Below are 541563 nucleotides of genomic sequence, written 5' to 3'. Positions count from 1 at the left end.
ACTTGTGTTGTGAGTTCATTCAAATTAGGTATCTTCGAGTAATAATCAAGAAGACTTAAACTGAAGATTTTGTTATGAAGTAACAAAGGTCGTACGTGACTGGATTACGAACACCAAATCTTAGAGGTTATGACGCAGGGGAGGTATTACGGGGAAAATACCTCTCGAACAAGATGGTGGTGTATAAAGACTGCTTTTGATTGTTATAAAATATCAATATAAACTATGAAAATGTAATCATCATGTTTAAAACATTTATGTATTTAATCATTTCAATATAATAATTCACTTAAAAACCTATAGCTAATTTTAATTTCAGTGGTTTGGAAAATAGTACGAGAAGCTACATAGATTATTTCGAATTTTCACTAAAAACGAAAAAAATAAATGCTATAAATTTTCACTGCGGCGGAAACGGATGTTTTCAATGCATTCGTTGCGGGTGTAAAGTAGCTCTCTTCCTCCCTAGGGTAACAAAGAATAATTTGCAGTAAAAAACTGCTGTTTATTTTCTGAATTAAAAATATTATTCCGCAGATTTTGTGGAGGAAATTAATTATGAATAATAATATTATATAATCGATATCTACATTTTTTTAGAGTTTGGTGACCTCTTTTAACGTTGCATTTGCCCGTCTACGTAGGCTATGGACCTGTGCGTGGAACGTATCCAGCAAAGAAAGGGTTAGCTGGCACAGTACTACAAGGGTGAACTGTTTTACTGATAAAAGGTCAGGATCCGAACCCATGCCGTCGTTACCTTGGACCCGAATGCCGTGACGCTACCAACTGAGCCACCGACTCACCGGACCACAGATAATAAACCCCCGGACTCACCAGTGTTTTTTATCGTTCAGCATTTGTGTGTTTCACTACAATAATATCAACATTTAGACCTACAATTAATTTTACGTCCTTTATACAAATTAAAATGATTTAATTGTATGCTCTCTTGGCGAAATACCATAGCCTCCTCTGATACAAGGCCACGTCGAGACTAAAGCGGCAACACCGCAGTCCCGGCCTTACGAAACAGCTGTTTTACTAATTCATAATAGAGCGTCTGCGCAATGTTAATAACGTGTGTTACAACTGGTATGACAATGGCAATAGTCCGGCCGGTGCGACGTTGCCACACACCAACGTTGTGGCCATGCATTAGAGGAGGCTATGGTTATACGCGTATCTTCTAATCTATAAATCTATCTATAATCTATCTTATAAATAAAGGTTACAGCTGTGCATGTACAATAGCAAAAGAAAACTTGAAGTAATTTTAAAACGGTTAAATGTACGAAATTATAATTTTGTAATTTAGATAGCTTGGCACAGTAAAACGAAAAATATTCTTTGTCACAAGGATTGGACAGTTTTCTAGCCTTTGCTTATTTTCACCCTTTAAACTTGAGCTCGTGCTTAAAAGAGTCACTTTATTAGGCCTTGGTTATGAATTAAACTACTATCATCCGTATAACTGTGTCTTGGATACTTGTGTACCATAAAGCATCTCGCCTCTACCTATTGTCATCCGATACAGACATCATTAGTCAGTACCCCTCTAGAGCTGAATCGCTTACGTAATTCATCAGAGTTCGGTGTAAATAACCTGTACTAATCACGTGACTTCCGGTTAAACACGTACATTATTACTAATTTGTATCTCGAATTCATACAACACGGTGAAGTGTGGGAAGTGAATTTCAGGAGGAAAACTTAAAGGGACGGCTTTAAGAGATTAGGAATGTTATTTTTCAGTATCCTCTAGTTTGGCTTTTAGGAAGGCCCCTAACACAATTATGTTCTTTGCGTAAATTTATTTATTTGTGTTGACGTTTTGTATTTTAACGTTAACTTTTTATTGAAATTAATAGAAAAAACATATATTAAACTGATTATAGTAAACTGGTATACAACTCAATAGTGACACCTATAAAATTTTGCGAAGTAATGTGGATTTTGTTGGGTAAGAGTGACGGGTGTTTTCCCGGCATATCAGCAAAGATTAGACTGATTTTTGACTGGGACTGATTTCCTTTGAAATCATTAGTGATTCTTAAATGCCACTTGGATGAAAATATAAGCGATGGGAGAATCCTTAAAGAAATAAATCAGGGGAGATATGTATAAATTATTTTGTCATACAACCGATTTAAATACTTACAATCATCTTATATTACATTACATTTTTATCTGAAAACAAAATTATTCATTGTTTATAGTATCGTTGATTCTAGTTTACTAATAACAATGAAACTGTTGAAACTATGTTAGGATTTTAGTTTTAGCTTTGAGTGAAAATTGACTATGTGTAGTATAATATATTTTTACGTTCCCATGTTGAACTTGGTTTAAGAAAAAGATTATCATTGTGGGATTGAGTGTTCTGCGGTGAATAATTGATTTCGGTTGTGTAAGCCACATTTTCATCCCAAAACTTAGACTTGTTAACTATATACCATAATAGCCTACAAACAACATACAAACTATCACATGTAGTAAACATAATTTGAGAGTTGCACAGTTTGTTAGCCAATTCTACTTGAACAACATTTTCCTACCAGATGTGATGTTTAACCAGGTATGACAATTAGATTAAGGTTCTACAATCCTAAAATGCTATGGGGAGGGAAGGAAACAGGTCAGTGACGTAGGAAGTGGTGAAGGAAGTAGTAAAGGTGAGCAGTTTGGAGTGTGGGAACTGTTAATGGAGATTAGATGAAGGTATCTACAATACTAAAATGCTATGCGAAGGGAGGAAAACAGGTCCATGACATAGGAAATGGTGAAGGAAGTAGTAAGGCTAGCAGTGCAGAGTGTGGAAACTGTTTGTGGCATTTATGTATCTTCAATTCTAAAATGGTATAGGGAAGGACGGCAAACAGGTCTACGACGTAGGGAGTGGTGAAGGAAGTAGTAAAGGTGAGCAGTGTGGAGTTTGGGAGTTGATTAATGTATCTGCAAATTCTACACTGCTTTCAGAGTAAAATAATGATGTTCCCCGAGCAAAGCTCGGTCCCCAGGTACTCTATATTCAAAGGGGTAAGCTGGTTTAGTGGTACAGCTCGAGGCTTCGGCCCTAAAGGTCATAGGCTCAAATCCCGCCTACAACCAATGGATTGTATACATGTGATGATACGGTTTGTTAGCCAATTCCACTTGAACAACATTTTCCTACCATGTGATGTATAACCAGGTATTTTAGATTCGGTTACAGTTTCCGCCTGAGAAAGCAATGAGAAATACAGACAGTAAATACGACCAGATGAAAAGGGTAATTTCCCCGTTCGGTAAGACTCAGTGCGTTGCATAATGTATCCTCTTTTATCCGTTTCTCCCCTCCTTTACTGCTGACTTGTATCCTAAGCCCCCCAATAAATGTTACCCCCAATATGTAACCTACATCACTTCCAAGCGCCTTAATGGTACAATTACTGTTTAACTTACATAAACGGTAATGGAAAGCTCTTGAGTGTTACGAAAGTGTTAGTTTGAATGAATTGGCTTGATATTGAAGTAGTTTAAAATTTAAGATACAATTAATTAATCAAATATCAAATCTAATTTTTTCTAAAATATTATTCTATAGGTCTACTACTGTTGAAACATATAATAGTAGTATAAGGATAAGTAGTGCATTTTCTGGTAAGTGTACGAAGTACTTTAGTTTATACATCATACGGTAAAGGTGATGATCAAAATGTTGAAGAAGGCCGCGGTGAAAAGTGGCAACGCCGCAAACTCGGCTTACACAAACAGCTGGTGCGCCAATTCATAATGGAGCGTCTGCGCTATGATTATGTCTACACGGTTGTTATACTGTTACAGTATTGCCATAGCAACAGTCGGCCGGTGCGATGTTGTCAATTATGTCATAGTAATATTGATATGATTAGAGGAGGTGATGGTAAGAGGTTTTTCAGAAAAATGTTGTCTTTTCAATACAACTTTTATTACTGATCTTATACATAAAATAATTGGCAAAGCAATCTTATATACTAAAAAACCTTTGTACAACTTATGACAACTTGGACTACTGGACCGAATTACACGTGGTTGGTTAACAAATGAAAGATATTTTCCTCTAGATGTGCAGAATCCCTTTATAAATAAAAAAAAATCTAAAATAAGCGCAAACAACTACTTTTAAATAAAAAAAAAAATAACATGGGCCTTATGGATTGCCATGTTGGTGGCGAAATAACAACAAAATATAAACAGAAAATCAAAACAAAAAAAATCCAATCACAAGTTTTATTTACAGCGTGGGGTGAAAACATAGAAGTTTACACAATACATCAAGGCCACACGTTGCCTTGAATACCTAATCTTGGTCGAGTTTTCGACCACGGGGTTGTTAAAGCAATTTCAATAAGCCTACTTATAATGTCATATAAATCATGAAACATATGACATTATTTATAATGTGCAATTGTTCAGTTTGTATTGGTGTGGTGTTCTTTTCTGTTTATTAAAAGTTAAATTTAATTTCCAAACAAGTCTTAAAGTTTCCTACTAATAACAGGGGCGAGCTCTCGTCTATATGAATAATATTTTGAAATATTCCTTCAAATCAATCTATAAAACAGTTTACCATATAAAAATCTAAAATACTTTAATAAGAACAGTTTTATACCTATACCTTACTGCTCCCTAAAATAATCTAGAAAATGTTTTGCATTTCGATAATAAATAGAAGCGTACTTAAAATATGTGTTTTGGCAACTTAATAAAAGCCAATGCAAATACAAACTATTTTCTGCTAACTAGTGTCTGGTATAAACATAAAAGTATCTCGGTATGCGATAGTTTCACTAGTAGGGAGCGAAGAGAGGTTGTAAAAGTGATGAACATCTGATTTTTACAGTTATAGCTTCCATTGTTGCGGGATGATCCCCCTTCTAACTCTGCCTCATCCTGAAGTCTCGCCCCGAGTCTTGTGTTTCCTACAGTCTGGATTACAAAACTCACCTAACCTAGCTAAAATATTCCGGGTATTATACTAGAGTAAATATTTTAATATATTACTCATTCATACTCAATGCACTTTTATATTGTTTAAAATAAATATAACATTTTATTTAGTTTTAATTTGCTTCTACGTAAACTTCTGTTATAGAAATCGCGGATAGTTTTAGTTTTAGAGTGTTTCCTATACATATATATAGTGGAAAACTATTACCGTGGATCTCATGGTAAGACCTGGACCCGGGACCTATACAGGGTGATTAATATAAGTGTGCCAGCCGTTTTATTCGCAAAAGAGATATCAAAAATAGTTAAATAGTAAGTGCCTTGGATTTTTTATTTAAAAATTTGTAGTCAAGTCAAAAAAAATATTTTAGCCGCCATTTTTCCAATATGGCCGCCAACTTTGATTTTTCTTAAGTAACACCCTGTATTTTATGATGTATTCTGGTAGAAAATGTAATTTTAAGATGATTTTATTCTTGTAATTTTTTTCATAAACCTAACCGTTTTAAAGATAATAATGGTTTAAGTTGTGAAATTTTGAATGGGTTTCGAATAAAACAGCTGGCATGCTTGCTAAGGCCTTTATCGAAACTCTTTCTCATGTAGAAATTTCAAAACTTTAACCATTATTACCTTTGAAACGGTTAGGTTTATGGAAAAAATCACAAGAATAAAATCGTCTTAAAATTACATTTTATACCAGAATACATTATAAAATACAGAGTGTTCTATAAGAAAAGTCAAAGTTGGCGGCCATATTGGAGAAATGGCGGCTAAAATATTTTTTTTTACTTTACTACAATTTTTTGAATAAAAAGTCCAAGGCACTTACCATTTAACTTTTTTTTTTATCTCTTATGGTTTTCGAATAAAACGGCTGGCACACTTATATTAATCACCCTGTATAGACATAGGTATTTAAAGACTTATTTAAGACAAATTCAGATCATGAAAATGTAAACTCACTTGGTCTGTAGATTTGCTGCAACGGGGGCTGATGTAATAGTTTCAATTTAGTCACATAGCTTGAAATACATAATTTACTAAACATAAAACCTTATTATTTGGTATTGTAATTTGTGGATTTAAATTTGCATTCAATCTCATTGTTTGATTTTTAAAAGCTAGTTACGATTTATCCAATGACAAATGTCAAACACTTTTTGACTATACCCGAGTCATGAATCCCCTTCTCTCGACATTTTATGAAGGTTAAAGTCAGACACACCTTCATAAAAATGTAACGGGATAGCTTTTACTGTACTGTTTTGAAATATGTAGCAGTAACAGAGGTTAAGAAGAAGGTTCCGAGTAAGAAGAAAATGTTGGACCCTCTAGTGCCATATGTAGGCTATTTATTATGTATACTCTTTTTACTCCTGGGGATACTTATAGACTTACAGCATATGTTGAGCAAAATCCCTTTAAGATTTACCATAATATTATGATTCAGCTTTTAATTTATATGTCTTTCCCGGTAGTGTTGGAGTTAAATGGTCGTTTTATCAATAGGTCTTACTAATTTTAAAATAATCAGGGTATACTACCAAATAATAATAATTTTGTTAACCATTGCTTGAACCTAGGCCTTAAAAAGAGAGAAATTGCGGTAAAAACTAAACTCACACGTTTCACATTAAACAAAAGCAAAAATCTTCATGCCTTTAATAATTGTATCAGTGGTCAGTATTTGTTTCTTTTTGCTTAAACTATCAAACATTTATTTCAACCGAACAAATCTATCGCTTAAAACTATTGCTTCGCCCATGGTTGTTGTAGGTAAAGCTCAAATGAAAGTAAAGAGAAAGTAAAGTACATGAAAGCAAAGAGTACAGCATAAATCGTACAGTTTGTCTAGAAAGGATCTAGCTGCCATCAGCTGTAAAGGTTGTATAGAGGCGTACCTATTCAAATTCTATGTTTTAACTTTATACCAATGAAAATTGCTACTATTCCCTCTTTTCAGTAAATAAATAAATAACGTCTTTAGCCTGCGTACATCAGATACAAAGTTCTGTTTTGCATGGAAACTTTTGTCACTACATATTATCGACCAGATTCCCGCCTTTACGGAAGCGATAGGTAATTTGCGCGGGAAGACGATCCTTGAGGACAAAATTGGATCAAAGGAGGCCAAATTACTTTGACGACGTGTACACTGACCACTTAATGATGTTCTTGTGAACTTGGCAAACTGTGGGTGTGGAACTTAACAGACCTGAGAGGAATGTGAGATTAAATAGGAGTACTTCGTGTCACTTAGTAGAACTTCGATATACAACTCAGCTGGTTAAATCGATTGTGACGATCGATTTTTATACTATTAGATATTAAAAACATTGAGTATTAGACAGTAATCGGTTGGGCTTGATGTGAAGACTGAAATTACACTTGTAATTTTATTTAGTGAGGTTAGGTTTTTGAAAATCTTGTTTTACAATTTTTTTCTTTGTGTTTATACTTGCGGGTATAGCTATGCGTGCATATAATTGCACATCCTGGGTGCGTCTTTTTATTCATTGTGATATTATTTTTCCCCGCCTTCACATCCTAGGACGTTAGATTCTAGCTCGGAACTGTTTTACACATTACTTTAGATTATTAGAGAGTCTCGGCATTATCACATGTAGAAAATCCATTTGTGATTGGCAGGATTTGAACCCGCGACCTCGGGAACTGAAGTTCGAGATCCTTGCTCCTACAACTACAATGTGCTTTGTTTATTTTTTTTAATCCGGTGTTTCAATGTTTTTAAAGTAAAAGACTATAAGTAATAGACTTATGAACGAGGGAGTCAGTTTAGCAAATTACTATGGTAAATGAGGTTTGAGCGTTAAGCCCCACCTGCCGCTGGTTCAGGATTAACTGGATAGACGATCCCGGCTGAGATGATTACATGGGAAGATTTTGACACAAGTTTAATTGTTTGGGATTAATGCCAAACCAGCTAATCGCTGGAGCGATTAGAGTTACGTTTACAAAGTAACTTCTTGGGGCATTAAACACCTGCCATTTTATGATTTTAGTAGGCAAACACTGTTTAGCTGAATAAATGGCTTAGCAATAAATTGCTAACATATACTAATCTGAAATAACTGTTACTTAGTGCATGGTCTGATAATTGTATGGAGCTTTGCCTATATAGATCATCATAAGTAAACTAAGATACAAAACGAAAACACTTTTCATGTAAAGAAACGACTCAAAACTTCTTTTCAATTAATTTCGCTAATGTATACAATCAGCTGTTTAGTAAGTGACGCAATAATTTCGTCTATTAAGATTGTGTTAGTCTTATACCATCGATAAGTCGAATTATCGACAAGCTACTGCAACAACCAATGAAACAATCGATACGTACTTTCTTTTACGATTGCTCATAACCGAAATTTACACCTGTGTTAACAAAGGCCGACTTTTACTAAAAAATACGTTTTACACTATCCAGAGCAAAAGAGGTATTTTTTAGACCCACAACGGGTGTATTAGGCCTAAGAATTTGCTGGTTTGTTTGTGGTATATCGAAACTAGCATTTAATATATATATATAAAATCCAATGTATGTTTGTATGTATGTTTGTTTGTATGTTTGTTTGTCCTTTATGGACTCCGAAACCGCTTGACAGATTGTAATGAAACTTTCAGGCCTTATTAAGCATTGTTCAAGGATGGTTTGTGTGAAGTTTGGTGCAGATCCGTCAAAAGGGCTCCACCCCAGTGGCTCTGGAGTTTCCCATGTTAACCTTATGAGTACTCATATTTAAATGGAATTAAAGAATCTTAACAGCTGGTTCAACTAAACAATTTGATTCTGTGATGTTCAATAGCATTAAAAAGTTAATAAGTTTACCAACAGGGTGCAGCACGATTATTTTTTTTATTTATGACAACAGCTAATTTGCAACCAAAAGGTGAGTGAGCGTAGCGAACGAACTTCAACCTGGAGGCGAGTTAGCGTAGCGAACGAGCTAACCTGAAGGCAAGTGAGCGCAGCGAACGAGCTCCAACCTAAAGGTGAGTGAGCATAGCGAACGAACTTCAACCAGGATCTTGAAAATGAACAAGCATTTGACATAAAACCACGTTAGGACAGGACGACGTCTGTCGGGCCAGCTAGTTGTCTTATAATATCACCATAAAAACAGCGATTCAATGAAAAACTATCAACACAATATGGAGGAAAACACACAGTTGTTTTCCTACATATATCATTACCAAGATCGCACCACTCATTCTACACTCATCCTTCACTCATATTTGGGTTAAAATACGCACATAGTGGCGTCCCCATCTTAAATAATTGATAAATGATTGATAATTGAATCTCTGTTTTGCAGAGAAACAACACAATTATTTACTACTTGAAATATCCTAAAAACGCTTTTGAAAAGTGGGCTTATGAATTGTACAAACTGCATATTTTAATAGAACACATACAACAATCCCCCAACATAGGAACAAACCCCAAGCGAAAATCAATGCTCAGTGTATGGAGATGGAGATTGGATAACCATTAACACGATGCTATCTCTACACTATCGAGTTTGCGAGCTTAAAATTGCGGATTCTTTAACAATCTTGGGTAAGGAATGAAATTGTTATACCATTGTATCGAGTTTAATTGTTACTATATAAAACCACCAGAACCTACGTCAAAAGAAATAAATATCTTTGTTTGTTATAAACTAGATGTTTAATGAGTAGCATATATCCATTCGATTGTTTTAAGTAATAGTTTTAATTAAAATAGGGTTTACTTGATTTTGTGGAACTAATTTTTGTCAAAAGGTAAGAAATTGAGTTAAAGAGAAAAACTGCAATATACATGTTCAAATGTCAGTTGAGTGTAATAACTTATTTCCCCCCCCCCCTGATGTTTATGTATTTTATCATTTAGATATTAAATTCATTTAGATACTATTCTGTATTATATAAACAGTGTTCCGACTCAAAAAGCCATTATTGTGTCTGTCTTAGTTTTATATACGGTACTCGTATTTTAGTTTAGGAATATAATTTATCAAACTGAAACTGCATTTGAGTTTGATATTTTATTAATATGGTGTATATCGAATTAGCAGCAAAATTTAGCAAAATCAATATTCTAGCCCAGTTGTTATAATTCTGAGCACTGTCGTTAAATATTATTGTTTCTTTTGACCTGGACGTCAATACTCTGAAGTCCATAAAGTACATTTTAAATAATTATAAATTTGACTTTGACTGTTATTTTGAAAATAAAAATAATGAAAACCAAAATTCCGAGTTTTTATACTATCTACATATTTATAAATTATTTTCTACTTTTAGTGCGTTTAAAAATGTTTTGTTTTAAAAAAGCTTTTTATTTATAAATTATTTTCTACTTTTTTGTTTTTGGATGTTAAATCAATCTATGTCAAGCATCTATATCAGATTAAGACAGAGGAATGTGGGAAATCTAAGGTTTATTTGAGTTACTTTTGATATAATTATGTATTAGATTGAATGTATGGCCTATACTAACTATAAATAAATCAATCTATTTAATTTCTTGTTAACTTTATAGAATACTAAAAACAAACACCTTTATATCTGCAATCAGATTGTTTATTTTCATTTTGAAATGTTTGTTTGTATAAAGAACCTCTTGGGAGCATAACCTGTACCTCTTAACCTCTGCTCTTCGAACTGTCAAATTTAAGTATTTACAGCTGACTTATATTAATTGATATATTTACATTCTTTCAAAATGTAAACATGGAAAATTTAGTTGCACATGGGGCGTAGCCCAAGTGAAATATGTAAATTAAATTATATAATATTGCATTGTCATACATTTGTGACCTATGTTTCAAATTTCAAGTCTCTAGCTCATCAGGAACTTAGTTTAAAATTGATATCAAAATTTGTAGGAAAGCGAGCTAATAAAAACAATTCCATGGGGCGTAGCCCAAGGGAAATATGAAAATTAAATTATATAATATTGCATTGTCCATCCATTTGTGAGCTATGTTTCAAGTTTCAAGTCTCTAGCTCATCGGGAAGTATCAAAATTTGCAAGAAAGCGAATTAATAAAAACAAACCCATGGGGCGTAGCCCAAGGGAAATATGAAAATTAAATGATATAATATTGCATTGTCTTCCATTTGTGAGCTATGTTTCAAGTTTAAAGTCTCTAGCTCATCGGGAAGTTAGTATAAAATTGATGGCAAAATTTTTACCGGACAAGAAAGCGAGCTAATAAAAACGTTTTAAAATGAATATCTAGGCTATTGTACCATTGACATACTGTAAATAGGCATTCCACTTTTGTGAACCAATTATACCATTGACTTTGGATACTGTAAGTAGACATTTAATTTATGACAACCAATTGTACCATTGACTTTAAATATACTACAAATAAACATATCATTTACGTAAAATAGATAGTATTAACTTTGGAAAAGTTTTGGATTAATATGATTTCTCCACTCAATAATGGAAGTAGACAACTGCATTGTACACCTTGTTTAAATTTCGAGACACCCTGCATGTTGTGCTAAGCAGCTGTTATCCGACTAAACGTCTTGTCTGCAATGTCAACAGTTTGCTCTGTCCAGTGTAAACTGCAGGCACAGAGTCTCAAAGGGACAACGTCTGGGTAAATACAGTTTAACACCTTCATCAAGCAGCTCTAACAACTCTAGAGACCACAATTTGCTTGCTTAGGGCCTTCTTGTCAAAACGACACCACCTTGCCACGTTTATTGAAACCTCCATTCTATGGAACTTTACATTTTATAACAGTTTATAAGTTTTGCTTGTATGAGATGATTCGTTGCTTTTAGCGAATTCCCAGGGAAGTAGTTATAAGTGGAGTGACCTAGACCCGGGACCGTTTTACTTTTTCCCGAGGCAAAAAACACTATTTGTTAAATTTATATGTATGTGTCTGTGAACGATAAATTATGTTGGTACGATTTGATGGAATTTGGCATGCATTTGTACAGGTAAATAAACTTGAAGTTCGCGAACCAAGATCAGGCCATGGGGGTGTTAAGGGGGTTTATGATTGTTATGTTTTTTAATAATTTTTACCCTTAACATAAAATGACCAATTTTCATTACAACCATCGTAATTTGAAAAATCAATAATTTGGTACATTGAAGCGTTGTAGGATTAAAGATTACTGTATTCTTAAAATCCCTATGTTATTGAAAGAGGCAAAGTAAAATGTCATAGTCTGCTTGCATCGGACGTTCGTTGAAACTAGTAAACGTGTCCATTGTAAAATTACAGCAAGAAAATAGAACTACAAAATTCTCCAAAATGTAGAAAACCATTATTAAGACTTATTAAAATCAAACGTTGTATAGTTTTAGATGGTATAATTTTTAAAAATATATGTCAAAATATTTTACTTATCCAAGAGAAGAGCCACTAAATGTGGTACATCAATGGAACCAATGGCAAAGTAGTTTACACATAGTTTCCTTGAAAGTTATAAAATAATCATTAAAATTGTCCGGTATATTTCTGTATACTGTATTATTTTGTGCCAGCTGATGAAATTTCATAAAACTTTGTAAAATGGTTTCGCTACTTGTAAAATTAATTAGACTATTTATAAATACTAGGGGTCGTCCAGTGGTCGAAAACTCGACCACAAATACATAATGCACAAACTTCTCTATCCCCCCCACGCTGTAAATAAAACATCTGATTGGATTTTTTCCATTTGTCTTGATTTTCTGTTTATATTTCGTTGTTATTTCGTCACCAACATGGCAACCCATAAGGCCCATTTTAATTTTTTCTTAATTTTAAATTCACTTTTTGTGCTTGTATTTGAACCTACTTTAATTTATGGAGGTATTCGGCACATCTGCAGGAAAACATCTTTCTAACAGTATCCGTAGATTTTCCCTGCGATTCACACGAGCTGAGAAAAAAGGTTTTAAAGAAACATGCTTTCCTATTAATATATAGACTAGTGGTCGTACAGTGGTCGAAAACTCGACCAAAAAAATGCAATGTACCCGTATTGAATATTGTTTACTGAATTATATTTTCCATCTATATGGACCGGTTGTCGCAATTTTTTTATTAAAAACATGTAGTTGTGTGAACTTGTCACAGTATTCGTGTCTAAAATTATATTTGTCATCTTATTTTTTGTTGCTGGCAATGTTGATGGGCCAAAATATTTAGTTGCTATAGCTCTTAATAAGTCATTCCATAAGTTTGACTTGGTAAAAATCGTCGTGTATTCGAGAGATATTAGTCACCCGTTTGGTGGCCCACATCAACTAAGACGATTTTAATTAAAACTGGCGACAACATTAACATAGGTATGGAATGTCTAGTTGGAAGTCAAAGGTATAGGCTTCTGTATTTTCACCCTACGCTGTAAATAAAACATGTGATTGTAATTTCTTCCATTTGTGTTGAGTTTCTGTTTATATTTCGTTGTTATTTCGTAACCAGCTTGGCAACCCATAAAGCCCATGTTAATTTTTTTTATTTCAAACCAATTTTTGTGCTTGTATTTGAGCCTATTTTAATTTTTAAAGAGATTCTGCTCATCTACAGGTAAATATCTTTCTGACAGTATGCGTAGATTTTCCCTGCGATGCACACTAGCTGAGAGAAAAGGTTTTAAAGAAACATGCTTGCCTATTAATAAATAGATAGATTGTTATTGATAATGTGTGATGTAGTTATCAAAAATAGATGACACACGACTTAACTTGATCAAGGAGTAAAAGCTACTAAAATTGGTAAAGCGTTTTACAATTTTAAAATTTTTGACGCAACAGTATTCAACTTTCATACACCTTAATTTAGTATCAATAAGTGTTAGTGAAAATCGTAGGACATATAATAGTTATAGGCCGGTTACTTGGAATCAAGCCAAATATAGTGGGTATTCCAGGTATAGCTTAATAAAGTAGGTAACTTCAGTACTCCAGAATTCCAGGATTCCCTTTAACCCATGGATCCTTTATTAACAGTTCTCTAAAGGTCTATGTCTAGTACTCTAAGAATCAAGAATAAAAAAAAACAATTTTATAAGAATTTCTACCTCATTTATTTGGACAGTAAAAAACATTGACGTTTTTCACGAATTTGTTGTTACTAAAATGTTGTAACTCCAATCGAGTCATTAAAATCTTTTAAAGAGGAATCAAATCATCCAACATTCAAGACTGAAAACACATGTTCAATAATTCCTCTAATTTTTTTTCAAATCAACAGGTGTGTCGCGAATTTAACAACACTTAACTGCACGACTTCAATAATTAAACGGATATTTTTTATATTACGTCTAAATTTACAAACTAATAAATAGCCTTGGGTATAGAAAAATATTACTCACGTATTGAGAAGCGAAACAAAACACGGCAAAGTAATATAACACGAGTGTTTTGGTCAAAGAGCCGGGCGGTACTGGCTAGTGACGTCAACAGAACACGTTGGGCGGTTGGGCGGTTTGGCGGTGGGTAGGAGGGTGGGCCACCCCTACGTTTGGGGCTACTACAGTGAGTACGCTGCTAGTATCTTCATTTTAGCCACTCAAGCGTGCCCACGACGCCATATTAGCGCTGATTCCATCTCAATACTTGTAACCGATGTTAGGCCTACCAATGTTAAAATGGTCGATTTTATACTATCTACTATCGACTTTTGAATACTGAAGTAGACTTTCTCTCTACAAAGAAAAAATAGACAAACTCCTGCTGTAGAGTTTTTATATAAAAATAATATAGTTTAATTCGTAGCTATGAAATAACATAGTGTATTTTCATAGGTGCGAAGTTCTAAAAACGTTAATAAATTAAGAATTAAGACAAGTAGTAGGATAAAACACGTTATATTGTATCCATTTTATGCCTCCGTGGATTGATAAAGACTAATAATAATAATAATAATAATAATAGGTTAAATACCTTATTTACGTCTTCAATCCAAGTCGTCTTTTATAATGACTACATGTTCGGCCATTATCAAATTATCTGTCTTGTTAAATTACTGTTAATAGCATTGGTCATAGTTGAAGTTCACATATACACATACACTGACTCACGAAACATTTATTTTAACATGTAGCATTGAAAATTTATATTTTTGGTCGGCCTAAACAAAAGTAACTATAACGTTGTACCGTTGTACGTATAGTCACTTTTGTAAGGGATGTCTTCTCTCTTCTGCATAAACCACGCACCAATCTCCGTCTCTACCTGTTTTCCTTATTTACTTTTCGGACTCTTCCTACTCTTGTCATAATGTATTATAGTATTTTTTCAGTAAAAACGAATAACAACATTTTTATGATATTATAAGTTAAGGTTTATAATTATTTACTTTCTCACATGAATGTAAATATACATGATAAAATAAATAAATAAAATCATATGTTTTTTTAGATTATCAGCAAAAAATAACATTTATGTCTTGCTTCAAACTTTTTCCTATGTTAATATTATGGAAGAAAAAACATACTTTAGGTGCACTCTGTACATTTCTGAAAAATAATTTTTAAAAAAGAAAACCTTAATGCAAAACTATGAATTGGGACAAACATTTTGACATTTCAAACATTAACATCGGTCCAGAAATAACGAAGGAGTTTTGTTCACACAAAAAAGCCCTCACGTATTAATATAAGAAATAATTTATTTTTTAACACATCGTAATACAGTGGTGTCTAATAAAGTGGAAGTAATCAAGTTTTTGTAATCCATGAGTACAAGCTCCTGCATTCTATCGGTAAACTACAGAACTACCACCACAGTTTGTATTGATTACACAAACTGTTAAGGATTTTAATCGTTATATAATTATTTGTTTATTCAGTTTCATTAGTTTGATTAATTTATTTTAATAAACTTTGACTTGATGTAGTTTAAATATTGTTATATTTTTTCGTGAATAATCGTCTACTTTGACGATGGAATATTATTATTTAGTATTTCTACCAAGCAGTACTTCCTAGGCTATTATTTTTCTCAGTCAATGATTTGTTTTGGTTTCAACTGAATTTATTTGGATTAGTATCACAGTTATATATGTTTAAAATTCCTTTTTTATTGTTTTGTTAGTTAAAAAAGGTAAGGGAGAGATCCAGTCGTACGCGATGTCTTAGCTGGTCTAGTGGTAGAGCGCGGAGCGTCGCTACCCGAGGTACTGGGTTCAAATCCCATCAATCACCAACGGATTTTATCCATGTGATAATACCACTACCCACTAGGCCTGAATAATGTGTAAAACAGTTCCGGGCTAGAACTAGCGCCCTATGTGACAAAAAATCCATCGGTATGAAACGCACACCATAATGTTACAGATTGGATGAGAAGTCTACTACTGTTCAAGTTAATGATTTGGTTTAATCTATGCCAGCATCCGTTGTAAGTGACTGAGAGCATGACTAACATTGATAACAAGTATGACTAATGCCCGATGTCACGTGACTAATGTTGTTAGTCTATTCGTATTCAGTAGCATGATCCACTGTCGGAGTTCTAGGACGAACTTAATGTCATAATGTGCGATCAATGAGGTGAACAACTAATTATTTTAAACCTTTGGAATATTGAACGTTTTTGCGATAAGTGTTTTTGCTGAGTGGTTTTTGTTGGAACAAAATAGGTATGTAGTGAAATCAAAGTTATTTAATTGAGTTTATCTGAGGGTTTTTAAAATTAAATAATCATTATGATAGTTTGTTTACTTAAGTAAACGTGTGTAGTATAGTTTTATAGGTCATGAATACTAACTTGTATTTTATAGCTATATGTCGTATCAATGTTCTAGTCACAGATCATAAACTTTGTAAGTTAAAAAGTTATTATGGATATAATTTATCAAAGATTATTCGGTGATCCGAACCATGTTCCTATGGGAGCAAATACTTTTGTTTACAGAATAGTGAAAATAACTTATTTACTACGTGCTTTTGTAAATACGAAGGAAACTCACAATAAGTAATGTTTTTCGTTTTTATTATTGTTAACTAACTGGTCCGACAGACGTCGTCCTGTACTAATGTGGTTTTATGTCAAATGCTCGTTCATTTTCAAGATGAGCTCGTTCGCATCGCTCAATTACGTCCTGGTTAAAATTCGTTCGCTACGCTTACTCACCATTTAGTTGGAGCTCGTTCGCTTCGCTCACTCGCCTTCTGGCTAAGCTTGTTTGCTACGCTCATTCGCCTCCAGGTTGAAGTGAGTGAGCTAGTGTAAAGGCAAGTTTTTGGAATTTTTAAAATCAAATTACTACAACACGGTTTGATGGATTAAAAATTTCCTTACATAAAACCCTTCCCTTGGCACTAAGGAACACACAAAAAAAGAATCATCCAATTCCTTGCACTCGTTCTCGAGTTATGGAATACCATAAAAAAGGGATTCATTTTCATGTATATAAATAATATACATTTCAAATGATCTGTTGTTATTAGTATACATACCCAAATATTGTATTTACTATTTTAATCTTCCTGTCCCTTTTTGTTTTTCTTTTCGTTCTAACTCAATGAATCGGTATAGGCCTAGTTTGAATAGTGTTCCTTAATATAATACGCAATATAATTTTTATGAGATTAAATCTATGTTTCTAATATTCACAGCCTATGTTTCTAATATAATTAATTATTAAATAATCATCGTCTTTTATTTTCAAGTGTATTTAATACAACTCATCTTAGAATGCATTTTATTAACTAATGCTATAAACATATTTTTGTTATAAACATATTATGTTTTCAAAAATTTGTTATCTATTTTTGTACAATCTGTTATATTCTTGGAAAATTATGTATAACAGTTCACAACAAATTGGTGGGACGTAAGCACATGTCCATCAACAAGTCACGTAGTCCAGTCAATGAATGATCCAAAAGTAGGTGTAGAGTGCGTGAGCAGGTAACTAAGCGATTCCTTCAGAAACTTGTTCAGGGTGCTTAGGGTGTTAACATACCAAAAGTCCTGACTCCTAGGTGGTAAGCCAGGGGGTGGAGGGGGGAAAAGGGGGGGGAAAGGTACGCATCTTGGGTTTTTTGATTATATCTCGAAAACTATCAACTTTTTGTATACTATAGTAAATTATAAAATTGAAGAAGATTAAATTTTCTACAAGAAAAGTATATAATGTGTTTATTTTGGTTCAACAGATTACGAGTTATAACTTATTTAATTGATATCCTATTAAAATACTCCTTCCATAAGAAATACATGTAAATTAGTATGCGAAATGGGGCGAATCCTATCCGCCCAAAGGAAATATAACTGATATTCTGGAAATTTTGACAAAATTTCCAGTAATTTGACACTTTAATCATGAAATTTTGTCAAAAATTAAAGCGAGGGTGAGAGTTTAAAAATGGGATGATTTAAGGTTTTTTTTATATTTCCAATAAAAAAACACCAAAACTCGACATTTTGTTACCTCGCCCTCGCCTTAATTTTGGATCAATTTTAATGATTAAAGTGTCAAATTACTGGAAATTTTGTCAAGATTTCCAGAATATCATTTATATTTCCTTTTGGGCGGATAGGATTCGCCCCATTTCGCATACTAATTTACATGTATTTCTTATGGAAGGAGATTTTAATAAGATATCAATTAAATAAGTTATAACTCGTAATCTGTTGAACCAAAATAAACACATTATATACTTTTCTTGTAGAAAATTTAATCTTCTTCAATTTTATAATTTACTATAGTATACAAAAAGTTGATAGTTTTCAAGATATAATCAAAAAACCCAAAATGCGTACCTTTCTCCCCCCCCCCTTTTTCCCCCCTCCACCCCCTGGCTCACCACCTAGGAGTCAGGACTTTTGGTATGTTAACACCCTAAGCCCCCTGAACAAGTTTCTGAAGGAATCGCTTAGTTACCTGCTCACGCACTCTACACCTCATTCCTTGACTGGACTAACGATAAAATCAAAGATTTTTAAAATTCTTTATTTTGGTTTTTAAAATCATGTTTATACTTCAGGTTCAAAACATGAATAATACTTTTAAATCTGTTCAAAATCATTATCTGATCAAAACCAAGTTAATATTAAAACTGTTATGTTATGCTGGCATTCGCGTCAACCTTCTTTTGTGTCTATAAAACCTCATTAGTTGCTACCACAAACAAGTTTATGTTGCTCTTAGTTAGGTTCGAAAAAGATCAATCCTTTCTTTCCTAAAAGTTTCTTGTAAATACTAAATATGATTCACTAATCTGTTCAGGATTTTGAAATCTTCTAATGGATGTCCAACACACTGCCAGAAGTGGCTTGGGCATGGAATCGTACTCACTTCGCAATATGTATCTAAGTGTATTTGTTGGTAAGTTATTTACTGAACACATTAGAGGTTTTTGTTAGATTATTGAATTTAACATGGATTTCATTCACATCTATTTTCTGTTAAGAGATAAGGTAGAGTTGTAAAAGTTGCAATAACAATGGTTTTCTAAAAAAAATTGGTCCCTTTGCGTATGTCCTAAAGTTTAAATGAGTGTAAAAGTTCATTACTTAATTAAGTAAATTTACTATCAAAAGCGGGTGTTGGGAGTGGTAAATCTATGCTGTTTTATTACTTAAATTTTAAATGCTTTTTATGTACTTTTAAACGGCAAAGAAATCTGTAATTCTCTAGGAGAAGTGAAAAGATCAATTTTACTTTGATTTAGTTGTCTTAAAAACATTATTTGATTGCCCAGCTTTTTAACCAACCATTTACAAAACTAAAAATACGAAAATATTCTACCTCGTTATTATACAGTGGAACCTTGATAACACGTCACCCTTGATAACAAGTGTAATTTTTAAATCCCCTAGTATTTATTTTACCCCCAATCGAATGTTATTGCAAACCTTGATAACAAGTCTTATTTAATGAACCCCATGAGAGCTTTATTATCGAGGTTCTACTGTATTTTGCTACACTATTAACGAAATTCTCGTATAAGGAATAAACTATTACCGTGGGTTTCATGGTAAAACCTAGACCCGAGACAAATTTACTGTTTCATTTTGAGGTCCCGAAAGACCAAAACACCATCCGTTGAATTCATTTGATGAGAATTTAGTCCAGATCCAATTTTCATGAAATTTTGTACAAACGTGTAAACCGAATATTCGAAAGAGTTCACAGACCAGCATGGTCGGACTATGGGTACAGGGTTTCATGGAGTAAACACTGGGTAGGCCTAAAAATAATTTCGTATATTGAAACAGTTGTACACTTCGTTACGAAGAAAAGTAAAGAAAAACTGTAAATTAAAAAACTTTTATGTTATTCTTATGGATCATAAGTTAACAGTTGTAGTTTGCTTGTTTATGGATGTACTTTAATCTAATTCGGTATAATATATTTTTCATGACTAAGTTATTGATATTTTTCCAAATACACACTTTATTACATTCAGTGTTGCAGCAAACCTAAGTAGGTCTACTCATTAAACCTAATTTTATTCAAAAAGGGAGTAAATCTAACATTTTTGAGGACATATGTGACTGAAAATTAAATTTGTCAAATGGAAATTCGCCTATTCTGTAGGTTTGCTGTAACGGTTTTTTATTTTGTTTTATTTGTTTGTTATATTTTTACAGTAAAGACAGCGTACATTTACATAGCAATGAATTTGGCCTGGAGCTCCTTGATGATTCCATACCTGGAGACGACTCTGACTGTGTTGACCATAGACAAAGTAGCCATCTTGGGAAGTCTGCCCTTAGGGATGATGCTGGGACCAACCGTAGGATACTTCTTAGCTCCAAGGTAACTTAGATGCTAGAATTACTGTTTTATCTTTGTGTCTTTTTATTTTGCATCTTTGGATTGGTTTGTGGACTTATCTTTTATGTTCTTTTTCACATGAAGACAGGATCATATTCTAGATACAAAAAATAGCAAAAGCTTAAGGACCTTGACCAATCGTAAAGTAAAATGTCTGCAACAAACCTCCTGCGCCTGTCCCTATTTAAGAGTATGCAAAAAGAAAACTAATTCCCAAAGTAACATCACTCGTCAGCTGACGATAATATTTTGTTCGCACGCTCTTATACTACACCCCTGCTTTTGTTTTACAAATACTCCTCCTGAACGGCTGAAGCGATCTGCACGAAGGTTTGTCCAGTAAATGTGTTAAACTAAGGGAAATTTACTATTGGACGTGGGAGTGAGTTGTTTTAAAGTATTTTGGAATGTTTACACTTTACAGATTTATCTCTTAAAAACTTTCAGATATGGATACAAATCAATTTTTCTCCTCTTCGGTATCCTCAGCCTGTTATCAGTTCTGCTTCTCTCGTTCGTCCAAGTCTGGATCATCTGCTTGGCAAGGATTTTAGCAGGAGTTGCAACAGGTGCAGTTCTATGCTACATGGGATCTTACATTAAGGATATCGCAGAGGTTGGTCACAGTAAAAATATAAGATTAAATATTTTAACTCTCTAATTCAACAAACAAGATCTAGTCCAGGCGCTGAGGGGGTTTGAGCATGCATAAAAGTGTAACGAAATTTGACTTTTGATTGTTGCTATGGGTACCTAGTAGATGAAGAAAATCGATGTTGTCGCATTTCTAGGTGGTTAATAACATGGGGGGAAGGGGGTGAAGTTGGGGGGCCGCCCGGGGGGCCGCCGCGCACAAAATAGCTTATATCTCGAGAACCAAAAGTCATATGAATACGTTAGACACCTCAAACTGTGCAGAAAAATGCATTCTACAAATAGATTATGTAGTAGTTTCACAGAAATTGACAAGAAGTTACTAAAAATTATATTTTTTAAATTTACGATAAGTATAATCAGGAGTATAATGGTTTTTGTTGTTGTTTAGAACCATTAATCTTTTAATTGACAACTTTTGAGAGTAGTACACTATAGGTAAATAGTACTTCTGTATAATGAAACTATTGCGGTACATAACTTAACAGCTATACAATCCTCAGATCCAATAAACATAACACAAACAAAGGCGCAAAACGCGTCGCGGTCATTGTTCCTGCTGCCTTAACTATTAAAGGCGAGTACAGTTCAAGCTGAGACTTATATTATACTTTTAGAATGATGGAGATTCTGAGGATTCATTTGCATATCTATATATATAAAATAGTATTGAGCGACTATTATGTAGCGGGAAATATAGTTTGTAAAAGAAGAGAGTTCAAAATATATTTTGGTGGTGGATCGTTTCCATCACCATCTGAAACTGCAATAAATTCCCTACAATTTATACATCTCCGAATCTGAGGTTGGTTATAACAATTTTATGTAGTTTTGAAAAGGTGATAAAAATTATGTTTTCGTAAAAGAATGTTAACATTTCACATTCTGACGTAAATTACTCAGGAAATTTCGATTTCAACAACATTTAACTATACATTTTTAGAAAGAGCTTTTACTCTTAAATTATGCAGTGTAACAAGGCTACAAATACAAGCTAGGAATACAATGGAAACTCCATGTACAGTAATCTAAACTTAAATTTATTTAATTACAATACAAAATTGATTGTAAAAGAAAAGAAACTAAGGGTTCACAATAAAAGTTTACAAAGGGTGCAAATGAATTTACTAAATTAAGCTTTAGGCTAGGCCTATTACAATAGTTCTAATTTAGGTTGAGGGGTTATATTGCATGGATCTTTATCTCAGGTGGGGTGATCGAGCGGCGTTTGAATTTAATTTTGTGATTATATATAGCCTAATTAAATTTTGTTTTGAAATATAAATTATGTTCGAATTATTTTCTGAAAGGTTAATTAATTTATGTTCTATATAAGCTTCTATTAGTTTCTTGACTTTTAAATTATGGTACAAAAGTTTAAAAGTTAGGCTTAAAAGTGTTGTAATGGCTTCGATCCAAGGAAAGAAAATGTCTACTGGAGTGATCTCACCAAAATTGACGTCTTCTTCACAGTTAAATTTCTTGATGTTGTGTAGTTATTAATATTTGTAACAAGGACGGATCTTCTTTAATCAAATTTCACTAATTTATTCCAAATATATGCACTTAAAAAAAAAATTTATATTAAAATATGCAGTTTACAATTTATATCTTCATACTATTCAGCACTCTTAGAAGTGAGGAAGGTTTGATGCATTGTTGCATTCACATATGTCAATGCTGACTTTATCACGGAAAATTGTAGGCCACTGTTCACACATATATTATAACAATTTTCATTTGCCATAGAGCTAAATTTGAATTTTGACAAGTTATTTAAGTAAAATTATATTGAAATTGAAGCAACTTTGTTACAAAAAGTTATAGGTTATTATATATTTACATTAAATAAGGTTATTTGAAAATGTTCTATATTATAATGTATTGAATCAATTACCTATTGGTCTGTTTGGCCATATATTATACAAGGTTTGATAAAGAGAGATGGATTGACATATTGATAAAAGTAAAAACATATGGTAAAAATTAAATTATATTCTATTGAAAATTTTTGTGAAAATACTAAATTGTTACCGCAGTATAATATTTATTTACTGTTGATGCAATAAATTTATTTCTCATACGACAATTAAATACAATTTGGTAAATAAAGTAGTTTGGTAGTTTTTTATAATTTTATTTTTATGCGTATTAAAAAAAAACATTGCTATTTCTACGTAAGGAATCATATTTTACACAACCTTAACATTTGGATAATATGGATAAAAACATTATTTTTATGATTTTTGCGGGTTGATTTAAACATTTCTAAGTTGAATAATCCAAAAAATTGCAAACCTACCTACTACACCTACTACCTACTACCTACTACGCCTAAAAGCATTGCTGAAAAATATATATTTTTATATTCTACATTTATCACTGAAACATAATATATAATAGATATCTACTTATATGGGCATGTAACTGTTCTCTGGTGAATTATATGGTACCACTACAAAAAGGGCCAAAATATAACCACCACTGGTACCCAGATAGGGTCAAGGATTGAGAGATAAGAAGTAAAATTATAATGCTTCGAACTTCAACTATAACTTCAGCTGTTCAGGTCAATTTAATTGTTAACGATTGGTGCGATGATTCGTTGCATTACTGTCAGAGACAATGAGGGATAAAGAAAAAATAACCTCTCTTTTTAAGTTTTGAGTAGTGGTTTTTGGTAATTAAAATACTGTTGCAGGTTAATTAATGCACACAACTCGCGTAAATAGTGTTAACGACACTCGTAGAAGTTTTTAAGGCACTCACCAAGGCTTGTATTTAACATTTTCTACTCGTATCGTTTACACTACCTTTACGCGATCGCCGAAACAGCTGTTGCACCAATTGTGCAGCCTGGTCAGATGATGGAAACGTTCAACTATATTCAACTATAATAAATACTACCCAATTTTTTATAAACTCTCTTCTTTTACAAACTATATTTCTCGCTACATAATAGTCCCTCAATACTATTTTATATATATGAAAATGAATCCTCAGAATCTCCATCGTTCTAAAAGTATAATATAAGTCTCAGCTTGAACTGTACTCGCCATTAATAGTTAAGGCAGCAGGAACAATGACCGCGACGCGTTTTGCGCCTTTGTTTGTGTTATGTTTATTGGATCTGAGGATTGTATAGCTGTTAAGTTATGTACCGCAATAGTTTCATTATACAGAAGTACTATTTACCTATAGTGTACTACTCTCAAAAGTTGTCAATTAAAAAATTAATGGTTCTAAACAACAACAAAAACCATTATACTCCTGATTATACTTATCGTAAATTTTAAAAATATAATTTTTAGTAACTTCTTGTCAATTTCTGTGAAACTACTACATAATCTATTTGTAGAATGCATTTTTCTGCACAGTTTGAGGTGTCTAACGTATTCATATGATTTTTGGTTCTCGAGATATGAGCTATTTTGTGCGCGGCGGCCCCCCGGGCGGCCCCCCAACTTCACCCCCTCCCCCCCATGTTATTAACCACCTAGAAATGCGACAACATCGATTTTCTTTATCTACTAGGTACCCATAGCAACAATCAAAAGTCAAATTTCGTTACACTTTTATGCATGCTCAAACCCCCTCAGCGCCTCGACTAATCGAGAATATTTGCGATCTATTATTCGTTCTGTGATATCGTATGTTGATGTCATTAGAATACACCAGTTAATAAGATAAGGAAGCCTACAGGTCTTCCAGCATGTCAAAGTAGTCCAGAACCTTTAAAAATGTCAATTCATACAATGCTTGTGTACTATTTTTTATATTGTTATTGTTTTCACTCGTTTTGTTACATGTTTTGTTGAAGCAAGAAGTGAGAGTAGTTCTGAGGCCTTTGTACTACGGATTCACGTCGCTCGGCTTCCTTTTGGTTTATGCAAACGGCTCGACTTTCTCATACTTTGAGGTAATCTTCTGATTTTTGATTTGCATTCAAGACTTTTCTGAGAAGTTTATAAAAAACGTTGGACCAATAAACAACGAATATCATACTAATTTGGCTTGGAAAAGCGTGAACGTTGAGATTTTCTTAACGATTCTTTATATAAAAGCAGTTTTAAAAGCAGTGGAACGATTTAGGTCAGAGTAAAGATGCAACCAATCAACATTGTCCAGTCATAAATTTCCTGTAATGTTATGTTATGTAGACTGAATGGTCAATGCAAATACAATTAGCTGATAAGATGAAAGAGAATTTAATATAAAGAACATTTTTATTACCTACTAATTAAGAGCTAACAACTCAAAACCAAAAACTTTTCCTATACTGTATAATTTGCTTTGGAATAGATTTTAGAGTCTGGATTCAGATAGATTTGTAATAGATTAACTTTTACTAGTAGAACATTTTAAAGACAAAATTTTTACATTGACTCGAGTTTCAGATGCTACTGATGCTTGCGGTCGTACCAGTTTCATTCTTGATTTGTTTGACCTGGCTGCCTGAATCCCCGTATATCCACGTGGCTAATGGCAACATGGCGACAGCCGAGAAATCGATTGACTTTTTACACAGAGGGATATCCACTCGGGGACTCGATCAGCTGATGCTTCTTATTCAGGTTTGTCTTTGCAGAGTAAAGTATTCATTTTTGGGCTTATCCTTTTCGATCTACTTTTGCACCCACGAAGTTCAACAACCAAAGACTTCTAAATCTGGTAGAATAAATTAGAAAGTATTCTTTTGAAATGGGTATTTCCATTGTAGTTTTATTCGCAGCTTATAAAACAAGACAAATGTCGTTGGACATAATCAATCTAGACACAACAGCGTGTTTTACGGGGGTGAGATAAAGGGATACTTGACTGATAACAAAATATAAAACATTACACTTAAATCCTGCTATAAACCACACAAATTTGAAGTTATTATGGTGTAAAATCCTCAAAATTAAGAGATTGACTTGATTTTGTTGTTTAGGAAGACACAAAGACAAAGTCAAAACGATGAATTCCAGTGAGCGGTGCTGGGTGGGCTGATAAGGCACGTATGACTTTTATTACGGCAATAAGAGTTTTATTATCTTACACTATACCGATATACAATAGTGCCAGTAACGTGTGCAAGGAGGGTGACACAAGAATCTGCCACTTACAGGAAGGGCTGTATTGAAAACCGGGAGAGGACAACGGACCAGATCTTTGTTTGGGTTGATCCCCTGATTTATAGCCTGAGGGTAGTGGTCACCGGAGGAGGGGTGGGGAATCGAGAATTCTGAATCCCACCGGAGGCGTTAACTTTTTGTCAAAGATTTCGCTTAGAATGTGATTAGGCCTACTTCTTAACTGGTACATCTTTTGTTAGAATTTTAAATTTTATGATCAGAACTATTTTTCGATTAGGAAACCTTTATTCGATTTTTTCATTATCAGCAAGTTTGGTTGGTTTGGTTAGGTTATGATAATTTAATTTTAGAAATAAAAAATTAAAAATTGCATTTTAGGCATTTGTAATTTTATTTTATGAACATAACTATTTTTTTATTAGTAAACCTTCATTCGATTTTTCATTATCAGCAAGTTTGGTTAGTTCGGTTAGGTTATGATCGTTAAATTATTTATTATATTATTATTATATTATTAAATTATATATTATTGATCGTTAAACAGTTCGGCTATGCACGGTATGATGCGGAAGCGTTCGACACCAACCTAGAACTGACAGGTCAACCGACCGTGATTAAGAGGATTACAGCCTCGGTCAAGTGCCGGTTGTGTCCTGATTGCGAACAGTCCAGATTGCGAACAAGGGTAAAATCGTCCAGACTGCGAACACCTCAAAAATGCTGTGGACTACCTGAACATGAGTCGTCCAGACTGCGAACAAATATTTTTGAATCTGTAAAGATGGTTTAGTAGCTGTTGTTGAACGTGAGTTTTAATTGCTTGTTGAGTTGGGAATGTGATTGAATGATTGATGTTGTAATGTGTAATACATGTTATTTCGGATGTAAGATGTATGTAAGTATGGTATTTATTTTAGTTGCTATTTAAATTGCTCGTTGACGATGTTTTTTTAGGTAATGATTGAGTTTGGAATGTGATATTGGCAAATACATGATATTTCGGCTAATTATGTTAAACTATAGTCAGTTTCTCTTATATTAATATGCGAGGCTATTTTTGTGAACAAAACTCCTCCGTTATTTCTGGACCAATTTTAACGTTTGAGGTGTCAAATAATTTGTCTCAATTTGTAGTATTGCACAAAGGGTTTTGAAACTTAAAAAAAACTCTTACCCTTAAGGGCACGAGACGCTATCAAAGGCCGCATCTTCCCCATAAGAATTACATTGAAAACAAATTTAAAAACAAAAACAACTGTATATAAAAAGAAACTCACCAGCTTTTTGGGAGTAAATATTGATGTTTGTAATATTTATGAGGTAATAGACAAATCTAAACAGTCAATCAGTTTTGTTGGAAGAACAGACAATTTCTTGAGTTTAAAGGAGAAATGTTGAAAACAGGAGGAGGAGACAATTAATAGGAAATCTTATACGAATAAGAAGAGTAGTGGAGAGGCCTGGTCTCACAGTAAGGAATCCAGGTACACACTGACTTGGGGAGATGAATCAGTTTTGTCAGTTATGCTAAGCAACTTAAAAACATGAAGAATATACAACAGATGTTGTCACAGTGATAAAGTAAACCTATCTAAAGTCCGATCAAATAAATACATGCAAGAAATGTTTACTGGTTAAAAGCTTTAAGTCGGGAAACATTTGTAGAAAACACTAAACAATAAGGCCTGGTCTAAAAAATGCTAAAATACAAGAAGCCTTTATTATTTCAAAGAGCTATTTAATAGCGTGGGTATTACAATTAGTCATATGAGCATTTAGTCGGGTCTTTTAAACTCATCGAAAATTATTACTGTTATTACTGTAGTTTTAAAATAACTTCTGTACCTAAAATACCGGCACTTGACAGTTGCTCGATTTCGAGCAACAGGTACCTTAGTTCATATGAAATGATTGTTTTATTTCTTTTACTCTGAGATTGTTTAGTAGTTGCTAGTTCAAGTCAAACATATTATAATTAATTTTAAATAAACATCCACTTTAAATACCTATTATCGGAACGAATTTGTGAGTCTGGAAGAATCTGTCTGTTAATAAGGGGCTTTACCTATAATTATACTACGTCTCATAAAGATATGTGTCTTCAAGAACATTCATCCTTTCCATTATGTATATTACCAGTCTTAAGTTGTGATTTAGGCTAAATCATTCTGTTAAGGGTTTCTATGAAAGGGTTGAAAACCCCAACCACTCAAAATGTGTTCGCAATCAGGAATCCTCCCCACCCCACGGACGACCCCCTCCACCTCGTAGACCCAAACATGTTCGCAGTCTGGACTGTTCGCAATCAGGACTGTTCGCAATCAGGAGGACACCCAAGTGCCTACACCCATTGAAAACCAATCACTTCTGACCCTCCCGTCTACCTGAGAGTCGCCGCTCAGCCCATCGGTTACCTCCCGCTATCTCCGCGTCCCGCCACCTCCGTGTACCGTTACCTCCGAATTTCAGAGTGACCCCTATAATCCTCGGTTACTTCCTGCGTTAAGACTTTCCGTCCAAACCTAACATAACCTAACTTAACCTAACCTAACCTAACCTAACCTAACCTGACCTAACCTAACCTAACCCACGGGTTAAATTTTCATTAAATCTTCCATCCACGGGGCTTTGCAGCCGTGGATGCAATGGCAGCTAACAACGCAGGCAGTGACGGGATTATAAGCGTCACTCAAGAATTCGGAGGTGGCGGGACAGATTTGGGTTCGGAGATGGCGGAACGCGGAGATAGTGGGAGCACACGCAGCCCATCCACCACTCACTGGGGGTAACCATCAAGGTAAAAATCGTTCAAATCTCGAGATAACTTGATTTTATTGTGCAGGAAGGTACAAGGAAGAGAGGGCCAGAGTTGTTTCTTCCTCCATTCCACAAAGACCCGAAAATTGCCAAGGCGAACCTTACTCTCTTCGTTCTTCTTTCTCTCACTGGCTTCCCCGTGGTGTTCATGTTCATGGAGCCGCTGATAAGAGAGGTCCAGAAGAAGTTAATCTGGAACTCTCTCTTCATGATTGCTACGGTCAGCCTCCCTCTCATGCCAGTGGTTTGGATGTTCCACGCTTGCTGCAGTTCTAGGACAAAGATGGCGACTTCATCGACACTCATGTCTCTGTTTATGGTCAGTGAGAGCTCTTGAGAGGTAGTTTTGAAGCTATTAGATAAAATAGGTTCTTATCCGCTAATTCACCTTCATTTTTTCTGTTTTTGCACCATTTTTAATGTATATCTTCTTTCTCTTCCTTTAATCTTAACTACCCCCTACAATAGGTTACTGATCTGTGACGACCTTAATAACTTACAGTAAGCAGGTCTATGAAAAAGAGGGCTACCACTATTTAAAGTTTTCCCTACCTAACCACTTAATCACCTTCATTTGCATAGGGCAGAATTCAACAGTGGGGGCTCTCTTCTTTTAAAAACCTATACTTTACGCCCCTGAGGTATAGTTTAGTTCACAGAATCAAGCCAGTGGTGACCAGAGATAAGAGAATGGTCTCATCCCTCAACCCAACAATATCTTGCTTATCAGGACAATGCTGCCAAAACGTAGCCTATTCCGGAAATGATTATCTGAGAATCCCAAACAGTATGTTACATTGAGAATATTTAAAAGAATAGTGTGAAGTTGGCATTTGCACCATGTTAAGTCCAAACTGATAAAACGAAGAAAATATAAAATTACTTTATCAATCACATGCCAGGTTTTAATTCTTATTCAAATTTCAAAACAATGAGCCAAAACTGGCGTCGATTCCTTTTCAAATAATTTTTTACACTAATGTAACATGGTTTTTGGTTTTATTTTTAAATATTTTTCTTTGGGTACCTGTATTTGAATCAGTATAATTCTGTTTCAGGCGATTCTTGGAGTTTTCTTTTTTTATTTTGAAAGCGGCCAAGATGTATCACATATTTTTTTTATACCTACGATTTGTCTTACATTCTACGCTGCAGCATTCCTAGTCGGTAAATATTACTGTAACAATAATGCTTTACTTTTATTGTTCTACTATAAGAATAAATATTAAATTGCCAACAGCATGAATATGTCCCTTGTCCCTAACAGTAAGCTATTTTAAGGACACCCTATTAATCCTCAATAAAGAAATTGATTAATTATTCAGAGAAGTGGTTTTTAGCTTGGTGGGAGGGGGTTAACTATGTTGGGGGAGGGAGAATTCATAGGTAGCCAAAATGTCTAGAATATAAAAATATTGGTTAATGGTTTCTTTGGCATTTTTTCGTAAATTATTTCACTATACGATTTCTTTTGTTTACTTTTATTGGTATACAAATGTAGATTCATGTTATTTACTAACATTACTGGACAAATAATTGTTTTTCCTCTGGCATTCTGCATTTATTTTCTCTCTGACCCAAAAAGGCGTGTCTAGCAAGTTTTTCCTGGAGGGTTTAAATTTGCTACCCTTGACAAAGAATTGTAGGGTATATTTTTTGTTTAATCTGAGCTCCCATAACCTTGTACTGTATTTTAACATTGTCTTGATTCATACTTTTTCAGGATTTGTTGATAAGCAAGAGGAAGAGGGAACTGACAGATGTCGAGATTGTGGGCGAGTAGTAGCTCTGAGTGCTGGCTTCTTCAGCATGTTTCTAAACGTTGTGGCTTTCCTTCCAGTTAAAGAAGTCCTGGGAACAGCACCCATTTTGTGGTTTTATTCTGCAGTTTCAGTTATCATGACGATCTTTATAATAGTTTTTAAACCTAAAGGAACATTATTTTGAGTAATATTATGTTCCTTTCTAAAATACATTTGTGGAATTTCTAGCTGTGGTGTATTATTAATAGGTACTCCTGATGTTTTTAAAATAGATTTTAAATTTAGCTTTTATCGTTTTCTCCAATTATGTTTTTCCATGTTAGTTTTGTAACTAATGGACATGCATAAGCATTCACTCTCCTAGTCAGCCCAGATAGGTGGGTAATTTTCCTTCCACCATGGGTGATGGTTATTGTTTATTGTGGCAGGACAGGAGAACAAGAATTTTGATAAAGAGTAAGAAAAAAGGTTTCAATCAGATAAACCCTTAAACGCGAGCGCGGAGGTATGACATACCCCCACGGACGTTCAAAACGGCACACGGAAGATTTCTCAGGTGCCGTTTACGTCACTAACTGCCGACGTCACTTTGAGCGAACACCATTAGCGCAACGATACTGTTTAGAGCCATCGGCCTCGGTGGTGTATTGGATAGCGTATCGGGCTGATAATCCATATGTACCGGGTTCGAATCCCACTGGTAGCACTAGCTTTTTGTCAAAAATTTTTGTCATATCATCAAGTTTGGTTGGTTTGGTTAGGTTATGACAGTTTAATTTCATAATTAAAAAATTAATTTTAGGCATTTATGATTTTATTTTATGAACAAAACTATTTTTTAGATTAGTAATCCTTCATTCGATTTTTCCATTATCAGCACGTTTGGTTAGTTTGGTTAGGTTATGACAGTCTAATTTAATAATAGAAAAATTATAAAATTGTCTGTTTCTTCAGACGCAGCAGTTAGTGACGTCAGCAGTTAGTGACGTCAAACGGCACCTGAGAAATCTTCCGTGTTCCCCACCGCACGTTGTTGCTATAATTTTACAATTATGCTGGCAACCACGATGAGCATAACAGTAGCTTCCTAAAATAGCATATGCTATTATCTGGCTGTAGGGTTGTTAGTCTTGACCAAGTCATTGACCTGTTATCACCCCCCTGGGTCTGACATACCCCCACGCGCGTGCTTGTGTTACCAGTAGGCCTACAGTGTTCAATGTGTTCATTAGGGAATCCAGTGCCCCCCCCCCGCGCATAGTAGTGTCTCAGGTTTATTACCATAATTAATTAGTATTAATGACTTTATCATTATAATTTCGATAGTATTGAAAGTTTGCCAAAAAGCTTAGTATCTGTAAACCAATTGGATGGAAATAAGACATAAGACATAAGATCAATTTATTTCCTGCAAAACTTACAATATACAAGTCATTGGAAAACGTCAAATTCTACATTATAAAATACATTATAAAATATACATGAGATCTATGAATAAAAAGAAATTCCTTCAACATCATATAATAAAGGAAATGCATACACAATATGACCTGCAACTCACCATGCAAAGAATGAAAAAGAAAACAAAACAGCACACTCGGCAAACATCAGTCAAAAAAAAGTACTTACATAATCTTTTTTTAGTTTATAGAAATCGTCAATACTATACAGTGGGTTGGCCAGGAGGAGACGTTCCACGCCCCTTTTGAAATGGTTGCTTGGAAGGTTCCGGGCTGAACAAGATAACACATTGAATAGTTTTAGGCTTACAATGTCATAATTACTTTGTAATTTCTTAAGCCTAACAAAAGGTACATTTAAATCCTGTTTACTTCTAGTATTGTACGAGTGGATGTCGCTCCTGAGCTCGAGAGCGCCCAACTCCTCCTTAGTTTTGATGAGGGTCTGGAAGATAAACAGATTAAAAACCGTCATGAGGGATTCAGCTTTAAAGATAGGCTCACAGTGATCCAGGCGCTTGGCCCCTGCTACTATTCGTATAGCCTTTTTTTGGAGAAGTAGGACTCTCTCGACTCCAGGAGCGGCACCCCAAAGTCTCAGTCCATAAGCTATGATGCTCTGGAAAAAAGCCACATACGCAGTCCTTAACCACTCTTTTGGTACACAGTACCTTAACTTACGAAGCAAGTGCACAACCCTAGCCAGTCGGCTACAAACATAATAAATATGGCTATTCCAATCCAGCTTACAGTCTAGGTAAATACCTAAAAGCTTTACGCTTGTTACCTCATGCTCAATGTTTCGGAGACTGAAAACAATAGATTGGGTTTTTTCTTGATTTAAAAAGAAATAGTTTTCTTTCAAAAAGAAATGTCCAACCATAGAGTCCACTGATCTAGCCTCCCAGTGCAAAGGCACGTCTGCCTTGATAACCATCTGCCTTGGACAAAAAGACGCCAAGACCAAATTTAAGTGTAAAACCGTAAAAAAAACCCTTATTCCGGCGGTAAATTTAAAATATTTGTGAAGTGTACATACATTAAAAGAATTTTTTTTAATTTTTTTTTATAGTATTTTCTACAAACCGGATAATGGATTAATTCATTAAATATTTACTGTTTCCATGGTTTAATACAAATATTATACTTTTGCAAAATTAAAAATAACATTTGTTTACAATAAAACGTTGTTTAACTACAATTTTCCATTATTACGTTTCATGATTAACAAATTAGGGGTTAAAACTATTAGTTTCAAATCAATTAAAGGATAAGGTACCATCGTAAAATTTCCATAACAATATGACAAAATGATTATAGATATTACGTCTAAAGTTTAAAGAGCTAAATATAAAAAAACACTTTTTTATAGCCATTTTTATTGGAGTGCACACGTTAACGTTTAAAGGTTAAGTTTTATCATAGTAATGAGAGAGTGCAGAATGGGATATTTTTTAAGAAAGGGTTAGGTTGTATATTAATCGGCCTACTATTATAACATTGATTATCTATATAGGCCCATACTCCAAACCACCTTTTGTATATAATACTGTACACGTTACAGTACACTTGCATAATATCATTGAATTTTATAATCAATGGTCAAGAGTGAAAATAATTTTGTTGAGTGCTACAAACCTATTGGATTACTGTAAGGAGAAGAGACAAAAACCAGATCAAAAACTAAACAAAACATAACCTAACCCTAACCTTAACAACATAACCTAAACCTTACAAGTAGGGAAGTTGGAAGTTGATTAAAATTTTACTTGAATCTCAAAACTGTTAAGTTAAGACTTATATTTGTTTGCTTCTTTGTTTATATTTGTTATTCGTTGTTATATTTATTATTTGTTTATACATTTGTTTGCTCTTATTGTGAAATAATCAATTTATCCTGTGTTGAAATTTTCTACTATACAATCATGTTTAAAACCCTTCATTCTTAAATTTCCGTTATGGTGGGTGTTAGGTCAAGAAGTGAACTCAGGGTTCATCCCAAGTGAAGCCAAGTCAGTGATTATAGTAAGGAAATGTGATTTTATAATTAATTATTATAAAATAAAAATACAATAGATATGAGGTACACAAATGAAGTTATGAAGTCATACCGCCTTGGCGATTACAGACACTGTTTACATGTTTTTGGCAATAAGTCATTAGGCCTGAGTTATTTACCAAAAACTACTGAAGATACGGCAATTTTAAATCAAATTACTAAAGAATTTATCTTGGAAAATAATGAAGCTCTTTGTCATTCAATTGTAAGTAGGTAGCAAACTATGTATATTAGGCCTATAAGTTAAGCTAATTTAGTAAGTTAGGCTACTGGTTAGTGATGGGGAACTATCCGATAGAAACAAACGATTCATCCGGTTGTTGCCGCCAACCGATTCATCCGATGGTTATGTTACTTTAATTTTCATCCAGATAAACCATCCATTCAACTTGCGAATCAGCCGAATCAACTATCTCATCTATGTAATCCACCCGGTCCACGTTTTCATTCAATTGTAAAACTATCCGTGTCGCATTTTCATTCGTTATTTTCGTTTAACCTACGAATTAGTTATTTGACAACTGAAACTGTTCTTTATTAAGTGGCAAAATGAATGTTTTTTGGTAGTCTATATGAGTTACCTAATTTTTTACCTTATTTATCCACACATATTCATTGGTTATTTATTCATCCATTCTCTGGTGAATTATCTGCTCATGCTCTGTAATCTATAATGTTTTACCATCTTAATTGGCATGTTATATGCTGATGTAAAATGGAGTTTTCCGTAAATAAATAAATAGCCTAAGAAAAACATTTCACGCATTCTTCAAACTCGTCCCGTAAACCTTATTATTCCCCCACCACAAATCACGCATTTATTTCCCTTGAATTAGGCAGGCCTACCCAAATGTTTAACAGGTTTGAAGCGTCCTGGAACAGAAATGGTCGAAGCCCCTACCCGCTAAAACATCAAACATCACCCTACTTTATTCATGTAGACCTTCTATCTTATGATAGGCCTAATTGCTTGTGTGCTTGCTGTTAGTTCACACTTAAAAGACAATTTAATAGTGGTTGACTAGTACTAATAGGCATCGATGAAAATTGTTAGGCCTAACTTCTATATAAGTTAGTCGGTTTAAATGGCACCTTAAAGTTCCAAAATAGGCTGTCATATGAACCTACCTAGGCCTAAATGTAATTACTATGTAGTTTTTATTCGTTTGGAAGTTAAAGTGGATTTGAGATCATTTTGCATACTTTGTCTAAGGTCGTTGGAAGATCACAAAAATATCTCATTATGACACAGGGATAACGGTAAGGTAGGTAAATGTGTGGATGTCAAAAATCCTGTTTGGTGATTTGCAGGACCAATTAGCCTACATGTGACACTCTTACCAGAATTGCTCATATTACTCATACTAGTACATATCTAATTGTTTCCTACTGTAGAATACAATTGGAACAATAATAGGCCTCTTGTTAACACTATTGTATAGCTAGAGATAATTTATAGACTAAGTTATTTGTCACAAAAATAAAGCTGAATACAGTAGACTCCCTTTTATCCAGACTCCTCGGGACCGAGGCCATTCCGGATAATGGGCTTTCCGGTTAAACCGACGTCTCCAAAAACTCGTTAAAACAGACTGTTTACTGTGATATTCGACCTAAATTTAGGAGAGCATTGTATTTAGACAGGTGATCACTGGTCTCAAATCTTTCCCACGAGAAAAATCGTTCCAGTACTGCCCACTTCCTGCCGATCTAGTCCGGTTAAAGAGATGTAATTTCTGTTGAGTGTAGCGTTGTCCAGGTTAAGAGGTCTCCGGATAAGAGGGCCGAGTCTACTGTACAGAAAATCCAACTTTTCTTTTATATATGTAAGTTAGGTAGGCCTATATTAACAAATTTTGTCACAACGTCAATAATTTTCTCCAAAAAGTTTTATCCTCCCAGAACGACTGATTCTCTGTTCAAGCCACACGCCCCTGAAGCAAAAAATGAAGATAAAGTTGCAGCCTGATAAAGGCTAGTACTATTTATTCATGTTGAAGCCTTCTGGAATTGGTAATCAATTATAACAGGTTACGTACCTTGACGTCCACAATTCCTTAGTCGGTATCCGTTGACTATAGTTTCGACTACTACGTAGTCATTATCAAAAACGGTCAGTGACATGTGCCGGCCGGCCAATTATGTTAAATGTCTACTGTGTTTGTGTTATGTTTGTTTGTGTGTTCGATGTATTTAAGACTTGACGACATTCTAGGAATGTAATATTTCAACGTTCCGTTTTTGATAATGACTACGTAGTAGTCGAAACTATAGTCAACGGATACCGAGTAAGGAATTGTGGACGTCAAGGTACGTAACCTGTTATAATCTAGTACTATTGCCGTATGGTTACTTTATTCAAAACCTAAATGATCCTTTTACTGTAATACTTGTTTGTTTTTCCAGGTTGAGTTTGAAAGAAGTAAACAGACGTGGTTGGAATCTCTATATCGCTTTACACAACTATACTCTAAGTATAAGAGTTTACTTGTGATTCCTATAGAGCTAGAGATGACTGTGATATACAATACACTGTGGTGGTTTTGGATCAAGCCAAACGTGTTTCCAACGTCTTCACATCATTTAGAGAATTTTTGGAAATCCGTTTCTTGCTGCTTGATTAAAGGTATGAGATTTATTGTGGCTTCAACAATTGTAGCTAATATTTTTCTGTATAAGTTTTACTGTTTTATTGGTTTGGCTCTTTAACACGTAGAGTGCGGCCGTTCCCGATCGGGTACGGCGCTTGGCCCCCGTACGGTGCGTCCGTGCCCCATCGGGAACGCTCGGCAATGCCTTTTGTATATCTTCGTTTTTGCTCTAGCGTCGGCCGAAAGCGGACCTATACCACATTAGCGTGTAGTATGTGACTTGCATTTTGTTGTGGTGTAGGTTGGTAGTGAATTTCCCCGTAAAATCCCCGTCTGGCAATCTCAAAAGTCTTATTTTTGTCCCGTCTTTTTCCCTCCATTTGGCAATACAATTCCAATGGGACCGGCTACGTTCCAAGCAGTGCTGCTATCTGTGGGTGTTTAGCGAACTACGTCGACTCTCGTTGTAAAGCAGGACATCCCCGCACATTATTTGCTATTTGTCAGACCAAAATTGGAAAGCCAGTCACACACGGCAATCGGGTTTGCTCGACGCTGAGGGCTGCGCCGCACTGGGGATATGCCCGCCATTTGAACGTGTTAAGCCAACTCTCATGAGAGAAACGCAAGTCCTTGGAATTCTAAAGCCAACATTGTAGGTGTCACCCTCGTTAATTAAAGAAAACCTTTCATACACAGTGCCAAACCTAATGTTTGAGCCATAGTCCAACCTTGCTCAATCAATGCAAAATGTTAATTGTTAGGTGTAAAAAAGCGGAGGGTATTAATTGACTTTTGACTTGGTACTTCTTAGTCTGTAATTAGTATTCTACTAACTTGACAATATCTATTTGTCTAAAGATGACAACCAGTAGGGTGTCGACATATTGATTTTGAACAGGCAATCTTTATCTTATGAAGTATAAAGTGTCGGTGGACAGAACTGAACTTATTTGAATAATAAATTGTCCTGCAGTTACCTATGACAATTATGAAATTAAGTGTTCTGGAAGGCCATTGCTCAATGCTAGCCCAAAATAGAGACACTTCTTTGGCCCTTGAGAGGATGGCTTTTGAGATCTTATTGTAATGCTGCAGTGTTTCAATCAATCTCTCCTACCCATTTTTGTAAAACCTTATTGCTGTAATGCAGTTCACTCGAACTCCTTTTGCTTTTTTTATCGTGTTGCAACCTTTCATTTAAACTTCTTTTGCCCATTTTTTAGACCTTATCACAGCACCGTAGCCTCACTCAAAAATATCTCTTCTTTTTATCATCCTACTGAATGACCCTCAGACCAATATAAAAATAAGTTGGTTATAAGAATTTTTGTCTCCTAACTATACATGTTTGATAATTAATTAAACTATCGTATGGGATATCAATTTTGGCGTTTAGTTATCATCCTGTTACTCAGTATATTTTTCAACAAGTATCCCGATGTCAACAATCATACTAATTAGAAATGTAAAAAAAGTTATTTCTCTTGGCCAAAAGTATCTTTTCAATTATTGATAATTTTTCAGCCTCGGTCGTTCAACTTGAGGTCATTTTGAAATGAATTATTAAACCTTAATGATTGAATAGGTACCATTTAATTACAACTAGTTAACCGCCCGTGCTCCGCCACGGGAATATTGTCAGCAATAAAAGACATAATAGCCTATTCATCAAATATCGTTTATCTTTGTGTTTTATTTAGCAACTGCTTGATTTTTTACATGGCATAGACCTGATAGTTGGCCTGTATAAACTATTTATGTTAATCTAACCAATATATTAGTTTAACCAAATGAATGTTTTATATTAATTCCAGTTTCGTTTAAAAAATAAATAGAGTACGAACTGCGCAATGCTGATAACCTAATAAGCTACTTATGCTATGGAGATAATTTGTTCATGTATATTCCCACATTCGTTGTTTTTTTGTTCGTTACATTCGTTGTGTGGAATAAAAATAATCTCTTAAATCACGCATCAGCAGTCGGTCGCATTTCCCGAATCTTAGACCCATTCTGTGAGTTAGCTGTGTTTACGTCGTATACATAAAGTTGGTTCATAGCATACTTTGGTTCAATTTTAAAGGGTATTAACCACAAACAATGTAATACTGTATTAACGGCCAAATCCGTGGTGGTAAAAGGAGTCCCAGATCTCAAAATCATATAGACTTCCAGAATGATATTGATTCATCTAAGTGAGACTTATAAACTTACCATTGCAAATGCAGAGTTGTAGGCATATGATCTTTTATTAATCAAATAGTTCATTAATCACTTTTATTAATCAGTTTCTCAAGCCACTTCCCTGTGTACTTGAAAAAATAGTTATAGGGTATAGTTCACTGATAAATTGTAGTTCCGCATATCCATAGTACTCGCCATCTCAAGAAGAACATCAAACACTGACCTTGAGTAAGATTCATCCCTATAGTAAAATATGTTTGTATTTTTCCCACTCATTAGCAATTTTCTTTTGGCTACAACTTGCATCAAGCGGAAGTTTCCGTCGTATGGGTATTCTTTCACATTCCATGCTCAAATTTAAACTCAATTACCACTTTCCTTCAGAAAACTAACACTTTATTCGAAAATACAAAATTTGCACCAAACCATAGGCTACAAATAATGTTCAAATACATTTATAAATAATACATTGTGGTATAAAAAGTTGACAAATACACTTTTCTTTGTTCCAAATCGTATTTTTTTTACAGGAATTCCTAGATTATAATTATTACATACTGAATATGAGGTTATACAAATAATAACAAATGTCTGGCAAACATTAAACAGCTGACGAATAATTTATAAACTGTGTATTATACTCTTCAATAAGAATTGTATTGACTCAACCTTTGAAGGGCTGTAGTTCTTAACCCTTAGAAAAAACGTGAATTCTAATGAAGTTCGGCAAATCTATGCATTATCCCCTTTAACTTGATACATAGAACTTGTGGATCGGTCCAGTAATTACTGAGAAAACAGTGTTACAACTGTGTATTAAATACCGGGTGTCCAAAACCACCCGTACACCCCTTTCAAAACGATGGAAACCTTTTCTTAAAAACAAAAAATAATACAGAACTAGCTAAATTGGGTACGGTCTACCAAATGGTGATAATTTCAAATCCAAAATCACACCGGAAGTGGCTTTTTCAGACCGGAAGTTGACTTTTTTTAAAGTAAACTACCAATTTTGATTACAGAATCGGATTCTACGTTGAAAAATACTTAACTTTTGTCTAAAACATTTTTTGAAAAAACTTGTTTTCTACATCTAATCCGCCATTAAAGTCAATAATTTTTGGTCATTCATCTGTCAAAATTACTTGAAACAATAATAGAGAAAAAACAAATAACAAAGATTACATAAAGACATATGATGAATAGAATCAGCTGTTTATTTTAAACACCTTAGCAATTAAGTAACAGCTGGTCTACACATTGGTAAGTTTAATTTTTTTTATAAATTATTTTTACATTTGACCTCTTAAATGTAAAAACAAATAATTTATTTTTAAAATTAAATATAACTAAGCAATGTGTCGACCAGCTGTTATTTGCTAAGGTGTTCACAATGAACAGCCTGACTGATTCTATTTATCACATGTCTTTATGTAATCTTTGTTATTTGTTTTTCTCTATTATTGTTTCGAGTAACTTTGACAGATGAATGACCAAAAATTATTGACTTTAATTTGGCATTAGAGGTAGAAAACAAGTTTTTTTCAAAAAATGTTTTAGACAAAAGTTAAGTATTTTTCAACGTAGAATCCAATTCTGTAATCAAAATTGGTAGTTTACATTTAAAAAAGTCAACTTCCGGTCTGAAAAAGCCACTTCCGGTGTGATTTTGGATTTGAAATTATCACCATTTGGTAGACCGTGCCCAATATAGCTAGTTCTCTATTATTTTTTGTTTGTAAGAAATGGTTTCCATCGTTTTGAAAGGGGTGTACGGGTGGTTTTGGACACCCGGTATATAGATAAATAAAAAACTATTCTTTGTTTTTACAGTGCTTAAATCAAGAGGAGAAGTGATTTTAGGCGAAGATGCTTCCGACGACGTGTCAAGTGTCGTAAGTTTACTCAAACGAGCTTCCGACCAACTCTTGTGTCTCAGCCCGGTGGCTTGTGTCAGATTGTTGGATGTAATAACAATCATAACCCAAGTGTTACTCAAGGAGGCGTTATTTGGTACTGCCGCAGAATGTTTGACTATGATGTCTAGAATTGTCCATAAAATTGACGTGTTGCGTCTTCATGTTGAAAAAGGCATAGGTCTAACCACTGACAAAGAAGAGTTTTATTTTAAATTTGGTTTCAAATGTTTAAATTCTACAGCTTCGCTTAAGGACTGTACTGATTCCATCAATGCCTTTATTATCACTAGTAGTATGAACTGTGAGTTGAATAAAGAATATGAGCAATCAATCAAATGTTTGGAAGCAGTGTCTAGGGAAGATAGTTCAGATAATTTCTTGATGAATTATTTAAAAGGTGAGTCTGTTGGTAGATAAATTTTGTTGGTTTGCCCATAAGTCAGTTAAGACTTCGTTACATTTCAAACGTAGCTCGTTTTAACTTCGTTCCTAAACCAAAAATCTGGACTAAAGACTTGAGTTATTTATATAAGGGTGCAGTATGGATAATAGGTTTCAAACTTTACCGGTATATGTTGAAATAAATAACTAGAAAAACTATTTCTCTCTAATACCATAGTCAAATAGAATACATATAGACTGCCAAAGGAAGGTTCCACGATGTGCTGCTCGGTGTTCAATTCGCTGCCGTTGTCGGCTCCTCGCCGTATGCTACCAGCAGACGCTGCAGTGGTGTGTGCCGAAACTACACGGCAATCCTAGCGGTGGAGGCCAGAACTTATACTAACCGCAACACAGCTGACGGTCTCTATTTATTCTATTTGTCTATGCTAATACCAAAATGACAAATAAGTCATAAGTTACCCCCATTTGGGGAGAAGCACAGGTGCTTTTCCAGTCAGATGTGCCCAAAATGCTGCCATGATTGCTCAAATTGTGCCTTTCATTTACAACAATGATCCTTTACAAGTTACATGCACAAACAATTTCATAAGACGAGTCAAAATACAACTCGAGTCTTTGTGACGTGTTTATCATGGAGCTTGTAGGAACAAAACAATATAAACTACACGTGAATGTAAATTATATATTGAAACTTACTGTTGATGGAAATAAACAACTGTAAACTTAGATAATTTTAAAGTTAAAATTTGTTCTACCTTTAGCTGTTGATAGTAGTGTTCATCACATTTTCATGTAAGAATTGTAGTATTAGTCAGTTTAAAAATAAACATGGGCTTAGTTGACTTGAACCATCAATGGAGTCTGCATATGTAAATGACTGATTTTGGTAAAATTCGCCAAATTTCCAACCATGATGCCAAATTACAAGGCTGAGTTATTATTAAGATAACATAATGTATTATTTTGACAGCAGTACACTACATAAGGGGCTCATTTAACTGTGTTCTTTTTTTAATAAAGAATTAGTCTCAGCTAGTCTATATAATTTGGGTTGCTTACCTCAATACCCATACTGTAAGGTCATATGTACATTGGGACTGACCAATTCTCATCACTATTTTCAGCGCACTGTAACTTGATGTCTCAACAGCTAATAGAGGCAAAGCTGTGCCTAGCCTACGTCATGTCAGGGCCAGTGCCCCCGCTGCAGCTGGCGCACTACAGGTTGTTGCTAGCACGACTGCTCGGTGCACAGGGCGAGCACCAGACAGCTCTGGCACAGTGCGACGCCGTGCTAGCCTCACACCCAGACCACTTTAGGCTGGCTAGCCTCGCTGCACATCTTGCGTCACAACTGGTAAACAGCTCCGTGAGGCTCAGCTATCTCAGGAAGCTTGTACAGGCAAGATATTTTAATTTCATGTAGAGTTTAATCTCAATGTATTGTGTACCAGTGGTATCATTTAAGGTTATTTTATACATTTTACAAACCCTAGTCCTATTAATATTACTTTACGTACTACTAGCTGTACCCGCGGGCTTTGCCCCGTTTAACTTCATGGCTCAATCACGTCCTGATTGAAGTTCGTATGCTACGCTAACTCGCCTCCAGGTTGAAGTTCGTTCGCTACGCTCACTCACCTTTTGGTTGCAAGCTGTTGTCATAAATGTAAAAAAATAATAGTGCTGCACCCTGTTGGTAAACTTATTAACTCTTTAATGCTATTGAACATCACAGAATCAACTTGTTTAGTTGAACCAACTGTTAAGATTCTTTAATTCCATTTAAATATGAGTACTTTAAGGTTAACATGGGAAACTCCAGAGCCACTGGGGCAGCACCCAAAAGCACGATCATAATAAAAACTACTTAGTTTTCCTATTTAATGCCCAAAGAATCGGTGTACTGAATTTCAGCCTCCTAGGTAAATGGGAAGTGGGAGAATTAGTGATGAGTCAGTGAGGGCTTTGCCTTTTATAAGTATAGATACTATATTCTTTTCTGGTTGTTCCTGCGTTTCGGTTTAACTAGGCATCTTCGACTTCTTCTGTTATCTATAGACTCTTCCAACTTCTACCATACCACTTCTATCTTCTCCATATCCCTTATCATCACATTTATACTTTTTTTCTAGGTTAGCTATCTCAGACTGCATGTCCAGATACCGGTAAAATATTTTAATTTTGTTGTAGGCCTACATTGAATTTTTTTACTGCGTTCACTCTTGGTATTATTTATGGTATTTGAGTTTTCTTGAATTTTGTTGTCAATATCCTTGGTTTGTCACCTATCTCTATTACCTCTTACATTCTGGTTTTTTCTATCCATCTATAGTCCAACTTTCTCAGTGGTGGAGTTAAAAATTTTCCAGTGCAAGAATACCTTTGTCTCAGAAAAAAATTGGGTCACCTATTAGTATAAAGTATTTTTTGATAAAAGCAGAGTAGGAATACCACTTTCACACGTTTCTGCCCCAATACATTATCACTGCTGTTCCTCTAAAATCTGTCATCTCACTTCTCTCTTCTTTACCATTTCTTTTGTCCACCTTTCTTCTAGGCCTTCATCTCCGTCTCCTTTCCTTCTATAAACATCCCCCATTTTACTAGGGATTCCCTCTTATTGCATTCTTCTCACGATGTCCTTCATTCTTGATTTTAACTCTCCATCTGAAGTTGTGTTTAACTACTCATATTCTGATCCTTTGAAGAGTGTCCTTTTCACAGACAATGGCTAAGCTTATATTAAAATAATATAATAGGAAGGTATAATGTGTTGTAAGCCCCACTTCTAAATAAAAAACCAATAAACAAAAAATCATAAAATTTGCGATGTTTGTCATAATTAGAAATACTGGTGACCAATTTCCTAGGTAATGCTAATCTGATTACCTATACTGAAGCAAACTGTACAGAATTTTAGGGAAATTGTTAAATTTACGTAACATAACCAACTAATTACAAAAATTATATTTTATAAAGGTAATATTTATTTAATGCTTAAATTTTTTAAATCATCCACTGCCTCAGAAACTGCTTGAAATTCACCTGTTACTTTACAATTTACTACCGAATTGCTTAAAATCTTGAGTTAAAAACTAAGTACATGGGTTTGGATGAACACTATTTTAGAAGTCGCTCAGGGTGTACATGTCAAAAACATAATACAGTAATACCCCTAATATCCGGCCTCGGAATTTCCGGTCCTCGGCTTACCCAGTCACTTCCCAGAACAGAATCGATAGTAAAAATATTTCCCAGGGCTGTACATGTAGTCTCCAGGACGTTCTCATAGTTTATCTGTTTCCTGTACATTTTTAATTTTTTTTTACATTTTTTCCTGTACATTTTTGAATAAATTTTTAGCGGGTTCACTACTCAGTTGAGCTAGAAGATTCTAAAAAGAGACTTAAAAACTACTTTTAACCATACAAAAGTTGTTATTAGTATTAGATCAAAATTATTGTTTCAATATAGTTTGGTCATTCGGCCAAAATGTTATCCGGTCAGGGGCTCGGTCTCATGTAGGCCGGATATGAGGGGTTGTACTGTAATTTACAAAAACATTTATTATATATTTGATTTAATTTTTACAGAGTTTGAAAACTGAGTTATCTCAAGATAAGGGACATTTTGAAAGTTTTGAAGAATGTTGCATTTTAACTCTTTCGAGACAATTCTCAATTAGTTTGCCAGAAGCGGTCTACACGCTGGCGAGGCAGCTCTACCTCACTGGGGTATGTAAGTATTATTGTATCAAAATAATTTTGTATTATTTTTAATTTTTGTAATTTTTACTCTGTATTATGATCAATACAGTAACACCAGTACTGAAACAGTAAAGATAAAGCAATATGGACGTATACTGGTCTAAGACCACGCATAGTGATGAAGTCGTAAAGGTTAGCAGAGTGGTATGCAAGTATGAGGAGTTGACAAACTATTTATGAACGGATTGACGAGTATTTTTTTTATTTATGGGGGTATGACGAATGTGAAAATAAAGGTACAGTCAAGTTCAGGTAATTAAAGCATTACGTGTATCTTCAAAGTGAATCAGAGTGGCTTAAGGGTTTGTCTTGATGCATCTATTAAGGTGTACAGTCATGCCAATCAGAAATAGTTCATAATTGTAGAGTAGACTTAATAGAAGACCACAGAAGGTCCAATTACTGAAGTTCGGGTAGTTGAGAATCTACATGTTAATGTTTTTAAGGGGAGCAGAAGGTTAACTGATATTAATTATAGAGTTTTTGAATTATCTCGACTATATTTAAGGAAGATTTTGTGTTTTGGGTTGCTATGCCAGTGAAACTGTTTTACGTTTTGAAAGGGAACGTGACAAATTCTAGTTTTGTTACCATTTAATGTCAACGTCTTGTTTGAAAGCATCATTATTAATTTATACCCCAACGACAATGGCATCTGGGTCCAGAAATAGTCTTCAAAGAATAATGTTTGGATTTGAAGTTGAGCACTATAACCACACGGACACCCAGACTTTTAGTTCGTAGTTTCGCATTTAGGGTATGAATATAGACACCTATTTAATCAGAGTTGTATTTTTCTGTCTGAGCTGAGTAGGTTACTCATTGAGTTATTTAAGGATTTTATAATGGGTAGGTTTAACATCTTGCTTACCTTCCTGATGAAAGTTGAAAATGCACAATAAACACATCGAATCTTCAGAGGTACTAGCTTCTTCTTCGGTAGTAGAGTCTTTCTATGTTCTTGTTAGTCCTAGTACATAGTCTCAAGATCATAGAAAGACTGTTTTACTGAAGAAGGAGCTATTAGTTCAGAAAATGTTGTGTTTATTTGTGCATTATCATCTGCATAGTCAGTAAGGTAAGCCTGGTGTAACTATCCTTTACAAAATCCACAAAAACTTTAGCCTTAAGTCATTCCTACTAAAATTGTTATATTATTAAGTTGTTTATCATCTGTTTGACTTTACAGTATCATGTAAAGTCACTGGACAGCTACAAAGAGTTGCTGGAACTAGTTTCTCAGTCTGCAGAAGTTTCCCCCCAGCTGCCTCACAGATCTCAGATTACTCAGGAATGTATTCTTGCACACATCAAGTCCAACAACATCTCTGGTAACATAAGTTTAACTTTTTAACATAGTTCAATTTAAATTTTTTTCCTAATAATAGTATTAAATAAGGTTTTAACCTTTGAAGCTCCCGAAGGGGATGTATGTATCACAAATGTAACCCAACCAAACTTTTACTTTACAAATATCTAAGAATGAATTAATTTTTCAATCCATCAAATTTTTTTAGTTTGCTAACACCTCATTTCTTTTCCACTTTGTCAATTTCTTTTTTTCTTTGGTTAGATTTGCCTTATTTTTGTTAGCACTAAAAATGGTCTGAACCACATTCAACACCTAAAATGTGATCAATTTGATTTCTAGTCCCTCCGTCTGGTGATACCCATGTTTCTTATGGTAGTTTTTCCTTGGGAATGAGGTGCTTGCAACTGTATAATTTGTGGCTCATGCCAGGCTAAGGAGCCTAGTTCCATTTTTGTTACTGTTACTATGTAAATTCTCTTTTCCACAATAGTCTTTCCATATATCTTTTTTGCCAACTTTTGCATTTAGCATCTACTAGTATAATTACTTTTATATTTGGAGATTTGGAGAAATAGCCTCTGGATCGTTATTAATCATTATTTTAATCTAAGGCTTACCTTACTATCCAATTGATTTATTGTGGAGACCTAGGTTTCTACGCCGGAGCGTTATCGTCAGTCCTAGGCTAAGCTAAACTTTTTGTGTTTCATCTCTTACTTGAGATATTGTCGGTTGAATAGAATTTTTACAAATATAAACACTGATTATACATAAATATTTACAAAGACACATTGGAGAAGTTAGATGCATGGCTATGATCTTGTCAATCCTAACCTCCAATACTTTTATATTTTAGTTAGGCGCTTTACTCACTAATAACTGTTCTAATTGACCATAAAATCATCTCTCCCGTCATCATTCTTATCCGAGTTGTAACACAATTGGAACACAACTCCATTGGAACACAAATGTTTACAACAGATACGTTTTTAAATTTTCCTTTTAATCTTACATAACACAGTCTTTCATTCACAGCCTTAAATTTGACTAGAGTATCTAGAATCTTTTCATTCATGGCAAATCCCACTCCTGTTTGATGTATGCCATCATCTCTACCACTAATAGTGGAACGTGAAATTTCAAGTGGTAATACTTCCTTTAAATGGCCACCTAATTTCCTGCAGGGCTACGACATTCATTTTGCACTTTTCCAGTTCCTGATAATGTCCATAGCACCTGACACCTGCAGATAGCGGTGACAACGTTCCAGCTTCCAAATCTCGAGTCATATCCAGCTTTGGTCGAGGTTGTCCAATGTGATTCATCCTATACGAGGCATTCCGTAACCAGGGTTGTTTTACAAGGGAGGGTGGTTAGCCCATCGCCTCAACCCCCAATATAAATGGAGGACCTACTTCTGGTCAGTGGGTCCATCGAACCTAGCCGGGAGGACTGACAAGCAGATCCACCGACCTTTCCCCTATCCGCCACCCAGGGGACGCTCCGTATACGCTGAAGTAGGAAAGCGCACGGATACTTTATTACTACATACATAAAATACTAACACTAGGTACAAAATATGCTTAATACTATATACATGACTTCATAGCCAAATATACATCCTGGACTGTAACCTTAACTAACGAGTTGGTTCTAATTCATATACTGTTTCATCTTCTTCAGGTCTTGTCCTTTTAGCGAATTTCCCTATAGGGAAGTAGCTATTACCGTAGGTGGCACGGTAAGACCTAGACCCGGGACCGATTTACTTTTTCATTTTGATGTCCCCAGAGGCCAAAAACACTATTCGTTCAAATTTTTATATATGTATATATATATAGACATATATATATATATATATATATATATATATATACGTCCGTGAATGCGATAACTTGAGTAATTTTTGTCCGATTTTGATGAAATTTGGTTTAAAGGTGTAAAGCGGGATAAACTTGAATGAGTTCGCGAACCAGCACGATCGGACCATGGAAACGGGGCTTTACGGGGGGTTTTATGGGGTAAAAATTGGTTTTTCTCACTTTTGACCCTCAAAATACAAAATTTCCCGATTTCTCTTTAGACCTTTTTAAAGAGCTTAAAAAACCAAATAATTTAGTATATAAAAGTATTTTTGTTCGATTATTAGTAACGGAGAAAATTTAAAAAATTTAAAATTTAAAATTCCCATGTTATTCTTATGGAGAATATTGTCAAATGTTGTAGTTTGCTTGTTTATGGATATATTTTGATCAAACTTGGCAAATTTATTTATTTTGTACTAAGCTATCAATATTTTCCTCAAAAACACACTTTATTAGTTTCCTTGTAGCAGCAAACCTAGGTACTCGTTAAACCTAATGTTATTAAAATATATTTAACTGAAAATCAATTCAGACAAATGGAAATTCGCTTAGTCGGCAGGTTTGCTGCGGCGGGGGTATTATCCTGTTTGCTTGTCTTCAATCGGCTCACAGTGTTGTTGCAGAACTCTTCAGTTTCCTCCTCTTAAAGTTTGCCAGATATTCCATCTTCTCATCCATAGTTGCATCATCTCCTAAATGTCATCATTGACGCTTTACTCTTTACTCTAAACAATCATTTCAACTATGTAGATCCTTTTTGTTTCACTGGAGCAATACAACGTAAGGTCTCTGTGTAGCTCTATTAATCTCTCATTTTCCCAGGAGTTGCTACTTGGTTGCTTACTATATTGACCCTTTGCTAGATCTTATGTAGCAATAGTGACAAGAAGGGAAGAATACTGCCAAGCTTTCAGTGATATTTTATCTTCCAGAGCTGCTCTATGTTGTCCCCTCTGGAATGGAGCAAATTCACTTAACTTTCCTGAATCTGTATTCTTCCTCAAAATAATTTTAGCAGGAGGAAAAATTTAATCTTGCATCAATTTAATGTGTCAGTGAATGAATGAAATAAATCGTTTCTATGGAGACATAAAATTATTTACTAACATGCTGTTGTTCAAGAACCTTAGACCTTTTACAATGAATGGCTAGATCTAGCCATTCCATTTCTATTGTATAAATTTTAAGCGAAATTTAGAATGAAAAAAAAAAAATTATCTAGGCTACATATAAAAACCAAAAGTACCCACGAACTTTTGAGATAAAAGTCACACCCCCATAAACCATATACTTAAAATGTTCGTTATGACGAGAAACGTTGCGCAAAACTATCCATTAATTCATAAATTGCCCTTTAAAGTAATTCCTTTCTAAAGAGAACTTTCCATATACCTAATGTTAAAAATACCTCAGCTGTACTTATTATTTGTTTGTATTACTGTATTCTGTTTTGTTTATTTCAGCTTAACTTAACCTTTTATTAATACTTATAAAGTCAAATCGGGTGAAGCCCGTGGGTAACAGAACAGCTAGTTTATTTAAATTAGATTGAGCCTCCAACATGGGCCACACTAGGCTGGCATCAGCCGTCAAATTGAAAGAAGCTGCTAATCAGCTTAATTTAACAACAAAATTTGCAGGTGGCACCGGTAGCCACGCAAGTATTTGTCGGCGGCTGGCGAAGTCAGACATGTACAGCTTTTGGGAGGCAAACATCAGTCAGCTGGTCACATGATCACTCGCTAAAGACAGCCAAAAGCAAAGTCTTACCACCTCTAGAAGCGTGTCAGCGGTGACCAAAGTAACACGGTGGTTTGTTGTGTCCTTGATTTGTTTTTAATGGTTCTATATGATTATGTTAGTAATTTGTAGTGTAGAAAAACTGAGCTAAAGTGGTCGGGGAACAGGCAATTATTTATTTTTAATTTTGATCCGTGCTTGTGGGACATTTCTTCAAAGTAGTATTTAGGAACTTCAAAGAAGCAGCTTACAGTGAGTTTTTGCAAAACCTCAGGAATGCTGGAATGCCTGCTACAGATTTTTTTCACACACAATCAATAATCGCTTTAGTATTCGTTTACGAGGTCCCACGGACAGCTAGCGACTTGAACTGATTAGGCGAGCGCCCGAGTATTGTGACTGCAAGCAGCCTAGTGTGACCCGTGCTTTTAACCTGGTAGTAGTGGGGTCTTTTAATTCATGGCTGATGCCAGCCTAGTGTACTCCTGGTGCTTTATGCGCTGGGACTGTGTAATACAGGACTTGTGATTTAAAAAATTGAAAGAGCCTATTTTTTAGAGGGATGAACTGAGCAAATAACCATTATAGTTTTTGTAAAAATGTAATGTGTAATGTGTTTTTTTTTTAGGGTCAGGAAGGAAATATTTTGATATATTTCATCACAAGGGCATAAAGTGACTCTTTTTGACCTGAGAAGAAAATAAACGAGGGCTTAAAAAGACACTTATGTGATGAACAACACTTTTACTCACAAAATATTTTAATGTAAAAATAACTCCTCAAAACAACTTCCAACTTGATTTAAATTTGTTTAATGCAAACTTATAGCTGTTGAGTAAGTGGTTCAATCATTTATTACGATTGATTATCATTATTACGATTATGTTAGTCTCCAAATTATACTATTAATATGTCAATATGAATCATTAGATACTTAATTTTGATAGGCCTATATGGGATCGCTTAAACTTAAAATTGGTAAAAAACTTTCATGGGGGCCCGCAGGATTTGGAACAGGGGGGTACATTATATTGGTCTAATGAACATCTGGGGGTCCGCGGCCTTCCCCAGAAAATGTCTGAAAATATAATGTTTTAAAACATATTTTTATGCTATTTGGTAACACATAGAACCAACCAAAACAAAATAGTATATTGTGCATTAAGGAGGGTAAAAGTCATCGTTGTTATGCCAACATTAAAAACTAATAAGCCATTTGAAGTTATTATGTATAATTTATATGGTTAAATCCACAAGCCAAACAATTATAAGGGAAAATAAATTTACAGTTGAATAAAGCTTAGATGACAGGGAAGAAAGTTGATATTTAGTTTTCTGAATAGTTTTGTTAAAGTATAAAAGTAAATCTGTGTGTGTCAACTACTTATTTGAGTTCAACATGAAATGACCATTATTAACGTTCTTTTATAATTTTTGTAAAACCCAAGTGGATTAAAAAACATTTTTGGGTACGGTATTAAATTTATTCCTTATTTTTATAGCCGGGGGATGCAAGTGCACCCCCCTGTGGGCGCCCATGCTGAGTTAATTTTACCCTAGGGAGTAAAAGATCTACTTTAGATCCGTAATGCTTGTATTAAAAGCAGTACGATGATAAATGTTTTTACTTACACACACACACAGGTGGCCAGTTTGTAGTGTGGGATTCGCTCATATGGCTTTAAGACCCATAGACTACCCATTAAAAACCTTTGTACTCTTCGGACACTAGATTGGGAACAATTGTTGCTCTTATTCAGAACAAGGACGAGTATGCCTGTGCCCAAAGGACTCACTCCATGTTTAGCCGTTCATTTCTTACACAACCTAGACTGCAATCCAATCTAGGTCTTTAGTTTCTACTTGGAGGTTCGGAAGTGCAACCAAATTTCTTCTCCCCCTGCATCATGATTTTACAAATCAATTGAACCGACAGCACCCTAAGTTGTTGAGTGGCCTCCAGGCATATCACAATGTGGACAGTGGAAGAACACATGTTCCACAAAGTAGTGAACACCCAAGCAGTAAAGTTGGTTGAGTTCAACTTGGCCATCAGGGACTGAGTCATCATCCTATTCTAACCTGGGAAACGTATTAATCAGCCCATATGATTGTAGGAGGTGAACAGCTGTGTCGTCAGCTGATCAAAGATCATCTGCCACACTCTGGTGGTAAATGTAGTGTGTGGGAGGATTACCTATACACACAGGAAGATGATGTTGTCACTCTAGTGCTGCTTGCTGACCTTCTTGTAGCTGCCGGCAACAAGAGGAAAGCACTTGAAGAACTAAATAGGTAAATGGTATTTGATTTAAGAGTCTAGACCTAACTCAAAGAGTCTAACTTAAGAGACTAGCCAAGGATCTAGATTTTTAGAATTTTCATGAAGATAGTAAGCTTGCTGCTCTCACTAAATCCTTAATTTGAACTGAAAAATTCTTCCAAGCATTTTTTTGCAGCAGTTTTTGCATCAAAATACTGGCACTACTGTACTTTTAAAATGTTTTGTTTCTGGACCATATCTATACAAATAAAAATGAAAATACCTGAGCTATTTTCTTCAGGTGGTTTTTTTTTATTCCTTGACTAATGGTTTGACTCAAACACCGATTTGTTAAAAATCCTTTTCATTCCTAGGGTTACAAAGAGTTACACACATAGTTTCTACATTCCAGATGTCAGAATGCATTGTCTGAGTGGAGAGAACAGGCTAAGTGTGAGACTGACATGCAGCTGTGTGATTGGCTGCTGTGTCGTGTCATGTTACGCAAAGCCAAGATTAGCAACTCTTCAGATGCAGTTCACTACTTCCGTAGATCTCTTGCGTACAAACCAGGTAAGGTACTAGCAGCAGTATATTTTACAATTGAAGACAACACTTGTATGTGAGCTATTCATATTGAGCTTCATACAGTAGATAATCTAAAACTTCTGTAGGAATCTGATAATTCCTTGTTTATTTTCTGTTTACACATCAACTATAGAAGAGTTACACAATAGTTTCTGTGCTTGACGATTTGATTTGATATGGCAACAAATAGCAACTGAGGAATCAGTTTTGGATCTCCACTTTGTGACTGTGGGGAGATTACAGGAGTTTGCCCTGTTTAGGAGACAAAGAGGCGATGTTCCACTACAAGCAGTGGTCACTGTGGCACCCTGACCATGAGTCGTTCGACCCTGGTGACTCGTCCGCAGCTGTCACCTTCCCCGTGGACGAGCTGCACAACCTTGCCGTCCGTTACGTGCTCGGCTGCGCTGTCAGTGAGGAGGAGTGGAACCACCTGTTCAACCAGGAGGCCAGTCAGAACCTCATCGAGTCACTGTTTGACGATGACGAGTAATTATATTTGTACGTTTTGTAGATTTGTTTTTTACTTTCCTAACTCCCTAGAGTTTAATTGGTCTTGTGTAAACTGTTTGGAACTGAAATCAGCTAAAACGAAACCAATGAATACAGCTGTGATTGGTTTGAATGAATAGATGTTAACGCAAATGGTGTTTTTATGTTGACTGATACAGTTTATACGAGTGTCGTTTTTTAAGTAAGGGTCGTATTTGCAAATAGCTCCACAGTTTCTCACTGCTTACTGACATCTTTTGTGATAGAATGACACCATTTACAGCTCATGTTTACATTCCAAACGTTCAATCAGCTGATGATGTGTACATTTTGCTGTGTTTAAAAAATTGTTCTAATAGTTAAATCTCCCGCCGCGTGTGAGAAAAGGTCTGTAATACGTTTTTTTGATTGCAAGAAAGAAATATGGTGCCGACAGATGATTGAAAGTTATGGGGCAAGCGCAATGAGTGAGAGTAAAGTGCTGAAATTAAACTGGAGTCTAAACCTTCGCTAAATCATCACGATGTTTTCCCCTGGCGCTGCGGAGTGGGAGAAATGATTCTCCCTCCACCTCCCCTTTAGACGGCGTCCAAACAAGCCCGCGTTGTTTTACATGCATATCATATACCTATGCTGCAGTTTTTCAATAAGTTAAAAAATGAATATTTATAAAATTAAACTGTCATAAACTAACCTAACCAACCAAACATGCTGATTATATAAAAAAATATATATAATAATAATCGAATGAAGGTTTACTAATCGAAAAAAATAGTTATGTTCATAAAATAAAATTATAAATGCCTTGAATTCAATTTTAGAATTTATTAATTATGAAATTAAACTGTCATAACCTAACCAAACCAACCAAACTTGCTGATAATGAAAAATCGAACAAGGTTTACTAATAGAAAAAAAATAGTTCTAAAATTATAATAGCTCAAATTGAATTTTATAATGTTTCAATTAACAAATTAAACTGTCATAACCTAACCAAACTTGCTGATAATGCAAAAATCTTAGACAAAAAGTTAGTGCTACCGAGAGGATTCGAACCTGATACCTTCAGATCCTCAGCCCGGCACGTTATCCATTAGACCACCAAGGCCGGTGGCTACAAACCGTATCGTTGCGGTAATGGTGTTCCCTCAGCCAATAGAATGCTTTGCTTCCCCCACTCCGCAGTGCCAGGCGACAACATCGTGATGATTTAGCGAAGGTTTAGACTCTAGTCTGAAATTGATGGTTATGGAGTGTAAAAATGGCTGTGAGAACCTTTTTCCTTTGTGGTCTTCTGTGAGATGTCTGGGTACCCACCAAAAACACAATTCCTTTCAAAATGAACATTTTTACAGCTATTTTTATCCCTGAGAAAGTTAGTGTATTAGTCATCACTTTATCAAGGATAAGTATTTAGACACATCTGTTGATTACAATTTTTATCGGTTCTGTTTTGTTTTACCCATTCATTGCCGGTTTTAAATAGATAAAACTACCCATTTAGCTAAAGCCACAATAATGACCAGTTTCTTTGTGTAAGGTTTATTATTAGTAGAAGGATTTTGTTATTTACAGGGGTTATTGCAGGTAAAGTCTCCAGTGATCGCAAAGGCATTGTCTCCTATAGTCTCGTCAAAATTGAGAACATCTTCTGCGATCCCAAATACAATATCATCTTTGTCTCTTACGATCACTGTGAAATAATTGCATACCCAGCATAAATTGTAACCTACATTTTCGATTATTTCCTTAGTACCAGTTTTCTTGCTAAAATCTGGTAAATCCAAAAACAGACTAAAGTAGCTAACTAAAATTAACGCCTATTTTTCATGTGTAGGCTATATGAATATTTGAAATTGGTCTGTTTGTGCTTATGTTGACTAAATGGTTTTCTCTCATTTAAAGTTTTGCATTTCACTCTTCGATCATATTACGATAATACTATTGGACAAGTAATTTTTCTACAGTTACCTAACAATGTACATGTTCTCTCACTGATTTGAGAAATCAAAGTGTCCAATTTGCTCATTAGTGAGACAATGTTAACAATGTTAACTCTAATTACTTTGTTTCACTCACTCCAGATTTGCAACGTGAAGGCACGAAATAGTGAGCGCGTAACATGCAGACAAGGTCGTATGAGCGCGAAATATGTTGGCAGCACTGGCTATAAATCAGCTGGTCAGCTGTTGTAATGTTGTATCATTAAATGTAATATTAAAAGTTCACTTCTGTGTAAAAATATGTCACGTTTCTTTACCAATTTATTTGTTTTATGGTAACTGTAGGAAAAATATAATGTGCAACTCGAGTGCAAAGTGTAATTGCCTCACTCGAGAAACCATTCCTCACGAGCCGTAGGCGAGTAAGCATTTCTCTCGAGTGAGTCAATTGCTCCCTTTGCTCACTAGTTGCACAAATAACTATTTTATTGATAGATTGTTTCTATTCTTTGTTACATCCTATACTTGTATATTTAAGGCTTGAATTTTGTTCAGTATGTATTGAAAATAAAGGTAAATGTAGACAAATACGTGTATCTACATTTTGTAGTTAGTTTTTAAGAACAAAATAATCTGTAGAGTTGATTTTGCTTATTGTAAAAATTACAGATTTAATTTTTTTCCTTACTCAAATTAAATTAAAGGATGAAGAAAACACTTATAAACATCTTAAAACGAATTTATCCCCAACATTAAATATAAAACTTATAATACCTGTATATAATGCAACAAATAAGTATGATTTCAACATAATTGGCACTATTGACAGTAAAATGCTTTAATCTATATGATACATACACACTTTGTTACAATTTTGTACAATGTCTTCAAGGAATTCAACCATTTACCTCCATGCAACCACTTATCTAGTCTAAAAAGGCACAGTCTTATGTGTTAAATATTGGAAATGTTTGTCACTTTTTAATACTTTTAAACTAGTATAACACATGAATAAAGATTGTTTACTTTTGTTTAGCAATATTGTTTGTTAATCTCTGTTTTATCTATCTATCTATCTATACTATTATAAAGAAGAGGTGGTGTCTGTGTGTGTGTTTGTATGAGCTAATCTCAAAAACTACTGGTCGGATCGGGCTGAAATTTGGCATGATGATAGCTCACATTCCCGATTAACATATAGGCATATTTTTATCCCAAAAAATCCTTCGGGGCTCCACCCCAGTGGCTCTGGAGTTTCCCATGTTAACCTTATGAGAAATGGAATTAATGAATCTTAACAGCTGTTTCAAGTTGGTTATGTTCTATGATGTTCAATAGCATTAAAAGTTACAAGGATTACCAACAGGGTGCAGCACTAGCACTATTATTTCTTTTACATTTATGACAACAGCAAAAGGTGAGTGAGCGTAGCGAACGAACTTCAACCTGGAGGCGAGTGAGCGTAGCGAACGAGCTAACCTGAAGGCAAGTGAGCGTAGCGAACGAGCTAACCTGAAGGAAAGTGAGCGCAGCGAACGAGCTCCAACCTAAAGGTGAGTGAGCGTAGCGAACGAACTTCAAAAAGAACCGAAATTTCTTAAACCATGTCCTCACTCATAACTGCTATAAGCATTTGATACTTATATGCCAACCCCGTACGAAGGACGGGTACTCTGCTAGTTAATAGTAAATCACCTCCATGATATGTTAAAATCATATAATGTAATACAGCCTACAATGTTGTCCCTTAACCCTCCCAGTGTCATCGATACAGATGCATCATCAGTGAAACGCTCTGGAGTGTTAAGCAGCTAATGATGGAAATGGCAATGAGATTGTCATCTACCAATGGCCAAAAGATACTTAACATTACCGATGCTGACCGTAAGGCTGGGAAAAACAATTATGGTCGAGATCTGTGGTTGGTAGGTGAGCGGGAGGGAGATGCTGTTGTCATACGTAAAACAGACTGTTGGGGGCGTAATGGGTGAAAATGAAAATAATTAATAACTCGAAGGACCAGAACTAATTAATAGTTCAAGAGAAAAATAATTAAATTAGAGAAAATGGCGAATCTGCAATTTGAAGGGCACTGAGGTCCCGAGATGGAATAAAATGTCTTGTGAGGGGCAAATGAGATTAGTTTTAGAGTCTAATTAAAACACACATAAAACTTTAAGGTTGTACCTTGAGTCCAATTGTCCAAAGGTGGAGAGTATGGCAGCGGCGTCGTCTATGGTGGAGCGATGGCGGATGGCGGAGTCCTTAGACCGAGTGCTTCTGTTTTGTAGAATTTTGTAGTACGCAACGCACCCAAGTTCATAATCACAAAGAGCTCACTAATACGCGGAAGTCACGGTGAAAACGTACGGAAAGTCTAGAAGTAATACACGGACGCGCACACACTGTCTTGAGGTTTGAAGAGTCTGAAAGCACTAGATCACAATTTAAGTAATTTAATCACAAACAAAAGGGGGAAATTAAAATGTATATATAGTTAAATGTACTATAGAGGAGAGGGAGGCCAGATATAATTAATCTATAGCCTAAAAATACGTTTAAGAGAGGTAAAATGGGCAATTAATGTCCCGAGATACGAGAAACGGAATACACCGTGAGTTATGGACGCCGACCGTGGACAGACAGACGCCGATCGCCGGCTTCACACTTTGAAAAATGCAATTGCGGTTTAGAGGGGTCTAGGAATTCGATGGCCAATAGGAAATGCGATTGAAGCAAACACGGCGTCAGGTGATTCATGGGTATGTAGTACAGGAAAATAGGCCTTACTGTGGCGGGAAATTCGAGCAGGCTTAGCAATCTCATTTGAATATTGAAAGCGGGAGTCTATTTACAATAAATTGTTACTGAGACTAAATAATATTACAATAAATGTGGTGATTTATATACACATTAGCATGATTAATTAACCAGTGACTTAATTAACATAATGATTAATTTCTAAATACTCTAAAAATATGAATACCGAACATTCCGGCCCCCTTGAAGCATTACAGCTTCAACAGACAATTAATTAAAAAACACAAGAGCAAACGTAAACCACACTTAAATCTAATATGTACATAGAGTAGGTTTCTTGGACTTAGTCTTCATTGCATGGCAGAGGGAAGACCTTGTGAACAGGCCGTGTGAAAGTCCCAGAAGCTGTCTTCACTGTGACGACTCGAACTGTTCCATCAGCGCCAGGGTGAGTGGAGACGATGCGTCCAAGAGGCCAGGTGAGTGGAGGTGAATTGGAGTGAATGAGCACCAAGTCTCCGGTCTTCAAATTCTCATGAGGGGTGGTCCACTTGGATCGCTGCTGGAGGGAGTGGAGATATTCAAGCTGCCAACGCCTCCAGATACGCTGGTGAAAAGCCTGGACAAGCTGCCACTGACGAAGACGATTGAAGGGCACTTCAGACAGGTGAGGTTCCGGCAGGGCAACTAATGGAGCTCCGATGAGGAAATGTCCAGGGGTCAGCACAGAAATTTCGGAAGGGTCTGAACTAAGAGCTGTAAGAGGGCGCGAGTTTAGCATTGCCTCTACTTGAATGGACAAAGTTTGAAATTGGGTTAAAGTTAAAATGGTTTCACCAATTACCCGTTTCAGATGGTATTTTGCACTTTTAACGGCACTTTCCCATAAGCCACCTTGATGAGGTGCAGAGGGGGGGTTGAAATGGAAGTTAATTCCTTTGGGGGTGGTGAAATGAACAATTTTGTCCTGCGAATCAGGTGTAAGGATGGTTTCACGGATTACCTTGCGTAATTCCGAGTTTGCACCAACAAAGTTGGTTCCGCAGTCAGAATACAGATCGGAACAGAGTCCGCGTCTCGACACAAAACGTGTGAGAGCGGCAATGAAGCCTGAGGTGGTAAGATCGGTGACTACCTCTATATGACTAGCTTTGGTAGCCATGCAGATAAAAATACACAAATAGACCTTAATCTGTCTAAGAGCTTTGAGACTGCAAACGCGAACACTAAATGGTCCGGCGTAATCTACGCCTGTAGATGAGAATGGACGAGTAGGATTGACCCGATGAGCAGGTAAATCACCCATTAGAGGGATTTTGTTTCGTGGTTTATTTTTAAAGCACACAAGACACTTAAATATGCGCGAGCGGATAACGCTCCTGGCCGATAGAATCCACACTTTTCGGGCGAGTAGTGATTGAGTTAGTTGCGGACCTGAGTGCAAGTGTACCTGGTGGTAAAAGTCTATAAGCAAATTCACTACAGTATGAGACTTGGGTAGAACAATAGGGTGACGTATGTCATGAGCAAGCGAACAATGTGACAATCGGCCACCGACGCGTATGAGACCATTAGGGTCGAGGAAGGGGGTGAGTTTCTGTAATTGTGCAGAACATATTGAGCCTTTGTTTAATAATTTAATATCCGCACTGAAATGGAGTTTTTGCACTAGTTTAAAAATTGTCACTTCCGCTAGATTTAATTCACTGAGTTTTAAGTGTCCAGAGAGTTTGTTTTTAGACCTGGAAGAGTTTATGAATCGTAGTACATAAGCTAGCACACGGGTTAGTTTCAACCAAGATGAATATTTAGACAATAAGTCCCATTCCGAAGGGGCGACTGTTGCACTAAGTACACTAAGAGGAGTTTCTTTAATTTCGTCCGTGGGAGTGAGTTCAGACGGCGAAAAACATGAGGGGGGCCAGTTGGCCGCAGGGAGCTGTAACCATGGTGGGCCAGTCCACCATAAGGGATGGTCAATGAGAGATGAGGCTAGAATTCCTCGTGAGGCACAATCAGCGGGGTTTTCCGTCCCTTTTATGTGCCGCCACTGATAACTGGGAATGATTTCTTGCACTTGGGCTACACGATTAGCCACAAAAGTCTTTAGTCTGTATGAAGGGGTTTGTAGCCAAGTAAGAACTACAGATGAGTCACTCCACAATACAGTGGTATTCGTAGTAAGAGAGTTAAATTGTTTTTCACAATAATGCACTAGTTTTGATAAGAGGTGAGCTGCACACAATTCCAAGCGGGGTAAAGTTACCTTTTTTAACGGGGCAACACGAGTCTTAGACAATATTTGTTTCACAATGACTGTTTTGTCACTAAATTCACACCGGAAATACACTACCGCGGCATAACCGCATTCCGATGCATCACAGAAACCGTGAAGCTCGATATCAGAGGAGTGAGCGAGCGGAAATGCTCGGGGGATCTTAATTTGACCGAGGTGGTCTTTAGTGTTACTAGTGAACACATGCCACTTATGCGCGAGATCAGAAGGGAGAGGGTCGTCCCAATCAAGACCTTGAGTCCATAGTAATTGCATGAAGCATTTTGCTACCATGATTAATGGGGACAAAAATCCACAGGGGTCATATAGTTTGGCAATAAAGCTGAGCACGGAGCGCTTAGTCAGCTTTTCAGACGGGGGGTTGAAAGCGTAACAGAAACAGTCTTCTTCAGGAGACCAATGGAGACCTAGGATGGAGTACTGGGGAAGCTGAGCGTCTTGCAGGAAACTTGGAGTCTCTAGATGTTCCGAAGGAAATTTTTCTAGAAGAGCAGAGGAGTTGGAGGCCCACTTGCGAAGTTCAAAGCCACCACGATGTAGAAGTTGGATAAGTTGGTCCTGTAGTTCAAGAGCAGCCTCAACGGAGTCAGCACCCGTGATAATGTCGTCCACGTAGGTGTGATGACGTAGAGAGTGAGAAGCCTGAGGGAAGGCATCACCTTCGTCTTCCGCTAACTGCATTAAAGTTTTAATAGCAAGGTAGGGGGAGCTGTTCATGCCGTAGGTGACGGTAGTAAGTTGAAACGTAGAGATTTCCTTTGAAGGGTCGTCACGCCACAGAATCAGTTGAAACTTTTGATCGTCAGGGTGCACTTGTATTTGGCGGTACATTTGCCGAATGTCACATGAAAACACAATTTTATGAGAGCGGAAGTTCAAAATTACGTCACAAATGTCAGTTTGTAATTTACGTCCTGTCAAAAGAATATCGTTTAAGGAGTGACCGGAACTGGTTTTGCTACTGGCGTCAAACACTGTCCTTAAATTGGTCGTGCTAGAGTCCTTCAGTACCCCATGATGAGGTAGGAAGTAGTGTGGGTGTATGTCTTCAACAAAATCTAGTTTTGTCATATGGCCGAGAGTTTGATATTCAGACATGAACGTCTTATACAAGTGTGAAAAATGGGGTTGAGCTTTAAATTTCTGCTCAAGAGACAACAAGCGCTTTTCAGCAATGGGCCTAGATTGGCCTAGAATGGAGGGGTCCGTCTTGAACGGAAGTCGCACAACATAACGACCTGATTGATCACGAGAGTGTGATTTTTTATAGTATTCATCACAAAGAAGCTCTTCCTGTGACTTAACCTGAAAGTGAGGGGGTTCCTCCTGTTGCCAAAAACGTTGCAGGGAAGAGTGTAGTGAATTATCACTAACAGAGAGAAGAGAGATCGCAAAACCTGACACGGGTTCCGAGTTAGTTGCACAGGGAGCTTTACCCATCAGAATAAAGCCAAGATGAGTACCTATCACATGAGGCATGTGCGTGCCGAGGGAGTAACTTTCATGAGTCCAGAGGAGGGGTAGCAGAGAACTACCTATAAGCACGTCAATGCCACCAGGCAAGTGAAAAGTAGGATCAGCTAGAACATAGGGCTTGATTTTTGTTAGCACTTCCGGTGATATAGGGGAGCGAGGTAAGTCGACGGAAATCTTATCAAGAATATGGAATTGATGGTCAGTGGCTATTACTCGACCTGAGAGAGTTTCAAGATTCAAGTAAGTTGACCCTTTAGTACAGGAAGCCATTTGAGAAAGACCAGATATTTTGAGTTGAGAAGACTGGCGTTTTATATTCAGGAGATTCGCAGCGCGTTCTGAGAGCAGATCACACATACTGCCAGTATCTAGTAGAGCACGAAACACATGAGAGATACCCTGAGGGGAAGTCAACTTGACCAAGGCGGTGCCGAGTAATACAGTATAATTACCCGAAGTCGTACATGAGTTATTTTGGGCAGAATAATTGCTTACATCCGCGACAGTGGCGGAGATAGAGGCTTGTGAATTAACATCACCAGTCTGAGTGTGAGATGGACCTGAAGTGGTCGGGGAAGTTTTTTGACCTTGAGGTCGAAAAGACATCTGAGAGGTTTGATTATTATCACCAAGGTGTAAGAGAGAGTGGTGTCGCTGTTTACATGTGCGACAAGTGAACTGAGAGCGGCATTCTTTGGAGCTATGTTCACCCAAGCAAGAAAAACAACGATTATGTTTTTTAACAATGGCGTGTCGCTCTCGAGGAGATTTATTTTGAAATACGTCACAAGTGTAAACTTTGTGATAATTTTTGTTACAAACAAAACATTCGTTATAGACAGGACTATTTTTAATCTGAGAGCTATGAGAGGGGGGAGCATTAGATCTCGGAGTAGCTACCATGGCTAGGCCTACGTCAGACCGGAAATGCACCTTTTTTGGTATGGTTTTGTGAGGTGAAGGTTGAACGCTTCTGTGGGCCGATGACATGTTATGTATGTTAGCATCTTCTGTCTGCGAACATTCTTGGTTAAGAAATTTTATTATTTCACCAATTTCTGGTAATGAATGAGTAACTGGATCTTCGGTTTGACTGGAACGGAACGATTCAAGTTTTTTACGTAGTTCCTGGTCCATTTTACGCAAAAGGAGTGCGGACAATAGGGGGTTGTTGTCACTAACGTCACAATTTAATGCCTTAAGAGCTTGTGTGTGTTCCGTAAACAGGTTTACAAATTGGCGCAAACCTTTGAGTGAAGTTGCCGTAATGTTTGGCAGGTCCAACAATTGGTTAAGATGCAATGATTGCAATCTTCGATTGTTGTGATATCTGTCACGTAACAATTCATAGGCGACTAGATAATTAGGAGCGGTGAGATTTAAACTCCTTATTAAATTGAGAGGCTCTCCATTTAAGACAGAGAGTAAGTACTGGAATTTCATAACAGAGGATAATGAAGCATTACGGTGGATTGCAGTGTCAAAAAGATTGATAAAACTTGTCCACGTTAATGGATCGCCAGAGAATTTTTGTAAGTCCAGTTTAGGTAATCGTACTTGTGAGCTTGGATGAGTTTCTGAAACAGAAAACGATTCACTGAACGCGGAAGGGGTTTTTGGTGGTTCTGAGGGAACCAGAGTTTCAATCGTAGCTTGAATGTGAGAGAACATGTCTTCAATAGCATCTTGATCATTGGAAAGAGTCTTATCATCGATCCCTTCATCTTCCAGAACGAAGGCACGTTGAAGGTTATTTTCAAATTCACTGCGTTTCTTTTTTATTTCCAACGCGTAAGCGGATAATTTCTTAAGTTGTAATGGTGTTAGAGGGTCGATTTGAGTTGATAATTCATCTACTGTAGCCTTAAGTTTTTCAAAACGTGATTTAATCAGCGCCGTAGAACGGGTGTAGATTGCGGACTTAAAATCAGATGCTTTAGGAGGCATTGTGAAGTGTTCACTTGAAAGTATTCACACGAAAATGGAAGTTGTGGGTACACAAAAGGCGTGTAGCTAGGCCTATGAATGGTATTAGCTTAACAATGTAGTAATTAATTGTCCGCTGAATAATATAGAGATAAAATATTATAAATATCTAAAACATATATCCACCTACTTTGTAGCTTAATTGAGGCAAATAGTGAAAAACACTAAGTTATCAACACGTTAAATAGCAATAAAATATTTTTAAATGAGTGTGGCAGGTTTAATTCGATTTTCAAACCATAAATCAACAATTGAGCTTAGTTGAAAGTATTCAAGTACGGTAATAATAATGCACAATAAAACAAGAGATATGATAGAACAAATGAATGAGTCACATGAAAGTTCACCGTTATTTACAAAAATAATAAATGGATCTAAATAAGTTTAATGAGAGTAGGCCTCATTAATGAAACAGTGTAGAATAATCCTTAGTAAACAAGAATTGCAACATAAAGAGTAAGTTATTACCCTAATAAATGAGAAAGGAACATAAAATTATAACCATCAATGAAATATGAATCACAATACAAATACGCTAGCTAACAGTTTTGTTTATATGTACAACACTAGTAATAAGAACCAGTAAAAACGGTTATTTTGAACTATTTATTAAAATGTTAATTGACAAGATAAAATTACCTTAAATATAATATCGCACGTTTGTCAACCAAAATTACAGAGATGAACTAATTTAACTTTACTTCATTTAAAATCAAAATTCAGAAAGCATAAACAATGTTAAATAACAATGACAAATTATTGTTTATTTAGTATGATATTCAAAAGAGCAATATTGATTCAAAGAATAATAGTAAATACCTAATAATAACCTAATAGTTGGTTATTAATAATATCAATCAACCTTATTACACAATACACCTTAAATGAGAAAATGTAAACAACAACAAACGCTGTACAGTGAGTGTGAGATATGCGTCTGCTACTAGTGTCGGCCGTCTGCACGCGACTAAATCCCGCAACTAAAACTAAATCCCGTTTTCGGGATAAAAAAGCCAAGTAGGGAAAAATTGTCTACTACTAGAGAGAACAGCAAATTGTACATGATTGTGACCTGCGCAGACGCGCGAGTGGAGAGAGATTGCTAAACCACGCCCACGAACGGAACGAACGCGAGCCGATATTTTACCAATATGGCGAAAATTGAAAATTGCAGATCGCTAAAAATATGGTTGATGATGAAAATTGGCTGAAATTAATTACCACAGGACTTTAGACAATGAATCCGGCTCGAAGGACCAAATGTTGGGGGCGTAATGGGTGAAAATGAAAATAATTAATAACTCGAAGGACCAGAACTAATTAATAGTTCAAGAGAAAAATAATTAAATTAGAGAAAATGGCGAATCTGCAATTTGAAGGGCACTGAGGTCCCGAGATGGAATAAAATGTCTTGTGAGGGGCAAATGAGATTAGTTTTAGAGTCTAATTAAAACACACATAAAACTTTAAGGTTGTACCTTGAGTCCAATTGTCCAAAGGTGGAGAGTATGGCAGCGGCGTCGTCTATGGTGGAGCGATGGCGGATGGCGGAGTCCTTAGACCGAGTGCTTCTGTTTTGTAGAATTTTGTAGTACGCAACGCACCCAAGTTCATAATCACAAAGAGCTCACTAATACGCGGAAGTCACGGTGAAAACGTACGGAAAGTCTAGAAGTAATACACGGACGCGCACACACTGTCTTGAGGTTTGAAGAGTCTGAAAGCACTAGATCACAATTTAAGTAATTTAATCACAAACAAAAGGGGGAAATTAAAATGTATATATAGTTAAATGTACTATAGAGGAGAGGGAGGCCAGATATAATTAATCTATAGCCTAAAAATACGTTTAAGAGAGGTAAAATGGGCAATTAATGTCCCGAGATACGAGAAACGGAATACACCGTGAGTTATGGACGCCGACCGTGGACAGACAGACGCCGATCGCCGGCTTCACACTTTGAAAAATGCAATTGCGGTTTAGAGGGGTCTAGGAATTCGATGGCCAATAGGAAATGCGATTGAAGCAAACACGGCGTCAGGTGATTCATGGGTATGTAGTACAGGAAAATAGGCCTTACTGTGGCGGGAAATTCGAGCAGGCTTAGCAATCTCATTTGAATATTGAAAGCGGGAGTCTATTTACAATAAATTGTTACTGAGACTAAATAATATTACAATAAATGTGGTGATTTATATACACATTAGCATGATTAATTAACCAGTGACTTAATTAACATAATGATTAATTTCTAAATACTCTAAAAATATGAATACCGAACACAGACACACTGCAAGATCTTGTCCAAAAATCGACCGACACCACACACAAAATAACTGACACCAGGAGGGTTAATATTTATGATAAAAACAAAGATGCATTGAGTTTGCAAATATATTGCTAATGTTGTACATGTTTGGGCACTTGAGAAAAGATTCTGAGAAAATAAATCTCGGCCCCGGAAGTAATAAAATTTGTTTCATACTGTACAGTTTTCATCTTAATCTATTGATCTAAATCAGATGGCATGTCGATCTCAATCTTAACCAGCTGATCTAGTAGATTCTCCGATACCCAACCAGTCTCGTGGGTTCTTCAGTACTTCAACTAACTTACCCTCTTTGCTGTTTGGGTCAGGGATGTGCATGTACTCCCATTTCTGAAAAAAATTAGAAATTTTGGAAACTGTAAAATGGGGGTCAATAAAATAAATTTTTTACTGAAAGTATACAACTAGGGATGCTGCAAATAAAACTAGGGAGTTTTAGGACAGATTTTAATACATAAACTAAAACTATTTTAATTTGGTCTCAGGAAAATAGTATAAATAAAATAAAATTATTAAATTAAAATAAAAAAAAATTAAAAAAAAATTGAGAACAGTTAAGGCCTACACTAAACCTATAAAATGGAATGGGTATATATATTTTTAAATAAAAATCTGGTAATCTTCCATCTTGGAATCAAATATTTATTTACCGGAAAAAGTTAATGTAGGCTACGTACAAATAACCTAACCTAACCTGGTGTGGTGGATATAAAATATTCTGATGTAGTCATTACCACAGAAGAGTACCAAAAATTTTGTGCTTTCAGTTTTCAAGTGTCATTTTGCAATGATAGAGAACATAAGATGTACGTTATTATTTTACATTATAATCGCAGCCATTTTGTTTTTAATGATCTGAGTTATGGTTCTCAGGTGGGTTTAAACCATCCCTCAAAACAAAAGTAACAATAGAACACACTAAACAATATGCTCTTAAAGCCACATTATATAATTTGTTTAAGACTACTGTACTTTTTATGAGAAATAGTTTTGGATATACCTGCTTTCAATTGTAATAAGGTGGCAAAATTCTTATATTAACAATAGAAATAGTATAATGTGAAACTCTGTAATATAATTTCTATAGTTGTAACTTTGTAATGCAGTATTTTCATTGTCAAGGTTGGATGACTTGATTGTTGCACTTTGTACAATGTCTGCACAGTATTATACTTACAGCATTAAGTGGTAAAGACATGAGGATGCTCTCGTATCTGGCGCCCGGAGTGTAGAGGCCGAACTTGGTGCCTCGGTCGTAGATAAGGTTAAACTCGACGTAGCGGCCACGGCGCAACAACTGCCACTGGCGCTCCGCGTAACCGTATCCATCGTTCTTGTGCTTCTTCACTGTAGAGGGAAGTATTTTAAAGTTATGATGAATAATTACTGGTTGTTTCAAAAAGTGTACTACATTAAAAATGAAATTTGTAGATAAATTACAAAAATAACTCTACTAAAATAAAATCATCCAAGATGCTTCTAATAATAAACATTTGAATTTGTATATAGATGCAAACATTGTAGCCATTAGATCGGTGACAGTTGGTTTAACTACTCGGTTAACACCTTTTAAGAAACAAATATGTTCAAGATTTATACAGTCTCTACCTTATTAACAGGTCTCTCATGCGTCTTAGTAAATAAGACTTTTAATCAAGGTTGTCTTATTATTGAGGTCTGCAAGAATGTGATTAGGGCTAATCAAAAGTTAAGAGTATTTGAAAACGACACTTGTTATCAAGGGTGACTTGGACTTGTTATCGAGGGTCTTGTTATCAATCCATAGGTTCTACTGTACAGTCATAAGTAACTAGGCAGGGTTCATAATTTAGAGGAAAAAGATTTCCAGTAAACCAATAAATTACATTTTCAATTTGAAGTGCTCCTATTTTCAAGACATCAAACTTCACTTTTCAAAGCGATGAAAAATTCAAGTGCTGACTACATAAATGATTCCAAGTACCTAAATTTCGGAGCAGTACCGGTACAGTCAGATTTAGATGCACACTTTTGATTTGTGCCATAAAAGAGAGGATTCTACATCGCTGTTCAAAGTGGCACCTGGCAGATATAGTCTGCCTCTCACTTGTTGCATTGACTGTACCTGCTACGATACGTGATGACTTGCAAAAGTTTAGCTATGAGTACCGAGTGTTTGGAATATTTCAATGTTGGAGTTATGTTCACTTGGGATTATATTTAGTCTGTGAGTGAACTTAGAGGAGTGTCCAAAATACAAATACCCCCGCCGCAGCAAACCTGCCGTCTAAGCGAATTTCCATTTGGCCGAATTGATTTTCAATTGATCTATTTAAATAACATTTAGGTTTAACGAGTACCTAGGTTTGCTGCTACAAGGAAACTAATAAAGTAGTGTGTTTTTAGTAAAATATTGATAGCTTACTATAAAATAAATAAATTTGCCAAGTTTGATCAAAATATATCCATAAACAAGCAAACTACAACATTTTACAATATTCTCCATAAGAATAACATGGGAATTTTAAATTTACCATTTTTTTAGTTTTCTCCGTAACTAATAACCGTACAAAAACACTTTGATATACTGAATTGTTTGTTTTTTTAAGCTCTTTAAGAAGGTTTAGAGAAAAATTGGGAAATTTTGTGTTTTGAGGGTAAAAAGTGAGAAAACCCAATTTTTACCCCATAAAACCCCCCATAAAACCCTGTTCCCATGGTCCGATCATGTTGGATCGCGAACTCATTCAAGTTTATCCCGCCTTACACCTTCAAACCAAATTTCATCAAAAAAGCTGTAACAATTGCCATGCCCGCTATGTAAGTGGTGAGAAAGAATGCATTCTAATTCACATAAAAAAACACACACACAAAAATTGATAACATTAAACATACCCAAAGGTAGATAAGAAGGTGTGACAGCTTCAGCACATGATTTCACAAATTGAAATGCTTTTTCTTGTGAAGGCGAGTCCAAATCGTCAAAGAATATCCCTCCTACTCCTCGCCTTTCCCCTGAAAAATTTGAAGATTGACTAGGTACATTTAAAGATTCTGCATAATATCATTTTTTTATTATTAAAGAAATATACAAATTGTGTATTAGCTACCTTTGTTAGCACTGACTACTGAGGAAAGCCAACATTTATGTTTTTAGAGTATATATTGTTCATATTTACCACCCGACCATCTTCCGCATCGCAGTCATGACCTTCACCTGTAACTGCGCGCACACAGTCATATATTGTAAAATTTTGTCTGTAGGCCTACACTTTTTTGTATCGTGTAAATGTCTCCGTTTGTAGCCTATATAATATGAGTTATTGTTTCTAATATAAACTTTTGACAACCTTTTCTAAGGGACAGTTTTAATGTTCTTGTACAAGATAAGGACTAAGTCCTCAAAACGCTTAATCCATAAGGAATATACAGGATCACTTTAGCAGTACTAAAAGGAAATTTAACACCTCTTATAATATATTGTTACTGAAAGGAGGTTATTGAGTAATAGAAACTAAAATTGTACTATTGAGGTGATCTTAGAGATTTTGTAATCCGTCAAGAATATTTCAACACTACAAAATAACTGGCAAACAGGTGCTTCACTAAAATACCCAAAATCAAAGGAAACAAAGAACTTTTAGAGAAATAAATAAACAATCTAGTATAAAACAACAATAAAACTAAATAAAATAATACTGCCAACCTCTGTGTGATATATTGAAGTAATCGTCACACCACTTTTTGAATCGGGCGTAATAACTTTTGTCGTGCCTATCACAAGCCTTCTTCAACTCCCCGTGGAAGTGCTTGGCGTCTTCTTCATTTAGATAATACGGAGTCAAGTCTGTTCCTCCACCAAACCACCACTGAAACGACACAGTTTAAGTTATGAGAGGAAAAATTATTGTTAATAAACATACAAGTAGTAGTCCTACTTTGTAATACTGATCATCAAATTGCCAGTTAAATAAAACATCGTTAGCAATACCAGTTCTTATAATATTTTTCATTTGTAGGTTAGGGAGCAAAGGTTTTATTCCTATTGAAAAATAAGTTTGAAGAACAGGAAATATTTCACAAATAACTCATTTCTCTTTTTCACTAATAGGCCTAGTTAGAATTTACCTGTTGATTTTAAGGGGAAGTCATCTGTATTACATTTTTTAATCCTTCCCCCACTGCAGTGAGAGATAAAGAGAGATAAGTCTCAACTAATTTTTAGGAGGACACAGAGTGTAATATTACTTAACAGTTTATAAATATTCATGATGTAGGCCTACTCTTAATTAACCCACCTGCACAGTATTGTCGGATTCTTGGACCTCAAAGTAGCGATAGTTGAAGTGTACAGTAGGGATCATCGGGTTGCGAGGATGGATAACAGAGCTCACTCCAGCCGCAAAAAACGGAAGCTTCTCCCCCTCCTTGAACTTCTTGCCTCTACAAACAAGTAGTTTATAAACAAGCTGCAGTATCAATGTTGCATTCAGATGTTTTGTCCTGAATCGTGCCAAGAATACAGAAATGTTAGTGTTACTTTGACAGAGCAAGAGTCACTTGAATAAATGTCAACAGCCAGAGGGGGCCAGAGGTCCAATCAGGGGAGCCAGAGGTTTCAGTGTTGTTTGGGGGCACGAGAAAAATTCCTCGGCAGTGGAAGGGACCAAAGTATTTCTAGGGCCCATAGTGTCTTCCAAAATTGCAGGCCTGGACAGAGCGTCAATATCAGCAAGATTTATTTCAAGGCTTTGTTTGGATTTACTGGACGATTTTGCAGAGTATCGAATATTTGACTTGTGGCAGTCTACTTTTAAGTTGATATATGTTGATTTCTGAGTAGAGGTGCCCACACATAAAAACCGTCACAATGACATGTAGACAAACACCCATCCACACTAGTCGTGAATTAGCAAGTTGATTGGGGAACGCGCATTTGCAAATACCTGTTTCATGTAAGTTAGGAGTAAGAAAAGAGTATTACACAACGCTTTATTGTGTTTCACGATGTGCAATAAAATCAGTAGGCCTAAAAGGTCTAGCATTCAAATAAATATTTTAATAACCGTCCAGTGATACTTTAACAAATAATTTCTTTAAAATATCCAAGCTGCAACCTCTCTATTTGCTTTACAATTGAGTGCAGTAATATTAGCAATACATTGTTCAATGTGATTTTTCTGGTGAATGTTTCATATTACAGTTTAGTTTTACTAAACTAGCCTACAATATTACCCTGCAATAAAGACCATACTATGCTGGCAAAGACAAAACTGCAAGATAAAACTAACCTAGCCCTCATTTGAGCTACCGCAGCAGCCGGCAGTGTTCCAGACACAACCGAGATGTTTACCCCAGCTTTCTCTAGCACTCGTCCGTCCTGCAGGACACAGGTGATTCCCCCTCCACCTTCCGGCCTCTCCCAGCGATCCACCAGGAACTTAGCCTCTCCGTCCTCCTGAGCTTCCAAGGCCCGACAGAAGTCAGCCTGGCAACAACACAGGTTTTTAGTAACTAAAAGCGAATAAGATTTTGAGCTTCTTCATAACTTAATGCTGTCTAATTACTTATCTTATATTATTAAAATCTCTCCAAAAGCCCCTATAAAACCCCGTTCCTATAGTCCGATCATGCTGGTTTGCAAACTCGTTTGAATAAACGTAGGTTTACACGTTTGTACCATATTTAATCAAAATCTGATAATTTTTGCTTGAGTTAAGTTATCGCACTAACAGACACATATATGTATATGAATTTGAACGGAGGGTGTTTTTGGCCTCATATGGAAAATTCACTTAAACCTATTTCATCTGCAAATCCCAGTATCGCTAAGTGAACTATTTAAAGGCAAACGTGCAACATTACACTTAACATAGAAACCTACTTGAATTTTCATGATGAGGAGTTCCATCCTGGCTTTCATATCAGAACTATTTTTTTCTAAAGTGGCTACATCAGTAATAGGTGCTGCCATGAAATCTGATAAGTTAATTTTTGAACTTGACATTTCTACCTTATGTTTTGAGGTTTCATATAATAAAAAACCAGTACCAAACATAGCGGCAGCAATATACCTGCAAAAGAACGAAAATTACTTATTAAATATAAACAGGTTTAAATATATTCTTTTACACAACTTTAAAAGAAGCCGCCCTCCCACATTCAAATTGGTAACAATCACAATGGGAGGATTGTGGTAGCCTACTGGTAATGGTTTGGGTTTGTTTTACGAAAGCTAATTTGTTATCTAAGTTACTAACTTACTGATTTAGGGCCTACCTACTAAGTAATATTGTAAACCCTCATAAGTTAAGACTTATTCCGGGGATCCAAGATGTCTTTTTTTTATTTATTTCCCAACAGTTTAGACCGGTTTACAAAATGGATACAATACAGTGGCTACCGAATAAGTTAGCTGTCCTGTGTAATGTCTACCTAATGGGGTCCAGCCTCCTCAGCAATCGATGAACAATGAGTATTTTCTGCTCATATGATTTTAAACTACCTACATTATATTAAGGTCTATTGCCAGCAATGTGTTTTATCACTTTATGATAGGTTAGCGTTAAGCCATATAGGCCTTTTTGGGGTAGGCCTAATGTATCCGTTAATAATTGAATTTTCAGTAAAGAACCACTTTCCACCGCTTTACTTATCTCTTTTGGGTTAGGCTAAGTAACACACACAGATCCTGTTAAGTTTAATAATCCTTCAGTTAACTTAAGAATTCTGTTGGTTCTTTAATAATTGTTGGGTTCCTGGCACCCAACAATCTTCTGTGTTGAAGCTGAAGCTGAAGCTGAAAGCGACAAACCATAACTTAAGTTATGTGACAATCTTAATATAATACCAACTGACGCATCGATAAATTATAGATCAACCCTCATGCAACCTACACCTTATTTGTTGATTTAGATCTCAGAATTATTAGAATAATAGGCTGCACTTTACTTGACGTCCTACACTCATTCGATTGTTTTTTCGATTCGATATTTTCATTCGATATATCGTTTGGTTAGTTAGGTTAGGTTAACCTTACCTAACTAACCAAACGATATATCGAATGAAGCAATCGATTAATCGATATATCGATCGATATTTTCATTTGAATGAGTGTAGGACGTCAAGTAAAGTGCAGCCTAATATTGGATTAGGCCTAGTAGGTCAAATAGGAGGCTCTCTGTAAAAACATGAACCTTAACTTAGCCTAACTCATGAAGGATAGGTTTGGTAGGTACTGTAGCCTATTGTGGGGGATAAAAACAATGTTTATTCCTGGATGGGGATAGAGTTATAAAATTACCTGGATCATACTAAGTTATGTATTATAATATATGTATGTCTTTAGAGGTGTTAATTGAGTTGGCCTTTATTGAAAGATGTATAAGAAAGTTAGGTTATGGAAACTAACCTCAATTTGTTTTTATGTGCAGTCCCAATCACTGAAACTACACTATAAGCTTTTCCCAGCTGTTGTCCAAATTTTAAAATCATTTTTGTAGTGTTTGACAAAATTAATATGTCAAACAAACGACAGAATATTAAGCGTAAATAAATAGCAGTATCACACAATTGCACAACTTAACTTATGTCTTCTTATGTTTACTCTTGCTCTTGACAGTGTTTACGAAAACAGCTGTTTAGCACAGCTGGTTGCTCGGTATTGATCCATCAATTTTGGGACAAAATGGTTAGTAGCAGCGTTTCTTAAAAGAAATAGTTTGTAATTTGTACTTAAAAGCGTATAATTTACGTAAAATTGTTGTTTGTGTCTTCTATAATTCGGTCCTTTGCTGTTTAAATGAGAATTTAAAAAATGTGAGTTGTGACAGTCGCAGTAGAATTTTGCCCACTGACTGTGCATTCCCAGCATTCCCCGCTGCAGTATTTGCGATCAGCAGCAGACGACTGAATCGAGTTGTTGTGTATTTTAGTATGTGGTGACGAGGCACCGTTTGTCATGTTCTTGTTGTAATTAAATGGATATATGTAAATTAGTGAAAAAGAAATGAAGAAGTTTACGTTCCAACGCGTGTTAGACGGTTTGCGGTCATCTGTCAGCCAACAGCCTCGGCCAGAACAGGAGATTGTTGAAACACTACGCCCGGATAACTTCCAAGTTACTAAGGTAAGACATAGGCCATCAAAATTACCTTTCAGTAGGTAAAAACGTATAATTTTCAGTGATAGACTTAAGTGTTACTGTAAAGTATGTATTTGTCTTTTTACTCTAGGTTAATGCGGAACTGCTGCCAGCTCGCGCACCTGGCATAGTTATTGACATTAGGTCTAGCCTACCTGTGACTGTATCGTTATCAGTAGTTACAAGCTGTCGTCTGCTCACCTTCCATCGTCATCACTAAACATTATCATGATGTTGGCAGACGCTTGATTTATTACCATTTTCCCAATTTAATTGAACAAATTACTGTAAAATTATAGAATATTTGTAGTTAGCTTTAAAGAAATTCGTTTAATTTCAATAAAAATTGGTGATTACAGATAGGCTAGGCTATATACATTAACTTAGGTAAGCTAAGTTAAGTTATGTATTGTGTGAACCTACTAACTTAAAGTTCATCTACTTGGTAGGTAGGCCTAACTTGTATTATCCTATGTCAAAATTCAACATGACAAAGAAGAATCAATGGCTGAAAATTGTCTTTTAGTCTATACCTAGTCTTAGAGATAAAATGTAATGAACTTTGTGTAAAAGTGAACGAAACCCAGGGTTCTAATCTAGTTAAACATTAATAATACAGTATTCTCTAACGTTACTTTGGTCTACTTTCTTATCGGAGACATACCATAACCATGGTTAAAAATGCAATTTAGAAATGTAGGAATGTAAAGTTAAAGTGGGTTGCCAATTGGCCTACCTACGAGAAACACCTCTCACGGTACCTATACATTAAAAAATAAAAGGTCTAGCATAGGAAGATTTGAGACTTAAAAACTATGAATGCTAAAAGATTCCAACAGGAATTTTTTACATGCCATTCAAAATTGTAGTACCCTTATAGGCTAAATGAATATATAGGCTAGGTGAAGACTTTGCAGAGCAAACATTCATACATGAAACTCAATCAATATCTAGAAGACAAAAAATATAACCCTATTCAATAATAGTTTTTTTGTTTAAGAATCCACCAGAATTAGGCTAGACAGCAAAGTGTAAAATTATCTATCAATTATTGACTCTAATAAAAACTGCATGCATCTGCACCTAGTTTATCCAATCAAACAATAAATAAATTACCCCCTATTGAAATTTTAAATTTAGGACTGTTTATACTAGATTGGGATCATGATTCATTCTGTGTTTAAAAGCCATTGTCCTTTTTATCTTCACCAAAAAACTTCCATTAGAAAACAATGAGATAAATAAAGATAGTAAACATTGTGTAACAAACAAGTGTGGTGTCCTAGATTGTAAAAAAGGTTTAAACATTGGTATTTGAATTATAAAAGTTAATGCTGAATTAAAAATGAAATTGTAACTTATGATTCTAGTTGATATGTTTTCAAATCTAATAATTTTTCACTTGGATCAATTACATAAGAATACCTACCGTACCCTAATGATACTTAATACAAAATTACACTCACTCAAATGCAAGTGTGTTATTAGTGTACAAAATAAAAATTCAGGTGGCTCAAATTTTTTAGATAAACAAAATTTAATCTGGTGGAAAGGTTTTCTGAATGATCAAAGCCATAGAAGAGTTGAGCCCTGTTTTATTTCCACTTTGTTACCTTGATGCACAATACTGATATTAATTTTGTATAAGAAATTTTACAAAAATAGAAATAGGTAGTAAAATCATTGAATTCTTGTTGTTTACACTAATATTCTGTAAAATTGATACCGGTACTGACTTAAATACTACGGTACTGTTTTTAAAAATGAATTTATTATTTACATTCACAAGGGAAAATTATTATGTATTGTAGAGCATAACAATTAAATTTAAGTAAATTTGCAAAATTAACGTTCACAGCAAATATAGAATGTCACATAATTTTTTGAAAGATTCTTAGAATTGGTAGTGCCTGCACATGTTTTGTCAGCGTAATGGTAACCAAAAAGACTAATTTACTCATCTTGCATTATATTAGCCTTTATTTATGTCGAACCTTAAAAAACTTCCTTTTTAAACAAATAAATCCAGACACTATTGCTGATATCTGGGTTTTCATTTAAAAATAAACATCTCTTGTATCAAACCACCTAAAGCTATATTTGCAGGTGTGTTCTTACCTTTCTATGAATCGTATTTTAATTTTTAGATATTAATTAGTTTTAATCGAGACCTAGACGTGTACATTTACAACAGCAAACACTTTGAATAAATTACCATTTAATATAACATTAAATTACACTAATTTCGCTACAGCTCTTTAACCAATAAAGATACCAAAAAACATTAAATGCAAATATTGTAGCTAATTTTATGGGAGGCTACAATGTGGTTTGTAATGAAACACATGTTCCCATTAAAAATCTATGAGATAACAGCTTTTGAATTTCAAAAACTTTGAAAATGCGTGGCATAGGCTAAGTAATAAAGTTAGCAAATGGTTGAAACCAGAGTTTTTTTGAAAGCTCATTCAGCAAATTAAAGTGTTATCAAAATTTGAACCCCCCTTTACCTTTGAAAATTCCCAAAAACCACCCCCACCCCCCAAAATCTGCCCTTTGGGTTGCTTTTTGTGTTTAAAAATAATTTTGCTGAATTCCTTGGGGTCAAAATAAGGGGTTCCAGTTGCAATTAGGTTTCTACATTGCTTTCATATTGGAGCTATAGAAGCCGGCCGGGTGTTATGGGACACCCTGTATGCATGGTTATCTTGTTGACTTTAGTTATATAATGCAATGCATTACTACTGAATCTATCGACTTATTTTTTAACCATCATTGTTACGAAAAAATTATATTTTCCTTATTTTGAGTGTTTAACCTATGGTTCTTTAAATTATTAAATACTCATTTGCTATTCAAAATAAATTTGTCAGCCTTTGAACTAATTAAAGAAACATAAGAAATTCATTAAAGCAACATTTAGGGTAAGTATTTTGATATTTTGAGTTTTAATATTTTTTAACTTGATATAAGGAAATTACTAAACCACATCTTTTATCATTATTCCAGCACAAAAAGACATTTTTTATTTTCCTAACCAAGCAATTTTAAAGTAAATATTTCATAACTTATCACATGTTGGGACAGGAAGTGTATTTTATCTATTTAAAAATGGACCTCACCTTTTTTATAACAAATCATCTATAAGTAAATATTTCATCTAGGCTATTTAAAGCATGAGAAGCTATGAAAAGGATACCTATATACATAGCATTTTCCTGATAAACAAATTTATAAAATACTACCAGTACACCTATTCTATCTGAAATCTGAAAAGACTAGTGTACCTGTTACTTGAATTTGAGCAATCGCAAAGTATTACAGGTGTTATTTCAAAACGAATAACAGTCATAATTATTTCCGATGACCTAAAAGAGTAAACTCAAAGATAAAGTAATCAATCACTCCATACCAGCTTTCGAAACTGAAAACGAACGCTCTTGTGTGTATTTACTATGAACAGCTGTAATTAATACAAATTATTTGTCTGTATAAGTAAACAAAATCTTTTCTTCATAAGAAACACATTGGAATTTTGATGGCCTGTGGGGCAAAGCCCGAGGACTTATATTAGGAATCGCTGAAAGGGGGTGTCTACACAAAAAATACTTAATTTTGACACATCGTTTGTAAAAATCTGTCCATTATTAACGGAGGAGTAGTGTTTCATAGAAATCGCCTTCACGTATTATATATAAGGATGATACAAAAAACGAAATTGTAAATCTTTTCTAAACAAAAAATGTTAGGTACCGGTACCTACCTAAGTTACTAGTACATTGTAGTGCTATAGAGACAGTTTTATAAATGATCAATTTTGATGTCTATTATCAGTGGAAGCTTACAAAACAATATACCTAGTTCTTAAAATATTCCTAATGTACTAGTGATAAGTTACTCAAGATAGTAGCTTAGGCGATATTTCCCAAAGCTATATCAAGCTTTGGGAAATATCGAGTTAAAATTAAATTAAAATGAAAGAGTAGTTGCAAGTTTTAACTTCCAATCGATATTTTTGATCTATTTTTCAGCAGTGGAAGCTTACAAAATAATCCAATAAAATATTCCTATATATATATTTATCATAGTGCTGGACAAAATGTAACAGATGAAAAGAAAAACACTTTTTTCTCTAAAGTTGACCAGTTGTGACTGGTTAGAACATGTTTTAGCCTTCAATCACTTGTTGACAGAAAGTCAGGACAAGATTGGCCCTGGGTAGACAGAGACATTGGACAGTTATTGGCCCTGTATTGGACAATAAGAGCACTGTTGACGATGGACAATATCCGCACAATCTCGCCACTACATATTGGACTTGTTAACTTCCTTGCTTTCTAATTTCCACCACTCGATTTTCTTTGACCTCCATTCGGTGCTTTGATCGTTGATGATTTACTTGACTACTTCTAAGCGATATTGTGGATATTGATGTATGGATGGTATGGTTAATTGGTGATGAGGGGTGTCAATTTTTTTAAGCTACCTTATTAAGTAGAAATGTTTTCTTGCAGATGTCCCTATACTTATCTCCGATATTTTGCCCCAGAGTGTGGCATGTTCTCCTTAGACTATTTTAAATACTCTGCTAAATGTGGGATTTAGTCTACTGAGCTTGTGGTATGGAATTCTCAGACATTGAAGATACCACATTCTGTAGCAAAATATATGGGAGATGTATTAAGAACATCTGCAAGAAAAGAACCAAGGCTAGGACCTACAAAACATAGCGATTCGGCCATTGATAAATTGGCTATTTTTAGTTCCTGCCACTGGGAACACAAGATTGACAGTAATAATTAAAGATTCGATAATAATTTTTGTTGTGTGATCGCCAAAGAAACAGAAGTTTGCCAGCTGGATCCTGACTATACTCCGTTCACAAAATTTAGGCGGTTTTAGGGGAATAAATTTATCCCTTCCACGTCTTGATCCTACCATTAAAACAGCTTAGATTTATCAAAACGTTAATCAGCTGTCTCATTAAGAAGAAAAAAGTGGTGGGGTAACTTCCCCTCAAACCGCCTAAATATTGTGAACAGAGTATAGTGCAGGGTTTTGATCTTTCATACTGGACACAGCTGTCCTTATAGGCTTTTAATTAATGGTCTCTGCTAAACGGCTGATCATAGCGTTGATTATAAATTCACAATGCTGGTCAATTTGTATAGTCAGAGTCAATAATTGTCTGCCATAAAGCTACACAAATCATCACACTCCATTCTAGTCTTAATTTACATTCATCTTTAGCTTCAAATACCCTACTGGATGGGAATGTATCAAATGTAATGAACATCAAAATGAATTGGGGCTTAATAATGAATTCACACAAATTGTATTGAATTCTAAGTTTTGTCTGGCCTCTTGTCATGGACCATAAAAGGTTTCTTATTGTCAGACAGGTAGGCTACTAATTTTTACCAGTTAGTATCATCAATCATGTTTCTTGTTTTACAAATCTATATTTTTTAATTCCATAAGCCAATCAATCCCAACGAAATATCTTGAGGTAGGAAAAAGGTAGCACGGCTGTTGAGGATTTATTTTATAGCTTAAGGACCAAGGATGGTAGGAAAAATATCAGAAGTGTCAAAATGCCCCTAGTACTGCTAGTGTTTAAATGTTTGAAATATACCAGCTGATGTAAACATTTCGTATTTGTTTTGATTTTGATTGGGAATCTTAGAGTTTTGTTTTTAGGTTATGCAGTGTTAATAGGTACCGTGTTAGGGAAAGATGGAGACAAAATGTGTAAAAAGTGAGTATTTAATTTCAATTTGTATACACAATTTCACAACTAAAAAGCAACAATTGCTGCTATGGTCCCCTAGTGTACCATTAATTTAAGTATGATTTAGGTTTGTTCTAATCTTTGTTTCAATAGTTTTAATGGGAAACATAATACACAAGCAAACTATATCTTACACCTGAATGGGCAAGTAATTAAAGTAAGTTACGGTATAATTGAAAAAATATATAAATAGGCTACTTGTGTTAGCTGTAATAATATTGATACTGATAAGTGAAATATTTAAACAAGCATATATTTTCTGTTGACCAATTAATTATTTGGTCAAATTTCAACAAGTTATAACTAGTGAACAGTGATTAAACAATGAACAACTCAGACTTTGATCAAACGACATACACGGTACCGGTAGCTTTTTTGACAACGTGTGAAGCTCGTTCTAGCGTCTTTTCCACAAACCATTTTGACAATCATCAAATTGGTTTGTAGGTTTAAACACTTAATGTTTGGTTCGAGTTGTTTTAATACTCATAGACAGTTTTATAACAAAGAAAACTAATTTTTGAGATTTTGATAAGTGACAAAATTTTATTGATTTTGATTTTGATGATTCTGCTAGTTGTATGGTCATAGACTAACCACTATGGTATGGTCAATTCTTGTTAAAATATAAATCAGCAAAATCTATCCACCTATCTATCTTCTATATATTTAATTCCGTAAGCGAATCGGCCCCCCTTGAAATATCATGAGCTAGGGAAAAGGTAGCATGGCTGTTGAGGATTAATTTTAAACCTTAAGGTCCAAGGATGGTAAGAATATCAGAAATGTCAAGAACTACCCCTGATCTGCCACACAGGCCGTCAAAGATCTAGTCATTTTCTAATAGAAGTCCTGATGCAGTGTTTCTATAAAGCTGTTTTAAATATACCAGCTGAAGTAAACATTGCTTATTTGTATGTTTATTGCTTTTAGTGTTCTGTTTTTAGGTTAGAATGGTAACGCAGTGTTGATATGTATCGTGTTAGGACCGGGACTAAATGTGTAAAAAAGTGTGTATTTTATATCAATTTGTATACATAACTAAATTGCTGCTATGGTCCCCTAGTGAAGGTTATGCGGGTAAATCAATAACAGGTTAGTAATTAATAATTTATAATGTTATAATGAGTTAGTTTTCTGGGATAAAATGTGTAAATGGGAATAATGACATAAGTTTAGGGTTTCGTTATAAAGACCAATCAAAATATTTCTTGTAAACTCTCTAAAACAGATAAGGTAGATTAACCTAGAATGTTGGTAACTATGTTTAATTTTTTTTACAAGCATATATGGTCTCTATGGACATATTGCAAAACCAATTTTTGCTCCCATTAATTTAGTTACCTATTGTTTACAACTATTTAGGAAGTACACCTTAATCATACAGAAAATTGCAATATATTTTTCATCCAGTGTTTTTAAAAACGAACACACTAGATGGTTCTGGGTGGTAATCAGGGAAAGCAATGCAAGTGAAGCTGTACGCTACCTGAGCAATGTTAATTACCACCAAGCATGGTTTACACATAACAGGGTGTCCACATTCTGGAAAGTCAGGGATAGTCATGGAAAGTCATGGAAAAAAATTACTGTCATTGAAAGTCATGGAAATAGGCAAAAAGTCATGGAAAGTCATGGAAATCCCCAATGATGGATGGATTTCAGGGGACCTTTCAATGCTCTAGTCGGCCATAACCGCGGCTATTGTAGCATTTTTCCGAATTTTTCACAAATGTACGACAATTTCAATTTATACAGTTGTCTTAGTTTATGGGTTTTGAGTTTGTATTAGTTCATTGTTGTACCTCTATTGTACTCCATTGTTATCTGTTAATACATATTTCAATATTTTCTATGAAATAACTTGTCCAGGCAGTATTATTTGTGTGTGTACGGTATATTATAATTTTTGAGTTAAGTTCGTGAGTCATGGAAATCAATGGTTAATGGTCATGGATAGTCATGGAAAGTCAGGGAAATTGATGACAAAATTTCTGTGGACACCCTGCATAAAATTACACACTCGTGGACTGCTACTTAACGTTGCTGTACCTGTAATTCGTGTTTTTACGTAGGACAATGGAACATGCCATACAGTTTGAGAAGACCACAATTGGAGTAGCACTGATTACCACACAAATAATTACCAATAACATGATGGTAATCACACTAATGGTAATGTCAGGATTCTAAGTTGCAAACAATTCGCTGCGCCGCTCTTGTATTGATCTCAGTCCAGTGTAGCGTTATAACCACGTGTTTTACCAGTACCGGTAACTACATCCTAGCATGTTCCGTTACCACAGTGGTAATCACAATGGTAACAGTGATGTTACTGTCACAGTGGTAGTTACAACGTGGTCCGCTGCGCCGCTCTTGTATTGATCTCAGTCCAGTGTAGCGTTATAACCACGTGCTTTACCAGTAACTACATCCTAACATAACCGTTACCACAGTGGTGACCACGATGGTAACAGTGATGGTAATGTCACAGTGGTAGTTACAACGTGGTCCGCTGCGCCGCTCTTGTATTGATCTCAGTCCAGTGTAGCGTTATAACCACGTGTTTTACCAGTAACTACATCCTAGCATTACCGTTACCACAGTGGTAATCACGATGGTAACAGTGCTGGTAAAGTCACTCTGGTAGTTACAACGTGGTCCGCTGCGCCGCTCTTGTATTGATCTCAGTCCAGTGTAGCGTTATAACCACGTGTTTTACCAGTAACTACATCCTAGCATTACCGTTACCACAGTGGTAATCACGATGGTAACAGTGATGGTAATGTCACTCTGGTACAGTAGTTACAACGTGGTCCGCTGCGCCGCTCTTGTATTGATCTCAGTCCAGTGTAGAGTTATAACCACGTGTTTAACAGTAACTACATCCTAGCATTGCCGTTACCACAGTGGTAATCACGATGGTAACAGTGATGGTAATGTCACAGTGGTAGTTACAACGTGGTCCGCTGCGCCGCTCTTGTATTGATCCCAGTCCAGTGTAGCGTTACAACCACGTGTTTCACCAGTAACTACATCCTTACATAAACGTTACCACAGTGGTAATCACGATGGTAACAGTGCTGGTAATGTCACTCCGGTACAGTAGTTACAACGTGGTCCGCTGCGCCGCTCTTGTATTGATCTCAGTCCAGTGTAGCGTTATAACCACGTGTTTTACCAGTAACTACATCCTTACATAAACGTTACCACAGTGGTAATCACGATGGTAACAGTGCTGGTAATGTCACTCCGGTACAGTAGTTACAACGTGGTCCGCTGCGCCGCTCTTGTATTGATCTCAGTCCAGTGTAGCGTTACAACCACGTGTTTCACCAGTAACTACATCCTAGCATAACCGTTACCACAGTGGTGACCACGATGGTAACAGTGATGGTAATGTCACAGTGGTAGTTACAACGTGGTCCGCTGCGCCGCTCTTGTATTGATCTCAGTCCAGTGTAGCGTTATAACCACGTGTTTTACCAGTAACTACATCCTAGCATTACCGTTACCACAGTGGTAATCACGATGGTAACAGTGCTGGTAAAGTCACTCTGGTAGTTACAACGTGGTCCGCTGCGCCGCTCTTGTATTGATCTCAGTCCAGTGTAGCGTTATAACCACGTGTTTTACCAGTAACTACATCCTTACATAAACGTTACCACAGTGGTAATCACGATGGTAACAGTGCTGGTAATGTCACTCCGGTACAGTAGTTACAACGTGGTCCGCTGCGCCGCTCTTGTATTGATCTCAGTCCAGTGTAGCGTTACAACCACGTGTTTCACCAGTAACTACATCCTTACATAAACGTTACCACAGTGGTAATCACGATGGTAACAGTGCTGGTAATGTCACTCCGGTACAGTAGTTACAACGTGGTCCGCTGCGCCGCTCTTGTATTGATCTCAGTCCAGTGTAGCGTTATAACCACGTGTTTTACCAGTAACTACATCCTTACATAAACGTTACCACAGTGGTAATCACGATGGTAACAGTGATGGTAATGTCAGAGTGGTAGTTACAACGTGGTCCGCTGCGCCGCTCTTGTATTGATCTCAGTCCAGTGTAGCGTTATAACCACGTGTTGTCATCTGAGTTGTTACATTTCATAAACTGTTAAATTAATATTAAACTGTTGATTGCATAATTTCTTTTTCCAAATTTTCTTTTTTGTCTGCTGCTTTGAATTTGGAAGCCCTGTTATCGTTTCATTTATGAATAAGTGTTTTTAGTAAAATTATTATAAGGTATACTAATCGTGATTGTTCTTCATGTTATTTTGTTTTTGATTTACGTTTAAAATAAATATTTCATAATTTATTTCTGAAATCGTATGTCCAGGTTTTTGTTAATAAAAATGACGTCAAGTTGCGTTTTAGATACAACACAGTCATCAAGTATGTCCGTAACAAATCTTGCTAAATAATTTAACTTGTTTCGTTATTTATTTTGGTAAAATCTTGGTTAGAAATGCACAATTAATCTATGCAACATGTATGTTCATGGGTTTCGACTGTCATATACAAATCTATATTTCCTATTGTATGAATAATGGGGGAGCGAGCTGGTCTATTGATAGAGCACGTGACTTCGGTTACAGAGGTCCTGGGTTCAAATCCCGCCAAATCATGAATGGATTTTATCCATGTGATAATGCCGCAACGCCTAGGTCCAGCTTGGAGTAATGTGAAAAACAATTCCGGGCTCGTCCCTGGCGTCCTAGGAAAAAATTGGAATAATAACATTTTGTGAACTCCGAATCACGTTTAGTTTTGACCGATAAACGAGTAGATTGCTGATGAAATCATGGAAACACGAAACCAAACGGGTTGTCAGCTTTGATCTGTTTTGATTTGCGAATCCCATCTTTGTGAGCGACAGGACAAACACAAACGTTAAACGACGTTTCCCATTCGGAGTAAAAACTATCATTCACACTGTGTTTGGTCCGGGAAACAGTTTATTTGGCTTTTACCACTAACTTAGTAAACGGTTTTGAGGTTCACTTTTTTACCACTCAACTCATAATTTGTTTTCAGGCGATCGTTTACAATACTAATTCTTAGAATCACTATATCACTCGATGATGTGGTGATATAATTGCATAAATGGTCTTTATGATTCAACAAAGAAACATAATTATATCTTTAATAATTAATGCGGTGACATTTTCTCATCAAGAGGCGATGTGATTTTATGTGGTAGTAATGGTGATATTTTGGCCAAGGTATAGACGGTTTTATGTGGTAAGACAATGTTATTGACGAATAAAGCGGCGTTATTACGTGTTTAAATGAGAAGTGTGTGAGATTGTCACTTCAAAATATGTCATGATGTGTTTGGATGAGGCAGTGATATTATCTTATGAAGAGATGTTACTACGTTCATAGATGATGAGGCAGTGTTATTATATACTATAAAAAGCGTTATTATTCTCTTGGGTAAAGAGACAGTGATAATCTCATGAGAATAGGCGTTATAATATTTAGGTAAATAGACAGTGATATTATCTCCTGAAGAGGCGTTATGATGTTCCTGGGTAAGAAGACAGTGATATTATTCTCCTGAAGAGGCGTTATTATGTTCTTAGGTAAATAGACAGTGATGTGATATTATCTCCTGAAGAGGCGTTATTATGTTCTTAGGTAAATAGACAGTGATATTATCTCCTGAAGAGGCGTTATTATGTTCATAGGTAAATAGACAGTGATAATCTCCTAAAGAGCCGTTATGGTGTTTCTGGGTTCCTGAAGAGGCGTTATAATGTTCTTAGGTAAAAAGACAGTGATATTATCTCCTGAAGAGGTATTATAATGTTTCTGAGTAAAGAAACGGTGATATTATCTCCTGAAGAGGCGTTATGATGTTCTAAGGTAAAAAGACAATGATGTCATCTCCTGAAGAGGCGTTATAATGTTTCTGAGTAAAGAAACGGTGATATTATCTCCTGAAGAGGCGTTATAATGTTTCTGAGTAAAGAAAAGGTGATATTATCTCCTGAAGAGGCGTTATGATGTTCTAAGGTAAAAAGACAGTGATATTATCTCCTGAAGAGGTGTTATAATGTTTCTGAGTAAAGAAACGGTGATATCATCTCCTGAAGAGGCGTTATTATGGTCTTACGTAAATAGACAGTGATGTTATATCCTGCAGAGGCGTAATTATGTTCTTAGGTAAATAGAAAGTGATATTATTTCTTGAAGAGGCGTTGAGACAGTGATATTATATCCTGAAGAGGTGTTATAAAGTTCCTGGGTTAGGAGACAATGATATTATATCCAGAAGAGATGTTAGCACGTTTCTGGGTGATGAGGCAGTGACTGACACCTTCGCATCAAGACTCGTCAAGAGTTCAAACACACGTTGTGCATGTCACCAGCCGACCTTATTTTAGATTCTTCTAAACGTTTACGTGTCTTGTGTTATTTTTCGTGTGGTCTGATGTATTGTAGATGTGTTTGTTGTTGTTCTGGTGTTACAAGGAGGCTAGATGTTGCGGCTGGTCGGTCGCGGCTCTGTGTAGTGGGTATTGATCGTGCTGTTGCCGCACTCTGTACCGCGGCCGCCACTACTACTGTGTTCTGCCCAGCGTTCTGCCATTGCCCCTTGCACCTCGTAACCTCGTGGTCGTGTCTGTTGTTCTGGTGTTACGAGGAGGCTAGATGTTGCGGCTGGTCGGCCGCGGCTCTGTGTAGTGGGTATTGATCGTGCTGTTGCCGCACTCTGTACCGCGGCCGCCACTCTACTGTGTTCTGCCATTGCCCCTTGTACCTCGTACCCTCGTGGTCGTGTCTGTTGTTCTGGTGTTACAAGGAGGCTAGATGTTGCGGCTGGTCGGCCGCGGCTCTGTGTAGAGGGTATTGATCGTGCTGTTGCCGCACTCTGTACCGCGGCCGCCACTACTGTGTTTTGCCATTGTCCCTTGTACCTCGTAACCTCGTGGCCGTGTCTGTTGTTCTGGTGTTACAAGGAGGCTAGATGTTGCGGCTGGTCGGCCGCGGCTCTGTGTAGTGGGTATTGATCGTGCTGTTGCCGCACTCTGTACCGCGGCCGCCACTACTGTGTTCTGCCATTGCCCCTTGTACCTCGTAACCTCGTGGCCGTGTCTGTTGTTCTGGTGTTACAAGGAGGCTAGATGTTGCGGCTGGTCGGCCGCGGCTCTGTGTAGTGGGTATTGATCGTGCTGTTGCCGCACTCTGTACCGCGGCCGCCACTACTGTGTTCTGCCATTGTCCCTTGTACCTCGTAACCTCGTGGCCGTGTCTGTTGTTCTGGTGTTACAAGGAGGCTAGATGTTGCGGCTGGTCGGCCGCGGCTCTGTGTAGAGGGTATTGATCGTGCTGTTGCCGCACTCTGTACCGCGGCCTCCACTACTACTGTGTTCTGCCATTGCCCCTTGTACCTCGTAACCTCGTGGTCGTGTCTGTTGTTCTGGTGTTACGAGGAGGCTAGATGTTGCGGCTGGTCGGCCGCGGCTCTGTGTGGTGGGTATTGATCGTGCTGTTGCCGCACTCTGTACCGCGGCCGCCACTACTACTGTACTGTGTTCTGCCATTGCCCCTTGTACCTCGTAACCTCGTGGTCGTGTCTGTTGTTCTGGTATTACAAGGAGGCTAGATGTTGCGGCTGGTCGGCCGCGGCTCTGTGTAGTGGGTATTGATCGTGCTGTTGCCGCACTCTGTACCGCGGCCGCCACTACTGTGTTTTGCCATTGTCCCTTGTACCTCGTAACCTCGTGGCCGTGTCTGTTGTTCTGGTGTTACAAGGAGGCTAGATGTTGCGGCTGGTCGGCCGCGGCTCTGTGTAGTGGGTATTGATCGTGCTGTTGCCGCACTCTGTACCGCGGCCGCCACTACTACTGTACTGTGTTCTGCCATTGCCCCTTGTACCTCGTAACCTCGTGGTCGTGTCTGTTGTTCTGGTATTACAAGGAGGCTAGATGTTGCGGCTGGTCGGCCGCGGCTCTGTGTAGTGGGTATTGATCGTGCTGTTGCCGCACTCTGTACCGCGGCCGCCACTACTGTGTTCTGCCATTGCCCCTTGTACCTCTTACACTCGTGTTACACTCTCGATTTTATTACCAAATAAACTATACGCAATCATTAATGCTATGAGTACAGATATCCAATACCAATAGCTGATTGACAGGCTGGATCTTGTTCCTACAGGATGAGCAGGGAGATATCTCTGATGAAATCCTAGGGTAAAATACACCTAGAGTGGTTCAGGGCAATATTAATAATTGTATTGCAAACTCATTATCTGAGATGGGAACTTGGCTAGAACCCGTGTAGAATGGAGTGAATTTGATCTCTTACTGGGAAGCTAATTCGTTAGCATGGACCAGTCCACCTATTAAATGCCCAATGTCCAGTATTTATGAAGTTTTTATATTTATTATATCAGAGCTATTTAGTGTTAACGGTGTTGACGAACTGAAATAAAAGTCTTATTAGCAAAATAAATTAATTACGACCATTACAAATTTACAAGGCTCGACAATATTTTACGCGCCTGTATTTTTCTCCTTACTTGACTAGATGACTCACGAATATTATAGCAGAAACTGTATGTACAATAATGGCAAATTATGTTACTGGCCCATAAGTAAACATTATTTAACATGACTTAAATGGGACTGTCCAAACCATAAGCTAATTTTACAATACCAGTATAGGATTTGGGCCGGTTACGTCATTTTGTTCATGTTTATGATCCATACCGTTTCTGTTTTAACATTTGTGTGATCACTTTATCTTGACAGTGACGTATATGTATTGCAGACTAAATACATTGGCTTCCAAGCAAATACACTTCTGATTCTGTTGTAGTATCTTGAGTCTGTTGTCTATGTGTTGAGTGTGGGTGACGTTCAAGTGACCTGATATCTTTCGATGTTAACTTCGATGTTTTCCTCTTTTGGGCGTATGGCTATGCGTGTTTTACATAAGACGTAAATGTTTGTAAAATAAATCGTGGTAAATATGCAAACACTACACATTTTAAATAATTTAATACACCTAGCTTGAAGTAAGCTCAGTCACTTGCTGCCAAGTAAAAAAAAGTGTCGTAGTTTGCTTGTTTATGAATGTATGTTGATCAAATTTCAGCAAACCTAAGTAGGTACTCGTTAAATCTAACGCTATTTGAAAGAAGACGCCATATAACCGAACGAAAGTGGCCATTAAATTCATTCCAGTCGATTTTTAAGGATGGGGAATAAGGAGTATGTTTAGTCCACCTTATGTTTAACATGATGAGTGTAAAAATAGAGTTAGATTAGACGTAATACGTAGCTTTGTTTAGAAAAAAAAACGATAAAACGTGCAAAATAACCCACCAATATTTTCGACACGGTTCAAATTTACAGTCTAAAAGAACTAATAGGGATAATTTTGTTATTACACAACTAGTATTTTTGACATTTATCCTATGTTTTTACTGACTTTAATACTTCCTAGGATGAACATAGTTGTAACTCGTTGTAGCTCAGTTTCTTCGGTTACATCATCCGGTCCTGCCTTACCTATGTGACCTCATCGTACATGGTGTGAGTAAGCAACCGGTCTCAAAGCTAAACATGCGTAATGCAGAAAGTTCAAGTTTTCCTGCAGTTATTCCTGCAATGATTGAGTGAATTGTATATATTTGTCTATCATATGTAATGCTAATTTTTAAATTACTACGTGCAAATAGCACGATATATTAATAATCAAACGCTTGCCCTCTTGGGTTTATACCTAGAGCAGGGTGAAACGAACTGCAAAAAGCGAACTAACTAATTAACTGACTAATTAACTCGGTCGCGCATTAATTGCGCCAAAAATGTCCTTAATTGCGCCAAAGATGTCCTTAATTGCGCCAAGCCCTACAAGGGTCCCAAAAAAGGTTCTTTAGTTTCGCCAAGCCCAAGGCAGGTGAGTTGCCGGCAGAAGGAATGTCCTTGTTTACGTGTCATCGTAACCTAACCTATCCTAACCTAACCTAACCTGTCCTAAACTACACAATTAGTCGACGAGAGTCGCCACTTTGCCTAGTTAAGGAACTTATCGGGTGGCTCCCTGGAGTAGCGTGCGCAATTCAGGAATACCCGACTACCTGTCTCAGGTCAGTTGGCGCAATTAATACCCGCCCTCGCATTCAATCGTTGCAGCACATGAAACACTCTCCCAACAATGATAAGTTGCAATAAAATGGAGTCTACTTGTAGTATCAATAATAGATGAAATGTCATAAGACTGGTGGACTAAACTGACACAATTTAGATTTTAACGAGGAAGAAGGTCAGGATTGTGAGGATTCATATTTTTGTTAGGTTCGTTCTACTCATGCAATTGAGTTGAAAGCATTCATAGTATGAATATTTATACAATCCTATATAAAATGGCTTCAAATCTGAGACGAACAGACTACCAAACCAAAACTCCAAGACCCACACATCCCATGTTGATAGGATCCTTGTCGATTGCCCACGTATAAAAAAGAGAATGAGTAATTATTGTGATCGCTAGTCCCATGTTCTGGGAGAATTATTAGATATTATGGTAAAATACAGACTGTAGTCCTGATATTGTGATGTATCCGTGTCACTGACACCTACACAGAGACCCCGCCCTACACTGTGATGCTACTGTTGGTTCTGTGTTTGTTTGTGACTGTTGTAGTGATAGTATACGTTCTGGGAGACTCATTGTGGTAATACACAGACTGTAGTCCTGATATTGTGATGTATCCGTGTCACTGACACTTACACAGAGATCCTGCCCTACACTGTGATGCTACTGTTGGTTCTGTGTTTGTTTGTGACTGTTGTAGTGATAGTATACGTTCTGGGAGACTCATTGTGGTAATACACAGACTGTAGTCCTGATATTGTGATGTATCCGTGTCACTGACACTTACACAGAGATCCTGCCCTACACTGTGATGCTACTGTAGGTTCTGTGTTTGTTTGTGACTGTTGTAGTGATAGTATACGTTCTGGGAGACTCATTGTGGTAATACACAGACTGTAGTCCTGATATTGTGATGTATCCGTGTCACTGACACTTACACAGAGATCCTGCTCTACACTGTGATGCTACTGTAGGTTCTGTGTTTGTTTGTGACTGTTGTAGTGATAGTATACGTTCTGGGAGACTCATTGTGGTAATACACAGACTGTAGTCCTGATATTGTGATGTATCCGTGTCACTGACACTTACACAGAGATCCTGCCCTACACTGTGATGCTACTGTTGGTTCTGTGTTTGTTTGTGACTGTTGTAGTGATAGTATACGTTCTGGGAGACTCATTGTGGTAATACACAGACTGTAGTCCTGATTTTGTGATTTATCCGTGTCACTGACACTTACACAGAGACCCCGCCCTACACTGTGATGCTACTGTTGGTTCTGTGTTTGTTTGTGACTATGGTAGTGATAGTATACGTTCTGGGAGACTCATTGTGGTAATACACAGACTGTAGTCCTGATATTGTGATGTATCCGTGTCACTGACACTTACACGGAGACCCCGCTCTACACTGTGATGCTACTATTGGTTCTGTGTTTGTTTGTGACTATGGTAGTGATAGTATATGTTCTGGGAGACTCATTGTGGTAATACACAGACTGAATGTCCTGATATTGTGATGTATCCGTGTCACTGACACTTACGTACAGAGACCTCGCCCTTCACTGTGATGCTACTGTTGGTTCTGGTTTTTATTGTGACTATGGTAGTGATAGTATACGTTCTGGGAGACTCATTGTGGTAATACACAGACTGTAGTCCTGATATTGTGATGTATCCGTGTCACTGACACTTACACGGAGACCCCGCTCTACACTGTGATGCTACTGTTGGTTCTGTGTTTGTTTGTGACTATGGTAGTGATAGTATATGTTCTGGGAGACTCATTGTGGTAATACACAGACTGAATGTCCTGATATTGTGATGTATCCGTGTCACTGACACTTACACGGAGACCCCGCCCTACACTGTGATGCTACTGTTGGTTCTGTGTTTGTTTGTGACTATGGTAGTGATAGTATATGTTCTGGGAGACTCATTGTGGTAATACACAGACTGTAGTCCTGATATTGTGATGTATCCGTGTCACTGACACTTACACGGAGACCTCGCCCTACACTGTGATGCTACTGTTGGTTCTGTGTTTGTTTGTGACTATGGTAGTAATAGTATATGTTCTGGGAGACTCATTGTGGTAATACACAGGAATACACAGACTGTACTCCTGATATTGTGATGTATCCGTGTCACTGACACTTACACGGAGACCCCGCTCTACACTGTGATGCTACTGTTGGTTCTGTGTTTGTTTGTGACTATGGTAGTAATAGTATATGTTCTGGGAGACTCATTGTGGTAATACACAGACTGTAGTCCTGATATTGTGATGTATCCGTGTCACTGACACTTACACAGATACCCCGCCCTACACTGTGATGCTACTGTTGGTTCTGTGTTTGTTTGTGACTATGGTAGTGATAGTATACGTTCTGGGAGACTCATTGTGGTAATACACAGACTGTAGTCCTGATATTGTGATGTATCCGTGTCACTGACACTTACACAGAGACCCCGCCCTACACTGTGATGCTACTGTTGGTTCTGTGTTTGTTTGTGACTATGGTAGTGATAGTATACGTTCTGGGAGACTCATTGTGGTAATACACAGACTGTAGTCCTGATATTGTGATGTATCCGTGTCACTGACACTTACACAGAGACCCCGCCCTACACTGTGATGCTACTGTTGGTTCGGTGGTTGTTTGTGACTATGGTAGATGTAGTATACGTTCTGGGAGACTCATTGTGGTAATACACAGACTGTAGTCCTGATATTGTGATGTATCCGTGTCACTGACACTTACTCAGAGATCCCGCCCTACACTGTGATGCTACTGTTGGTTCTGTGTTTGTTTGTAACTGTGGTAGTGATAGTATACGTTGTAAATGATTTTGAAATTGTAAATGATTTTGTAAAAAATGATGTAACATTGAAACCCCTTATTGTATTGACTGTATAGATATAAGATTGATGAATGAATACTACTAACTTATTAATTATTTACTACTTAACTATTATTTACTATTATTTACTATTATTTACTACTTAACTATTTATCTCTAACAACTAACACATAACCATAGGCCTTTATGTCTCATTGTTACACAAGTAGGCAAGTTTCCATCGGCAAAGTTGGACGCCACTTAATGTTTTCATCAAGTTTACTTTAAATTCTTCGACTGTTTCACTGATTGTGGTAATACACAGACTGTAGTCCTGATATTGTGATGTATCCGTGTCACTGACACTTACACAGAGATCCTGCCCTACACTGTGATGCTACTGTAGGTTCTGTGTTTGTTTGTGACTGTTGTAGTGATAGTATACGTTCTGGGAGACTCATTGTGGTAATACACAGACTGTAGTCCTGATATTGTGATGTATCCGTGTCACTGACACTTACACAGAGATCCTGCTCTACACTGTGATGCTACTGTAGGTTCTGTGTTTGTTTGTGACTGTTGTAGTGATAGTATACGTTCTGGGAGACTCATTGTGGTAATACACAGACTGTAGTCCTGATATTGTGATGTATCCGTGTCACTGACACTTACACAGAGATCCTGCCCTACACTGTGATGCTACTGTTGGTTCTGTGTTTGTTTGTGACTGTTGTAGTGATAGTATACGTTCTGGGAGACTCATTGTGGTAATACACAGACTGTAGTCCTGATTTTGTGATTTATCCGTGTCACTGACACTTACACAGAGACCCCGCCCTACACTGTGATGCTACTGTTGGTTCTGTGTTTGTTTGTGACTATGGTAGTGATAGTATACGTTCTGGGAGACTCATTGTGGTAATACACAGACTGTAGTCCTGATATTGTGATGTATCCGTGTCACTGACACTTACACGGAGACCCCGCTCTACACTGTGATGCTACTATTGGTTCTGTGTTTGTTTGTGACTATGGTAGTGATAGTATATGTTCTGGGAGACTCATTGTGGTAATACACAGACTGAATGTCCTGATATTGTGATGTATCCGTGTCACTGACACTTACGTACAGAGACCTCGCCCTTCACTGTGATGCTACTGTTGGTTCTGTGTTTTATTGTGACTATGGTAGTGATAGTATACGTTCTGGGAGACTCATTGTGGTAATACACAGACTGTAGTCCTGATATTGTGATGTATCCGTGTCACTGACACTTACACGGAGACCCCGCTCTACACTGTGATGCTACTGTTGGTTCTGTGTTTGTTTGTGACTATGGTAGTGATAGTATATGTTCTGGGAGACTCATTGTGGTAATACACAGACTGAATGTCCTGATATTGTGATGTATCCGTGTCACTGACACTTACACGGAGACCCCGCCCTACACTGTGATGCTACTGTTGGTTCTGTGTTTGTTTGTGACTATGGTAGTGATAGTATATGTTCTGGGAGACTCATTGTGGTAATACACAGACTGTAGTCCTGATATTGTGATGTATCCGTGTCACTGACACTTACACGGAGACCTCGCCCTACACTGTGATGCTACTGTTGGTTCTGTGTTTGTTTGTGACTATGGTAGTAATAGTATATGTTCTGGGAGACTCATTGTGGTAATACACAGGAATACACAGACTGTACTCCTGATATTGTGATGTATCCGTGTCACTGACACTTACACGGAGACCCCGCTCTACACTGTGATGCTACTGTTGGTTCTGTGTTTGTTTGTGACTATGGTAGTAATAGTATATGTTCTGGGAGACTCATTGTGGTAATACACAGACTGTAGTCCTGATATTGTGATGTATCCGTGTCACTGACACTTACACAGATACCCCGCCCTACACTGTGATGCTACTGTTGGTTCTGTGTTTGTTTGTGACTATGGTAGTGATAGTATACGTTCTGGGAGACTCATTGTGGTAATACACAGACTGTAGTCCTGATATTGTGATGTATCCGTGTCACTGACACTTACACAGAGACCCCGCCCTACACTGTGATGCTACTGTTGGTTCTGTGTTTGTTTGTGACTATGGTAGTGATAGTATACGTTCTGGGAGACTCATTGTGGTAATACACAGACTGTAGTCCTGATATTGTGATGTATCCGTGTCACTGACACTTACACAGAGACCCCGCCCTACACTGTGATGCTACTGTTGGTTCTGTGTTTGTTTGTGACTATGGTAGTGATAGTATACGTTCTGGGAGACTCATTGTGGTAATACACAGACTGTAGTCCTGATATTGTGATGTATCCGTGTCACTGACACTTACACAGAGACCCCGCCCTACACTGTGATGCTACTGTTGGTTCGGTGTTTGTTTGTGACTATGGTAGATGTAGTATACGTTCTGGGAGACTCATTGTGGTAATACACAGACTGTAGTCCTGATATTGTGATGTATCCGTGTCACTGACACTTACTCAGAGATCCCGCCCTACACTGTGATGCTACTGTTGGTTCTGTGTTTGTTTGTAACTGTGGTAGTGATAGTATACGTTGTAAATGATTTTGAAATTGTAAATGATTTTGTAAAAAATGATGTAACATTGAAACCCCTTATTGTATTGACTGTATAGATATAAGATTGATGAATGAATACTACTAACTTATTAATTATTTACTACTTAACTATTATTTACTATTATTTACTATTATTTACTACTTAACTATTTATCTCTAACAACTAACACATAACCATAGGCCTTTATGTCTCATTGTTACACAAGTAGGCAAGTTTCCATCGGCAAAGTTGGACGCCACTTAATGTTTTCATCAAGTTTACTTTAAATTCTTCGACTGTTTCACTGATTTGAAATTGTCTGAACAATTCTTCGGTCGTTAGGAAAACGTCTGAGTTTTCGTGTCAGGATGCCATCAATACAGTATCTGTCTGGACTGTTCCACCGTTTATTGTAACATTTATTTTACAGTCTTGATGACTTATAAAAGACTTATTTGATTTGTAACAAAAAAAATATTATATTCGTTAGGTTGCAACCTAATTTTAGTTGAAAACAATATCAGATACACCATACACTACCGTAGTAGGTAGTAATGTAATGTTATCATTCTTTTGGATCAGTCGAATACAGATTTAAGGTTAGTTCCGCCCCATACTGGGTGTTTTCTCGGTCAATGTTTACTTCTTTTTACTTTCCCAATTTAAAAACCACTAACCACATAAATTGGTTGGGTAAAAATTGGGTTTTGTAGGAAACAAAGAACTTCCCAAATTCTCTCCAAACCATTTAGCAGAGCTTACAAAAATAACATTAAGTTTTTATGGTTTTTTCCTAGGACGCTAGGCACGAGCCTGGGATTGTATTAACATTACTTCAGGCTAGACCTGGGTTGCGGCATTATCACTTAGATAAAATCCATTGGTGACTTGGCGGGGATCGAACCCGGGATCTCAGGGACTGAAGATCCGCGCTCTAACCACTACGCCAGCTCGCTCCCCAAGTTTTTATGGTTAAACTGAACCAAGTTATAACATTTGGTCAAAAATCTTATCTTCACCGTAGCAGCAAACCTAAGTACTTGTTAAACCTAGTGTTTTTAAAAAGGGAACAAATCGGACATGTTTAAGGGAACATTTAAGTGTAAAATCCAATCAGGCAAATGGAACCTTAGTCTGCACTTATGCTGTGGATACCCAAGACATCTCACTCTATTCTACACTCACTATTCACTCACATTTGGGTTGATATTCCACTAGTTGAGTCTCCACGGTTACTGATAATATGAAGAAAAATTATGCCACGTTCAAATGCAACATACCCTTCAATTAAAAATATTGCAATCCAATATTCTTCAGTCCATTCAAACTGTGATTAATTCCAATATCACTTCAAGAGACAAACTACGACTTAAGTTTATTTTATAAGCAGAATACGTACTCGGATCATAAACTACCCCGACATACGACATGTGTTAAACATAAACATGACAGAGAGAGGGAGTCTTGCTACAGAAAAGTGTGGAAGTTTCAAAAGAAACTGTCTTATGCAGGATGTTTTCCTTGCATTTGCCACACAATACATTCAATCTGAACGCTAATGTTTTCAAAATATATTTTACGCTTATACGCTTTTATAAGAGGCCCATTGTACGCAATTCAGTGTATAGGTGGAATTTCAATGGAAATTCAGGTTGTAGGGTGTATTTTTTTATGAGTTGTATTTACTACTTAGTTGTGTGGGCAGTGCTTATTCAGTATTTCACTGCGTAGTGGATTGTTGGCTAAAAGTTTAAACGGATTAAATTATTTAAAAATTTTTTAAATTGCTCGCCTAGTTATATGGTAGCTAATTTATTATAAAAAATGTAGGAGCATTTCAATTGTTTGAATTTAGACCCAACTGTCCTTAATTGGTAATTATTGTTCCGGCCTATTTTAAGCTTTTAGCCTACGACTCTCTGGTAAAAAAAATCCCTCAAAGAGTTTTCTATTGAAATTCCTCCAACCTTTGGAAAGATGCAAGTTTGCCCTTACTGAAAAATCCTCCGGGACACCAGCATAAACTGAGGCAGATAAAACAATGGCATTGCCAAACTGTCTCTTCCTCAATAAAGGGGTTTGTCACAAGTCATAGAGGTTTAGCAAAATTTTCCAGCAACGCATTTTTGAGGCCCATCGGTTTTACCGGTGTTGCCATGGGAGCAAGAAACCTCCAGACGCAGTTTTCATTAGTCCCGTTCAAAATGCCGGCCACGTTCGCGCTCATTGGTCTGGCGCTCCCAGATCCCGGTTGTCACATTTATTTAAGCGATCTGCCTGATTGCTTTTCTAATTTTCTGACTGTTTTATTTGCTTTTCGGCTTCACAATGTCGTTTGTGGAATGAATATTGTAGGTTGTAAATCTATCGATATTCAGACAATTTTTTAGCGCTAAGATATGGATATTTTAGTGGTTTTGGTAGCCTGACAATGAGAAATGTCACCGGTTCGATCCTGAGACATGTCAGGAAGGTAATGAATCGAAACCTGATTTTTTTTCTCGAGATATCTTTCTAACGGGCACAAGAAAATGTTGAAATGTATAGGTAAGAGAAGGTGTTTTTAGCCTCTGGAGACATTAAAATGGAAAATTAAATCGGCTTTGGGTCCAGATGGGACGGTAATAGGCGTAAGAATTTGCCCTATACTCGCAAAACAAATATCACGTAGATTGGAACGGTTTTTTTTGTTTTTTTTAAGGCCACAAAGTCTAATTGACCTATTAAATAAACCTTTATATGCTGGTTTCTGTAAAACCTGAGAGGGATGGTTACGGTTTTCAGGAGTGGTTGGAACACCTCCAATGACAAATGCGTTTCCGATACATTGGTGATAATTTCTTCTGTGGTCGAACGCCCAGTCAGGATGGCAGCGGAAAAACCTTTCTTACTTTTTAAACGGTCACACGATTCTTTAACCATTTTACGTTTGTATTTGAACGTTATCAGTACGTTGGGACATGAGCACAAGGTCGTGTATTTTTACAACTTGAATTTTGTGAAGTTTGGTTAAATATTTTCTTCCTTCTAGATTCTAGGAATTGTTTTTCATATTAATTCAGCTGATGTTATAGGGGTCGTGCCATTAAATTCTACTTAGATAAACACAATTGCTGATTGGCGATATTTTAACCCGGGACCTCGGGGACCGAAGTCCTGCGCTCTACCATCAGACTAGCACGCTCCCCAAGGTGGGTCTTGGTTATAGACATTCTTAGCTAAGACCATTCAAAGCCCAACTATCAACTACAGCTGCGTCCAGTTTCGAGAAATCAAACTGGCTTTTTTCAGCATTGAACCGTTGATCTTACGATTGCCAGGGTTGAACTTTAGCCGATGATATACTTAGGGATTTGATTTTGTCATGAAGAACTTTAGATTTAGATGAGTTACTTACGGAACCCTGAACCCTCTGCTATACATGAGTTACTCACGGATCCCATATTGATGAGTTAGTTATTGATTCCGTTTGAACAGTGGGACGTTCACTCCGATTTAGACACTATGATGTGTCATAGTTTAAGGCGAAAGTATGTACATAAATATGTGAGATGCTATGAGAACGATGGTGCTTAAATATTTTTAGTGGACTAAAATGTTGGATGGAAAACTGTCGCAATATGTATTTTCTTCAAGCAGGGACCCTTATAACAAGTTTGAAGTGTTTAGCTGGCGAAGCACATAATTGTCTGGGTAGCCGAGTGGTTATAGTGCTCGCCTTCAAATCTGAAGGTCTCTGGTTCTAATCCAAGCGAGATCGTTTCCAGACCCAGATACCATTTGTCGTTGGGCTATGAATTAATGATCGGGGGTGGGGCTATCTAACAAAAAGGTCAACGTTAGATAATAACAAGACCAGGATTTGGACCGTTCCCATTCAAAACTTAAAAAATGCCACTGGCGTAAATACACAAAAAAGAAGCAGTGTACAAAACATCAATTACAGCGTTGGTTTGGTTTTCACACCTTTTTCAACAACTAACCTAAAGGATACAAAACACAACAGCACCCAATAAATCTCTGCTAAAACATCTTTCCTTTTTATTGGATCACTAGCTACGGTAAATATCTCCACCATGACTTTAGGAGATATTTTAACGATCAACAACTGAATATTGTTTTTACACAAAACAATGATATCGATTATACAATATGGCCGCCTTTCACTTAGGAAGTGGTAATTTAAGTCGCCAGTGTGGATCGGAGGAGCATCAAATGATAAATGCGTTTCCAATACATTGACGATGATTTCTTCAACGGATTAATGGCTGGGAAACCTCTCGGCTTGAACTCTCCAACCACTCAAATTGGACACAATGATGTGTTAGTTTGTGGTGTTCGTTTAAATATGTTTTTGAAGAAGGACCGAGGAATGAGTTTATTTTGGATTGCTTGATTGATACAGTTGATTTACTGGACGTACATGTTATGTAACTCAGTAGTGGTTTCTTAAAATTAACTTAATAAACTCGTGTGGACATCCCATCTATAAGGTCTTCAACAATTCGTTTTGTGCTAATTGAACTTAGTTAAGAAGACAAGCCGCTCACAAACGTTTATTGGAGGCTGAAAGCTACGTATTGCTGTTTATGCCAGCTGTCATCGACATTTGGGGACCGAGCAGATTTTTGCATCCCTAGGGCCGAAAATAAGCTGTTTACTTGATTACTTACATTACAACATTAATACATATAAAATACACAAGCAGTATCCATACTATGCATTCCAATAAACTTGTTTGAGACTTGCAATAGTGTTGTTGGAGACGTCGTTTCGAACTTAAAAATTGATCTCGAGCCAGCAAAACCTCAATTTTGGCCATAGGTAAGAAATAAACTATTTCACATAGTTTTTGATAGCTTATGTTTTATAAAAGATCCTTTAGTTTACAATAAGGGTTCCTTCCAGATTGGATCGGATGAAAAGTTGGTGTACACGATAGAAATACTTTTACTGGTTGGCGCAGTATTCAACTAAATATGTTAATTTTTTTACCGCACAGATCCATAGTTGGTGTTGGCAGATAAGGAGAACCAAACGCCCGGAATTGTCATAGAGATAGAAAAAACATAGATGATTTGTTGGGGTTCGAGCCTCAATCCTATGGAATTTTCCAATGTATGTACTTCTATTTTTTATGCTAACTCCTATAAAAAAGCGTTTCCTTCAGTTTTACGTCGAGAAAATATATTATAAAAAATGCTAAGACAAAAAATAATTGCGAGTAAAATTTCATGTTCCTTAATGAGCAAAATATAATTATATTATGTATACAACATTTTGACATTAACTTTCTTATCTCAAACATTTGATCTTACAAACACATACAGCTATCTATGTTTACTCTGCCGAACTGTCGACTTAATCCTTAAGAAAACATTTATGACTCACAAGTAGTAAACTAGACACTCTCAAACTTAACGCAAATAAGGTCTTGTTGCTCTTTAAATGTTTGAACTAAAGTCTTAATTGAAATCTGTTTATACATTTCTAGGGATTAGTGTTATTCAAATTGGAAATGATGTAGAGCGTATATTTGTAGGAAGCTGAATTAATACTATTCATTTAGATGGCTGACTTTATCAGTGATTTCTCATTTTGAATTTTAAATAAAAATTTTGTTTACTAAAAACGTCCATATCATTGGTCTGCAAACAGATTACCGCATTGGATGACCCAGTTGAAAGGTTCAAGGTGGTCTATAATCATTTGGTTTAGATGTTCCAATTTATTTAACTTTTGCATTGTTATTACACAGTTCTAAACGAAAAAGTAATTTATTTTAGTAGTAGATTTCTCAAATGTATATTCGGATTCGTGTTGAAACATGACAAATATAAATCCCTCCGAGGAAAAGGTACAAATGCAAGCATATAAATTCAGGTTTTGAGATACAATATATCAGTATTGGAGTTTCAAATACGTAATATTTTTAGATTAGGAACAAAAACATCTAAAACCGAGTCTCTCTCTTGAAGTTATAGATCAGGTGTCGAATGCTAATAGCAAAATATTCATCCTGAATAAACAATACGAGAACACAACGAGTTTCTAGGTCAGATTGCTGAGAACAACTGCTATTAGTGGAGTAATATTAAGGCGTCTAAAATGTTATCTAAAAACTGAAAAAAGCATGTCACACATTTTGACGTTGAGAGGTTTAACCAAAATTTCCTTCAAGTCAATAGTGTAGTCTCATAAAAACTCTGCCTTAACAGACAACACACACACACACTGTTTGTTACGATTGACGAAGCTACAGAGCAATGACGTCACCAGGAACCACGTGTAACGATTGTTGCCAACAGCCGTAACATGTAAATTTAACTCAAATGACAACGTTGAAGCGCTTTTTGCCCCTCCGGGCTGTTGTTGATTGCGGTCTAATAATTTATTCACAAGATGAGACGGAGAATACTATTTCTTAGCTTTCGTGTTGTTAAATAGGTCAAACATAGTATATAGGTCAAAAATAGGTCGATCCTCTAGTTTTTATATGTATCTTTAGTCTATTTATTTAATTTATTTTACCTTCCAACGGTCAAGAACCAATTTACAATATGGTATACAAGATGACTTAATCTAACTTAAACATTACATACAAAAGTATTTTTTTCAAAATGCCATGCAGCTACAGAGGATACAGCATACTTCGTTGCTTATCTTGGTGGCTAAGCTTTTGTTTAGAGGTTTTTTTTAAGAGTTCTTAAGAGTTTTTTGAGTTCTTTATTTAAATTGTGGGTTTGAATCACCTATGTAAACCACAAGTAGGGTAATGGATACAAATACATAAAAAAAATGCCTTTATCACTTAGTGCTGCAGTTTTTTTTCTACATCAAACTAAATATTTTCAATGTTCTGTATCTAGTTATTGATATACAGGGTGTCCCACGAAGAGGTTTAAACGTTTGATTTTATATTTCTTGCCCATTTATTGACCGAACATTTTTAAACCTTTCACAATTAATTTATAAAGTAGGATTTCAAAATATTTTGAGAAAATTACAACTCCCTAACCCTTTTAAAACCAAAACAGTGGCATAGCAAATGTTATAATAACTAACATGATTTAAATTCAATAATTCAATAAATTAATTAGGCCTACATTAATTTATACATATTGATTAACTGGTAATCAGAGTTTAAATGATTTTGAACTTTACTTTTGGTTTTTCCATTAGGCCATGTTCTAGTTTCTTGATGAAAACGCATTATTTCCTTAGAACGTGACAATAAAAAACACAAAAACACCACTTTTATGTTTTAAAAGTATTATTTTTCAATATGCCACCATTTTGTTTTTACAACGGTAAGAAAGCTTAAATGTTCCCAAAATGTTTTAGAAACCAGCTATAAAAATTGTGCAAAGTTTCAAAATGTTCTATGCATTGATGGGAAAGCTATATAAAATCAAACGTTTAAGTCTCTTCCTGGGACACTCTGTATACTGTTTGACAGCTTTAAACCCGTGTATTTGTATGTAATGTATAATATTTAACCAAATACAAGATTTTATTTTAGCAAGGTGTTCAAGTAGTAAGAAACTGCGACGCTATCGAATAATCTACATTATACAAGTCGGAGAACAGAGTGTGTTTAATAAAACATTTACCAATGCATAACCACGAATGTATTTTTGTCTATGGTGGTTTTACAGCGCCGTATTTTACAAGTAAGATGTTTAGCTACGCGGCCACGCTGGTCGGCTGGTAGCAAAATCGATAGTTTCTCCACGCTAGTCCACCAGGTGAGCTTACCAACTCACCTGCTCCTGCTCACAAACCGAACAGCTCACCAGTCCATAAGGTCACAATTTAGCTCAGTGTTTTATGAGCTCATTAATTTACCCGTTTACCAGCTCTTCGGTTAATGAGCTCACTATTATTTAACTAAGTTATAAGCCCAACGACTTACTTTATAGCTGATGAGCTCATTATAAACTTATCAGCTCATCAGTTTATGAGCTCATTAATTTACCAGTTTACCAGCTCTCCGGTTAATGAGCTCACTATTAACTAGCTTATAAGCTCAACGACTTACCATCTTTATTGCTGATGAGCTCACTAAACTCATCAGCTCATCAGTTTATGAGCTCATTAATTTGCCAGCTCACCAGCTCTCCGGTTAATGAACTCCCTATTAATTAACTAGCTTATAAGCTCAACGACTTACCATCTTTATAGCTGATGAGCTCACTATAAACTTATCGGCTCATCAGTTTATGAGCTCATTAATTTACCAGTTTACCAGCTCTCCGGTTAATTAGCTCACTATTAACTACCTTATAAGCTCAACGACTTACCATCCTACCAGTTCATAAGGTCATTAACTTACCATCTTTATAGCTGATTAGCTCACTATTAATTAACTAGCTTATAAGCTCAACAGCTTACCATCTTACCAGTTCATAAGCTCATTAACTTACCATCTTTATAGCTGATGAGCTCACTATTAATTAACTAGCTTATAAGCTCAACGACTTACCATCTTACCAGTTCATAAGCTCATTAACTTACCATCTTTATAGCTGATGAGCTCACTATTAATTAACTAGCTTATAAGCTCAACGACTTACCATCCTACCAGTTCATAAGCTCATTAACTTACCATCTTTATAGCTGATGAGCTCACTATTAATTAACTAGCTTATAAGCTCAACGACTTACCATCCTACCAGTTCATAAGCTCATTAACTTACCATCTTTATAGCTGATGAGCTCACTATTAATTAACTAGCTTATAAGCTCAACGACTTACCATCTCGCCAGTTTGGTACCAATGGACTTACCAATCGATCACAATCGAGCTTATAAATGCTGATGAATCGTTTTTAAATAACATCAGTATGCTTTGTTAAATTTCTGTAGATATACTTTAGATTAAATAAAATGAAATCACATAATAAAATGTTAAGGGTTGTTTCCTTAAATAATTTCCAAATGCTTCTTGCTATAGTTTACCATTGTTCACACCACACCAAATGTTCACTTAACTAGGTTTTTCCATCGATTACTGGAGCAAAAAAGGTTTGTTTAGTTTGGTACAATAACCTGTAGCTTTTTAAAGTAAATGTTAAGACAACTGTTAACAATTTAGGTAATTATTTCCTCCCCTACAAATCGTCCATATTCTCGACACGTCCACAAGTGTCTCTAGATTTGAAAAATCGTTGAAAATGAGCACGAACATAACATGAGGTTATTGTCCCACCCAGACACAAGTTAGTATTTTTCTATGGGTTGTGTTTTGGAGTTGAAGTAAACAGAGCAAATAGACGAAGGGTGGCGGAGTAACATAATGTACGCTAGAGACAGTAATACCAGGTTGTGCTACGATACGGCCCTTGGATCTCTTCCAACTGGCTTATTTCCTGCCGGCTTATTGTTAAGCGGGATTTTAAAGGTTTTCTCAAAATACAGGTTGAACGTGAGGTTTAGGAGTATGATGTGAAATGATTCTTTGTGTTCTACGACGTATGGAAGTTTGGTGGTAAACGGTTAGCTTGGTAGTTGAGTGTAGTGCTCACCTAAAACGCTGAAGGTCCTCAACTCTAACCAGTAGCTTTTGGATGGTTTCAAACTAGGCCCTATGAAACTTTCTTTGGTCATAAAAACAGGAACAGGTGATTCTAGACAGGCACACATATCATCGCAATCATTTTTTTACATCCTTAATTTAAATTCAGTGAAAAGAGTCCTCGGATGCTAGCGGCCATCTTGGACTATTTCAAACGGCTATCGAAGGGTTATTTATCATCCAAAAATATTTTTTCACACACCAAAGTGATTGTAATTAAAATATGTAGTTCACTGTGGGAGCAGAAATGTTCTTTGGAGTTTTGTCATTTGTTTTCCAATGGAGTTCATTGAGTCTAACGGTCACCTTGGATTTGCCCGCCATCATTAGATGCTAATTTTGTTAACAGCCACTGAAGAGCTATTTACTCTCTAAAAATATTTTTTACGAATTATAACGTCTAGTCTCCAAGGACTCTTAAAATACGCACGTAATCGGAGCTACGGTTGTGTGTCTTAACTACTTTGGCAATGAAATCTCGTCAAGTCAATGTATATCCATCAATGCATTGAACAGGAACAAGATTTCTCCGTTATTTTTCATTAACGCTTAAAATACGCACATAGGTGGTGCTACAGAATCAACAGTAATGAAATGAGAAATTGCTTGATCATCTAAAGAATGCATGATTTATATAGAAGAATAGAGCATGAAACATAATCCTTGTTATAAAACAATGAATACAGAACATTATAAGGTTCTGTATTCATTGTATAAAATCACCAATAGGTTTTCGCTGTAATGTGACTTATTTTTAATTTTATGAACACACAACCTTATCTTTGAACTCTGTTGTAGTGTGTCTGAAACTTACTGTATAACTGTCCAACATTTTATGTATGGTAAAAACTAAAAATAACATTTTATCTGTGCTGAAAACTAATTTCGCTGTATTTTTCAGGTATGTTTTCCAGACCGGGACAATTATCTTGACTATGAGCTATAGCAGCTAGTTGGTAAGTAGACACCTAATCCTACTAATATTATAAATGAGAAAGTTTAGATGTATGGATGTATGGATGGATGTATGTTTGTGACAAGTGAACGCAAAAAATACTGGTCGGATTGGGCTGAAATTTGGCATGATGATAGCTCACATTTCCGATTAACATATAGGCATATTCTTATTTCAAAAATCCTTTCGGGCTCCGCCCCAGTGGCTCTGGAGTTTCCCATGTTAACCTTATGAGAAATGAAATTATTGAATCTTAACAGCTGTTTCAATTAAACAAGTTGGTTCTGTTCTGTGATGTTCAATAGCATTAAAGTTACAAAAATTACCAACAGGGTGCAGCACTATTATTTTTTTTACATTTATGACAACAGCTAATTTGCAACCAAAAGGTGAGTGAGCGTAGCGGACGAACTTCAACCTGGAGGCGAGTTAGCGTAGCGAACGAGCTAACCTGAAGGCAAGTGAGCGCAGCGAACGAGCTCCAACCTAAAGGTGAGTGAGCGTAGCGAACGAGCTCCAACCTAAAGGTGAGTGAGCGTAGCGAACGAACTTCAACCAGGACGTGATTGATCCATGCGAACGAGATAATCTTGAAAATTAAGAAGTTAAACGGGGCAAAGCCCGCGGGTTACAGCTAGTAATATTATAAATGTGAAAGTTTAGATGTATGGATGTATGGATGTATGTTTGTGACAAGTGAACGCAAAAAATACTGGTCGGATCGGGCTGAAATTCGGCATGATGATAGATCATATTCCCGATTAACATATAGGCATATTTTTATCCCAAAAATCCTTCCGGGCTCCGCCCCAGTGGCTCTGGAGTTTCCCATGTTAACCTTATGAGAAATGGAATTAATGAATCTTAACAGCTGTTTCAGGAGTGATGTACATGAGCACAACACAAGGAAAAAAGACTGCCTAAACCCCCCTAGATTTAGGCTGGCAAAGAATGTTAAGTCCTTCAGGTACAGCTCCTTTAAGATGTTCAATAGTCTGCCAGAAGACCTCAAGGACTGCAGTCTCTCAATCTTTAAAAACAGGATTAAGAAACTTTTTATAGAGCAGGCATTTTACTCTGTGGAGGAATTCTTCGAATTCATGGAAAGTAAGAAACAAAACCGGCCACTTCGCCAAGCCAAGTACAAGTTTTTTATTTTTTTTTGCATGTGTGTGCGTTTTGAGTTTTTTAACGACAAGGCCCATTCCAGTCTACTGGTCAACGGCTGCTTTCTTCAAGGTATCAAGGTATCAAGGTATCAATTAAACAAGTTGGTTCTGTTCTATGATGTTCAATAGCATTAAAGTTACAAGGATTACCAACAGGGTGCAGCACTTGCAGCACTATTATTTCTTTTACATTTATGACAACAGCTAATTTGCAACCAAAAGGTGAGTGAGCGTAGCGAACGAACTTCAACCTGGAGGCGAGTGAGCGTAGCGAACGAGCTAACCTGAAGGCAAGTGAGCGTAGCGAACGAGCTAACTGAAGGAAAGTGAGCGCAGCGAACGAGCTCCAACCTAAAGGTGAGTGAGCGTAGCGAACGAGCTCCAACCTAAAGGTGAGTGAGCGTAGCGAACGAACTTCAACCAGGACGTGATTGATCCATGCGAACGAGATAATCTTGAAAATTAAGAAGTTAAACGGGGCAAAGCCCGCGGGTTACAGCTAGTAGCTTATATATCAAACAATACCTTAATTAGTATGTAATGTGTTCCAAATAAGTGTTGTGAACTTAAGCTTCATCCAACCGGAAAGTACTGGACATTAATGTCAATAAATGTGAGACAAAAACAGGTCACAGATTGTGCAATGCTAATGAGCCTCTCGGCTACATGGTGGGCGGACGATAGCCTAGCTAGCGCCAGTCTGTTGTATTATGTAACGTAAATAAATTTGGTAATTTATAAAATTTATAATACGTTGTATTTTTAAAATGCTATAATATTGTCCAGCATCAATATTTCGCCGCTATTTGAAATGGTGTATTTAATTTTCATCTCTAGGGCGTAAAGTGACTCTTTTTGACTCGTGCTCAAATTACATAAAAAATGAACCGTGTGTTAAAAAGACACTTTTTACCCGAGTGTATTCATTGTTGATACATCGAACTATTGAGAAGGCAACAATAAGCTAAAACCGATTTAATACGGTCGATAAAAAACTTGCAATAGATGTGGTTGCTTACAATTGAAATTCACAACTGAGCTAACAACAGCTGGCTTTTTCAGTACTCCTTAGAAACGCATAGACCAGCAACGCATGAATTAAAACGGTTTTTGCTGCAGTATGACGAAATAGTTCGTATTAGGGTCGAAAATAAGTTTTTATCTCGAGATAGTTTTTAGGCTAGAGATAGGATCGAGAGCTGCATTTTCGGTCCGTGGTACGAACGCTATTTTTCACCACTTTGGTACATTAAGATTATACATTATAGTAGTATTTTATATGCATTGTATAATAGGGCCATCGTTATTAAAGTACTATAGAGGCACATACTTTGGATATTCAGTCGTTAGATTCAATATTAATAGTTTACAGCTCAATGAGCTATGCTCAAAGACTGACGTCGACTCATGGATGCATGAACATAAGGCATTTGCTTACTGGAAACGCCACGTTTAACATAGCTCACCGCATTTTAAAGTTTTGTGCTGTTACATATTCTTCACCAACATAAAACATTAAAAACCTGCATACTATGTGAAATTTCAGCTGTATTGATAAGGGTTTATTTTAAAAAAGTCCAAAGTTTGAGCTTGATATTTTGAGTTTAAGATATGCTATTTATTGGATTACTGCTGACATAATTGAGGACGATTAGTAAAAAATTGAAGTTTTCACGACATTCGTAATCTGAAGCCTGAGGTATAGTTGGGAAACAAAAGAAACACCAAAGATTGAAATGGGTAGGCCTAGTCTAAAGAAAATGAAAAAATCTTGAAATAAAATAATTTGTGCAAATAAAAACAATGGTGATTGGGTGGATAAACATTCTACCTGATCTTCTTACATGATCTTCCTATACGTTTAACGTAGAGATTTGACGTTTTCACTTGACGGTACCACAATAAACTGCCAGTTTGTAGGATTGCATTAAATATTTACGAGTGGCATCGCAGATTCAATAACCGTTGTATTTCACCGCCGGCTGTATTAGTTGCCGCCATAAAGGGACAACTTTGGCGGGAGTTTTATACACGTTATCGGGATGAGTTTTATCGCGGACGTAAAACTTGCATTGCTTCTTGACTATCATCTCGAATACAATATTCCCTTTTGTGCAATTTCAATGTATCGTTTCAAAATCTATAAACCATCATTGTTCAGAAGGTTCCGCCACCATTTCGCTCTGAGTACTGAGAGCGTGTTGTACTGTGGTAGAGCGCCGGCGTTTCGTATCCAAGGTCCTGGGTTCAAATCCTGTAAATCGCATATTAATTGAATATAATTGAGGCTGCAGTCCTTTTGGTAGCCTGACGTAATGTGTGGCATGTGTGGCGTTACCGGACTAGAGACTGTCGTCCTGGGATATGAAGGTGGCACTTGAAAAATAATGACGTATATCGAAATACAGGGTGATCGAAAAGTCGCTCCACACAATACTGCAGTTCGTAATACAGTACATTGTTGCAAACACGAATGGTAAAAAATATTCGCACGTGAGCAGGGGAACATGGGGGCTATAGAGTAAGGGCGGCGTTTGCATGAGTTACCCCAATGCGAAAACGAATGAGCCAACGAACTTGGCGTCGAAAGCTTTGCCGAGACACTGGAGGTATGCATGTTCACTTGGTGTAGTCACAATAAATTTCTGATTAAAAATAGACTTCTATGGTTTTTAGTCAACACCAATTGAATTTACCTTTAGTGTAGAGGGATTTTTCGGCCACCCTGTAGTTTGCTTTATGCTCCCTGATATTCAGCACTGTATTGTTTATGTTTAACCATCTACAGTGAATCACAGACTACAGAAGGAAGCTAGTCTCTGTTTATTTGCATAATCTGACATCTCATTCTCGTCGTAATTGGGTCATTATTCTTCGCGAGTTATTTCACCTTAATGCCGCGTTCAGGTTTATGAACGAAGTCGTTCCGTTGTAAGCCCGGAGCAGAAACTTTGTAGGCTGTTTGTAAACACGGACATTTTGCAAAATGGCCAAATTTATCATGTTTTACTTTACCTTGTTTAACTTACGTTGAATAAAGTCTTCTTTGCGTATTGTTTTAAGTTTTAATTACTTTTAGCAATAAATTTCGTCTGGATTTGATTTAATTTTTAAATAAGTTACCTTAAGCCGTTGTTCTTGCAGCATTAATTTAATTGTTGCATCAGTAGTTTCTCCTCCTTATATTTTACTGTAATGGAAAAGTTGTATTTTATTATGTTTTCGTTAAAGTTTTGAGTTGAGTTTTAAAAGAAATGTATGTTTAGGTGGTCCCTGTTTCTAGTGTGGGTTTCGGCCAGTTAACGTTTGGGTGTTATGTCAGCTGTTTATTTAAAAATGATGAAAAGGTACTAAAGCACGAAATATCCTAGTGGTGGTCGTTATTTTTTTATCACACGGAAAATAGATTTTTGAATGTATTCATCCAAGATAGGCGAGAGCACAGCTTGAGGTATCCACTGAACCAGTGAACAACCTATCATAATAATGTTTAAGTCAATAGGACCGCCCACTGCTTGCTGATAGACTCAAGCAGAGCAGTGTAAACGTTATGCTATCCTTAACATAAGTTTACTAAAAAGTATAGACAACGATAAATTTGAAATTGTATTAATTGTTAAATGTTTACAAAATATAGTTATGCACTGCATTTAGTGTTCTATGGTGTAATCTACCAGCTTCATGTTTTTAATGTATCCGGTAGCCTTAATTTTTTATAACGAAATTTTTATTATTTTATTCAAATGAATCTTGTAATTTTATTTCACCTACCACTGCCAGAAAATTATCGAATTTCCATACCTGTAAACAGTACGCAAAATAGCTCGTTGCCGCTCTAGAGCTCGCTAAATCAGCTGATTTCCCAGTTGAATCTAGACCAACCACAGCCGCGGATCCGGTGCGTTATCAACTGGCAAGAAATAACATAACCTCTAAAAACCTTACTTAAATGACATTTTATATATATAAAAAGTAAAAAGTAAATCTGTGTGTTATTACTGTATAAGTTAAGGTGGTAAGAAAATCTTTTATGTACTATAATTATGACATCAAACAGTCATTGTCGTCTCGAAATGTGAGCGGCAATGGCGTACTTTGCTCTTTTAATACACGAGTAGCTATTTACACTGCTTATATTATTTATAAAAAAAAAACTAATGATGGCCAGCAGGATACAAAATGTAGCTTCAGGAGCGAAGTCCGTGCTTCAAAAATTATCCATAAGCCTACACTCACCTTATTTTCAGTGATGTGATTATGGTATATGTAAACAATGTTTCGTTCTTTTCCCATTTAGAACCACGCTGTCATAATGATATGTGGTAATAATTTTAATGGGGTGAGCATCACGTAATCACTTATCCAATGATAAGTCTAATGATTCATATAATTCGCAATTTTAAACACAAATCGGTAAAGTAACATTAGGTTTTTCTTCCAGAATACAATAAAATTATAGCTCATATCTAATCTATATAACCTTTATTACAAATTTTTATATCTATTTCAATCCAAAAACATCGAGTTTAAATAATTTGAATCATAAAGCGATGAAATAGTCTACACAAGTGGCGATCGTTTGGATTGACGAATAACATTGATGTAGTCGGTGAAACAGATTGTTTATAGGTTAGTCTCTATCGCTAAATCGTCCAATCTCGCGCTTGATATACTTGTATGGACCGTTGTTTTCATCAAAATAAATTGTAGTGTTTCCGAACAAATGCAATCTCGTTGCTGATCCATTTATATTCTAAAAAAAAAACTTTAACTCGAAACTATATCTATCAAACATACAGCATCTAATTTAGGTCCAACATTGAAGGTATACAATGCAGATCATTCTTTTAAGTGCTTCTTATTTATTAATTATAATTGATCAAGGTTTGTGATGTTAAAAGGAAATCATTACCAGGCTAAAATGTATTGCTATTGTTACTAGAAAACTAATTTAGAAATTTCTGACTTTTTGTTGTCATTATTTTTTTTTGTTTTTGTTTTTTTTTCACGATGCCATATGCAACGTAAAAAACTCATGGTTGTACTTTACCATGGTGTGTGAACCTCTCCCACTAAAAACCTATCGGTACAGGCAATTGAAACCCTTTCGGAAACGCTGTTTGCAGTACTTCAAGAGGGTGCCTTCGTGTACATTGTTAGTGTGCGCGGCTGCGGTAGTTGTCGGTAGTAACTGTCGAGCTGTGTAAGGGTATTTCTTCCCAGACAGAGATTGCACCTGATATATTTTATAAGGTGTGTGGCCTCTTTCAACCCTTTGACTGTCCAACGAACTCAAACGCCTGTCCGTGGAATAAAGCAAAGCGAGAAGTGAACCAATGGGCGATTGAACTAAAGGCCGCGGGGAGGTAAACGTGGCAACACCGCAGTCCCGGCCTGTTGAAAGCTGCTGCTCTAGTTCATAATGGAGCGTTTGTACATTGTTTAAAAGCTTGTTAAAGCCGGCCGTTGCGACGTTGCCACACACCAACGTCGCAGAGGAGGCTCTGATTATAAATACTGTACTAGTTGCGGCATCGGGATAACAAAAGTTAACACTGCTGCTTCGTTTTCACAAACGCGCTGCCTGTTGAGACATCGACTCACAAGTGTTTGACAGGCTATAATGCAGGATTCCAACCATCAATCTTAAAGTCTGTATGATGGAACCTGGCTGGCGGCCAGGCCTAGGTAGGCGGACGGTTAGGAGACAGGTTCCATCATACAGGCTATAGTTCACATGTATGTGGCTAAGCTTTGAGGGAGAACCGCGCGTAAAATGAACGTTATAAATTGATGGGATTGGTGGAAGCTTTCCGCCAAGTACCTTGTGATTGATCAAATTTGAACTCGTGCCTCCGGTATAGAAGTTTTACAATCCAACGAATGAGTTTGATCCCACAAATCTTCCATTTATAACACCACAATACTTAAGAAGATTATAACATTTCCGCATGATGATAAATAAACTTGTTTAAGGTTTGTAATCTAATTATGAGTGCATTGCACTCTTATTTATCCTTGGGCTGTAAAAGACTGTGAACACGAGTGAAAATCCTCACCAGACACCACATGGCTTGCACGTTGGTGGGTGTCTAATGATTTCACGGTAGTAAAACTTGACGATCCTCACGAGCAAGTGTTAAACATTCTAGCTATAAGACGAGTTAATGATGCTGCACTCTGTGGTTTATGGTGATCTATGGTGCATATGGTAGGATATTATTGATTATTGTTCGGAATCACTAAATAAATAAGACAGCAATTAAATAAAGGGTGTGTTAAAATAATAATTGAACCCAATGAATATTGAAATAGTGATTAATTTATAAGAACAAGAAGGGTTCATAAGTTTGGCTACAAGGTAAATACACAAATCAGACGAATCCATTTAGTGAATCTACAGTATAAACATTTTTGCCATATTATGTTCGTCGAAATGTTGCAAGAAAACTGCGCGTGGTTTTCGTCGATAACGAGAGGACGCCCGTGTCCTTATAACAAATAGGACGAAATCATCATAAAATGCTTGTTACCAGCCTAAAACGCACTACAAATTGCTGTTTGCCATGTATATCTGACTTGGTTTTGGGAATAATACAATGTACAAGCATATTCTTTTTTGTTTCCATAGTTTCTTAAAGTTTGATAATTTTCAGAAATCGGTTACTTCTCGACTGTCACATTCGCGGAGCGGAAAATCGTTGACTGTCGATAAACAATCGTTAAGTTAACAATTCACTCTCAGATTAAAGTTGTCGCCAGTTGGAAAATAGCTCAATGTAGCTGTTTTATGTATGATGTAAGCTTTCGTAAAATAAAATTTCCCTCTTTTCGCTAAATTGTTAGATTGTCTTTTCGCTATCTTGCATATTAGAAAATTTAATTCTAGTTCAGTCTCCACTAACTGTGATAGTATGAAACAACGAAAAAAATACAACTAGAAGAAAAATATGAGTTGATTCAAAAAAGATTTTCTTAAGTAAAACATATAAAAGGTAGAATTTTTACTTCAGTTTTTTTTTTTTAAAGACAATGCTAAAAGCCCAAATCATCTTAAAATAAAACGAATTCAATTCTCGTGCATGATTACAACGATAATGTTATCCTTAATTCACTTTAATTCATTGATCAAGCAGAGTTCTAAGGGGGCACCGATTTAGTACATTGCCTTACGGGATTTGCAAGCGTAGTTAAGTGGTTTGGTTCACGCAACGGTTTTACTTGTTATTTATATGACCGGCGAAATCCAACAGAAGGAAACAATACATAGTGGTTTTGAATGTATAGTTTTTTATCAGACTATTTGTAAATGGTTTGTTCTAAATTGTTTTTGTTATACCTTAGAACATAGGTTAAAGTAGTTTAATTTATATTTCGAAGATTAGTAGCTAGCTGAATTTAACATGGAAAAGAGTACTGCTGGCTTTTAAATAAATTGGGGTTTCTCTTATTTGTCAATTTTAAAATTAATCCGAATTGATAAGGAAACATTTTGTGAACCATGACATGCTTATTGCGTATTCCTATAAACTGGGAGATTATGAAAAGTAATTGAGAAAAGAGCATTTATGTTCGCACACATAATGAGAGGATGATTCAATTATGTGAGTCAACAGCTGGCGAAAATGGGATGACCTACATCATAGCCGTCTCTAGTAATACTTAGTACTCTAGTATTAATATACTAGTATAATACTCTAGTATTACTAGAGACGGCTATGCCTACATCAGTGTGGTTTTAGCGAATTTCCTTGTAGCGAAGCAACTATTACTGTATGTGACCTAGAATATAGAATATAGAAGCTATAGGCAAGACCTATATTGGGGTGTGATTAACTTCTTCACTTTGATGCCTCCAGACAAAAAAAACACTATTCGTTCCAATTCTCATGAAATTTGGTATGGATGTGTATAGCTGAAACTTGAATGACTTCGCCAACCGGCAAGATCGGGGCTTGGGAACAAATACTTATAATTAATTGATAACGTTAAAAAAATTCAAATCTTTACCCTTAAAACATTGCATGTCCAATTTTCAATACATGCACCATGAAGAGCTGCAAACTATTTTGTATATTGAGGCATTTTTGTACAATTAAAGGCATTACATTTAAAATCCCTACGTTATTCTTGATAACTTATCTATGGATAAAGTTTGATAAAATTTCGAAAATGTATTTATTTTATATCATTAAAGTTTTATGAATAAAAACTTTCCCTTAAGGAATCAATCAAAATTACTTTATGCATATTGCAGATACCCCGTCGCAGCAAACCTAAGCACTCGTTAAATCATATGACATTTTAATGTAGAATAAACTATGACTTAATCTTGTTGTTGTGGAAATAGCTTGGGTTGAAATCCAATCAGGCTAATTTAAATTCGCTTAGTCTGTAGGTTTGCTGCGTTGGGGGTACTTAATAAACCAGAAGATCGTGTTAAATACTTTTTTTGTATTTTTATTTGCCAAAAGAAATGTTTACGGAATAGATTGATGTGTACAAACTAGCTTTGTAACATGTCGATGTAATAATAACGTAAAATTTTAATATTCGCAATGTTTAATCTGTAACGTTTCCACGCAGCGTTTAAAATTTAAATAAAACATTTCACCGAAAACTTGGGAAAAGAGGGGGAAAATTTTGATGAGTAATAAGGGTTTACTCTTTACTGACGAAACAAATAGAAATCTATTTGACAGACGGGTCTGCTCCGGCAAACACCGCTGATGGGAATCAACTCCTGGTTTCAAAGTGTTCGTTAATTGGAAATATCGATTTTTAGTTCGCGTGGACTCGTTAATTGATCACTTTTCGGTTTACATAAAGTTGATATAACTCGTGTTTGTACGAGCTATTACTGGTTAGTGTTTACATTGAGTATTTAAGAAGTTTTAGTTGGTGTTTAAGTTGAGTGTTCGTGGTGATATTTGTATTTTGGCGTCATAAGACTATTACAAAATTACAAATGTCCTACTGTCAACCCAAAATATCTTACTAAAACTATTGATATCTGTTAATATTAACTAAACTATTGTTTGGTTAGCCAAGTGGCTAGTGCACGCCTTCAAAGGCAAAGGATTGCGGTTCGATCCAGCCGTTCGTCTGATAAAATGTTCTCTGAACCATCAATTAATAATGGTATGTAACAAAAGTCGACGTTAGAAAAAAGTTCTGGATATTGGTAATTAGTGACAACTGGGTTGTACAAGTTTTCCTCATCATTCTACTAATATGTTGTTATTGTTCAATGGTTTAAACGGTTAAAAATGTTAAACCATTCTGGTTATGTCTAAAACTAGGTATAATGAAATATATAAATTAAATCCAGTTATTATATAGTCCAGTAATTTACAAATCGCAGTTACTAGTTTGAGTGATAAGGTCGTGCACTAATCATTCTAGGTGCTTTGATGAAAACAATAACTTTTTTCATAACGTGACTGTTAATAAAAACACAGCCTGATTACGATTCCGAGGCTGGTTTGTTGTTGAGCGCTACAACACTAGAGTACTGTATAATCAATGGTACTATCGATCTGTGTCATTCCCCAGGTTTTTATACGGGTAATATTTATCTGACGACTTCAATCCTTCAATACGTTGTGTAAATATCTATTTTGTTGGTAACCATTATTGGCCACAGGGGCAACTAGTTTCGCCTCGTCTTGGACCCATCATCAGGCATTGCTATGGCCACAGTGGCGACTAGTTTCGCCTCGTCTTGGACCCATCATCAGGCATTGCTATGGCCACAGTGGCAACTAGTTTCGCCTTGCCTTGGAGCCATCATCAGGCATTGCTATGGCCACAGTGGCAACTAGTTTCGCCTTGCCTTGGAGCCATCATCAGCCATTGCTATGGCCACCGTGGCAACTAGTTTCGCCTCTTCTTGGAGCCATCATCAGGCATTGCTATGGCCACCGTGGCAACTAGTTTCGCCTCGTCTTGGAGCCATCATCAGGCATTGCTATGGCCACAGTGGCAACTAGTTTCACCTCGTCTTGGAGCCATCATCAGGCATTGCTATGGCCACCGTGGCAACTAGTTTCGCCTTGCCTTGGAGCCATCATCAGGCATTGCTAGAACAGGGAACATAGCTTCTTCTGAAGGTCTTCAACTGAACACCCTTGGCTAGAGTTAGTAGTTTTGTAGCAGAATAAATTAGGTCTAGTCGAAATCGCCGGTCGCATCACAACATTCAAGTAAGGGGTGTTTTTGTGGGGAATATGCCATTATTAAGGAAATTGTGATGTTCCTTGCCCTATAGTCGGTTTATGTATGCTGAAACCTGACTTCTGGTCATCTGCCTACCTAGGACTGGCCCGGACCTTAAACCATTGCCGAGTCCTCAGGTCGACCTGGACCAAGAGACAGGTTATATTATACAGAGTGTAGTAATGGCTGATGGTGGTTCCAAAACTAGTTACCACTGTGAGCATTGGATGGTTGGATGGTCATTAATACAGTGATTTCAACATACATAGACCATCCGGAGGTTACCCCGAACATTAATCATAGTACAAAACACTAATGGATTATCCCTACTACAAGAAGTTCATCACTCGTGTTATCGTATAATTTTGACATCGGGGCTGGCGTTAATGCGCTATAATATCGCACACCGGACACAATGTAATAACAATAACACTGTAGCTGTAAATGAATGGCGCGAACGAGCTAACAGATGGTAACACTGAGTGGACGAGCGTTTGATAACCCACATGTGACATTTGCATATACAATGACTCATTGCTATCAGACCTGACTGTACAACGCGTGTCTTATCATTGGCAGGGACTGTACACGCGCACTAGATCACTGACACACTACTTTCACTAGGAAAAATACTGCTTCAACTTTTTTTTGCAAATGTTTTGTTTGACTACAGAACAAATTTTTAAGAACATTCTTTTATTGGAAAGAAAAAAACATTTTTTCAGTATGGTCTTGGAGATGGCCACCACTATGGAAATTCGTCTTATGTGAGGTAAATGAGAAAAGGCCAATCCATTTACATGTATTAATGAACAAAAATGAGTTCTACTTGCACTTCGTAAGGAAACACTGGCGCACCAAGTAAAAATATTGTTACACTTTATTAACGTACTCTTTTAGAGGTTAACTGTATAGGACCATGAGGTCCTAAGTTCACCTCAATAAAGAAGGATTTTCATTCATTCATTCATGTGGAAGTTAGTACTAACCAAATCCAACCGGAGGGAGAGTATTTTAGTCCCCCTTTACTCGTCTTGAAAAAAATACCTACAAACATAATTATTTCAAATCGTATATTTTTAATGCCAATTAAAATATAAATTATTACCACACTCATACTGATCGTATTTGAACTTATCTATGAGTAAGATGTGTGAGCCTTGATAAATTTCCTGGCTAAGATGGGCTATCTTTCATAATTAATTTAAGAATCAGAATCACTTCAGAAGAGTCAAAGAATCGTTAAGCAAAATTATCAAGGGCTCAGTTTCGAACTAGAAAACAAGTTCTTATTGGACAATTTGGAAAGTTAGAACTGTCATATCAAGAAAAGCCCTTCCACTAATACGTTTTGCATGATTAGTACAGGTAAAACTCACCTAAGAAAACATAAAAATTAGTCCATTCATGAAACTTGCAGGAAACGTAGTAATTACCATTAGGTATTGGAATCTGGAGAGTCCCTAGTGATTGTGGGGGTGGAAGTACCATTTTATGGGGTTTTAAGTTTATGGGGGTAGTGATTTTGAGAATTTGTTATTTATGGGATCCAAGCAAGTGGGGTGTCGTTTTCTATGTTTCTTAGGATGCAGAATCGAAAAAGAACATAATAAAAGCAATACAACCGACAGTTTATTAGAAAAAGACTAATTTATTAATGAAAAACTAAATATGACAAATTAATTAAGGTAAAATAATCCAGTTAATTAATATCAATCACCTATTACAAAATTGATCATGAGTCTGTGTCACATGTTAAAGTTGTGAGGAAAATTTACCAAGAAACTGGTAGTTTCGCCTCTTTAACCACCACGTGTCATATTGTTCATCAGCTACTGGTGCATCATCACCTTCCATGGAATCGTCAGGGTCTCTAACTGTTCTTCTCCATCATCGTCTTGACTTGACACTGACAGCTTAGTAGTGGGGATGGGTAGCAGAAAAATATTTCAGTTCTGGCGGTGATCTTGCAACTCAGGGTGAAGATAATATATAAGACCGAGAATGTAAAACCGCCCAGACCCCAATTCTTAAGGACCTTGGTCGCCCGTAATGACGTCATCAATATGGCGCTCGTAAGAGGATGCTGGGTCGCTATGAATTGGTTATTATACCAAAATGCCTGAACCGATTCTAATGAAATTTGGCATACAAGTGTTTGAATACTATATCTAATCCCAGTTTGTCAATGGTCGAGTTTGATTAGGTCATTTCAAAATGGCGGCCGTTAATAATTAAAATAATTAAAAATATTTTAATGTTTTGTTTTCTCAACTCTCTCCAGAAATCTGCAGCGATCTTTCATTTTCCATGCAATCACAGGTTGTGATGCCATCTCTGCATTTCATGGAATAGGCAAAATACCCCCACAACCAACCTGCAAACCTGCAGATTAAGTAAGTTTCCATTTGCCTGATTTGATTTTAAATTAAATCTATTTCAATAACATTAAGTTTAATTAGTATCCTAGGTTTGCTGCTACGGAAAGGATAATAAAGTGTGTTTCTTTATTAAAATTTTAATAGCTTAGGTCAAAATAAATAAATTAGCCAAGTTTTATCAAAATATATCCATAAACGAGCAAACTACAACATTTTACTTATTCTCCATAAGAATCAAATGTGAATGATAAATTTACAATTTTTGATTTTTTTCGGCATGTTTAACCAATAACCGTACAAAAAACACTTCAATAAACAAAATTATTTGTTTTTTAAGGTATTCAAAATCATCATGGTATTCAAAATGGTTTAGAGAGAAAGTGGCAAATGTTATAGAGGGTAAAACATGACAAAACCCAATTTTGACCCATAAATCCCCCCCAAAACCCCGTTCCCATGGTCTGATCATGCTGGATTGCGATCTCGTTAGAATCAATCCAAAGATTTGTTGTACTTTTCTATATGACATAACATCAAAATTTAACAGCGTTAATGACTGTAGAAGTGTACTTTTTAAAGAACGTTAGCACGATAACTCAAGCACAAATGACCCAATGTTGACGAAATTTGGTAAAAACGTGTAAACCAACGTTTACTCGAACGAGTTCGCGAACCAGCATGATCGGACCATGTGAACGGGGTGTTCTGGGGGATTTATGGGGTACAAATTGGGGTTTCTCATGTTTGTCCCTCTAAACGTAAAATTTTCGAATTTCTCTCTAAACTATTTTGAATACCATGATTAGTTATTTTGATAGTTTATGGTTATATTTTGATAAAACTTGGCCAATCTATTTAACCTATTCATATTTTAATTTTAAAAAACACACTTTATTACCCTCCCTGTAGCAGCAAACCTAGTTAACACTAAACTTAATGTTATTGAAATAGATTTAATTGAAAATCTAATCAGGCAGATGGAAACTCACTTAATCTGCAGGTTTGCTGCGGTGGGGGTATTATGCCTAATCCATGAAATGCAGAGATGGCATCACAACCTGTGATTGCAAGGAAAATGAAAGATTGCTGCAGATTTCTGGAGAGAGTTGAAAAAACAAAACATTAAAAATTAATTTGTCATATTTAGTTTTTCATTAATAAATTAGTCTTTTTCTAATAAACTGTCGGTTGTATTGCTTTTATTATGTTCTTTTTCGATTCTGCATCCTAAGAAACATAGAAAACGACACCCCACTTGCTTGGATCCCATAAATAAAAATTTTCTCAAAATCACTACCCCCATAAACTTAAAACCCCATAAAATGGTACTTCCACCCCTACAATCACTGGGGACTCTTCAGATTCCAATACCTAATGGTAATTACTACGTTTCCTGCAAGTTTCATCAATGGACTAATTTTTATGTTTTCTACAGGGTTTTTAGTATAATTTTACCTGTACTAGATAGGCTGGGGCTAGTTTAGTTTTCATCGCCTTCATTTTTAGGCCCTATATGGATCATTTTAGAAGTGGCAGCCTTCTTATCCTAAAGACCACTCGAGTCAAAAACATGAACAGAGAAAAAAACCAAGGTCTACGTGGTTAAGGCTCTGCGTGTATTTCGTTTCACTGCAAATTATTCGTGTGGGATTCGTTTTGTGACAAACGAAGAGTAATTATAATTGATTTTTTATGCTTGGAACTGACTTTCAAGAAATCTGTTATTTTTAAAGACACTTGATAACCATGCGAATGCCAGACTTTGGCTGTGCGTTTATTGATTGCGGGGGGGGGGGGTTAAACTGGTGATTTCGTATTACTTAATTGTCATATATTTTATACGCTAATATGTACAATCTCTTTACTCTTTTAAGTGATTCCCGGGTTATCATTGACGTTGGATTGTGATCTTCATATTCCAATAAATTGTTCTATAATGTAACATATTCATAGCCTCAGTAAGTAACTTAATAAGAACTTTTCAACTAGTCTGAACTAAATAGTCCATCCAAAGTTTTGGAGGGAGTTTGCGAATCAGTAAACACTCCAGCGGTTCCTGTTTGTTTGCTTGTTATGCACACGCCTACTAAAAACTTCAAGACTTTTTCTTTGAGTTGCCAAAATCCAATTATATATCTTTTCTTCCTTGATAGGTTCTACATACAGGGTGAGTTTTAATTGTCCCCCCCCCTAACTTTTTTCTACATTTTTTCAAATATCAATCCCAGACCACTTCCAAACATTGTTGGGTAGTAAGTACTTCATTTTGACAAGGTGGTCATTTCCGGCCGCCATCTTGGATCCGCCATATTGGATGCAAATTTTTTTTTTCAAATGTAAAGGTGGGGTTGTGACCCATTATTTCGAACTACATTTTTACCTTGATTACAATGCCGCAAACCGTTTAAAAAAATCTTTATTCATTATAAAGTTATGAGGGCTTTTTAAAACTTTATTTTTAGCCCATTTTAACATTGTGCATGTACAAACAAAGACCGTAATCTCAAAATAGTGCTAGATAAAGATAAGTATACACTACCAGTAATTGTCGACCTATTTTCACTTGGTTATGACTGATGTATTTTTTTCGGCCGCCATCTTGGATCCACCATTTTGAAATGTGATAAATTATTTTAAATATGAAGAGGGTGTTGTGACCTATCATTTTGAACTACTTTTTTAAGCTAAACTCAATGCCGCAATCTATTTTTTGTTATCAAGTTTTATTTATGAAATATTGCAATTTTGTTTTTAAAAATGTCAATATTTCAAAATAAAAAAATGAAAATGAAAAACAGATCATGGAATTAAGTTCTGCTTAAAAAAGTAGTTCGAAATGATGGGTCACAACACCCCCTTCATATTTAAAATAATTTATCACATTTCAAAATGGCGGATCCAAGATGGCGGCCGAAAAAAATACATCAGTCATAACCAAGTGAAAATAGGTCGACAATTACTGGTAGTGTATACTTATCTTTATCTAGCACTATTTTGAGATTACGGTCTTTGTTTGTACATGCACAATGTTAAAATGGGCTAAAAATAAAGTTTTAAAAAGCCCTCATAACTTTATAATGAATAAAGATTTTTTTAAACGGTTTGCGGCATTGTAATCAAGGTAAAAATGTAGTTCGAAATAATGGGTCACAACCCCACCTTTACATTTGAAAAAAAAAATTTGCATCCAATATGGCGGATCCAAGATGGCGGCCGGAAATGACCACCTTGTCAAAATGAAGTACTTACTACCCAACAATGTTTGGAAGTGGTCTGGGATTGATATTTGAAAAAATGTAGAAAAAAGTTGGGGGGGGGGACAATTAAAACTCACCCTGTATATTTGTTTTACTGGACTTTGAAATTCATACAATACTAAATATTTATCCTGTTTCAAACGAAATGTGCAATGGAATGGTGGACATTTATATGTCATATATTTAAAATTGTGTTTAAATCTGAACATGGCTAGAATAAAACCAAATTAGGAGTAAAGAAGAGTCATGCAATGGAAGAAATAGTATACCTATATATTAAATGGAATTTACCTAGACGATTTAATGGTTAAGGGGCACTGTCTAGTTCGTGCCCCTGGGAAAACAAAAACAAAAATGTTACAAACTTCAAAAATTATATCTCTACATCACAGCAATATATCAATCGTCAAAGAAACATTTCTCACAACTGTTATTGCAGAGTCTTGTCTATCGCCAACCTGTTGTCACTCGTACCAATCAATTAATTATTGTCCAGTGACAAATGATTTATCAGATGTTACCACTATTATGTTATTGCGACCTTTGGTTAATTTTTTTTTGCTAATCGTCCACAAAAACATACTATTTCTATTTTTGAGGTCATAATAAAAATACATGTGAGTTTGTCCAGAAAAAAAGGATGCAAAGAAGGAATATCAGTCATTTTAAATTATTATGTTTACCGTTTTTAACCATTTGAAGGTGTCAATTTACTTTAATCACCTTGTATGAAAACTTGTATAAGGTGATTTAAAATTTTAATTCCTATTAAACCTACACTAAGGTGATACACATGTTTGAAATCGCATTAAATCTTTAATAAGGTGGTTGAAATTGGAAAATCCTGTCAAATTTAAACTAAAGTGGTTTAAATTTTAAATTCCGTTTAATCTTCACTGCAACGATTTGAATTTTTATATTCCATTCAATTATCAATTATGACGGTAAAAACGGTTAAATACCGTTGCACTTTCATTAAGGCAATCTTAAATACTAAAAAACTTTAGCAAAACTTATGACAGCTAGTCTGACCATATGTGCAGAACCCTTTAATAAATTAAAATAGGCTCAAAAATAAGCACAAACAATGAATTTTAAATAAAAATTAAAAATAACGTGGGCTTTATGGGTTGCCATGTTGGTGAAAATATAACAACAAAATATAAACAGGAAATCAAAACAAATTAAAGTAATTCTAATCTCATGTTTTATTTACAGCGTGGGTTGAAAATAGAGAAGTTTGCGAAATACATAATTTTGGTCGAGTTTTCGACCACGGGTTGAGCTCTCGTTTAATCCATTTAATCCCGTTACGTCCCCGATGAGGTCATTTACATCATTTTAAATATACATTATATCTTCACAAAGGTAGTTTAACCATTTAAAATCCCTTTTAGGCGATTTATAAATTTTCACCGTTGTTTAAATTGTTTAATCCCGTTTAAAATCTAATACGATTGTTTACATTTTTGATTCACCCTAAATCACTAGAGTGAAGAAAGAATACAAGTAGTCTAAAATGAATGTAGAGCATTGGAAAGACGAGGTAATAACAGAATAATGCTAATAAGGGAGGTAAAAGATATGATTGGACAGAGTTAGTGGCTTCCGATGGCCGCCTTATTCTTTAGTGCTGCTTTATTTGTTATTGCCACTTCTCGTGCTGGCTGTGGTTTCATTTTATGGTGTTTTGTTAGGATAACCACGCCGAGTACGTTTTATTACTGTCTGGTTTTAGTTTTCAATGCTCAACTATTTACGTGTTATTTGTAGCACGGATTGAACAATGTAATATAAGTTTACTTTTCAATCCTTTTGAGTTTAACAACTCTCGGAGTGAAGTTTTGTAAAAAATTGTATTCTCTGTCCATTGTGTTGAGTTTTTGGTTATTTTTACATTAAAAATATTAAGTCAGCCAAAACAAGTATTATTTCAATTTTGTCCAGTCTTGTAAAAACCGATTAGGATTTATCTTTTTCATATATTCTTTGGTAGTTTCTGATAATTTAAACATGGTCTTACTTATTCATAAATAAAATAATGTATGTTCATAAACCTACTTTTTCTGATAATGAGTTTGCTAACAGTTATTGCAAATTAAAACACCAAACGGTTTTAACGACGTGGTTTATTATGAATTTGCTCTATTGCAAATACAGATTTGGCAGATCTCTTAAAGTTACAAGGGTAATAATAAGTTTGTATTTTCAATGCAAATTTTGATAGGTAATGCATACTTAGGTTTGTTGGAATAAACCAGTTTGCGAAATATCAACACAATACTAACCAAAAATTAACCACTATTCAATCACTTTACTATAATGTTTATTTAAAAGTCGTGACATAATTTGACACCTTTTCTTGTGACTGATTGGTTCTGTAACTGGTGTAAATCGTGCTTTTAAGAAGATTGGAATCGTTTACCAGATGCTAGTAAAAGATGGCTGCTTGTCGATGCATAAGTGAAGTGCCTGCGTTGAGTGTTTATGAGTTGAATTTATTTTTTGCGTTCTTATGTAACATTTACGGTTTATGAACATTTTAAACGTTATAAAAGTTTGTATTATACCAAAACGTTAGTGTTTGGCCCCATTGTGCAGGTTTTCAATTGAAAAAGTCTCAATTGAATATAACCATTGACTTTGTATGGTAAAAATATACCATCATCTTGTAAAGTCTGAAGCTTTCAGTGTAACTAAATTTTTATAATTTTTCCAGGTACATTTCACGGGTTGTTACGATCTAAAATTGTGTAGTTATAGTAAGATAATGTGACACAGCTATACACTTCCTTTGCAGCAATCATAACCATTCATCCATTGTCGGATAAGCTTCAAACATGATGTATTGATATTGCTTTTCTTGTTTAATATCTTTCCAAATGAAAACTCGATCTGAAAACCCGGTTTCCGCTTAGCAGGTGTGTTTTGATCAAGGACCTATCTTTTAAAAGAGTGTTTAGTTAAGCATTTCGTTCCAGCAACTAAGCAGGAAGAAAACTGTTAGTCATAATCCAGGGAATGGTTCCTTTGTTGAGTTTTATATCTCTAGAGGATTGTCCACAACAGACTTCAAACGTTCTTTTCAAAACTTTTGTGATGGCTCCGACAGTTGGAGAAATGCTATGGGACTAAAATCCCTACTTGCTTCATAATATACTTAAACTGAACACTTTCTTGTCACGTTATCCTTAAACTAACCATTATACTTGCTGAAATATCCTTAAACTGAACACTATACTTGCTGAAATATCGTTAAACTGAACACTATACTTACTAAAATATCCTAACTGAACACTATACTTTTTGAAATATCATTAAACTGCACACTATACTTTTCGAAATATATTTAACTGAACACTATACTTGCTGAAATATCCTTATACTGAACACCATACTTGCTGAAATATCCAAACTAAACACTATACTTGCTAAAATATCCTTAAACTAAACACTATACTTACTAAAATATCCTAACTGAACACTATACTTTTTGAAATATCATTAAACTGCACACTATACTTTTCGAAATATATTTAACTGAACACTATACTTGCTGAAATATCCTTAAAGTAAACACTATACTTGCTAAAATATCCTAACTGAACTCTATACTTTTTGAAATATCATTAAACTGCACACTATACTTTTTGAAATATATTTAACTGAACACTATACTTGCTAATAAAATATCCTTAAACTAAACACTATACTTGCTAAAATATCCTAACTGAACACTATACTTTTTGAAATATCATTAAACTGCACACTATACTTTTTGAAATATATTTAACTGAACACTATACTTGCTGAAATATCCTTAAAGTAAACACTATACATGATAAATTATCCAAACTGAACACTAAACCAACTGAAATGTCCTTAAATAAACTGGACACCATGCTTGCCTAATTATCCTTAAACTAAACACTATACTTACTAAAATATCCTTTAACTAAACACTATACTTGCTGAAATATCTTTAAATAAACTGAACACAATACTCACCGAAATATCCTTAAACTAAACACTATACTTACTAAATATATCCTTTAAGTAAACACTATACTTGCTGAAATGTCCTCAAATAAACCAAACACCATACTCACCGAAATATCCTTAAACTAAACACTATACTTACTAAAAATATCCTTTAAGTAAACACTATACTTGCTGAAATGTCCTCAAATAAACCAAACACCATACTTCCCGAAATATCCTTATACTGAACACTATACTTGCTGAAATCCACCATAAACTAAACTAAAAGGACAACTTGGTTATACCATACCATCTTTTATCCCCAATAAACTAAACTCATATGAAAAACTAAAAGAAAATTTATAGTAAATAGTGATTCAACTATCCACAAAACATTTAACTGGCTTGTCTCTTTCAGTATTTCACAACCAGGAGTTGAAATAGTTTCACTTTCAATTAAAATACTTAAGTTTACATATTTATAATTAAGACGATTTCAATGTCAATTTATATCATTATTTTGAAACCGGTACGGGTTTTAACTACACAAAACATTTTGTCGTATTACTGTTATTATTATTTCGAATTTCTGATATAATTGGCATATAAAGTTTAAATTGGTTTTACTGAAATAATGAATTACACCCTGCATTTAAACACCTTTAATACCGAAATTTACATGGAGTAAACGTTACATTTGGTTTAGTATCTTAAACATTGCAAGTAGGCCATCGGCGTCTGAAGAATGACAGGTCCAGGAATGCCAGACTTGTTAAGCTATTTCCCTTTGCCCTCTACATATTTCTGTAAACCTTTATTTTAGAATAGTTTAACCTTTAAAAAATTAATAAGTAAAGTGTAGAATGGTTTAAATAGAGTAAACATATTATTTTTAAATTCTCCATAGGGTGATATCGAGGTTTCAGAGGGTATTCTGTGTTTTCTAGGTATAATGAAAATCAAAGTTAGTATTATTAGTAACTACTTACTACGTTAATTCGTATATTAATACTCCTTATACAGGGTGGCTGAAAAGCAACTTGCATACCCCCTTTTCTTAACGTTTTAACCATTTGATATATTCGAAATCGGTTTGCGTCAACGTTCTTAGATATGAGGGTCTTATTTAATTATGAGTAATTTTAAAAGACTTGCCAGTGGGTAAGGGGGGGGGGGCTCAGAATTTTCAAAAGGGAGATATAGTAGACTTCGAAATCATTTTACAAGTCTTGACGAAACTTAATAATTGACGTAATCAAAATAGAAATCGTACTGTTAATGTTAATAACAAAATGGCGACTAAAACTTACTTTTAATAACCAGCAGCTCAAACTTTTTTAGCTGCCATTTTGTTATTAGTGGTCCGATTTCTATTTTGATTATGTCAATTTTTTATTTTCGTCAAGACCTGTAAAATGATGTGAAAGTCGGCTATACTTGCTATTTGAAAATGTTGAGCTACCCCCCCCCCCCTACCCCCACACCCCTAAGGGCAAAATTGTCAAAACTAACAATCATTATTGAAGCTCCTCGTATCTAAGAACGTTACCGCATACAAATTTCGAATGTATCAAACGGTTAAAAGTTAATGGGGGTGCAAGAAGCTTTTCAGCCACCCTGTATTATTGTTATACCCTGTAAGTCTCGTTAGAATTGCAATGTAGCCTCGTATTTAGGCGCAATGCTTGGAGTGGCCCATTGATACCACGTCTGATGTTGTTCAACGGAGGTTTCAGAAGATAAAATAGGAATCCCCCTATACAAAATTTCATGTGCTCCTTCGTACTTAAAATACTTTAGATCGAGATTGTCTGGATAGGTAATTTCCAAACAGTTGGATTGGCCATGATGTTCCAACATGTTCTCCTAGGTCACTAGATATTACCCCAGGTGTGACTTTTTTTGGGCCTTAGTTAAGGATCATGTCTACGTCATTAAAGTGACACTAAAGAAGAACTCGGAGAAAGAATAAGGAGAGCGTTTGCTGAAATAAACTGTCTTATTTTAAGTTGTGTTTTTTATGAACTGGATTTAAACTTGATTATTTTCGTGAAAATAATGGAAAACACGTTGAAGTTAGATAAGCTCCAAATTATGTTTCTAAGCTTAAAATGATTTTCAAAACTTTGATTGCTATTTCATAGCTTTAAGTGCAAAGATTATGGTTTTAAGTGGTTTTATGGTTGTTTGAAGGTGTACAGTTTGTTTATAAACACTCTGTACATTTCATCTATACAGTATAATAAAATGAGTGAGTTTTCATCGCATACTTCATCCCATTAATCGTTTTATGACTAACCAAGAGTAATATAAACCATGGCACATTCTAAGAAAGATCATACTGCTTGTCATTTTTGAGTGGAAACTGGTCACAGGGTTTCCTTAGAGAAAGAATGACTCCTCTATTATCCAATAGAATTATTTTTCCAAATATGATTTCATGTAAGCTACATTTTCAAATGTATATTATTATAATATTTACTAGCTGTCTATAGTTTCAGTAATAGTTGAATTATTATTCCAAATCATAGTTGCATAAGATTAACATAATATCAGGTTCAAAAAGGTTTGTTCTTTTATCTACATTAAAAATTGTGATAAATACGCACTAGTGGACATTTAAATGCACATTAAAACAACAAAATAGTTTTTCTACATTATTACCCTACAAGTATACGTATTACCCCACCAAACAAGTATACCCTTAATTTTCGTACACGGACGAACAATATTCCATCCATACCGCTTTTGAATACATTTCATAAATATGTTAAATCAGACCATATCACGCACTGTCATAACAATATGGTTAACAAGTTGATAGGTTTTCACAATGACATATTTGTTTATTTTCGTCGTGATGTAGAGTTAATTAAACAATTCGCGTTTGTCACCATCAAACATCATGCTTCTGTAATTGACAGACTGTAATAAATAACTTTAAAAGCTGTATATGTTTTTAAAATCACAAAACATCGTTTACAGCATTGTATTCTTTACCTTCTGGTGTGGATGCACATTTTAATCGGATATGTTCACACTGTATATATACCGAGGCCTGAATTTTGAAAAAAATATCTACTACCACATGGTTTGGTACAGATACAGCATTAATTTGGGTAGTGGAAGTAGTCTTTTAATGTCGTGAAAATCCAGACGATTTCAGTGCATTGGGTAGAAATTGGAAGGTGACCATATGTTTACATTTTTAGGGTAAATTTAACAGTGTTAGCTTTATAATTTGGTCATAATACCACCGTAAAAACAAGTGAATTGTTCAGAATATTTCCAAATAGCAAGACATGGACGCACTTGCATTGCTAAACACAAACAAAAAAGATTTTCTTCGGGTGCAATTTAAGTGATCAATATATAAGGTAGTATGTGTAACATTTGCTAATCGTTCTTACCAACTAAATATTATTCTAGGTAAAGTGAGTTGTTATTTTATGGTGCCTTCAACAAGTAAAAGTCCCATAAGTAAGATATCTACTGAATTTAAAATAAAACAGTACAGAGAACACACTGGCATTGGAACATTTACTGTAGGATGCTAAAGGATTATTTCTTAAGGTTCGGCGTGTATGAAGAGCGAGCTAGTCTAGTGGTAGAGTCATAGAAAGGAGTAGACAGATAGATTGAAGTGTCTATTGGTAGAGCGCGGGACTGTGGTTCCCGAGGTCTCGAGCTCAAATCCCGACAATCACCAATGGATCTTGATATTGCCTATACCTAGCCTGAAGTAATGTAAAAAAAATCCGGGCTAGAACCTAGCGTCCTACGACCATTAAAAAGTAATGTATGTCGTTTAAGCTTGTTCGTACACTTGATTTGTATACATGTTGAATGTAATATGATGCGTTAGTTAATTTAAAAATGAACAACTCTTACAGCTACAGTAATTCAAATAACTTTTTCTTGGCTAATATGACAGGATAAAATAATTAATTTTGAAATGCGGTTTCAGGTATGTGAAACTTCTACCTGCGTCATGCAAGAATTCGTAAAGGTAAATAATAAAATGGTATTTGCTATTAAGACGTAGATTCAGCATAGATTATTGTAGCTGTTATGTATTAATATTCAGTAGGATTGTCGAAAATTGTGATGGAGACGGTATTTGATTCTTTTCATTGACTGCTGGACAGTCGACAAATGCCATCTTGATATTTTATTGTTGATATTATGACTTGAATACTGGTACATTTCACCTTTTCTGTCTATTCATTTGTTATGTTCAGAATTTTTTTAATGTATAACTTCAATTCATAGAACATAGTTGGAATTTATAAACTAAACTTCAATTCATAGAACATAGTTGGAATTTATAAACTACCTAATCTTAAATATCTCAATTGTGAAATCTTTCATGAAGTTTAACTTACTTCGTGAAATACAAATGACTAAATAAATTGTACCCTGATTTTCGTAAACGGCGACAAAGTATTTGTCGAATGTCGCTTAACACGGTGAAGTATTTTCATTTACACAAATTTTATTGGAAAAATTATTATTTTAATAAATGACATTTTTGCAGTCGTTAAGATATTTTCTTGATTTTTGAAATTCCCAATATTTTATTCCGAGTGGATGGAATTTGAATAAGCTCTTGCTTGAGTAGAATGCGTTTCAATCGTTGTAAACAATGTGTATAGCAAAAAGCCGTGATTAACTTCACAGTAAATAGGTAATTATAGTGAATTTTGAATGGTTATTGAATAGAGGTCCGATGAACAAAGCTACATACACTACACTGGATTTAGCTTTGAAACAATAATATATAGACGTCACTCATGTAATGGAAATAAAAATTAATGAGTTTTAAGTACACACGTTTATATGGGCATTGAGAGATATTCGACATGTAAAAAACGCGTCTCGTCAACTACTTAGCATTGAAATGTAGTCAAATATTGTGAAAACACTGCTTATTATGTTTTTAAATTAACATACAATTACGTCGGTTTCGATAGATATTTTATATTTAACTTTAAAATGATTTTATAAACATATATCAAACACTCGATGCTACACGTAATTTATCAAAGGAAAGCGATTGTAAAATTGGAACAGAAATATCCGGTTCACTATCTTGCCGTTCCTTGGAAACTCTTGTTTTATATATTTAAATTTGTTTAGCGTTTTAGATTGTGGTGGTACGTGGTGAGAACATTGTTTTCTTTGTTCAAGACTAGCTGGCCCGACAGACGTCGTCCTGTCCTAATGTGGTTTTATGTCAAATGCTTGTTAATTTTCAAGATCCTTGTTGAAGTTCGTTCGCTACGCTCACTCACCTTTAGGTTGGAGCTCGTTCGCTGCGCTCACTTGCCTTCAGGTTAGCTCGTTCGCTACGCTAACTCGCCTCCAGGTTGAAGTTCATTCGCTACGCTCACTCACCTTTTGGTTGCAAATTAGCTGTTGTCATAAATAAAAAAAAATAATCGTGCTGCACCCTGTTGGTAAACTTATTAACTTTTTAATGCTATTGAACATCACAGAATCAAATTGCTTAGTTGATTCAGCTGTTAAGATTCTTTAATTCCATTTAAATATGAGTACTCATAAGGTTAACATGGGAATCTCCAGAGCCACTGGGGCGGAGCCCTATTGACGGATCTGCACCAAACTTCACACAAACCATCCTTGAATAATGCTTAATAATGCCTGAATGTTTCATTACAATCTGTCGAGCGGTTTTGGAGTCCATAAAGGACAAACAAACAAACATACAAACAAACATACATTGGATTTTATATACTGTATATAGATAGATGTATGCACAGTTAAAACTGCACGTTCAAAATTTTTCCAAAGATTCAGATGTGTTTATCAATTACACCAATCTCGCAAAGCCCATTAAAACTAATTTATACATACATGATTACAATATTCGTGCATAGTTTTTTTAGCGTGTTTGAAAAACATTGAACTAAAATGGATTCCGCTCTTTAACAAACCGAACATAAAAGAGGATTTAGGACGGAATGAAATATTTAACCTTGTAAATGTTTGACGCACTCTGAGCATATGTCAATAACGTGAAATATTTGACTTGCGTGTGCAACAATGATATATCCTTTGTCACGGTTTATGACCGGTTATTTACGTTGCTGTTGTACGGATGCGGTTACCAACAGCTGTGGCTGGGGTGTGTGGTTATGTGCGGTCATTGCTTCCAATGGTGAATGATTACAATAACAATTGTGTTTGAAAATCACGTTCGATTTAAGTGTTAGATTGGTAGCGCTTTGGCAATATTTACTAGATGAAGACGATGAAAAACTATATTTAAGGCAGGATAAATTGAATAAAGTTTGAGAATATTACGTAACCTATTTTGAATGCTGGATTTATTATGAGTCTGAATTTTTTATGTCCAACGTTCACTAGGACGCTAGTTCTAGCCCGGAACTATTTTACATATTACTTGAAGCTAGTCCTAGAGGGTTGCCGCATTATCACATGGATAAAATCCAGAGGTGATTGGTAGGATTCGAACCTGGGACCTCGGGCACTGAAGCCCAACGTTCTTCCATTAGACAAGCTCGCTTCCAAGAATCTAACTATAGGCTGTATGTTTATTAGAGAGCGTCATTTTAACAAAATGTACCTAGTCTGAACCATTGTATGAATACAGTAACAGCAAAGATGTAAATGGTTCTGAAATGCTACAGTCACCGTGTTGGCCATTCGCCACACAACATTTTGGTGAACTGCCTGTATAATGGTGAATGAGTAAAGCACGTTGCAGTTCATTCACACTTTAATGTAAACGGCCTTTTTGTGTTCACCAGTGGCAACTAACTTATAATTTAGTATATTGAAGCGTTATAATGCGCCTAATGGAACGGAGTAAATTCCAAAAATATTTAAATTTAAAATTCCCTTGTTATTCTTATGGAAAATTAGTAATCTGTTGTAGTTTACTTGTTTATGAACATATTTTGATCAAATTTGGAAAATGCATTTATTCCTTATTAAACTATTAACATAAAAAAAATACTTTTACCCTCTTTGTTGCAGCAAACCTAAGTACTCGTTAATTCGCTTAGGCTGCTGGTTTACTGCGGCGGGGTATTTGCAAGGAAGTTCTGGTTTTACAACGATGGGATTATCTGTTTCGAACGGAAAGAATTTCATATTCAAAACGTGCCTTCTAGCCTTCTAAATGATAAAGCTCTGTATGTAAATACATCACTCCATTAAAAGATTCAGGTTTTTTAATGTACAAAGAATAATAATATAATAATCGCGTCTTTCCTACCATAACAGATTGCAATCGAATTTAATTGCCTGATCAGCTAACATCCACTCAAATTATTTCCACAATCTATGTCAAAAACCCACTAAATCCTTTTGCCTTTTGTCAAAACACTGTGCCTTAATTTAAAAACGATCCCTGACGTTTACCAAATCATACTTCAGCAATGTTATATTTTAAATGAGTAGAACATTGCTGTGAATAATTTTATCGTTGCGCCAGTCATTAATTTGAAGACATGTTAGTATCTTAATGTGCATAAACCACATTGGATTGAAGTATAATCCAATAAAGAAGATACACTTGTAAAGTGTTGATATATGTCACAGTCGCTTAAAGGATCTTTACATATCTTGAGTTGGGTCATAGGGCAATGGTCAATTGCTGGTCAACTCATTGCGTCACCTTCGACCCGTCAATTGCATGATTCGTTTGAACTGACTGTTTACTGATTGATATTCAGGAAATCATGATTAATGAACAATTAAACAATGCAAATTTAAATCATGATACAATTTATGTGCTACCTCATAAAACAGCTGATAGTTTAAGATTTTACTTTCATTTCGCTTGCATTATTTAGTAGTGGTTAAATGTTGAAGGTGGACTTTTAAAAGAAGTTTTTAACTTAGATTTCTTATTTAGCTTGTTTTGAGAATATTTCCTTGTGTTGTATAATCAAACTCGTATTTTTTAGAGTGCAGTTGAAAGAGATGATTTTGTGTTTTTGTGCTTTAATGGTGAGATCTTATGGGATATTCTTTGGTACGAATACAATCAAATAATAATTCTTCTTTCACTTTTTATTCTATCTACACTTTTGTCCTGTATATGTTTAGTTAAATAGATGTATTGAAAAGTATTAGCAGACGTAAAATGCATATCGAGAAGTTACCTTATTTGGTCGAACATATTCACGGACTTTACTTTATAAATTTCTCAACATTTAACTTTAAACCTTCAGATAGTTTTGGATATCAGTTAATCTACCTTAGCTAAACACAAGCTTCTAAATTAAAATTGATCATAACAATAACTGTTTTCCATTACTGAATATCCCTTATGAACACGTCATAAAAATTATGTCCAAATCTGATCGCAGAAGTTTGTTCACATTTTGTGGCATTTGCTTTATCCTATTCTTATAGCGACGTAGGGGAAGGTCGTTGAACTATGATTATGTTTTATACAGTTTTAAGATTTTGGTGTCTTTGAGATATTCTGAACCATCGTTACTATTGTGAAATAAAAGTTAATCTGGGAATAGTGGTTCTCTTTGCATTGTATTTTAATTGTTAGCAGCAAAAAATTGGGCGTCTGAGATGTTTTCGTCTATTTTCTCTTTAAGTAATGTAATTTGTGAAATAGCGTTCCCAGTCTGTTTTAACGCAATTCCAAAATATGTTTGATTTTTTATTTGAAGTATTGGGTGATGCCTTTTAATTAAGACCCTTGGACCTTAAGAACTTTAGCACTCGATTACATAATATCATCAAAAATCTCAGCCTTCTACTTTTGAAAATATTTCTTGTTATTTTTTGTCTACTCCAGCATTTTGTATAAGAGTTATCAAAAGCTAACATCAAGTTTAAATCAATCTAAAACACTTCTTACATTTTTGTATTTGCCGGGGATCGGACCCGTCTCTATTGTACCCCTGGACTGTATTTCTAGTATCTGAAGATGGTAACCACTTAACTAACGACATACGCACTCACTTTACACATCACTATTTTTCGGAGTAAGCAACTGCAATGTTCAAGACCTTTTTGTAATGTAAAACATTTTTTTCTACAATTGAATATTACACTATAGTTTTGCACAATGCACTATAAATAGTAAAATCATCTAACATTCAACAGTGCTTAGATTAAGGGTATATTAAACTGGAGTTATTTAGAGTTTTACGTTAACAGTACAGTTAGCGGAGATTCAGCAACAGAAGTGGCAGTTTTCGCTCGATCGTTATACGCCGTTGGTAAAGGTCACTTAATGTCAACGCGTCGCAAGTAAGTATAGAGCTAATAACGAATAAAAAACTTGTATTAAATATATTTACTCGTAGTAGAAATTAATGATTCTCATGGATACTTTTAATTTTAATACCTCTATGAAGCGACATCTGGATAGATTGTTTTGAAGTGCACTCTTGCCGTTTTGTAACATCTATTTGTCCGATATGTGATGCCAATTGTTAAAAGCGTTTGACTTAACTTCATTACCACAATTCTACCGGCGTAGACATGAGTACCCCTGCCGCAGCAATCCTGCAGACTCAGCGAATTTCCATTTGCCTGATTGGACTTACACTTAAATGTATCCTTAAAAATATCACGTCTCTATAGAATTAGTTTAACGAGTACGTAGGTTTGCTGCAATAGGGAGGGTAGTTTTTTTATGTTAATAGTTTTGCGAAAAATAAATGCATTTTCTAAGTTTGATCAAAATGTGTTCATAAACATGCAAACTGCAACAGCTTACTCAGTTTCTTTAAGAATAACATAGAAATTATAAATTTAAATTTTTTTGGATTTTTTTCGTAACGATTAGGCGCATAATAACATGTTTTTTAAGATTTACAAAATGGTTTGGAAATAAATTTTATGTTTTTTGGGTAAACAATCGGAATCCAATTTTTATCCCATAAAACCCACCATAAACTCCCGTTCACATAGTCCGATAATGCTAGTTCACGAACTCGTTTGAATAAAAATGTAGGTTTACACCTACCAAATTTGATCATTTTTGCTCGAGTTATCGTTTTAACGGCTATTATATATTGTATATATATATATATATATATATATATATATATATGTGTGTGTGTGTGTATATGTTTATAAATATATAATTCAAACGGACGGTGTTTTTGGCCTCCAGGGACCTCGAAACGAAAAAGTACATCGGTCATAGGTCCAGGTTTTACTAAGGTAATAAGATTATTCTCTGCATGGGAAATTCGCCAAAAAAGCCCTCTTGTGACAAAAATAGCCCCCTTCTTCATAAAAAAGAATTATTGCGAAGTAAAATCCTTAATGAGGCATAGTCTGCAGGTCTACTGCGGTGGGGGTATTTATGTTTTGCATTTACATTTTATCGTCCCAACCCAGGTTGCTGGATCTTATTTCACTTTTAATGAATCATTTTCTACTCCTGTTAACAAAATTTTAAAGGCCCACCACGTAGACAGTGTAATACAATAGCTGCCCCATCGTCCTCCTCATAATTCCGGAATATTGCTTCCCAAGCAGTCCCGTCATATTGCCCTCATATATCCTCACTGCTTGGGTAACAATGCAAAACCCTATTTTTGGGAAGACTATTGAGTTTTGGAAAAAGTACTGATGCTTGGATGTCCGATTTATTGTTTGTCTTATTCTCCTATTTAAAAGATTCCACCTGTATGTTTTGAGAACGGTGTAGGACGTTGTAAAGGCGAGCCGTGTGGAGTTTGGGAACAGATTTATGTATCTCCGATACTAAGACTGCTTTCAGAGTGAACTAATGATTTTCTCCGAGCAAAGCTCGGTCCCCAGGTACTAATATTAATTACAGTAGCCCTACATGTGAACAATATCCAATATAATATTTATAAATATATAATTCGAACGGATGGTGAATGGCCTCCAGGGACCTCGAAAAGAAAAAGTACATCGGTCCTAGGTCCAGGTTTTACTAAGGTAATAAGATTATTCTCTACATGGGAAATTCGCCAAAAAAAGCCGTCTTGTGACAAAAATAGCCCTCTGATGAAGAAAAAGAATTATTGCTAAGTAAAATCCTTAATGAGGCATAGTCTGCAGGTTTATTGCGGTGGGGGTATTTATGTTTTGCATTTACATTCTATCGTCCCAACCCAGGTTGCAGGATCTTATTTCACTTTTAATGAATCATTTTATACTCCTGTTGCCAAAATTTTAAAGGTCCACCACGTAGCGACGGTGTAATACAATAGCTGCCCCATCGTCCTCATAATTCCGGAATATTGCTTCCCAAGCAGTCCCGTCATATTGCCGTCATATATCCTTACTGCTTGGCCAACAATGATAAGTATCAACCTGAACTTTTTTTATCGTGAAGGCTTTGGTCAAGTTTTGGAAAAGACTTGATTCATTGATGTCCGATATGTTGTTTATCTTATTCTCCTATTAAATGATTCCACTTGTATGTTTTGAGAACTTAAACGTAATTTTTTGTCGCTTAGTATTATATTAGTTTACACTCGATGTGTGAATGCATTTTAATACTAGTTTTAATTGAAGCCAAAATATGTTCATGCACTGTACTAAATTTACTAATTAACTTAGACACTAATTAACTTAGACCTATATTATGATTTTTCATCTGTTGATTTTAAAATACGTGTAATAATATCCGATCCTGCAAGTTGTTATTTTTTTAATAACCGATTTTCAAAATGGTTTTGTTTTGTTCAGTTATTTTAAAAATTAATTGGCGTGGTTTTATTATATTTTTACTGTCTCGAGGATTAAAACTTATTGAAAAAAATTATGTTTTACTCACATATTGAAATTTTTGTCCTTAAGACGATAATAATTTGCTTTATGTTTCCCTTAATACTGTTGCTTGTAATAGGTTTTTTTCTATGTGGGCAAACCTTATTAGGTGTAAGCCTTTAATAATAAATATCCGTGTATATATTTACACGTATCTACAAAAAATTAATCAGATTAGTTTTTCCAATCAACCCAAATCCAATTTGTACTACTAATTAAAGTCTTGAAACTTTTATTCGGATTGAATCAACTTAGTTAAGTTGGGAAAGTTGTTAGACTCCCTCGAAGAAATTAAAACTTAGCTTCTGTTTTTGAGTTTCTTAAATCGTTTTAAAGATTCAAGTATTTACATTTGAGATTGCACTAAAGCTAGAATACTTATACAGGGTGTCCCGGAACTCTCTACCAATATTTTAGGGCATTGATCCTGGGTAATAAACGTACCTAAATATCATATTTAAATTGTCCGGAAGTCCTTAGTTACTCACACAGCCGCCATTTTGTTTTTTCAGTTATTAATTTTTTTCTAAAGAATGGTTAAACATACGAAATGGAAACTTTGCACAAACATTTATGACACCTAGACAAAGCTAAAAAAAAAATATGAAGATTTTCAAATTCATAAAACAAAATGGCGGCCATTTAAAATTGTCTTTCTTAAATAACTCAAAAACCATTGATTTTACAACAATTTTAAATGGCCGCCATTTTGTTTTATGAATTTGAAAAATCGTGATAATTGTTTGGTAGCTTTGTCTAGTTGTCATAAATGTTTGTGCAAAGTTTTCATTTCGTATGTTTAACCATTCTTTAGAAAAAAATTAATAACAGAAAAAAACAAAATGGCGGCTGTGTGAGTAACTAAGGACTTCCGGACAGTTTAAATATCATATTTAGTTATGTTTCTTACCCAGGAGCAATGCCCTAAAATATTGGTAGAGAGTTCCGGGACACCCTGTATTTTTAAGAGGGGTTGGAAAGTATTGATACGTTTAATTATTTACTTCGTAGGGTCGATTAAATCACAATCATAAACAAAATTTTACTTAAAATTTGTTTCAATGTCCCTAGTTCACTTTAGAACACAAATAATACTCTAAATAAATTAAGAGAAAAACATTCACGCATGTAACATAAGTTATTAACTTTAAGCTTTTCAGATAACTACATTTTGTAAACAAAAAAATAATACTTGGTCACATTACTTGTGGGAAACATTTTACATCCAAACCCAATTCTAGTCATTATAAAAAGTTTTTCCGTTCGTTTCTTTTGTGTCTTTATCGTATTATTTCAAGCGTGTTGTTTGGTCGAGGATTGTGTTACCTCAATAATAGAAGAACCGAAAATATAACGTTTTGTTACCACATTATTTTGAAGTTTCATTGTTTGCAATTTTAATGCTTACCAGATGGAAGTTTTGCTAATAAAATATACAATTTATACAAATTTTAATATAAATAAGTTATTAAAAACTGGTTTTCGATACAGGCTTACTTTTATTAATATTATATTTATTACTACTAGTGTACATGTTGCTCGAATTCGAGCAATAGCAAAGTATTACAGGAGTTATTATTTCAAAACGAATAACAGACATATTTACAATGAATTTAAAAGAGTCAACTCAAAGATTACCGGTGTGTAACTCAGACCATGTTTATCTTCGTTATTGGTAAACCTAAAGCATTCCGGCCGGTTTTCTCCTTCTCAAAATGCCTCGCTGTACAGGTCATTGATAGAGGGCCAATTGAGAACGGAAAGTTGTTTTGGGGTAGTGTTAGGGCGCATTTTTAACCTAATAGTTGAGCCTATTACGCGTCACTGTTTCTGTACCTGCGGTCGTTATCACGATTACGCCTCCTGTCTATGTTTCGTTGTCATAGCGTCGGAGGCTTTTTAAAGAAAAAACAACAAATAAACAAATTATAGCTACACAAAACAACGATAAATTCACAAATTTAAGTTACAATCATACTAACACGATCTGTCATAGCGACACAAAACAGCGATAAATACAAAATTTAAGATACAACCATACTAACACGATCCGTCTTGGAGGTTATGTTTACACAAACTCAAATAGTAAACAAATGTACTCAATGCGTTTCATTGAATTGAAAAATAAATAACAGCAATTAAATTATACAGCTGATCAAAATGTAAACAATTATGTTCTTCATAAGAATAACATGGGAACTTTCAAAGCCACTGGGGCAGAGTCCAAGGGACTTTTTCAAAAATGTAAGGTCAGTTTGCAAATCTACGCGACACGCTCTTTCCAATGAGACGTCAATGGATAAAATCGGTTAAGAAATGGCGGAGGAGTTCAACCGACAAACTTTCGTGTAGCGTATTAATTATATAGATTATTATTTAGAGGTTAACTGTAAGAAAGGACCATGAGGTTCTAAGTTCGCCTCAATAAGGAAGCATTTTCATTTCATTTCATTGCATTTTATTTATATGTAGGCTACAGTTTAACAAACCCCAAAAAATTATTTTCAAGAATGTTATCGGTCGAAATTATTGACTTTAGCCACATTGTCAATATGATTTGACTTTGAATGCCCGTAGAACATTTTAATCTTCACTTTGTGATCAAACTAATTAGTCTTGCAATGTTTATAACTTTTTTTTACTTCTTAGTTTTTTTTTTATGCAAGCCAAACTATGACACTCTTACAGATTTTCATTTGCTATTATTTTTGCAATTGAATTAAAATATCTGCTTCTAAAGGATGAGTTAATGAACTAAAGGAACAATCTTCATATGTTTCTGTGATCACAGAAGTGTTTTACAACATCTTCTAATGTGATTATTAATATGTTATGCTAACTATAAATGTTCTCGTTGTTAAAGAAGACGATCGCACTCCTTCTCTTTTTTGAACATTACGAAGGTAAAATAAACTTAATTCATAACTTCTTTGAAGGTTAAGTAGTTTAATATCAAGTACATATTCATCAGAATATTACTTACCATCCAATTTATTTTTTACCGATGGTTTTAATGAAATTAATTCACTTCTCCGTCATATTGCAGCACAAACAGCTAACGAAATCAAGGCTGTGATTGGACTCAAATCAATAATTGAAACAAAGAACATTTTTTACATTGTTGTAATCAACCATGTTGAATGACTGAAGTTCGGCCTATGTTCTGTGTTCAGCATATTCTGAAGCTAAATTGAGGTGTCGAGTTGAGTGATTAAATACAGGCTGTGGTCTGTTCGTCTGTTCTTTGAGGCTCGGGTTAACTAGAGGGCAAAACATTGTGTTTTCACCTGAGTAGTGTGTTTGATATTTCCGAATAATTGAACGCAGTACATTATATTACTTTGCGTTTCTGCAATTCAATTTTAAAAGTTTGTGACACAACGTGGTTATGTTGACCAAACGAAAAATGTAGGATGAGATGTGTGTTGTTTTCTTGCTGACTAAAATCAGCTGATTCTTTGGAAATGATTATTTGTTAAAGCCGAATGATTAAGAACAGCTGGGTCCAGTTTCGAACCATCTAAAAGCTACTGACATTTTACCCAGGACCGAATTGATTACCAAGCGAGTAGTATAGCAATCTAGGTGTTTACAATTATAGTGTTATGAGTTAGTTTCTTCGTATTGCTATAAAGCATGTAGACATTTCGATATTTTATTCGTTACCATGGCTTAAATATCTATTTCTTAAAGCTCTGACGAAGTGCATTGCCATGTTTACTCCTTTACATTATCGTAATACAAGGTAACCGGTACTCTTCTTTGCTTGAAAATTCGGTCTATAGTTCAGTCGGTCCACAGGGTATTGCGCCACTAGGGCCTAGGCACAGGCCACTGTCAAATCTACCCCCCATCCAAAACGCACCGTTATTGCGCCAATGCGGCGTTTCTTTTGTCTGAGATTTTTCTGAGAAACTACCCTAGCAATGTGCAAACAATAGTGTCCGATTCTCTTTCACAGTTAAAACCACAATTCAACTTTAGTTTCTCACTTCATTAAAAGTCCAAGTCCAAGTGTATATGATTGTGGCGACTAGCGCCACGTCTGGGGGAAGTGCCTGCTCGCCGGGAGCATATACTTCCGGTCTGCTGTGGGTCCAAGCCCTGGTAGCTCAGCTACCTGTAGACGTCAACGTCGTTCTGGGAGTTAGTCGTCGATCCGGGGGCGAAGCTGGGGAACATCCTCAGCGACCAGGTCCCTGATGTGTTCCCACGGAGAGTCATCCGCCGTCTCTTCAAGTCTCGCTCGAAGGCCGTCGACGAAGTCTCGGAGAGTTGTCACTGCTGTGGAGTCCCTGATGACGGAGTTCCTCACGTACCAGGGTGAATCTGTCGCCTGCCGCAGAGCCTTGCTCTGGACGACGAGCAGCCTCCGTCTAGTGGTTCTGCAGGTGAGGTGGTACCATGCAGGGGCTGCGTACGTGAGGACAGGTCGAAGCAGGGCCGTGTAGAGTCGGACTCTTGCAGCCGTCGACAACTTCCGTGACTTGAGCAGCGGGCGGATGGCGCCAAGACCTTTCCTGGCGAGGTCGCAGACCCTCTCGACGTGGGGAGTCAGGGTGAGTCGCTGATCCAGCAGGACGCCGAGGTACTTCACCCGGCGCTTCCATGGGATGTCGGCCCCTAAGACAAGTGGAGTCTGCTATCCGCGTTCCTCTCTCCGCTCGCCGATTCCGCGCCTAGGAAAACCCAGCTTAAAACGATCTCAAACTTCACCCGGCGCTTCCATGGGATGTCGGCCCTCACTTCATTATCGGGTTAGTTTAGGTTAGGTTACATTCTTTCTTCCGCCCGATTACCCGGCTACCTAGAGTAGGGTTGGCGCAATCCCGGTCTACCCGGTTCAGTACTGTTTAGCCTTTTAATGCAGAATACACAGCCACGTTATTTTCTTAATAATAGAATTAGACATTAAATACTAGATGTCAAATCGATTAAAGGATGCCTGCAGAAGAGATGGTTCAATAAAATCTGAACTGCTCACACGGATTGGGGTCCAGAACAATGACCGTAACATTTTATAACCTGTTTAATTTGTTTAGGATTCGAAACGAGATAATAATTGAAGTTTTTGTAGGAGCCTCAGCTTAAAGTTAAATGTGTTTCGATGTAATATGTTCCAGTTATTATGAAGCACTTGAAGTAAAATTCTATCAAAGTACATAGTAATTCTAAATAATTCTGAAATACCAAACCACGCTCCGTTAGGTCCAATGTAATATGCACAAGTTATTATTAAGCACTATAAGTAAAATGCTATCACAGTACATAGTAATTCTAAATAATTCCGAAACACCAAACCACGCTCCGTTAGGTCTAATGTAATATGCACAAGTTATTATTAAGCACTAGAAGTAAAATTATACCAAAGTACATAGTAATTCTAAATAATTCCGAAACACCAAACCACGCTCCGTTAGGTCCAATGTAATATGCACAAGTTATTATTAAGCACTAGAAGTAAAATTCTACCAAATTACATAGTAATTCTAAATAATTCCGAAACACCAAACCACGCTCCGTTAGGTCCAAGGAACATTAAGACTATTGCCTATTCGGGTTGAATCAGGTTTATAATATCTAAATTTTAAAACATTCCGTTTTATACTTATCACCAAGATAAGCTCTCAAGGATCTGTTTCGTGCCAAACATCAACGATTCTATTGGTTGTTTCTGGTGGAAGAAGACCAATCAGACTTAAGTGTCTACAATCGATGTTGCTATCTGAGTGGAGCATGCCGCGATTTACATATGGTAGTTACCCCCCTCCCCCCAACACTCTTACCTCGACCTCACCCCAAACCCCATCCTCGTACCTCAAACCCACTCGCCTCCCACATCTCTGGCTACGTCCAAATTCACCAACATTTTTGGGGTCGTTTCTAATGTCCAAATTCACCAACTTTCTACCTGGAGCAGGTACGATATTTCTCCCGGCGGGCGGGGAAGGAATTCCGAATAGTTTGCCCTCGCCTGCTCCGTCTCGTCTCGGCGAGAGTGTACTGCTTAGCCCTAATAGTACTGTTTAAGCTGTGATTGTTTCAGGCAGCTTTAGGTTAGGTTAGGTTAGGTTTGGTTTGGTTAGGTTAGGTTTGGTTAGGTTAGGTTAGGTTAAGTTAGGTTAGGTTACAGTACACTCTCGCCGAGACGAGACGGAGCAGGCGATGGCAAACTATTCGGAGGGAATTCCTTCCCCGCCCGCCGGGAGAAATATCGTACCTGCTCCAGGTAGAAAGTTGGTGAATTTGGACCTGGCCCACATCTCTTACAGCGTCTTTTGGTAGAACTTGTCTTTTAGGTGTTCAGGTGTGCTATGATTCTGATAAGTAAATGCTACCTCAATATGTACTTTATTTGTGACTACCGACAAAACTATACATTTCATCCCCACGTTATATTTATCATTAGTCTTTTAATCGAAATGGACGCGTTTCAATTGAGCAGTGCCCTAATAATGAAAGGGTACTTACGTATTATACGGAGGCCACTTATTTTACAGCGCGCTGCGGCGGTTAGGTTAGGTTGGGTTATCATAAGTTTTTATGACTCATCTCGTATAGTTCGATTCATAACGAAACTAGGAAAGTTCTACAAACATATTTATGATAACCCAACTTAACTCAACCGCCGCAGCGCGCTGTAAAGTAAGTGGCCTCCGTATAATACGTAAGTACCAATGAAAGTTACAGATTTGGTGGGAGGACTTATTGAAGCTATAGCAACTTTTATGTCGCGTCAACCATCTCATGAAAGAAAAAATATATACATTTAGATAGTAGTGTAATCTACGAGCGTACAGCCTTTAGCTATTGATAGTCATTCTAGCCCCATGTTAAAGTTGTCGCCAGTAAAAAAAATCAAAATCGTTGATATGAGCCACCGACAGATTGTGCTGATCTAAATTACTAATTCATGCCAAATACGTAGTTAATTTTGCATTAAATACGCACCTTGTTGTGTCAGCCTGAAGGCAAGTGAGCGCAGCGAACGAGCTCTAACCTAAAAGTGAGTGAGCGTAGCGAACAAACCTCAACCAGGACGTGATTGAGCCATGCGAAAGTGCTCACTTATGAAGTTAAACGGGGCAAAGCCCGCGGGTTCAACCAGGACGTGATTGAGCCATTCGAACGAGCTCACTTATGAAGTTAAACGGGGCAAAGCCCGCGGGTTCAACCAGGACGTGATTGAGCCATGCGAATGAGTTCACTTATGAAGTTAAACGGGGCAAAGCCCGCGGGTTCAACCAGGACGTGATTGAGCCATGCGAACGAGCTCACTTATGAAGTTAAACGGGGCAAAGCCCGCGGGTTCAACCAGGACGTGATTGAGCCATTCGAACGAGCTCACTTATGAAGTTAAACGGGGCAAAGCCCGCGGGTTCAACCAGGACGTGATTGAGCCATGCGAACGAGCTCACTTATGAAGTTAAACGGGGCAAAGCCCGCGGGTTCAACCAGGACGTGATTGAGCCATTCGAATGAGTTCACTTATGAAGTTAAACGGGGCAAAGCCCGCGGGTACAGCTAGTAATCAATATATTGCATAATCCATTTTTGAAAAAAAAAAACGAATAGTATGTTTAATAATTAAACCCTAAGTCTTGAAAGTTGAAAACTAGTCGAAGAAGATGTAAGCAAAGTTCACGAGCGGATCGCTTGGAAACTTTCTGCTTTGAATAAATTAGCGTATCCGGCTGAAGGAAGCTTAAAGTTGTGTTGTGAAGTAGCTGAATTACCGGTCCTAAAAGGAGGTGAGACTAAGACATCAAGGGTTTGGCTTAATATAATTTTCAGTTGAAACCCTTTTACCTTGTTTGAGAATACACCTACGGTCAAAGGTTAAATATTTTGTTGCATTTTTCTTTAATCAAAGGATTGATTAAATTATACTGTTTTAGTGGTTAAGTGTGCATTTGAAACATATTGGTGGTAATGGTATCTAGTTGTATGAAAGCAGAGAAATTAGTTTTTTCGTATCTTAAACGTTGCAAGAAGGTTTTTTATTTCGTTACATTTCCAATGTTTTGCAATTGGATTGAATGTTAAGTGTCAGCGTGTTAGTGGTTACGGACACACGTAATAGAATAAAACAATTGAGTGAAATGATTATTATATAAAATCATTGGTGGTAAGAGGTACATTTATCCCAGCAGACAATTATCTCATGGTTTTTGTCATCCTTAATGATACGTTCGGGCTTTGCACTTAGATTAAAATATTAGAAATAGAAAAATATTTTTTATTCGTAGTTTTATTTGGTTGAAATAATTTCTAGGGGGTAAAAGTAACAAGGAATACATAGTAAACATGATATCTATTAAACCGGACTAAAAAATGCCTTGCACCTGCTAAAAAGAGTTTGTTCTATCTATGTTACTGTTCTATCTACTTATCAAAAGTAATTTCCAATTTTACATAACAGTCAACCTAGCCAAATGAAATTGGTTGAAAATGAAGTTTATAATTTTACATTTTTAAAATTTCTAAACAAGATAGTAGAGCCGGAGGACACAATTACTATAATATAACTGCAGGAAATGTAACTAATGAGCTTGTGTACTAATTATACACAAACACAGGGCCCTTTGTGTACATGTTATACAACGCCTTTGTGTCAGCTAACACAGTCTACTACTCCATTACATGTAATACTGCTCTATCAAGGCGTTTAGTACGTAATACGAACCCTAATTAGGCTGTTGCTCGAATTCGAGTCGAATCTCAGTATATGGTTAGTTACAGCTTAACTGATTATGTAATTGTGTTAATCTAGGAGCATTTGCAATTTTTATGGGAATGGTCGAAACCCTGAATAATTACTATCCCAATGAGAAATGCTATCGGGGTCTAGAAGGGCTTCCGTTTGAAGTATAATTTACCTAATTATTGCCACTCGAAAACCCAATGTGTGGAAAGGGCATGTTTTAAAACATATGAAACAATTTAGATTGTATTGAAATTTCCGGCATAATTTTGGGGGTTTCGAAAAAACCTTGCAGAAAAGGTTAAAAAATGTATTATATTTAGGGACGTTGCTCACAGCTTGAGTTCGATTTGACCATAGACAAAAAGAGTTAATATAGACCGTCAGCTGTGCTGCGGTTACCGCATGTTATACGCACACCGCTGGGAGCGTCATGTATAGTTACGGCGCACGCCAGAACCTAATCCTCCTAGATGGTAACCATGGTAACCGCAGCTCGGCCGGCAGTCTATATTTTATTCTTTTGTCTATGATTTGACTTAACATTTTATGGTAAATTGTATAGTTAAGTTATTATATAATTAGTAATTAGTTATTAGTAATTGTATTATGTTGAAGTTGTATACATGATTTATGAATGATTTATGAAATAAAACAAATACTTCCTTTACTATAAACAGAGTGATGTATCAATCTGAAATCTTTCAGTATTGATCGAAATCTTGCCGAATCTCAGTTTTTATTATCGCAAATGTTCAAGTTGTTCTTAAGGTTTTAGGCATGACTTTGAACCTTTTGAAAACTTCTTTTAAGACTGTTGTAAATTTGATTATAAATTTAGTTTGCTATTGCTCGAAATAGTGTCGAAGTTAAGTTCATGTTAAATTGAAAGTATTTGAATCGTGGTGACGTTTACGGCATGGTTTATAATCTTAAAAAAAACATTCTTTATAATTACTATTAAAAAGGTCCATTGTTGAAAAAAAAACAATGTTTAAAACTACTTTTTCGGGCAAGATTAAAAATTAATATAGTAAGAATTCAACGCCAGACTGTTGGCAAAGAGAAACTTTTGATTGAGAGATAAAAAGTTTCTAATAAGAAAAACTTAGCCAGTCAATGGATAAGGGGAGGGCACATGTTTTGGAGTTCACAAAGCAGGATCAGATCTTGATGAAAAACTGAAATATTTTAAACTTTATAAATAACATTTTCTGTAGATTCTTGATTTTGTATGTTTTAATCTTTACGTTTATCTTGAACAGACGTCGAACACAATTTCTGTTGTTTATTTTACTTGACAAACTGTTTTTAAAATTTAATTTCGTAATGCTATTATTGTTAGATACTGTGTTACTAGGTCATTCAGACGGATTTATATTCTATAAGACAGTCTAAATCATACCGGTATTCAATTATTTGCTAATTATATTGAAATATTCCTAGTAGAATACATTATAGTATAATTCAAAACATTAAGTTGCTATCTCGGCATTTCTTATTAGATTTACTGCATAAAACAGTTTTAAAACAACATCAATTTGACGAGTTTGAATTAGAGATCTTATTAAACTTCCCTGTAGCGACTTCGGAGCTTTAATGTTATTGATGGAGAAAACTTTGCACAAGTCCTAATTAAATCTTTTTAATTTATATGAATAATGAAGAACTCATTAGCAATTTGTTATGGCTTGCGCCGCTTTGAAATTGGAATCGTTTTCATTATTTAAAGGAAATTGGTTATTATAAATACGTTTAATATACCTTTTTTCCTAGGCACGAGCCTGGGATTGTTTTTTACATTACTTCAGGCTAGAACTAGGGGTTGCGGCATTATCAATTCGATAAAATACATTGGTGATTTGGCGGGATTTGAACCCGGGACCTCAGAGACCGAAGTCCCGTGCTCTAACCAGTAGACCAGCTCGCTCCCCACGTTTAATATACTATCACATTTAATGCAACGGGTATGGGGGTAAATCAGTAGTTTTTTTGTTGATGTATAGAGACAATAGTGGCAATATCTATGAAAATATTTATCTGGTGTTATAAATTAAGATTTTATTCACAGGTATGATTGTTATGACAGTTCATTTGTATTCTTTTACAGACAACCCATAAAAAAGTTAGCAGATCAACACGCATAAAAATAGTAGTGGTTATTATTTAGAATAAAATGCCTATAAATTATCAATGTAGCGATTTCGTGTATTTTTTTAATTAGAACGTTTACTAAAATTGTGTACTTACGGAAATGCGATTTTTATCATTCAATTCTGTTTCTACCATAAGACCTAAAATTTTATTTTTAAGTACAATTTATTGATAAAAGGTTCGATTTTATAGTTGGTATATCATTTGTAGAATCTGTGTAGAAAATATATTATCAATTCAAAATACTCAAAATACTTCTTTTTCTGTATGTCTGAATGAATGTGAGTCATACTATAATTTTTGTTAGTAATGAAAGCGTCAATTGGTGTAGTAGGTCTCTATAAAACTGTCCAATGAGCTGCAAGGTGCAGTAGAAACCAAAGTCGACTCATACCATACCATAACTCTCCCCGTAGTATTGAAAAGTGCAGACAAAATATACAGACCAGTTCAAGATAACGGAGGTCGAGATAAAAACAAACAGAGAGCTAAGAGAAATGTGTAAACACCCAGATATAGGGGTGCTTTCCGGAAGTAAAAGGCTTGGATGGGCAGGCTATGCGTGGTGGATAGGAGATAAATCAACTTTTAAAAGTATATTCCATAGTACCACAAGATAAAATACCACTTGGAAGACCAAGAATTAAGTGGAAAGACCAAGTTATGAAATACGTCCTCAGACCGGGATCTAAATTAAAAGAGACAGGGGATGGAAGGGAATGGGTGGCCATAATCCTCATAAGGTGTTGGTCAGTGGTCACGGAGGTAAAGGTGCGGTATGTACATATATAAGTGGTATATGCAGTTGTAGCAACTCTACTCAATACCATTGTGTGTGAATCGGTCTCCAATCTCACTTCAAGTCTTTTCAAATCGACGCAACTGCTATTTTATGGTAAAGTTATCGAATTTAAAACGCATATCGCTATATTTTAGGTCTATAATCGGATGGAAGAAATAGGTAGTCACGTGACATTTTTTAATAAGGTCAACAACTAAAAATAACAATTAATGGTTAATTAGGTTGTTTTGGGGGCAGTTGGCCCCCATTAAAACTGCCAGAATTTGTCACTGTGCGTGTAAACTAGATGTTCTGAACTATTCCGTTTCAATTGACTACTCGATTCCCGTACGTAGGACGGGCCAACAGCTCGTTATAATTAATAATACAATTTATAAACACAATTGAATACTGTACATTTTTTTTAACCGTGTTGAAATACATAAATCATAGTGTTGGTAAACCATTTAAAATATTTGTTATCTTGTTCGTTACAATAGTTGCACGTACAACAAACCAACATATATCTTTGCACGCAACAAAATCTTTGCTATATCTTTTACAACAAATGATGTTTTAAAAGTAACATGACTTCCTCAATTCCGGGGAATTCTGGTATAAAGCTATTCATTAACTCATTCAAATTGAGGGGAACACATTGAATATTCATTAACACGCAATATCGGGGCAAAACTTTCAAGAAATTACGTCCGAACAATGTCGGCGTTTCTTCCAAAATGACAAGTTCGGTGTTTTTTTTTTTAACTTTTTGCCAACTTTTAAGACAATTTTGGAAATATTTTCAAGTTTATTCATGCCATTTTGATTCTTTTGTGGTAACACAGATAAAATTAGACATTGCAACGTTTTTTTTTGGTCCTGGAAAAATTTTGTGTCTCATTTATAGACAAGTTACATATAAAGTAATAACTATCGAAATAAAAATTAATTTTCGAAAACACTCATTTAAAAATCAAAAAGAGTTAATTAATGATTGCAGATATTTTGTGAAAATCAGAGGCTATACTTTGTATTTATTTATTTACCTAACCCGCCATGTTAAACTTCCCTATCCCAAGCGTGATGTATACAACTTCCTTACTTCTCGAGTGATGTAAAGTATCAAAAACTCACTCGGTGATGTAAAGAAACCCATTTAAATAACATTGAGTGCTTAACTTAAAAAATATAACTCTATGGAGCCAACGATGTTCAACGCTAGAAATCAGCTGTGCGCTTGAATGTTATTATTATGCTTTAAAGTATTTTCCTAACCTAGCTTTTGTTAGTAAAAGAACGTTACTGATAGAAGATGAGTGAAATGGATAATGAAAAATATTGTACGTAAACCCATGTTTATTGTCGGGTCAGGTAAAATCTTGTACGTTACACGTTACGCAAGAGCGTGCTGTTTACATCACTTAGGTGAATTATGCAACTCCGCTTCCGCTCGTTGCACAACATTCACCTGCGTGAAGTAAAAACGCTCTTACTACACTTGTAATGTAAATAGCTATTATCTTTTAATACCATTCACACACGTATACATAGATACAATAATTAATACAATTTAACAAAAATATGTATATTTATCTATAGTTGTTACTCTACTAATAATGATGCTGTCGCCTCTACACAACCGAATACACCGCGGATTGTTATATTTTTTTAGTTGGTAAGATTGTGTCGATATTTATACACAGTTAGATACAGTATTTGTGCCCCAGGGTGCGAATTTAAAGGCAACATTAAGTGAAGGATACGTGTAAAATGGCATTACCTTTGATGACTGATATCTGTTAGTGCTTTTTTAAGGACTATTGATCAATTAAGGCTACATAGGCCTACACCCTGCTTATTGTAGCCGTACGCACACATATTTGTCAGCATAAAGACCAATTCTGTCACAAACTGGAGAAAACACGCTCTAAAAACTTCGCTAGTGTAAAATATAAAATTCTAAAGTAATAAAAATACATTCTACACAGAGCTGCCTATAGCTCTGTCGTTTCTAAGCAATTGTTACTGTACTCTGAGGCCAAAGAGAAGGAAGCGTTCTGTTGTAAGATCGGCTTACCAACACGAGGCTTTGAACTGAAGATCTGCAATGCTTTGAAATGTGATACGCGCCTAATGTGCTTTACGTTTCAGCAGCGGTTTTAATAGATGAGTGAACGAAGTGAACGAATCTATGTACCGTGTATAGCGGAGTCGGAGAAAAGTTGTCCGTGAGTGTGTTCGCACCTAAAACTCAAGAACCGTTGCACTTATAGCGTTCAAATTTTGCACAAATAGTTATGACACCAGTGTAAAGACACCATTAAAATTCTAGACGATTCCACTCAGTAGTAATTATAAAATACTTAAACAACATTTTTTAATTTGTCCCATAAGAATAACATTAGGAGCCACCTTCTTCTTCTTTTTATTTGTTTACGTTTTGCGACCAACAATTTTGTCGACTACTTAAGGCAGAGAGAACGACTTTTACTCTAAGCTCTTTCATTCATGGAGTAAACAGTTTGGCGTCTATGAATATATATCATTATAATTTCACAGCTTTCAGAAAAATGTTATTTAAGCTAATTGCTAATTAAATTTCACAACTTTTAGAATAATAAATTGAACTTAACAATATTAGTCGGCAGTTATATACCGTTTATGTTCAGTATTAAAATTCACCTTTAAATTAAAAGTATATAGGTATGTATGTATTTAGAACAAAGCAGCTTTTTACATTATTCAATTTAATGTTGGCATTGAATATTAAATATTCAAAGATGTTGGTATATTTTTATACTAAAATGCTATGCGAAGGGGGGGGGGGGACAGGTCCCCGACGTCGAGAGTGGTAAAGGAAGCGGAAAGGTGAGCAGTGAAAAGAAAGGAGTACGGAAACCCTTTATGACTGTTAAATTAACGTATCTGTAATACTTAAATGCTATGGAAAGATAGGGAAACAGGTCTACGATGTAGGAAGTAGTGAAGGAAATAATGAAGGAAGTAGTCAAGGCGAGCGCTGCGGAGTGTGGGGGGGCCTTTATGACAGTTAGAATAATGTATCTGCAATTCTAAAAATGCTAAGGGAAGGGAGAGAAACAGGTCCACGACGTAGGAAGTGGTGAAGGAAGTAGTCAATGTGAGCAGTCCGGAGTGTGGGAAGCCTTTGTGACAATTAGAATAATGTATCTGCAATTCTAAAAATGCTAAGGCAAGGGAGAGAAACAGGTCCACGACGTAGGAAGCGGTAAAGGAAGTAGTCAAGGCGAGCAGTCCGGAGTGTAGAAACTCTTTGTGGCAGTTATATTAATATACCTGCAATACTAAAATGCTATAGGAAGGGAAGGAAACAGGTCCAGGACGTAGGAACCGGGATTGGAAGTAGTCAAGGCGAGCAGTCCGGAGTGTAGAAACTCTTTGCGACAGTTATATTAATATACCTGCAATACTAAAATGCTATAGGAAGGGAGGGAAACAGGTGTACGACGTAGGAAGTAGTAATGTAAGTAGTCGAGGCGAGCATTCTGGAGTGTAGAAACCCTTTGTGACAGTTAGATTAGTGTAACTGCAATTCTAAAATGCTATAATAAGAGAGGATAACAGGTCCACGACGTAGGAAGTTGTAATGGAAGTAGTCGAGGCAAGCATTCTGGAGTGTAGAAACCCTTTGTGACAGTTAGAATAATGCATCTGCAATATTAAAATGCTATAATAAGAGAGGGTAACAGGTCCACGACGTAGGAAGTGGTGAAGGAAGTAGTCGAGGCGAGCATTCTGGAGTGTAGAAACCCTTTGTGACAGTAAGATTAATGTAACTGTGATATTAAAATGCTATAATAAGGGAGGGTAACAGGTCCACGACGTAGGAAGTGGTGAAGGAAGTAGTAGAGGCGAGCATTCTGGAGTGTAGAAACCCTTTGTGACAGTTAGAATAATGTATCTGCAATCCTAAAAATGCTATGGGAAAGGAGAGAAACAGGTCCACGACGTAGGAAGTGGTGAAAGAAGTAGTCAAGGCGAGCAGTCTGGAGTGTGGGAACCCTTTGTGGCAGTTAGATTAATGTATCTGCCATAATAAAATGCTATAGGAAGGGAGGGAAACAGGTTCACGACGTAGGAAGCGGTAAAGGAAGTAGTCGAGGCGAGCATTCTGGAGTGTAGAAACCCTTTTTGGCAGTTAGATTAATTTACCTGCAATAATAAAATGCTATAGGAGGGGAAGGAATCAAGTCCACGACGTAGGAAGCGGTAATGGAAGTAGTCAAGACGAGCAGTCCGGAGTGTAGAAACTCTTTGTGACAGTTAGATTAATATACCTGCAATACCAAAATGCTATAGAAAGGGAGAGAAACAGGTCCACGACGTAGGAAGTGGTGAAAGAAGTAGTCAAGGCGAGCAGTCCGGAGTGTGGGAACCCTTTGTGGCAGTTAGATTAATGTATCTGCCATAATAAAATGCTATAGGAAGGGAGGGAAACAGGTTCACGACGTAGGAAGCGGTAAAGGAAGTAGTCGAGGCGAGCATTCTGGAGTGTAGAAACCCTTTTTGGCAGTTAGATTAATTTACCTGCAATAATAAAATGCTATAGGAAGGGAAGGAATCAAGTCCACGACGTAGGAAGCGGTAATGGAAGTAGTCAAGACGAGCAGTCCGGAGTGTAGAAACTCTTTGTGACAGTTAGATTAATATACCTGCAATACCAAAATGCTATAGAAAGGGAGAGAAACAGGTCCACGACGTAGGAAGTGGTGAAGGAAGTAGTCGAGGCGAGCATTCTGGAGTGTAGAAACCCTTTGTGACAGTTAGAATAATGTATCTGCAATCCTAAAAATGCTATGGGAAGGGAGAGAAACAGGTCCACGACGTAGGAAGTGGTTAAGGGAGTAGTCGAGGCGAGGAGTCTGGAGTGTGGGAACCCTTTGTGACAGTTAGATCAATGTATCTGCAATAATAAAATGCTATGAGAAGAGAGGGAAACAGGTCCACGACGTAGGAAGTGGTGAAGGAAGTAGTCAAGGTTGTTATGGGAACTCTTTGACAGTTAGATTAATGTATCTGCAATAATAAAATGCTATGAGAAGAGAGGGAAACAGGAAATACATTACGTATATCACCAATGACTTTGGTTAATTAATGGACGAGAAGTTAGGATTGTTGTTGACTGAGATTTGGTTTTTAAGAGGTTGACAGCCTCTTTTAACCTTGCATTAGCCCGTCCACATAGACTAAGCGCCCGTGCGTGGATCGTTTACAGCAAAGCAAGGGGTGAGCCGGTACAGAACAAAGGTGAACTGTACTGATAAAATTTAGTGGCAGTGACCAGGATCCGAACCCACGACATCGCTGCCTTGGGCCCGAAGTCCGTGACGCTACCGACTGAGCCACCGACTCACTATTTGCCCCGACTCATGGGTTGATTTGCCCATACAAATAACATTATTGTGTTCACCAGTGACACCGGTAAGTATGCTAGGTGTGGATGGACTCTTTCATTATTGCGCTCATGTTCACTCATCCCGTTACGCGCAGAATAAGCGTACTACTAGTTAAATACTGTCTTAATTGTATGCTTAGGTTGAATCATAGATAAAAAATCAATATTAGTAGATTCCTCATCATGGATCAGCTGAAGACATTTTCATTGTTAGTTCGTCCGTCGGTGAACTGTAGAGGTTTTATTTTGTTTACACTTTGTATCTTGTTATTTGATTAATTTGAAACCTCGTTTAGCTAAATATAAAACAACATATAAAAATTACTCATCTTCTAGTTATATGACCGAACAGTTAAACACAACATAAATTAACCCTAAAATAATAGAACAAAATTTCGTCGACACTAGTTCAGTGTCATCGGAAATGAGACACGAAAAACAAGCTTCGAAATTTACAATGGGATGAGAACTAGTGTTAGTTAGTGTATAGTTTTGCATGGACAAATGTAATATTTTTTACACTGTATAATATCAGAAAAGTTAGGCTAAGCTTAAAATGAAGCTATGAACATATTATATTGTATTTTGTTAACATTGTTAAACGGTTAGTTGAAGTATTTGACTTGTAGACTTTTGTTGGCCTGGACATACATATGGACGGAATGTGGAATATAAAATAAAATGTTTGATTTTGAAAATATATTTATGCTATTTGAGGAATTTTCCAGACATATTATACCGTTGGCAAAACACTAGTTTTCGTGAAGTTTCGGGATCTGGTTCTGTTACCTTCACGGGTGATTAAAACCTAAAATATGACAATGTAGGCCTACACTGACCTAGTCCTGACTAGGTCTGTGTAGGCCTACCTTCACCAAAGATAAGCCCAAAAAGAACTGAATAGTAACGAAACGGGAAAAGTGAACTCAAAACAAAGAATACATCTATAATAAACAATTAGATGTGTATCTGAATAATCACAACGAAACTTAGAATTGAAACACGTGGGAAACACTGTTTGAACTTCTTTAAACTTGACCTATCACAATGCTCTCCTACAAATCAAATAAAAAATTTGTTTGTAATAAACATATTTTAAGTTCAAATAATATGTGCCTGAAATGTGAACAATAGATTATCATGACTACTACAGGGTGTCCAACGCAACCCTAATTACAAGTACAAAGGCTCACTATTTAGGGACTTAAACAATAACTCTCTTTGAGCTTGCGAAATACCATGTTGAATTCACAATAAATGTTCAAAACAATCCTAAGAAAGCATATCAAACGAAGTAAAGCAAGCAGGGCTTCCATTGTAAATGCCTGTATATATGCAATATATTATACACTTATACTGATAACTTTTTTTTACTTATACAGAAATTGCTATAAAAATAAATAATTCATCCCATCCTGGAAACATTGTTTAATTAGGCAAAAAAAAAAAAACTGCTCTACCCAATTGCAAACTTAAAAGTCTCAAGTTATTCGAAAGCACTTTGAAACGCAGTTTTACAATTACTTTAGCAAGACATCACCACCAGTCGCGCACAAAGAGAAACTTTTGATTTACCGATAAAAAGTTGGTAATAAGGAAAACTTAGCCAATCGAGTGGTGAGAAGTTGGATTAATGTGTTCGTGCCTTCTCAGTCTGTAAAGAACACCAATAGTTTATGATCAACACTTTGGTGGTAAAATCTTTGAAACACTAAACAAAAAACACGTAATACAGGGTGATTCATTATTGTTACACTTTTGAAACTATATCCAAAAACAGTAAGGTAGCGTATAGATGTTTTCGGCACCTTAAAAGTTGGAAAAACCTAGTCTTATTTTCTTTTATTTAAAACCTAAAACCTTAAACATTTACAATGCAATTTAAATCAGATGAATATAAACTCTCAATCTAGTCTGTACATACAGTGGCATATTACGTATACGGAATGAATGCTAGCCAAAATAATGTTGGATCAGCACTGTAGATGCTTGCAGTAACCGTGCAATATACGGGATTATCAAAAGCGTATGTTTGGTGATGTCGCAGTTCCGTTGTACAGACAATAAGCATCTTTTCTTTACAATGTTTTACATTGTCGTGTCTCCTCGCTGTTTTGTGTCTGACATTGTGTGTCTGTTGTCTGTGTTTTGTTATACACTGTTTAGTAGAACCATAAAATTATAGGCTGCTATTTAATAGAAAAGTATAATATTTTTAACTTGACTTTAGCCTTGGTTTGTTTATCGTATCACTTCAAGATGGACCTAGATGTTACGGGCGTTATGAAATCCATTGGTCATTGGTGGGATTTGAACACGTAACCTCTGGGTCCGAAGGCCCGTGCTTTACCAACCGAGCTGGCTCTATAAAGTGCTCCGTACATTCCTATAGAATAAAATACTAAAGATACCAAATATTTCCTAAAAATCTATCGTATAATATACAGTACTGTGCTATCTATCTATATATTAATAGACAAGCATGTTTCTTTAAAACCTTTTTTCTCAGCTCGTGTGCATCGCAGGGAAAATCTACGCATACTGTTGGAAAGATATTTTCCTGTAGTGCAGAATGCCTTTATAAAATAAAATATGCTCAAAAATAAGCACAGAAAATGAATTGAAAATTTTGAAAAAATTAACATGGATCTTATGGGTTGCCATGCTGGTGAGGAAATAACAACGAAATTTAAACAGAAAATAAAAACAAATGGAAGAAACTCCAATTCATAGACAAATAGAATATTTTTTCTATGTCCAATCACATGGTATATTCAAAGTGTGGTGTGAAAATTGAGAAGTCTGTACATTGCATATTTTTGGTCGAGTTTCGACCACTGGACGACCTCTAGTATAAATAAATATCTAAAAATAAATTTTTGGAGTGATATACATTATCCTATACTCTAATACGAGCAATGTTTGCTTGTATGTATGTATGCTTGCTTGCACAAAGATCTCGAAAACGGTTCCGACGATTTTCTTCAAATGTTGTAAATAGTTTAGTTCTGGCCTAAAAACGAGTTTACTGCAGTTAAAACTGCCAACAAAAATCTAATTACGTAGAAAAATGAAACTGAAAATCACATTTTTTTAACATTAGTCTTATGGGTTGCTAGGTAACCTTGTTGGCTGAATTAAATAACAAGGAAAAAGTAAACAAAAAACTTGAAGTTGTAGCATGTGTTCATAATAAGCCAACTACCCACAGTATACTAGCAAATTACAAATACAGTACAAAAGGAAAAACATCATTTAGCAAAGATTATACTGAAGATTACTCGATACATTGTAGTCAAGGGTAGCAGTGAGAAGTCTGGGATCTGTTTATGACGATTAGATAAGGGTATGGGCAATCCTAAAATGCTATGGGAAGGGAGGGAAACAGGTCCGTGACGTAGGAAGTGGGGAAGGAAGTAGTCAAGGCGAGTAGTCCGGAGTGTGGGAACTGTTTATGATGATTGGATAAGGGTATGGGCAATCCTAAAATGCTATGGGAAGGGAGGGAAACAGGTCCGTGACGTAGGAAGTAGTAAAGGCGAGCAGTCCGGAGTGTGGGGACTGTTTATTACGATAAGATCAGGGTATCAGCGATCCTAAAATGCTATGGGAAGGGAAGGAAACAGGTCCGCGACGTAGGAAGTGGTGAAGGAAGTAGTCAAGGCGAGTAGTCCGGAGTGTGGGAACTGTTTATGACGATTAGATTAAAGTATCTGCAATTCTAAAATGCTATGGGAAGGAAGGAAAACAGGTCCGCGACGTAGGAGGGTGTTAAGGAAGTAGTCAAGGCAAGCTGTCCGGAGTGTGGGAACCTTTTTATAACGATTAGATAAAGGTATGGGCAATCCTAAAATGCTGTATGGCGAGCTGTCCGGAGTGTGGGAACTGTTTATGACGATTAGATTAAGGATTCTACAATCCTAAAATGCTATGGGAAGGGAGGAAAACAGGTCCGCGACGTAGGAAGTGGTGAAGGAAGTAGTCAAGGCGAGTAGTCCGGAGCGTGGGAACTGTTTATGACGATTAGATAAGGGTATGGGCAATCCTAAAATGCTATGGGAAGGGAGGGAAACAGGTCCGTGACGAAGGAAGTGGTGAAGGAAGTAGTCAAGGTGAGCTGTCTGGAGCTCTGAGCTGTCTGGAGGGAACTGTTTATGATGATTGGATTAAGGTATTTGCAATCCAAAAATGCTATGGAAAGGGAGGAAAACAGGTCCACGACGTAGGAAGTGGTGAAGGAAGTAGTCAAGGCGAGTAGTCCGGAGTGTGGGAACTGTTTATGACGATTAGATTAAGGTTTCTACAATCCTAAAATGCTATGGGAAGGGAGGAAAACAGGTCCGCGACGTAGGAAGTGGTGAAGGATGTAGTCAAAGGCGAGCTTGTCCGGAGTGTGGGAACTGTTTATGACGATTAGATTAAGGTTTCTATAATCCTAAAATGCTATGGGAAGGGAGGAAAACAGGTCCGCGACGTAGGAAGTGGCGAAGGAAGTAGTCAAGGCGAGCTGTCCGTAGTGTGGGAACTGTTTATGACGATTAGATTAAGGTATCTGCAATTCTGAAATGCTATGAGAAGGGAGGGAAACAGGTCAATGACGTAGGAAGGTGTTAAGGAAGTAGTCAAGGCGAGCTGTCCGGAGTGTGGGAACTGTTTATGACGATTAGATTAAGGTATCTATAATCCTAAAATGCTAAGGGAAGGGAGGAAAACAGGTCCGCGACGTAGGAAGTGGCGAAGGAAGTAGTCAAGGCGAGCTGTCCGTAGTGTGGGAACTGTTTATGACGATTAGATTAAGGTATCTGCAATTCTGAAATGGTATGGGAAGGAAGGAAAACAGGTCCGCGACGTAGGAAGGTGTTAATCAAGTAGTCTAGGCAAGCTGTCCAGAGTGTGGGAACTGTTTATAACGATTACATAAAGGTATGGGCAATCCTAAAATGCTATGGGAAGGGAGGGAAACAGGTCCGTGACGTAGGAAGTGGTGAAGGAAGTAGTCAAGGCGAGCTGTCCGGAGTGTGGGAACTGTTTATGACGATTAGATTAAGGTTTCTACAATCCTAAAATGCTATGGAAAGGGAGGAAAACAGGTCCGCGACGTAGGAAGTGGTGAAGGAAGTAGTCAAGGCGAGTAGTCCGGAGCGTGGGAACTGTTTATGACGATTAGATAAGGGTATGAGCAATCCTAAAATGCTATGGGAAGGGAGGGAAACAGGTCCGTGACGAAGGAAGTGGTGAAGGAAGTAGTCAAGGTGAGCTGTCTGGAGCGTGGGAACTGTTTATGATGATTGGATTAAGGTATTTGCAATCCAAAAATGCTATGGAAAGGGAGGAAAACAGGTCCGCGACGTAGGAAGTGGTGAAGGAAGTAGTCAATGCGAGTAGTCCGGAGTGTGGGAACTGTTAATGACGATTAGATTAAGGTTTCTACAATCCTAAAATGCTATGGGAAGGGAGGAAAACAGGTCCGCGACGTAGGAAGTGGTGAAGGATGTAGTCAAAGGCGAGCTGTCCGGAGTGTGGGAACTGTTTATGACGATTAGATTAAGGTATCTATAATCCTAAAATGCTATGGGAAGGGAGGAAAACAGGTCCGCGACGTAGGAAGTGGCGAAGGAAGTAGTCAAGGCGAGCTGTCCGTAGTGTGGGAACTGTTTATGACGATTAGATTAAGGTATCTGCAATTCTGAAATGCTATGGGAAGGGAGGGAAACAGGTCAATGACGTAGGAAATGGTGTAGGACGTAGTAAAGACGAGCTGTCCGGAGTGTGGGAACTGTTTATGACGATTAGATTAAGGTATCTGCAATTCTGAAATGCTATGGGAAGGGAGGGAAACAGGTCAATGACGTAGGAAATGGTGTAGGACGTAGTAAAGACGAGCTGTCCGGAGTGTGGGAACTGTTAATAACGATTAGATTAAGGTATCTACAATCCTAAAGTGCTATGGAAATGGAGGGAAACAGGTCCATGACGTAGGAAATGGTGTAGGACGTAGTAAAGGCGAGCTGTGTGGAGTTTGGGAATGGATCTATGGGTCTCCAATACAGTACTTAGACTGCTTTCAGAGTGGACTAATGATTTTCCCCGAGCAAAGCTCGGTCCCCAGGTACTTAGTATTTAAATGAATAAGTTGACGTCATCAAATGAACGTAATGTGCACAATCAGCTGTTCCAGCTGTAATGCAATCTCGTGGTCACTTGTAAGCCTGGTCCTCTGAAAAGAAAACGTAATTTAATATAATTATGCCTATAGATTGCCCAAACAAAAAATTGCCCAAGGTGAAAGTCCTTTCAATTTAACCATGTGCCCTAGAGTTATAGAAAGGCCGTTAAGTATAATTATAGAAAAGAATAACAACTTAATGTAACATCCTAATAGCTAATACTGTTTTCTTAAATAACTAAAATCGGTTTTATTCCATCATTACTACTATTTAACCTAATACTAAAAGTTTGAAAAATAATTAATAAAGAATAAATTTGACGTACAATGCAAACCCAACAATGAACAACAATTAGTGTATCACAGCTAATAAATCTATATTTATAATATCATAATAGTGTTAAATACATGTAAAATAAATTCCCTAATTTGTGTGTAGGTACCCACCAAAACAAAGTTAACAGTAAGAACCATTAATTATTTCTCAGACACTGGCTAGCAACTTAAACCATAAACCATTCGTTGTGTGTAGCGCAACAGCTGATCTGCAAGCAAGTCACTGCCTGCTTGAGTTCTATTGAGTCTTCGCTATTTCCATTGTTGAGCAAAACCACAGACAATATAATCGAAACGTTCTATCAGTTTGCGGTAGCGTAGTTATGGCTTGTTTAAATCATTTTAATTGATGAATTAAACACTAAAGTGTTAATTGATTAATGCGATGTGAGATTATTTGTTCGTTGATGTGTTTTGTTATACAGACTGTCCCAAAAGTCCCGGACCGGTTTAATATTTTCCAAACGACAACAGATAAATCAATAAGATTTTGCACATTAACACCACACTTTAAAATCTACTTTTTTAATGAACTATCAACTTTCTGTCATATAATGGGGACGTCCCGCAAGGAGTCAGAAGGAAATCTTAAATAGAAGCATAGGTTGACATGCACATCAAATTAAAGACCTTTTCTAGTAGATTACAATGCCGTAAATTAAAGCTCAAAAGAACGCCTTTGTAAAAAATGGCAGCCGTTCAAAGATTTCTTGAACCTGTCATTTTGAATCTTTGAACGACTGCCATTTTTTGCTCAGGCGTTCTTTAAAACTTGAATTTACGGCATTGTAATCTACTAGTGAAGACCTTTAATTTGATGTGCATATCGACCTATGCTTACGTTAACAATTTTTTTCCGATTCCTAGGGCTGTGCCCCCAAATGCAAATTAAATGAATCTTTGAACCACTGTCATTCTTGACTTGGTTGTCCGTTTGAGTTCAAATTTGCGGCATTATATTCTGCTAGTAAAGACCTTTAATCACATGTCAACCTATGCTTCTATTTAAGATTTCCTTCTGACTCCATGCGGGACGTCCCCATGATGTGACAGAAAATTGATATTTCCTAAAAAAAGTAGATTTTTAGGTGTGGTGTTGATGTACCAAATCTTATTGATTTATCTGTTGTCGTTTAGAAAATATTAAACCGGTCCGGGACTTTTGGGACAGTCTGTAACTAGCAATACATTCTGAAAGCACAAAGGTACGTTCGATGCGTTAGTTTGGTTATTAGTAGCAATGGAATTTCTTGTTATGTGAGTAACGACTACTAAAGATCCCATTGTGAAGATCGAGTGTGTGTTTAGTTGTACAGCTATGTGTTTTAGATAATTTCCCGTCGAAATATATGTATACAACTTGTATATTTGACGAAAAAATCGAAACAAATCAACCATTATTTACACTTTTGTAAAGATTGATACAAAGAAACTTCTAATATTATTAAGTACCGTACAGTTAGATAGACTAGACGCTTTGCCCGTATGCTTGCTGACAGATAATGGTTTGTTTATTTTTAAATGAATTAATTTAGATTTTAAATGAATGATGAAATAATAACAAAGGTTCAATCCCAATGCTTTGATTTTAGACAGTCCGGTTTACCTAAAGCTCAGTACATAAATTAATTTACAGTTAAGCTCTAAGACAAACACAGTAAACAAATTTTTACTATCTTTAAGTTAAACCATTAAAGGTAAAACATAACTTAGGGTCAATGTATCAATGATAATCAAACATTCACAAAAAATAACTATTTACCATCGATCTCTATTCTTCTTCAAATTTAAGTACAAAAGAGAGATTAAATATCTAGGTAAGAGGAGGAGGGCATTGTAGTTGAACATCTTACAGCATATTTTATTCTAAATGTTAAAATAATTTACTAAATTTGTGTTTTTTTTTACAGGTATGAGAGGATATAGATTTATCATCATGTAAGTAGTATGTTTGTAATAAGTAGGTTGTAGCTGTTGTTTGATTAGACAGTTTAAATCAAATCTAAAAAAATGTTGATGTAAAATTACAGGCCTAGGCCTAACTATCTGAATTCCGTTTGCAATTTGTATTTTCGTTGTTAAAATTTGTATTAGGGCATTTTAATTTTATTTTGTTACACATGTGAATACACTAAACTGAAAAAAATGGGATAAAACGAGTTTCCGATAAAAATGTATTACCATACTCAGTGGTGAGTAGTTTTCTAACCCTAGTTAAGAAACTTACTACAGTTTTTAACCCTAGTTTAGTAACTTACTGCAGTTTTAAACTATAGTTTAGCAACTTACTGCAGTTGTTTAAAATGAAAAATGATAAAGTTTCCCAATTAACATTAGTTTTTAAACTTTTTTTACCACCAGTCAATAATTAAACAATTATATATAAAAAATCTCCACTTACAATTACACAAACGTTTGAAACTCCAGGGCGAAAACACTCTTATCACCCAACTGAAAATCCTTTTAAGCAAAACTCTCTTCAAATCCCCTTTTGACCGGAATCTTTTGAAAGACAGATGGAAGTTTAAGTCTTTTCGCCCGTCTCGATAGCGTTTTTACGTATTTGCATTAGTTCGCATTTCTCCCTGTCACATGATTTATTACTTCCCTCACGGCTCTACTCAGACAAGTCCTCTTTTTAAGGCAAATGCGTTTTATATGTGCAATTGGGCATTTCTAATTCAAAGGGTCTTAATTCGTTTAAATTTTTAGAACCTTTAGCCCCAGGGAGTAAAATTCAACTGTTGTAAACTCAGTTGTAAATTTCGATTGTAAACAAAATTGCATGTATTGAAAGTATGTATCGATTGTAGTTAATTTTTTCCTTGTAGTTCGACATATCGATTGTATAATGTACACTAACACAATCGTAATAGACAAAACGATTGAATCGCTGACTAAACAGCTGCTTGTTTCCATTAGCAAATTAAATTGGAAACAAGTTAGAAGTAGTTTTGAGATGTTATCTTTAAATGAAAAATATTTCTAATTCAAAGCGTCTTAATTCTTTAACATTTTTAGAAACTTTATATTGCAGTATCTTTAGGGTGTGTGTGTATCATTACGGTGTGTTTTGTATTTTTTAGTTCAAATTTTGCACACACAGCTTTACTTTGTAGTCCTTTACTATATGATTGTGTATGGGTATGTACCGAGAGTATTTTGAAATTAAACAGGATAATTAGTATGTTTACTAATTTTACATCCTAGATTACCTTTCACAATTGCTTCACTATAAAAGTTGTCATCCCATTCTAACAAAGTTTAGGCCAGCTTGATCCAAAAACGCATTTTAATTGAATAACCAACAGATTGTGTCCGTGAAATAGCTTGGCCTTAATCATACAGAAAACTCTAATTTCTGGTTTAGGGTATTAGGTGCCCATAGCAGATATTTGCGCAAATAGCACAATCTATATATTAATAGGCAAGCATGTTTCTTTAAAAGTTTTTTTCTCAGCTCGTGTCGGGAAAATCTACGCATACCGTTGGAAAGCTATTTTACTGTAGGTGTGCAGAATCCCTTTATAAATTTAAATAGGCTCAATGATAAGCACAAAAAATAAGTTTAAAAGTTTTAAAAAATTAACATGGATCTTATGCGTTGCTATGCTGGTTACGAAATAACAACGAAATATAAACAGAAAATCAAAACAAATGGAGGAAACTCCAATCACATGTTTTATTTACAGTGTGGGGTGAAAATAGTTAAGTGAGTACATTACATATTTTTGGTCGAGTTTCGACCACTGGACGACCTCTCGTAAATATAAAACAGCGTCACTGTATCAGTACTTTCATTAGAAAATGACTGGATCTTTGACGGCCTGTAGGAAAAAGCATGGGAAATTTTTGACACTTCTGATATTTTCCCCACCGTCCTTGGACCTTAAACTTAAAACCTTAAGACCTTAACCTTTTTCCTACCTCTAGACATTTTGTTGGGACCGATTCGTTTACGGAATTAAACATGTAGGTATCTGTTGAAGGTATAGAATCGTATGTCCCCTTTAATTGTATTACTGACACAAAAGAACAGATAGAACTTAAAACTAGGACATTTCTCAAGAACATGGGTAGTTGAGTAACAAACCTAGATATAGCATTTGTTTTGGGTTGCATCAAGTATGTCACTATATCCATAAAATGTATAGGCCTATTTCAGTACGAAGGACAATGGTAGTGAAGGATTAGCTCAAAACGCATTTAATTCTCCTTTCAAAGAACTTTACTTTGCAGCTGTATACCGAGAAACCTAAGCGTGCATTGAATAGTATTGATTAATGGTTGACATTTGGAAGAGAAGTCTTCGTTAGTAATTAAACTAACATTACAGTCAAATTCCTCACCAAAGACCTTAATAATGTTTTAATTATAAAACACAGAGCTGTGCTTTTTGCCTCTTCTAATTAATTCCAAGCTTTTGCTCTAATTATTCTAATATTCTTTGTATATAAGCCTTTCTTTGTGGACAGCAGTATGTTTCATTCAAAGCATTACTTAATTGTACAAAAAAAATTTAATTATAGTTTTAAATACCAGACTATCACTAGTTTTGTTGTTTGTTGCATCAAAGAGACATATAAATTAAAGTGCTGAATTTATAAAGCTAGCTTTTGTCGAAAACGCCGATGGTAAATTGAAAAAATGTAATTAATAATTAAACCAGCCTTACGTATTTTTGTCCCCCATATATATTGTTTGAACGATTTGTTTGATTTGGGACAATGTTTTCTCTAAATACTATTGCTTTATTCCGCCAAAGTTTCATTACCTTTTGAACAAATTACTCCGTCTTACTTTAAAGGTAAACAAGTTTTGTTGATAATCGAATCTCCTATTTCTTATTATACTCGTATAGACCCATTTCTCTGCATTTTCTCTTCACAGTAGTCCAACTTATTGTGCTACTCAGTCTTGTAAAAATCAATGTAAGATTGTGTAATAAATAATAGCTTTGGGGCAAATCCCTCATACAATCTTGAAGGCTGTTCATGAGTTCAAAAATTGTTTTGTCTCTTGGGCTTACTACGTGTTATTAGGCAATGAAAAACACAGGCTGTGAAGCGGTAAATATTTTTATTCAAACCATAAAGCAACGACTGTGTTGGTATCACTTTGTGCAACACCTTCCATACTTTAAATATACCCCCGCCGCAGCAAACCTGCAGACTAAGCGAATTTCCATTTGACTGATTTGATTTACACTGAAATGTCTACTTAAAAATATAACATTTATTCCCGATTTAAATAGAATTAGTTTAACAAGTACTTAGGTTTGCTGCATCAGGGAGGGTAAAACTGTTTTTTTTTATGTTAATAGTTAGTAAGAAATAAAAACGTTTTCCAAATTTGATCAAAATATGTTCATAAACAAGCAAACTACAACAGTTTACTTATTCTCCATAAGAATAACATGGGAATTTTAAATTTACAATTTTTTTGAATTTTCTCCGTAACCATTAGGCGCATAATAACGCTTCAATATACTCATTTTTTTGTTTTTTTAAGCTCTACAAAATGGTTTGGAAAGAAATTGCTAAATTTTAAGTTTTTAGGGTCAAAAATGGGAAAAACCAATTTTACCCCATAAGACCCCCCATAAACCCCGTTCCCATAGTCCGATCATGCTGTTTCGCGAACTCGTTCAAATAAACGTAGGTTTACACGTTTGTACCAAATTTCATCAAAATCGGATGATTTTTGATCGAGTTATCGTGCTAACGGACACATATATATATATATATATATATATATATATATATATATATATATATATAAGTAGATAGTAATGTACCAATCCTAGACCAAAAAAGGAAGACTTTAATAATTTAATGAAATTTGTTGTTTTTCAATACTAATATGTTAAATTTTTGCCTCTTTTAGGCCAATTTCTAACATTTTCATATTTTTCTAGAAAAAGTATATAATTTTGATGAAATTTTCATGAATATGTCTATATTTTCCATAAAATTGAGTACAAAACAAAATGTTTTTAAAAACAAGTAAAATTTTAAAATTTAATGAGTAGTTTTTATACAAATTTAACTAAAACAGTTTCTTTATCTTTGAATGTTTTAATTTCAGTAATAATTAAGTTTAAATCTTTTTTATTTAATTCTTTAATTGTTTTTTCATCAAATATATTAATAAATCTATGAGGCAAATGAACTTTACATTTTTCTAATTCAACAATAACTGTTGGTCCATATTTATCTTTAACTTTTTCAAATTTTTCTATTTTATATTTTGTATTCAATTCTAAACTTTTTATTGGTTTATATTCTTTGAATTTACATTCTCCAATATTATTAATCTCTTCTAGTAGATCCATTTATTACAAAAAATAATTATAGAAATTTTAAACAGTTAATAATTGAAATATATGAAAAGAATTTTAAATAATAAATTCCATAAATTTAATAATTTATTTAATAATCAAACCTTAAATAAACCTTTACAAACTTGTTTTTTTAATCAATTAATCTACTTCAAGATTTTTATGGTATAAAAAAACTTTAATAATTTTGATAAATTTCATATTTTTTAATAGTTTATTTAATAATTAAACCTTTATAAACTCATTTTTAATCATTTATTAACGCGTCGCGATTTTTGCGACGCGTCAAATATTTAATGAATTCCATAAATTTAATAATTTATTTGATAATTAAACCTTAAATAAACCTTTACAAACTTGTTTTTTCAATCAATTAATCTACTCTAAGATTTTTATGGTATAAAAAAACTTTAATAATTCTAATAAATTTCATGTTTTTTAATAGTTTATTTAATAATTAAACCTTTATAAACTCATTTTTTATCATTTATTAACGCGTCGCAAATAAACTATTAAAAAACATGAAATTTATTAGAATTATTAAAGTTTTTTTATACCATAAAAATCTTAGAGTAGATTAATTGATTAAAAAAAACAAGTTTATAAAGGTTTATTTAAGGTTTAATTATCAAAAATATCTTTTTATATATTTCAAATGTGAAATCATAAAAATGTTAACAAAATGATAATCTTAAGATAAAAAGATAAGTATTGATTTAAATTGAAAATAAATACCACCAATGAAAAGCTTGTTAAAAATTAATGCTATTTCATATATTATACATTTCTGTACGATTAAAGATAATGTAAAAATCAACAAAAATAAATTGTGTTGTAAATATAATCTTATTGAAGGAATATTAGTCTATGGCCTAATTTGTTTGGTCGATCTTTTTATGAAAATAAGTGATTGAATAAAATAATAACCAGTTGAATGTTAGTAAATTGCAGTGTGGATTAAAATAATTATTTTGATTTATCTAAACTAATCGAAAAGTATTTTATAATTAATGCTTAAAATGTATAATCAATGGTTAAATAGTTAGCTAATGAAACTAGCCGATTGAACAAAAAAAAGTGTCAAGTTAGCAAAAATCTCGTCATTAGCTATCATAATGGGTGTGGCTCTGTCGACTGGCTGATTTTCTATGTATATTCTCATTTTGTTTTATGAAGAAATATTTAAAATAAGAGTTTATTGATGGTAAAAGTTTATTATTTATTGATTGAAGATGAAGTATAAAGAAGATTAACTATGAAAATTGTGAAACTATCGTGTTGTGAAGTGAAATGTGTTTGAAGTGTTCATCACCATATTTGGATTGTTCAAGTGTTTTTAACTAATATTTTAATAAGTAAAAGTGATTTATTGAACTATTTATAGACTATTTTTATTGTTTGTAATCATAACTTGTTTATAAAACAATCAGAATTTTCAAGGTCAAGTGATTGCTGCTTTGTTTGATAGTTTTTTGCCAAACCATATGATATTCAAGGACAGTGTGCTTCTAAAGCACGCTTTGATAAATCTGAATTGTACAGTAAATATTTTGTGTAAAAAAATTTAAGTGACTGTGCTGTTTTATTTGACAGTTTTTTTTTTTGCCAAACCAAATGATGTTCAACGAAAGCGTGCATTGAATGCACGCTTTGATAAATCTGAAATGTTCAGTAAATATTATTTGTTTATGTTTGTGTGAGTTATTTTGAATTCCTATTCAGTAATTTAACTGTTAATATCGAATGTTTCAACTTATTATTCGATTGTTAGTATCGAATGAAATTATTTGAAATATATTGTATGTTATAACTTGAGTGTTTTTAAACCAATCTTAACCAAATTTGAAACATACACTCATTGAATATTAAAGAATGTTTTTGACTTATGTTAAGGGTAGTTACATCCCTTATTTTGTATTTTATTTATAAAAATGTAAAAAATTATTGAATAATTCTAAAACTTAAAAATTATGAAAAATTATGTTTAAAATCAATGTTTTTACTAAAATTTTCCAATTTAGGGTGAACTACCCTTAAACTAAAAACCTTAATAACTTCTTTGTTTTTAAAGATATTTTCATGAAATTTGGTATGATATATCTATAAGGTAAGTACAAATTTATTAAATAATAAAATTTAAAATATTTATTTCTTGTGACCTTGAAAATCAAAAATTTTTATTTATTAATATTTTTTTATGAAACAAATTTTAAATTAACAATAGTAGTCTCATTATTCATAAAATATAATAATATTTTGAAAAATATGTCAAAAAGTAGTAAATAAATGGTGGTTTTATAATAATTTTATTTGATTTCAGTTATATCATTTTTAATCACATTATACTCTAATAATCTTTCAGACACAACAACCACATAGCAATTAGTTTTACTAGCAACAGTTATATCATAATCAAAATCCATATTTATAATAATATCATTCTTTGAACCAGAAATATTAACAGGAGTTTTTGTTGTATCAATCACATATAATGGTCTATTTTCAATGAATTCTGTTGGATCATAATACATTTCACTATTGTTATAATAAACCTTTTTATAATCTTGATACATTTGATATACAATTCTAAATTTTTCATTATTTATATCTAGATTTATTAATTCATCAGGATAATAGTGACCATTTAATTTTACTCTAATATTTTTAATATACATACTATCAAATTTTGAAGTGACATATAATTGATCATTAGTTCTACCTTTTTGAAAACCAATTATTATAAATTTTGGATTATAGATGTTTCGATAAATATTTGTTATATCAAAACTAACTGTTTTTCCAGTTATTGTCTTTTGTTCAATACATTGCCAATGATTAAAGTGAAATAGTATTTTTTCTTTTTTAGTTATTTCATTAATATATTGAATTTTACTTGTAGTTTTATACTCAATTATTGGAACTCTAATAAAAAAGTCATCAATAATTATTTTTCCAGCACTTGGTAATGTAGTATCATCAAAAGTTCCATCAACTTTTTTAGTTTTCCATCTAAAAATGGCATCATTATCTTCAGATCTAACAAAACATATATTGAATCCTCCCTTGTATATTGGAACATTAACATTTTCAAAGAAACCTAATCCAAAATGTGATAGATTACCCACAGCTTCAAATGTTTTTTTGAAATCTGATTGAAATCCATTACAAATGTTGGATACTGCTTCTGTTTTTGAATAAGTAACAGTACCTTTTATTGTACTTAATTGTCCAGGATATTCAATTTCTTCAATTAATTTATTATGTTTTCTAATTTCAATTTTTGAAAATAAGAATGGTACAAAATTATTAATCAACTTTACATTATCTGTAGCACCATAGTCTCTATCATCAGATTTTTTTAGTGTTCCTGAAATATAAAATTGAAATTTAGATGTACAAAAACCATCTCCAAAATCAATATTAAATTCAGTTTTTTTGTTTGGTTCATTCAAATGTAGTTTAGATAAAGGATAAAAATTTTTATATTCAGCTCTTTCAATTTCATAAGTATTAGCCATTTATTAAGGAGAAATTTATGAAAAAAATATGGAAAGAAAAAGGTTTTTTAAAACCAGTAAAATTTTTGTAATAAAGAATAGTTTTATAAATCTTTTTGGAATAATTTAATCAATCTCGTCATAATCCATTTTTTCTTTAAACTGTTCAATATTCAGTGCATGATCTATGATGAATTTTGCTGATATATTTTGATATTGTAACACTATTTCCCAATCCAAATCATTTTTATATTTATCAATAAAATCTTCATCTAAATTTTGATACTTACAAACCAAATTAATATAAGCATTGAGTTGATAATTAATAAACTCATCAATAAATTGTATACTTAATGTTTGATATTGTGCAATTTTTTCCCAATTTAGTTTATTTTGAAACAATCTGATCATATCTTCATTCAATTCATATTTTTCTGAAATAATATCCCAATCTTCATTGGTTAATAGAAATTGGTTTCTGATAATGAAATAATCAAATGAATTATATAGAGCCATTTATTAGGAGGAAATTTTTGTAAAACTACTTTTCTTTGAATTACATATACAACATTTTGCTTTAACCATATTTTTATTTTTTAATTTTATTGTTTGAATGTCTTTAGAATTGGTTTTTTGTTTACATTTAAGACAGTAAATAAACTCCATTTATATAGTAAAAATTATTGATCTTCTTGGTTTTCTGTATTAAGTTTATCTTCTAATATTTGTGCTAATCCAGCAGTTACTAATCTTATTTTTTCAGCAAGTTTATCTTCAAGTTGTTTTTCTAAATCTTCAACATACATTTTTAGATTAAATAATGAATTAACCAATTCATTTAAATCCTGTTTAGTTTTTGAATGATCATTACCAACCTTAATAATAGAATTTAAAACTTCATTTAACTCAGATTTTATAACAACATCATAATCATTAATACTTGGTTTTACATTAACAATTCTTCTAGAATTAATACTTAAATAATTTTTAGATAAACTAATAGCATTAACCAAATTATTAGTTTTCTTAATATGGTTTTTTAAATCCTTATTAATATCATTAAAAATGGAATTTAATTTTGAATTAATATAATCATTTTTTACTTCAATTAAATCTTTTTTCTGTCTACCAAATAGATCAAATATATTTAATGAATCCATATTTATTAAGAATTAATTTATTGATTATGTTATCAAATCTTGTATTTTTATTCAACTCATTTAATACAAAAACACACAAATGACCACATATAGGTGGATCATCATAATTTTGAATTTGTGAATCATTAAAAAATATATTGTCTTTTCCTAAATATTTAACAATTTCCTTAAAAGGTTTATTAACAATTTTTCCATAAGAATCAAAGTAATATTTAATTTTATCTTTTTTATAATAACATATCCAATGAGTTCCATTACCAGAAAATGAATCTAAATTGACTATACCACATTCAAATTTATTAACAGTTTTTGGAAGCATATCTCTCATAAAAACACCTCTAAAATTCTTAATATTTTGACATAATTTTTCTAAATCAGCTAAAGTCAATGGGTTGAAATTTTTTTCTTAACATATTTTAATGTTTTTTCATCTAATCCAGATCCTTTTACATTAGCTAATTCTTGATCTAACCAATTTATAAATTCTCTAAATTTTGGAATAACATTGTCTTTTACTACTTTAGCTCCTCTTCTAACTTTTGGTGTTAAACTATTTATGCCAGGAATATAATCAGCAACATTTAATATTTCATTTAATAAACCACCATCTTTTATTTGTTTAAGTTGATTATAAGAAAATTCAAGTCTTAATCCAGTATTTAATTTTTTATGTTTTTCTAATTTATTCAATTGTCTTTTAGTTAATAATAATACATCATTACCATTTTTAAATTGATCTATTTCAAATTGTATAGTCAAATTTTTATTTTTCTTAAAAGCAGATTTAATTTTAGATTTTTGATAATCAGTTAAATTTACCTTAACTTTCTCCATTTATATAGGTTAAAATTTTAATCCTATTTCTAATCCCATTCCAAATTTTCTTTTTAACCACATAGCACCTGATGTTGGTAAAGCAACTAATCTTTCACCTATATCATGATCACTAGATGTTGCTATATCCCATGCTTTATCTTGTAATATTTTATCAGCAATATCATTTCTAGATTCTGTATCTTTATGATCTCTATAAAATATATCATGTTCTTTAGCAGCTTTATCTAAATCATTTATTCCAGGATCACCTCTTTTTAATCTTTTTTGTAGCTTAGTTCCAGGTCCTAGATATTGAAAACCAGGTACATGCAATTCAAATGGTAAATTATTTATAAAATCATTTAATAATCCTGAACCTATAATTGGTGATGTTATAGTTGGTAATATTCTTTTTAAATATTTTATACCATCAGGTTTTTCAATTAATTCATCTAATTTGTTTGAAATAAAATCTTTAATAGCCCTTTTTTCATTGATAAAGTTATTATTTCCAGCTTTTTCTTGAGCATATATATAATTGATTATACTTTCTAATTTGTTTAAATCATCAATATATCTGTATTCAATTTTATTTTCTGAATATTTTCTTATACCAGATCCTTCAATATTTCCTTTAGAATCCCAAATAAATTTAATCAAATTCATATATTTATTACCTTTACTTGATTTTGGTTTTCTAGTACTTGGATCATTATTTTTATAAATTGAATCTGTTTCCCATAAAATTTTTGAGTAATTATTTAAATCATCTTGACTATATAAATTATCATCTGGTTTGTCTTTATATGTCAATAATCTCCATAAACCTTGAGTGCCAGTATATGTTTTACCATTAACAAGTAAATCATCATTATCAATTACTGTTATTTTATCACCAATCATAAATGATTTTTTATGTTTATCCCAATACAAACCAAATTTATCATCTTTTGCTCTAGGTAAATATTTTTGTGCAATTGGACCAATGATTTTATTTAATATTTGAGGTGAAACAATATTTGGATCTATAAATGTTGATTCTTCTTCAATAATTTGTTCTCTTATTGGTCTAAATGGAGTACTTGAAGGTAACATAAATTCTTCTTCAGATTGTGGTATTGATATGTTTGCAAATTGATTAACAATAGGTACTAAATCCATTAAATTTTTATTTTCATTTAAAACATCACCAATTTTATTTTCTACTTTACCAATTGCAGATGTTATTGGTTCATATGCTTTTTGTTTAATTTGTTCATAATTTTCATCAATTTTAATCTGATTTTTAAATTCTTTTATTAATTTTTTTTCAATTTCATCTAACTTTTTAGCTTTGTCAACAGTTATGTTATCCATTTATTAAAAGAAAAAATATGTTAACATAAACATAAATGATGTTAACACAAACATAAACCATGTTAACATAAACATAAACTATGTCGATTAAGCACAATCAACACTACACTAATGATTAATATAAATAAAACAAAAATAATAAGTAAATCTAAAATTAAACACAAACACATCATTTTTTATTTTCTGTAAATTTAATAAGAAAAATAAACACTAAAGATAAGGCAAATATTATTATAACAAATATTTTATCAACAATTAAATCAAGCATACACCACATTTATTTAGAAGAAAATTTTATATTAGAAAACTTATTCATATATTTTCCTTCATTTGTTTTTAATATCAAATTCATAGTTAAAAATCCATAATTTTCTTTCCAACAATCATTACAAATATCCTTAAATTCATTAAATGACATATCAGAACCTACAAAATGATCAAAAATTTGTTTTACATAATGATTATTTTGCTTAAAAATACATAACATATTTAAATTATTCCTTATTAATTTAATGTCAACTTTTGAATAACATTGTGAAAGATAAATACATATGTTTTTATGTCTACCCATTACAAAATACTCTTTTATTTTATCTTGATTTTCTAAAATACAATCATCAAAAACAATTAATGAATTTGGTTTACAATCATTTAATGAAATTATATCTTCACATGAACCAAAGAAATTTGCAACTTTTTTGTTAATGTTCATTTCAATATTTTTAAATCTATGTTGTAATTTTATGTATGCAGGCTGCTCTAGTGATTTACTAAAAACATATAAATTTGTGTATGGTATCAATCTTTTATAGATGAAATTTAATAGTAATGTTGTTTTACCAGAACCACTTGATCCTATTATTAACAATCTAATTGGTTGATTATTCTTGATTTTTTCATCATATGTATCAAATTTTATCTTATTTTTTTCCTTTAAAAAATTTTCCATTTAAATAAGATGAAATTATTTAAAATTACAGGCAATTCTTCAAAGATTGAACTAAGATTAGAACATCCAATTCATTTGGATGGAAATTATAGTATTGGTCTTTGTGGATTTTATTCAGATAATTTTGTATTAAATGTACCAAATGATTATAAAAATGTATATGGTTTTACTATTAAGAATGGTGAAAAGGAAATAAATCAATATTTTAATTTAAACAAAGGATATCACACATTAGAAACTATAAAAGAAAACTTTAAAAATAGCTTAAAAGAATTTAAAAAGAAAGCAGATAATTTTGATGAAAATGAGTTTTTATTAGAAAATGAGGGTTCTCTTATTGTGATAAAATCACCTGTTAAAATTATAGTAACAGCTATTATAACTGATTTATTAGGTTTAAAGGATGAAATGATTGAACCAGACACTTTAATTAAAGGAATTAAGTTACCTAAATTAAGATCTTTTGATGTTTTAGAAATCCATTGTAATTTGGTTGAACCTAGCTTTGAAAATCATAATGATCACTCGCATTTACATAAAGAATCAGAAATTCTATATACTTTTTATCCAAATGTTAAATATGGTTCAAAAATAAGTGAAAAACCAAATCAAATAGACTATGTTCCTTTAAAAAATATTAATAAAATTCAAAATATTGTAATATCTATTCAAGATAATGAAGGAAATTTGATAAATAATAAAAATGTTAAGAATATTGTGTATTTAAGATTAAAACAAAATTTCTAACTTAAATTTTTTTCTATATAAATAATGACAACTATTGATTTATTTAATAATAATTTTATATTTAAAAATAAAAATATATTAATTCATGAATCAGGTTTATATTCACTAATTTTAAAATCTTAAATTAATTACATTTTGATCATTTTCCTTAAAACTTTCTTTAACATATTGTATTACTTTATATAAGAATGGTTTTATATTAAAATTAAAGGCATTGTGATAAACGTAATATCCTTTATATTTAAAAAGATAAATTAAATATTTATTTGATAATTTAGTTTTAAACAAAAACAATTTTTGATCATATTCACTGTCTATTAATTCTTTTGGTATGATTATTATTTCCATTTATTTATGTTTAAATTATATTTTTATGTCCCCAAGGTAATGTATCAATTCTATTTTCACATACAAATCTTTTATCATCCTTATTACTCAAAGCTAATTTGTTTATTCTAATAGTATACAATTCATGTTTATAACTTCTAATACATGTCATTGTTCTATATTGTTCTATATCATCAAACAAGCATTTCTTAAAATCACTCATATTAATTGTCTTATTTACAACACTTTTCTTGATACCTTTACATTTTACAGGATTTTTATTGTTAAATTCATAACTATATAATTTTGATCTTAATCCACAATATTCTTCTAGTATTTCACCATTTAGCTCATCTTTAAATTTACCAATTACTTTTTTATTTTTTTCAGTGTAACACTCATGATCTTTTTTATAATCACTTGTATCAAACTCATTTATATTTTCTTTAATAATTTTATAAGGATCTTTCTTTAATTCCACAAAATAACTATCAGTGTCCATATATAATAATTTTGCATTTGGATCATATTTCTTTAGCTTATCATAGTAAAATTCATACATTAATAATTTTGATAATTCTAAAACTGAAAATCCCACATATATTGGTTTATCAAATTTAACTTTTTCTTTAATCAAATGTGAAGCAATACAATTTTTATCAAATATACTAAACGTTTTAAAGTTTGGTTTTTTAGCTTGTTTTAATTAATATTCTTCATCACCTAATTTTATATTACATCTATTCCTTACATTTTCCATTGTTTTACCAAATACAGAATTATTCATTAACTTAAAGAAGTCTTTTTCAAAGTCTGATTTTGATTGAGCTCTTAATTTTGTGTTCAGTTTTATATATTTTTCCATATAGTTATCTTGATCAAATGCTATTACTCGATTTACTCTTTTTAATTCTAGACCTTGTTTTAGGTAATATTTTAAGTTTCTTGAATGAACCACATAGTCTTTTTTATCAAATAATGTAGTACAAAGCTTATTATTATAATGTTCAGGAGCTAATGGTAAATCCTTGTGATTATCATGTAATTCCTTTGGATATTCTAAATCAACATCTAATATATAACCATAATCAACATTTTCATCTAATTCTAATATAGTTTCTTTCCATTCATTAGTTGTATATACATTTGGATTCATCCATTTAATATCTTTGTATGGTAGTTTTTGACTTAAGGCCCATCCATATAAATTGTTTGCATCTACATATAACATGTAATTTTCAGGTTTATTAGGGTCATAATTTTTGGTATATTTGTTATTTGCTTTACAATACCTTGTAACACATTGAGAAATTTCACCTCTTATACCTTTTTCAATCATCAAATACATATCATAATCGCTTATCAATTCTAATTCTATTTTTGTTAATTTTAACATAGAGTCCCATGCTAATGATGGTGATGTTAAATAATGTGCAGGATCTAATTGATAGTTCTTTAAACAAACTGATCTAAAATTTTCAAATATATCAGCTAATAACATCACATCTTGAATATTGTACAAATCAGAATAATTTCCTAATGTTTTAACTTTTAATTTATTCCAAACTTTTAGATAGTATTTATAATCATCATCACTAATATTTTCATCAGTTAAAGAACTATAAAACTGTGCTTTATCTAATATTTTATCATAATTTAATTTTTCAATATCATCTATAAACTCATAAGGAAATATACCTTTCGAAGATAATATTTCAAATGTTTCATCATCTTTTTTAATTATATCAATGTTTTTTATAAATTTAGTCAAGTGTTTAAATTCTTTCAGATTTTTAGCTAACTTATCAATTGATGAGGCCATAAATCTAAACGTATCTACAAATGAGAATTTTACAAATTTTCTAGGTTTATCATCTTCAAATTCATAACCATATCCTGAATTAACTGAATAATTTATATATTTTTCATCAGTATTTGCTATTAAATCAATTTTACCATATTTTTTAGCTAATTCTTTAATAAACAAATGTGTATCATAGTTTGAACTATTATGACAAAACACAGGTATATTTTGTGGAAATTTTAGATTTAAATTACAACTTGAATGTGCTGCACCTCTAAATTTTCCTGTTAAATGACAGTGATCTCTTACCTTTCGTCTTGTGTCATTATCAAAACCAATAGTTTCACAAATATGACAAACACTTGCTTTATGATATTCAATTTCTTCATTTTTAGTTAAACTCATAGGCTTTTTGTTTTTCGAATTATATTTTTTAGCTATATACTTTGAAATCTCATCTAAGTATTCAAATAATTTATTTGGTACATTTTTCAACTCTTCATCTGTTTTTGCTCTATAACAAATTGGTTTATATATTTTATTAGTCACTCTAGAAACTAAATAAATTGTGAATCCATAAGGTATATGTTTCTGAATTTTATTTGTATATGAGTTATTTGGATTATTTTCACAAGTATTAATCTTTTTCAGAATGCTTTCAAAATCCATATAAATTACAAAAGGATGTTCAAGTTTTTTATAATAATTTTCAAATTTAACAGTTTCACCAGAAAATGGCATAATTGGTCGACAAGGTTCAAGAGATTTACAAATTATTAAATGATTATTCAAATCACTATTTTTATAAAAATGTGTCAAACATCGTCTACAAATATAAAGTTTATGACCATCTTTTGAAACTTGGTTAGAAACTAATTTACTTAAATCAGTTATTAATATGTAATGTGAGTTGTCACCATCTTTATAATACAACAAATCAATGTCTAATTTTGCATCATAATTTTCAGATATTTGTAATGGAACAATCTTTTCATCTTCATCAATTCTATAAACATTAATTGACATGGATGGATAGTTATATTTAGGATCAAATGATCTTTTTTCAAACAATTTTATGTCTTTTAATGTTATTGGATAATCAAAACCTTTAAAAATTTCATCATTTATATAACTCTGATACTGTTTAACCCTATCTGGATGATCTAATTTTCTATTTTTATATTTATCAATCGCACATCTAATTGCATAAATGAAGCAATATTCATCTTTATTTTTAAAATTTATACAACTCTTCTTGTTTTTGATTTTATTTGGTAGTTCAATATATGAACCAGCATTTAATGAATTAACTTTATACAATTTGAGATTTAATTCTAAACATCTACTTAATGACCAACCACTACCATTTGATGGTTGATTCAAATTTTCTCTTAATATTAATTTTTTAAACTGATCATTTATAAATTCATTAATATTTAAGATATCTGAACTCCTAAGAGCAAAATACATTGTACTGGTTTGATTTTCACCACTAACCAATTTTCTTTGATATTCACATGTTAAAGCTAATTGTCCTTTTATATTTTTAAATTTTTGTTTTTCAATTAATTTTTGAATTTCACTTTTTTGTGATTCTAAATAATCAGATATATCCAAACCATCATTTGAATTTGTTAGAATATATTCTTGAAAATAACCTTTTAATGAAGAAGCTTCTTGAATATTTATTATATTTTCTTTTAGAATTGGTTTATTTTTAAGATGATCAGTCAATAATTCAGTCAATTCCTTTCTAGTTTTATTTACAATTTTAATATTATTTTTAACAGCTAAATCTTGAATAAATTTCAATGATCTATATTTTAAATTATTAGGATTTTGTTTAATTTTATTTAGTCTTTTAATCAGTTCATTTCTTACTAAATTTGTATAGTTTCTAACAGATAGTTTGTTAGCAATTTCCTTTAATTTTTCTTCTTTAAATAAAGAATAGTTTGTTGGATCATATGACTTTTTTATTTCTTTTAATTGATCTAGATTTTTGTTTTTATAATCATTAATATAATTTTGTTTACACCATATTTTTAAATTATTAACTTCATTTTCATATTTTATTTTATTTTCTAAATGTTTCTTTGAGTTGTAATGTCTTGCATAGTTTTTAGAATATATATTTTTAATACAATAAGGACATAATATATTTTCATTTCGTCTTTCCATTTAGATGAGAAAAAATTCCTTTATTTAATAAAAATAATTTTTACTTAGAAAATATGTTTTTATAAAATATAAGTAATATACCCAAATTAATGATTAATTTATTTTTTCTAGAGTATTTTTTTTATAAAATTAGTAATCAACTAGTCAATTTATATTTTCTAGAGTATTTGTTTTCAATAAAACTTTTATAAACTAGTTTATTAATTCATCTTATTTGTTATATTTTCTTTATGAATTTTAGTTTCTAAATGTTTTGAATAGTTATTGACCCATTTAATACTTCTTCCACATTCACACATTTGTGGTTTTAAAAACATATGTCTAATACATTCAATACAAATTGCCAACTTTTTATCTTTACTATAGTAATTTTTATGAAAATTTGATATGTCTTTAATTTCTTTACAATTCAAACACTCTTTTTGATTTATTTCAATTACTTTAATATTATCAAATAATTCCTTTTTATAACTTTTATAACATTCTTTACAATAATAATATAAACCATCTTTTGCTGATTTCATTTTTGAAAATTCAGATACATCTTTATATAAATTACACCTTATACATTTTTTCTCCATTTATATAGTACAAAATTTTACAAATTAGTTTTCTTCAATTCATAATCATAAAAACTACCAATTATATCTTCATCATTCAAGTCTTTAATACTATATGTAACAGGATTTGTATTATTAATTCTAGAAACAGCAAATATTTCTCTTGACCAATTGTTTTTATATTTATTTGAAAAAGTTGATTTTTTGTTTCCTATTCTAACTCTATCATTTATTTTAAATTTAGATTTTGTAATTATTTTTGGTGGGATATATTTAAAAACTGTATCTAATAAATCATTTTCATTTTCTTTATTTACATCAATTGGTTTCATTTTAATTGTTGAATGATATGAATTATTATATTCTTTAACTATTTTTTGAAGAATATCAATCCATCTAAAATTTTTATTAATTTCAAATAGAACTTTCATTTTTTCATTTTGAGTCCTGTTATATCTTTCAATAATACTTGATTTTTCTTCATTTTCTGTATGATACAATTTAATATTATACTTTTTTAAAACTCCATTAAATTCTTTATTTATAAATTCTAGTCCTTTATCTGTATGTAATAAGTTTGGTGATTTATGACCAATTTTTATTGCATCTTTTATAATTTGTTCAAATGCTATAGATACGCATTTTGCATCTTTTTTCTTTAAAGGTTTTGACCAAACATATTTAGAAAATGTATCAATAACATTCAACATATATTTATAACCATCATTTTCTTTTTCATAACTTTTCATAATGATCAAATCAGCTGCCCATAAATCATCAATACCTAATGTAACTATCTTTCTTTTTGGAAATTTTTTTCTTATTGGAGCATGAATTTCTTTAGCTTCAATTATTTGATCTTTTTTATTTAATTCCTTTTTTATTATTGGTTTAATTTCTTTTTTAATTATTTTACTTTTATTTGTTTTACATATTGAACACTTGGTAGCAATTCTAAACAAACCATTCTTCATTTCAACAATTTCTGGATTAATATTTTTAGTTTTCTTCTTACATTTATGACACTGAATAAGTTCTTCCATTTAGATATAAAAATTTTATATATAAATGTATGTATGTTATAGATGTCATAATTTTAATAACTTTACAATTATTGGAAATTGTATAGGATGTAATATATGTAAAAGAATTATTTCTGAAAAAAAGATTAATAGACGAAAGAATAAGAACAAACATCTTATAAATATTTTAAGAGAATTTAATCATTTTCAACCATATCGTACACAACAATTAATCAATGAAATCTATACATTATGTATTTTAGACAATAGTTTTGAAATAACACCTAAAAATATAAAATTATTCTTAAAACAAAGAAATTATACAAACTGGATATTTTACTATCAATTCTTAAACAAAATATTCAATATTGATTTTGAATTAAATTTTGAAGATAAAAGAAATATTACAGTAATTTTTAATGCATATTTCAGTTTTACAAAAAGAAATATATCATTTAAAAAACTATTACCAATGATTTTTAAACTTTTAGAATTGAATTTTTATATAAAACCAGAATTTGATGATATTTTTTTAAAATTCTTAAAACATCTATCAACTTTAAATGATCCATGCATAATAAATTAACATAATGGTTTTTCTGATAACATAAGTGATACATCAGATATTATTTAAAAAAATAGAATTTTAAATATCACACAACAGTTCTAACTGTTTTAGTTAAATTTGTATAAAAACTACTCATTAAATTTTAAAATTTTACTTGTTTTTAAAAACATTTTATTTTGTACTCAATTTTATGGAAAATATAGACATATTCATGAAAATTTCATCAAAATTATATACTTTTTCTAGAAAAATATGAAAATGTTAGAAATTGGCCTAAAAGAGGCAACAATTTAACATATTAGTATTGAAAAACAACAAATTTCATTAAATTATTAAAGTCTTCCTTTTTTGGTCTAGGATTGGTACATTACTATCTACTTATATATATATATATATATATATATATATAAATATATATATATATATATGAATTTGAACGGATGGTGTTTTTGGCCTCTAGGGACCCCAAAACGAAAAAAAAATCGGTCCCGCGTCCAGGTCCTACCATGAGTACTACGGTAATAGCTTATTCCCTATATGGGAAATTCGCTAAAAATACCCAACATTTTTGCTAAAAGTGGCTTGTAAGATTCTATTTTCAAGAGCCTCCCAGGAATTCCTGTGTCCAATATTGGCTTTCAGCCGCAAACAAGCCAGTAAGTCATTGAAATTTATGTTTCCATCCAGATTGTATGTTCCCCAGCCATCCTGTCCCATATTTAATATTTGGGAAGAAATATTGGCCTTTATCACGTTGGGATGGTTGTATTGTTATTTAATTTGTTTAATTGTATGATGCAAAATAATGCAATACATACTATATCATAATTTTACTTTTATAACTAGCTGACTTGTACCTTTGACTATCAATACAATTCTGTGTGCTTGTGGTCAATGCTTGTACCTTATACAGTGATTCTTGCACAAAAGTGTAACGTCTTATAATTGTGAAATAAATTAGTTTAGCTATTATAGGTTGTGGTACGTTTTTGTATTCACATTTCAAATAACGTTTACGCGATGAAAATTTACATAGGTAATATTACTAAACAGATACTCAACAAAACGGTTAATACACGTACAATTTTATTCTGTGTTGACGTACGAAAAAGAAGAGTTATTCTTGGATCGATTAGTATATTTAACAAGTTCCATGCATTTTGAAGACCCTTGTGTTGGATTAAGTCATTGTCATGGGTTCAGACAAAGAGGACTTTTATTTATGGACTTATTATTTTAATTTTCCAGTCATATAATAACTGACGTCACGTCTGGATCCCAGTTTGATATAGGTAGGACACTGACACTGTTGCTGTCTTGATTAAGGAACGCGGCAGCGTTCCGCCCCGCCAAGTCCCCCAGCGGTACTCAGCTGCTGCAGTGTATATATACATGACGTGACAAAGTGGCTTTTTTACTCGTCTATAGCTCTGAAGAAACAAAAGCTATTAAAATAATTGTTCATCCACTGGATAGGGGCAATCATTCTTAGCAAAATAAACAAAAGAATTTAAAAAAAGGTTGTGTTTGAGCCAAGAAAAACTAGTTTGAAAATTCACAAATTTTCCGTGTTCTCCTTCTTCTCCTTAAATGTTGACGGACCTACAGCCCAAACCACTGGCTCAATTTTAATGTTTTTTATGTTGTTTGAAAGCCCTTAGCGTGTAGATGTGCCTTTTGAGGGTCTCAAGTCGGTGCGTTGACCCATAAACCCTTGGCAAGCCCTCAAAGTACGATTTTGGCCCATTTAAATAACATGGGATTAAAATCAAAACAAAAGAAGGGCCAGCTGCGATTAAATCTCAATTAATTTAAAATGTTAGAGAAATTCATAGGAACAGCTGAAACATTATTTTAAAACTTTTATAAAGTATTTTTTTCAGGTATACCGAATGATTTGAGCTACTTACTATATAAAATTACTTAGAGCAGTGATATTCCCCGATACTTTCCATTGAAAAATGCAGTGTACTGATGGTACACTGGTACAGCAGCTCGTCATTTTTAACAGTTTAATACTACTTATCAAAACATATGAAACCTAGGAACTTGAAACTTAGTACTAGTACTAAGGTTAGTTTTGTGTTTTGATACACTAAAACAAATAAAACAATCGGGAAAATCCGTCTACGTATGTTAAACAAGCAAAAAAGTGAATGTAAAAAGTGATATGTAAATTTAGGATAAAAATGAGTTTTTCAATATTTGTTTTGCCTTATGCTATTTCTAACAAACCTAATCTGTTTGATTACATTTTTACTTCTCTAATAAGGGCTCAATTTACACTAGTCTTTAGATATACGGGTTTAATTATCGGAACACTTATGTAACACCAATGCATTTTATATGTAGTTGTGCCCTGGTCTATATATAAGAGAAAAGAGGATTTTTATTTTAACTGTTAATTTTCTACAAAAATAAATCAAATCTAACAAAAAACCACTAAGTGGTAACACTTCCCCCGCCAAGTCAGCAACCCAAAAAAGACAATAAATCACCACTTTTCCGCCAAGTAAAACAATGTAATGTATGTAAGTTTGGCCACTTGGCGGCAGACTTTTGCTTGATCACTTTAAAAAATACCATAAAATTAGTACATTGCTAGATGAGAGCTTATTTTACAAAATTTGACCTTAATTGTGTCACATTTCATAAAATCATAATAGTGATGGTTTTATATTTACTGATTACCTCGAAATTATTATACTTAGTTGGACTAATTAATTAGAGAAGTTGATTTGTGAAATTATCCACCAACGTAACTTTAATGAAAAAAAAAACAAGCAAAAGTCTGCCGCCAAGTGGCCAAACTTACATACATTACATTGTTTTACTTGGCGGAAAAGTGGTGATTTATTGTCTTTTTTGGGTTGCTGACTTGGCGGGGGAAGTGTTACCACTTAGTGGTTTTTTGTTAGATAGAGATGTTACTCCCATGGATTGGTTAGTATGATTGGCAGATCTGTGTGCCTGTTGCTTTACCTTGTGTGCTCCTGTGTACTTGTGTGTGTGTGTGTGTGTGTGTGTGTGTGTGTGTTTCGCCAACAATCTGTTAACGTCCAGATGAAGAGGTGTTGCATTCCCGAATTGATTAGTTGCATTGACGAGATCAACAGCTTGTCGCATTGTGGTGTGTATCAGATAATTAGTTTTGTTGTCCTAATAAAGACCTTTACTGATTGATTCGTGTCATTGACATATTTATTTGGTCTCCTGATGCACCACTCAAACGGTTAATTTTCAGATAAAATGGTGTTACCTCTTGTTTGGCGTCGTAAGGCTCAAATGCCTTTTGTGTGCGTTTGTATATTGACGTATTTATTTAGTAACCTTTTGAACCACCGTCTTAGCTACTTGGAGGTCACGAATTGTGGATATTTATAGACATCTGAGGATACGATACTCCTGGTGTGAATTAACGTCCGCACTAGTGAGTACTATGACTATCCGCAGTACTAGCCTGATAATTAGACCAATTCGTAGATTACTATGCAAAAATGTGGTTCGGATTCTACTATAAACTGTACGTCCCTTGCCTTTGGCTGTATGGTCTATTAATTAACAGTTCTGTCTATGGAACATGTCGGCCTGAGTCAGTAAAAATACTACAATATCTTGCCACTCATCCTACACTCATCTCCATTCATACTTGGCCTAAAATACCTACATTCGTATGTTCGCCATTTCATTCTAACGTATTAAAGTATTAACTCCTAATAATTTTTATTGATAAGTTCAAAAGTTCGTTCACTTTGGTTTGTGCTGTAGATATCTCTTCACATGTAGAAAAAGCATACCTTAATTTATAAGTCTCGTTTGCATTTTTAAAAACATACAACACATCTATATATATATATATATATATATATATATATAAAAAATCCAATGTATGTTTGTTTGTACTTTATGGACTCCGAAACCGCTCGACAGATTGTAATGAAACTTTCAGGCATTATTAAGTATTATTCAAGGATGGTTTGTGTGAAGTTTGGTGCAGATCCGTCAAAAGGGCTCCACCCCAGTGGCTCTGGAGTTTCCCATGTTAACCTTATGAGTACTCATATTTAAATGGAATTAAATAATCTTAACAGCTGGTTCAACTAAACTATTCGATTCTGTGATGTTCAATAACATAAAAACTTAATAGATTTACCAACAGGGTGCAGCACTACTGTATTATTTTTTAATTTATGGCAACAGCTAATTTGCAACCAAAAGGTGAGTGAGCGTAGCGAACGAACTTCAACATGGAGGTGAGTTAGCGTAGCAAACGAGCTAACCTGCAGGCAAGTGAGCGCAGCGAACGAGCTCCAACCTAAAGGTGAGTGAGCGTAGCGAACGAACTTCAACCAGGACGTGATTGAGCCATGCGAACGAGCTCATCTTAAAAATGAACGAGCATTTGACATAAAACCACATTAGGATAGGACAACGTCTGTCGGGCCAGCTAGTGTGTTATATAAACATGATCTCATATCAGTGTTGTGTATTTAGAGACCACATTCATTACATTCCGCACATCATTTCCACAAAGTGGGGAAAATATCTTTTCATTACAGAAGATATTTTTTGCTTAGCCATTTAGCCAACCTGAACTGACTTTGAATCTCTACGAACCATTTGACAGACATGTTTTTGATACTGTGCTTTAAATTATCAAACAATTGAAATTAAAACCTACTTCCACATTCTCTCTCTGCTTATGTAGTTTTATTTACACTGTTCAACTTTCTTGTTGTAGGGCAAATATTTCCGAAAATGCTCGTAATTCATTGTACTGTATTTAAAAGTTGAAGAGTGACGAGAGTTTAATTTTGGCTTAGAAATAATCTAAATAAAGATTTTTTTTACCCTTCCAATAAAAATGTACATAATTACTTATCACCGGTAATACTTAACGAAATTGAAAGACTTAGCCCCACAATGTAGTAATCTTACACACCAAACTCTTTTGTCGATCAAATATTTGTCCTATGACAAAATTCGGTGGTGGAAAAATTCTGTAGCCTACTTTTCGAACCTCTGATTGAGCTAAGTAATATTGTAGTTTACTCACCGTAAAAGAAATATACGTATCTTGCACATACAAAATGTTTAAATCTTATCTAACAGCGGTGACCAGTGTTAATAGTGGTAATGTAGGAGAATCAATGAGGGTGGGCACCCCCCCCCCCCTAGTTAATCGACTGAGTTAGCATTCAGCTTGGTGACCAAGACTTCAACATCTCGAATACGCTGGGTTTTATAAGAAAAAAGTTTCCATAGAGGCTGTTTTTCAACTCTGTTTCTATACATTAGTTAAACATACATATTTATTAATTTGAATCGCTTTAAACGTGTATAATCAACTAAAATTGAACATCAAAATGCTATTAAGAAATATAATGAAGTGTAAGTTTAATTAAATGCAGTACACCTTATTTAATTACTAATATAATGGTTTAAAGGCCTTCAGTCACCAGTTTAAATAACGTCGGCTGTTATGACCTAGGTTTAGGCACGAAGTTGTATCAATGTTACCATTGTATATTAATTTAATATCCCCCAAAAATACTGTAAACCTGTATTATACTTATAGGCCTACTTTTAATCAATGACTTTAAGATAGCTAATCTTACTACTCATAGTAGATAGTAAATACTGCTCAATTTCCTAGAACAGTGGGACAACATTGAACACTATGTTGACTAAAATATTCTCATAAAACTATTTTTTTTACTGATGGTAGTTTCTGTACAATCAGGCAATCAGTAGTGGTAAGTTCTGGTCAGTTCTAGCAGTGAGAATTATTCAGTGGGTCAGTAAAGTAGGCGGTAGATAGTAGTTAAGTAGTAAGTAGCAAGATACGTAGCACGTCCATCAAACATTGACTTCCCCGAGACAACGTCATCGATTGGAGCGATTCACGCAACGTTTGGCCTCTTGAACATTATATACTTGGCCTTGCTGCATACGAGAGTGGAACAGTAAGTAGGTGGTAGATAGTAGTTAAATAGTAAGTAGCGAGATTCGTAGCACGCCCATCAAACATTGACTTCCCCGAGACACCGTCATCGATTGGAGCGATTCACGCAACGTTTGGCCTCTTGAACATTATATACTTACCATTGCTGCATACGAGAGTCAAACAGTAAGTAGGTGGTAGATAGTTGTTAAGTAGTAAGTAGTGAGATACGTAGCTCGCCCATCAAACATTGACTTCCCCGAGACACCGTCATCGATTGGAGCGATTCACGCAACGTTTGGCCTCTTGAACATAATATACTTGGCCTTGCTGCATACGAGAGTCAAACAGTAAGTAGGTGGTAGATAGTAGTTAAGTAGTAAGTAGCAAGATACGTAGCACGCCCATCAAACATTGACTTCCCCGAGACAACGTTATCGATTGGAGCGATTCACGCAACGTTTGGCCTCTTGAACATTATATACTTGGCCTTGCAGCATACGAGAGTGGAACAGTAAGTAGGTGGTAGATAGTTGTTAATAAGTAAGTAGCGAGATACGTAGCACACCCATCAAACATTGAATTCCCTGAGACAACGCCATCGATTGGAGCGATTCACGCAACGTTTGGCCTCTTGAACATTATATACTTGCCCTTGATGCATACGAGAGTAGGACAGTAAGTAGGTGGTAGATTGTTGTTAAGAAGTAAGTAGCGAGATACGTAGCACACCCATCAAACATCGACTTCCCCGAGACAACGTCATCGATTGGAGCGATTCACGCAACGTTTGGCCTCTTGAACATTATATACTTGCCCTCGCTGCATACGAGAGTCGCTTGGCTACAACTTACTTAAATCTACGCTGCAAAAAAATAAATATTCTGCGGGTATAAATAATTTTAGAAAAAAAAATACTAAGAGGTCAAAGAGACGTAGGCAATTGTGGTTGGTTTGTATTATTCGCGATATGTACTGATTCAGTACTCATTTCAGCACAATTAACATATAGCTCAATATAGCTAATTTTAGCTCAATACAATAAGTATTGACATTTGAGCGAGGGAAGCTCTTATGAGTGATGGAACTAGACTGATTCCTATAACAATTATTGTCGGTTACAATTTTGAATATTTAGATAATTTCCTGGTGGGGAAACCTGATTCTAACCAAAAAAGGTTAAAATACCTGTGTCCTCCGGTCGATCATATTGTAATCCTTTACAGGAGATGCATTTCGGCGAATTATGTCGCCATATCAGTCGAGACTCAACACACGACTGACGCGCGTCTACATGTCCCGAGTTGTGTTAACTACGGTGCAGTAATTTGTTTTTAATCGTCAATGTAGCGTTTTGTGTAATATGTGTCTACAAACTTCAAGACGCACCCGTAATGGGGAAGTTCAAGGACTTGTATTTGGACTAGCGATATAATTCGCCGAAATGCATCTCCTGTAAATGATTACAATAGGATTGACCGGTGGACACAGGTAATTAACCTTTTTTGATCGTACACTGATCCGGAACAACAAAACTCAACAAAAATGAAGCTGATTCTAACCCAGTTAATTGCAGAGTTACATTAGGTTTACTATTGATAAGGCATATGTAAGTAGTTTTTGTTTTCTTTTCTATTTACATTTGGGTTTTTAAATACGCTATTTCCGTGAATACATATTAGTCTTACCATAAAAATATAAGTTTAACTATGCAGTTATAAGAAATGGATGTACAGTTTGTTTTAATACCGAAAAGGATTTTACTGGAAATGTTCTAAATATTTTTCTAGGTAGGATATAAGATGTAAATTTATTGTTTTTTACTATGTCTTTTCCCTAGTGATCTTAAAAAGCATTTATTTTCAAGAAACACATTTCCAATTTTTTGAGACGCGGTTGTTTTGGGGCGGACAGAACCGCCCAGGGCCGCACTATTGTGACGGCGTACTCAATCAGCCCCTGGTCATATTGCAAAGAACAATAGTCCCCAGACGCTACTAAGTAGATCTCGCTGTCTGCTTAAGTAGACCTCGTTTAGCCACCCTAGAATGACTGTGTGGACCGAAAATGCTTTTGGAAGTGATAATATAGTCTACGAAATGTTGCTTTAAAATATATTTTGTGTAACATGGCATTCAGTTTCGTGGACACTAAGTAGGTCTCGCTGTCTGCTTAAGTAGACCTCAAGTCCACCCTTAGTGGGCTTCTAGACCAAAAATGTTTTTGGACGTGATTATCTAGTCTACGAAATTTTGCTGTAAAATATATTTTGTGTAACATGGCATTTAGTTTTGTGGACACTAAGTAGATCTCGCTATCTGCTTAAGTAGACCTCAAGTCCACCCTTAGTGGGCTTCTAGACCAAAAATGTTTTTGGATGTGATTATCTAGTCTACGAATTGTTGCTGTAAAATATATTTTGTAGTCATTGGTTCGCGGACACTACTTAAGTAGGTCTCGCTGGACCACCCTTAGTAGACCAAAATTGCCTTTAGACGTGATTTATAATAGTTTGCGAAATGTTGCTGTATAATTCCTCGATATTTTTACCTCTTATTACATATATTTCCTATAACTGGGCAGATAATGGTGATACTATATTTATTTATGAACATACTTTACGTAACAAATGGTTAGATGTATCCTTTGAATGCGTTGTTTGTTGTTGCCTTGTATAGCTAAAGTAATACTTTATAAGTTTGAGTTTGTATTATTTTTTATAAAAGGGGCAGAGGATATAAAAACCGTAAATACACTCTCAGTCTGCCGAGGCTCCAAAGATTTTAGAACATTTAAACGATGAATCAAAATTGAACATTAATTGTTAAGCTGATTAAACCAATACATTAAGAAAATAACACTTGAAGTTTCAAACGTATTTATAAATATTTTGTAATAATTCACTGTATTACAATTTAGCACAGTCAAAATTCGTGAATAAAATCAATGAGTACTAAACTTAACATATAACACGATCTAACTAATACTACCGAAACTATGGTAGATCCCTACCAATAATACTCTGCGACTGGTAAACTATCACAAGTATACTGTAAGATAATTTTTGCTCAATTATATATATCTTTCCCTTCTGTAATAATCCATCGGTAGCCTAACCGTTGTATTTTGTAAACCGCAAACATATTTGATAAACTATTGGTTGTTTTTTTTTTTTTTTTTTTTTTTTTTTTTTTTTTTTTTTTACATATACAGTAACATATGAAAACACTTGTGTAACAATTTGACGAATAGTGGTATTTGGTTTCTAGGGACATTAAAATGAAAAAGTATGTCGGTCCCGGGTCCTCGTCATACAATGTCACTTACGGTGATAGCTACTTTCCTATAGGGCAATTCACTAAAACATAGAAATTTCTCAAATTCCGAGTTTGCATAGAGCGAGGTCGCAACGGTGTTTGCAAACATCACGTCAAAGGTTGGCCAAGTCGTGTATGTCTGTCTTTGTATCTTTTCATCGCCATACTCTGTTTGATCAGTGTTTCAAATATCTATCTGTTCGTATGCTATCGGTTATTGGAGATATTCAGACGATTTAAGCAAAAAATAAATATTGTAGCAGTTTAAAATAAATATGTTGTTTGCAGAAGCAAACTAAAAGCGTGTTTCTTCCCTTGAACCAATAAGCTTTAACTAAAGTTTGCTCCGCACTAATAATGTTCACTCAAATATAAGCTCCTCTTTGTATCAAAGACGCAAACTCATATTTATATTTACTTTAAGAGCTTCAAAGTGAAGGTTTGAGTTGAAATTATATGTAAACTAATATACGTTTTAATAGTCATATTAAATTTGTGTAAACATTTTACATGGACCGTTCCTTTTTTTTAACAAATACAAGTATTTACTACGTTTTGGTTTACCACCTTGTGAAGGTAGCTGAAATGTCTAGTTCTATCTGATGTAGGCCATATAGTTCTTTTCAGGTTTACAGTAACTCTATAAAAATAAGTGTAAGTGTTAACGCCAGTTCCCTCTGTGTAATGTAAGGGGTAGGTTGTATCGGCGAGGCCGGCGTCTGGACCACGTACCGTAAACATCCCTTGCCCTACTTTCTCATACCTTCTACTGTCTCGTCCTTCCTCTTTCAATTCATCTACTACCTCAGGCCTGCTGTAATATGTAGCTCAGTTGGAAGCTTTGAGTAGGGTAAGTGTCAATGCCAGTTCCCCCCGTGTAATGTAGGGTGGTTTGTATTGGCGAGGCCGGCGTCTGGACCATGTACCGTAAACATCCCTGCCCTACTTTCTCACCCCTTCTACTGTCTCTTCCTTCCTCTTTCAATCCATATACTACCTCAGGCCTGCTGTAATATGTAGCTCAGTTGGAAGCTTTGAGTAGTGTAAGTGTCAATGCCAGTTCCTGTGTAATGTAAGGGGTGGTTTGTATCGGCGAGGCCGGCGTCTGGACCATGTACCGTAAACATCCCTTGCCCTACTTTCTCACCCCTTCTACTATCTCTTCCTTCCTCTTCCAATCCATCTACTACCACAGGCCTGCTGTAATATGTAGCTCAGTTGGAAGCTTTGAGTAGTGTAAGTGTCAATGCCAGTTCCCCTTGTGTAATGTAAGGCGTGGGTTTGTATCGGCGAGGCCGGCGTCTGGACCATGTACCGTAAACATCCCTGCCCTACTTTCTCACCCCTTCTACTGTCTCTTCCTTTCTCTTTCAATCCATCTACTACCACAGGCCTGCTGTAATATGTAGCTCAGTTCGAAGCATTGAGTAGTGTAAGTGTCAATGCCAGTTCCCCCTGTGTAATGTAAGGGGTGGTTTGTATCGGCGAGGCCGGCGTCTGGACCATGTACCGTAAACATCCCTTGCCCTACTTTCTCACCCCTTCTACTATCTCTTACATACTCTTTCAATCCATCTACTACCACAGACCTGCTGTAATATGTAGCTCAGTTGGAAGCTTTGAGTAGTGTAAGTGTCAATGCCAGTTCCCCCTGTGTAATGTAAGGGGTGGTTTGTATCGGTGAGGCCGGTGTCTGGACCATGTACCGTAAACATCCCTTGCCCTACTTTCTCACCCCTTCTACTGTCTCTTCCTTCCTCTTTCAATCCATCTACTACCTCAGGCCTGCTGTAATATGTAGCTCAGTTGGAAGCTTTGAGTAGTGTAAGTGTCAATGCCAGTTCCCCCTGTGTAATGTAAGGGGTGGTTTGTATTGGCGAGGCCGGCGTCTGGACCATGTACCGTAAACATCCCTTGCCCTACATTCTCACCCCTTCTACTGTCTCTTCCTTCCTCTTTCAATCCATCTACTACCTCAGGCCTGCTGTAATATGTAGCTCAGTTAGAAGCTTTGAGTAGTGTAAGAGTCAATGCCAGTTCCCCCTGTGTAATGTAAGGGGTGGTTTGTATTGGCGAGGCCGGCGTCTGGACCATGTACCGTAAACATCCCTTGCCCTACTTTCTCACCCCTACTACTGTCTCTTACTTCCTCTTTCAATCCATCTACTACCACAGGCCTGCTGTAATATGCAGCTCATTTGGAAGCTTTGAGTAGTGTAAGCGTCAATGCCAGTTCCCCCTGTGTAATGTAAGGGGTGGTTTGTATCGGCGAGGTCGGCGTCTGGACCATGTACCATGAACATCCCTTGCCCTACTTTATACCCCCTTCTACTGTCTCTTACTTCCTCTTTCAATCCATCTACTACCACAGGCCTGCTGTAATATGCAGCTCATTTGGAAGCTTTAAATAGTGTAAGTGTCAATGCCAGTTCCCCCTGTGTAATGTAAGGGGTGGTTTGTATTGGCGAGGCCGGAGTCTGGACCGTGTACTGTAAACATCCCTTGCCCTACTTTCTCACCCCTACTACTGTCTCTTACTTCCTCTTTCAATCCATCTACTACCACAGGCCTGCTGTAATATGCAGCTCATTTGGAAGCTTTAAATAGTGTAAGTGTCAATGCCAGATCCCCCTGTGTAATGTAAGGGGTGGTTTGTATCGGCGAGGCCGGCGTCTGGACCATGTACCGTAAACATCCCTTGCCCTACTTTCTCACCCCTACTACTGTCTCTTACTTCCTCTTTCAATCCATCTACTACCACAGGCCTGCTCTAATATGCAGCTCAGTTGGAAGCTTTGAGTAGTGTAAGTGTCAATGCCAGTTCTCCCTGTGTAATGTAAGGGGTGGTTTGTATCGGCGAGGCCGGCGTCTGGACGACGTACCGTAAACATCCCTTGCCCTACTTTCTCACCCCTTCTACTATCTCTTCCTTCCTCTTCCAATCCATCTACTACCACAGGCCTGCTGTAATATGCAGCTCATTTGGAAGCTTTAAATAGTGTAAGTGTCAATGCCAGTTCCCCCTGTGTAATGTAAGGGGTGGTTTGTATTGGCGAGGCCGGCGTCTGGACCACGTACCGTAAACATCCCTTGCCCTACTTTCTCACCCCTTCTACTATCTCTTCCTTCCTCTTCCAATCCATCTACTACCACAGGCCTGCTGTAATATGCAGCTCATTTGGAAGCTTTAAATAGTGTAAGTGTCAATGCCAGTTCCCCCTGTGTAATGTAAGGGGTGGTTTGTATTGGCGAGGCCGGCGTCTGGACCACGTACCGTAAACATCCCTTGCCCTACTTTCTCACCCCTTCTACTGTCTCGTCCTTCCTCTTTCAATCCATCTACTACCACAGGCCTGCTGTAATATGCAGCTCATTTGGAAGCTTTAAATAGTGTAAGTGTCAATGCCAGTTCCCCCTGTGTAATGTAAGGGGTGGTTTGTATTGGCGAGGCCGGCGTCTGGACCACGTACCGTAAACATCCCTTGCCCTACTTTCTCACCCCTTCCACTGTCTCTTCCTTCATCTTTAAATCCATCTACTACCACAGGCCTGCGTTAATATGCAGCTTAGTTGGAAGCTTTGAGTAGTGTAAGTGTCAATGCCAGTTCCCCCTGTGTAATGTAAGTGGTGGTTTGTATTGGCGAGGCCGGCGTCTGGACCACGTACCGTAAACATCCCTTGCCCTACTTTCTCACCCCTTCCACTGTCTCTTCCTTCATCTTTAAATCCATCTACTACCACAGGCCTGCGTTAATATGCAGCTTAGTTGGAAGCTTTGAGTAGTGTAAGTGTCAATGCCAGTTCCCCCTGTGTAATGTAAGGGGTGGTTTGTATCGGCGAGGCCGGCGTCTGGACCACGTACCGTAAACATCCCTTGCCCTACTTTCTCACCCCTTCTACTATCTCTTCCTTCCTCTTCCAATCCATCTACTACCACAGGCCTGCTGTAATATGCAGCTCATTTGGAAGCTTTAAATAGTGTAAGTGTCAATGCCAGTTCCCCCTGTGTAATGTAAGGGGTGGTTTGTATTGGCGAGGCCGGCGTCTGGACCACGTACCGTAAACATCCCTTGCCCTACTTTCTCACCCCTTCTACTGTCTCGTCCTTCCTCTTTCAATCCATCTACTACCACAGGCCTGCTGTAATATGCAGCTCATTTGGAAGCTTTAAATAGTGTAAGTGTCAATGCCAGTTCCCCCTGTGTAATGTAAGGGGTGGTTTGTATTGGCGAGGCCGGCGTCTGGACCACGTACCGTAAACATCCCTTGCCCTACTTTCTCACCCCTTCCACTGTCTCTTCCTTCATCTTTAAATCCATCTACTACCACAGGCCTGCGTTAATATGCAGCTTAGTTGGAAGCTTTGAGTAGTGTAAGTGTCAATGCCAGTTCCCCCTGTGTAATGTAAGTGGTGGTTTGTATTGGCGAGGCCGGCGTCTGGACCACGTACCGTAAACATCCCTTGCCCTACTTTCTCACCCCTTCCACTGTCTCTTCCTTCATCTTTAAATCCATCTACTACCACAGGCCTGCGTTAATATGCAGCTTAGTTGGAAGCTTTGAGTAGTGTAAGTGTCAATGCCAGTTCCCCCTGTGTAATGTAAGTGGTGGTTTGTATCGGCGAGGCCGGCGTCTGGACCACCACCGTAAACATCCCTCGCCCTACTTTCTCACCCCTTCTACTGTCTCTTCCTTCCTCTTCCAATCCATCTACTACAACAGACCTGCGTTAATATGCAGCTTAGTTGGAAGCTTTGAGTAGTGTAAGTGTCAATGCCACTTCCCCCTGTGTAATGTATGGGGTGGTTTGTATCGGCGAGGCCGGCGTCTGGACCACCACCGTAAACATCCCTCGCCCTACTTTCTCACCCCTTCTACTGTCTCTTCCTTCCTCTTCCAATCCATCTACTACAACAGGCCTGCGTTAATATGCAGCTTAGTTGGAAGCTTTGAGTAGTGTAAGTGTCAATGCCAGTTCCCCCTGTGTAATGTAAGGGGTGGTTTGTATCGGCGAGGCCGGCGTCTGGACCACGTACCGTAAACGTCCCTTGCCCTACTTTCTCACCCCTTCTACTGTCTCTTCCTTCCTCTTCCAATCCATCTACTACAACAGGCCTGCGTTAATATGTAGCTCAGTTGGAAGCTTTGAGTAGTGTAAGTGTCAATGCCAGTTCCCCCTGTGTAATGTAAGGTGTGGTTTGTATCGGCGAGGCCGGCGTCTGGACCATGTACCATGAACATCCCTTGCCCTACTTTATACCCCCTTCTACTGTCTCTTACTTCCTCTTTCAATCCATCTACTACCACAGGCCTGCTGTAATATGCAGCTCATTTGGAAGCTTTAAATAGTGTAAGTGTCAATGCCAGTTCCCCCTGTGTAATGTAAGGGGTGGTTTGTATCGGCGAGGCCGGCGTCTGGACCGTGTACTGTAAACATCCCTTGCCCTACTTTCTCACCCCTACTACTGTCTCTTACTTCCTCTTTCAATCCATCTACTACCACAGGCCTGCTGTAATATGCAGCTCATTTGGAAGCTTTAAATAGTGTAAGTGTCAATGCCAGTTCCCCCTGTGTAATGTAAGGGGTGGTTTGTATCGGCGAGGCCGGCGTCTGGACCGTGTACTGTAAACATCCCTTGCCCTACTTTCTCACCCCTACTACTGTCTCTTACTTCCTCTTTCAATCCATCTACTACCACAGGCCTGCTGTAATATGCAGCTCATTTGGAAGCTTTAAATAGTGTAAGTGTCAATGCCAGATCCCCCTGTGTAATGTAAGGGGTGGTTTGTATCGGCGAGGCCGGCGTCTGGACCATGTACCGTAAACATCCCTTGCCCTACTTTCTCACCCCTACTACTGTCTCTTACTTCCTCTTTCAATCCATCTACTACCACAGGCCTGCTGTAATATGCAGCTCAGTTGGAAGCTTTGAGTAGTGTAAGTGTCAATGCCAGTTCTCCCTGTGTAATGTAAGGGGTGGTTTGTATCGGCGAGGCCGGCGTCTGGACCGTGTACTGTAAACATCCCTTGCCCTACTTTCTCACCCCTACTACTGTCTCTTACTTCCTCTTTCAATCCATCTACTACCACAGGCCTGCTGTAATATGCAGCTCAGTTGGAAGCTTTGAGTAGTGTAAGTGTCAATGCCAGTTCCCCCTGTGTAATGTAAGGGGTGGTTTGTATCGGCGAGGCCGGCGTCTGGACCATGTACCGTAAACATCCCTTGCCCTACTTTCTCACCCCTACTACTGTCTCTTACTTCCTCTTTCAATCCATCTACTACCACAGGCCTGCTGTAATATGCAGCTCAGTTGGAAGCTTTGAGTAGTGTAAGTGTCAATGCCAGTTCTCCCTGTGTAATGTAAGGGGTGGTTTGTATCGGCGAGGCCGGCGTCTGGACCACGTACCGTAAACATCCCTTGCCCTACTTTCTCACCCCTTCTACTGTCTCTTCCTTCCTCTTTCAATCCATCTACTACCACAGGCCTGCTGTAATATGCAGCTCATTTGGAACCTTTAAATAGTGTAAGTGTCAATGCCAGTTCCCCCTGTGTAATGTAAGGGGTGGTTTGTATTGGCGAGGCCGGCGTCTGGACCACGTACCGTAAACATCCCTTGCCCTACTTTCTCACCCCTTCCACTGTCTCTTCCTTCATCTTTAAATCCATCTACTACCACAGGCCTGCGTTAATATGCAGCTTAGTTGGATGCTTTGAGTAGTGTAAGTGTCAATGCCAGTTCCCCCTGTGTAATGTAAGTGGTGGTTTGTATCGGCGAGGCCGGCGTCTGGACCACCACCGTAAACATCCCTCGCCCTACTTTCTCACCCCTTCTACTGTCTCTTCCTTCCTCTTCCAATCCATCTACTACAACAGGCCTGCGTTAATATGCAGCTTAGTTGGAAGCTTTGAGTAGTGTAAGTGTCAATGCCAGTTCCCCCTGTGTAATGTAAGTGGTGGTTTGTATCGGCGAGGCCGGCGTCTGGACCATGTACCGTAAACATCCCTTGCCCTACTTTCTCACCCCTTCTACTATCTCTTCCTTCCTCTTCCAATCCATCTACTACCACAGGCCTGCTGTAATATGTAGCTCAGTTGGAAGCTTTGAGTAGTGTAAGTGTCAATGCCAGTTCCTGTGTAATGTAAGGGGTGGTTTGTATCGGCGAGGCCGGCGTCTGGACCATGTACCGTAAACATCCCTTGCCCTACTTTCTCACCCCTTCTACTATCTCTTCCTTCCTCTTCCAATCCATCTACTACCACAGGCCTGCTGTAATATGTAGCTCAGTTGGAAGCTTTGAGTAGTGTAAGTGTCAATGCCAGTTCCCCTTGTGTAATGTAAGGCGTGGGTTTGTATCGGCGAGGCCGGCGTCTGGACCATGTACCGTAAACATCCCTGCCCTACTTTCTCACCCCTTCTACTGTCTCTTCCTTTCTCTTTCAATCCATCTACTACCACAGGCCTGCTGTAATATGTAGCTCAGTTCGAAGCATTGAGTAGTGTAAGTGTCAATGCCAGTTCCCCCTGTGTAATGTAAGGGGTGGTTTGTATCGGCGAGGCCGGCGTCTGGACCATGTACCGTAAACATCCCTTGCCCTACTTTCTCACCCCTTCTACTATCTCTTACATACTCTTTCAATCCATCTACTACCACAGACCTGCTGTAATATGTAGCTCAGTTGGAAGCTTTGAGTAGTGTAAGTGTCAATGCCAGTTCCCCCTGTGTAATGTAAGGGGTGGTTTGTATCGGTGAGGCCGGTGTCTGGACCATGTACCGTAAACATCCCTTGCCCTACTTTCTCACCCCTTCTACTGTCTCTTCCTTCCTCTTTCAATCCATCTACTACCTCAGGCCTGCTGTAATATGTAGCTCAGTTGGAAGCTTTGAGTAGTGTAAGTGTCAATGCCAGTTCCCCCTGTGTAATGTAAGGGGTGGTTTGTATTGGCGAGGCCGGCGTCTGGACCATGTACCGTAAACATCCCTTGCCCTACTTTCTCACCCCTACTACTGTCTCTTACTTCCTCTTTCAATCCATCTACTACCACAGGCCTGCTGTAATATGCAGCTCATTTGGAAGCTTTGAGTAGTGTAAGCGTCAATGCCAGTTCCCCCTGTGTAATGTAAGAAATGGTTTGTATCGGCGAGGTCGGCGTCTGGACCATGTACCATGAACATCCCTTGCCCTACTTTATACCCCCTTCTACTGTCTCTTACTTCCTCTTTCAATCCATCTACTACCACAGGCCTGCTGTAATATGCAGCTCATTTGGAAGCTTTAAATAGTGTAAGTGTCAATGCCAGTTCCCCCTGTGTAATGTAAGGGGTGGTTTGTATTGGCGAGGCCGGAGTCTGGACCGTGTACTGTAAACATCCCTTGCCCTACTTTCTCACCCCTACTACTGTCTCTTACTTCCTCTTTCAATCCATCTACTACCACAGGCCTGCTGTAATATGCAGCTCATTTGGAAGCTTTAAATAGTGTAAGTGTCAATGCCAGATCCCCCTGTGTAATGTAAGGGGTGGTTTGTATCGGCGAGGCCGGCGTCTGGACCATGTACCGTAAACATCCCTTGCCCTACTTTCTCACCCCTACTACTGTCTCTTACTTCCTCTTTCAATCCATCTACTACCACAGGCCTGCTCTAATATGCAGCTCAGTTGGAAGCTTTGAGTAGTGTAAGTGTCAATGCCAGTTCTCCCTGTGTAATGTAAGGGGTGGTTTGTATCGGCGAGGCCGGCGTCTGGACGACGTACCGTAAACATCCCTTGCCCTACTTTCTCACCCCTTCTACTGTCTCGTCCTTCCTCTTTCAATCCATCTACTACCACAGGCCTGCTGTAATATGCAGCTCATTTGGAAGCTTTAAATAGTGTAAGTGTCAATGCCAGTTCCCCCTGTGTAATGTAAGGGGTGGTTTGTATTGGCGAGGCCGGCGTCTGGACCACGTACCGTAAACATCCCTTGCCCTACTTTCTCACCCCTTCCACTGTCTCTTCCTTCATCTTTAAATCCATCTACTACCACAGGCCTGCGTTAATATGCAGCTTAGTTGGAAGCTTTGAGTAGTGTAAGTGTCAATGCCAGTTCCCCCTGTGTAATGTAAGTGGTGGTTTGTATTGGCGAGGCCGGCGTCTGGACCACGTACCGTAAACATCCCTTGCCCTACTTTCTCACCCCTTCCACTGTCTCTTCCTTCATCTTTAAATCCATCTACTACCACAGGCCTGCGTTAATATGCAGCTTAGTTGGAAGCTTTGAGTAGTGTAAGTGTCAATGCCAGTTCCCCCTGTGTAATGTAAGTGGTGGTTTGTATCGGCGAGGCCGGCGTCTGGACCACCACCGTAAACATCCCTCGCCCTACTTTCTCACCCCTTCTACTGTCTCTTCCTTCCTCTTCCAATCCATCTACTACAACAGACCTGCGTTAATATGCAGCTTAGTTGGAAGCTTTGAGTAGTGTAAGTGTCAATGCCACTTCCCCCTGTGTAATGTATGGGGTGGTTTGTATCGGCGAGGCCGGCGTCTGGACCACCACCGTAAACATCCCTCGCCCTACTTTCTCACCCCTTCTACTGTCTCTTCCTTCCTCTTCCAATCCATCTACTACAACAGGCCTGCGTTAATATGCAGCTTAGTTGGAAGCTTTGAGTAGTGTAAGTGTCAATGCCAGTTCCCCCTGTGTAATGTAAGGGGTGGTTTGTATCGGCGAGGCCGGCGTCTGGACCACGTACCGTAAACGTCCCTTGCCCTACTTTCTCACCCCTTCTACTGTCTCTTCCTTCCTCTTCCAATCCATCTACTACAACAGGCCTGCGTTAATATGTAGCTCAGTTGGAAGCTTTGAGTAGTGTAAGTGTCAATGCCAGTTCCCCCTGTGTAATGTAAGGTGTGGTTTGTATCGGCGAGGCCGGCGTCTGGACCATGTACCATGAACATCCCTTGCCCTACTTTATACCCCCTTCTACTGTCTCTTACTTCCTCTTTCAATCCATCTACTACCACAGGCCTGCTGTAATATGCAGCTCATTTGGAAGCTTTAAATAGTGTAAGTGTCAATGCCAGTTCCCCCTGTGTAATGTAAGGGGTGGTTTGTATCGGCGAGGCCGGCGTCTGGACCGTGTACTGTAAACATCCCTTGCCCTACTTTCTCACCCCTACTACTGTCTCTTACTTCCTCTTTCAATCCATCTACTACCACAGGCCTGCTGTAATATGCAGCTCATTTGGAAGCTTTAAATAGTGTAAGTGTCAATGCCAGTTCCCCCTGTGTAATGTAAGGGGTGGTTTGTATCGGCGAGGCCGGCATCTGGACCGTGTACTGTAAACATCCCTTGCCCTACTTTCTCACCCCTACTACTGTCTCTTACTTCCTCTTTCAATCCATCTACTACCACAGGCCTGCTGTAATATGCAGCTCATTTGGAAGCTTTAAATAGTGTAAGTGTCAATGCCAGATCCCCCTGTGTAATGTAAGGGGTGGTTTGTATCGGCGAGGCCGGCGTCTGGACCATGTACCGTAAACATCCCTTGCCCTACTTTCTCACCCCTACTACTGTCTCTTACTTCCTCTTTCAATCCATCTACTACCACAGGCCTGCTGTAATATGCAGCTCAGTTGGAAGCTTTGAGTAGTGTAAGTGTCAATGCCAGTTCTCCCTGTGTAATGTAAGGGGTGGTTTGTATCGGCGAGGCCGGCGTCTGGACCGTGTACTGTAAACATCCCTTGCCCTACTTTCTCACCCCTACTACTGTCTCTTACTTCCTCTTTCAATCCATCTACTACCACAGGCCTGCTGTAATATGCAGCTCAGTTGGAAGCTTTGAGTAGTGTAAGTGTCAATGCCAGTTCCCCCTGTGTAATGTAAGGGGTGGTTTGTATCGGCGAGGCCGGCGTCTGGACCATGTACCGTAAACATCCCTTGCCCTACTTTCTCACCCCTACTACTGTCTCTTACTTCCTCTTTCAATCCATCTACTACCACAGGCCTGCTGTAATATGCAGCTCAGTTGGAAGCTTTGAGTAGTGTAAGTGTCAATGCCAGTTCTCCCTGTGTAATGTAAGGGGTGGTTTGTATCGGCGAGGCCGGCGTCTGGACCACGTACCGTAAACATCCCTTGCCCTACTTTCTCACCCCTTCTACTGTCTCTTCCTTCCTCTTTCAATCCATCTACTACCACAGGCCTGCTGTAATATGCAGCTCATTTGGAACCTTTAAATAGTGTAAGTGTCAATGCCAGTTCCCCCTGTGTAATGTAAGGGGTGGTTTGTATTGGCGAGGCCGGCGTCTGGACCACGTACCGTAAACATCCCTTGCCCTACTTTCTCACCCCTTCCACTGTCTCTTCCTTCATCTTTAAATCCATCTACTACCACAGGCCTGCGTTAATATGCAGCTTAGTTGGATGCTTTGAGTAGTGTAAGTGTCAATGCCAGTTCCCCCTGTGTAATGTAAGTGGTGGTTTGTATCGGCGAGGCCGGCGTCTGGACCACCACCGTAAACATCCCTCGCCCTACTTTCTCACCCCTTCTACTGTCTCTTCCTTCCTCTTCCAATCCATCTACTACAACAGGCCTGCGTTAATATGCAGCTTAGTTGGAAGCTTTGAGTAGTGTAAGTGTCAATGCCAGTTCCCCCTGTGTAATGTAAGTGGTGGTTTGTATCGGCGAGGCCGGCGTCTGGACCACCACCGTAAACATCCCTCGCCCTACTTTCTCACCCCTTCTACTGTCTCTTCCTTCCTCTTCCAATCCATCTACTACCACAGGCCTGCGTTAATATGCAGCTTAGTTGGAAGCTTTGAGTAGTTTAAGTGTCAATGTCAGTTCCCCCTGTGTAATGTAAGTGGTGGTTTGTATCGGGGAGGCCGGCGTCTGGACCACGTACCGTAAACATCCCTCGCCCTACTTTCTCACCCCTTCTACTGTCTCTTCCTTCCTCTTCCAATCCATCTACTACAACAGACCTGCGTTAATATGCAGCTTAGTTGGAAGCTTTGAGTAGTGTAAGTGTCAATGCCAGTTCCCCCTGTATAATGTATGGGGTGGTTTGTATCGGCGAGGCCGGCGTCTGGACCACCACCGTAAACATCCCTCGCCCTACTTTCTCACCCCTTCTACTGTCTCTTCCTTCCTCTTCCAATCCATCTACTACCACAGGCCTGCGTTAATATGTAGCTCAGTTGGAAGCTTTGAGTAGTGTAAGTGTCAATGCCAGTTCCCCCTGTGTAATGTAAGGGGTGGTTTGTATCGGCGAGGCCGGCGTCTGGACCACCACCGTAAACATCCCTCGCCCTACTTTCTCACCCCTTCTACTGTCTCTTCCTTCCTCTTCCAATCTATCTACTACAACAGGCCTGCGTTAATATGCAGCTTAGTTGGAAGCTTTGAGTAGTGTAAGTGTCAATGCCAGTTCCCCCTGTGTAATGTAAGGGGTGGTTTGTATCGGCGAGGCCGGCGTCTGGACCACCACCGTAAACATCCCTCGCCCTACTTTCTCACCCCTTCTACTGTCTCTTCCTTCCTCTTCCAATCCATCTACTACAACAGGCCTGCGTTAATATGTAGCTCAGTTGGAAGCTTTGAGTAGTGTAAGTGTCAATGCCAGTTCCCCCTGTGTAATGTAAGGGGTGGTTTGTATTGGCGAGGCCGGCGTCTGGACCATGTACCGTAAACATCCCTTGCCCTACTTTCTCACCCCTCCCACCGCCTCTTACTTCCTTTTTCAATCCATTTACTACCAAAGGCCTGCTGTAACATGCGATCTAGGAAGCTTTGTAGTCCTTTTAAAGCTAGTTGGAGTGTATTGCTATATTGTTAACGGTAGTCTAGGATTTCAAAGTTATCATATTAGTATAATATGTACAGTTGTAGTAGTTTTTTTATTTATGACGTAGCTAAGTGCTTAATCAAATATATTTTGTTTGGATTAAAATGCCAGTTCAATCCTGAGACGAATCAGTGATAACTTGATGATCCTAGCTGTTACTGATCATTGTGCTTGAATTAGTGATCCTGGCTAATGAAACAGCAGATCTAGTCAGTAACTAAACTACAAAGAATATCTCACTCCATTCTACACTCATACTTCACTCATATTTTGGTAAAAAATACGCACCTAAGTCGCTGTTTTAAAGCAATGATAGCGATTTATGATATTTATAAAAAAAACTTGGAGGTAAAATATTATATTTGTTTTTGTACACGCTATAAAAATTACAATATACCATCGTGTAGTTTTTGCGATCGTTGCCCAGTGTCAGTAGATGTTGACCTTCGAATTTAGTAATTTAACAATAAAGTGACCTTCTTTTATGTACGAATGTTTAGTTTACGTTTCTTCACAGATAATTTATTTTTACACAATAATGAATTACAATGCATCTTCTGTATACGCCTCATTTAAGGAAACTGTTAACCTCCATTAAGCTAATTTACACCGTGTAAGGTTCCCTGAATGGAATATTTCCCCTGTGTTGGTCGGCGTATTGTAATATTTTCTCCGCCTTGGCGGCCTGTCAGGCCAAACAACTGAGGGACCATCTATCACAAGCGAACACCAGGTGAGATTGGCCAGTCTTAACCTAAGCTGATCCTGGCGTTGAAACCCTTCACTTCCACTAAAAGTCGTCTTCTCTTTTTATGAAACTTTATCTTTAATACTTTAATACTTTCTTATGAAATGGCGACCATACAATGTAGGTATTTTAAGCCAAGTATGAATGGAGATGAGTGTAGGATGAGTAGGATGATCTTGTAGTCTTGTTAGTGACTAAGGCCGACATTCCTTAGACACAGCTGTTAATTAATAGCCCAAACAGCTAATGGCAACTAAGGGACCTACAGTTTATAGTGGAATCCGAACCACATTTTTTCCTTGGTATATACGAATTGTTCTAATTATCAGGATAGTACTGCGGATAGTCGTAATACTCACTAGTGCGGACGTTATTGCACACCAGGGAGTATCCCATCCACAGTGCATGCCTATAAATATCCACAATTCGTGACCTCCTAGTAGCTGGATTACAGGACGACGCCACATTATCGTCCCACCTGCTCAGTAGTACTAGTTTGCTACTTTGCGACCCAAGTAGAAACATTTATAAGTGTCGTAAAGGCTAATTACTTAAGTTTCTTACACTACTTTACCTACGACTGTTCACGTTTGTAAAACATCATAACTATACTCTTTCTGTATAGGCATATTTTCAGTAATATGCTCGCTACAGCAGCATTCTTACTCTTAAGTTGGCTACAATTTTTGTTATTTTTTTATAGTCAATGTTTGTATTGACGGTGACTTAATTGTAACGCGTCAGACAACACGATAGCGATTCTGCGACTGTCTCTTTGACGTCACCAAAGTTGAAAGTGACGTCACTTAAAGTTGATCAGAACTGTTGATATGGAATCGCCTCACCTTGATTTGATTAATACGTTTCATGCACCACAATCTTATGTGGACGGGTAATTGTAATAATAAAACATCTGCTAAAGTTTGCCTAGAGAAATTTTACATTCTTACCTCCTGACCTCTTCAGAAATTACAACTTAATGGCCCTAAGTGACTATTTCATTGAACTTTACTTGAAAATAAAGACACTATTAGCCTTAAAAGAACTTCTTGTCAGACAGGTTTCTCTTTCGATATCTTCTTTCAACCAATCTCAATATTTCGTTCCAATCGGTAGATAAAAGCACATTTTCAATATATAACCTACGTAAATGTCCTGATTGCACAGGTGTTTACACGGTGGTACATTGCGAGGTACTAATCTGACCACAGCACGGACAGAGGCCATTGTGATTGTGATTGTGCGTGCGTGCGTACAACAGGCGTCGCGGCTGATGGTAAACAACCCCCCCCCCCACCCCCTCCTGGACAGACACCAAATCACCCCTTCTAATTAGATCCTCCAATCAGCGCGATTCCATCTCCGGGGTTTAGCAAAATACGTTGAATTTCCGGAGGTGGTTCTTTGAAATCACCAAAATCAGGTCACCACCTTAATCCCCATTAAGTTGAAAATAATATACGTGATTGTTTAGAATCAATGTTTTAGTTAGAATAAAAAGTTCTCCGATACGAAGAAGAATCTTCTCGTTTGAGACACGTTAATTGATCTGTATTAGGGAATGCTAAAACATTATTTGTTCGAATTGATATATATCACGATTACTCAAGTAATTTTGGTCCGAAAAAAACCAAATTTCGCAAATATATTGATTTCACCCTGTATTATATAAACACGTTATAAAAACGGACTTTTACCTTTCCCATATCAGCAAATCTAAGTACTAATTAAATATAATGTTCTTTCAATGTGGAATTAATTATGACTTGCTTATGGAAATATCCATCCAAAAAGATAAAAATCGCGGGTGTTTTAGTTCGGCCGTTGGTTAGGCCCTACAGCCTTAAGTCCACCCTTGTTCATGAAATTATTTGATAACCATTCGTTATTTGTAAAAGTTAAACCCTACCCTCCAGAAGTGTCTGTGTACGTAATCTTGACGTATTGTATTTTTCGGGTTGTCTTGCAAACAAGTTTTAAAACCGATTGAAATGCGTAATTTGCTCACGGGTCCCCTCGTATTTTTATGTTTAGCATATTATTAAAGCACGGAGAGTCTAAAGTATTAGAACTAAAATTGAAACGTTTTTAGCTATTTCCCATGCATAGAGTCGTAACTGTACACACTAGTAGTGGGTGAATCGTTAAAACGTGACTTTTGGCGCAGATCCTGCGATAACGATCCTTGTTGGGAAATATCAAACTGGGAACGAGAGTCAAACGGCTGACTAGGCGCGGGTTAATGGACCAGTTAACGATCTGCGGATCAATAGTGCGTTTACGTGGGAGCCAGAAGTGTATTGGGGCAAACCTTACAACAAATTGTTCTTGTATACTCAATCGTCATAGTGTCACCGAAAACTTTCAAAAAATATTTTGGCGTTAGACAAAAATCTATGTATCGGTCAAGTTTGTTTTACGTTTTAATGAGAGTTGTAAGGCTTCTAGAATTCCCGGTCTGCTTTATGCATATGGGGGTGGTAGTGAATTGTAAAATATAGTGAAGAAATATGTTAAGGACTATTAAAAAAACAATATCGTAAACAATTGGTTGTGAAAACAGGATGATCTAATGGGTGATTGTATTAGACTTCACAGTCCTCGAGGAATTGCTTTACACCAAGTTCTAATTGACCCTAATTGTTCTACTTTTTTAAAATCGTTATTGTTATTCTCAAGTGCATTTTCCTGTACATTTATGTAAACTGTTTGACATTCATATGTTTATGTAGACTGTTATTTATGCATATTGTTTCGATTCGTAATTTTTACAAAATAAGAACATATGATAATAATAATACAGTAAAGTAGTAAATCAACTAGCTGTGTCATGTTTTCGTCGATTTACCATTCCGTTTGATTCCTAATACTTTTAATACAAGAGTTTGTTTTGCGTGGTGCAGCCCCATTAAATATCGTGTCTTATCAACTTCAGTCCACAAAGAACACGAAGGGGCTACATTCAAATACATTTCGTAATTCCTAAAGCGGGCTGTTTGTCTGACTTCACTGTATGAAGTTCCATTTCAAATATTTATGTTAAATGTTGTTAAATACATTGTAGTAAGGTCTAACGTTCATACTTTCTTGGTGCAATATATATTTTAGAGAGGTAATAGCTATGTAAAAGTTAAACACACAATTGAGAGTACTGTATTTAAAATATTTATAATCATTGACAATAATTGTCCTAATCGCAGAATTTGGGTAATATTTGATTAAACCCAAACTAATGCAATGTAGATATACTTGTCTATAGATACAATACAGTACCATGACTTAAATATGTCAAATATGTTAAATATGCCACTTGCAGTTTTCAGTTGTAATCATTTTGGAATAAAAAAGTTTCATTGGGGATCTTTCACCCTCAGAGGTCGGTGCTCTAAAATATAACTTAAATTTATCATACATCATACTACCTCCCATTTATAACTAAAAGATTAAAGGACAAGCTCTTGTAAGCATTACATTTTATAGGCCTATGCCAGTCAACTATCATACGTAAAGTTGATGGAAAATAAGCAAATAGCACACTCTACTGAGGCCTTTACATTTTCGCCTAAAGTCAAACTATGAAGGAAAATGTCTAAATATAAATGCCAACATACAGCAAAATAAATTTACTGTCATAGTCACTCTTTTAGACTATGGTTATTCAGGAACTTATCTAATTTATGCTATTTATTACATTAAACATGTGCTGTAACATTAAGATACATTCCTTAAACTGTAGAAGATATCTAAGATACTGGTTATGTCAAAGGAGCAGTCATACTGATTTACAAAGTTTATTATTTTCTCCGTCAAATTGTAAAGTGTGTCGTGTTGGTATGATATTCCCTAGTTATTGATCCGCAGATCGTTAACTGGTCCATTAACCCGCGCCTAGTCAGCCGTTTGACTCTCATTCCCAGTTTGATATTTCCCAACAAGGATCGTTATCGCAGGATCTGCGCCAAAAGTCACGTTTTGACGATACGTTTCTCCCGTCGCGCCGATTAAACTGGGGTCGAAATTGATAAGGGTTGGGTAATGATGATTTACACCCAAGTGTTTACAATGAATGTTTTTGAAATCTTGTGATTACGGTTTGGGACTTTTTCAGCTGCGTTTTATCAAGGGAAGTGTTTTTTTTCCGTTGTACACCTCTATTATTTTCAAAACCTTCGGTTTTAAAGCAAAATACACTCTTATCTGATGCTTTACAGACATTTTCATCAAGACAAATGCTTTTTCGGTCTAAACTATTACCTTTTGAATTGGTATTATTTTGATTTTTGTATTTCCGTTTTCGCATTCGCATTATTTCACCAAAGTAACTGTCAAGCGGTGAATTTTACTATTACCAGACTAATCATAGGGATTTTATTTAATGTTAGCCGTTAAGAACTTTGGACAAAAAATGTTGTGTAGCATTTACTACTCGTAACGTTTATAGATATAACACAACCGTTTCCGTATTACTATTGGACAGAAGTTGTATTTATAGTCAAAGGTATTACATTTAATAAAATATATTTTCCCCTACTATGAATTTGCTTTAACATCAGTGTTTTTTACAGGTATGTGAGCTTTTTCGTACTCTATCAATCTCACTGCTATGCAAGGTAAGTGCTAAAGCTTATTTTTTATTTGATTCCAAAATTTAAAGTATAGAACCAAATATGAATGATTACTAAAGTTTACTCACTTAAATACAGTACTTCAATTCACTCATACCTTGGTACCACCACAGACAAGGGAATAAATTACAAATACATAACTTCCTAAAATCTGCATAGAAGGTTTCCCGAGTTGAAGATTTGATGTGAATGATCAACATAAATCCAAATCATTTCCTAATGTTTAGTAAACAGAAAGTTACCAATTCCCCCTGTTCGTGTATATGTGTTCCAGACAGTTTTGTTATATTAAATCTAATAATTTAACTTTATTGTTGAAAAATGATGGATCAAATATATGGAAGGAAGATAAATAAATAAATAATAAATAAAAATGCAAGCGTTTCTCAGTACAACCGCTTTTCAGAACAACTCTCGTCATATAATAAGTAACAATAACTAAACTAACAAACAAATAAATAGAAACAATAACAAAACAGAAACAAGAAAATCTAAAGAACAACTAATCATGAGTGAACAATTCCTTAATTTTTTATTAAGATGGCAATTCAAGATGGGGTTTATTTATTACGTAAACAAAACTAAGTTTGTAGCTGTGTTAATATTTAAACGTTTAAAAAGTGTCATATAAAATGTGGTAGGAGTTTAAAAACTGTTTTCAATCCTCTTCTTAGTTTATGTTTATTTTTATACAGTGATAAATTTCTTCACTGATCAAACAACTAGCCTAACTGGTGAAAATGATCAGTCTATTAAAAATCTACTATTATTACAATGAACTGTATAAACCGCAGTGCATTGACACAGTGGAGTGTGTTGCTGTGTGCATTAACTGTATAATAGGAATGGAATATTCAATTTATTTATTGAAGGATAAAATCATTAAGTAAAAGACCTTTGTCTGATCTTAAGAATCCTTCGGTTATTTTATAGTTTACTTAAATCTCGTTCTTTTCTCCTAATACAAAACCTAACCTAATCTCGCCTACTTACCCTCCATAAGTTAAATTATCAAAAGTAGGTAATTCAAAACTTTCTCAATTCTATATTCACGTAAGTTTATTTATAGCAAGCATAACGTTAGTTTTAATGTCTAATTTAAAGCAAATACATCGGATAACATATTTAGGTTAAACTGAATTGTAAAAATCTCTTCGTTATTATTACTGATCTTCTAATTTTTTTTCGGCAGTTTCATTATATAATCGAATAATTGAAATTATTACAAATCGATTTTCAATTGTATTGACTAATTTGTTGTTCTTGCTTTTTTTGTTAACTCAATGACTTAAACGTATTATCTAATTCAATTGTAAAACGTTTAAAATTTAGAGAAAAATTTGTATAATTTGTTTCTTTCACTTTATATTTACCAAGGAGGATTTAACAGCTTAGACATCCTCAAGGAGAATCAAAACTAGAAAAATAAATTCTTATGATTGCAATTTGTTTTGACGACGCAAAATATTGATGGTGTTAGTTTGAAAAACAATTCTTGCGAACTCCTTGATAAAAACCTCATCCCCGAGTGGAGCCGAGAAAGATATCCTACAATTCTGGGACAGCAGTGACTGATTCCCCCGGTGTTATCTGGATGAGTGAAATCTAGAGAGGTCGCAGGAATGTGAGGAAATAAATCTGGAACAATAACAAAAACCGTCTCCATTCCCGGTGTGTTTCCTTTCCGATGTTACATCAACTAAGAGTCAAAATATATGTCTGGTGTATGCGGAACATGTAGGAAACAATTATAGTTTGTTTTTAGACCTTTTTCTCTAAAGTAGTTTTGGAAACGTGTCAATGTGTTTAGCAAAATTAATGTGACTGTGAGTACAAAAAAACTTAAAAGTGTCGTAACATAAAATGGAAATTTGCGTCTAAACGTTTGGCAAATATTATAAATAGCATTAATGGGTGTTTTGGTTTACTATAAACAAACAAAAGTGCAATTATGTTTATATTAGTGTGAAATGCCTACAGGGAAATTTTTAAAACAACCAGATTTGGTAAAAAATAATTCATAAGCAAGCAATAGAAATGTGACTTTAAAATACGCTTCGTTTAGCACTCTTGTTACTCAATTAGCGTTGATTTTTACAATTACTCTAGTTTACGATATATTTTGTTATTACTGAATAAAGTAAAACCATTCTTAGACAGAATTTCCTTCATAACCTGTTATCATCGTCAAATTGAGCCAATAAACTTGTTTGCTATCTTAAACATTTTATCAAAATCGTATATTACAGCGAGTTCCATTTTTCATTCTTGAATACCCAAAGAGAACAAAGTTAGTCGTGGATGTTAAGAGTTGTAGGTCTTAAAATTACTGCTTGGAAGATTGGTCAAACAGCGAAAATTTAAACATAATTCTTTTATTTAGGTAAGACGAAGGGGATATGAAGTGTGGAGTGTAGTGTTGTTTATAATGTGCAATGTTACCTACAACTCCGAGCAAAGTTTAGTTCAAGAAATGGTGTTGCGGAAGGTTCCGTGTTAAATGGCCGTTTATTCATCGCGGACTCGGCGGCACAGTTAGATAGGCCATCGACCGAGACCAGCAGCGGCGCTTGCCTGATTATCCTAGTATGAACTCAATAAATATCGCAGTAATTACACATTTTAGTTGCCTTATTTTATATGTTTGGACTTTTCGGTGAAATAGGTCAACAGTCTTAACTTATAATGTAACTCCCCTCTCTTCTGACCATCGTCGTGCTGGAGCAAGGCCCCACTAGAAAAAGCAGGCCATGCTGCAGGATCCATGACGTCACACTAGTGGATAGATTTCATTGATAAATTCATTGCCATCACCATTCCCATATGTTTTAAGTAAATAAACAAGCTGGATGTTTGTAAGATTTTAATGGTAAGAGTTTAGTACAACTATCCACCACTGTGACGTAGTGTTGCGCTGCCCGCGCTGCAGCATGACCTGTTTTTTCTAGTGGGGCCTTGGCTGGAGACCTGACCTGTCAACAATGTGGTCCAATAGTTTTGCATCCTAGAAAGAATAAGAATTCAATTCAATCAGACATGCTATGTTATTTTTATGGTTATGGGTGCTTGGGAGTCATATGGTTTTAATATAAAATCCAATGTATGTTTGTTTGTTTGTCCTTTATGGACTCCGAAACCGCCCTACAGATTGTAATGAAACCTTCAGGCATTATTAAGCATTATTCAAGGATGGTTTGTGTGAACTTTGGTGCAAATCCGTCAAAAGGGCTCCGCCCCAGTGGCTCTGGGGTTTCCCATGTTAACCTTATGAGTACTCATATTTAAATTGAATTAAAGATTCTTAACAGCTGGTTCAACTAAACAATTTGATTCTGTGATGTCCAATAGCATTAAAAAGTTAATAGGTTTACCAACAGGGTGCAGCACTATTATTTTTTTAAATTTATGACAACAGCTAATTTGCAACCAAAAGGTGAATGAGCGTAGCGAACAAACTTCAACCTGGAGGCGAGTTAGCGTTGCGAACGAGCTAACTTGAAGTCAAGTGAGCACAGCGAACGAGCTAACCTGAAGGTGAGTCAGCGTAGCGAATGAACTTCAACCAGGACGTGATTGAGCCATGTGAACGAGCTCATCTTGAAAATGAACGAGCATTTGACATAAAACCACATTAGGACAGGACGACGTCTGTCGGGCCAGCTAGTGGTTTTATAAAAACGTCTTCAGTTGTTTTCCAACCGATCAAGGCCGGTTAAACAGATGTCTTGGGAAAAATGGAAGGGTTGAAAATAAATTAGGCTCTGACATCATCATCCAGTAAAAGCGAATGTAAAAGCATGTTATTACGCTAGACGGATAGGAGGAAGGCTACTGTTCATGTTATTATGTTTATGTTAAGACTTACGTGCATCTGCTTATATTGCCATGAATATTGCTATAAACAACATTAAAATGGGTTTTTATTATTTTTTCGAGACTGAATTATTAAACTACTACGACCTCTAAATAAATTCACTATCAAGTGGTATTTTGATTTTGAATCGTAGATTATTATTTGTTTATGTGTATTAGTCAAAAATTGTATCCAATAATTAATTATGGACACATATTACGGATATAGGAGTGATTTTTGGTCACATAAAAAAAATATTGACTCAAGAAAGTATTTAGTATTAGGTAGTGGAATCATAAATGCAAAAATGGTAGTTTCGATGTGAACAATGCATGAAAGGTGTTAATTAAGTTAGTGTTTTTATTGTAGCTAGCTTTGGTAGCTTTTCTAGGGTATCTCCAGCTAGAGGAATATTGTGTTCTCCGGTTGTATTACACAGACATTTCCCTTCCTTTACCTCCTCCCCAACCACCCTCTGTCTCTTAGCTGTGTCTCTACTTGCATTAGAGCCGGTAATCTAATTCCAAATTGATTGTGTGTTTTGGATAATTGCCCCACTTAGCTTAGTCACTTAGTAGGTACATGATTTTATTGTCACGCTGATTTTGTAAAATAACAACAATCTTATCACATGAATAACGACTTAAGTGTCACAATTCCATTCATCCAACAACCAAGAATTTAAAATAACAATATTTTTTTGGTTTCTAAAACATGATAAATACTAGAGCACGATTAACTACATGTATTTTGTCACAATACATACGTATTATGGATATACAGATAATGGGAAGTTTCAATACAGTCGTAAATAATGGTTTTTGTCGTCACAGCAAACTGTTAGTCAAAGTTGCTTGAGAAGCTCGGCTCGACTTGTCGTGATTTACGATTTCGAGTTTAATTTGTCTTTTGTTAATTGGAACAAAAATTGCGTGTTATTAATCATGAAATAACTTTTTTCATAGAGTGAATTATAGTGAGTAAAATGCTTTACGGTTTATTTTATTTGTTGGAATAACGCACATTTCCACATCAAGATTGTTGTAATTGTTCAGGTAAACGTAACAGTAAAATAGTTTAACACAACTTTTGATGCAGGATTAAAAAATAATTTTGTATTTGATTAAGATACAACGGGATTTTAACACTCCCCCAAAAACTTTGAAAAGTATATCTTCCAATAAAACCTAGGGATAATCGGTAAAATATGAGACTTAGATTTTGTTATTATTATAGTTTTTGTTTGCTATCATTAACTATATTTTGAATTATAAATATAGGGTACCTCTAGCACAGTTCCTATAGGAATATAAAAACAATTAGACTACCCTGTTCATGAGGAATTGACATATGAGAATTCAATACAGTGTGTTGAACTACTTAACCATATTAAGTTGTTTAAGTAAAATTATGTTTAGTTTGTTCTCAAAAGCTAACACACAGTACATGAGCATACAATGCTTGTAACTGCTAATGAAACTAAAACAACATAGTGGCGCACGCTAGGAACACGCTTGAATGGAGTTGATTGGGCTTTTGTTGTCTGTGTGTTGACAACATACTACAGAGTCATTGGCGGTAAACACGCTTAAAGATTAGTCCTTCCTCGGCTCAATCGAATTACAAGTTCCTACTCTCTATGTGTAAACGCTAACTACTTTATAAACTACTTTTTTCTATGCCAGTGGCATTTCACAATAGACGTCAAGATAATAAATGTTAAGACTGTAGTCTATGGAGGGGTGGCGGGGGGGGGGGCAAGCTGGTCTAGTGGTCAGAGCGCGGGACTTTCTTTCTTTCTTTTCTTTTATTTTTCTTTTTCGATGTCTTCTCCACAATCTGGTGATTGGGGAATCGTCAATATTTGATTGAAGTAGCTTTGATGGGCCCTATTTGAGGTGTTGGCGTGTGTGTGTTCTTCAGTGTATTCTGATAGTGAGTAGTAGGGTCTGACTATTAAGTACTCTTTTAGTGACTTTATGAAGATGCTTGGATTGTTTATCTGTTTTATGTGTTGTGGCAGGAGATTGTAGAGGGATGATCCTGAGTGAGATGGTGATTTACTGGTTTTGTTCAGTCTGTGGCGTGGAAGGTGAATGTTGTTTTTGTTGTGGTTGTGTGACTGGATCAAAGGATTGGATTTGAATTTACTATGAAGATTATGGTCTCCAGGATGTATGTGGAAGTGATGGTCGTGATCTTGAGGTTCTTGAAGAGCGGCTTGTAGTGTTCTTGGTAATTTTTCAGGACTTCAGTGCCTGAGGTCCCGGATTCAAGCACCGCCAAATCACCAATGGATTTTATAGGTGATAATACCATAACACCTAGGTCTAGCCTGAAGTAATGTGAAAAACAACGTGCCTAGCGTCCTAGGACAAAAAAATATGGAGGGGGTTGGGTAAGGTTAACCATAACAGATAGTTTTTTATGCCCAACTTCACATCCTCGGACGCTAGGTTTTATCCCGGGACTGTCTTACACATTATTTCAAGCTATTCCTAGAGTGTCGTGGCATTATAGATGAAATCCGTTGGTGAATGGCGGGTTTTGAACCCGGGTACCTTGGGCTCCGAAGCTCCGTGTTCTACCAGTAGACCAGCTTCTTGTCCACAATAACCAATAAACTTATCAGATAATAAAACCGTAGCAGTTGACCAACTCGTTCTTTCTACCAGTTTAGCCTTACATTAAAATTGAACATTTTACTACTTTTATAAGGTAAAACAATAATAATGGGTAAACGGTGGAAACGGTGGAAATAACCACGAGTTTTATGTGAAAGTTAACTGTAGAATCATTGTTACAGCGGTGTAAATTTTGTCATTTTGTTCAGGGTTGTAAATACTATAAATCCGTAACGAATATTTCCACCTATAATTAAACTCGACAATTTTGACGGACACGATACTTCCTCCATATCATATCTATTGGGGGAGTAAGTAAAATGAATAGAAGTACAATGCCACGAGGTTAGTAAAAGAATATACTGAGAGAAAATCCAACATTTAGTGCTTTCAACTGCTTGTATTTGTACTTAATAATTCTGTAGATACAAGAAAATAACACTCATTACCAACAAAATCATTTTTATACAACACTAGACAGAGGCGTTCACAAACAAACTACGTAAAAGAAATCAAAGTATGCCAGCTAAACATTTTTCAAAATCTACCATTCGGAAAAAATAAAATTTGCAAAACATCTTTATTAAATTGAATCACAAAATGGTGTTAATGAGAAATTGTGATTCGATGAGAAGACGCTAGGTAAAGAGAGTGTAGGCACAGACAATGGAATAAACATTAAAGTATTATATTGTCTGTAGTGTAGGGGTCCCGGCCACTAGTTGTAGATTCAGGGGCCATATTTATCTATAAGTATAAAAGAGGATGTTTGTATATTTGGCAGTGATAAACTCAGACACCGCTGAACCGATTGCCACGAAACTTGGTACATACGTGTAGAATTTCATGGAATAGGTTTATACACCATCAATTTCGTGATCCGTCCAATCGGCTCCGCCCCAGTGGCTCTGGAGTTTCCCATATTAACCTTATGAGAAATGGAATTAATGAATCTTAACAGCTGTTTCAATTTAACAAGTTGGTTCTGTTCTATGATGTTTAATAGCATTAAAGTTACAAGGATTACCAACAGGGTGCAGCACTATTATTTATTTTACATTTATGACAACATGACAACAGCTAATTTGCAACCAAAAGGTGAGTGAGCATAGCGAACGAACTTCAACCTGGAGGCGAGTTAGCGTAGTGAACGAGCTAACCTGAAGGCAAGTGAGCGTAGCGAACGAACTTCAACCAGGACGTGATTGAGCCATGCGAACGAGATCATCTTGAAAATTAAGAAGTTAAACGGGGCAAAGGCCGCGGGTTACAGCTAGTATAATCTAAAATAAATAACATAACCAAACTTCTATATGCAGATTAGGGTCAGAGGGGGCCGTTTCCCCGTTTTCCCTGTAAAAAGCAATACGACGAACTAGCTTGATTTCCCAAAGTAGTATTAAATTGATACTGTATTACCAACTTACTCTGAATTGTTCAAACAACAGGTTCATAGATTTTTGTATAAAACAAGACCAAAACATGACGAAACACATTTGTTTGGTGAAAAGGTTTAACTCAACTAATCCTGGGAAGTTTGCGGCGTCACGTTCGGTTGTCTGATTTACAAGGAAGGCTGGAGAAATGTTTCTACCTCGGTGGGAAAATGTTCCTTGGCGAATTGCCAACCGGCATTTACATTCTATTAGGTCCACGAAACGATTTAAAATGTATCTAATAGTTCGCCGATTCATAAGGTGGTAGCTTTAAACATATACTGTATTGGGATTTTTTAGAATTTTTGTTGTTGTAATTTATGTCTATTTAACATTTTTGATTGTACTTTTTGTTTTAATTAATTTGTTTATTTTGAAAATACATTATGTGTGACCCCACATTAACATTATTTGCAAATGCATATCCTTCTTTATCTAAAACAGTCGATTCAAGATTCAAGATTCAAGAGATTTATTGTAGGCCTACCATTAAGTAATAAATACAAAAGGTAACGTCAAAAACTATGCTAAATGCAGCAAATTAATGCATATAAATAATTAAATGTTCACCATTACAAACCATGCTGAAATTAGTTAATCTTCACAACAAACAAAACAAAACAACAAACCATGCAGTTATGGCAAAAAACTAAAGAAAATCGTGACACATACCTGAGTATAAAAATAAAAATTACAAATAAGTTTCGATGGTTGTATTAGATTTATTATTCGACTCTATATTGCAATTAAATACAAATAGGTTACTGTAAAACGATACTAGTTCGTATATAGAATCTAATTATGATCGAAGTTTGGAACATATCAATTAATTATTCTTTGTTATTTACACTTTTTGCGAAGTTTAGATAACTAGTGTCCCTGTTGCTCGAATTCGAGCAATGCTATGTATTACAGGCGATATTTTAAAACGAATAACAGTCATAATTATTGATGACTTTAAAAGATTCGACTCAAAGATTATGGAATACTCAAGATGTACATAACAGATCGAATAATCAACATTTCTTGTAAATATCTTATCATTTTTCAAAAGCTGATCTTGTTTTTTTAGTGTTTTCTACAAATAGCCTTACTCATAGCCGCATTAGATTGTCCATAATAACGATTATAAATAAAAAAAAAAAACACATTATTCTCCTTGGTGGTGTTCGATGACTTTGCTATGCTTCCATAGTTAGCAAATCGGCTCTTTCAATGATTACTAAGAAATGAAGCACAGTGTTAATTCAGTTTTATTTTTAGTATATCAATTTATCCAAGCTCTCTAGTTTTTTCCATTCTAATATTTACACCAACCCAAATTCAAACAGTAAATATTTCATTTCAACCAAGTAAGTAAAAGCTTGAAGCAAACTAACTTTTAAATTAGCAAGCTTATTGGCTGTTTACAATTAACATATGTTCTTCTTCTCACTTTTAATTTCTGACAACAGCTGGAGTTAACTATTTGCTTCCCATGTTAATTTTATGGAGAAATACGAAACTTAAAAGGGCCCCAGGGCCTCACCCTCTAATTATTCCCCTAAAAAGAAAGTTTCCTGCACAACTTCACGTTACGCTCTTTCCAATGACACCAAGAACATGTCAATTGGTTCAGTAGTTTCGGAGGAGTAATTGTCACAAAAACCCTGCTTGCGTATTAAATAAGTATAGATTATTTAAACCGATGCATTTTGTTTCATAGAAAAAATATCTCACTTCAACAATATAACTTAGTCAGAGAGATTAAACAGCTGTTTGTTGCAAAGGTATGTCACGTGACCAGTCAGCTGGGAGTTTGTAGATTGTAGTGTGTAGGCGGCGCCGACGCTATAGGCTACTTCCTCGTCACATCTGAAGCCATAATGTGTGTCAACTATACTTAACATTGACCTGGTCAACTCTATTTATACTTAACATACTTTCTCAGTGTACGGGTGTTTAGTGTAAAACAAATTGTCAAATTAGAAAATTTAAAATTATATTGTGTTTTTACGTTTTTTAACGTTTTTTTATGTTTGTGTAGTAGTATAATTGTTAATATACAAGTATACATGTTCTGTGTGCGTGCTATAAAATGTTATCAGAAAATAGTTTTTATATAACAATCATTATCTGCACAATTAAATCGTGTATATATCGTACTAGGTTTATTCAAATATATGGGCTCAAATTGTACGTAAACCCAAAAGATATTTCCTTGGATTAGAGTCATTAGACAAGACGACTACAATCCATAATATTTTTTGGATACTGTATTGCTGTATGTATGTATTCACTACCAAATTAAATTCATCATAGTTTGATTGATAAATAACTAAAAACAGATCAGTCTGCATTATTGGATTGCAGATCATGATACTCAAAAGGGTGGCCAATTTGTACGATAGCGACGTATTGATTCAGGATATCTTTATTTTTCGTACCTACAAGAGTGTAATAAAGTCAGAAAAAGTTTACAAAACATATTTTATATGTACAACATTGTTGTGAAAGATTTTGTGCGCTTTAACTATCGATTGTATAGATTATATACATCGATGGCTAACAAAACTACATGTTCATATTTGGTATTCTGAAAACTCTCCCTCAGAATAAAAACACCTGTCAAGAAGCCATGAACTATTTGTAATGTGCAGTATTTGTATTGTGTAGAAATAAAATATCGTGTTTCGTAATTGACTTAAACTTCTTTTCTTATGTTTTTGTGTGACATCACTGGCTAGTTGATCTTGAAATAAAAACGTTAAAAAGCTTTGCCTACCAAAAATAATACATTTGTTTTTGTTTAGTAATGAGTACAATATTTATAAAATCCCCATTTTCAACATATATGTTGGCTGATATTAAAATTACAAAAATAATGTTCACAATGCTAAACCACAATTTTACACTATCCTAAGGTATGAAGGTCACGTGGTATGAATCTTGCTTACCTATCGGTTGCTGAAGGGAGGGGAGGGTATTCTGCTATGTTTGTAGTGCCCAAGGGCCGTCATATGTTCTAGTGTACACTAGCGAACAATAGCTTTGCGCTTGTAGCTTTTTCCATCACGGGTGTTCAATATAGCAGAGTGTAGGTTTACTGGTCGTAGATTCAGAGGCCATATTTATATAATCTAACTTAACCCCAACCTAACAAAACTTCTATATGCGGATTAGGGCCAGAGGTGGCCGGTTCTCCGTTTCCCAATGCTATGCTCTCATTGACCTCTGGTGTTGCTTGGTAATTTTTAAGTGTGAACTAAAGGTTTTTAGATTATATTTGTCAATGAAATTCTGTATTTATCTTAACAAGGGTTAAAAGTGCTCTCGCTTCACCAACTGTGTCGTTATTCACTTTTAAGCACCGTTTGACACAGAGTTTGCAAGTTGGCTACAAAGTCGGTGAGTTATTGGTTTTCCGAGTCTAGTGACACATTGCTTACAACTGCCAAACTCCTTTAAGAGTTGTGATTAAATTTCATCAGAATGTACAGAATATGCATTAAATGTTTGAAAATCTGTCAACTTAACTGTAAATCTTTGGCAATGTTAAACTGGTGGAGGTTGATGTATAGTAGGATAATTTATAATTGGTAAAACTTTTTATAAAGAAAGGTATTTAAGCGTTTTCCACGACATTAAATCCTTAGTAACTCTGTAAAAAGTTAAGTACCATTTTCGGAGAACATTTTGATCCGTAAATTGGTAGGAATGCACAAAATGCCTGGAGATAGCATGGATTAGTACCCCATACTAAATTTCGTCAAAATCGGACAACAGGTGTGGTCTGTAGTTCTGTACACATCCACATACACATATACAAACTATGTCTGGCATTCCCAAAAAAATATATATCCACTTACACTGGAAAATTGTGACGAAAACAATACTTTATAGGGGAATAATATGAAACTCGTTTCGATTATTGATAAAAATAGATGGGAAGTACAGAAATGAGTAAGTAAATTTTTCTCCTAGCTGAGGGGGGGGGGGTTTAAACCATAGACCACCGTGTACATAATTTGTCATTACTAGCAGGTTTGCTGGGTTTCATCTTTAAACGCTGACACTGCCCTAAGCTTCAACTCATGTGCCTTTAAGTGTTATACTGCACTTTGTATGGCACAGTTAGTTTTTATCATCAACTACAGTATTTAATGTCGTTTTAGAAAATCCAAGGTACGATAAGTTTTTCGTTACTTGGTCCATCGTGTGCTGACAACATTGGCAGTTTTAGAAAAAGGTAACTCCGGCGTTATTTTCCTCATATATTTAGATAAATATTTTTTGAAGTTGAATCTTGAAAATGGTTGTAGTTCCTATCCTTGTGTTGTACTGTGTTAAGAAACGCATATCTGAATATTTGCTTTACATATTGACACAGAGGAAAGTACAGGGTACCCAGAAAAGGTTAATTCATATACATTAGCAATAGTGGGTTTTCTCAACGAATGATGATTATACAATGTTGCTTATATTAGCGACATTCTAAAGTGTTCTGAGTTTTTCCTGCAACATATTATGACAAGATTGAATTTTTAAAAAAACTTTGCAATAATTTTGAGCAAAACTAATCTTAATAATGTGACACAACCAACTTAAGTAGAATAATGTACGTTGGAAAAGTAACTCGAAATTTTAAGTATAAAATTGTAAAATCTGTTGTGGACATCGTATATTAATGGAATTGTTTATTGGTTTAATTACTTAGTTATTTCACGATAATATTCAATACCATTGCTGTACGGTGACCATAGAAGTTTCATCTAACATTCTCCTACAAACCACATGGCAACAATCTTCCAATAGTTGGTTCACAAGTGTTGCACAATAGTGGCTAATGCTATATCCTCTCTTCAAACTTGTATATTGGAAAATGTATTATTTACTACACAATTAATAAATAAATAAGTTAACGTATCCTGTATTAGGTGTATTCATGTTCAGCTAAGAGGAGTAGCTTTAGGGTGTTACTTTCTTTCTAATTATAAATGTATTTACTGCCTATCTAACTTAAGACAAAACATAGTACATTATGATGTTGTGATTTAATGCAATACTAGTGTACATGTTGCTCGAATTCGAGCAATTCTAAAGCATTACAGGAGTTATTTAAAAAAGAATAACAGTCATATTTACAATGAGTTTAAAAGAGTCAACTCAAAGATCACCGGTGTGTAACTCAAACTATGTTTATCTTCGTTATTGATAAACCTAAAGCATTCCGGCCGGTTTTCTCCTTCTCAAAATGCCTCGCTGTACAGGCAACACAGGTCATTGATAGAGGGCCAATTGAGAACGAAAAGTCGTTTTAGGGTAGTATTAGGGCCGGCGCATTTTTAACCTAATAGTTGAGATTGTCCAGGGTCAGGTGCTGACTTTAAGCCTATTACGCGCCACCGTTCTGTAGCTGCGGTCGTTATCACGATTACACCTCCTGTCTATGTTTCGTTGTCGACGCGTCGGAGGCATTTAAAAGAAAAAAAACAGCAAATAAACAAATTATAGCTACTCAAAACAACGATAAATGCACAAATTTAAGTAACAATCATGCTAACACGATCCGTCATAGCGACACAAAACAACGATAAATACACAAATTTAAGATACAACCATACTAACGATCCGTCTTAGGGGTTATGTTTACACAAACTCAAATAGTAAATAAATGTACTCAATGCGTTTCTTAGGATAAATAACAGCAATTAAACTATACAGCTGATCAAAATGTAAACAATTATGTTCATCATAAAGATAACATGGGAACTTTAAAAGCCACTGGGGCAAAGCCCAAGGGACTTTTTCAAAAAAAGTAAGGCCAGTTTGCAAATCTACGCGACACGCTCTTTCCAATGAGACATCAACGAATAAAATCGGTTAAGAAATGGCGGAGGAGGTCAACCGACAAAGTTTCATGTAGCGTATTAATTATATAGATGGACTTCAATTTATTTTTATCCTATAAAACTCCAAGTGTGTATCTATTTATAATGATTCTCCATCACTTTTCTATTTTCAATGCGCTTTATTACACAAAAAAATTGTAATTATTTATTCTTTTATATTTTATGTTTACTATAGCCATGGCCAATATATATAAGTTAAACGAAATTGATTTATAATATAATCTTGAAAATTGCTCGGTTTCCTTCGCATTTATTTACATATGCCTATAACACAGTCAACCCTGATACTTCTAAAATAAGTGAAGCCAAGGCGGGAGATGCAAAAGCCTTGTCACCATGAGTTGTTTGTTTTCCAAGTCTTCCTTGTGTGCAACACCACCAAAATGTCGGAGTTGAGGTGGAATCTTTTCCTCGATTTTCTCACAGATGTTTGTACAGAATGCAAATACAGCTTTACATTGAGCACTGAGAATATTTTGTTTTAATGTTTTTTAAATTAGATTATTCGTGACGTTTTTGTAAATCTTTGGATCTATAGGCCCTACATTATAATTCTCTGGTAAGTTGTAGCTAGTTTTAGATTAAAATTAACGTACTCCGTTGTTGATTGAGGCGCCCATCGTGTGTAAATTAGGGATTTGTATCGAATACCACGACATTTAAACTCAGCCAAACTAATGCAACAACTTGTAAGTAATCTCCCTGCAGCAACCTGCAGATTATGCTTGATTGGATTTTTACTAAAATATTTCCACAAACAACGAATATTTATTTCCTTTAAGTATTGTCATGAGTACTTAAGTTAGGTAATACGGGGAAGGGAAAGTGTTTTTCGTCAAATGTGTGATGGTATAGGATGAAAAACAATAAATTTAACACATTTCATCATCCATAAATTATTTTTATCTATAAACAAGACAAATTTAACAGTTTTATTTTTCAAAATAATAATATAACTGGAATTTCAAATGTTATTTGTAATGTTTTCGCAGCCTTGTATCGTGAAACAAAGTATTTACTGTGTATTTACAGGAAGATCTGCACGATAATTGCAATGGAATTTGGGCATTAAGGGGAAAATATTTTTAGACCGTGACGCTCTCTGTGTGGCTCATTCAGATATGTTCTTTTTGAGTAAAATGTTCCCTGGTCCATATATTCGTAGAAAAGATGCATGATCTATCACCCAAAATCCAATGATAGTTAACTGTTTTCAAAGCACTAGCCTTGTTTCAATTATGATTACACAAACTTGAATCTATGTAAGAAATGTGGGGCTGTTAGATTCACAGAGTAAGTAGGCTATTTACAGTACTTTTTAGGTGCGAAAAAGGTGACAAAAAACGAGTTAGCTAATATGTGAATATTTTCGTTAAAAATTCAAATTCACCGATTGAACGGAAATTTTTATTGAAACCACCAGAAAAACAATTCCGCGTGGCGTCACTTCAGTTTCACTCTAGACGGATCGTATCTTCAACTTGATAAATACGCGTCGCTTTTCAGCTTTAGAATACAGTTTCAACTCAATTTCCACCTTAATTTCCTCGCAGGGCGAACAGAAAGCCGGGTCCTGAAAATTGATGAATCCAGTTGATAATATTGGTAACCGTTGTTGCAAACGGCAATTCTTCAGTAGTTCTATAGTTGTATATTTCATTTGCTACTTTTGTTACTTTGTTGACGAACTACTTTTGTAATATTCACGTGCAATAACTAATTTCATGGGGGATATTGAACAATTTCAATGGTTTGGTAAGTTGTGTCTTTTCCATGTGCAAAAGAAAATTTTGAAAAATCTACTATTTTTGCTAGTGATGGATTATGAAATTATTTCATCAAAGATTTTAAATACAAACTCATCCATACAAAGCTACCGAATGAGCAGATTTTTGAAAACCAAAGAAGGCTATTTGTATGTATAGTCCTCATAAGTGACAAACGATATTTTTTCGCATAGGGCAGTGGTTTTTGTTTTCTGCATTTTTATTGACCTTAAGTTTATAACTAAATGTAAAGGATAGCAATTTTTGTTTGAGGTAAAATGGAGTTTTTCCACGCTGAGTGTGACTGAAACGGTGGCGTCGTCCTGTAATCCAGCTACTAGGAGGTCACGAGTTGTGGATATTTATAGGCATACACTGTAGATGCGATACTCCTTGGTGTGGATTAACGTCCGCACTAGTGAGTACTACGACTATCCGCAGTACTATCATGATAATTAGACCAATTCGTTAATACCAAGTCAAAATTGTGGCTCGAATTCCACTATAAACTTTAGGTCTCTTAGTTGCCATTAGCTGTATGGGCTATTAATTAACAGCTGTGTCACTAACACGACTACAAGACCGTGCCACTCATCCTACACTCATCTGCATTCATACTTCGCTTAAAATATCTTCTTTGTATGGTCGCCATTTCAATGAAAAATTAAAAAGTATTAAAGTTTACTACACAACGTTTGGGGAGGTCAATTCAAGTTGCCTAGATCTACATTTACCTAATTACCCTTACGTTATGCTAGGTAGAGTTATGGTCATTTGGAACCAGGTGGAGGTCCCTTATCTCCAGAAACGTAGGGAATACAATTCACATACCATAAAAAATTCCAATCGTACGTGAAACTAAAACAGTTTTCGTTTTAACTTGTAAGATATAAATCTGATATTAATTTTGTTCCTTAACTTCCTAACATTCCAATTCAAGTTGTTTGCGTTATAACACACCCTGTACACAGTGGCAGAGCACGGCGTGTAATTAAGCCCAGTCATGTACAAATCACCTCCCCCCCTTACCCCCCCCCCCAACTCACTTATTCGCTCTCAACCCCCCCCCCCCCCACCAGTACCACACACAACTCTCTTTAGTATCGCATTTCATAAAAATCTTGTATCCAAGCCTTGGTACAAATTGTGTTTCATTAACCTCAATTTTGTTCTTCTGCTATATGCCCTACGGCTGTACAGGTAATAGTTTTCATATTTATTGAAATCAAATTAACTTGAACGTAGGACGCAGGATATTGAAATTTTAACCTTGTTAATCTAAATTGTTATTAAAAGTATATTTTTGTAGCAAAATCTCCCTACCTTAAAATGTAATAAACGTGACTATTTTTGCGAAGCAAATTATTTTACAATTACCTAAGTTTGCAACCTTTTTTTACTAAATGCATCGCAGACCTGTTAAAAGAACAATTTCAATCAATTATAAATCTTAATTGGATCTCGATATTTTTAGAGCATTTTCTTGAAGAAAAAAATCAATTAGGCCTAAGCTTTTTACACACACTGTCATAAATTTAAAGATTGTTTCTATATTATTATCTTGAATTGTAGAAAGCTGACACAAAAAGTCTTTAAATAGAACATAAAGTGATTCTTGAGTTACAAAAAAAATGGATAGTGTTGTTTTAGAACAGGTTGCAAGATCGGTTACAAACAGAGGTAAACACAAGAGATTGTTATCACAAGTTTGGCAAGAGATACAACAATTTACATGGAATGTTGTTGTAACCTTCAACTACATAGGTTCAGTCTAAACACAGTTGTTTATGTTGCTCTATCTTATACAGAATATTGTATCGGCTTTTAAACGCTGCGTTTTTAAAGGTTACAACTGTTTTTTCGGGAGTAAACATTTACATTTAAAAATGTACTGTTCTTACAACAATTTAGTTTATAAAATTATTAAATAGAAAGTAAATTTGTAACGAATTACCTACTCCAGAAACCAGACATCTCCAAAATATCACAAGTTGCATATTTTATACTTTTGGAATCTTGAGAAATAGACTCGAATTTTACTGTAAGAACCAGACATGTCCCATTATCTATATAGGAGTAGAGTTATATTGACATTTGCTCTAACTGCAGATAGTAGACTTGTCCGGGAAATGTTTTTTTGTCTCTCCTAAGAAGTTAGGTTTTTGGACATGTCTGGTTTCTGCAGTAGACCATTCCGTGATGATATACCTTCGATAAGTTATCAAAACCAATACTAAAAAAATACTTACATTTTAACATTGATATATTTTTTTAACCAGATCAATTCTTTGTGAACACTAATAACATTGTTTAAGTTAATGGGTCTATAATAATAACCATGTCTTAAACTATTAATATTATGTTTGTAAATTGACAAGTATGAAATATTGTCTTCCATAGTAGATTTTAATACGCACATATTAATAAATGTAATTTTTGGTTTATGATATAATATAACATAATTAGTTTGAACGTTATAGTCATTTTGTACTTCATCCAACTCAAATAAATCGGCAGAAAAAATTTCCAGGACATCCTGTGAGATCTTGTTCACTTAGTTAACCATTTTGCAAGGGTCTGTTATCACAAGCTGACCAACGAAAACAACAGTTTGCAAGAGGTTGTCTCAAACAACAACATAGGTTGAGTCTAAACTGTGTTGTTTGTGTTAGTCTAACTTGATACAGGGAAGAGCGATCGGTTGTTAAACGCTACGTGTAAACAACAATACAAAACACAATGGAGGATATTGGAAACATACATATTTGTTTTTAGGAATTGATCATTTATTTTGTAATGTTCTCTTTTATGCTTTAATTTGTTTTTTTTTATATTATTAAATACCAGCGTACGGGGTTGGCGTATTTTAAGTACAAAATGCTTATTGCAGTTATACTCGTGCTTTGCGTTTGCAATGGGAGAGGACACGGTTTAAGGAATTTTGGTTCTTTTAATTTACTTGTATGCTATAGTATAGCACATCTACCATAGCCATAATGTACTATTACTGCCCCTAAACAATCAAAAAGTGGAATTATTGTGATTTGACAATATTTTAAGGAATCTTTTGACATACCACAATGTATTATAGGATGTGATTGCATACAATGACCTGACCAAGTTGTAAAGAACGAAACTAGTTGTCATACCAACTGTGGTTGGATAAGGCAATCCTTTTATTTCATCGTATATTCCACCCATGAACAGTAAAATAATGTGATTTATAAATTCTTTCCAATTGGTGGAATTTGCTAAAAAAAATATTGTCTCCAACAACAACATAGGTTCAGTCTAAACAGTTTTGTTTGTGTTTGTTTAACTTGATACAGGGAAGAGCGATCGGCTGCTAAACGCTACGTTTCAACATTACATTACAATGTAGGATATTATAAACATACAAATTAGTGCGTATAACATAAATATTAAGATTGTTGTTATGTAACCTGTTTGTGATGGATTGAATTTTGTAAGTTAAAACTTTAATTTCCTTTTCTCTAGAATAGGTTTTTCAGGGTTTTTGTATTTTTAGAATCTCTCTTTAGTGAATTGATCTACACTACTCCTAGCTTTCCAATGGAAACTACTTTGGGAATTAATTTAAATATTAAGGAGTTTTCAATTAGTCAAATATATCATTGCGTCATAACGAATACTTGAACACTTGAACTCGATGTGAACTCGAAAACGAGTCGCTCGCCCAAAAAGTCTTTACAACCCTAGCTCATTTTCTAAATCTAGTCCTGTTAGGACTTCTGTAGGTCTTAGGATCGGATCTGAAGAGTCCTTGGAGGCTAGCGGCCATCTTGGATATTTCCAAACAGCTGCTGAAGAGTTAATTATCATCCAAAAGTAGTTTTTCAAACACCAAAGTGATTATAATGAAAATATCTAGTATACTGTGGGATTATAAATGTTGTTTGTTGTTTTGAATATATTTCAAAGGGAGTCCATGGAAGCCAACGGCCATCTTGGATTTCCCCGCCATAAGAGAATTGTTAATTTTGTTATTGTAACAGCTGCTAAAGAGTTATTTACTATATTAAAATATATATATATATTTTAAACCGAAGTGATTGTAGTTTAATTACCTAGTAAACTGTGGGATTATAAATTTGCTTAGTAGTTATTTAATTGTTTTATGAGTTAGAACGTATATTCTCCATGGACTCTTATCCTAGAATTCGTCTCAGTAGTGTTATTCTGTACGTACACAGTCAGGCGTTCTAATCACGAGTAATACACCAGCTGTTCCCCTTTCCACTAAGGTGAGCCGTCACAGCAACATATGAGCTGTTGATCCTCGGTGGTTTGCAGGCTTCAGTTGTGTTCATTACCAAACCCTCGATAAACACCTCAACAAGTGGCGCTACACTTTGATTTACACAAGGTACATTGCCCTGTGGATCATGTGTGTAAATGTTTGGTGAAACCCTCCCTTGTGGATAAAACAGTTATTTGTATAACAAGTGAGAAAATATTTGCGCGCTTGTTACACATTATAATTTTACTACACTATAAAGCATGTAAATAGTTAGTCCTTTAAACGCTATACAACACGATTTAGGTTTTTAGGGAGACAAATTCTGTTTTGATGGTAAATTCATAATTTCGTGGCCTTAAACTAAATTGCCAAATTGTAAACCATTGATAAAAATCAATGTAATAAAGAATTATGAACACTTAATAAATTAAGAGCTGTGATAAGTTGTCGCGGATTGTCCGCGCGATCATAAGCCGCGTTGGAGGGGATGACACACGTAGTCTTATGAGAGTGGCCACACGATACGGATTGTCCGCGCGGTTGGAGCTCATTTTCAAGCATTTTTAGTTGTTTTTTTTAGTTTGTGCTTGTGCGTTTCGGTTTATAGGTGTAAAATGTTCGATACAGACAAATCAATAGAACTTGTTAAAGACAATGTGGGATTTCTCATGTTGTACATTTCTCATGAGTATATCTTCCTTAGTTATATGCGGTCAAAGCAATTGAAGTAGCTCGTTAAACGATGCTATCTACATGTGACAGTAACAAAAAAAAGACTCCGAACTATGGTTTCGCATGTGCTCGTAAAAGGTTTGGAACACAAATGGTTTATCGGTTATGAAATGATGGACCCAATGATTTCGGTTTGCCTTAGGCTCTAGCTCACCACACGCTTCTAATGCACAAACTAACATACGTGTTTCTTCCATGACTACCACGAGAACGAGTGAATTAAACCGTACGTAGGCTGGGAAACCTCAACCGGAAGCGGTTCATCCGCTCCGTGTGGCCGGACGATCATAAGCCGCGCGGACGATCCGCCACGTGTGGCCCCGGCCTTATAGAACGAGAAAGTGTTCAATTTAAAATTATATTATAATTTGTACATTTTTGTAGTATAGACCGAACACATTTTGCATTGTCAAAGTTTCCTTCCCGTTTCGCTTAAAAGCAAGCAGTTGCTACATGTAGCAAGACTAACAATTCGATGTAGCAAGTAAAGTAACTTGATAAGATGAGTTAAGTGGTTTTGGAAGAGTTAAATCAAACGTTTTTCTTCGAAGTCGTTACAGTGGTGCAACACGATACAATAATGGTTTGAGAGTTTTCTCCACTCAGTTGTACAGTTGGTTCTGATTATGTGAACATCTTTTAGAAGCAACTGTTTAGGTTCCACAACCCTTTTGTATGGTTTGTATTTTTTTATTTAAGCTTGGAGTATTTGTACACCTAAAAACCGAATTTTATTTGGAGACGTAGTCTCCATACCGTTCCAAGTAAAAAACTTCTCACAATCTTATGTTTGTTCCTTTTAAAGTAGTTCGTATATGATTTAAAGCTTCTAAGGATGTAAACCTTAATACGCAAAATTAAAAAAATTAAAATTATAGTTTACAATACAAATATATTATTTTATCTGCCCTTAGACACAAAACCTCAGCTTTGTCTGTCAAAAGACTTGTTTTCAGTGTAGATGATGCAAAAAGCTCGTCGCTTCAGGTTGTTTGTTTTACCAAACTCTGCATAAAAAGCCACCCAACTGTTTCTGTAGAGAACTCGCCCGGAGCTTATCTTTTTATACTTTGTAATAGTCGGTTTAAGTCCAATCATGAAGCAAGCTTGTCAATGCTGGCAATGGTTTTGTATGCGCATTTTATAAAAGTGTTCATAGTCATTAAGAAATTTAGTATTTCCCTTATGTTTTTTTTTTATTTTGTGAAACCATTGAAAGCTTGCAAAATTTGCCAAATTTAAAATTTAATTTTCATAACTAATTTGTTCATCTTAATATGGAGAATTCGGTATATCGTGTGTTGCGGTTCTTTCCAAGCAACTAGAAGGCGGTGGTTTTCGACTCCTCAAAACTACTATTTCACCATTCAAAACATGGCGGCGAATAATAGACGTAGCCACTTTTAACTTTTTTACCGAAACCGTTTTGATTCTCGTCAATACTATCTCATTGGCAAAACGTTCCTTTTTAAAACATGCGTTGGAATTTTTCCTCGACTTGACCATCAAAGATCGGATATTAATAAGTACACAAACTAACACTATTATTTACCAAAGCCTTCAAATGTATAAATGATCCACATTGTTATGTTTTTACCCTTAGCTAGCGAACTAGAGAGAGTAACTTTGCAACCAGTATAACTTTGAACGACCGAAATTAAGTTACAGAACTGTCCGAATTCGCTGCAATAACCGAATTAGGTCCAGTCGATCAATGAGTATTACCGCATTTCCGTTACTTATTTCTCTGACTACCAAGTTTCGGATTTGCCTTTTGGGGCGAAATTGGTTTTCCTCTCCTTTTGACTAACAAGATAACATTCTGCAATCTATTTCTAAACCATTTTGTGGAGGTTAAAATGCAATTTGACATAAATGGGGATACGCTTGAATCAGCATGTTTGCTGTGATGAGGGGTTTAAAATATTAGATGGTATGACATAGCATTTTACTGTAATTTAGCCTTTTATTGTAGAGTTTGACCTAATTCTACCCATTAAGTTTTCGAACTATTTAGTTCTCCGTATTGTATTAAACGATATGTTTCAGTTCCTTTAAAAATTAATGCGTCTTTGTAACAACACCTCGTGCAATATTAGATTCACTTGGTATAGGTTATGTTATCAATAAACATATGTTTCCTTGACATAATGTTTGGTCACACAGACCGCGTTTTTTTACCTCCGTCGAGAAAACGAGTTAAACATGTTAACCTCGGAGTTAACGTGGTTAAAAGTCCAGTCAAAGTTGTGTAATTCAACTTTACGTTAGCTGTGAATTTTAACGTTTAGAAAAACACTAACATTGCCAATCCAATTATTTTTTTTTTTACAGAATCGCATGGATGGAAAAGCATCATCCTGTTCTATAATTTTTTGCTGCGTTTACACTACAGCTAGCAAGAGTTTTCTGCTTAAATGTATTTAAGTTCTTGAATCTAAAGTTTTGTGAGTCTTTACTATCATTTCAAAAGGGATCGAGCTGGTCTAGTAGTAGTGCCTGAGGTCCTGGGTTCAAATCCTTCCAACTACCAATAGAGCTTATCCATGGCGACCCTATAGGACTAGCCTGAAGTAATGTGTTAAACAGTACCAGGCTTGAACTAGCGTCCTAGGATGTGAATGTAGGGAAAAAAACCATCATTTCAAAGCCAGACATTATGTAATACTATGTAGATGTAAGCGAATCCTAGAGCCTACTAAAAGTTAATTAACTTCTAAATTGCGTACCAGTACCAAATTATTAAAAATTTATTTTTTTAGGGTAACTAGATATTAAAATAAACCCGCAACACTTTTATGAGATAATTTGCTTGATTTAAGCCGTGGTAATAAAATATTTGTACGGTTGAACGAAACAAATTCCACTAACAGATCTTAAATATCCAGATTAATTTGTTCATATAACCATTAGCTACAGCCCTGGGGATTAAATATTAATGGTAACAATCATCTATCCAAGTTAATTACAGTTTAGGAGATGTTTACCATTGAATATTTGAGTTAAGAAATTAAACTGAATACAAATAGGACATTGCATTAGAATATCCCTCTACAGTTTTTCAAACATATCGTTGTGTCTACATATTCAATCTGATATATATTGTAAGGAAATTGTAAGGAGACGAGTAAACGTGTTTCTAAACTTTTTTGTATAACCAAGTGTTACGCAAATCTTGGTTATTTTTCCTACAAATAAATGAGCTATTATCGGTGTAGAATGCGTTAACTTTATTGGCCTCCCAAAGACCTCTGAAAACACGAGAAAACGCTTATCGGAAACGAAAATCAAGATGTAAAGAATGCCTTTTAACTTTATGATATTACCTAGGTCCGACGTTTCGGAATCCATCTTCAGTTGTACCAATTCAAACATCCAAAAAACAACAGCTCTTAACGAAAATAACTTTCTCTCTGAAAGATTTTTTCAAAAGATCCCTTAAATTATACGGTAGATTCTGTAAAATATAATTGTTAATAGTTTCCAGACTGCATATTGTCTACTAAATGGATTAATAATGTTTGGCAGAATCATGACTCTTCCCAAGCTACAGTTGTCGATTCCGTTACAGTTAATGCGTCCAAAAGAAATGCAATAAAGGTGAAAACAACGCCTTGCTGCAACACCTTGGGAGTTGGAAATTGATGTCGGTTGACAGTTTTTGATCGCTTTGACGTAACTTGATACTGAATGTCGCAAATCACTTTAAACGCCTCTTCGTCACGTGAGACGTCTACTTTTCTTGCTTTTGTTTGTGTCTCGCTTGTGGGATTTTGGAATGGATCTACTTTAACTATTGGTGGAAATTTTCGAATGAAGTTTCTTTAATTGTTTCAAAGGGAAAGTGGTCTAATTTCACCAGATACACTAGGATAGGAGAGTTTCCTTTCACATCGAAATCCGAGACCCTATCACTAGGACAATACACTTGACGTATTGTTGGTAAAGACAAAATAGTCTACTACACCTAATTTAAAAATGGGTGCGTAATTGTTGTAATAAAAATTATCGCACTTTCCAATCGTGTTACCTAATTTTAAACTAATATTAACGAGTTTACCAATAGAGTTATAAGCTATTTCCGTCCGAATATAGTTTTTTTGTATACACTAACCTCCCCGCCAGCACGATAGCTCGAGCACTTTTCAATTTTGATGAAATTTTGTACGTGTAGGCCTACGTATAATCGAACGAGATTCCGAATGAGCATTGACGTGTTTTCATACGCTTAATAGTCAAGAAGAAAAGTCCTTAAAAAACTGTTATTTTAAAACTGTTTTTTATTCTTACGGAGAGTATTTGACAAGACTAAGGAAATATTCTGGCAATTAGGCAAATGGAAATTTGCTTAGGCTGCAGTTTAGCTACGGTAAAGGTATTATTAGGTTTCTTAAGTTTATTTAGGTATAAATACAGGGATTCCTTAAATAAACTTAAATAAAAATTTCGGTACCACACTTTTCAAATCCTGCCCCATACTCGTTCCTGGCCAAAATCGTGTACCGGTTCTCGTACCAAAACTAATAATACTCATATAACACACATCATGTTTTAAATGTTGCACATGTTAGGACATCATATGCGATATCCTTAGGGAGCAGATAATTGCAAAAGTACGTGTGGGAAATTATGGGCTTTCTCAGTATTATTGGTTCAAATGTGATTAGACTAATAAAATATTATGTGCATTTATTTTTAATTGCTACACCTTCGGTTTCATAAATCTATCTTTAATTACAATAAATATCTTTGCTGAGAACGATTTCTTAACCGATAGATCTGAATGTAATCTAAAGAGATTTATCGTCTAAGTTTTTGGACGTTTATCTCTAGATGATTTTTTAATGTTAAGTTCCCGTGAATACGCTTTCTGAGGTTTTGTAAAACTATCGACTAAATTAAGTATTATTTCAGAAAGTTATGTTATTGTCTATTCAGTTTTGTAAATTATTTATTGTTAAACGTCCCTAATGGTCTCAATTTCAAAATTATTAGATGTTAGGCCTAATACTTTTATAGGCCTACATAAAATCTAAATCAGGATTATAAATACGTGTTTTGGGAAATCGTCTTTGTGCATAGTGATTTTTATGAAACTAATATATTTCCAAGTCGTGCTTAATATTGTTTTCTGCACGCAATTTACAAATTGATTTTATGAACGGATAAGTAATGTTGTGAATGTAAATCTTTTTTATGACTAATTATAGACACTTTAATTTCTTAAACTCAAAAGTAAATAAATCATTTAGTGACAAAGTGTGTAGATTTTAATGTTGTTTCACACAAGCCTGAGGGGATTGCAGCCTCGCTTGGATTTGTTTTGTCTTCTCTATTTTTATTGTAAGACCGAACGTTTCAACACGAACCTCGCGAGAAAACGTTAAACCGGAAACACATTTTTTTTAACACATTGATCTCCCGACTTTCAAATCCTATTTTTTTACGTTTTTGGTACAGCATTATTTAAAAAATGATATAACCCAGTAAAACACTGGTTGTCATACATAAATCTATTACTCTTAAAGTTAAAAAAAAATTAGTTTCTAGAAGTTTCAATCCTCAGATATCCTACCGATTGTGACATCCCCGCCTGCATAAAATACGTGTTAAAAGTTAAGTGTTAGAAAATATTGAGGAATTTCCTTCCAGAGCAGCAACATTTCAACAACTTACTAGGCATCGTACCCGACTAGATGTCCATTGTCCCTAGAGTTAGGCTGTCGCAGTCCAAGACAGTGCTGTTTCCCCCCTCCCCCTATAAATTTTAAGCATTATCGCATTCGCATCCTTTCTTCATTGTGAGTCAACTACTGGTGAAAGCATAATTGGAGCTGTGTTGTTTGTTGTTTTGTTGGTATAGTTTTTGGATTTTGGCGCTGTAGTGTTGTTTAGTGATTTCGTTAGTACTCCACATTAATCATGTCCACCTGGTCAAGAGACTTCACTCTGGAATTCATTGAGAAATACCGATGTCACGAATGCATCTGGAAAATTAAAAGTAAAGAGTACCATAACAGGGAAATGAGGGAAGCAGCCTATCAACAATTATTGGATTTTGTGAAGAAGGCGGACCCAAAAGCCACAAAGGACACTGTGGTTAAAAAAATAAATAATTTAAGAAGTGCGTTTTAGAAAATAGTTGAAAAACTCCAAACTGTGCAGTTCCGGACTGAGCGTGTCTGGGGAGGTCACGACTCCGGCCAAACTGTGCAGTTCCGGACTGAGCGTGTCTGGGGAGGTCACGACTCCGGCCAAACTGTGCAGTTCCGGACTGAGCGTGTCTGGGGAGGTCACGACTCCGGCCAAACTGTGCAGTTCCGGACTGAGCGTGTCTGGGGAGGTCACGACTCCGGCCAAACTGTGCAGTTCCGTGACGTTCCGTGCACGTTCCGGGACGGAACGTGTATGGCAGGAAAGCCTTCAGTAATGGAGCAATAAATATATACAATAAGTTGCCAAACTCCATACTGCACCTTGAAAAAAGGAAACTCCTTAAGATGGTTACAACGTATCTCAAAAACAAAGCCTACTGCTCGCTGAAGGAGTATTTTGAAGACCCTCTATTCGGCCTAGGCTGAAGTATGCCTGGACACAGCCTCAGTTTTAATTATATGTTAATTGTATGTTGTATATTTGTAAATAAGTGATTTTATGTTTTTAATGACGCCATCAATCCCCCATGGGGTAAAAGATGAAGAATAAGAAAGTAATAAGGTAATCCCGACTCGATATGCTAAGAGACAAAATTAGTCATTGTTGTGTAATCATTAATCATGCATTAAAATTCGAAATGAGCCTTTTTTGTGTAGAATCTGTAGAGTAACCCAATATACCAAACGTCGATCGCCAGACATGATCGAGTTAGTGACACTTGGCAGTTTTGATCGTGGAACCTAACTCAATATGACACGGGACAAAATTGCTTTGTTCTCCGTCTTCCGGTTAGTCACACGTATCTTGTATACCATTCAAACAAAATAATCATAAAAGTAACTTACAATTAAACTATTACAAAACTAGTCTTACCGTCACATCTGAGACTCTTTCTACGAGAACAGGCTTAAAGTCTAGTCAGGTAAATAAACATCCCAAAAACTCGTATTTGAGTATTTGAGTTAATTTAGTAAAGTTTATTTTTATTTAGTTTTTAATCTATTCGGTTCAATTTTTGGAAAAGGGAAAACACGAAATGATAATGTTTGTGATGAAATAGGGACAAATTAGTAGTTGTGATCTTAGTAACTAATATTTAATGTTAAATGTGAGGAAATAATGGCAAAATGTCTCAGCGATAAAGGTTTTTCTGCATCAACAATATTTAAAAAATGGTTTTATTCGTTGCGATAGTTCTAAACTAAATGTGTACATTGACTTGTTATTTAAAGTACGGAATTCTGAACATTTTGCTGAAATTTTGTGGCAGTTTAAGGTGGGTTATTTGAAGTGACACATGTCAAAATCGTTTTACTCTCCTCCTGTTTAAAACATTCCAAACCATCGGATCTTCTTAGTCCCATAGAGAAGACACTATTAATTTCTTTTTATAATTTTCTGTACCAGAGTTAGGCTGCAAATTTTAAACTCTACACTTAAATAAACACATATTGTAAAATACATTATACATTTCATGATTATGATTGACTTAAGTTAAACTACATAAGTTACATTCCTACAAATTATTAATAAGTTCGAGATCGTTTTACAGATAAAATTACCTTAACAAATACGCACAGATTTGTGATGTTCTGCAATTTTTTTTATTAACAATGTGTTCTCTAGACGATTGACCTTTTATCCTGGAATATTCATGGTTACATTTTGAAATATTAAATTTTGTGTATTAACAACAAATGTATGCTAGATATTCATTTATTTTTTACATATTGTATGTATGTTGACTTGAGAAAATTAACATTTGAACGGAAACTAAACTCTGTAGGCCTAACAGGAATTGTTTAGCGAAGTAATGAACCAGAATTTCTAGTTCTGTGTCGAGTTTGTCCAGTTAAACGTGTTAACTCAAATTGTGGCCTAACTCGAGTTCCAGCTTGGCCAACTACATCACTTGAAGAGCAGAGTTAAACTGCGTTGACTTTCAGCCTTTGTAAACTTAGGTAATTAGCAAAATAAATATCGGATAATTGGTACGGTTCAACCAATTTAGGTTCGGCGACGGAAATTAAGGAACTCAAGAAGTATTGGCAACACTTTTAAAGTTATTTTTTTTGTTTACACACGAGTTCCCTTGTAGATGTTTTGTCAAAAAAAATGGAACAACGAACATATTCTAAAAACTATAATCGATCACCGGCTAACTTTATATTTCATAATCATCTTTCAACATAGGTAATAATGATAGAAATCTCTAAAAGTTTGTGCTGCCTAAGGATGGCATAAGAAACTATCTTGACAAGAAAGGAAACTATCCAGGTTGTTAAGTCTTACTTTCCTGACTCTGCAGAAAGTTGTAATTTCATTATTTTGTTTTGAGTAACTTAACTTCTTCTGTCATTTAGATTATTTGTATGTAAATTTATTGTTGATATTTAAAATCATACCCCTTAGAAAATTATTCTTTTTTACACTTGCATAATGTTGTAATAGTATAAAGACTTTTAATATTTAGGCGTATTATCCTAGTTTTCATGAATATGTTGAATCTGTTGTCTAAATTTTAATATGAGGAGTAATAGAAATAAATTAAAGGTTATGATAAAAAGGAACACCTGAACATTGTGAAAAGTCTCTACATTATTTATGAGCGAAAATAAACTTATGTGTTTAATATATCCTTTGAATCCAACCTAAATTCTTCCTCAAACTTACATTGTATCCTAATTGTTGGTTTTGTTTTCAGGTACGGTTTTTCATACGTAAAGACCATGGTAAGCTAAGGTAAAAATATTTTTTCAATAACTTTAAGACAATAACAACTTATAGTCAATGAAGCTTTGGAAGAACTGACTATGTTGTTAGAAAATTAGGTTTAATCGTGAAATATGATACAGCTGTATTAGTATTCTGGACAAAACATTATGTAGTTGGTTTCAGAGTGGGTAGTCCGAAGCTCCTGGTGGAAGGAGAGTCAAAGTTCTCCGAAATAGTTTAGTAGCCACATATATTGAACTTGCTTCGTTGATTATGTAAATGGGTCCAATAAAAACCTAATTCTATTTTCAAACTACATCAGATTATAATTTTAGCTTTTAAATTAAAACTTCGTGAGCAAAGCCACGCTGGGATGTTTTACTATATACTATTCTAGAAAAAATAAATTTTAAAATACTTACAAAGAAGAGATTTGTTGTTGAATGCAAATTATGTAAACTAATATATGTATGAATTTCATCCATTATTTTTTACGATTTAAGATTTTATGAAATGTGATGCCTTTGCCCCCATTTAAGAAAAACCACACTTTTTTCCGAAAGCATTTATCTCTGCAGCTTTAGATGTTTCGCAACAAAATGAAACCGAGAGGATTAACAGAAAACAATTAATATCCCGCAGGTCTTTTGAAACCCAGAATAATGAATACATGGAACCATTAGTGGTTCTGTTCGTCTAAGCGGTCGTGGTGAATCGTTTTGAACATTTATATTACGTAACGAACAAAGAGAATTATATCACAATGCTTTATAAATGACGCAACTTTAAAAACTGTAAGGTAATATACATTTGGTGTTTTGTGTGAGTTTTTTGCAAAATGTTTAATGGGAATATTGTACTTTTTGTTAATTGCTTGTGTTGTCATTTGTTAGTTTTCTCTGAAATTTAGTTAGAATAGAATTTTTTTACTTATGGTTAAGGTATATGGCAGATCCGAAATGTATCTGCGGAACTAGGTTCTGGTGCATTTATTTAAGATTTTCATTGTTTGAGTGGGCAAAATAGTTTAATTGACATATACCATGCCATTTTAACCATGGTAAGTGGTAGACTTTCGTATCTGTTGGCACAAACAACCGAATGAAAATATTGATTGATTATTCGATTGTTTCATTCGATATATCGTTTGGTTAGTTAGGTTAGGTTAATCTTACCTAACTAACCAAATGATATATCGATTAATCGATTTTTCGATTGATATTTTCATTCGGTTGTTTGTGCCAACAGATACGGAAGTCTACCCATGGCATGGATTTGCAATTTCTTCTGTAAAATTCACACAACTGCAGAAGTGTTTAACTTGTCAGTTTCAAAATTAACATGTTCAGCAATTGTTTAAAGTAACCATGATTTTTAAGAGTCAATATATCTTAAGGTGACTGATTTTCGTTACTCACCAACAATTCATGATTTTAAAATGAATAAATTACACTTTTTGGCTCTCAATGAAAAATAAAATGTTTACCAGCTTTCCAACACCCTGATCAAACCAATTTTGTTATTCCCTGAATTCCACTGTTTTCGTTTATCCGTTACACGATTTAACTTCTCAACCTTTGAATTCAGTTTATCCATTTAACATAACAATGGTTGTTTTCCATTTTAACTGCCAGTAAAACACGGAAATTCAGACAGTTTGATTGGTCATGGTTGGTCGAATTTGCTATTATTGTTGGAAAAGGCTTAAAATCATCAGACATTAGCAAAATCATGCCAATTGACTTAAGTTTCAAATATTTAAAATATTTATATACTGTTTGAAACTATCTTTGAATATGTCGTAAATTAAATAGACCCCTTCTTACTTGCATTCTAGTATGAATATTTCTTTACGACTACTACCATTATTATTGTTTTGTCCTGTATTTTTTTTTAATAGCAAGGACCTATATTTTCGGATCGTGTGTCTAAAATCTACCATTAAGAACTATGTTCAACTTTCGGTAAGATTATCTAGTTGTAATTAATATATGGAATCTAACCTACGATATTTTTATCTAAACGTATCCATTCGTCTTGGTCCATTACTGACGTAGCAGATTTTGTTGCTAATAATAAACTAACTGAAAACTGTAATTAAGATTAAATAAATTACACCAGTTGGAACTGACATAGGTAGACCAACTCTAACACCACATTTTCGACTTTGAATAATTTTTGTGAAATATTATAAAGAGTTAATGTAGTTCGTCGAATATTTTCCTTTCTGCGATATAAAATCCCTCACCCTTCAGCTCTACCAAGGAAATCTCGTCCCGGATTTCTCTGTTCGGTAACTAATCCTGGATGTCGTCTCTCCAAGGCGAATCCCTCGGGACTCCGTCGCTCCAGAGCTCGGATCAAATTTCACACGAGGCGACAATTTCCCAACTCCGAAACTCTTTTACAGATCTGAAAATTTGCGTAGAACCACCACGAGGCTGTGTGCCTTTTTTAGTCGTAATTGTTACATGTTTTATTATGATTGTATTTTGGTGGCAATGAATTTACTGTAGTTAAATTTAAAAGTGCCATACCCACATCACGTTAACTGCAACTGAAGTCCGGCTCAGTGACAGTAATACAACGTACAAAACCCAAAATTTATATTTAAAAAAGGATAGATATTAGGGGAATTTTCAGAAACCGAAACACCAACAAAATTTGCTAGTATCCTTCTAACATTTGTATAGTTCTCTATCTTTGGGCTGATAAATGTAATTGAAACCTCTATAAAGTTGTGGTTAAATTGCAAATTTAATTTCACCACATTAAACACTTGCTATAAAAACCGTTTAGCATTTAAATTAAATTACCACTATTCAAATGAGACCATAAAACAATCCGAGTTTGCCAATCCACGTTCAGAAGCAATAAATTGCACGATTAAACTACTGTTAAGCCCACGTGATCGTAATTTATAACTCTCATGGTTAATGAGAATGTTAATGATGATTAGGCTTTGATTTTGTATGTTATTGGTATGTATACGCATAATTTATAAATTGATCCCTTCATTAGATATATAAAGTAATTTTTCGTCATACTGCAGCAAAACCGCCGTTTTTAATGCATGCGTAGCGGGTATAAATAAGTAGCATTTTTACTCTCTGGGGAGTAAAAATCTGCTGTTATTAACAGTTGCGAATTTAGATTGTTGCAATAATGTATTGATCGAAATTATTTATCAATTGATTTATTAAGCCGGGTTTTCCTAGGCGCGTAGTCGGCCAGCGGAGAGAGGAACGCGGAGAGCGGACTCAGCTTGTCTTAGGTAATTTAATGTTACTGTTTTCCTAGCAGCGGAGCGGAATGCCATGTTAATTTCAATTCCGCTCTCCGTTGTCCGCTCTCCGCTGGCCGACTCCGCGTCTAGGAAAACCCAGCTTTAGGTTAGCCTATTGTTGTTGATTGCTTGACATATCGATGGTATAATCGATGGTCGAGATGATTGAATCACTTACTATAAACAGCTGCTTTTTTGCATCAGCAGAATTGAAAACAAGCTGGAAGTCGATTTGAAAGGTTATCTTTACTTAAAAATTATTTCGTTTTCTAACTTTGTTTTTGATAATTAATAATGCAATATGACGAATAATATAGCTCACCACATGGGCAAAAAGTAACTTTTCAATTAACTTCTTAATTACTTTATTTCAATAATATTAACATTTCAAATCTTTTATATCTTTCATCTTTGTTAAATAATAAAAATTGTTTACTCCGGCTCTTGATGGGTCAGCACTGACCCATGTATATGACGTCACATTATGAAGTCATGATCAATTCCAATCAATTGATATACTATTTTATGTTGATTATTTTATCATAATGACTACATATATCTTTAGAGCATATATTTTTAGTGACATATATAATGTATTTAGTGACATTTCAATTTTTTTCTGACTGGCTCCTGGTGGGTCAGTACTGCCCCATTAGTATGACATCACTTTATGACGTCATATTCACTTCCGATCGAATTATATAATATTGTATTTCAGTAAGGACACAAAAAAGAATGTTATACAACAATAAAGTATTTAGCAATACGATTCGATTTTATAAATTCCTTTAGCAGTGAACGTGTTAACCCTCGCTCATTTTCCGACCTCGGCTTCGCCTCGATCATAAAACTTCTCGGGCCAAAAAAGAGTCACTTTAGGCCCAAGCGATGAAAAAAAACTAAACTATGCAAAATTAAATCATTAAACTACACCGATACCAGCTTTTACCAGAAACAGATTGTTGATGTGGTTTAGCTATTTGTTTTCCAAGAACCGTAATTTATAAAGTGACTTAACCGTTTCATCGAGGTGTTAAAGAAGTTATCTTGGTAGTTGTGTAATCGGGTTTGAAGTTATGGTTTTGTTGCTTTATCCTAACCTATGATACTTTTAGTCGTACTTTTCAGATAAAGTTGATGTTTTTTACCAATTTTATTCTATCCGATTTGTCTCAACAATGACTGGTATAAATGGCTGTAATAATTGCCATTTTAAATATAGTTTAAATACAGGGTGTTTAATATTAAAAGTACTGAAAACAAGCTTATTGGTGGGTCTATTTTCTTGGGTATTACTTATTGCTGAATAGTGTATATGCATTGTTGCATAGTTATATAATGTCAAGTGTTATTGGGAATGTATAGTAAATATAACTCTAAATGGTGTTTTCACAAGCTCAAGGAGGTAGAAGAACACGTTAAAATAAATCATAGGTTATAAGCCAAGCAATGTTTAAAGTTTCTTGTTACGATTCGTATACCCAATAGATAAAATATTATTGACATTTAACAATTTAAGCAAACCGGATCCGTAGTAAACAAAAAACTTACTCTATATGACCTTGAGAAAACACCATGTCAAGTCAAATCATCTTTATTCACAATATGCACATGTAGTACATTAGAATAGTGTCAAATAATGAGTATGTTGAGTATTATTTTCAATATATTCCCCCAAAACACTAAACCTCATACAACTATGCAACGATGCATATCATATCAGAAATAAAGGAACGAAAACAAGTACAGTATTCTAAAATATAAGCTTGTTTTTTCGCTAAACAGTGTCTCACAGAACTTTTGGGGTTGCGTTCAAAAAACACCTTATATTGACCATAGTGTAATTTATATTACAGTTAGAAACATTATAATGTATTGGAAGACTACATTCCTTTTATATGAAAAGTCAGTATATCTCTAAATAGGTCAAACGTTTATCCTCTTTGAAAAATGGGAGGTGAGACCGAGACCATGACAACACAAAATGGAGCTTCTATACACTGAACTGATGCATCCCCCGAGCGTTTTATTTCTATTTTATGGACCGAGGCTTCCAGACATAAAGGGTAATTTGAACCTTAATGCATCACTTTAGTACGACCTCAGTTCCAAATGTGCTTAGTTTATGTGTATGATAAAACAATCTTCAATTTACCTTTGGCAAAGGTCAGGTGTACTCCGTCGTTTGATTAAGCTTTAGATTTTTAGGAACTTTTAGCAGGTTGAGGACAATGTCGATTTTAACTTATACTTAAGCTGTAAAGCCAAACAAAAATAATACATTAAGAAAGTATCAAGAAAGCTATGACGAATTGAATTTTTTAAGTTTAAAATAATAGTGTTTCACTATTGAATAATGATTTTATTTTTTGGATTATTAAATTTACTCCCCACACTGGATAATTCACTGGATTACTCAGTGCCGAACAGAAAAACAAAGTAAAATCACTTCCAGATGAACAGTTTTAAGTTGTAAAACAAAATATTATTGTTTCAATGATAAATATTCTATAATTAAAAACAATTATTATAAAATAGCTTAACTTAGACATTTAAAGTTTTAGGGTGTAACAATAATCCCAATTGTTTGGAAAGCGCAATTAGAGGTTCTAGTATAATACCTCTTCTAACATCAAGCTTGAAGAGGTAACTTGTTTTTTCATCATTTTAATATGGAGATGAAACTGTAATCTTTGTAACATTCTAAGAATAATTTAAACTTACACTACAATTAAACAAAGAAAGTGATGATTCTGAAAACATCAAAGTTGAATTAAATATAAACTTGAATATGTGATAAATCATGCTCAGTTTCTTTAGTTTTATGAGTTAAGTTACTGATGCTTTCTAATGATACCAGAGTGCTTAGATGCTTTATAGATACTTGTACTTCTTGCACTTCGCTAATGCAATCATCACAATATTACAATTGTGTATGACTTAATCTTTGTTCTGAGTACGCTTTCTTCATTTATTCATCGAAGAACATGTTTGGAATCAGTTTTGAATAGCAATCTTTGAGTGTGTATGAAATTAATTTTAATGCACTATATACTGAAATATAACTTTCTATCAAGTTTTGAGGGAATCTGAATAGTCTAATTTCAGTTTGGATTTGCATCTGTAAATGCATTATTTCTTAACTCAACATTAATAATGGAATTGAACCTTCTTTGGATTTGTCAATTGAAATTATTGTCATGTGGAATAAACTGCTTACGCTTAGGACTTTGATTATTGCGAATCATTGTGTGTATGATTAAAGCCCATTTCATATCAAACGTTTCACTTAATATTATAATATCGTTACTTTTCACTGAGTAGTGTACATCACTTGCAAATTTAACGTTACTTTCGACAAGTTACATGATTATTCATAGTCGTTTAATACACTTGAAGGCGTAAACCCCAACAGAATCATCGCAGCAACTATTTATTTTATCGCAAGTTTAGGTTATTTGTGGCATTATTGAGTACGTTCCCTGTCAATATAAGTGGGAAAATAAGTCATTACGACCGACTAATGAAATATGATTCCCTTCCTGGGTGGGAAAGTACCTAAACCATTACAAGTTTAGTATACAAACCCAGTCATTGCTGGACAATCACGATAGAAAAACCAAACAGAACCTTTATCAAATGAGAACCATTTTAAGAAACTTGGAGTAAACTTTTTTAACTGAGTTAACAAAAACGAACGCATGTTTATACACAACAAACTCTATTTAACTCTGTTTACAAACTCTATCTTTTATTATTAAAAGATAGAGTTTGTAAACTCCAAAACTCACCCTGCGTTGGGTAAAGTATACTTGGCATACCAAAGTATCTTTGGTGTAATAAAAGCTAACCTCCAGGCGAGGGTTGAGATGGTTTTACAGAAGAGGGTGTTTGGCGGTTGTGGCCCCTAGCGACCTCTATAGACCTGTAGATACGGAGTCGAATCTTGAATTGAACATTCCGATGCAACAGGGCCTTGAAGTACCTCCCCCTCAGACCAGTTCCATCTACTGATATTACGCTTTCATATCTCACTGTTGATATCATTGATGTACTCAGTTGTAGTTTGGCATCAATATATCAAGACCATTATGTGTTACGTATTGGCTGGTAGATTATTTTGTCATATTGATTTAATTAACTGGATGTACATTTAAAGTTTTTCATTAGCGTAGATTGAAAATCTTCCGAATTTTTATTACTGCGAAAAACGCAAAAAATTGTTCGTTTACCGATCTGTGTGGATTTTGTATTTTCACTGTGAGGTAGATTTTGCAATTCATTTCTGGACCATTTTGTAGAGCTTACAAAAAAATTATATATGGAAGCGTTGTTGTTAGTTTAAGAACTACTGTACGTAAAAAAAACTAACAATTTTTAATTATTTTTGGGAGAATAAATAAATCCATGTACAGTAGTTTGCTTGTTTATGGAAATAGTTTTTGGCTAATTTGTTTATTTCGCACTAAGCTATCAAAATTTCTTAAAAAAAAAAAAAACACCTTATTACTCTTCCTGCAGCATAAAAACCTAGGTACTCATTAAAATTAACTTAATAAAAAAATTATATACCCAACTATTTTAGAGGAATATTTTTGTGAAAAAATTAACTAGGTAGATGGAAATACGCTTAGTCTGTAGGTTTGCTTCGGCGGGAGTATTTTGTATTTACGTTACAAGTAAAGTATTTGTCTATAAGTAATCATAATTAAAATAACTTGTAGATTTTTGCTTTCTGCTCCTCTTTTGTGAGGGATATTAATAAACAAAAATCGACTTGAGTGACAGACCCAACCTTGGGTCTCACTATGTATTCATCTTAAAAGGCTCGCCGCATGAAGGTCCAGTTTCGGTGTGCCCTTTATACCATGTCCATATGGGACTTTTAGGTATAATGACATTTTAGAATTGCATAAATGTCTCGTTTTGATATAGCTCATACGTACCCAAAAGTTAAATTTTTCTGGATTAAGGGTAATTTACTCGCATTACTGGTGTTAAAAGAGATTTAAGCTTTTTAATGGTAATATGTAAAGAATATAATATTTTGAAATACATGTAAGACAAGTACACCCATGAGTAACGGAAGTTCAATTATTAACCATTTAAACAATTCACGATTCGTGTTTGTCTGAAACTTCCAATGTTCTAGCGCTTTTTAGAATTAAATAATTAGCAGCATACATGTTTTCGAATAGATATGATAAAGGAATGATTGATTAGTAGATATAGTTAAATTAGGTCCTAAACAAATAGATACAATCATGTATTGTTTGTTTTAAGTTTTTTTTCAATTGATTTAGTTTGTAACACTTAATCAACTCGAAATTACATACAAGATTAACTTCTCTCTAATAAACTTTTCAGTTATATCTTCACATAAAACAATACCTTATTCATCAAATAACCCTGTAAAAATTAAGTTTTAGTGTTTTCCTGTGTTTTTATTCAGTTAACAGAGTTTATTAACTCAGCACAGATAATTGAGTCTAAGGAGGAACATTTCGGGTTGATGATAAGTCAGTTAAGCCTTTGATGTTTATTAAAAGGCGCGATAGGCGGTTGTAACTTGGATATTAACACGATCTCGGAGTAGAATCAGTTAATAGCTGGTTCATTTAAAGCTTCTAATTAAGGAATATTTAAAACTAGGCTATATTTTTAAGTATACAATTTATTTAGGTTTACTTCCTCAAAACATTATTGAAATAATTCAAAACTATTGCATACTTCTCTTTGTTTGTTTGTAAATTGTATTGTTTTTCTACAGACCTCACCATCAAAACTTTATTCGTTGCGAAGGCTTTTCATTGCACTCTCGACGTGCATTTTTTTAATAAAAAAATTATCTACGTATAGTTTTTGTTTTGTTCGTGTTATTTATCATATCTACTACTCGCCGAGGTTAGATGTAAATTTAATTTTTAAATTTGCATAAATGGAAGGAATAAGTCCATCTACTTCTGTTGGATCCGTGTGTATGTCGTTGGTACTTGCCACTACTATTGTTATCTGTACCAGCTCACCCCTTGCTTCTCGATACACTATAGAAACAGCCCTCAGTGGCCCATGTGATCAATGGAAGGTAAAAGAGGCCTAATTTTTGCGTTACCAAAATTGGTATAAGCTATATTGCTATGCAGTGGTAAATCCATCAAACTTAATTATTACAAACGTATCATCTGCCAACCTAAAACCTAAGTTTCTATAAATTTTAATAAAAGATATCTTTGGAACAAGCTAATGTTATATTTATTGTCAAATTGTCTATGAAAAAATATTTATAATAGGTGTATGCCTAATATATATGTCTACTCACAAATTCACTCATGTTCAAAGATTTTTTAAAACGACTGTTACTTCCCCCATCGACCAGACAGGGTTTGGTCCGGTCAGATTGAATTATCCAAGGCTTGGGTTCTAGGGGGGGGGGGCGTATGAGGGGGGGAGTATGAGGGGGTTGAGAGAAAACTGTCAAATACTTTCTAGTCAAGGCTGCTACTTCTCTCGTTAAACAGTTTTTTCGTCGGAACCGTTCAAGCATCCCCCCGTAAATTTGTTAAGTTACATATTTGTAAAAAAATGTGGTTTAGCCTGAGAAATACTGTTTTAAACTGTCAATACTTATACGTGCAAAATATATATACCAGTTGCTGTAGTGGCAACTAGTTTCGTAACTTCATCAGGTCTACAAGGATTTAAATCGTTCTCTTTATGCGAGGGTAAAAAAAAACCGAATATATTAATTGACCGCAAAAAATAATTTGTTTGTTTTATGAAGGATCCATTTTTATCTGGTTCAGATTGATCGAACTTTTTTAAAGACCTTAACATAAAGTGACTTATTTTTTTGTCGCCCTGAAGATGATTCAACCTAAGAAATTAAACTAGTTATCAAAGCAGTCGCTGGATCAATTTATGCGGCTAGGTCAACCATTTATTATGTTCTTTATAATTTTGTTTTAATATACTGAACTTCGATATACCTACTTTATGCCACACTACACTGTTTTAACGAACTTCCCAAGCAAGGTTTTCCAGAAAACAGCTGTTTGCCGCCAGCTTAATCAAATGGGTACTTTCCTGTTAAAGGGAACATTCACTATCATCGATGATTTTTTCAATATATCGATATTTTTGTTTTCCAATCCATTACAAATTGACAACTGATCTTGTTTAGGTGGATTAAGAAATGAAACTGTTCTAAGCTAACCTAAAATAACCAACCAAACTTGTTGTACTATTTAAAAATTCCTTTTGATAACAGAAAAGGCAAGTTAAACACGGAATTTTTAAATGTCACACAGCAAGTTTGGTTAGTTATGTTAGGTTATTTTTTTAGAACAGTTTCATTTTATTATTGTTTGTTGATAGGTACTGAACAATATTTATCGTTGTTGTCAGCTGATATGTTTCAATTGGTTAATATCGATATATCGAGAAAAAAAAATTATCGATAATAATGAATGTTTCCTTTAACAGGAAAGTACCATCAAATGGGTGTACTTAGTGTACTTAGTGTAATGGGTTTTTACCGAACACCACCTGATTAGGATCATATAGTTGGAAACATAATTATTCTTTTAGTGAGGGTTAGTGGCATTCGTTTATAATAATATTGCATAGTCGAAGTTTTTATCTAATTTACTTCTTTGTGACTTTTGCAATAGACAATGTATAACAATTAAAACTAGTTAATCGTATATCTTGCTCTGATTTACGACAAAAGGACAGATTTAGATGATTCCTGAAGCAATCTGTTGCTTTAGCCTGGTATATTTAACTCCGATCAGATTTATCACTTTAGGGACCAATACTTTTGCTATATTGAAGCATTTTCCGCACTGTCCGGATTTTGAAAAAAATCTCTACCTCAAGTAATAAGATTTTAAATATTAACGATTTTTGTATACAACCAGGTTTGAAAATAATGTTACAAAAATAATTGCAGTAACTAAAAGCTAATCCTCATGTAATTTGCCTTTTTTCAAAGATAATAACCAGAATTTTTCGATAAATACATTAGTATATTAACTAAGATAATAATGTCACTTTTACGTATAGGCCCAAGTGTAACATCCTCTTCGAATGTATCATTTCTGAGTGACCGATTTTACAGGAAGGGCCATTAAAGAACAGTTTGACAATCATTCGTAGTTTTGAACTGTGTTTGCCAACTACTTTGAATGGCAAATCGTGTGTTTTACCTGTCTAGTGGTTTCATCTTCCTACCTGGGAATATACTAGTTTTGTGATAAAAAAAAAAAACTTTTATATCTATATTTCGTTTGTACCTAGGAAGAATGGTCTACAATAATTGTAGACCTGCAACAATCATTGTTCTCCCTTATCTAAAAAGTGATATCCTTTTCATATGGTAAAATTAAGATGATTAACACTTAATGGTGGAAAATGCCGAAATGCCCAATTCCTAACTCATGAATCTAAAAATGTTGAACGTTGATTAGTTGTATAACCAAATAATGTGATTTCTTTGTAAATGTATAAAGCCCCCGATTTTGTTGTAGTCAATTTTTTCTAACGTTATTGTGGTATGACGCACCTCATTTATACTTTTTTTTAATTCTAACCTTCTTATAAAAAGCAAGTCTAGCAATGAAAGAGAATTGTCACAAAAAGTCTATATTCAATCCGATAACTATTACGAACTACTTTGTTCAACAGCGAAAACGATTGCGAGTGAATTAAGGTGAACTATTGCCGATGCGAGCCCTCTAATCCCATGTAATATTCAAATGAATATTTGAACGATGGTTATTCACAGTAATGGGCCCACAAAACATGGCGATGTCACATTAAATTGATTAATCTCACCAATAACGGTCTTTCGCACTTCCCTGATTTAGCACCAGGTGAGATTGTCGGTTGAGAAGCGAAACTGCGGTTTTGGTGAACTTAAATTTAATACCTAAACGTGTGGCCTGGAATAATTATTGATCATTGATTGTAGTTTTGTAATAATGATGAGTACGCTACGTGTTTTCTTTTTACTGATTTATAATAAAGAACGTGTCAATTGATGAATGGCACGAATCAAATATCGTCCTATGCTCATTCCTTTGTGAGTTTTTAATCGTATTTTTTAAAGTCTCCTAAAATATCAGAATATTCGTGTATTAAGAGCTCAATTGCTGTGCTCGTAATACACATGACAATTTTCCCTACCACCAATTAACGTATACCATAGATAAACTTTTTTAGATTTATATTTAATGTCATTGAGGTTATGTTATTTACTTACCCATGTTAACCAACGTACTGGAACCGGGTCTGCGGATGTGGTTGGTGTAGGCGGCCAACTGTGTGAAACCAGCTGATTAGCGAGCTGGAATGTTACATTGCCGCTCTAGAGTGGCAAAGAGTTATTTTGCGTACTGTTTACAGGTATGACAATGTAGTGGTATGGAAAAATATTAATATATTTGAGTTTACATCCATTACTAAACTTGCTACTCCTTCTGCTTCCTGTAGTGTTACCTTAATTAATAGTCTACTTTTAAAATTAAAATTTAATTAATTATTTGACTGCCTTAATGTACACAACATGTTTAAAATTGTACTATTTAACAAGTAAGATGAAAACATAACATATTGTAAAACATTCCCAAGTAGTCAATTATCACTGGCTTCTTATGTCGTTAATTTGCTATATACCAGTACCGTTTTCTAAGTTATCAGTTATCACAAGACAACTAATCGTGTTTTCCCATGTTTATCACCCAACTTATAACCATTCTTTCAACGTATTACAACTATTGAGGGAGTTATTTCATTTATATCAAATCAAATCAAATCGTTTATTAAGCCAGAATTAACAAAATATTGTACAATTTGTATTGGCTAAGTCATCATTACAACTATTTACAGAGGTCTTATGCAGTACTAAAAGCTATACAGTTCTATATACATATTTAAGCTACATCACTATTCATCGAGCTGATTTTATTTACAAATTCTTGGACGCTGTAACAGGTAAACTTTATCAACAAAGAGTTTAATTGCTTTTTAAATTTTAGCAGGTTTGGTTCAAGTTTAAGAGGAAGTGGAAGTGAGTTAAAAAGTGTTATGCCATTGTACAGTAAGTGCTTCTTGAAAAATGTTGTTGAATGTTTAGGAATTGGTAATGTGTGTGAATTGCGCAATGTGTATTGGTGTTTTACAGAAAAGTCAAATTTAGAAAATTCTTGTTTCACAAATGTTAAAGATTCAAGAATGTAAATAGATGGGAATGTCAAAATTTTTGAATTAAAAAAATATTTACGGCATGATTTACGCCTTTTTAGAGAGAAAATAGTTCTCACAGCCATTTTTTGGAGTTTAAACAACATTTTAGTCTGCTGGCACTCGCAACCCCAAATAGGAACGGCGTATGCTAAGTGAGGATAAATTAGCCCATAGTATGCCGTCAACAATATCTCCAGATTCTCATTGTTTCTGAGGTTACGCAGAACGAAAATACCAGAACTGAGTTTTTTTTAAATGTAGTTGATATGGTCATGAAATCTAAGATTCTCGTCTAAGATCAACCCAAGGAACTTGACATTTGGTGTAGGGTGGACCTCAGTTTCATCCAGAAGGAGACTAAACCCACTGTTTGATCGGTTTGGTGTAGTATAATGCGATGTAGTATAAATATCGCTACTAGGTAAGAGGCAAGCTAAGAGGCTTTGCCAAAGTAGTTCACAAATATTACCTCCAAGTAAGCGCATCAAGATACATTACGAGAGCTACACAAATATCTCTCCTTGGCGAGAGCAGAGCTAAGAGGCATTACGACTTACATCATCAACACACTCCATTATGTTATTGTACTAAACGTCGTATTCAGCCGAGTACGCCACTCCGAACTCCTCTAATGTTCTCTGGGGGGTGTTTTACATATGGTTTTATTATACCTCGAGTTGAATCCCAAAAGGAAGATAGCGACGTTTATTTTTATATGGTTTGAATACGTAGGAAACTCTAAGACATAATGGTTGTGTTGTGTGGCTTTATTATTTTGTGTATTTAAGGTGTTAATGCAAATATAAATTTCACTGTAGCTTTGAAATAAACTAGGTTTTTGACCTAGACGATGATACTTTTGCCCTTTCGTATTAATCACAGTATTTTTAATGCAGCTAGACGTTTACCTCAAATAAAAAAAATAATCAATTTATTAAAAAATCTCAACAGTTCGGACTCGCCATGTTAAAACAACTTGTCGAAGAGGCATGGTAATTGATGGCATGGTAAAAGACAAGGTAATTGATGCATGAAAATAACAAACAAAACGTTTACATTTTTTTCTACATCAAAGATACCTAAATATACTATTTCTAAGGCGGTTTGTGGCAGGCACTTTTAAAACATCTGTTATACGTTTCCACCATCCATTGTCCTTTAGATAATCTATTTAACGTATAGAAACAATTTTGTTTACTAAAGTAAATGTTTTTACTCAACACAGCTAAACGAGCATCGTATAGAGTGTGGTGTTATAAAAGTTTCATATTATTCCCTCTTAGCATTCATACTATAATAAATGATGCTGTTGTTTGGAAATATTTGGCTTGGTAAACAGTTTCTATAAGGTATTACAGAGTTGTTCTTACATACAAAATCCAAAACTAAAGATCATTGTTTAGTATAAATCACTAGTATTGAAAAAGTTGTCGACACTGTTGCAACAGCGTGACAAAAGTGTCCTAACTTCTTTACCAAATCTGACCGCATTGGTTTCCACCCTCAGGTCGGACAGTGCATTAAACATTTTAATTTCATTGTAAAATAAATAGTTAAAATAATACCCCCGCCGCAGCAAACCTGCCGACTAAGCGAATTTCCATTTGTCTGAATTTATTTTCAATTAAATCCATTTAAATAACATTTGGTTTAATGATTATTTAGGTTTGCTGCTACAAGGAAACTAATAAAGTATGTTTTATAGTAAAATATTAATAGCTTAAAAAGGTTATGAGAGAAATTAGGAAACTTCGTGTTTTGAGGGTCAAAAATTAGAAAAAACCAATGTTTACCTCATAAAACTCCCCGTAAAACCCAGTTCCCATGGTCCGATCTTGCTGGTTCGTGAACTCGTTCGAATAAACGTAAGTTTAGGCCTACACGTTTATACCATAACGAATTTAATCAAAATCGCATCACTTTTGCTCGAATTTTCGTGCTAACGGACATGTATACATGTATGAATTTGAACGGATGGCGTTTTTGACCTCTGGGGACCTCAAAACGATAAAGTAAATCGGTCCCAGGTTGTCATGGGACCTACGGTATAGCTTATTCCCTATATGGGAAATTCACTCAAATGATCCAAAATAAGGTGGTCAGTGAATTCATCCACGAAAAGTAGGTCAATTCTTATCGCAGACTACCTGGTGAAACTGAAGACCCCTGTATTTTTCCTATTTATTAGGAATTATTATTATATATAGGATAATAATTATCCTATATATAGGAATATTAGGAATTAGGCCTAGGAGTCAAAATACCTTTCTTAAAATGTTTCCATAAAATGTCCTTATCTTAAAACTCACTATGCACTAACACTCACTAACTGATTGGATAACTACCGTAATAATTCTTTAGACAACATACACATATACAACCAATTGAAATAGTTGCATACAGATCATCGCTATGTACCAAAGAAAATTGAATAAAAATAGTTATAATATCAAACTTTTCAGTTTTACCGTGTTTTAAATAAATTAATATCCTTCCAGAGCTGGATTTGAATATTCATTCCCCAGTTCCGTTGAAGCCGTGCGAGTTTCAACAGAGCCGGGCACAACTGCATATTTCACCGTGCGCTGTTAACCTAGTTTGGCGTCATCTACTGCGTTTTATGATTTCCTTGTTTTCAATGGAATTTTATCTGCAGTTTTAATTTTATCATTTGTAGGTTATACCATGGTTTTAATATGGATAAAACATACTACCTTAGTGATTTCCCACCCTTATGGAACAGCTGAAGACAATTTTATTGTTAGTTCATGTACGGTTTATGTAGAGGTCGTGTTTTGTTTACAATTCGTTTCTAGCTATTTCAGTAATTTTTAACCAAATAAAACTGTCAAATCATGAACAATAACTTGTCCACTAGCTGTATAACCAAACAGTGAGGCACAAAACAAGAGAAACTAACCCTAAAATAATAGAAACAAATTTAAACAAAACACGACATCTACAGTACACCGGCCAGAACTAACAATAAAATTGGCTTCTGCTCCACAAGGATGGGAAATCTACTAAGGAGTGTGTTTAATCTATGTTTTACAATACATGAATTGATGCTGTAGCTGCTAACAGCCATCTCGAAAACAGATGTTTTGGGAATCGCTGTTAAAGTTTAGAGGTTATGTTTGGCTGTCTTTTTTATATTAGTTTATTGATGGTGTTAGGTAAGTTCACAGTAGTATGTATGGTAAAATTTGTATTGTTACTTTTAGATTTTTAAATACTCTCGATGTGTTAATTTGGTACCATAGTAGTTTCAGTTAGTAAGTAGGGCCTAGATTTGCTAGGTGTAGAATTTACTAGTATACCCTACTAATAATATTTTATTGCAGGTAATCAAACTTTATGATTCAGCTTCTCCCTACTGTAAGTAACTATTGATAAGTTATTCAATTTTGGTGTCTCGAGTCACTTACATAAGAGGTTAATTTACCTTGATTTCGTCTGCAGTCCGCACAAGTCAACCGTACAGTGCACATCTGCGGCCACAGGTGTAGTCAACAATTAAAATTTTATGTTCTGTTTAAACAATGTTTGTGTTGAATGTTTTGACAACCTCGATATGAGTGAATTGATTGATATTCTTGACGATGATCTGAAAAAGGCGACTTAGTCACCAAATCGTAATCCACCCTAGGAGGTAAAGGAATCACAAGATGAAAAGGTAAATTAACCTCTTATAATAACCAGAGGTTTAAACTCTAATTTACCGTCATGTATCATTGCATATAGTCCTAATATAGAAAAATGGTCCATCTTTCAATTTAAGTAAAGGCATAGAAGGAAGGCTCTCGACCGAAAGTGAATTAATATTAATATTTTTGACAGTGCATACATATTGTGCAAACGTTTAACTAAAATGTAGATGACGTAAACAATCGCTGAACTCTTCGTGATGGAAGTAAAAACTTCTTAGATCACTTGATTCCATCGATGGTGTTTTATGTAAGAAAAATCTAAACCAAGTAAATGTTTAGCTAATAATAGTATATTTCGTACCAAGGGCCGAAAATGAGGTTTTGCCGGCTCGAGATAGTTTTTAAGTTCGAGACTTCGAACTTAAATCGATCGAGAGCTGCAAAACCATTTCGGTCCGTGGTACGAACGCTATTTTTCACCACACTATACCCTATTACCACTATTCACCACTATAATAATGCACACTGGTAGTCAACACAACTACAACTTTAAGGTTAAGAAATAATTTGAGGAATCAGCAAAAATATAAATAAATAGTTGCTAGGCAACGGTGACAATAACACAATTCTATATAGCAATGCTATGGATTTTGATTGTGTATTTAAAACGCATTCATGTTCTAAGTAAGTAAGCGGACAGCTGATTTTGCGGCCCCGGCCTGTAAAAACCTGCTCGGTGCCCAAATTGGCAACAGCTGGCATGGCCAGCAAAACGTATCTTTCAGCCACCAATTAACGTATACAGCCAAAAACATCATAGTGTGGTGAAAAGATAAGATTAATGTAGCTACACACATTTCGTCATAGGCCTATAGTTTGTGAAAAGCGTATTTAATGTCGTTCACTAATCATACGTAACAATCAGGTGTGTAATGCTTCCTGTGGTCTGTGGATTGACTAATGGCCCAATCAGGGGTCGGTTGTGGTTGGAGTAATTTGCCAACGTATTAGAACAGTTCATCAAAGAAAACGTAACTTGGTCTGATTGATAGTTGAGTAGTAGTGGACCTTAGTCAGTATATAATGGTACGAGTATAATGATAGTAAAGACGTCTTGCAGAAACATTTCATATTTTAGTTTCTTATATTTCTTATTCTAATTCGCCTTCTTTGAGGATAAGTTGAAGCAATTCTGACAGAAAGTGATCTATTCATATATTGATTGTCATTGTAATAGTAGTACCAGAGAAGAAAATTGGAGTTGAAATAAAATAGTAAATTTCTCTTGAAGATTTTTTCCTCTCAAATATAACCGGAAATTAAATCGGAACTAACTGTATTGATTATGTACCTAATGCACGATCAATAACGCAATCTTGGACTAGTTGTCTAGTTCCCAAGACGTATCTTGTCCTAGTTCAGCATCTTATTAGACTAGTACATCAAAGTAAACGCAAACTGTATTGGTTTATCTGTGCTATATCTATATTCAATGAATAAATCATGAGTCTATAATGGTTTAGTTCTTAGATGTATTTCGGTCTAGTTTGGCGTCTTATGAAACCAGTTCATCAAAGTAAATGCAAACTGTATTGGTTTATCTGTGCTATATCTATATTCAATGAATAAATCATGAGTCTATAATGGTTTAGTTCTTAGATGTATTTCGGTCTAGTTTGGCGTCTTATGAAACCAGTTCATCAAAGTAAATGCAAACTGTAGTGGTTTATCTGTGGTATATCTGTGGTCAATGAATAAATCATGAATCTATAATGGTTTAGTTCTAAGATGTATTTCGGTCTAGTTTGGCGTCTTATGAAACCAGTTCATCAAAGTAAATGCAAACTGTAGTGGTTTATCTGTGGTATATCTGTGGTCAATGAATAAATCATGAATCTATAATGGTTTAGTCCAAGATGTATTTCGGTCTAGTTTGGCGTTTACTAAACCGGTTGCTCAAAGTAAATTCAAACTGTATTGATTTGTATCTGTGGTCTATCTTTGGTCAATTAATGAATCATGAATCTATAATGGTTTAGTTCCAAGATGTATTTCGGTCTAGTTTGGCGTCTTATGAAACCAGTTCATCAAAGTAAAAGCAAATCTTTATCTATTTACACCTGTGGTTGTGATGATAAACGTAAGTGGTTACTACCCAATCCCGGCAAAATCTTGACGGGGGATTTACTGTGTTAATGAAACAGTTAATCAAACGAAGGAAAATCCAGTACGTGGTCTTGATGAATCACTTAATCTAGCGATCATCAGAGTCTTATTAGAACTGTTCGTCTAAGTGAACGTTAACCAATGGTTTAATGGCCTCACAGTTGTTGGAGTGATTCCACTTGTTATTAGAACTGTTCATTTACATTTAAGTTGTTCAGTTGCACATGTTAGTACAAAGAATAGCTCAATGGTATCCATTGTTGGAGTAGTTGGTCGTCCTCTAGAAATTCTCTGTAAAATTAGAATGGTTCATTTTTTGCCAATCTTGTATTAATTTACGAAATTGTTTTGTAAAAAAAAGTACGCTCTATTTTTTTTTTTTTTTTTTTAGATGATGACTGAATAAAGCTATACAAACACATATGGTTGATGAAATTAGGCTTTACTTGGCATTCCCCTTGTATTTAACTTTGAAAGACTCTGGAGATAGTTTTGAGATTATTTGTATTAAGCTAACACTCTAGGGCGTGTATTTCAGCGTGGAGATAAGTGGAGGGATAGTTTCAAATGATTGATGTGGCAGCCTTGTTACTGACTCAGATCAGCTGTTTCTTAAAACTGGATCATTTATCAAATGTCCAATGAACAAGTACTACTGGGAACAGTTTTTAGCCAATAAAAACCTTCTTGGATTTCCACAGAATTGAACCATTGACCTTGTAAATTATTCAGCTGATTTGTTATGCCTATTTTGCAGTAATACTTATTGATGCAACTACATGATTAAGGGTTTAACAATCTATATTCAGACTGTGGAAAAAGAAACGCCTATAGAAACGCTGCTTTTCTTTATCTTAATCCTGCAAGCAGCTGGAAAACATTGGAAAGTTCTTACAAGAAAACAATAAAGGACCTTGTCAAATCCCTCATCAGCCCAATAGAGTCGACCAGATTGGATCTCGGGTAGGGGGGAAAGGGGAATCATTTTGGTCAGAATTGCCTCTTCAACATGAAGTCTTTGTCATGATTGGTAGATTTACTTTATCAGTTTATCACGAAAACATCAGTAGTGAACTATGAGTAACAATGACACCGTTAACACATCAATCTGGTTCTTACAACATCGCTTATTGCTTTAATGAAAGTGTTAGAAAATATATTTTAATCTTTGGTAACACAATTATTTGATTCGTGATTGAAAGTGAGTTAGAGGTCAAAGTATTACTTTTTTCTCTTCGCGTAATGATTTCCTAAATTACCCAATACAACCACAGATAAGTACAACATGACTGTACCCAAAAATATATAAAATTCTTAAGTTATAAACAAGAGTTACCTGTCAAGATAAGAAAAGTCGACTATTTTAATTCAACAAAATCAATATTACGTGGATAAAATTACATAACCTATCATAGATAAATATACTGTAAATGTAACAGGTTTTGATCTTAAACAGGCACGCAAAATTGATTTTACTTCCTCGCTTTTATTTATTTTATAAAATATTTATTTTATTTATTTATTTATTTATTATTTATTTTATTTATTTATTTATTTATTTATTTATTATTTATTTTATTTATTTATTTATTTATTATTTATTTTATTATTTATTAGTGGATATCAGCACAATTTCGTCAAATAAAGATTAGCTAAAAGTTGTACAAGCTTGAGCAATGACCGGGTTGAATTTCATATTTGAATCAATATGACGCATGTTTTGGTAAGCAATACAGATGATTTATTTAATATAAATACAAGGGCTTAACATATTTATTTGCACAGAGCAGCAATGGTAAAGTAAAATCCGACATGGTTTTCAGTTGCCCTTTTGTAAGTCATATAGACAATGCCCTGACAAAACTGGTATTTCAATTTACAGAGTTAACATGAATAACCACGTCGAATTAGCAATGTTTAGGCAATTTACACTAATGAGTCCTTTGAACAGAAGGGTGCGTTCAACACATTAAGTTATTTCCAAGCTTCAATTCGCCTTGCAATTTTCCGTTTCAAACTGTATTATTTTAAAATAATCGTTGGCCTACAATTTCTTCACTGATTTTATCATTCATTATTGAGTTGATTTAGTTTTATTATGAAAAAAATATGTAAGAGTATAAATAATTTAAAAAAAGAATAGTCTATTCTTTTAAAATACTTAATGACATTATCACTTATAAGGTTTTAATTACCTTTTCTTCAAATATTATTAATGGTAAAATGGTGACAACTATTTCACATTTGGATATGAGCCAGTGTGCTTGTGTTACAAAATTCATTGGGGAATAAAATTATTCAATATAACAAAACCTTATTAATATAACGTTTTAAATATCATCAGTTGACAAAATTATGAATATTTTTTTAGCTGTAAGAATATTGACAAGAATAATTAATTTTGTTTGTTGGGATGGGTAAATAAATAATACTTTTAATGCAAACATTATAATTGTCATACTGCAACAAAAACTACTGTTTTCAACACATACTTGGCTACATTTTCCAAACAGATTATGATATTTGTATTTTTTTTGTCTAGTAATCTTTTTCTAGTCAGTAATTGTATCGGTCAGCTGTGATATTTGATTAAATGAATAACTGCGTAGCCCTTTGAAATCGGCCTTTGAACACAACCTTTAGGAAATTCGTTCATACCAATAATGGTCGGTAAATTTACGTAGCTTCATTTTGATGTGCCATACGCCTAAATTTGCAATTCGTAATACCCATAATCTATGACAAATTTGACTTCATCACTTTAATAATATAATAGATTATATATTTTGGGAGATTATTGATAAAGATAACAATATACAAGTTTTACATCAGAAAAGTGCAGTATATATAGAAAGATTGAATTACACACTGACCGAAAGTGTATTTTCGACCCTCGTTTATACAGCGACCAAGATCTTTTGTCCCTAGTGACGAAATGTGCTAAACAAGTTCTACCCACGAGAAAGGTATAACGATTTTAAGAGGTTTAGAAACACTGTAAGGTTTGGTTAGTGTAAATTACACTAGTTGGATAAGCTGGATCGAATCCATACAAACACCGAAACAGTTTTTTTTTTTTATATACTAATTGGAAGTGATAATTGTTGTGGCATTGATTTTAATAATAACGAAAATCGTTAAATTAAAACTCCCTAATTCGTGTTGCCATTTAGATGTAAAATGAAATCAATATTCATGGAGAATGAGAAATTCTAAATCGTAACTACTTCTCATACATGTAAGCCATAACATTAGTTTTTTTAAGTTTGATGACCAAATCTAAATCAATAGTAACCCCTCATAAGTCGCAGTAACGCAGTTTCTTTATTACAATGATATTTTCCACAAGCTGGCATTATAAGATAAAAGATTTTATTGTAGACTTGAGGACTCTAAGCCGAGCTACCAGAAGCAATTTCCAGTAAGAGTTTTTATAGCTCCTTTGTTTGTCTGTATAAAACGTGCTGTACCCGATAGAATACATTTATAGTGCAATCTACTCTAACCTAACATGAGTTAAAACTTTTTTAACGGTGGTTCGCGGTATACATTTATTAAACTTAAACGAGGCTGGTCAAGAGAGGGCGAAGGGCTCTAGTCCTGGGCTCAAATCATGCCAATCGCCAATCGAAATTTTCCTTCAGAGATCTATCGTTTCGTAGACTACTTTGATTCAACTGCAAATAAAAAGATACACAGGATTCTTTGGTGGAGAACGTTTAGGATTCTTTGTCCCTCTATTACAAATGTTTCTCGACTAAAAAACCATTTAGTAGGCAATTATTTTTCTGTTGTAAATTTTACCTACAATTCGTATTATATCTGATACTATTGTTTTGTGTATGATTCGCAACGAAGTGAGAAAGAAGACAACAGCAGTTATTGAAATCTACTTTTGAAAAGTGATACACACATATAATTCATTAGTAGTAGCTGTTGGATTACAGGACGGCTCCACCCGTCCCAGTCTAGGAGTTTGTCCTTTATGCGTTACTAAACGACCATCCGATCATTATGAAACATAGGGGAAGTAAATAAGTATTATACTAAATGAACAGTTTTGTTAGCCACATTTAGTAATATTTTATGGTTTTAGGGTTCCATTTCCCTTTTGTCGAAGCCACCAATATTGACAGTTAACACGAAAATCTTTGGTTTGTTTTTTAGTTTTCTAAAATTCTCAAATAATTATAGATAACGTTATCCCTTAATCTAGTATAGAGTGCATTGTAGAGTTAACTGGCTAACAAGTAAAACAACTGCGGGTATTGATTATTTTTTTGAAAATATAGCGCAATTAAATGTGAATAGTTTAAATGTAGTTTCCATAGAAATCAATCAATATTTGCATTCAAAAGCTCTACCTAGACATTGTGAACATCCCTACATAGTGTTCCTTGAAATGCTAAGATACTTGGAACAAAGCTTAAGTACTTCGTTGACTATGTCGCGTTTTCCCTTCTTGGGAATATTGCACAAACTAAACACATTTCTCTAGTATTGTCATACCGAATCCAAAAGTACCATCCCCTGGCGATTGTAGTATGAGATGTAAATTCCTGTAATCGTCTGACCAGTTTCTCTATAACAAAGTTTAGACTCGTCCCCTGTCTGGTAACTTAGTTTCGCAGACTCTCGTATCGGTTAGGTCATTCGAGACCCATTTTGCCTTATTGTCACTTTCAGGAAATTGTCGCTATTTAGATTTCGTTGTAACTTGTTTGAATATGTTTTCTTGTAAAAGTCTTGCTGTATTTGTTAAAGCTATGTTAACAAAAGAAGGAGGTTATTGGGAAGAAAAGATTAAATAAACTGTTAGTACAAAACTTTAACGTAGTGAAAGGCAATAAGAAATCAAATTACAGTCGATTCGGAAGTTTCAATTTTACGTTCCGAACTTGCAGTGTAATAATTTATAACTAAACTTAAACATGTTTATCCTCTAGATCACGATTTTTACATATAACAAGGTAACTGCTGCACTGTCAGTGTCATCAATACATTTAACAGAATACATTTAATCGTAAAATGTATTTGACAACTATTTACAACCCCAGGGATAAAGAGTAGTTTCCAACTTTGTAGAAAGCTTGAAAATTAACCTTAAGGTTCGAAACCTTGATCGCTTGAAAAAATCGGATCTCTGACAGTATAGTAACTTTTTAAATCTGTATCTTATCTGGTATCTTGTACTGTGTAGAGTTTTTAATGTATTTGTATTTTGCAAGAAATCTTACAAATTAATCTATGAATGAACAAATGATGCACTGTTCTACCTAACGTCTTTAGGGTTCAACTTACTGATTACAATTTGGAATTCGTCAATAATAATTTTGTGGAAAGGTGAAAAGTATTGATTAACTGCTTTGATGACAAATAAATCTCCTAAAGACGCAAATACATTATTTGATCTTAAACAGAAATAATTATATTTATTGTTTGTCGTATTAGTTCGTGAATATTATTGAAACTATTCACTATATTACGTAACTAACTTTACAAAAAGGGGTTGCGAAAAAAGTTAGATTTGAAATGTTTACCGATCTGAAACCTTATTACAGTATGCTGCCAACCACATAAGAAATCCTCCCTTCACCCGTCATAAAAAGTCACGCTAATAGGTACTTCGATCGAATCATCCTGATTTTAATAGTAGGGAGTGAGCTGGTCTAGTGGTTAGAGCGCAGGACTCCGGTTCCTGGGGTCCCGGGTTCAAATCCCGCCAAACCACCAATGGATTTTATCTAAGTGATAAGCCGTAACCCCTGAAAAACAATTCCGGGCACGTGCCTAGCGTCCTTGGAAAAAAAATAGAATCGACAAGTTACTTTCTGATTTTCCTCAGGCGTTGAAAGAACTGTGGAGGTATTTGAAGGTTTGTTATTCTATATGTCTGGGCGAGGGGAGGCAATTCCGAGGCCTGTGATAGGTGACCCGGAAAATGGCGGCAAATTTGCGCTCTGAGATGTGTTAAAACCGCCGCCTCTGCCTCGCCAAGTTTACACTGTATCAAGCTGTTTGCAAAACCACTTCGTAGAAATTCTATGATCTGGCTGTAGCAGTTTATTTTTTTTATAAAATAAATTCTTAATAATAATATCTATCATAACTTTTAATTTGTAAGTATTACTCTTAGAGATTCCCGTTCCGTCAACAGTTCCTTAGTGTATTAATTCACTATTTCGTTTTTTATCGTACTATTTGATTATGCTACAGTTGTTTCGAAACACGGTGTGGTTTTAATTACGCTAAGAAAAATTGATAGGGTCAAAATAGTGGATTAGTCATGAAAGGTGAAAAGTTCTTTATTTGTGTATCTATGCAAATGAAGGTAAATAATGCAAATAAGGTGTAAACTAACATGACCTGTTCTAACCTTTGTTTTGCATTGCTTGCTGATTTGTTTTTTTTTTCTGCATGGTTTGCTGTGTGAGTTTTTGTAATTTATTATTTAGAATGATTTGATTTATTTATTTCTTTTTTTTTATCTAACTAGCGTGAGGAAAATTGTAATAGTTTCAGTCTTTTTCTTAAAAATGTATAATCAATGCTTTAAATGTTGTTTTTAGCGATCTTACCATGTATGATGTAAGATATTACCGTAGGTAAGTCGTTTTCAGGTCACTAGACGCCATAAAAACATCCCTTGAAATTCATATAAATATAGATTGTCTTTGGTGTGTCCGTTCGCACGGATTAAAAGTGGTCCGATTTCAATTATGCAAATCAGCATGATCGGGGTTTATGGGGTGAATTGGTTTCTTAATTTTTTACACCAATAAACATGAAATTTCGTACTTTCTTTCCAAACTAACTATTGTGTAGTGCTTTACAAACGAAAAATGCCCAAGCTATTTTCACGGTAAATAAGTAACCTGTGGTAGATTGCTTAGGATACATTCTCATCACCTTTGGCTAATTTATTTATTTTATATTTAGATATTAAATTTCAATAAAAAACACACTCTTCACCCTCTCTAAAGCAGCAATACTCTATCACTCACATTTCAGTAGTTAGAAATGCTAAAGTTAGTTTTTGTTCGTGTTTATTTAGTTAAGCCATGTATCGCCTGCATTGCGACTGATGCAAAACAAATACAGCTGTCATATTGTCTAGTCGTGGAATGAAGGCACTCTAGGTATGTGTGTAGTGGCACAGATTAAATGCACCTTTTTAGTGTGTTAAGTACCCTTAAACCTAATTTTATTCTAATAGATCTGACTTTTTTTTGAAAATGGGCTAACATCCAATCAGGCGAATGGAAATTCGCAAAGTCTGCAGCTTTGCTGCGGCGTGGGTATATTCCTTAAGTATGCTGCAGTTATTTTGTTTCCCCAACTTCCTGTCATCAGCATTGATAGCAGGGGGACGCAGAGGTGACCGTGGTGAAAAAATAGATCAGAACTGGACTTGAACCAGACATGACCTGGCCCAATACGCGATTTCAGTATTGGACATTCAATTTCTATGGGCTGTTATAATTGTTATTCTACCGTGGTGCGAGCTGGTATAGTCGAAGAGCACGGGACTTGAGTTACGGAGGTCCCAAGTTCAAATCCCGACCAATCACCAATGGATGTTATTAAAGTGATAATGCCGCAATCCCCAAGCTTTGCCTCATGTAACGGGAGGTTAGTACCATAGATTAAAAGAAGTGTCTATACTCCTTTTATCTATGCTAGAACCTAGCGCCAGGAGAAAATAAATTTTATTCTATTTAGTACCTATTTAAATTTAGTTGAACTGCTTGTACTGCATTTCCATTAGCTTTCATTGACAAACTAAGAAACGCTTACATTAAGTTTACGTTAATAATAATAATAGTGATTTTGTTACAAATCGTTATTCACTCAGTAATTTATATTGTAAATAAAATGTTTAAACACGTTCTTGGAAATTTTACGGATTGGGAATAACCTTTAGGGTTGATTGATACATCAAATTAATTATTAAATTTACTGCATATAGTAAATATTTAACTAAAACTGGGAACGTTTGCAATTGTGATAAGTGTCGTTTATTAATCGTTATTTCACCACTCCGTAATTAATTTATACCAAAAAATGGCTTATAACATACGTTGAAATTCCACGAATTGAGAGTGTTATCAAATTAAATATACACGTCAATGTGGTAAATTCCTTTATTAAATTCACAGTAATATTTGCAATTATGATGTTTTGCTATTAATTGTTGTAGTATATTTACATTGTTTTAAATGTATTGAAATACTAATAAGTACAAATTCCACGAATTAAGATTAGCTTTTGAAACGCTTATTAATCAAATGAAATTTAGGTAATTTAAACAGTAAAATCTAAAATTTAGATATTTTTGCTATTGTATCTTTTTTACTGTTCAACCCCGATCAAACCGGTTACATAATCACTTTGTAAATAAATAAACGTGTGAATACAAATTTCATTTGTATTACGAAATTGTACGTTTCTCACATTCTAGAGAGGATGTATAAAATTACAATATTGTGAGTATTAATGATTCATGTGATTTGTTTATACTTTCAACAGATAAAATTAGGCAACAGTGACTGGAGTAGAAGTCACCATTAGCAATAAAGATAAGATTTTATTGGAACAATCTATATATTAATAGGCAGGTATGTTTCTTTAAAACTTTGCTCTCAGCTTGTGTGGAATGCAGCTAAAATCTTCGCATACTGTTGGAAAATATTTTCCTGTAGATATGCAGAATCCCTTTATAAATTCAAATAGGCTCAAAAGTAAGCACAAAAAATTAATTTGATTTTTTTTTATTACATGGGCTTGATGGGTTGATGGGTGGCGAAATAACACCGCAATATAAACAGAAAATTAAAACAAACGGAAGAAATTCCAATCACTTGTTTTACTTACAGCATAGGGTAAAAATAGAGAATGAAGTCTGTAGATTACATATTTTTGGTCGAGTTTTCGATTACTATACGACCTCTCGTAGGCCTACATACTTATTCTATATAACCGTGGATAAAACACTCCCTTAGTAGATTTCTCATCCTTATGGAACAGCTGAAGCCAAATTTGTCGTTAGTTCTGTCCGTTGCACTGTAGAGGTTATGTTTTGTTTACAATTTGTTTCGTGTTATTTCCGTTATTTAAACCCCCGTTTAACCAAATAAAACGATATAATCATAAACAATAGCTAATCCTCTAGTTGTATAACCAAACAGTAAAGTTTTATCATGAAATTAACTCTTAAAATAATAGAAACAAAATGTCGTTTACACTAACCAGTGTCACCGGACATGAACTAGACACGAAAGAAACTTAAAGATTTACAATGGGATCAAACGTCTTGTGTTGGTTAGTCTATGGTATAACGTAACACTTGGGAGTTTACAACATTTTTGGAACTGGGGATGGATTAGCTGTTTTTGAAGGTTTTACAATAGTTAGGTTTGGTTTGGATAAGTTGTAGTACAATATCACCTATTCAACTCATTGTTTGAATTTAAAATAGTTTAAAATATATGAAAATTACAGTACTTCTTTAGATAATGAACTGCTATTTCATCGCGTATTAGTTAGAAAAAACTGTACTCAGTCTGTAACTCATATTCGCACTGAGCGCTGTTTTGTTCCGCGGATGGATGCATTCACAGCGACTGAGAACAAAGCATTGGGGGGAGGGGGGTTTGTGATATCTTTAATCGATGACGTAGTGGGAGGGGGGAGAAACATTGACCTAGGCATGACCTGGACTTTGCTGGAGTGTTTACGTTTGAAACTGTTGTATTTTGATTACTTCCTCTTGGAATCCATTATATTTTTTTTGTTTACACGTCCATGTTTTTCTATCTTCAGTCATCTATTGATGATAGTCTGTTGGCCTGGCGGGAAATACTAAGTAAATTGTTACAAATTGTTGTTCGAACCATATTTTGCCAAAGTGTTGTGTACGTTGTTATTTTTTGTGAATGGCTCGATTTATTTAAATTCTTAAAAATATTTGGCGGCTGGTCTTGTGGTAAGAGCGCAGTACTTCTTTGGGTTTCTGGAGGCCAGGCTCGAATCTTTCCAAATACCAATGGCTTTTCTACGCAATAATTTCTTGCTCAATGGTAAAGGTTTACCTTAAAATTTAGGCCAACCTTCCTAAAAGGATCGGTCTCTTAAACGAGGGAACAGTTCTCCTTGTCAAAACTCCCTAAACTATAAAACTTGATCAAATTTTAGTAGGTTACACCTTTCCTGCTTACATATTAATCATCAAATACTACTGCTCTAATTTTGTATTTATGTAAGCGTGTAACCCTTGATTCTTCAATGTGAAATTGACTGGAGAAGCCTAATATTTCTCATTCTTCCTTTTAAATAATTGGTGTCAATCGACTACGTAATTACTATTAAAACTGCCTTTTGTACGTTTTTGTTTTGTGTGGTATCAATTTGTATTATGTAGGGATAAGGGAAATTTAATGTTGAAGAAAGCCACGAAAATACTTTTACAATGCCTCTTCAATCTGTTTTGCAGCTTTGCATGATCGTTTGAAAAACGTAAAAGTAATGTCTAATGACTGTGATGAAATGAATTACAGATATAACATGGCCGAGAACAAATACTATGAAAGAAATACTAATTTTTCTTCGTAAAAATAACAATGCTTTGAATGAAAAATATTTGAGCTTGGGAACAACTGAGCAGCTTTGTTTTACCTGACGTGTTTTCATTGCTTCAATATTTCTAACGTCACATCCTATTATTTTCCTTCTTATATACAGGGTGTTTTTAAAAGAATGCCGGGATTTCAAACGGTCGTTGCTCGGGGACTATTCAAGATAATTTAACGATTTAAACGTCAAATTGAAGGGAAAGAATAAAGTGTTTTTCTGATTCTTTCATACAATAAAATTCAGATTTCCATCAATCTTATATGAGCGTAAAACTGGCAAAGTCCTTACGCTTAGGGCGATCTGAGGGGGGTTTATCTGATGTTTTAACTGAGTCTTTTTCGGCACAAAAACTCTTATCTTTTATAGATAACATCATAAAGTGACCAATTTAGGTTCGTTAAACTGAATAGAAGACTTAGTCGGGCAATCGATTCTTTCTGGCTTCTGTTGCAGAATTGTCGGATTTCTTTGACCATGTCATCGCTTGTTTTTAGCCAGGTGAATGTCTTTTCACAAACACTTCGGTGCCACGAAACTCATTAAACCAGCTTCAAATTTCTTTATCTTCAAAAAGATTTAAATTTAGTTTAATTTAGCAATAGATACAAACTCTGCGAACTACAGATTACATTCTGTGCCTTCTGTTGCGCTCTAAACGTCGTACTGGCGACTGGCGTCAGGCGTATGGGTCACAATAGCGGCCTATCACCCCGCACCTGTTTTAGGCATGCCAAGGTCAAAGTTTCCTCCCTTGCTACACGGGATACAAAACTTAGTTACTTTAGCTTCAATTTGACGTACAGAACGTAGTTACCTTGCATAGTATGCAAGCAATTACCATTTAAAATCCCGGCATTCTTTTAAAAACATCCTGTATTATTGCAAAATTTACTGTGAACAACTTAAATCTTTTTAACCGTTGTTTAGAATGAACCACATGTATTCTACCACTTTAATCGGGGTTTTAACTGGGCATGGTAAATTGAAGATTAGTATTTAGTATATGATTTCATTAGAGCAGCGACACAATTGTGCGCTTTTATACTGTATATGAATAGAAGAGGAATACTATAGAATAAAAAAACTCAATATGTAGCTTTTTTACCCAGCTAATTGTTTTGAATTTGATTGCATAATTTACAGATATAAATTTATTATAAGATAAATTTTAAGTTTTATTTGAATAATGCTTTGATTAATAATTTCGGTATTACTTCAACAAAAACTTAGCTTTTTGCTGAAATTGACATAAATCTGTCTAATATCGTTGTCAGCTAAGTGTTCAGTTCAAAACAATCGGACCAGCTGAAACTTCCAGTTCTTTTCCAACGCATTTTCAAGCTTAATAAGCCTCTATAAAAAAAATGGTTGTATCCCTTTTAAATAATGGCCAAGTTTAATTTGTTTTATACCTAACCAATGTAGACTTAGAATAAATTCAATTCATGTTCAAATTTGCAAAGAAATTAGTCATTAGTTGTTTATTATTATTTTTTATCACAGAACGGAATGTTTGAATCAATAAAATTTACTCACTTTGAAGAATAGGATCTTTTTATTTCCCAGTTACTCAACTTTTATCCCATCGAAATATTATTTTATCATCAATAAATTGACGTAAACTGCTCCAGTAAACCACAATATAACACAGGGTATTGATGTTTGTTCGGTTCACTGGACGTATTGATAATAGCGGCGTTTGATCTAGTGATATTGCAATGAATTGCCCTTAAATGTTATCACTAAGATCAGCAAAATACTGCTATTATTAACCACATCTTTAGATTTTCGTCATGGTTTAAAACCTATTTTTAGATTGCACAATAGACATATATGTTTGTAGCATCTCTGTAGGTTACTTATATTTCCTGTAACGTGTTGTACAGATTTTTTGTGTGGATAACATTATTTTACTTATATAAAAATCGTATTATTACTGATTCTGAATCTTATTTGTGGCTATCCACTCTGGCTTTCCTTGTTTTTCACTCCTATCATAGTTATTTGTATCTTTTGTAACACTAGCGACCCACCTTTGAAATTTTTTTAAAAATAAGTCTTTGTATAAATAATTTTGTTAAGGATCTTTTTCCTTTTGTGTTCTTCAATGTGATGGCGTTGGTCAGTTGATTTCATCTATATCACTGCTTCGTTGAAATTTCCAATCATGAAAGCTTAAACAATTTTTCACGTTATAATCCCTTAAATAACATGAGATAATACTTTAAAAGTGCGTGAATGAGCTTAGGATACCGTGTTATTGAAATTATCGATGTAAACTACTGAAGTTTAATTTATTTCTCTTATCGAATCTTACTTTCACATTCTCATCAATGTTTGAATTGTGTTTTGTTCATCTACAGTCATACAAGCATTATGTTTGTTTGGCATGTTGTGTGTTGTTTATAGTTGCATGTTTGAACTTGTACAAGTTTGCTCCCAGTTTGTACTAGTCTACCTACACTAATATCACATATGATAGAGCTTGTCGTTTGAGATTACATTGCTGTGCAGCACACTGACATTACAGTGCAAATCGTACCTTACCTACTGACTAAAGCTGTGATGTTTTTTGTAATATTGTGAAATTATCTTTGGATGTAAAAGCGCACTGCTAGATTTTGTATGGACTTGCACTGTAGGTAGAGTTTGTCATTACTTTTGCATTTGTTAAGTCATATCAACAAATTGTCCAATACACCCGCCGCAGTAAACCTGCAGACTAAGCGAATTTCCATTCGTCTGATTGGATTCTCACTTAAATATTTCCCTAAACACAATACATTTGTTCCCTTCACAATTGTATTTCCCCCTTTAAATATACAGGGTTACAATTAAGTCATATAAGGACGACTTAAAAGTTTAAAACGAAAAGAGATATCACAACCATTGGTAAATCATTAATGGTATCGGAAAGTTACATTTTGGTGTACATGGTAATCGGATGTCACCTATGGTGAACCCTACATATGGAGTAAGTTGAAAATTGTAAAATGTAAGCATAGGTTGATATGTACATCAAATTAAAGGTCTTATGTACCTAAGCCAATAAGAGCACGTATAGGGTAGGTGTAGGGGGTGAACATTTAAAATTATATTGCTATCATCAGTACCAATTATACTTTTGCTGTGTATTTATATGATTATCTTTATACTGTGAGTTATGAAACATTTTTTACAATACTTTAAACATTTTCTATATAAATACAGTAATTAAGGAGGTTGCTAAACTATATACTATAACAGAATTCGGGGTACGCTCGATTGGGAATATGATTATCATATCAAATGGTTATATGTGATTTCAAAAACGTTGCAAGTTATTGATTACATCTTCTTTTGTGTGTTAAGATTTTGTTTATCATGACTCTCACTCGTAAGTTGTCATTTTTCGCCGCTTAAAGAGACTTCTGTATTTAAATAGAACTAATGATGGGATGTCATTTTAAATCAAAGAAAACTGCTCATCCCTCATCGCCTTAAAAAGTAACCCATCCACGTACGTATATGGTTCAGGCGTTATAGATTTTTTTTTCGATTTTCCCCAAAATAAATTTCCCCATACAATATCATAGTTACTCCCACCGCTTACCATAAGGTTTGTTGACAAGCTAATGGGAGACAGTATGCTTCATATTTCTGATACCGTTTATTTTCCATGTAGTTATAAAATTTGAAATATAATGAAATCAGTTGTTATAAAAGGCACTTCAGTAAGCCCCGACATTGAGTCGAATTACACGGGATTATTGTCAAACGAAATTGCAAAAATGTAATAAGTTCTCGTGCTTGGCGCAATAAGAACTCTAGAAGACAAGTTGATAGATTTATATTCACAAACGGTGATGTTTGGTCTTACGTTGCCTTTATTTTGTTTATTAAAAGATTGTTTTTCATTCTCAATAGTTTTGAGTGTTATTTTAAAATCATGGTGTGATTGTTTATTAGTGATATTCGCAGCAACTAATGGAAAAAAATAACTGTACAGCAACAAACATATTTACTAGGTCAAACAGTAATGCAAATTTGTCGCCATAAAAACACGAAATAATAAATATATTTCCCAATGCATTAACTATCCTCGAATGCAAATCAAGTTAATGATTTTAATGTCTATAGCTAACATTAGTCCGGCTTGCCATTTGTTATATGATTTTAATGTTTTCACATCATGGAATATGTAAAACAAGAAGAAATGTGTTCATAAATAATTTGTTTTGGAAAACTAAAAAGGTTTAACAATACAGCATAATATCTTATTATATAGCATAATATAGCATATTATCTTGATTGCAAAATGTTTTATAAGTTTTATAATCTTTTTTTTTATTACTAGGCAATTTGTATAAACGTTTTGGTAGTCATATTCATAATGAAAGAACGCAGTTAAATCCATAATTTACCTAGATAGCTAAAAAGTCAAATCCGATTCTGTAAAAATATGAATTTTTATGTAGTTTTACAACATTAATTGTAAGGTTATGTTGTAATTTACAAAAATATCAATTCGAACGTTCAATATTTCCTCGCATACCCGAGTAACTATTTACTTGGCTGCTATTGACAGGTAGTTAACTTGATCTACTTCAAACACCTGTTTAGTTATCGTTTCAGCGTCATTTTGCAAAATGGTTGTCATTTGCCTGCAATAGTTTAGTTAATAACTTGAGTCTTGAAAACGCTTTTCGTACCACCAACAATTTGAAAATGTACAAGTAAATGTTTTTGTTTTATATTCACTATGTTTACAACCTCGATTTTTCGATGGTTAAAATGTGATTGTTTTAAGGAAATTATAACAGTGTTGTCCAATAAGTTGTTCTTTTGTAAATTAATCGCTCCCATCATCGAACTTCTTTTCTTTTATTTTTTTATATTGTAATAGTTTTCTTTATACTAAGGTGTATGGATAAGTTATATATTTTATATATCTACATGCGAATGTTTTGTGAACATGCCTTCATTATTGTATTCTTCTCCATCGTTTATAATTTAATGCCTTGAAACTTTTGAATTTGAATTACTTCCTATTTAAACGGCTTCATCATTGGCAATATTTGATTGTTTGTTTTCCAAGTAAATTCAAATCTATTCTAGTTTTAATTCAAAAAATGTTCCTAAACTAAACAAAAATTTTAAGTGACCTGCCAGTTATTGGGCTACAAATTATCATTCTTCTAAACAACTGGTCGTATTAAGTATCAAGAGGTGTTCAATACCGAAGTATTTCAATCCATGTGATACGCCATTTTGAATTGGAATCCAGGCTACCGGGTAGAACCATAGACAAAAAGAATTAAATATAGACATGTGCTGCGGTTACCATAAGTTCTGGCGCACACGGGAGCGCCATGTAGTTACGGCCTAAATACACGGTGCTCCCAGCGGCGTGCGCCAGAACCTATGGTAACCACTGCACTGCTGACAGTCTATGTTCTTTTTGTCTATGGTAGAAACCACTTAAGACCAGGGTGTGGACCGTTGTAACAAATAACACTGGTGAATATAAACACAAAAACAGTTTTAACATATTTTCTTATAGCTCAAATGTGGTATGTTGTTACCCAAGATCGATCTGGCCAAATTTAAGGGTTTGTTCAGTGCCAACAAGCTGTCTAAGGCGTTGAAATATTGTTCTAGATACAACCTGTTTTGCTTGTGTGATGTGATGTTGTAAAATGGATCATCTTTCACCAGGTCTTGGCAGCTTCTTGATTTATCTTCTTATGAATCTTTTGTAGGGCAAATACATTGTTCATCACATTTAATTTGTCTGGAAAAATGTACTGTAAATACAGTTTACATCATTTTATACATTCGGTTTTCATATTATATTACTACAAATCTTTCATTTTTTTATGTTTTACGAATTTTCACGGTTTTTAATGGTAGTGTTCAAACTCTATTAGTCTCTTTAACGTTGAGTTTTTGGCGGAGTATCAATAATAATTAATTGATTGCCTAGTGATACAAGGTATCTAGAATCTGTATCGCTCCTGTTTAGGAACGAACTAGCAACCTTTAGTCTTGAAGGCGAGCACTGGAGTCTGATACTTAGAAGTTTGTTTATTGTGTTAGAGAGTAGATTATAAACACACTTTTTGTCAAATATGACGTTTTGTGTATAGAAAATATATTATAAACATATTTTTCACCAAAAAAGACGTTCTAGTTACTCTTTCAACCTCGCAGGGAGAATAAGAAGTGATTCTCGTGAGGGTTGTTTATATAAGGGATGACGTAAACCCCCCTCCCCCCCGTAACATGCTCCTTGCAGTCCCCTACACTACCTCTGTACATTGTTTTTCCATCTCGTTTACTCCAAAATAGATTATGTTGGGTATCTTTTTTCAGAGCGTCTTCCCAAAACACAAACCACATGATATAGCTTTTCGTGTAAATGATATGGATTTAATGTGGTGTTTTGAAGTTGTGAATAATAATACTTAATTTATTGAAGTATATATTTGAGTTGTGTGAAAGTTATTAAGTAATTCGTCACTAAGCATTTCAATGGGATATATTCAATGTGAAGTTTCGCAAGTGTTTTTCTGTTTATCGTGTCGTGTTTTCACTTTTATTTGTTTTCGAAATTTTCACACCAATTTTTTTTTTATTTTGATACTTTTCTCAATCAATAAAATCTTTCTGTAATCCAAATGGGGCTGCTGTGAAGCTCATACTTGGTTTATGTTAAAATGTTAATAAGCTAGATAAAGATGCAGTACTAATGATGAGATACGAATAACTCAATGTTATACGATACATTTAAACCATAAATTATTAGTGCATAAATAACCCATATTACGACAAAAATGATGAAAAATCTTGTTTAGTAAAATAAATACAGCCTAAGATTGTGTCCCTTTAGTAATAACAATATTAATTCAGTAATTGTTCGTTATTTAATTTAAATATATAACCAAGCCTTTCAATCAACCTTTACTTAAGTGCTATCTAGTATTGACCAAATTAAAAACAGATTTAATTACGAATTTCAATAAATGAACAGTTGAGATTTTGGTTTGATTTTTTTCAATAACTTGTTTGCGTTTCCCAAAAAATGTTTTAGTAAACTAAAAAAAAATAAAACTTTCGTGTTCTTAATACATTAAACAAAACATGTGTTTCAATAAAACTCGAAAGTATGATAACTGTTATTTATAGGCCTACTTAACTCTTAATTTTATGTTAAGTCAAGTCTTTTTTTCACGAACGTTGTAAAGGCCTAACCGTTAAAATAAAAGTAAATATAAACGGTGTTTGTTCGTCGTCGGCAATTTTGCGGCGGTTTACTTAACTAATTAGTTAGGGAGGCTTGGACAAATTTGTTCAGAGTTTTGGACAGTGAAGAGTAAATACATTTAGTTGACGGTGTTTTTAGCGAATTTCCCTATAGGGAAGTAGCTATCATAGGTGGCACGGTAAGACCTAAGCCTGGAACCGATTTATTTTTTAATTTTTAAGTCCCCAAGAGGCCAAAACACCATTCGTTCAAAGTTTTATATATGTGTTCGTGAACACGATAACTTGAGTAAGTTTAGTCCTATTTTGATGAAATTTGGTTTAAAGGTGTAAGGCGAAATAAACTAGAATATGTTCGCGAACCAGCATGATCGGACCATGGGAACGAGGTTTTACGGGGGTTTATGAGGTAAAAATTAGTTTTTCTCATTTTCGACCCTCAAAACTATTTATTTTAACTATTTATTTTAAAATGAAATTAAACTGTTTAATGCAGTGTCCGACCTGAGGAAGGAAACCAATGCCTACAGATTTGGTAAAGGAGTTAGGACACTTTTGTCACGCTGTTGCTACGGTGTCGACAACTTTTTTAAGACGTCTGTAGTGATTTAACAGGGAAATTCGCTTAGAACCAAGTTCTTACTACGTTATTAGATAAACAAAATTCACACGGCTGTAAAAGAAAGTGACTAAAAAAACATATTAATTTAAAAACTAATAAACTCTATAAAGTTTCCGAAATAATCCCTCAAATCACACAAACTTACCAATACGAAAAACTAAATTTAAAAAGTTCATGATTATTTTTTTCAACTCATGTTTGGTATAATTTTCGTTTTCAACATCGTACTGAGATTTTCATTTTGTTTTGTCACGGTCGTATCAATTGTTCTATTCCTGAGGCAGTGCAGTACATGACATTACAGACATAGGAGACAATACAAAGATGTCTGTATACAATCAAGATATGTCCTGAGGGTGATAGTATGTCTGTTGTATGTCCTGTGTGCTTTGGAAACGTGTGTCAAAGCGATCTGTGCATTCGTGTATCGTAATGGTTTAAAATAATCGGGTTTAAATAGCAAAGCTTGAAGAGGAATGGAAAACCAAGGACAATTTGGCGGGAAAAAAGTATCATATGGTTTTTGCCCGTAAGAAATGGAAAAGTCACATCAAGGCAAAGATTCTGCATTGGTATATAAGTGTATCTCTATACAGTTTTAAAGATTCGATTTTTAATAGAGACGAGCTGTTGGCCCGTCCTACAAACGGGAATCGAGTAGTCCATTAAAACTGTATATAGTGTGTCTATTACTATATAGTTTAAGCAGTTAAAAAATTATAGTAAAGAAACCTGTGATCATTGTTATTTTCCTAACTTTTCCTCAAAAAGTCTAGAAGTAACATTTTAAAAACTGCTCAAAAAATTATTTACAACATCTGGTATTTTACTATGTGAAAAGTAGTGACTACATAAATGACATATTAACATAAATGATCTCTAATCATCTTACCGAATAAATGAACGTATCAATGATTATAGCAATATACATAGTATAAATAAGTCAATTCTACGTATGTCATTTCGTTTTCATCCAAATGCTGAATTTGTGTCGAAAAGGCTGAATGTTTACAGCTGTTGCGTTAAGCAAAACGGTTTATACCAAAAACCAGAGTAGAATGTTAGCGTCGGCTGCTAGTCTTTAAAAAATTAAACTTAATTTCTAAAAAACTGAAACTCTAAACTAAAATTATTGCTTCGACATTCCCTAGTTCTCAAAATTATCTTTCTTTCATCACAAAAATCATGAAAATCCGTCAAGTAGTTGATTCAGAATCGTGAAATAAAAAAAAAATATTGTCACGTTTTAATGTAGGCCTATATGATCAAAACTTTTGGCTCTTGTATTGAAAAGAACGCTTGCTACTTTATCATACATCCCAAATATCTAAATATATAAATGTCCATTTCTGTGTCAATATAATAGAAAAGAGTAGAAATTAGATTGGGTTTCCATGAGGCATTCAAGTGATATGAAACAATCCCTGCTTTGCAGTACAGAGCAGAGCACATTCAATGTGATCAGGAGGCTTCCGTTGAAATCAATACAGTACAAGATACAAACAGTATATTCAATACTCTAGACATCACTACGTCCTATGTAGATGTCTAGTAATGGTTTGTGCTGAATATATTTACCCTTGCAGATAGCCATGTATATTCAATACAGGTATTCATTATTCATTTGGTTGGATATTGTTTTATATGAAATGAATTTACAATTACTCTACTACTCAAGGCACCACTATTTTCCCCTTTATCGTATTTAACATATTTAATCATCATCCCTTAAACTTAGTTGTGAACTTTAATTAAGTTTGGTCTTCCTTATAAGTGGGTCAACAATGTTTTCATTTAACTTTTTTATTTGTATGCAGATACTCTAATATGGGGCTATAAGGTCAAGTTGGATCAAATGGCTAGCTAGTACTCCAGTCCACAATCCATTTTCCACATACACAATCCACATACATTTTGGTCCACAATCCAATCAGTTTGAAACCGCCGAAAGCACGGGGATAAAAAAACTGTAGCCAACTTAAAAGATTGAAAAGCGAGAAAACAACAATTAGGTGCGGAAACGGAGACTTGGATTTTCAAAACACTATTAGTGTGATACCGTGCTAAATTGGCTAGAAGACTAAATTAATAATGTTAAAGATTGAAATGTGTATTTAGTTGTGTAAATGATTTGCCTATAGAGAAATATCTTGAGCAATAATTTTATTAATATTTGTACACATATAACAAACATAAGCGTTCGCATCAAGTAGTCTGCAAGAGACTATGGTGTGGAGAGTTTACTTATGGACATTTTGAAAAATGCAATCACGAGAAAGAAACAAAAAAAACTGTGTTCAGTAAAATAATTGTATATGGACATATACATAAAGAATAATGTGGATATTTTAGTCTAGTTTAAGCCTCTTTCATTCGGTCGTGTCCAATATGTTCATTTACTCTTGTTTTTAATTTTTTTCTTCATCTTTAATTTTTGTTCTGGTGTTGACTGCTAAACTATGTGTGGATTTTACTATGATTTTTCAGCTTTCTCCCCTGACGACGGGATCAGATCCAAATTGCAAAACGCCCTGAAAACTTATTGCATTGATCTATCTTACTATCTCACTTTCAACAAACCTGTAAACATTTTTCTCACGTATAACAACAAATGTCCACGATTTAATAATTCAATTCAAATAAACGATTATTGCTACAAAAAAGGTGTGTAAAAACTTGGTTTGTTACTGTTGAAAGCCTCGCGAGTCCACATAAATACAGAAGCGCGGGATTTGATTATGGCCTAAAAACTGGACACTGCTGCACAATCAGCTGAGCTCGGTGTTGCCAACTTTGTTAACAACGGAATTAACTATTTTGTCGCTTTTGTTTTTGTACTTTCAACATATAAATATTTATGATGCATGATTCTTAAATTGTACAAAATACACACAATAATCAAATCGCCGAATTGCGTTAATGTAGCAACCTATTTATAGCTTACAGGCGTTATGAAACGTTCTGTGCATAAAAGAGATGTTAAATGATCAATTTCGAGTTGGATCTCCAATCATCAAACTCAGTAGGAGAATGACAAGAACCACAATTCTTCCTACCGAAGTACAATAACGTAAATTACAGGCAGGTATCCCTACTGATCTTTTTATTTAATATATTTAGTTTTCCTCAAGTCTACGTTTTTAAATTTAAAAGCTTACCATCTAATGCAGCTCCGAATGGTGATTAAAAGGTAATTTCTTATAGGGCTTCGCCCCCCTCCCCCCGCTTACGTTAAATTTTTTTCTAGACTCCATTCTCAAAAATCCAGGTATGCTGACCAAATTTATTTATAACGGTTTAAAGGTAAATTGTAATTTTAAAGGTATTCCTTTAGTTGAATGTTTGTGATTATTACACTGTGGTTATAGTCAGATTGTAAACGAGAGACTAAACAGTTAATCAAACTTATTACTATTTTATTACAAGTTGCAGTTGTAGGCCCTACTCGATTTTGAGCAATGGGTTATCTAGTTCAGTTAAATACCTTTGATAGATCTTATTATAATTGTTTCCAACTACACACTTCAATGAAAAAAAAATAAGCTACGTTTTTCTCAAGTGTGACCTGATTGAGGGAGGTAATTTTTAGGGTGTATCTAAGATCAACACATTTATTGTAAATTATTACATCTAAATAAGCATAATCTTGAAAAGTTAATGGGTATTTCATTGGACTCGTATTGCCTCGGAGACAAGTTTTGGACCTCATTAAACTGCGAAAACTGCGAAAGGGTCAACTCGCATTTATTTAAATACATACAGTTTTCACAATAGTCCGCAATCATTATAATATTTGTATCAGTACCATGTATTTGACGTTTTGATTAGCACTTGATACTATTTTAACGTTCTTTTGCATTGTATTTTCTATTCTTCTTATGATAATATAAAGATTTTATCTTTATTTCCCATTCAGTGGTCTTTTTCTAGTAGGGTTTTCAAACATTTTTGTCTGTTTTATACCCTGTTCTTATACTCCCACAAAAACATTAACCGACCCTGTATATACTGACCAATATTATTGAAATAAAAGACTGAAAAAACACTGCTGTGGTAAAATTGCAAAGCAAAGAGCTAGTTTCTAAGTATGTATTATATTCAATAACTTAAAGCTTAGGATGTTAATTTTTGGACAATTTTTCCAGTTTGTGTTTAGGTCAAAATACCCGTGTACAACTGTTTCCAATTAAACTGTTTTTACCTACGACCGTTTTTTAAAGTAGCCGTTTCAGTACAGTTCTTAGAATTGGAAAGTATCTCATAACAGCATTGTTTACTTTAATAACAGCATAGTTTCACTCATAACAACACGGGTAACGGACCAATGAGGTTCAAGGATTGAGAGAGGAGAAGCAAAATTGTAATGATTCGAAATTCAACTAATCAGCTGTTCAGGTCAATTTAATTGTTGATTGGTGCAATTAGTATTTGATCAAATGTTTCGTTGCATCACTGTCAGTGGCAATTAGAGGTTATAAACAAAAATATAACCTCTCTTAGAAGTTATAAGTAGTGATTTGTAGTAATTAAAACACCGTCGTAGGTAAAGTAGTGTACGCAGCTCGCGTAAATAATGTTAACGACACTCGTAGAAGTTTTTAAGGCACTCGCCAAGGCTCGTACCTTAAATTTTCTACTCGTGTCGTTAACACTATCTTTACGCAATCGTTGCGTAAACTACTATAAATGGTCATGATTATTCAGTCAGTAACGTACATAAACATGTCTCATAATTTGCTCCCCAATAAAGATAATCTTTTTAAATCTTTTTAGGGGTTTGTGTAATCTATAGTAAAAAGGACACCACGTTTTTTTAGCTCTTCACTATTCTTTTATTTGGCTTGTTGTTTTGAAATTCCAATGTGACCCGATATAACACATTTGCTCATTTCACGGACCAATGTCCACCAGAAGCTCTGTGATTGGTTGTAAGCATTTCCATATGTCAACACCTTTGATGTGGGGAACTAATAACATGACGTGTTCACGTTTCACGTATCAGTTTAACGAGATTTTCTCGTCCGCAATGTTTTCTAGACCAACGAATATTTTATTATGAATATTTATTACTTGTGGTTTCGTAGAAATAAACTCAAATCCAGTTGTAGGATGCGTGAAATACATATTTTTCACTACACAGGCCTGCATGTATGTTGCATGAAATATTTTCCATTAGTAATAGGTCTTGTTCCATCACTAAACAATATAATGCACTCTTGGGATAGTTCGAATTTCAAGGTCACATTAAAATAATTACATTAACGATTTTCTAGTAAATGCAATAAATGTCTAGTTATTTGGAATTCGTAGCTAAGCAACTACGTTTCATTAAATTATATAGATTTTAGGTTTTGTAAACAAAGTTTAATCAACAATTCCAACAAACTACCCTATATAATGAAAGGTCCATGGAGGCAAAAATTATTGAATTCGGAAGGAAAGTGTGAATGGACTATCGGTTACAAAAACAAAATCGATTAAATTAAAGCCATTTTACTTCAATTGTGATTGTGAAAAAAATGAAATAAATTTATTAACCATTTTATGTTACTTGAGGTCTTAAATTTATTGAATCACTGTGTGAATTGAGTATGTTAGTAGATTATGTCAAAACATTTGTTAGGTAAAGATGCGTAGAACCTTATTTAAAGTGGATTAAATTGTGGTTTGGTATTCGAAACACGGATGTACTCCAAATACCTTTTAGAACAACAACAACAAAAAAGATAGCCAGCAAGGTAGATTGTCCTGACAACTTATATAAATTAGACACGTGTAGTTCTAACAAACTGAGACAGCCAACGCTAATTGTCTGAGAGATCTTGACAAATTATTGTTGTCGTAAGAGAAATGTGAACAGCAATTAACAGTTTTTGCTGTCATCGACTCAAAATGTGTTGGTGAAGAAGTAACTCATATCTCCAATACGTTAGTTTAATTGTCTTGATAGAATGTGTATAGTACTCGCCTTCAATCTGTAGGTTGCTGGTTCGTTTTTGGACGCAGATGCTATTTGTTATGGGGTTATTAATGGTGCTTTCTAACAAAACGTCCAAAGGAAGGACATGACCAGGGTTTTAAACGTTTCTTAACTCAAAAATGGCAGCTGTTGAAACACTCGTAAAAAATATTCCGAATATTATGTGACTGATTGGTTTCAATCAGTGATGAAAAATGCCCAAAGTAATGCTCTGCCTACATAGCTTGTCAATTTCACATTAAATCTTTCACAACACTTTTACTGAAGCAATTGTTTACAACGTAGGCACTTTAAAGTGTGACAGTTATTTCTGTAATTGTTTCCTCCTAAATGTTATTTTACTTGAACTGTTTTACTACCCCTTCATCGTAGTTGCATGGAAACTTGAGTTTTTCAAAATATTTTTGTGACTACTTTACTTTTTGTCCAATCGTGAAAAGATACTTCCCTAGGATTAATATGTTTAATGTTAAAATGAGGGAAAATTTATCTAGAGTCGGGACCACATAAGTTTGCAGTTGAGGGAGGAGCCTATTTACCATATGGGTTTGAATGAACATATGAGAACCGTGCGGTGTTGCCAAATCTAATGATACCAGCTGATTTGATAATATGCTTAGTATATTTTATTAGTGCGATGTGGCAACGTTGCACTAGCCTTGTCTTGTGATTGGCTGCCACCAACTGCAAACTTACGTGGTCCCGACTTTAAGTGATATTTTACAGGCAATTATAATGCAAATGGATCTTAAATTAAAGCGTTTTCTCAAACTGCTGACAGTACTTATTTGATCGTACTTCATACAATTACAATTGCATCCTCAGCTCATTATGTTGTGGTAACGATAAGTGCTTACGGATGCATTTAATTGCTATTAGATAATTGGCTGAAATAGACACAAGAATCGTTTAGTTAAAAGACCTGCCATAGGCATTTCCAATTAACTTTTAGCATTAATTTATTTACGACACGTGTAATTATTCCATTTTCAATTCTATCTAAATATATTTCATGATTCATTATTTCTTGACCTTGTTCTTACTTCTTCAGTAATTATGAACAACCATGCCGGACTAGTTGATTGACAAAAGTTTTACTGTTTCAGGTTGGTTTCTGGATTTGTGTCTCAGGTTCAATTTGAAATCAGTAAGTAATAAAAACTTAGTTTCTATTTTAATTCAATCATCTCTATATACACGACAAATGATTGTCATGTCTTTTAAGTTTAATTTTTTTTTTTGAATTTGAAAGTCAGATAAAACTTCAAAGCGGAATAAAAAATCACTTCGTACTAGTATTGGCATATTTTTAAATGCGAAGTTAGTAATTTAAATTTAAGTGTTTGGCTATTAAAATCAGAATCATTACAGCGACTAGGGATTTGATCATCCATTATTCATTAGTGACATGGTTGATTAAAGTGCACGCCTGAAGGATCTTGATAAAATATGCAAAGGGAGTTTAAAGTTCCTTTAAAAACGACCAATGACAAAAGTTGTTCTGAAAAACTGATATGTATCAGAGAAACGCTGGCTAATAAAGACGCTTTTATTTATTTATTTATAATAAAAATAATAGGCTTACCTTTTTAAATGCTAATCTAAGTCAAACCTATGGGGGTTTTCTTGATAGAAAAATCTTATTATAAATAATGCATCTCCTTTTGTTCCATTTCATTGTTTTAATCAGGACTCTCTTTTTATCTCTCAGGTGAGGAATTTGTTTTGTATAAAATTTGACTAAAGTCTAAAGCCCGTGCTCTTAGCAGATTACAGGTTACTGTTTTATTTTGCGTTTTCACTGCTTCTGTATGTCCAAAAAAACAAATATATTTGTTTGAACTATTGATTAAGCCTTCAATTTAAAGGTTTGGATTTGAAAGGTAAATATCCGTTTGTCGTCCTGAAAACAAAAATTATATCTAAAATTTGTATCTAGCATTATTTTAAGTGTTTTCTTATTTTATATTTTGAAATGGCTTCGTTTAGTAAAATAGTGCAGATAAAGTAAAGTAAACATAACAATTTGAATAAAACATCTTGTTATGATTTTAGTTATGAACATCTGGCTGTAATTCAAATAATTAAAAGATCACAACAGAAACGCAAATATTTAAGAAAATACTTAGTACGTAATTGACATCCTACAATCAAGAATAGTAACCTAAGTTTTTCCTTTATAGTTTTCTTCAATGCTTGTAATATAATTATCAGTGAGTAGGGCTACTATTGAGTCGTTATATAGATATTGAATAGGTACTCCGTCAGCACTAGAAAATACATGAATGTCCGATAATATGATCCAATTATTTATGTGACCCAGGTTGAATAGAGTTTGACGATATAGAACGATTGGAAGTAAAAGGTCTAAAATGGTAACTTGATTACGTAATCGTAATAAGCCTCTGATCCCCGTCGCCACTGCCTCTTCGATAATCATAGCTGTAATTAAACTCACAGGTATTCGTTTTAGTGAAAATGGACAAAAGAAATTGATTTATTTTTAAAACGTTTTTTTAGCTCGCTTTCTTGTCCGGTACAAATTTTGCAATCAATTTTGTACTAACTTCCCGATGAGCTAGAGACTTGAAACTTGAAACATAGCTCACAAATGGAAGACAATGCAATATTATATCATTTAATTTTCATATTTCCCTTGGACTACGCCCCATGGCCTTGTTTTTATTAACTCGCTTTATTGCAAATTTTGATACTTCCCGATGAGCTAGAGATTCAAATTTGAAACATAGCTCACAAATGGAAGACAATGCAATATTATATAATTTAATTTTCATATTTCCCTTGGACTACGCCCCATGGCCTTGTTTTTATTAACTCGCTTTATTGCAAATTTTGATACTTCCCGATGAGATAGAGATTTGAAATTTGAAACATAGCTCACAAATGGATGGCAATGCAATATTATATCATTTAATTTTCATATTTTCCTTGGGCTACGCCCCATGGGCTTCTTTTTATTAGCTCGCTTTCCTACAAATTTTGATATCAATTTCAAACGAAGTTCCTGATGAGCTAGCGACTTGAAATTTGAAACATAGCTCACAAATGGATGACAATGCAATATTATATCATTTAATTTTCATATTTCCCTTGGACTATGCCCCATGGGCTTCCAAATTTTTCATGTTTGCATTTTGAAAGAATGTAAATATATCAATTAATTTAAGTCAGCTGTAAATACTTAAATTTGACAGTTTGAAGAGCAGAGGTCAAGAGGAACAGGTTATGCTCCCAAGAGATTTTTTATACAAACAAACATTTCAAAATAAAGATAAACAATCTGATTGCAGATATAAAGGTGTTTGTTAATAATGCCAATTGTTATTTATTTAGTATTCTATAAAGTAAACAATATATTAAATAGATTGATATATTTAGGGTTAGGAGGTAGGCCGTACATTAAATCTAATACATTATTATATGAAAAGAAACTCAAATAAACCTTAGATTTCCCAAATGCTTCTGACTTAATCTAATATAGATGCTTGAAATAGATCCACACACATTAAAAACTAAAAAGTAGAAAATAATTTATAAATAAAAAGCTTTTTTCAAACAAAACGTTTTTAAACGCACAAAAAAGTAGAAAATAATTTGTAAATATGTGGAGAGTATAAATACTTGAAAGATTTAAAACGAAAAACGTGGGGTGCATGCAATTATTGATAATAATATATTAGTTCAACAGGTGAAGGTATTTGTAAATTATCGATTGCATGCACCCCACGTTTTTCGTTTTAAATCTTACAAGTATTTATACTCTCCACATATTTATAAATTATTTTCTACTTTTTAGTGCGTTTAAAAACGTTTTGTTTGAAAAAAGCTTTTTATTTATAAATTTTTAAATACTTGTTTAGGCAGTGCATGTTGGTACTCGTTAGTGGTTAAGTAACTATTGAGTTAGGTTTTGTGATGTTATCATATTTTACAGGTGCATTCGCAATAATAAAAAAAACTAATAAAACCTTCAAATTTATCTTAGCTTAAAATTTATTTGATCGTATTGCTTAGGGAGAACTTTTATTCAAAAAGCGTATTTTTTACCCATTTGCTTATCGTAATTGACCTACAGGTCAGAGTCTTACCACATGGGTAAAAATAATTAGATCCTAGAGGGATTTGAGCCTACGACCACACGGCAGTTCTACGCTCTACTTATTAGCTTGTCAATTAAGTGTAAATCATAAAATCTAAACTTTAAATTCACTCTTTCCGATTAAAATTACTCACAAAAGTATTAGACTACAAAATGCAATTTAAAATACGTTATAGTGAATATTGTTTAGGTGTTTTACTGCAGTATTCTATCAGGAAACTATTTAGTTTGACGCTAAATTAAAAACTGATCGAAACAATTTTCAATATAATTAAAAACCAAACTGGAAGTTAATAATAGACGCAGCAGCAATGGGCGCTTTTGTTTTTAAAGTTCTATTAGAGGCCCCTGGTCCCTACCTTGTTTTAATATTCAAGTTTATTTCAGCGGAAAACTATTATTAGGGAAAATGAGATTGACGTTGGCTGGAGTGTTATAAATATTTAATGCTCTATAATTTTACTGTACATTTATTTATGCATTAGGTTGATCGTTTTTAAATGTGGTTCGGTGATCGTACGTTCCATTTGGGATTAAAATACTATAAATTGGCAAGACCATGTGCTGTATAGCACTACCATTTAACTATTGAATATTTTGTAATATTTTTAACAGGAGTAGTGGCAATATGATGGTCCTATGACACTTTAGGCACGTTTTCCCCATAAGAATAACATGGTGAGCTTTTTTTGACCACTTTTTTAAAAATCCAGCTCTCGGCCTATACAAGCCTATATAAATGTTCAATACCATTGTATAACACTATTACTATTTCAAATCCACATCCATTCACAAAATCATCAACTTGACAGTGTGAGGTTTGCACGCGAACTTGTGCGTGCTCCCACATATAAAATGCATGCTACCCATATAAAATAATGTTAAATTTTTTTCTTACTTTTTGATTTTTTTATGTTGTAATATTGTTTATAATCAAAAGTTGACACCCACTACGTTTGCCAGAATTTCAACCGTTTTGCCGTATCTCAAGCCGTTTTCGAGATATAAGCGTTTTTAGATAGTTTTTTTATGGACTTAGACGATTTTTCATGGTAAATTTTATTCCTACCCATATAAAATAATGTTAAATTTTTTTCTTAGTTTTTGATTTTTTTATGTTGTAATATTGTTTATAATCAAAAGTTGACACCCACTACGTTTGCCAGAATTTCAACCGTTTTGCCGTATCTCAAGCCGTTTCCGAGATATAAGCGTTTTTAGATAGTTTTTACGGACTTAGACGATTTTTCATGGTAAATTTTATTCCTACCCATATAAAATAATGTTAAATTTTTTTCTTACTTTTTGATTTTTTTATGTTGTAATATTGTTTATAATCAAAAGTTGACACCCACTACGTTTGCCAGAATTTCAACCGTTTTGCCGTATCTCAAGCCGTTTTCGAGATATAAGCGTTTTTAGATAGTTTTTACGGACTTAGACGATTTTTCATGGTAAATTTTATTCCTACCCATATAAAATAATGTTAAATTTTTTTCTTACTTTTTGATTTTTTTATGTTGTAATATTGTTTATAATCAAAAGTTGACACCCACTACGTTTGCCAGAATTTCAACCGTTTTGCCGTATCTCAAGCCGTTTTCGAGATATAAGCGTTTTTAGATAGTTTTTACGGACTTAGACAATTTTTCATGGTAAATTTTATTCCTACCCATATAAAATAATGTTAAATTTTTTTCTTAGTTTTTGATTTTTTTATGTTGTAATATTGTTTATAATCAAAAGTTGACACCCACTACGTTTGCCAGAATTTCAACCGTTTTGCCGTATCTCAAGCCGTTTTCGAGATATAAGCGTTTTTAGATAGTTTTATGGGCACTGTCACAAGGGCCAAGTGAAGCGGTCATGCGACTGGGGAATCCCCAGGCGTGTGACGTCACCGGGGACGAGCCTATATATAGAAGTGGCATCCGGGTGATATTTCATTCTCGTGCGTGATGCCGACCTGTCAACACTGCTCCGCCTCGCTGTCCAAGAAGAGCAATTTGGTCCGCCACTACAAGCTAGTACATCAAATGAAGGTGAAACTGTGCAAGGTATGTGATTTAATCTGTGATGATAATGTGGTTCTAAAATCGCATATATTACAAAGTCATAAGAATTGTAATTTTTGTAAGAAAAATGTGGTTGGTCATTTTAAAAGACATGTCAATTCTTGCAATAATTGTCCATATACAATGATTGAATTTGTTGGTGAATCGATTAGAACTGAACTTAAAAATACTCTTCAGTCTTGTCCTCTTCCGATAAAATGGACTTTAGTAAGGAGAATTAAATTTATAAAATATTCAATGGATCAAAATGGGCAATTAGTTAATGAAAAAGAATGTATTGCAGATTTTAAAAGCCTTACCACCTTAACTATTGAGAAAAGAGATTTAATACACCAAATTGAAAATGCACTTTTAAAGATTGATGCATCCATGCACAAATATCAAGCCCAAGGCAGTGGATGGATATATGATCATACTAAATATTGGCAACTGCATGTTTATAAGTATAAGCCCCTAACTCCAAAGTCATATATCCCCACACCAGAAAGTATTAAATTGACAAAAGCAGTTCTAAATATAAAAAATTCAGACAATAAATGCTTCCTTTGGTCAATTTTAGCAGCTTTATATCCAATGAATAATACACATCAAAATGTTAAAAGAGTCTCTAGCTATGCACCCTATGAAACACAGTTGAATATGACAAATATAAAATATCCCGTAAAAATATCTGATATAGATAAATTCGAAAGACAGAATAATATAAGTGTTAATGTATTTGGAGTTGAAGACCAGAAATGTATATATCCATTAAGAACGACCAAACTAAATAGTAATACTCATGTAGATTTATTATTATTACAAGAAGGTCGTAAATCACATTACTGTTTAATTTGTGATTTTAATAAGTTAATGTTCCACTCTACAAAACATATGAATAAGAAACATTTTTGCAAGTTGTGTTTGCAACATTTTTACACTAATGATAAATTAGAACGTCATATAACATATTGTAAAAACTTTGATGCCCAACGAGTGGAAATGTCGAAACAAGAAACATTACAATTTAAAAATTATAAATATCAACTTAAAGCCCCATTTGTAATTTATGCTGATTTTGAGTGCTTTATAAACTCTAACAACCATATTCCATCTGGATTTGCATTTGTTGTAGTGAGAGATTCTAAGATTATTTCTGAAGAGTTATATAGTGGTGCAAATGTTATGGATGTATTTTTCAAAAGGTTATTTGAGACTTATGACTTCATTAAACGTCAAATGTCGATATATATTCCTCTTGTAATGACTCCTGAACAAGAGGCATCTTTCCAAAACTCAACGCATTGTCATATTTGTGAAAAACCCCTATATTTTGATAGGGTGCGAGATCATTGTCATTCATCTGGCCGATACCGTGGAGCTGCCCACAATGATTGTAATTTAAACTATAAAGTAACAAAGAAAATCCCAGTATTCTTCCATAACTTGAAAAATTACGATGGACATTTAATAATGCAACACTTGGGAAAATATGATCGTAAATTAAATTGCATAGCCAAAGATATGGAAAAGTACATTTCATTCTCTGTTGATGATTTAATATTTTTAGATTCCTATAACTTTCTGTCACTTCCATTATATAAATTGGCTTCCAATTTAAATACATTTAGATTCATAGACAATCCTCTACTACAGCGTAAAGGTGTATTTCCCTATGAATATATGACGGGACCAGATAAGTTTGCAGAGTTTCTACCCCCAATTGAAGCATTTTACAGTACTCTAACTAAAGAACATATCTCTCCCATTGAATATGAACATGCTAAAAATGTCTGGACCCATTTTAATATAAATAATTTACAAGAATATCATGATTTATATCTTAAAACAGATGTATTGCTACTGGCTGATGTCTTTGAGACTTTTAGAGACCTGTGTTTAAAGGATTATAAACTTGACCCCGTACATATGTATTCACTTCCTGGATTAACATGGGAGGCCTGTCTTAGAATGACTGGTATAAAATTACAATTATTTCAAGATATTGACATGCATTTGTTCATAGAAAGTGCAATCAGAGGAGGAGTCAGTATGATTTCCACACGTTATGCTAAAGCCAATAATAGATATATGGGTGAACACTATGATCCCAATCAAGAGAGTGTGTATTTAATATATTTAGATTGTAACTCGCTATACTCTACAGCAATGTGCGAGCCACTGCCTGTGGATGAATTCCGTTGGACTAATGAGATAGACTACAAATACAATCAAAATTATGAGTTTGGTTACATTTTAGAAGTTGATTTAAAATATGATAAAAGCTTACATGATTTACATAATGACTATCCATTGGCACCAGAGAAAATGAATGGGAAATTAATACCAAATTTAAATGACAAAACTAAATATATTTTACATTATAAAGCATTACAAAAATATGAGGAATTGGGGTTGGTTGTTACAAAATACCATAGAATTTTAAAATTTAGACAATCAAAATGGCTTGCACCCTATATTAATTTTAATATTGAAAAACGAAAAAGTGCTAATAATGATTTCGAAAAAGACTTTTACAAATTGTTAAATAATAGTCTCTTTGGTCGAACAATTATGAATCAACGAAAGTTCCGTGACATATATCTCAAGGATGAGTCACTATTAACAAAATATGTCACTAATCCAAGGTTTGACTGTAGCAAAAAGTTCGATAACAATTTACATGCTATACATTTAAATAAATTAGTTGTAAAGTTTAATAAACCAATATATTTAGGAATGACAATTTTGGATATTAGTAAAGTAATAATGTATGATTTCCACTATAATTATATGTCAAAATTTAAGAATAAAAGATTTCTTATGACAGATACAGATTCATTAATGTATGCTATAGTTACAGAGGACTTTTACAAGGAAATAGAATGTGACTTGCACTATTTTGATACCTCTGGATACAGTAAAGACCATTTCTTATACTCTGATAAAAATAAAAAAGTCACTGGAAAGTTTAAAGATGAATTAGGTGGTCATATTATGTATGAATATTGTGGTTTAAGACCAAAGTTATATTCTTACATTCCTCTAAAATGGTTATATGAAGAAGACAAGCAAGCTTTAGAGGTGAAGAAAGCTAAAGGAGCTGATGGTGCCACTGTTAAACATCTCCTCAGACATCAACATTATTTGAACTGCCTTGCAACTGGGCAAGATTACTATGAGAATGTGACAAGAATTAAATCTACAAATCATCATCTTCAAACCTTGACCATGAATAAAAAAGTACTATCCTTTGATGATGACAAGAGGTTTATTCTGGAAGATGGTATCAATACTCTTGCACTTGGTCATTATAAAATTGATCAAACATAGTTATGTTCAAATGTATGTAGATATATAATAAATACAAATGTTAAAAAACCCCAGTCTTTTATTTATTTACCCTTACCATCCTCTTGATAGAATTGGTCAAACATAAATCTATATTTGCCATTATTCTTTGACCTTTCTTTGTCTATTACGAAAAAGCCATATTTAGTTTTATCCCAACATTGATGACAGAGATTTTTAAATTGGTCAAATGAAAAGTCATTACCAACATGATTGTGATATACATGTTTTAAATTTAAATCATCTTGTTTGAATAATATTAGGAAATTTACATTATCACGTAAATGTTTGTGTACTTTGCTGTAAGATTGACACAAGTAAAAACAGTTAATATTTTTGTGTCGACCCATTGAGAAAAATTGTGTAATATTTGGACTATTTATGTCATCAAATACAACAACTGACTGTGATTTTACATCATTTGGTGTGATTTCACAGTCAGTAAACGTGTGTAATTTCACTTCGTCACACAAACTAAATATTTCAATTATTTTTTTATATTTTTCTTGTTCTAAAGATTTAGATATTAAATATAAGTTTGTAAATTTTAATCCTTCCTTTCTTACAATTAAATTGTAAATTACAACCGTCTTCCCACTTCCACTTGGACCACAAATAACACATCGAATATTGGTAGGAAATAGACCCAACTTCTTTGGTATATTTTCCTTAGTATGTACTATTTTAAATTTATGTTTTTGTTGAATAAAAGACATTTTTATTATATAAAAAATGTCTTTTATTCAACAAAAACATAAATTTAAAATAGTACATACTAAGGAAAATATACCAAAGAAGTTGGGTCTATTTCCTACCAATATTCGATGTGTTATTTGTGGTCCAAGTGGAAGTGGGAAGACGGTTGTAATTTACAATTTAATTGTAAGAAAGGAAGGATTAAAATTTACAAACTTATATTTAATATCTAAATCTTTAGAACAAGAAAAATATAAAAAAATAATTGAAATATTTAGTTTGTGTGACGAAGTGAAATTACACACGTTTACTGACTGTGAAATCACACCAAATGATGTAAAATCACAGTCAGTTGTTGTATTTGATGACATAAATAGTCCAAATATTACACAATTTTTCTCAATGGGTCGACACAAAAATATTAACTGTTTTTACTTGTGTCAATCTTACAGCAAAGTACACAAACATTTACGTGATAATGTAAATTTCCTAATATTATTCAAACAAGATGATTTAAATTTAAAACATGTATATCACAATCATGTTGGTAATGACTTTTCATTTGACCAATTTAAAAATCTCTGTCATCAATGTTGGGATAAAACTAAATATGGCTTTTTCGTAATAGACAAAGAAAGGTCAAAGAATAATGGCAAATATAGATTTATGTTTGACCAATTCTATCAAGAGGATGGTAAGGGTAAATAAATAAAAGACTGGAGTTTTTTAACATTTGTATTTATTATATATCTACATACATTTGAACATAACTATGTTTGATCAATTTTATAATGACCAAGTGCAAGAGTATTGATACCATCTTCCAGAATAAACCTCTTGTCATCATCAAAGGATAGTACTTTTTTATTCATGGTCAAGGTTTGAAGATGATGATTTGTAGATTTAATTCTTGTCACATTCTCATAGTAATCTTGCCCAGTTGCAAGGCAGTTCAAATAATGTTGATGTCTGAGGAGATGTTTAACAGTGGCACCATCAGCTCCTTTAGCTTTCTTCACCTCTAAAGCTTGCTTGTCTTCTTCATATAACCATTTTAGAGGAATGTAAGAATATAACTTTGGTCTTAAACCACAATATTCATACATAATATGACCACCTAATTCATCTTTAAACTTTCCAGTGACTTTTTTATTTTTATCAGAGTATAAGAAATGGTCTTTACTGTATCCAGAGGTATCAAAATAGTGCAAGTCACATTCTATTTCCTTGTAAAAGTCCTCTGTAACTATAGCATACATTAATGAATCTGTATCTGTCATAAGAAATCTTTTATTCTTAAATTTTGACATATAATTATAGTGGAAATCATACATTATTACTTTACTAATATCCAAAATTGTCATTCCTAAATATATTGGTTTATTAAACTTTACAACTAATTTATTTAAATGTATAGCATGTAAATTGTTATCGAACTTTTTGCTACAGTCAAACCTTGGATTAGTGACATATTTTGTTAATAGTGACTCATCCTTGAGATATATGTCACGGAACTTTCGTTGATTCATAATTGTTCGACCAAAGAGACTATTATTTAACAATTTGTAAAAGTCTTTTTCGAAATCATTATTAGCACTTTTTCGTTTTTCAATATTAAAATTAATATAGGGTGCAAGCCATTTTGATTGTCTAAATTTTAAAATTCTATGGTATTTTGTAACAACCAACCCCAATTCCTCATATTTTTGTAATGCTTTATAATGTAAAATATATTTAGTTTTGTCATTTAAATTTGGTATTAATTTCCCATTCATTTTCTCTGGTGCCAATGGATAGTCATTATGTAAATCATGTAAGCTTTTATCATATTTTAAATCAACTTCTAAAATGTAACCAAACTCATAATTTTGATTGTATTTGTAGTCTATCTCATTAGTCCAACGGAATTCATCCACAGGCAGTGGCTCGCACATTGCTGTAGAGTATAGCGAGTTACAATCTAAATATATTAAATACACACTCTCTTGATTGGGATCATAGTGTTCACCCATATATCTATTATTGGCTTTAGCATAACGTGTGGAAATCATACTGACTCCTCCTCTGATTGCACTTTCTATGAACAAATGCATGTCAATATCTTGAAATAATTGTAATTTTATACCAGTCATTCTAAGACAGGCCTCCCATGTTAATCCAGGAAGTGAATACATATGTACGGGGTCAAGTTTATAATCCTTTAAACACAGGTCTCTAAAAGTCTCAAAGACATCAGCCAGTAGCAATACATCTGTTTTAAGATATAAATCATGATATTCTTGTAAATTATTTATATTAAAATGGGTCCAGACATTTTTAGCATGTTCATATTCAATGGGAGAGATATGTTCTTTAGTTAGAGTACTGTAAAATGCTTCAATTGGGGGTAGAAACTCTGCAAACTTATCTGGTCCCGTCATATATTCATAGGGAAATACACCTTTACGCTGTAGTAGAGGATTGTCTATGAATCTAAATGTATTTAAATTGGAAGCCAATTTATATAATGGAAGTGACAGAAAGTTATAGGAATCTAAAAATATTAAATCATCAACAGAGAATGAAATGTACTTTTCCATATCTTTGGCTATGCAATTTAATTTACGATCATATTTTCCCAAGTGTTGCATTATTAAATGTCCATCGTAATTTTTCAAGTTATGGAAGAATACTGGGATTTTCTTTGTTACTTTATAGTTTAAATTACAATCATTGTGGGCAGCTCCACGGTATCGGCCAGATGAATGACAATGATCTCGCACCCTATCAAAATATAGGGGTTTTTCACAAATATGACAATGCGTTGAGTTTTGGAAAGATGCCTCTTGTTCAGGAGTCATTACAAGAGGAATATATATCGACATTTGACGTTTAATGAAGTCATAAGTCTCAAATAACCTTTTGAAAAATACATCCATAACATTTGCACCACTATATAACTCTTCAGAAATAATCTTAGAATCTCTCACTACAACAAATGCAAATCCAGATGGAATATGGTTGTTAGAGTTTATAAAGCACTCAAAATCAGCATAAATTACAAATGGGGCTTTAAGTTGATATTTATAATTTTTAAATTGTAATGTTTCTTGTTTCGACATTTCCACTCGTTGGGCATCAAAGTTTTTACAATATGTTATATGACGTTCTAATTTATCATTAGTGTAAAAATGTTGCAAACACAACTTGCAAAAATGTTTCTTATTCATATGTTTTGTAGAGTGGAACATTAACTTATTAAAATCACAAATTAAACAGTAATGTGATTTACGACCTTCTTGTAATAATAATAAATCTACATGAGTATTACTATTTAGTTTGGTCGTTCTTAATGGATATATACATTTCTGGTCTTCAACTCCAAATACATTAACACTTATATTATTCTGTCTTTCGAATTTATCTATATCAGATATTTTTACGGGATATTTTATATTTGTCATATTCAACTGTGTTTCATAGGGTGCATAGCTAGAGACTCTTTTAACATTTTGATGTGTATTATTCATTGGATATAAAGCTGCTAAAATTGACCAAAGGAAGCATTTATTGTCTGAATTTTTTATATTTAGAACTGCTTTTGTCAATTTAATACTTTCTGGTGTGGGGATATATGACTTTGGAGTTAGGGGCTTATACTTATAAACATGCAGTTGCCAATATTTAGTATGATCATATATCCATCCACTGCCTTGGGCTTGATATTTGTGCATGGATGCATCAATCTTTAAAAGTGCATTTTCAATTTGGTGTATTAAATCTCTTTTCTCAATAGTTAAGGTGGTAAGGCTTTTAAAATCTGCAATACATTCTTTTTCATTAACTAATTGCCCATTTTGATCCATTGAATATTTTATAAATTTAATTCTCCTTACTAAAGTCCATTTTATCGGAAGAGGACAAGACTGAAGAGTATTTTTAAGTTCAGTTCTAATCGATTCACCAACAAATTCAATCATTGTATATGGACAATTATTGCAAGAATTGACATGTCTTTTAAAATGACCAACCACATTTTTCTTACAAAAATTACAATTCTTATGACTTTGTAATATATGCGATTTTAGAACCACATTATCATCACAGATTAAATCACATACCTTGCACAGTTTCACCTTCATTTGATGTACTAGCTTGTAGTGGCGGACCAAATTGCTCTTCTTGGACAGCGAGGCGGAGCAGTGTTGACAGGTCGGCATCACGCACGAGAATGAAATATCACCCGGATGCCACTTCTATATATAGGCTCGTCCCCGGTGACGTCACACGCCTGGGGATTCCCCAGTCGCATGACCGCTTCACTTGGCCCTTGTGACAGTGCCCATAAAACTATCTAAAAACGCTTATATCTCGAAAACGGCTTGAGATACGGCAAAACGGTTGAAATTCTGGCAAACGTAGTGGGTGTCAACTTTTGATTATAAACAATATTACAACATAAAAAAATCAAAAAGTAAGAAAAAAATTTAACATTATTTTATATGGGTAGGAATAAAATTTACCATGAAAAATCGTCTAAGTCCGTAAAAACTATCTAAAAACGCTTATATCTCGAAAACGGCTTGAGATACGGCAAAACGGTTGAAATTCTGGCAAACGTAGTGGGTGTCAACTTTTGATTATAAACAATATTACAACATAAAAAAATCAAAAAGTAAGAAAAAAATTTAACATTATTTTATATGGGTAGGAATAAAATTTACCATGAAAAATCGTCTAAGTCCGTAAAAACTATCTAAAAACGCTTATATCTCGAAAACGGCTTGAGATACGGCAAAACGGTTGAAATTCTGGCAAACGTAGTGGGTGTCAACTTTTGATTATAAACAATATTACAACATAAAAAAATCAAAAAGTAAGAAAAAAATTTAACATTATTTTATATGGGTAGGAATAAAATTTACCATGAAAAATCGTCTAAGTCCGTAAAAACTATCTAAAAACGCTTATATCTCGAAAACGGCTTGAGATACAGCAAAACGGTTGAAATTCTGGCAAACGTAGTGGGTGTCAACTTTTGATTATAAACAATATTACAACATAAAAAAATCAAAAAGTAAGAAAAAAATTTAACATTATTTTATATGGGTGAAATAAAATTTACCATGAAAAATCGTCTAAGTCCGTAAAAACTATCTAAAAACGCTTATATCTCGAAAACGGCTTGAGATACAGCAAAACGGTTGAAATTCTGGCAAACGTAGTGGGTGTCAACTTTTGATTATAAACAATATTACAACATAAAAAAATCAAAAAGTAAGAAAAAAATTTAACATTATTTTATATGGGTAGCATGCATTTTATATGTGGGAGCGCGCCCGAGTTCGCGTGCAAACCTCGCACTGTCAAGTTGATGATTTTGTGAATGGATGTGGATTTGAAATAGTAATAGTGTTATACAATGGTATTGAACATTTATATAGGCTTGTATAGGCCGAGAGCTGGATTTTTAAAAAAGTGGTCAAAAAAAGCTCACCATGTTATTCTTATGGGGAAAACGTGCCTAAAGTGTCATAGGACCATCATATTGCCACTACTAACAGGTCCTGAATTTTTACAATTTTTCTTTTAAACAAATTAAAATTCTGGGTTATCTTTTATAATTCGTTGAACAAAAAACATTATATGTATTTTAGGTACTTACGTATTATACGGAGGCCACTTATTTTACAGTGCGCTGCGGCGGTTAGGTTAGGTTGGGTTATCATAAGTTTTTATGACTCATCTCGTATAGTTCGATTCATAACGAAACTAGGAAAGTTCTACAAACATATTTATGATAACCCAACTTAACCCAACCGCCGCAGCGTGCTGTAAAATAAGTGGCCTCCGTATAATACGTAAGTACCGTATTTGATTGTTTAACATTTTACATATGTTTTACCTTTAAAATACTAGCCAATATTATTAAATTAAATAGAAATAGTAAAAAAACAATGGTTATCTTTTATACGGAGTAATATTGTCTACCAAAAATAACGAATTAGACACCCCATGTTAAAAATATTAAAGACAGACAAGACAAAAATTAATAGGACTTGACAAAAGATGTGTATTTTTTTGGACACTGTTTACAAAATCATAATAATTAATAAAACATATGTTTGTTCAACTGTATAAGAAAAAAGGCAGGCATAGATTAGGCATAGATTATTACACCCCATATATAAGGAACTGGGTAGTAAATCTTTTGTCAAATAAAATATCGTTCAATGATACCTTTACTAAATAGTGCTGATTTGCTAAGTTGATTTGCTAAGTTTATATACATTTAAAATGTTGTATACATTTATCAGAGGCTCTACTTTACAACGTCCCTTTACATTGAAAAGAATATCTAATTCTACCAATAATAGGTTGATACACCGCAGTGAAAAAATCACAACAAATTTTGTCAAAATGTTGCTATGTCCAACAATATTGAGCAGTTTCCCATTGGTGTTCATATAAGAGTTTACTGTATTGTTGAGTTAATTTAAATCGTTAGGTAAACTGTTGATAGTTTTGAAAAATGAAAACTAAGCTGAAAAATAATTACTTAATTTAGTCAAACTAACATGTAAAAGTGTAATTTCTTTTTTTAGTTGAGTAGAACAAAAAGTACGGTTCCACAATATTAGGTGTTATTTCAAAGCTTTTCCCCGGACCAGTTTCGTTGTTTTAGTTGAAGAAACGGGCTTAACCCTGTTTCCCATACCCTTCGCAGGCCGAGATTTCTTCGTACAAAAAGTCAGTATTTATTTTAAAGAGTGTTTCTTAACCTCTAAATCCAGCATGGTAATTGGTTTTAATTATTCACCTACACATGAAAAACCGTATGCCGAACTTTATTTATGAAACAAGCCTACATTTTATGTTAGAATCGTCCTTGAATAATGGAAAGAATTTTTAAAATTGTATGCAAATAATACTTTTTATAAGGTCAAAACGAGTTTTCCATTAAGAAAATGGTTTTTAAAACATTAATAAATACAACTAAAAAATTACCACTCGATATAGTATTTACAGTTAAGAGACATATATAATCTTTAAGCTGTGAAGATAATTAACTTAAAAAATAAATTATATTCTAGTTTTGTTTGAAACACGGTATGGATACTGATTATGATGGCTTTGTGAAAGAAAACACTGACAGTAATGAAAAAGGCGTTAATTAAAGGGAGTCTCATTACTTAATATAAACCCAAAGCCCATTCTCAAGTTGTTTAACTTAAATGAGTTTCAGTTTCGGTCCGCAATAGCTGAGCCTGTTAAAGTTCGCGAAGAGTTTAAATGCGTTTTGTAATAAACTACAAACTAATTTAGGCCTTATATAGCTTCTTTACAACAGTTTATGGTTGCATTTAATAACATGGTGTTTGAAAAAGGTGGGCACATAATTTTCGTCTCTTCTACGTTAAAATGTTTACCAAGTTTCATAACAATCGGATGAAACAATCCAAAGATAAAAATGTTGATGTAAAAATACAAAATGGCGGGTATCTGGTAACGAAGTGATTTTTTAAAAGGTTTTATTCTCGATTTCCTTTTTATTTGGACTCAAGGAATCACCACCTAAATTATTTTCCCACCTTTTTCAAACACCCTTCATAAAGATGGAAATGTGGATAAGATTACTTTTCGAATGTACCTTGGAAAACGACAAGTTTTCCTGTCCATTATTTAGGCCTAACTTCCGCTGGGCTCTTATATAATTCAGATGATTGTTATGTTAACGCGTACTTATTTTAGCTTATGTTTAGTTGTAGGTATGTAAGTCTTCGTAAACGTCAGTGTTTTTTTCTTCAATATTTTAAATAATGGTCTTGAGCAAAAGGTGAAAATGTAAAAGCGCGTCCTTATTTTGGTGACAGTTTTGTACCCAAAATAGTTACTACGTGCACACTATATACACGAATATACTTATTACACGGTTTTCAGTATAGGAGAAACTCTTGGCTAGTACATCATGTATCAACGTGTTAAAAGTTACGTAAATGGAATTTTAAATAAAAAGGTTTATGTAAATTGAAGCTGTAATTTTATTTCCCAAAGAGAATAGTGAACTAAAAGTAGTCGGCGACCAATAAAGTGAGCGCAGGTGCACGAGCAAAACTTTGCACTCTTTATATACGCTGGGTGTACTGTCTCACTTGCAAACAACTTTTATCGAAACATTTATAGGCCCTATTCAAATTTGTATTCTTACACTACACCATAAAAACGAAAGAGGAAGAAGCATGATTTTTATTGTGTTAATCAATTCTGGATGAATATTGAACGAATCGTGTTTTAAAAAGTAAATTTTACATGTTTCAAAAGCATTTAATAATTTGTTGAAAATGTTTTCAAACTCTGATCTGATTGTTATCGTTTGTTTTATTGTTCGTTTCGTACAGTAAAATATTATTAAATTTAAAAACTTTGTATTTGAGTAAAAGTTAATTTTACAAAACAATAATTGTTCATTTATTTAACTTGATACAGTACTATAACAACGAAAAGGAATTGTCATTGTTTTTCTGCTATATTGCTTGTTATTCTCACTGACTTGACGTTGACCAAATGCAATTACAGTTGTACATTATTATTCCTCTAAATTTATAATACTTCCCATACATTTTTTACCCATACACCAGGCACGCTCGTGTCTGGTGTACTCTATCTCGTTTGTGCTCGTGACACTTGGTTACGGTTGAGCAGAAGTAATGTGGTATAATAATGATTACTACAAAAATTCATGTTATACATATACATGCGTATATTTTTGGATTGAAGAAGGATTTCATAAATAGATTTAAATCTTCGTACAACCAATGTTGTTGATGCATTGTGATCTTTTAGCGAGTTACCCTATTATAGGGAAGTAGCTATTACCGTAGGTGGCACGGTAAGACCTGGAGCCGTGATCGATATACTTTTTCATTTTGATGTCCCTAGAGGCCAAAAACACAGTAACACTAACCAAGTATTGACACAACTATCAGTGTATCCGTTGTATGTGACCACACTCATGTCTGGTGTACTCTAGCTTGTTTGTGCTCGTGTTATTTGGTTATGGTTAAGCATCAGTAATACTAGGCAAGTATTGACACAACTATCAGTGTATCCCTTGTATGTGACCACACTCGTGTCTGGTGTACTCTAGCTTGTTTGTGCTCGTGTTATTTGGTTATGGTTAAGCATCAGTAATACTAGGCAAGTATTGACACAACTATCAGTGTATCCCTTGTATGTGACCACACTCATGTCTGGTGTACTCTAGCTTGTTTGTGCTCGTGTTATTTGGTTATGGTTAAGCATCAGTAATACTAGGCAAGTATTGACACAACTATCAGTGTATCCCTTGTATGTGACCACACTCATGTCTGGTGTACTCTAGCTTGTTTGTGCTCGTGTTATTTGGTTATGGTTAAGCATCAGTAATACTAGGCAAGTATTGACACAACTATCAGTGTATCCCTTGTATGTGACCACACTCATGTCTGGTGTACTCTAGCTTGTTTGTGCTCGTGTTATTTGGTTATGGTTAAGCATCAGTAACACTAACCAAGTATTGACACAACTAGCAGTGTATCCCTTGTATGTGACCACACTCATTTCTGGTGTACTCTAGCTTGTTTGTGCTCGTGATACTTGGTTATGGTTAAGTATCAGTAACACTAACCAAGTATTGACACAACTATCAATGTATCCCTTGTATGTGACCACACTCATGTCTGGTGTACTCTAGCTTGTTTGTGCTCGTGTTATTTGGTTATGGTTAAGTATCAGTAACACTAACCAAGTATTGACACAACTATCAATGTATCCCTTGTATGTGACCACACTCATGTATGGTGTACTCTAGCTTGTTTGTGCTCGTGATACTTGGTTATGGTTAAGTATCAGTAACACTAACCAAGTATTGACACAACTATCAATGTATCCCTTGTATGTGACCACACTCATGTCTGGTGTACTCTAGCTTGTTTGTGCTCGTGTTATTTGGTTATGGTTAAGCATCAGTAACACTAACCAAGTATTGACACAACTATCAATGTATCCCTTGTATGTGACCACACTCATGTCTGGTGTTCTCTAGCTTGTTTGTGCTCGTGATACTTGGTTATGGTTAAGCATCAGTAATACTAACCAAGTATTGACACAACTATCAGTGTATCCCTTGTATGTGACCACACTCATGTCTGGTGTACTCTAGCTTGTTTGTGCTCGTGATACTTGGTTATGGTTGAGCAGAAGTAATACTAGACAAGTATTGACACAACTATCAGTGTATCCGTTGTATGTGACCACACTCATGTCTGGTGTACTCTAGCTTGTTTGCGCTCGTGATACTTGGTTATGGTTAAGCAGAAGTAATACTAGACAAGTATTGACACAACTATCAGTGTATCCGTTGTATGTGACCACACTCATGTCTGGTGTACTCTAGCTTGTTTGCGCTCGTGATACTTGGTTATGGTTAAGCAGAAGTAATACTAGACAAGTATTGACACAACTATCAGTGTATCCGTTGTATGTGTGACCACACTCATGTCTGGTGTACTCTAGCTTGTTTGCGCTCGTGATACTTGGTTATGGTTAAGCAGAAGTAATACTAGACAAGTATTGACACAACTATCAGTGTATCCGTTGTATGTGTGACCACACTCATGTCTGGTGTACTCTAGCTTGTTTGCGCTCGTGATACTTGGTTGTTGTTACATGGTCGGATTGTGTGCATCATGATCGTACTACCAACTCTGTTATGTTGAGCTTAGCTTTGTGTTAATTTTTTTCCTTAATCCTTTTTTGGTACTGTTTTAAATATAGAAAAAAAACAACAAGCAAATGGGCTGACGAGTAACAATCATCAAATCATGAATCATCATCAATGAAATACATAAAAAGAGTAGGCTGAGCAGCCGTCCTCCTTCAGTTGGCTATTCTTGGTCTTCGAGACTATCTTCGTGAGTAGGCCCCTTCTCTAGTGTCTTCGCAGACGTCTATGAACTACACCTGGCAACCACAATGTGAAGAGGTCTTTTCTATAATTGGTTTACGTGTAATTAACAAGCCAAGTTGTCCGGTTGATTTAAGTTGCTTTAAACAGATGGCGTATTGGATGAGTATTGATAACTTACATTAGTGCACTCAAATTCAACTATCAAAACTGAAATCAACAATAACATTGAATTGCAATGTCTATAACCATTTATAGACACAAATAGTAGCTACTAAGTATGCATTTAGATTACTGTTGAAGAGTTTGGGTTTAAAATCGTATTCAGCCATACATTTGATCAATTAGTAGGTTGAGACGAAACCCAAAGAACTCATTAAAAATAAATATTTTTTAAAGATTTAATTTACAATTTATAGTATAGCATATAATCAATTATAAATCAAGATAGACAGCTGTCACATCAATCTACAGAACTGTGTCTATAGTGTTGTATCTATAACTTGGCCCGTCTCAGACTCAACATTCAAAGTTACATCCATTGTGTGCCTGTTGCTGTTGCGTCTAGTCCCAAACTTATGATGATGTCAGTCTGTCGCTGTTATGTTGGCAGCATTGTATCTCTGTCTGTTGGGTTGGCAATACCGTATATTTGCTCCTTTGTGTTCCACCATGTGGCATCTAACATACGCTCGTTGACGATGAGTGTAGTTAGGTATAATTTTTTTTTTTTTTTAATTTTATTGACGTTAGCTATTTTTTATCGACTTTTAAGAGTATGATTTACAACTCTTGTGTGTATAAAACTGAAAAAAGTCAAATCTGTGACACTTTTTAAAGCTCTCCATAAAGTTTTTTTTTTGTCAGCTGTTTGCAATCAATAACATTAGTTGATTAGGTGAGAAATTGGTTTGCAAGTATAGGGAATAACTGAAAACCTTGCCTGGTCCAACTTGCAACGAAGCATTTCCATCCATCCTGTCTAGATATAAGGGTCCACAACTCATGCCGGCTTTTTGTTTTATAAAATAGCTAGGACAACCTCTCCAATCCACTACGGTTTCCTAAAATAATTTGAAATCTTGTATAGAATGTTATTTTAATTGTTGTAACATGTATGGTGTCGAATTCGTATACTATGTGAGTTTTAAAATATTATGAAATATATTAACGTTAAATTATCAGTGTACATGTACAGAAACTCTCCTGTTCAAACTTAATTTAATACACCCATAAGTCTTTGACAGACTATATAATATTCTTTAAGAAAAAAACAACTTCCCGCCTACAACACAATTTTTAAGGTAGTGTAAAATATTGAATTAAGTTAGCCAGAGAATTAAGTTATTCTTTGGTATAAATAATTTTTTAAATATTGTTTCCGCACTTTTGTTTTTATTAGCACAAACAAATCGTATGAACTAAAATCTATTAAATTTTCATTTATAAATTTAATCATGAATTAAAGGAGTATACACTGGTCCTTAAATGAGTCTTTAAATGATGATTTAATGTACTAGAATAGCATTTAATTACCGTCAAGAAAAAAAATGAACTGTATAGTTGTAATCAACCTTTAACTTAGGTCTACAATGGAAACTCCATGTACAATTTCGAAACTTAAATTTATTAATTATTATACAAATCTGATAGTGAAAGAAAAGAAAGGGGGTTCACAATAAATTGTACAAACAATGGGAAATGAATTTACTTTAAAATCTTTAGGCTAGGCCTATTACAATGGTTTTAATTATTTAGGTTCAATGTTATAATTTACTGTAAGGATCTTAATCTCAGGTGGGGTGATCGAGCGGCATTTGAATTTAATCTTGTGATATAAGCCTAATTAAATTTTGTTTTAAAATATAAAGTATGTTCGAATTATAGATTGGTTGAATTAATAATAATTTTGAATAAGTTAAGCTTCTATTAGTTCTTGACTTTGAATTTGAGTACAAATGTCCAAAGGTTGGGCCTAAAAAAAATTTTAATGGCTTCCAAAGGGGAAAATGTCTATTGGAGTAAACTCACCAAAATTGATGTCTTCTTTGAAGTAAAGTTCTTGATGTTATAAATTATGAATGTTCGTCACAAGGATGGTTCTTCTTTCAACAAATTTCACTAATTTTGTCCGAATAATGTACTTTTTTTCTAAAATTTTAATATTAAATATGTAGTGTCTAATTTGCATCTTCATACTATCTTGGCTCTATTGGAAGTGATGAAGGTCTGATGCATTGTTGCACTCACATATGTCAATGCTAACTTAATAATATAAAATTACTAGCTGACCCGGCGAACTTCGTATCGCCTAAAAGACCGATGGAAAGAAAGTACCGTTACGTTTAATTTTCAAGATGATCTCGTTCGCATCGCTCAATCACGTCCTGGTTGAAGTTCTTTCGCTACGCTCACTCACCTTTGGGTTGGAGCTCGTTCGCTACGCTCACTCACCTTTAGGTTGTAGCTCGTTCGCTGCGCTCACTTGCCTTCAGGTTAGCTCGTTCGCTACGCTCACTCGCCTCCAGGTTGAAGTTCGTTCGCTACGCTCACTCACCTTTTGGTTGCAAATTAGCTGTTGTCATAAATGTAAAAGAAATAATAGTGCTGCACCCTGTTGGTAATCCTTGTAACTTTAATGCTATTGAACATCATAGAACAGAACCAACTTGTTTAATTGAAACAGCTGTTAAGATTCATTAATTCCATTTCTCATAAGGTTAACATGGGAAACTCCAGAGCCACTGGGGCGGAGCCCTTTTAAGAATTTCGAAACGGGAAATAGTTTACGTCCGATTCGCATACCTACAGAATTTACACACCAAATTTCATAACGATCGGTGAAGTCGTTCCGGAGGAGTTTGCAGACAAACACTGTGACACGAGAATTTTATATATTAGAAGATAGGCCACTGTTCACACATATATATTATAACAAATTTCATTTGCTAGAGAGCTAAATTATAATTTTGAAAAGTTATTTAAATAAAATTATATTGAATTTGAAGCAATTTTGTTACAAAAGTTATAGGCTATTATATATTTACATAAAATTAGGTTATTTGAAAATTTCTATCTTATATTGTATTAAATTGATTACCTATTGGTCTGTTTGATCAATTAATTACTATATATGGTTTGAAAAGGGATTGAAATTTACATAAAATGAAAAACATATGGTGGAAATTAAATTATTCTATTAAAAAAATATTGGTGAAAATATTGAATTGTTACATAGTTTTAAACTCTTTTATTCAACTAAATTTCATACAAACGATTACATTTTCCAAATGTTTATTTATTTGTAACCGTTTTATATCTTACAAATAAATAGCTGTTACACATTTGCTCGCTACATTTTATTCATTCATGTATCTCTAATATTTTCATACGCATATCTGATAAACATCACCATACGTATGTCTTCATGCATGCATCTTAAAGTATGAGCATATAAATATGATATATCTGTGTCGTCTTATAGTTATGATCCATTGAAACTCCTTTCAACGACGTGCTTCTAAAACCTCAGACGATTAAATTATCTTTGGGAGATAAGTAATTAAATTATAAACATCTAAACTAGAAATGCTTATGTTTTATCTGGTAAAAGTTTAACTAGTTTTTAAGTTATTAGTATTTATTTTTTTATATTCCCTACTAGCGTAAACAGGATTTATTTTTAACTGATCCACTGTGAAATGAAGTAGGCTATGCATTATGAATTGTTTACGGTTGTTTTAAGTTAACTGTCCAAACCAGTGAGATGTTTAACTGTAGTTTGCTTGTGTAAAGAGGCTTTAAATGGTGGTGTACATTAGAATGTTTGATGGTCAATATTTAACACATTTTACATTAATAAAACGTTATCACGTACAACTAACTGGACGCTAAACTTCCTAGAACGAGTTTTAAATGTTAGTATCAATAGCTTTGCGAGTAACTACTTAGAAACCCGCGGTTCAAAATGCTAGTTAATCTCTAAAACAATTGTGTCATTATTTTAGTATTATGGTTTAGTTTGTGAGTGTCAATAAGGTCAACTATGTATAGGCGTATGTAATATTGAACATTCCGGTATATATCCACAAAAATCTTTATGTTCCTACTAAATTTAGGCCAGCTGAATCCAGTAGCTTTTCGTTGGTTTGAAATTAATTGAACCCAGCTGTTCTTTATCTTTGATATTACCTAATGAACCAGCTGATCTGGGTAATTGTAAGGCTACACAGATCATTTCAATGTTACACTCACCCTGTGTTCATATTTGGCGTAAAATACGTTTAAAAAGTACGACTATGACATAGCAGTGAACTTGAAAATCTATCCAAGATAAACTGAAGAACATGAAGGTATATAAAACAAAACTGAAGTTTTCCTTTGATGGCAAGATGATGGCTTCGAATGTTGTTTCAATCATGTTCAAGTGACTGGCGACTATTTTCGAACTCTTTATATTTCTTTGCTGCTTTCATACCAACTCATTTATAAATCTTCGAAAGCTAGATCATATTTTGAATTGAGAATGAGTATTCATAAAAGGGAATTTTGTCGATGTTTTTGTTTTATTTTAATGACAATTGCTTGTGATGCTATTTTACAAGTTTTCCAAGTTAATTCATTATAGAAATGAAAAAATAGTGTGTTCCTGTTGCTTTTAATTTCAGTTGTAAGATTCAAACACGTCTATTAATGCATTTAGTAATGCGATGAGGTTCGGTTCTTCAAAACTCCATACACAGTACACAACTCAGTTAAATTAAATGGTTATTACCTGGTAAAATGAGCTTAAAACTGATCTCAGCATCCGGTCCAACATCCAAAGACGCATAACGGTAAATACATTTTAACCCAAATTGCGTATCTAACGTCTGACAATTCTCTTGAAATTGTAATGCTAAATCAATGTAATCCTAGATGGAGATCTATTCGGCAACCTTCCCCTGGGAGACTAGAGATTGATTCTGTAGCAAAGCATAATCCGCAGATCTTGTATTTAATACGTTCTACAACACTTAATAAAGAGTTTTAATAAAGTTGTAATAAAATTTTAATAAAGATATAAAGCGTTCATTTCGTACAATTTTCATTTGAATAAGATTTGATTTAATGTGTCAGTCTTATTGATACATTGGAAACGAACGTATTTAAGGGTACTCTTATAGCGTCTTTTAGGTTAACGAAATTAATAGTTTTCTGAGATGATATACCACCTATTTATGTTGATAGGGGGTACAGTGTTCACCTTCGAATCTAATGATTGAAATGAATTGAAAAAATTACTTTTTCCTACAGTCACCCGACAAAGTTGGCTTCCTTGTACTGTTTATAGTACAGAAAGCTGCTAATTGCTGCATATTTATACTTTGTCGTACGGTTTATACTTTGGCGCACATCAGGATTCCAACGAAACAACACAAAACAGCGCGGTTCTATTATCCTGCTGTATATGTATTCGTTTAAAAATTTCTTCGAAATTGGAATATCTTAACTCGATATATCGCACTAACATACAGTACACATATTTATGAATTTGGACTTTTGGTACAATCGGCCTCTAGGGACATCAAAACGAAAAAGTATATCGGTCACGAGTCCAAATCTTACCTCGACGCCTACGGTAATAGGCTATTTCCTCTATGGAAAATTCACCATAATGAAGGCGGGACCAACTAGTCGATACGACGATGACGTCACCGCCCCCGCAGGCCTGTTTTGTATTCCATGGTGTCCCTGCCGTCAAATTGGACACGTCGACGACAACCCCTCCAGGATTATACATCGCGATTGATATAAAACTAGTCTTCTACAAATTCTAGGATGAAACTTTAATTTTGTTTAGAATTACTTGTTAAATCTGAAACGAGCTTTAGTTTAAAATTAATGTCACTTCCCCGACGTATATATGATATAGCAAAAATTATTACTATAGTTCGGCCGCTTAGGAAACGACCTGCGCGCTAATGCTAAACCAATGCTGGAGGAGGTCGTTTTCTAAGCGGCTGACCTATAGTTTTTAAAATATCAATGACAAGATTTTATTTAACAGTATATTTTTTTTATCGTTCATCAAAATTTTGAACGAATGGTGATTTTGGCCTCTGGGGACATCAAAATGTAAAGTAAATCGGTCCCGGGCCTAGATCTTACCTTACCACCTACGGTAATAGCTACTTCCCTATAAGGAAATTCGCTAAAACTGCGATTAAATAAGCTAATCTTATTCATACATTAGATAAACATTTTGCAACAATATACACATTCCTAAGACACTAAGGAGACTTTTATAGCATCTTTTAACTTGAGAAAATTAATAGTTTTCTTAGATTATACACCATCTGTGTTGGTAGCTGGATTCTACAGTATTCAACTTCGAATTTGAAGATTTCTGGTTAATTCCCAAGCGGAATCGATCCTGGGGACAGATGCCATGTTTGTCATCGGCAAATCAACGAATGATGCTATCGAACAAAATGTTGTAGTTAGTGACATAATCAGGGTTTGGGCAGTAAAAAATTTAAACCACCAAAGGCGTACTAACAAACAAAATAAAAAGTACTTTTGTTATTTTACTTACTATTTTGACTATTTTTTGTTCTAACACCCAATATAGTCATCAAACGGGAGGCTAGACTAATTACTTTGGTGTGATAGGACTGAAACCCCCTTAAAACTGTAGTTTCTGTATCCATAAATTACCAGATTCCTGTAGACTCAATCAGACAAATTGCATCGTTGGTTTTCCCGTTAGAAACACGTGAGGAAGCGTCAAAGTTGTGTGACATCCCACAGTTGGGCTCAATAGAGACCAGAAAACTCGCCACAACTTCTGAACACTTCCGTCTGTTCAATCTAGTAGTTGCTGTGAAAGTTTTCAACCGATTCTTCTTTAGTACGTCCTCTTTCGCTGAACTCAATTAGGCCTAATTAAATTCACCGTATTGGGCCAATAAAAACATCTTGGAACAGTACATGGACAGTAAATTTTATAAATATTTTATTTATTTTATAAATACTATCTTTGTGTTCAAACTTTACATTAATACTATAAAGGAAATTCGCTTGATTTGTCAAACAAATATTTTAAGCTTAAATAACCGTGTAGTCGAAGGTGGATAACCGGGTGATGGGTAGGGGAGAGCTTTTACATAGTTGGGGTGGGTGGGGTCCTCCGTGGATGGAATAGGACTCCTGACGCAGGTAGAGCTGAGGATTATAAGGGTTAATCTGAGACCGTGGGCGAACTAGGACAAATTAGGTTACGGGCGAAATAAAACTCGGGCGGAATAGGACTACACGATTTTCAAACTAATTAAAGATTAAGTGCGTTTTACGTAAAGTTAAGATAAGAGTACGTTGGTCTAGGTTCTTATCTCATGGTGATAGCATCCATTGGTTGCATCAATTGATAGCCTAGAGACAAATTACAGCTCCAACCCGCTTGGATCGGGCCAGCAAACTTCACATTTGCTATAACTACAATGTGGCTGTTCCAAAGGAACTGGTTTTTGGGCACTGTTCTAATAGACGTTAAAATGGCCCTAAAAGTCACCAAACTGCTTTAAAATTAGCAAATTATTCTGAGAGAGCCCCTGCAGCCCCCCCCTGTGTAGATTACCCCTGTTAGTCCCCCTGACGAGGTCCTAGAACCGCCATTGCCACGGAGCTAACCAGTCAATTTATTTTACAATCCAATTTAAGAAACTAAATTTTACTTAAGCATGTTTTTATATGAATATATCTCCTTTCCAATTTGAAATCGTTTTGCTGATCGTTGATTTGGTGAAAGAAAATCTTTCTTAAGGCATTTATTTTGATTTGCTGTAGTGTTTAAAGAAGATGTAACGGCAAAATGATTGTATAAAACCATGAAACTAAATTAAGTGCCAGTTGACTAATGATAATCAAATCAAAATAAAAATCGCTATTAAACTTTAAGACGGGTTTTCAGTCATAAAATGTCTCCGTAGAGATTATATTGGTGATTGAATAAGATTAGATCCATGAATATACTTTATTTGCAACTCTATGATTAACCTGAGCCTTTTCCGCCCTGTACACCTAATAGCCTATCAGCTTAATACTACAGGCGGCTTAATTTAATCACACTGTACCTAGGGATTGTGTTACTATTATTACATTCTGTCTGAATTATGTGCCGTAAATATATATATTCTGAAGTAATTTCAATGGGTATAAAATATTTCTTTTTTAATATTTAATCTGTTAAGAATACAATCGTAAAATCTTGTGGCGTTGAAATGGGTTGTTTAAAATTTGTTCAGTTTGTTTCGATTATAGTTTTAAGAATTGGTATTATATCAAGCTATTTATTTTTAGTACCAATGTTCGTGTAGTAAATGTAAAATGTCTTTTGTATCCTTCATTAGTGTAATGTTTGAAGAGTTAGTAAAAATATTAAACTGTTTATATTGTACAGGTCTTTACCAAGTGTGGGTTAAAACCAGTAACAGATTTATCAGAAATCTGTTTGAAAATACTGATTCTCTTAACATCTAAGCGAGGTTTTCAATCTGTCTATACTGTAGTTCCTTCATTTTTGAATACCATAATCATTTTACATTTTAACATGACGATTAAAAAACAATTGGAAACGCTTAACAATAAACGATTGAAATATTTTAAAAGCCAGCAACAATATCCTCGAAAACATAGCACCGGAATCATTGAATAATTAATATAAAAGTAAACGAAAATATAAAAATATTTTTTAAAATAAACTCATACTCAATTATATTTGAGTACACTAATAACCCGATTGCGTTACCTGAGTAACTTAATTCAAAACATTTAGACAGCTTACATACTGTGTGCTAGTGTCAGATCATGCTTTTTAAGTATCTCGTTCTTGGTTACGTGGGGAAAGTAAAAGATTTTTACAATAGCAAATGTTCCATGTAGGTAGTAAGGCATTACCGTAAGTGTCATATTAAGTAAACATGGTCGAAAGGTCTGTCTTTGAGACCAAAATTTCTTTTAAGGTTTTTTTGGCGACACTTATAAGGGTTTCTATTATTGAAATTTGCACACAATCATGTAAATTATTCTATACGTTATGCTAAAAGATTTTACCTAAGCACTTTCGAAAAGCTAAGTAGTATTTGTTTGTAGTTTTGACATTTTTATTCAAAAAACATACTTCTGTACTGTAACTGCACTAGTGGTGGCTCAGTCGGTAGCGCCACGGACTTCGGGCCGCCCTGGCTATTTGCTATTATCTTGATTCGCCTCCCTGGCGTTTTGATTTTCTCTTGATTCGCCTCCTTGGCTCTTTTTTCTTGATTGCCACCCTGGCTTTATTTTATCTTCATGCGCCTCCCTGGCTTTTTGCCTTAATCTTTATTTGCCTCCCTGGCTGTTTACTTTAATCTTCTTTCGCCACCCTGGCTAATTTCTTTTTTCTTCAACCGCCGCCCTGGCTGATTGCTCTTCGTTGGCCTCCCTGGCTGTTTACTTTAAACTTCTTTCGCCACCCTGGCTAATTTCTGTTTTCTTCAACCGCCTCCCTGGCTGTTTACAGTACTTAAATCTTCTTTCGCCACCCTGGCTAATTTCTGTTTTCTTCAACCGCCGCCCTGGCTGATTGCTCTTCGTTTGCCTCCCTGGCTGTTTACTTTAATCTTCTTTCGCCACCCTGGCTAATTTCTGTTTTCTTTAACCGCCGCCCTGGCTGATTGCTCTTCGTTTGCCTCCCTGGCTGTTTACTTTAATCTTCTTTCGCCACCCTGGCTAATTTCTTTTTTTTCAACCGCCGCCCTGGCTGGTTGCTCTTCGTTGGCCTCCCTGGCTGTTTACTTTAAACTTCTTTCGCCACCCTGGCTAATCTCTGTTTTCTTCAACCGCCGCCCTGGCTGATTGCTCTTCGTTTGCCTCCCCGGCTGTTTACTTTAAACTTCTTTCGCCACCCTGGCTAATTTCTGTTTTCTTCAATCGCCGCCCTGGCTGATTGCTCTTCGTTTGCCTCCCTGGCTGTTTACTTTAAACTTCTTTCGCCACCCTGGCTAATTTCTGCTTTCTTCAACCGCCGCCCTGGCTGATTGCTCTTCGTTTGCCTCCCTGGCTGTTTACTTTAATCTTCTTTCGCCACCCTGGCTAATTTCTTTTTTCTTCAACCGCCGCCCTGGCTGGTTGCTCTTCGTTGGCCTCCCTGGCTGTTTACTTTAAACTTCTTTCGCCACCCTGGCTAATTTCTGTTTTCTTCAACCGCCGCCCTGGCTGATTGCTCTTCGTTTGCCTCCCTGGCTGTTTACTTTAAACTTCTTTCGCCACCCTGGCTAATTTCTGTTTTCTTCAACCGCCGCCCTGGCTGGTTGCTCTTTGTTTGCCTCCCTGGCTGTTTACTTTAAACTTCTTTCGCCACCCTGGCTAATTTCTGTTTTCTTCAACCGCCGCCCTGGCTGATTGCTCTTCGTTGGCCACCCTGGCTGTTTACTTTAAACTTCTTTCGCCACCCTGGCTAATTTCTGTTTTCTTCAACCGCCGCCCTGGCTGTTTACTTTAATCTTCGTTTGCCTCCCTGGCTGTTTACTTTAATCTTCGTTGGCCACCCTGGCTCTATTTTCTCCCCCTCGGCACTTCTCCTCCGAGGTACCTCAACCTTTACTCTTCTTTTGGTTGAGAGTGATGTTGTTTTCATTCCCCTATTTTTAGTTATTGTCCCCACCACCAACACCACCACCATTCTCTTGGCGCCATATTTCCTGTAAAATAATTTTATAAATTACCTAGGATGTATGTTTTATAGCTAGTAGTGTACACCCTTCCCAGGAATAGACAGACGGAAACGCGCCTGGAATAATTCTGTTAGGAAAGTAAACAATAGATAACGTAATCAATGTAAATGCAAAACCACTTTTGCACCTTAACTTTAAATATTTCATACATCACAGTGAGCTTCAATTAACTTAAGTGCGTCACTCAAGTACGGTTATGAGTAAGGTTATTATGTTATTTGAACATTACATAAGGTTATACACTGAAACTTATATTTTGTGTTGAATTTCATGAAAATAACTTGTAAATTGATGTTAAATACAAACACTACAACTTACCTCCAACTGTTCGTCGGTGTGGTCAAGCCACACAGGGCCTCGTTCGGCCTCGTCATCACTAAAGTCGACCAAGTCGAGATCGAAGTCGGCAGGTACGTCACCTGCTGCAGGAGGAGCAGCAGGTGACATCCACTTGAACATTAGATATCCAATCGCTGCCAAACATCCGGCAGAAGCCAGAAACACCAGCTTATGGTTCCTGTAACAAGTAGATGAATTAACTTATAAGTATTGCTTGGTAGGAAATAATTAATGGAATAGAGTATGCTTTAAAGTTTCCCGTAGTATAGCTTATCAATTACAATATGTATCTTTAGAATACTATGCTTCAAACATCGGATCGTTGAAAGGAAAACACTGTTACAAGGTATTTTAAAAGGTTAACAGGATACATAGGAGGTGTGATGATTATAAAATACCGAATACTATTGGCTCCATTTAGTTGAATATACTGCTGTTCCATAGTTCATACATGTGCAACTTTACCTAGTGTAGATTGATTCATATAGTACAATCCGAATAATACGCTTACTGTTAATTAATATAATCTAAAGTATAATTACTTACAAAATGAACGTGAAAATCATGATGAAATCACGGCGAATTCCGAAGAGTGTGTAGGTTGAAGAATGTATACTTTGTTGAATTAATAAAACGTGTAACTTGTTACAAAAAGTTACTGAAAATGTTTTTAACTCGTTGCTAGGCATTTCATGAAGGTTTATTGGCAACGGTTTTATCAGTTAAGACATCAGATAAACCCGCCGATCCCCCAAGCGTACAGACTTAGCCAGTTTTACGCATATAAGATTGATGAAAATATGAATTTTACTAAATTATTCCAAATTGTATCAAAGTATGAGAAATAACTATGTTCTTTTAATTTAATTTGACGTTTAAATTATTTAATTATCATCTTGAATAGTTCGCGTGCAACGACCGTTTGAAACCCTGGCATTCTTTAAAAACACCCTGTATTATTTTCTTTTAATCTGCTTTAAACGGCCTATTCGGCTTGGTAATTGTATTTATTAGTTGGTTACACTTTATTGAACTCCCTTAAAACTAGATCAAATTTGCAGATCTGCCCTCTCTTTCATTTGACAAAAAAAACCACTGGCTAAATTGTCCACAAATTATTTTGATTTAGGTGTACAATTCGATTGTGTTTTCTCTCAAAGTAACTAAAGCAAAATTGTATCCTTTCATAGGGAAACAGCTCTTATTCAACTTTTAACTAGCCTAAAACTTTCACCGTGAAAGATTTTAAATTAAAAACCTTTTTACGACAAGTTAAACAATACTTTATAAAAAGTGTTTTTTTATAGCAAGTTTGTACCCTACTCAATTTATATTTGAGTACACTAACGACCGGATTTTGTCATCTGAGTAACTTAATTTAAAACACTTAGACAGTTTTATTATACTGTGTGCAAGTTTCAGATCATGCTTTTTAAGAAACCCATTCTTGGGTTAAAATGGAAAAAGTGAAAGGTATAATTGCGAATTTTTTACCGTAAGATTAATCGTAAGCTAAGGAAATGCCATAAATAGCCCAAAAGTCTGTCATTGGGACCGAATCCTTTTTTCATTTTGAGTTTGCCAGATGCCAAAAACTACAATCGTTCAAATTCATATTAACGGTATTACAGTAACTCAAGTAGCGTGAAAACCTACGTTTATACAAACGAAATCGCCAACCGTGGTTTTATGGGGTAGACGTGTTCCTGTTTTTCCTATATAACATAAAACTTAGCAATTTCTTTTAAAACCATCTTGTAGAGCTTAAATAAGAAATAATTCAGTATATTGAAGCGTTGTTGTAAGTATAGTAATTATAGAAAAAAATCCAAAAACTGTTAAATTTAAAATGTCAATGTTAAATGTCAAAACCACTGTCGTATTTTCTTTTATGTTTTTATTAAATTTGTTCATTTCGTTCCAAGCTGTTACCATCTCAATACAACACACTTCATTACCCTCACTCTAGCAGCAAACCTAAGTCATTTATTATAATGTTTAAATAGGGAGTAAATCTAACATTTTAAGGAAATAATTTAGTGAAAAATTAATCAGGCAAGTGGAAATACGCTATGTCTACAGGTTTGCTGCGGTGGAGTTGTTTTCTTCTGACTACTAATTACGTTTCACTATTACACTCGATTTTCAGTTGCTGGTTTACTGACTATAAAACAGTTGACATGAAATTTACTTCATGAATGCACACTTTGGGCTCATCGAGGATATTAGGCACAAACGGTTTCGCATCCACAGTGACAAAAGCTCTATTCAACCAAACTCTCGTTCTGAACGCTGAATGTTGAACGCTGAATGCTGAATGCTGACTAACTCCAGGCGTTGAATGTCGCTCGCACACTCGTGGTGTTGGTCAAAAGGCTAAAGCTGTAAATTGAAATGTTGTGAGTGTTTTTGTCAGTTCACAATAGAGTACTAGATGAGTTGTTTAGGGATTCAGTAACTGTGTATTACGGTGTAAGCAGAAAAGTATTCAAAAGTTGGTTGTGAATTGCGGATCACTTTTAAAAACCGATGCACTTTCAATACTCAAAACTGAGTCAATAGACATGGTTTAGCCCCTGAGCTGAAGGAATGATTAATATAACATAAATACCTCGTCACAGCTCTGTAGTTTCTGTAGATTACAGCTGTTTCGGCATTAAAATGCCATCATCAGATACACATACATCCACCTGAATTGGCGTCGTTAAACTGTACACATACACGAACACGATAAAAACACAAAAACACGTAAAACAAGAGACAGGCCTGTCGCTTACATGACAGTCAGCTTGGCAGTCAGCTTCCGTACTCGTAGCAATCATGTACGCGACAGGCCTGTCTCTTGTTTTACGTGTTTTTGTGTTTTTATCGTGTTCGTGTATGTGTACAGTTTAACGACGCCAATTCAGGTGGGTGTATGTGTATCTGATGATGGCATTTTAATGCCGAAACAGCTGTAATCTACAGAAACTACAGAGCTGTGACGAGGTATTTATATTATATTAGTCAAAACTGAGGTATAGATATTGAACAACTTCAAGCAGTGAGGAATTTTCTTTCCTTGGTTGTTCAGCTACTGGGTAGCGGGGTGGTTGAAGAACTCGCCTTCTAATCAACAGGTCGTCGGTTCTATTTTGAGAAAATTAAGACGCGTTTATTGGCTAAAAACTGAACTCAGTTGTCCTTGGTCATTGTGCTTTTGACATTAATTTTTTATAGACTCCCATCCAAATGGACCAGCAGCCATTATTTAATAAACAAATAAAGTAGTTGAGCTAGCCATTTATAGATTGCGCGAGTGTCTAAAATTCTATCTTTCTTAATTTTTGTTGCTAACCGAGTTGATGGGTCATAACAGCGGCCATAGCTCACAATAAGTCATTCCATTTTTGTCTTGGTAAAAAACTCGTGTATCCAACGGAAATTAGAAATTTAAATCATCACAATCTGTCGGTGGCTCACATTAACTACGATTTTCATAAAATATCTGGTGACAAATTAAAATAGGGATACAATGTCTGGTTGTACATAGTCAAAAATAATAGTAATTTCATTTTAATTCAAAATATACAATTGTACTGCACTCCACTCGACACGACTGTAACACACAGGGTAGGTTGAGCCTGTTTGTAACAAATCCCCTAGTTACACTGTGAGCCTGTTACATAGCTTTAGTGTTATCTGGCTTTGTTGATCAACATTACTTTTATCTCGGATAACATTGGCTATAGGATACCATTGCTTCCCGTGGTAGCCTGCAATTCCAACACCTCGAACCAGCAATGTACGTAGTGGTTTGATTTCCAGTAGTTTATGATTTTGTTTGAGTTCTATTCGTTAGTTACCTCTAGTATTGACTAACATAATCTCGTGGAACGCTTCTGATTAGCCAAGACCGTGATTGCACTTTTTATGTGTTGAAATGTCACATTACACGTTCTGTTTACGCCACCGCAATTTTGTAGTTTTTTTACAATTTTTTATTATCGAATTTTTACTAAATAATAAGTTGTAACATTTATGTTGTCAAATTTACTTGAATACATTGGTCATGTCAATGTGAATTATCTTGTAAACTAAAAATAACTGTTAAATGAAACAATATTTGCATTGAATGTAACCTCATATGAAAAATGCTGACTGTGCTTGTCAGATATAAACTCACGGATACGGTAGTAACATTTAGGTCTTATAACTCTCTGTGTGTTTTAACGATATACTATTTCATATTAGCTCAACATTTATTGCTCTCCTGGAAATCGAAAGGTCGCCGGTTCGATCCTGAGAAAAGTGTGGCTTTTTGGTGTATCAGAACTGAACCAAGCTGTTTTGATTATTCTACTTCTAAATGGTCGTGACTGATGAAACAGCTGGTCGTAGTCAGTATCAAAGCTACACGAGGCATCACACTCCATTCTACACTTCTTCGCTCATATTTGGGTTGAAATACGTACATAGCCCAGCTTAAACCCCTGTTCTAGATAAAAAGGTTGTGAGATTTTTTATAATACGTTCCTTTTTAACAACAAATTAGAATACCCATTAATTTTATTCATTTTCTTATTTATTCATTCGTATTTAAAACTAAATTAATATACTGGGCCACTATAATTTAAAATTTTGAGAATGTTTACTAATTCTTTGTTTTATTTTCAGGTAAGAGAGGAAAGACACGCCATTATCAATCAGTATGTACATTTTACAGATTTTTAAAGTATTCTTTTGATTTTTGTAATAGACGAGATGCGGTACAAGAGCTAGCGTCTTAACTAGTTAAACTAAAAGAAAATACCCCCGCCGCAGCAAACCTGCCGACTAAGCGAATTCCCATTTGTCTGAATTGATTTTCAGTTAAATATATTTTAATAACATTAGGTTTAACGAGTAAATTTGCCAAGTTTGATCAAAATATATCCATAAACAAGCAAACTACAACATTTGACAATATTCTCCATAAGAATAACATGGGAATTTTAAATTTACAATTTTTTTAATTTTCTCCGTTACTAATAATCGAACAAAAATACTTTTATACACTAAATTATTTGTTTTTTTAAGCTCTTTAAAAAGGTCTAAAGAGAAATCGGGAAATTTTGTGTTTTGAGGGTCAAAAGTGAGAAAAACCAATTTTTACCCCATAAAACCCCCCGTAAAGCCCCGTTCCCATGGTCCGATCGTGCTGGTTCGCGAACTCATTCAAGTTTATCCCGCTTTACACCTTTAAACCAAATTTCATCAAAATCGGACAAAAATTACTCAAGTTATCGCGTTCACGGACGTATATATATATATATATATAAGTCTATATATATATATATATACATATATAAAAATTTGAACGAATGGTGTTTTTGGTCTCTGGGGACATCAAAATGAAAAAGTAAATCGGTCCCGGGTCTAGGTCTTACCGTGCCACCTACGGTAATAGCTACTTCCCTATAGGGAAATTCGCTAAAACTAACAATTAAAAACAGGATACCGCTTTAGCGAGAAGAAATTACAAAGGCATTTGGACTAACTTTGTGTTTACACTTTAGTTAATAGTGTGTCGTCGAATTTCTCCAATTTCGTTTCTTCTTATCAAGAGTATCACTCGATTATTCATAGCCACTTGTTACTCTAATCTATATCTTAGCGCTAATGAGTTTTTATCTGCGATTTTTCTTTACAATTTTTGGTGAAGAATTACAGCTTGAAATTTGCCTCGCAACATGCGTGTATGTGATCTTTATGGAAGGAAGCTCCATTGTATGGCAGATGAATGTGTTGTTTTATCAAATGCGAGTATTGACATGCAGCCTTTGTTCAGCTGACTTCCATTGTTGTATGTGACGCATGTCGTTAAGTCAACCAAATCGTTATGTTAATGTTTTCTTGAAAATTTACAAACATTATCATTAAATTATTGAGATACACAAAATTGGCGTTTTACATAATTGTGAACGAATGTTAAATTTTGTTCGGCCTTTTATCCAATACGTTTCAGCATAGACAAAAAGAATTAAATATAGACCGTCAGCGGTGCAGTGGTTACCATGGGTTCTGGCGCACACCGCTGGGAGCGCCATGTAGATACGGCGTACGCGCTACGTAGCTACACGGCGCTCCAAGCGGTGTGCGCCAGAAGCTATGGTAAACATGGTAACCGCAGCACGGCTGACAGTCTATATTTAATTCTTTCTGTAAATGCTAGCAGTCAGTTTAAATTACGTTAAAAGCCTATTAGAGATGTAGTTAAAATAATAATTTGATATTTATTTTGTACATTTTCCCATTTAAATTGTTGGTGCTATATGTACTCACCACATTTATCCCATATTGAATTTATAGGACGTTGACACATCAATGTCCGTATTTAAAGGTTAGGATGTGTGAATGTTGAGTGCAGAATATGTTAGATTACAGATTTGTTGACTATCATCAACTGTTCTTTAACACAAACCTATTATCAAAAACCTTAAGATCACGAAGAACTAGGTACAGTTAAAAAGCATGACAAAATTTCTGGATTTTTTCATAAACCCAACTGGAGCCCCTCTTATAACCAGGTAAGAGCTAAATCCACACTGCGCACCAGCTGAATTAAACATATTATAACGCCTACTTTCTGAAATAAATATCTGTTAAGGCACTTACATAAAACGGAGTTTTGTCAAGCTAATTATGTACACGTCACAAGAACGTACAATACATCTGAATCACCGTTGATGTCACGGCTAGGCAGCAATTTGTGATGTTTTGTTGTGTCGAGCTCACGCATACATCAAGAAGTGATTGTTTAGAACAGATCCAATGGCAAAACCTCGTACTTTTTATATCCACGCGTAATATATCGCGTGAGTTGAAATTTACTTTAGATTATCCACATGAGTTTAGCTAAGTAAACACGAAATGAAATTCAACTCCATGTGTATTTAATTTTTTGAACAAAGTATTTGTTCATTAATATGTGGTACTATGTTAATATAATTTTAAAAGGAGGGTAAGGGACTGTTGAACTCGTTTTATTTAAATTTGCTTGACACTTTGGGTTCTAGAGGCTTGAGGATGTACGCCTGCACAAATATCGATTAAAATATCACTAAAATTTTAAAAAACCTAGTTTTATTTTTGGTTTCTAATTTAAACTATCCATGTTTAAATAACGTATTTTTAACAGCAATTCATTTCCATTACTAAATGACAAAAGTTATGCATAGTGAATTTCACTAATTTGTAAGCATTTTGTTGTTTTTCGCAGCGCTAAAAACTGCCTTATGCTTAAGTATTCTTTTGTGTTACTGTTATATATTTGTTATATATCTTTTACATTGTTTAGAAAAAAGTAATTATTTTTATCATTAATTTGTGATATCTTACTGCTAGTTTATTTTTGTTTGTATTTGTAGTAATACTAGTAATGATAGATCACCGAAACAGTAAGGGAAACACATCGTTGTTTAAAGCAGTTAGGGAACAAATAAATTAATACCTATATAGTATGCAAATCGGAATTAAACTAAAACTGTTTTCTATTAAACAATGTTCAAGTCTACCATTGTATCAGTGATTCAGCATTGTGTAAACCCTAAATTGTCGTGTCGAGAGAAATGGTCGAATCCGATTATTGAACAATCGCACGGCCCGGGATTTATTATTGTTGAACATCGAGCCTAAACATGGGATAGTGTATTAATTCACCGGATTAAACAAAATAAAACTTTGCGACCCAATATATCCAGTAGTTAGCCTTTAGATTTTTTTACTTTGCTGGCCAATTATCCAATAATTTGACGCATATGTAAAATTAATTATCTTTATCCAAACTGAGGGAACAAGTATTTTCTGTGATTGTTTTTCGAGTGATCTTTTAGCTAAACCATAGACAAATATAATTAAATATAGACCGACCGCTGTTAGCATAAGTTCTAGCGTACACCGCTAGGACTATTCAATGCTGATTCCTAATGATTGTCATTCGAAAGTCTTTGGAAAATTACAAGAAAACATATGATTTGGTAAAATAAAAGGTAAAATAAATAATGGGTGGGGTAAGGTGGTAGCGGAGTGGGGGAAGAGCAATATTCTGTCTCACTCCCACAGCTCGGTATCTCTCTCTCGCACCAATGCTACGAGGAGGACGCTTTCTAAGCGGCCGACCTATAATATGAGTTGTCCTTATTATTATAATGTTAATGGTATTTGTCGAGAGTATAGCTGGTCGGGAGCGAGCTGGTCTAGTGGTAGAGCGTGGGACTTTATTTCTTGAAGTTCCGGGTTCAAATCCTGCCAAATCACCAATTGAAGTGATAATACAGCAACCCCTAGCTTGAAGTAGTGTGAAAAACTATCCCGAGCATGTGTTAAGTGTAGTAGGGGAATAATATTAAAAATGGGTTTTACACAATATTATTGTAATGCAATTTATTTACGATATCAAGATATCTGTATTTGAACGGTATTTTTTGGCACAATCGATATCAAAAATAGAATCTCTTTTGCGCTTCTGTTTGTTTAGTCCCGATGAGGGAACGGCTCTCATTTGCACCACACAACCACCACGGCTTTTGACATGCGAAATGAAACCACAGTGACTTAATTATTCGACCACTTTGGGTCAAAATTTAGCGTAATTCTCACGTGTTTGGTTACAATGAACGTTTAAACTACGGGCTTGAAAATTACAAAAAATTTGCAACGGCAAGTGAAACTTTAAACGGGTTGAAGACTTAAAGTAAACTTCAAGTAGCGATCGCAATTTTTTTCTAATTTAAGTTTCAAACCTGCACGGTGAGTCGTACAGACTATCTCTACTGGTTTGGGAAATATCAAGTACCCTGTAGAGAAGTAAAAAATATGTTTATTTAAAAACACTTTTTAGGACGAATAAAAAAATTTGAACCATGCCCGTTTGTTTCCTATGTGATAAATGCTAAACCGTATTAAAGTACAATCCAATATGTTCACAAATTGCGTCTGGAATAAAACTAACGCTTTTGTAAATGTTATGTTAATGTTTATTTATAATTTCCAATCAATACAATGATTGACTTTTATTTGTGGTGCCTGGTCACTTTCGAGTCTAAGTGTTAATTGATGCCTTAGTCAAGTGAAGAGGGCAAGATTTTTTATTTTCAACCTTATTTGAATACTCTGGTCTTCACGAGTCCCAAATCGCAGGATGTAGCTCAATATAACTGATAAAATCTACAATAAGATTGTTCAACACATTTACAATCTACTCATGTGTATGACCTTACGGGTTTTTCATAGCAGGTGACTATCAGCAGCACATATAACAAGATCTTGCAATGTCCAGGGTGGTTCTGAAGAGTCTAAAAAGACTAGTCTTGAAGTGTAGTGGCGCGACTACAGTGGCGCAGTATCATAAGTGCCTAAAACACAACAACTTTAAACTTTAAAGTTTGTTAGATTTGTTTATTTACACATTTGTTGATGATATGACTGTTTAAGTCATATAGAGGATAGTACACGGATAAATGTTATGACTTGGACGAGGTCTGAGATGTTTATGTCTTGTTTAATGTCACCTCATCCTATCCTGACCTCCGTAAGATGAAGCTCGTGATACGACACACGTATAAACAGACTATAAACGTGATATAAACGTAAGATGACGTTGGGGACAGTTACGTACGTGTCGTATTCTACACGATGTTTGTCTAATATCGCCTATTTCAGCAATGCTTTTAATTATTTTAGTTTAAACTAAGAAGTCTACCAAGAGTTTTGATAGTCAGTTATGCTAATTTTGAAGGATACTGATCATAAATACGACACACAACAAAGCTTCCTTTTACAAGGCCACGTCGGAGACTTGGCAACGCCGCGGATTCGGCCTATCAAAACAGCTGTTGCACTGAGCTTCTACGCATTGTTTACAAGTGAGTGTTTGTTATTACTGATATGACCATGGCAATAGGCCGGTGCGACGTTGCCAGATACCAACGCAGAGGCATTGTATTTAAGGCTACGGCCACACGGGCGTTTTTTCACGCAAGAACGAAGCGTGAAAAAAAGCGAGAAATATGAGCAGCATTAAATGTAATGAGGTATGCCACACGCAGCGTTTTTTTCACGCAGATGTGGCGCGTCTGTAAAATCACCCGCCGCGGGCCCGCAGAAGAATGGACTGGGGTGCATTTTTGAAGCTTGTTTTCACGCTCTGTTCCTGGCCACACGGGCGGGAGCAACACGCAGCTTTGATCAAGTCGTTCTAGCAAGTTAAAATAAAGATAAATGGATCTAATTTTTTACAGGATAACGTAAACTATTTTTGGGTCTAGCCAATTACACGGTATGCTTACACGTTTTATCTCAAACATAGGTCGACCTTACTGTACTACTTAATAACTTGTTACTAAAAGGAAAGGAATTTAGTTGGACTAAAAAATGTAAAGAGGCATTTATGTAGTAAAATATTCAAAGATCTGATGAAAGTCATGAAAATATTTATATTATATTTTTTTGTACTAAATGTAAATAATTAAATGAAAGGTCAACAAAATAAAATAATTTTAGTGTTGTTTTCGAACCAAAATTACTATACCATTCATATTTCTTGTTCACTAGTCAGAAACAAGGTTACTATTTCGGCCATTAGGAAGATTTACAAAATAACTACGTGAATTCGTCAATCAACTGCGGGTTCCGAGTGCATTTTCCCGCTCCTGGACTTCAACGGCGTGAGAATAAGCTACATTTTACCGCGTGAAAAAAAACGCACGTGTGGCATACAACAGCGGGAAATCAAGCAGCGTGAAAATAAGCTACATTTTACCGCGTGAAAAAACGCCCGTGTGGCCGTAGCCTAAGAGTAGTAATACTGCAATAACACTAGTGTGTAGATTATGCATATGGAAAAATGGTTTTGCGTCTATAATTTTAGTCTCAATTATTAAAGCCATTTTATAAAACCCTGTATACATTTGTAGACCCATGTTAGGCATGTTTTAAAAATAATATGACTTAGCTAATGAAACTTGGTTTCTTAAAATTCTGGCTAAATAAATTATTTGATTTGAGTTTAAATTATTTTGTGAAATTGTTTAGATTAAACTCCAAACCTTGAATGCAATGCACTTTGTATTTATGACGTGAATGTCTCAGTTACCTGAAAAAAACAAAAAGATATACGTCTAATACCACTAGTAATAATATGTTTACACTTATACTGTTGACTCACAAGACGGTAAATACATATGAAAGATGGTGATCGATTTCGATTGGAACTCTAATCATCATCAGACCCAATAGGCGAATAGGTTTTATTTTGTCTCAGTTACAAAATAAAATAAAATGCAAGGTATAAAATTTATTCGTTATATTACTAATATATTTTTCACAATATAGTAGTAACTAGTAACGTTCTCTATGTGGTTCTAAAAATAGAATTATGCTTTTGGTTAACATTGATGAATCATTTTACCATTAGTCAATAGTCGTAAGCGTAGTCAATTGGTGTACCATTAGTGCGATTGTGGCCATTAGTCAATCAATGGCTGTACAGTGTACAGTGTACAGTTCGTCAATGACTGTAGGTATTGTCTTTGATTACTGATAGAGCAAAGGTTAAAACAAAAGACTTCAGTATCCAAAAGCAGTTAGAGATTGTGCTTTACAAGTGTCTTTCCTTTAGGTACATGTAGACTTCATTGGTTTATAAACGTATGGTGTTTTGGTAACAGTGGAGTAATCGTAAGGATTTTATAAAAAAAATTGAATCAAATAACGTCTAAGGGTACTTTCCTGTTAAAGGGAACATTCATTATTATCGATGATTTATTTTCGATATATCGATATTTTTGTTTTACTTCACGATTGGTATTCCTTCTGTTTTCATATATTCAAACGCATTTAAATTACAAATTAAGAACTAACCTTGTTTAGACAAAAATAATAGCCTATATATTGGATTAGGACATGAAACTATTCTAAACTAACCTAACATAACTAACCAAACTTGCTGTATAGGCTAAGTTACCGTTTCAAAATTCCATTTGATAACAGAAAAGACATATGGGGAATAGGCTATCAAACGGAATTTTGAAATGTTACAGCAAGTTTGGTTGGTTAGGTTAGTTTAGAACAGTTTTATCTAATATATAAAATTCTCGTGTCACAGTGTTTGTCTGCAAACTCCTCCGGAACGACTTCACCGATCGTTATGAAATTTGGTGTGTAAATTCTGTAGGTATGCGAATCGGACGTAAACTATTTCCCGTTTCGAAATTCTTAAAAGGGCTCCGCCCCAGTGGCTCTGGAGTTTCCCATGTTAACCTTATGAGAAATGGAATTAATGAATCTTAACAGCTGTTTCAATTAAACAAGTTGGTTCTGTTCTATGATGTTCAATAGCATTAAAGTTACAAGGATTACCAACAGGGTGCAGCACTATTATTTCTTTTACATTTTATGACAACAGCTAATTTGCAACCAAAAGGTGAGTGAGCGCAGCGAACGAGCTCCAACCCAAAGGTGAGTGAGCGTAGCGAACGAACTTCAACCTGGAGGCGAGTGAGCGTAGCGAAAGAGCTAACCTGAAGGCAAGTGAGCGCAGCGAACGAGCTCCAACCTAAAGGTGAGTGAGCGTAGCGAACGAGCTCCAACCCAAAGGTGAGTGAGCGTAGCGAACGAACTTCAACCAGGACGTGATTGAGCGATGCGAACGAGATCATCTTGAAAATTAAACGTAACGGTACTTTCTTTCCATCGGTCTGTCTTAGGGGAAACCTATAACTTAGGCGATACGAAGTTCGCCGGGTCAGCTAGTTTCAATATAATATTTTGTTTAATTGTTTGTTGATATTGAACAATATTTATTTACTCTATCCTACATCGTACTTGTCAGCTGATATGTTTCAATTTGTTACTATCAATATATCGGATGGAAAACAAAAATATCGATGTATCGAAAATAAATCATCGATAATAATGGACGTTCCCTTTAACAGGAAAGTACCCGTCTGAGTCAACTTTAAACAGTAAGCTAGCCTAGTTAATTTTTCTCCCCTTTTGCGACCAGAACAAAAAAAATATATAATAGACAATAACTATAAGAGTCTTATAACATTTAGTCTTAACAAAAAAGACTTAGGTTATTTCTCAACAACGCGATTACTCTGTTTAATATAAATTACATTTATATTGCGTGTGTATCCTTGGGCTTACACTACAAGCTAATAAGCCCGTATTAGCTAATAAACAAATTAACTAATGGTAACAAAAGTTAATAAAACAATTGCAAGCCAGTGATCCGCAAAGGCTTATCGTCGTTTTGTCATCCACAGTTTTACCACGATAAAGTTTTATGTTGACACTTTGAGTTCTATTGTTTTATTGTCGATAAAAATTAATCTCTTGATTTCTGTAGTGGTTAATGTATTTGTGATAAACTCTTTTATTAATATAAACTTGTATTAAGCTTTGGTCAATTTTAAAACTATTTCCACCGCACCCTTTTACATAGTTATGCAAAAATATTTCATAACATAGATTTTATTTGCAAATTATTTTTACTTTGTTATAATGCATTCTTGGACATTTCGTCGACAAATAAATAAACAAAAACTGTTCGCTATATTTCCAACAATGACATAATGACGTTTTAACTATACAGGGAACTATCGTCCAAATGAGCATTATGATTACCAATTGGCTGCCATTTGTAAATCGATGCCAATCGCTAGTAATGGCCTGAGGGATTACAGCAAACATTATGCATAAATTATGTATCAATATATGGCTACAAAACTATGCTTTAGTCTAGGTTCACGATGTAATCACTGTTGTACCAGCTTACGTTTATGATTTTTAAGCTTAAAACCCATTGTGTTACATGTTTATCCTAGTAATGTATCTATAAGTATAAAAGAGGATGTTTGTATATATATACATATATATATATTTGTTTGGCAGTGATAAACTCAGACACCGCTGAACCGATTGCCACGAAACTTGGTACAAACGTGTAGAATTTCATGGAATAGGTTTATACACCATCAATTTCGTGATCCGTCCAATCGGCTCCGCCCCAGTGGCTCTGGAATTTCCCATGTTAACCTTATGAGAAATGGAATTAATGAATCTTAACAGCTGTTTCAATTAAACAAGTTGGTTCTGTTCTATCGTTCTATGATGTTCAACAGCATTAAAGTTACAAGGATTACCAACAGGGTGCAGCACTATTATTTCTTTTACATTTATGACAACAGCTAATTTGCAACCAAAAGGTGAGTGAGCGTAGCGAACGAACTTCAACCTGGAGGCGAGTAGCGTAGCGAACGAGCTAACCTGAAGGCGAGTTAGCGTAGCGAACGAGCTAACCTGAAGGCAAGTGAGCGTAGCGAACGAGCTCCAACCTAAAGGTGAGTGAGCGTAGCGAACGAACTTCAACCAAGACGTGATTGAGCCATGCGAACGAGATAATCTTGAAAATTAAGAAGTTAAACGGGGCAAAGCCCGCGGGTTACAGCTAGTAATGTATATTTTAAAGGCATCAATCAAACTTGTTAGCGGAGTTTCATAGCAGTCAGAATTTCTCCTATTCAATCCTTCGACAATTCAGTAGGTTTTAGATTTTTTGAAACAAGACCCAACTGCCTTAGATGATAGTTCTGATGTTTGGTTTCGAAGGTACATAGATGATCCAACTAAATTGCACACTCGCATAGCATTCTTATATCCAGGACTAGCTGTAACCCGCGGGCTTTGCCCCGTTTAACTTCTTAATTTTCAAGATTATCTCGTTCGCATGGCTCAATCACGTCCTGGTTGAAGTTTGTTCGCTACGCTCACTCACCTTTAGGTTGGAGCTCGTTCGCTACGCTCACTCACCTTTAGGTTGGAGCTCGTTCGCTGCGCTCACTTGCCTTCAGGTTAGCTCGTTCGCTACGCTAACTCGCCTCCAGGTTGAAGTTCGTTCGCTACGCTCACTCACCTTTTGGTTGCAAATTAGCTGTTGTCATAAATGTAAAAGAAATAATAGTGCTGCACCCTGTTGGTAATCCTTTTAACTTTAATGCTATTGAACATCATAGAACAGAACCAACTTGTTTAATTGAAACAGCTGTTAAGATTCAATAATTCCATTTCTCATAAGGTTAACATGGGAAACTTCAGAGCCACTGGGGCGGAGCCCGAAAGGATTTTTGAAATAAGAATATGCCTATATGTTAATCGGGAATGTGAGCTATCATCATGCCAAATTTCAGCCCAATCCGACCAGTATTTTTCGAGTTTACTTTTCCCATACACACATACACACATACAGCAACCACCTCTTTTTTATAATAGTATAGATAGATAGATAGATAGATTAAATAAGCAGTATTGGGGTTTTCCATTCATTGGTATAGTATTTTTATTCACTTGTGAGAAATAATCTACTGTGCTGTAAGTTGGTTGCTCAATTAGTAAAACTAGTGGTCGTCCTGTGGTCGAAACTCGACCATAAATAATTAATGTACAGACTACTATATTTTCTCCCCACACTGTAAATAAAACATGTGATTGGGATTTCCTCCAATTGTTTTGATTTTCTGTTTACATTTTGTTGTTATTTCGTCACCATCATGGCAACCCAGTTGGTCCATGTTAATTTTTTGAAGTTTTCAAATTCGTTTTTTGTGCTTATTTTTTAGCCTATTTTAATTTATAAAGGGATTCTGCACATCTACAGGCAAATATCTTTCTAACAGTATGCGTAGATTTTCCCTGCGATGCACATGAGCTGAGAAAAAAGGTTTTAAAGAAACATGCTTGCCTATTAATATATAGATAGATACCATAATTGTTTCAACTGTGGACAATTGTATTTGTAGAGTCTTCACTAAAAAAATTGTTTATTTCCTACATAAAATGGAATTCAGGAAACTCTTCTTGCATCTCTTTCAATTCAGATATCCATTTATCCACAATCCTTAAATAAACATAGACAAATATATTCTCACATCGCACGTTCATACATAAGTAGTTTTGATAAATAACCCAAATAACACATTTAGTTCTATGTTTTCGGTTGATATCGTGTTAATAATTTTTTTATAAATATGCATTTATGATGTGTTATACTAGCTATTTTTAATAAATCTTTATCTTAAAGTGGTTTAAATACCTGCATTTAAGTAATCCAATTCGTTGCTTATGTTGCAACCGGTTTTAACTCCGTGGAGTCATCTTCAGGCGTCCAAGGATATAAGTTATCACTTCATTTGAAGGTCGTCATAGTTTTCGACGCCTGAAGATGACTACGGAGTTGAAACCGGTTGCAACATAAGCAACGAATTGGATTACTTAAATGCAGGTATTTAAACCACTTTAAGTATTATACAGTAATCCGGAGGCTAACATCTATCAATATGAAAATCTTTATCTTTTGTATTCACTTATATCAAATTTTTAAATAATTACCGTTTTTCTAGAGACACTTAGCGATCAAAATCCATCACTTATAAATTACTTTGCGTTTTTAGAGTAAACAAATTACAGAAATGGAAAAGGGTTTGGACAGTAATAATTAAAACTAGATCAGTGGATGACGTAGGTAAGCGGCTTAAGCGCTGTGAGCAAAACTGCTTAAACCTCCCACACTGTGTTGGCATTCGCGTTGGTTCTTGATCATTGAAACTTTAAAACTACGAGGATTAGTACTTATAAATTCATAATAAAACCATTGTATTGATTCTAGATGTTAGCCTCCGGATTTCCAAAAAATATTTAAAAGGCTTATATTACCTGCTTTTAGACAATCCATTCAATTACAGGCGCAACTAGTTTCAGCTCCTACATGGAACCATCATCAGGTTGTACGAAGGTTGTTTTTTTATTTTAATGGAGATTGTCACATTTGATTGATTAAAAATTAAACATCTAACTCAAACTTCGACGGGTAAAAGTTTGTTGTGGCGTTCGTGTGTTTGTCGATTTCATACGGTTTATTTAAAATCTATCAAAAAGATGAATTTTAAATTTTTACATGAAGAGAAGAAAAAGCTCTTCGTAACGCATAATGACGGTTGATGATGGTTGTTTGTTGATGGCTGATTGTTGAAAATGGTTAATGGCTGTTTATGGCCTCGTAGAAGCTGAAAATAGTTGCGTCTTAAATTAAATAGATTGATTAGTAGCAGGTATTTTACCTTTTTAACATTGGCTTGAATATGACTGAGGTTTTAGACGCATGGAACAAGATAATTAGGTCTGGCGCAAATGAGATTGTATGAATGAATAGGGATATGGTGTTGAACGTGATAAAAATAAGGAGAATTGGGTTGCTTGACATTTTTAGAGTCAGGGAGTAAAATTAAATGGTATAAAGATTATGGAGTGGCCAATTAGACCTTTTTAACATTGGCTTGAATATGACTGAGGTTTTAGACGCATGGAACAAGATAATTAAGTCTGGCGCAAATGAGATTGTATGAATTAATAGAGATGGGGTGTTGAACATAAAAATAAGGAGAATTGGGTGGCTTGACATTTTTAGAGCCAGGGAGTAAAATTAAATGGTATAAAGATTGTGGAGTGGCCAATTGGAAGAAAGGTGCCAGCTTGAAGTCCAAGATGAATATGTCGTGACATCAGATAGGGTAAAGAAATGGATGAAGCCAGGCTTGAAAGGCCAACATTTGACTTGAGTGACCACATTGGTCAAAGGAGAACAAATTTAGTAACATTTAGTTATTTTTAAAACTGAACTGAGTAAAATATTTGCCATCTGATCTGGCACTTTTGACAGTGACGCACGTTTTTGTGCGTATTTTTAGCTGAATGTGATTGAACGGTGTGTGTATAGTAGAGTGGAATGATCTGGGTAGCTTTGTTAATTGACCAAAACTAGATGTTGCTTCATGTATTAACATCCCAATGGCCAAGGACAGCTAGTTTTGAACCATAAAAAAGCTATTTGCTTTTGTTAAGATCGAACCGGTGACCATCTGATCACTAGGTGAGCTATATCCTCTCAGCTACCAACTCTAGACTATCTACTTTTAAAAGTTCGCTTTGATAAGTAAATAATATTGGTTTGATCAGATTTTCTAAAAATATGATTGTGATTCTTACTGACACTAACTAACAACAATTAATTTTTATCAAGGGTTTCCACAATTTGCACATCATACTGTACACAAGCTGCAAAATCATAACATGTTAATTAAAATCGTTTTTGCGTTCTTATATTATACGAAGTCAGAACGCCCTAGAGCCCCGATTGTTTGTTTTGCTTTAATTAAGGACGAAACAATTAGTGATCTTGGCTCGCCGCTACGCAGCTCCGTAGTTGTTCTTCTCGAGTTTTGGGAAATAACCCATCCGTACCTTTACTTAACGTAATGAGAAGTTGAGTGTAATCATTTGTTTGCATTAACGTTGATGTAAAAATTATTAAATTACATATGGCAAATATTGTTGCTAGATATTTCGCTGGTTTCTTCTAGGTATAAATAATATCATAAATATTATTACTAACAATTAAAATATCTGCGGTAGACTAGGATAAGGAAACAATGATGATAGTTTGACATGTGTCCAATTTCAGGTAAAATTAGGATGTGTTAGTGTGAATGTTTATCCGATTTTTAAGCATATTATTGTGTGCGCATTGTATTCTTTGGTAATGAAACCAGAGACCAAGCAACTACAGTAAATCTATTGCCTAAGGTTAGTTAAACAACGAGAGATAAATAGTAATACAAATTAAAATGTTCAATCTACAACAGAGAAAATAAAACCTGAAATTGTTTTCAGCTTATTCACACGGTTAATAAATTAGTAAAGAGATGAGGTTAAATTCTGTGCCAAACATACAACGACGGTGCCTTCATTCCACGACTAGGCAATATGACAACTGTATCTGTTTTGCATCAGCCGCAATGCAGGCGATATAAAATTGCATGAACCAAAGAAATACTAATCAAACATAATTTAGCATTACTACTGAAACTGAACATTGCTATTGACAACTGTATCTGTTTTGCATCAGTAGCAATGCAGGCGACATAAAATTGCATGAACCAAAGAAACACTAATCAAACTTACTTTAGCATTATACTGAAACTGAACATTGCTATTGACTAACTACTGAATGGCGAGTTATAGATAAACAACGGCTTATTACTCAGTGTTATGGTTGAAATAAACGCGTAGTTTGTTTTGTATTCCACGCACCTTAAAAAGGCAATAAAAGACTTAATGCGGCAGTAAGTACCGATAATAGATGAGAAAATTACTTTTGTTACACTACATCATTGGCGTTTGTATTTTATTTTATTTCAAGTACAATTTTCAATACTAAAAGTGATTTTAAAGTGTTAAGTTCTATGAAAAAACACATTTAGATTCGTGTACAAGTTGATATTGGCTTAAAGATTTTTTCATACATAATTTAATCAATATTTAACGTATACAATTATTTAAATCTAGACAATACGTTAACCTTGTATGTTTTTGGTGGAAAAGTTCCATAAAAAATTGCGACAATTACAAACAATAGCAATACGGAACATAATGAGATGTTTAAATTGAATCAGTAATGATTATCTAGTAAAACCATGCGATTTCTATTGTCAAGGATACCTTACACTGATGTTATTTGCTTAAATAATATTATAAAACTAACTACCCCTTCAAAGCAGCAACCTTTTTACTACCATACAAATATCGTAAGCAGAATCAGTCGACAATATCACAAAGTCGTATAGTTATTGATTCATTTATTCCCATGTATAAACTTTGAGAGCGCCTTTAACTTTGGAATGATGCATTTCAAATTCATGCCTTTGATGATTCTAGTATCCTTTGTAAGAAACTTCATGTACATTGTAGCTGTGTATTATTGTGTGAATAGTTGTGAGATGTTAAAATAAAATGATACTAGTGCTATTAATTAGGTTTTAGGATTTTTTATTGTTCATATAAATGTTATTACCAACTAAGATGGGGAGCATAGCTACAATACTAATTAAGTGCTACAATAGGTTAATAGGCCGAAGTAGCAAGGAATAGACGAATAACCCCCCTGAAAAAATATGGGGTACGCTGCTGGTATTCCAACCAAATATGACCGAAAGAATAGTTAGTGTAGGATGAAGATAGTGTGAATTGATTTTATAGTTCTGTTAATAGCTATAAACAGCTTGTTTTTAGCCAGGGTCTTTTTTTTATCGTCCAATGATTAAGGACAGATGGGTCCAGTTTAACATAGAAAAATTACTGATCTTTCTTGTGGTTGAACCCGTGACATCCGATTGCTCACTATGTTCTCTATGTTGTCCAGCTGATTCTGATTTCTTGAGTAATACTATAGACAGATAATTAAATATAGACCGACAGCAGTGCACCGCTGGGAGCGCCGTGTAGTTAAGCAGCGCGTGCGCCGCAACTACACGGCGCTCCTTGTCGTGGACGCCAAAACATATGCTAACCGCAGCACTGCTGTTGGTCTAAATTTAATTCTATTTGACTATGGTAGCCCTTTATATTATTTTTTGAAAAGTACTTTAATTGTATACAAGAATAACAATATTTGCACCTTTAGACAAGGATATTTTGCAAGATTCGAAACCAGTTTTTATGAATTACTCTTAAAATTAAATAATCCCTCAGATCAAAAATGGATGATAATACAATGTCAATAAAGAATACATTTCAGTTAAGCCAATGTCAACAACACGACCGACAATCCTGTTATCGATGGAATCAGAATTGTTCATTAACTGTTGGTTGAAAGGTCTGTTTACTCCAAAACTATAACTGTTATCTTTTGTGTATGTAGTTTTATAACCGGTATTGTTATGAAGAGATTACCAGTTAAAGTATATGATATATTTTTGTAGTAAAAAAGAATCGGAAGTGCATTTATGTTTGTATGAATTTAGGGAGTGTGGTTTTAAAAAAGAGTAATTAATTAAGTTCTTAACTAACGTATTTCGATTAGTAGATGAAGCTATCCAACATAACTTTCTACCGATGGGATTGAACCAGTGACCTTGAGTTGAAGACGAGTACAACATTTCGGCTATCCTGACAGTTATTGCATCGATGTCGATAAGACGAGACGACTCACGATCTAACATGTTTAACCTAACCATATCAAAATTGAATGCTTTTCAATTGTTGGTTCTCGTAGGAATTATGTATCTTTTTGTCAGCATATATACAGAGGTGTTGCTATTGCCTAATGGGTGGACCGATGCTACTAGGTGTTTAAAGGAGGAACCCCTCCTAGCTACTGTGTACTTGTTACACTTATGTGAATCTTTAAACATTAACTGCACTACACCTCAGTAGCGGCCTTTGTTCACCTTTTGTCACGTTTGTATTAAATGAATAGTAACATTTTTTTAAACATTTTTTGAACAAGCTTCCTTTACTTAAAAAAAATATAAGTGTGATAGATGCTCTTTGTGTCTGTTTTAAAGCAGTGCAAGTTTCGTTAAAATGTATATACATGCTTTGCCTGGAAGATTCATCGGGAAATGCTTCAAGCTCATTGCACTAGAGGAATCTGAGCTAGTATTTAGTACATATTTTATATTAGCTGCAATGCAATGAATTGTTGTCAAATTGTAGCCGAGGAACACATCCACACACAAAGGTTTGTTCGCGATTTAGCATATTAACTATATAATTAAGAGTATTTTTACACCCACTATCAGATGGTGGAATCCCACTGTCATTCATAAACATCGATCTCTATTTAGAGATCGATGTTCATAAACAAATAACACTATGTTTATGGTGGCGAGCGCCGAGCGCGACGGCTAGAACGGAGAAACAGCTGATCTCATGTTCCTAGTTGTCATATTGTCTGCTAGCTACCAACCTACACAGGCATCAGCCATCAGCGGTAGCACCAGTAGCCTAATACTGAATTTGATACTATACAAGTTGCTACAGATCTATGCAATGGAGAAAAACGTAAGGTTAAAAAACTTGTCTACTTGCTTGCATGACATAAAACATTTTTTTTATAATTGGTCACAGTTATCGACGTTAAAAATGGCTTTATAAAGTCACAAAACGGTTTTTAGGAGATATTGCCACGTAGTCTACAGTATGTTTTGAAATTCATGAATGCAAGTTCGTAATAGTTAAATTTTTTAAATGTCTACTTGCTCACGACAAATAACATGTGAAATGGGAGGTTTTTGGACCGGTAGGCCTTAGCCTAACTCAACTAATAGCACTCTAATTAAATAATTTATCAAATATTTGTTCACGAAAGTTTTTTTTTACTTCGAATTATATTCACTAAACTTCTGATATAAACTTCCCAAGCATTTATAGACATTTTACTTAGCAAAAGTCTACATTTCCTCTTATCCACTAGATAGATCGTTCCTATTTTAACAGCTTTTCATCTCAGATATTACCAATGCAAATTGTAAGGAAACTATTGCGAGGCGAGAATTTAAATACATTTCCATGTTGTATAGTGCTTGCGAATTGACGAACTTTCTAAATTAGTGAAAGTTGAGGTCTGGATCGATTTTATTGTATATTATTTGTGTATTAGAAAGAGAACATATATCTTTTTGTTTAGTCAATTAATACCATATCATATGAGTATATTAATATGTATGTATATTAATATGTATATTAATGAGTATAATCATAATAATACCATATGAGTAAAGGGTTCCCTTTACTCATATAAGTACATTGGAATTTAAAATCATTTCTTTTTAATTAACTGTCATAATGGGAGAAATTAGGTGTTATTTTTTCATTTATCTAAAGAAACTAGGCGCAACTGTAGTAGTCATTGTATAAAGCACATAGCTAAGGTTGCTGTTCTTATTTTCAGGAAGGTAGAGTAAATATTTTACCCTGATTCCTGGTTATAAAGACATTTCCAGTGGTTGGTCCGTGGTTTTCCCTCATCGTCACCTGTTTATTAACTGTTTAAGCTTTTCTCCAAGCAGAATTATCCGCTTTTCTTCATTTCGCTATTGTTATTTATTACATTGGTTACAGCTATTTAATTGTTTATTCTCTGTTGTTGATTAAGGGTTTTAAACGGTATTTGATTCATATTTTTCTCATTTTCTTATGTAATTAGTTGTCAGAAGAACAAGCCTATGTCTATGGGATGTTTTAGCGACTAAACATTTCGAATATGGTGGATTTGATGTAAGTGTTATTTGATTTCGGGCTTCATTTGAACATTTTTTTACCACAACGTGTGGTTATAAATCATATTTTGTTATACATAATATTAACCCCATACGTTTTAATATTTTTTATTATTACTAATGGCCTGGGCACTCCCAACTAACATTCCAGTTAAAATATTCGTTCGTACAGTATTGGGCCGTTTAGTGTCAAAATCCTTTGGAAATACTTTGGAGCAAAACCTTTCTCTAAACTGTTCTTCGCAAGTGAAAATCAGTAGGTGCCGAGACCGGACATGGGATAAACTCAATAGGGTTCCCAGATGAGTAAATAAGGCTGGACAACAGCGGGTTTAATGGACAAGGGGGTGTGGGGGGAGAGACACCCCTAGACCATTAACAGGCGACAGGCCGGCGCTGGACTAGAGGTTATAGAATTAGCTGGTGTTTACTATGGTATTGTCCACATTTGGCATCGTTAGGAGTTTAATTTGTTACATACCTTGAATAACTTGGAAGTGACGAGTTACTTTTACGACGTCTTTGGTACAATTTCATTGGTTTAGTGGACACGGTGTCATTAGAAAATGATTTTGCGTATTCAACCCACCATGTGAATATTAAACCTAGAAAAAGAAACTATTTCAAATTACTGTAATCGGGCAGTTTATACTCTCGATGTCAACGGGTCTTCTATGAACCAGTTAGTCCAGAACATTATGATTATGACAATATGAGTGAATTGCCGTGGCCCTTAAGCTATTTTTAAGAGGCGTTCTTATTTAACTTTGAATTTGCTTGTCCACTTGAATCCTCGTATGTAGACGTATCATCAATGTGTAAGTCAGTTAAAGTACATGGAATTATGTGCTGATCAACCTTATGTAGCGGGACGCAAACCACCACATCGCAGTGTAGGTTTCATAGTTGCGCTACTGAGCCAAAGACTCACCAATTTCTTAATTTACACCCGTTCGTAATGTTTGTTGAATCTACAATTGCCCATTGTGTACTCATGGTTATCCTTTATTGCAGACATCAAGAAGATTGTGGCCTTGGTCGCAGTTCGTTGTCCTGCAGACTGAGCTACTGACTCTTCAAATTCTTAATTTACTTCGTTAAGCAATGCTAGTGCATTAAATAGCCTCAAGTTACCATTTTGTAGTAATTTTTGTTGTTTTATTTGCAGACATTCAGACATGGGTTCCCGTACCAACCCACGGCAGTGGCGTTTGATCCGGTGCAACACCTGCTGGCCATCGGGACCAAAACTGGATCTCTCAGACTGTATCCTTTTAACCCCCCCCCCAAAAAAAAAAAAAAAAACAACAAAGAAACATATAAGTCTTTTAAGTCAATTAACATTTAAAAGCACGCCGAACATTAACAGTAAACAAATTAGCGGTAATGCTGAACATGTTTGCCATTATTTTGAACCTATGATTGTGTATTCACTGACGTAAATCAATATAAGATCCAATGTTTTTACCTATTTGCATGTGTGATGTGTTGAATGTTAACACATAATTGTGGCCTATCAAAGACTAAAACAATATAACAGTAACCCAAAGAGGGTTATTGTATTTTCTCTTACTTATATGATATTGAAATACACAGAAAGTAATTGATACTAAATTCCCTGAAGGATTAAAAATGTATGTATTTTTATCAGTTGATTTTTTGCAAATTGCCTTTAAACGTAATTTATGTGAAACAACAAAGAGGAATGATCTAAACGGTGTCTTCCCTTTAAAATTATCTGCTACAAAAATCCGATATATTATCTTTATTCACGATAAAAAAAAACTTTTAATTTTGGTAACTAAAAGTTAATTGATGTCCAAAGTCCCAAACGTCGCCTTTTCAGATGAAACTTTTCGATTCTTCATTAGATCGACGCTTCAATTTTTCGGTAAGTTATTTTAAATAGTCACTTAAGTCTAAGTTTAAGTTAAGACTTTTCAATGTTTTTACGACATTTTTGCTATTTTTATGATACCATTTTGGGATTTTCGTTTGGGACTTTCTATGTCATTAGAGTGTACTTGATTATCTCCATTATACTTCGAACAAGTGATAGGTTATTTTTACAAAGGTGTGTCAATTTTTTTTATTTTCAAATGGGATCAGAAGGGAGTTTACTTTGTCCCATTTTATATGAAGTTGCATAAATAAGGCACGTTGTGATTTTATCGTATTAACAAAACCCTGATAACAGTAAACTAAGAAAAGTTAAAATTATTTATGATTTACGAAAGTTTATATTTCGAGTCGCTTTAAATATTTGCCTATAAATGTTTAATTTTTTTGTTAAGACAAAATGTGTTAGGTAAATAAATAATTAACGATAGCCTCCATAAATATGTTTAAGTTAACATTTCTCTAGAGAATTACGTAATTAGACCTGATAAAATGAAAGAAAATACCTGCTGATTAACAGCCTTATTCACTCCCTTCTTTACAATTGACTCTTTCTCGAGCAAAATAAATATTCCGTAATGAATGATAATTCTTGAAAAGCTTTTCCTAGCCATTGTTGTTTATTTCTCAACTATAAACTCTCCACATTTTCGCATTTGTTGGAGTTTTATTCAACCCTTTATCCATTGTTACTAGCAATTAGTAATGCTAATGATTGTTTGCCAGTTCATACCATTATTATTTTCCCCTTTTTTTGAATGGGTGTTGAAGTGTAAGTTATGTCTTGTTCACTTTATAATGATAATATAAATAAGGATCCGATTAAAACGATCTTTAATTTGGGGACCTAAAAAGATTAATTTTGATGATACAGATGGCATTTTTTTATCGATTAGCGTTTTTACTAAACTACGTTTTGCGTAACGAAACTCTTCTTGACGTCTCAACTTCCAGTGACTATATATAATTAATTATACGATTAACCACTGACTATTAGAATAATCAAAGGTTTAACCAACACATTTCACCATTTTTTACACACAAATTCAACAAAAAACAAAAATTGTGACTACAAAATATTTAACTCGTTCAGGAAACAACACTTCACTAATTAGTAGTAATTACCCAGGATTCATTTGTCAACCTTAAATTAAATCTACATCTATATAATTAATACGCGACATGAAACTTTGTCGGTTGAACTCCTTCGCCATTTCTTAACCGATTTTATCCATTGACGTCTCATTGGAAAGAGCGTCTTGCGCAGATTTACAAACTGGCCTTACATTTTTGAAAAAGTCCCTTGGGCTCTGCCCCAGTGGCTTTTAAAGTTCCCATGTTATCCTTATGGAGAATATAATTGTTTACATTTTGATCAGCTGTTTAATTTAATTGCTGTTATTTATTCAATTCAATGAAACGCATTGAGTACGTTTATTTACTACTAGCTGTTTGCCCGTTCTACGTACGGGAACCTTGTTTTAATTAATTTTGTGCGTTTAGTATAGTGAAGCTACAAATGTTTCTTGGCTGATTAGAAATTGAAACAATTTCAACGATAACCTACCCATATATTAGGTAACATAATCTAATGATATGATTCTGTCTATACACTGTTTTCCAAAGTTCATTTTCTATCAAAGAAATTTTCTGAAGTAAAAAAAAAATCATATAAAATGGTTTTACAGCATTTTACTTTATTTGATCTCTAAATATCTAATTGTTTTATAAAACCCCCGGTCTTTTACAAAAAAATCAATTTTTTCTGACCAATCTTTAATTTTTGAGCAGGCAATTTACTGTACAAAAATGCCCATACTCAACGAAAATAAAAATAATTTGACCTTTAATACAATCAGGAGTGGAATTAAATTTCGCTCTAATCGGATAACTATTTTTAGTCTATAGTGTAGTTATAGTAAAATCAATTTATTTTTACCTTCGCAATTTTTTATAGGTGTTTTATTTTTTTAACCCACTAAATATCTAATCATTTGATCCCTTGTTCATTTAAAATGCAATTATCCGCGATCCCTCAGTGCTATCGCTTACTTCGCTCGGTGTCGCTGGATTGGTCGCTGTAAGCGGATTTCACCAATTCATTATACTTTATTTCTGTCGACTCCTAAGTCGTTCTCGAATAGCTTTTGCTCGGGTAATCGTATAAATTGGAACCCACAGATACAACGAGACGAAGATAGTTTAGTAGTTTTTCCTTGATGAACAAAACTATTTTGTTTTATATTTAGTACTAGCCACTATACCCTTGCTTCGCAACGGGAAGAGAACGCTTAAGAGAATATTATTATTCCATAGATCTGCTGTATGTAGATAAACTTTTAGTAATCCACTAAAAGTATTAACTTTAAATATTAACTGGTTACTTTTATTTCCCATACATTATTTTTTGGGAGATAAACCATACAAGTTCAATAGGTTTTTAAAAACATTTTGGAAAAAATAAAGTCAATGATGTTAATGAAAATAGTGATTTACGCACTTAAAAATAAAACTCCTTATTCACACACTATCAAAAATTATTTATTAAATTAAAAACATAAACATAACTGTAAACAATCCTACTTTTACGGTTAATTTTGTATCACAGCTTCTTGGTTGAAATTAGCAGCTGTTGTCATAAATTTAGACAATTAATAGTGCTGCACCCCGTTGGTACATTTTTTAACCTTTTGATGCTATTGATCATCACAGAATCAAATTGTTTGGTTTACACAGCTGTTAAGATTCTTTAATTCCATTTAAATATGAGTACTCATAAGGTTAACATGGGAAACTCTAGAGCCACTGGGGCGGAGCCCTTTTGACGGATCTGCACCAACCTTCACACAAACCATCCTTGGATAATGCTTAATAATGCCTGAAAGTTTCATTACAATCTGTCGAGCGGTTTCAGAGTCCATAACGTTCAAATGTATATACATACAAACTTCCTCTTTTTTATTAGCGAATTTCCCATAAAGGGAATAAGCTATTACCGTAGTACTCATGGTAAGACCTGGACGCGGGACCGATTTTTTTTCCGTTTTGAGGTCCCTAGAGGCCAAAAACACCATCCGTTCAAATTCATATATATATATTTATATATATATATATATATATATATGTGTGTGTGTGTCCGTCAGCACGATAACTCGAGCAAAAATGATCCGATTTTGATGAAATTTGGTACAAACGTGTAAACGTACGTTTATTCGAACGAGTTCGCGATCCAGCATGATCGGACCATGGGAACGGGGGTTTACGGGGAGTTTTATGGGGTAAAAATGGGGTTTTCTCATTTTTGACCCTAAAAACATAAAATTTAGCAATTTCTTTCCAAACCATTTTATAGAGCTTAAAAAAAAAAAATAATTTAGTATATTGAAGTGTTTTTGAATGTTCATTGACTACGGAGAGAATTAAAAAAATTGTAAATTTAAAATTCCCATGTTATTCTTATGGAGAATAAATAAACTGTTCTAGTTTGCTTGTTTATGGATATATTTTAATCAAATTTGGCAATTTGGTTTATTTCATACTAAGCTATCAATATTTCAATTGAAAAAATACTCCTCAACATCTTCCCCGTAGCAACAAACCTAACTATTCACTAAAATTAATGCTATTTAAATAGGAAATAAATCTGAAAATGTATAGGGAATATTTTAGTAGAAATCAAGCCGGGTAAATGGAAATTCGCTTAGTATGCAGGTTTGCTGCGACGGGGGTATTATTTAGTTTGTGTAAGTTTTGCCAAAATTGTTTTTGATATCTACTCTCTTTTTGTTGGGAAAGTTTATTTTAGCTGAATATAGCTCACTTGTCTAAAATAACCTTGAAGGATTTGGAGTCAAAAAAATATTCTGGGATTGTCGAATACGAATGGTAACTGTAAATAACATTGAAAATAATCAAAGTATGATGATTAGACGATGGGACTTAATGGAATACCAATTTCAATGGACTCGTAATAATTTACAAGCATCTAAAATGTTTATCGTGCCAATATCGTGTGGTCAGAGAATATGATTTTTAAACTGTATATATTTAGTGAGATATTAAATGTTAGGATGTACATACGAAAATAAGAAATTATTTACAGTACTATTCATTTCTTTGTGTTTTTTTACTAAATAGCTAAACAATTTGAGTGTATAAACGGTTACATACTGAGCTGAGTTTGTGAGCGTAACCCAATTCACACCGAACGGACGTTGGGCGGAGACGAGGCACAGACGTGGCAGTGACGTGACGTGTTCAATGCACACCGGAAGGGACGGTGAAGGGACGGCACAGTGGCGAGACAACCTGTATGCAGACTAGAAGCTTGGGTTTTTGCTTATATCTATTAATGTCAATGGTGTTAGTTAATTTCTGTGAACTCAATTAGTACAAACAAGGTAATTGTTCTACTTCCTCACAAAATTTGATATTAAATTCAATGTCGTCTCGCATAGTGAAGAAACAACTCACAATCTACACACAAAAACAACTCTACACAACAAGGTTGGTAAGTACAAGCACACTATACACAAGAAGGTTGGTAAGTACAGTACATATTTGCAGTCCGAACAACGGGCGCGCTATGGACATGCCACTTCCGATATGCCACGAGGGACGCCGAAGCGACGTGGCGGTGGCGGGAGGGCGGCCGCCCGCGCCACGTCACTTGTGTGTGCATTGACCAATTTGTTTACATGGGGAGGCGAGGAACGGACATATGTCCTCGCCACGTCCGTGCCACGTCTCCGCCCGACGTCCGTTCGGTGTGAATTGGGCCTAAGTTGGTTAAGATCATTGCGAAACATTTTTTGTCCAATATGTACTTGGTGTTGGCCAAGGACTATTCCGCAAAGAGCAGTCAATAGTGATATAATTAATTTAGTCATATTAAAGTGCACAATTTATACCCTCGTAATACGTATTCTTTCAACGATTTTCAAATTCCAATTCTGTCAATTATTCAACTATTCATCAATTCAGCCAAAAATGAATAATTTTGCAATACAAAAGGGTGGCGTTTTTATACAGCTCGACAACTCCGTCAAATGACTTGCTCTCTGTTGAATGATAGATTGTATCAGACAGATCCTCGTGGACGGATTAGCGGCACAAATTGGAATTTCAACACAATGTCGGGATGTTTGGACACCACTTGTAGTGACTTTGGCTGTGTTGGATATTTAGGTTATCGCTGTTGAAGAACAAAAGGTGTTTTGTAACTTTTTATCATTGGAGTTGTCGTCGATTGCATGAATAGTATTTTTGTTTAAATAGTACATCTTAAAACTAGGTTGTCGTGTTTTTTTTCATATGGGTTTGCAATTACTATTTACTTGCATTTTCAATCTATTTGGTCTATTTGGTACGTATGCGCACGTTAAACACATAAAAAATAATTTAGTTGGAACAGTAAACGTAAGTGGCGTAACCGGGGAAAAAACCGATGCTTATGTTCGGTTTCAGCACCTAGAGATTTTGTTTTTTTGTTTCGTAGTCCATCGTGCCACCAAGTCCAACGTTTTACCTTATGTAAATTTAAGTTATGTTTTGATATATTATGCTACATTCATCCTTACATTATTTATACAATTTTGATAACTTCTCGATAAGGTTTTTGTGATGACGTGCCCAAGTGATAAGGAACCAACCTTATTGTCTGTATGATGGAACCTGTCTGCTGACCCTCCCTCTCCGTTTACTTTGGGACTGGCCATTGGAACTGGCGCCAGTCCCAGACGGAGAGCCAGGAGACAGGTTCCACCACACAGACTATAACTTTATTTACTACACAGAAAAAGATGACTGTTGAGGAGAGAACTGTGTAAAATGGTCACCATAAACGTTATGTATTATTTATGTTTGCTATTATATATAGCATGAACTATTACTTGGCTTTTTATACCTTTACAAAACATGTTTAATCGAATCGATAGAATAATTTTAAGCTGAAAGGAAACTGACGAAGGGCTTTTAGAAAGTTGCGAACAACACGCCCTTTAATGGGTTGGGAAAGTGAAACTACATGAATAATGGTGCTAAGTTGAATACTTCATTTTTCTACCCATATTGAAAAGTTTAGAGTATGACAGTTTTTTTTTTTTTTTTTTTTTTTTTTTTTTGCCACTGGAAGCGCTGCTGCGCCGTGGACGTCAGTTTTTTTTTTTTTTATTTCTTTTCTATGGATTTACCATAAAGTCTTCAATTTTATATAACGGGGATTCCGTTAATATATTCTTCAATTTTTCTTTGAAGGATTCCATCGAAGGTTCTTCCTTAATCTCATTTGGTAGTCTATTTAAACAGCAGTTAAACTCCTTGCTATAGATCGTTATAAGTTCAGAAGGCATATTCATTTTTATAAAAGTATACGATATTAATCTTACGTTTTTATCATAAAATCGTTCATTTCTATATATGAGGAGCTAACTATACATGGAATAGGCTCTTTAGAACACTAAAAAATACTTTTATTATAAATATAACCTAAAATCTTTGACTTGCGGTGTGAGTTCTTTATTTGACCAACTTGATTGTTACACGTTTCTCGGAGTAAAATACATTTTATGATCATCAATCGTGTGGGAGTAATAGTTTTCGTATTAAATGTATTCATTGTTTTGGAGTAATAAAAGTATGACGAAATGTTTTGTCACAGGCTAGTTGTTTTTACGTTATATGTGAATAGACAATCCTCAAATTCCTTTGAACACGTAAATCCTAACCATTTCACTGAAAACTACCGTCGTGACAACCTATTAATTCATGAAAACAACTTAAAAACCCGGCCAAACTCTGAAATGAGGCGGTATTTGAACCATCGTAATTTTCTAGTATAATTACTAAGTGATAATTAATTTCGTAATTACTAGTATTACTCTATACTTGCTTGATCAAAGATCGTAACCCCTTTTGTAAGTAGAAATCTAATGATGAAAGATGGAGTGGAAATATTTCTCGCAATAATATAAAAGATTCCTGATAACGGTCGTCAGTTAGGTTTTTAAACTAAATTCACAATCATAGGCTTTTTTAAATAAATGTGCATACTTAAATTAAATTGTCTTGCTATTTAAAAATAAAAATATCGAAACTAATATTATAGGCTACTTTGCGAGAAAGCACATCCGAATTTTAATTTAAAATAAAAAAGGACAACAGTTTCATAATTTGAAGGGAATAATTATTGCTTTTAAAGATACACTAATGTTTCCGTCGAACAAATAATTGCCAATGTACACAATGAGCTCACATCTCACTGCACGTCATTTCCATAATCACATTTCCAGTCAATTGCTAAACCCAATGAAAGTTTTGTTTTTTTCAAATAATGTGACTCCAACCGTGTAAATTCAAAGTTTGATTTATCATTGAACATTGAATTTGATATCGTTAAGGGAAGTATTTAAAATTTGGTAACTGGTTGATTTTGAGCTTCCTTTATAGAAAAATAATTGTGTGGGTTAACGATTTTAGTATTAATTTTATCGCTGGCTAATCTTATTTATAATACACATGTTACAGTATTGTTCATAGACTAATTTGGTCTCGTGCTTGATATTAATACATTTTGCCATTGAAAATGGATACTATTTTAGCTGTTTATACTTTATGGTGAAAAGAGACACCAATGCCATAGTATCTACAGTAGGGACCACAAGAGTCTGCAGCTGGCGACAGCCAATCACAAGTCAAGGCTAGTGCGACGTTGCCATGTCGCCTGTTGACGACACTAATTAAAATACTAAATAATATTTTAAAATCAGCTGGTATTATTAGATTTGGAAACAACGCACGGTCCTCATTGGCTACTTCAAAGTCACGTGGCAAATAGGCTCCTCCCTCAACTGCAGAATCTCGTGGACCGTACTGTACTAAGAAAATGTGCTATGATAATGTGGAAAAAGGTTTCCTTGCATTTTGGCATAAGTGTCGGTGGACCAAAACTACTTTGATAGCCCAATCCAACAAAACTTTGTATTATCCTTTCGATAGAAATAACATGTATATTCGTGTTTATGTCTGTATTGTCTGCACTAGCTTTAAAAGTCAAAAGTTTGTATTAACTTCCGTTAATTTGTTTCATTCCATCTAACTTTTTTTCGTTTCGGATAATCATCATGTTTTCTTTTTGTCTAGTTCAAACAAATGTTTAACTTAAATATAATGTTTACCCTTTTAATCGTTGAGGTCCCAAAAAAAAAACAAAGTATATTTTAAATAATACATTTTTTAAAACGTCGGTGCAGCGCGCATTGTATTCCGCGTTTTCTCCATTTCTATAAAGTTAGCGCTTGAACAACTACTGGATCGTAAAGTTATGGAAATTACCGACGTTTTAATCTACTCCCATCATGCAACAGTAAACCACGCACGGTTGAGTTGGGTTTGGACGATTCACAAATATTTCTGCGCGAATTTTGCTCTTTTTGCGTGGAAAAACAACATTGTGTGTTTTCGAACGGAAATAATATGCAAATTTATAAGTGGCATAAAACGTAAGTTTTTCCAACTACCGTAATCATGGATTTCTTTTAAGCACTAGATTTAGTTTATTCATAATTAATTTTATAGTTAGTTTTTTGTTTAAGTTTTTAGACGAAATGTTATTTTTCATTTACGCTCAAAGTGCTATGTTAACTGTCACACAAAACGGTCGGGTCGGTTGGTCTGTTTGCTCTGCAAACGACAGCCTGTCATTTGGACAGTCCTTGCGAACGAAATGGATTAAAATTAATCGAGTTCTTGTGACGATGTCAGAATATTTTTATTGTCAAGTTATGACACAATGTTTAAAGCGATTGCAGAGAAGTTTTATGTCAGGTTTACAGGTATTTGAGCCATAATCAAACTTATCTCACTCCAGAGGTTATTTTTACATTTGCTAGTATACAGTAAAGGTTTGCAAGTTCAAATTGCTAAATAATGGTTCGTTAATTTGTACACGTATTACGAATGACATTTGATTTTCAAAGTTTCCTGGTACTAAATTGTTTACCGTTGTTTTTATCTATTGTTTCTATTATTATTCAGTATTAGACACATACGTTGCATTTGCATTTTAGTCACTGAATTTCACAACTTTAAACTTTGCCGGACTTCCACCCGTTACAAGTAACAGTGCAGACAATGAGTACTTGTACTACAATAGAGTCGTAGCCAAAACATCCAAGCGCAATCAACAGTCTATCTAACAGTTCCACTACTGACTCTCCAACCGTTACTAGCTCCAACAGACAGAACGTCAACCCGTTACAAGTAGCAGTCCAGACAATGAGTACTGGTACTACAATAGAGTCGTAGCCAAAACATCCAAGCGCAATCAACAGTCTATCTAACAGTTCCACTACTGACTGTCCAACCGTTACTAGCTCCATGACAGACAGAACGTCAACCCGTTACAAGTAACAGTGCAGACAATAAGTACTTGTACTACAATAGAGTCGTAGCCAAAACATCCAAGCGCAATCAACAGTCCATCTAACAGTTCCACTACTGACTGTCCAACCGTTACTAGCTCCATGACAGACAGAACGTCAACCCGTTACAAGTAACAGTGCAGACAATAAGTACTTGTACTACAATAGAGTCGTAGCCAAAACATCCAAGCGCAATCAACAGTCCATCTAACAGTTCCACTACTGACTGTCCAACCGTTACTAGCTCCATGACAGACAGAACGTCAACCCGTTACAAGTAACAGTGCAGACAATAAGTACTTGTACTACAATAGAGTCGTAGCCAAAACATCCAAGCGCAATCAACAGTATATCTAACAGTTCCACTACTGACTGTCCAACCGTTACTAGCTCCATGACAGACAGAACGTCAACCCGTTACAAGTAACAGTGCAGACAATAAGTACTTGTACTACAATAGAGTCGTAGCCAAAACATCCAAGCGCAATCAACAGTCCATCTAACAGTTCCACTACTGACTGTCCAACCGTTACTAGCTCCATGACAGACAGAACGTCAACCCGTTACAAGTAACAGTGCAGACAATAAGTACTTGTACTACAATAGAGTCGTAGCCAAAACATCCAAGCGCAATCAACAGTATATCTAACAGTTCCACTACTGACTGTCCAACCGTTACTAGCTCCATGACAGACAGAACGTCAACCCGTTACAAGTAACAGTGCAGACAATAAGTACTTGTACTACAATAGAGTCGTAGCCAAAACATCCAAGCGCAATCAACAGTATATCTAACAGTTCCACTACTGACTGTCCAAACGTTACTAGCTCCATGACAAACAGAACGTCAACCCGTTACAAGTAACAGTCCAGACAATGAGACCTGTAGTACAAAAGAGCCATAGCCAAAATATCCAACCGTTCCACAACAGACTATCCAACCGTTACTAGCTCCATTACAGACAAAACGTCAACCCGTTACAAGTAACAGTCCAGACAACGAGTCTCTTCAGTACAATAGAGTCATGCTCAATGTCACACTCGTTTCCACCCCTTACACTCAGCACGACGAGTGTTCATTTGCTAAATGATCTGCAGAAGCTCACTTCGTTCATTTTTATTGTGAGATTTTGTAGTTGCTCCAGATTGGATCGAATGTGGTTTATTAGTTTATCAGCTGAATTGTACAATATCCGGTTAAGTCATGAATGCTATGCCAGAATAGTTTCTCTTTGGAGTATATTATTATACTTTTCGGCAAATATATAGACACTCTTAGCTTTATTTTGATGAGCCATATGCCTATATTAATTTCTAAATTGCTGTAAACGATCAACAAATATTTGACTGTAGCATTTTAATAATATAACAGATATGGACTATAAAACATCAAACACTACATAAACCCTAACTTAAATGCTTATGTGCTTTTTTTATTTGTACAGTTAGTATTTACTCTAAACATTCATTCATTCATTATCTTTGGAACTGTCAATAGTTCAAAGTGTTCCTTTTCACACTCTAAAGTTTGAATGTTTCACGCTCTGCCCATAAATGTTTCATAACATTAGAGCAATCATAGTTTATACAAAGTTGTTCAAAGCTTATCAAAATGTAAACTAAAGTAATAGCTAGTGCAACTTATTTTACATCGTTTAAACTCATCACTTGCTCAAATCAAATTTTTTGACATAATTGTATCGGTGGAACTGGTAATATGTTTAATTAATTACTGTTTAGTGCCGTTGTAAACTTAAGTATCACTCTGCTGTGTTGTGGTATGCACAGTAATATGTAGTTGACGATAGTTAGCGTAGACAATGCAAGTTGGCTTATTAGTTGTATGAGGCGATACAGTAACTCTAGACAAACAGGCAAACAATGTACAACTGAACAAGAAGTCAACAACAACGCCAAGTAAACACGAAACACCATTGTTGGTATAGTGTGCAGGGTGGCTGGGAACTTCCCAACAGGAAGAGACTATTATAATGTGTCTATATATATATATCCTATACTCTAATACGAGCAATGTTTGCTTGTATGTATGTATGCTTGCTTGCACAAAGATCTCGAAAACGGTTCCGACGATTTTCTTCAAATGTTGTAAATAGTTTAATTCTGGCCTAAAAACGAGTTTACTGCAGTTAGAACTGCCAACAAAAATCTAATTACGTAGAAAAATGAATTGAAAATCACATTTTTTTAACATTAGTCTTATGGGTTGCTAGGTAACCTTGTTGGCTGAATTAAATAACAAGGAAAAAGTAAACAAAAGACTTGAAGTGTAGCATGTGTTCAAAATAAGCCAACTACCCACAGTATACTAGCAAATTACAAATACAGTACAAAAGGAAAAACATCATTTAGCAAAGATTATACTGAAGATTACTCGATACATTGTAGTCAAGGGTAGCAGTGAGAAGTCTGGGATCTGTTTATGACGATTAGATAAGGGTATGGGCAATCCTAAAATGCTATGGAAAGGGAGGGAATCAGGTCCGTGACGTAGGAAGTGGTGAAGGAAGTAGTCAAGGCGATTAGTCCGGAGCGTGGGAACTGTTCATCACGATTAGATAAGGGTATGGGCAATCCTAAAATGCTATGGGAAGGGAGGGAAACAGGTCCGTGACGAAGGAAGGTGTTAAGGAAGTAGTCAAGGCGAGCAGTCCGGAGTGTGGGGACTGTTTATTACGATAAGATCAGGGTATCTGCAATCCTAAAATGCTATGGGAAGGGAGGGAAACAGGTCCGCGACGTAGGAAGTGGTGAAGGAAGTAGTCAAGGCGAGTAGTCCGGAGTGTGGGAACTGTTTATGACGATTAGATTAAGGTATCTGCAATCCTAAAATGCTATGGGAAGGAAGGAAAACAGGTCCACGACGTAGGAAGGTGTTAAGGAAGTAGTCAAGGCGAGCTGTCCAGAGTGTGGGAACTGTTTATGACGATTAGATAAAGGTATGGGCAATCCTAAAATGCTATGGGAAGGGAGGGAAACAGGTCCGTGACGTAGGAAGTGGTGAAGGAAGTAGTCAAGGTGAGCTGTCCGGAGTGTGGGAACTGTTTATGACGATTAGATTAAGGTTTATACAATCCTAAAATGCTATGGGAAGGGAGGAAAACAGGTCCGCGACGTAGGAAGTGGTGAAGGAAGTAGTCAAGGCGAGTAGTCCGGAGCGTGGGAACTGTTTATGACGATTAGATTAAGGTTTCTACAATCCTAAAATGCTATGGGAAGGGAGGAAAACAGGTCCGCGACGTAGGAAGTGGTGAAGGAAGTAGTCAAGGCGAGTAGTCCGGAGCGTGGGAACTGTTTATGACGATTAGATAAGGGTATGGGCAATCCTAAAATGCTATGGGAAGGGAGGGAAACAGGTCCGTGACGAAGGAAGTGGTGAAGGAAGTAGTCAAGGCGAGCTGTCTGGAGCGTGGGAACTGTTTATGATGATTGGATTAAGGTATTTGCAATCCAAAAATGCTATGGAAAGGGAGGAAAACAGGTCCGCGACGTAGGAAGTGGTGAAGGAAGTAGTCAAGGCGAGTAGCCGGAGTTTTGAAACTGTTTATGATGATTAGATTAAAGTATTTGCAATCCAAAAATGCTATGGAAAGGGAGGAAAACAGGTCCGCGACGTAGGAAGTGGTGAAGGAAGTAGTCAAGGCGAGTAGTCCGGAGTGTGTGAACTGTTTATGACGATTAGATTAAGGTTTCTACAATCCTAAAATGCTATGGGAAGGGAAGAAAACTGGTCCGCGACGTAGGAAGTGGTGAAGGATGTAGTCAAAGGCGAGCTGTCCGGAGTGTGGGAACTGTTTATGACGATTAGATTAAGGTATCTATAATCCTAAAATGCTATGGGAAGGGAGGAAAACAGGTCCGCGACGTAGGAAGTGGCGAAGGAAGTAGTCAAGGCGAGCTGTCCGTAGTGTGGGAACTGTTTATGACGATTAGATTAAGTTATCTGCAATTCTGAAATGCTATGGGAAGGGAGGGAAACAGGTCAATGACGTAGGAAATGGTGTAGGACGTAGTAAAGACGAGCTGTCCGGAGTGTGGGAACTGTTAATAACGATTAGATTAAGGTATCTACAATCCTAAAGTGCTATGGAAATGGAGGGAAACAGGTCCATGACGTAGGAAATGGTGTATGACGTAGTAAAGGCGAGCCGTGTGGAGTTTGGGAATGGATCTATGTGTCTCCAATACAGTACTAAGACTGCTTTCAGAGTGGACTAATGATTTTCCCCGAGCAAAGCTCGGTCCCCAGGTACTATATATATAAAAGGCAAAGCCCTCACTGACTGACTGACTCACTCATCACTAATTCTCCCACTTCCCACTTACCTAGGAGGCTGAAATTTGGTACACTGATTCTTTAGGCATTAAATAGGAAAACTGAGTGGTTTTTATTCTGATCGGACTCTCGGGCTCCGCCCCAGTGGCTCTGGAGTTTATCATGTTAACCTAATGAGTACTCATATCTATATATTAATTTGAAACTGTTTTTCTTTGTCACAGCTATTTTGAGAGAACGGCTGGGCGTAGAAACTCGGTAGAGGTGTCTAAAGAAAGGTCTTGGTCTGTAGATGAGCCATCAAAAGAGAAACATGGTGAATTCCCTTGGGGCTCTGCCCCAGTGGCCTTTGAATTCCCATCCCATGTTATTCTTATGGAGGAAAACGGGGTTTTTGTCACAGCTAATTTGAGAGAACGGCTGGGCGTATAAACTTGGTAGGGGTCTCTAAAGAAAGGTCTTGGTCTGTAGATGAGCCATAAAAAGAGGAACGAGGTCAATTCCCTTGGGGCTCTGCCCCAGAAGCCTTTAAAGTTCCCTCTTCAGATTTGTTTACATTACGACCATATGCATAATTTTACACTAAACTTTTTAATGAAACAGCTGTTAATATTCAAATTGTGATTTATTGAATTTGTCAAAATGAAGTACAGTATTTGCAATGGGTTTTTTCTGATTTTAAAATGGATTTTCTTCTGCATCGTGTCATGTTTTGCAATATAATGTTCTATTACCAAATCAGTGGAAAATCCTATTATCACAGTAACTCTTTTCTTTTGGAGTTAACTTATATCTATTGTATGAGTTGGTTTCTGCCTTTTTTACCACTTCTTGGAGATTGTACGTACGTGATATTCGTTGGCATATTGCATCTGTAGACAAAACTTGGGTTGGTGTATAGAATGTAAAAGAGTGAGAAATCCTGGACAATTTGATATAGGCTAAAAATAAAACTGAATTAACACTGTTCTACATTTCTTGAGAGAAAGTCATAGAACACAAATAGAAATGATGTTTTTTTTCATTTATAATCGTTATCATAGACAACCTAATGCGACTATGAGAGGGAAAAATTTGTAGAAAACACTAAAAAAAACAAGATAAGCTTTTTGAAAAAAGATAAGATATTTACAAAAGATTTTCATTATATCTAACTGTTGTGTAGATTGTGAGTATTTCCATAATCTTTGAGTCGCCCGTAATGCAATTGCTCGAATTCGAGCAACAGGTACACTAGTTTAAATGGAATTAATGAATCATAACAGCTGTTTCAATTAAACAAGTTGGTTCTGTTCTGTGATGTTCAATAGCATTAAAGTTACTAGGATTACCAACAGAGTGCAGCACTATTATTTTTTTTTTATTTATTTTTTTACAACAGCTAATTTGCAACCAAAAGTTGAGTGAGCGCAGCGAACGAACTTCAACCGTAAAGGTGAGTGAGCGTAGCGAATGAACTTCAACCAGGATGTGTGAGCGCAGCGAACGAGCTCCAACCTAAAGGTGTGAGCGTAGCGAACGAACTTCAACCAGGACGTGATTGAGCCATGCGAACGAGCTCACATATGAAGTTAAACGGGGCAAAGCCCGCGGGTACAGCTATAACATACACTTTATGGTGATATACAAAAACTCTATCAACTATGCATTACGCCTAGTGCTTGACTCATGGTCAAAACCCAGTGCAGCCGAGCGAGGGCTAATTAGGGGCCGGGCCACCACCCGGCCGTCCTAATCCCTCAGCCGCCACGAAAGTTTGCGGGGAGTATAGCTGTACCCGCGGGCTTTGCCCCGTAAACCCAATATTTCACTTTTAATGCATACTACAAAATATACTCTTTGACTTTGTGCAAACACCATGAGCCTTACTCAAAATAAATGGCCAATAATACCGAACCTTTTAACAACAATGCATATCAGCTGATTGGCGATGAAGTAAAGAAAACAGGGGTACCAAGCTATGCTAGTTTTGTCCTTACAGTGTTTCACCGTACCTGTTGTGTAAAAAAACAAGCACAAAAAACACCGTGTTAGGGTATGAGTGTTAGTAAATGGAAACATTTGAGACACAGAAAGTACCTACCTCGGACAAATTTTAGTTTGGTTTTTCACAGATGGGTAGTTTTAATCAGGTAATAGCTATTCACATTACAAGTGTAGTAAGAGTGGTTTTACATCACGCAGGTGAATGTTGTGCAACGAGCGTAAGCGAGTGATGTAAACACGCTCTTACGTAACGTGTAACGTACAAGATTTTACCTGACCCGACAATATACATGGGGTTACGTACAATATTTTTCATTATCCATTTCACTTATCTTCTAACTTAACGTTCTTTTACAAACAAAAGCTAGGTTAGGAAAATACTTTAAAGCATAACAATAACATCCAAGCGCACAGCTGATTTCTAGCTTGGTTGAACTCGTTGGCTCCATAGAGGTATATTTTTTAAGTTAAGCACTCAATGTTATTTAAATGGGTTTCATTACATCACCAAGTGTGTTTTTAACTTTACATACGAACTTTTTACTCGAGAAGTAAAGAAGTTGTATACCTACATCACGCTTGGGATAGGGAAGTTTAACATGGCGGGTTAGGTAAAACCATCAATAAAACTAGCTATGGGGTTTGAATAGGAGCCTAAAAGAATCGATATCATCGCATATCTGAAATACGTATAACGAACACTAGTTCTAACTAATATAACAGCAGACGGACTTTTGTCCTATATTAAATTAAACTCTAACAACAACCTATTTTACACAAGTAACTATGTTGTAAAACCAATTCTCAATTTAGGACCAAAAGCCCGAAGTCAATTTAGATTTGAGTATGTTGAAAGTACAACTTAAACCAAATGGAAACCTGATACTTTTATATCTCATCCAAGCTCGCTGAAGGCAATAAATAAAATGATAGCAGAGTAAACATCCCCCCCCCCCACCTTACTCTTAAATGCTGCTTACGTCATCGGACTGCTTTAAGCTCCAGTTTATGCTTTACCTTTTTCAATTTGGACCGGCTTTGTTGTTTAAACCTGGAAACCAGTTGATGGAATCTCGTGTAGGATTAGGGAATCGGGATTCCACCATGATGCATTTCTGTGAAATCGATTTTCATTTCGCCCGTGTGATATCTTTAAAAATTCACGTTTATATATTTATTAATTTCGAAATTGTCTACATAGACAACATGCATTATTAATATTTTTTGTAACTTTTTGCTCCGTATTTTTATATTTGTTTGTTTTAACGTCATGAGTATTTGTCACATTGATTTGTAAGGAAATGGTGCACACCTTGGCCTTCTCAGTCTGGAGATCTTCAGTTCTATAGCTAATTGATACACATTGACTAATTGACAGTTCAATGAAAATAAGATGGTAGCTAAATCCTAAATCGATCCCAGTTCCAGAGAAATATTATAAAAGTGTTAATAAAAATATACTTTGAGCGGATTAAACGTACCTCAATATCAACCTAATTTAAGGACATTTTTCTACTCAGTACAAATACAGTATCAGGCACGTCCTATATCCTATATCTGTTGTAGAATACGATCGTTGACTTTTGATACAGACTACTGTATAACAATAACGTATATGCTATTCTATACTATACTATTAACCTATAGTAAATCATGCTATGGAATAGAAATTTGGTTAAATAACAGCTTACGAAAAATTTAAAATTATTTCAAAGTCTGTTCGACGATCTTGTAGAATATAGATACTTTTTTAAGCCACATAATTGGCAAATGTATTTTATCTAACAATTCACTTTGTCCTTATAAATGGCAAATTAATTTTGTCTAAACACTTGCAATGTCAATCAATTATTTACCGTTAACTAATATTTTAGAAGCTTTTCAACTGCTCGTACAAACACTCCGTAAATTTACACAAGTTTCAGCTTTTCCCAGTTGCAAAGTGTGTAAAAACAGAGTTATCCACTGATAATATTCCATAGTTAAGTTTACCCTTAGTAATGGTTTACCCACGTTCAGTTAAGTGTTTTCCCAATTCTCGTTCTGTTTGCAAAGCTGGCTTTGGCAAATCCCCAATTACATTTGTAGTCCGCCGAATATGTGCGGCATTTTTGTTTTGTCAATTTTCGATGAGCCATTGTACTAATTGAGATATTGTTTGCTTTTTGTAATATTGCTTTCATGTATGTGTAGATTTACCTACCTACCAAAAAACATGTAGTCCTTTTAGGCGGGTGTAGTATATGTTTTGCAGTTCTGATGAACTTCCAATAAAATATAAGTGTTAGATTTAATAACATTTTGAGGATTAATTAACTGATATTTCTAACAGTTTCTCGTTTCATCATACGGCAACCACGTACGATTTAACGGGAACTATAGAATCTAAAATTAAAACACAACAGAAAGAACTGTAAAATAACATTATTTTAAGAATTTTCAGCTTATATAAATATGATACTTAAAACCACATTATATAGATCATGGATGTTCATACAAAATTTTACTTTACATTGTTTGTTTTTAACCTAAACTAAACATTTTAGTGGGCTAGTTTACTGTCTCCTATAGGAAACCGTAATTCAACAATACGCTATACTGGAAGACGATGAATATCTGGAATTCTACGAAGCCGTTCAATATACAGGGTGTCCCGGAACTCTCTACCAATATTTTAGGGCATTGTTCCTGGGTAGTTAACATACCTAAATATCATATTTAAATTGTCCGGAAGTCCTTAGTTACTCACACAGCCGCCATTTTGTTTTTTTTTAGTTATTAATTTTTTTCTAAGGAATGGTTAAATGGTTAACAAATCGATTGACACCTTAATTTTGAAGATTAATTTTGAAGACCATGGACATGTATTAACTGAGATATGGTAGTTTTAGTGATACGTAACCGTTGGAGGTTAGTTGCAGCGCATACTGAAAGTGGTCACGTATCACTAAAACTACCATATCTCAGTTAAATACTTGTCCAATCTTCAAAATTAAGGTGTCAATCGATTTGTAAAAAAATTGCCTTAAAAAAGTTATTCGATTAAAATGTTTGTAAAATCAACGGTTTTCGAGTTATTTAAGAAACAAAATTTAAAATGGCCGCCATTTTGTTTTATGAATTTTAAAAATCGTCATAGTTTTTTGGTAGCTTTGTCTAGTTGTCATAAATGTTTGTGCAAAGTTTCAATTTCGTATTTTTAACCATTCCTTAGAAAAAAATTAATAACTTAAAAAAACTAAATGGCGGCTGTGTGAGTAACTAAGGACTTCCGGAAAATTTAAATATGATATTTAGATATGTTAACTACCCAGGAACAATGCCCTAAAATATTGGTTCCGGGACACCCTGTAGTACGGACATTGTACAAGATCGTTGTAGCGGAATATGATAAGACGACGCATCAATGTCAAGCTAGACGCATTGTCATGATAGAAGTGAATAGTGTTGTGAACCAGAATTATGTTTCCGATACTTCCGACTTTTATCAATTTAATGTTAACAGGTAATGACAAATTGTAAATTAAAATTATAGTGTTACATTAAAGAGGGTTTTTTTTATTTGGTTGTATTTAATGAAAACTAGAACTAGTCAATTGATTTTTTTTTGTGTGTATTAGTATACTTTAATGGCCCTGGGTCTTCTAAATTCAGTAACTGTGTATATTTTAGCTAGTAGTAGCTGAGTAGCTAACTCGAGTAATTTTTGTCCGATTTTGATGAAATTCGGTTTGAAGGTGTGAGGCGGGGTAAACTTGAATGAGTTCGCGAACCAGCATGATCGGACTATGGGAACGTGGTTTTATGGGGTAAAAATTGGTTTTTCTCATACACAACTTTCCAATTTAGCTCTGGGCCTTTTTTAAAGAGCTTAAAAAAAATCAAATAGTTTAGCGTATCAAATTTCTTTTGTACGGTTATTGGTAACGGAGAAAATTCAAAAAATTTTAAATTTAAAATTCCCATGTTATTCTGATGGAGATTATAAAATGTTATACAGTAGTTTGTTTCTTTACGGATATATGTGAAAAGTTGGAAAATTTATTTATTTTATACTAAGCTATTAATATTTTACTAAAACCCACACTTTATTAGCTTCCTTGTAGTAGTAAACCTAAATACTCGTTAAACCTAATCTTATTTAAATAGATTTAATTGTATTAAAATAATCAATTCAGACAGTAATGGAAATTCGCTTCGGCAGGTGTGTCATGGCGGGGGTACTTTTGTCATACTGTGACCTTAAGAAAATTGACAACAATTTCCTTTGATGTGACAACTTTGTCTTTTACCTAAAGCGAATTAGGATCAATCTTACCTGTGGCCATTTTAATATTGACTATATTTTGAATTTCGTTCATCGATTGTTGTCAACGTATTATTAATTGTTTTTGAAGGTAGGTCATGAATTGATGTACGCAAATGGATGAATTTGGGCAACCAAATTGACATTATACTCATAAATTTTCAAATTTCATAAAAGTAAATTCGTCTATTTAAATTGTACTCGTACTAAAACAAATCCTTTTTTTATTTCCTCCCAAACTAAGAAACAAGAACAAAGTTTTTGTTCATGACTGATAGGGTGATTTATCAAACCAAGAACCGGAGAATTTTCAATACTTTTTACATGCTCAAGTTGTCTGTGTTCAAACAATCCTTGTAGCAGGTTTTTTGTTACGGTTGATCTTGAAATGAAGGATAGCCCACATATTTTACTCAAACGAAGGATCTTTCAATTTTTTTAAAATTATATTGTTTTATCAATATTTCCATCGTGGTTAATCAAAGACAGTTTTGTGAATACTGCTAAGCAAAATTATTGTAGATGACACAACAATTACTTTGGAAACCTATTTTATATGAGACATCTTATAGGTCTTTGTGGAAAAATGGCGAAGTACGAGAATCGAAATGAATGCGATTGAATTGGTCATTAGATAGCTAAATACCTTAAATAAAAAAATATTTATACGAGTTTTTCAAAGCCGTTTTAAGAATGAGTTACACTTTCCCGAGAGGCATAATTTTAAAGTTTTTTTTTTAAGTGAACATTAACATAGCACGCGTATCGTATTTTTGCAATTTCTATCAGAACACAGTGATTATGAACACCCGAAGTGTAGAGCGGTGAATAAAACCGAGTGACGGGCCTACTTGTTCCGAAATACAGCTGTACGTGATCCGACTACACAGCATCTTGCTTTCTCTGAGTCAGGGACCTCTTTCACGATGACGATATCATAGCTTGGAGCTAAAAACAACATTATTTCAAGTTATGTTGAATAAACAGTCGTATGTGGGTAATATATGGTACATCCAGGCATTTTTAAAGTTTTTTCCAAAAAAATTTTCTAGGGGTGATTTTCTTATAAAAACCCATAAAATAATGGATAATTTAGTATGTTGTCCTTTTGAATCTAAAAAAACGTAACAACCCCCAATGATACAGTTTAAAAGAAATTGCAGATTTTGTGATTTTTTCGGTACATAAATACTCCCATCACCCATGTTAAGGGTCGTTGAAAAATTGGGAAAAATATATGCCAGATTGCTTAAACCGTTTATTTATAAATAATTTGCGGAGCATAAAATGTTATTTTTATTCATTGGTGAAAAAAGAAACAGCTAAACACTCCTCAAACTTTGAAATTAGATGAAAAACCAATCCAGAAGTGGAGGAAAATTCTGAAAATGCTTCAAACTTCAGTAATCGGTTCATTAAAGCTTCGAATGCTGTATAATATATTAGACCTAGATGGATTATGCATTGCAACCGGATCTAATCTAGTCCAGCAGGGGAAAGCTGAATCAGTCCACATGTAGGATTGCGTTGATTCATCATTACGATTTCAAGAGACCGGGCGACCTGTAGATTAGTTTGTGGTTTAGTGTAATTGTATAAATGAATTGTTTATAACTTATTGGATTTCATATCCGTTGGTTAGTTATTCATTTCAAATAGCTTAACCCATAACTAGGCTTATTATGTGTGTAATATCTAATTGATACAATTTTGAGATTTAAAATTTAATATTTCCACGCCAATCGATGAAGTACGCCTAATGTTTTCGATTAAATAGGCGATTTAATTTAATCTCAAGGTTGCCTTTTCGACTGTTAGAAATGTATCCTTTTTATGTATCCTAGACATGAATTACACCTAATTGGTCGATAATGATAAGAGACGTAATATGTTAACAGAATAATTTTACAAAAGTTAATATAAACTTTTACCTTAGCAAAATTACTGAATAAACAGAAAATTCAACAATCTCACCCTTTTCTAAGTGTGAAACTTTTTACAATGGATTAACCTTGAAAGCTCTCTACACTTAAACACTTAACCCCCACAGTGTGTATACAAGTACAGTGGCCTCCTGGTAATGGAACGGTCCACAGTCCGGTGTTTCCATCATCCGTCTTCTAGACAAGGGACGGTGGTCGGTCCATTGCTCTCCAGAGACAACTCTCCATTTCGTCTGTCGTCTGCTTGAGATGGATGATGAATCCGTGTGAAGAATGTTGAGGTTAGGTACTTAGTGGAATGGGGATTTCAATAGTAACTATGGAACTGTCGGGCTCTTAGTGAAAATAGTTCAGTATTGAGACAGTTTTCGTCTGAGACAGAGCTGTCTTTTTTGGTTTCTTAGTCTTCAGCGTTAAACTGTTGTGGAATCAGAACTAAATGTTGTTGTTTATTGGTAAGCTTTAAAAAAGAACGCCCTAATGAATTACAATTATCGTTTCGATTTTAGTTACCTCCTCGCCTATGAAACCTTCATTTTTTTACAATGGACCTTCCAGCTTAAACCATAAGGAACAGAATATAGCTCTGCTTTGGCCATACAGCTAAAATATTATCACAATGGTGAAAGCTTACAGTAATATGTACCTTGACCTCCAGTACCAGTTACACCCAATAGCCGAACAAATTAACTTTATGTTATGCTAATTTTACGAGTTTTTTTTTTTTGTTTTTGTACAACGCGAACTGGCATACTTATATTTACCTTTTCAGCTATAAAGATATTACAATGTAAAAAGTTGTTAAGATCTCCCTAAAATTTTTTTTCTTAAACGTTAAAATTTATCAGTAAACTAAAATGGCGAGAACTACCATAGAATGTTTCATTTTTTTAATCAAGAGCAAACGATTATTAACCTTAACTTAGTGAAATAATAGAAAGCTCTTCAGAGTCACTATTGTTTCACTAGTGTCACTATTGTTATCCAAAACTACTATTTCACTTGCCATTGTTACGTAAATTACCTTCATATTCGATACGTTTGAGCTATTTCCCTAGCTATGATAATAGCTTGCATTGCCATCGATATGCACATACAATGATCTGCTATCATGTTAATTTCCAGTTAGCCCCGATTCATGATTGTGACTGACACAATGCCATCTACAATGACAATAACGCGATTGCGGCACAGTTATTGTGTTATTGACTGTTGGAATAATCTCAGTGGAATTTTCGTTTACTGGAAATGGGGTTGTAAAGCGGTTGATCTAGGTGATAAATTAGTTTTGGTAACGCCTGTTAGAAAAAAAATTGATAAACATTAAAATCAAAAGGGTTCGTACGGAGTTGAAATGCTGTTCGCGCAGATGATATTTTAAGAAGACAAATAATAAACGGGTATTTCAAATGGACAGAGAATTTTAGTTAAGAACCTCCTCGGTAAAAGCCATAGTATACAATATCCATTAATCTAGATGTCTTCTTTCATGGCCAGAGTAGTCAGAAAATGTTCTTTGAGCAGCAGAAAAAGTGAAAGCGAAAGTAAAAAATAAACAGAACGAAAAACATATGGGTTTGGATTGGACCCCTTTCCCAAAAAAAAATTTGTTAACTGTCTGTTTCATGTCCTCTAAAAAATGTCACCCCCTAGACAAATGCAATAAAAAACAAAACATACATTTCTGGTACGTTACAAATTACAAATTAAACTTAGTAGCTCTTACACGTATTTATTTTCATCATAGTTTTATTTTTTTTCTTAAAACAAATGTAATACTCATATCCTATTTCATAATAATCTGTAAGGGTTTAGCACAAACTAACTAAGGTATAAGCAAAATTAATGTTTTCCCTCCTGAGATTAATCCAGTATGAAGCGATTATTCACAAGGCTTACTTTCAAAACCCATTACGCCTGTTTCTGTAAACTTTCCAAGAGCTTGACGTCATTTTCCTTTGGCCTTGTTTAAGTTATTGTTCAAAGTTTTGTTTTGTTTAAGTTCTAGTCAGCCATTTTACAAGACACTACGAGCTGCTGGAGACAGCATATTATTGCCAAGTTTCTATAGCTCTCGTTCGGTTGCAACAGGTGTTATTTCTAGTTAATGTGTAATCTGTTGCCCTTAGTGAACGATTCGAGTTGTGTTATTGTTGGTTTATGGAATTTATCTTCTATTCTTGTTCATGATTCGTCCTATGACAGTATCGTAACAGAGTTTACCAATCATATTGTTTTACAACATTGTACTTTTATACAGTGTAATTAGTGAAGTGTGCAGTTCTGTAATACAAGTGAATTATTAACATTAGCATTACCTTTATATAATTGTAAATACATACTCATAAGCAATGAAATAATACCATTTGCAATGTATTTTTCATTACTATATCAAAGATTTATCTCGAAATAGATCATTGTATGCATATCGCTAATAAGTCACCTTATATTGGATTTTGTTTGGTAACTGCAGGTAATTGAAACATTGATTACATATTGGCTTACTCTATTAGTTCAGTCCATTTAATTCAAGAAATGTTTGCTTATTACATAATCAATTACTACCAATTTGTTTGTTTAGTGGATTACCTTATGATTGTTTAACATATATTTATCTTCAATATGCGGGTTCACTTATTGCATTTTTTTTTGTTATTTTATAATGGCTTTAGTTACAAATACTATATTATAGAAATGCAAAATAGTAAAGGCAACTCAAAGGCAAAATATTCTACACCATACTTGTTACACTGTAAAGCATAAATACAAAGTTTTGTTTCGTAAAAGTTTTCTGGAGAATGACAACAGTAAATCAAATCTGAAACTTTCGTCAAAAGTTGTAATCCTCCATTTTGAATCGTCATAAAGTTTACGAGATTTTTGCTCTTTTAATGAAATCATGTTGTAAATCCTTGAACCCAAAACCTTGTATTTTATTTGTTGTCCTTTCTTTGTTTGGTAAATTTAAGACTGAAATATAATAAACATTATTTACCAGTATCACTGAAACCAGTTTTATTGTATTTCGAGTGTTTCAACTAAACAATGTATAATGCAGTTGTTTCAAACATTTAAAGATCTTTAGTTAATGATTAATTTGTAATCACGATCATAAACTTACAAAATCAAACGTATTGATCATAAACTAATAAAATCGTGCCCTCAAAAACTGCTATAATGTCCTATTCCTTTCTGAGAATTTTTTTTTTAATCGCATTTGAGTAATACTCTACCGGGCTAGTATAGTATGTGTTTGTTCAGTTGTATTTAAATGATTTTTAAAAATCTAAACTAACATATCCATCTATAAGCCTATTTATTTTCAAGAATGAGAATTTCCTTATAGATATTAGTAATTAATCCATCTTACCGAAGATAGATTATGTAATCATGTTTATAACGTAAATTAGGTTTATAGATAATCTCCCTGAACCCTCCATCTTCACATCACAGCCACCTTCCTGATCACTAAACCAAAATTACTAAGCTGTCAATAATTAGTGTACATGTTACCTATATAGACTTTAGTTACTGTTTAGACTTTGGTTCCTGCAAGTAGACAATTCATTTACGTGAACCAGACTTATTGACTTTGAATACCGCAAATAGACATTCCATTTATGTGAACCAGATATACCATTGACATTGGATATTGCAAGTATATATCTCATTTGCGAGAAACAGATGTAGCATTGCCTTTAGAAAATTATTTGATTAATATGCTAGCTCCGCTCAATATTGCAAGCAGACAACTGCATTGTACTCCTAGCCTACGTCCATGTTTCTATATTCATGGCCATTTGATAAATACTTAATAAGAAATTTTTAGGCATATTTTTGCATCGCATCCATAAGAGGATTTTGAGCAGATTTTATAAACTTGATGTTTCAACTGTGAATACTTGATTTTGAATCGTCTGTATCATTTTCAAGTCGCACCGTAGCAAAGTATTTAAGTTTAGTCCTATTTAATTGTATAATTGATGTTTATTATTCATGAAGAAAGCCTTTAGCCTAAAAGAACATCTGTGGCGCTTTTCCCGCCTTTTATAATTGGAAAAGAAAATCCGCTTAAGAGACTGGCGCAAACTTCTAGAAAAATCTTTATTCAGTTTTGAATTGAAATCGTCTACGCTAATAAACCTATTTTCACTGAAGCTCGATTAACACCTGTATACGGTATGTGAAACAGTAATAACAAATAGCTACATTTACTTGCACGTGAGCGTATGTCAGTTAGAATATGCGATAGTTACTTGTATGTGACTTCGATTGACTTTTGCGATTAATTATTATCATGATTATAGAGAATCATAAGCTAGGTAAATGTTAACTGTTCAACCTCAAAATAACGCCTAATATGATAATCGCTTTGTTGGCTTAATAAAGTTACATGATTTCTTGGGGGGAAAAAAGGTTTATTCCAATGTGGCTAAAAAGGCTTAAGTGATTATACTCCGTTCGAAAAATTTAGGTGGTTTTAGGAGAATAAATCCATACCCTCCTCTTGATCCCACCTTTAAATAAATAACTCAACCACTGAGGTTTGCAAAAAAGACAATCACCTGCAACATACATTTGGCGGGGAATTTCCCCTAATAAGCGCCTAAATCTTGTAAATGGTATAGTTTGTTTGTTTTATTACTTATTTTAGGAACCCGTGATCCACTTTTACTCAAAATGTTCAACCTAACCCAAACACTTAAGATCTATAATATAAAATACACGTAACTGTTCTAAGCTAAAATTCCCGTACTTTTGTTTGTGACAGTAAATTGTTATAACTTGTTGGACTGTCAAATCTATTCAGTGACGTCATTGTATTGATAGTTCTGAATTGTGTGGCAATCAGCTGTTCAACTAATATATTGTTGGATTGTGTATTGTCCCGAAGATTGCTACACCGTTCTAAACTTGGGCTACTATTTTCGCAATCCCAACGACGCTGGCATCTTTATAAGACTATTGGGCTGTTTACATTGGCCATATTACCTTATTTTTTTTATCTGTTTTCGTACAATCGACTTTACTATAGCAAATCAGGAACTAGTACATATAGTTATCATCAGCTCGTATTACAGCTTAAACTTGAACAAGAAGCTTCAATTGGTCAAATTAAGACTTGTTAGTCTCTGGCTGAGTTGAGACGTTCAGTCGTTATAAAGATCATCAGACGTAATAATCAAGGTTGATTGCACTTTTGATGAGTTAACTTTCGATGTTGCTTGTTTCTCTTAATTTAGTTGTTAGACTTGGGGATTGTTTTCTATTCGACTGAGGGTTGCAAAGAACGATGAGTGATGTAATTCGTATATTGCTTATTGATATGAGCCATCTAATTTGCTTAATTGTTTTGCAAAGTAATTATATAGGTCTATTTAATTACAAAATTATTTAATATCCGTCTTAAGGTACAAAATTGTCTAATAAGGATTGTGTGTGTGTTTTTTTTTATTATATAACGATTTGTTATTGCTCAACATATTTACTAAATTTTACTGAATTAAACTGGTGCTCTTTTTATTGCAAGCTTATGGGAAACTATAATAACTATAGTAAGTAAAAAAGTGTTTTTTTTTTGGTAGGAAAATTTTTTTTATCAGTTGAAAATGTTACGAAATTAGTAGCCCTAAACTTAGAAATGAGGATAAAATAAATGTATTTACATTCCAATGATTTATGTGAAATATGATCAACGAAAAACTGTATGGTGTTAAAAACATCTTTAGGAGACAATTGTAAATTTACTCTTGTCTCTTGGTGAAATCGCTGCAATATTTTCTACACAATTTCGAATCTAACACCTTGATCATAACCCGTAATTTTTTAACCCACAGTAGTGTCGAAGGTATCTAAAAAAATCCTTATTCATAAATGCAATAGTACTGATGCTAAAGTTAACACAATACAATGGTTTTCTATATATGATCTAATTTACGTTGGACGTAAAGTTACTTGTCGTTTAGTCTTATACGAAAATAATTATTGGAAAGAATCTTTGTCAAGATAAAGTGTGGTTATGAGAACCATAGCTTATAAATTGTAGAAAATGTTATCAAAGACTGTGGCCCTTTTAACAAAACGCAGTTAAGTAGCAATAAAGCTAGAAAGCTACTAACGGAAATACGCATTTGAGGTTGACGGTTGCATGTCCATATATTACACCCCCCCCCCCCCCTAGTGCTATTCCCCCTCGACGTCTAGGGGGGAGGGGGTAGATTCTGGTACTCCAAGTTCACAGTTTTAAGCAATTAACGCCAACCCACCACTTCTCCACTTCATACTTCCATGGCGTTACGTTTAACCTATTTTAGTTACACAAGTTAGCAATATATTCTCCGGCAATATCTTTGAAAATGACACTACTGAAAAAATCTTACATTAGACTAATCTGTACAGCTGTTTCAATTCTTGATTGACCTCAGGATTGTGTGTGTTTAACATTGTTTTCAATGATTTTCCTTATGATATTACTTAGGGTTGATCATTTATATCAACCAATTTTAGTAATGATTCTATTTGATCTGCATTGAGTGTTTAATACACACAAAAATACATTACTTACGACTATATTTGTTAACATAACCGATTAAGTTGCAGATATTTTACAGTTGTAAACTAATTGTGTAACATAAACGTAATAATTTGAGTTTGATATTTTTGTTTACTATGTTACACTGCACATTGGTTTGTTTATAAAATTGCATGTATTTGTTCTATATTCTAACACTTATACTTCACGAAAATTTTAGTTATTATTCTGTATTGAATTCAGTATATATCTTTTCGAGACTTTTATATTTCCATGAACTAAAGGTAGTCATAAACCAGCATTACTTGAGTTCCCGTGTAGAGAAGGGCCTACTTGGCAAACGAAACAACGAATTGCTCAGGGTTGGAACTTTTCCAACGTGGAAATCTCAACGTGGAATTCGTTCCCTAATTGATGCTCGTTAAAATAAACTCAGTAGGCATATTACATTTCTGACCCATGTATGTTCTGTGTTAGGGGTTTTGTTTCATGTTTCAATTAGCTCGAAAAGAATTTTGATTATGAATTTTATAATTTGTATGTGTTGGGATCGGTACAAACATTTTTTTGCTCGCCAATGCTCCATGTTAAGACTTCATTAATTTTTTAATCGGCCTTAAACAATTATACGTAGTTGTAAAAATATTTAAACGTCATTACACTCGTAAAGCTGATTGAAACGATTGTCCAGATGGTAATCTGTATCGGTATGTATTTTTCGTCATACTTAAAGTGGATATTGCCTTAGACACAATGGATTTTACTCTGGATTCCAAGATGAGCGAACTCGGTACATTTTAAAAGTAAACTTCTGTAACTCTTTTTGTAAAGAATAGATTTAAAAAAAAAATTGAAAATTTGTGTTAAGCAGTAGTTTATGAATCTATTAGCTTAAAGAGATTTTTTACCATAGCTTTCGCTTCCACGTATAAAGATGAGTGGAATTTGAGCCGATTAATCGATACTATACTTGAACTACTGATTTCGTTAACACTTATCGCTAGTTTGGGTCAAATTGTCCTCTCAAAGACCAATATTGTAAATTGCAAATATTGGTATTGCAAATTGTAACTAAAATATTTCACACGTTTCTTCATTGTACATTGTTGTATGGCTTCATTCAATACCGTCCAACTATACAATACATACAACACAGTATAGTACATCAGTTGACAATACATTGCACTTTGTTTATTGACTTCATACAATACAATACAATACAATACAATACAATACAATACAATACAATACAATGCAATACAGTACAATACATTGAGCTTAGTATGGATCAACAGGCTTCATCTCTCGTGCAGGACCAATATAGGTACTCTATTAAGACGTCCTGTACGTACATCAATATGACGAACAATGTGATTGGGCCTTATTTTATTTGGTTATTGATGCAAATATTTTTTATGTTGCTTAAAATTATGTTTACTTAAGGTGACTGTAGGCCTAACTTCAGTAAAAAAAAGTTTAATACGAAATATCACTTTAAAAGATTTACTTTCGTTTGAGTTCATGTTTATTTAGATTATGTTTGCAATCACAGTGGATAAAGAAGATTCTTGGTATTTATGTTTTGTTAATCATAATTTTGATGCAATGTACCTTTGACTTTTGTATACTGAAAAGTAATACCTATTGTGATTACCGAGTGGGTTTTGTTGTAGCGAATAGTTTCGCTTCAAGTAATTTAAACGGATTGTTTAGAAAAACATTACGATGAAAAAACTTTGAACGGATATAAGTTTACGTCTGATGTGTATATTTGCATTGTATTAATAGTATATTTCGTACCTAGGGCCGAAAATGAAGTTTTGCCGGCTCGTGATCGATTATAAAGTTCGATACGAAGTCGAGAACAAACCTTCGAGAGCTGCAAAACCATTTCGGTCCGTGGTACGAACGCTATTTTTCACGACACTATACCCTATTACCACTATTCACCACAATAATAATTCACACAGTCAACACCACTACAACTTTAAGGTTATGTGAAATATCTTGAGAAATCAGCAAAAATAATAATAAATAGCTGCTAGGCAGCGGTGACAATAAAACAAGTCTTTTGCAATGTTATGGGTGTGTATTCAATACATTAATGTTTTAAGTAAGCAAACAGCTGGTTTTCGGTCCTAGGGGTGTAAAAACCTGCTCGGTCCCCAAATGACGATGACAGCTGGTATGGACAGCAAAACGTAGCTTTCGGCCTCCAATTGACGTTTGTAGGTCCATTCTTTTTATTCATAAGCTTAAAAAATGGAATACCACAAATTTACAAATGTAGTGACTATAAACAAGTTTTTGAGAGTTGAAAACTTTTCGGAAGTCAATCAATCTTATTAATCACGTCGGATGAGCTTTATAATGACTGACGTATATAATGATAGTCTCAAACTCAGCCAGGGACTGACGAGTCTTAATTTGACCAATTAAAGCTTCTTGTGCCGTCAAGTTGAAGCTTCAATTTATAAAGTTGTCTGTACAGCGAAAGATTCCCTATTTAGGGAAATACACACAACAGTTGCTGCATGTGCAATGAAAATAAGAACCAATGATTCCGTGTGCAACTTTTAAATATGTATTTGTCTTCAGATTCTTCAAACTGTGTCAATAATTATTCTGAAATCGGATACGGCTAAAAGTGTAACTGGATTATAGCAGGGTAAACTGTAGTCAAAGCTAATAAAATAATGTAATAGGTAAAATATTTTCCGATTATAAGTTTGTACTTAAGATATAATTTCACTTATACAATATCATTGAGTAAATTATAAATTAAATAAATAACTAAGGAAAGTCTTATAACGATTGGAAAATACGCTTGTTAAGACTTACTAGTTAACCGCCCGTGCTCCGCTACGGGAATATTATCAACAATTAAAGACATAACAATTAACAAATACGTTTTACATTTGTATTTCATTTAGGGGCTGCTTAATTATTTACATGAAATATATAACTGATAGTTGGTCTGTATAAACTGTTTTATGTTAAGCAAACCGATATATTAGTTTAACCAAATTAATGTTTTACATTAATTAGAGTTTCATTTGAAAAATAAATAGTACACAACTGCACAATGCTATAACCTAATAACCTACTGATGCTATGGAGATAATTTGTTCATGTATATTCTTTTATTCGTTGTGTTTTGTTCATTTGTTTACGGAATAAAGATAGACACTTACATATAAATAACGCATCAGCAGTCGGTCGCATTTCACTCATCGTTGATCCCATTCTGTTTACGTCTTATATATAAAGTAGGGCATTATTTGGTTCAATGTTAGAGGGTATTAACGGTGCAATCCGATGGTAAAAGGAGTCCCGTATGATCGAAGGATTGTATGATCTTATATTATTCAAATAGTTTTTTTTTTTTGTTTCTTTTGACCCTTAATACTTTATTAGGCTATTATAGTCGCTGTAGCCCCGTTGATAAGATTTTCCGTGAACTCAAAATGTTAATAAAGGAGCTAATTTTATCTTCCCCTTGTGATAACACAAGGAGAATATATTTGTATCCCTGTTAGTCTGTCCTGACTCGAAGTTCGTAGATTTGCAGTAGTAACAAATCAAATTTAACGACCAATTCAAAAGAGTCGATGTTTTTTGTAGGGACTTCCAGAGTACATTTAACACCATCACTGCTCTTTACTTTTTTTTCGATGGTTCTCTACGTGTTTTTCGTTCTGTATGTCTCTTTACGCACGGTTACCTTTTCTTTCTCTTTTTGTACTTTTCACACCCTGGGGTTAATGATAAAGTTTTATAAAGCTATAATGACCCGAGTCAACATTGCCATAAAACATCAAGTCACATACTTCTTCGCTAGAACCGAAATTTTAAGTCACAGTTTCTCAAGCACTACTGTGACTTCCCTGTGTACTCGAAAAAAATAGTTAGGGTATAGTTAACTGATAAATTGTAGTTCCACGTATCCCAGCGTACTAGCCATCTCGATAAGGTATAATTTGGTACTGCTGAACGTCAAACACTGATCTTGAGTAAGATGCATCACCTACTACAAAATGTTCGTATGTTTCCCGCTCATTAGCAATTATCTGTACAACTTGCAAGCGGATTTCTCTATGATTGTTCTGGTGGCTATGGAGAATAAATTATATCGATCCACACAATAAGTTTCCGTCCCCTACTATGGGTATTATTTCACATTTCATACTCAAACTTAAACTTAAACTCAATTACCATTTTCCTTTAGTTCACTTCACAGAAAAACCAAAACATTTCAATAATAGAACATTTTCACCAAAAACATACAAATAATGTTCAAATACATTTATAAATAATACATTGTGGCATAAAACACTTTTCCTTGATCAAAATCGTGTGTTTATAAACAGGAACTCCTAGATGAATAATTACATACTGAAAGTGAGGTTATAAAAATAATAACAAATGTCTAACAAACATCAAACAGCTGACGAATAATTTATAAACTGTGTTTATATTCTTCAATAAGAATTGTATTGACTCGACCTTTGAAGGGCTGTAGGTCGTAGCTCTCAGAAAAAACGTAAATTCGAAGGAAATTCGGCAAATTTACACAATATCCCCTTTAATTTGAGACATAAATCTTGAAGATCGGTCCAGTAATTACTGAGAAAACAGTGTTACAACTGTGTATTAAATATATAGATGAAGAAATATACTTCCTTTCCTGATAAAATTTAGCCAGGAATCCGTTATTTTTATTAGCACGAGGTTTTTTTATTTCAACTTACACCACATCGGTAATCGTGGGTTTTTATGAGTATTATTCATTTTATAAATTAAGATTTGCTTCCCACAGTGTACGAAAGTGGATTATTTGTAATGCAAGCTTTCACTTTAAATTTACAAAAACACCACCTAAAATAAGTTTGAGCGAAACTCTCTAAGCCGATTTTGTTTTTCAATTATGAAAGGAAAAGCCCCGCAGATGTGCTTTTAGGCTCAAAGCTTTTAGTACGAATAACACGAATCTGTAGCACTTGCGATGAATTGACAACTCTAACTTAACCTTTTAATGCGATCATTGCAAACTTAATTAGTGACCCAGACTACAGTGGGTCAGTAGTAGTTTAATTTTGAGTTTAATTGATGTGATCATAAATATTATGGCGTTGGTTTAGTACCATACGTTTCATGCACTCAAAATGTCAAACACATTTCATGTTTGCACAAGGGAGACATTTTTATGAAGCGATGAATAGCATACCATGTATTTTGGCCAAATATTTGATGAAATATTAGCCGTAGTAACAACATTGGTAAATGATTAGTCAAACAAAATGTACCCAGTCCTATACGTTGAGTTTTTATAAATATTATGTCTCGAAAGCTTTTCCTAAGTACATCTTTTTATAAAGGGCATCAAAATGTGTCCAGGAATGATTTAACTTGATTAATTTCCATCAATGTTCCATCTCAAAGGTTCGACCTCCAAAACTCAAATGGTATTAAAGTTTACTTGAAACAGACTCGAGGCGTTCTGTTTTCATTTAACCAGGTTGTTAGAAAAGATATGTGATAACCTGCAAATTAGCGAGTAACATATAGAATGTCGACATTCATGTTTTAAACCAAAGACGAGCATGGGAACACGAGTAAAAACTATCGGTCCTGTATGGTTACATATTATGGTAATCACCTGCTCTAATCATGCAAGGTGATTAACGAGATAATTATTGGGTCTAATCTGTCGTATTACTATAATTGAGCGAGCAAGCCTGATTGGTGACCGATCTATGATTGTTAGTTATTATCTTTGAGAAATTTTACTTTTAGGTGTGAGTAACATACTGGTAACATTCACACATCGTATAGTGGTAAAACACATGAGAAAAACTTAACTATTGTACTGTAAATATTATTTCGAAGGAAATAGTTCCATGTATTGTATCTTATTTACTATTAGAGAAGAAATGTGTAATGTAAAATGTTTTTCATAAAAAAATTTAATAACAGATTCAACACGTTTGAATTGAAACATTGACGAATCTTAGTCGAAAAAATTCACATTTAAAATATATTTTACAAAGTGACAGTAACATCTTTTAGATTTGGAACAACAATACGTTGAAATATAATACTGTATTGACAATATGTTGAAAAAGTAATTTTGCATAATGTGTCCAATAGAGGTAGGAATACCGTGCGTTCATTTATTTCCCCTAATGTACTATATAAGTGTACTACACAACTACATACTGTACATATAAATATATTGTGATTTCGAAAAAAAATACTAATCTCAGTTTGTATCGATAAACCTTCGAGTTTTTAACAGATCTGTAAAAGCATCAGTATAAAATGTAAATACCTTTTCCGCTCCGACGAAATTTGCAATTAAACTTTCAACTTGCATAAACCAACGTAAATCCCTTCGTTAAAAGTTTCGAGAACCGATTGCTTTGAAAATCAATCAATATTGAATGTAGAGGTGTGCAAGTGGAGAACTGCTTTTAGGCTGTGCATCTTACAATTAGAATCAGGAGAGTGCAAAGCATCGGGGCAAAATGTTCTAACCCCTTGATATATACAGTTATAGAAGTTTTGTATAATTTTTCTAATTTGATTTAAATTATGGTTTAAATTACACAGAGGACCTTCAACTGCTGGGTGGTAATAATGTAATATTTCTCTCCTATTAGAAATTGTTTTTTTTTCTAAATGTATAAGGAAGTCCCAACTGTATTTAATTGTAAATGGTTTCTATTCATGAGTAAGTCATTAGATGTTATTGACAAAGCCATACAAAATATCACACTGTTCACAAGTATGCAGGTGTTGCCTCTATAGTAAAATTTTCCAATATTAAACTACTGTAGTAGCATAGACTTTTGGACTCCAAAGTAGAACATTCCCGCTCTGCAATAGAAGTTTTCAATACCAGTGCGAGTGCGTGAGATGGACCTACCTAAATTTAAAAGGTTTTACTTGGAGTTGGAGTTGTTTTTTAGACCCCCTGGCCTCTAAACAATAAGAAAACTTATTGAGGAGTGATTTTCCAACCTTAGTTCGAAATTCATCCGCCAAGCAACATTAAGTGTTGCAAATAGTGTAAATATATGTTTTATCGACAACTCTTATGAGCTATGATATCCATCTGAAATTATAAAGATTCCATTGTCGAGAATCCCATCTAAATGGACCAGCTATAGCCTATTTTTCATTCAATTAGAGAATGCAGGTAAATGACCCACACAGAGCAGCATAAAAGACATAACAGCATAAAAGATGCTACAACTTACAATAACCCGTTCTACCAGTCCTTGGTTTATACGTTAGTATACAGAAACCAGTAGTTTACATCAACACACTCTGTCATTGGATCGTTTAACTGTGTTTATTTTTATTTGAAAGAATTTGCTAATACAATAATCATGGAATGGGTTGCCTTGTTCACAGAAAGCTACAACCAAGGCTCCGTAACATTAATATTTTCAAACAACTAGACAATGATTGTACATTTCCCGGTATTTTAAGTGGCAACAACAGTGCTGGGTTGTCAGTGTTGTTGTCAGCTGTGTTGTCAGTTGCCTCTGTTCACGCACAGCCCCGCATTTCAGCAGCATGTCACACTTTCGCTGACGTCATCACCGTTATTGCGTAAAAACCTCCCTCCGCGAACGTTCTGGCTGTAAAACACTGTAACTACACAGAAGGAAACAAGTTTGGTAGGAAGTATTTGTTTGAATTCAAGTGTTTTGAAATGTTTTTGTACATTTTGTATTTGTTAATCCATCAACACATCTTATTAAGTTCGTCCTGAATTATGTTAGACTCCCGAAATGTGTATTTTTGGAACGAATGTAGAAAGAAAGTTAGAAATTAAAACTATATTCATAACTGTTTAAAAAACCTGTATCTAATAATGACTTTTTTACTCTGAGCAACCTTTATTTTTGTCCAAATCCGAAGAGTTTCATTGTACGTATGTTTATACATTTATTTGTATAAAAGTGTGTATGTAGTGTTTATAAATATTTGTAAATGCTATGTGTTTATTTTAATCCTTCAAAAAATCTTATTGATTTTTATGTACATTCTAGTATGCTTATGTTGATGCGTTTTTTACAGTGCAATATTAATCCGATGTTTCATATTCTAATTGTATTGATTATGAATTAATCGTTTAAAATATCCGATAACTTCAGTGTTGAGAGAAATTAACAATCAAAACTCACGCCGTATGCATGGATTTTACAACAAAAATATTATTCCTTCCTATCATCGTTTGTATTTAATTTCTTAATTACAGCAATTACATAATTTCTACATAATGTCTATGTATATAGTCTGTTGTTTCAATGAATTGTAGATGGCATTAGATCACAAATAATGTTCTTAAATATGTCCAGACCAAGATTTAAATATCAAACACCTCCCCCAACTACAATTAAATGTTGAAATATTCTAAAGGCTATGTATTTTATAATCAAAGTGGTTTCGTAGGAATAATTTAAAAACTCCATTTCGCCCATCGCTTTGTGTTTCGCGTTGTAAATATTCGATGTTTTATTGGAAAAACGATTCTGGGAATCGTCGAAATATAACATCTAACTTCCATCATGCTTCAAAGAGTCGAGAACGCTAGTAATCCACTTGGTTACAACTCGGTGTATGAATTGTGTTTTATTGGACAAAACCACGTTTTGAGGATTAACCCTGTTCTACGTGAAATCCTGTTTTAGCTATGAGTATATGTTGTACCTTCGAAGATTTTAATTTTTGTACATTTTTATTTTAATGTTAGCAGAAGTTTTTATATGACAGAAGATTTTTTTTCTTAAGTTCAATCTTGGAAGAAAGGTGATACTGTGTTGTGTGGTTGTCACTATTTTATAATACCCCTAAATATTTTAAGGGGGTATCTTCTGGGAATAAATTATGTACATTGCACATACCCTACGCACTAGAGTACACTTCCCAAATGTATCAAGAGTAGACATGGAGTATTTGAACGAGTTCGCAAACCAGCGTGATTGGATCAGACGGGGTTTTATGGGATAACATTTTGTTGCAAATCTTTTCAAACAGTTTTGTAGGGCTTAAAAACAAATAATTCAGTATATTTAAACTTTGTTTTGCGCAAGATAGTAAGCGAGGAAAATATAAAAAAATCTGTAAATTTAAATAAAATACCCAGGTGAAGCAAAAGTAAACTGATGTAGTTGTTTTTTGTTTATGGCCTGTATTTTTTGGCAAAATTTGGGCAAATTACACTACGAAACATACTAAGCTATCGACATTTAACTAAAGTCACACTTTATTACAATCCCTGTGGCAGCAAACCTTAGTACTAATTTAACCTAATTTTATAAATAGGGGATACAATAATAATTTAAATCCTATCATTTTAAGGAAATATTTCAGTGAAACTCCAATCAGACAAATGGATATTCGTTTAGTCCGCAGGTTTTCTGCGGCGGTGTTAAAATATTTTTAGAATATATGAATAACGAAAAAATAATAGATTCGAAGTAGACTTAACATTTACCGGACCGACAAGGTGAATTGAATTAACGTATAAACGGTAATCGATAATTCTACTTAAAATAAACTTAATAACATTCACAATTGTCATTTAACAGGTCCTCTATTAGTTGGTTCAACCTCTTTTACATTTCATTATCAAATATCAATAATGCAACACCGTGAAATAATCTCATATATGAATTTCACCTTTGGAACAATTCAGAATTGACATTCGGTTCGCTATGAACCACAATATGTCCAATTGGAACTACATTGTAGTCGTTCTACGCAGAAAAGGTGATTCGACGAAACGCCATGAAGCGTGTATTCATATTCAAAACGCTCACTCCAAATCAAGTATTAGGACGTGTCCTGCATCGCGTAGATGCTATTTGGACTCTGATGTGGGGAAGCATTATGTGTTTTCCCTGATATTTCCTTGGAAAATATATTTCAATTGGCAATACTATGGTGTTTAAAGGGTTGCAAAGAGTGTTTCTTACTAACAGTATTAGCTTTGACACTTTGCAGCACAGTATTAACATTGTTAGCTAAATAATTTCTTGTTCAGCATCGTACGTGTTATTAAATTACCTGAAAGTACAAAAATACATCAAATAACACTTGTGTATATATATTTACACTTATACTGTTAACTCACAAGAAGAGTAAATGGTGATCGATTTCAATTGGACACTCCAATCATCATCAGACCCAATAGGCAAATGAGAAGAATCACAACGGCGTCTCTTACTATTGGCTACTGGAAGTAATATATGGATACAAGAATAAAGATTTTCACGACTATTGCAGATATTTACTTCAACAAAGAATATACTTATAGAAACTTCTCATCTGGTACTTCCAATAAGAGACGCCATTGAGTTTCTTGACGTTCGCCTATTGGGTCTGATGATGATTGGAGTGTCCAATGGAAATCGTCCACCATTTACAATCTTTTATATGTATTTACCGTCTTGTGAGTAAACAGTATAAGTGCAAATATACCACAAATGATTTTGAGTTATTTTTGTACTTTCAGACACTGTAGCTTTGACACCATACAGTACAGCGTTAACAGTATTAGCAACAGTAGTATTACGATGTAAATGTATTTGCAGTATTCTATCCATCTGTTCTTTTTAGCGAATTTCCCTATAGGGAAGTAGCTATTACCATAGGTGGCACGGTAAGACCTAGACCCGGGACCGATTTACTTTTTCATTTTGATGTCCCCAGAGGCCAAAAATACCATTCGTTCAAATTTTTATATACGTCCGTAAACGCGATAACTTGAGTAATTTTTGTCCGATTTTGATGAAATATGGTTTAAAGGTGTAAAGCAGGATAAACGTGAATGAGTTTGCGAACCAGCACGATCGGACCATGGGAACGGGGCTTTACGGGGGGTTTTATGGGGTAAAAATTGGTTTTTCTCACTTTGACCCTCAGAACACGAAATTTCCCAATTTCTCTTTAGATTTTTTTAAAGAGCTTAAAAAAACAAATAATTTAGTATATAAACATATTTTTGTTCGATTATTAGTAACCGAGAAAATTAAAAAATTGTAAATTTAAAATTCCCATGTTATTCTTATGGAGAATATTGTCAAATGTTGTAGTTTGCTTGTTTATGGATATATTTTGATCAAATTTGGCAAATTTATTTATTTTGTACTAAGCTATCAATATTGTACTCAAAAACACACTTTATTAGTTTCCTTGTAGCAGCAAACCTAGGTACTCGTTAAACCTAATGTTATTATAATATATTTAGGTAACTGAAAGTCAATTCAGACAAATGGAAATTCGCTTAGTCGGCAGGTTTGCTGTGGCGGGGGTATTTTCAACTTATTCTGATTCGAAAATGTTGATTGTATCCCATGGATTTCGTTTATGTATAAACAAACAACCGATTCGAATTTTCCAAACATAAACTGGTTATACATGGTTGAGACGAATAATAAAAATTACCCCAATACTTTATTACTTTCTGTGAAATTTCAAATGTGTAATTAGGCAATTGAATGAAAATTGCTACTGTATTTCATCTACCCATTTCACATTTAATTCAAAATGCCCTTAAAACATCGGATGTAAAAAAGTAAAATGCCGTTATGATAACGATGGATTCGAAAGATAAACTTTCAACTGACGGTTTCTGATGGATGATGTTTGGGCCAAAAGTTTCGAGTTGTTCTGTTCCTAATGATGTCACTTTGGATACGTCAGGCATTCACTAAATAATGCACAGTCTCTGACGCTCTACTACAAAATATCTGAAAGGTTACTCGCGACACAGACAGTTCGGGTATAAAATACTGCAATTTTCTTTCAATTAATTTAATATACTGTACAAATTACTCTCAATCTAACAGGTTGACGATGCGTTTTCCACCCATACAAAATCCTATTGACAAATCTATGGCAAAAATAATTGAGGTTAGTTTTATATTTGTAATGTGTAGGTGACGACAAATGTAAATTTATTAAAATGGTTATACATTTTACATGTTCTTCAATGTCGACAGCTTAAAACTATATTTTGGACGTCGTGACACTGACTTACATCATTGGACGACGTGTCATTTGGACGTCGTGCAAGAGTCGAATAGTTTATTTTTAACCGTCTTGAGACAGCTTAAAAATTATATTTTGGACGTCGTGACACTGGCATACATCATTGGACGACGTATCATTTGGACGTCGTGCAGGAGTTGAATATTTTATATTGGACGTCTTGAGAGAGCTAAAAAAATATATTTTGGACGTTGTGCCACTGACTTACATCATTGGACGACGTGCCATTTGGACGTCGTGCAAGAGTCGAATAGTTTATTTTTGGACGTCTTGAGACAGCTTAAAATTATATTTTGGACGTCGTGACACTGACTTAGATCATTGGACGTAGTGACATTTGGACGTCGTGCAACACTCCCCTCTCGATTGCAGTAATTGCAATTGTAGCTGTAGAGTTGAGCGTAAATGATTAGACAAATGCAACAAATACATCTTCATCATCGGAAAGACTCAGTTGCCATCGCAAACTTGACGTCTCGTTTATCATCGTGTATTGCGAATCACCGCGAAACTTCTCCTTATAATCTTACTTTGATGGATTTCTTTATCATAATTTTCCTTCTTTGTTCGTCGTGATAAATGGGTTTTTGTCGAATATTTAAATCGCTTAAGACATTATTTTGCAAAATAGTTTAGGTTTAACTGTAATGGATCCATTTAAAAAGCATTGTTAATAGTACAACTTCAATTATAGTTGGTTAAACTTTGTTAGAAACGCTTACAGGTGGATTTTTCTTAATTATTTAAATTGCATTTTATTTTTTAGTAAAATGTGTGTCGTGTGGATTGAGTGATCAGTCTATTGTTGTGTGTTGTTGCTATTGTCATATAGTCCAGTAAATCTGTCAGAAAATATGGGGTTGCTGTGCAAAAGGTCGGGTAGTTCTGATTTTTGGATATGTTGTTAGTATTGGGCCCATAACATAAAATCCAAGTTATCCACCTCGAGATACTGCCGCTCGCCGCGGGGCGCGCCACTTGTTATCGAAATATCAAAAACATGGCAATTCCTATTGTTTTTAACTCAATCTTGCGAACCGTTGATTTTACCGAAATTTTTATAGTATTACATTAAAGAAGAATAAATTTGTGACAGTTTAAGCCCAACAGCAAGTATGTAGCGTAAATAATGGTCAAAATACAGACCATCAAAATAAATAAATTTTCCAAAGACGTATAAAAATTGTAGTTTTTTTAAATATTTCCACAATATAGTTGTTTGAAGCAAACACCGAATTGATTTAGAGAGTATGCCAGTTTATTTGCTATTATTAGAAAAGAAATGAAAGTATGAATAAAAATACCCCCACCTCAGCAAACCTGCAGACTAAGCGAATTTCCATTTGCTTGATTTGATTTTCACAAACCTATTTAAATAACATTAGGTTTAACTCTTACCTAGGTTTGCTGCTACAGGGAGGGTAATATAGTATATAAAATAATAATAATATGATGAGAAACAAATAAATTTACCCAATTTTATAAAAATGTGTCTAAAAATAAGGAAAAAACAATAATTACAAATCTTCACTATTGGAATAACTTGAGGTTTTTTAATTTACATTTTTTAATTTTCTCCGTAACCAATAACTGTAAAAAACATTGTACTAAATTATTTGTTTTTAAGCTCTACAACAATGATTTATTAGGCCACTAAGCAAAAGCAATAGGCTAAGTCACTTACAATACAAAGTAAATGATAAATAGTCCATCTCTTGATTCACAAATAAAAGTAATGTTTGTACCAAATTCCACTAAATCGGATGGTTTTTGGGAATAACTCAATAACTCAATAACTCGTTTATTAAACCAAAGTAACAAATACAAATTTGCATTAGTCATGTCAAACAAAATATATCTTTACGTCTAAAATTAAAATAAAACAATTGTGCTTTAATCAACTAGATTTACGAGTGACAATCTTCTTCAAACTTAATTAAAATTAAACCCATCAGCGACACATTCACGGACACTGTAGCAACTTTTGGCCAAGAGTAACCTTTTTACTTGCCTTTTGAAGCGGACCAAGTCCGGCTCCAGCTGAAGGGAGGGAGGAAGTAGATTGAAAAGTGTAATGCCGTTGTAATGGAATCATCGTGCTAACGGACGATAGTAACTTTTTTGAATACAGTTTAGTAAAATCTTTAGTTTTGTTTTGGATACAGGGTCTCCAAAAAACTCACCTAGTTTGAAAATGTATTTATTTATTGTACTAGATACAAACTACTGTTCAACGACGGATACCATAGAGAAGGCTATGCTGATACATTAAATGAAAGGTAATAAAATAAAAGTTATTTTAACACTATCACACCTCAATATTATGCGAACCATTTGTAGCCCTGCAGACATGCAAGCTATTTTTACTCATTTTTATCATTAATATTTTATTATTTGTATTATAATTTATTACCAAAACTATGTTCAAGGTTAAATAGGTGTACGCAACTTATTGCCAACGTACGAAACTAAAACTTTGAAGTATACTCTACACAGCACGAAATTATTATTACTCATCCATTTGAATAATAGTATCATGAGGTATGTTTAAAACTATGGAGTCTTTTTCGGACACTCTGTATAGGCCTATATACATATATATTTATATATGTTATAACAATTTGAACCAACAGTATTTTTGGCCTCTAGGAATACCAAAATGAAAAAGTAAATCGGTCCCGGGTCTAGGTCTTACCATGAGACCTACTGTAATAGCGTATTCCCTATAAGGGAAATTTGCTGATAATCAGCTTATAATTTATATTGAATGGTGTGTGTTGAGGAAACCACTATTTAATCTTTTCATCAATTTCGTTGTCTCGAGCAATGCGAGAATGGCGCACGTCAACATGTTGCTCACTGTTAATGTTCAACTGACGTCATTTTTTATAATATTTCTCAACTTCCTACAGATTTGATAAGGACGGATCATCCCAAGCGCCCATCAAGTTACAACATTTTGTCTGTTATCCCTCGTCCTCGAGTCAATCCACCAGAGGTTTCATTGTCTTTATGAGAGCCTGTTCGATGGCCTAGTCAGACCAAATTCCACACCAGAACTTGTCTGTACGTCTTGTAGTGAAATGCCCGATCTTTGTGAATTTTTTGTGTTCTTCAATATCAATCCTGTATTTCAATTCATATTCAGCATGTCCTGTATAGATGGGCGCACTTGGCGTGGAAAAATTACCCGCTGCATGGAAGATCTGTAGAGTGATTGTAATTGGAAGATCTTATTTGCCTGATCTTTCAGCCTCAATAAACTGTTAACTATGTTAAACTGTTTTATTTTGTTTTCATGTGAAAGTATTGTACCCAAAGCTTATGTTTATGTATACACTTTTGACAGCTTTGGGAAGAGGAGTTTTACCGTTGAAGGTATATTTTGAAGGTCTGTTTTTTCGGCATGTAAACCTACATTTATTAAAACGAGTTCGCGAAGCATGTAATATTCAGTAGTGGTATGTAACGGCATATGGGAACGGTTGCTTTATAGGGGTTTTTGTTAAGAATGGGGTTTTCGTATTTTTGACCCACAAAACATACAATTTTACAATTGTATCATTAAAGAATTTTGTAGAGCTTAAAAACAAATAATTTAGTGCGATAAAATGTTTTTTACAGTTATTGGTTACGGAGAAAACTAAAAAATGTAAATTAAAAAACCTCAAGTTATTCCAATAGCGAAGATTTTTAATTATTGTTTTTTCCTTATTTTTAGACACATTTTTTTAATTGGGTAAATTTATTTGTTTCTTATCGTACTATTATTATTTTATATACTATATTACCCTCCCTGTAGCAGCAAACCTAGGTACCAGTTAACCCTAATGTTATTTAAATAGGTTTGTGAAAATCAAATCAAGCAAATGGAAATTAGCTTAGTCTGCAGGTTTGCTGAGGTGGGGGTATTTTATTCATACTTTCATTTATTTTTTAATAATAGCAAATAAACTGGCATACTCTCTAAATCAATACGGTGTTTGCTTCAAACAACAATATTGTGGAAATATTGAAAAAACCACAATTTTTATACGTCTTTGGAAAATTTATTTATTTTGATGGTCTGTATTTTGACCATTATTTACGCTACATACTTGCTGTTGGGCTTAAACTGTCACAAATTTATTCTTCTTTAATGTAATAATATAAAATTTTCGGTAAAATCAACGGTTCGCGAGATTGAGTTAAAAAAACAATAGGAATTGCCATGTTTTTGATATTTCGATAACAAGTGGCGCGCCCCGCGGCGAGCGGCAGTATCTCGAGGTGGATAACTTGGATTTTATGTTATGGGCCCAATACTAACAACATATCCAAAAATCAGAACTACCCGACCTTTTGCATACCAAAATGTCTTATTTTACTGGACTAATATTGTTATGATTGAAATTAATTATTGTTAGTATACAGGATACTCAGCTACGTATTGTGTATCTCCAATTATGGTATGTTGTAATTTTTGTTGCACCCTATTGTTGCAAATGTAAAACTATCTCATTTGAAAAAAGGTGTTCAAACAAATATCTCTAAACTTTACATCTTTGTAAAAATTAATACTAAAATGTAACTACTCAATTTTAGATGTTCAGACACTTTTTTGAACACTGAAATATCAACAAAAATGCTCTGCATAACAAGACTAGTGAACAAACTTTAAAGTAGTCCTTTGAATTCTGAACTTCTAATCTGAAAGCCAGCCATCAGTCGAGGCTGGAGGAAAGTTGGTCACATTAATTTCGTCTTTGAAGTTATGCTGTGCAGACTTCATGTTGAATGTTGGAATTTAGCTTCTCCGAAACGTGTTTTAAACTTGACAACTCAGCAGGCGTACTGAGTGATAAACCTGCAAACTTAAGTATTATCATAATTCAGAGTGTAAGCGATGTTTCACTAAATTATTGAAGGGAGGTTGTAATTGGTCTGGTGGTAAGCAGGTAATTTCTGTCAGAGTTCAAATCCAACCAAACGCAAAAGTTTGTTTTCTAAGAATACTCGTGTGAAATTAAATTAACTTTTAGCTATCTTCGCCGGTGGTGTGATTATGGTGGTGCGATTGGCTCCGAAATCAAAGCAGTAATTATCTTTGTTCATTGTGCAGTACTTAAAAAGAATTTTAAACATTATCAGACCAGTTCTTTACTGTACCAGCTAACTCCTTTCTTTGCTTTATATCTTCCATGTACTAATCAGAGGTCCATGCAGACGTGTAAATTTGCTGCTTAAAAAGGTCACCAATCTGATAACTTGTTCAGTTAACAAAATCTTTTTCCTACAGTTGCCTGACAAAGTGGACTTCCTTTCAATGATTATAGCACGCAAAGTAGCTAATTACACTGCATTATTCGCCAAACAACATAACAGTGTGCTTTTATTGGGCATGTAATGCGTGTAAGCTTGAAAATAAGTTGACAACAGATATTACGACTACAATCAGCTGGTGTAGCATTTCCCATTTCGTTCAACGCTTGGATTTAACCTAACCCAACCTAAAAACGTGCTGTAGTGTTTGAAAGACTAATTAATTATTTATATGCTTTATAGTAACTGTAGGAAAAATAGAATATGTAACTAGTGTGCAAAGTGCCACTTCGCACGCTAGTTACATAAAATATCTATTTCCCCACGATGCGAACTGTGTGCATTTTTATCAATTTTACAGAAATATTCCTTTGATTTGAGTTAACATACTTTTTTATATACATTTGGTTAAAACTTGTAAATTTTTTATAGTGTTTGTATGCATAGCCCATCAACCTGTAACTAAAACAGCTCTGTATTTTTCAGGTGGTTAATCCTCGTTGCAGCGTCATATCGTAAGTTACAGAGTTACACTAGTAGTTATGGTTGTGTTCATCACGCCCATAAAGCTGCAAACTATGTCAGCAGTGTGGCCAACATGACAACTGTTATTCACCGCGAGCCAACCTAACAGCACGAATATTCCCTACCAACGGAACGTTTCGGAAAACGCGCAATTGTGACATTCCAAACTGATCATGGATAAGTTATTGTTTCTCCTAACACAGTTTTTTGCTGATCAAGTTTCTTTGAAACTTTTCGCATAGTAATCAAGATAAATTTACAAAGTTTTTTTTTGTTTTAGTTATTTTTATTTTTTGTTCGTTAATAGTTTTTTGTTTTCAATCAAGGATCATTAAATCAAGGAAAATCGATATTTTACCACTTTTTGTTAGTTTTTTGTTGTATGACATTGCATATATTCTTCACTAAAATCAACTAAAAGGGAAAAGAGTTGACTTCTTGTTTTATTCTGTGCTAGTATGTTGTTCTTGTGTTACGTGGAATTTTCTTAATCGTTTCCCTGTTTAAATCTCAATAGTTTTGTAGTTTTATGTTAAATTATTTTTTTGTAGCCTACTGTTGTTACAAAAAATAGTTTACTAGTCTCTGCCTTTTACAACACATGTGTTCAGGTTCCATTTTGAAATTTTCTTTAAACTTTTACAGCTAAACTGGACACTTTCACCATTTATATGCATAAATCCCTTTCAATCGAATCAAGTTAGTTCATCCTTTCCAAATCGACAATTTTTAAACCGCCACTCTTTGTCACCACATTTGACGACGAACGTTCGTCATTTGTGGGTTTTGTGGTGTAAATGACCACATACCACCATAACCACACCATCGACCACCATAGTCAGTCATGGTGGCATGTGCGCTGCTCATTTCCTCTCGGCGCCAACCTAACTATCGATTCGGCCTGCAATTTAACCATCGTACATTCATTATAAACTACATTGTAATGCACAAAGCTGTTCTATATATCTTGCCGAATACGTACAGTTTCAAGTGGTTTGCGTTTGTATGACCTATTTAGTAAATTTGTAATTTAGGGTCAATTTTGTATAAACGACGATTTAAATTTTCAACCTACAGGTGTTTCAAGATTTAATACTAGAATTAATATTAACAGAATATTTCAATTTTCAGCCTGTTTCGTTGGAGCACAATAATTTAAAATCGTGTTAATTTGGTCGTAGAAAAATATTTTATAGTTGTTTGTGCAACTAGTGATTCAAGTGAGCAATTGCCTCACACGAGAGAAATCCTTAGGAATGGTTTCTCGAGTGAGGCGATTGCACTTTGCACTCGAGATGCACATTATATTTTTCCTACAGTTACCTAACAATGTACATGTTCTCTCACTGATTTGAGAAAGCAAAGTGGCCAATTCGCTCATCAGTGAGACAATGTTAACATTGTCTCACTCTAATTACTTTGTCTCACTCCAGATTTTCAACGTGAAGGCACGAAATAGTGAGCGCGTAACATGCAGGCAACGCCGTATGCGCGCGAAATACGTTGGCAGCACTGGCTGTAAATCAGCTGGTCAGCTGTTGTACTGTTGTATTTGTCACTTCACATTAAATGTTATATCAAAAGTTCACTTCTGTGTAAAAATAGGTTATGTTTCTTCACCAATTTATTTGTTTTATGGTAACTGTAGGAAAAGTATACAGCCACTTTCGTGCCTTCACGTTGCAAATCTGGAGTGAGACAAAGTAATTAGAGACTGATGAGTGAATTTGCCACTTTGCTTTCTCAAATCAGTGAGAGAACGTGTATATTGTTAGGTAACTGTAGGAAAAATAAATATACAATTTTGTTTTTAAGATTGAGTAGTAGCCTAGTATGTTTTGAAATATAAAATAATGTGCGTAGCAAATCAGGGATTGAGAATGTTTGCCTACAGATATTGGGAATGACCATTCTAGTTTTAAACGTTTGTTTAAGGATCTTTCCTCTGTTGATCAAATAAATATTCCGCTAAACCCAGACCTTTATGGGTTGTTTAAAGTGGTCAATTAGTCAATTGAATATCATTGTAGTGAAAACCGACTAATATTTGGCCGATGAGTTTTAAAAATGTTGCAATTTGGTAGAGGGAATCGCTCTTTAGACAGTTCTCTTTTGGGAAGAGGCATATCTTTATTACTTCATAATTTTACTTCAGGCGGGATCCGAACCGTTAAGTTAAGTCATCATGGTTTGACATCACGGGGTTTGACCCCAAGCTTCTGGAAACCCTACAAATTAACAAATATATCAACCAAACCCTACTACTACAAGTTCTAGACGAGTACCAATTTACCATCAAGGCCCTAGATAGAGACTTTAAACTACTACCGTTTCATTTTAAACTAAATGAATTAAATAACACAACCACCCTCCTGTATGACAACAAAACGCTTGTGGTTTAAAACGTTGACGAGAAGTTTTCATTGTTTTCGTCCCTGATGAATACAAAAGTTAACAAACACGATGACGCAAACCCAAAGTAACTTTGGCACAAAGGATCGCTCGTCTCGGGCGTGCCTGAGCATGTTGTGAACCAACAGATAAACTACTAAAACATTTCCGACTAATTCTCTCTTTTCGCGATAATTCCGACCACCGAAATGAGCATTGCATCTCGTTTCCAGTTCGGTAAATATTCCGGCAACGTCACATTTACTTCTTATTTACTCTATTTCAATGCATTTTGGCTTAGAATTTAAATACCTTATTCAAAAAATATAATGATTAGAAATAGTGTTATAATGTGGTAAAAATTAATGTTGAAAAGTTCCGAATTTAGACTAACGATTAAAAATAAAACTCTTGGCTGTCTTGGGCGATACAGACTGTACCTGTATTGGAAATTTCTCCACACCAGTGGTGTGCAACAATATTCATTTCCAATTGCATTAAATACTTCGAAATACTCAAAAGTAATTCGTTACATCTTCAATCCGAAAGATCTAAAATGTTAGGGTCGAATATGTCTTGAAATTATATTGAATCAAAATACTACGTTTCTAAAAAAACGCTGTATGGAACGTAGAATGGTTCTACTTAACAATGTTTAAAAGTGTAACTTTTTTAAATATTCTGTAAGTGTATTATTTAGTTTTAAAAAAAGTATCACCTAATGATCTATAAGTATTTTAACACCATGTCACAATCATATATAGTCTTTGTATAACATTCCAAGTTAAAATTGATCATAATTTTCAAACATCCAAGTTAGTTATAACATACTATAGGTTGTTCCACCCTAATTGGTGATTAGGGAGATTTTATCTTATGACTAGGGTTCGACGTAACTCTCAATCTCTAACTACAACAGTTAACTTGGTCTTGTCAACTTTAACTTGGTAATCAAACTTATCTAGTCAACTTTATGTCGCTCGTAAGACTAATTGTTTAATGAATGGCTTGAAACTCTAATTGGTATGTTTCGTAAGACTAAGACTCAACTGGCTAATAACCAACCTTCGTCTTGGTTAAAAGCTCTTCTTCACGCCTACGTCAATTTCTGCGTAACTTGCTTCCAGCATTTACTTCGACTAAGAACCTAATGAGCTTAAATGTAAGTGCTAACGTCTTGGTTTTCAATTATTAGTTTCATTGATAAAATTTACATTTAGTCTAAAAATTGTTTGAATATTTTTAGTAATGATTATATACAAACTCTTTATATCATTCAAAAAGTATTTTCTGTAGAAAGTCTACCAGTCTACGATAGTTGTAAGGTAAACGCACCAGTAGCTGACAGTATAAGAAACTATACGCACTTAATAATCCGTGGTTTTGAATAAAAAGGAACTAAAGAGATATTACGGATTTTATGTGATTCTAAATTTAGTGTAGTTTTCAAATTTGTCATACAAAAAGGGGTTTTTAAATATATTTTATAACATTTTTAAACTTAATTCAACCTTTGTACGTGTTCCAGTGGCTGACAGTGAAAAAAGTGCTTGTACCAGTAGCTGACTGTCAGTTGTCCCAGTAGCTGACACTGGAACTATAAATGTACTATATAGGGCCTACTATATAGCTGCTAAACCTAAGGGTTTTATAATTTATAAGACGAATAAAATCTAACTTAATAATTAAATTATAAAATTATGTAAAACGTTATTAAGAAAATTTATTTGATATATTTTAAAATAAAAATATTTACATTGAAAAATATATATATTTAACAAAAAATATTTTTTTAAGATAATTTGGCTTATTATTTAAAAAATTTAAATCATTTTATAAAAATATGAGATCGCATAAATCATAAATAGCATGCAAATTTCGATGGGTAAAACCAATTTAATATTGTGCAAGCAGCAAATATCCCCCTGTCAGCTAGTGGAACTTGTATGGCTTTTGTGTACCAAAGTCTGACATTGATATAATTTTAAATCCAAAACCCCTAACACCCCAATTTTATCATGAAATTGTCAACAAAGGTATAATTGATAAAAATAATGAGCCTAATCATTAGTACTATTTAAGAAATTTAGCAAAATGACAAAAAACCAAACTTACTTTCTTAACAATTTCATTAAGGGAATCGACTTAATGTGATATGTACAGACAGGGTCGCTTTCAAACCACCACCATTCAGCGAGTATGGGCTAAATTTCACTGAATTTTTTGTGAACAAATCAAGAATAAACATATGTTCTTCTAACAATGCAATTATGTGTAAAAATTTTTAAGAGACCACATTATAATGTTAAGAAACTCAAACTGTCAGCTTCTGGAGCACTGTCAGCTACTGGTGCATTTACCTTACGTTTGATTTGTCAATTTATCACAATATATCCTTACACAATTATACATCGTAGTTTATACAACACGCTCCTATTTGTAGTCAAATCGTAGATTTTGTCTGACGTTTGAAGTTGCTTACGCTCACTTTGGATATGAAGCTTTATTTTATTAAAAGTTTATTTTTTCTATAATAGCAACCACTAACACATTTAAAATACAATAGAATCGACCAAAAGCATTGAAAAGGAGTGCCTCTAAACCTCTTTAATGGAGGTAAAAATTAAATAGTTGCATAGATGAAGTACTTTATCAATGGTAGTTGCTATAAAATTAATCATAGATGAGCAAATGCTTCAGAAACCTTAATATTTCCCAATTTTTAATTGCAATATTATCGTAAACGTTGTATTTCCATTTTCCTTTTGAAATCCCTGAGAATTGTTTCAATCAGTCATATCAGTGAATATATGTTTACAATGTCAATACATTTTATAACTTACTTAAAACAACCGGTTAAGTAGTTCGGATTTTTTTGTGTATGATATTTTCATAACATTGGAACTTTGAAGATACTTAAAAAATTTCTTATTCTTTTAACTTCTACATACTTTTTCGTACTGCAGCAGAAACAGCTGTTCCAGTACATGCGTTGCGAGTCCAAAGTAAATATTGAAAACAATAAGGAAGCAACTTTTGGAGCTCTTCTTTTCATGCAAAATATTTTCGTTTTGTAACTTTGTTTGGAGTCGTTGCAATAGTAAGGCAAATATAGTTAACACGGGCTAAAAGTGTCTTTTCAACACTCGCTACTTTTAGTTAAACTTAAGCTCGTGTGATGAAAAAGAGTCACTTTACGCCCTAGTGATGAAATATACTGTCTCTAAAGTTGTGATTTGTTTGTATCTTTTACTAATGTATTCAAAATATTGTGAGAAAATGTAGGCCTGAGTTCTACCATAGACAAAAAGAATTAAATAAAAGACCGCCAGCCGTGCTGCGGTTAACATAGGTTCTGGCGCACACCGCTGGGAGCGCCATGTAGTTATAGCGTACGCGCTACATAACTACACGACACTCCCAGCGGTGGGCGCCAGAACCTATGGTAAACATGGTAACCGCAGCACGGCTGACAGTCTATATTTAATTATTTTTGTCTATGTTTCTACTTGGGGTGGTTCACCTCACTATTTTAAAACTACTGGTATAAGAAAAATATTAAAAATACTTCCGGTTTAGTTTCAAGTTTCATTATTAAAATAAATTTAACACGCTTGATCAACCGTGCACTTTCCTTTATCCACACTGTGTGAGTAGCAACTGTGGACGAGGATGGCAGCTGATGCAAATGTAATTCAGGAAGAGGAAATCCATCCGTTCCACCTGCTTCCCTCGGCCGTTAGCGCATCCCGCTATGCATACATTGCGGATTGCGTCAATAAATATTTATCTGGCGAAAAAGTTACATTTAACCATAGTGAAAATTTTTGAAATAAACAATAATTGTGTTTATATTGCTGGGGGAAGTTTGTTTAAATTTATGAGTAGCGCACTAAAGTAACTCTTTCCTTCCTAGGGCAAAAAAGAATCAAAGTTGAGTGTGTCAGTTGTACAATTTATCACTTTGGAACTATTAGTTTGCTGATTTTTTCGGAGAAATTCGTTTAGATTACTATAGTTTCATCCCCAGGGCATATAACTCGACATGAGCTCAAGTTGTGACATAAACGAGTGTCGAAAATATACTTTTCACCCTTGTGATGAACGATATTTTTCGTTATACGCCATCATTAAGATAACTTAATCACAAAATAATTATTTCGTTCGTGGCTTAAATTTTGCTTGTGAGATTATATTATATTTTATTTAGTTTTGATTTCTTTAAATCATTGTAAAATGTAACTCTCTCGTATATAAAATGCTAGTACTTTTATTTAATTGACATCTATAATATTTCCTCTGATTCTGTGGTGATTTTCCTTGGCTTGTGGTTGTGACAAACTCTGTTTAGGCCTGCAGGTACAAAGGCCTCCCTCAGAATATTAGAAGCGTCATATAACTTTTTTATCATTATCAATTGATATGGGCACGCCACTTACATACTTATTTTTTAACCCGAATATTAGTGAAGGATGAGTGTAGAATGAAGAGTGATGATCCGTGTAGCTTTTTTCCTGACAAAGATCAGCTGTTTCATTAGCCAGGATTATTTGAAGCAATGATCAGGAACAGCTGGGTCCAGTTTCGAACTGTTAGGACCAAAATGAAAAACACAACAGAGAGAATTTAAAATCTTAGTGGTTTTGGCATCAATTGTCTCAAAGATAGCTGCCAGACGTTTTGCCTTTACAGTAAAGAAGCATCCTTTATGGCTAGGCTAGAAGATTACGCAGTTTGCGCCGAAAACCACCATGGATTCTTATTTCACCGGCCGCGAAAATGTGCGTATGAAGTAAAACGATAGATGTGATTTGCAACTGTGCTTACTTACACTCTCTCTGCTCTCTCTGCTTAGATTACACTTATTTAGTTAGTTTTCTCATATCTGTAACATTTACTCTTCTCCTATGGGGCTTTTCCTTGACCACCTACTCCAGACTGGGACGGCCTGGTGTGGACTCGCACGTCCGCCACGAGACGGACGCTGCGGTTGTCCAGATCGTGTTCCTGATGAACGAAGGAGCCTTGGTCACCGCCACGGCCGATGACAGTCTTCACCTTTGGAACTTCCGCCAGAAACGGCCCGAGGTCGTTCACTCACTCAAGTTCCAAAGGGAAAGGTAAGTTCCTCTTGAATCTAGCCTAAGGATTATTAATTGAAAGTACAACGCCAACATTCACTAGTCCAACATAAAAACCAAGGCTTCCGTGGTCACTTACACCACAAACTTGGGTTCCTGAGTATGACCGAGTCATAGGGAGAACTTATAACTAAGTGTTGTCGTTTATTAGTCATTCCTTATTATGTCACTGCTTCAAAAATAATGCAAGGGTGAGGCAATTTTCTAAAAGACTGCATGGCCACGCACTGTTAAGAAAGGCAATGTTCGGAAAATTAGTTTCGGAATTATTCCTTTCGGAGTTGTGTAACTTATCCGGCGATGATACATCAGCTGACTGTGACGAGGTCGCAAAATCACTTGGTTATGAGTTTCTACCTGTTACGCAGTCGTTCTCAAAATACCAAGTTTTTTTTATTTGTCATGATCTGTTTGACTTGCTTAATGAGGTGTCTGCTTAACATTAACTAATTATGAAATATTTCTATGTAGAGGGATAACTCCAATAAGCATGCAGTTCTCTTTGAGAGATATGTCCCTTTTTACTTGATTAGTGGGCCTACAGCTTAGACGAAGGTAGACTGAAAACCAACAAGAAGATCAATGTAAAGTGCTATTTGCCTTTAGGCCTTTCAATCTGGTCGACAAAGGCTTGTTCAATCCTACGGTTTGTTTTAGACCTAGATACCTTGGCATTGGATTATCAGTCAATGATGCGACCCAACAAGAAGTAGATATTTGATAGGAGTAAATAGGGTATGGACCACCCCATTGCAAATAGGTTCAAGCGGCTTTTAAGAATAATAAAACTGGTATAACGAATCGAATTGTTGATTTATCAACACCAGGCGAATTGCATGGATTAATAAAAGTGTTATTGAGGTTGCAGATATTTTAACAACATATAACCCAATTCACCCAAATGTTATTCATTTATTTACCCCAAACTGTTAAAAAAATACGGGTTAACTTTGTTTCTATTGATTTATTTTAGTATTTTTTTTATGTTCGGAAGAAGTATTTTTTTCTACAACAGTTAAGGAAATTTAATACTTTTCTGCCGATTATGGTGTTTGTTTGCGACCGGCATTTTTATATTGTAAAAGCTTATATTGTTTGAAAATATAAAAAAAATCATTTTAAAATTATTAAATAAGTTTATTGTTTATATTCTATGTGTTTCTATTTAATTTGATTTTAGTGCTCTAGACAAGTAGCCCGCTAGTGAGAAAATTACAGAGCAGCAAAAAATTCAAAGCAGAAAAAAATTGTTTTGATTCAGTAACGTCGAGATGAATTGATGAAAGGAAGTTGCTTACTTTACATCTCTCCTGGGAAAGGCTGAAACTAAAAATAAATTATTCCCGGCATTTTCTAACCTTTTTTAAACGCCTTTGAATTTACTTCATCTGGACAAGCAAGGTTTGTAACGATGTAAAATAAGGAAAGGGAAATTGAGTTGGGAGGTTTCTTTATGAAGGAAGACAATGTTTTATACGTTTAATCCTCCAGTTAATCTCTTATTGTATTATGATGAAAACCCCTTGATGCCTCTGGCTATAAGGATTTTTTCATTCTATTCTAGTTTAATTTTTCTTTTAATTTAAAGATTTTGTTAGCATCACAAGAAACAAAATTTATTTTAAAGTAGTTCTGCAATTGTAGACCTATTCTAGAATTACCATATTGGTAGGTCAAAACTGGGACATGTACGCTTATTATGAGGGAGAGGTTAAGGTCGTAGGATTTCTAGGGGAAACTGCTCTAAATGAAAGCCTAAGTTAATATGCCAACAATCTAGTGTAATATTGCACATTGTCATAGTGATTTCTTCTGTAAAAAAAACAATTTTTTTTATTAATTTACCATCGTTCATATTTAACTCTAAAAGGTATAAAGGAACGTCAAAGTTATTTTAGAGGGGTTTATCCGTGATAATTTGTTGTTTTAAATCCCTTTACACAATTAAGGTTAGTGGATAATTATTTTCATTTTTTTGTTTTAACTTCTTTGTTTTTAAGGAAACTGTCCAAATTCTGGCTGCTATGTAAGTTGACCTTATGTTTAAGGTCCAATTACTATCCTGCGACTGTTACGACTCTAGTCGCGCGGCTCTAGCAGCTCGAGACGCTTAATTCCTATGCCGCGACTCCTGCGACTCCCACGACTAGTGACTAGTGCAATTTCACTCTTGGCCGTCATGGAATAAGCACAGTTGGCAGCAAATATATTACTTGGAGAAGAGGAGGAAATAGAAATACTAATTTGTATGGTAAAAAACAATGAACAACCTAATCCATTGTTCATGGTACGGCGAAAAAAGGATTTAAGAGTATTCTCATTCAGAGACGTCCTCTTAAAGTATTGAGAGTTCTTGGGGTTGAAAACGTATGAGTGGTGACGAACCAGTTCCTTAATCTATGAAGGTACACACCTCAAACTCCGTATGTTAAACTATAAATTCGTTACAGCCGCGCGGCTGTAGACGCTCGATAGGAATCGGGTACATTTGATTTGCATTAAAGCAATCATTTATTTCAGCCGCGCGGCTAGAGCTGCGCGATTGAAAAAATTGACTGCTTTAATGCAAAGTAAATGCAACCGTTTCCTATCGAGCGTCTACAGCCGCGCGACTGGACTGCTCCGTGAGCTCTGTGACTGCTTGTTCCTAAAATGTTAATTGCTATGGGTTTTAAAATAAACACGATGAAACATGCATCAATAATGTTAATGTGTTTCATCCTCTTTCTAGTTATAAGATAAGTTCCGCGCAAATATCAAAATAACTAAATGTAACTGAATAAGAGTACTTTTTAATTTTGGCCATAGTATGATTTTCAACTACTTTTGAAGGTATCTAAACTAATAGGTATATTTGATCCGCTTGGCTAGATTCAAATAATAAAGAATATTGCAACTCTGATTGCAATTTATCATAAAAGCTCACCAAGCAATCAGTGTGGCAGTCAGTTAGCTGAATCAATGGTGGCTTGGAGACGGCGGAATTGATTCCCAGCTTGATTCTTGATCGTTTCTCCTTTGTTGTTTTTGCTAGCAACTTTTGAATTTGTTCATCATTAATCTCCAAAGGTACTACAGGGTCTATTGATACCTGATAATGTTTAACTGGGGATAATCATGTTGCAATGTGTTTGTGTAAGTTTTAATAAGCAATGACTATTTATTTAAAATAAATAACCAATGATAGAAATTTCATATATTTGTCAAACTATGAAATCAGCTCATTACTTTAGACTAGTTCAGAAAACTTTAATGTTCACATTTAAAATTAAAGTTGGTAACTTAAGTTATTAATTATAATTATTCACGTCCATATGAGATGAGCCCTATTGTATAGGCCGTTTATATCGTTTATATGCAGCTTAGGGAACATTCCATTGCGGAGTTTATACAATCCATTACCAATTGCTTTACCAACCTCAATTTTCTACACATTTATTAGTAAATATGTAATTCCAATCCATTTTAAGTGTATATCTTTTTCTGTGTCATTGTGAACCTTATTTTTAAGCAGATGTTTTTATTTTAGCGAATTTTCTTTAGTAATTGGTTGCGGAGAAAATTCAATAAACTGTAAATTTTAATTTCCCATGTTATTCTTATGGAGAATAAGTAGCTGTTGTAGTTTGCTTGTTTATGGATATAATTTTATAAACATGGCAGATTTATTTATTCTATACTAAGCTATAAACATTTCACGAAAGACACACTTTTATCAGGAAACCTGTAGCAGCAAACCTAGATACTTGTTAAATCTAATGTTATTTAAATAGATGTAATTGAACATCAACCAATCACGTAAATGTACATTCGCTATTAATAAACTCGTTTCTCTTTATTGATTTTGCTTGCCAAAAATAGCGTGTTAACGCCCGATCTAATCAACATCTGTAGATGCAGGGTTCCTTTCAAAGCCTTGCTGCATAGAAAGTGGGATTTTATTCAATGTGTGTAAACTGCCTGGATCTTATGCATGTTTGGATGTTGCATTTAAAAGTATCTTATGTATGTTTCGATGTTGCATTGTCAATGTCTTATCTATGGATGTTGCAGGATAACTTTCATGCACCTCCCGCTGCAGAGCAAGTGGCTGTATGTTGGTTCAGAACGTGGCAACATCCATGTGGTCAACATCGAGAGCTTTGTCCTCTCCGGCTACGTCATCAACTGGAACAAGGCCATCGAAGTGTAAGTGATTAGCTCAAATATTTAGTTTTCATGCATGACTGTGTGTTTGTGTAATGTGTGATTGACAGGAACGCCGATGGGCACAGGAAAAAATATATTCCATATATTGTATCCAAAAATTATAAAGAGCATTTCCGAGGCAAAATCTCTCATACTGCTGAATGGATTGCGATGGATAGGTTGTGGATGATGTGTCGATGGCCCAGTCAGTATTGGCCACGAATTCTAACCGAAGGCAGCGGTGTTGTGGGTTCGAATCCCGGTACCCGTCACTACTTTTTATCAGTGCAGTTCACCCTTTTACTGTACTGGCTTAACCCTTGCTTTGCTGGATACATTCCATGATGTGGCTCGATGCATATGTGGACGGGCGAATGTAAAGTTTAAATGAAGCCACCAACCCCGTAAAAGGTCATCAAAAAAAGGTAATTAAAATGCTGCTTTCTTACTCATAGTAGATTCATATTCAGCAACTAACTCCTCCACTCCATGGGTCTTCAAAGATTTTTTATTATACTAATGGACAAAATACTAATCAGGTAACGATAGAGTCAATATTAGTGCACACAATCTAAATTAACCGATCTCAATGATATGTTAGCTACTGTCCACTATATTTAGTAACTGCTAAACGAAAGTGTATTTACAACTGTTTTACTTGCCATTAATTAATTACACTTTAACAATTCAGTAAAATCGCCGTAAGCTTATTAATTATCGGAACACATTAAGCCAGATGCACACAGGCTCTTACGTGTTCACCTAATGAATAGCTAAGTCGCAAATTTTGAGTCTTCAGCGGATTTTAGTGTCTTAAGTAGTATTAAGTAGCATTAGGTAAATTACTTCTTACTAATTCAAGCGGAAAGACACGTGTTGAAGTTACTTTGTAAGTGGTTTATAGCTTTCCTTACTTCACATTATGCGAAACTTAAATGGATCTTTCTAATAGTTGTATTATCAAGTATGCCAGAAAATCTTTTCATGGAAATATTAATACTGCTTAAAACTGGTTCCTAATCAGTTTCGTACTGTTCAGTACTGCGTTTCGTTTTCTAATCTGTTTAATATCATGTAGTTTAATTTTCTTTAACCTATGAAATAAACAACCAAAAACGGATTTACAAAATTATGATAAGATTCGTACATTGTTTACTTTTAACTGTTTCAATTTCTTCAAGGTTAAATACATTTCCGTATGAATAATAATTCAACACAAGTATCCTAATGTTGCTCATAGATACCACATTCAATTTGATTACAAAATGATGGGCTCGATCACTGGGGCAGTCTTGAATAAACGATATTTTTAATTTGTAAGTCTTCGTTAGACTTGTGTGGAATCGGTTATTTGCCTATTATATTCCAGGCAAGGGACGGAACTATTTTGACAATATAATAGACAAATCCTAGAGTCAATGATGCAGTCACTTTAAAAGTGATCCAACCATGTCCCAAGTCAGGTTACAATACCAAATCCAACTGATTCGTCTGTATCAGCTCAGTAAAGCCACAGACATTAAAACAGCCGCGGGAGATTGTGGTCATGAATGTAAAGACTTGGCTGTAAAGTTTACGACTCCCCCCCTCCCCCCCCCCACAACAACTCTGGCCACATCCCCTGTGTATGGCTTTGAAATAATCGCATCTAGATTGTGGGTTCTTATATGTAGTACGGATTCTAATGGTTAAACGTATCTATAATACTGCAAATTCATTATCATAAGGGATCAGAAGATATTTTAGATTGGGTCGGCACAGACGAGAGAGTATTTTGTTGTTTACTACATTTCCCTGTTTTTTCAATCCATTTAAAAACACACAAAAAATTGTCTAGTAAACTATTTTTTGTTAATAATATCATAAATAAAGAGTAAAGAAAATTGTATTTTTTAAATAACGTAAAATATTAAAATTATTTAACCATCGTTAGTGGGCTCAAAATCGTCAAATCGAAAGATAGATAAAAATATGCTTCAGATTTTACAATGATTATTATTCTGTCTATTCAAATTCAATGACATTCTTTAGATGATTGATGGTGTTAGGGTGTAATTAATTATTTTTGAAATTTTATGCTTTTGCTTTTTCAAATAATAAATGTTTCAGGTGTATTGATTTCTATAACTTATCTAAATACTTGAGTGATTAGTATGCTTATATGTTTACGAAAATTGATACTATTGATACATACTAAGAGACGATTTTAAAACGATCGGGTCAGTTTTGTTTAACTAAGGCGATGCTTAAGCTTAACCAAAATTACTTGTGTTAAAAGATACTGTATGTCCATATTAAAATTTCGACATCAAGCAATAACTTTAGTGATGTTTTATTTCCAATCTAATATTGTGTGTGATATTGTGGCCACATTGAAGGCAATGCAAGTGCAGATTCCCCGGGGTGGATTATGTAACTGAGTATCGGCCTTTATTGCTGCATATATCTGACTTATATTTTCATTTCGTATTCATTTATGCATTCGGTTATCCTAATCTTTAATATACAGTCACTGAAACTCAAGTAAGTAAGCAGTACAGTTAAATAGGATTATTGCTATCGCTTTGGTGTACATTTTTATTCCAATGTTTTGTATTAATCTAAAACATTTTTGAAATGTATTGTTGAGCTGTAGATAATTATTGTAATAATATAATACTTCCGTCAATTCAGCTCAAAATCCTGAATGGTGAATTCAGAACATGATTCGACACATTAGTGTCATCATCAGCTGGGTACTAGTGAAGTATATTCACCAAATTGGCCTCGTCATGGTTCTTGAGTACACAAAACACGAACACGACACGTAGACATTTAACGAAAATAATACTGTTGATACGAAAAACACACATACGGACAACGATGTAGTGCCTGCTGGGCCTGTAGTACTATTTCAACATTCAGAATTTTTACCTGAATTGACGTAAGTAATATATTCTTACAACAAAACATTTTTGATTTTGTTATGGGATATATCTTAACGCTATGAACAAAGGCCACCAAACCAACTTTTGTTATAAACTAACCAACTTTGTTGCAATTCACGCAGAGACAAATATATTGGCAATGTATGGAGGGTATTTTCGTACCAGGAGGCCACAAAACCAGTAAATTTGCTTAAGCGGTTCCATATGTTTGTATTTCCTAGACCCTAAACTAACAAGAACGATTTACCTTTTTATCTGTTAAAACTCAAAATTAACACAGTTTAGTTACAACTGAAATGTAAGTTTCAAAATCAAAACTCATTTAGCTCTTAGTAATAGATCTACATAGTGTTCTGTGAATAAATTCGTGAAATTTACATATTAGTAGGCCATACTAATCTATACTTATAAAAGGCAAAGCCCTCACTGACTCACTGACTCACTGACACACTCACTCACTCATCACTAATTCTCCCACTTCCCATTTACCTAGGAGGCTGAAATTTGGTACATTGATTCTTTAGGCATTAAATAGGAAAACTAAGTTGTTTTTATTCTGATCGGACTCTCGGGCTCCGCCCCAGTGGCTCTGGAGTTTCCCATGTTAGCCTTATGATTTTTCATATTTAAAAGGAATAAATGAATCTTAACAGCTGTTTCAATTAAACAAGTTGGTTCTGTTCTATGATGTTCAATAGCATTAAAGTTACAAGGATTACCAACAGGGTGCAGCACTATTATTTATTTTAATTTATGACAACAGCTAATTTGCAACCAAAAGGTGAGTGAGCGTAGCGAACGAACTTCAACCTGGAGACGAGTTAGCGTAGCGAACGAGCTAACCTGAAGGCAAGTGAGCGCAGCGAACGAGCTCCAACCTAAAGGTGAGTGAGCGTAGCGAACGAACTTCAACCAGGACGTGATTGAGCCATGCGAACGAGATCATCTTGAAAATTAAGAAGTTAAACGGGGCAAAGCCCGCGGGTACAGCTAGTATCTATATATATAAAAGACAAAGCCCTCACTGACTGACTCACTCACTCACTCACTCACTCACTCACTCACTCATCACTAATTCTCCCACTTTCCATTTACCTAGGAGGCTGAAATTTGGTACACTGATTCTTTAGGCATTAAATAGGAAAACTAAGCTGTTTTTATTCTGATCGGACTCTCGGGCTCCGCCCCAGTGGCTCTGGAGTTTCCAATGATAACCTTATGAGTACTCATATTTAAATGGAATTAATGAATCTTAACAGCTGTTTCAATTAAACAAGTTGTTCTGTTCTATGATTGATGTTCAATAGCATTACAGTTACAAGGATTACCAACAGGGTGCAGCACTATTTTTTTTATTTATGACTACAGCCAATTTGCAACCAAAAGGTGAGTGAGCGTAGCGAACGAACTTCAACCAGGACGTGATTGAGCAATGCGAACGAGCTCACTTGTAAAGTTAAACGGGGCAAAGCCCGCGGGTACAGCTAGTATTATATACAGTTTATTGACTATAAATTAGAAATGCTCAGTAAATAAAATATCCAGTCTATTTAAGATTCCAAGCAATTTCGAGTTAGAAGCCTTTTACGTGGATAAAACATTGAACCCTGTCACCCGTTTACACTCATATATTTATTACTTGGATTATGATGCAACAATTAGTGTGTGACACGACAGTAATGACGCTACAAGGCGGGGAAGGCATTAGTGTAATGCCTTGTGTAATGTCGTCATTACTCAACATCTCTGGGTACGAGACTCTTAATCAACGGCAACATCACTCTGGCTCAGCCTCTTCCTGTTTCTTTATAAAGTTTTTTTACAGAAGTAAACAAAATGGAAAAAATGGAGTGAAAGATATTATTTTATTTTATAACAATGTATATCTTCCTTTTGTTTGACAGTATTTCATTTAAAGCATGTAAACAGTATTTTGTTGGTTTATAAAGTCATCAATATTTTATTGACAAGTGACTACAAATTGTTAATCAATTTGTAGAAAGAAAATTATATACGATAAGTTAGAGAGTATGGTCGCCATTTCATCAAAAATTATTAAAGTATTAAAAGTATTAAAGTATTAATGATACATGATTTTTTCCCATTGAGCGAATTTAAAGAACTTCCCCACGTCACAAACCTAATATAGGTTGACATTAATTGATCTTATTAGCGTCTTAGAGAGCGAAGTATTATTTAAATTACCCCAACTACGAAAACGCAACGCTCTTCCTTGACTATTCAACCAAAAATTGCCATATCATCTTTGGCGTTGTTCTATTCTAAGTGTGATCTGATAATTTGAATGCAATGAGGACGATTTCAAGGTTCAATTCGTAGAAACTTCTTGAAAGTTCAAGGACATTTTGAATTAAAGTCTTCTGAAACATGTTTTAAATGGTTGTAAATTGTGTTATATTGTGTAAATTGCCAATTTAATTGATCCATTAGTTTAACTACTGTGTTAATCAATTAGTGTCGTTGGGAAGGTCAATATAATATAGTAATTTAATAGCAGTGTAGGGATAACCTGGTGTTTTCTTTTAAGAATTACATCTGCCTTTTTAATTAGCTAATAAGCAAAATGTTTATGTAAACTATTTTTGGGCAAAAAATATATAACATTAACCTCAACATGGAAATATGTGATAATTTTGATCACAAAGGTTGGTTAAATTTAAAATTAATCCATAAACTTCCCCTCCTATATTTATATTATTTCGCTGTGAGAAAAGTTAACTTTGTGAAACGCAAATATTAAATACTTATTAAAAACCATAACCACCCTGAGGTCAATGTTGTTCAGTGCTTTTGTTTGTGGCACTTTTGTAACAGAGAACATTTAGCAAATGAAAAAATTCTAGTGAAATAGCAAACATGTATTCTGTTAATGACCTGAGGCCGTCCATCCACAAATGTTATTTGAACTTACTTGAGGGAAACACATTCGTGGAAGCTGCTTTTTGGCCAAACGTAAGTAAGTTTGTCAAAGGCAATAGAGATAGTATAAAAATGTTGTAACATTTTAACCTTTGTAACCCCGGTAATTTGTATGACTCTATTAGTTTTTATGGGGAGTGAGCTGGTGGTTTGTTAGAGTGCGGAACTTCGGTCCCTGAGGTCCCGGGTTCAAATCTCGTGCGCTTTTGTGCGCGCTTAGTGCGTGCCTCTTAACGCATGCCCTGACGTGTATGGGCGCAAATGACGCATGCGTCAAGGCATGCCCGAAAGGAGACGGAAGGACCTCCTTTGCGCACAACGTAGTGCACGACGATCCACCAGGCTTGGATTTCTGTGCGTTTCAACTTGCTTTACACTTTTGACAAGTCTTCCGTTTTGTTGTTGTTTAAAGCATACTGAATAACTAAGAAACGTCAGAATTCATAGAAGATTATCGCTCTCATTTATGTTAGTGGGACATACGGAGTTTATTTTATTTTATTATTATTATTATTTTACTAAATCAAATACAATAACAATAAATGAATTGAAATCGGTTGAGCCTAAAATCTCAGTCTAAAGGGATCCTATGGACTTTCTATGTCCCACTTCATTTTAAAAAGTGTAAACATTTATTTCCCACTCTCTCTCTCTTTATTCTCTGCTGGCGACGAACATGTTTTAGGAGTCGTTACGGTTTCTATTTTATTTTTTTACACGGCTACTTAAATGTTTTCTTTTTCTATTTAGCGTTGTGTTTATTCAATACTAGGGATACCGTACATACACGATAAACTTAAACTTCTAATGAACTTCTAAATATAAATAAATTGATTTATTTCTCATATACAACCATTACTCAATATAATCCTTGAGAAACATAGTTGGAGGTAAAGCAACAAATTTGTTTACCTTTTTACCAAAAAGGTATTAATTTTAATGCGTAAATAGGTTTATCCTAACCTTTTGATGTATAGCACCTTATACGGCAGTTGTTATATATTATAGAACTTATTTTCCCTTTCACATTGCCCTGTTCGTTTTTATTAGTGTTTTTGTGTTATTTTCTCACTTTGTACAATACGTAAGCCAATCAAAAGTTATTCCTGTAATCTAATAATATTAAATTCCTTTAAGAACGACTAACATAAAAGTTGTACATTGGCAATCGCAGGATTGTATGACCCGAGTACTGGATATGATAACAAGCCAGTTTTATGAAGATAAGGGGATTGATGCCGAGAACCAAGTACCTTCTGTATGGTTATGACCTTAGTAGATCCAGCTGATTGTATCCTTGCCTCGAGACACACACGGCGTTTACTGTACATTGTACATACGTACCTCCCGTTGTTTCTGTGTGTTATCTGTGTTTCAAGCTATGTTTGTAAATCTAATGTTTTATTGCTGAAATTATGACGTTTTCCGCGAATTATTCTATAGGAAAGTAGCTATTATAGTAAGTCTCATTGTAAGGTATAGACCCGAGACCAATTTTCTTTTTCTTTTCGATGTCCCCAGAGGTCAACAGAATTTTTTATATGTATACATAAACTTGAGTTCGCAAATCAGCAAGATGGCTAATAGAAATTATGTGTTTTGCGGTTTTTAATTATTTAAACCATCTTGCTGTTTTAAATTTACACGTAAAACATTATGCACGATTTTCATTACAGCCATCATGTAGAGATCAAAAACAAACAATTTTGTATATTGAAGCATTGTTTGTTGCGAAGAAAATTCAGAAAACTTAAAGTTTGAAATGTCCATTCTTATGGAGAAAAGGAAACTCTAGAGTTTGCCTGTTTATTGTTATATTCAGATTAATTTTGGTAAATTTATTTATTAATTCCTGTACTATTTTTACACACACTTTTTCCCTTCGCCATAGCTTCAAACGGGGAATACATGTGACATGTTTGATGAAACATTGCAGTAAGATTTTAAAAAGATTCAAAAGTAAATTTTAATATTGTCTGACTGTGTCCAACGTTGAGAGGGATTAAACTCTTCATTAGGCTTTTTCTTTGAATGTCATTGGTTGATAAAACCTGTTCAAACTGGTTTGCAAATTGAATTTAATCAAATTTTCAAATCAAATTATATTCCCGGGTCATTAGCCAAATTTATCTTTGCATTATTCGGTCAGTTTTCTCATTACCTTAATTAAAATATGTTACAGCTCCACCCAACGAGCCATTACATTTAAATCAACCGAGCGTACCTGTTTTAAAGTTAGAGATTGTTTAACATTTCCATTTTTTTTTTTTTATTGTTTGGAAATAGCTATTTACTTTACAAGTGTAGTAAGAGCGTTTTTAAATCACGCAGGTGAATGTTATGCAACGAGCGGACGCGATTCAATAGAGTGTTCAAACTTAGGTTTAACCATTGACTATTCATACAATTAGAAATTTCCTCCCCATGTTAAAGTTGCTGTCAGTTTTTTTTTTTTTTTTTTTTTTTTTTTTTTTTTTTTTTTTTTTTTTTTAATGTCGTAACTGATGTGAGCCACCTAGGTAATATACAATGGTTTAACCTACCTTGTAACCAACTTCTTATTACAGTTGTAAATTTTATGGATAGACAAGTAATTCGTAAATAATTAGCGCGTCTTCAACCCTTGCTTTGCTGGATACGTTCCACGCACTGATCTGTAGTCTATGTGGACGGGCAAGTGCAAGGTTAAAAGAGGCCGCCAACCTCTTTAAATATACATATATATATTGCTTGAATATTAATATGTGTTTACTAAATAGGTAATGAAACGCGCCTGTTGCCTCCAGGAAATATCTAACCTCAGCCCCACAATTACTACGTTGTGGTTCCCACCTAGTAGTATAATTATTACATTAATAATCCCAGACCTTGATAACCGCTCGACTGCATTACACATGCGGTTTTAGTTACCTACTATCATAATGAGATGTAGTGCAATGTGTCGAGTCAATTACTAATTTTTCTAGGATAATAAATAATTAGGGTTTGAGATTTTTCTCTGCAATCTACTATTCAAATGTCTTATATGTATTCAAGTGTATTTCGCTTCTTGTGTAGTACAATATAAGTTTTCAGTGAGTTAATATCCAGAAGCGGATGAAGAATATTATAAGTGAGAAGCGGATGTAGAATATTATGAGTGAGAAGTTGATGAAGAATATTATGTTATACCAGATTTAAGAAAATGTATAGTATACAATTTCCTATCAAAAGGCTTGCATAGTTAAAACAAAATCTTCTTTGAAAGATATTCAATGTTAAAAACTCGTACTGTAATCCTAAAATATTCTAGATGACTTTTCTTGTAGTTAATTATTTTATCATACCCGTAAATACCACTGAGCCAACATTCTCCGAAGTGAATGCAGAATAGGATTTGATGCCCTATTTTAGAAAAAATATACATAATGTGCCTATTTTTCACTTTCGAAACATTTTAAGCAATATCTTTGATAACACATACATCTTACCGGTAGAGAGGGCTTTTAAAACGTTTAAAATCCTTCCTCTAAAGTAATTTGTGGTTGATTCTCCAGGTTAAAACACATCCTTCAGAATATCACGTGGGTACATTAATGTTTTGTTTAAGCCCAAAGTGAAAGTCGAATAGAAGGAGGAATGAAAGGGATGCAGTGCAGATCAAAGCTCTGGTTTATACAAGGGTCAAGTCTCTCAAGTCTCAGCCATGGGGTGGGGTGGGTAGTGGGGGGGCGAGCTCATTACATATTTAATAAGTACTTAAAAAGGAGTGGTTTGAACAAAAGCAAAGCCTTCTTACAAAATGTAAACTAGAAGAATTTCAGGTGCAAAAACTGCTTGAAGATATTGTATACAAGGAGAAAATCTCTGAACTCTGAATTTCCTTAGTTATACAGTGGAACATTGATAACAAATCTTATTCAATAATACCAACCAGAAAGTGAATAAAAGGTCTCTTTGGTCTTTCCCTCAAGATCTACAAATGTAAAAAAAACTTCAGTAAAATATATATGAACGATTAGGTAAAATTTGTGTAAAAAGTGAGCTGTTGCATGAATATAATTTTGTAAAAATTGTTATCCTTGTTTATAAATATATACGGTATTAAATGTGCTTACTAAATTATTTAGGGTGGCATTAAGCTAAATGGTATCTAATAAAAAAATTATAAGAAGTTTGGTGCTTTAGCTTTAAAGTTTTTAAAGGTTCCAACCAACTCAGGTTTTAAAATAAATTAAACTTAAGCAGTATTTTAAGTAAAGTAGATCATGTTTTATTAAACAATTATTCTGATATATTTTGGAGAATGCTTATCCAAATGGAAATAAAACACATTTTCACAACTTTATTGGATGATACAAAAGTACTTGAGAATATTTTCATGAGATAGGAGCCACTAATTAAAGCCAATTCGTACTAAGTAAACTCAAAAACGCTTGAGAGATGTTTTAAATTAGTTTCAAGCCCAAGGGAAATCTGTTGAATTAAAGCGAATGCAAAGAAAATGGAAAATCCCCAGTGTTTCATAGAACGGTGATTTAAAAGTAATTTGCGACTGTGATTAATCAAATCGATCTACATTAATTGACGTTTCTCGCCAGGTTTCAAATAAACGTTTTCCATCGATGAGCCTTTTAATCGTTTGGTTTGAAACTGTATCCCAATTCCTAGGTCACTTTGTAGTTTTCTCAGGCTTTTTTCTGCTGACAGTTGTATTAACTTTGCATTCCTAGCTTTAAAATGTCATTCGTACATGTATTTATTACAAAGCATCAGAGCTTCGGAAAATAAGAGAATTTGTTTCGTTTGGACCTTAAGGAATCAGGAATCAAGGCGAAATCGTTATCGGATCATGTTTAAGTTCTTCAGCGGAAGGTTTTTAAGATAGTTTTAATACAACACTTACACAAAATTTAATCATACATTAACTTTATCGTGACCTCGAAAAAAGTGAAAACTCGACTGACATTTAGCTTTACTTACATATACAGTGAATCAATAAAATAGTTATATACTGGCCTATGCAACTATTCAAGAGGAAGTTTCAATGATGTAGATTTAATTTAAGATTGATTAGCTGTTTTATACATTTTTAAATATAGTTCTTAAGGATTAAAAATAATATACAGGGTGAGTTTTAATTGTCCCCCCCCCAACTTTTTTCTACATTCCTTCAAATATCAATCCCAGACCACTTCCAAACACTGTTGCGTAGTAAGTACTTCATTTTGACTAGGTGGTCATTTCCGGCCGCCATCTTGGATTCGCCATATTGGATGCAAAATTTTTTTTCCAAAGGCAAAGGTGGGGTTGTGACCTATTATTTTGAACTAAATTTTTACCCTGATTACAATGCCACAAACCGTTTTTAAAAATCTTGATTCATTCTAAAGTTATGAGGGCTTTTTAAAACTTTATTTTTAGCCCATTTTAACATTATGCATTTACAAACTAAGACCATAATCTCAAAATAGTGCTAGATAAAGATAAGTATACACTACCAGTAATTGTCGACCTATTTTCACTTGGTTATGACTCATGTATTTTTTTCGGCCGCCATCTTGGATCCGCCATTTTGAAATGTGATAAATTATTTTAAATATGAAGGGGGTGTTGTGACCCATCATTTCGAACTACTTTTTTGAGCTGAACTTAATTCCATGATCCGTTTTTCGTTTTAATTTTTTGATTTTGAAATATTGACATTTTTAACAAAAAAATTGAAATATTTCATAAATAAAACTTGATAACAAAAAATGGATTGCGGCATTGAGTTTAGCTTAAAAAAGTAGTTCGAAATGATGGGTCACAACACCCCCTTCATATTTAAAATAATTTATCACATTTCAAAATGGCGGATCCAAGATGGCGGCCAAAAAAATACATCAGTCATAACCAAGTGAAAATAGGTCGACAATTACTGGTAGTGTATACTTATCTTTATCTAGCACTATTTTGAGATTATGGTCTTAGTTTGTAAATGCATAATGTTAAAATGGGCTAAAAATAAAGTTTTAAAAAGCCCTCATAACTTTAGAATGAATCAAGATTTTTAAAAACGGTTTGTGGCATTGTAATCAGGGTAAAAATTTAGTTCAAAATAATAGGTCACAACCCCACCTTTGCATTAGAAAAAAAAATTTTGCATCCAATATGGCGAATCCAAGATGGCGGCCGGAAATGACCACCTAGTCAAAATGAAGTACTTACTACCCAACAGTGTTTGGAAGTGGTCTGGGATTGATATTTGAAAAAATGTAGAAAAAAGTTGGGGGGGGGACAATTAAAACTCACCCTGTATATTATTTTTAATCCTTAAGAACTATATTTAAAAATGTATAAAACAGCTAATCAATCTTAAATTAAATCTACATCATTGAAACTTCCTCTTGAATAGTTGCATAGGCCAGTATATAACTTATTGTAAATAACCTAATGGCCGAAATAAATCTTGAATCTTGATGTCTTTTTATGTAAACGAAATCGAAGAGTTGCAATGAATCCCACGTTTAAATTTTCGGATCAACAACAATTAGTTGTGTCACGGCAGTAATGACGCTACAAGGCGGGGAAGGCATTAGTGTAATGCCTTGTGTAATGTCGTCATTACTCAACAACTCTGGGTACGAGACTCTTAATCAACGGCAACATCACTCTGGTTCAGCTTCTTCCTGTTTTATCCTTTACATATGCTTAGATGGGATAACATCCACTAAAATATGACTGTGAGTGAAGTTTCTTTCCACATTTTTTTTTATGAAATACTGTAATATTAATATACTAGCAGAGTACCCGTCCTTCGTACGGGGTTGGCGTATAAGTATAAAATGCTTATTGCAGTTATACTAGTGCTATGCGTTTGCAATGGGAGAGGACACGGTTTAAGAAAATTTTGTACTTTTAATTAGTATAGCACATCTACCATATCCATAATGTTCTACCACTGCACCTAAACAATAGAAAAAGTTAAATTATCATTTTCACAGCTTTTTATTGCTGGTTGGTTCAAATGATATACTGTATTGTCATATTTGCAAAAAAATAATAGGCCCTAGTGCTGCATCCTGGTGGTAAGCCTTTTTGATGCTATTTAATATCATAGGTGAAAAACCACTTGTTATAAATCACACAAATAACCATAAAATCATTGGTGAACGTTGACTTGGTCATTTAATCGAAATATGCCAATATTTGGTCAAGTCCAACATATTACTTGTGGCTGTTACATTAATGTTGCTTGAGTTAAGTTCGTTTGTGTACCACAAACATTCACGGATTGTGACCTACATTTATTGGATTATCTGAGAATGTCTTTGCATAATTCAAAGCATTCATTGTCTAAATAGTTTTGTCTTTCAACGAAAAAGTGGTTTAGAACTGTATCACTAAAGAAAAATGTTCATGAGAACTTTTTAAGTTTTTGATTGTTCATCTGTGCAAAAGGGCACTTAACAAATTGAATTGTAATGTTTTATCTACATATGCATAAAAAAGTATTGTAACTATGATCATACTGTTAGCTAAATATACGCAAATGCCAATGTAATTGGTGTGGTTATATTTTTACAACCTGCAATAATACATCAGCATTAGGTTAATCTTTGTTCATTGTGAGCCCCAATTACTAAGTTTTAATTTTGGTGTGTCAAAACATTTACCGGAATATTTTATATATTTTCCAATATTTTATTTACAATACAGAAAATATTTTTAAACTAAGCTTCGTTGGATTCAAGAATCAAGACTGAACAAAACCAGTTTATCTGAATCTTTGTCTCCAAACAAACAGTGTTTAACTTTTTATTCAAACAGGATAATGTATGTAACTTGTAAGAATTAAATCTATACATTTTCTTGGAAATTTGACACATGTTTTTATTTTAAGTTCATCATTTTTGTATGGATTATCGCGGACATTTTCCACCACTCATTAGTCACAAAGTTATGGAAAATCTCCGCAAAACCCTCCAATCAAAAATCAAGATCAAAAGCAAAACATTTACGAAACAGATTTTTGTATGAACTGTAAGCCCAGTGAACTCTGTTGTATCAAATTTCAATTAACGTATGTACACGGCTGGCCGAAGAACGCAAACATGCATTTACTAAATGAGCCGCCATCGCCGAAAGCAACAGATTGGTTATTTGATTGCATTTCTGACGCTCTCTGTTGAAACTTTGAGTGTGTGTGATTATTCGGTACAACACTCTTTCACATTGCAATATTGCGTTGTAACGTCGATTGTAACCTATGAACTACTATTATTTCATTGTCCTATTGTTTATAGTTTTTATCAACACAGTTTGGAATTTGTATAGTTTCTGTAAGGTAGTCCTAACTGTTTAAAATCTAATATTTGACCTTTTTGTCAGATAACGTCAAACTCTTGCCAAAAATCTTGAGATCGAAACAACCCGTTTTTCCACAAATTCAGTTGTTTGCGGCGTAGTCAAGAGTGTGCTTTTTCGATTGAAACTAGGTCTGTGTAAAATAATACTTTTTGGTATATAACTCTGGGACGAGTTATTATTTATGATTATATCGTTTTATTTGGTTACACGAGGTTTTAAATTACGGAAATGACAAGAAACAAATTGCAAACAAAATACTACCTCAACAGTGCACCGGACAGAACAATAAGATTGGATTAAGATGATCCATAAGGATCAGAAATCTACCAATCGAGTGTTTTATCTATGATATTATCTTGTCTGTGAATTAAACTGTGTTCTTAGATTATGGCATGGCATGTTCTATATTGAGGGTCAACAAGGTTAAGTAAAGTAAAAGCTGCGGGCAAAGCTTCTATCACGTGACGTCAGCTAAGTAAGAAGCCATAATCTGTAGAACGCACTTAGAACCTGACATACTCACTACTCAGCCTTATCCTGAAAGAAAATAATTTTCTTGACGTCATATCCGTGGTGACTTTATATTCTATTTGAAAATTTGTTTAGATGTGCGGATATCATCATTTACAGTAATTCCTTCAAGCATATTGTGTTAATACTTCCTATCGAGTTTAATTTTAATTCAATTAGCGGATGTTCAGTTGAACAAGTAGCTATTGGCCATTTATTTTGCTGTAATATATAGATGGAATAAAGATTCTTGACTAATTTTTGTGCATGTGGATGGAAGCTTCGAAATTAATATAAACGACATACAAATTCTAGGATTATGAAAAATTAATTTTTCATATTTATGGAATACTAGCTGTGTACCCGTTCTACGCACGGGGATCTTATAATATTCAGTTGAAACCTTCTTATATAACGAACAGCAGTTGGTTTGCATATTTTAAGATATGCTGGCCAAACTATTATACATAGCTTCATTTTATGTTGTTTTTTGTTGTTCCGGATCGGTATGACAATCAATAAAAGGTTAAATTACCTCTGTGTCTGCCGGTCGATCCTATAACGGTAGGCTTACTTTTATTTTTACTATCTGATCTCGTTTGCATGGCTCAATCACGTCCTGGTTGAAGTTCGTTCGCTACGCTCACTCACCTGTATGTTGGAGCTCGTTCGCTGCGCTCACTTTCCTTCAGGTTAGCTCGTTCGCTACGCTCACTTGCCTTCAGGTTAGCTCGTTCGCTACGCTCACTCGCCTCCAGGTTGCAAATTAGCTGTTGTCATAAATGTAAAAGAAATAATAGTGCTAGTGCTGCACCCTGTTGGTAATCCTTGTAACTTTAATGCTATTGAACATCACAGAACAGAACCAACTTGTTTAATTGAAACAGCTGTTAAGATTCAATAATTTCATTTCTCATAAGGTTAACATGGGCTTCCAGAAATTCCACGTCAAAAATCGACAAAAACTTGATTTTCAAGGGTTTACTGTTAAATATCTAACTGTCTCATATTCGATGAAATACGTCTAAAACCATCTCATATATGTATAGTATTTGGAAAATAAGTTTCAGGCGGGACAGTGCTATAGTTATTGAGGAGTAGTTGTAATAAAGTGCGTATTTTAGCGTTACCAAGAGAATGACAGATAGACAGACAGACAGACAGACAGACAGACAGACAGAAATTGAGATAAGGTTTGATTCGGTTTCTCTGACCTATGAAATGTAAAAATAACCAAAAAGTTCATTATTCTAAGCAATGTACAGACAAAACTCTAATTTTATTTATATAGATTACCAATGTGTTATTTTATATAAAATTCCTTTAGAGTAGAGTAGAGTTTAACTAGGAAGTAAACTATTATGGCCATTCCCTCAGTATAAAAGGAAATCTAATAATATAAAGATAAATTTAATAAAATAAATAAATAAATCAAAATGTATAAATGATAAATGGTGGTTGTTATTGGTTTCTGACAAATTATAATTCAAACTGATTTCCCTTAAACCGAAACAATATTTACACAATACCTTCAACATCTTATTGTAGCATTAAACCAGCCAGGTTTCAATTCCTTTGCTAATACTTGTATACATCTCTTGGATTTGATCTATACGATGCACCACTAGAGCGCGTATTTTAAGTAGACCAGCTTATTATACTAGTCAAAATCCGAGTGACAAAGAACAACTGATCCAATTTCAAACCATCAAAAAGCGTTTTACTCCTCGTCTTGAAAAACATAAAAATAAAATAAACATATTAAAGTGAAAGCTGCATCAAAAAGTCTTACTCTAAAAGGCTAAGCTTTAAAACAACAAGAAATGTTTACTACAAGTAGTGTTGATAACACTAGTTAGGATGTTGTAGTTATCACGTACAAGTAGCTCTGTACAAAGCCAATCTACTTGCAGGAGGTGTTGCCGTTTTTATGGGAGTGTTTGCACTCTAATAAGCTCGAAGACACAAAACCGATTGCGACAGCTCTGCTTCAACGATGATGAACCAGGAATATAGCGCGTTGAGAAAATAATACTGATTGTATACTAGAAATAAATTGCAATGTTTTTATAGCCAGAAAACTAGTTCAAATTACTAATTATTATTCAAATTACTTAGGCGGTTTGGGATGGGGCCTGTCTGCAGCCAATAAATACAAACTTTATTCATTGGCTGCCTATAGCCTTCGGGGAATTGCCTTTATTATCTAAGCAAACTATAGTCATCACTCATTTCAGTTGGAATGAGAAGTTTGAAAAATAAAAATTGAGACAGATCAACATTTTTTAAGGTCATAGCATCGTTGTGAGTTCACAAAAGTGAAAACAGTCTGCAAAAAATATAATTTTGTAGTTAATGTATAAGTGTTCTAATGTTTAACTGATTACTAAACAAAATTCTTATGTGATAAATGAGAAAGATATTTTTTACCTATACAACGAAAATATTCATTCAAGCATGTTTATCAGTTCTACCGCTTTTTGTTTAAAAAAATTTGGTGTAATTTTGGAAATGATCAACTGACAACGATACATGTCAGTTTACTTGATACCTACAAGTCATATGTCTGGGTAGCTGAGTAGTTAAAGTTGTCGCCTTCAAATCTGAAGGTCGCTGGTTCGATTCCAGGCAAGATTGTTATTTTTTCATTGGCCTCTCCATTATTAATACTTTCTTATTAGAGGTGGAAGTAAGATAGTAACGAGCCCAGGGTTTGGACCGTTACCTTTTAAAACGGTTAAACAGTAAACACCTCTAGCGTAGATGGACACAATATGTATAAAGGGATTTATTATTACTTCCAGAACTAGCCCAATGGTGTTGTTGTGCTCATGAACTTAACTCATACAACAAAAATATTCTTTTTTAATTTCCAGGATGATAATTTTTATAATTGTTAATCCTTTGTAATGGGCATAGGTTGAAATTATAGAACACAATTCAATCATCTAAGCCAGGTAGAGTAAAATTCGCGTTTTAACCTTATTACTAGTGTACATGTTGCTCGAATTCGAGCAATTGCAAAGTGTTACAGAAGTGGTTTCAAAACGAATAACAGTTATATTTACATAAGTTTAAAAGAGTCAACTCAAAGATTACCGATGTGTAACTGATGGAAATTCTCACGATGTATATAACAGTTCAATATACTGTAATTCACATTCCCTGTAAATATTTTATCATGTTTTATAAGCTGATATTGTTTTCAGTGTTTTCTACAAACATTTCCTTACTTGAAAAATCAACAATTTATAACTTATATCATTAAACACAAACCAACATCCAAAACTATGACCTAAACATTTTTAATACAACATAGATAATTTACAAATTGGCTGTTTACAATTAACATTTTATTATGTTCTTCTTCTCACTTTTAATTTTTGACAACAGCTGGAGTTTCATAACAATTTTTGTTTCCAATGTTAATCTTATGGAGAAATACAAAACTTTAAAGGGCCCCAGGGCCTCACTCTCTAATTATTTACCTAAAAAGAATGTTTACTGCACAACTTCACGTTACGCTCTTTCCAATGACACCAAAAACATGTCAATCGGTTCAGTAGTTTCGGAGGAGTAATTGTCACAAAAAACCTGCTTGCGTATTAAATAAGTAATAGATTAAATTAGAGTATAAGTAATTTGAATATTTTGAAAACAAATTTATGGATTATCAAATGAACCAAAAACAGCAGCTCAACCATTACTAAACCATGCGATCCAACACTAATGCCTGTACAACTGAGAAGGCATTAGCGTAATGCCTGTTTTAATGTCCTCATTACTCGCCGCATCTGGGTAAGAGAATCTGTTAATCATCGTAAACATCTGAGTAATACCGTGATTAGTTGAGAGCTTTATGTGAAGGATCAAATGTCTTGAAGACTCGACTACGCTAAGTTTAAGAAATCAATTTAACTTTGTTACTGCATCCTATAAAGGGTGTTTCCAAATTGTCTGGACATATTTTGTGGACTTGTTCCTTGGGCCTTGGAGGGGGGGGGGGTGACAAACATAAAATGCCATATAAGTATGGGTCTAAAACGACAAAATTTCTGTCTGTAAGCCTGTTTGTGATTTTTAGGAATTATTTTATATCTTGGGCATTTTTCAAGATAGAAATTTCAAAATTGGTATAAATGTATATTTTAGTAGGTAAAAAGAGCTTATAAAGTTGCGTTCCAATATCTGGAGTCGTTTTAATATGGCGGCCATTTTTTCGTAACCGAATGTAGAAAAAACTGATAACTCGGCTCTTTGTCATCCGATTTCAACAAACAAGGTCTCATTTGATTTGGATTTAATTGCTCAATCTTTTCTATCCGAAAAACAATTTCTTTAATTTTTACGGTTTTCATGAAATTTTGTACTAAAGACTTTAAATGGCTGCCATATTAAAACGGCTCGGAATATTGGAACGAAACTTTGTAAGCTATATTTACCTACTAAAACACACATTTATACCAATTTTGAAATTTCTATCTCAAAAAATGGTCAAGATATAAAATAAATCCTTAAAGTCACAAACAGATCGACAAACAGAAGTCTAGGCATTTTAGACCCATACTTATATGGCATTTTATGTTTGTCTTAGCCCAAGGAACCAGTCCAGAAAATATGTCCAGACAATTTGGAAACACCCTGTATAGGCTATTCATAGGTTATTAGTTTATTAGTTCATTTGTGTGTAAAATCAATGAGTATAGCATTAGTTGAGGAAATATTATTTACTCGGTGTTGTTATTTTCTAATATCGACGTGGACCTTTTGTGCGAAAACACCTGAATTATTTTTTATTGTAATAAAAGGTACCGGTTTTGAATTAAGCTTACTATTTTTATGATTAAGTAACTTTTACTACGTTTTTTAATCATAACAGCAGATTTTGATTTTTTATGTCTCCTCGCTATTATAATTTCTTAACGATTTTATTAGAGGAACGGTTTAAACATTTGCCTAACATGAGTTCAAATCTTCAAGCATAAACTTATATTCACAGAGGTTGAATTTAAGGAAAAGAATGCATTGCACATTTTGGGATTTATTGTTCAATATTACACATTTCCTGGAAACGCAAATCCTTTACTTTAGGAAAGAACTACATTTAGTATGACCATAAAATGATATACTAACGATCAGTATGTTGTAGACTACTAACAGTTTGTAGAAAGAGAACCGACTGTACAAACTTAATCGTTAGCGTTGGCTGACACATAAAAACTAAAATTTAAAATTCTACTCATGGCTTCGATATTCCTTTTCCTCAAAACTATGTGTCTAATTCCTCATTTTTTCTTATTTTGTCAAACATCTTTCATTCAACACAATAGTCTTGAAAATCAGTCCCGTCGTTGATTTAAAATCCTTGAATAAAAACCCCCTTCCAACATAAGTTGAAGCTCTTAATTTAGGAATTGGTCACTAGTAGTAATTGTATTCTTTCTCAGAAAATTCACTAGCTTTTTTTAAAGTTTTGGAGTTGTATCGAGCAATAAGAAGTGGAAGAAGAGAAAAAGAAAAAGTAATGGCGATTTGATAGAGGATGAGTCGTAAACTTTACAGCCAAGTCTTTACATTCATGACCACAATCTCCCGCGGGTGTTTTAATGTCTGTGGCTTTACAGAGCTGATACAGACGAATCAGTTGGATTTGGTATTGAGAAGGATGTAAAATAAAAGCTAAAATTAAATTGATAACACTAATCCATTTAGACTTAACATGATATACTTAGGGCGTACGCGACATTGTGAAAGGTCAGGATAACCGAATGCATATATGAATACGAAATGAAGCTATAAGTCAGATGTATGCAGCAATAAAGGCCGATATCCGTGCTAGGAGATTCAGTGACATAATCCTCTCAGGGGAATCAGCACTTGCTTTGCCTTCAATGTAGCCACAATATAATGAGATAAAACATCAATAAAGTTATTGTTTGATTTTGATGGATTAATATGGACATATCTTTGAACATAAGTAATTTTGGTTAAGCATCGTCAAAGTTATACAAAATTGAGCCGATTGTTTTAACATCGTCTCCAAGTATGTCGTCGATTTGTAATGAGCTTAATAATCACTCAACAATTTAGATTGGTGATACCAATTAGTAGACATGAAACTGTTTTTTTGTAAAACCACGAAACCTCCAAATTAATTTACTTTATTAATTATATAATGTAAGCAATGTCATTGCAATTAAATAGTGCGGTAGACTAAAACATTATTTAAAAAAAAAAAAAAATGTCATCCCACTTTCGAGTTGTTGACTTTAAGCATAGACAAAAAGATCTAAATGTAGAAGTCGGCTGTAGTTACCATATATTCTGGCGCACACCGCTGGGAGCCCCATGTAGTTACGGCGTACGCGCTACGTAACTACACGGCGCTCCCAGCGGCTAGCGCCAGAACCTATGGTATACGCAGCACGGCAGACGGACTATTTTTAATTCGTGTTGTCCATGTTTTAAGCTAGACTGTCAGCCGTGCTGCGGTTAACATGGTTACCATAGGTTCTGGCGCACACCGCTAGGAGTGCCGTGTAGTTACGTAGCGCGTACGCCGTAACTACATGGCACTCCCTGCAGTGTGCGCCAGAACCTATGGTAACTACAGCACAGCCGACGCTCTACATTTAGTTCTTTTTGTCTACGCTTTAAGTCTTCTAATGATGACTAAAATATTTTTCAAATTTTACAGTAGATCTTGCAATTTAAGGTTACCTCTATAGTAATGATATCGTAAATAGAAAAATAGTTAACTAAACCTAATTTTGGTTAAAATGGTTTTTAAATAGATTTAAATAACAGGTAAATTTGGTAAACAATAAAATACTCTCTCGTCTGTGCCGACCCAACCTAAAACATCTTCTGACCTCTAATTAATGAATTTGCAGTATTATAGATACGTTTAACTTACGTTCACCATTAGAATCTGCACTACATATAAGAACCCACATTCTAGATGCGATTATTTCAAAGCTATACATAGGGGATGTGGCCAGAGTGGAGGAGGGGGGGGAGTCGTAAACTTTACAGCCAAGTCTTTACATTCATGACCACAATCTCCCGCGGCTGTTTTAATGTCTGTGGCTTTACAGAGCTGATACAGACGAATCAGTTGGATTTGGAACTGTAACCTCACTTGGGACAGGGTTGGATCACCTTAAACCATAACAAATCTAGGATTTGTCTTTGATTGTGAAAATCTACTTGTTACTTATTCAAAGTGTTAAATAAAAAGAGTAAAATAAACCAATTTTACATAAAAAAAACCATGAATGCCTAGTCTGTGAATGCCTACTTAGAATTAAATATTAAGTAAATTTCCTGGGCATACTGAACTCTGATAAGGGTTGAGCCACCCATTTTGCAAAAAAATTAAATATACTTTTTTCATTTACAGTAATCCTTTTATGTGAATGGATTCTTACATGATGACGCTACATGGTTTTATTCGTATTATGATTTATTTGATCCTGACGAATAATAAGCTAGACCATGCATAGTTTTAAGTTTTCAACTTTGAGTCACTATGCTTTGCTCTTTTTGTGCAATTAAAAATACAGCGTCTTGATAGCATTTCATGTTACATATAAAGATTTCCATGTTTGTAAATAAGTTGATGTAAAACTTAAGTCTATTTCACACAACTAAAAAAGAGTTGATTTATCAATTACTTTTTTAAGACATGTCTAACTTTTCTTCCTATTGTCTACACCAGGGGCCTTTGATTATGAATACACACAAAGGCTTTTAAGGTAAAGACCCAAACCTCTCAAAATAATGAGGCTGCAAGGTAATCCAACCCTACCCTCTGTAGTTAGAATCATTACCACGAGACTAGCAAATTAATACCAAAGGATTTTCTGCATACAAATTAATTTGTGAATAAAGTGCTTGAAATTTATTAATTATTTTATCTTACAAAAAAAACTTTTCTAGCAGAAATTTGACATCTTTTGTAGTTTTTTATCGATTTATAAACATTTAACTCAAATCAAATATGTTTAAGGTTCAACATTTGTTTACACTTATATACCTAACAAAAGTACATATCTCACAAAATTACATAGATCAATGGATTTATGTTAATTATTACCCATACAATATGTAAAATAATTGTTTATTTAAAGAAATACTTGTAAACAATTTTTCTTTCAACATCATATAATTATGCACTAACAACGAGACGGGACTTGTATTTATTATAAACTATTTATAATTTAATAACTCTGGGGTAAGTTTAGATATAAACATGACACATTTTTAGATGAAGGCCCCCAGGTCATTAACAACATACATGTTTTCTCTCTCGCTAGACTTTGTTCATTTACTAATTGTTACCTGTTACAAACGTAAGCACTGGTGCATTACATGATCTCTGTGTGAATATATGAAACCTTCGGGTGGTTTGTGTTTAAACAATGCTTGTATATTTTTTCGTCAAAGTATTCTTTGTTGATTTACTTTTACCACTTTTAATTTTCTATGTAATTATTTTGTAGATTTATGAAAAAATTTTCAAAGTTAGTTTTGTACGTACAATTTTCATATTTTTTAAGTTTGTTAAGGGTGTTTGTTATAATATCAGACTTGCAGCATTCACTATTAGATACTATGAATATTAAAAGCTTCCAGGAATGGGGGTGCTCCACTCTGGTACATAAACAAACACAAACGTTACACCGTACACATACATAAATAATTCATGTATGTTCTAATTATTAGAATACCTTGCTGTTGCTGACAGAATTTTCAACTAAGGAAAGCTTAAGTTGGAAAGAGAGATGTCTTCAGGTACAATATGAAGGTGCAACATATCTTCCCCCCAAACGTTTCTAGATTTAAAAAGGTGTTAGTGAAAGTTAAACAATCTAATTTACAAAAATAGAGGGTGTGTATAAATTTTTGCGTTTATTTTTCCAAAACGTCTTTGTGTTAGATTAATTCCTAGGGTTCTGTGAACCTCTGAACATGGGAAATAAACTAGTTGCTTTATTATCATGGTAAATGAAGATTTACCACCATATAAACCTAACGTGAACAGATGAGTTTAACTTATCAACCCTCGCCTCAAGCCAGGATGGGTTTGGAGATGTATGATTAGGTGTTAAGGGAATTTAGACCTTGCCAACGGCAGTAACTTACGTCAAACGCATAACATTGCATGAAACTCAAAATTGTAAATGTATAGTAAACCTTAAACGTTAAATACTTCCAACATTATTATTTTTATACAAACCTACCTTTATAAAGGTTTTACCTGCTTAATACGTGAATGTTATGCTGGATTGGTACGATTAAATTACTGTATGTTATTAAACTTTAACGCTTTTCTCATATTGTTTATACGTTTTGTAAGCATTTAATACAACAAGTTCCTCTGCATTTTATTAGACTTCCTTTCTCTTGGAAATAAAACTATGAAAGTAGTTATATTGTCTAGTGTCTAGTCGTTCGAACGCAAGACTTCCGTTCTTCAGGTTCCGGGTTCAAATCCTGTCATCAAACAGTACGGATTTCTGCTACGTGGTACTATCGTGGTTTGGATAAAACCATAATTTAGGTTAAAGTAAATCCACCGTTACTTTAATGTATCTTTCTTGTATTTCCTTCATCTAATTTTGGGACAATAAACACTAAAGTCTTTCAAGTGAAATCTGATGCTTCTTATTTAAAAAAAAAAACTATGTTTGTTACTGCATGTTACTATTATATTTTTTTTACTATTAGCACTAGTCTCTTATTATTTGACACTTATAAGATATTTTAACTTATCGTAGAATTATGCCCAACCTTTCGTAGAATGTGACAGCGTTTTACGCAGCATAACTTAGCTTTGAGATAAAATGTATAGAGTACTCCTGACATAAGACCCATCCTTTTTAGTATTTTAGAAAGGTGGACCTACAATATGGGTTCCAAACAATCTGGTCACGGCATTTTCATAAAATGAATTTCATTGGTGATTGGCTAGATTCGAGCCCCCGCCTCGAGATCCAAAGTTTTGCGAACCAACCACTAAAACAGACGCGCTGCTGCCTTGAGGTATTCTAGGGAGTTTGAGAATACATTTTTGTTTATTCTTTCCCCTCCAATTAACACTCTTGTAAGGCCTACACTCAAAGATGTGAATTGCCTCTACAACTTTCTCTTCCTGCGTTTATCTGTGTAAAAAAGCGTTAACACAACTAAAACTCGTCCGGCCTTTACAATGTGATTGAATTGGGGTTAAAATAATATATAATGGGGGGTTGGTTAGTAATATAAAATAATATAAAGACATGAAACTGTATGTCACGTATGAGTGTCTTACTAAAGCTGCTATGGGTTATAAAACTAATGTGTTTGTAATAGACCACCATTAGTTATCATTAATGTATGGTTAATTCTTTCTTACTTTTGCTATCATTCATATTTTCGTTCTATTTTTTGTGTTTTCTTATTTTGTGTATTATTATTATTGGTTGACCATTAATTTGTGTAAAATTCGTTATCACTTTCATTATCTGCCCTGATAACTGATAAAGTTTCTATGGACTTTCACATTGAGCCCGTGCCCATCAATTGCCGAACTTGGGCAATCAGAAGCTTATTGCCACTTCAATACCACTCCAGTCACTTCGCATGAAAGGATTTCTGTATTAAACGTCGCTGGAATAAAATTACCATTGATGGTGGAAAATTGTAATGTAATTTCATTTCGGACTTGTATATGTGTGTGTTTTGTTAACTCCTGGTTAATTGACTATTCGGTCGGAATAAAATATTACTGTTAAAATACGTTTAAAATAGGTACCTTTTTTGTGTGTAAAATTCGTATTTTTTTTTTCAAATAACATACATTATTGTTAAATTGTTGGCCATGTTGATGGCCCGTGGATTACTATGAATGACTATATTATACCACAATATTATAGTCATACATTATTGTATTGGACCTTGGAGCGAATTTAATTATTTCATTCGAATCAAAGCTATTTGTTCTTTTGAATAAATTCCACCACAAAAACTCAGACATTTTTAAACCGATACACAAACTGCATGCAGTTTAGTTGCATTTGAGTGGAAAATGGGAAATAGGAAATCTGACATTCTATTATTGGCTCTGACATGTGGTTTTAAAACATGTTTGCAACAATACAGGTTCTGTTCAGTGTTCGGAATGTTTATAAAATGAAGAGTGGAACCTAATTAAACTCTTTTCGACCATTCCCAGAATTAGTTGCTCTCGGTCCAAAATATTCTAGCTAGTTTATATTGAAAATTTACCTTACAATCGAAAGTTCATTGGCTTAGTCAAATCACTAAGGTTTCCCTTATGGAATCTTTAACTGTTTAAAATATATCCATTATCATTGTAAATTGTGATTTCCAAGGTGCGTATTTTAACCCAAAAATGAGTGAAGGAAGAGTTACTGACTAAATCAGCTGTTTCATTAGCCTAAGCCATGATCAAGGACAGTTTTCGACAATTTATGGTGGATTCAATACTATATAACTGCAAAAATCTTCGAATTGCAAAAGGACCAAAGTTTTTTTATACTTTCCTTGTAGATGGTATAGCATTTACTTGTAAAACTCGAAAAATTATGTGTATTTTTGTAACGTTAGAAAATATGGACCTTGGAAAGAGAGCAGAGTTGTGGATCTCTTTAATCAACCATGTCAATATGTCCGTTCACAAGAGAGGGTAATCAACCAACGCCATCGCTGTTGCTGGAATCTCGTTTGGAAATTACATATTTTAACTTCCCGCGTTGCGCCAATCACAAGGTCTCGATAATCTTGAATTTTGGGATTCGAGTCATAAACCAGAAATATATATTCTCAGAGATAACCATTGTGGGCTTACCATGAGTTTATCATCATTATCAATTGAGATGTGGACACCACCTAGTATTTTAACCCAAATATGAGTGAAGGATTGGTGTAAAATGGTGTGAGAGGATCAGTATAGCTTTGTTACTGACTGAGATCAGCCTTTTCACCAGCCAAATTCATTAATTTAAAGTCCAATGATCAGGGACAGGTGAGTCCAGGTTTGAAGGAGGAAACCTTACACTTTTACATGATCTTTAGAGTAATTTTGATCTTAATACTTACAACTTTTGACTTCAGAAAATCGAATTTAATAGTTTGTGACCATTATGATATATTAAACCATTACCATGTTTAAAATGGTAATGTATTATGAAAACTTTACTTTTATTCAAAAGTATGACCATCTATTTTGTGAATAGTGTTTTGAAACGTAAAGAACCCCCTTTTGAAATCACCAGTTAGAAGATGAAATAATTCCCCGATCCATACTAAGACTACTTTAAGTTGTGCAGTGATTAATTTGATTCTATAGATAAATTGGTTAGACTGTAGCCACTCCTCTTACTAATCCCTTTTTAAGTAATTTGTGGATTTAAAAACCTCTACAAATAATATTCCATACAATCATCCATACAATAATTACAAATTGTGTTAGAAGCTACAAGTAAATACTGTGCACTTAGTAAAATAAAAATTGTTAACATAGGATTTAAAATTCAACCATAAGTTCGTCGTAATTCGCTTGGATATTTTTTCTATTTACTACGAAACTTCTTATATTTATTTCTCATTATCGAATCCCGATTATTTATCTACATAAGAATAAGTTCTCGTAACATACTTATGCACTATAAAATGTTGAGCCTCTATATTTAGTCTGGCTTCTCACATTTATCTCTCCTACATGGTTTTTGGCACTTCATGGAGGTTAGTTCACATCAGAGTCCCTTAAGATAAATTGCCCCAGTAAAATAAGTTATTTCCCGTTTACTTTCAAAGCCGTTACTCGCAGCTTACGACAGAGTTGAGGCTCAAAGCTAGCCTCAATCGGGGATTCAATGTGCATTAATGATAAACTCCTTTACCTCGTGTGAGGCTAGGCTCATGCGTTATGTATCAGGTGTCGTTCGGACTTACTTTATGTAAGCCTTGCGTAGATGAGGTGTTATTATTGGTGTTTTATGGTGAATCAGGGTATATTAAAAATTTGTATTTTTAAAATAGTGTGTAAGATGTTATGGATTATTTAATGGATTGAGCTGAAGCATCATTGAACTTAAACTTACTTATCATTCCTGTCTAGGAGGAAATTACCTTTTTTTCCAATTATTAAGATCTTTTATAAGTAAGGAGGGATTACACATTATCAAAACAGACATGATTTAATCACTGAATTAGTCATATAGTTCAAAGGCTATGGGCTCAACCAGATATCTAGTTGGCAATGTTTCAAAAACAAATATATTCAAACTTTGTATTATTTATCGCCATTGGAGTTTTGAACAATTCAAACTAAAGCATTCATTTGTCTAAACTTTGAACTGAGATTGCTTAGCTATAGTAAATAAATAAGAAATGTGTACGAAAGGGGTTTTGCCAGGAACACAGTACCTATGCAGATTTGGTAAATTTTTCAACTACTTCAACAAACACTAAAAGCCCTAGATCGTTAGTTTAAGTAAAAATTAGAAAATTTTGATCTAGTATTGACAAAAAGTATCCTGTCACGAATATCATAAGCAGATCAAAAAACAATTTAAATTATTAACTTAGTGTTCTCCATGGTTTGGAGTGGAAGGGGGATATTTCCATTACAACTCCCGGTCAAACCGCAAAACATACCTGCATCCAGGCGATAACTCTATTCGTCAACATGTGTAAACCAACTTTGTTTGTATGGTGGTTTTGGAGCTCAAAAATTACTCTTACGAAAACAACGTGGCTGCCAATATTTTATGAGTAAATACACTCATCTATTTACTTATTTAATACGCAAGCAGGATTTTTGTGACAATTACTCCTCCGAAACTACTGGACCGATTGACATGTTTTTGGTGTCATTGGAAAGAGCGTAACGTGAAGTTGTGCAGGCAACTTTCTTTTTAGGTAAATAATTAGAGAGTGAGGCCCTGGAGCCCTTTAAAGTTTCGTATTTCTCCATAAGATTAACATGGGAAACAAAAATTGTTTTGGGACTCCAGCTGTTGTCAGAAATCACTTATTAATAATTGGTCTCCATGGAAGCATGAGAAAATTCATAATGTTTACATTTTTGCTTTAACATTTAATTGTAAACAACCAGAACTGTCAAATGCCTATTTAACAATTTCAGACAGCTGATCCAAAAAAATAAAACAACTATGTAGTAGGGCCTTGGGTTTATTTAATCTTAAACTTTATGATGGATTATTTATTATAAATTTATTTCAATTAATATGAAACAGATTTTTCCCGTTGCGAAGCAAAAATTAAAAGTGAGAAGAAGAACAAATGTTAATTGTAAACACTCAATGTGTAAATTATCTATGTTGTATTAAAAATATGTATAGTTTTGGATGTTGGTTTATGTTTAACGATATAAGTTATTAATTATAGAATTTTTATTTTAAGGATTTGGCATATGAGTATGCCTATGATAAATAACACCATTTCAGAGTTCTGCCAGTTTTTGCCTAACTCAGTTCTGTAGAGTTTAAAGTAGCCTACACCTTATTGTCTACAAATTGGCTAAATAACTTAGGTACGGTACATTTTAAAAGCTGACAGCCTTTTTACGTTGACTTAAATTGTAAGCATACCTTTTCCCGTCCATGGGCAGTAAGATCAGCTGTTTCATTAACCAGGATGATTTATTTGCCCAATGATCAGGAACAGATGGAACCTTGTCTCAAAGTTCGTAATCGTAATCATCCACATGTTTCACTACTTGTAAGCTACGTCACAAAACAAAAATATACGGGAGCTAACGAGACAGTCGGCAGTTTGCACTCGGGTTGTGCCATAACGGCGTGTTATAGGTCCAACTTGGTGTTAATCGGAATATAATGCGCAATGTACGTGTTGTTGTATTGGGCTGTGTATCATCTATGTACCGGGATAAACATTTGGACCAACTGTACACTTATCGCAACTGATAATTATAAGAATGTTATTGTTGTATGACACAAAGGTATAATGGCAAAAATAAGAATAAACGTTTATAAAATAAATTGTGCCTTTTTTAAAACAAGCATATCAAAAATGTTTGTCAAACATAAACAGAACCCCTATTCTGTATCCGGATTTATTCTTTACAATTCCAGTGGAAGTCATTTTGTATTTATAATCGTGTGTCTATAAAGGTTTTGCAGTTGTGAAAATCGTTATAAAAGGCGTTGGCGATGTAAACCCTGCAATAGTCCTGATGCAATTTGAGTACTGATTTCATATTGCGTCTTTTGAAATGAAGGCAGCTCACTGAACTTTTTGTAATCCAAGAGTTTTGTCGGTTGCTATACCTATTTATTATTTATGGGCTATATACCTCATTGAAATGTATAACATAGTTTTATTTTTATAGGCTAATTATTAATGATAAAGCTTCATAAATTATATTTATTTATTGGTACTGAACACTGGTTTTTAATAGAACTCACCATAAAAACCCAAAACTAACATAAACACAACAAACAATAATAATAATAAATATTACATCATCTGATTTAAGACAGAATAAATGTCACATGTCACATGTCCTTTTTTTCAATTTCAATCTTTTTTCTTTTCCATTTTAAATTGTCTCAGTTGGCACCGGTTTCTTCTGAAAACTGCTCCGCTTGTACGGTTATAACAGTTTAACAATGTAAAATATTCATACCGAAATTATAAATCTATTTCACTCTAAGAATGAAATCTTTAAAAGCAAAGGAAATAGGAAAAATTAAGAAATCCAATTATTTTCATTTTAAAAGTTTGAAAATGAACGTGATTTCTTTTAGTTTTTCGTAGATGATTCAGAAATATTTAATGCGTCTTTAAATATTTATTTATTTTACTTCATGAGTCTACGGCTTTAATTAACTTAGATCCCTAGCTACAGGATTGTTAATAAAATGTTGCATTGCAATAGATGATAACAGTTTGTGTCAAAAGTAATTCTATAATGTCAGAAATGCAAGATTCTTCGGTTCCTGAACGTGTTAAAAACCCTTTTACCTAAAGCATTGTTTGCATAAACATTGTATTTTTGAAGGTGAGCGATGTTTTGTTCTCACAAACAAAACTTCCAGAAACGTCAATATCTTTTTGTTTCTAGACTTTTTCGGGCAGTACTGGAGTATGATAAAGTTGGCCTACAATTACTAGCTATTGTAGCTACTGCACTAGTGAAATCAAACTTATATCTGAGATTTAAATACAATATCGAGTACAATGTTAGTATATTTGATCACTAGGGCCTAAAGTGACTCTATTCGACCCAAGTTCAAGCTTTACGATCGAGGCGAAGCCGAGGTTTGAAAATGAGCGAGGGTTGAAAATAAATTTTTCGCCCGTGCAATGAACTATATTTTAGTCATATTGCAACATTATTCGGAACAAAACTAAAATAGTTTTTATTTAAAGGTAACCTCTCAAAACTGTTTCTAAATTGTTTTCGATTTAATTTGCTAACACAAACAAGCAGCTATTTAGTAAGTTATTCAATCGTTTCGTCTATTACAATTGTGTTTGTGTACATTATAGGCCTACTATCGATATTTCAACTATTTACAATTTGATAATTTATTTATTTATCCTGCCCTGGCTTAGACCGAAGGTCCACTCTTCCGCCAGGACAGGCTCCACAATTTTACAATGTTTTTCAAATTACAAACTGTAATTTGAAATTAATTTTAAATTAATGTTTTGTGTTACAATAAGGCCACAACTAACTATAATCGATTAAACGATTGATTCATGTGACTGTTTACAAACGAAATTTGCAACTGAGTTGACAACTGATGATTTTTACTACCTAGGAGCTACAAACGCCTTTTACTCCATAGAGAGTAAAAATACTAATTTTTAATGGCTGTTTTGGTTCAGTATATGACGAAAATAATTTTCACCACACGGTTAACGTTTGGTAATATTTCTGTGTTTATTTGTGTGATTTTTTGTTTTGTTGTTTTTAGTCAGTATCATAACTATCATACAGTCTTTTTTATGAAATTTAAATCAAATTCGTTGATCAGAAAGAGTAGTTTAGTTGAAGGAGACTTTGTCAAGGTGATAGAGATTTTCTTTCGCCTGACTTGTAGCATATATCCAGGTCTTAGCTTGCATCTCTTACTCAGTGAACACACTTAAACCAAGATAGTTTGGCTTATAAATAATTAACGGAAATATATTATGGCCAACTGAGCTTAGAATTAGGAAGTTATGATCGTTTCAATTCCTAGTACCGTCTAACCATTAATCATTAAACATTAAAATTTGCAACAACTTCCAACAGAAGATTTATTTGGAAGTGATTCCCTATTTAAGCATCACAGTAAGTTGATTTTAATACCTGTAGCTACATTTTCCGGGAAATCACAGCAGAACATTTTGGCTTACTCTGAACGAATTAATCTTCTTATAACGCCATACACATTTTACTGTGAAAGGTACTTTAGGATCGAAAACTCTTATTTTTAGTTATATTTTATGTAGCCTATTCATCAGTTTCCATTAATACATTTAACAGTTATAATATACAAAAGATTTTCAATGTAACATTTACGTACCAATTTAGCCATTTTTTAAGTACAAACAAAAGTAAACTACAATAGATTCATAATTGAAATGACAATTTAAGTAAAAGAATAACATTTTTATAACGAAATAAATAATAAAATTACTAAATGGAAAGATTGTGTTTTTCTTACAAGATTCCAGAAATTTAAAACAATTATCTCTAAAATTAACCAAATTATGTTTACCATTCTCATGCACCAATGTTTATAATGGTTAAGCCAACTTGCTTGTGGCAGTTTATTTTAAATCTACAGCAAAACTCATTAAACCCTTTTTATAGTTTCCTAAGTGAAAAAATATTGCCAGTTTTTTTAACACTATATATACATGCTTAATTAATATTGCATTGGACAAAAAAATTTTAGTTTGTTATAGATCTAGATAGATTTAATGCATTACTTAATAATTATATATTTTTTTTAATTTATTATTTAAGACGGTTCTACTGGTTCTACCCGCCGGAATAGTCAAAGATAAACGTTAATTTATCCCCATACATTGCAAGCTCTGATTAAGAGCACAAAAGCACACAATCATTGGAAACAAATTAGTTTTAGAGTGATGAGAGCTTGTACCGTAGAGGCATGATTTTGAATTGAACATTACCATCTTAAATTGACCAGGTAAAAAACCCTATTAATTTAATTTAATTAATCAACTCCCAAATAACTCGATTTTAGGAATTGAATTTGCATTTTTTTAGCATGCAACGTGCTTTTATCCTCACTTATTGCAAAGTTTTACCCTCACTTTATCAACTTTTGCAGCTCACAAATTATTTTAAAACTGTGTTAACAATTGTACACTTTCGTTATGTTACTAATTGCAATTTGACAGCAAAACTATTCGAATTTAACTGTAAGCTGCACAAATGTGTGTGCATCTGTCGACCACATTTCCAATAATGGAGTTTACCAACAGTAATATAGTGATTCTCCGATTCCCACTAATGTAACGAGTACATGCTTCGCTGAGAGCTTTGTTCAATACTCATACAATTAGCGGCAATGTTAATTATTTAGCTGGTGTTTATTATTTCGGTTGTATATCGCAGATAGATTCCAGTGAAAAGTGGAGATTTTTGTATAGCTTGTAACTGCAGAGTTTAGATTAATAAAAACTATAGCATTATGTTGCTTTAAAGCATTTTTGATGTAATAGTAGTTTACGCAACGATTTCGTAAAGGTAGTGTTAACCACACGAGTAGAAAATAGAAAACGATGGATGTTTCCATGTAAGACGGACATAACACCTTTATAGGTATACGCTTAACGACAGACAAGTATTATTAATTTTCTGATTTTGATCTTGTTTACTATAATACATTTCTCTACCACCCAATTTCACCTATCCGATCTTGTCCCAGAGGCTATAAAAGGATTCTAACCGAAAATGCTAAGATCAATATTCTAAGCTCTAACCCTAACCGATTCTAACAGATATTTATTTTGATAATAGAGATTCTACTGTTTGGACGAAAAAAGTTTAAGTATGAAAACCATAACAAATTGTTCTCAAGAGGTGCTATGAAAAGAGTTGTTAATGTTCAAAATATATCAACTGAAGCGGCACAGCTGGTATTGTAAACACAACTTTTGTTCTCCTCCGCTGAACACCCATCTGCCATCTCTCTCATTACCAAGATATCTCACCCCCCCCCCCCCCACCCTTCCCCTCACCACGCTGCTTCCACTGTTGATCTCACAGGTTCAGGTTTAGTTTCACCTCACTGCCTCGGCAAAAGCTTCACTGATCCCCATTCTTCAGAAGATGTTACCTGATATTAAATCATCTCTATATAAATCCTTCGTGTGGTGTCCTTGATCCTTTGTGATAAAACTTCTTTCGCCCTCTTTGTATCATAAATAATTTGTGGCTACATTACTGAGCGTTGAGTTTATGGTGTTTCCAATTGAGAATGTCACGGATAAGACAGGATTCGAAATTAAAGACTTAGACCACAGCCCAAAAAGTACAATCCCTGGCTAAGTTGGTATAAGTTCTGGCGTCCACCTCTGCGAGCGCCGTGTAGTTACGTATCTCGTGCGCCGCAACTGCACGGCGCTCCCAGCGGTGGACGCCAGAACTTATGCTAACCTCAGGACTGCTGACGGTCTAAATTCAATTCTATTTTACTATGATTATCAGGTATCACTACGCAATAATTCTCTCAAATAATTTGTTACATAAAAGTTGACCTTGAATACTGAAAGTCAACTGAATAAGCGTAGACTTAATGAGTTATCTTAGCTTCAGTCTTTTCTCATGGGGGAGGGTGGGCCACAATGGAACAAAACTTACAAAACTATTTTTGTATTTTTACCTGTTTTGTTTAGCTCCAGAAGATGTTTGGATGCTCACAGAGTGCATCAGTTGGCAGACTAGCCAAATACAAAAAATATAGTTGTTCCACTTTGACCCACGCTCAACTAGATGATAAGCAAACGTTTTTTTTTTATAATTTTTAGTTTATATTAAACTAGCTGTAACCCGCGGGCTTTGCCCCGTTTAACTTCTTAATTTTCAAGATTATCTCGTTCGCATGGCTCAATCACGTCCTGGTTGAAGTTTGTTCGCTACGCTCACTCACATTTAGGTTGGAGCTCGTTCGCTACGCTCACTCACCATTAGGTTGGAGCTCGTTCGCTGCGCTCTCTTGCCTTCAGGTTAGCTCGTTCACTACGCTAACTCGCCTCCAGGTTGAAGTTCGTTCGCTACGCTCACTCACCTTTTGGTTGCAAATTAGCTGTTGTCATAAATGTAAAATAAATAATAGTGCTGCATCCTGTTGGTAATCCTTGTAACTTTAATGCTATTGAACATCATAGAACAGAACCAACTTGTTTAATTGAAACAGCTGTTAAGATTCAATAATTCCATTTCTCATAAGGTTAACATGGGAAACTTCAGAGCCACTGGGGCGGAGCCCGAAAGGATTTTTGAAATAAGAATATGCCTATATGTTAATCGGGAATGTGAGCTATCATCATGCCAAATTTCAGCCCAATCCGACCAGTATTTTTCGCGTTCACTTGTCACAAACATACATCCATACATTCAAACTTTCTCATTTATAATATTAGTAGGATAGTTTTTTTTTTTTATATAAACATACCTAAATATTGTCTTCAGATGGTCTAGGATGATGAATCTATTAGAGAATTTGTTTAATCTGTGATGCAAATTTCAAGAACTAATCAGCCTAAGTTTTTCCAGCAATGTTAGAAGGTGATTACAGCTGATGACTTTTTCACAGATTCATTAGCTGATTTTGTCCTTCCTTCAACAGCTTCTTTATTCAGCTTAATCTCAAAATCTGCAACCAGCGTTTTGCATCAACTAATTACCTTAAGGTTGAGATAATTTTTTTAATCACGAAAACTATTATATATATATATGAAAAAATTAGGAATGTAATTTTGAAGGAGTTGGACATAATTTAGTAGGTCAAGTCTTTGATGAGTATTAATTATTAATTCAAAACTTGTTAGTTTTTATGTAAAATGATCACGAACAAGAACTATAATGAAAGCAATGCATTCCAAACCAATTTTGTTTAAACTGTTCATAACGAGATATGTTTACATTACCAAAAAATAAATCTGGGGCTAAGCTTTCCAGAATTCTTGTGGGAGGTCACATTTGTTGTAATGTTTGATTGATATGATGAGGTCTTACCTTAGCAATCCTCTTTGGTCAAGCTAGTTCCCGACTGATGATGAACCTTCTAGCATTCATCGGGTTTGAAATCGGTTTTGTTGGATCGACAATATTAGGATTGCTGAGGTTAGACCTCATCATATCAATTTTATATAAGCAATCCAGAGGCTAAAATGATTGATAATGTTTGAGGTTAACCTTTTAGCAAATTTCCCTATAGGGAAGTAGCTATTACCGTAGGTGGCACGGTAAGACCTAGGCCCAGGACCGATTTACTTTTTCATACTGATGTCCCCAGAGGACAAAAATGCCACTTGTTCAAATGGTTTTTATATGTTTGTATGTTAACATATATTTTTTAAATTTACGTTTTAGATTTAAATAAATCCAAACCCAGCCCAGATAATCTGTTTGAGTCTAACAGCTGATTGTTTGTTACAGATGTCGAAAAACACATCCTGGACCAGTAATCCATCTCAGTGATAACCCCTTAGATCCAAGCAAAGTGAGTATTACATACTTTTACAAAGTATTAAATAAAGTATCAAAAGTATTACATACTGATAGGTTAAACAACTTACTCTGGATTCTGAAGTAGATATACATGTCATCAGTTGTGATTTTTTTAACCTAAAATAGTTAAATGAGCTGCTCAGAGAATTTATTTCTTTTACCGTTTTATCTATCTGAAATTTGCTATAATTTATTATAATTTGATTTGTTGCTATAATTTGAGGTTACCTATTCATTTTGAGGCATGATTATAAAGTTGATGACAAAGTAGAAAACGCTATCTAACATCTAGCAGCATTCATTAAGTTCAAAACTTTGTTTTTTTTTCACTCTGTTTTCTTGAGTATTTTATGTAAAACTTTAAAGTTATTGTAAAACTGTTAAACATTTGTACTATGTAGAAAATGTAGTGTAATAAATCATTCATTCATTCATTCACTTTATCTGCGACCCAATTAATCTAAATCTGCAGTCAAAGATAAAAAATTACTAAAATCTGACAATTTATTTTAGATATTGAATAAATAATGTACTTAATACTTTTAATACTTTTAGATTAAATGGTGACCATACAAAGTAGGTATTTTAAGCTAAGTTAGTATGAATGGAGATGAGTGTAGGATGAGTGTTGCGATCTTGTAGTCTTGTTTGTGACTAAGGCCGACATATTCCTTAGACACAGCTGTTAATTAATAGCCCATACAGCTAATGGCAACTAAGGGACCAACAGTTTAGTGGAATCAAAACTACATTTTTGCCTTGGTATATACGAAATGGTCCAATTGTCAGGAGATACTGCAATTGTACAGGAGATTGTGTTAGAGATACTGCAGATAGTTGTATTACTCCCTGGTGCAGACGTTAATCCACACCAGGGAATATCGTATCCACAGTGCATGCCTATAAATATTTACAATTTGTGACCTCCTAGTAGCTGGATTATAGGACGTCGCCACTGTCACAGTCATTCATAATAAATCACTCAATAATTCATTCGCTTTATCTGTGACCCAATTGATATAATCTGCTGTCAAAGATAAAGAATCTAACAATTTTCTTTTAGATATTGAATAAACAATGTATACACTCTTGCATATAGTGTTTATTCTCAGTACATTAAATGGCTCCCTACATTTTGTGTACTACATGAGATATAATATGACCGAAAAAGTTTGATTATCTATTTAGTACATCAATTTTGAACCAGAAACTACTTTTAGTGATAATTTTCATCCTTTACATTGCCACATGTTATATTGATGGTTGAGGAAGACATTGTATGAGAATCATCACTCATATCTACAACTGCTGTATGAATATATCTGCGTCACTCCCTTTTATATGCTGACTCATTTTTCTCTGAAATATCAACCATAACTCAATTTTCTGACTACAATGGAGTAAATTTAAGTTGTTTTAGGAAGAGAACTTAATCACCAAGTGATTCTGTGTGGTAAAAAGAAAACTTACAGCGACCCTTTTTGAATTCTATTCCCAAAATTGATGTTAAAATATTGTGAATACCTGCTTTTTTAGAATCCGTGTAAAAACTTTTGTTTATGTTTGTAAATTATATTTTTAATAGTATGATAAAATATCTATGTGTAAAGCTAATATTAAGTATCAACAAACTTTTGGGAAAACCGTAAGTTGCACACCTATCAAACTCATACTTGAATGAAAGTTCTTGAGTCCTTGGAGCCTAGACGTTATAACTCGTAAAACAATTAAAAAACTACAAATAAAATGTATAACCCCACAGTATACTAGATATTTAAATTACAATCACTCTGGTATTTAAAAATTATTTTGAGATGGTAAATAACTCTTCAGTGGCTGTTTAAAATTAACAAAATTAGCAGTGCTCTTTTGGTGGGCAAATTCAAGATGGCCGTTAGCTTTCATGGACTCCCTTGGAGAACAATACAAAACCACAAAGAACATTTCTAATCTCACAGTGTACAAGATATTTAAATTATAATCACTTTGGTGTTCAAACAAATATTTTTGGATGATAAATAACTCTTAAGCAACTGTTTGGAATCATCCGAGATGACTAGTCTCCAAGTTAATGTGAAACTTCCCTTAAAAACATATTTTTTTTAGAAACCCACTCATAAGAGCACGAACCTCAGCTAAAGGGCTGTATTTAATCACATTAAAAATATTGAAGACACATCAGCTGAGAAATTTGTTTTATTTAGAGTTTGTTTGTTTACTTTTCCCTAGAGTTAATATTTTGATACTCATCGAAGAAATTTGTGATAAAGTTATTAGTTTTCATTCTGTTATTAGTCCAGTTTAATGCAAATAACAAGAGATTTTCGTTTGAATCAGCAATAAGCACTATTTTGATTAGCCGGTATTATTTTCATGGTAAGTAAACTGTTTTCTTACAGTACCAGAGGCCAACATTATTCTCTTACGTTGCGAACTACATGCAGAACTAATTTACAAGTGTAAAAGAGAACAGACTAATTGTCAGTAATTGTATTTTGATGTAATGCTTGTAGCATAATTTTGTGTTTATAAATATCATTTGTTAACTTTTCATCTTCTTTGAAGAAAAGTTCTAGTTAACTGTAGGTCGTAGGTTTCCTCTTTAGCCTGTTGGTAGGTTCTGTATTTGAGGTGCAAAGAAAATTACTCGAGTGATTCTTTCTAGGATGGTTTCCTTTTGGAAGCTCAGGTAATTATTGGCAGGGCTGAATGGGTCGTATTTAAGTTGGGGTATTATAAATATTATTATTATTTCTTGGTCACAGTGACTGACACACATCTAGGTGCATATTTTGACCTAAATATGAATGTAATGTTATTAAATATGAATGCAATATGTTAGAAATTAAATGACCTGTGCAGCTTTAATACTTTCTAACATCAGCTGTTTATCTAACCAGGGCCGATTATTAAAAGACCAATGATCAAGTACAGCTGGGCCCAGTTTCAAACTATCAAAATGCTTATGGAAATGTTCATGATTAAATTGCAGGTTGTTGTGTAGGTCTCTGTTTTGTAGCTAGAGGCACAACAGATTGCTTTGCAAATGTATATATAGTGATGATTTTTCTCCTCACTGAGTTATCAAATGATTTTCTAGAAACAGTTTGGCTTCTTATTATCTCGATTATTATTATTTAAATTAGTATTTTCTTCAAGCTGTAGTTGAAGTTTCCTCCCTAAAATACTTTAAATGTAAATCGGCACGTCTAAACACTACATTTGAACAACATCTTAAGTATGAAAATATGTTACAGAATAAATGAATAAAATACATTTTTCCACTTTTTAGTGAATTTCCCATAAAGGGAATAAGCTATTACCACAGGTCTCATGGTAAGACCTACACCCGGGACCAATTTACTTTTTCGTTTTAAGGTCCCCAGAGGCCTAAAACACTATCCGTTCAAATTCATATGTGTGTCCGTTAGTGCGATAACTCAAGCAAAAATGATCCGATTTTGATGAAATTTGGTATAAACGTGTAAACCTACATTTATTCGAATGTGTTTGGGAACAAGCATAATCGGACTATGGGAACGGGGTTTTATGGGGTAAAAATAGGGTTTTTCTTTTTTTGACCCTAAAACATAAAATTTAATAATTTCTCTCCAAACTATTTTGGAGAGCTTGAAAATTAATAGTTATGTATATTGAAGTGTTCTTGTATGCCCAACAGTTATGGAGATAATTAAAAAATTGTAAATTTAAAATTCCTATGGAGAAAATAAACTGTTGTAGTTTGCCTGTTTATGAATATATTTAAACCAAATTTGGAAATTTTGTTTATTTCATATTAATCTATCAACATTTGCAATAAAAAAAAACACACATCTCAATATATTCCCTGTAGCAGCAAACCTAAGTACTCACCAAAATTAATGTTAATTAAATAGGAATTAAATCTGTAAATTTGTAGGGAATATTTTAGAAGAAATCCAGCAGCCAATTTGCTTAGTCTGTAGGGTTGCTGCAGCGAGGGTATTATATTTAAATCAATTAGCATTTGGTTTACATTTTGCGTCTTATGTACCTTCAACCTAGCAAATATCCCTTTAAAATTATTTCTCAAGGAACGTAAAGTAGGATGAATAAATGATCGGCATTTGCGTGACAAACGAGCGAACGATAACTGACATGGATATATTCAAGCGACCAGAGCTTTTGAAACTGAAAGATGTCACTCTCTCTATAATATTTTGCAGTGAGATTAAGGCTATCATATAAATTACAGTTATTTGTTCAATTTATTTAGGGATTTTTATTTGGATCTGGTGAGATCAATAATTAACTTGCAGTTATTTATGTTTTGTTCAAATATGAAATACTAGCTGTAACCCGCGGGCTTTGCCCCGTTTAATTTCTTAATTTTCAAGATTATCTCGTTCGCATGGCTCAATCACGTCCTGGTTGAAGTTTGTTCGCTACGCTATCTCGCCTCCAGGTTGAAGTTCGTTCGCTACGCTCACTCACCTTTTGGTTGCAAATTAGCTGTTGTCATAAATGTAAAAGAAATAATAGTGCTGCACCCTGTTGGTAATCCTTGTAACTTTAATGCTATTGAACATCATAGAACAGAACCAACTTGTTTAATTGAAATAGCTGTTAAGATTCAATAATTCCATTTCTCATAAGGTTAACACGGGAAACTCCAGAGCCACTGGGGCGGAGCCCGAAAGGATTTTTGAAAAAAGAATATGCCTATATGTTAATCGGGAATGTGAGCTATCATCATGCCAAACTTCAGCCCAATCCGACCAGTATTTTTCGCGTTCACTTGTCACAAACATACATCCATACATCCATACATCCAAACTTTCTCATTTATAATATTAGTAGGATGATTGTTACTAATGATTATTTGGATGTAAATCCTTGTCACTAAGTGATTGATGTGTTTTGTTAGCTCCAACCAAAACAATGTCATAAATTGGTTAGTTAAAACCAGTGTTTCTTCTATCTGGTAATGTCAAACAACCTTCACCTACTTTCATTATGATCCATGATAGTAAAATTTAAATTTAAAAAGTTGTTAACACTTTTTTTTTCTTAATCTGTCTCAGGTATAGTTTATATCTAAGTTACACCTTAGTTTTAGTGTGTTCATGAATTAAAAATTTGGTTTAGACCTATTCTGAAGTTTTCATTTTCATCAAACCTCATGTCTTATATCAGTCCCAACAAGTAGTTTGGTGGAGAGTTGCCCAGATTAAGTATTGCGCTGTCCTGATTTACGGTCGGATCCCCTAATGCCAATTTATCAAGTTCCAGGTAAAACGATTTCTCAAGGAGTTTTATTTCTCTTTGCTTCAAATTACATCATAATTACATACAAAGCGAGTGTAATATTATTTTGTTTTGAACTCTGGACAAAAATTTACAAGTAAAGTCCAGATGAATCATCCTACACCAGTACAATCAAAACCTCAGATATATTACTAGTTTAGTGGGTAGTGCCGTAAACTTTGATACAAGAGGCGCAGATTAACTACACCTACCCCTTTGCATATGTACATAAATTTTTAGGGTTTTGACCTGCTTTTTCCCTTATCAGTTTAGAATTCTCTTATGCAACATGCCACTGACATTGAAACGAAGAAAAATACTGTTACCTTACTGTGCTTTCCAAAATTGCAAAATAAAAAAATCTCTAGAAAAACGTGGCTCCATAATTTTATGGTGGAATGAATTAGGCTCACGGTAGATGAAAAGTACGCAAGGCTAAGCCAAAACCTTGTTAACAACATGGAATAGTTTGAAAAGAGAGCTTTGGTAGGAACGTGAATGCTGCTCATCTGACTGTGATGTTTAATTTACCTTGTGTGTGATGTGGCACCGGCATATGCGCCGTTTTCAAACATGCAGCGGTTTTCATGCAGAATTTATTCAATATTCAACTATTTGTTAATCAAGTCACTTATTTGAAACTACTGTATCATATAGGGTAATTTGTTTGTCCATGATTAAAAAATTACACCCAAAAATTATCTATAATTGTTTATTTCCAGCAGACAGATTTGTTTCATATATGTGTGTGGTTTTATAATTCAATAGTCAATGGTTTTATCTTCCTTTAAAACAATAATAATTATTGTTGTTGAGCCAAAAATATTTTGGCTTAGATTAAAAGCATTGTCATACCATTGACTAGTAAAGTTATTTAACGGGTATTCAAGCTTGATGGGCTGAAACCCATGTCGAGTAATAAACAACTGTAGATTGGTCGGTTTGTTCAATCGAACATGTTCCCACATTTTGTGGTTGGTCAATACAAGACAATGTGTCATTATTGTCGAGAATTTTCCAACTGTGAATAAATTACTATCATAGTTTTAGAACATAAATGTTGCATTACTAACTATAAAATTATATTATATTATACAATTACAGATAGGAGACTTAAATTAGGCACGGTTATTGAATAATTATATTATAACCAAAGATGGGGAAACACCAAATTGTATTTTGAGTGAAGGATTGATGTAGAATAGAGATCCTACTAAAACCAGCTATTTCTTTAGCTGTGGTCATCATTAAATACCTAATGAATAAGAAAAGCTGGATCCAGTTTTGAGTAATCAAAAAGCCTATAACTTTTCTTGAGATTGGTTAGGCATTTAAAAGCATTCTTCTAAATCAGCAAGTTCTAAAACCATTCAGTGTAAATTAATCCATAATGATTGATTGAATTACTGAATAAACAAATGAATTAACTAAATGGTGTGTTTATAATAGTGAAACCTAAATCAGTGTATATACAGCTCCCGTTCGGCAAATCTTCCTTGACTCAGCTATTGCTATAAAAAACCATAAAAAATTCAAATTTTTCATATTAAGACTTTTTATTGTAATTATTTAACATTTTAGTCTGCCCAAAGTAAATAAGAAGATCAAGAGGAGTCGTATTGGCAAAGTCACAATTTCCCAGGACAAACAAAACACATTAGAGAGAGTGGAGTTGGATGCAGAGGTAAATATTTGCTCTCAGAATTGACTGTGAGTGTTCAATGTTGACTGTGGGAGCAACAATGGCCAAGTAGATCTGTAGCTCTCGGTGCATCACCACCGGACACAACGGAGCGATTGTCATTCACTGATGATGATTCAGAGCGATTATACATCACTAATTATGACGAATGAGGAATTATTGAGAATCACTAATGATTATTTAGAGCAATTGTGAGACTCATTAATGATGATTCAGAGCAATTGTACATCACTAATGATGATGAGTGAGGAATCAAGAATCACTAATGTTGATTCAGAACAATTACACATAACTAATTATGATGATTGAGAAATCAAGAATCACTAATGTTCATTCAGAGCAATTTTACATCACTAATGATGATGAGTGAGGAATCAAGAATCACTAATGTTCATTCAGAGCAATTTTACATAACTAATTATGATGATTGGGGAATTGAGAAACACTAATAATGATTCAGAGCAATTGTACATCACTAATTATGATGATTGAGGAATTGAGAAACACTAATAATGATTCAAAGCAATTGTACATCACTAATTATGATGAGTGAGGAATCAAGAATCACTAATGTTGATTCAGAACAATTACACATAACTAATTATGATGATTGAGAAATCAAGAATCACTAATGTTCATTCAGAGCAATTTTACATCACTAATGATGATGAGTGAGGAATCAAGAATCACTAATGTTCATTCAGAGCAATTTTACATAACTAATTATGATGATTGGGGAATTGAGAAACACTAATAATGATTCAGAGCAATTGTACATCACTAATTATGATGATTGAGGAATTGAGAAACACTAATAATCATTTAGAGTGATTGTCTTTCACTAATAATGATTCAGAGCTATTGTAGATCACTAATTATGACGAATGAGGAATTATTGAGACTCACTAATGATGATTCAGATCAATTGTACATCACTAATTATGACGAGTGAGGAATCAAGAATCACTAATGACTATTTTGTCATTCACTGATGATGATTTAGAACAAAATTATACATCATTAATTATGATGATTTATGAATTGAGAATCACTACTGATAATGTAAAGTGATTAAATTCACTTATGGTGATTCAGAGCAACGTCACTAATGGTGATTTATAGCAGCTGTATGTCCTTATTTATGATGAGTTAAGCAAATCACTAATTATTACGACAACCACTGTAATTTAACTGTTATAGTGATTGTCATCCACTAATGATGATAAGTCAAGTAGACGAGTACATTTTTATCAATGATTGAGAATATGAGAGTGGTTTTCTGTTACTTTTGATGATTTAGAAAGACTGGCCATCAACAATGATTACTTAGAGGTATTTTCACCCTCATGATGATTGTTGTGATTTCATCTTTGTTTTACTTCTTCCGATTAAAAGAATATAATATTGACTATTCAAGATATTTGTACTTTTTGTCATTCATTAGACATCAAGAATATGGCGTTCATTATTAATAATTGAAAGTGATTTTTCTGACTAATAATGATGTACTGAAAAGAAAGCAGTTTAAATTAATTTTTAAATTAGACATCTAGAATAACATTGCTCGTTAACATAAAAAAATTATATTTCTTCTATGCTACAACAATGGAAATAAACTTGATGAATTTTTGATCACGTAAAAAGCACCAAAGTAATAAGATTCAGAGTGTTAGAAGAGATTGCTAAAACAAAAAGACTGGCCACAACTCATGCCAGCAACAATGTGCAGGACCCTGGTGCACAATATCTCTATCAATATCTGACATAGAGTAACTGACGACGTGGGGAGAGCCCATACCTGCATTGTGCTCCATGTGAAACTGTATAACACCTCTGTGGTTCGGAAACAAATATTTCTAAACAATTATTGCCTTTATAGTTTATGTGAGCTTAAATTAGTAGGCCTAGTGTTTCTTCTCTTATTTTGAAGCAGATTTGTATCTTATGAAGCAATTTATGAAATTACTAGCAGAGTACCCGTCCTTCGTACGGGGTTGGAATATAAGTATAAAATGCTTATTCAGTTATACTCAAGCTTTGGGTTTGCAATAAGGGAGGACACAGTTTGATAAAATTTGCTTTTTTAAATTTACAGTATTCTATAGTATTACAAATCTACCATAGCCATAATGTTCTACCACTTCACCTAAACAATAGAGAAAAATAAATTATCAACAATTCGCAAAATATCACAAATTAATCATGAAATGAAAAACATAAGCATAACTGTAAACAATCCTACTTTGACAGTTCTCATTGTGAATCACAGTTTTTTGTTGCTGCTTAGTTCAAATTAGCTGTTTTCATAAATGCAAAAAAAAATATAGTGCTGCACCCTGTTGGTAAATCTTATAACTTTATGTTGGTTCTACAGTAGTAATCCCATCACTCTTGCAGCTAAAAACTGTACTGAAACTCTAGTTGTATCTGTGCTTATATTGTAAATCTTTACTTCATGCTGATTAGCTAAGTGATTACAGTGATCTTCCTCGTTATCAGAAGATTCGACTCTTAGGAAATTTGCTAGCTTTTTGATTGTTCAATTCTGGACAAGTCATAGTCTGGAAGTCAATTCTGGAAGTCATAGTCATAATTCTTTATTTACAATCTTCAAGGACAGTAAATGATTCAATGTTACAAATAAGTACTGAGTTACTGTTTCATGTCTTCTTCTTGTTCTTCTTCATAAGTAATGAGTGCCCTGGCCTGTCTGGCCTCTTACGAATCTATCAGGATAACCAATTTGCAGTAAACTGTACACCTTTGTGAATCCCAATTGACTCTACTCGCACATGTTTCAGCTTCTGATAGGTTACGAGTCTGGTCAGCTGGTGCTGTGGGACTTACGCACACGGACGGCAGAACTGCGGTGGCACAGTGCCGAGCCACTCAAGTCCGTCACCTGGCACCACGAGGGCAAACAGTTCATGTGCTCACACACCGACGGATCTCTCACCACTTGGAACGTACGCGCCAGTCCTAAACCTCTCAATGTCTCCTTTCCCCACGGTAAGAAACTCTTTTACTATTGTGTTTGGTCTTAGTGTGTCATTTGCTTTTATAAGTGTTGCACAGAGAACAAGAAAAGCTGGGGTGAAATAGTGAGTTTGAATTACCCTGAGAAATCATGTAAACAAACCATTAATAAATTTGTTTATTACTGTTCTATAAGGTCATCAGAGCATTGAGCATATAGTGAACCTCCAGCATGACCATTTATGAATTTGTTATCTATATATTAATAGGCAAGTATGTTTCTTTAAAACCCTTTTTCTCAGCTCGAGGACATCGCAGGGAAAATCTACGCATATTGTTAGAAAGATATTTTCCTGTAGGCGTGCAGAACCCCTTTTATAGGCTAAAAAATAAGCACAAAATTACTAATTGATGAATGATCATTTTTTATTAATTTTGAAAACAATAATTACTACCCCAGTAATAGGCTTATTTAATTAGTAGTCTGATAAGAGACAACATGGCAGCCTTCTAGTTTTCTAATTATCAAAAAAATACTGTCACAGTAAACCTAGTATGCTTTTATATTATACTGTAGTTTGTAATTCTGGTGACAGTTAAGTTGAAATTGATTAAAGCTACAAAACTTTCTTTGCTTAATCTATCAAGTCAAATTGGATTCTGAGGCTTAGTCATGTTGAATTAGCCTTTGAATCTGATGACAAAGCCAATACTGAAGTTCAGTTTCTGGGTGATCCATCTCTGGTGCCTCAGGAATAAATTTTCATTAATCATAATTAGTGATCTAGAAAGAAATAGACATGATTATTTTGAGTATATAAAAACAAATTGAAACCAAACCCATAATTTATTAATAGTAAATTCCCATTTAGCAACAATAGGGCAATGATTTTTATGCTGCATAATAAAATACGGTACCAAAAGTTTCTGAAAATGGGGAGACTATCATTCACTTATTATTTTTTTGCTCACTTTCAAAACCATACATATTTTATGTTTTTTTGCATTATTTATTCTAAACGTGTCTTTATTACACATTGATTTGTCAACAAAATTTGATAATGATAAACAAAATTTATATAATCCCAGATTCTAAATTTAGAATTTTACATTTCTGCTGCCATTATTATGTAAAGCCTGCCACAAACCGCCATGGAATTAGTAGCGCTAGAAATATTTATATTTGTTAAAAAGAAAAAAAATGTAAATTTTGTTTGTTAATTCTTGTGAATCAATTGGACCTCGCCGACAATTTTTGCAAACTTGGCGAGGCCAAGATGTTGTATTATCACAAATAAATATATTTAAAATGTTCAACCACCCATCACCGGTATACACATTGTTGTAGGCTTACACTTACCGGTATATGTTCTCCAGGACTTGTAAAGTTAGATTAGTTGTATGGTTATCATGTATGGCCTATTCCTGGTGAAGAAACTTTACTTTAACGGTTGATGATATTTCTAACTACATTGACAAATGCTTCAAGCTACGCACACATAGCTGCTCAAGTTTTCAATTTATATTTTGCTAGAAGCAGCATCAAGTTTCCTAACAACTCTGTTGGTTTTCTTATCTCTTTTTTTCAATTCCGTAAAATATCAAGCTAATTTCATGATTTAATTGAATATATTACTTGTATATTTTTTTATTACTGGATATACATACTTGTATTTTACCATATTATATAAATATTTATTCTTTATGCTCGTCAATGCATCTCAATCCAAGTCTTCTTTATTCATATCTATTCAAAATATAAAGTGCATGAATAAAATATAAATTTTTAGTTGATATAAAAAAATAAATGGACCTTAAGGTTTATTTTTTTATCAACATGAACAGTAATAGAACAGAGTTCATTTTATTATGTTGAAGACTTTTTTCCTTGAACTGTCTCTATCATGTGTGTGTGTATTTGTCATATATTTTTTTAAATTTTTTTTCTGTTTATTTTTTTATTACATTGTTTTATTGCTCATGTTAACATGTTTTCTCATTTCTTTATAATAAATTTATCTTTTACTTTTTCCCAATCCAACTGTCAAAAGAAGTATTGTAGGTCAAGTCTAATAAAAAGACGTCCATCTCGTTCTACATATTTAATACAAGAGAGTGAGCTAAGCTAATTTACAAATCATAGAGTCATTGTCTCAACAAGGAGTAAACATACATCAGCATAGAGTTATTAAATCAATGTCTCTTTATGATGAGTACTATATGACACTTCCCTTCTTAAAATAAAATAGAATTTACAAAACTGAAATCATTTCAAAATTTGAAACATGAGAAATACAATTTTTTTTTATATAGCCTAGCTCAAAATTAAAAACATCTTTTATACAATTAAACATTAGAACAAGTCATTAAACAAATCAAGTACATTTCTTCTTATGATTCAACCCTCTCTCCAACATTATTAAAATTAAACTAAAATTCACATTTTACCTTATTAACAATATAAAATAAATCATTATTACTCAAAGTTGTACAATAATCAAGTTTCACCTAGCCTACAAGAAAAATTAGATTTAAAAATACAAAATATAGCCTAAAACAATTTTCCAGTCAAAACAAATTTAAGTACCATCAGATATGAAAAGACACAATATAGGCCTAACCTAAAATAATTTTCAACTTTCAAGTTTAACTTTACAAAACATAAGAATCATTTAGATGTGAAAAGACATAATATAACCTAAAATATAATTCAAATTCATTTTCTTGAAACTTAAGTACCATCAATTATAAAAGACAAAATACACACTGAAAAATGATATTCAACATTTTAAATAAAAAATTGTGATTGACGACTACAAATAAATTCACTCATAGCCTATTAGCCTATTCATTCATAGCCTACTACAAATTCAGTTTCTTGGGAGGATTGACTATCCTACCGTAGCGGCTTCTGGTGATAGTTTCAGGACTAGTTACAGGAGGTAGGTCTTCATTAGGTATGGTATGAGGTAAAGATAATCGAGGACTTCGAGTGATGTTAGGCGAAGAACCAGGATTGGTCGGAGAAGGACCAATGGGAGACGATGAACCTCTAGAAGGAGGGGATAGGATAGGTTTTTTTGGGGTGGTAGGTTTTGTTTGTGTAACCTTTGGACTTAGGCTAACATTACATTCATTTTCATTTGCCTTTGGCGAACCTGTTAGGTAAGGGCGAACATGCCTTCTGTTTCTGACGTAACACCTGTCATTTGCAAAACATTTTACAACATAGGATCTAGGTACATTTCTTTGATTAACAATTTTACCTCTGACCCATTTCTTATCATCTAACTTCATCAACACATTTTCATTAGCATGTAAATTGGACAATTCTTTTGAGCCTACATCATAGTACTTCTTCTGCGATAGTTGCCTTTGTAACAGATGAGTCTTAACAAATCTATTAACTTTAGGTTTTAATTCTTTGTTGTCATGAGGAAGTAGTCCTCTTACCTTTCTGCTATACAATATCTCACAAGGAGAAGGCAAAGTGGAAGATACAGGAGTGTTCCTGTATTCTAAAAGCGCTAAAAACAGATCATTTTGGTCATGTTCACATTTCTTAACTAGATTTTTGATACTCTGTATCGTTCTTTCAACCATTCCATTAGCTTGCGAGAAATGAGGACTCGTTAAAATATGATTGAATCCCCAATCATGTGAAAACTTTTTAAATAGTTCTCCTACAAAACAAGAATCATGAGCAGTTACGATAGTTTCTGGTATACCATGCCTACTAAAGATTGATTTCAAACATGTTACGATTGTGACACTTGATATACTATTTACACATAACACTTCAGGAAACTTTGAAAAATAGTCTACAGCTAACAAATAAAACTTACTTTTATACTGGTACAAATCAATACCTATTTTCTGCCATGGAAGATCTGGAACAGGGTGAGGCAACAACGGTTCCTTAGGATAATTTTTTGCATACAACAAACATGATTCACATTTACCTACCATTTCTGCAATTTGATTGTACATATTAGGCCAATATATAACATTCTTAGCTCTAAGTTGTGTTTTCGTGATACCCAAGTGAGGGTAATGCAGTCTCGTTAACATTTCACTTCTTAGGGAATTAGGAATTACGATTGCAGTACCATAGTAAATCAAACCATTGCAGTGAGTGAGTTCATGTCTTACAGGCCAATAAGGTTTAATACAATCAGGGACCTGTTTTTTTGTGAGTAGGCCACACATTACCAATAAGATACCTTTTTAGCACACACATTTCATTATCAATATTTACAAGGTTTTTTATCTTAGCTAGTTGACCATTACTCACATTTATGTTAGCTTCAATAGAAGATACATATGCTTCAATATCCTTAGTGTCTAAATCAAGGTCTGATTCGTCTGAAACATTGAATGCTCGAGACAACGTGTCTGCGATGAAAAGTTCCTTACCTTGCTTGTAAAACAAATCAAAATTATACTGTTGCAGTTTCAATAACATACGCTGCAATCTGGGAGGACATTGTTCAATATTCTTTTTTACTATAGATACCAGGGGTTTACAATCCGTTTCAACAGTGAAATGTCTGCCATAGACAAATTGGTGAAATCGTTCACACGCAAAAACAATTGCCAACATCTCCTTTTCTATCTGTGCGTAAGCTTTTTGGGTGTCACTTAAGGCTTTAGATGCATACGCAACAGGTAGGTTATTCTGAATTAGGGCTGCACCCATTCCGCTTTGACTACTATCAACCGTCAGCAAAACTGGTTTTTCATTATCAAAATACTGTAGAACAGGCTTTGACGCAAGAAACGACTTTATTTTTACAAACGCTTGTTCCTGTTCGAAAGACCACTGAAATTCCGCATTTTTTTTCAAAATTGCTCTCAAAGGAGATGTTAGCTCTGACACATTAGGTATGAATTTACTTATGTAGGTCACCATACCAAGAAATCTTTCTAATGACTTTTTGTCCCTAGGACACTGCATCTCAGTGATCGCTTTGACTTTTTCATCGTCTACAGAAATACCTTTGTGTGAAAAACAATGGCCTAAATACCTGATTTCATCTACCCCTATTTTACATTTACTTAGGTTAAGTTTAATGTTTTCTGAATACATTTTTTCCAAAACTAACCTGAGTCTACTGTCATGTTCATCTTTGTCACGACCCCATATTATGAGATCATCTATGTACACTTCAACACCTTCTATGGATTCAAAGATTTGTTTCATACGTTGCTGAAAAACTTCAGAGGCTGAACAAACCCCATATGGCAAACGCAAAAATTTGTACCTGCCAAATGGAGTGTTGAATGTGCAAAGGTCCGAGGATCTGTCTGTTAATTTAATGTGCCAAAAACCACTTTTTGTATCTAAAGTACTAAACACTTTTGCTCCTGTCATCTTAGACGATATTTCTTCGAATGAAGGGATTTGATAATGAGGCCGCAAAATTGCCTCGTTCAGATCTTTAGGATCAATGCACAGTCTTAACTCTCCATTTGGTTTGTTAACAACAACTAACGAGTTTACCCACTCTGTAGGTTTTGTGACCTTTTCTACTATTTTAAGCTTTTCAAGTTTGTCTAGTTCATCTTTAAGTTTACTTCTAACTGTGATAGGGATTTTTCTTGGTGCATGCACCTTAGGTACAACATTTTCTCTTAATTTAATGTCATACTCTCCTTCCAAACAACCAATACCAGTTACCAGATCTTTGTATTTACTTAAAATAAGATCTTTACCATTTGTACCTAGATTAGGCTTAGGAGTTGTAGGCCTAATCATTTTTAAAGAATCAACTTTTTTGATTAGATTTAGCTCAACACATGAATTAAGCCCTAGTATACAAGGAGCTTTTGAATTCACAACAAAAAATTCTAAAACATGCTTAGAACCTTTGTAAGTAACATTAAGCAAACATTTACCTGCTACTTTCAAGTTTTGTCCTGTGTAGGAAGTTAGTTTTGTGTCTGTCACTAACAAATCATCTAGGCCTACATCTAAGGAATCAAATACATTTCTTGAAATAATGTTCACTTCCGCACCTGAGTCTAGTTTGAAGTTGACCGTTCCATTTTCAACTTGGAGATCAGCGTGCCATTGTTTGTGTTTACCCGAACCTTTGTATTTAGTCGATACTACATGCACGCTACCAATAAATAAAGAATTATTAGGCGCGCTAGTTTCATCTTCTTCTTCCTGCTCGACAATATTTACAGTTTTACTCGCTTTGCATGCCTTAGCAAAATGATTGAGTCTATTACAATTTAAACACCGCTTGCCAAAAGCTGGACATTTGTAGTACTCATGGAATGTATTACACTTTGAACAAGGAGATTTCCTGCCAGTCACTGCATAGCTTTTACTTGGATTGTTATATTTAAAAGTACGACCTTTAACTGGATGACTAGAAAAACCACTAGGCCTATTATTATTTCTATTAGAACTGCCACTGGCACTGGGTACACTTTAAGCTGCTCGCTTCTTGTGTTGTTGATTTTTACCTAGGCCTACGCCTATTTTGTTGACTTCCTTACCTTCAGAGTTCGAACAAATATCTTCTAATTGAGATTTGGTTCTCTCCGCAGAACGGCAGACTTCAATTGCTTGGCTTAAAGATAAATCTTTAATTCTAAGTAGCCTATCTTTGACTGATCTGTCCTTGATACCTAGGACTAGCCTATCTTTAATAAGAGAATCATTTAATGTGCCAAAGTCGCATGTGGAAGACAAATCTCTCAAATCAGTGACATAGGTGTCCACCGATTCATCAGGCCTTTGCTCCCTGAGAAAAAAAATGTGTCTCTCGTAGGTTACGTTTTTATCAGGAACAAAATACTCTTGAAACTTTAATAAAACTGTTTCAATGTCATCACCCTTTTGATCCTCAGTAAATGTGAAGTTATTATATATTTTAAGTGCTCGATCACCAATGGTGCTTAACAAAAGTGCAACTTGATATTCTGAAGTCTCTGATTTGCTTTTACTTGCTAACAAATAAATATTGAATTTCTGTTTGAAGAAAATCCAATTTTCTGCCATATTTCCAGTCCAGTTTAGTTCTGATGGAATTTTAATGTTCGAATTTGAAATTGAACAAGACATAGTTGTAGGTGTACTACCTGATCCTGCAGGCTTGGCCATCGGAGTTTCAATTTTTTTCTTTCTTCTCCTCGTCTTCATCTCCAGCCATTATATTTCTGCTTCTTGTATTTCAGTTAATTTGCATTTTACATTAAATTGCAACATCATTCAACTTTATAACATACTGATTCACTTTATACTACATAACTTTAAAATTTTAGTTTGGACTGCGCCATGTCAAAAGAAGTATTGTAGGTCAAGTCTAATAAAAAGACGTCCATCTCGTTCTACATATTTAATACAAGAGAGTGAGCTAAGCTAATTTACAAATCATAGAGTCATTGTCTCAACAAGGAGTAAACATACATCAGCATAGAGTTATTAAATCAATGTCTCTTTATGATGAGTACTATATGACACCAACATTAGGCTATAAATAATTATCACCTAGTTAAACATCAATATTAATATAAGAAAACCAGTGGCAAAGTGTAATTGAGGCGTCGAGAGGCCAAGGGAGATATGTGACTTTTTAAAAAATGTCATTGTATTTTTTTCATGGTCATAAAAAATAAAATAAAAATAAAAATAAATTCATATATACCCCTTGGCTTCCAACTCTTAGGTGTTTAGTTTGGAGGCCAAGGGATATAAGTGAATTATTTGTTGAAATTCCACCCTTTTTTAACAAAACCCGTTACCATGACAACATTTTTTTAAAAGTCACATATCTCCCTTGGCCTCTCGACGCCTCAATTAATCATGGACACAAAGTCACATTAGCTGATAATGTAATATTTGCTTAAACCTTGATTGCAAGGGTTGACAAAGAGAAAATCTACATGTTTAAATAGACGGGGTTGAAAATGTTGAAGCAATTACAATTTTGCTGTTTGCCCAATTTAACAGCTCTTTGTTCACTTATTACAACTGCGAGCGAATCGCAGCAAACATCTGTGAAGAAAAGAAATTAGTTGTACAGTCGTCCTTTAAATCTTGAATTCTTTCTCTCTCAAAAGAATTTTATTTGCTTTCACCGAGGATAACTCTTTAGCATTAAATCAGGCCCTGTTAAAGCATTCTGCCTGTGTTACAGCCCTCAAGATACGACTTTAATGCTTCCTTTGTTGTCACTACATTCTGTAATTTGTTTTATTTTTTCCAGCAAAAACGAATAAAGATGGAAAACTGGAAACCTGTAAACCTATACAAAAAGTAGAATGGAAATCATCAAGATCGGGGTAAGTTAAAGTGTTAGAAATAGTAATATTTTTCTCTTTTTTTCAGGATGAAATTCAATATTTTTTCCTGTAAATGCAATTTAAGTGTTGGATAAAAATTTATTTTATTTATCTTTTTTGTTTACTAAGTAAGGGAAAATATGTTTTTGTCATTTTTTCATACCTACCCAATCAGTATACAAAAAGTTCAGTCAGTAAAAGATCAGTTTTAATCAGTATGCAAAATGGTACATTTCTCAATTATTATCAAAACACTTGTTTTACCTCATATATATGACTGATAAATTATATAAATTTAAATTTAATTTTAGAGAAAGCATGAACAAGAAGTACGGTAATTAACTGTATAAAGTTGAATTTGCTTTTTTTTTCTTTAAAAAATCTGTACTTACTTGGCAGTTTTGTTCAATATTCGCTTAAATGAATTAATGGAACAACGTTTTTGATGTTCAATCAACTGTTTTGTCAAATTGGATTGAAAGGTCTTAGTGATGTTTGAGCTATTAGCTTTGGGAAGTTTACAGCAAAGCCAATTCCAACTTTCAGATTCTAGTTCTGTTATCTTTGTTGCCTCAGGAATTGAGAGTCTTGTAGAGCTGGATTAATATTGCTGTTTATACAAAAAAGTACAACCAATAACTGTTCTATTGTTGAAATAAATAATGTAACACTCAGGCAAAGTTCGTAGAATAAAGGCAATATGAATGGAAACCCTAAATTAATAAATTTTAGTAATGAGAAGTATTGGACAAAGACACACAAATAGTTATTTGTGTAACTAGTGGTGAAAGTGGCACTTTGCTGCACACGAGAGCAATGTTTACGCACGAGCCGCAGGCGAGTGTGGAATGATCTCGAGTGCAGCAAAGGCCTTTTTCACTTGTGTTACACATTATATTTTTCCTACAGTCACTATAAAGCATATAAATAATTAGTCTTTCAAACACTATGCAACACGTTTTTAGGTTCAGCTGGCAACACAAATGGTGCCCTAGAGAAAGTAGTACCCGCGGTCCATATCACTCCGCTATTTTTCCTCGGCAAGAAATGTGCTCCGCGTTTTGAGAATATAGTTCCGTATGTTTTTGTAATTTGAAGTAGTTTCCGCGCCTAAAAAAATGCTTAAAAGGTATTTTCTTGTTTATTAAGATCGTAAGAAGGTTTTAAAAACGTTTAAAAGAAAAGTCCAGAAAGTTCAGAAATACCGAAACTATAAACACGAAATGACAGGTTAAATCGTAGTTGTAATAGTCAATCAGCTGCTCATAGTATAATTATCTTTAAGTGTTGCCAACCTATTTCCAAGCGTACACGGATTACGTGCATAATGGAACCACACTGTTTTGTGTTGTTTCGTTGGAATCCTGATGTGCGGCAAAGTATAAACCGTACGGCAAAGTATAAATATGCAGCAATTAGCAGCTTTCTGTACTATAAACAGTACAAGGAAGCCAACTTTGTCGGGTGACTGTAGGAAAACACAATTAATCGAAGTTACCTTTAAGCATTTCTTGTAATACTTCTTTAGTTGATAAAGTGTGTAAAATGATCGTGGCATTTCAGTGGATGGTATAGCCAGTGCGAAGTTCTAGAACTTTGGTAATCTCTTTGGATAAAGTAAGAGTTTTGACAGGCGCACCTTGACATCCTAGGACACTAGGTTCTAGCCCTAAATCATGTAACACATTATTTCAGGCTAGGTGTAGAGATTGTGTCGTTGTCACAATTTATTGGTGACCAGTAGGATTTGAATCCAGTACCTCGGAGGCCGAAGCCTCACGCTCTACCACTAGACCAGCTCATTCCTCCTCAAAGCTTCTAGTAATAGAAATAGAAAATTAACACATAATTCCTGGTTCAAAAAATTCACGCTTAGTTCCCGGATTTAGCTTCTAGTAGTAGGATTGTTGTTTGTATGGTTATTGGTTGTGGAGTAGTTCAGGAGAGATCCAAAAGACTAATTAAAAAACATTATCTCTAAAGGTTTGCAGTTACTAAAAGATTTCCTGTTTGCAGAGAGGCGTATGTGATATTCTCGGGTGGCCTGACGTACGACAAGGCAGGCAGGACGCCGAGCATAACAGTGATTCACGGAAAGACGACCACAGTGCTGGAAATGGAACACAATGTGGTCGACTTTATCACACTGTGCGAGAGTCCGTGGGTTAGTGGTGAGTAGTGATGTTGTTTGCATTATTCGCGAGGTTTTAATCACTATAAACTAATTAGAATAGTAGTTCATAATTTTTTTTAAAGTAAAATTTTGAATATATTTATATATTTCTTATGAATTTGACGAATGTTCAAGTAATTATTACTGGAAGACTAAATCGAAAACATTTTTGATTCACTTGTGCAGTAAAATGTAAAAGATAATGAAATAAATCAGTGCACTCTGTTTTAATTAAGTGTCTTTCAATTAGCATAACTGACAGCGCCTGAGCTTGAAAATATGCATGTTGTTTAGTAAATACAAAGCTCAGTGGATACAATGTTCAATTACACATTTAAATCACTCACAACATAGCAAGTTTTAAATAATTACTGAACACACGTGTTAATCCAACATGTTTAAGGTAAGGGAATTTATTAAGACAACAAAATGTTTCTAGCAACACTATAATAATTATTTTTTAGTAGGAAATTGTAAATATCTATGAAAAAATCCACTTTAAACTATATTATTTATAGCTGTTTAAAAGTATGTGTAAAAAACTCTGCTCAAGCAAGAAAATTTGTTGTTCGAACACAGTTTGTTGTCCGCAACAGTTTAAAATTTAAATACTTGAAAACTTTTGCTAAGTTCTAATAATAATTACACCCTTGCCACCTTTAGACATGTTAATACACGGTGTTTCAAAAAGAATCATCCGATTTCTTAGGTTTATAATTTGAAAACTAATAATCATATTTACATGAGGTTAATTTTATGTTAAAGATTAACTAATAAACGTTTTTATACATACCATTTACAGTTGCTCAGTATGGCATCCTTTCATTGCACAGCATATGTACAACTTGCAATAAACACTTAGATAGAAAAATGTTTTGAAAACGCTTAAGAGTGTCTTGTAGTCGATTTAGTTCCTGACCATGAAAATTCTTTCAAATATTTGCTAGCTCTTACCCCTTTATAGTTATAGCCGTTTAAAAATAACGTGTTTTGTCGTTTTCAGATGTCCGCCATTGTTGGATTTTTTTGGGGGATAAAATTTGAAAATGGGACGTTTGGATATTTTCTGGATAATTAAAGGTGACGTTCCACACCTATTTCAAATTTCAAGTCTCTCTAAACGGCCCAGATGAGCATACCAAAGTCGGTCACATTCAATGCTATTCTCCTTAAGAATAACAGGGGAGGAAAGTCAAAATTTCGGGGCGTTTATTGCATACACCTTTTGACAACTACTGAGCTGGCCGTTGACAGAAGCACGCTACTGCAACCTGGCAGAAACTCATTGAAAATCCAGAAATCCTCTTTCTAACAGAGTATTGTTTGATCAATTCGGATTCAAAGATGAGTAGCAAAATGAATTTTCAAAATTGGATGATTCTTTTTTTAAACGCCCTGTATTATATTTTACATGCCCTGCAACATGGTTATGCTAATCAGTTTCAAATTTGAGTGTTTTTGTTTGCAGATATGCAAGAGCCGTATGCAATAGTCGTTTTACTTCACAATGACCTGGTCGTCATAGATCTGCTAAGTCAAGGATTCCCCTGTTTTGAGAACCCTTACCCAATGGATCTTCATGAATCTGCTGTTACCTGTTGTACTTATCTGGCTGACTGCCCCAGGTATATCATCAATCAGTAATCAATTAATCAATAACAAAAATCAATCAATTATCCTATCGAGAATAGCAACACCAATCCGATCCAAACAAGAGTATACAGTACTGTATTGTTGTTTTTCCAATATTGTACAACAGTTGATTTAAGACTCCAAGTATTACATTTTTTAGGCAAGGTAGACATTGTACTATACTTAATTAATGTTGTTGTTAATTCATACAAATATTCATGGTTTCTTTATAAGTTGTAACATTTTTTCCAGTGACCTGATACCTGCGTTCTACTCTGTCGGATCACGCACACAGAAGAGGACAGGCTTTAGTGAGAGAGAGTGGCCGATATCCGGGGGAGAATGGAGCCCTACATCCTGTAGTTACAATGAGATCATCCTCACCGGGTGAGTCTGTCTGTTATAGTTAATGTCAATCAATTTCCTTGAGTTGTAGTTTGCCCTACAGATGAATTGCTGCAGCCAGTAGTCCGTTCTGTACGCCCATTCTACCGGAAACGGAACCTACCCAAAGCGTTTTGGAACCTTCTCCTTTTGAAAGAATGTATTCAGAGGTTGAGGTAACATGAACCGCGATTAATGCTTCTTTAAAAAGTGTAACAAGTGGTGATATTCACAATGTACCTTCCTTCCTCCATTCACTCCATGAAACCACCCCGATCGGTTTAAAGAACGCAAAATGAATTTTTTTTGCCACGTGTTTTCGCCGTGATGCAAATTACGTGCGAACTTACTATGTGATATCTTGGAAATGATCGAGCTCTCATTCGTGTTGCTCTTGCTAGTCGCTGCATGCTTGCGACGTCAGTCTCATTCGCTCCGCTCCTGGATCGCTGTATGTGTGTTTTTACCCTAAGTGTAAATGGACTTTTAAGCCACACTGTACATCAATTCAGTTAAAACTACGATGTTAAATAAAATGTAACAAAATAGACGTGAAAACTACATTTATACAGCCAATAATTTCAAAGGATGGTTAACTATTTCTAACAACAATGTCCCTATCTGTTCAAACTCAGTTTTAGTAGTTAGGTTATGCAAGTGACACTGATTGCGATGGCAAATTGTGTTTCACATTATCAGAGATGAGACAAAACAATAGAGAATGAGGGTCGTGCAAAACATGTACTAGACATTGAGAGGGGGTGATGGGGGGAGAGAGAATGTTTGTGTGTGTGTGTGTTGTTTACATGAGTGTGCGAGACAGCTCATTACATTTCTCCAGACTAATAATAAGCTGGTGTCTCTTGCTCATTCTCCTATCTTTTCACTCTTATTCAGATTCCCATTTTTACCATATGGCTACACTTCTATCCATTTTAATATTATTTTTATTGTTATTTCAGTGTTGCTATTTTTTCTCAAAAACTATTTTGACAATTAACTGTATTTATTGATTGACAAGTAGTGGTATTTTCATTTGGTTCTCCCCGAATGAATTAACATAAATTATCTCGAATGAAACTAACATGTCACATTACTAATATGTAGCTGGTGTGCTAGTTTCGCACGTATCTAATGATTGACTTTGTGGCGTCAACTTAGCCACAGCTGTGTTGCCTTTAGTCTATACTTTATTGTAATATTTATTTTGTAACAGCTGTTGCTTGTTTTTGTTAAACGTTCAGTTTTTGACTATGTTATGATTCAACACACCTCTTGTTTCATTTGTAAATAAAACTTATCAAAATATTCGTTCATATAGTGGTGATATTATTTCATACAGATTAAACACCCTATAACTTTAAATAAATCATATTTTTAAAATACTTCATTGTCTGCCCCTTTGGTTATCAATTTTATGTCTATTTGATCATATTAGGTGTAACATAGCTTTTACTAGGGAGGTTAGTTTTTTTCCATGGTTGATTTTTACTTTTAAATAATTGTTTCAGGCTCATCCCTTTATTACTTAATTTATATTTTTACTAATCCATTGTCTTTTGAAACAGTCATGCTGATGGTAGTATCAAGTTTTGGGACGCTTCTGCTGGCACCTTACAAGTGTTGTACAAACTGAAAACCAGTAAGGTAGGTCACAAGTAGAGCCTATAAAAATATAAGATCAGTTGATACTGAAAGTAGATTTCTCGTCCTAGTTTGGAATATGTAGTCAGATTGATGTGTGTTTAATGTTAAATATGATTTAGTGCACTCGTCATACTAAATGTTGGGTAAATTTTAATTTACACTCTCAGGTTAAAGTTAGCTAGAAGAAGTAAGTAAACATTTACTTACACCGAAAAGAAACCTGCTGTAAACTATTTTGTATCTGATGAGATATCTAGATAGCATAGTATGCTTTGTATTTGGCTATACAGGGTGGCTGAAAAGTAACTTGCACCCCCCACTTAACTTTTCAACCATTTGAGATATTTGAAATCAGTTTGCGGCAACCTTCTTAGATATGAAGGGCTACAATAATTATGGTCAATTTTGAAAATGTTTCCCTTAGGGGTCGGGGGTAGGGGGTAGCTCAAAATTTTCAAATAACAAGTATAGTCGAGTTTGGTATCATTTTACAGGTCTTGAAGAAACATGAACATTGACATAAAGAAAACCAATATCGGCTCACTATGGTTCATAACAAAATGGCGCCCTAAAACGTTTCAAATCCAAATAACCATGAGGGTGGCAAAAAAATTAACTTGCACCCTCTTTAACTTTTTAACTATTTGAAATCGGTTTGCGGCAACTTGTTTGGAAATGAAGGGCTACAATAATTATGGTCAGTTTAGAAAATTTTGCCCTTAGGGTAGGCCTAGCAGGGGTAGGGGGTAGCTCAAAATTCTCGAATAGCAACTATGGTCGAGTTTGGTATCATTTTGTAGGTCTTGACGAAACATAACAATTAACATAAAGAAAATATAAATCGGACCACTAATAACAAAATGGCAGCTAAAAATGATTGAGACAATGGTTATTTAAAGTAATTTATAGCTGCCATTTTGTTATTAATGGTCCGATTTCTATTTTCTTTATGTTAATTGTTATGTTTCGTCAAGACCTACAAAATGATAGCAAACTCTACTATACTAGCTATTTGAAAATGTTGAGCTACCCCTTAGCCTACCCCCGCTACCCTAAGGGAAAAATTTTCTAAACTGACCATAATTATTGTAGCCCTTTATTTCCAAACAAGTTGCCACAAACCGATTTCAATTATCTCAAATAGTTAAAAAGTTAAAGAGGGGGCAAGTTAATAATTTTGCCACCCTCACGGTTATTTGGATTTGAAACGTTTTAGGGCGCCATTTTGTTATAAGTTAGCCGATTTTGGTTATCTTAATGTCAATGTTCATGTTTCGTCAAGACCTGTAAAATAATACCGAACTTGTTTATACTTGTCATTTGAAAATTTTGAGCTACCCCCAACCCCCGCTACCCTTAAGGGCAAAATTTTCAAAATTGACCATAAATATTGTGGCCCCTCATATCTAAGAAGGTTGCCGCAAACCGATTTCAAATATCTCAAATGGTTGAAAAGTTAAGGGGGGGGGGGGGTGCAAGTTACTTTTCAGCCACCCTGTATATTGTAACAGTGACTAATTTGTGTCAAGGTCAAGTAGGTAAAAACGTTAAAATGTTCAGATCAAAATGTTAAATGCAATTGGCTTGTAAATAAAAAAGAGCTCTTAATATGTTGAAATTATGTTGGACATGCACTGGCAAATTTGTTCATCATAAAAGAACCATGTTCATCGTTTGATGCTGAATTATAGCAGTTTGACACAGTTTGGAACTTCTGTAACTTCAGGAGTGATTTGAATGTCAACTAATGATGAGTGATCATTGTAGCTGTGTGTATACATATAACTCAGCTAGTTTGTATATTTGATGAATCATGGTTTAAAACAGAAGATGTAAAAAGAATATACATGTGCTCACAAGTTAGTGGAACAAAGTTTTGATAGGTTCCGGCAGAATTAAAATTAACATTACTACATTTTCCCCCCCCCATCTTTTACATTTTCTCTATGTACATTTCAACACTTAAAAGATTAAGGGGCTCAAGTACATATCCCAGTAAGCACAACTTAGTAAATAATACGTATTTATTAGAATCCAGCTAAGGTCAACACTGAGAGTGTGTATACACTTAATATACAATATGTAAATAGAACGTATAGACGTCCCACTCCAGTGTGTGGATATACGTAAATCTTTGGTCAACGTAGACGTTTGTTTACATAAACAATAAGTCAATAGGTCAACATATATATTCGTTTTGTAAACTATTCGTCAAAATTAGAGTAATGTATACATTCGTTTATGTAATCTATACTTCAATATTAGATCAACATTTACCTAAACTGTACATCAACGTACAGGTTCATTTGCGCAAAAGATACTTCAATTTTAAATCTATGTATACAATAACATGACATCAAAAAACCTTCAAAATTCATAAAATTGCTGTCGGGTATTAAGGAAAAATTATGGACTGTGGGATAATAATAAAATAAGACTGGGTCGGTGGTGTCGTCCTGTAATCCAGCTACTAGGAGGTCACAAATTGTGGATATTTAAGTGCGTGCACTGTGTATGCAATACTCCCTGGTGTGGATTAATGTTCGCACTAGTGAGTACTACGACTATCCACAGTACTATCCTGATAGTTAGACCAATTTGTTAATACCAAGACAAAAATATGGTTCGGATTCCACTAAAAACTGTAGGTCCCTTAGTTACCAAAATCTGTTTGGGCTATTAATTAACAGCTGTGTCTAAGGAATATGTTGGCCTTAGTCCCTAACAAAGACTACAAGATTTCGCCACTCATCCTACACTCATATTTGGGTTAAAATACGCACATAGTGGGGTCCCCATCTTAAATAATTGATTGATTGACTGATATAATCCGTGTATTGTAAAAGAAAAATCTGTAACTCACACATATATTAAATGGTAATAATCAAATAATAAAACTAATGTGAATAACAGAGTAGTAAACATAACCTTTATCAAAAAAACTTCATTTATTATAAACTTTAAAAAATGACAGGTACTAAAGGACAACACTAGATAAACAACAAGTAATAAAGTTGATAATATACACATTTATTATAATAAATTACAGGTTTGTTTGACTGCAATTCTGCAATAGTTCTCGCTTGTTTTTGTTAAATATCCTTGTTCCAGCTTGTCTGAACCATTCCTTCACCCTTCCTTCAAAAGTTTTGATTGTGAAGGTGTGAGGATGCGATGCCGCTACAACTTCTGAAAAAGTGTGTTGTTTATATAAACCAATTACCTTATCTTAAAAACATTTAGCTATACAGTTAATAATTGTTATACAAAATTCCTGCCGGCGAAAACTCGTAAGGTAACGCAGGAAATTCCGCCACCTTAACAATTGACAAAGTCCCAGGAATCGCATGAGTTGGGTTGTTGGGATTCTCCAGGAGTCGATAGTGAATAGGGTAGCCTCAGTGTTGATAGTCTCGGTTAATCAGAGTTTTGAACAACTAAAGTGTCCCTAGACACCACCTTTATAGTCACCGCCCTAGTCAGAGGAGTTTGTGGGGAACCGATAATTTTGACGTGACACTGTGGGTACTAACCACTTAACTACATACTTATACAAGCTAAAAAATTTAAGTAGTTTCACCCTGCTTACCTTCAGGGTTACACTTGAGAACCTGAAACAAACAAGGGGTTAGAATAGGCCTAGGCTATGCCCCACAGAGTATGAGTTTACCAAAAGAAAAAAAGGAAAGAAAGTTGGCTTAAGTTGCGAGTGAAAAAAAAGAAAAGTATAATCGAAAAAATTAAACTGCTGCTTTACGTGTCGCCCTCCGGTTAACTGATCGGTAATAGTTATTGGTCATTTTTATGCGTGTTGTGTTTAAGATTTTTGTAAAACTATTATGTTTCAATGTTTTTAAAAAATCTACGTGTTTGCAAAAACGAAATGAAGATGACGATGTCCGCCTAGAGATCCCATGTGGATCATCAAAATTGGTTGATTTTCAAGGTTACAAGGATCACTTGACAGCAGGTAATTGCAACAGTTATTAGATTTATTAAAAAGTCACGTTAAATTGTAAACCTTTAACTTCCTATTAAACACATTTAGCTAATGGTTTGTGCCATGGTACTCCCTTACAGCCAGACTAAAAATAATTGAATTTGTATCTATTAGGGAATATAATATGTGTCTGTTAGTATGATAGCTCCAGCAAAAATGATCAAATTTTTATAAAATTTGGTATAAACCTGTATACCTACATGTAAGTTCGCCAGCCAGCATGATCGGACTATATGAACGGGAGAAAGGGATAAAAATTCGTTTTACCCATTTTCCCTCTAAAAAATAGGGGTGTAAAGTCGAGAACCTTCGTGCTTTTTGGTTGAGCTTTCCATTATTCGGCTCAACTAGAGGCATTTTGAAAAAAACTGAAAGTTCGAGTCGACCTTTTATTAATAAGTAAAAATACACTTAATTTTTGTCGTAAATGAAAACAAAGTTCTACGATGTTCATGCATTTGTTTTTCTTTAGAGCAAATATTGTTAAGACTCGGATTCAAGTCTCAGACTGAGACTCAGAGTAGACAGTTTGTTTTGGTGAAGCAAAACTCGAACAGGAAACCAGGATCAACTTGCAGAGCTTAAAATTACCGTACACTTCTAATTTATTACCCTATCCACATAATATAAAGTTGTACCAACGCCAATTCTTTACAAAACCGAACACAATTGTGATTTTCTTTTAAATTTTAGAACCTTGATTATCTTGGGGCTGATCAAGCGATTCCAAATCTGGCCAAAAAATATTATTTTGTAACTAGTTTTATACTTACAACTTTTGCGTAGAAACTGTTATGTTACTAAAACTGCGTAATTTAAGTCAATCAATCAATTTTTAAAGAAACACGGCATGATTTCAATATGTGTTATATATTTCTAGTTTTTGAGACATTAGCGGTTTGTTAAGCACGAACCTCGGTGAAGTATACTAACTGAAATCTTGTAATGTTTAAACATGTAATTTATTTAAATTCCTATCCATTGCTTACCTAAGTTTGTATAATTGAAACATTGTTGGATAGAAGGATATGAAAATATAATTAATCCAAATATCAGCCTGTAAAATCATTATATACATAACGTGAACAAACTTACTTTGCAAAACTTTTATAATTGCAAGGTTGCTTAATGGCCTCTTCCCTTTTCTTCCTTCCCAGCTGAAGCTAATGGCAACCTCATTGGTTATCGTTCTCACCAATATCCTTCTCACAGAGTCCTCAACAGAGCTACCACCGACTCTTGTACAGAATTCGCTCTGAAAAAATGTTAGCTACTCATTAATGAAATCTCCAATAAACAGCTTATCATTAGTCCATAACATCATAAAAATGTAAATGTAAATCATAAAAAGTACTAATTCATCAAAATAAGAATTAGTGAAATAATATGATGTACGGCAGGATAAATTCAACCATGGACAGAACATAAACAAAGTAGCAAGGGTTTTACCAGAGCAAGTATCCATTTTCGATAAATATCCAGGAATTTATGAATAACCTCCAAATTATCACTATGTGCGTATTTTAACCCAAATATGAATGAAGGATGAGTGGCGCGATCTTTTAGTCTTGTTAGTGACTAAGGCCGGCATATTCCTTAGACACAGCTGTTAATTAATAGCCCAAACAGCTAATGGCAGGGACCTATGGACACGGTTTATAGTGGAATCCGAACCACATTCTTGCCTTGGTATTAACGAATTAGTCTAATCATCAGGATAGTACTGTGAAAAGTCATAGTACTGTGAATAGTCATAGTACTCACTAGTGCGGACATTAATCCACACCAGGGAGTGTCGCATCCACAGTGATTGACTATAAATATCCACAATTTGTAACCTCCTAGTAGCTAGATTACAGGACGATCCCACCGTCCCAGTCCTACACAATAACACTAACATGTGCGTGTGTATTAAAAATATCCTATAGATTGAAGGAGTAGACACTATCTATTCTTTAATCTACGATAGTCCTTAAAGTGATAAAAGTTACCTGAATTAAAAAAATAAACAAATAGATAATAATATTTTTTTTTGCCCGCCAAACCCACTTTTTAGAACATTATGTCCAAGTTACACTTCATAGGCAGCTAAAAATATATTTTTACTTATTAACAGGTTTTACCTCAGCCAGTAGCACTTTTGATTAATTGATATAACTTCAGAATCAGAATCGTTTATTGCCGCTAAACATATACATGCAATGGGCAAAGTCACATTTAAAATATCTTAGCCAAATTAAAATTGAACAGATAAACAGGCTTAGATCTCATCACAGAATGGTGACATTGAATCGTTAAAAGTGTTCTCCAAGAACTCTTCGGCATTGTACATAGGGTTTTTCACTAACCAATCGGACAAAACTTTCTTCACAGTGATATAACTCCATCACATCTGTTTATGAAAGTGAATTTAACTCACCATCAAATTTTTTGTCTCGTCATCTTTCAATGACTCATCTAGCTCGATGAAGTCTTCTAGTGTGTTAATAGGAAATTTTCTACCAAACTCCAACTGTAATGGATTGTCGATCGCAGTCATGGATTGAGGAGCCTTGGCAAACTGTGATACTAAATCCCTCACCTCCTTCATCTCCTTCAGCATCAGCTGCACCGTTCTTTCCATGCTCTCTATTTGTTCTGGAACATAGTTAGCACAAACATTAACAAAATTTGTACAACTTAAAATTTGAATCCTCTTTAATTTTGTGAGAAAAATGTGTCATGTGCGTATATTAGGCCAAATTATTATAGCTATTGTAATTAATGATGAACGCATGATAAATTTTACCTTCCATTTTCTTCATCTGTTGCTGTTGCCTACACTCCATTCCTCCACAGGTATTGTTGGATGTTGACGGTGTCTTTGCTACATAGAGCGAACTACCTAAAACCACAGCATATTTTATGATCCATGTTAATTATGAACTTGCAAAGCTCTGCTATCACTGTTTACAGAATATTCTTCCTTTTAGCGAATTTCCCTATAGGGAAGTAGCTATTACCGTAGGTGGCACGGTAAGACCTAGGTCCGGGACCGAATTTACTTTTTCATTTTGATGTCCCCAGAGGCCAAAAACACCGTCCGTTCAAACTTTTATGTATGTATATATATATATACATATAGATTTATATTTATATATATATACTAGCAGAGTACCCGTCCTTCGTACGGGGTTGGCATATAAGTATAAAATGTGTATTGCAGTTATACTTAAGCTTTGCGTTTGCTATGGGGAAGGATACTGTTTGATAAAATTTGCTTCTTTAAATTTACGATATACTATTAGTATTACACATCTACCATAGCCATAATGTTATACCATTTCACTTAACAATAGAGAAAAATAAATTATAAAACATTAGCAAAAGATCACAAATTATTCATGAAATTAAGAATATAAACATAGCTGTAAACAATCCTACTTTGACAGTTCTCATTGCGTATCACAGTTTTTTGTTGCTGCTTGGTTCAAATTAGCTGTTTTCGTAAATTCAAAGTAAAAAACAATAGTGCTGCACCCTGTTGGTAAATCTTATAACTTTTTAATGCTTTTGCACATCATAGAACCAACTTTTTAGTTGAAACAGCTGACTAAATTCTTTAATTCCCTTTAAATATGAATACTCATAAGGTTAACATGGGGAACTACAGAGCCACTGGGGCGGAGCCCGAAAGTATTGTTGAGATAAGAATATGCCTATATGATAATCGGGAATGTGAGCTATCATCATGCCAAATTTCAGCCCAATCCGTCCAGTAGTTAGTGCATGATTGAACTTCAAACAAACAAACAAATAAACACACAAACTTTCACATTTATAATATTAGTAAGATATACACGTCCATGAACGCGATAACTTGAGTAATTTTTGTCCGATTTTGATGAAATTTGGTTTAAAGGTGTAAGGCGAGATGAACTTGGATGAGTTCGCGAACCAGCTTGATCGGACCATGGGAACGGGGTTTTATGGGGGCTTTTTTTGAGTAAAAAATGGTTTATCTAATTTTTTACCCTCAAAAAGCACAAAATGTCCCAATCTCTCTCTAAACCTTTTTAAAGAGCTTAAAAAACAAATAATTTAGTACATCAAAGTGTTTTTGCACGGTAATTGGTAATGGAGAAAATTCAAAAAAATTGTTAATTTAAAATTCCTATGTTATTCTTATGGAGAATATTGTAAAATGTTGTAATTTGCTTGTTTATGGATATATTTTGATCAAACTTGGCAAATCTATTTATTTTATACTAAGCTATTAATATTTTACTTAAAAATACACTTTATTACTTTCCTTGTAGCAGCAAACCTAGGTACTCATTAAACGTAATGTTATTTAAATAGATTTAATTGAAAATCTATTCAGACAAATGGAAATTCGCTTAGTCAGCAGGTTTGCTGTGGCGGGGGTATTTCATATCATGTTATTTATACTTAAATAGTAGCTTCATTGTTAGGCGGGCAAGACAGATTTTACTTCTCATTTTTTTTTACGAATTTGCTCAAACGTAAGGAATTTTTGAAGACAGGTAATTAATTATTCCTGTACAATTTTATGCACGATTTAAGTTTCTATTAAATGGTTATTTTTATTTAATGATAGATCAGATTGAACTTGATAGAAGTAATTTTTATTGATGATAGGCTACTCATTTCTTTACACGTAACAAAAATGAATGTAAATAATGAATTACTATTAAATAACCAATAATACTTGCCTTCGATTCTATCTTGCACATAATTATGGCAAGTGGGAGTTTTTACTTGACTAGCATTACTTGAAGAACTGCTGGTGTGCAAATATTCACGATCACACTCAAATGTGTCATTGTCTTCATCAAAATTATTCACTAATGGAGGAGCTGGGGTGGAATCAGTTTCTTCAGAGGTGCATGGGTTTTGAAGACCATTGCTACGTTCAGATAAAAGGTAACGGCTTAGCAAAATTCTTGAAGCAATCTTTCTGTTCTTCTGTCTTTTACTCAGACTACATGATGGATTACAACTTCTTATTGACATCTTTCCCAAAAATTGAGTTAAATAAAATTTTATCTGAAACAAATTTAAATATTAACTCTAAATCTTATAAATTTAAGCTGAATAAGCTACATTTAGAAAATAATGAATTTTGAATTGAACTACAACAATGAATGTCGACCTGATTCAACAGCATAACAACCTTATTCCTGTATTTGACCTTGTTTCAACAAACTTCTATATTTACAATACTTACACAGCCATCAATTTACGTTAAATTAAATACGCAACAACTAAATACTGTAACTACCTTAACCCACCTGTTTACTCTAAGCTATTTCAAAACCAAATAAATATAAAGCAAACCTACATTATACTCCACAACTGAGGACACCAACCAAATGTAGGAACATCTTATTACATGTGAAACATATAATTACGTAATTTAATAGCTTTGACTATTAATACAGTCAATGGTAATAGCTATTTATCTTACAAGTGTAGTAAGAGCGTTTTTTACATCACGCAGGTGTAAACACGCTCTTGCGTAGCGTGTAACGTACAAGATTTTACCTGACCGGACAATATACAGAGGGTTACGTACAATATTTTTCATTATCCATTTCACTCATCTTCTAACAGTAATGTTCTTTTACAAACAAAAGTTAGGTTGAGAAAATTCTTTAAAGCATAACAATAAAATTCAAGCGCACAGCTGATTTCTAGCATTGGTCGTTGGATCCATAGAGGTATATTTTTATAAGTTGAGCACTTAATGTTATATAAATGGGTTTCATTACTTCACTAACAGTGAGTTTTTGAAACTTTACTTCGCTCGTGAAGTAAAGTATCCCTAACGCTTGGGATAGGGAAGTTTAACATAGGGGGTTGGGTAAACAATTGAAATAGACTGGGTAAACCAAACAAATATTTTTCAAACTAGACCAATACTTAATTAAACGCAGGATCATCTAGAAGTAAAAATCTAACGTTTGTGTTTTTATGCTAATGAATGCTACTGTTAAAAATTATAATTGACATAATGAGAATTCAACTTTATGGGCTATTGCTTTGACCTAATGCTTTTTACACAGAGTTCTTCTGGATTCTTTAAAATGGAATTGGATTATTATTGAACTAGCAGAGTACCCGTCGTTTAAAATACTATGATGAGGATGGGAATAAAACCCTTTAGATTTATATTTTGGTTTCAAATTAAGGGAGAATAAACCAACCTCTACATTTTGCCAAGACAAACGCGGATTATACAAGCAGCGATTGTTTGAGGCTCGGTCAAGAGACATTAAGGCTACTGTAATAAAACTAAATACCTACCATGCTAACTAAATGTTTGAACTTTGTTTCAAGGGACTATTATGGGAATAACTTAAGTAGCCTACACTTAAGTTAGTCAGAAGAAAGTTATAATTGTAAGCATAGCCACAAGAAGACTTTATTAGCGGGGTACCACAAACCCGAATTAAATTGGACAACTGAATGAAAAATGGGAGTCAATTAACCTAAACTTTACAGGTCCAAAAACCGTAAAAAAAGATGGATGCCCCGTGGTACTTTTAAATGTTACAAATGGTCGAAAAATTACCATTTTTAAGCTTTTGTAACTAACTACGTCACACATTTAACAAGATCTCAAAGAGGACCATTCTTGTTTGAAATTAGCCAAAGATCTTTTTTGTAAATAACGGTATTTATGGAGGTCAAAGGTCAACGTTTTAATTTTTTTTTCTCAAACTTTGAGTAATTCCATGACAAATTCAATGGTGTATCTTTCATTATGATCCAAGATCTAATCTCAAAAACCCGCCAACTGTTTGTAACGCTGAAAATGCAAAACACTTTTTTGCCCAAAAGTCATGTTGTGAGTACCCAAATTGTGCGGATTTTCATGATGAATTAAACGGTGTATTTTCCATGGTAATTCTGAGCAATTACTTGGTCAACCCCAATTTTTTTCATATTTTACTACGGTCATCAGGAGGTTCTCAGAAAGCTAGAAACATATAATTCAAGCCCCGCAAGGTTAAGTTAGGTTAGGTTAGGTAAGGTTAAGTTAGGTTATTACTTTACTTAACCTAACCTAACGTAACGGTACTATTATGGTACACTCGTCGAAAAATCGACGCACGAACATCGTTTACGGCGAAGGCTCTATGACTGACTGAATCGGATTGAACTGGATCGAGTTAGGTATCGTTCTTTTCGTTATATTCTACGCTTTCTCCAGAGGTCTATCTCTAAGCGCTTTATGTTCTCCGAGCCGATCGTAATTGTAACAGACAGCTGACTTGCGTACTTGTAAACAGCTAGGTTACCCTCGGACCGATGACTGATGTGTTTTATTACGTTTATCATTGTTTTAGTGTTAAAAATCAAAAGTAGTGATAGGGGCCTATACGTGGTGCATTATAAGAAGATTTAAGTGATTTTGAAGGGCTGGTTGATGATCCTGAAGAAGTAGGTAGTGATATTGGGTCGCCGGAATGGTCGCCCCCGGAAACATCACCCCCCAGGCTAAACGTGACGTCACGAAACCAGACAACCAGCTGGTATAAAATCTATGTCCGCGACCGGAATCGTTCCCCCCAAGGGTTTGACAAGTAATTTATCAAAATCTAGTTGATATGAACTAATTATGTTATTAATTTTAATTCAAACAAGTAGAAATGGAAAGGTCTTCCCCGGCAAGGCATCCCCTATGTACACCCCGGAATCGTCCCCCCCTGAAACGCTACCCCTAGTAGGGCTGGGCTGCTCGGCAGCCTACCCGCTGCCCGTCCTCCTCAGTCCATTGTTCTGAGGGTCGGCCGCTCGTTCATTATTATTGTCGCTTGGACAACAGTTTTTCCACAGAAGAAAATTGCAGACGCTGTGGTAGAATATCAATCAGTAGATTTAGATGTGTATGAACTTCTAGACAACTAAATAATGCGAGCAAAGATTGACTTTAAAAAATTATTCTTCTATACTTAATTCATAACCAACGATAATGCGTAAAGTATACATTTTTTCTGTTGCATTAAATGGTAGTTATACTTATCAACATCAGTAAACTTACCTTACACCCTATGGTAATTGTTAAGCAACACATTTGTTAAAAATAGAATAATTTCTAAATGTATTAAAAATTAATCGCATTGCTTTAGGTTTGGCCCCGATTTAATTAATAATTTGAAAATTAGAAACAGATTATTAAATAAGAATAAACATAATAATATCTTTTAGTAAACTTATCGAAATAATTAATTGTTAGTAATTACAAATATGTAAATGATACTATTCTAAAGGTTATGCCAAAAAGTACCTGAATTCAGAAACAGCCTAGGCTAGTTTCATATCACTGGAATAGAGTCAAAATATAATGAAAGTATAATCAAAATATCAGAATCACTTTAAATTGAGAAGAGGACTTGCAATCAGTGTTGATATACCAATAAATTAGTTTTGTTATAGGATGTATATGTTTAGAAAACCTTTTTGCTACTGAAGTTTGCAAAATTATGTTTCATAATTACTAAGGGGAAAATATACGTGAGTTCAAATTTTTAATATGTAATCAAAATTTGAAATGTTGAGCTGTAAACTTGTATTACATCGCTTAAACGATAGTAACATTCGTATATACTCCAATTAATGTATCACAAAGTGCCAATTATAATTAAAAATACCCCCGACACAGCAAACCTGCAGACTAAGCGAATTTCCACTTGCCTGATTGGATTTACGCTAAAATGTCTCTGTAAAAATATCACATTTATTCCCTATTTAAATAACATTAGTTCAATATATATCAATATCAATTGATATGGGGACGCCACCTAGGTGCGTATTTTAACCCAAATATGAGTGTAGAATGGTGTGAGATGATCTGTGTAGCTTTGTTACTGACTAAGATCAGCTGTTTCATTAGCCAGGACCATTTATTTAAAGCCCAATGATCAGGAACAGCTGGGTCCAGTTTTGAACCATCAAAGTTTAACGAGTACTTAGGTTTGCTGCAACAGGGAGGGTAAAAAGGTGTTTTAGCGAATTTCCCATATAGGGAATAAGCTATTACCGTAGTACTCATGGTAAGACCTGGACGCGGGACCGATTTTTTTTTTCGTTTTGAGGTCCCTAGAGGCCAAAAACACCATCCGTTCAAATTCATATATATATATATATATATATTTATATATATATATATATATATATGTGTGTCCGTCAGCACGATAACTCTAGCAAAAATGATCCGATTTTGATGAAATTTGGTACAAACGTGTAAACGTACGTTTATTCGAACGAGTTCGCGATCCAGCATGATCGGACCATGGGAACAGGGGTTTATGGGGGGTTTTATGGGGTAAAAATAGGTTTTTCCCATTTTTGACCCAAAAAACATAAAATTTAGCAATTTCGTACCAAACCATTTTGTAGAGCTTAAAAAAACAAATAATTTAGTATATTGAAGCGTTATTATGCGCCTAATGGTTACGGAGAAAATTCAAAAAATTGTAAATTTAAAATTCCCATGTTATTCTTATGGAGAATAAGTAAACTGTTGTAGTTTGCTTGTTTGTGAACATATTTTGATCAAATTTGGAAAATGTTTTCATTTCTTACTAACTATTCACATTTTACAAAAAAAAAAAAACAGTTTTACCCTCCCTGATGCAGCAAACCTAAGTACTTGTTAAACTAATTCTATTTAAATCAAGAATAAATGTTATATTTTTAAGTAGATATTTCAGTGTAAATCCAATCAGTCAAATGGAAATTCGCTTAGTCTGCAGGTTTGCTGCGGCGGGGGTATTTTTTTGTAAAATGATAATAGTTTAGTATGAAATAAATGCATTTTCCAAATTTGATTAAAATATGTATATAAACAAGCAAACTACAACAGTTTACTTATTCTAAGTATAACATGGAAATTTTAAATTTACAGATTTTTGGAATTTTCTCCATAACCTTTAGGCGCATAATTAACGCTTCAATATACTAAATTATTTGTTTTTTAAGCTCTACAAAATGGTTTATAAAGAAATTGCAAAATTTTAAGTTTTAAGTGTCAAAAATGGGAAAACCCAATTTTTACCCCATAAAACCCCCCATAAACCCCCGTTCCCTTGGTTCGATCATGCTGGTTCGCGAACTCGTTCGAATAAACGTAGGTTTACACGCTTGTACCAAATTTCATCAAATTTATGAATTTGAACGGATGGTGATTTTGGCATCTAGGGACCTCAAAACGAAAAAGTAAATCGGTCCCGGGTCCAGGTCTTACCATGAGTACTACGGTAATAGCTTATTTCCTATAGGGGAAATTCGCTAACACAAATTTAGGATTTTGTAACAAAGTTTGGAAGACAGGTACTTAAATTGAGAAATAAATACACACAATGAGTACTAAATCGTCTATTAGGCCTATACATTTTAATTATGGAAAGAAAATACAAAAATATAACTGAATAACAATTTAATATTCTACAAAGTGTCAAGGAATTTATACTGTACCGGTACAAACTTCATTTACAATATAATTTAAAACAACAAAATATATCAAAATCAAAATCAAGAGCACAAAAAAAAAGAAAAAAGCATAAAGATAAATTTTTTGTGTAACGCACTTTAAATTTGTGTGTTTCGTTTCTTATTCTTATTTTTATTTCTTTTTATAAATACACATTTTGCTACTGTAGTACCTTTACCTATTTGGTAGTGTTTGGACATCTTCTTATATGGGAAAAGGTTGAAAAATGTGTTCATAATATTTCAAATTATCAAATCAAATACTTAGTCATTTTAACTACGTAAAAAATAATGTAAGTAAATAATTAAATATATTTTCTTAAATTGTATTTGGCAACAAATAAATCATTAAAAACCTGGTAAACATTAAATCCCAAGAGCACAACAAATAAAGAAAGCAAAAAGAAAAATCATTTGTGTCCTAAATGAAAAATGGCTTTAATACAAAAAATAACGTCTTACTAAGTTGTAGAATATGCCTACGGTTATCTGTAAATATCAACCTATGCTCTTATTTAAGATTTCCTTCTGACTCCTTGCGGGATGTCCCCATTATATGACAGAAAACTAACAGTCTTTAAAACTATGTTTTTAGGTGTGGTGTTTATGTACCAAATCTTATTGATTTATCTATTGCCGTTTTGAAAATATTAAGCCCATGCTGGACTTTAAAAATACACCCTGTATATGTGACCGTGAGCGCGGTAACTCGGGCAACAACGCTGCGAGTTTGATGAGATTTGTTACAAACGTGCCTAAGTTTATTAGAACGAGTTCGTGAACCAGCATAATCGGACTATGGGAACGGGTGTGTCTGAATTGCGAACACCTCCAAAATGCTGGAGACTGAACATAAGTCGCCAAGATTGCGCACAAATATTCGGAATCGGGGAAAATAGATGAGTCACTGTTTCTTGTAATTTATGGAAGATTTAATACAATTGTTTTAAATGTAATGTTTTAAGACTTGACTTGGCATGTACAAAAACGCAAAGAGTGGAAAAGTAAACGGATAAGCAAGAATTCATACGGGTAGTGGGGAGGCAAATTTAGTAAAATATGTAAAATAACAAAGTTGGCTCACCCCGAAAGGTAACCGGTGAACACTATGCTAGATGATATTGTATAGTAGCAGAGATGATATTTTGACCGGTGTTCACTCTGTATGAGTGGGACTCTCTTTTTTGGACGCCATTTTCCAAAATGGCGGATGCCAATGTTTGATCTTTGTATAACTCGAACTAAAATGATCCGATTTTGATGAAATTTGGTATAAACGTTTAAACTTACATTTATTTGAACGAGTTTGCGAACCAGCATGATCGGACCATGGGATCGGGGGTTTATGGGAGGTTTTATGGGGTAAAAATGGGATTTTATGGGGTAAAAATGGGATTTTCTTATTTTATGCCCCTAAAGCACAACATTTTCCAATTTCCCTCCAAACCAATTTAAAGAACTTAAAAAAATAAATAATTTAGTATATCAACGTTTTTTGTACCCTTATTGGTTACGGAGAAAATCCAAAAAATGTTAATTTAAAATTCCAATGCTATTCTTACAGAGGATATTGTCATCTCTTGTAGTTTTCTTGTTTATGGATAAATTTTGATCAAACTAGATAAACCTATTTATTTATACTAAGCTATTAATATTCTACTAACATTCACACTTAATAGCCTCCCTGTAGCAGCAAACCTAGGTACTCGTTAAATCTAATGTTATTTAAATTGAACTAATTTAAAAACAAATCATGCAAATGGAAATTTGCTTAGTCTGCAGGTTCGCTGTGACGGGGATATTTTATTCTTGACATTTCTTCCTAAACCTAGTGGTTCAGGAGACATAAGCAGTTAATGTTGCGGGTTATTCCATGATAAAAATTGATCCTTTTTAACTGTTACAATAATGTATCCCGTTGGGCCTTCGCACTTTTTTATAATATACAATTGATCTTCTATTTTTTAAATAATGGACCCCAATACAATGCCACATTAAATTAACTTTTATATAATTATTATCAGTTACGGTATTACAATATTATTTCTTTAAAAATAAATAATGATATTTCTTCTTGTTAAACATGAAAAACACTAGTGAAAGGTGCTTTGTGCCTAACTCACCTTTTAGTGTATATTCAAGAGTTGTACTATTTCCTCCTCAGTCCTGATTTGAATATATGTTTTTACATTTCTCAAGAGAACATCCACACACTTTGAGACATGGTAGCTTGTTTACTGTACACACACACTTAGATCGAGAACAATCCGTAGTACATTCTTAGATGATGTTCCTTGTGACATCCATATTTCATCTACGTTAATTTCTTGAAAAATGCTCACTAGCAACACTAGCACATCTGTATCTTTGCATTGTACAACAATCCAACTGTATCCATTGTTAGCAGCATCTTTTTGTATGGAGCAAGATCATCGTATCTGCATCTTCGTGGTTTGAAATTAATGAATCTAACGGAATCCCAGATGTGGAAGTAGCCTTATCAAATTGTTCATAGCCACCTGCTGTCACTACAATCTTGCTTGGGTTTACTTTCTTAGAGGATACATCCATCAATTGATTTGAGAGGAAGTTAGCTACAGCTTTTTTTATTCTCAAGTCGATTAATAAATCAATTCCAGTTCTGTGACAATGGTATAATGGAATTATTTTTATAGCTATTAAAGACAACATCAATTCTGATTTGTTTTTAAATTAATTCTATTTAAATAACATTGGGTTTAACGAGTACCTAGGTTTGCTGCTACAGGGAGGCTAATAAAGTGTGAATGTAAGTAGAATATTATTAGTTTAGTATAAATAAAAAAGTTTACCAAGTTTGATCAAAATATATCCATAAACAAGAAAACTACAAGAGTTGACAATATCCTCCATAAGAATAACATGGGAATTTTAAATTCACACTTTTTGAATTTTCTCCGTAACCAATAAGGGTACAAAAACATTAATATACTAAATTATTTTTTTTTAAGTTCTTTAAAATGGTTTAGAGAGAAATTGGAAAATGTTGTGCTTTGGGGGCAAAAAATAAGAAAATCCCACTTTTACCCCATAAAACCCCCCATAAAGCCCCGATTCCATGGTCTGATCATGCTGGTTCGCAAACTCGTTCAAATAAATGTAAGTTTAAACGTTTATACCAAATTTCATCAAAATCGGATCATTTTTGCTCGAGTTATACAGAGATCAAACATTGACATCCGCCATTTTGGAAAATGGCGTCCAAAAAAGAGAGTCCCACTCATACAGAGTGAACACCGGTCAAAATATCATCTCTACCACTATACAATATCATCTAGCATAGTGTTCACCGGTTACCTTTCGGGGTGAGCCAACTTTGGAATTTTGGCCATTCGCCTCCCCACTAGGGTGGGTTTCATCGATTTCCACTAGAGTGTGCAATTAATTGTATTGACCTTTCCTATTGCAATGTATATTGTTTAACGGAATAAAGAATTGTCTATTGTCTATTGTCTATTGTCTATAATTGTGATATATTATATTTTTAAACGTGACAGAGTTTTTTTTTTCATTTCAGGATTCTGAATCAACCACTTTTGTGATTTCGTGATTTTTGTGTTGAAATAAATATAACTTTCTAAGGAAGGGAATGATTTCATTTTTTTCAGTTTAATTTTTTAGTCTAGCAGCCGACGCTAATAATTTAAAGTCGTTTCAGTGCTGTTTTAACTAACAGCTGGTTTCAAACTGTCATTGACGTTTTTATGTTACAAGTAGTTTACTTAAATATTGATCGTCGGTGTTTGCCCGCATACTGTTTCAATTTTAAATGTTGTTTTTTCCTACCGTAACGGATCTTCGTATTCAGGAAATCTGTAGATTTGAACTATACATCTCTAATACTTCTACCCTTGGGTAAAATAAAGATTTGTCTGAAATCAAATCTGTGAAAGTAGGCCTATAAGTTTATGCCATGAAAGTTATGTCATGTTTGTAGAATGTGTGTAGTCTATATCGATATACCAAAATTATATCGAGGGTTATAAAAATGTGAACCGGTGTAGCAGGTCTCTCTAGAAAACACTGGGGAAAATCCCCTACCATATTTAGAGCTGATTTTATTGTTAGTGCAACTTCAGAGTATACTTTTTACAAATTACATTAACATTTTCAAAATCTGTTTAAAACTCAATGAGGCGTTCTGTTCACAAATTAACCCCTTCCAAATTAATTAAGTAGGCCTACATAGGCTAGATAACACTGATAATTATTAATTATGTTAATGTACGAATTATGGTAAAAAGATGAAACTGACTTTAGTAAATAACTAACTAAACTTTTCCTTGACTATGTTAAACAAACGTATTTGGCTCAGGTATTCTTGGGAGGGATACCTGAAGTGGGGAAGTCTAAGCTATTTTACAAAAAATACTTCCCGCTATAAATACAGTTGTACTCTACGAATTAATAGTCTGCAAATTACAGACGAATTCCATAAATCAATACGCTGAGAATAGTGGATACTATACTTAGGATTATGTTCTCTTGCAAACTTTTAAGTTATACGTATTAATATTCTGCGAACTACAGGTAGATTTAAATGTGTAACTTTCAAAACAATGGGCGACCTTTCATGGAATAACTGTACTACTTCAATGTCAATTTAGTTATTTAATATCAGCAGTGTGATTAGTGTGAAATCATGAAATAAAGTGAATGTGACACTGTTGCTTGCTTCTCTGTCAACGCAAACGTAAACAGTGTGAGCTTTTTCCTGTTTATTGCCGAAGAAACTAATAACCAATATTTACTTTCTAAATTCTTTTTACGGGAAAGAGTCCTTCACCAATATCAAATCAGGAATATTCTCAATGCATTTATTTTACCAAAAAATCCAGAATATTATTTAAATGTATAAAAATTATATACAGCATTTATTGCTCAATGTTTACAATTATTTAAGAATTAGGAAATGTGAAAATATGTTTGTCAAGTGTGTACTGTATTATGATGTTGAGTGGTTGAAGCATGCTCATATTAATACGAGTTGATTCCTTACTCCTTATTTCATTTCCACGTGTTTCAAATACATTTTATACGTTGACGGAAAAAACTATATGTAATTTATACATCATTTGATGTATAAAATTAAGGGGAAATGTCTAGAGAAAGCACAATATCAAAGTGGTAATTTGTATTTATCTTAATATCCACAACAATTTGCGTAACAATACCAAATCCTTCCCATTCTTGCGAGTTCAGTCGAGTGGTGGTAATATGGGACAGTCTCTACCCTTGTGAACAATAGCTGGCTCGAGTCACGAGCCCAAGCCCTACAGCAGGACCGGGGGAGATCATGGCAGGGGGGGACCTTTCCGGGGTGTGCATTTTGAAAACGATCGGGGTTAACGTATCCGGTTAACATCAATTCTAATTAGAAAATCTGGTAATTGTATATGATAAGTGAATATAATTATCTAATTAATACGCAAACTCAAAAATAACTCGTCATATCGACGAGTGCATGCTGTAACTGAAATTGAGTGTCCGCGGCCGGAAACATCACCCCCCGGTCTCTGACGTCAATATGACGTAGGGGGGTGATGTTTCCGGGGGTGACCTTTCCGCGTCCCCCTCAGATTGATGTAAATTATCAGCCAGATTCCTAGCTATGGTTAGGCTATGCATTCTTAGCTAAACGCTATGTACTGAAATCTGTTTTTTGCCCATAACTTATTTATTTGCAAATCTACTTCCTTATATTATTATATATTTGTAATCCTCATAAAATTTAGAACAAAGTGGCTATTTCCAAATATTGATGGGCCTATAATTTATACAATTTCATTGAGCGCGAACTTATTTTTTTTTTTTAATTTTCCAAAATATTTTTTTTACCTAAAAAAGTTTTTTGAAACAAATGTTCCTTATGTTTTATGTATAATATTGAAGCCCATGATTTTCCAAACAAAATGGTATATAGAACAGTAGAATTAACATTGTTTTAAAAGCTTCTCAGATCCGTTTTAATAAAACCTTGCAAATGCGCCAAAAATAGGCGGACATCAAGGCCTAAACTATGGACACTCGGAGGGTTAGAGATGTATTTGAGACCTTCTTCACTTAAAACCGTAAAACTAAGTAACGTGGGTAATTATATCGACCTCCAGGCCTCATGCGAAATTAAAATTTTTTTTTTCCAAAATGTTCGAAATTTCACGCTGATTTCAAAAATGATTGTAGTTTTTTTCGGAAACGTCCCGTTTTCCCGGAAAATGGGAAAAACGGGGAAAAATATTTTTTTCTCAAAACCCATGTTGTGGGTACTCAAATTGTGCGGAATTTCATCCTGAACAAGAATATGTAGTTTTTATTACTATCGCTTTTAAGTAAAACATCACCGGACAGGTTACCTAACCTAACATAACCTAACTTAGGTTTAGATTAGGTTAGGTTAGGATAGGTTAGTTTAGGTTAGGTAAAGTTAGGTTAGGTTAGTTTGGTTTAGGTTAGGTTGAGTTTCGTTAGGTTAGGTTAGGTTAAGTTTGGTTAGGTTTTGGTTAGGTTTAGGTTAGGTTGAGTTTCGTTAGGTTAGGTTAAGTTTGGTTAGGTTAGGTTAAGTTAGGTCAGGTTAGTTTAGGTTAGGTTAGGTTGAGTTTTGTAAACCTTCGAATCTAATCCTGTTTAGATTAGGTTAGGATAGGTTAGTTTAGGTTAGGTTAGGTTAGGTTAGGTTGGTTTAGGTTAGGTTGAGTTTCGTTAGGTTAGGTTAAGTTTGGTTAGGTTAGGTTAAGTTAGGTTAGGTTAGTTTAGGTTAGGTTAGTGTAACCTAACTTAACCTAACCTAACTTGGGAACTAAGTTAAGTTAGGTAAGTTTATCAATAACATGAGTATTGTAAGTAAACTAACCTAACCTAACCAAACTTAACCTAAGCTAACCTAACCTAAACTAACCTACCCTAACCTAACCTAAGTTCCTAAGTTAGGTTAGGTTGGGTTAGTTTATCAATAACATGAGTAGGCCTATTGTAAGTAAACTAACCTAACCTAACGAAACTCAACCTAACCTAAACCAACCTAACCTAACTTAACTAACCTAACCTAACTTAACCTAACCTAACCAAACTTAACCTAACCTAACCTAACGAAACTCAACCTAACCTAAACCAACCTAACCTAACCTAACTTAACCTAACCTAAACTAAACTATCCTAACCTAACCTAACCTAATCTAAACCTAAGTTAGTTTATGTTAGGTTGGGTAACCTGTCCAGTGATGGTTTACTTAAAAGCGATCGTAATAAAAATTACATATTCTTGTTCAGGATGAAATTCCGCACAATTTGAGTACCTACAACATGGGTTTTGAGCAAAGAAAAATTTCCCCGTTTTCTCGTTTTTCGGTGATATTTTACTTAATAGTGGTCCGATCGTAATAAAATTTACATATTCTTGTTCAGGAGGAAATTCCGCACAATTTGAGTACCCACAACATGGGTTTTTTATAATATCGGACGTTTCCGAAAAAAACGACAATCATTTTTAAAATCAGCGTGAAATTTCGAACATTTAGGAAAAAAAGATTTTAATTTCGCGTGAGGTCCGGAGGTCGATATAGGCTAATTACCGTAACGTGTTTTCACACCCGTCACATAGAAAAGGATTGTCGCAGGAACCACTAGCCATAGCCATAACGGTACTGTCTCAACTGGCCTTCTAGTCCAGGAGCTGAGGGGGTTTGAGCATGCATGAAAGTAGTACGCAATGTTATTGCTGATTATTGTAATATGGACTGTGATGATCAAAATTACGTATGTCGCCTATTTCAAAAGTGGTCGATAAGGTGGGAGGGGAGGGGGCAAACATGGCGGTTTGCGCTATGCGTTAAAACGCTGATAGTTCGAAAACGGTAAAAGATAGAACATCGGTTAAAACGTCGTTGGAATTCTAAAAATGTGGACAACAATAATGGTTATTGGGTCCGAGGTCGTATCTCTATAAATAAACAAGTTATTGTATAAAATATGTAAAAATGGACTTTTCGTGTAGTTTTCTAACCGAAAGCAGAATTAATTTGTGAGTGTCGCAAAGAAGTAATATCAAATATCTTTGCTGATAGTTGTAATATGGACTGTGGTGATAAAAAATACGCATGTCGCCTACTTTTCAGGTGGTCGAGAACTTGGGGGGAGGGGGGCAAAGATGGCGGAACGCGCTATGCATCGAGACGACTGTAGCTCGAGAACGGTACGAGATAGGACATCGGTTAAAACGTAGTTTTAATCCAAAAAATATTACCAATAGAAAAGGTCATTGGGTAAAAAGTTGTATCTTAACTAATAAAAAAGTTATAACAATAATAAGTTTAACAAAATCTACATCGTACAGCTATTTTTTTCGAAAATCGTATAGATTGTTGATAAATAATAGTGTAATTCCTTAATTACTCGGCTATATATTAACTTGATGCATTTTCTAAAGAAAAAAATATATTATTACGAATACATTTGGTTTAATAGGTAAAACACGGCCTCCAAACTACATATAATACTTGGGGTTTCGCCGCAATCATATGCATAATACAGACTACCACTACAAATCCAATTTTAATTATTTTAAAGTTGTAGGTTATTATAATATGATTATGTAACAGATTCTTATTCAGTTATGCCAGTTATTCAGTTCTTATAAACAGTTGTGCCGATATCAGCAGCACTGCGCATATGACGCAACCTATCGGACGAACCCCAAGGCGTTTGGAGGCCGTGTTTTACATTTTAAACCAAATGTATTCGTAATAATATATTTTTTCTTATAAGAAAATGCATCTAGTTAATATATAGCCGAGTAATTAAGGAATTACACTATTATTTATCAACAATCCATACGATTTTCGAACAAAATACCTGTACGATGTAGATTTTGTTAAACTTAATATTGTTATAACTTTTTTATTAGTTAAGATACAACTTTTTACCCAATGACCTTTTCTATTGGTAATATTTTTTGGATTAAAACTACGTTTTAACCGATGTCCTATCTCGTACCGTTCTCGAGCTACAGTCGTCTCGATGCATAGCGCGTTCCGCCATCTTTGCCCCCCTCCCCCCAAGTTCTCGACCACCTGAAAAGTAGGCGACATGCGTATTTTTTATCACCACAGTCCATATTACAACTATCAGCAAAGATATTTGATATTACTTCTTTGCGACACTCACAAATTAATTCTACTTTCGGTTAAAAAAAACTACACGAAAAGTCCATTTTCACATATTTTATACAATAACTTGTTTATTTATAGAGATACGACCTCGGACCCAATAACCATTATTGTTGTCCACATTTTTAGAATTCCAACGACGTTTTAACCGATGTTCTATCTTTTACCGTTTTCGAACTATCAGCGTTTTAACGCATAGCGCAAACCGCCATGTTTGCCCCCTCCCCCCCACCTTATCGACCACTTTTGAAATAGGCGACATACGTAATTTTGATCACCACAGTCCATATTACAATAATCAGCAATAAAATTGCGTACTACTTTCATGCATGCTCAAACCCCCTCAGCTCCTGGACTATTCCGCGCGTCTCCCGCAAGCCACTGTTATCGCTTGGACTTCGAACCTTCTTATTGCTCGGCAACCTGTACGATGGCCTTGAATTATATGTTTCTTGCTTTCTGAGAACCTCCTGATGACCGTAGTAAAATATGAAAAAAATTAGGGTTGACCAAGTAATTGCTCAGAATTACCTTTTCCATTACGATCCTATAACCAATAACCCTGCAAAATGTTAGATTTTGCAAGGTTAGTTCAGTTTAGGTTAGGTTTAAGTTAACCAAATAACCTAAACTAACCTTACCAAGCGTTTGGCTAGGTTAGGTTTAAATTAACATAATAATTTAACGTAACCTAACCTAAACTAAACTAACCTAATCATTATTGGAATCAGCACTAACTTAAAAAACTAACAGAATAACCCATACACTTACCTTGGATCAATACTGAAGTCGTAGAATCAATTTAATAGATTACAACAAATTACACAAAAATAAACTAGCCTATATAACTTAACTTAACAATATGATTATTTATTAAAAAACTGTGATGTAAACAAAATGGACAACCAACAACCGGTAACTTTACAATTACAACTGTGGTTCACTGTCACTTCGGCTTCGGGCTTCGGGACGGGAGGTATATCGTTGTTTTGTTGCCTGTTGCCTCGTTCGCCTCGTTGGACTGGAGTGGAGTTGGAGATAGGATAGAAACGTACCGTAAGTAAAACAACAACAAAAAAGAAACTAAAGAGAAGAAAAGAAAGACTGGGTTCTGTAAGGAAGAGGGAGGGGAGAACGAGTTTTGTTTTTGTTTTGTTTGACCTGCGTTCAAAATGGCCGCCACCTGCCCCACTTGCATTATTTTGTTCCGCTGTCCAAATTTTAGCTCAACTCGATGACGACGAGCTTTTGTTTGGTTTCAAGGTCTGCCTATGTACCGTTATTCTAAGAAAAACTGTCTCGAATAGTTTGAGTTTGAGCTAATGAGCCTACTCTATCCTCAACACTGACTTTGTCAAATTTTGTTTCTGATATTGGGATACCACTGAGCTTAGCTCAGTGTGGGATACTGTATTGTCATACGAACTAATGGTCAATCTCGAACATAAATATTGACGTATTTTTGACGTCAATGTTGACGTACCATATATTTAAAGTTGACTTATTGTCTACCTATACAGAATTATTATGAGGTTTAAAATTATAAGGTAAGTTACTTTCATATTATACGGAGGCCACACAAATACAGCGCGCTGCGGCGATAAGGTTAGGTTAGATTATCATAATTTTTTATGACTCATCGTAGACATATTTTAATTTTATACTCCTCAAGATTATAATCAATGCTTAGTGAGCAATGTTTTTTTAGAAACAAGATCACATGTTTCAAACCGTAACATTAACCACATGTTGTAAATTTTATTGTTTGTCTATGTTTGATTTTAAGTAAGTAAAAGCTTTGAGTTTTTTATTTGTTTTATTGTTTGAAAATGTTTTTGGTTTTTTTATGTAAATAGTAAGTTAAAAGTTTTTGATAGGTACATTTACTGGAATTTAATCTTATTTTACTCTTTTTTTCATGTCAGATTTCAAAAAGCACCAAACATAACCTACATCAACCCAGGACGTACAATGACGGGTCCTCTGCTTTTTTCTCTGGTTTTTTTTCTTTTCCGACTACGTTTGGTTTGGCTGTTGGCTCTTCTACCCGACCGATTTTCATGATTGAGGCATAGATTAAACATACTCCTCAAGGTATCCTCAAGGTAATCCTCAAGGTATCCTATGTATCCTTGAGGAGTATGTTTAATCTATGATTGAGGTCTCAAATTGAAGTGCTCGCACAGATTTGCAGCAAATCTGAAAATGCACAATAACATTGTAAAATGATAATAACATTATAACTGGCAAACCTTCACCAGTTATAATGTTATTATCCTACCTATATATTTTAGTCTAAGAAACTTCAGTGAAATACTGGCTATCATCTAAGCTAATATTTATTCAAATCGTACGAGTTTCAAGCAAATGCAAGGTGAAAAACCAGCATAAAAATTATTTTTCATAAGGTTTCTAAGGTTGTTATATGATAAAATATTAATAGCTCCATGAGTATTGGTAATGTTTTTATATATGTTTTTTTCTCATAAATTTGATTACCTCTCGGATATTATATTTCTTTTAACGCTGAAGAGCAGCACGGGTCCTATAGACTCAAAATAATCAGTAAATTATAGGCTTTAATTTGAGCTATCGATCGTTTGAATCAGTTAAGCTAAAGATACTGTATTACTCAATCAAAAATCATAAATTTTATTATTTATCGGATACCTATTGTATTTATTTTAAAGCTGCAGGTCAGCAAGGGTAGTCTAGTTACTAATGATAAATGTTTTATCAATCAGCACAGCCTAAATCGTTACCAACACCAACCAAATTTCTATTTTGAGAGCCTACAGCCGCTCTAGTTACTTAAGCTATGCTACATTATTCCCTTTGTATTGTCACAGAAAACATACTACTATAACCCAGAATGCCAACCGCATGGTAAAAAGCATTAAGTGTTTTGAGAGAGCTTTGCCTGTCAATTGTAGGCAGCGCCACCAGCGTTGCTATGCTGAGTGCATGGCAACGCTGGTGGCGCTGCCTAATACGATTGACAGACAAAGCTCTCTCAAAACACTTGCTTTTTACCATGCGGTTGGCATTTTTATTTTATTTTATTTCAACGGACATTCCATTTTGTTTGATGTGGTACTAAAGATACATTGTACAGTTCAAGATGAATAATATTAAGTAACAAATGTGAACTTTTGACACTTAGACATAGGTAACAAAACTAATAACAATAATATAGTAATTAACAACAATAATGTAGTAATTAACAACAATAATGTAGTAGCCTAATTAACAACAATAAATTATAGCAAAAACATAACAAAGACGATCGTATTACATAATAACCATAAATAACAAGGAAAACAGGCATGTTTGGGAGAATAAATATTAGCTTAAATAAGTATAACAGATTATGACTAGAGCAATTATGAACAACTTTGTTTAATATTTACAAGGAACATGCAGTTTAATGAATGTGATTTTGAAAAGAAACAAGGAAAAAAACAAGTGTAAATAATGATTGGCCTATTACCAACAAGGATATTGAAGATACAAAAAAAAATAAATAAATAAATAAATAAATAAATAAATAAGCTAAACACTCACGCACTATCTGCCTGTTCAGGCGTGTGGCCCTTTAAAGGCGCCACCTAACACAAGCACACCATTCACCCACAAATTCCGAATGCGATCCTTTAAAGGCATTGCCAAGCACATTCTGGGTTATAGTAATATGTTTTCTGTGGTATTGTGTACTATGATGTTATAATGTTGTGTTTGGTTGTTTTCAATGTAATTGACACAATAGCTTATCCATAATGATTGCTGATGATCAACATTTGTACATTTAAATAGGATTAACGCAACTTCCAATATAAATCACAGAAACACGTATTGTTTGAAAGTATGAATATATGATAAATCTTAATAACATTTACATTTAGGGATACCGTATGTAGTTCATAATTAAAAATTTTTTCTAAAAACGATACGATCCTTTTCGATAGGAAAAAACTACATCTCGTATAATCATAAAATATACCAATGGTCAACATCTTTATTAAATATTGACTGAAATTTGTACTGCTGGCGACCAGGGTGGTACCAACATGCGGCTATAAGTCAGAAAATGTTTCTAGAAAACACTAAGCTTATGAAATATGATAAAATATTTACACTAAATGTTGATTATATCTAACTGTTATATTCATCGTGAGTTGCATACCTACTGGTAATCTTGTAGTTGACTTTTTTAAACTCATTGTAAATATTACTGTTAAATTCGTTTTGAAATAACTTCTGTAGGCCTAATATTTTGCAATTGCTCAAATTCGAGCAACGTACACTAGTTAATCAATTAATCAATCCCAATCAATCAATTAATTGGTGGAGGAATCCCAATGTCAAATATAGGTCAATAAACTATAAAATGAGATTAACTTATTATAGCACCAAGTCTTAGAAGGGCTCAGCTTTAAAAAATAACAATACTGTAATGATACTATTTTTTAAAGCAGAAATTTTATTTTGGGAATTTCTTACGGTGTCAGTAATGAAAGTTTATTTAGGCCTACAATGGTTTTCAATGACTTGAGACGACAGGGACGTGCACAAATATTTTGTGCAAATAGCACCAATGCAATCCCATGATAAAATGTTATTATATTATTTGTTTTATAACATATTTTAGACTGTATCATGGAAATTGTACATAATGTTTACCTAAATTTATTTTTTAATGTCTCCTACAAATTAAACACCACGAGCAATGCTCGGTCTCTCTAGTCTCTTTTACACTACACAATACAGCATGGATTGACTTGACCTAAGATTGATATACGTATCCATCTAATAAACGTAATTCTAATAAATAATTCTATCAAGTATGCTGACTGGGATGGTAAGCCTGTACTTATGCCCTTCATCTTGCAAGCCATGAATTATTCCTTACAATTCATATATTTTTTATCACAAATCTCAAAAATCTTTAACTTTCACTGGTATCTCTAATATTTAAAGTTGACCATACTGTAAACAGGATTTTTGTTATTTGGCTTATCTGAATGGGGAAAAATGCACAGTGGCACAAGAAAAATAGGCATAGTTTTCGTGCTTATGGTCTGGCTGGTAAGATAAATGCATATTTTATCATAATAATCAATGACAAGGAGTAGGAAATTAATTTTGATTGTTGTGAAAGGTGTTTGAGAAGCCCCGGACAAAGTCGGTGGATGGGTCGGCAGAGGAGGACCCGTTTGCGATACAACTCATCTCGCTGTGCCCCGAGAGTCGTAAGCTGTGCATCGCCGGAGCCAGCAGCTACGTCATACTGTTCAAGTTCCGCAAACTGGAGTCTGTCGGCGACACGTGTGTGAGTGTTTTTTCTAGTTTATAAGCAGTAAAAGATTTTGTCAATGATTTCTGGATTAGATCATAAAATTGATCAATTGAAATTGATCAATTGAAATTCAAAAAATTTATTTAATAAACATGGTTTTTTGTAAGACAATGACAATAACTGTTTCATTTAATAGTCAAGGATTACATAAGAAGGTGTCATATGATGTATCTTTTAACTCATAGATTAACTGAAGTAGGTACCCAAGGAATCGTTTCCAAGTGTCAGATCATAGATTCACCTGGTAATTCACCACACAAAAGAACTCACTTGTGCCATGAATGTTTATTGATATTCCAATATTCAAATATTCTTTTTCCACTCATTACCTATCTGCTTAAGTAGTCGGAGTTTTGATCTTTGAAGCTGTGTTCTTGTACGCAGACACTGGAGATTCCTGTAGTCTACGAAGTCAGTGAGGAACCCGAAGTCTCACCCGAATGTGAATACCCGCCCAAACCTAGCCTCACTGACCCGGACAATAAGAAGGTGAGTCAATACAGAAAACCTTAAAAAGACATGGGTAAGAGCTAATGCATACATAACATCCAAGTAGAATTAATATTAAACTCTCATTCCATTTGAAAAATTATTGGAGACATTTTCTGTCACTACTAAAAAACAGTTTTCACAGCATTTCAGGATACAAATCTGATTTCATCCTGAGGTGAAAAAGTATTTTAATCACAACACTAAGATTAACCCAAAAAACTTAAAAATCAAAAATAATCATGCAAATGTGCAGTTAGTTATCAAAACAAGGAGAAAAAAACAAGTTCTGGAGAAAATAGTACCTACAAAAAGGGGGTAGGCAAACACAATAGACACCGACATGTCTATGTCTACAAGATTGTGGTTGAAGTGATTGGTCTACTGATTGTGTTTATGTGTACTAATCTTATTATGTTTAAAGTACTTTCTCTTTTGGTAGCAAGCTGGTCTAGTGGTTAGAGTGTGGGTCTTGGGCTCCCAACATCATGGAGTTCAAATACCGCTTATCACCAGTTCGGAGTTTGTATAAGTGATAATTTGGCAATCCTCTAGGTTTAGCCAGAAGTATGCAAATGGTTCTGGGCTAGAGCCCAGGTTCTAGGATTTGAAATTAGGTCAGAATATTTCTCCTCAGGATGGAATCAGATTCCAGACCTGGAGAAGTTTGAAAAACTTGTCTACTATAATGTTGATGAATTTCTTTGTTTTTCCTCAAAACATTTATGTAAAATTAGTTAATGTTGTGAAATGGATCTATATTATTTTCTTGCATGCTATCTGTCTCTGCAGTCATCCCTGGAGTACACACTACCTGTGAAAGTCAAGCCAGGCCCTATCAAGAAGCCGCCGGGATTCCAAGCACACCTGGTGTGTATCACCCCTGTTGCCAACGGAGACTCTCCCAGCAGCATAACAGCCCTGTGTATCAATTCTTCATATGGACTGTGAGTATCCATACTGTTACACAATCAAATAATCCACATTATTTACTATAGCAGTTGTACAGAATTCATATTCAATTCAGGAAAATTCTGCTTTTCCTAAATACTTTTCCTAAACTGAAGATGAAGAAACTGTATTGTTGTATTGTATACTTGAAAGTAGTCTGCTTTGTCTCACAATCCTGCTAAACCAGAAGAAACACAAATGTGTAACACAAGAAAAGCTATCACAACAGATACACCATCTGGTACTGACCATAAAGAGAAACTGCTAAATCGGATGAAAGCTTTTCAACCTTCTCCCAAAAATTGTACAGAATTCAAGTGATTTGTATGCCTTCTATTATTACTGTAATACTCCATGGATGGCTCTTTAAACTGTGTTGTGTTTAAGTTAAAACCTGACAACAGATGGGGTATCTTCTTCAGTATTCAAAAGTGAATTGTAATACTAACTTTCGCTAATCTCCGGGCATGTTTGTTGGCAGGATGGCGTACGGCAATGAAGTGGGCTTGGTGGTTGTGGATATCGTCCAAAAGTGTTGCCTTCTGAGCATCGGCACACCAGACCTGTACGGCAACGCGGATCCGTACCAACGAGTGCCGCGGTCGCCTAAACGTAACCCTCTCTGCGAGGGCGACGGAGAGCGGTGTCGATCACCGAGCATCGACCAGGTAACTTGTCGCCCAGCCTCAGAGCCTTCGTAAGGTAGTGCAAGAAAGCAGGGTAGTCGTAAAGTAGGCTAACAGCTCACTAAATAGATTTTTAATTTGTAGAATTGACTGAACATTCGTAATACTATTTTTGCTATAACTGTTTTCTTGTAAGGTAAATTTTGAATGTTTGCACTCTTGTAAGCTGGCTATGAAAGTTTTACTACACAAATAGTTTACTAACATTTATTAAATTGCATTGAATTTCTTATACCGAAATTTACATATCATCTATATGGACCAGCTGTAGCCAATTCTTTATTATTAAAGAACGTAGTTGAATAAAGCAACTCTCAGGTTGTGCAACTTTTTAAAATTATTTGTTTTCCTTTTTAGTTCTTGTTATTGTAATAGTTGATGTGACATTGAAGATGTAATGTGTAAAATAAATTTTACTTTCTGTTTGGCGCGACAAAAGTTTGTGGCACACTTTTTGTTGGTGGTTCAATTTTCAATTCAACTATGGTCTTTATTTTAGTCTACAATTGATTTGAGTTTTGTCTATAAAATGGTTTTTCAACCATTATAAAGTCGTTTTTAAATTTGAATACCAAATACACTTGACTTCTTGAGCTTGTTGTCTTCCATGTAACAACAACTTTCCAACATAACAACAAGACATTTTAATATTTTTTTGGAACAGCAGATTGTATATCTCTTTTAGCTCTTTAATATATGTTTAAAAATTTTAGGAGTGCGTATTTTAATCATTTTTACCAAGGTTTTGTTCTACCTATCCTGCTTTCTTGAAGAAATATTTTGTCATTAAACACACTCAACACACAAACTCAAAATTGTTGTAACATTTTTTTAAATTTGGTGTAGATTATTTCAGTAGGCTATTTTAATTATTTAAAGTTTTGTTTGTAGTCTAAATTTTGTTGTTTTATTAAAAGCTAATAACCAGTTACAACACTTTTGAAGCAGTCGCACATTCATTTGTACATAACAAATTTTTTGAGATGCAGTTTATATTTTTAAGACTTAATAGATCAAATAGCAAGAAAAAAAACAACAGTTATCAAAATATAAATATACTACATAAAACAAACACACACAAAAGTCATTACACATTCTGTTCAGTGGTTAAATTAAGTTAGCTATTTTACTTATTTTCTTATTTTTGTATTTTTCTCCCTTGTTTCTGATTATCATTTTAGTAATACATTTAGTAATACATAGTGAAATAATCCTCACAATATTATCATAACTGTGCAGTTTAACTAAGAATTTTCATCAGGAAATTTGCTTACCTATTAGTTTTACAAAGAAAGAAAACGGAATTGGCAGATGATTGGTTACAAAATGTTTGAAATATTGTCAAAACGTGTAAACTTGTTTGCCTGTACAGTATATAAACAAAATCACTTGTTCTAACTTTGCTAGTCTTCTAACACATTTAGTTGTAGAATAGTGGAGTCATTTTGCTGCTTCGCTGTTAGCAATTTAGTGCTACTAACGTTCAAAGGAATTATTTGTAATTGTTCTCTGAAGAAATTTCATTCCAATAATTGATGAGACATGTTTTTCAGTACCGTACTTAAAGTAGTTTGTGTAGTTTACCTACCTCATTTTTTTCTTCGGCTCGTAGTCAAAACTGTGCAATAATTTTTTGATGCCTAGAAATCACAAATATATTTAAATATTTCAAAAATGTCTTGCATAAACCATTTTTGAACAGTTGAATTAGTATAGACTGAACTCACATGTATCTCAGTAGTCAGTAATAATTTTCCATCTTAATATAATCTTTTTGTTATTTAATCGATTGCAGACTTGAGTTAATCATCAATGCTGAAAAATTTTATATTTCCTTCAGTAATAATTAAAACAAAGTTACATTCTTTCCAATTATATAGGAAAATCTAAATTACATAATAGTTTTCCCTTAGATGTTTTAAAATCTTTTCTGTGAAAAAAAATCTCAATTTGAATCCAAATATTGGTTGAAAAAAATATATCTTATGGAATATTTTTGCAAACCTATGCTCTATTACGCTATAAATCTTATTACTCAAAATGATCCAATTTTATTTTACATGATATCAAGAATCAAGAATTTTTTTTTCAAAATACAAAAAGTATTTTTAGACTATACCAAATCAATATTGTGGAGGACATGGATTTACTTATGTGTGTTGCAGTACATTCTGTTTGATTTGTTATTGATTTTCTACCCTGTTCCCTCCTGAGTGAACCGCATGAGTAGATGTTGTTATTCCGAAGGTCATAGACTATGAGGAGCTGGACAGATTGGTCATCAGTCCCGGGCTGTACTCGGCTCAAGTCTCACCCAACCCGGACACAGACGTCGAGACTGCGGAGGACGCTTTCTGTCTAGACGAAGCAGACCATCCGTCCAAGGACCGCAGAAGTAGTTCCTCGTGGAAGGGTTTCAGTCTGAAAAAACAGTTGAGCCGAGTAGACATGAAACTGAAACACACTTTTTCCGCGCCTCCAGAAAAAACAGGGAAGAGAAATTCCGTTTTTTACTCCGGTTCGAATGCGGTTTCCCCAGCAGAGAATTCGGGGAGTAATTCCCCCGAGTACCCCAACAGTCCGGAGCCGGAGAGTGAGGACTTGCCTTCTATAGTACTCATCAAGGAGGCGGAGTCCGAGGATGTGGTGGAGGGGGGTAGTGCCGTGAGACCTACGGAACTGCAACTGTTCGACCACCAGGGTAAACCGATCAGACCCCCGAGAAAGGACAGAAAGAGGGTGTCAGTAGATCAGAAGACTCCCAATAGGAGTGACACGAGACTGTTATCTGTGCCCAATATCAAGTACAGCAATCAACAAGGCCTGCGCGACCTGCGACGCAAGGAGGCCATGAAACTGTCCAACCACAATAACCAAGCGTTCGGAAACATCAAACGTAAGATCAGTAAGTCACAAACATTACGCACTTTCTTTTATCTGGTTATTTGGAATGTTCTGTGCTTGGTTTCGGGTGGATTTTACTAAATCTGATTCGGTTAACCACAAATTTTCACTTCATTTGAACTCACCAAGCACCGATCTCACTATCAATGAGGAATGCATGGTCGAAGAACCTTTTTCGAACACAACTCACTGTAAACACAGTGAGCTTTGACCATTTACCTATTGTACTGTATTTTGGATGCGTAATCATTGATTTTATTCAGAATGTTATAAAAAATATACTGTAAAAGCTACAAAACGATATTATTTGACTGCAGTTCTTTGATTAATAATTTGTATTACATTGCTTTGTGGTTGATTGGAGTTCAAAGTGATTTTTCAATCTTGTACTTTATGTAGAAATTGAAATTACTCAACTTACCTTCACAAACTTACTTACTGATGCTTGTATTTCAACCATAGTTATGGTATATTTTTAAGGTTGCAATAACTTTTCTCCTGCTTATAATACGTTAAATAGACCATCCAAAAAAATCAGTGCACATAATCAATGTTTTGTAGTTGGTAAAAATTTGATTAATTATTTAGCTAAAATTAAGATTATTAAAATCTTTGTTGGGTGTAGAAACTATTTTACTGGTCTTTGGCTTTTCACTTCTTCATCTATTGTCATCATTTTTGTATTCAATCGTTAACCTCACTGTATTTTAATACTTTCCAAATACTTACAACCCATGGTACAATCTAATTGTTAGTGTTTTCTATCCCTTTTTTGATAAACTTGCATTTGATTTTAAGATTTTACTATAGATATTTCAATATTAATATTTAAGTAGTTTTTGTGGTAGATTAAAATAGATTAGAACTCATTTGCATCCGTTGTAAGTAATTTAAACAAATTATTCCTCTGTGAGCTGGATTAGTTTGTGTGTCTTTGTTCAAAAATAAGATGGATATATTTTGTCAGTTGAAGGCGAATTTAGAATTGAAAGTACTTATTAATGCTATTCTGTTAAACCAAAGTAGTTTGACAATGATATAATCTATCCATACAGCTGAAAAAATGTGTTATTTTGTATATCTTGCTCCTCTATGAAGCTATGTCTTTTCCAAACTTTAACTTCAGTATTGACCTTTATTTTCGTCTTTATTTATTTAAGACGTTTCTGGTTACAATTTTTTTTTTTTACCGAGGCGATTAAACACATTTCTTAGCACCTGTCACACTCTTATAAGTGGCATTGTGTCACCTGGTAGAGAATGTGTTAAAGGGTAAAAACTTTTATACGACAATTTCAAAATATTTAGTTTGATTAAAAAGATGCAGATAAGAATAGTAAAAATACTAAGAATAAAACTTCTTTGTGACTCCCTTCCTATTTCTGTATAAATTCACAATTTATATTTTCCATCATAACTGCTGTGTATTCTTTCACTGTAAATTCCATTCAAACCATAAAAACTTCCATTCCATGATAACTTAATCATAAAACCAATCTCAACACCCAAAAAGCTGCATTAATATGCCTACTTTTGTCTTCTCTCTGCCCTCTACTAAGTAAGGCAATTTTTTTTCTTTCTTCTTTGATTTAATTTGTGTAAACGTTCAACTTTAAGAAATTATATTAGCGAGTAGGAAAATGTATTTGACGGATGCAAATGGGTCTAGACTTGTTTTGCCAGCGGCTCGTGCCTGATTGGTCCATTGCTACCTGATATTTGGCGGTAACTAGCATAGACTCCCGTAGAACCTCGTCCTGTAGTCAATCGTCCAAACCTGTTCCCAAGTTTTAATTTTACGTTTATTATATTTTGTTTGCATTTTTCTTTAGTTGTTCATCCTACATCAACGAAAGGACAACGTTGTTAGAGACAAAACCAACCATAGACGGTGTACATAGAATAGTCCGTACAATGAGTGTGCAGTGTGTGTTGTGTGTATATATTGTACTAACATTTGACTTTTTTCAGGCCCAGTGCTTTAATAACTGCTTGTTCCTTTTTTCCTGATATTCCTATTGATGTTGAATGTGCCAGTAGGGCGTAATGAATGAAACAATAATTTTAGAATGCCTTTTTTATGTAAAAAACAAATGTTGGGACGATTTAATTTTACATCTTTTATTTCATTTGCAATTTATTATTACAAACAAAGTGTTGAATGTTTTGAACTTTGGTAACCAAAGGTCTGTCAACCGATGGAGGGTTTAAGAATCAGTGTTTGAAATTTTAATCTATACTGGACTTGACATTTACTTTAATACTGTAACAATCGTAATACCAATAATTATTGAAAGAGCATACACTTTCTATAGTTTCATTTCATTTTTTTATCTGCAAGTTCTTAACCTTGGCACCATTGGTTTAGCTTTTTACCGTCATAAATTGAAATAGCAAGATTATTATTAGAAGTGGCCAATTAATTTAACCCTCCTCAAACACCGATTAAGATGATCAATTCTGTATCCCCTCCTTTACCTTGTTTTTTTTTGTCAAATGTTAAATTCATTCTTAATGTTTGGATAATATATTTTAATATTGACTTTAAGTTTATCGTCTAAAACAAAGCAAAATTAAAAGTAGATCTAGGTGCATTCAACTCCCAGCCAACCCAATTTGTTTCTCTTCGCTCATTAACAATGTTTTTCCAATTGTTTACTATATGCCATAACAATATGTTTAATTATTGTATAATTTTTTTTGATTTTTTCAAGGATTCAGATGGAGACCAAAGCTGCCTTAAATATTTATTCGGTATTTATTCTCAGTGTATGTTTAGAATCTAGAGTCCGTAGTGGGCTGAAACGTAACAGTGGCTTATAGTCCCGTGTGACTAACCTAACCTAACCCACAACCTCCCCGTAATCTGTCCATAGTAACACCGTACTTGTGTGCCCAGCTCCAACCATCCCCATCCTATAGCTACACTGGGCATTGTTTACTATTCAATCTATTATAATAGAAAAAGTTGTAAGTGTGTATACCATTCTGATAACCCATAAATGAAATTTAAGATGTCAAGATGAAGACTAAGAAAGTTTGAGGAGTTGATGCAAATTATTAAATACATTAAAAGACTGTCATATAATTTTATAAATAGCCATGTAGTGTCTTTTAATTTTAAATCATTTTAATTTCATAATCAATTAATTAGTGGACTTTTCTAACACGTATATGTATTTTCCTACGTATTTTTTTTTTTATAAAATAATCATTTCCTATTTCCAACTTTTGTTGACCAATCACTTAAACTGGTAATGCTAAATTTCTATTTTTTATCTAAAATATATTTTGGTCTAGTAATAGTAGCTTAGAAAAAGCTTAGGTCATATTATGTTTGAAAGGTGTTGGTTTAATATTTTACCATAGTAAAAACGAGTAGTCAGAGGTATCACCAAGTAGAATTTTTTTATATTCATGAAATTGCTACAAACAATTTCCCAATAGATTGTAGATGCAATGAGCTCTCAAAAATGTACTCTTCAATATATGATTCACATCTTTGTTACTGAAAAGTCCACTTTACGTATATTCAAACTTGTTTTTTACATAGTTATTTATAAAGTCATCATGTGTTCTGTTATGTCATCCATTTGTACCTTGTGATCAGTAAGTAAATGAGAGTAGTGAACAATGTCCGTGTACGCCGTGTCTGTCAGATTAACGGGGTGTGTGTGTCGCCGACGGGCAAGCTGAGTGGATCGCCCGCGCGGCGTGCCGTGCCTGAGCCCGTACGCCGCTCAAAGTCGCAAGGTACCAGCCGCAAGCTCCAGAAATGCTTGAGCACCGTATCCTACTCCGATGATGGCTTGCTACCCCCGCCGCGGCCCCATCTCGACAAAACCAACCTACTCTCGACTCGACAGTATTGCAGTTTTGGTAGTACAGTCACCTGTCCATGGTCGTAGTATTTCTGTGGTCTCCGATTTTGTTTTCGTTTCATTTCAGTTCGTAGTATTTTCGTTTGGGTTTACATTGAGTTTTGTGACACTTGCAAATTGTCTCCACTGCGCTTTGCATTCGTAGTTGGTGTGTGTGGTTCAGAGTGGTAGTTTGGTATTGGAGTGTGACACTCACAGGATGAAATAATAGTTTTCATACACAGTGATTTTGTACAACAACCTAAATTTTAATACATAAAACTATCTTAAAACGATTTTTTAAAGTATCATTTTTCATTTTGATTGTTCTTATTTGTTCTTCCAAATAAAGTAATAACCTAATTCCAAATTATTATTAATAATTCATGGATTATAATAAATAAATTATACTGTAGCAAAAAAATACACCACACCTAAACCGTATATAAATGGTCCATTAGAAACAACTGTTTATTCCTGTTTAGTTTCCTTATACATTTTTGGGAAAATTTTAGCTATATTAGCTATTTTAGCTATTGGACTATTTTTATACTATTTGCTCTAACTTAACGATACAAAACAAATTAATTCATGAATGATTGTAAAATAGTGTAAAAAGGTTTAGTTGAGCACATTTTTCAGTAGGCCTACATTTTTTTTACTTTGAAAATATTTAAATAGTTTGCCTGCAAGCTAATCGGCTTAGTGCTGAAATGTACAAACACATCAATTTGTTACGTTGCATATGTTTTTTTGTTTTATTTTGTAGGTATTTACCTTGAAATGTAGCATTCAACATTCAAATGGTAAATTTAAAGCAGCCAAATAAGTAGCCTATATCTCAAAATTCTTATAGAGCTGCATTGATTCACGCGCTTTGCCACCTTGTCACCGTACAATTTGTAAGTGTCATGTTTGCGTAGTCTCCGTCTAACGTAGCGCGCAGCAGCAGTTATTGGCCAGAAATCTAAACAATGGTTACACGCAGGCAGATCACGATCGGCCTGTTCAAACACACACATAACCTCCAAGACCTGTTGAGTCTAGTTGTTGCAACGTCTTCCTATGTTTGTGGCAACATATCTATCTATGGTTTATGTCTCTCGTGCAGCATGGAGCCGATAACAACGTGTTTATTTCAATGGGTGACGTACTATCCAAAACTTGTCATTTTGCTATCTTGCTATGTCTATGTAGAGTATGAGCCTGCTGTATACCTTCACTGATTCAGAATCTACCCGTAGCGATAAGTAGTTCTTGCATAATTTGCAGGTAGCCGGCAGGATCTTTTTATTTGTTTGGAGTGGAAAAGATTTACAAAAAGGTTTTAGTTAATGGAAAAATATGACTTTTTTTATTAACATTTTATGAGCTGTCACTGTGATGGATATTCAATTATGTCTAACACTTTTTGATACGTCCATGTTTATACTGTAAACATTTAAAACATTGTATATAGTATACATATAAAAGATAGGAGATACTTCGAGATGACCTGATAATAACGGTTTGACTGTTACTATCCTGTAAATTTTTACAATATAAGTTTAAGTATAACAAAAAGTGTTTATATTATGATGCCAAGTCGTAGAGTTTCCAGCCTTGGTACTATTCATGAAATAGTTTTTTTTAATAGGTTTCTCATAAAAAGATCCTGCTTGTAGTTGATCAGATATAATCTTAAGCATTCATTATAGAGTTTATTAAAATTTTAAAGACCCATTGGTTTATAAGTTTACAAATAATTGTTTATGTCAATAGATTGAAATACTTTGTGTTCCTACAGCTCAGTACCAATTTACATTCAAGTTACTGAAGCAATCAGTTTTGATTTTTGAAATTTTTTTGTCTTCATTTTTTTCATACACTGCCTTTTGAAGAGAATTGAACTAAAGGTATTACAACACCTGTATCACATTTTTCATAGAATAGATATGTGTATAAACGATTTAACAATATTCTTAGAAACCTTTGCATTAGTATATGGGTTGAAACAATGAAATCATATTTTTACGGGATTTTTAGGTTTGTTAATACTACGTACTGTACAAACAAAACAATTTTACAAAATTGTCCCCGTTCCAAAATCGTGTAGTTTTTTTTAAACTTATATTCCAATGCATAGACAATATTAGTATTGTAAATTACTATAACATTTTCGTTTCAGATGTTACCTAAACTATTTTCTTTGATAAAAAATTGTTTACAGTTAAAAATTGAGAAGATAAATAAATTTTTCCAGTGAATTCTAAAGAATGTGAAGCTGCAATTTGTGAAAACCTCTAAAAAATTGTGAATTTAGTGGAATTTAAATGCTTTTCTAATGGATCTTACAGCCCAGTTAATGTTAAATTTAGTTTGAAGAACAATTAATCTATACACATCTGAGACTGACAGTGTAGATGAATACATTATCGGTATCTAGTCTTACATTATTCTTAGTCTAGCCTTAGGTGTTGGAAGGGTTATAGATTCTGAATCAATACTCAACTTTTTATTTTCACAATACACTTCTCATATTTTTCACTGAGTTCATTTTTGTTGTCAACATTTTCAAACGATGTCTCGTGTTTACTAATTTTTATTACAGTTTAGTTTTATACCACTTTGTTTCTCTTTCACTTTTCCCTCTCCGTCCTTCTGCTTGCTTTCAATGTTCTCGCATGCGTCTCTCGCTCTATTCTTGTTCTCGTCTTTGTTTCTCTGTTTCGCACGCTCTGCTTACAACTAGAGTCGAACAGACATTTGCTCATCACTATTGGCTCGGCTACAACTGCTACTGCTCTGCTTCATTTTAAATTTTAAATGTTTAGTATAAAGTAATTCTCATTGGTATATTTACATTTACATTAATACCATTTTGCATTTCGGGAGATTTTATCTTTCATTAAAGATTTCATGTTTTTTTTAGATTTATTATGTGTTTTTGTGGTTCTTTAACTGTTTATGATTAATGGCTTTAAACAAGCTTTAGCTTGTGTTTACAATCTTGATGTTTGTGTTTGATTAATTTCCAGCTCTACCAAGAAACAAATTATAGGTATATTTACTTGGTAATGTGTTTTTCTTTTTAGTATTGGGGTTTCTGTAAAAGTAAACCTTTTCTTTAAAACTCAAATTTCTCTAAGAACACAATAATTTTAGAAGAAAACTGAAAAGCTATGACATGTCTAGGAGGTGTTCCAACTACTGGTACTGGATATATTGGAACGATATTCATTTTATCATTATCATACATTTTTGTATTTTTAACATTGAACCATGACTTGCAATGAAGTGTATGAGCAAACATTTGTCTGTAAACAGCAAATAAATTCCTGTCTACTCAAAAAGTATTCACCAATTAAATTTTGTCATCATAAACATATTTTGTATGCATGAATCATAAGTCATTACTATATCGATCCCGTTCTAAGGATGGAATGAATATTAGCAGATTAAAGTATGTCGTCTGTAACACGAATGAGCATGTAAGTGCCTGTACCGCCTTGCTTGCTACCAACCTAACAACACACTAACAATTAATCAACTTGTATTTTTAACAATCAGATAATTTAATAATAATTTAAATCTTATTTTTGTGATAAATTTGCTCATAAATGTATGCCAATAATGATTTTATGGAATACCTAATAATAAATTCAAAACCAATTAAATTACACAACAAATTGAAATGGGTGGATTTGTTAAATATGTTTATAACTTGTTTCTTGATTGGATAACGTGTCAAACATGTTTCTTTCTAAGCTGCCTAGGAATTCTTCATCCAAAGTAAAAGGGTTGTATTTTATAAACTGTAGATTTCATATATGTGGTCATGACGTGCTGTTTTAAAATACAAAAGTTTACAAAATGAAATGTTTTAAAACCTGTTTAAGGCACACAAAAAATACAAAAGTGCCATGAAAGTAAATGGGTACAAAACTAGATATTTTGTGGTTTTAACATACCGGTACTATATTTTCAGAAATTTCAGTTATGTACCTAACTTCCTAAATATATAAATGAAAGCATATTATAAAATGTTTATCAGCTTAAGATAGAAGAAAAATTCAATACCTATTAAATTATTTTACTATAAAAAGGATTATGTCAAAGCCAGACTAATGTAAAACAAATTTTTTAATATTTTCAAAATTTTATTTGATTTACCAAAGTAGTTAACATTTTGGCCTGCTTAGGAAAGTTAAGCTGGATATTTCCTTAAAGTAGACAAGTTTTATGAAGATAAGTTGGTAGATAACTTTTAAGCGTAGTTGCATATTATGGTTTCTCCTCGACTTGTTCTAATTGATAATTCTGTTATGACAGACAAGCTGGACAGTTCTTTTTCTCGATCTCGGAGCTCCAGCATGTCAAGTCTAGAGAACATAAGTTCCGAAGCTATCCAGTGCCTCTCTTTTGCTGATTCCTACACGAAAAAGTCAGGTGGGTCAAAGTCAATTATCAGTATTATTCTCATTAACACTATTAATTGACAGGGACACGTCATCTAGGTGCGTATTTAAACCCAAATATGAGTGAAGGATGAGTGTAGAATAGTGAGATGATGTGTAGTTTTTTTACTGTCCAAGATCAGCTGTTTGATTTGCCAGGATCATTTATTTTAAGCTCAATTATCAGCTGAGTCTTTGAACCATCAAAAAGCTGTTAACTTTTCTCAGGTTTGATCCGGTAATCTTTTGATTGCTAGGCGAGCACTACTGTATAACCAGCTACCCAGCCAGTCATACAGCACAATATCACTCACTACACATAGGAAAAACATACATTGGCAACATCGGATCGGAGTTTTTATATTCATAAGATAAGGAAACAACTCGACAAAAAAGCAAAACTAAATCACTAAATAATCTATGGAGTTCAAAGAGCCTTAATATGAGTCTAGAATTAAAGTAATGGAGTGTTCTCGTGGATCTTTTTATCAGAGACCATCTGTTTTTGGCCACGACAATTTATGAAAAACTCAAAGGTGGAAAACCTGCTGGGTCCAGTAATGAATTTAAAAAACCACTCAGAGTATAATTTTTACTTTTTACATTTTCTGGAAAATAATTTAATCAATCCCCTATACAACTATTTATCAAATTTATCAATTTTATCAAACTCAAGCTAAAGTGTGTCTAAATATCTATTATCTAAAAGCTTGAGACTTCACATAATGAAGCATTCACCTCTGGACATGACTAACTCCGCCCTCTGTGACAGAAGCCAGTACCTTCCCGACACTGTGGGTCGGTACCAGTCTCGGCTCCGTACTTACCGTGATGCTGAATGTCCCGGCACCGGGCGAGACCCGGTTGTCGCAACCGGTCGCAGTCTCACCCTGTGGAACCATCTTCCGGCTCAAGGGGTGCATCCTCACCATGTCCTTCTTAGACTGCAACGGAGCTCTCATCCCCTACTCCTACGAGAGCTGGAAAGACGAAGGCAAGCAAAGTAAGGATCTTTAGTTACCGTTTCAATTGTGATGAAAATTTTCCTACTTTTTTTAACTTTACCTGTATGTGTTGGTAAACCCTGTGTTTGGCATCTATTTTTTTACTTCTCTTTATAGTGTTTTTTTCTCTTCTGATATTAGATTAGGTTGAGATACAAATACTTCCAGGCTGGTGGGAGATTACACAGGGTGTGTCTACGATCCACTTTGAATTTTTTTTTTATATTCATGTCTAAATTGAAAACTTATCCCCCTCATATCCTGGGAGGGTATGTACTAGAATTCATACTAACCAATTCCTCTAACATCCAGGAAATGCTATTACATACTTGTTACAATATAATTATTATTTTCAGACCGATTTTGTTGATATTATTCAAACTTAGCATGTCATTTTGGTTATGGATTTAAAAATAATAAATGAATTCTGATCAGAAAATTTTAAATGGTGGTAATTACTGATGTTAAATAGCAAAAAAAAAAAAAAAAAAAAAAAAAAACATAAATAATATCTGGGTAAGTATGAGTTTTAGGGCAGTCATAGATAAAAAACCTTGTTACTTATTCTGGCCGTATTTATATTTTATGACACTCTTCATATATTTTCATGATTTATACTTACTTAATCTTGTCTTTTACCCTTTCTTCTGCCATTCTTCTCTTCTTCAGGTATATTTTAGCCACATAGAACTTATTTTTAATTGTGTCAGTAGTAAATATAAAATTGAAGTCAGTCATGAATCCTAATATTTGACTTAGTATTTGACTGCTATATATTTTTACAAGCATTTTGTAAGAAATAAAAGAATGTATTGATCTTTATAACCCAGGAAAATAATTTTTAAATTGTGATGCACAAAACGATTAATCAAATAATGATGATGATAAAACCTCTTTCGAGAAGAATTTTTCGCCTCTTGTCCTGTAGGCTCCCCAAAGGACTATATTGAGTCATTAATTGGTGAATGATCCAATGAATTGGTGTCTAAATTAACATTGTATGCCCAAATAATCCTGTGTGTAAGGACAAATAGTATTTTTTGTTGTAACACATTTTTACAGAATTTTTTTTAAATTTACTAATCTTTTCCTTTACTACTCTGATTAATTATCTTCCGCTAGGAAGTGTCAGATTTGTGACTTAAACCTTTATTTGTACATTTGGATTTTGTCGACATTCCAATCACTATTGCGTAGAAGGACAATCGGTGCATTTAACACGTCAGATGTTCTAGGAACTCCGACGAGAAGTAGTACAAACAACAGCCGGATGTCTCCGCCTCTGGGAGGCTCTGAGATGACGTGTGACAGACAGTTTGTGGTGTTGGTGTCGGAGAAGCAGGCCCGGGTGGTGGCACTGCCTTCGCAAAACTGTGTCTACCGGCAACAACTCGCCGACACAGACTTTGTTGTCAAAGCTGAGATCATCTCGTTAAAAGGTATGAGATATTTTTATGTGGTGAAGGGTTGGTCTTTGGGACGTGAGAATCAACAATGTTTAAGTAACCAGTCACTGCAAGAGTACTTGGTTGTAGTTACTTTGAAACAAATTTCAGAACAAGAATTCAGTTACAATCCAATCTTGTATTGTACGATGGCCATCCAGAAAGTAAGAGACATTTTAAATCGACGATGCTTGTGGCGGTGCAATTGCCTACATTCCCACACTTAGTACGCATCCAGCTACAGGAGTGTGCGCCTCATATCTCTTTTACTTTGTCAGTATTATAGTGTTAAATAAGCGATGTCATTGCAAATCCCACCAGCTGCGAGGTAGGCTCTGATTTTTAGATTTGTGATCTTTTTGGCATAGGAGTAATGATGGAAGGCAGAGTGTGACAGTTATGCATTGACTTTAAAAATGTCCTTACCAACATTCATAATAAGGACCGCGGTGGTAGGCTTATTGTAGTGACTGACAAACAAGTAAGTCAACGTCCAAACGAGTGGATGGTGGCGTCGTCCTGTAATCCAAATAATAGAATTGTGGATATTTATAGGAATGTACTGTAGATGTGATACTCCCTAGTGTGGATTAAGGTTCGTACTACTGAGTACTACTACTATCCGCAGTACTATCCTGAAATTAGACCAATTTGTTAATTACAAGGCAAAAATGTGGTTTGAATTCCACTATAAACTGTAGGTCCTTTGGTTGCCATTGGCTGTATGGGCTATTAACTAACAGCTGTGTCCAAGGAATAATTTGGCCTTAGTCACTAACAAGACTACTAGATCGCGCCACTCATCCTACACTAATCTCCAGTCATACTTGGCTTAAAATACCTGCCTTCGTATGGTCACCATTTCAGATAAAAGTATTGGAGTAAATCTTTGAAAATTACCGTTTATAGAACGTCTGGAACATTTTCCCCGAATTTCAAGGAGTTTGGTTAGCTAAATCATGCATGAAAACTTGGTCCCCACAATTTTTTTGCTCAGTGGGTTTCTAAGGTATTAAAAGACTATTATAAATAAATTTAACTTTTTGCAGCACTGACATTCCTGGGTGATTAAAGTGGAAACAAAGTTTTAAACCATACTTTATTTCAAACAAATTCTCACCTCACAACAATTCATTGACAGCACTCATTTTAACCCTAAAAATTTAACCCTCCGAGCGTCACTCATCGAAAAATCGACTCACGACACACTTTGTGTAGTGTCACGCGTCGATTTTTCGACACACGAACATCGTTTACGGCGAAGGCTCTATGACTGACTGAATCGGATTGAACTGGATTGAGTTAGGTAAAAACGTTCTTTTCGTTAGATTCTAAGCTTTCTCCAGAGGTCTGTCTCTAAGCGCGTTATGTTCTCCGAGCCGATCGTAATTGTAGCAGACAGCTGACGTTCGTGTTTTAGACAACTTGGTTATTTCACATCGGTGACTTGTGTGTTTTTGTACGTATATCGTCGTTTTTAGTGGTAAAAATGGACAGTAGTGATATACGTAATGCACTAGAAGATGATATTAGTGATGTTGAAGGACTTATTGACGATCCGGATGAAGTTGGTAGTGACATTGATGTTAAATATCAGCCAGATTCCTAGCTATGGTTAGGCTATGCATTCTTAGCTAAACGCTATGTACTGAAATCTGTTTTTTGCCCATAACTTATTTATTTGCAAATCTACTTCCTTATATTACTATATATTTGTAATTCCCCTAAAATTTAGAACAAAGTGGCTATTTTCAAATATTTATAGGCCTATAGTTTATACAATTTCATTGAGCGAACTTATTTTTTTTTTCAATTTTTCCAAAATAATTTTTTTTTTAAACAAATCCTTATGTTTTATGTATGATAATGAAGCCCATGATTTTCCAAACAAAATGGTATATAGAACAGTAGAATTAACATTGTTTTAAGCTTCTCAGATCCGTTTTAATAAAACCTTGCAAATGCGCCAAAAATAGGTGGACATTAAGGCCTAAACTATGGACACTCGGAGGGTTAATGTTTTGGAGTCCAAAAATAAAATACTATTTTTACCCCATAAAACATAACCTACCCCTGTTCCCATAGTGTTTGTCGATCAGTTTGAGTGTTTTCCTTTATTAATTTCTACAAATAATGTTTTGTTTATGTTTGTTGCCAACAGACAGTGTGTGTTTGGTATGCTACATCTCCAGTGGTCACATCACTGCCTACAGTCTACCGAGCCTGAGACCTCTCATAGACGTAGACTTCCTACCACTACCGGACCTCAGGTAACCTACACAAACAATTAGTTGGAACTGGTAACAAGGCTAGTGAGACAGTTTGAGGTTAATGATGTTGCGGAGAACACAAAGGTGTAGGTTTTAAGAATTTGAGATAGTAGGCTTACCTGAATGGGGAAGAACTTTTTTGGTAACAATAGAGATTAGCTACCTTACTTGAGAAATTTTAAGTCCAGGAGCTGATAGATAGATAGATAGATAGACAATTAATTATAGAACACAGAACAGAACACTGATATTTCGTCCTCACGTAGGACTTCTTCAGAGAAATGTATTGAATGTGTGTTGATTCTCTTCAAACTACAGTAAAACCTCGATAAGAAGACTCTCGATAACAAGTCACTCTTGATAACAAGTGTATTTTTCAAATCCCATTGAATTTATTTTGCCTCTAAACACATGTTATTGTAAACCTCAATAAGAAGTCAACCTTGATAACCAGACTAATTTTATAATCCCCATGAGAGTCTTGTTATCAAGGTTCTGCTTTACTATCCGAAGAAGAGCTACACAGGAACAAATTTTAGCGGTATTTTTTGTGTTATTTTATTGTATTAAGCCCCTGGAATCTAATTTTTGCAGGTAAGCTACCTAAACTCTATTCCTTCTAAAAACAAATCCTGAATGAGAAAGAGTATGCGCTGGTAAAAGAAACACATAACATTACACTTTACAAAAATATTAGAATATTTCATCACATCATTTTTAATCTAGGAAGGTCCAGTTGGATCATTGGCAGTGAAATATATTTTTTGTGTTCAGTGTCAATAGTTGTGTTTATCATACCAGAATAGACTCTTCTATGTTCAGAGATATTCTCACAAAAAATACTTACAATGCTTTTGAAAAAATTAGGGATGTGCTGATTTTGTTAAATAATGAATTTGAAATAAAATGTACTACTTGCTAAACTTTCAATTTATTTTCTTACGGTAATTACAGTGTACTGTATATTTGGCCTTGTGTAAAATTACAGTTTTACTAAATTAAGTTATTGACTTAAAAAAGATTGTCTAAAATCACTTTTCACACAGAAGTAAACTATTAAAAGGTTTAAAGTATTACCAGTAAAGTAATATACTTTTTTTCTGAGACAGATACTTACAAATCAACCTTCTCAAAAGTTTTGTTCTTTGTTGTAAAATATAAAAAAAACATGTATTCACAGTAATTATAATATTTCACTGAAATGTTTAGATAAAAAGTTGGTAGCATTATAATTTTACTCAAAATACTAGTATTTATAGATAATGGTAAAGCTTTCCAATATAGAGTACAGTAGATAGTTTAGCTACCAATGTTAATGGATTTGATTAATATAGACAGTTACAAAACCGTTTGAAATATTTATTACTATTATATAAAACATTAGAGGTAGTTAGATAACTTTGGTTTTTTGTAAATGCTGATTAGATTTTTTTTATCAGAAGTAGATTTTTTTTTATTTGTCATGAGCTTTAAGTGTAACTAATTAGAGAATAGTACAGTAAATTATTAGGTGGCAATTTTACGTTTATGAGTCTTATATGTGTTAGATAAACTAAATTGTTCATCAACCTTGAGAAATTACAGTTAAATATTGATTGGTGGAAGATACACGATTACATTTCAAGGCCGATATGCAAAAGCTGAGTAGACTAGAAGTGCAACGGCTGTGTAGAAGGCTGTCTGCTTGGCTAGTTGGCGATGCGGTTTGGCTGTGAGTGTTAGACGAGGCTCAAACGCAAAACGCAACTGAATTGCCTTGGCCGTACTATAGGCAACGCATTAAGACTTCACTCTAACTCTTAATAAAAAAACATCAGCAAGTATTCAAATGTTGAAGTTCCGATCGGATAATTGTTTTATAATACTTTTGCAACATATGTAGAGTGAAGGCTTATAAGATTTTTGTTACATTGCATAATGTTTTTAGCTTTGAACAGCAAATAATTGTGTGAGACAGAATCAATGTTACTTTAGCTCAGACAAATTGTGTAATAATAACATCTAAAAGGGTTTTTGTCAACTGTTTAGATTAGAGTATTAGATTTCACATAGAACTATGGTTTTAATGCTTCCTCAAAAATCCTTTTGGCTGATAAATATCTTTTTTATATAGTAGTCTATTTTCCCTTTGATTTCGGTTGTTTTACAGCTAACAAATTCTATCAAGCATATAGACAAGTGACTACATTATTTCTGAGTTTTAAACACAAGTGGTTAATTTAAGTTGTACACCGCTTATTCCCTTCACACGTTTAATGTTGTATGAGTGTACTATGTCTCAATGTGAGTCCACGAATGTCGCACCCAATCACTGTGCACTAAATATCCACCCTAGGTTCAATTCTAGATCAGTGTTCACTGACTGAACACTCCGACAGAATACTCCGAAGAATAATAGGTTAGTTTGTAAGTTAATAATGGACTATAAATCAATCGCATGGTTGCATGACTGGTATAAACTTAATTTGTGTAAACTGTACATTTAATAATGTAACTTTCAGGACTCATATGAAAAAGTAAGGATTTAGCCGTCTCAAGTAATTTTTTAATTTTGTAATTATTCTGAATTTTCAATTTTACCCATTAATTAGAAACATTTTTAAAGCAGGTTCTATTCATAATAATTATTTAAATACATTTTTTTATTAGATCTTAAAATAATCCATTTCTAGAAGGGTTAGGTTTATAATATTCAAATAATTTATCTTTCTTAAACCTTGATCCACCTGCTGAATTACTTAATGTCAGTAACATGTTTATAACATTTGTTGGGGATATTAGATCTGGTGTTTCTATTTTTCAAGGTGTCAATTTTGCCTTAGGTTGAAAATATAAAATAAAATACATTCATTTATTGGCTTGTCCATAAATATTTGCAAATCACTATTTCAAAGTTCCTGCGGACATGAAATTTACCTGTGGTCTTTTTCTTTTTCTTCTCATAGTAATTTTGTAACAGATAACTCAAGTACATGTTTTTTACTAACGTAGAAATAAACATTTTCCAAGGACAATGTGTAACGCCAAAGTTGTTTTTGTACACTCAAGTTAGTTGTAAGTAGTCTGAACGTTGCTCCGTGGAGTTTGACACAGCTGAGAGTAATTTGATGATCAGTTTTCAGACGAGGAAACAGGGAATTGTAGACCCCATGTTGTCCATTTGGGGCCAACAGATGTTTGTCAATGAGGACACAGATCAGTAAGTGGGCCATACACACACACTGCATACCGTTATCATACCATGACATACCATACACATACGCCAAACAAAATACGCCATACGGTCCCCAGTGTCCTAACGTTTGGTCAAATCTGTTTTGATTTGTACGCCAACGGCAATTTTATGGATGATGAGACTAAATCTTTTTCAGGAGAAACGGTTCACTTGCCGGGAAATTTGTTATGCTGGGTATCAGACGGAAACACTAACCTTAGACTTCATTTAACGAGTCACCCAATGCAAGCAATTAGCCATTTAAAAAGAAATTATTTAATCGTATGTTTTGTGACGGCAATTATTTTAGATTTTACTCACACATACAACTGTGATTAAGATGATTGGTTGAATTTTATCCTAACTGTTTAAATTATTTGCTAGGCTGTTATTTAATTTATTTATGTTATTATCTTCTTAATTGGTTTGTAAGTTTTTGTCTTTTCTTCATTTTTATTTACTTGTAACCATCCTTATCAATTTTACTTCTATTATATTATTCTTTTGCCTCAGTTCTACTTTTTTTAATCTGTATTCATTGGTTGTATTGTTTTATTTACTGAATTAAAAAATTTTGCTACAAGTTTTTATTTTTATTTTATTTTTCGCTTTACTAATTGTACCAACTAACGGTTTTCATCAGTCAAATTTGCCTCCGCACTACCAAACCTTGCCAAATATTTTGTAAATGTTTAACCATTCAAATTAAATGCCCAGCTAATTGTGCGTCTCGTCTTAAAGAAATGATAAGTGAACTACATTTTCAGGAAAATGGTGAAATGAATAATTTATTTTTGCATGTAGTTCAACACTGAAAAGACAGTTCACTGTAAATATTTTTCACCGAGGAAACTCAAATGTATGTTTTAAACTCTGCTTTCAACCACCTTCCCCCACCACAGCACACACATCATATGGCAAAACACTTCAATATTCAACAATCTCTAAGTTTAAGAAAGCTTTTCATTGTTGTGGTTTGTGCCTGCTTTTGACATCATTGCATGATTGTTATTTGTTATGTTGTCCTCATCTTAAATTGACATAGTTGGGGACATTTTTTGGTCAAATGAGCATGACTTTTTAATTTTTACAAGTAGTTTTTTATCTTTACCTAGATTTAAGATTACTTAAACATGTTTCTCCTAAAAGTCTCATTTTAATGTAATTTTTTACTGTATGTGGGTAGTTTTATAAACTTCTTAAACATATTTTTTTTTACTTGTAATAAAGTATAATAACGTCTGGTCAGTCTAATAATATTTAATAGGATTATTTTTTGTGTAAATTTTGTAGTCTTGTACGATGGACCAAAATCTGTTATAAACTTTTCTTTTAAATTTTAATTTATACAAATTATTTTAACAACGATTTATTATTAAAGAAATAACATTTTTCATATGTTTTTTAATTTTAAATGTGTTAAAATATGTTTATGGCATACACATTAATGGACATTAAAGCTTATCATACATTTATCAATTGAACATTAACGTTTTTTTGCTCTTAAAGGTAATAATATAAAGTAATAAATAAAAGTAATTTGAAAAATATTTAATTAAATATTAATAATTTAAGTTAGTTAGTTTAACATGTGTAAACTACGGTATTTTTGCGTTTGAGATAATCCTGTGAGTTTTTGAGTTAGCAATTTGTAACTACATTTAACCAATTTAACACATTAGCTACCAACTATACTCATCCCTCAATTACAGAGGGGTGTGACGGTCGGTAGGGATCGTGTTAAAGACATTTTTGTTGTCCTCTGTCCGTTAGAGTTGTTAAGATTTTTGACATAGAACGGTGCTTTATGCATGGATGGAGCACGCTTCTTAATGCTCTTTGTCCATTCACTTTGAGCCCAACACTCATTTTTCAGGATGGTAAAGAATATCTTTAGATAATGAATGATTGAGAACCCCCTTTCAAAGAACAGTGTACTGTGTTGAGCTTATGGAGACATTTAGGTAGAAAAATAATATTTAGCACTTCAAATATTCATGTAAGTTAATAATTTAAGATAAATTCACAGTTTGAAACTAAATAGTTACAATTTCAGAATTAAAATGTTCAGTAAAACCATGTCGTGACGTAGTAAGTTTAAGTAAAAAACTCAATTTTATTGATATTGTTTTGGAAACTTTTTTTCTGAATAGAAACAATTTGTTACAATCATACAGTACTTCTCAGTCGTCAAATATAAAATATAATTAATAAATAAACTAAGACATATTATACTACTAGATGGAGTACCTACTATGTTTAAGAGATTTATTAAATTTACTGATAACGGTTCACACATTTTTAACTAGACAAAATAACAAATAATGAATAAAAATCACCCTGTACTTTTTAAATAGTGACAATCTGAAATGATTTAGTTATAACTTATAAGCAAGAGTTCAAATCTGGCCAAAGTCCCGCATCGCCCAAGCATGATGGTTCCCTTTTCACAGAATATGGAATGTATCCAAATATCTTGAATTGTTTATACAAACTGCATTTAAGGATATTTTAATTCGACCCATAATTTTATGGTATAGTGCCTTTATTAGCTCTGCATAAATTATCGTCCACAATTTGCATGGAGGATGGTTTAAATTTATGTCTAAGAATGTGATTTTGCATTTTAATAAAACAACACATTCAATAACCATGTAATTAATAACGTGCTTATTAAATTAATAGTTCAATAAACTGATAAAACTCATCAAAGTAGTAAATGTATAAAATAGACTTTGGATGTTGAAAAAAAAATTAAATAGAAACTGAAAAGATTAAACTTTAAGGAAAACAAAACATTAACACTTTTGCTACTGAAATTCTATAAAATTTCAAAAAACCGACTTAATGCTTCCAAAAAAATTTCAACATTTCATCAACTCAACTTTGTGGTGGTGATATGACATCTCGAGTATTTTACTCATAAACAATTAGGTACCGAGAAAATGTATACATTTTTATACAATTTATGAGGAACTCGGCTCATAAAAAAATTAAGTTGGCCTTTTTTAAAAATAATAGATTTTTAGGACATAATTGCAAATTTGTATAGAGACTCTAGAAACGAATATTATCTAATTTGATTCAAATGTAGGATTATTTTCTCATAAGCCTAATCAAGTTTCAAGCTATAGTCCATGTGTACTCATTATGGTTACAAACAATTATAAGCATATGAAAAATTGCACATTTGTTATTTATTCTTGCCTTTTGGTTTTTCTGAATTGCTCTATCACCTAATTCACCTAATCATCAAAGTTCTGTTTGGTAGCAAAAGTGTTAATCAAACAAACGATACTTTAACAGTAAATCTTTGAAGTAAAGAAATGCACACCTTACACCATATAAGTTATCCAACAATTTTCTTTTAGTTTTTAAGAGGATGTTAAACTTTTAAAAAGTAAAAAACATTATATAACTTTCCATTTATAAAAATCACTTTTGGTTAGTGTTTACAACATTTTTAAGTAAAAGTAAATTACTGAAATTATTACAAGTCTTCTGGTCTCTATTTATATAAGTTTTTTTTTACTGGGAGTGACCAGCCAGAACAAGCTAATTAAGTAATGCATTAAATGTGTGGAAAGTCACAAGTAATAAAATAAAAAAAAATCTGAAAAATTTAGGAAATAAAGAATTCCCTACGGTTATTTTTTGTAAAACAATAAATTTAATGCATGATTTGCTGCAGAAAAAGTATGTCTGCATGTTTTAAAATCAGAAAAGTTACACAACTAAAAACATACAATAAAACCAATAGTACAACCAAATTACTACAAATTGCACAGCTGTTTGAATGTTGCATTAAAAATTGCGCTTATAGACGCTTACAGCAAAACAAAACTACATCGGAACAAAAACAACAGCAAAAACTGAAATGTTTGCAAACTACAAACGTTGTGTTTTAACATCCTCTTTGTTGTATTTTTCAAAGTTGTCTTTGTAACTTACCGAATACACCTTCTAAACTTAAATGATTTAAATCATAAATTTTTTATCGGTTTAAACAACAACAATAACAACCGAAATAAAAATGATACTATAACAAAACAAAACAAGCTAACATGCAATAAACTAAATATTGCAGTTATAAATAGGTGATAGACTGTAAAGATGGTAGCACTGATCAATGTGATAAATTAATTACGTTGGTAACACTGAAACGTGATAAATCCTGTTGGTAACACTGGACTGGCAGCACTGTATACCTCCTGAGCATGTGGGATAGTTTAGCCCCGTCTGTTGGTGTTCCAAACTCACGCACACACACAGACACCTAATGGCCCACCGTCCCGTAATATATATTTATATCAAATGTTTTTTTTTCCTCTAGACGACTCAGCCATTTAACTACAGTAAGTCAATTTGTTTAGTTTGTGTCAGTTCAAAGTATTTCTGTGTTTTTACCATCAATCCATTATGTATATTTACAGGAGTATTTCTTTGTTTACATGTTTTACTGGTTAACTTTCCAGGATTTTATCAGGTTTAATTTTTGTATTCAGATATACATGTGTGCTTATGTTTTTGTGCTTTTTGCTTCAGGTGTTTTAACGATTTAATTGTTGTTAATCTTACAGGCTTTTGTGTAAGTTTATTTTAATGAGTAATGAGTATTATTATTAAGCAGTTTGAGTGTTTTATAACGATTATTTTTTACGCCTGTGTTTTTTTGCAATACATTCTTGGTTATCTTATTGAATTTTATTTGATACAACATTATCTTCAAAAATTAAATTTAGATAAATCGATTTCTGTCCTTTTTATACCATCACTTTTGGTTCTTGAAAAAAATCTTCATATAATCAAATATTTTTTCTTTATACACAAAAAAGATTTTGATTAGATGTAGATAATTTAGCGCATTGAGTTTAATTTGACTTAAAAAAGAACGGTAAGTTTACCTTGTTGAAACTAACTTATAACCTTATCTTACACAGTTCTAGGTCAGTAGCGAGTTGTAACATAAAATGTTTTACTTTGTGTATAAATAAAAGAGTAGGCCTACTTTTTCACCCTTTTTTGTAGTTGAGAGTGTAATTTGAGAGTGTGCAAGTAGTTGTAGTGTAAAATTACAAGAGAAAGTATACAGTCAACTCACTCATTTTTTACATATTTTTTTGAATTTCAATCACAAAAGGAACTATAATTAAAAAGTTTACTGTGCCTTCTCGTCATCTGTCGTATAAACAATCCTGGCTTAAGTCTGTTACAAAGCTACATAGATTTTACACCATTCTACTCCTTATTGGAATTTAGCTTGAAATATCCATCAAGGTGTCCACACTGTCTTAAAAGTAATGAATGAATAATGAATATAAGAAAATGTCAAGTGCTTACTAGTTTCGGGTGATATGACCCTTTCAAATCCAACATCATACACTGGATCAGATGACCGATCGGAAACAGGTAATCCATTGAAACTTTTCATAGGACTGTAGACAGATAAGGTACATGAATCTTTATATTTTGATTTATCAGTCTTGGTGACAAGAATGTTTGAAAAAATAATTACTTTTTGTTCAAATCACTGAAAGACAATATGTTGTTCTTTTACGTTTTACTGTCATGTTGTTGTACTTATACAGTATAACAAATGTCAATGTGACTGAGTGACTGTGACTATTCACTTGTCTGGTAGTGACAGAGTGATCTCATCGTGGTTTTACCATGAAGTCATTCTAGAGATTTGTCGTTGGTTGCAGGATCGCTCGTACTTTCTGCTTCAGTAACCGAGGACACGGTCTCTTCCTCAGTTCTCCATCAGAAGTTCAGAAGTTCACAGTGTCTGCAGAGTTCTGGTACGGATACATTTTGTGTTTGGCTGGAAAAATTTGCGTCTTCACTAGTTTGTTGGATTTCACATTTGAATTTGGAAATATCAGGCGCATATACAAATTTAACTTCATAATAGTGTAGTCTCAGAATTACCATTAATTATTGAAAGTAATAACTACTTGTTACAGCTGAGTGGTTATGCTAGCCTGACAGTATAGGTTGCTAGTTCCTGAGAAAATTCAGTAGCTTTTTGATGGTTCAAAACTGAACCTTGACCATTTGGTTTTAGTAAATGATCCTTGAACAAATGGAAACGGCTTATCTTAGTAACAAAGCTACATAGTTCATCTCACACCATTGAACACTCACCTTGTATTCACTTTCACCAAAATATGTCGTAGAGTGTTTGTTGCTGTTTAAAAAAAAAAAACATTATTGATTGTTTGGTAACTTTTGAAGCCTTGTAGGTTTTATACAAAGTGATTGGTACTCAGTGTTACAAAAAATGTTTGGTGTAAGTACAAAGCAAATGAAGTGTGATGATGCATAATATTAAAAGGTTCCAAGTCTAAAAATTAGCTTACCAAAAAATTATATTTTTTTTTTCAAAAATAACTGTTTTTAAACTTAATACAGCAATTCCTCAATTACCTGTATATGGATTTGAGTAGATAATGTCATTTTCGTGTTCAACATTAAATTTTGAATAAGAATAATAGAAAATTATGGAGGATCAGTTGTAAAAACTCCATTGTAAATCGATTCAAAGATAAAAATTAAGATGTTTGATAAAAATTGAAAAAAAACATTGGTCTATTGCATTTGTTCACACCCTGTGTACAAGAAAATGTCCGAATATGTTAAAAACTGCGCCATTTTATAAGCTTTCCAACCATATGCTACACTATTTAGGTTTAGATATTCTTTTGTTTGTTTTAGTGGTTTGAATACCAGAAAAAAGGGAACTTTTTACTGTTTTTACTGTTCAAGCTGTAAAAAAATACAATTTTTGCTTAATACATGCCGACTTTCTATGTTTTAAATGTTTATGTAAGACACCATGTTTTGTAGTCTTCAAACCACTAAAGCGTTCATAAGCAGACATAAAGCTCAATGGTGTAGCATATGGTTGGAAAGCATATAAAATGGCGCAGTTTTTACCATATTCGGACACTTTCTTGTTTACAGGGTGTGAACAATGCAATAGACCAATATTTTTCACATTTTTATCAAACATCTTAATTTTTATCATTGAATCTATTTACAATGGAGTTTTTACAACTGATCCCCCGTCATTTTCTATTATTCTTATTCAAAATTTAATGTAGAACACAAAAATGACATTATCTACTCAAATCCATTTACAGGTTATTGAAAAATAGCTGTACTAAGTTTAAAAACATAGTTATTTTTGAAAAAAATAAAATAATTCTTTGCGAAGCTAATTTTTAGACTTGGAACCTTTTATATGCATCATCACACTGCATTTACTTTGTACTTGTACAAAAAAATTTTTGTTACACTGAGTACCAATCACCCTGTATAACAGAATTGTCCTTAGATTAAGTTTTTTTTTAAGCCAATAATGCAATCTTGATGTTTTTCCGCAGTTCTAGTCTGGTGGAGATGGTAGGAGAACTGTTCCTGCCTCATGACATGCCCGAACCTCCCAAGCAGAGCTTCTTCCAAGGTCTGTTTGGAGGCGGCTCACGCAACTTGGACAGGGAGGAGCTTTGTAAGTAAAGTAGTATTTGTGTTCAGTTAAGTACGCCAAGTATTAGTTTTATCCAAAGAAATTAATTAAGTCATAAATGTTTAAATTACAGTGTCTACTCACAGGGGATTCTGGAAAGCCGGGGATCCTACAATTTGCTCATTTCAAATTGTTTTAAATTGTTTAAAAATCTATTGGTTAGCTATGACAAAAACAAAATTAGCATCAGTCCAGTTGTTGAAAATCAATAAATTACGGCATCAACCGATTGGTCATAACATCTTGTCCAATACAACTGTTACAGTCGGAGAGTCTAGTGGGAGAGCGTCGCGAAGTGTCGCTAAGCACATCCCCGGGCCGTCCGCGCAGATACAGGAGTTGAACCAACGCGCGACCTCGGCCAGCAGCGAGGTGTCTCGCGCACACCAGCTGATGGTGGAGCGTGGCGCAAAGCTCGGACAGCTGGAGGAGCGCACAGAGCGCATGATGGGCGAGGCAGAGAACTTCCAGACCTCCGCGCACAGTCTCATGCTCAAATACAAGGACAAAAAGTGGTACCAACTTTGAACGCTGCAGACCTAAATTTATACACTAACAACTTAAGAAAAGAGTTCTATTTATAACGTAGGATAGACGAAGGCAATTTGTATGTACATTGTGCCTCTGTACTCTAATGTAGGTCGATACCGATATGCTAACCACCCCGAGCTTTAATATTTTTATAGTTTCAACAAGAAATCCTACAGTATTTTATATACCCTATGGACTCAGATGTATCGTGTGTCTGGAACATGTCTTTTGTAAAGTTTTGTTAGATGTAGTGGTTGTGTGTGTTTTTGTCCAGAACTAAAAGTTAGACATTGCTGAAAATATCTTAACATTTTAACTTTATATAATTATATCGCTTCTAAACAAGTATTGAGTAAAATGCTTTAGAAGTAGTAATCATTTAATATACACTTCTTTACAAGAGTAAACCATTATTTAATCTTTTTGCATAAATCAGTTCAATTTCATAAAATGAAGAATAAGTTTTAGCCATTTATGGTCGAATCGGAATGTAAAATTTTGCATTTTCCTTTTCCTTGATTGTGTAATCTATCGTGAACAATGTAAATTTTTATTTTCAAAGCTTGATAATGTTAATACTTAGCAATATTTTTTTCTTTTTAAAGTGTTATCTTTTATCTTGGTAAAGTACTTTTTGTGAGTGGCAGGAACCACTTTTTCAGTTGTCAACCTTGATTTTGTCAAAAACTAATGGACTTTAGTACACAAATCTCTAGTTTTGTCTTACCAACTGTAAGTGGCACACATACAACCACTACACCAGTGTTCAGAGATGCAGGTTGTCTCTTATTAATTTATATTTCAACTGTTTACATTCTGTTCGGCTGTGCTTGGGCTACATTTAGCATTTCATTTCCATTTCTGGTCGTACACTTTGCTGACCGTGTATCTATGTATATAAGACCCACAAATCTCATACTTACGCTATACATTGTGATACCTTGGTCATGATTGTTATCGTATTGTTAGATGCAGATTATATTGTTTGTTGAAGGCTGTTGCATTTGTTGTATTTTTTATTGTTATTGTAGCGATGTTTAGAAGCAGTATTCTTTTATTTTGTGTAATATACCAAAAATAAAAAGCGGTTAATGTTTTTTGTGTGTACATACTACGGTGTTGCAATGACTCCTTGTATTTTCGTGTACGGTTCCCGAAGGGACGAAGCTCATTGCATGATCTTCCTGTAGAGGTCTAGTGTCGCTTATCCTTAAGTACGTTCACATATTGATCAATTAGATACTGTTTGATATTGATAGTGTAACGGTTTTTCCTGATTTGGTTGATGTTAAACTTTGGGTAGTGTTGTTTTTGTATAATAATATTACGTGAGTTTTATTGTTTTTTGTATGGTTCAAAATGTGTTTATACTTTTAGCCTAAATAGGTTGGTTCTATTTACTCTAATCTGTGAATCTCCTATCTTTGTTCTACTATTTGTTAAGTTTTTTTAATTATTATTATTGTAGTTACTAGTGATAAATTAGTTCAAATGAGTTACAATTATATATTACTTACCATTTATTACAGGTTTTATTGTTTGTGATATATTTTTGTCTTATAAACATAGTCATCCTTTCTTGCCATAAAGGGATAAGCCTAATATATGAACATTATAGTTTATTTAACTTTTATCTTAATATATGGATTTCTTTGTTTTATCTTGGTCAAAGTTTACATCAACCAGATTAAATTTTAAAAGGCACCAAAAATAAATATAACTAAAGAAAACCATTTAGACATTTAAAGTTATTGTTAAAATATATTTACTATAAAAAAACTAATCAAAAGTGTTAAGATATTAAAATATAATTGTAATCTATTGTCTTGAAAGCAATAAGATTTTGTTATTAAATAAGAATGTTAAATTTAATTTAACCACGGCCTATAAAAGAGCCAATCTTATTTTGTAATTTTATTTTTTATTTTGAGAGAGTATAGTTAGATCTAAATAAATATAGCTCTTTGCCTGTTAATTCATTTGAATTTTGACATCAGACAAAAATAATTCTTTTGTAAAAGTTCACTGCACTGTACTATAAAAATAATAATATTTTAATGTTTGCTATAATTTGTTACATAAATAATTCATAAAACATCGTAAAAGATCAATTTAAAAATTATGTACTTATAAACAATAAATGTATGACAACATTATTGTCGCTATGAATAAACTTTCCAATATAAATATCACACTTACCATATGTTATTTATCCACACATAGTACTTAATAATGTAAGTTATATTTTATACCTCAATTCATTAAATAATCAGTATATATTATTGTAAGTATAAGTCATTTATTAGGTACTGTCCTGTTTTATAATTATTTTTGGAAATGGCAGAAAGAATTTGAACACAGTTAAACGTTGTAAGATGTCCATTGTATGTAAACATTTGTAAATTTAATTAGAAAAGCGAAGAAAACTCCAGAAAAAATAAATCAGAGACTATGTAATGAAAATTTGTATCCATAGTGGCTGTCCACGATTGAATTTATTATTCACATTATCACTTGCGGAAGATTTTGTACCCACAGTATTGCCACTTATAAATTGTGTTGTGAATTTCTTATCTATTATCATATAATTGTAATCAAATTATCTCAAAGCTTCCATTATTACTGATATAATTATACAAAATATTTATCCAGATAGTAGCAGCTTTTTGCATAAACAAATTGTTTCTATAATTCACTGATTTATTTAGGAGGCGATCGTTGCATTTGTGTGTAAAAAAAATTATACATAATGTGTATTTAAAAAGCAAATACTTTGGTTTGATTGAAATGCAGATTTAGTAAAAATCTCATTCTTTTTGTACTTAAAATAAAGGAAATCTTCTCATTGTATACTTATATAATTTTAAAGCGTTTTACAGTTTAAAATGCTTATTCATTCCAAACTCTGCTGTCGTATTACTGTACTTATAGCTGCAATTTTTCCACGCCTCGTAACATTACAAAATGACAATAAAATTTCAATACGAAGGCTTACACGATCGATGTGGGTTTTTGAGCTTTGCTTCTAGTCTATTTTTGTGCCACCGTCAATACATTACGTAAGTCGGCAGTTCTGTATATATAATTTATTATGCGGTTTTCTATTTAAGTCTTCCTCATAGTTCAGTAATGAGTTACCTCAAAGGTGGTCAGTCGTTACTCGAATTGTCTATTTCCGTTGTCGATTCTGCGGTTGAGCTGTTAAATAATTTTTTTCTATATATAAACTAATCTAAGCTAATTATCATAGAATAGTTTTGTACAGCGGTGGGATCAACGTGGCCCTATAATATATTTTACTACTGTGTGTGTGAATGTGTGTGTGCGTGTGTGAGAACTCTCACCTCATACAGCTGATATTGTGATGGTCTGTATAAAATAAGCTCGCTAAATGTGGATAGCTGCTTCCGCCTCCTCTTGCACAAACGATGTCACGACCGCAAACAGTTATGCTCCGTACATCTGTGGATCCTTTTGTTGACATTGAATACCGAATCGTTGTTATCCATAACTGTTTGCCGTCGAAAGGAACTATTTCCTCTATCAGTAAATGTAAATAGTTACTTTTAAAATCCCGAGCGGATTAATAAAATATTTGGTATTTTTTTAAGCCTGAGGGAATAATTTGGAACTTCCTTTGATTGTAAATATACGTGACGGTACCAAGACCCCGTGTAGAAACGTTTCCATAGGAATATGTAATTAGTATTTGACATGTAATGTACCATGTAGAATAGTGTATCATTACTGGGCCCTGACGTAACAGAACTCACTGACTTTTATCTGAAGTAGGACTTTGACTACTCGACGACTTCAACACATTTGTGAAAAGTTTAAATATATTTTCTATTGTATCCTGATGAAATAAAATGTTGGAATCAATATGCTATTATTGCTTAGCAATCTTTTGAACTCATTTTACCCTTTCCAAGCAACGTTTCCTTACTCCATTGTTTATTGTTTACGACCTTGTTTTTGTCTATTGATATTAGTTTCATAGAGTAATCAACAGATTTAATTATTATTAATTGTTGTATGCAACAAATGAATTTCTTATATTACAATTTCCTGAAAGAATGGAGATCTGATATGAGGACTATATCACAATCAGGCAGATTGTAGGGAACAAAGAATAGTTATTTGTGCAACTAGTGAGAAAAGTGAACAATTGACTCACTCGAGAGAAATCCTTACGAGCCGTAGGCGAGTGAGGAATGGTTTCTCGAGTGAGGCAATTGTACTTTGAACTCGAGTTGCACATTATACTTTTCCTACAGTTACCATAAAACAAATAAATTGGTGAAGAAACATAACCTATTTTTACACAGAAGTGAACTTTTAATATAACATTTAATGTGAAGTGACAAATACAACAGTACAACAGCTGACCAGCTGATTTACAGCCAGTGCTGCCAACGTACTTCGCGCGCATCGTTGCCTGCATGTTACGCGCTCACTATTTCGTGCCTTCACATTGCAAATCTGGATTGTCTCACTGGTGAGCGAATTGGCCACTTTGCTTTCTCAAATCAGTGAGAGAACATGTACATTGTTAGATAACTGTAGGAAAAGGTTATTGTGTCATAAGTTAGGTATTATATTTGTTAAGACAATAGAATAAGTAATTAAAATTGAGAAATACTCTATTTGGAGATATCAGTCACAGCAACATTTAACTTTTGATGGCAGAAAGAACGTTTTAAGCTGGTAAAAAATGATAATGAAATAGAAACACACAACAACCATTTAAGGATAATCTTTTACTGGTGTTCTGTGAGTAGGTTTGCCAATCTACATTATTCAAGAAAAAGAGGAAAATCACTGATATACAACAATGAACAATATTTTAGTAACAAATTAAATATTTATCTGTTTGATAACATGGATCATAAAGAACCGTTTGTTTAAACCAAACTGATTCTAGATTGCATTGTTATTTTAGCAATTAGTTAAACAAATCTCTACAAAGGAGACAAGATACCTCAATGATGCAATGTGAGGAAAGTAGGCTTGGCTAATGTTAGTATTTATCATAAATAGAATAATGTATTTCATCCACTTTCAGAACTATTATATCCCCAGAGTCAAATCCAATCAACATGAATAAAATAATAAATACTGAATGAATCAAATTAAAACATTTTAGTTTAAATCCCTACAAATATAAATTTACAAATGGCATTGCTCTGAATATCATTCTGACATTTTCCAATAATGAATTTCCAGTTTTGTATAAATTTTTTATAAATTTCAACTTTTTAAAACTATCAATTTGAGCAAAAATTTGATTTTACCAATCAAAAATAAACTAACATTCTGGTTTGAAACACTTCGGAATTTATCACCTCTTGAGAGTGAACATATCAATAAACTTACACAAATATAATGTTTAACTGTAGAATATCTTAAGCCATACAGACACACATACCACAATACAATTCTGCACAGAGACTGGCAGATAAGCGGGGCAGAAGAGAAAATTGTGGGGGGGGCGGGGAGGGGGGCCGCAGTTCAAGGTGAACAAAACTGGCTTGGCTCAATTGTTGTGGTCATCTTCATCAGAAATGCAATCAGCTGTTGCATTTACAGTGCAGTCCACCATGTCTAACCCAACTTGCAGTATTGTAATTTCTGTCAGAGTTTAGATTGAATATCACAGTATAATGTACAATTATAATACAAGTGATCAAGTGTTGGACAACGTGTGATCCGGTCTAAAGTGTTTCTGTAAATTCACAATACTGTTTTGGCTTTGACTAATACAACAACTTCTGTATCCAATAGTCAATGGTTTTGGTAAAGTGTTTTTCAAATAAGCTTTTTGAATGTATATACTGTGCCTTAAGTATTCAATTTTTAAATAACAAACATATTAGAAAAATATAATGCTTGTTTAATTTGTGTGAGGTAAATGTTTATTATAATTAATTGTAACTAAGACTGTGTGGTACTCATGAAATTAACACAATGATTGATTAAATAAGTTACAAGTTTAAGCAACAAATATTAATGATATTCTTGCTTATCATGCAGTAACTGTATACTTTTAAAAACCTAGAAGCAGTTAATCAAAATCCTCGGATATATTTTGATTAAAGCTTGCCAGCAAAGTAAAAGTAAAACCTTGATGCTAGCCACACGTGGAAACTTTATAATCAAAATTTAAAATTGGAGTAATTGAATTTGAAATTGAGCACCAAAATAATTAACTCTATATACATGTTGGTTATCTATCATCAACATCACTGCAAAGCTTCCCATCTGTTATTATACAACTCAACTCTCAACTTAGTAGTTGTAAACGATTGTGAGTGATGGATTTGTAGCTTGTGTGTAATACAAAACTATTTTTAGTTTTTTTTTTTCAGGTAAGTTTTAAAGATATGTTTTCTTTTTTGTCCACAGCCCAAGGGGAAAACTAACGAGTAATTTTTCATTGTAACTAAACCCAACTCAATTTTTTTTAGAATAGATTGTTGATTATTTTTTCTTCAATTGTCCTCTAAAATCAGAGAAGAATTAAATAACTTATTGGAAATATAATTGACAAAACCTTTGTCTTCATAGATTCTAACATTTGCATCCTGACGAGAGAAACAGAAAGCATTATTTGGCAGGTTTAATGACAATGTTTTGTTTATCTCTGTATTCATTTTTTGGTATCGATTTGGCCTTCAGATTTTAAATTATGTCAAAAAAAAACTGCATCAATAAATTTACCGAGTTTACTGGATGCGATGCTACTGCTGCCCATTTATTAACTCTTAGAAAAATATCCTATTAAATGTTTCAAAATAACATGCTTGTGTGATTCAACAATCATTCCATTTCAGATTATGATGATTGAATTAGGAGTGCCTGACCTGGTTGCATCAATTGTAATAGCTGTTTGTGTGTATTATTACATGACAGCGACCTATAGGTTTTGGAAAGATAGAGGAGTTCCCTTCGCTAAACCAGAATTTTTCTTCGGAAACATAAGAAAACCTATACTAAGACAGTTAAGCGCAGTAGATAATCACAAGTGTATTTACAATCAGTTCAGAAAAGAAAGGTTTGTTGGATATTTTGTATTCAGAAGGCCTATACTAATGATCAGAGACCCAGTTTTGATTGAGAAGATTCTTGTGAAGGATTTTAACCATTTTATCGATCGGGGAATGCCTGCTGATCCAGATTCTGAACCTCTAGCAATCAATTTGTTCTTAGCCAAAGGACAGAAGTGGCGAAAACTGAGGTATAAGTTAACCCCGACATTCACTTCTGGCAAACTCAAGAGCATGTTTGAACAGATCAGCAACTGCGGAGAAGATTTGGTGAGAATTTTGGAAACACACGCGCTGAGTAAGAATGACGTTGAGGCTAAACAAATTGTTTCGCTTTTCACCACGGATGTTATCGCCAGCTGCGCTTTTGGTCTTCAGCTCAAGGCGGACAGTCCAGAAGGTGATGAGTTTAGAAAGATGGCCAGCCAAGTGTTCACTCCATCATTGAAACAAGTCATCAAACTCAATTTCATGTTTCTTCTTCCTAAATTTGCCAAGTTTCTTGGCATCACTGCATTAGGGAAGGACATGAACAACTTTTTTCTGAATCTTTCGAAAGCTACGATAGAGTATCGCGAAAAGAATGGTGTGAAAAGGAATGACTTTGTTCAACTTTTGATCAATTTGAGACAGCAAGAGGAAAATCAATGTCCTGAAAATAGTCAAGAAGGGGATAGTGACTCGTTAATAGACCAGCTTCAGTATACAACAGCAGAGAAAATTAAATTCAGTAATGAGAAATGTAAGTATATCTTTAAAGCACTTATTTAAAATCTAAATAACTCTTTTTGTGTAGGTTTTAATTTGTTTACCATATACTGTGTATACTGTGTCTGAATTATGAAAATATTTTTGAAATTGCATTTTGTTGTGATATCCAAGTTGTTTTTTGTCGGCTGTCCTTAATTAATTATTGGGTTAAATCTCGAATACTTGAAGAGAACCGGTATATGGATCATAAAGATAAGCAAATAATGTAACTGGCCCGAAAAAAACATAATTTAACATTAGGATTTGTGCCAGCAACGTCATTTGTTTATGTTCATGATCCGGTTCTGTTCAATTCTGTTTGGTTCATACCGGTTCTGTTTAACCCTTTCAGTGCTATGAAACGATATATCGTTGTTTTAAAAAAACCCTAAGGGATATAGAGAGGAAGGTTATTAAAAAAAAAATAGCAAAACGGCCATTGGTGACCTGCATGTTCATAGGATACACTACCAATCACTTAGCTAAAAGATTCGCCCAATCCGATGATTTCGAGGTGTATGTCTAAACCAAGGATTATGAACACCTCACTATGCCCCAGTGGTTGTAGTATATCGCTACAAACACACAGGTCACCAATTATTTGCCACACAGGACGGGATTCGAACCCGAGCAGACGAATGCCACTGGCCAAGTGACACACGCCCTAGCCTTCTCGGCTATCTGTGCTTGAAGACTGGGGAGTCAAAACCCGGTATTTAAGCTGTCGCCACCGATTGCGAACAGATGGCGCTGCAGATGGTTGTTCAATGCGTTACTAGGTAGCAGCACCAGCTAGTCACGGACTATTTAGATGCAATCTTTTAGTTTTAGTAGTAGTAAATGTGTTCCTGAGACTTTGCTGCAAAACATTAGTTTCCCTAAAATTGCTATATTACAATAACCTCGTCCAACTAAATCAGGGTTAAATTCAATATTACATTGTAAACTATATGTCTTTTGATTTTGTGAGATTTCGGTTTCAAATAATGCTATCAGAACATAAAAATTTATAGGAAAACCAGGAAAATTACAACAAAAACTAAGTTTTATTTGATGTTTACTACAAATACCGGGATTTATCTTTCTTAAATATTTTCTTATTGTGTTATTATTCAAAATTAGCCTAATTAATAAAATAGTGACAACATGACAGTTAAAATTCAACAACGGGTAATGGAATTAAAAGGCAAACAAAAAAGTCTTACAAAATATGAATTATTGGCCTAGCACTGAAAGGGTTAAGTATTCATGGGTTAAATAAAAAATCATGGCTGACAATAAAACACTGAAAAAGCTTAAACGATAAAGGCACCTCAACAAGAACTAGATTTCATTTAAAGATTTTATTCCTTTCATTTTTATTTTAAAAGTTTACTCAAACAGATGATTGAAATTAGACGTCAGGGAAACAGGCTTCTATATATACATACAGATCTAATAATAATTAGTTAAACGTACAATCTTGATTTATGAAACCGCCTTATAATATCATCTGCTGGTGATTTGCAGTGTTCACGGATGAGTGTATAGCAGCTCAGTCATTTGTGTTTCTGGTCGCTGCATCCGACACAACAGCTGGAGCTCTCAGCTTTATACTCTATGCAATTGCTGAACATCACGACATACAGAAACAAGCGCAAGGTGAAGTTGACAAAGTCATCTCGGCCAAGGGTTGGAGCTATGAGGCGATGAGGGATTTGACGTACTTGGACCAAGTTATCCAAGGTACAACCGAGCATCTTAATATGTTTATAGTTCAAAACAATTGACAAGTCATCCACAACATTCCAAACATTTTGAATAATATAGGAAACTATTCTTCAGAGCTAGACACTACTCTGATGATGGCTTTGCAACAAGTCTAAAACATCAGCGTTCAGTTCTGTAACTCAGTCAGACCCTTAAGACTAAGTTTGTAGCTCTTGATTAATATCAATGTTAAAATTATTTTTACGGGTTACAGAGGGTATGCGGATGTACCCAATCGCAGCCTTCATCAACAGAGATTGTACAGAACATTACCAACTACCAGATACTAACGTGATACTTGAGGAGGGACAAAGAGTCTTGATCCCGGTTCCGGCTATACATATGGACCCGGAACATTATCCGGAACCTACTGTCTTTAAACCCGAGAGATTCCTGGGCAACAACTACCAACCATCTCCTACCTACCTGCCTTTTGGAGATGGACCTCGTATATGCATTGGTAACATTAATTTTACTATTATAATTATAGATGAGGTAAGAGGATTAAGTATTGGAAAGTTGTAGTAATTCTTTACAAGTGGCAGTGTGTTACATATAATGAAGTAAATCTGTTTATATTGTTTAATGCTCCCAGACCCAGGCTCCCATGTATCTCTTGATTCAATGTTTACCGTGAGGGTAAGCACAGTGACCAAGTACTGTTGAACATATGTGTTTAAAAATGTCTAGCACCCTGCTTTTTTTAGTGTCTAGTCATGTATAGGTACGGTAGCGTTTTTAATTAAATAGTGAAAAATGAATGTAAAGAAGGTAGCCCAATATCCTCTATTGTAAATTAATGCAGTCTGAGTACCTACCCTTTCATTTTCCTACTCTATGGTTAAATACATTTTAAACTATATTCACATTTTTGTTTCTAGCAATGAGATTTGCCGTGTTGGAGATGAAAATCTGTTTGGCTCGGATGTTGTCTTCTTTCTCCATCAGCGTGAATGCTAAGACTCAGCAGCCTATTCAGTATGATCCTCGGTTTTTCATTCCCAATGCATTGGGCGGAATTTGGTTGGATTTCAACAAAAGGCTTTTTAAAATAAATGAATAAAAGAATTTGGCTATACCGTTATTGTACTAGCAGTTACCCGGCGCGTTGCTGCGCTTAACAACTATTATTTTCCATCCCTTTTATTGTTTATAATACTTTTATAAAGGTTTTTATGTTTATTTAACATTGGAGAAAATATTGTTGAGTGCACAGGTGTGCTGCCATTGGAGTTGAATATATTTGTACTCATCCAACAGTAAAATAGTTTTCTGTGCTGCTTTCTGTGGAAACATTGTGGCACTATTTAAAATCATTCAAACCTACAAAACAATTGCCTGGTAACAGCTGTCATATTTATTTGTAAACATTGTAGTTCAAAAAGTCTGACATTGGCCCACTTAAAACCCTCTGGGGCGGAGGAGCCCTTTTGACGGATCTGCGCCAAACTTCACACAAACCATCATTGAAAGATGCTTAATAATGCCTGAAAGTTTCATTACAATCTGTTAAGCGGTTTCGGAGTCCATAGGCTAACGTATATACATATATTATACAGGGTGGCACAGATGGATAGGGTGGTTTTAAAATACTTGTCAAACTGTCAATTTTAAAGGTATTGGATTGAAATTGTGATTTCGTTGTGAATTGCAGCCTTCAAATCCTGAATGGTCCGGGGTTTGTTCATGTAGACCCTTGCTTCAGGAGTTGAAGGCTGCAATTCACAACGAAATCACATCAATTCCTGGTGATGTGCTCGAGCGAGCAATGCGGAACCTCAGGACGGACTCCAAGAATGCGTCGCTCGAGAAGGAAGGCATTTGATGGATGTAATTTTTAAAAACTAACTTAACTAATTTTTTGTCGATAAACTTCCATTGTAACTACACGTTTTGCACTTTATTTCAATCCAATACCTTTAAAATTGACAAGTATTTTAAAACCACCCGATCCATCTGCGCCACCCTGTATATATCATATATATATATATATTATAGTTCCTCTTTTTTATAGATATAGATATTAAATCTTAAAGCCTGTCCCAATATTTAACATACAGCACAAAACAGTCTAAGTATCCACAGTTTAAAACACTATTTAATGCAAGCTGATGATATTGTGATTAAAGGCAATTTTTAGTTCAGTGTGCAAAAGGAAACAAAGATAGAAAATGTTTTACTGCTACTGCTCGTGTATAAATGAAAAATGAATTAAAGCTGATTTTACATACAATATCATGTTCAGCCTTCTTTTCTGTGCAGTGAGCAAACTGGCATTTGGGTTAAAATACGCACCTAAGTGTCGTCCCCATCTTAATAATTGATAATTGATAAATATAGTGAATAGTGCACATTGTAGTGCTCCTGAATTTCTGCACAGGCTCGCCGCTCGGCCTCTTTCTTGCTAGTCACACACGTCACACGTATATTTTTCTCTGGCACAACATACTATAGAGATGAAAGCGAATGTGTTCGTCCCATAAACAAGTTTCCTCCAAAATGGGTAGAAAACACATAATAGGCCTTATTGAACAGATCTTCTAATTTAAAATAGGCCGCTTCACATAAATATTCCTTTAAAATCTTCTTAAATTAATTGATAGTTTGCTCTTGAATTATGATCCTTGGTAGTGAGTTGTAGATCTTGAAACTACTAAAATATGGGATGGGAAGAGCAGTATATGTTTTATCTATGGTGCAGTATAGGATTCGTGATTCGGGCCAGTTTTACGTAATTTGTTAATGTTTATAATCCTCACTGCTTTCTGTTCTAATTCTAATATTTTTGTGGATCTATCTTATTTGCCATCGCATTTAACACAGGATGACCGAATCTATTATTCTTTTATGTTCTCTATGACTGGAAGATCAGAGCATAGATAAAACAATAAAATAACATACTGTTTAGTCTAAGATCAGAGCTAGGAATTGGTAAAACGTTTGGAACTAGAATATTAGTTCCAGGCCAAAAATAAACAATACAAAATGCAAACTGATATAGTCAATAATGTTAACCAAAAAGACAGTTTCTTGAATAGTTCTATATAATTTTGGTACCTACCTACTTAAAAATAGTTGATATAAACAAAACTAGAATGAAATAAAAATAACGAAGATTAAACAAATTAAAATGATAGTAAACTACTTAAATATACTTTTAATAATAATTTATTTATATAACTGTTATATAATACAACATATTTTTCAAAATAATATTGGCCAAATATTATTAATGAACTTAACAGTTACATGACTAAATAAATTATGATAAAATAATTGGCAAGCATGCGGAACGAAAAAAAGCTTAGTTAGTAAACAAACAAACAACAAAGTCGATGCGACCCGACCGAGAGGTTATGTCATGTTTGGTATTTTCATTAAAAACGATTTCTGTGATTTATTTATGTGATGTCTTGTATGATTTCTTGTTTTATTTTTAATAAAATCGGGTTAAGTTGAATTATTTTCTATTTAGTTCTCCAGTACACTTTGTTGATTGACTGAAGCTACGGTAATCAGGATAGGTCAAGTTATGTGGTGGTAAGTAGGGCCTAGTCTAATATGCCTAGGTTTTGGCTAATTGTATAGTCCGTATCTATTTATTTATTTAATCAACGATCAACACCATTTCATCTGATTACATAACATATCAAATTAGAAATTGGCCTATAGGCACTTTTTACTGGATTTTTTAGGCTACAAGGAAAGGAGTACAGATCCGTAGGTCTAGTAGGGTGAGCATCGAAAGCCATTGATGGTAACATCGACGTCAACCATCGATGTACTAATAGCATTGGGGTTGCAAAAACGGTTTTCTACGTTTTCAGTTTTTGTCTGCATTTGTACTCTCCCGTAGGCCTAACTTAAGTTACCGTAATGGAAAATATTAATTAATATCTCAATAAGTACTTGGCAAAAACATTGATTTTTGACAAAAATATCGATATCACATAAATATCGGTAACCTACCATCTAGCCTATGTTAAAATCGTTGAACACCTATATTTCAAAAACATTGAAGACTATCGATGCTCATCCCTAATCCGTAGTAAGTTAAGTTACATTTTGTACCAAGAGTGTACAAATAGTACATTTTTCCTGAGTTAGGGCCTATAAAGAACCATCTTTTTTTCTTTACCTACAAATTACAGTAAGTTAAACTTAACTCTTACCGCGCTACAGATTTGTTGGGATAGCCTTGCCTGTAAGGCTATACGGTATATCAACAAATATTTTTTCCCAAAAGTCAAAGCAGATTTTTTTGTTGATAATTATCACCAATATAATAACGAACGCACGCGGAGAACAAATTTAAAGTTTCCCGCAGAGTCTGCGAGTGAACACACAACCCCAAAGTAGTTTTTGGTTAATACTTGTGAGTTAGTCCGTCCACAGCGCTGGCGTCTCTCATAGCAGAGACCGGCAGGTGTAGCGCACCACCATTTTTACATTCTGGAGAACAATAGAGGTCAGGGGAACGTTGTCATTATGATTTTCCATCACGAGAGATGTTACCCAATAGCTGCTGCACTCTATCGTCAAAACTGGGAACTACCAAGACCAGTCAATGCATTCTGTATTAAAAGGTCGAGTATAGTCGTCTATACCATTTTGAGCAAAGGGAATTTTTGGCGAGTATATTAGTCTACAACGCGGTAAGGGTTAACTTATGTTACGGTATCTTAGATGTCTCATAGACTTTGGAAATAGGCCAATAAATGGCTCAGATGTGTGGTTTTGGCGAAACCTTCTAGCGTCTCCAAGTACTTGGGAAATTATATTTTTATCAAGAAAATCATTGGAATATATTTTAGAAAGGTTAGGCCTACAGTTTTTAAAGTTACAGTTCCGCAGAGAACCTAGACGATATATTAGCAAAATAAATATAACTTCGATACATATCTTGTATCGCACAACTTATCGTTTTCACACGGTATAATAGGGTTCAATTGTATGTAACATTTGAACAATTTTAGTCAAACTTGAGGTCTTCTCAAGAGGACTCTTTACACTGCTGCGGCAGTTAGTTCAGTTTGCCTTAGTTTAGTTTATGTTAATAACAAACAATACAATATCTGTTAATAGGTCAGTGAATTTTTTCCAGCTAACTCTCCATGTTGATCAGAAATATACGTTATGGATCAAGAAAATAAGATTGAAGAATGTCCTAATAGCAATACTTGTGGGATGTTGCCAGATATTGAGATTCAAAAGAAACCAGAAGGTAGTGAAAAAGAGATAGATGAGCAAAATGAAAATGTTAAGGATAAAGAGGAGAATGCTGACGTAACAACAGGAATTTCCTTTCCAACTCTTAGTTTTAATCAACCAAAACTCATCACAGGGTCTTGGGATGAATTTAGGCCAAAGAATAACCATAAAGAGATATTTCTTAAAGGTTGTAAATGGTAAGTATTCATACATTTTTATTTTTCAAGATGGGTAGCCTATGTATTAACGAGATACATTATTAGTGGTTTAAATACCTACAGTATTATTGGTAATCCAATTGGTTGCTATGGTAATAAGTTTCAGCTCACTTTGGAGTCATCATCAGGCGTTACAAGGACAAGATCGCTTCTTCTGAAGGTCATAGTATTTTACAAGCATGCATGACTAGAGTTTTAAAAACACAATAGGCAAAGTGTGGCTTACGTCTAGACTTAATTTTTTTGGTGGAAACTTAAGTTTCTATGCATAAACTCTTGCCGGTAAAAATTCTACTAATGCACGTTGTGTGTTTGTTTTTAACTGTTTGTGATGTTGAAATATGATGACTTTCATATGAAGAAACGATCCTATCCTTTTAACGCCTGATGATGCCAAAGTAAGCCCTAATAAGTGAGTTTACCTATGTAATAATAATTTGAGTATCTTCAAATATGAAGATGGACGCATAAAACGGTGTAAAACAAAACATTCATATTTCTTGAAAACAGGTTTACAATTAATATAAGGGAAGAATAAAAAAAGTGTTACTTAGATAACCCAGGACCATTTGAATTGGGCTGTTCTAAGAATCAGATACAAAAATGTTAGTTTACATGTTTATGCCAAATTTAACTCATTGAAAAAGTAGCTTGTAACTTTCACAAAGTCAGTGTGTGAATAAACTACAACGGTTTAGTCAGTATATCAACATTATTTACACCTTTAAAAAACCCCTTTACTTTGCATTTTGAAATTAAAATTGGTCTTGTGTAGTTAATTGTATATTATCAATTAATACCCAGTAACTCACCAGTTAAAGCCCTACTTATGTTTGTAACATGTCTGTTAGGTCTCCAGATGGGACGTGTTTGTTGACTAACAGTGGAGACGCCACCATGAGACTGTTTGACCTACCTCTAGACCTGTACAACTGCCAGTGTCTGCACAAGACAGACTTCCCAGAGCTACAGTCAGCTGTAGTGTAAACTATTTATGTTTGTAACATGTCTGTTAGGTCTCCAGATGGGACGTGTTTGTTGACTAACAGTGGAGACGCCACCATGAGACTGTTTGACCTACCTCTAGACCTGTACAACTGCCAGTGTCTGTACAAGACAGACTTCCCAGAGCTACAGTCAGCTGTTAGTGTAAACTACTTATGTTTGTAACATGTCTGTTAGGTCTCCAGATGGGACGTGTTTGTTGACTAACAGTGGAGACGCCACCATGAGACTGTTTGACCTACCTCTAGACCTGTACAACTGCCAGTGTCTGCACAAGACAGACTTCCCCGAGCTACAGTCAGCTGTTAGTGTAAACTATTTATGTTTGTAACATGTCTGTTAGGTCTCCAGATGGGACGTGTTTGTTGACTAACAGTGGAGACGCCACCATGAGACTGTTTGACCTACCTCTAGACCTGTACAACTGCCAGTGTCTGTACAAGACAGACATCCCCGAGCTACAGTCAGCTGTTAGTGTAAACTACTTATGTTTGTAACATGTCTGTTAGGTCTCCAGATGGGACGTGTTTGTTGACTAACAGTGGAGACGCCACCATGAGACTGTTTGACCTACCTCTAGACCTGTACAACTGCCAGTGTCTGTACAAGACAGACATCCCCGAGCTACAGTCAGCTGTTAGTGTAAACTACTTATGTTTGTAACATGTCTGTTAGGTCTCCAGATGGGACGTGTTTGTTGACTAACAGTGGAGACGCCACCATGAGACTGTTTGACCTACCTCTAGACCTGTACAACTGCCAGTGTCTGTACAAGACAGACATCCCCGAGCTACAGTCAGCTGTTAGTGTAAACTATTTATGTTTGTAACATATCTGTTAGGTCTCCAGATGGGACGTGTTTGTTGACTAACAGTGGAGACGCCACCATGAGACTGTTTGACCTACCTCTAGACCTGTACAACTGCCAGTGTCTGTACAAGACAGACATCCCCGAGCTACAGTCAGCTGTTAGTGTAAACTACTTATGTTTGTAACATGTCTGTTAGGTCTCCAGATGGGACGTGTTTGTTGACTAACAGTGGAGACGCCACCATGAGACTGTTTGACCTACCTCTAGACCTGTACAACTGCCAGTGTCTGTACAAGACAGACTTCCCAGAGCTACAGTCAGCTGTTAGTGTAAACTACTTATGTTTGTAACATGTCTGTTAGGTCTCCAGATGGGACGTGTTTGTTGACTAACAGTGGAGACGCCACCATGAGACTGTTTGACCTACCTCTAGACCTGTACAACTGCCAGTGTCTCTACAAGACAGACTTCACCGAGCTACAGTCAGCTGTTAGTGTTAACTACTTATGTTTGTAACATGTCTGTTAGGTCTCCAGATGGGACGTGTTTGTTGACTAACAGTGGAGACGCCACCATGATACTGTTTGACCTACCTTTAGACCTGTACAACTGCCAGTGTCTGCACAAGACAGACTTCCCAGAGCTACAGTCAGCTGTTAGTGTAAACTATTTATGTTTGTGACATGTCTGTTAGGTCTCCAGATGGGACGTGTTTGTTGACTAACAGTGGAGACGCCACCATGAGACTGTTTGACCTACCTCTAGACCTGTACAACTGCCAGTGTCTCTACAAGACAGACTTCACCGAGCTACAGTCAGCTGTTAGTGTTAACTACTTATGTTTGTAACATGTCTGTTAGGTCTCCAGATGGGACGTGTTTGTTGACTAACAGTGGAGACGCCACCATGAGACTGTTTGACCTACCTCTAGATCTGTACAACTGCCAGTGTCTGTACAAGACAGACTTCCCAGAGCTACAGTCAGCTGTTAGTGTAAACTATTTATGTTTGTGACATGTCTGTTAGGTCTCCAGATGGGACGTGTTTGTTGACTAACAGTGGAGACGCTACCATGAGACTGTTTGACCTACCTCTAGACCTGTACAACTGCCAGTGTCTGCACAAGACAGACTTCACCGAGCTACAGTCAGCTGTTAGTGTAAACTACTTATGTTTGTAACATGTCTGTTAGGTCTCCAGATGGGACGTGTTTGTTGACTAACAGTGGAGACGCCACCATGAGACTGTTTGACCTACCTCTAGACCTGTACAACTGCCAGTGTCTCTACAAGACAGACTTCACCGAGCTACAGTCAGCTGTTAGTGTAAACTACTTATGTTTGTAACATGTCTGTTAGGTCTCCAGATGGGACGTGTTTGTTGACTAACAGTGGAGACGCCACCATGAGACTGTTTGACCTACCTCTAGACCTGTACAACTGCCAGTGTCTGCACAAGACAGACTTCACCGAGCTACAGTCAGCTGTTAGTGTAAACTACTTATGTTTGTAACATGTCTGTTAGGTCTCCAGATGGGACGTGTTTGTTGACTAACAGTGGAGACGCCACCATGAGACTGTTTGACCTACCTCTAGACCTGTACAACTGCCATTGTCTGTACAAGACAGACTTCACCGAGCTACAGTCAGCTGTTAGTGTAAACTACTTATGTTTGTAACATGTCTGTTAGGTCTCCAGATGGGACGTGTTTGTTGACTAACAGTGGAGACGCCACCATGAGACTGTTTGACCTACCTCTAGACCTGTACAACTGCCAGTGTCTCTACAAGACAGACTTCACCGAGCTACAGTCAGCTGTTAGTGTTAACTACTTATGTTTGTAACATGTCTGTTAGGTCTCCAGATGGGACGTGTTTGTTGACTAACAGTGGAGACGCCACCATGAGACTGTTTGACCTACCTCTAGACCTGTACAACTGCCAGTGTCTCTACAAGACAGACTTCACCGAGCTACAGTCAGCTGTTAGTGTTAACTACTTATGTTTGTAACATGTCTGTTAGGTCTCCAGATGGGACGTGTTTGTTGACTAACAGTGGAGACGCCACCATGAGACTGTTTGACCTACCTCTAGATCTGTACAACTGCCAGTGTCTGTACAAGACAGACTTCCCAGAGCTACAGTCAGCTGTTAGTGTAAACTATTTATGTTTGTGACATGTCTGTTAGGTCTCCAGATGGGACATGTTTGTTGACTAACAGTGGAGACGCCACCATGAGACTGTTTGACCTACCTCTAGACCTGTACAACTGCCAGTGTCTGCACAAGACAGACTTCACCGAGCTACAGTCAGCTGTTAGTGTAAACTACTTATGTTTGTAACATGTCTGTTAGGTCTCCAGATGGGACGTGTTTGTTGACTAACAGTGGAGACGCCACCATGAGACTGTTTGACCTACCTCTAGACCTGTACAACTGCCAGTGTCTGCACAAGACAGACTTCACCGAGCTACAGTCAGCTGTTAGTGTAAACTACTTATGTTTGTAACATGTCTGTTAGGTCTCCAGATGGGACGTGTTTGTTGACTAACAGTGGAGACGCCACCATGAGACTGTTTGACCTACCTCTAGACCTGTACAACTGCCATTGTCTGTACAAGACAGACTTCCCCGAGCTACAGTCAGCTGTGAGAACCAAGGTGGGGGGTCTGGTGTATGACTACTGCTGGTATCCTCTCATGAACTCTAGTGACCCTTCTACGTGTTGGTAAGGCTAATATTACATACTTACACATTATCTTCCTCATCTGGACGTCAACAAGGTGTCTTTACCTTCTCTAATCCCTCTTCTTCTCTACCATGAGCCAACTCATTAGAGCCTTATGATCATCGTCATGAACTTTACAAACCATTCTATTTGCTGGTGAAGTTCTAAAGATTTTATCATACCAACATACTTTTCACCGTCCTTTAGGCCTCTTCCTAGGTTTTCTTGTGCCTACATAATTTATCTTTCACCGCCATCAGCCAAATCATTATTCCTCCTCCTGATAAGCTGTAAATCTCTCTACTTGCTGGTGAGGATGTGGATATTAGGCTACATATTCTCCCGGCTATTAGAGTACAGTATTTAGATAGCTTACTCCTGGAAGTGGGCGTTGGTTAGGATATCATTTTCCCGTATCCTTCATCCTTCTTTATTTATTTGCTATCATACTCTTTTCTTCACATCCCTCTCATTAATATATAATACTGTAGGTCTTCCTTTCGACCAGATTCCCTAAAGAAGTGTAAAATATCTTTTCTAGACAATCTTTATTCTTGAAATCCTTTTGAATTTCAAACAATCTTAGTCTTGTTTTTCCTACTCACATTATGAAATAATATAACTTGTATACTTGTTTGCTACTGTACCAATATAGTCAAACTATTTCTTTGAAACTGCAGCTAATCACCTTTTCCTGCAGTTTTCTGTCTTTTAAATTCCATAATTAAATTGCACAAAATCAAATTTCTTTCAGACCTATTAAATACAAGTTTTTGAGATTTTGCAATTTCCAGATTACCTAACAATAATACTATTCTAAAGGTCAAATACCTTGTTGCCAATGTAATTCTTGGTCATATGAATGGGCGACCGGTTTCACTCCTTAAGGTGTCATTAAGCTATAGACGTGTGATATCACTCCTAGGAGGTTGGCGAGAAGTCTTCAAAACACATACACCAACACACACATAAATAAACAGTTTTACAAAAGAATACTGTATGGCCCATACAATTAATAATTAAGGCCCGCTGCAGGTCCGTGGTTATCAGCTATATTGCCTTTTAATCATTTCTTTATGAATGAGACTGCTTCTGACTCGAACAACGTTTTTTGTTGAGAATATGTTGGGGTTATTTCTTGCCGGCCTTGAAAACGGGTATTTCTTGCTAATCGGTTTTTTGAGTCAGACACGATTTACGAAGAGGGGGTTTTAAGTTGGTATTTTTTGTTTGTTTCAGTTTTATAACCACCAGTTTTAGTGCTCCCGTACACTTGTGGGACGCTTTCTCAGGCAAACTTCGTTGCTCCTACAGAGGATTCAATCCGTGAGTATTTGTCTCATGTTTTCTGTTTACAGATAATGGTACTTAGATTATGTATATTTGTAAAACACATGACTTTTTTCAACTAAGTATATTTTTTCTGCAGTTAGTTATTGTCTGTTGATGAAGGTCTCTAGGCCTAGAATACTGTATTTGTGTGATGTATGTTTACACCATTGGTATTTTTTGCAAGGTAATGGTTTGTACCCAGTCTTGTCACTAACATCGACCTTTTGTTAGAAAGTATCATTAATTGTTAGCCAAATGCCAATTAGCTTTGGGTCGCTTAGGCCAACATTTGAATTCAAAGAAAACCAAGCTACAGTATAATCAGCAAGACAACTATTAATAAAATATTTAGATCTTGAACTGAGGGAAGAAGTGATCTTCGATCTTCGAAGTGCAACAAACAGTTTGAGTAATCTCTGTTTAATTGTGGAGCGAGTTGGTCTAGTGGTAGAGCCTGATACTTCTGTCCCTGAGGTTCCAGGTTCAAATCCCGCCAAATCTCCAATCCAAGTGATAATGACACACCCCCTAGGTCTAGCCTGAAGTATCGTGAAAAACAATCCTGGACTCGTGCCTAGCGTCCTTGGAAAAAAAATCTATGATTGTAAAGAGGTTGATTTTCCTCTGCTACATTGATTGTTATTGGCTACAAGGCTTAATAATCACCAAGGGATGGGAACTGGCTACAATTTCTTGGTGGAACTAAAAAACAGGGTTGGTGTCAGATCTGAACCAGCTTGCATCTCAATGGGAGGTTAATTTTTTACATTCCCTTTGTAATTTAAAAGAAAGTAGTATTTTATTCTTCTAATATTTTGAAATTTACTAAGTTCCAATCACTACACTGCTTGATGACTTTTCAACTATGCTGCTAACAATGTTGGCTTGATCAGACAGGATGAACTGCACGCTGCACTGAGTGTTGAGTTCAGTCCCTGCGGAGGCTTGATACTCTGTGGTTACAAGGATCACATCAAGATATTCAACATTGATACGCCCGGCAGAGACTACCAGAGTTTGTCTACCAAAGGTATTCATATCTTACAATTTGTTGTACCGTAATAATTAAGAGAAATTCTTAAGAAACTGTTAAGGAAGAATAATTGGTTGTATTATTAACTTATGCAAGAAAAATGCCCAGTCAGTTGCTGGTAGACTACATAAGTTCACTACACAAATAAATTGACATTCTTCCCTTCCAAGGGGAATGTTTCACAGAAAGAAAGTATTAGAATATATGTTAATAAATTCAAATTGTTCTGTGAACTTTTTCCTAAAGTAAGTTACTTGTGTGTCCATTTATTTTTCCTCAATATATTTCTAAACCAAATGATATTAAAAAAAACCCATTCCATTAAGAATGAACCTCAATGGGCAGATTACAATAGGGTTGAAATAAGGTGATAAAAAGTATAAAGTTTGTATGAAAAATATAAACATGTTTTTAGCGAATTTCCCATATAGGGAATAAGCTATTACCGTAGGTCTCATGGTAAGACCTAGACCCGGGACCGATTTACTTTT

At 34.4% G+C, this 541563-nt stretch overlaps 7 protein-coding genes across 18 annotated transcripts; 5 read left to right on the top strand and 2 right to left on the bottom strand.

Annotated features, from left to right (window-relative positions):
* Nucleotides 1–16469: 16469 nt before the first annotated feature.
* Nucleotides 16470–31274, top strand: LOC128992592 (facilitated trehalose transporter Tret1-2 homolog). 2 transcript variants are annotated; one of them, XM_054416247.1, is made up of 9 exons: nt 16470–16586; nt 19182–19276; nt 20549–20717; nt 21183–21351; nt 25210–25308; nt 25787–25963; nt 29310–29603; nt 30343–30451; nt 31008–31274. In XM_054416247.1, exons 3-9 carry the CDS (start codon nt 20575–20577, stop codon nt 31229–31231), a joined length of 1215 nt encoding a protein of 404 aa, XP_054272222.1. In that variant the 5' UTR covers nt 16470–16586; nt 19182–19276; nt 20549–20574; the 3' UTR covers nt 31232–31274. The 2 variants fall into 2 exon arrangements, with proteins under 2 accessions (XP_054272222.1, XP_054272221.1); XM_054416246.1 differs by having other exon boundaries at nt 19182–19280.
* Nucleotides 31275–34361: 3087 nt separating this feature from the next.
* LOC128992428 (uncharacterized) lies at nt 34362–53719 on the top strand. Its single transcript, XM_054415998.1, has 9 exons — nt 34362–34771; nt 36973–37192; nt 41178–41660; nt 42793–43070; nt 45265–45405; nt 46628–46769; nt 52473–52650; nt 53031–53191; nt 53467–53719. The coding sequence occupies exons 1-9, from the start codon at nt 34586–34588 to the stop codon at nt 53697–53699; spliced, it is 2022 nt and encodes a 673-aa protein (XP_054271973.1). The 5' UTR covers nt 34362–34585; the 3' UTR covers nt 53700–53719.
* Nucleotides 53720–66230: 12511 nt separating this feature from the next.
* Nucleotides 66231–74161, bottom strand: LOC128991638 (oxygen-dependent coproporphyrinogen-III oxidase-like). The gene is made up of 8 exons (XM_054414709.1): nt 73880–74161; nt 72353–72542; nt 71760–71956; nt 70767–70911; nt 70175–70337; nt 69364–69483; nt 67667–67836; nt 66231–66819 (listed from the first exon to the last, which is right to left on the bottom strand). Exons 1-8 carry the CDS (start codon nt 73960–73962, stop codon nt 66703–66705), a joined length of 1185 nt encoding a protein of 394 aa, XP_054270684.1. The 5' UTR covers nt 73963–74161; the 3' UTR covers nt 66231–66702.
* A 136-nt stretch (nt 74162–74297) lies between these two features.
* On the top strand, nt 74298–520887 carry LOC128991635 (syntaxin-binding protein 5-like). Of its 9 annotated transcripts, none has more exons than XM_054414704.1 (24): nt 74298–74596; nt 341428–341525; nt 395862–396044; nt 400119–400253; nt 436644–436707; nt 446505–446712; nt 454902–454977; nt 456994–457148; nt 458619–458775; nt 459035–459169; nt 460735–460813; nt 489672–489842; nt 490254–490358; nt 491151–491305; nt 491791–491977; nt 499871–499904; nt 503071–503187; nt 503968–504198; nt 505426–505638; nt 507806–507914; nt 511030–511113; nt 516834–516929; nt 518517–518641; nt 518925–520887. In XM_054414704.1, the coding sequence occupies exons 1-24, from the start codon at nt 74477–74479 to the stop codon at nt 519185–519187; spliced, it is 3300 nt and encodes a 1099-aa protein (XP_054270679.1). In that variant the 5' UTR covers nt 74298–74476; the 3' UTR covers nt 519188–520887. The 9 variants fall into 9 exon arrangements, with proteins under 9 accessions (XP_054270679.1, XP_054270677.1, XP_054270676.1 ...); XM_054414702.1 differs by lacking the exon at nt 499871–499904 and adding an exon at nt 498559–498652; XM_054414701.1 differs by lacking the exon at nt 499871–499904 and adding an exon at nt 498559–498778.
* Nucleotides 463848–467693, bottom strand: LOC128991639 (uncharacterized). Its single transcript, XM_054414710.1, has 4 exons — nt 467602–467693; nt 467233–467450; nt 465909–466068; nt 463848–464002 (listed from the first exon to the last, which is right to left on the bottom strand). Exons 1-4 carry the CDS (start codon nt 467639–467641, stop codon nt 463857–463859), a joined length of 564 nt encoding a protein of 187 aa, XP_054270685.1. The 5' UTR covers nt 467642–467693; the 3' UTR covers nt 463848–463856.
* A 3911-nt stretch (nt 520888–524798) lies between the features above and the next one.
* LOC128991637 (probable cytochrome P450 6a13) lies at nt 524799–529803 on the top strand. 3 transcript variants are annotated; one of them, XM_054414705.1, is made up of 5 exons: nt 524799–524986; nt 526024–526978; nt 528496–528711; nt 528950–529195; nt 529617–529803. In XM_054414705.1, exons 1-5 carry the CDS (start codon nt 524978–524980, stop codon nt 529796–529798), a joined length of 1608 nt encoding a protein of 535 aa, XP_054270680.1. In that variant the 5' UTR covers nt 524799–524977; the 3' UTR covers nt 529799–529803. The 3 variants fall into 3 exon arrangements, with proteins under 3 accessions (XP_054270680.1, XP_054270682.1, XP_054270681.1); XM_054414707.1 differs by having other exon boundaries at nt 524799–525017; XM_054414706.1 differs by having other exon boundaries at nt 524799–525097.
* A 2275-nt stretch (nt 529804–532078) lies between these two features.
* On the top strand, nt 532079–535151 carry LOC128991776 (telomerase Cajal body protein 1-like). Its single transcript, XM_054414962.1, has 3 exons — nt 532079–532275; nt 533840–534143; nt 535016–535151. Exons 2-3 carry the CDS (start codon nt 533872–533874, stop codon nt 535149–535151), a joined length of 408 nt encoding a protein of 135 aa, XP_054270937.1. The 5' UTR covers nt 532079–532275; nt 533840–533871.
* The last annotated feature ends 6412 nt before the right edge of the window (nt 535152–541563 follow it).

Source organism: Macrosteles quadrilineatus, unplaced genomic scaffold (genome assembly GCF_028750875.1).
Source record: "Macrosteles quadrilineatus isolate MER2022 unplaced genomic scaffold, UCM_ALF_1.0 Scaffold_4__1_contigs__length_99947679, whole genome shotgun sequence".
NCBI classification, from domain to species: domain Eukaryota; kingdom Metazoa; phylum Arthropoda; class Insecta; order Hemiptera; family Cicadellidae; genus Macrosteles; species Macrosteles quadrilineatus.
This window is presented reverse-complemented; position numbering and strand designations above follow the sequence as displayed.

Bases quoted from the DNA above. Each gene is read 5' to 3' on its own strand.
- LOC128992592 (XM_054416246.1), top strand. From the start codon at position 19,199: ATGGATGTCCAACACACTGCCAGAAGTGGCTTGGGCATGGAATCGTAC. The intron at 25,964-29,309 runs GTTTGTCTTTGC...TTTATTGTGCAG, and splicing joins AGCTGATGCTTCTTATTCAG to GAAGGTACAAGGAAGAGAGG. The intron at 29,604-30,342 runs GTCAGTGAGAGC...ATTCTGTTTCAG, and splicing joins CACTCATGTCTCTGTTTATG to GCGATTCTTGGAGTTTTCTT.
- LOC128992428 (XM_054415998.1), top strand. From the start codon at position 34,586: ATGAGGTACACAAATGAAGTTATGAAGTCATACCGCCTTGGCGATTAC. The intron at 43,071-45,264 runs GCAAGATATTTT...TAATTTTTACAG, and splicing joins ATCTCAGGAAGCTTGTACAG to AGTTTGAAAACTGAGTTATC. The intron at 53,192-53,466 runs GTAAGGTACTAG...TGCCCTGTTTAG, and splicing joins ATCTCTTGCGTACAAACCAG to GAGACAAAGAGGCGATGTTC.
- LOC128991638 (XM_054414709.1), bottom strand. From the start codon at position 73,962: ATGATTTTAAAATTTGGACAACAGCTGGGAAAAGCTTATAGTGTAGTT. The intron at 71,957-72,352 runs GTAGGTTTCTAT...TGTTGTTGCCAG, and splicing joins TCCTCATCATGAAAATTCAA to GCTGACTTCTGTCGGGCCTT. The intron at 70,338-70,766 runs GTGGGTTAATTA...GTGTCGTTTCAG, and splicing joins AATCCGACAATACTGTGCAG to TGGTGGTTTGGTGGAGGAAC.
- LOC128991635 (XM_054414696.1), top strand. From the start codon at position 74,477: ATGAAGAAGTTTACGTTCCAACGCGTGTTAGACGGTTTGCGGTCATCT. The intron at 396,045-400,118 runs GTAAGTTCCTCT...TGGATGTTGCAG, and splicing joins CTCAAGTTCCAAAGGGAAAG to GATAACTTTCATGCACCTCC. The intron at 458,776-459,034 runs GTATATCATCAA...CATTTTTTCCAG, and splicing joins TATCTGGCTGACTGCCCCAG to TGACCTGATACCTGCGTTCT.
- LOC128991639 (XM_054414710.1), bottom strand. From the start codon at position 467,641: ATGGAGTGTAGGCAACAGCAACAGATGAAGAAAATGGAAG. The intron at 467,451-467,601 runs GTAAAATTTATC...ACTATGTTCCAG, and splicing joins ACAGATGAAGAAAATGGAAG to AACAAATAGAGAGCATGGAA. The intron at 464,003-465,908 runs GTAAGTTTGTTC...ACACTTTTTCAG, and splicing joins AATTATAAAAGTTTTGCAAA to AAGTTGTAGCGGCATCGCAT.
- LOC128991637 (XM_054414705.1), top strand. The intron at 526,979-528,495 runs GTAAGTATATCT...GGTGATTTGCAG, and splicing joins TAAATTCAGTAATGAGAAAT to TGTTCACGGATGAGTGTATA. The intron at 528,712-528,949 runs GTACAACCGAGC...TACGGGTTACAG, and splicing joins CTTGGACCAAGTTATCCAAG to AGGGTATGCGGATGTACCCA.
- LOC128991776 (XM_054414962.1), top strand. From the start codon at position 533,872: ATGGATCAAGAAAATAAGATTGAAGAATGTCCTAATAGCAATACTTGT. The intron at 534,144-535,015 runs GTAAGTATTCAT...CATGTCTGTTAG, and splicing joins TTTCTTAAAGGTTGTAAATG to GTCTCCAGATGGGACGTGTT.